The sequence below is a fragment of the Cnephaeus nilssonii genome (genome assembly GCF_951640355.1).
Source record: "Cnephaeus nilssonii genome assembly, chromosome: 2".
In the NCBI taxonomy this organism is placed as follows: domain Eukaryota; kingdom Metazoa; phylum Chordata; class Mammalia; order Chiroptera; family Vespertilionidae; genus Cnephaeus; species Cnephaeus nilssonii.
In genome coordinates, this window is record NC_137073.1 from 69687131 (window position 1) to 70263846 (window position 576716).

The window sequence follows — 576716 nt, forward strand, 5'->3', positions numbered from 1 at the left end:
CTTCAAACCTCAGAGGGAAGGTAGGGGAGGGTGGGGGTAAGGGGGAGAGATCAACCAAAGGACTTGTATGCATGCATATAAGCCTAACCAATGGACACAGACACCAGGGGGGTGAGGGCATGAGTGGTGGTGGGGGGGCAATAGGGGGATAAGGACACATAAGTAATACCTTAATCAATAAAGAAAAAAATTTTAAAGAGACAGTATGTAAGTTCAATATACAATATATAATATCCACCTGGGGACATTTGAAAAACACTAAGGCCAAAAGGTTATGGTTAAAAGTGCAACCAAGCCCTAGCTGGTTTGGCTCAGTGGATAGAGCATTGACCTGAGGACTAAAGGGTCCCAGGTTTGATTCTGGTCAAGAGCACATGCCCTGTTTGCAGGCTCTATCCCCAGTAGGGGGTGTGCAGGAGGCAGCTAATCAATGATTCTCTCTCATCATTGATGTTTCTATCTCTTATATATATATAAAAATATTTAAAAAAGAGTAAAAAGTGCAACCAAGACATAAGGAATTTTTAAACCTCCCCTCAACCTCAGTTAATTCTAATATGCAGCCAAGATTGGGAATCACTGATCTTAATAAATTTAGGAGGAAAAATTAAAGCGATTCAATTGATATAGAATTATATTGTTATTAATTGTTCACAATTAAACATACTCTTTAAAATAGTATAATTGGCTTAAATTTGATTGAACTTAGAATAGTCTTCAAACAAATATTTCATCCATTTGATGTACTATTTTCTTCTGGTTATAGTTTCCATTAGCAAATGTGTACCTAATAAGCTACTTATCTGCCTGCCTGCCCTATTATTGTCACTTCTGCAAAGATGACTAAACCATTCATACATATTCCTGATCAAACTCTTGCTCCTCTAAAGTACTAATATCCAAGGGCTATAACTATAAATGTGTAAAGTATTTTGGGGGGAAGAATCAAATTCCACATTAAAGTCAATGTCTTCTGAGTTTTCAGTTATATCTCAGAAATAAGAGAACTATTCTCACTGTGAGCTCTACATTACAAACATGGGGCCTTCAGAGAAAAAGCCAACATAATGCTGGTGAAATAGAAAAGTGGATTGTGGGTGCAGGAGACAGGGAAGAAGAGAGTTAGGAGAGGGAAGAGGGATAAGAGAGAAGAAAGAATCTACCTTTGTCCTGAGTAAGGATATATGGTTTGATGAGTATACACATTAAAATACGTAAATACATCTGCTTTCCAAAAGCATATTTATTTTATGGTACATACATACGGAAACATGCATTCCCTACTACTTATCACTAATTCACTCATCATATAAAAGACATTATCTGTTTTATGATCTGAAGACAGCATTTAATACAGTGGTTAAGAGCACAGAGACAGAGTGCTGGGGTTCAAATCCAGCTCTGCCACGTACTGTCTTTGGCAAAATCATATATTTCTTGACCTTGGTTTCCCCATATAACTGTAGAGATAGTGATATCTGATTAATGCCTGCCTCATTGGGTTATAAAATTTGAATGAATTAATATAGTATTTTGGTAATAGTTAACACAATATACCACACTGTACTAAATATTTTACATATATAATTTATTTAATTCACTTAACCCTGTAATATAGATATTATTATCTATATTTTTTAAATGAGGAAACAAAGGCCCAGAAAGTTTAAATGATTTCCTCAAGGCCACATAGCTTTTTGTAAGTAGCAAACTAAAGATACAAATCAAGAGATGGTTGAAGAAGTCACCATCTTAACCAGTGCACCACATTTAACCTCATAGGAAATGATGGAACAGCTCCTGGTACAGAGTAAACACTCTGTAAGTATTAGTTCTTTTTAAATTATAGTTTATACATAGATTCACAGGTCAAATAGACAAAGAAGCCTCAGGTTCCTCATCTAAAAACAGGGATCAGAGTACAACATTATACCTTTTTTTCTCATAATTAAATGGGATTATTTGAAGTTCATTATAACTCATCATTAAATACTACCTTGAAATATCATTATTGTTCATTTTGTTACTATGTATTTCTTTAATATATAATTAAAATTTTCATTTGCATATACTTTTGGTTATTAAGCTAAATTATAAGTTTACAAAAGCACAGACTACTAATATTAATTTAATAATTCTCCACTCTTACTTCAAAGGCTAGCATAGTGCTATGGATGTAGTTTAAAAATTAATAACATTTTCTTATTATATAGTAACACATATTTATATTAAAAATACTGGAAAACACAGGTAAAAACAAAAAGAAAATGAAAATCATTCATAATCCAAATACCAAGGGGAAAAATAAAGGTTGATTTTGTTTAATAGTATTGTATTTTCCATGAAGTATGTGAATAAGTCATAGTTTTTAATAAAAATTAGATCAAGAATATAGATTTTAACTAAATATTTGCTAAATTAATTATTTAATTAATCAACTCTAAAAAATGTAAAACGTATAAACTATCCTATATAATAAAGAGGTAATATGCAAATTAACCACCACTCCAACACACAAGATGGCTGCCCCCATGTGGTCAAAGATGGCCACCACAAGATGGCTGGCAGGGGAGGGCAGTTGTGGGCAATCAGGCCAGCTGGGGAGGGCAGTTGGGAGGGACCAGGCTTGCAGGGGAGGGCAGTTAGGGGCAATCAGGCCTGCAGGGGAGGGCAGTGTGGGGGACCAGGCCGGCAGGGGAGGGAAGTTAGGGGCAATTGGTCCGACAGGGGAGCAGTTAGGCATCGCTCAGGCTGGCAGGGGAGTGGTTAGGGGGTGAAGAGGCTGGTAGGCCGAAGTGGTTAGGGGCAATCAGGCAGGCAGGTAGGTGAGCGGTTGGGAGCCAGCAGTCCTGGATTGTGAGAGGGATGTCCCAGATTGGAGAGGGTGCAGGCTGGGCTGAGGGACACACACCCCCATGAATGAATTTTATGCACTGGGCCTCTAGTGTCATAATAAAAGTATAAATAATTTCCTAATTGGCTTATAGGTCTGGTGTAACAATTTGAGTCTGTGGCAACTCACCCTGATGCAAGTGAAAAACACAAACAATACAATTCAATAATAAATTAGCTAGAAATGTTCTTTACTGTCCTCCAGCTTCTTTAATTCTGAGGCTCCTGCAGGGGGCACAGAGGCCAACGGCCTGGCATTGGCAGAGGGAACAAGACCTGCCCCTTCATTTCTTAGCTTTAGGTGACACGAAGGAAAGACTAGCAGCTAAAGATATGGAGGCCTCCTGTCAGAGCACGTCTTTGCAAAAAAAAAAAAAAAAAAAAAAAAAAGGATAAAATTCTATTTTGTATCCCCTCCACTGGGAAGAAAAATTCTAAATTCCAAAGGGAAAGGCAAAAAGTTAACTAATTACCTAACTGGATTAAACAGAATAAATGTTAATCAGAAGGGTGTACTTATAATATAGCAGTTAGTTGACACCAAAAAGATACAGAAACCTGCTGATATATGACAAATTCATTGGGAACTTGCTCCATACTAAGGGGTCAGAGGTGGGAAGTTCAGCATTGGGGAATGGAGGATTGGTGGGAGAGCACTGCTCAGGATGAACTTTGGAAACTTAGATACACAACCAGTACAGCATAACGGTGTCTAGACACTGTGCCTAATACTAGAGAGTCCATGGAGGAAACCTATCTCTGTGGCAGTTGGGCTGCAGAAATGCCTCATCTTATTCGCTAAGCCTTGCTTCACAAGTTCATTGTGACATGTAATATAAATAAAGTCTTTCCAATATTGTTGGAAATAATGCAAGGATAAGTGAAACACTGAAAACATAATTAAAGTTTACTCCCATTTGAAATGTAAATATTAAGTGACTTTTCACATAGAGAAGGCTTTAAAAAATTAAATTTACAAACATACAGTATTGATCTGAGGCTATGAAAGTTATTTCCTTCTATGCAAATAATCAAAAATGCCAGCAAATAATGTGTATTGCCTTTATGCTCTCAACTATCTGTGAGCCATCAATATGCCTATTATATCCTGAAAGGCAATGTACTAACATGTTCATGGGGGTTATCCTTTTTCTTTCTATTTCTAAAGTTTCCACAGCAAAGATATATTATACAAAAATTACTTAACAATTTAATGTGCCACAATATTAATACACTAGAGGCCTGGTGCACGAGATTTGTGCATTGGTGGGGTCCCTCAGCCTGGCCTGCTCCCGGGGATCAGTCCTAAGCCAGCAGTCAGACATCCCTCTCACAGTCTGGGCTTTCACAGTCTGGGACCCCTCGCTCCTTACCACCTGCCTGCAGTGGTGAGCCCAGATTCTGACTGAGCGGTGGTCCCTCTGTGGGAGCGTACTGACCACTAGGGGGCAGCTCCTGCATTGAGCATCTGCCCCCTGGTGGTCAGTGTGCGTCATAGCGACTGGTCGTTCTGCCATTCATATTAGCCTTTTATTATGTAGGATTCTCATTGGAGGCTAAAAATTTCCCTCCAGAACAAAAAAAAAAAAAAAACTATTTCAGGTTTGATTCTATAAATTCCTCCCCACTGCATCATACTCTGTTCCAGTTCTGCCACTGTAAAGCCACCTTATAAACCCTTGGTAAGGACCTGAATCACTTCTAGTTTTTCTCAAGTAATGCCGTGGGCATTTTGGATAAAATGATTTTTTACTGTACTCGATTATCTCACCTTTCAAGCACTTAACATTCCTCACTCTTCTGGCCACTTGCTGCCAATGATTATTTCCTTCTAATTGTTGTAACCACTCAAAACACACTACACACGCTTCTAATAGAGACTTTAGTGAGAAATGCCTGAGTTTTGTATTATATGGTGGATGATCAGAGTCGAAGGGAAAGGAAAGAAACTGTAATACTCCCCAGTGGGGCTTTGTTACATCTTCTATAAGGTGGCCACAACCAAGCACCTGCCATAATGTCCCCCAGAGCGAGGTGGGAGTGCTCCTCCCTAAACCAGGCACCTGTCTGGGGCTCAGTCAAGGCTCACCTTCTTCAGAAATTTACCCAATGCTAATATCGTATCTGCTGCAGTCCCTTTGTGAGTGCCTGAGATTAGGAGAGAAACTCATCGCAAAACTTATCCCATCAGTTAAGATTATTTGTTGATTAAATGAATTAATAAGTATAAGTGCCTTGCACTAGTTACTGTCCAATAAATACCATATTCATCCTCAATCAGCATCATCATTTGTGATTTCCTTTGCAAGCACAATACCCTACCTAATAATAGACAAATATGCAAATTGACCGCACCTTCACTAAGCCCAAGCCACACCCACCAGCCAAGCAACGCCCACCAGCCAATCAGGGCGAGTATGCAAATTACCCCAACCAAGATGGCGGTTAATTTGCATATCAAGACAGCGTAGAAAGAAGCCAAGAGCTGCAGAAGGGAGCAAAGCTGCAGAGAAGCAAGCAAGCGGGGCGGAGGAGAAGGGAGGAGTGCAGGCAGGGCCGGGGGAGAAGGAAGGAGAGTAGGCGGGCTGGCGGAGAAGGGAGGAGCAGAGGCAGGGTCAGGGGAGAAGGAAGGAGATCGGGCGGGCTGGCGGAGAAGGGAGGAGAGCGGGCGGGGCTGGGGAGAAGGAAGGAGTGCAGGTGAGGCAGGGTAGAGTGCAGCAGGAAGCCCTATTGCAGGAAACTTCCTGCAACGGGAACGCTAGTATTAAATAATTTTATCCAAGGCCCGAGCCTGGAAGCTTATAATGATTATCCTTTAGTCTACTATATGCCATGCTCTGTACAGAGCAAGTTATTCCTCAATCTTATGATGATCAATATAAGGCAAAGAGTTCTTGCCCAGCAATCAAAGTTGTACCCATATTTCTAATAGACACAATGATTCTGTCCTTGGTCATGTTTTTTAAAAAATTACCAAAATTATTCACAAATAAATATTTTTATAAAACATTTATTGAGTTGTAAAATCAAACACAATGTAAAATGTGTCATACATGTTCCTTTGGAAATTTTCTACATGGGCTGAACAGTTAAAGTTTCTTAAAATATAAGACTGGTGATGTTTGAACTGGAGATATGTTTTCCTGGCTTAGCAAATCTTTATGTGGCAAGTGAAGCTTTTTTCCATTAATTGAAGATCCTCTTTCTAGGGTTCAAAATTAGAGTCAAAAGTCTCCAAATTGTACACATCCATGAAAGGTTTGCGATATCCTATCTAATAAACAGGGAATATGCTAATTGACAGTCATGCCCTCACAATGATGGCGGCACCCACAGCCAATAAGGAGGGAATATGCTAATTGACTGTCACACCTTCAAAGATGTCAGTGCCCTCAGCCACAAGATGGTGGCGCCCAGTCCCCTCAGCCCCGCCGGGGCGGCAGGTGCACGGCATGGCCTGCCCCCCCCCCAGGTGGGTCTGGCTGCTCCACGCACCTTCCTCCAGAGTCCCCCAGTCCCCTCAGCCCCCCCAGCTGCCCAGGACCAGCACGAGGCGCAGGAAAGCCTTGGATAGCAGCTGTCCAGCCACCCAGGGCCACCCGAGGCTCAGCTAACCAGACCGGCCTAGGCTTGCGCTGTCAGCAGTGACAGCAGCAGAGGTGTGATGGGGATATCGCCTTCCCCTGATCACCATGTCACTTCCCGCCCCTGAGGGCTCTTGGACTGTGAGAGGGGGCAGGCTGGGCTGAGGGACCCCCCTCCAGTGCAAGAATTTTCATGCACCAGGCCTCTAGTCTTTAAATAAATAATCCTGGGCCCTAGACAGTTTGGCTAAATGGATAGAGTGTTGGCCTGTGGAGTGAAGGGTCCCAAGTTTGATTCTGGTCGAGGGCTCATATCGTGGTTGCAGTGAGCCCTGTTCAGGGTGTGTACAGGAGGCAACCAATCTAGACTGCAGACCCTTGGTGGAGTGAGGTAAATGCAGTTTGGGTAGTTAATGGGGAAGCAAACCTTAGGGACGGGGTTCTTATTAACCATTTTCAAAAGATATAAAATTAGTGTTTGCCAGAAAAATTATTATAAACTGAAAGTCAGCTGTGTTATGACCTAAGACTTGGTCATCTGTGTTCTGATATGTGGCACCTCTGATATAGGACACTGAAAGTTTCTTGAGATCCAATACTGTCTGTTTACAGTTCTCCACTTCCTACATAGTCCTAGCAGCATGTACTCTCATAGGCTGCTCACTGTAGGTCTCAGTAAAGGTGCAGCTTGATTGAGGGGGGATAGTTGAAGGGGTGAGTCTGATGTGAAAAATGAAAATAATTCTAAGATAAAAGTGACGTTTATTACTTTTTTAGTCTGCAGACTTATCTATAAAACGCCTTGACTTTCCTTTATAGCAGTTTCCTTTATATAAGAACTCAACTACTGATAATGTGTTTCCCTGCCAACTGGCAAAGGAGAAAGGTCACTCAGAGCAGAAGACTTTTTGGGTTAATTTAAAACATACTTTACAGGTTTGGTATAATTTTAGGGAGAGTTTTTAATTCAATTACTAACAAGTGTTTGCATTCTTTTTAGTTCATGGAGCAAATGGTTCAAAATAGACCTATTCATTAGTCCTTGTTAAGTATCTGTGCATTGTCTGGGTTGCCACATTTTATGTCCCAATTTAAAAGTCATTCAAGTTCAAATTCTTTTTAGTTGCAATATGTTCAGGATCCCGGGGGAGTTTGTGAACCAGATGGCTGGCAAATATGCAGAGTTCCACCTAATCTAACATTTTATCTTAAAATAATTGCGTTTCTGCTCCTCGTGTAGCCTTTAATAAAAGGCAAACTATGTAATAGGAAAATGCTATTGATGCTGTTCAAGTTTTTTAGGTGATTTAATACAAGCAGTCTTGGTAAATATGAGAAGAAATTGGGTTATAAGATGAATTTCCTCATCCACTGGCGCTTCTCTGTTTGCTAAATAAATGAGTGGGAATGCATGTGACTTGTCCTAATGGAACTTGTGAAAGCCCACAAATTTTACTAGTAAAAGCAACCAACTTCCAGAGTTGACTGAAATGGCTCCTGGTTGACCTAGTCAGACAATGCTGTGTATTTCAGCAATTCTCAAAGTATTTTCTGCCATCTCACACACAACAAACATATGGAGGCTCATGATGCGGCACGATAGTATTTTAAAGTATCAGTTTGCATCTTTCCTCCCAAGTACTAAATGTGTTCAGTTACACCCTGAGGGTTTCCTCCCTCCAAGTGCTCCTGTTGGACACAAGTCACCAATGCAGAGCCTAAGAAAGAAATCTAAGATACTCAGCTCTTCAACAACACTGGCCTACCTGGAAACTGAGTCAGATGCATGCATTGCAGAGAAGGGTTACTGCTTCCCAGTAGGTTAGAGGGAGACAATGGGGGATTGTCATGTGGACAGAAGAGCAAATGAAGAGAACCAGGAAGTCTCTACACGTTGTCCCTGTTGACACAAAGGAGTTGGGTGGGCTTGAGTCAGTGCAGAACTGATGCCCTGTGAGGCCACCACGCCTCAGCTTTTTCTGCCTTACAGCTACAGAAGGTAAGGGGTGCTGCATATGCTTCCAGGGACACTTCCTGATAGCCAGGAGCTCTCCCCACTCTCTATGAGCAGGAACAGGGTCCTCGCTGCCAGTCACAGCACAGGCTCCAGCTCCAATATCCCACTTTAGAGTTGGCTTCTGTGAATCATCCTGGCAGCGACTGTCTTAGATCTCCTCTTGCTGACAGATCTACTCTGAGATGTAGACTGGATGAAGGAAGTTTTAGTGCGCTCAGAAATAACACTTGTAAGGGAGCAAGAGAAGTAGAATTGAGCAGAGGGAGAAGCTGAATGGCAAAGCTATTGCAACAGAGGCATCAGGCATGCAGAACTAGGATGTGCTGGGGTTCTTGTCCCAGCCTTACAAAGGGTTCAGCAATCTGGAGAAAGGGGCTGATGCATAGATTCAAGAAGGAGCCCAAAGATGAAAGATAATTTTGAAAGGCATTGGGGGTCAGAGGTGCTTCAGCTAAAGGAACTGAAGACTAACCCTTGTCTAAGGACTCCGTGCTATTAATTAACACAATTTGTCCTAAGGCAAGGTGGAGATAATACACTTCAAAGGGTAGGGTACAGAAGCATTGTCAGTTTGAGGAATAGCCTATAGCTGTTCAGGTGTTTGGCCAACAGGAGGCAATAATATGCCCTGAGCTGTCTGGCAGCAGACAATCCTATTCAGGTTTGGGGAAAGTGCCATTTAGCCGTTCCAACAGGTAATTAAATTTGACTCAACCCTTGTTGAGCTTCCCAAGCTTCACCAATGTTTTGGTGAAACTCTTGCAATTATGACATGCTGGAATTAGTTCCTGGCAAGGATGGATATTTAAGATTATCCTGACTTAAGGGAAGAGGCAGGGTCTTTGTGTCCCTGAACTGACCAGTCCTTGGATGTGGGCTGCTCCAAGAAGTCCCTTCAGCAGAGATCAACTTTTACTGAGGGACTCAGATGTGAGTTTTCAGCAGCCAACATGCCGGGCAGCTGGGAGAATAAGTATCTCCTAAAATAGGGTTCTTTTCTCCCTGACCTTTAGTATTGATTCCCATGCTTATTCCTTGGTATTTTATTAAATAAGTTATCAAAGTCTTGCAAATCTTTTTTGTCAGCTCTTTCCACTCCAGTCACACTTTGTACTTGTCCCCCTGCATCATGCTGGGAGCTAACTGTCATTCTAGGTTGAGAAATGAGATAGAAAGGGCAGATTCTGAGGAGAGTCACCTTTGCAGCACAACTATCTCAAGTGAGGTTGCTTCAGGTTTCCAGGCAAGGCAGGACCAGCTTCATCTACAAAAAAGGAAGCCCTGTGGGGACTGGGACACTGCGCATCATCCAAACTGTTACAAAGTCTCCCTTTCCAAATCCTCATGCCTCCCTCCCTCCCAACCACAGAATAGATCCCGTGAAGCTATACATTCAACTCATCTCATCATCAGCAACTCCGAGGTCTTGTTTTAGCCATGACAGCCCTGTGGTATAAAAGTTAAAAGTTATTTGTAGATAATCCTGACCATGCCTTGAGCCAAAAATTTAAAAATTCTACTTCATAAATGTTTTTCGCTGCAGCCCTGCAGAGCACGCAGAAGCAGCCAGCCGGTGTCAACATTCCTGCTGGGAGGAACGCTGGACCAATGCTGCATTAACATCCAAGTAGCATGTCCGCACCATCACCGTTCACCGGAATACAATGTCCAAAAGGCAATGTTCCTAACTTCCACAGAGCTTAGTTCATCCACCTTACAGGTCAAATGGCTGGTTTCTAAGATTCTGATGTACATTAGCATGGCAATAAAACACTAAGCTCTGACAGCTTTTTTACGCATTCTGGTCAAACAAAAATCTACAAATAGCTTCATAGAACAATTAATTACCTTAAAGATATAATTATTTTAAGTAAACCATTTTCCTATAAGCACATATATGCATTTTTTTAAAGTATTGAGAGCAGGGAAACTTCCAGCCATTTCAAGGTAAATTCTATACTTTAAGTATTGGCAATAACCTCATGATATAGAGGACTGGTGCTGAGCAGAATGCTGGAGAAATGGGATTAAGATGAACAGGCAGTCAGAGATACAAAACAAAAATGTTCAAGTAACTCAAGATTAGTCTAAGAAAGAAGAGATAATTAAAGAAAAAAAACTGATGTACCAAGATATAGTGATTTCATTGCATTTAAAAACAGGACTATTTGGATAATTTTTATTTATTAGATTCCCACCATCTTTATAAGAAAAGGGTTTAGGCATTGAATGCTACACAGCAACTGCGTAACTGGTCCTTTAAAACTAGCACTGATAGCTACGTGGGGCCCCTCTGACACGCAGGGCAATGGCATTGCTGTCACTAAGTTTCGTTAGGAGAAGGTGGTACTGTTTTGGAGTATATAATATCCTATAATTTTATGTGACTAGGTTTTTCCACAATTTATAATAACTGTGTTTCAACATAAGTAGTCCCTAGATAAAATTAAGTTGGGATTTCATACTTAAACGAGAGAAAACATTGGAAAGAATTCCGTTGCTGACTGGCGAAGCTTCGGGACAAAGTGTTTTCAAGGGGCAATGTATATGCAGAGGATATTTTCCAAAATATTTTAGAAATCAAGGTTGAGTGCCAGCATCCAAAGTTAATGGTCTATGATGAGATGTTAGGTTGAACTAATAAACTGCTTTTGAAATAATGATCATAACTTGCTGTATAAAAAGTAAGGTAAAGATACTTTAAACCACCATGTAAAATTACTTTTTTGGGTAAATATTCCAGACAGGATTTCAAGTGGATAACTAAAAAATGAAAATAAAAAATAGAAAAGCACTATTATAAACCACTTCTAAATATTCTTTAATTCTTTAAAGGCCCCAGGCTTGTCTTCAATCTATACCTACAGGGGTTAAGAACAGATGTCAGACACACACTTTTATTCTTATATATGCATACGGCTCTGGTGGGCAGAGAAAGGGCTGTCTTGGAGTTGAACAAAGCCTTGGGGTCCCCAGCCGACTGCATTAACTGTCTTTGTGAGCAAGAAGGATATGTGTAGTGTGCCACATGAAGCTTAAAAGCGAACATTAGGAAAGCCTGTTCTTAAATATCTTTTGGCATCTGTAGTGTTCAGTCACGCCATGCCTCTGTCTTGGCTCTTTCCCCCAAATCCCTTTGTCTTCCTAGTGCACCACCACTTCACTATCTCTTTATTTTACTGCCCCAAGCTGTCCTATTTCACCACAATCTATTACACAAATGATTTCCCTAATAAGAACACTTTTCTTTTTAGCAGAAATTCCACTGCCAATGGTTACAATCATTTCTTCACTCCACTCCCCCAAACAAAAATCTACAGCCCACAGATAGATCTACCTAACTGAGGTTCAGATCTCTGGACATTGAAGATATTCCTGATCCTCAAGGAGATAGGCTCAGAGGAAGAGTCTGCTCAGGGCTGCTTCTGGCCTGACCTTGTGATCTATATTATCAGCTTCTCCTCTTCGGTGTCCCAAATGGGCCAGCACCGAATGTATCACATCTTTGGGTTGGGCATAATACCTTTCAGCCATTATTAGTGAAGCTTGGCTTTTTTTGGGAAAAGTCTATATTCAGTATTCTGGACCCCTGCAGGGCCAGACCCTGAGAGGTTCCCGGTCTGGTCTGCTAATTCCCACCTGCAAATGCTCCCTTTGGGAACGGCCAGGAGGACTCCTGCAGGGGGTTTCTCTCTGAGGCCCTGCTAGTCACAGCCCACAGACTGCTGCAGGCCCTGGTAAGAGGTGGGCAACTTACAGGCGACTGCTTCTTCAAAACCTCCTCTCCCTTCTAACACGCCCTGTGACTATAGCCTGTGAAACGTTACTGTGTGTCCTCCCACCTGCAAGACCCTGGGGATCCTTGACTTAAACATAAATAAATATCAGCAACACGCTCAAAGAAAACCATCGGGGGTAGCAATGGAAGAAACAAGGTCTGTGTCATCGAGAGAGATTGCTAGAAGATATTACCTGGTGGGGAAAAACAAAAACAAAACAAAGGAAACACCAGCCTATACATTTTATATTGTATCATGGAAAAGAGTTTAAATAAAAGCCATTTTCAGAGCAAAAATCTTCCCATAGTTACTCTTCCCACTAAATTTAATTCCAGTGTAGTTATCTAAGCACCTCCCTCAAAATATTTAAGTTCTGCAAACGAAAACAATGAATCAAACATGATGTTGTTAACAGTGATAACAGCCAAATTTACCTTCTTCACAAGCCAACTCTCAGATACTTACAACATTAACCTCAGGTTCTGATAGATATAGTAAATTAAAAGCCCATTTGGTAAGCAGCCCTAGGCAAAGGATACAAATGTCTGGGTTTTTCCTCAGAGAGACGCAACTTACAAACAACTTTACAATGTTTAGTCTTGCATTCTTTGATCTATAGGCTCTGCCATCAGTTATGTGTTTAGTGCCTATTTGCCAAGGCACGAAAGACATGCTCAGAGGAAAGTATCCAGGAACATACTATTTATTAAACTGCAAAGGAATTATGGGAGAGTCACCTTTTCAAAAATAGCCATTGTACATTTGACCTTTACCAGGGAACAAAAGGGTTTCATTTGGAACATAATTACATGACCTAAACCACGTGCACTCTGCGCAATGCCCTTCACATTTTATTCTTCATAATATAAGCTGAAAGCTCCCAGTTTAAATAAGCAAACTGAGAAGTGTGTCAGAGTCTACGTTTACTGATGCCTCTTTTAAAGTGCTCATAGGACTGAATTGGATATAGAGCGGTGTTGGCTTCTTTCCCCTCTGGCTGATTCAGGTCCTCTTTTATGTTTCCGGGAAGTGTCCCTCCATTTCCATCTCAGGCCTCAGCCTGCATTTCTAGGGCTCTGATGCCAGGCTCCTCCGTTCCCAATGGTCTCTAGCTGCTCATCCTCTGCCTCCCCACCTCTCACACCCTGGCAGCTCACAACTGAGCAGACTTCTCCCCAAAGGACATTTTCTCTAGGTAGACATCTACCTAAAGGCACACACACACACACACACACACACACACACACACACACAGGATTTGACCTGAAATCCCAAGTCACTTACCTGGGATCATTCACCTGACTCCAATGTCCCCTACCAGTAACAGGTCCACCACACCTACCCATTCACCTCAGGCCCCAATTACACCCAAACTAACATTTCAGTCAAGAATGCTCATTCCCACCTGTTCTTCCTACAGAAATTCCCCAAGGCCTTTTAAGATACACTTGAATATCACTTATTTTGCCATATCTGTCTTAACTCTCCTGGACAGATATAGAAACTCCTCATCCATCCTCCACATAATTCCCCATACACATGACTATACACTGCTGTGATTGTTGTTGTTCTGAGTGCTTTCTACAAACAGGTCTGCCTCCCTGTTATGTTATAAACTATAGGACAGCAGGGACCATGCCTAATTATCTTTTGTGTTTCCATGCATCCCATTTATTGGGAAACATAATTTTACTTGATGTCTATTATGTAGGCCCTAGCAGGGAGCTAATTCTCTGAAGTGATAATAAATAAGAAAAATATTTCTGCTTTGAGGCCCAAAGTGCCTGTATATATCTATTAGTATATAAAGAATATGCAAGTGCAATGAGAGAGGCAGGAGGAAAATAGAAAATAAATGGAATTAAGTGGTTGAATGAACCATTAAAGTCCCACACAAATTATGACTTATTTTGGAGGGGTCTTTGGAATTTTACTAATAGATATTATCCTTCTCTCAAGAAAAGGGAGAGGGAATGGGAAATACCTGTAATACTATCAACAATAAAAATATATTTTAAAAAATAAAAAGGGTCTGCTTGTACACATGAACATAATTGCACACACACACACACACACACACACACACACACTCATTCAAGATAGCTTTAAGGGGTCTTTTGCCCTTGAAATGCATCCCTGAATTCCAGTAGAGAGCTTTTGGGCTAGTATCCTCAGACCATAGATTAAGGACACTGAGCTTTTGAAAATGGTGTGAGAGGAGAAAACCCTGTAATCCAATAAAGACTACAGTTTTAGGGGAAGTGAAAGAAAACAATGGGAAAGACAGTGTCCCTTTAGACCACTCTGGCTCAAAGAGTTTTGCCCCAGCGTTTGTTTGACTTTTATTTTAAGCTGTATCTGGCTTATCATTACAACTAGCTGTTGAGGCAGCATGGTTTTTGTTGCAATTGTTGCTGTTTCTTTAGGAGACAAAAAGATGTGACTGATTAAAGGCCTCTATCCTTTCACCTCAGAAGGTAAAAGAGCTGAGATCTTTAGGAGCAGTTGTTCTTGGGGAAAATGTCTAATGTGTAGGGTAGGGAACGGGAAGAAAAGAAGGTAATGGCTTGGAGAGAAGAAAGATGAGAAGTTAAGCTTATTTTCACCATTTAATTCCAAACTTGGAGGAGCTTTGCAATCCTTAAAACTTGTCGTTAGAAGTAGGACTGAGTAGGAGCAAGCAAACATGATGAAATATGGAAGAAAAAAGGAAAAAAGAAAAACCAACAAACACAACAAATGAGATACAGAAAAATGTTAAAATTATATGAAAGGCTTAATAGAAGAAACCACTACTTAGAGGGGATACGACATGCTAGCAGTTAGAAATAAAAATATGCTGTGTCTCCAGACGACAGGAACCACTGCAAAGAGTAGAATGCTTTGATCGGAGTCACTGTAATTCAGCAAGCCCCAGGGTTTCTTTTTGGTCCCATATTGCCTGACAGGACACAAAATTTCTTCCTGGAGACTTCCAAAGATTCTGCTTGATTTTCACTACTTAACAACCTAAACAATAACAGGGCGTTATCGTTCATTTAGCACTCCCACTGTGCCAAACATTGATCCTTATACACGATATCCCTTAATCCCCACAACTACTCCATGAGGCAGGTGCTGGGGGGGAAATGGAGGATAAGCAAAGGTTAACTTTCTCAGAGTCCAACAGCTGATGAACGCAGAGGTGAAAGGATTTCTTCTCCCAGCACACATGGGCCTGGAATGCATTGCAGCCTGAACTAACTTGTTAGCTGGTTAAACTGAGACATGAAGTCTGGCGTGTAAAATGAATTTTCTAGCACTATGGCAGGCCAGACAATGAAAACAGTCCAGCAACCAAAAGACATTTCAAAGTAACGTAGATTCTTTATTTGAGTAATGCTTCTTAAGCTCCCATTTCCTCCCACACACCTCCTTACCATCCTGCAGCTGCTCTGGTCCTTCCTTCCACCAACTACCTGAAAAACCTCCTTTGTCAGTCCTTGCCATCCTCTCTCGGGCCTCTTTCCTTTTTCTTCTCTTGGCTAGACTTTTTATAATCCTCCTGATTTTGAATCAAGAAAGCCAACTACACAGAACCTCTGTGACAGTGGGATACGCATGCCACCCTGGATGGACCAGCACCTCCTGGCACCCGTCACAGCCTGGTAGGCTGCGCACCCAATGAAGCTCGGGCCCACTCTCCTTCCTGCCCCAGGTGACTTTGGGAAACCTCCAATCTACAGCACTGCCCAGCAGCTGTCATCGGACACTGGAAGAACTCTCCTGAAAAGAAAAAGCAGTCTGTCCGGCGTGGCTCAGTCGTTGAGCATCAACCTATGAACCAGGCAGGAGGTCACAGTTCCATTCCCAGTCAGAGCACATGCCCAGGTTGTGGGCTCAATCCCCAGTGTGGGGCCTGCAGGAGGCAGCTGACGAATGATTCTCTCTCACCACTGATGTTTCTATCTCTCTCTTCCTCTCCCATGCTCTCAGAAATAAATGCAAATATATTTTTAAAAAAGAAAAAGGAAAAAAAACACCTGCAGAGGGGCTGGGGGGCACACCACTGTTCAGCTGGCAGGGAGAATAAAGGGCCTAAGAGCTCCCTTATAGGAGTCGCTTTGGTTCTATGATATTTGTTGTTTGCTTCTACTGGCCTTAAATGTCATTGGAAGGCGGGAGAGCAGGAACTTCAGCACCATGTCAGTAGACTGTAAATCTACATACAAGATGGCAGAAGACATGTGTTTAAAAGAAATATTTGAGGCAATGTTTTCAAGAAGAAGGTCCTTATGTACTACAAAATTATTGCAAACTCAATCTGAATAACTGCACTTCCTCCAGGGCAAATTGCTCTCTCCTCTCCCCCACCCCCTGTCCCCTTGGTATCTACTGATTCACAAAAGGAAAGGAGAGATTGACTTTTTCTGAGGAAGCTACAGAAAGAAAAACAGGGCCAATGACATTTCAACTGAATTTTGATAAAAAACTAAGATTTTACTTGGTTATCTAGAATTAGAATATCATAAAATATTAACTCCCTACTGGATTTTTGAGCACATTGTTCTGTGTGGGATGCTACCATTCATTTACCTTTATAATCAGTACTAGAGGCCCAGTGCACACATTTGTGCATGAGTGGGGTCTGGCTGGCCCGCCCCAATGGGGGCTAATCAGGGCCAGGCTGGTAGGAGGGAGGGGATGCAGGAGGTTGGCCGGCCAGCCCCAACCCCGATCAGGCTGGTTGGCTGGCCACAGTCCAGTCATTCCAATTGTTCCAGCATTCTGGTTGCTGGCTTTTTATATATATAAACCAGAGGCCCAGTGCATGAATTCGTGCATGGTGGGGTCCAGCCAGCCTGCCAGGGGGTGGGGAGGACCTCAGGAAGGCTCCAGGGCATGTCTGGCCTGTCTCACTCAGTCCTGATAGGCCGGACCCCAGCAGCAGGCTAACCTACCAGTCGGAGCATCTGCCCCCGGTGGTCAGTGAACATCATAGGGAGCAGTTGAAAAGCCTTAGTACAGTGGTCAGCAAACTCATTAGTCAACAGAGCCAAATATCAACAGTACAACGATTGAAATTTCTTTTGAGAGCCGAAAACCGACTTCTACGCATGGGCCACAAAGTTTCAATTGCACTGTATGTGTGCACCCGCACATGGTATTTTGTGGAAGAGCCACACTCAAGGGGCCAAAGAGCCGCATGTGGCTCGAGAGCCGCAGTTTGCCGACCACTGCCTTAGTATATCATTAGCATATTACACTTTGATTGGTTGAATGGATGACCAGACACATAGCATATTAGGCTTTTATTATATAGGATTATCTCCAGCCATAATCAGCTAAGAGGTAGCACTGCTATTCTTCAATACAATAAGTCAATAATTTTGCTCTCTCTGCCTTCCCATTCTTAGGAATACCAGTTTTGCTCCAAGAGGGGAGGAGAACCCTGAATGTGACTCATGAGCTCATGTCTTTCCCTGTTGTCTTTCCATACAGACACAAGTTAGTTTCCCCAAGAAGGAGAATTAGCAGAAGGAGAAGTCGAGCTTTTTTTGCAGGCTTATTAAACAACTTTATTTGATCTTGTGGGGAGTTCTGGAGATAATGGCCTTTCCAAGTTGTCCCATATTGTGCTGAAATGACTGAGCCTTTATATACCAGTCAGTGAATGTGGGCCACCCCAGGAAGAATATGCACTTAAGTCAGGCAACAACACCTACAGCATAGGAACGCCTTCAAGAGAACAATATCTGTAGTCTAGCTTCTCACCACCCCTAGCAGGCCTTCCTTGCAGGGGCATCTGAGTGGTGTGTTTTCATGTCAATCACATATACCTCCTGGTCTTGTGGAGGCTGCACTGTTTTGGACACTTGTTGTATTTGGTACCCAAAGAATCCAAGCACCACCACTGTGACTGCCCATGCTAATAGAATGCCTTCAGAAGTTTGTAGGCTTGAAGAGTACTGCCTTCCACCCAGTTCTTTCCAAGCCTGTAGGCATCAAGTGGGTGATTATCATGAAGTACTGTTTATTCTGGAGTACATCTAGCTGTAGCTTGTACCAGTCCTTTTCCACCTTCTGCTGAAAAGAGTCAGTTCTCTTCATTTAACCATATTCTTGCTTTCTGCGGCATTTGTTCCCAGTAAGAGCAGCAAATTCTCTATTTGGAGGCTGTTGCTATATACACTCATATGGTCACATTTAGCTCCAGCATATTCATGCACCACTCTTTAATTCTCATGGACACTACTCAAACATCGGGTTGCAACAGATTGTGTACAGATGATTGGGTCAAATAGACTATGATAGGAAGGGAGAATCTTGTGTCCACTTGGCAGGTTTAGTTATTTTAGGCAGAGTTCACCTTTCTGCTTCTATTTCATTGGACTGTTTGTCAGTAGAATGTTGGACAGGTTAAATTCCACTGGGAACGCTATACAATATATGAGTATATTTTATAAGGCATTCCCAGAGACTCAAACTTAATATATATCAATAATGTGCTGGCAAAACTGGTACTTTAGGAAAATTGTTTCCCTAGGCAGACCTTTAATGCTATTCATTACCCAACTTCTAATCCCGTTTTTGTTTTTTTTGTTGTTGTTGTTTTTTATCTAGAGGGTGCTTTCCTCCACTTCCTTTGATGCCTTCTCCAATGGCAGGGGCTGGGAACTGGAGGTGAGGAGGATAATGATCTTTACTAGGAGGCATCTTGGGCTCTGAGTGTAGGCATTGAGGAATATCAAGCGCAGGGGTTTCCAGAATGAGGGATTTGAAAGGCCAGAAAATTTTGCCAAATTAGAACACAAAGATAAAACTGCCTTTTAATTTTGCCAATAAGAATATTAAAATAAAAACTTCTACCTACTATTGTTATTTCATAAAATACAGGACATTTTAATATCAACATAAAACAAGAACAATTTTTAAAGGCCCAGGCCCTCCTTAAGAGGGGTGGGGGGGGGGGTCCTCCAAACCCTGGCACATATTATCACTGTTACACACAGATTAGTGTGGAAACCACAAATCAAAATAATATAGATCATCTTCCCTTCCCAGGGGAGAAATGCCACAGATTTTACCTCAATAACATGAAATCATCCTCCCACCCCGCCTTATCCTGCATTGCCAGCATTATAGTGGAGGCTTCTTATGAATTCTATCTTGGAGAACTCATTTAAACAAGGGTGGAAAAGATGTGTAACTTTCCTGGGCCCTTGCTAAAAGGATGAACCACAGATATTACAAGCCTGCAATGGGGCAGTGATGCCGGAAACCGAACATTGTCACTAATAGAGAAATGTGAAAAGGGAATCCGGAAGGCTGGTCAACCTTAATCGCTCTGAATGGTCGGAGCTATTCACTCATTGTTTAGTTGAGACATTGATAGTTAAAGCAACTTTCACCTGTTAATCATATGTAAATTCTTGCTGATTGTCTATTATTGGAATTTCCTGCCTAAAGGATATGGGTGTATCTCAGAACCTCAATAAAAGGGATAGCAAAGGCCAGAGCAGTGGTAGTCCTTCCCCTAGAGGTGGACTCCCATCTGGCCCCCCATTTTCCCAAATTAACTCTTTTCCAGTCTCTTTTCATTTGTTTGCGGCCTTCTCCAGAAACTGGACTCTGAACAGGAATCCTGAACCACGCGGGATGTGATAAGAGATCCCACACAGTCACTCCAGCTAAAGAAGGATTAGAGGAACCTCAGTTTCTGTTCTGTTACCCTGGTAACTAGCTAGTTTATCAATATTAACCAGTTGCCTGGTGCACGAAATTTGTGCACAGAGGGGGATTCCCTCAGCCCAGTTTGTACCCTCTCCAATTGGGGACCCCTTGGGGGATGTCCGACTGCTGGTTTAGGGACCGGCAGTAATCTGGGACCGCTGGCTCCTAACTGCTCACCTGCCTGCCTGCCTGATCACCCTTAACTGACTCTGCCTGCCTGCCTGATTGCCCCTAACTGCCCTGCCCTGCCGGCCTAATCTTGTCCCCAACTGTTCTCCCATGCCAGCCTGATCTTGCCCCCAACTGTCTCTGCCTGCCTGATCACCCCTAACTGCCCTCCCCTGCAGGCCTGATCTCACCCCCAACTGCCCTGCTCTCCCCTGCAGGCCTGATATCACCCCCAACTTCCTTCCCCTGCTGGCCAATTTGGTTCTGATTGGTTGGTTTCTATGCCAGTCAGCATCAAAAGCTCTACCTCCTAGGCAGCCATTGGCTCCTCACAGTTGACCCAGATTTGGTTCTGATTGGTCGGTTTCCATGCCAGTCAGCATCTCTGGGCCTATCTCCAAGCCTGATCAGAAAGGCGGGGCTGATCAGCAGCCCCTGTGGAGGCCCTCAGAGAAACAGAGGCGCGGCTGCTATCGAAGCCCGGAGAGAAAAAGAGAGGCAATGGCTGATCAACAGCTGCCATGGAGGGTGTGGATCAGACCCTGCCTCTCAATTCGGGCCATTCTTCGGGCCTGATCTGCAGCCCCCTCGGCAGTCAGTGCTGGGTCACCACGGCAACCCAGCACTGACTGCAGGACTGACTTCTGGTGTTCAGTAAAGCCTTCAGTCGGGCGTTATGGACCCTGGGTTTTTATATATTAGGATGATAGGAAAGGGATCGGAGGCAGCTTCACTAGGAAGCTGAACTTTATACTCCCTAGGAACCACTGGTCCATTCTCTGCAAATCACTGTGGGAGGGGGCCCAACAAGGGGGACGATGGACACATGTAGTGAAATTGGGATGATGTAGGGAAGGTGTGTTCCTGTCAGTGTAACCTGGGGAAAATAATTGGCTAGAGGGGTGGAGCCAATGCAAGTGCACAAAATCTGAAGGATTCATTGCTTAAACTCCCAGTTAAAATTCCCAGACAAAGAGCTCTCCCTCTCTTGTTCTTCTTGCTTTGCTCCTGCTTCCTTGCACTGGTTTGCTCCATGAACACACTAGCCTGCCATGTAGCCCTAGTCCACATGAACTAAGCTAGGAACATGAACTAAGCTAGCCAGATGCTGGACTGTAGTGGATTTTGATATGGAGTAGAAACTCCGGGCAGTGGCTTTGATTCTAGCTCTGCTAAAGACAAAATGGGGATTTTTCCATGGAGGGACAGAGGGAGACAGTACCTTGGAAGAAGACTGCCTTAATGTTACATCACCAATAAATCTTTACACAGTACCTCACCCTCCTGTGAAGGCCTCAGGAGATTCTTGTCCCCGGGGCACCCCAAGAAGCCCACTTCCACCAGCAACAGGTAGGGATGCAGAGGACACCCCATGATAACAGTTCCACGTGTAAGGGGCTTGGAAGTCACCATGTTGTCCTAACGATAAGCGAAAAGCTAAACAGACTGAATAATCAACAACATATTTGGATCCATAAGAGAAAAGATATCACAGGACAAACTGCTGCTCCCAAGATTGGAGAAACAGACAGATGAATAAAAGGAGTCTTGGGAACCAGTGCGGAGTTAGGAACACCTGAACAGTAACTGACTATTGCTAGAGGCTCAGTATGAATAAGGCTGCGTTAAAATATCCAAGGAACTGAGTCAGGGAGCGGGGGTGGGGGAGCGCAATATTGTGATATTTATTTCCAGGAGTTTGACTCTCGCAGTAAATATCAAAGGAAACATCCCCCTTCCCAGAGGGGCAGGGGAAAGGCACCACTTTGAAATATGCCAGAGCACCTTGATCTTAACAAGGCCTGCCCTCAGGAGGATCTAGTTAATCAGAGGCTAATCTGCTGGGATTTTATCAGAGTATAACTGACCCTAGAAAGGGAAACACCAATTCCAGCCCACTCTCGCCATCCTGCCCCATCAAGAGGAGGAGAAAACACTGAAGTTCACAGTCGGGAGTCACAGACTCACTAAAAGACTAAGACCTAATCATAAAATGTTAAGAATACTTCCCCTCCCCCCACACCTCACTATCACATGATTAAAGCCTCTTTACAGCAGTCCCTTGGACCTGGCACAGCATGTCTGACTATTAATTAAAAATGACAAGGCATTCCAAAAGGCAAAACCACAATGTGAACAGACAGAGCAAGCATTAAAACTAGACATGGCAGGGATGTTGGAATTATCAGACTGGACATTTAAAACAGCTATGATTCATATGCTACAGACTCAGATAGATAACGTAGACGTCATGCAAGAACAGATGGGCAATGTAAGCAAACACACGGAAATCCAGAGAAAGAGCCGGATAGGAATGCCACAGATAAAAAGCACTGTAGCAGAAATGAAGAATGCCTTTCAGGGGCTTATTGGTAGACTGGACATGGCTGAGGGAAGAATCTTTGAGCTAGAGGACATACCCACTGAATCCTCAAAAACTGAAAAGCAAGGATAACAAAGACCCCCAAAAAAAGAAAGGAAGGAAAGAAGGAAGAGAGAAAGCAGAATATCCAAGGACAGTTGGACAACTGCAAAAGGTATAACATACACATAATGGGGATACCAGGAGAAGAAAGAACAATATATATTTGACTATAATAAAAAGATGAGGGATTGCTAAAAGTGAGGGAAGGGGAGGAGAGATGAATAGGCAGAGCACAGATGATTTTTAGGGCAGTGAGAATACTCTGTATAATTGGGTCTGTTCAGGCTGCTGTAACAAAATATTACAGACTGGGCAGCTTATAAACAACAAAAATTTCTCTCTGGAGGCTGGCAGTCTGAGATCAGGGTGCCAGAATGTACAAGAGCGAATCCTAAGGTAAACTATGGACTTTTTGGATGACAATGATGTGCCAGTGTAGATTCATCCTTTGGAAAAATATACCATCCTGGTGAGTGATGTTGAAAATGGGAGACACTATTTATGTGTTGGGGCAGATGGTAAATGGGAAACTACCTCCCTCTTAAGTTTGTTATAAACCTAAAACTGCTCTAAAAATATTAAGCCTTGCCCAGCCAGCGTGGCTCAGTGGTTGAGCATCAACCTATGAACCAGGAGGTCATGGTTCAATTCTGGGTCAGGGCACATGCTCAGGTTTCGGGCTCAATCCCCAGTAGGGGGCATGCAGGAGGCAGCTGATCAAGGATTCACTCTCATCATTGATGTTTCTATTTCTCTCTTCCTCTTCTACCTTCCTCTCTGAAATCAATTAAAATATATATAGAGATAGATAGATAGAGATAGAGATAGAGATAGAGATAGAGATAGAGATAGAGATAGAGATAGAGATAGAGATAGAGATAGATATATGATAAAAATATTAAGCCTATTAAAACAAAAGTGTGTTGTTTTTTAAAAGAAGGATTTAGAGTCCATCTTCATCTGTCTCTGCAAGAGAAACCACAGGGAACAGAGCAGAACACATCCCCATTTGTGACACCTAGTGGCTCTGCCTCTGAATGACAACCTCTTAGAGAAGGAAAATCTGCCCTGAAAACACACTACAGCTCTCCTAACTTCCAGAAGAGTTCAGCAGTGCTCCAGTTTAAGAACCAAGTCGATTAAAATATAACATGTTTGTCTGTTTGTAGAGAATTTATCTGGATTCAGCAAAACACAGAAGCCAACGTGCAGCAAAGTGTAAAATAATGACGATAGAGAACTACTGTACTGAAAACCTGCTTCTCATCCTCAAGGCTGTTCCTCAGCACGAGAAAGACAATTAAGGAGCCAGCCATCCTCCATTGCACCATCTTGCAGAGCGGTGGGAGGCCGCCTTCAGAATGAAGCTTCAGGCAAAATAGCTGGTGTCTTCATGGAGGCTGGTTCCTTGGGAAAGAACTGGGAAACGGAGTCGGTCTTAAATCCTTCTGCAACCATGTGGACTTGGCTAGTTGCTATCCTCTTTGTGCTTTGCTAAATGGAGAAACTACAACATTGCATATATTATCTCACTAAATTTAATCCTCATAACAACTCTAGAAGGTAGGTCTTTTCACTTCCTATTTTGGTCAGTGAGAGTGCAAAGGCTCAGGGAGGCTAAATAAAACTCGCCCTACTTAGAGCTAGGAGGTGGCATTGTTGGCACCTGATGCCTCGTCTCTTTGGCTTCAGGGGTACATTTTTCTCTTATCACATTTATCTAGATCGTAGTTCTAATAAACTAACTGATATTCTTTGTTTTGACTCCCTCCCCCAGTATATATTCTGGGTTCATTGCCTCAGGGGAGGGATGTGGCAAAACAGAAAGCTGAAAGAGCCAGAAAATAATTGGGATTTGTATCCCAAAAGTCTGAGTTGGGAAGTTAGAGGATCAGGGCACTGATAAAGACCAAAGGAAGAGTGCCAGGAACTGAGGTGGAGGGAAATGGGTCTAATGTTGTGTCGTGATTGCAGAGGTGGGATAAAGATGAAATAAGAGACGCAGGTCTTGAGAAAAGAGGCCCCAAAGCCCTCTTCCCTTGCAGAGCCATCACGACGATGATACGCTCAGTGTGGAAATGCCCAGAACACGTCACTAGGGGCACATGAGTGTAAGAGGCCTGTCTCAGACCCTCGTGCCCTGTGGAGGCTGGAAGCTGCTAGAGTCATCAGAGCTGCAGAAGCCTGGGCACAGAAACTGGGCTGGAGAGATGTGCTCACCTTGTAGCTGACACAGCCCTGGGGCGGGGGGAGGGAGGCTAAATTACCTGCGTTTGTCAGTCTTCACCCCCTTGAAGAACTGAAGCACAAAATAAATGTCATTTTCAATTACAGAACCATAAAATTATACTTAGCACAGCCTTGTATTCGTTTCCCAGGGATGCCACAACGAATAATCACAAAATGGGTGGCTTGAAACAACAGAAATTTATTCTCTCAGTTCCGGAGGCTAGAAGTACAAAACAAAGGCAGCAGCCAGGCTATGCTCCCTCCAAAAACCCGAGGAGAAACTCCTTCCTTGCCTCCTCCTAGTCTCTGGAGGTTGCCTGCATCCTTGGCCCCTGCCTCACTGCAGCCTCTGCCTCCCTCTGCCTCTGCATGGCCTCCTTCTCTCTGTGTGCCTTTGAGTCCTCTCTTCTTATAAGGACATTCATCCGTCACTGACTTCGGACCCACCCTAATCCGACAGGACCTCATCTTTACTTGGTTCCATAAGAAAAGATCTTATTTCCAAATAAATTCATATTCACTGTTACCAGGGATTAGGACTTGAACATATCTTTTCGAAGGGACGCAATGCAACCCGCTGCACACCTGAATCTGTGGTCTTGTGGGAGGCAGTTAGGCAGACATGAGCAGAGCAAGGACAATGGGCCAGGAACAGAGGGCACCAGGGAGGAAAACCCCGGTGCCCGGCAATAGGCAGAACTGGGAGAACACAGCCTCACCCCCAGGTTGACCTTTCCTCCCCTCGCATATCCCTGGCCATGTGGTTTAGACCCCTTGACCTGTCTGATCGCTGGTGTTCGCACACCCCCTGACCTTTCCTTCCCTGGCAAGTTGCTAGTTGTGTGGTAGACCCCCTTGGAGGAGGAAAAGGGGCCAAAGAGTGGCCTCATGAGATTCCCACTCTTGCCCTTTCAGGAAAACTCCCTTAAGCATTAACCCCTTAGCAATTATATCTACGCCTCCAGTTTGTTTCAGCTCCAGGCAGCAAAACCAGACAAGGGATGCCAGGTCGGCCTTAAGGCCCAGCTGCATTGACTAATGACCCCTTTCCCTGGTGCTGACCAATCAGTGGAGACCATGACCCTGAAAGGACACAACTGGAAAGCTGATGAGTACTCTATTGCAGCGGTCGCCAACCTTTCGGACCTCACAGACCACCAGTGGTCCGTGGACCGCTGCTCTATTGAGATCCTCCCCTAAAATCCCTTAGAAGGGATGGAGGACCCAGCATGGTGTTCTCTCTCTCTCTTCCCCTCCCCTCTCACTTCCCACCATCCCCTTTTCGGAAGGCTCTCTCTTTGGAGCAGGCCCAGCCTTTCCCCATCCCCTTTGCCCAGACACACTTTCCTTGCCTCTCCCTTTCTCCTAAGCTCCAAGGGCCCTTCTTTTGCCTCTGTCACTTGTTTCCTGAGCCTGTTTCTTCTATGGCTCACTTCTACCTCTGTGACTTTCCAAATAAACTTTCTCTTATAGTTTGAGTATTAGCTCTGAATTCTTTCCTAGCCAGAACTCAAGTACTGAGGTTGCTGGCCCGGGGTCTGGTCTGACTGCACCTGTCTAACACCTGGTGCCATTTGGCTGTCAACAGTCTGGGATGCATACCACCTACACACATGGGTTTGGTGTGGAAGAGGTGACATTTGCAGGGTTAAGAGCACTGGTATCAGGATGGCTGGTCCTGCTCAAATGCTAAGGTGATGTGGGTCCTTGAGCAAGGCAATTAGCCTCTCATGGTCTTGATTTCCTCATCTCCACAGGGGCTGGGATGTTGCCTATGATCCCTTCTAGCAATGATATTTAAGGATCCTACCAGCCCTGAGTGAAGGAGTAGATGACTCTGCCCCTCCCCCCTCCCCCCTGCCCCCCCCCCCCCCCTTAGTGTGGTTTAAGAGTTATCACAAGATTCTGTGATCTGAAAACACTATCCGGCCACCTAGTGCTGCTTCCTTCCCTCCTGGCCTGCTCTGCGCACCATTAGAATCACAAAGGTATTAAATGACACATAGACAAATACATTATCTCCTGAGGCCACTGCAAGGATAATCTGATTCTGAATTACAAGCAGTTATATTGACAAACAGGGTTCAGTTTTGAAATGCCAAAACTGCAGGTAGACCTGCTTTGGAGGAAGAGATGGGGTAGAGCTACATGGTTGCCAAGGGAAACTAAGACATGATTTAGAGGAGAACATGCTAAAGAGGCGACACAGGGCTTAGAGTCTGCATGATTTTCTTTGTTATAATTGCAAATGCATTCTAGAAAGAAAGCAATGACAGAGAGCCAAAAGCCAAGGAACAAAGGCTGGCCCAGGTTCCCGCTATTCATCTCCAGAGAGAGCTAGAGAGCTGCTGAAGTGACTGGACCCAGCCTGCACCAGGAGGCCACGGAGATGTCTCACTCTGATAAGGAGACAGTCTCAAGGACTCCCACTGCAGACGGGTTTCAGAGGCGGAGTTCTGGCTGAAATCTGGGCTGCTTTTCAATGTCTATCAGCTCCGTGAGTAAGAAAGCAGCAGCCACTGAGAATGAGGAGAGGAACTCGGGATCACAGAGCCTTGGTCAGAAGCTTTGTGCCTTGGAGACAGACAAGCAGCCCAGATGCCACACTCACTAACTCTGTGAGTTCAGACCAGTTATTATCTTTGCTAAGCCTCAGATAAAATGAAGATTATTACTTTACCATCTACCTAGAGGTGTAGTTGTGAGATTACATGAGATGGTGCAGGTCTAGTGTTCCACCGAGTGCTTGGCTCAAGAGAAGTATCTGTATGTGTTACCTATGTTACAGATGCAGAGCCAAAGCTGAGAGATATTAAATATTAAGTGGCACTAAAGCTACACAGGTAAACACCTCTGAGGCACGACTCCAAGGTTCCTCACTCCTCAGTTCTTTCACAAAACAATAGAGAAACTAAACAGAAATAAGCCAGGAATGCTGTATTTACAAACAGTTATCTTGTTTGCCCTGTGCCAGGCCCTATTCTAGGCACTTTATTAATACCAAGCCATTCAAGCAACCAAAGAAGCAGGCACTATTATCATCGTTTTATAAAAGAGGAAAATGAAGACAAAGCAGGTAAGTGACTTGCCCAGGGTCACTCGGGGTCAGCAGTACTATGCTGTGTCTAGGGGTTCTGAAGCAAGTTTACTCTGACATGTAAGAGTATCATTACTTAGACCATTTCTATATAGAAATTCATTAGCTAAAACAATGTTATTTTTAGTACATATTTTAATTCTCAAAATATACAATATGCAAAAATCTAAGACTTCCAGTTATCCATGACTAAGTAAAGAGCCTACAATTTCGGCCTATGTAGAGTAAATTGATAGTCTATACAGTTAGTAGCAGTTTCACAAATGGCAAATACAGTTCTATGAGATGATAACTATTTTCCGTAAGACAGCCTCACAAAATTTACTTAATAACCCACCTCAATAGCCTCCAAATTTCTATAGTTTCCTAAACATTACTTAAAATTAATCATAAATGTCCTAAGCATCTAAAATAAAGTATAGAGAAGATAAATTAACATTTATTTGATCTTTTCTGTGAATTTCTATTTCTACCCTATGCTGAGTTGAGATATGGTGACATTTCATGGTTCATAGCCCCTATACCCTCAAATACCCTGGGGCTCCAAAACTATGCATTTGGCCAGGGCAAAGCAAAGATCATCAGCCAGCAGAGAAATGTACGCTCATAAAGTTGAAAGTCTGAGCAAAAGATGAGCTGCTAAAGCCTGATGTTTTAAAATGAGGGGGAAGAATCAAGGTTATTCCCAAGTGCCCGGCAAGAGTTACAGGTGGGAGAGTGGGGGTAGAGAATGATGTCCTTTGCTGAAAAGGAGACCTTTAGAAAAGGGGGTAGGTCAGCACACAGCACAAAAGTAGTTCAGTTTCAGATGTACAAAATTTGAAAATCCTTCAGTCATCCAAGTGAAGATCACAAGTAAGTCATTAGATCTATGTCGGGAAGCTGAGAAGTGTGGCCTAGACTGGCAATACAAATATGAAAGTTTCCAGCTTATTGTGGCAACCATTAGTTTGAATGAGATCTCCTGTGTAGGGGTTGTTGAGTGAGGAGGGAAGAGCACCTAGATCTCCCATGAGAGGAGCTGAGGAACTCCAATATTAAAGTTTGGGTAAAGGAGAATTAAGTCAACAAAAATTACTGAGAAAAATCTTGATCACAGAGGTAGAAGGAATACCAAGAGCATAGGGTATGAAAGCCAAAGACAGAAAGTAGTCAACTGTGTCAAATGTGGCTAAGAGATAAAGTAGGATAAGGCTGAAAAGGATCCATGGAAGTACCACCATGGAAGTCCCTGGTGACCCTAGCAAAAGTGTTTTCAATGGAGTAGTAGGATGGAAATTATATTACAGTACTAGAGGCCCAGTGCACAAAATTTGTACACTGGAGCGTGGGGGGGGGTGGGGAGGGGTTTCCCTCAGCCTGGCTTGTGAGCTCTCACAGTCTGGGAGCCCTCGGGGGATGTCCAACTGCTGACTTAGGCCTGCTCACCGGCAGTCGGACATCCTTAGCACTGCTGCAGAGGTGGGAGAAACTCCCACCATTGCCGCTGCACTCGCAAGCCGTGAGCCCAGCTTCTGGACGAGCAGCGTTCCCTTGTGGGAGCGCACTGACCACCAGGAGGCAGCTCCTGCATCGAGCATCTGCCCCCTGGTGGTCAGTGCGTGTCATAACGACCAGTCGTTCTGCCGTTCAGTCAATTTGCATATTAGCCTTTTATTATATCGGAAGTTGAAGAGAAAAAGGAGACAGTTCTGGCTTGGCAGAGTATCATACTGGCTAATGCTATGACTGAAACTATTACAAAAACTAAATGTACATCTATAAAATATTATAAAATATGTCACACAAAAATATACAAAACCACCGCTTGACCCTAGAGAACCAACAACACAGATGCTGTAACCCCTGTGAGAAGAAATCACACACGTGCTCCACATTACCCACCCCTGGCTTTTTCTCTAAGGTAGGTTTCCATGTTCAAACACGGGGAAACAGAGCCAAAGTGGAGTGTGATTGATGCAAATTTTGAAGTGTGAGAGAAATTCAGGAAAGGAGCCCAGAAAGTGACGTACATATTCCCCACACGTTGTTGGACAATGCCTAAGCTGCACATGAGTCAGGTGAAACCCCACAAACCCAGATGAAAACAGCAGCTGGAAAGCTAAAAGCTGATCACAGATTTCAGCAGCATGCAGCCCTGAGACAGAGGTTAGAGTTTAATCCCTACCGAAGAGAAGGTGTGCTAGTAAACATCACAAAATTGTAGTCAAAATCTCAGATGGGCATGTCCTAGGAACAGAGGAAACCCGAAAGGAATAAGATCTGCACAAGAAGGTCAAATAAGGTAAAACAAATTAATAGTCTCTCCCTGACAAAGCCTAAATTCACACCTCAGCAGGATCTATCTGCCTGCCAAAATAAATAAATAAACAAAGAAGACTAGCTCTTTCTGAAAGAAATCAACAGAGCCTCTACAGTTGTTTTTTTTAAATCCACACTATCCAAACTTAGGAAGCATGCTAAGAATAGAATGCACTAGGCTTACTAAATGCACAGAATGCACTAGGCTTACTAAAAAACAAGAGTGGGGGGAAAAAAGATCCATGGGTGATTCAGATATTAGGGCAGGGGAAAGTTCGTTGAATAGTAGAAAATATGAAATAAGCAAGAATTGGAATCTATAAAAATCAAATGAACATTTTAGAAAGAAAAAAACACAAAATTTGAAATTAAGAAATCATTGGATGGGTTTTACAGCAAACTGAATACACTTATAAGACTGGATTGGTGAACTGGAGAACAGAAATAGGAAAAAAATAGGGGAAATAAAGTAGAAAGTAAGAGACATGTAAGGCACAGTCAAAAGATATAAATGGTATAATTGGAGTACCTGAAGGAGGGGATGGGGAAATGGGAGAGAAGCAATATTTGAAGAGATAATGATCTGTGCTACAACATTTTCTCCCTATTTCTGAAGTCATCATTGTATCCTGAAATGATGTTTTTTGCTCAAAGTCTGATATCTGGAAAACAGTTTCTTGTGTTTTTGAATACCTGCTGTCTTAGTCCGCTTGAGCTGCTATAACAAAATGCCATAGACTGGGTGGCTTGAAACACAGACATTTCTTTCTCGTAGTCTTGGTGGCTGGGAAGTCTAAGATCAGTTCCTACTGAGGATCCTTCTCCTGGCTTGCAGCTAGATGGCTGCCTTCTCCCTGTGTCCTCATATGGTGGAGAGAAAGAAAGCTCTGGTCTCTCTTCCTCTTCTTATAAGGACACTAATCCCATACAGAGTTTCACAATGATGACCTCGTTAAACCTTCCAGGTACCATCACTTTTGGAATTAAGACTTCAACATATGGGTTTTTTTGGAGGGGAGACACAAACATTCATTTCATAACACTTGCTATGTGCACTGGGAGAGCTGAGCTTAAGGTCAGGTCTGTCTGATGTCAGAGATTAATGATTGCTCTTTCTCCTGTGCTTTGATGCACCCTCCTCAAATACTTACGGTCCCAGCTCCCAAGCTAATATATTCTCTACGTTCTATCATAAGGGTAAGCAAACTACAGCCTGTCACAATTGGTCTTCCATGTCATAATTCCCCCTCCCTTTCCTACCCAATGAATAGCTAGGGTCTCCCAGAGATTTCTGGTGAATGAGATTTTCACAAGTCCAGTCTTCTAAGCAACTCATTAAACAAAATATTACAACAAAGCTTGTATTCCAAGTTAGCACCTAAAAGCTAGAGACTGATGTCAGGCCACTAGGAGTAGTGTGGAACAATAAGTTTAGATATTCTATTTATATCTAAATCTCAAGTTATTAAAAAAAATCACTAGTTGATATTCCCCGTTTGTATTAGAGCTGGTTGTTCAGTCAAAATTGTTTTTTTTCCCTTCCTTCTAGGGTATAATTAGGTTCTTTATGCCTTATTTCTATAAGTATAATAAAAATACATTAAGAGTATCTATACACAACTTCCTGGCTCCAGACCAGGTCTGAATGCAGAAATTGGCACCACAATCATAACAATTACCAACAGCAAAGCCTTTTTCAAAGTTTTTCTCCTCTATTTCCCTTTCATTACACAAAGGATTAAATAACAAAAAAAATTTTTTCTATGTTCTAATAAAAGCATCCATTTTTAGCCTTTTAACTGATGGAGAAAAATTGTTTTGTTCTAAGTGAAAATAGAAAGCATAGATGCTAGCAGATTAATTCATATCTAATTATCCACTTCTCAGTGTGTGGAAAAGCAATCCCAGGATATTTAAATTGAAATATTCTGCCTAGAAATCAATGTAATAGAAGCCTGATTTTCTATAGAAAATATTTCTTATTGTTTTGAATCATATTCCAAATTTCCAAGTGTAAATGTCCACATCTACTCAGTTTCAGTATTTAAATATAGTTCTGGCAGAACTGTAGGACTCTCACAACAAAAACTTATGTTGACTCTTAAAACAATTAAATTCTTGCTGATATTAACTCAGTGTGTTCCCTTTCCTAGCTTTCAGATTTGAAACAACTTACCTGGTTTAGTGAAAAATAAACAAGATTTGTTCAAAGCACCATGTAGGGTTCACTTACTTCTTGGACTTTGAGTCTCCCAGAAGTAATCTATTCTGAGACCTGTCCCAGTTTTTCAATCAATCAGATCAGAAATAACAGAGTTGAGAGCTAGGAAAAGAAAAAGGAAATTATAGACCCTTCAAATTTGTATTCACACAACTTCCAATGTTATGCACAGTGTGCCAGGATGGTGTCATGTTGATTTAGCTATTAAGGACCTGGCATAGGAATGGAGAAAGGACACAATAATTTGTATGAATTGCCTTTATGTGAGATACTCTTCTGTAAAAGTCCATACAACATACAAACAACCATTCTGGGTCAGAAAAATCATGGATGTGGAATTGTTTAGTTCCACCAAGATAGAAAAATGGAGATTTACTCTTTTGTTTTAAGCAATCACCCTTCCCAGAAAAAAAAACAACATAAAATATATAAAACTATAGATTTTAGATATTGAACAGCAGGCAGCACTAGACAGAAATCCCTGAAAGAGGAGAAACAAATGAAGCAAAAAGATGCCTTCCCATCTGTATAGCTGAAAAGTAGAAACAATTCACAAACTTCAATCATTCTTCTTTCATTTTTTAAAATGTGGAAAAGCGTCCACTTATTCAGCAAATATGTATTGATTCCTAGTATGTTACAGTTATAGGCACTCAGGGCTAGTAAGGGAGACAAGCAATAAACAATTAAACCATAAGATAATTAATATAATTTCAGCTGATAAAGACTGTAAAAGTAAAATATAAAGAAGGACAGAAGACAAAGTATGTGCCTGTTTTAATGTGATTATCATGAAAGTCATTTTTAGGAGGATGTTTGAGTGAGAGATCTGAAAATTGAGGTGTACAGATCTAGAAAAAGAACTTTTCCAATGCAGAAAACATTGCATATAAAGGCCATGACAGAAGAATAAGATCAAAGTAGAAAAGCATTGTTTGTTAGACAATGAGTCCAGAATGGCAGATAAGGGCTGGATCATGGAGGGCCTTGAGGGCTATGGGAAAAGCTTAGTATTTTATTTCAAGTGGATTTACTTTAAATATTGGAAAGTTTTGAGCAGGTGAATGACATGACTAAATTTTCATAACAAATAATTCACCTGAACTTCAGTGTGGAGAATGTATTGTATTGGGTTACAGATGAGTACATAAAGACTAAATGGAAGGCAGTTTTAGGAGCAGAGCAAGAAGTGATGGGGGACCAGAATGGCAGCTCTAGATGTGGTAAGAAGCAATTGATTTCAGGATACATGTTCATATTTATATTAAAACTAGAGGCCTGGTGCGTGAAATTCATGCATGCTGGGGTGGGGGGTTTCCCTCAGCCCAGCCTGCACCCTCTCCAATCTGGAACTCCTTGGGGGATGTCCGACTGTTGGTTTAGGCCCTGCGGGATCGGGCCTAAACTGGCAGTCGGTCACCCCCCTCACAATCTAGGACCGCTGGCTCCTAACCACTCAACTGCCTGCCTGCCTGATCGCCCCTAACCCCTATGCCTGCCAGCCTGATTGCCCCTAACTGTCTCTGCCTGCCTGCCTGATCGCCCCTAACTGCCTCTGCCTGCTGGCCTGATCACCCCTAACCTCCCTCCCCTGTCAGCCTGATCGCCCCTAACCACCCTCCCCTGCTGGCCTGACCATCCCTACCAGCTTGATCACCCCTAACTGCCTCTGCCTCGGTCCCCGCCACCATGGCTTTGTCTGGAAGGAGGACCAGACAACCGGAGATGTCTGGATGACCCGGTCTAATTAGCATATTACCCTTTTATTAGTATAGATAATTGCCAATACTGTGCTAAGTACATTCATGCAATGGCTTGTTTGATAACACAGCAACCATACAAGGTAGGCATTATAAGTAGTATGCCTATTTTACAGATGAGGAAACTAAAACACAGAATAGTTAAGTATTTAAATATTACAAACTATTAAGAGGTGAGACCTGGATTTGGCCTCATGAGTCTAGCTCTAGAGCTCTAAGCTCTTAACCATTATATCCTTGCTGTAGAACCCACAGGAATTGCCAATTTTTCACCTCAGTCACACTGGCTATCTTTTGGTTTATCCAACATGATGTGTAGCTTTTGTTGAAAACAAAATACTGGAGGTTAGGGTTTTCAAGCCCCTACAAGGATATTAATGGGCTAGAACTGAATTTTGTTGCCAATGCCCCAAGTTGCAAAACAGAAGCTGAGAAAGGTGTAAAAGCTGTTATTTTCATAGCAGTATGACATGCCTGTACTGGAAAAATGCACACTGCAGATCTCTGGAGTCTTTCCTGCAACTCACAGAGCTATGTTTACCAACAGCTATTACTTAGACCATGCTTTTAGAAATCTGCACATTTTTTCTGCTCTTGTACAAGAAGTATCATTATAAGGGATGCTACTACAGGATCCAAGGCATCAGATGAACAATTTAGAAGCAAAACCAGAAAGGAAATTATAGAGATAGAGATAGAGATAGATAATTTATATTATATCAGTGCATATTTATCATATAACCTATATTATTTATGTTACATATTCATTATATCTACTATAGGGTGTATTCATAAACTTTTGGTGATATGAATCCCATTGTTCTAATGATACTTTTTTCCCAGTAAAAAAAAACAAGTGATCAAATTTTATAAGATAACATTCCATTTGAAACTAAAATACATTTCATATTCTTTTAAAAGAGTCACCATTTCCATTGAGGTTTGTGTTTGCAATCTCAGAGTATTAATTCAGTAAAGAAAATTAAATATTAATACGAATGTGAGATAGATCATTTTCTTTCTTTCTTGGGTTTAGAGCTTTGTTCTGCTTTTCATGCTGAATACATGAGGTGAATGTAGATGAGCCAAAAAAAAAAAAAATTAGACATATTAGCATGTCACAATTAATACCAAATGACAAAAAATAATTTCTGCATGCCAACTTGAAATGAGATTTTTTTGGACCGATTTTAATTATCAGTAGTTTCAGTTTTATTATTAACTACCAACTGCTGGAGCTGACTACAATTGGCTTCATTTGCGTTTTAAATAATTAGTGTTTAATAATGTATTATGCATTACACAGATATTCATAGAGAACCCGAGTTTCAATTACCTGTCACTTCAAATTATAGGCTCCCAGTAATTAGCTTCTGCCACATAACCTATAATGGAACCAACCAAAGTTAATAGAAAGTGGGAATAAAACTATATAGCCAGTTAGGCATGAGTAGATTTCAAAATTAACCTATTCGTGTACCTTTTAATATATTTCTCTGCAGGAATTAAAGAGTTGTCTGGTTAACCTTTCTAAGTCTCCCTATTTTGTAATAAAAGAGATAATAAAGACAGTGTCTGTCGCATACAGATTATTCATTATCCATATAAAGGAGTCTTGTTCAGTTGTCAGGATTTCATCAGTGATCTGCTTTAAAACTCTTTTGAGTCATTTCTAAAAGCAGAGATAACTAGTACATAGTATTATATTTAGAATGAAACCTGACGTCCTCATCTGACCTATGAGGCACTGAGAGTGGGGAACGGGGAGTGGGGTAGAGGGGAGGGATGGAGGTGCCTAGCCTGAGAATGCTTTGTACGTTTGCCAGATGTGGCCAGGTTTGAGAGCCACCACCATACATGATCATGCCCAGAGCTGTAAAGCCTGCAAAGTTATTAGAATGCACATTCCGAGGCCCCACCCAAGACCTACCGAATCCGAAACTGGGAGCAGGGCACACTGTCTGTGTTAATTAGTAAGCACTCTGGCAGATTTGGATGCCCACTGCAGTGTGAGACACACCGCTCCAGGATCTTGCTATTCATAATGTGTTTTACCTGCAGCAACATCAGCATCGCCTGGGTGCTTGTCAGACACGCAGAACCTCAGACCCACCCCAGATCTCCTGAAGCCAAATCTGCAGTTTAACAAAATCCCCAGGGGATTGGCAGGTACATTGAAGTTTCGAAGCACTGCGCTAGGACAGTGGTTCTCAATCTTGGCTGCAAACTGGAAGTACTTGGAGGGGCTGCAAAAATGCAGATGCCTGGTGAGCTGAGCAGGCAGCTCCTGGTTCTCCCCACTTCAACACAGAGAGCCCCACTTTTATCCACTTTATGTACCTGTGTTTGAGATAAGCTTTCGCTGTAAGAAGGGCTCTACCACTACTAACCACATTTGGCTTCAGCTACTGCCCTTTTCACTGGAACCACCTCAGAGAAAATCACAAACGCTGAAATTCCTGAATTAGTCTGACTCTGGCCTCTTTAGAGCTCACAGCGTCCTTAGCTCCCAAGTAGCCTCTGCTTCTTTCCGGGTGTCTCGACATTCCCACTCCTGCTGCGATATGTTCCCTGCAGCCCTCAGCATGCCAGAGCCACTCTACTTGCCCTGCCTCTCCCCTTAACTACGGGTCTCATGCTGTCCCTTTGCCCTAAAACACAGCACTGCATCGCCTTGGTTTCGGAGTCTCTAATAAAAAGAGTCCCTTCAGCTTCTGCCTCAAGTGTCCTCTCACTTCCTCACCATAAAAACAAACCAGGAAAGCCATCCCTTAGTGTTAGCTAAACAAAAACCCATAGGAATGTGTTCATGAAACATGATTCCTGAGAATCCTTTCTTCATGCTGCATCAGACCTACCACAGCCTAAACACCACTTAGGTCCTGTTGGGAGCCAGCTGCATTATGTGAGCAAACTGAGTTTCACAGGGACCGAGTCTCAAGAAGCCCCTTCCAGTGATGGCGAACCTATGACACGCGTGTCAGCACTGACACGCGTAGCCATTTCTGATGACACGCGGCCGCTGAGGCGGCCGCATGCCGAGGATGAAACATTTGCGAAATAATGTTTTTTCCTCAAAGTGACACACTACCCGAGTTATGCTCAGTTTTTTGGCAAAGTTTGACACACCAAGCTCAAAAGGTTGCCCATCACTGCCTTAGACAGTAGATGGAGATGCTGGGGCCTGGTCCTACGAGTCCTGGTTCAGGCAGATCTGCTTTTCACTACATGCAATCTGCCCAGTTGCCTGTGATCTGGCATCACTCCCCGCCCCCACGCAGTGCACCCTCCGCCTGGAGCAGAGGTAGCCAGTTCCCCACTCCCAGGCAAGAAGCTGGAAGGCGGGAGAGCAGGAACTGCAGCACCATGTCAGTAGGCTGTAAATCTACATACCAGATGGCAGAAGACGTGCGTTTAAAAGAAATATTTGAGGCAATGTTTTCAAGATTTTTGTACCACAAAATCATTGCAAACTACTTGTTGCTTGAACACAAATCTTCCTTTCTACCCCAAACATTTATTTCCATTCCGAACTTACACGTTATTTCTTGTTTCCAACAAAGCTTGCTTTACTATGAAATGTCATTCATCCTGAGGCAAAAAAAAATGAATGTATAGTATTTTCAGGTGAAGGATATTCTCGACTCGTGTGTGGACAGCTGAAAACTTTTCATGTTTCAGGAGCAACAACTAAAAACCAGCAGAGTCTTGTCTCATTGTGGTAACAATGTAATAACGTCTTAAATGTATCCAATAAATTAAGTGGACTAGTTCCTGGACTATAGTTCCTGCTCAAAAACTATTTGTGGCCCTAACCGGTTTGGCTCAGGGGATAGAGCGTCGGCCTGCGGACTGAAAGGTCCCAGGTTCGATTCCGGTCAAGGGCATGTACCTGGGTTGCGGGCACATCCCCAGTGGGAGGTGTGCAGAAGGCAGCTGATCAATGAGTCTCTCTCATCGATGTTTCTAACTCTCTATCCCTCTCCCTTCCTCTCTGTGAAAAATCAATAAAATGTATTTTTAAAAAAAAACTATTTGTGGAGTGAATGAAAAAATGAGTTTAGCAATGAATGAAAAAATTAGTGCAAAAACGAGAAAGTTGGTGCTTTTACATTAGTTGCCTAACTCTAGATATCAAAGGTTGTGAAAACTTGGAGCACATTATTTCCATATTTGTTTCTGCTATACTTTCTTTAAAAGCAAAATGGTGGATATTTAATCTCTACATTTACTTCAAAAATTCACATATTCACACACTTGCATAAACATTCTCAGGACACACGATAAAAGCATACCAGTGACTGCTATGAACGCTGTAATGAGGGCTGTATTTGCTAAATTCACACAATAATTTCTTGATATCCGGGCCAAGTTCAATGGCTGCATGAAAATTTGCTACATATTTTCCAATTCTGTTCTGATGGAAAATATCTACTTTGCTTAAATAGGCGAGAGTGAAAGTAACAATATACTGACGTCCAGCATGAAATGACGCTGACATTCACTCTGACTCTGCAGGCTCAGGTAGACGTAAATTGCAATTGTATTTTTCTAAACATTCTCTTGTCTGATGTTCTAGAGATCCCAGTCATCAGTATAATTCTCATCTGCTAAGCCATTCAGCCACTGACTTAGGTGACAGACAACTGTGGATGGCATATTTCTGGAGCAGAGTGGTGAGACAGGGAAAAATGTCCCCTCTTTTTTTTGTCCTCTGCTTCTGATACTGCTGGTTAATAGACCTGCTCAATGAATATAACATAACAGGTACTTGATCACACCTGTGGCAAGGAGGTTAGTTTCAGTATGGTGTTATTAATCTCATCCCGCTGACCTCCATTTCAACAGGCTCTCTCTCTAGCTAAGGAGTACCAACCAAATATATTAACAAGTCCAAAGTCAGACTTGCTGGGTGTACATCCTAGTGTATGCACGAAGATTTCATTGTAATCTTGTGCATCTGTTTCTCCAGCAGTAAAAAGGAATGCCAATAAAATCAACGTGAATAGTAAGGCAGGTGATTGAGTCATTCAATGAGCAATTATTTATCAAGTGCCTGCTGCATGCCGGGCGCTATTGCAGGTGTTGGGAACATGGCGATAATAAAAATAGGGGAGTCCCTGTGCTCACACAGCTTACATTCTTGTGAAAAGAAACAGAGGGCAATCCACGTATGAGCTTGACTGGCACATGATAAACTGTGCCTTCTACACACATAGTTACTGAGCTCTCTGTGACCACGTGGGTTAAAAATAGTGATCTCAAGACGATATTCTCTTGAACATTTGCTTTCCTACTTGTGCTTTCTGTATTTTCCAACACAATTACAGTGAACAGGCATCACTTTGGTGAAATAGTAACAAAAACAACAAAAGAGCCATGACATAAACTAACCGATACCTAAATGTGTTTCCGTGGTGTCTAATGCACTTGTGATCCAGGTAATGATTCAATAGACATTACCTGCCCATGCTGTTTCAGCCTGGAAGCATATTTCCCAGCCTTAGCACAGTGGCCCATTCATTCTCAGTTATTTCTGCATCTCTCATTCTTTGGTCCAGTCTCTCTCCTGAACCTTCTCCTCTGTGGATGGACCTGACCATTATTGTTGTGTTTCCAAACCCTCATTTAATGAAAAACTATTCTATCTTTTCATCTCTATACAATCAGAAACTCTCAAGCAAACATTATTGCTAGTGAGCTTCACATATTTCTTGTTTATTCAGGTAAACTGTCTTCTCTTTTATAGCATGAATGCTTTGTAGTATTTCTGTTTCCCTAACTCTGTATACAAAAATGTTATAATTAATATTTTTCTTCTTTCCTCCTTTCATAATCAGAGCATCACCAAATCCCGATGCCTGCTTTTTAATGACATGCCTGGCTCTAAATAGATTAGCACAGCTTCTAAAATCCCAGAAAGTCTTCTTCCTTTCCTAAATCCTTTTCCAAAACCATGGTATTATTGTATTACTGTCATTCTTCTGGAATTACTTGGCTAATTTTCTTCCATTTATTTTGCTGGGTTACTTTTTTTTTTCTTGCTTATGATATTCATTTTTAAATTCCCAAAATACTATTTTTGCCATGCATATCCTTATACAAAATGAAAGTATCTGTTAATTTACTTCATATTTTAAGAAGAGACTCAAAATTAAAAGTCAAAAGTATTACCATATGTTAAGCATGGAAGATATTACTTACAACAAAGCCTATGTAAGACAGATATTCTCAAATTTAGTTTTAAGAAATTGCACTTCCCTTTAGGGCTGAAACAATATTCCCAAGACCACTTGTTACTTGACAAAAAATATATATGAAAATTTCTGCAGACTCCTTTCCCCAAACATTCCTGGCACATGGCCCTATCCCATAAATCTACCTTGAATGTCACTCTGTCCCCAGCCAGCCTTCAGGTACCAGGTATATGATCACGTCACACTATCTGTACTTGGCTTGCTAAGACTACTGCTGATCTCTCTACCTCTCCACCCCTCCCCAAGGAGGGCATGGCCCACCTCTTAATTCTGAAAAGCTCAGTTAAGTCTTAATAAATGACCCTGAAGACACGAGGAATCATAAAGCACAGCCAAGCAGCACTTAAAACTGTACACTTTCTTGGCCTCTGCCAGACTCTAGGCTCCTCCACAGATCTCTCCTAGAGGTTTCTCTCGATTTCCGCACATCTGCCATCATGTTGCTGAAGCCAGCTTCTCTCCTCAACAGAGGAAGGCCCTTCTGCCAATATTTTCCATTCCTTGGAATCAAGACCCCAGAAAAAATAAATAGAATATTTTTAAAGTAAAAGTTTACTCTAAAAATACAGCATTTTTAAGAGAATAACATCTACTTCGTAATGCAGAACAGCTTAGCTCCTTCTTTTTCAAATTCCTTCCAAACAAAGTAGGATCTTGATCTTAAACTTGTATAAGTTAAAGATTCCCTAGAACAGCTCCTCCATACACAAAGGGGGGAAATCTTCCCTGAAAGATAAAGGCACACCTCTATCTAGAGAAACGAAACAGGCTGGCTGCTTTCAAATATCAATCTCCCTTCCCTCACTTCCCACTTTCCCCACCTATAGCCATAAAGCTTCAAAACTAATGGGGTTCGGTCCCAGAGAAACGTGTTATGCACATGTATAACTTGACTCCAACTCTTTGCTCCTAATTATGAAACGGTATTGAAAACTGGACTTGACTGTGATCTCGAGCTGAGGAGTATCACATTTTATTTTGGAAATGTAAGCCAGAGAACACAGCCTCGGGACCAACCAGTCTGCAGTGTGGCTATGTTTATGCAAAGCTGAGGCTGCACTAATCACCTGTTTGGTGTTTAGTGGCTGTAAGGAAGGAGCTAAAGACATGACCTCATAAAACACACAATACGATGCTACGGAAGAAACCCAAGGGAACCAATGTGGAACTTCCAGCCTGTAATGTAGCTTGCCCTTCCTATGATTGGTATGAACTGAGTTGATCCCAAAATGTCCCTGTAAAAGGCTTCCATAAACACTTTGTCAATTTGGAATCCAGCAGGAAACAGGTGATGCAATCAAATTGGATAAATTGAAGAGAGTATAATAAAGGGACTGTTAACAAAGGTAGGCAGCTTGGGGAAATCACAATTTATAGTGCAGCACCCCTGGGCCAATAACAGTGGAGAGCTCTTACTACCCCAGATCTGAAGGGTCAAGGTGAGACAGCCGTGGTGGAACCAGGAGGCAGAGAGGTCTATGGGGAGATGGGGGCCTGCTTGGAACTAATGATGTTGCTGCAGGGATAGGAGCAGCACATGGCAATCCCACAGGATTGCGAGGGAGCCAAGGGGACACACGCCGCCATCACTCGTCTCTTCCTCTGATCTCCTGCCTTGCTTGCTCCCCGTGGCTGAACCCAATAGGAGCAATCTACACAGTCAGCCCACAGGCACAGGCAGGAGGAGAAGGGTGGAGAGAGTATCTGGAGAGGCAAATGTCCCACTCAATAGCATTGCTGGCCTTCCATTTCTGCCTTGTGTGAGGGGAGCCTGACATTTGATCAGAGACTGAACAGGAAGCCAAACTGATCTAATTCTGAGAGAAAAACTAAAACTTAAATTTAATGGCTGATTTATTTAAGATTATTGAATCAATTACTCCATTCTTCTTAAGTGCATAATGCCTAGAATAGGTGATCATCCCCTGCCCCCAAAGCATTGTGCTATGCATACAGAATTAAATTTTATTTTGTAAGCAATAGGTTCTCATAAATTCTGACCTGGAGAATGGCAGGCTCTTTTGCATATTAGTTCAAAAGGTTATATTTCTAGATGCACCTAGAAATATTAATACTATGTTAATAATATACCAGATATTAAAGAGAGTGGAATAGAGAGAAGATGATGGCTGTGAGAATCTTGGAAGTATAATTAATAGAATTTGGTGGTTGATTGAATATTGGCATTAAATTAGAAGTCCAGAATGACTTTTAGACTCCTAGATTTTTTTAAATGTGTAGATGGTTAGGAGAGGTTTAGATAATCATTCAATTTGGAACATACAGAGTTCAATGTACCTGTGAAATCCAACAACTGAATATATACCCATCGCACAAAAGAAAGAGATATGGAAGTTACCATAAGGTGGAAAGTGTTTAAGGCCATGGTTATGAAGGGATCAGGTAAAGATGGAGAGCAGAACAAAGAGATAGCCAATAATGAAGGCTTTAGCAACAACATTTTGAGACATCAGCTCTTTTCCTGTTTTAGTGCCATTGCTAATCTTTCCCATTAGACTGAAAGAGCCATTGAGGACAGGAACTTGGCCTATCTTGTTTATAACAGAATCCTCAATATCTAGCAGAGTGCCTGCCACATGATAAGTACTCAATATGTATTACTGAATGAACAGTGAGTTCCATCTGGCTAATGGGAGAGGGTGATTGGATTTAGGAACTGGCGTTATTTAGAGATCAATTCTCTCCCAAGGATTACCCCACCTACACCTCTCTCAGGGCTCCCCACTGAATCTGAAGTTCTTTTTCCTGGCTGACTGTTGCTGGGAATTTACAATATATCTTTTTTACTTCTATTTCTCAATTCTTAAATTTGTCTTGATTCTTGCATTTCAAACTTTGTTTCAGGTCTATCCAGTAAGAAACGAAGCATTTTAATCATGCTGTTGTATTTCCCTGTAGAAAAGCTTTTCTGACATGTAAAACCAGAGGCCCATTCTAAGTTTGGAAAGCAATCACCACCAACTGATAGGACACATGCTTATAAATACAGATGGATAAGGCACTAAAAATCTGAGCGTACTTTAAGGACTGTGTATCTTAAAGCAGTGGCCTCCAAACCAAGGGGTACATGGGCTCAAAGGGAAGCAATTTTTAATGGATGATAGTAGTATTCAAATCATTATGGTATTTAGATTCCACTGAGTGTATTTATAAGAGTGATATTACATGTTTATTTTAGAATGACAATATTTAAAATATGCCCCAAAATGACATCCTTTACAATTGTCTAACTTCATAATGAAAACATTTTTGGTTGACAACTTAAAAATAATGGAAATTTTATTTTAGAGCAAACACTTTAAAAAATCATTTAAGAATTACTGCCTTAAGGCAGCACTTTTAATCTTCAACAGGGAAGATTAGATGGAAGTCTGAGTTAAATTCCAGTTTAAAGCCATCATTTGCTTATTCTGTAAACACTTCAACAAAAACCATTTTTGTTCTTGTTTGGCATTTGCTCTCTCTTGTCCAGCTGGGATTCAAGCATACAGAAATGAGTAATAATGGGAAAAGATTATACCATCTTGAATGACTCATTCAAAGAACTTGATAAACTTTCAATTTAGGCTTGTTTTAGAAAAGACTTATTGGGTGAATTCTGGTTTGTTTAGCAAATGGCAATTGCAGCACAATAAAAAGAGGATGCACACATATCAGCACAAAAACATCACTGTGGGCCTTTTACTTCACTGCATTTTTAATATTAGGAAAGATAAAGAGAAACACATTAAAAGATGTTAAAGTTATCATTGAGTCTTTAGCTACGTGATAATATTTTCTTGCCTTCATCTAAGATACATTTTCTCCTGTGGATTCTTTTCTTGGCAGGTATTCATGCACAGGTGATGCCCAAAATCAACTCTGCAATTCTGTGCGACCTATTACATTGTTTTCTGTCCATAACTTTATTTTACATGTTTTATGACTTCTGGGCTTTTAGCTCAAGGCTAATCCAGTTCCTACTTCCTGCACAGTATTGAAAATTCAGTTAAGATTGACAAAGGTCCACTTGTTATCACATTAAAATGATGTGCCTTCCCTATACAATCTCTCTTACCTCTTTTCCATTTCAGTTGCCCTGAAAGGTCACCTCTTCTTAAATAGCCACCTATGTAGGGGCACATTCTCCCCCCCCCCCCCCTGCCCATAGGCAACCTTGCTTTTAGACATGAATAGAAAGCCACCTCTAGCTGACATTGAGTAGTGCAGGTCTCCTTAAACTTCTCACTCTGTCCAGTATTCTGGGTGATGGAACATCTCACAGTCTGTATTATGTGCACCTAGAGCAATAAATATTTGCTTGATGAAATTATTAACATGCAAATTCTTATATATTCTTTTGGGTAATTTCTGTTTCAAATTCTGTGTAAAAGATATGACAGATTGCACATGAAAAGGAAAAGCTCAGCAAGGAAAAGAATCTCTTATTTTCTGGATCTATTCCTGCCCCACTCTCCATATACCTTTGACGTTCCCAGAACGAACCCTTGATATAAGTTTCAACTCACCTTTGTCCTTTATATCTTCCGTACCACTGCGAAGCATATAATAGATTTGTTCTTCCAAGTTATCAATAAAGATATTGGATAGAATTTGGCTGTAAAATAAATCCCACAGGTTGAACCCAGTATAAAAATTTATGTAGGCAGAGACCGAACTCATTCCCTGCCAAGTCTCCAGGGCCTAGTACAGTACCTGACACATAGTAAATACATAATAAATGGTAAATGAATGAAAAATGAAGGAATGGATGGATAGGAACTTGACATCTTCTGATCATTATTTAGATATTATCTTCTAACCAGTCAAATTTACCTCGTAAATGTGTAATTGGGAACAGTATATTTCATATTTTTCTTGAGAATGTCATTCAGGCTCTAAAGATTACCTGCATCCACTTCAAAGTAATTATGTAACTTTGGAAAATGACTTGAGTTCTCTACACTTGATCCCTCACCAATCAGAGTAACGGCACCTCTCCCACAGGCTTATTGGGAGAACATGCACAAAAAACACTCAACCTGGTTCGTAGGAAGCATTTGATAAATCTAAGCTATCACTTCTCCTACTGCACATTTCTTTCATACTTGAAATTAATGCATGAGTGTGTAGATGTAAACATTATTGGAATCATGATGTCAGTGACATGTATAATCATCTCTCTGTTAGCCACAAAATCATTTCATGTGAGCAGCTTGTACTCGTGATGGAACCAGAATGTAAAAATGTTGGTGCACATCAGGGTTTAAAGTTGTAAATAAACAGACCAGTCACAGTATAGTAAAAGAAGGACTTTAGGTTTCTTTGGTGAAACAAAAGCAGGTATAAAAAGTTACAAAGTTTTTAGATTTTCATTCACAAAAAAACACACACAATCATTCACATTTTACACTATACATGGTATAATATAAATACAGGAAGTATTATGTGCATTGTAATAAAAGAGGGAAAAGTAAAACCTAATAGGTCCACACACTGTCGCTCTGTGCTCTGGAACACTCGGCGGTGGACTACAGTTAATGCAACAACCAGGGAACTTGCTCAAAGACACTGTGAATGATTGTAGCCACTGTGGTTCCTTCTCAGCCAAAGGAGGTTTCGTGAAAAGAATCAATGTTGGGGCTGTTCTTTTGCTATTTGCATTTCATAGGTTGTCTACTTTTCTCAAGATCATTCTAACTGAAATTAGGGAAAGACTCCTAAATGCCTTCTTTTCATTACAGATTTTTATTTAAGCATTAAATTAAGTGGATAATAGTTCAAAGTCATCTTAGGCAGCCAGTTTATTCAAATAAAGGGGAGAAAACGAGTGGGAAGTGATAGGAAGACATTTTAACACATACACCTAACTACTTCTATATATATATATGCTCCTTGCTTAGAATTGGCAAACACCATTTGTTGAAAGCTATACACTTTTCCACTCTTTTCATAATAAACACTTGATGCATTCTATCCATCACATTATTGAATCAGGGACAAAGTACCTAAGATTATATGGTTCCAAACTGTGTGAGAGAAGTACAAAGGCTAACACTGAAAAAATAACTAGCACACTATGTCAATTTTCAGGTTTGGGGGAAAATAACATCCAATAAATTAAATCAGTATGGCTTACTTCATTTATTTATGTATGCTTCACAGCTGCAGCATTCATACATGAACATTCAAAACTTTATAAAAGATTAAAATGGTTATATATACAAAATTTCTTTCTTTGAACGTGTGTTGTTTTAACAATTCCCCACCCTCCAGAGCCCTGGGTCTATATCCATTTGAAATGTGTTGATCTGGAACCTTGCAAGTTAGTGTTATGAAAGTCACTAAAAAGTAGACCTGGTTGAGTTAATAATTAGCACTTCGACCCCTAAAAATGCTCCTGGTCAGAGAAAAGTCCTCCATTCAGGCCTTTCTTGTAAGTGAAGGAAAAGGAATGCAGCAAAGAAGAGTTCCACATTGCGGTCCCTCATCCCATCAGGTCCCGTTAGCCAGGCTTCAGCAGCACGTGAAGCCAACTGCAGCTAAGGCTGAGATGGTGCAGTGTGGCCTACAAGACTTTGTGTTTGTTAGTTGTCCAGGAAAAGCCATCCTCAGTCTTGCTGACAGTCAAAGGGCATGTGAAACCATTTCCAGCCTAAACAAACTACCCAAAGCAGCCAAACCAATGATTAAAGACCTTGGAGGCTCCATAATCATCATTAAATATGCCAGAACTCAGTGTGACTTCTTATTTTATATACAGGATTAAAATCAACATTAAATCATCTTATTTACATTGCCATTGGTGCTGAAATGGAGCTTTTTAAATAGTACAGTAGGCTGGTATACATTATAAAACGGTCTGCACTGGAGGCAAACAGAAAACTGAAGACATCAGATAGGCTGTAAATGGTTTCTCTCTGCCCTTGTTCTCTTTCATATCATTTGCTTTCTTTTTGAATGCCAATGCTTTCATTGAAGATGTTTTGGGAGCGCAGCAACCCCAACTGACTGGACGGTGGTCCACAAATCCAGACCGCCGGATAATACTTCTCGAGGTGATAGGAAAGGCACAGGAAGTTAGGACTTTGGCTGAAATGATGAAAACACATGTTCGCCATTATAGGGATCAGCGCCTGGACTCCTGCCACCTCCGGCTCCAACGGTGATCATGTTTTGATGTATTTATTGAATTGTCCTTTGATGAGGAGGAATTTTTTAAGTATTTCTTAGAGTAAGTCCTTTGGTATGCAGATGCTACATGGAAGGAAAAGAAAGAAAGAAAGAAAACACAACAATATTACTTGCTCCATACCCTAAACTACCAGTACCGCAGCTGTAAAACGAAGGTGTCTAGTGGCTGTTATAGCACGGCTGTCCATTCCTTCTAAAGTACCACTTACGGTTCATGCAGGTAATTTTAGGCAGAGCCCATCTTCCATTCCCTAGGCAACGAATAGTTGGAAGGTGGCGTTGAATGAAACCATCTTTGCAGTGGTATCTAATCAGGGAGTTGATCTCATAACGAGGTTTCATCTTTCCAAAGGTCTTGGCATTTTCTACAACAGGGGGCTGGCCGCAAGCAACTAAAGAAAAGTAAATCAAGTTATTTCCAAAGAATCTAAATACTTCTATCAGTATGAGTCTCTTTTTATCTCTTTTGCTCCTTATAAAACCAATCTAGCACCATCATAAAAAAACAATCACTTAGAATTCACAAATGGAAAATATTCAAGGAAAAAAGTAAATATTGAGGCTCTGGGCCCCATTTGAATCCCAGATTATGTTATCTTGGATTGCATTTTATTAAAGAACCATACGGCTAAATGGTCACTTTTCTGGAAAAATTCCAAGTTAAAAAGTACCAGTTTCCATGTGGCCAGGTGGTATTGTCTTCATCACTATCCCAAAGTTTTTATTTACTCCCCATCTTCACTTGGAGCAATGATGAATTTGTGACAATGAACTATTACTGTCACTTCCCTGAAAATACTTAAACTCTAAAATAACATCATAGTTTCAAAATATGGGTAAAACATGGCCAAATATAGACTCTTAAGTATCAATAAAATATCTCTGGTTCTATTTACTCTTTTTTGACTTCTCTATGAGACAAAGGGAAAGTCAGGACTTAATATTCATGCTCGTTTTTGTAATTATCTTAAAATTTAAATTATTGAGAAGGGTAATGAAGATTAAATTTTGGAAAATTTATAATTTTTAATTTACAATAAAAATTCTAAATATCAACAAACTTAGCAATAGTAAATAATAAAAAAGAAACAAAAGTAAAAGAAACCTTACAATCTAGAAATTCAAGAAGCTGGGCAAATTGATTCAACTGAATTTGAACTTAAAGTTTTATTCAACATTGGTGTACTTGTTCTAAATGACATGCTTTAAAAATTAACATTTGTAATTAGCAAAAAAAGTTGTCTTTAATGAAACACAATCCAAGCATCTCTTTTCACTCACATAAGACTTGTCACTCAGATAGACATAACCTAAAAATAGATTATAAAAGCATACTATATATAACTAAGAAATTAGAAATATTTATACATGTATTTTATCTTCACAAATTCCTAAAGCAGAGATTTCTATAATAACATATTGTTTTCAATTAATAAACTACACGGTGTATGTGGTTCAGTGATAACTCAATCTGGATACCTGCACTTCTTTTGTTATACTATGAAAACCCTATACCAAGGTCCAGATACTATCAGATAGAATGAGACCAAACTGACATAGAAGGTTAAAAGTTATGAACTAGATAGTTCATTATACTTAATCGGTGCTATGTTGACAAATTAGAAGTTATCTTTATAATTATGGGGAAAGTAATGTAGAGATTTCTTCAAAAACTAGTTATATATGAATACTTATATGAAAGCTAAAATAGTTCAGTGAGTATGGTACTGGCAAGGACAGCAGATAGACCAGACAATAGTTCATTGTCACATATATGCATGATATTTGACAGAAGCAACATGGCAAAGCAGTAAAGAAAAGTAGCTTTTGCATTTGGACAATTGGGTATTTTTATGGAAAAAGTTTACTTGGTTCCTTACCTCGGAGAATACAAGGAAAATCAATTCTAGATGGCTTAAATATATAAATATAAAACACAAAACTATAAAAATTTAGAAAACAACATAGAATATATTTGTGACTTTAGGGTAGTAAAGATTTCTTGAGATGAAAAATGGTTTAAACCATAAAGGAAAATGTAATGAATTGAAGAATTCTGTTCATCAAAAAATGGCATAGGGTAAGAGTAAACACAAGCTACAAACTGGGAGAAGGTATTTTCAAAATATCTAATTGTAAAGGTATTCATAATCAGATTATAAAAATAACTCCTACAAATCAATTTATAAAAGAGAAGCAACCAATTTTTAAAAATAAGTAAAAGACATGAACAGATACTTTACAGAAGAAAATCCGTGAATGACCTATAAGTGTATGAAACAATATTAAGGAAAAGTATCCAAGAAAATGTAAATTAAATCACAAGAAATAACATTTTATACCCACCAGACTGGCAAAAATTTCAAAGTCCAAAAATACCAAATGTTGGCGAAGATGTGGAGTAACAGGACCTTCACACTTTGCTGATGGGAGTGCAAACTGGTACAACCACTTTGGAAAATAATTTGGCTGTTTTCTAGTAAATTTTATGGTACATATATCCTATGACTCAGCACTTCACTCCTGGAAAAATACCCTATGAAAACTCACAAATGTCTACCAGGAACAAGTTCAAAAATGTAGCAAAAAATACTTACTATAGCCCAAATGTCCACTGACAGGAGAAATGATAAATACAATGTTATATAGTCATACAATGAAATACCATACAGCAGCAAAAATGAAGAAATACAGCTACATGCATCAACATGGATAAATATCACAAACAATACTGAACCAAAAAAAAGCAAGGTGCAAAATACATACAGTATGATTTCCTTTATATAAATTTTAAAAATTTAGAAAACTAAATAATGTGTTGTTTACACATACAAACATATGTGGTAATGCCAAAAAGAAAAATAAGGAACTAAGTCATCATCGATGGTTGGAATTGGGAAGTAAACAGATGGGACTGGAAGATGCTACAGGATCTCCAGAGAACTGTGGATAGTATTGACTGAAGTGTTCTTTTATTTTATATATATATATTTTATTGATTTTTTACAGAGAGGAAGGAAGAGGGATAGAGAGTTAGAAACATCGATGAGAGAGACTCATTGATCAGCTGCCTTCTGCACACCTCCCACTGGGGATGTGCCCGCAACCAAGGTACATGCCCTTGACCGGAATCAAACCTGGGACCCTTGAGTCCTCAGGCCGATGCTCTATCCACTGAGCCAAACTGGCTAGGGCTGAAGTGTTCTTTTAAATATACATATGCCTTGTGCATATATTATAATCCTCCTTTACGGGTATTTAATTGAAACTAGAACTATTTTGGTCTGTATGTTTTAAGATGCCTAAATTATCTGAAAGGAGAAATGAGTATGTTTTTATAAAAGTCTATAGACATTTATAAAATTCACATAATTCCCCAGAGTAGTAATTAACAAAGAATTAAATCCACATAAATAAAAACCAGACAATAGGGAGATAAAATACAAAGATCATTTTGTTTTGTTTGTTTTCTCCTTTAATGAGATAGAGCCAACATTTGATGAATCTCTTTCCCCATTGGGAAATGTAAATGGTGATGCTGGTTTTGTGAATCCTTTTTAGTTTATAGGACAGTGGTTCTAACCTGGAGTCGTTTTCTTCCTCTCCCTCCACAGGGACGGTTGCAATTTCTGGAGGCATTTTTAGTTATCACAAAGCAGAGGAGAGGGGCATGCAGTGGAGAGAATGCTACTGACCTTCAGTGCGTAGAAGGCAGAGAAGATGCCCAACATTCTGCAATGCCCAGAACAGCCCCTCACAACTAAGAATTATTGGACCCAAAATGTCAATAGTGCTGGTGTTGGGAAACCTTGCTACAGGAAAAATTAACATAGCAAATATCAGAATGTTAGCATCATAAAATGAAAAGCAAGACTCCAAGGGCCATTTGGAGATCTGAGAATGCAAACATGACATTTGGATAAAGACAAACAGTTCATTAAAGACTTCTTACATTACAAGCAGGGAAAACAGACACTTGATTTGCTATTTTCACAAGTCTCATTGCAGACGTGCTGAGGTAATGCACAAAGTCAGGAAAGCGGCTCATGTAGAAAGGATATTCACAATAAATTCTACTTTAGATCAGAGAAGAGCAAAGTAATCACAAATAACAGTTGAGTTTTATCTGAGCTTTGTGTATCTTCATGTTCTCTTTGTTCTAATAGCATTTCTCATTTTTGAAGTTTTCTAAAATATTTACACAGGCTGAATTTGTAGTTTTATTTATTTTATATTTTAAAAAATCAAATGGATTTTATATTTTGCATTTGTAATTTGAACTCTTACTTGAGGTCTAGCTCTAGAGACTAAATATTCGTGCTTTAACACCATTGCAAACAGGTTAAAAATGTTTTGGAATTCCTATTTGTTTAAGGAAGAAGTCTATACAGAATGCCTTATAAATTCAAACATACTGGTCAGTGATAAACACAACATATTTTTTAAAAATCAGCATTCTTAACTTTATCTGTTTAATGTCAACTAAGCAATTCTCCTCATGATGGGACTTATATTACAACTGTTTTTACTTGATTGCATCTTGAGGACATTCAACTATTTCATGGTTTATAAGCATACAACAAGCTTCTAAGGAAATGGGTAAAAAACTCAAAGTCTACAGAGACCAGGCATTTAAAAACAGGGAGGACTGAGTAAGGACTGCCATGAACTGAAGACCACGGCCCCCACTGCTGAGAGCAGAGGTTTTCAGCTCCAATGCTTCAAACTATGGACAAATTCTAAAGGGCCAAATGGGTACCAGTTGTTCTTTTCCTTTAAGTAAAAAAAAAATCTATAATATTTTATGACATCTCCCAATTTTGAAATGTTGACAACCAATTTTTTAATGCTTTCTTCATCAAAATAAACAGGTCTTCAACCCCTGTGTTGGCTGATTTTTGTGTGTTTGTGTTTTTAAAGATAGTTGGAGGTAATTTTTCTGCATAAATACTACATTGTTATCTTCAGCACCTGAAATCTATGGTGTCAACATTACAGAAAACAAACTTTTCAATTGCATGGCAAGAATGAAATATTCCAGAGCAACAAGAGATGATGCACATGACTTATCCAGTTCGTATCTTAAAGAAGGAAGCTTAGTCTTCCTGAGTTTACCTGATAATGAAAATGTGGATTAAGTAGACATTATTAATGAGATAATGATTACCTGTTCCTTTCTTGCAAGTATAGGTGAGATGGTAATTGCAGGGAACATCATTCCATTCGCCGTTCTCATGCCAAATGATGACAACACAATCTTCGCCAGCAGAAAAGAAGCTGTCTGGCTGGTTGGGCCTCCAGTTCTCATATTGCTGCAAAAGTGGAGGGAGAAAATGACTACTTGATAGTAGTATATTACAAGCCTGACAGTGGCATTGACTCACAATCAAATTAGAATGGACTAAACAGTTTCAATTTAACCATCTAGCTAAAATGATTTTGGTGGTAAAGAAAAAGACTTTTATACCTGAATGGATAATATATGTATGTATCTCAATGTCTCTCTTCAACAATTATGCATTTTTCTTTTGGCAATGAGATATAGCTGAGGAATTTTATTCTACATTTCTAAATATATAATCAGTGCTCAATTTAATAATTTAATCATGTTATTGTTGTTAATTATAGCAGCATTAATGAAAGTGGAACAAATAAAAAGATCATAATCTCATCCCTCCGATCCATCATTTCCCTCTATCTTTATGTGCACATAGAATTTATATGATTGTGATTATAGTACAGTCAAATTTGTATTCTCTCTTTTCTATGTTACCACTATAAAGTACCTTTCTTTGTCTTTTTTAAAATGACTATTTTATCCAAATTCATTTATTTGGTTAAAAATTGAGACATTTGATGTATATATTTTATGTACTTACCTGCTATACCTGTACACATCATTTTATATTCAAACTTTCTGAGTTACTCTGTTTTAGATGTGACCTTATGTGCACCATACAGTTGAGTTTTGCTTTATGATCTAATCTGAAAGTTGTTTTTCTCTTAATAGGAAACATTTATCACATGTATACATGTTGACAAGATAAGCATTTAAAAATGTATCTTGCTATATGCCTGGCCGGAGTGGCTCAGTGGTTAAGCATCGACCTATGAACCAGGAGGTCTTAGTTCGATTGCCCGATCAGATTGTGGGCTCGATCTGATCCCCCGTGTGGGGTGTGCAGGAAGCAGCCAATCAATAATTTTCTCTCATCATTGATATTTCCATCTCTCTCTCCCTCTCCCTTCCTCTCTGAAATCAATACAAAAATATATTTTCAAAAAATAAATATATCTTGCTATAAATATATTTGGGGTTTTTTGTATAATGTATGTTCAGAAACTAATTGAAAAGAATGTTATTGATTTGATGTTTTTCTACTGGTACCTTTATATCTCTATCTTTAGATGGTATCTATCGATTCCCCATTCTGAGCAATGATATATAACTGGAAATATATTTTGCCTTGATCATCATAATAAATGCCATTTATTCAGCACCTGTGATGAATGAATCCCTCTTCTAGATACTTGTTATGCATTATCTCTTTCAAAGATCTAACAGGATTGGGAGTAATTTCAACCTTACAGATATTAAGCACCTAGGACTCTTTGGTATATGTTCAATTCTTTGTTACTTTAAAATACTGCCTCCATATCAACCAATAATTATATGAAAAACACAGCCCCTATCCCTATCCAAAAATAACAAGCATTGATGAGATGAAAATATTATTGGACTAAAAACAAGAGTTCACTTTGCTAGTCCTGAGTCTCCTAACTAGAATGTGGAATTGAACAATTTTGTTTGTTCAATGTCTTTCTCACTCAACTTAAGTATCACTTTCCCACTATGCTTTGCCTACTGTGGTTTAACACAAATCTAACGCTGACAAGACTGTCGGCAAACTTTCTTCCTGTGGTAGAAGTAGCTTTATGTAACAGTGGCTCACATGACTATCTTTTCTAGGACTATAGATCTGTTAGCCTTTCCTGGAATGAAATTTACATGAAATAAGTCTGTGATCTGAAACAATCAGTTAAGAGATATTATTTGAGAAAGTTAAAAGTCAGAGAAGAAAGAACTGTACCTAAGAATTAAGGCAATTGTTCTCAATTCAGAGCATGCAAAAAAAAAAAAATGGTGCTGCTATTACTCCCAGCAGCACCATGGCTATGTTTATGTGTTTTAAAAATGCATAAATGTACTAGAGAATACCTATACTTCCTATTTCTTCTCAGAAAAAAAGGTGTGGTTTTTAAAACTTTCAAATATGCTATAAAGCTAAATCTTTGATAAAAGAATTAGTAAGAAGACTAAACTTTGAAAACCTCAAGATTAAGAGATCTACTTTTCCTCCCATCTCTTTGCTTAGCTTTGCTTTAAAGTCCTCCTGAGTCATGCCAAAATTAAGATAGGAGACCAGAAATTTTGGCTTGATTGATTGATTTTTAAAAGAGTCTTTGAAAAGTGATAAAATAGCAAATAACCAAGGGAGGTTTAATATATTGTTTTGTTATTTTTCGGTTTTGCCAAAACACAGAATGAAGGTTGTTTTGATTTCTCTGGCGGAAACCAAAATCCAGAAATCAGATGGATTTATATCCAACTCTAGTAGACTTCATAAAACCCTGAGTTACTCTCCCAGATGCCCTGGGTAGGAAGCTCAGGCCAAATTCACCAGAGTACTCTGACTGGCAGGTCTCCCTTGCACCAGGAACAGACCTTTGCTCTGAACTGGGTTTCTAATGATTTACTGATTTTCCTTTTCTTGGCGGACTTCCCTTCCCTTATTATCTTTCACCCTCCACCCAACAACCCTTCTTCCCCCTACTCTCCTTTAATAAATAATAGACAAGGAGCAAAAAGAAGAGATACAAAAGTCATATTCAGTCTGTTGCTGATGTATAACTAATTTGTCTTTAAACAGATTAATTAAGGTAGGATAAAAATAATAAACAAAAAAGTCGAAATGTTTTAAAAATAACAGAAATCTATGTTTAATACCTTTTATGATCAAAGATTCCAGACCATCTTAAATATTGAATTTAGATTTTGGAGCTCAATACTTTCTAGCTTACTTTTAATGAGCCTCTTACAAGCAACTAGAGAATGTCCTCAGAGGTGGAAAATGTACAAAATCCCAATAGCATCTGTACAATGCTTCCCCTTCCTTTTCCCTACCTACGCACACTGCCCATCTCCCTTTCTTGCTTTACTTTTCTTCGTAACACTTATCGTCTAACATCCCACATGATTAACTCATTTATCTTATTTTTCTCACTAGTAGATTATAAGCTCATTGAGGACAGGAATTTAGGGTTCTTTTATTTAATACTATACTCTCGGTGCCAAGAACTATGCTGGACACATAATGGTGTTGTTTAATAAATAATCTGACACTTATAAATAATGAATCACAGAGTGTGTTGCATTCTCCCCTATCTACACCTACCCCGAATCGAAGGTGTTGCTTGCTGCTGACTAATAATGGGCGAGACAGGCAATCATAGATACAACTGGTGGAAGTAAATAACTTCTCTGGAAAACAGCTGGCAATCCACATGAGGGGCCTCAAAGAGTTCCTACCCTTGGACCCCATAATTCCTAAAATTCCATCCTAAAGTAATTTTAGCTGAACAACACTTTACCTAAAATACTATTTATACTACCAGTAAATGGGAAACAACCTGTAGAGTGAACACATATTCAATCAATTGGGGTATAGCCAGACAAATGGAATATTGTGTAACCATTAAATATCCTATCCTTGAAGAATATATAAAGGGAATGGATATACTAAAGTGTTAAGTTAAAATTCAAAAGCAAAACTCTAAAAACACACAATGATCCCAATTTTACACATACCCTCTGATGCAGCTGTGTGTGTGTGTGTGTGTGCATGTGTGTGTGTAAAAAGCCAAAAGGAAATGCCGTAAGATGTTATAAAGTTTATATCTGGGTGATCTGAGATCGAAATTATATTTTATTTTTTGTATCCTTACATACTTTCCAACGTCCCTAGAGTGAGCATGAATTATTTTTCTAATCATTAAAAATGAGCGTTGTAAAAGGATCTCTGCAGCTATCAGAAAGGACTGACAGGTTACTTAGCTAACCCTTTTTCAATCTAACCTCAACAAGCATCACTTCAAGTTACAGTCATTGGCTGCCCTGGGTTTTGCAGCTGACATTTCCTCCTGATCTGAACAACAACCATCTCATTTTCACACTGAAATGAGATTCAGATTCTCAGGGTGCACGCTGCCCAGACTCAGACCTCTGGTAAAAGATTTAATTGTTTTTGGTGGGAATTACATTTGGCTTGCAACAGTGATTTAAAACGTGTGTTCTGTGTTGTTGCTTGGCAGAGCTGTGGCTTAATGGTGCAGGACCAAATTTTAGGTCTGTGGTTTTTACAAGAATGTCTGATACCCACAAGCATGTCACACTATTACCTCATATCTGATAGCTCCATTGTGCGGATTTACTTTGGCTGGGATGCTTTGATTCTGCTCCATGTTATTGCCAAACGGAGTTAGCAAAGGAAACTCCAGTTTTCTGAACAACTTTCTTTGTTCCCTCATAAATGCTTTACAGCCTTATTTAACATCACTTGCAGGGAGAAAGAGCACAAAAAAAAAATAAATCTTTGACTTTAGGTTTAATAATGTGTGTGTGTGTGTATGTGAATGTGTGTGTGTGTGTGTGTGTGTGTGTGTGTGTGTGTGTGTGTGTGTTTTTTCACAACAGTTAAATGTGAGGGAGTGATCTCTCCTCAGGAAAGCAGTTCAGAGTTAGAAGAATGTAATAGAGCCTCTTTTACACACACAGGGCTTCATGCACAGAGAAATAAAGATCCTTGGAATGAGCAGAGAAAAATTCACCACTCCCATATGGATGTTTTCCGCCTTCACTTGGGATTATAAGCGTACATCCTGGGTGATTTAGCCTGGATCGACTCTCCTCTAGGGCTGGATGGGAAAACTAAGAATTATTCCAGAAAACTAGCATGATTTGGGGAGAATTCATTTTACCTTCATTGAAAAAAATAGATGCTGATCAGACTTTCCCCCTGTTTATCTGTGTCTCAGAGACTCATGTTCCCTACCCCGAACCCCGAACTCGTGCCATCTATCCCAGAGACCAGGATTAGATCAATACAACACCAGAAAGAGGACCCTAAATTACTTTCCATCGCCACTTTCTTCTGATGGTAGAGAAAACTATGGCATGAAACTCGAATAGTTGATTAGAGAAAAGCCAGGTAAGATGGAACATGTTCTACATTTTCTGTGACAAACTAGCATCTTATTAAGAGGCAATATGTGGTGATAAAGTTACTTTTCTTTAGAGTTCCAATTAAATGACTACCATTTTCTACCTCTAAAAAAAAAGTGGCAAAAGAGACAATCATTGCAAATTGTATTTAGTAACGTCTCAGTTATTGTTTTCTCTCCGCGCCCCTATCCCCATTGGATTCAAGTAAGTCAGCTGCCAAACACATAAAATGACTATATAAAAAACTAGCCAAAATCGAACATCTAAGTACAGTTTTCTCACATGAAAATTATCTCCATAAACCAGAAAACCCATTTTGAACCATTCCTAATACTGAGAAAAACAGAGTAGACTGAAGCTATTCATCAAAATCTATTAAATTTTATAAATGCTTAGGTTACTCCAAATAATCCATATTTTGTTGTAAAAAATGTAATTCCGTCTTCCATAAGAGGGAAGAGTTACTGTGCAGGTCTACGGGAGCGCACAGCACTTCCCTGCTGGCCACATTCTTCACTCTCAGAGAGTGGCTAGTTCCACGGATCTCACAGGGAATTTATTAATTTTTCTCAAGCAGAATAGCAAAATAGCTATTCTCTCCTTCCTAGCTCTTCACAAGTCTCCAACTTGATTCAATAAACATACTACAGGAAAAGTGTGTGTAGGGGTGGGGTCTCTGCTTTTGAAAGTTATGGGCAATCTACTAAAGTCAGACAGGTTTACATCCTTTCAAGGGGAATCTCAGATTATATCGTGTCTAGGAGTCCCAGCTGTGATGCAGAGATACCAGACATCTTTTATCTTTAAAAATACACATCCCAAGGCCATGATCAATGGCCCCAAACTCTCCACAGATAACTAGCATTAGGAGTATGAACATCACAAACTGATGATAAAATGTAATGTAACTAATTGACCTTTTCCTTATGCAGCAATAGACAACTGCCTTTTCATACAGTTAAGAAAGCATTATTTCAGAAACATTCAAGACTTAGAAATAAATCAGGAGTTTTTCTTTGCTTTGCTTTAAACAAACAAACAAACAAAAAGGAGTTTGCTTGGGTTCAGTTTTGAGCTCTGCTTTCAGTTAAAGGAAACACGACTGCCCAGCATCAGTCAGTTACTGCTGTGACAGTCACATCCCAGCTGCTCCTTTAGATGATACAGATATAAGCAAATTGATTTATGAGGAAATATGTAAACAGCTGGGTGGTGAAAATGAAAGGTTGGAGCAAGGAAGGTTCTTGAAGCATAGAATGGCTTATTCTTATCCATCCATGCAACATCCCAAAATAGTGCTCACTTTTCCACATAAAGATTTTTTTAAAAGTCTTTGCAAAGTATTATGCTAAGCGAAATAAGCCAGTCAGAGAAAGACAAGTAACACATGATCTCACTTATATGTGGAATCTAATGAACCAAGAAAAAACAAACAAACAAACAAACAAAAAACCTGATGGACAAAAAAGATCCAGAGATATTGAAGCATGCAACAGACAAATGTATTTCAGAGGACCGGGGTGTGGAAGTGGGAAAAGATTAACCAAAGAAATTATATGTATATATGCATAGCCTATGGACAGAGAATAGTGGGAGGAAGGCCTGGAGTTGAGACTGAGTTGGGTGAAGGGATCAATGAGGGTGTGGGGAGGGAGGGTGACATCTGTAATACTTTCAACAATAAAGATTAAAAAAATTTAAAGTCTTTGAAAAAGAATATCAATTCAAAAATCAAAACCATGAAGATACAAGGTCATGCTTCAACCTCTACCAGAGAAAGAATTCCCAGAACATTAAATAGTCTTATCTTTAAATTCCTTTTATCAGCATCTTAAAGCTAAGAAGTTTGCTATCCAAACTTAATAATTAGTCCTTCTTCATAATATTTGACCTATTTCGTCCTTTTCATTGCAATTTTTATCATTTCTTAACTTGATCAAATAACTATCCTATATAATAAAAGCCTAATACGCTATGTGTCCTGTTGACTGTTTGGCCGTTCAACCAATCAAAGCATAATATGCTAATAATATGCTAAAGGTCACTTAACCGCTCATTATGGCATGCACTGACCATCAGGGGGCAGACAGTCGACCTGTCAACCTGTTGCTATGACATGCACTGACCACCAGGAAGCAGATGCTCCGACTGGTAGGTTAGTTTGCTCCTGGGGTCTGGATGATCGGGACTGAGCGAGATGTGCTGGACATGCCCTGGAGCCCTCCTGCTGTCCCTCCCCAGCTGGCCAATCTCCCGCCTCCCTCCCTGGCCCCAATTGTACACAGGTGGGGTCCCTTAGCCTGGCCTGCACCCTCTTAGGGGATGTTGGAAAGCCAGTTTTGGCCTGTTCCCGCAGGCCAGGCCGAGGGACCCCACAGGTGGATGAATTTGTGCACTGGATCTCTAGCCTATATAATAAAAGCCTTAGCAACTGTTATGGTGGAATGACTGGTTGCTATGATGTGCACTGACCACCAGGGAGCAGATGCTCAATGCAGGAGCTGCCCCCTGGTGTCAGTGCACTCCCACAGGTTGAGTGCCGCTCAGCCAGAAGCTGGGCTCACGGCTGGTGAGCGCAGCTGCCATGGCGGGAGCCTCTCCCAACTCTTCTGCAGCAGGCACAGCGGGCCAGGATGAGTGCAAGCAGTGCCCAGACCCAATTCAGGCTCCTCCCTGGCCTCCTGCCACTTGGCACACTGCTACATCCCCCGAGGGGTCCTGGACTGTGAGAGGGTGCAGGCCAGGCTGAGGGATCACTCCCTCCCCGCCCCCCAGTGCATGAATTTTGTGCACCAGGCCTCTAGTAAGGAATAATAAGTGGGCACTAACTAGTTCTTCTAAAGAGACATTCTGTTAAGAATCTCTTGGTTTCTTTTCCTCTACTAAAAGGAAAAAAGAGTTTTCACAGATACTAGATAAAATTAAAGGTCATCTTTTTGTGTGTCATAAACTTAAGGTTTACCATTCTCTCTTGCTCTCTCTCTCACACACACACACACACACACCCTGTGTAGTAGATAAGTTCCCACCATAAATACAATAGAGAACATGCAAATGGTTAAATGGTGAGCATAGTAGACTGCAACAGAGCCCCTGAGATGGGAAAACTAAGCTGTGCATTAGACAGACTTGATAGCTAATCAAACAGTTCTTACACATTAACCAGCCATTGGGTTCCAGCCTGAGCAAAAGGTACCAATCATCTCATATTGTAGCTGTTCAGGGGCTCTAATATATAACTGAAACTGCAAGTCTTGAACCTGCAGCTGCCAAGGTCTACTCCATCTACCTATGTATCACCTACCTATCCTAAGCATATTTAGATATAGTTTTTCAGCTGAGATGGAGTTACCTTTTATTCTTTAATATTCTCTATAATTTATATAACCTTTTATGGACAATTAGAGACTATATTTTAGAACTATTATGAATATTGTCAAGCACATTTGAGCAATTAATCACACACATGCCACTGAAAACAACATTCTTGACATTTGCTCAGGGAAGCTATTCTATGACATAATATATTATTGTAATTTGGGGGAGAATTTACTAAAGCATCAAGTAAGAATTTGGGTGTGTTTTGTTTTGTTTTCATGAACTATCCAGTCACGATTTTCACCTACTCTGCCTCCCCACAAACACTACTAATTTAATTCATTGTAAAACATTTTCATAAGAAAACCAAAATAGTACTCTAGGTTCACATACCAAGGTAACTAGCCAAGGAAAACTTTCCACTGGTTTATTATTGTGTATAAAGTAAAGATACTGGAAAGACTAGTGCTAATATTTGCCTCAGTTGCTAGGATTTTACTAAGCACGTGACTCCCTGTGTTTGCTTCATGCTGCACTTGAAAAATCATCTTTTTTACTTTTAACTTTCAAGTGCACAATATCAAGCAATTTGTGCTAGAATTTTTAAACTCAAAGCTCTAAGAACTTAATCCACAAGAGACTATTATTCCTGTATAGATTTAGTTTTGGCGGTCTGGGAATGTGAAGTTTTGAAACGCAAAGTACAATATGGCCACTAGGTGGAGATAGCCATCCATCAATCTATTGTGCATTACCCACTCACTGTTAACAAAACAGAATTTAGAATACAGCCCCAGAAATCATGTTCATTTTCTCCATGGGGCAAAGAAAGATTAAAGGATCGTCTGCGATATGTCCTCTCAGTTTTGTGAGGGAAAGCCTGAAGGAAACACTTTGCTGGAAGAGGGGCCTCAGCCAGATCCTATTTGCCAACCTGATTGCATTCCATTCTGTTCCAGGCCATTGTAGCCAGAATCAGGATTTTCTATTTGACTAAAATATTCATCTACAACAGCTTATTTTTCTGCATTTGGCCTTTTTAAAGTATCCATGGTGTACATCAATGGTGAAATCGTATTAGAAGCAAAGCCAAATCTCTAGCATCCGCCTAAATAAGATCCTTAGAACAGGGCAGGCCATAAACGCCTCTGCACACCAATGAACGTCGGCAGTGCGATTCACATTTCGTTTGGCTTTAGGTACAGACTTATCTGGAGTAGCTGAAAAAACATGAACCCTGTACTGAAAGCTGGCTTCTCTTGTGTGCAAACTCCTATCACCTGTGCTCCCACCGCTACAAATGACATCCCAATGCAGTCCATGCCAGGAAGAAGCAGATAACCACCAAAGTATAAAAGCAAACTCCAAAGAAAAAATACTTTGCCAAGAGGCCAGCTTACTCGTTTGAAACGCACGCTGATAAGGACCCACCTCTTCCCTAAATAAGGAACTCAGAATGACCACGCTGGGTTCCCCCCAGCCTTTCAGAACACAGGTCAAACGTTTATCTGGAAGAAAGCTCGGGGGAGTACTTATTACAGAAATCAAAACATTTGGGAACTTTAAAATGCCCTTTCTCCCCCTCCTAGATGGCTGTGGGACACAATAGACGTTTGTTTGCCGTCTGTGGAGGGTACATTAAACTTTGTTTTATTTAACTTTGTTTGGGGCAAATGACCTCCCTGCAAGGTAGCGATAGACCCTCTACTGATCCTGGTAGTTGCTTAAGGTTACTCTGGTCTGGGTCCTTATTTATTTATGTTTTAAGGGAGGTTATGATTTTGCTGTTGTCTTTTAGTTGAACAACCGAAAGGAAAAGAGCAGCTTTGTTTCAAAGGAGAAAGACACATTTGTTTTGGTGTCACTGCCCTAGGTTGGCAGCCTAGAGACAGATCTTGCAAACATGAATATGCTGAAGGGAAGAAAAACGAACTTGGGGTCTCCTGATAGTTGTTAAAGTGGCAGTGTGCCCATTATTTTGCGAGCTGGCAAATCTCTGTGTGGGAGAGCCTATCTGCCAGCTCTTGAGTACAGACAGCACTCATCTTGTGTAATAGCGTGAGCTCACTGGCCTACAAAGGCAGTAATTATCAACAGCATTTTCCAAAGGATGTGAGTTCCTCCCACTGTGAGACCCCTCGGAGACAGGGCCCCAGGCAGAGCCCCTCCAAGCCACTTGCATTCATTCAATCCCCACCATTGAATGGGTGGGTGCCCGTGGCTCCTTTACCCCAGGCTTGTTTGCACAGGTCTTCGGTCAGGAAGTGCTAATGTGATCCAAATGCAACTGAAACTGCCAAAGCTCATTCAACGTTCTTCTTTTGCCTTTTGGATGGTGATTCGTTGCCTTAGCCTTATTAGCCATGAAATTTTGATGTCTGTATGTGACTTTAAAGTTTAAGGGAGCATGCTGGAAGAGCATCTCTGAGAAGGAACGACAATGCGTTGATCATTTACTTATAATCTTCTCAGTTAGGAAATGATGTTCCAGGGATGGGTAAATGTGGTTCTTCCAGTGTTTGCCCCGTCACTAGCGATCTGCACTCAAGGAAAGGCAAGGTGGAGATGAAGGTTTTGTGTTCCAGAACTATTCTATCGCGCCTCTTATTTCCCGTGTAGAATCAGAAGGACCAGTGCTTGGTTTCAAACCAAACTGAGCTGCAACACAATGAAAAATTGTCATTAAGAGCTCGGTGGTCTTCTGCAGAAAAGAGACGGAGAGTTCTACTAATGAGGAATGTGTTAAAGGCTGAGGAAACGGCATACGTTTTCCTTGGCTTTTAGGTTAATATAATGAAGCCTGTGAGGTTTGACATAATTAAATTAACGTCGATATGCAGAATGACTTGTTCACGGAGAAGTGGCATGTGGAGCTAAAACCCACACCACAGCTGACACACATCCATCTGCAAATACTTTCTAGAAAGTCTTCTCAGATTTTCAGGTGGCAGGAGAAAAACTTAAGTTTTGGGTTTGAGGGTTTTGTTTTGCATTATTGTTCTGCTAAAGCATGTGTAATCCTTTCAAACAAGCAGAAACCTACAAACAAACTTAGAAAACACCAGGAATTAGTTAATTCTCCTGATTCTCTTTTCAATGTCCAAGACATCTGGGAGAGGGAGGAGGCCAAAGCCTTTGTGTTTATAAAGGATAATGATGATCCATTCCTGTAAAAAAGAGCAATGGTTTATAGCCTGCAATTTGTTACTCCGTTTCTCTGCCCCTTTTAAGTGTCTCTTCCTGGGTTAAGGGCTATTTCTTTATTGTTTCTACCTTTTTCAAAGCTGGTTTTCCTCACAATACTTTGCTTGACAGACTGATGTGTTTATTTATGAAAGAAGAAAAGGCACTCGATTTAAAGTCAAACCCACAACCAATCTGGCTATTCTTACACATCAACTCCATCCAGTAGGGCGAGTAGGTGCCCCAAATCATAGGTGTGCCAGCTTGCCAATGTTGGACCATGCTTATTAAATGAAATAAAAATTCAGTTATGTTCTAGAAATATTTTAAAGTAGGAATTTTTTTTAAGTAGCAAAGGCTATCAATTAGCATTTTGTAATCTATATCCTAAGTATCAAGGGACAAGATGAGTTGGCTAGACATTGATGGATCTGTGAATTAGCAACTTGTTCAAGATTACTAATACAGGAGATTCAGACACATGCAGAGGAGAGGGGGTCTGCATGGGCAGGGAGAGTGAGGAGGAGGAAGAGAGGAGAGGGGGCCTGCATGGACAGGGAGAGTGAGGAGGAGGAAGTCGTGACTATTTCCTAGAAAGCCCTCAAGCCAGCAGCCTTGCAGAGGTCAGCTTAAGTGCAAACCAAGTGAGATGACTGAAGGGAAAATGTGCAAGAGATGCAGAAAGTGTCGAAGAATAAATTCAGGATTTGGTGGGTTTTTTTAACCAAACAAATCAAACGTTCCTAAAGCTCCTCAGCATTTTAAACAGGGAACTAACTGGGCTGTCAGTTCTATTCAATCCTGAACCTCTGGACAATGCTATTGAAGGTGACATTTTCCTTTCAAGTCGCTGTGTCTGATCCACTGAAGCATCGGGTCTCCCGTGGTGACGGGTTAGCTTTGAAGGTGCTGGGGAACTCAGTGAAGGGCTGAGAGGAAGGAATTGCCCTCCTGAATGCCTCATTCCTGGGGGTCAGAAGTAGCGGGGAGCAGGATGATAACAGCTTTAAATCTCTGCCGTCCATGGGTTGATTTTAAAGAGGTAAGTAGTGTGATTAGGGCACCCAACTGTTCCCAATATCTCCCTGATTGTGCTGTCCATGGACACACTGTAGTCTATAGTTCAAAGAAAGCTGTAAAGATGAATTTGCTAGAAAGTAAAAATGCTTCCATAGTGTTTCCTGACGTCTGTGCTTAAAAGGACAGTCACAGACAGTGGATGAATAAAGGAAGCTCTGTCCAACCTTAGGCAACAATTCATCCTCGGTCAAACCTGCAGAGGGGCAGCGGTGGAAATGTTTGCTTTCCAACTTTCCTTTCCAAAGCCTGTTGTAAATGTATTCTTGGGGCAACCATGGACACAACTGCTATCATTTCCAGTGGGAACACCTATTTCCTTTGCGTTAACAACTTTTGTAAGACACATTATGCTTGGCTATAACTTTCTGTTTGTGAGGAACATTGTTTTCTTGTTGCCCTATTTTGAAATCTTACCTATTATGTTTTAATGTTTTTCATATTGGAACAACTTTAAATAAAATAGTTAATTTAGATAAGCAAGAATTGCCACAAAGAGATTCAGCCAAAAGACTTAATTGGTCCTTTCAGGATTCAAAAGATAACAGTGAGTTGGTTGAACAATTTATGGATATTGATTACCATTCAAAAAACATTTATTAGGTCTCTATTTTTGTCAACAACTCTGCTAGGTGTTGAACCAATGGAGATGAAAGTTAATCTCTGCCTCAGAAAGCGCGGTGTCAGGAAATTTACACCACAGGGGTCTGTGGCAGGATGGGAAGAGGCACAAGGAACTGCAGGAACGCAAAAGATGAGCATTTAGTCACACCCAGCTTGGAAGGCTTCCTGGAAGAAGACCTTTAGCTAAGCAAGGTATTTAAATGCTTATTAAATAAAATTTAACAAGGGGCATGAACATTCTAAGCAATAGGGCAAGGGTGTGCAAAGACCTGCAGGGATGAGGAGTGCTGGCTTATTCTTTGAGATGGGTTTGCTTCGGAAGTGGCAGATGGAGTGCATGGACTTGGTATGCCATGCTAATCATTAGAACGTTTACAGAAGGCAATAGGAAGACTGAAGAATTTTAAGAAGGGAGTAACAAGAGTTTAGAGCAAGGAGAAAGGAAGGTCGCAGGCACTGCAAAAACAGATCTGGGGGGAAACACTTCAGACTAGTCATTCATTTAACAATTAGTTAAGGCTAGAACTTAAAAGTCAGATAATAGTATAGAAGCTAGATAAGAAATATTTGTTTAACTTTGCCAGCTTTAATGTGTATTTAACTTGGATGGTTTAATTAGTGTCTTTGAAGACATTACTTGGGTGACAAGTGAAGTAATTCATTATTGAGGTTATTTGTCAAGGTTTCCAACAAAGCACTTGGGGCATGTCACTGTTGGAGATCAATAGTCAAGTTAAAGAATAACTGGTAGCAGAAATAACTGCTGGTAGAAATAACTTAGTAGAAACCCCAGTGACAAAGTGAAAATGTAAATGTGTTAAGAGAAAATAACCTCAATAGAAATCACAAGGGGAAGCCTGTAACCAGTTTTATTCATGAGCATTCTTTTGTGAAATTTATTGGGAAAACACATCAAATAAATAATTTCTAAAAAGATGTTTAAAATATAAAAAAAGCAAGAGTTTTACATTTTGTTAATTATATCAACATCCTATTATAGAGGCAATAATGTGTAGTGAATTGACCAGGATCTGAAGAAGACAGGCAATTTAGGTAACTTAGACAAATAACATTGTTAAATCAGTCTGAGCATGTAAATTGAATTAGTCTAGCTGTAAAGCATGTTAAATATGATATAATTATGCTGCATGTTGATTGGAAGCAAAGTTTAATTATTTTAAGAGAAGAAAATTATTGAAATTGAGACCTAATATAAACTTGTTTTTACTGAATATTAGACTGAGTAACCAAAGATAATATACGGTAAATATCAAAGGTTCTTTTTGTTTTAATACTGCTCTACCTCCCAAGAAGGATAAGCAATAATAAATCTTTCAAACAAAAAATGGGGGAGGGGAGTGGGAGCAGTCACTCTAAAATATAAACAAAGTCTTTAAAATTACACACAGTCAAGTTAACACCATTTCCAAGGGTAAGCAGATACTGCTTTCTCCGATGAAGAGTTTACTATTAAGGGTATTTTCAAAAGCAAGACACTTGGAGTAAACAGCGAAACAAAGGAGAACTATTTTATTCAGAGGTCTGTGCACATATGGAACCTGTTAAGGGGATGGTGGCTGTAGAAAGAACTATAAACGAGGGTGAGAGACACCTAGCCTGTCTCAGAAAGGAAGGGATGGAGGCAAGAGTGGTTTCAAAAGCAGAAAGTGGGCCAGAGATCAGTCAGATGGGGTTGGGCAGATGGTCTTTTCTGTTCCAAAATGTTCAAAGTTAAGGGACACTCCTTACCACACTTTTATTTCATACAAAGAATGAATTAAGAGGAAACCGAGGGCCAGTCAGAGTTTTTTCTGGAGTTACTGTGTCATTTCTTTGATAAACTTTGCTTGTCTGTGTAATTCATTTCCTGCCTTCTTCAAACCAAGGCCCTCACTTGGTGTGCTCTCCATCACCCTTAGCTTTCAATTAAAAAATGTGAATTAATTAAGAGTAAGGTTCCTGTTTACAATGTACAGTTATCAATGGTAGGTTATCTTCCTCTGGAAATTCCCGGGAAAGATCAATATTTTTCAACAAAGTGCAATGATTGCTTATTTACCAAGTTTAGGACTGTCTGACTATGAAAATGATCATTTCACATTCCACTGAAAATTAATGGACACAGAAAAAAAAATGGTTAAGTTGGCTTGCTTTGGCTAAGTGGAATAATGGCATCTGATGAGCCAAGCGCACTGGACTGGCACCTGACAGGGAAGATAAATTCCCTAAGATATTTTACAGGTCTTACATGCCTGCCAGCTATGTCAATATTCAGTCTCATTAACCAAGCTCACAGAACTTCTAGGACCTTATCATGGACACCATGAGAAATAAAAATCAAGCAAGAGCAACATTTCTTTGAAGAACTGAACTGCTAATGGAGAGACCAGAATAAACACCGAGTTACATGCAAAAATGGTAAGAATGCAGACATACAAATCAATTCTATGTAACCGAGAGATTGCACATAGTCAGGGACTTGGCCCAATCAGGTGAGCATGTATGTTGCAAATGACAGGCTTTACATACACTTCACCCAGCCAGCTGCAGCTCTTCTAGGCTTAGGGCCAGCACATACAGGGAGACTATGTGGTCTGCTCTGCAGGGCACAAGGAAGTACCAACCTGAATGGCCACCTGCGTCCTTGGTATTCTGGCTTCTGTAATATAGTTGGGAGCTCACAGTTACCTGCACTTTTCACTGGGCTACTTATAAAGGAAAGTTTGTGAGAGGAAGACCCATTGGTGGGTATCCTATAAACCCAGTTTATCCCAAAGAAAGCAGTATGCATCCAACAAGAGAAAACACATTAAATGCCTATACTATATAATCTGCATTAAGAGAATTATGAAAAGTTTTAACTATTATAATACACAGAAAATGTCATCTTAATTTTTATATTCACTTATAAATGAATTAAAAAAAGTCTCTCTTCCATTAAAATTAACATATAAGGACTTATGTCATACCAACCGCTTATAATCTAATTGATCAAATTGGTCCCCTTAGGTACAACAAAAAGAAAACATACAGATGCAAAAACTGCAGATACACCACTGAGCAAGGACAATTAGAAGAAGACAAGACTAATTGACCCAAGAAGTGTGGTTCATATATCTTACTGGGAATACGTTTTATGAACAATCTACTTTCCCTATTATTTCTGAATCCTGCCAAAGAACTTACTTATGAACTTGAATGACAAACAGTGCTGATTAAACATAAGGAATCATAACAAACAGAGGGCAAGCTTTATTGCAGGATTGCTAAAGGTCTGTGGCTTTGGAGACAGGTCTGAGTTCAAATGCTGGTTTCACCACTTACTAGCAATGTGACTATGGGCAAATGTCTCAGCCTACTGACTTTCCCTGTCTTTACCTGTCAAACACCTAATGCTTCCCTTAGAGGTTATTGTGGGGCAAAAACAAATGCAAAGTGCTTAGTACAGAGATTGACACAGATGAATTAAGGAGTATATCCACAAGGGCACCAAGAAGCTTTCCTGAACAGAGTACAACTTCCAAAAACAGATTACTCTGGCATTTGTTCTAAGATGAACTTTACATTTTGCCAAGCTCTTTAGATATAGATGAATGGCAGGTAATGAATGAACTATAAGCAGCTGAGTGATTCACACCCAAGAAAGAGCTTAACAACTATTTTCAATTTTTCTTCTTATTTATCTAAATTAGAATTAAATTTACATTTACTGTCTAGCCCAGTGGGTCCCAACTTTGTCTGCACTTTAGAATCAGAGGTTCTGCTGTAATGACTTTGAGCTGAGGCCTAGGCACTGGTTGTTGAATTGCACTCTCCTGATGATTCTAACAGCCAGGGCCCAGAACCACTAGTATAGCCAACCACACTGGAACTATTTCTAAAAAGCAGCTTTGCCAGTCCTAACTTAAGAACCTTATTCCAGCCTACTCAAGACTGTGGCCAGTATAACCAAACCACTCCTTTCTTTATGACGTAGAGAAAGCTAAAAAGCATAGAATTAGTCAGCAGGGTTTGAATGGAAGGAAATTCATAAGATCATCATTCAAAAATCTTTTTTAAGATGAAAAAAATAGGGCATTTTGCTTGGATAAAAATGAGTCATGCCTTATAGCAGATTTCCAGTGCAATTACTTAATAGAGAAAGGTATCTTTTAAAGGCATTTTATTTTACAGTTATTCTTTCCCTTTTTATTTTGAAGCCATGCAAAGCCAACATAACTATCTGAAAGACAGACTTGAGGCAATTCTGATTATGTGGCTTCCCAGCTCAATGGAAAGGTGAGCCAGTCCTCGTATCAAGAGAGCCACAGTGACTGGAGGACTGGTGGTTGGATCGATTCTCATGGAACTCTACTCTAACGCCCGTCTATTTCACTGAGTGACCCTGAGCAAGTCACTGAACTGGCCTTCAGTTTAAGGTGCCCTCCACACAATGCAACCAGCACACAGTACCAGGTTCCTAGGAATCATTTTCATCAGCAGCTTACCAGTGTGCTGCCATCGGTCCAACGGAAGTCATGCTCAAACATCTTGTCATTGAGGCCTATCCACTGGTAGTCATGGCCCACACCTGAAAGATGGTAAATAACGTGGGTATTTTTATTACCTTCCCAATATATGGATGAAACATAAAAAAATATTTTCAGAATGAATCATGCATCCTCTTTTCTGGCTGGATTTTTGTTTAGTTATTCATAAAAAAATTTTCATATTCTATCTTTTGTCCTTCTGCCCAATGTGCTTTAAACTAAAAAGCTACAAACATTGTGAAACATTAAAATAACAGACATAGACATTATTTTTCAGGCAGTTTACAATTATTTGAATGGTTTTCTTCATCCTTACTCATAATAGAAACTTTTGATTTATTTTTTTTTATTAAGTTATGTCATTGGTGCCCAGTGGTTGAGCACTGGCCTATGAACCACAGTTCGATTCCTGGTCAGGGTGCATGTCTGGGTTTTGGGGTGGATCCCCATTAGGGGGTGTGCAGGAGGCAGACAATCGATGATGTTTCTCTCTCATCATTGATGTTTCTATCTTTCTATCCCTCTCCCTTCCTCTCTGAAATCAATATATATATATATATTTTTTTTTTAAAGTTACACCATTGGCAAAAATTCAGTGACCCAATAAAACATGACAGATCTTACCCAAGCTAGCCTCGCTTTGAAAGCCACATGTTTCTTCTCAAAGCAGTTTAGACAGTGAATATCTAGAACAGACAGTCCTGCAAAATTTCCTCAAAATTAATGGCTTTCACCATAAGATGAGTCACTGGCAAGCATACCATGCAAAAAAGTTAGGTGAACCTCTATCCAGATTGCAAATTAGCAATCATATTTCTAAAAGATAGGAGGCATCATGAGAACATATTTAACTAAGCATCAAATAATGTCTCATGAGCAAAAAAAAATCTACATATTTGTTACATGAAAGCTAGCTGCCCTCCTCTTTGCTATAGTTTAAAGAGTAAGTAAACAGCTTTGGTAGTAAGTTTCATTAGCATTGTCTCTGTCTATTCATGTTCTTAATATGAAGTCCACTTGCTATGGTCTAAAATAATAGAATCTTGGATGAGAACTAATTATGCACAGGGGATAAGAATAAGGTTCTACTAGCAATTCAGTTTGAATTACTGGGACGAAAATAACTGAAAGCAATTTTCTCTTTAACTTTAGACAACCTATGCATGTGTTTTAAATAGAGTCTATGAAGGTAACCATCAGAAGAATTAGATTGAACCATAGATGCAGCCATTTTTGTAAGTAAAAAACTGATCAAATAGCATGCTGTTTCACCTCTTATTGCAGGCCAACCAAGAAATGCCTTCCTATTCCCCCAAATGGGGGACTCATCCCAGATATATGATTTTAAGTAATTCATAGATGAAGGATTTAATAAGTGGAATCACAACTGAGAAAGCTACTTGGTCTTTTTAGTTAGATGGGAGAGAAAGCTAAGGAAGTGGTGAGAATGAATGAAGCTTCAGGAAACCAGTGTATATTTGGTACATACGATTCACAAACATTTGTTCTTCGTGAGACAGAATGCTGGTGAGATGGGCGCCCTGCAGACGGCATTCCCGTTCGGCTGCATCCCACGTGCGTCGATGGGCGAAGTACTTGTAACACTGCCCTTGGAATTTGTGCCAGCCGTAGTCACATGTCTCGGTGTCTGGGAAGAAATAAGGCAGAGGCTTCTTAAACACATCTACGTCATCTAAAATTGGCTACTGATCCAAGTGCTAACTGAAGACCCAAGGCAATATCAATGCAACATCCCTGCAGTAACGGATCCATAAAATCTGGCATGATGACAAAAACATTATGATAAAGAGAGGCCAAATGATTCCTGCCAAGTGGATGGCTGTACTGCAGGTCCTCGAATAAGATCTTGTTGTTCTGTTCAACTTCATTTTGTTATAACATAGATGGGATGCTGTAGGAACTTAACTGTTGTTTATAACAGTCAGCCTATGGTTAGACACAGGCCTGACACACTAACCTGAAATAAAGACATCATTTCACTTAAAGTCTTGGAACCTATGGAGGACGTTAAGTGAGAACTTACTGTGCATCTTTGGACTGAAAAGCCAGCATCTAACTGCAATGTCCTCTCTTAGAGCCAGCATTAGCAGGAGAGAAGTCTGGACGAGAGGCCAGCCAAACCTCTTAGGCTGCAGTGTCTACTAACTTACTGGTGAAGCAGTTGGGGCTAATTCCTTACCGATGCAACTTTTCTAAAGAGCTTCATTTAGTGATAAGAATTTGGCTAATAGGATTCTGGATGCTTGCATGAGGACTTCAAATGTCTGGAAGTAGGCGAAGTCCTTTCCCACTTCCCAGAGAGATAACTGATGCATCCAGATTTTAAGTTTATTAAGAATTATAAAACCTGAGTTATTTAACTTCATTCCCAGTATTCCACTAAGCTATATATATATATTTTTTTCCCTCTTTCACAACAAGCAGACTATAACCAGTATTCTGGTAGGATGAAAATATTTTTCCAATATATCTAAGTTATACACTGGCAGTGAGTGTCAGCTATTCTTTCTAGATTGCCAGTTTTGATGTGTTTTCATAGGAAAGCAGCCTTACTCATAGCACTGCATTTTCAGTGGTAATCTTCCCTCAGACTCACCCACTGGCAAATGAGGTTAAATTCTGTGTTTAATCATAATTAATTGAAATAAGTTTTTATTTCTACAAAGCAATTCTCACAAATATATTTAGTTACATGCAAAAACTAACAAAACTGTAAAGGTCGTAGCATTTTAAGCACCAAGAAACCTTTCTAGATTACCTAATGACCATCCATTCCTCCCCTCACTTTACTGATCTATGAAGAAAACAAAACCCTACTCCATGAAATAAATGCTTGTTTTATGCACCAGACTTGGTGGCCAAACTGAAAGTCAGATTGCCTCCCGGCTGTCACTCCATTTACTCCTCTTTCCACAATTGTGGGAAAGCCTGTGGCCTGAGAGATTAAATTTATTTTTCCCTGGCTTCAGTGACTTAGGCCATAATCATACGACAGATGCAACTGATCTCTGAGACCAGTCTTTAGTTCAGTTTAGTCTAACCGGCCTGTTGTTTAGTTACAGCCAGCTGACTAATTGATTTAAATCATGTGCACTGGAAGCTTTGCGTTTTATTAAAGTGCTGTATGGAGACCACCAAACCTCATGGGAAAGGACACAGGACACGGCTAGCTCACTTGGAATAAAAGTAGCACTCAGTACCCAAGAATGAAGCATATTTTGTTACTTGGATGCAGTAATTTTCTTTTTGGGGAATTCTCATGGAAGAACTCAGAGCTGAGCTATGAGAGGTGGGGAAGAAACCGATCTTCATATATGAGGGGGTTAGTTTACATGGGAGGAGAACTGGAAAAATTTTTAGAACATTCTTACTGCCAAAGTCAATAATGTGATATTATAATAGCATAGTTTATTTTTAAGACACACAGCTTAAAATTCTGGAGGATCCCTAATTTATTTATTTATTGTGAATAATTCATCACAAAAAAAATTCTTCTATATGCTCTTTCTTATCTTCTATTAACCCAAGTGATTTTCGTCTGGTTTTATCTTTTATCACTAAAATAGATTACCACTATATTTCCTTTAACCCCCAAAAAAACATACATGACCATACTCTTCTGAAAGCAGGTATCAGAAGCAGTCTGTTTGTTTATCCCATCTTACCTGAAAATAATGTAACACACATTTCATTTCTTAAAAGGCAACTCTTTTGGATGGTACAGTCTTAAAATTCATCTGACATGAAAATACTTCTTGTTTTAAAACTCCTATAATGCATAGGTTGCATTACAAAGTCCCAGATTTTTGTTGTGCCTGTGCATGTTGGGGTTGGGTTGGGGGAGGGTATGACAACTCCTGCTCATGGTTACAGAACATGAAACTATCATTCAAACAAAATCTCACACACAAAAAATTGATTCGCCTTATGATATGCAGGCAACGTTTTCAACAGCTCTGACATATAGCTATCAAGTCTTAGGAAGTCGTCAACACTTAGGCACTTCTCACTGGCAAGCTATGTCCCTGACTTGAGCGGGGGGCCACCTATGTGCACAGAACTGTCTCTCCACAGTCCTAAGACCCCCTTCCAGGTCTCAAATCTGTTATCCTTCCACCAAGTTGCAGCCCCGATTCCAGAGTTACTGGTATTTGGGATATTACTAATGAGAGAACAGAAAAAGGTCAGCTGAAGAAACAACAACACAGTCATCACTGAATTTGGACAGAAAACTGTTTAGACAACAATGCTGCTGTGAATGAAGAAAACATTTGCTCTTAGGCAACCTGAAAAGAGCAGAAAAACTCCTTCAGAGTCCTGCCAATAAATCACAGGAGCACAGCTGCATTTGGTAAACAGACCGGGATGAATGTTGCTCATGGTGTGGATGAAAGTTTAACTCACTGTAAGAAAGCAGAGAATGCACCTGAAAGTTAGATGGCACCGGAAGTGAGAGAAAACCCCAAACCTTTTCTTTCTGATATTCCTTTAAAGAGATGGAAAAGATAACTGGCCACAAAGTCCCTCTCAAGGATGTGTTACCACATCACGTACAGACAAATAAAATGCTTATCTGTGAGAGTTACTTTAGAAGGGTAAAGATATTGAGAAAAACCTAGGCTTTCAAAGGCAGCTTTAGGTTCATGTTCCCCACTCGCATTTATTAGCTGTGTGACCTTGAACACAAGACACACTTGTTTCTCTCTGAGCTTCAATTTCTAACCCATTTACTCATAGAAATACTGTGTCAACTAAATGAAATGATGTACCTGGAAGCATTTGATAAACTATAAAGTATCCCACAAGTAGTATATCTTTTTATTCTCTGACAAGAATTATGCTGAGTCGCCAAGATCAAGGCTGTGTTTGTGCTGTTCAGAGCTCTATCTCCAGTGCCCAGAACAGTGCCTTGAAAACAGTGGGTGCGCCATAAACACCCGTTGAACAAATAATTTTTTGAATTGCTCCTTGTATTTGGGATAAATGGAGCAAGAATCATGTAAACAAAATTTAATAACTCAAGTATATTACCCTTTGTTTTCTTTAACAAATAGCATTTTTCTCACTGTTTTCATCTAAGAAGGGAAACAGTGAGAAATTGCTTGGTCAATTGGCATATTTACCTTTTAAAATTCTAAAATAAATAGATTCCTCCTTTTCAAAGAAGAGAAAAGGAAAAAAAATCTAAAAATTCAGCCATCAGCTATCCCCTTCAATTGGCAGTTTAATACAGGCTCCTTTTAGTTTTGTTTTTTAATTGTGGCGATGTCTGGATTAACGCTGAAAAGTAAACTGTAGGGCTATACCAATGTATCTGAGTGTTTAATACATTTTCATTTTGTCTGGTGGAATGGAAGTTTGGCACTACGCACTTTTGTCAAAGCCAAATCACTGTATGGCTTTAAGTAGAGGAAACTGGCGTTCCAAAGCTTAGTGTGCTGAGCATGCGATCTGTTTCTGATGCATGGACTAAGAAATGTTACTATTAACCACCTAACATGTACTCTCAGGTGGGCCATAAAATGCAAATTACAGGGATCAGGAGACTTAAGCCATCATGAACATAGGCCTTTCTTTCATTCAGAAAAAGTAAATGCTTCTTCAGTAGGAAAATTCCCTGTTGAGCAGATTCACAATATCTTTTACGTAGCGTTTGCCAAGTCCAAGTCAGTGCGTTCTAACAACTATATAAACTCATTCTCCAGAGATGATTGACTATGAAAAATAAGTCCCTTGAGTCTCAAGTGCGTAGGGGGAGAAAATAAAGGCAACTAACATTGAATTCAATACTACTTGGAACAAACCATGAACATGGATTAAGGTCTATTCCTAATTTGTCCTTTGGAAGAATACATACAGCAATGTTCCTTTTGTTGGCTAGATGGTTTTAAATTTGCTCAGCGTGCCTGTCTGCAATTGCATCCTATCAGTAAAATATAAATAATCAAGTCAACACTATTGTTCAGGTGTTGTGAACTATGGACACGTAAGGAAAACTAATGTATTTAGGAAACCTGTGAATTTCCTCTGCAGGAAAGAATATGTAGTATGGCCAAATGACTAAAAATATCCAAGTCATTATGACAAAAGACTATCTAGAAGTAACATTAGAAGTGAAGTATCAATAAAGTTCATCCTACAAATGTTGCAATAGCTCTTACCTTGCTCACAAAGTGCACCAACATAGCTGGGAAGACAGAGGCACCGGAACGTATTAAAGCCATCAACACACGTGGCTCCATTGCGACAGGGGTTAGAGTGACATTCATCAAAATCTGAAATAAAATCATAAAAGGCCACAAAAGAACTTTCAAAAACTATCAAAGGATTCTAGCTACTGTGAGGTTGCTAGATAAAATACAAGATAGCCAGTTAAATTCGAATTTCAGATTTAAAAGAAAAAGTTTTTTAGTATAAGTATGCCCCATTTTATATTTAGGACATACTTGGATATTATTCTTTTTTTAATCTAAGATTAAAATTTAACTGACCTTCTTATATTTTTATTTGCTAAATATCTGGAAACTCTAAGAAAATTTCAACAATTTAGAGGAGGATCATTGTGTCCATTTCTTTTAGATGAGTCACATGAGCCCTAAAATGGATCAAGTTTTAATCTAGCCTACCCACTCCCAATCCTGGTTCATGCTCCTATTTCCTCACTCCTGAAATACTGAAAATACCTGGCAGGCCTCCCAAGCCCTGAGCCCTTCCCTATCCAATATATCCTTCACTCTGCGATGGTCGCCTTCTTTGGACACAGTCATAATTTTACTCCTTGGCTTTCAAACATCCCATAGATCCCAGCTGCCCAGGGCAGTTGTCTTCAGAGTATGGTCCCGGGACCAGCGACAGCAGCATCACCTGAGAATGGTAGAAATGCACACCCCCAGGCACACCCCAGATCTACTGAATCAGATACTGGGGTTGGGATAACAACCATCTGTATTTACCCGGCCCTCCAGGTGACTCTGATGCACACTAAAGTTTCAAAATCACTCAACTAGAGTATGAGGTACAACTGCTGAGCTATTATTTTAAGACAAGCACTCTTTCAATATGAATGTTGGAGATTTTATCCCAATATTCCTGTGAGCCTTCTTTACTCAATCATTAAGAGAAAAGCATCCTGGTACCTCTAAAAGAAGCACCTGACCGATATTATATTCCATCATTTCTTTCATCAGAGATAAGGTCTACAATTAGGCAAATTTAAAACGGAGTCTTGCCCTAGCTGGTTTGGCTCAAGGGATAGAGCATCGGCCTGGGGACTGAAGGGTCCCAGGTTCGATTCCGGTCAAGGGCACATGCCCGAGTTGCCAGCTCAGTCCCTGCAGGAGGCAGACAATCAATGATTCTTTTTCATCATTGATGTTTCTATCTCTCTCTCTCCCCCTTCCTCTCTGAAATCAATAATATATATATTTTTTAAAATGGAGTCTTATTTTTAAGAAAAGGAAATCTAAATAAGAATGAGAACAAAAGGAACTGATTCAGTAAGAATACAGTTATATTCTTTGGAACTAGAAAGAGAGGAGGGGGCCTGCAATCCATACCTCCTGGAGGTGAAGGCGGGTGAGGCTGGCCGCTGGGAACAGCCAGGGAAGGCTTTCTCCCCTTTCACAGCAGAGGAGCAAGTTATCTCAAAATGTTACAGCTAAACGCCCTCATTTTAGCTTTGGAAAAATTTGCTGTATTTAAATTGATTATTTATTGATATTCAGATTTGGGGGATAGACTTTTAAAAATTGTTAATATTTATGCCATTTTACATTTGTAGAAAGCCTATCTGTAAAATCCACAAAAAGACATAGCTGACCTGAGTAAGCTTCACTGAGTCTTGGGTATATTAACAAAATTCAGTCACCATCTGACCCCATTTCCCAGAATCTGCTTAAGTCTCTCTATGACTTTAACTTCATTGAATATATAATTCATCTACACATGGATTTCTCTGAAATCCTCTGATTGATTCAAGCAATATAAATACCCCCCAATATATCTTTTGTAAAAGCACTATACCCTTTCAGGCAAGGACATCTTACCAAGTTCACACTGGTCCCCAGTGAATCCCGGCACACAGGTACACACATAGGAAGTTTCAGTAGCATAGCAGGTGCCTCCATTGAGGCACGGGTTCGTTTTGCAACGATCAAGTCCTGTCGTGTTCAGGAAAATAAGAAAAGCAATTAGGCCCATCTCTAACTTTCAATGTATTTTAGCATAAAATGCCACTTATTGCTACCATTATATATAAGCTTTACTGTAGCAATTTATAGATACTACACACAAAAATTAATATTAACTTTACTCTCTGGAGTGTTTCTTGGCATAACTAATTATTACAAATTGGATCTATTCATTTCTAGGATTCAATCATCATTCTTTTTCAACAATATTTTTTGCACAGTATCTGGCAACTAATATATTCTACTGCAGATTTAGTTGGCATGATAATGGCATTTGATTTTAGTCAAAAATGATTACACGTATGTGCACAGTGAATGGAAATGTATTCTTTTACACGAGGTTAGTTCATGTGAAATGGCTGGATACACAGAACATGCATTCTTTTTAGCAGATTGGCTTGTTACCATCATTTGAATTATTATTGCCTTTTACCACTTAATGCTCAGAAACTGTTTTTCTTCGAAAGTGTGCACTGAAGTCTCTTCTGCTACATTAACATGCTTTTTCCAAAAACACGTTCCAAATGTACTCCTTTAGACTATACTTGAAGAAAAGCAACACATGGATTAAACTCTACTGTATAAAAACAAACCCAAACACAAAAACCTCACCTAACACGAAACCCCCAATTTTTATTAAAATTGTTCTCATTAAAACACAAATAAAATCAACACTCCTAGCCGATAAATATAAAGACCAGAGCCACAAATTTATGAGGAGAAACAGTTTAAAATATGTTTTTAAATGGCAAATGCGAATACTTTTATACTTTTTGAAGCACATATATTATTCTGTAACAATTCTTGGATAATTGTCTTTATATTAATAGCTTATATTTATTAGAGTTTGAGTATTCTTCTAGAGTTGCCTGTTTCAAAATGTTCAAGAATCCAAATAACGGTTTAAAGTTTTACAAAATAATTGTGATAAATAGGTTACATATGAGCTACATCTTATGTTCAAGAATCTTAAGACCCAAAACCCTGAAATAATTACACATGAAAAGAAGACCATCTACTTATGAAACATGAACTTAAGGAACATTAAGACAAAGAAGGTACTGCTAGTAGTAGAAGATAACTGAGTCTCTTTCATATAGGAAAGTCAAACAAACTTTCTGAGTGTTAAGTAAATTCTAGACTACTAGAAAGACTTGACAAATTCATATTTGCATGTGTGGGTTCAACATTAGGTTAATTCAGATGCTTATACTAACTTCAAAAACTACCCCAATTCTTCTAAGATTCTTTCTCATGTAGTCCTAAAAATATTTAAAAGCTCCCTAGCCATTTTAGCCTTCTGCCTTTCAAAGTACTCTGCACAGATGACGAGGCTACAGTCAACAGCACATCTACACACTGCCCTCAGTGCAAAATCAACATGACACTTAGGAGAAGGCGCTTGGTGAAACTGTGATGTGCCATGTAAATGTGATGCACTATTATCGTTCCCTCCACAGACACCAGATACCACGCTGAGAGTATGGGACAAGGGCTTGGCAAGAAAGTGGGTCTTTCTATAAACACAAAGTAGCTTAAATTAGGGAAAACAATTATGTTTATGATTTTTATTCTTCTGTACACAGTTCGAATTAACCTCTGAAAGTTAAATCTGCAACAGATAGACCAGGCAATGCAATATGAGCGTCCAGTTACTGAATTAACCTAATGTGACGATCTGTTTTGCAATGAAGACGCAACATCTAATTCTAGGTAAACATTGTGGACTGGATAACTGGTACACATCTCTTATTCACTTGTCAAACTTAATTCTCTCTCAACATTACCAATGACTCTTACATCATATTTTCACCAACCTGAAGTATATTGAAACTAAATTACAAAGGAATAAATGTTGGCCAGATTACTTGCTGATCATTTAACGATTAAATATAGAATGACAACAAAAATGCATCAGCCACCTTTGATCAATTTTATTCATAAAACAGTTCAAGTCATTTATAAAAAAGTGCATGTTATGACTATTTTACTCTATCTGAAGCACAACAAACTGAAGTGGCACAAAAGATAATATTGAAATGTTCAGAAGAAGAATTCTAAGTGTAGCCATGCTGTAAAGTATATTCATTAAAATAAAACTTATGCCGGAGCTCCAGTGGCGCAATCGGTTAGCGCGCGGTACTTATAAAATAAAACTTATTTTGAACCAACATAGCCCTTAAAGTACTGATATTTTTTTTTTCTTTTTGTAGGTAGTGGCTAGGTGGTAATGGTTACTTTTGGATTCCATTGAAAATGTTATTTAAATGATGTCCCAGAAAACACCATTGCAGCAGACTTCTCAACATTATTAGGCTAGAGTAAAATGAAAATAAGTTCTACAAAATGAATAGTCTAAGGTTTCTGGTTTACATATCATTAACTATCAATTATCCACTTTTGTGCTATAATAATAGGAAACCAGCTAAGAGCAGTGGAAAGACCGTGGACTTTGAGTGGGGCTGATCTCAGTTCAAATCCCACTTTTCCATAATGTGTGTGGCTGTGCAACCCTTGGCAAATTAAAGAACCTCTCTTAAAAATGGGGAGAGCTGTACATGCTGTATAGCCTTTTCATGAAGATTAAATTAGACAGTCTATATGACCTAGTATAAAATTCATGCTTTCTGTTCATTCATAAAAAAAAAACACAGAAATCGCCGAAACTGGTTTGGCTCAGTGGATTGAGCGTCGGCCTGCAGACTGAAAGGTCCCAGGTTCAATTCCGGTCAAGGGCATGTACCTTAGTTGCAGGCACATCCCCAGTAGGGGGTGTGCAAGAGGCAGCTGATCAATCTTTCTCTCTCATCGATGTTTCTAACTCTCTATCCCTCTCTCTTCCTCTCTGTAAAAAATCAATAAAATATATTTTAAAAAAAAACACAGAAATCCTTTCTTGACTGACGGAGCTCGAATAAACACTAAATGAATACCCACTGAGTTAGAAGCATTGTGTGGACTACCTGAGGCAAGAAAATTGAATAAAAGTATAAATAGATAACTGATATTGCACGAACTATGTGAAATGTTTATTAGAGCTATTTACTACTGTCAAATTTTAAAGGCCTGACAAATTTTGATATTATCATAATAGCACTTATCAGTAAGAGATTTTTAAGAATATATTTTGTTTCTGTGTTTAAAACTAAGATGTGTGACTATGGTACACATGACAAAACAATACCTGTGAGTAAAACGACAATGAATTTTTACACCACTAACGTGAAATTTTTCCATGGTGCAATTATACATTGTTTCTAAAACCCAGGAAAATAAAAGGAACATCTATAGAGCTCGAAAATGATCTATTCTTGCTTCCTTTGCCCCTCATTATGGACTCAATACTGTGTGCTGATCTACTGTTATGTGAACAATATGGAAATCTTCCCCTGATTTAACATCACAATAAAAATTATATAGATATACATATGTTAGGACCAAGGGACTGTTTCCACGTTTGGAAACAGATTTATCCATGCCGTGACCTTACCTGGTAAATAGACTGCTGTGCCTTCCACTGACTCTTCATTCATGTCAATCAGGAAGCCGGTTTCATTAGACGTTTCCAGAAGGTAAAGTGGTGGTGTTGGAAGCGAAATCTTTAACTCTGCCGTGCGCACTGTTGCCTGATCGTTGGAATCAAGAATTCCTGTTGACACTTGCTGTCCCCATGCTGCCACTGTGGAATCCTGCCCTCCGGTCAAAGCTGCCTGCGTTTCAGAGTTTATTTCCCGAGAAGGAACCGTGGGCTTCTCGGAAGTCTGTGGGCTGGGCGGAGGCACCACACCTGCCCCAGTCCCAGCGGCTGCAGAAGCGGAAGTAGGGTGTGGCCCCAGTGTAGCACCTTCTGACTTAATGTCACCTGCAGCCGTGACAATGGCTTCAGCCTCAGAGGTTCCCATACTAGGAAATACTTTGGTTGTTTCTCCTGAAAGTTGAACATTGGTTTTGTTTGGGGAATCTTGGAGAATCTCAGATCCTTCTTCAGCAATTAGTTCTGTGGGGAAAGCTTCCATTTGTTCTAAAAAGTTAGGTTTAGTTTCGTCTTCTGAAGATTCTGACTCTGTGTCAGGAGGTGAGAATGGAGGCCCAGTTATGTGAACGTACTCTTCACTTGATGGTTGGAAAGTCACCTCAATATTTGCCAACCTTCCTGGGGACGTTTGAGATGTGCCAGGATCTACACCAGGCAGAGCACTCGGCTGGGGGCTCTCTGTGTGTTCAGACGCTCCACTGCCTAAGGGCACAGTGAACGGAGATGATGTCTGAGGGGACAGCTTCACAAAGGCCAACACCGGTGATGTTGTATCCGTGTAATCTGGGGGATTCGATCCTTCCACCACATGAGGTGCTTCTGTTAAACTCTGAGCCGTGAGGTGGACAGTACCAATACTTACATGGGGTGTAGACTCCATTAGTGCCTCCCCAGCTCCTGAAGACAATTCTGGCTGAAAAGAAGGACCAACATATTTCTTCTCTTCATACTCTTCCTGTGTCCTTTCCAAGTGACCCAATGTTGATATGACTTCACTTTGGTCTGCAATAGCTTGACCATCAGACAAAGTGCTTGATTCAAAGATGTCTTCCAGGGCTTTAGCTTCAGTTTTTGGTTCTTCGATATTTGGGCCAACTGTGGCAGACTTACTAGGAATGGGCAGGGATGTTGCTGTGGGAAGGAAAATATCTAATTCTGTTTCTGTGCTTGGGATGGGGATCCCAGTTGTGAAGATAAAGCCCATGTGATTGAACTGGCTTCTGTCTTCAGAAGTCATGGATTCGTTATGTGCTGCCTGAGTGTAGCCAGCCAGAAGAGCGTCACCAGAACCTTCAAATGGTTCCACAGTTAAGGATAGGTTGGCAGCTGCCTCATGCTTCTCTTGAATTTGAGCGCTGTCTTCATTACTGACCTGTGGTCCTGACGGTGTCTCTGGGTCTATGTCCGTTTGCATTCCAAGGATGTCTTCATACATGGGTTTAGTGTGATCAATATCTATGATAGTATTTTTATCTGATGTGAGCTCAGGTAGAATTTCAAGTATGGTACTCTCTGTAATTGTCAATAACAAATCCTTGTCCTCTTTGTCCAGATCTATAATAATATTTTCAGTGGCTTTTTTTCTGTCAGGTTTTAAGGTGGAATCCTCAAATCCCCCCAAGTGGTGGGGGAAAGTATCTGCACCCTCAGTGGACCTCTTATATGACACTGTGTTGGACACTGTGATAGTTGGATCTGGGGAGCTTTCATTCTGCTCTAGATGAAGAGGTGGCACCATTGAGCCTGTTGGGAACCCGTCAACAGTAATGGTTTTAGCACTTGGATCCTCAGGATGTTTCTCCAGGGGCCTATTAGGAACAAATGTGGTGCTTCCTTTTCTGGTTGCCTGAGTAGTTCCAGAAGTGTGGACTAAATCAACTATATCCAGTTCCCCAGATCCTTCTCCAGAATATTCATGAAACAAGTCAGATGGTTTTGTTGTGGGTGTAACAGATCCTTTGGCCATTCCAATACCAGAAGTTCTAGCCAGAAAGTCAGTAGAAGAGGTTGCTGTTCCTCTAGTTTCTGCTACTGAAGAATTCTTGCTAGAGATTTGCTCAGTGGTAGGTTGTGGTTGACTACTCTGAATTTCTTCTTCCCAACTCTGAGTCTGATTTTGAGGCTGTTCAGTGTCTGTAGAGAAGGTGAGAGTTGCTAAAGATGGTCCTTCCGTTCTGGTGTCCCTTAAAATTTCTAGTAAAGTTGTGCTGGATGCTGTCTCACTATATTCAGAGATGTTGTCTGTTTTAGAAATGAGTGGTCCAACTTCATTTGCCACATTTTCCATTCCCTCATAGTCTTCAGTAGTATCACTTGAGATGCTAGTTTCTAAGCTGTCCACTTGAGAAGCCTTGGGATATAATGTGCTAATGATTTGTTCCATTTCAGTAAAATTCACTGACACTGTGGTAGGCAAAACTTCTTCTCCTGATCCCAGGCCAGAGAATAAACTGGTATCTGACTCTTTAATTATTGGCTTCATAGCTTTGGGGAAGGATTTTATATTTTCTTCCTCTTTGATTGATGAATCTGTAACTATACTTCCAGCTAGTATAGATTCAGTCACTGAGGTAGTAGCCAAGAAAAAATGGGATTTTTCAGTAACTTCAGGGAGAGTAGTGTAGGGTTCCAAACCCTTTGCTCCTGGATCTGGAATAGACATGTCAACTACAGAAATGCCTTCCTTTTCCATTTCCTCATCAGCATCATACGTTTTCTTGGCTGTTAGTATAGAGTAATCTGTGGTTTGAAATCCAGTTTCATAAAAAATTGTTTGTTCTGGTGCAACAGAGCTTTGGGGGGATTCAAAAGATTTTTGTTCTTGAATCTTTTCCTCTGATGTTGTTTTGATTTCAATTTCTTGTCCTACAGTATTAACTCCTTGCCTGGACCACAGTTTGGTTGGCTCTATCATCTGGGAAAAGTCCATTGAAACTGTGCCATCAACCTTCACATCCCCCTTTTCTGTTAGAGCTTCAGTACCTTCAGCTTCTGCTCTTGGTAAACTGGTGGCTCTCTTATCAGCTTCTTGAATAGTACCTTCTTCTCCCAATACTTGGTCAATAAATGGAGATTCTGTACCAAAAACATTTCCCACCGCACTGGGAAACACTTGGTCAGCAGAGCTGCTGACTGAGACCACTTGCTCACCTGAGCCCTCGCCTGAGGCTGTGAACTCTTCCCAAGGGAAGGCTGAAGTGCTGACAAAGGTGCCACCAGGTCCTTCTGAGTCAGCTGTGTGATTGATGTGGCCTGAAGTAGGGGTTAACGATGGTGAAATCTGGGTATCTGTAAATGCTGCATCCCCAGAGCCTTCCATCATTACTGTTTCTTCTTTTGTTACGATTTTAGAAACCGTCGAGTATTCTCTGAAGTCACCACTGAAGTCTTCCTCCAAAGGAAAATCCGTAGAGAAGCCCTTTATTTCTGTCCCATGATTTGATTCTACTGGAACCTCTGATGTAAGGCTTTCCTTGGATGTTTGGCTTATAACTTCAGTGACCTCTCTGTCCATTACATTACTCAAATCTAGTCCTGGTGGCTCAGAAGGGAATATAGTTTCCACACGGGGAGACACGGTACTAGCTATTTCCTTTTTAATTTGAATCTCAGGCTCTACTTTTAATGAAAATGAAGGAACAGTTGTGGTTGCTGGGTCAGTGGCAGCTTCTCTTGAGTCCTGCTCCATAGAGAGAGAGACGGGGCTACCTGGCACAGTGGCCTGCCCTTCCTGAACCCCAGGTTGACTGCTACTGCTGGTCTTGGTGGTCTGTGTCCCCAGATTGTCTAAAACATCTGTTTCCGGAAAGAAAGGATTAGAACTTGTCATTTCCCTTTCAGACTGTGTGAGTGTTGTTAAGGACATAACACTGTTCCTGGTAGCAGATGCCGAATCACTAGATGTAGCTTCATTTGCATTTTCTAATGCAGAGGATAAAACTAACTGGTCTGATCTCTGGGTGGGCATATGTAGCTGAACTGTAGAAGCTGTAGTTCCCTCCTCCTCACCTTTCCTTTGCGTTCCCTCAAGAGACGTACTAAAAACCCACTCAAACGTGTCTGTTTCCTCTACAAATTTTGTGGGACCTACTTCTGTAGAAGGTTGTTCAGAAACCAAGTAAACGGCAGTTGCAGGGACATCAAAAAGTTTGTCTGTGGTCATTGTTTTGCCAGTGTCTAAAGTAACCAGTGTACCGGTAGTATTTCTCTGTGATGAATGGGTTACCACGGTGAACATTTGATCTTTATCTTCTTCTTCCCCAGAGCCTTCTGGAATCAGAATTGAAGGATTCCCAGTGAGCTCTACAATTTGTCCAGGGGTTATTCCTACCCAGTTTTCCATAGTGGCCAATGGGTCAGCAGGCCTGGGGTTTCCTGTTAATGTGACTGATACTTCCTCCAACATATTTGCTGACACAGAACTTGGAACTGTACTTGGAATATAGGTGATAGAAGTACTTTTTTCTGCCTTTTCACCAAGTGTTACTTCCGTGGTCCTTGAAAAGATCGTTTCTGGGGATTCTTGGTAGATGTCAGCATCTCCTGAAGACTCTTCAGGAGAGAGGGGTACAGGTTCAGTATGTTCAAGCACCAGACTATCACGCTCAGGCTCAGGACCTTTATCCGAGACTGATTCTGATCCCTCTGTGGCTTGGCCCTTGTGTGATGGGACTGTGGGGAAAATATCAGGCTCACCACTTGAAAAATGTTCTGGTGTTTCAGGGTAAGTCTCAGACTTCCATGTCATTTCAAACGATTCTGTTGTTTCTTTAGATTCACTTGTTTGCACAGCAGTAGATGATTCCCTTTCAGACATGGGAAACTCAGGGGTGTCACTCTCACTGCTGTCTGAAAAATTCTGAGAAGGTGCAACACTTTCAAACTGGCCACGCCTAGCTTCTGCCGCCTCTGGGTCCTTGGGCACAGTGGTGACTAGGTGTTTCCCATTTATGTACTGCACTGATGGGGTGGTCGTGACATCAGTAGCATTTGCACATTCTTCGTCTTCCTCCTCGTCTTCCTCGCTGTGGTATATATCTATGTCAATTAACTCAGGTAAAATGGCAGCAATTAGATCGTGTTCTGAATCTGTTTCTTCACTACAAGGTTCATCTTCTTTAGATTCTGAATCTATTGGATGACCAATTACACTCAAATCACTCATTCGACCTGAAAAAAACAAAGAGTTTTCACAATACTTAAATAGAACAGTTGGCAGCGTATGACAGAAGAAACTGATAGCAAGGCTCACTCACACACAAGGGAGGATTCAAATCTTTTAACATTAAGTACAATCACCCTTCTACACATAATTGTCAGTCTTCAGATTCGCTGTTTTACATTAACAATGGGAAAAATAAATCCAACTTAAGATGATAGAAACAGGGTATGAAAACTCTTTAACACATTTAACAACGCAGCGTCGTAAAATGAGACAAGAAAGCACATATATACATTGTAATCGTGACATTGGAAATTCATCTTTGTGTGAACTGAAAAAAAAATGAAAAATTTCACCAAATCATACAGAAAAAGTAATTGATTATTGTCCTTCATGTAAAGGAATGCACAGACACCCTTACTCAATGAGGAAATGAAGGAGATTGCTTCTGGCTTCTTGTCATGATTTGTCCTAAAGAAGACCTTTTAGAAAATTAGAGGCGATGTTTCTTTCTAGCCCTTTCACAGTGCAGTGACCACCCCTCTCAAAGCAAGTGAAACTAGACTTAGCTGCCTAAGCTGCAGGCCACCTCCCAGACACAAGGGCAGGAAGCCTGGGATGGGGTGCCGTGTGCATGCACACAGATAGTTCCCGAAAGCACGAGAGAGGAAGAGTCCCTCCACACTTTTACACCTTTATCCTTCATGACATGACAGATAATGGGTCTATTATAGTTCTTTTTAAAACATTTCCTCCAAAAGAAGTTTAAGGGTCACATCTAAACATTTGAACTAGCATATTTTAATAATGTTGGAGAGTGGAAATTTTTGAGCATGCTTCCAGAGAGGCCGTGGACTATGCCCCAGATAGAGTTGTCAGTGCTGACACTAGGCCAGGCCTTGAGATACGGTCTCATGGCCCCTTCCCAGCACATAGGCCTTCTTTCATAGAACACTGTCAGCTTTCTGAAGAACAGGATGACCCTGTGAATAACATGGTCCTCAATGACATGATCCTGACGTTGCTTAGGAAAAACTGTTTTGTCTTGGGTTGCTTGCTCTGCAAAAACAGGATGTGGTTAATGGGTTTAAAAGTGGTCCTGCACAAAGGGTTGCTGCTGCTCTCTGGACTCCCTGCATGGAGAAAGGCAGAGCAGTCGCTGGTCTGCTGGCCGGCCAGCCTATTGGCCGGCTAATAAAGGCTCCCTAAATTTTAATTTGGCGTGGGCTCCAGTGGTCATTTACTTGCGTTTGCTCCACAACAAATAAAAGATGTCCTTAGAACATTTCCTATATCACAAATTGCCATAGGGTACAAACTACTCAGCCTGGTTGACTTTTTTGCCTCCAGAAATAGACCAGCAAAGGTCCTTGTCTGAGCACCAGGAAGGAGGAAATTCTGGGCCCTCACTCTCATTAGAGTGGAATTCAGTTGTCCTGGGAAAGGGCCCTGTCCCTACAGCTGCCCTACTCCTAGCATCACAGCCACTTGCAAAGGTGCCCATGGGTGCATTGACCCATGAAGAAGACAGAGTAAAGCAAGGAGTATTGCACAGTCTCACTTCCAACCCCCCAGGAATACTGTTGCAAAATTATTTTCAGCCTCGCCCTGATCCATGCCACAAATGCTCAGGCTGAACCTGAGAAGCTTACAGGGGAAAAAATTATGACGGAGCCACACCTGTCCCCATCGGTAAGGAGATCATTCCTGTTGTAAGACGCTGCTCCCTTCTACATATGAAAGATCAACATCTAGCATTTACTGACAGTCAGAAAAGAAAAGCCCAATCGAGAGGGAACCAATATTGCTTGTATTCTTTATACATCAACATAAACACAGACATATATGAACTATCAATAAAACTCTACAAAATTTCTTCTGTTTTTAACTATGGTTTGTTAAAAAAAAAAAAAGCACAAGACCTTTATGTAGCTAGAAGACCTCTATTATATTTACATTTATCCCTTTCACTCCAATAAAAACAAAAAAGAAAACTTCTCTGTATCCCATCTTCACTGCATGATCTCCATAAAATACTATTGTGTAGGTTTGGCTTACTCTTACCCCAATTACACATCCTTCCTCATTAACTGTCACATATTACAGTTCATTTCTTATATCTCAATCCCATTCCACACCATATATCCAGCCTTTCAACTATATAAATGAAGGCTTATGGATATTCAAATAAATGAAAAAATATTTCATCCACAGGAGAAGTGAAGTCAATGCATAATGCTAGTATATTATAAAAATATAAAAGGAATACAGATGATTTCTGCCATAGGTGTTGCAACTACTCTTCACTGCCAAACAAGAAAATGACTAAATGCCTTACCTTTTTCCAAAAAGCGTAATCAACTGAGTAAGATCATTCAATACTGTGTCACTAATGTTACAGTGATCTCATAGTGCCTCATATGTATATGTTTTAAAAGAGGACACAATAAAATTTTCAGGCAATAACTTGAAATCACTTTAAATGACTTGTAGTAAAGCCTACCTTTTCACTATGAAAAACGGAATGAGAGAGAAATAGGCACACGTGTGAGAGAGAATACATGTTAAATGCCTTTTGTAAGAATTAATCTCTTGAAATATTACATCAATAATTTTATCTAATCATCAAATTGAGTAGTCTCTCACTGCTAATACTATTTGAACATAGTTGAATTACACTATTTTGTACTTGATAGATTTAACTGGAGCCTCAAAAACATGCCTGTCTTCATATTTATACCTTCAACCCTGTCTTCATGTTTATACCTTTATTTAGGTATAAATAAAGCTAGAATTCGCATTAAGTATCACATCACAGGCACTAAATTCACACAGTAACTTTCATTTGAATACAGAAAGAATTTTAAATAAGAAACATGGATCTGTGTCAAGAATCCCCACCACATTCTGTACCTTTTTATCAATAAAGGAGATAAAACTAACCAGCCAAGCTACTCCAGCCAAGTGCAAGGATCAATAAAAAAATAACTGTTCAATATTGTTTATTTGTAAACTCTTGGGCCAGGAATAGGAAAACTTATTGTTATTATAGAATTTGTATGGGTTTCTAAATAAATTTCTTACATTTAAAAATAATATTTAAAAAAACAAAACATGTAAACATATACCATGAATGTCTTGGTGAATAATTATAGAGGAGGTTCTATCAACTATGATGTTGGCAGCTCTAAAAATAAGTAGAGTAGAGAAAAGCAGAGAGAAAATACTAAGGTTGCCAGTATGTCAAATGTCAACTTGTCAAAGAAACTGACACATTATGATGTTTGCTTAAATGTTTTACCAAAAAATGAATAACTTTAAAAAAAAGGTGTTTTTCTAGAAAAACTCTAATTGAAAATAAACAACTTATGTAATAATTTGATTGGCTATCAACTCTTATTAATTCAATTAAATAAAGACCCTGGCATTCACTTTACATTCTCTACTTTTAGCTCCAATGAACAAAGTATAACATTCCTTGAGTCCATTTTCCACTTGGATCATGAATCCTAACATATCTGATTATTCATAAAACTATAAAGATTTCCCCTAGCACGTTAAACCATCATATCAGAATATTTCACCAAAGACTCAATTGTTAGGTGCAGTATATTCCATTTCCTAATCTAAATAAACATCACAATATTTCAATCACAGTGATATAAACATTGCATATTCTTCATAAACACACTCAGCTTCATACTGGTTTTGCACACAATTTTAATTCACTACCAAAACCATGCATGCCACCCAACTGTATTCTCTCTTCAGGAGCCAATTGATTGCACAAAATTTACTGAGTACCTCTTATCTACCAGATGGTATAGCAGACACTTGCCTACCAACTTTATAGAGACCTAAGACTTCCAAGGTATCTTCCAACTCTCTCTCGCCCTCTGCTCTCTTGTGAACAAATGCTCTTGCCAATAGGTTAGAGAAAGGACCTTACTAAACTCTTTTCACCCTATTTTAAAAGGGGACGTTTGAGTATACATATTGCAAATGCTCCAAACATTACATTTAAATTGTAATTTCTTTTTCCATCTGCCTCCAAAGTATCAGATCTCACTTGCCTTTACAATAGTAGAAAACACTGAATCATTTAAGCTCTTTTATCTTATTCTTCTCACTCTACCACGAAGTTGGCAACGACTAAAGAATTATCAGCACATCATAATAGTGATTGAAGGGAAAAGATTTATTTTAAAAAGTGCTCATTTGATACGTTACAAAAAATGTTCCATTTAAAAATTCTTAAATAAAAGAGGTAAAATGAGAGCTGAAATTATTTTGTGTCCTTTTTCTTAAAGGAATATTCTCACAATTAAGCAACAAGTAAGTATTCATGGTTTAAGTACATTTTGTCAACTTCCAAATGGTTCCATTGGATTTCTTAATATCGGTTTGAGGGTGTGGGAACCGTTGATTGCCTAGGGCTTTGAAGTTAATTTTTTTCTGCCAACAGATTCTCTACAGGTCAATTTATATTTTATTATCTCAGTATAGCCAATTTGTTCTCATACTTTTAAATTTTTAAAATTATGAAATCTGTCTAGTGGAGACAGGTGAATTCTTTCTGCCACTGGTCTCCTGTCATTGCCGCCTTACGTCTATCCCCTACTCCTATTTACTCTCCTTTGTTTACTCAGCTGCTGAAATTACTTCTTTATCCCCCTGTCTTATCACTACACCTCCCACCCACCACACACATTATCCAAAAGCTGCAAGAGCTATAATTATTGCAAACTAGCAAAGTTTCTTTGTAGTGTGTGGCAGGAGGGGGGGAGGGAGGCTGTGATATTGTAAAAGCAGGTATATCATTGAAAATTGTGATCTGCTCTCCGTTATACTAACAGTGCACCCTAACAGAGTAATTAACGTTCCCACCTCTTGGGTGAACAAGTTCTTATAAAAGACTGCTGTATTTTAGAATTTTATTCTAAGAGTAATATAACTTTTATTTGGATTTCAAGAGTTAAACCACAGAACTCTACACAGTGTATGTATAATCGTTTCTATGTTTATATGAGTATATTTTAACAGCTTGACTTGAATATACTGGTACCACGGTTAATAGATTTTTTTAGTGCCCTTTCACACAAAGCTTTATTGCTAGCTGACCTCAAATTATTCAGCAAGTATTTTGAAGTACTTCATGGTAGAGTTTTGTAGACATAGCACAAGTCTCCCAGTCATTCTGTTAGCAGACACAAAACATAGTTGCTAAGATGCATAGGCAGCTGGCTAAAGTTCATGTTCTCTTCGGGGGATTTTGCAATTTAAGTTTAAGAGCTTTCAATTAAATGTAAGCATATAGCAATCTACTCAGCAGAAATATATTAGTATCACATTTCTTTATTAAAATTGATTTTATTTTAATGAGCAACAAAAAAGATTTTGTTTCCTTATTTTAAAAATACAACAGCCAGCCATACTGCAGTGTGTGAGGAATACTCATAGCATTTAAATAGAAAAAGCTTGAAGCTCTTTAATAAGTTTGGATACATACCTATGGATCCCAAAACCAGTCTGAAACAAATGCTTCTATTTCATTCATCTTTGAGATGTTCTTAATTAAAATAAAAACGAACTGGCTCCGTATGAAGCAAAGAAAACCACCTAATGTGAATTTCAACCAGATTATCTCAGACATCCTTTCCTCAACATTTTCAAAATTTGAGACACTAAAAATGGTGCCAACTCGGGATATAAAAAAATTTGACATTAGTAATCAAGATATTAAGTACCCTCACAAAATTTTATCAGATATTTTTGCATCTTTAATCACCATAATGATTGGAAATCATGTGGTACTATAGCAATACTCAATCTCCCTAGCAGTGAGAGAGACTGAACTAAAGGTTGGGAGATCAATAATGGATTATGTGACCCATCTCTCTCTATTACCTCTGCTAGCCGAGGTACGCTTGGTGTGCCACCTAAGCATGTTATCTTACACTGACAGCCCCCTTCTTGCTGAGTGAGCAGCTCAATATTTCTCAACTTATCAGGAATTACACCCAGAAAGGGTGAAATATAAGTATGAGCAATATAAGCATTTCTGATGACCTTACTCTTTCGAGGCAAACATATTATGGGGATGATAAATAGGAATCCTCTCTTTTCCCAACTTCAGATAATTCTCTAATAATGCTGTTCCCTCAAGCGGAAAGAATGTGTTTGGATTCAGCCATCTGGTCTAAGTGTGCTTAAGGAGATATCTCTGAGTGTGAGCTTGGGCTTATAGGAAAGGCCCAAGCCACTTCATAACTCCCAATTAAATAGTAAGGGCTTTGCTGGAGAGCATAATCAAGTAATTTTGGGAACTTCAAGCATTTCTGAACAACAGGATGAAGAGCTACATGAAAGGGAAGTGAGCCACATTATTTAGTTTTTAAATGTTTCCTTAAAAGCAGAACAAATAAAAAATAATCAACCAAGGGCAGTACTTTTCATATCTTTTTCACTTTCATTATCTAGCATTGTCAAAGCTGGTTACAGTTGATTAGATAGATAGATAGATAGATAGATAGATAGATAGATAATTACCAGATATCCTAACACCAGAAAAATGCTTTGGTCAGATTCATGGATTTATAATTTAAATAAAAACTTTGACTAATATAAAATAACTGCCTCTTATAAATAAATATGGGGGGGGCAAAGTAGGTTTATAGTTGTGAGTATAAAAAACACAGTTTATTATTGTATTATTACTTATTATATTTTCTATTGGAACAACTGTAAACCTACTTTTGTCCCATCATGTATACTAGTATATACTTCTTTTCTAAGCCTCCCAAATTATGGCTACTAAGTTAAACTTCACCAAACACCATTTTATTTTTTAATTATGCCACTTCTTTCTTCAAAAGTTAGTAGTAGTTTCTGGTCACCTACCATCTGACTTCTTCAAAATAGTGTTCAAACATCTCCATTAACTCCCCACATTTATCCTCTTCCTCCGTTCTCTGTTATTCTCTGCTTCTCTGCCCTGGAGCCCAGCAGCTCCACGCCCTTATCTCAACATCCTCGTTCCCGTCTCAGACTTCCACTCAAGAAGAGCCCCCTGTCCCCAACTTGGAATGCTTTCTAAATCCTCCTGTGAACGTCTCCCATGCATTTACTAGTATGAAAGATCCAGCTGAAGCCCTCCCTTCTCCAACATATCTTCTCTAAAACTCCTCAGCCCAAATTGGTGCTGTTTTTGATTTGTATGCCAAAGGACTCTGATATATTGTTTCTTATATATAAATCCCCTCATTGTCAATGGGGGAAAAAGGAGACATATGTAAAACTTTCAACAATAAAGAATTTTTTTAAAAAAATCCCCTAGTGTTTATATTTTTATCTCACCTCCCTTACTAACTTCTATATTCCATAATTAAAGTGAAAGGATCCTTTAAACATGTAATGCTCCTCAGACTCTGGCCACTTAGCCCCTCTTTGGGGAACTTTGTTGGAAGAATGTCTACACAGTTATTTATCATCAAGAATGAAAATTTTCATTCTACTTGTTTGATGCTCCCTTTAAAAGATTTACATTTTAGCCTGAAGAAATGGTTGTTCTTTGGCTGCAGTAACAGCCCCAATTCGAAACTATAACTAAAGAACCATACAGATAACTCATATACTAAAAACTCCGAGAGTTATAAAAATTCAGGTAATCTAAAGGTGCAGGCAGTCTCAATACTTTTTAATCATTCATTTTCTTTCCAAGTCCAGCATTCTATATAGGTTTATATCAGGGTGATAATCCCTGTTTTCCTCAAATTAAAATATATACTTGTATACTATATACATCAATATAGTCAAAAGAATCCTTACGCCAAAGCATACATAGTTCCTTTTAATTTCCATGTTGATAGAGAGAAGGTAACGTGGGTACAGCCAAGTGAGGTATGCAGTTCTGGGTAATTCGAGATATATTCTCCACCCTTCAATATTACTTTGACTCAATTACAGTTAATCCTGAAACTTTAAAAACATATGTCAATGATATATGAAATATGTTTCATATATTCCTCACTTACAGATGCCAAGATTCATTTAACATTTGTGACAAAAGCTACACTTCCCAAAATATGCTCAAAGACCACCATTTCGTTCAGACATAATTTTTTTCCTCCTTAAAATTGGTCAAGTACATTTTAAACTGGCAGAGTCATAAAGCAGCCCTCACCCCGGGAATTTTTGTATTTCAGCCATTGCCTGTAGGTAGAAAGCCTTCAGTTTATCAGTGGTTTTGAACCCTCACTGTGCATCAAAATCTCATGGGGCACATTAAGAAATACAGATATTAATTTTAAAATGAAGCAAAATTAAGAAAAATAACAATGCCTGAGCCCCACCACTAGAAATTCAGATTCAAGTTGTCTGATGGGAGGTCAGGTGGAGGGTATTTTTATTTGGAGGCTCCCTGGTGATCTTGAGAGACAGCCAGGGTTGAAAAGCAGTGTGGGTAATATTGATGCACTGGGTGATTCCCTGCATCCTGGTTGGTTAGATGCGGATGCCTGGCTGCCGCAGCTCTGGGACCTCCCAGGTAAACTGTGTGGTTGCCTAGTGAGGGGACAAATGTTCAGAGTTTCCTGGGAGACCACTTCTGAGACTGCCAGCTAAAGATGCTTTTTATATTACTTAGTTCATATTACCTCTATTTTTCCTTTTACTAAAGCAAGCAATTTTCCTTCATTACATACTCTTTTGCCTACTAATTATTTCAAGTTGCCTTCTCAACTAATCTATAGATTGTATTATTTTCTTTCCCCAGCCACACAGTAGCTTGATTGAATGACTATTTCAATAACCCTCTAAAATATTTCCTTGAGGGTGGGTATGAAGAGATAGGCAGAGAATGTTTTATCTTCAGGTAGTAAAATGACTCCCCTAAAGAGCAGAGTAAGGGTAAAATTGCAAAATACTGAAATATGGTAATTATACTATATTCCATTAAACTACACAGAATTATACATTAGTACACTTCCTTTTCCTGGTCTCAATTTAGAAAAATCAACTTTCAGAAACGTAGTATATGCATCATATGGTCAAAGCAACAACATTGTCCTGTGAGATACTGGGAATACTGTGGTACAAAGCCAGACAATGAGGACACTAGAAGCCAGTTGAGGTGGAGTATACCGATTATACGTGTGCACAAGCAAGTCTGGGTATAATACCATGACGCAATATGTCAAATGTTCATAGACATAGATGCTGAAACGTAATTAAACTTTCCCTCTCCCTCCAGTGATTCTTTCCAGTTTAAAATCTCATACTTTAAATTCTAGCAAGTATTTAGAAGGTTCTTCATAATTTATTTTCTTCTCAAGAATAAAATTACACTTTTGAAGAATAAATATAGTCTTCTTGTCAATAGCTAGATGTTTCCCTCCGAATTCATACTCAAAGGTCTAAACACTGGCAAATCTCTCTAAGGAACACCATTTTTAATGCAATAAAGTAGATTTCCAGTTGTCTACATGACGCCTTAGGATGAATGTTTTACATTTTTCTATCACTTCAATTATGTTGTAAAAAAAAATTTGAAGTACTTCAATATAAATGAAAAAATGTACAACAGTTTTCACCAAAACACATCGCCATCCTTATTGCCCCCAACTAGGGTCATTCTTATCATCATTCCACCCATAAAAGCACTGAATAACCAATTCTACTTTCTGTACTTGATAAACCAGTCTCATTGAGGTGTAAACTGACAAAAATAATCACTTTTTCAAAAACATAAAATTTCCAGCTTTACCTTATTAAAATGAAAACTCAGAGAGCATTTCTTTTATCCCTATTGCTCCTCTCACCATGCACGTCTGTCCCACCAACCCACCCCCCTCCAAAAAAGTGCTGAACACTGTCTGGGCCTGTGAATACATTTTTTATTCATTGCACAAATGAATGATCTAAGAGCTATTAAGAAAGAAGAATGTAATCCCTGTGTAGAGAACTAGAGGGTTTCCTTGACAACAACAAAAAGACAGCAGGGAATGCCCATGTGTTCTATGAATATGCAAGGAGAGGCTAGGCCCAGTACCTGCAAAAATTCATAAAGAATTCAGAAAAAGCTCTTTTTCTCTGTAAAAAAAAAATATGGAATTGGTAGTTATTAAAATCACAAGCCCATTTTTCACACATGAAAAAGCTAATGAATTGTATGTGTCGGTCCTATAGAATCAAAATGATATTAAAATACTATATTATAATAAGGGCTACAGCTGCTTCTGATCTGCACCCTCCTGGCATCACCCACACAGACACTGTCCATAGAGGATTAAAATGCTAACAAGCTCCTGCAGTCAAGCAGATACTGCCATATAATTACAGTTGGCTCCCCCAGGAATAAAGCATATTGGATTTTAACTCGCTTTGTACCTATTTAGTACAAGACAGTCTAAATTTTCCTATATTTAGAAGTTCAGCATAAAGTAATTCCTAAAGCTGAGAGGGGGCTAATTTGCGCTCCGTGGTTCTCTTGTGCCAGGCACGGTGCTTGCAGCAGCATTCTCAGGGGAGTCACCTCTGAACGATGTAAGCAATATGTAAGCATAATTTTCAACAGGGAAACCGAGCAAAGTAAGTTCTAATTTAGTGGCAAATTATCTTACTTAATATCTCATTGATTTTTAATATCATTACATTAATAATTGTATGTATTTTGATATTTATATCATTTGAGTTTAGTACTGACTTTACACTTGCCTTACACTCAGATTTAGAATAATATAAATGATAAAATGAGGGAGGGGAAAAAAAACAATCTGACGAGACAAATAACATCAAGCTGGCCTGATAAATAGTATGTAGTTTATATGAACTTGTTAAAAAAAAAACACAAAACACTAATAAGCCACCTATTTTAAGGCTATAACTGTGAGCATTTGCATAATAATGTTTGCATATTTCCAAGGTATTTTTGATTTAAAGATACCAGTATATCATTGTTTTAAAAAACATTCACAGTTCTGTTACACCAACTTGTGACATTTCAGATGATTTAGAAAAAAAAAAGCATTCTTTAAAAAATAAAATAAAAGCCCAGAATTGAAGGAACTCTTCCTACACCATTAAACCCTGTAAACTTCATACATGTTCACAAAGAAAACCTTTTAATAATTTTTCAAAATGCAGGTGTGCAAATTACTCCTGAAATAGACAGGAGTCATGTTTTCAGTATCCCCCAAACCACTGTTAAATACACCCCATAGCATTTTTCAGCTCATAAAACTTTTATGAGCTGAAAAGTTCCTTCAGATTTTTTAACTGCTAACTCTAGCTGCCCTCTGGCAACAGCACCCTAAGTTGCTATTAAGATCCATTTGAACAAATATAACATAAACATGTCCTGAGTAGCATGTTTTGTTTCATAGTAGTAAAAAAAATATAAAGATTTATAAGATTTGCTGAGTGCAGAAAAAAATTATGAATGTCTTGGTTGAGTGTAGCATGGGTGGTATTTTTGCTTACTTGGATATACAGTATACTTAGAGGTTGAGTCTATGTTTGTGAATAGATTTATACAAGTTCATACATATACCAAGGATTTTCCAGTCTGGAAAAATGTGCCTTGATACATAAAAAGGTTGCTTTTTTAGGCACATATGTATTTTTTCTTTGTTAATGTACACCTGCCTTAGAACTCATTAATTTAACATCTGCTTTAGGGCTTTCCCTTGCCAAAGTTCAAAATGCTTGAAAAATTAAGTTTCTCATAGGAAACAAATAAAAGTAAGCAGTTGTATCTGAGCTAACCTCATTGTCTTAATAAGGCAATAAATAATGCTCTTAGTCACAAAGAGAATGGCATATATAAACTATACAAAAATAATAAAGGGGGGGAGAGGAGAGAGAGGGGGAGAGAGAGAGAGAAGGAGGGATGAAACTAGGTAGATATAGGCTCACCCCACGCACCCACCCATCCGCGCTGACCCTGAAATCCTGTCCTGATTAAGATAACCAAGTAATCTCTTTCCCCAGAGTTTTCTGACCATTTGTTCTCAGTGCTGAACAAAAATTAATTTTAAGACAAATCTTGGTCCCATGCCTTAAAAGTGGAAGAAAGAAAAGGAACACCGAGTCATGTCTCCCGTACCCAGCTAAATTAAGTTCACTAGTCAAATATAAATATGCACCTTTGTATAAATGGCTGCTGGTGAGGTTACTAGACCCTCCATTTCGAGTAACTGTTTATAGACTTAGATTTTTTTTTTTCTGCAACTGCCAATTCTTCCAGGGAGATGGGGTTTCACTTTTCCATTTTTGTAATTTGATCACTCTAACTTTAACACAGTTTCCCATTTAGAAGACTTTTTTAAATGTAGAACATTCTTTACTGTTTTCTAGATTATTTGATTCAACTTAATATCTACACTAACCAAAAAGGAACATAAATTGGGAAAAACTGCTGTATAGTCAGTCATTCACTAAGTGTTGACAGTAGCTCCTTTTCATTTCTCTTCACTTCCTATTCATACCTTCTTTTCAGTTTTCCAAGCCTACTAACAGCAATCCTCATTCCCTCTACTTGGCAACTCATCTTCTCTCTCCAACTCCAGTTCCCAGAGGCAGGAAAGGAATGTAGGAAATAAGCTATGACCTCCAAGAAATAGCATTGTCAGTAGGAAAATAATGCTCCAATCCTGGCCTCTTTCAACTGTATTAGAAAGTGAAGATTAACTTCAATACTCTGGGAACGTATTCCCTTCTCTTCTATTTACTGTCCCGGCAAGGGCTTGCACACTGAGAAAATTCTGGACCGCAGAGCTGTGAAGACAGTAGAACTGTAAAATCTCCATCTACAGAGCTGAGGTGACAACAGAGTTACCTGTTTGTTCCCAAAAAGTGCCCTCCTGAGAACTCTAATGAAGATAGAATCACTCTTAAGAAAAATAACACCCTGAGGGAACTATCTCAACAGTAAGAGAACACACCACATTCTTCTAGTCTGACTTCCCAGAGCCATGTCAAGCAAAAACGAGTAGTTATTCATTTCATTCACATATTAACACTAGAATATAGCAACTTAACTAAAATCAAGGATCTTGACTCCTAACTTAGAAAGAGACAAACAAACTTGATCTATTGAACTGTGTAGTCTAAAATCAGCTTACCAAAATTAAATGATGGTGTGGTTTTTAGAAAGGAGCACCGTATGTTTGATAATGAAAATTGCAAGTATTAATCAATATTTTTTTAAAAAAAACAAAACAGCTTTTAAACATTTCCCCAGAGAAATAAATAAGCAAAATATAAGGCATTCCTACAGATGAAACAATTAAATCATAAAATAATAACATGATAACCTGGTTTTAGGAAACAGAGATAATGCTGCCATAGCCATCTTCTGAAATGATATTTGATACAATGAGTTATAGCAATTCCTAGAACTGAGCCAGATTGTATTTGTTCTAAATATTTAAAGCCTCATTAAAATACCCAAGGACAACAACTTGAAAACATTTGGAACTTGCATAAAATAACATTTAAGCAGCAGACTTTTACTCACCCCTCAAGTCATATAATAAAGAAAAACCATAGCAAACCTTTAGATGTCTTTTTGTCAGCCCTAGGAATGTGAAAAGGGTTTTTAGCTGTCCACAATGTAAGTACTGAAGGTTAATAGTTAAAGACCAATGGAATGTTAACACAGTCTAGTACTACATTGAGTAGTAATGCATGGAAAGACACTGAAATTAACACACTTTGTTCTGCATGTTCTGAAGTGATGTAACGGAATGGTTTGGTTATATTAGATGACAAAGCAGGGCTTCTTATAACCTTTAAAATAAAACTGTATCTAACATTCTTCCAAATTCTTTAACATATTCTTCCAATGCTTGTACAAATATGTGAAGCTAAAACACAGAACTTTTTCACACTCCAGTTATCTTCTAATGGCAGCATTTGGTATGTTGACTTTTTTTCCAAAAGAAATTTTCAAGATCAAATGCTGATTGCCTTGACTGGTATGTCTAAAAAGCAAAGACTTACCTGTCTTGTTTTCTCTGACCTCAATAATATAAATATTTATGTCAGGGTGGAATTTTGTCCCCGTCGGGGGTTCTGGAGTGGAAAGTGCCTGAGGACGGAAGGCCTCTTTGCCTTCCACAGTGGGTGGTCTTGTTGGCTGTGTGACAGGAGGAGGACTTGAAGTTGTGAAATACTCTCTATCGATATCGGTTTCCATTTCCTTATCCTCAAGGGTAGTGGGAGGAACACGTGATGTTGATTCTGCAATGATTACCATGTCACTGGTTGTCTCTTCACCGGGTTCTCTGTCGATGAGGGGAGGTTTCTCAGTGGGTGCTGAAGAGGGCTTGATTGCTGAAGTTGTGTGAAGTCTGTCTACTGAACTGAAGGCGGTAGTCATCTCACTTGGAACTGTGGCTTCAATTGTTGAAAATTCTGGGAGTTCTGTGGCTTTGGGCTTTTCGAATAATCCTGAACCTAACTCAATATAATCTAAGGATGTTTTCTCTCTTTCCTCAGTAGTGGCTTCTTCTATAAGCTGGGTAACACTGGTGCTTAAAGGCGATATAACTCCCCTTGGACTAGTACCTTCTGTTTCATATTTTTGTTCAGCCCCCGGACTTAAAAATACTGTTGGCCCCATGCTTGGTGTTAGCCTTACCACTTCATCTGTTTTTGCTTTGTGCTCAGTGTCAGCACCGGGTAGATAAGACAGAGTGTGCTCAACTTTTCCAATTGGAGTTGTTTCTAAAATTGGGACTCTCTCAGAACTCGTCACCCATCTGTCTTCAGAAACAGTATATGCTGACCCATCACTGTCGTGTTCATCCAAAGGTAGTGTTGCCTCCTTGGCTGTGCCAGCTGTAGAACCGAGGGCAGGAACTGGTTTTTCTGGAGTCTGATCTTTCCAAGGAAATTCTTCCTGAGTTGTTCTCAGTGCCATTTCTGTTGTTGTTCTTATAGTTTCAGGAGAAATTGTTGCTTCCAGGTGAGTCTGATCAATGGCATGGATGTCTTGAGAGGGTTCACCTAGAACTTCACCTTCTGATGGAACAGAAGGTACCAACACTCCCCATTCTGTCTTGGGAATTACAGAAAGAGGAACAGTATGGGAAGTGCTTACATAAGTAGACTCCTGGGTGCTACTATAATTAACGAATGTTGATCCTTCCATATCTGAAGTGGGTGCAAATTGAGGGACAGTAGATACAGGCTCAGAGACATCCATATCTTCTGCTGTATCCAAAGCACTTCCTTCTACAGTTGCATGAGCAGCTCGATCTTCCATGCTTGTGACAGGGGGAACTCTTTCTTCAGCTGTAGAATCCCTCAAAGTTGACTTTTCTGTAATGCCAGTTGATGTAGTTGGTTGAAATCTAATTGTGAATTTCCCGTGGTCTGTTGAGTCTTCTTCAGTAAACTTCTCTAATGGCATTTGAGTACTATCTGGGATAAGAGTAAACTCATCTCCTCCATCCTGAGTGAAACCTGGGATTTCTTCATCCTTTCCACTCACTCCTGTAGTGGTGAGTAAGGCCGGGGGCAATTTTGGAGAACGTGCATGTTCTGTGGACTCTGACGGCTCTGCGGTTATATTATCTTCATCCCATGACCATTTTGATACAGTGACTACCTCCACACTTGAAGTGCTGTGGGTTGAATGCACTGTTGTAATACCCTCATCATACTTTGGAGTGTCTTGATAGTCATCTGTTTCTAATCCAACTGGAGTTCTTGTAAAGTCTTCCTCCACATCTCTTGCCGCTGTTGGCACAACGCTTAGCTTTGCTGTTGTCAGTGCTGGTGAATCAAAGGATTTGGTCATTTCCACCAAAGACTCTGAGGAAGCTGTAGAGAACTTCATTCCAGAGAAGTCTTCTTCCTCCATTTTTCCTATAAATGGGTCGATGGTGACCTTTTCCTGTATTTCATCATTGGTATAAGTATCCGTTCTCAATGCTGGCATTAGTTGACTGGGGGTGGTGTCTTCTGAAGTCTTTGACACTGTAATGACTTCAGGTATTTGGCTGAAGACCAAGGTGCTCTGGTCAGATCTAACTGTAGATGATCTGTCTTCACCACCATCACCAGCTTCTCCCAAGGTGAGATAGCGGGTTGTGGTCACTAATTCAGAAGTAGTGCTTACTCTTTTCTTTTCAGTTTTGGATTCCAGGGTCATTGTTGTAGATACAAAAGGTGTTTCGGTTACAGAGAATTCTGTGGAAGGCATGTGCTTTGAGATTTCCATAGCAGTTACCAAGGGACCCACTTCTATTTGTTCAATCTGTGTAACTGATTCTTGTGTTGGCATGTATTCCATGACACCATTCCATGAATCAGTAGCATGACGGGAGGTGACGGTTGTACTTTGGGGCTCTGCTTCCTTAATTTCAGATATGGTATCCCCAGGAGGTGGGGGTGAATCAGTGGCTGATCTGTGTGTGACCACTGGAGACTGAGCTGTGGATTTCTGTTCAAAATTGGCTATGTTTCCCACAGCAGGGAACTCTGTTGTAACGACAGATAAGTCAGTGGTTAAAGGGGTGATTGGTGTAGTTCTGTCGGGTACCATTTGCAGTTCTTTGGATAAACTGTGAGATGCAGTTTCTGTAAGGATATTCAGATCGATGGTTGTAGTCTCTGATATATTCTGTTTGGCTAGAAAATAATTTCAAAGAGTTGATTAGACAAGGCACTAATAAAAAGTTGCACGTCCAGTGTTTGTTAAATGCTGCTGTGTATTTTGGGGTGACCCAAATGTGTTTTGTGGTGGAGGGGAATCTAAAAACTATACTTAAATTAACCCAAAAGGCAACTGAACATTTAATAGTCACCAATGGATCACTTGTTTTATAGTGTAAGGGTTTATCACTGCTTTTACCCAGAGGTATGAATGGTTCTTGGTTAAGGAAAATGAGTATTATCTACTTTTAAAATATGGAGATGTCCAAAAAAATACATGAATGCAGAGTTTGGAAATAGTAGATGGATGATTTATCAGAAACTACATCAGCAACTTGAAGCCTAGTAGGAGAACTTAATGTTATTCTTCTGGAAGCTTCTGTGCCCTGCCTCTAGGTTTCTCCCTCCTTCTCAGGCTGCCGTGACTCAGGGGAGAGGGAGTGCCTCAGATTGCAAAACAACCAAAAGCCACATCAAATGTCCCCAAGTTACACATAAACTATTACATTGTCCATAATGCGGAGGGGTTTCATAAAAACAGGATATTAAACTTTTTAAAACCACTCTTCACTTGATTCCAGGTGTTGGACATTTGTCTTCCTCCTCCTTTCAACTCTAGCGGAGCCTCGTTCTAATAAACAATAAAATGTTTTTGGCAGAGGTTACTTGGCATTTGTTGTATTTCTACATTTTGTTCTAATGTTCTACACAATGTGCTTGTAACTCTTAAAGGTCTTGGTTCCAGGGTTACTTTAGCATGAAACACAAATGTAGAACAGGAAGTAAAGTACCCACATGATATATTTTAGTTCTGTAATTACAAATCACTGGAAACAACTCTGAGCATCGAAAGAATAGGCTCAGGCAATAAAAAGTAACATGTCATCAGAAAACGCTACATTAGAAGGCATCCAGATTTACAGAGAATGGTTTGGCCTGCTTAAAGACATTTAAATTGTGTGTAACAGCGACAGTGTTGGAGACAAGATTCCTTCTCAACATAGAGGGAAAGCAGCTTAACACAGAAAGATTCTGAGTTGCCTTAGCAGGTATGGCTCAGTGGATAGGGTGTCGGCCTGCAGGTTCAATTCCGGTCAAGGTCACATGCCTGGGTTGTGGACTCTATCCCCATTAGGGGGCATGCAGGAGGCAGCCAATCAATGATGCTCTCTCATCATTGATATTTCTATCTCTCTCTTCCTCTCCCTTCTTCTCTGAAATTGATAAAATACATTTTTAAAAAAAAGAAAGATTAGATTCTGGGTTATTTGTGTGCTGCTTGTTTTTTCAAATTCAGACTTTCAAAAGTCAAAAATTAGTTGCCACTAGACTCAGAAGGAACTGTTCTGAGAAAACCTTAGTCATTGGTTTGCTATATCTTGTACAACTTAAAACTAGTTGTATGGGTAATGCCTGTTCCCCCTGATAAGAGTTGTAATATCTGTAGTATTTATAATATCTTGTGTCTTACTCTTAATCCCAAAACAGGAGTCCTTGGAAAATGAAATTGTATATCTTTGGGCTCCATCTAGTCTGTCAAAATGTAATGATATTAGATCAGTGAAACTGTTCTAATACTAGAATGGTAAATACATGTCATTATATATTTGTCCAAACTATAAAATGTACAGCACAGAAAGTGAACTTGGATGTAACCTATAGACTGTGAGTGATTATGATGTGACATGTGGGTCTGCAACTGTAACAAATGTAAGGGGAATGCTAATAACGGGGGAGGTGGTGCCTGTGGGGGCAGGGGGTATATGCTGTGAACCTAAAACTGCTCTAAAAATAAATTCTATTTTAAAAATTTAATGATAAAATGATGTCATTTTGTTGTAAATCAGACTTCAGCTATAATAGCCCAGATTAATCAACTTTATAATAAAAACTTGGTGACTATATTACAGTGCATTTAAACAATCTTTAAAGTCTGTCACTAGTTATCCTTCTATAGTAAAACAAAACTAACTTTAAAAACAGAATTGAACTCTTCAAAATATATGAAATATCCTTTTTCTCCTTTACTTATTTTTAAAGAAAAGCTCTTTCTACATTCATTTATTGGAAGAAGCTTTAATCTATTTTGATTGACATGAGTAACTTAAGGAGCCAAAGCGTAGTTGACTGTTTTTCTTTTGATTCAATTCTCTATAGCCCCTGAAATTCCATCACTGTTACCTCATTTAACTGCCAAATATAATTTTTGTCTTATAACCACATTCTTTGGGAAAATAGTAAAATGTACATTCAAAGAAAGTTACCATGGAAACATAATATAAACACTTACTACACTGCATATTAGAAAAAAATTAATCATATTATTAACAACAATAAAGGTAATTTAGCTTTTTCCCTCTGAGTATTTCATGGCTGATGAGATTAATTTAACAAGAGGCGATAACTGCATTAGGGCCAAACAGAGCCTGTGAATCAGGTCTCCTTAGGTTCCAGCCCAAGGTCTGTGCTAGCAACTTCCACAATGCTACGAAAACACTTTTTGCAGTGTTTGAAAATGAAGGACTCGTTTAAAAAACTAACTATGTCATTGTCACTTATTACGATATCATTTGGTGTTGGCTTCTTTTAGTCCCGGAACACAGTGAAGTGAGTCTGAGAGAATCCCCCCTACAAAGCCAGGATTTATGTGATTAAAAAAAAAAAAAGTTTTCAATAATTTTAGAGCCCTGTTAAAAGGTCTGCTCATAATTAACTTAATTAATTATACTACTTGGAATGGAAAACCTCAAACTTCCTTTTTGGGGTTGGGTAGATTTTTCATCAATGTAACAGCCGATTCCCATCATAACTCAGCATAGCTCCTCTTCTGGGCCATTTGCTTCAAACACTTGCCCCACCCCGAAAAAAATCTTTTTTAAAAAAAAACAAATATCTTTGAAGAGGGTCGTAAGTGTCACCGTATTGATGGTGATTATTATGAAGGTGAGAACACAACTCTAGGCTACTCTTTCAGTGTCGTTCCAGAAGCATTCGTATGGAGACGTTTACGGTTTGGAAAACTACCAGCGTCCCCTCAGCTTCATTGCCAGGGAGCCAACAGAAATCAGAATGCTTCTTTTCCCACAAACGCTCCCTTCCAACCGTGCAGCTGTCCACCACACAGACGTTTCACATCACTGTCCTAATGGCATTTTATGTTCTATGGACTCTCTTCTCCATGCTTCTGCTGGGAGACATCTGGCAGATATTTCTAATAAAATATAAGAACCCTATTACCAGTGTGATAGTCAATTTAACTCATACCCTTTAGCCTCCATTACAAGGAAAAGACTAACTTCAAATTAGTTCTTCTAGATTAAATGTTTTATACATAAATAACTGTAAACATTGGAATCACAAATAAAGTGGATTCTCGGTAAGCTGATTCTACGTAATAGTTGGGGGGAAAGTAAAGGTGGAAACAATGAGATTAAAATGCAAAACTTTTTTAAAAGCTTTATAAGTAAGTGAATGCTAACATATTCAAATTCAACAAACAGAAAACATTTAAAAAATATCAATAAGGGAAGAATACGTTTTGGTGCCTATACTCAGATTATGATCTAGGTCACACAAAAAATAAACTGACCAAAGGTTAGAAGGGCAGGCCAAATTCAAAAGTAAATAAATATGGCCCTGGCTGGAGTGTCGGCCAGTGGACCAAAGGGTTACAGGTTTGATACCTGGTCAAGAGCACATACCTGGGTTGCAGGCTCAATCCCAGGTCCCCAGTCCGTGCACATGTGGGAGGCGACCAATCTATGTCTCTCTCACATCGCTGTTTTTCTCTCTCTCTCCCACTCCTCCCTCCCCCTTCGTTCTCTCTAAAAAGGTCAATGAAAAAAATATCCTTGGGTGAGGATTTATAAAAATAAAAGTAAACAAATATGGAAGAAATAGCATATGAAGTGGTGGGTACTTATTTAGCCTTCTTTAGGCCACTATTTTAAGTTCCATACTTAATCAAACAGAGGGATATATATATATATAAAAAAAAAGGAGGGCTCAAAGCAAGATCAGATAGATGATTAAAGGCTCAGACATTGAAATTTCAAAACAAGGAAATTATTTCAGTTAAGGAAGACATTGAGGGACAACTGAACAACTGTTCAGTAAGAGAAACAGCTGTTATTTAGATTTTGGTCTCCAACTTAAAAAGGAAAAATGGGCTCCAATTCTAATCCAATGGATTTATATAATTAGAAAAACTATCTGGGTGACGGTAATAAGATATTATATTGGGTTTTCTAGGAAACATGTTCTACTACCTGTCTAGAGAGCATTAATAACATCAAATGAGAGATTATCATGAGTCTTGAATGCTTTTGATTCACTTAAGTTTGGGGATGTTTTGGGTGAGCTTTCAAAGCCCTGTATAACCGTCTAACTTTCACAGAACTCACTTAACTCTGAGGTCAGAGAAAAATCAAAAGTGCACAGTTTAGTTTAATTATTACAGGGGAAAACAAAGGAAAACTTTATTTTTCCAACATAAATTTACTTGTATTTAAAATTTATTTGACAAGAATAGATTCTAACTATATTTATCACCAGCCATTATTAATGTTCTATTCAATGATTTTTAAAGGAAAAGGAAATTATAGCAAAGTAAGATTGGGTACTGTTCATTCACCAGGAAATAGTTATAAAAACACTTCCTACATTTGGTAAAAGCAAACAAAAAAAAATATGGTGATATTTCTACATTCCTCTACTTTACCAACCAACTGTACATCTCTGAAATCACTTTTGGAACTGTCACTAGAGCCACAACGCCTACAAAATTTACCCTACAGAATTTAGTCACTACTCAATTATGTGGGAAAAGTGAATGACAGTCAAGTCATTTGAGAATATTTTTCAAATTAATGTGTGTGTGTGTGTGTGTGTGTGCGTGTGTGTGTACACATCTATATACAGGGTGGGTGAAAAGTAGGTTTACAGCTGTTCATATGGAAAATAATACAATAATTAATAAATAATAATACAAGAATAAACTTTAAGTGCTCACAACTGTAAAGCTACTTTTGCTATACCGTGCATATTAAAAGAATTTTTGAAAAATAAATTAGCTATTTGGGGAAGCTGTTGGCATTTCACGTGCTTTAAGAAAGGTTTTTATGTCATGACAACATTTCAAGCTTTTTATGCACTGAATAAATTTTGAATATGATAGGGTCTTAAAGGTAGGGAAGAAATAAAGAAGAATCTAGCCTTTAGCTTAGGTGGGACAAAACCCAAAATTTGAACCATTATATTTGCAAGTTATATATTTCCAAATTATATATATTCAATTGAATTAGAGAGAAAACAATAGACCTAAACCTTCCAATTTTTAAAAGATTTTCATGTAGAGTTTTAGTAGGTGGTGTTTCTATTTGAATCCAAGTAGCTTGTTGTTTCATACATTCGTGTGAATTCCTCATTTAAACAAATAATTTAAAACACATCAGGATGGATTCTTCATGGGTACAGACAGGCTTTGGTTTAAATTTTACCTTCTGGGCGAAAAAAAATGTTTAAAAGTTTTCTAGTGCCACAAGAAATATATATAATCAAGGAATATAGTGAAGTTGAAGAATTCTACTCTTTCCCTAATTTAACCTCTCTAACCCCTTCGTCCCAACACACACCAATCCAATTTTGTTCCTTAATCATATCAGTCACAATGTAAAACTGATCATTGAGCCTGAACTACTTGAAAATCACTGGTATGAGAATGTGACTTAAAAGAATGTTTATCTTTCTACATAGGTTTTGTCATCGTTCTTTGTTTTCCCAAAAATTAGCAAGAAAGACTTTTCTGTCATTGCAGGATTTAGAAACCAAAGCTAGTATTTTCAATGGCTTTTCATTGCCCATTTGTATTGTGCTAATAATACACAACATGTAGCTTTAACACTCAGAAAGTTGAGTTCTTGGGAGGAGATCCAAGCAGAGGCCTCATAGTGGGAGGCAACAATGTGTGAAATCACACCTTTCAATTGTACTAATATCTATTCTGCTGACTACTCAGATCCCAGCTATATCTTTTTGGTTGATGAAGAATGCCTGTGTATTTCACTTTAGAAACCAATTACATTAGCTATTTTCTACTCATTTCAGTTACATATTGCTATAACAAGATGTATTAGAAGCTTGGTAAAAACTTTTCACTATATTTCAATATAACATGGCTCTAACTTAAGCATAACTCAAGGTCACCCAAAATTTTGGGAGATCTTTGTTTAGCTGTCACAATATACCAGTAGACCTGACAGTAAATATTACCAGACTCTGGATTACTTCCTGGTTTAATTAAACATTCTACAAGTATGATATTATATCATGAAACTACTATTGATAAAATCATTTAAGGTCACTTGAAATTTTTAAATAAATATATCATGAATGTTGAAAACTGTTATTTAACACCAATTTATGTAGCAAACCTAATGAAGATAGCAAAAACCATATATTGTATGTCAATATGATTCTAGAGAATTATTATAAGACACATTTCCCTTACTTGAAACAAAATGGGATAAAAGAAGATTTTAATTTATAGCATGGTTCATTTTTAGATATTAATTGAATGCTATGATTATCTATGTCAGTTCCAAGTACTCACCTGCAATTACTGAAATTTCAGTTCTCCACCATTTCAAAGAAAGACATACCAAACAAAGACAAAATAAACAGACTCAAGGTCTCAACTCAGCCACAGTTGGCCTCAGCATTACAGCACCAACTATCTAATTGCATTTAAGGACTGAAATTAATACAAAATAATTACTCATATATATGTTCTGTGGTGCAATGGGGCACCATTGAGACCTTAACTTGACATTTCTTCATCCCCTTTAAAAAACCATTTGTCTAACTTCCCGCTGTTGTAACCCTATCACTGCTGTTCCATTTGCATGCTTTTGAAAGTTACTGTACTGTTTCCATTTCGTGCACACACTGCAAGATATGGGATCCATCCCAATCGCTAGGTGAACATCAATGCATGCCTTCGAAGTATGTTTTTAAAATCTGTAACTTTTAAAAAGGTATCAAACACTTACGTTTAAAGCAGTAGGCATCAAATCTGCTATCAGGGGAAGGGAAGCCTGTCTGGTTCTCAAAACGATACAGGGTTCTCACCCCAAGTAAACCACCTCCACACTGGGCCTTGGCCACAGTCACAGGGTGGCGAACGCTGGCATCCATCAGCCACCCGTAATCGCACTGGTCAAAGCCATTCCTCCAAGCCGCGTGGAGCTCCCCCACTGTCGCCAGCCGGGCATCCTGGTTTTCACACTCTTCCTCGGCCTCTTTATAGGAGAATTTATTGGGAGCAGTGATGTGGAACACATCACCTGAAATGAGAAGAGGAGAAAAAGCCCTAAGTTTTATTATTCATTCCTTTACAGTGTAGGGCAGTGGTCGGCAAACTCATTAGTCAACAGAGCCAAATATCAACAGTACAACGATTGAAATTTCTTTTGAGAGCCAAGTTTTTTAAACTTAAACTTCTTCTAACGCCACTTCTTCAAAATAGACTCACCCAGGCCGTGGTATTTTGTGGAAGAGCCACACTCAAGGGGCCAAAGAGCCGCATGTGGCTCGTGAGCCGTGGTTTGCCGACCACTGGTTTAAGGTGACGGCAGGAGGGGGAGGGGGAGGGAAGCATGTAATACTTTCTATGGCACGGTACCAGCTTCTGACACTTTAAAGCAGCAGACATAACGGTTACTTAATTTTGTTACTATTCACGCACGATAAGAAACAGCACATACCGGAACAGTTTCATATGTAAACTTCCGTATCCAATGACTGCTTCTATGGCCTATGGGCATGTAGAAGCAGTTATCTGATAACAATGTAATGATCATTAAGATGAACAAACCTTTCCAAGTGAACCTTTGGATTGTTGTCTAGGAAACGAGTTTCCTCTTTAAGGAAAGAGCCGGTGATGTACTTACTAACGCTGCACGCTGGGAGGGGAAAGCTGTATTGAACGGTCACTGAGGCTGTCTCACTTCGTTTATCCTAAAATCAAATAGTAACTCTCTGACCCACCTTCTCACGTACCACTACCATCCAAGTGGATTAACTCCCATCAAATCAAATAACAAAATAAGAAAACCTCCAGGGTGTGAAGTCAGGAAGGGACAGGAGCAGAGTGGAGTGCCCTTGCCTGCCCTCCTGTCCCAGGCTCAGGGCTGCTGGGATTGGCGTGCGGGTCATGGCCTGCACATGGTCAGGACCAAGAGTGCATGGGGGCCATCAGCTCCCACTCAGCCAGCCGAAGGCACCAAAGGCCGCCCAGGAGGAAGGGGGGCTCTGTCTGCCCAGAGGACTCCTCTCTCCAGTTCTCACAAAGACCCCACATGTTCCAGCTAGCAGGGGCTCTAACGAGGTTTGAGAGACTCTTATATTTGCTTATTGACTGGCAACGAAAGACTGAACATCTACTTTGCTCATCACCAGGCCCAATTAATGGGAAATATATTCATTATCCTTTAACGTGCGTTAATAAAATACTCTGGAAATGCCAGTTTGTTATACTGGAATTTTCCTTGGGTACACTAACAAAACAATTGGCTGAAATTAAGTCAATGCAAATTAAACGATGCTTTCCAGACTTGAACACAAGTGGCCTTTTAAAAGACAGAGGCAGAATTAGAGAATACCTAAGCAAATACAGCAGGCAGGAGGGACAACATAAAATGATATGGAGAAGGAGCTAAAATATTGATAGCCCATCATTGTCCCAGCTGTGGGTCCTGTTTCCATCTCACTGAGGCCGCGTGCTGAGTCCATGAGATATTACACAACTGGGACTTCAGAGCTCTCACAATTTGGATCTTCACCTGACAGAACTTAGATGTAACAAGCAGTTGTTTAAAATGAATAGAGCCGTCGCTCTCTCACTGACAGCTTTGTAAAACAAGAAAAATCAGTCATAGGAAAAATAGCCAAATCACACATATCAGCTTTTCTCACTATAAATCTAAAATTGCTACTGATGAAATTCGGTCAAATCCAAATAAGAGCTATTTGAAGAAGAGAAAGAAAAATGACTTTTAGCTGACTGAAAAAAGTAAGGTGGGAGGTGAATAGGTTTGTCCTTAATGATCTAGTCTAGCAAAAGATAGTCATCTCAAATCCAAAAATACACTAGCCCAGCCTGCTGTCTCAGTGTTTGAGCATCGACCTATGAACCAGAAGGTCACAGTTCAATTCCTGGTCAGGGCATATGCCAGGGTTGTAGGCTGGGGACGGGGGGGGGGGGGGGGGGGGGGAGAAAGGGGAGACGGGGGAGCATGCAGGAGGCAGCCAACCAATGATTCTCTCTCATCATTGATGTTTCTACCTCTCTCGCCCTCTCCCTTCCTCTCTGAAATCAATAAAAATATATTTTATCAATCAATAAATAAAAATACACTATAAGAATATAAGTTCCCCCTGCCTTCCTTCAATGTCACTCTCCCTAGTAGGTTTTAAAAGCATAAGGGTCACAATGCCAGTTACAGAGTATGCATTCCGTCACATTTGTTAAATAAGTGCCATTTCAAGTTCTTGTTAAGGAACAAGGTGCTCTTTTTCTCCCCTCCTTCCCAAGCAGCACATTAACTAACGCTAATCCTGCGGCAGGGCTGTGGGGAGCTGCTGTCTGGACAGGTGATTGATCTCACCTATGGGTTTGGCTCAAAGCTACAGGGGGGAAAAGGCAGACGAGAGGCTGGTCTGAGCTGCCCTGGGCAGCCTCCTTCACTCCGCGTTACACTTGCAGTAAGCCTGAAAGGAATGCAAGTGTGAAAGAGGGCAGCGTGCCAACCCGCTTCCCTCCGAGGTGGAACGCCTGGCTTTGTTATTACAGCTGGCGTATCATTTGTGTTGCCTTAGTTTCCTGCAGTGCGAGGTGCTTCTACTCTGAGGTAAAACTACTGTTCCTCTTAGGTAACAGGAATGATCAGCCAACCAGAGCAGGGCCACGAAATATAATTAATTGAGTAAAACTGCTTCTCCCAACAGCTATGTTAGTCGATCTGTTAGGGGAAATCAACTTCTCCAAATGCGGCCAGACCAAAGGGCTAATGAAGAAGAATGACGGCATGATCTCACGGGTAACTGGTTTCCCTGTCTCAAACAGCATCCATGTTTGGGGTATGAAAGGAAAGAAAGGTTTCAGAAGGTGATGGCAGGTTAAAAAGAGAATTCTCTTGTTATTATTAAATCATAAAAATCTACTTAATGAAACTATATAGAAACTCTTGTTAAATCTGACTTTATGTCAAAATAGTAATTATATAGTTCATTTTTGGGGGATACAATTTCCATCTACCTATGCAATACCCATAAAATAAAAATTTTATTTATTTGATTAAATTCTGTTATTCCCTAAGGCCACCTGTTTTTCTTTTTATTTATATGTAGGAATTTTTCAAACATAAAAAATGAAATTTTAAAAATATATATTGAAAGATACATCACCATTGGGTTTCATGTATCTCAGACAAAAAAAAGAGGAAGATTTAACTGACATTGAATTTACTTTAAGGTGAGAATTAATAAATGCCATAATTGTTGTTTTATTTCAAAATAATAAGAAAAAGAAATACTTCCTTTAACTCAACTCCAAAAACTAAATATCTAAGACTCCTAAATCATAATTGCTTAACATGAACATTACCTCGCCCACTGCAAAAAACCAATGATATAATGAGGCATCCACATTATAGAATTATCTTGCTATAACTTGATACTCCTATGATTAACACTGAATCTATATCCAAAGTCCAAACTATTAAGTCCAGGACATTTTGTACTTTTCTAAAATATGCCATACTCTCCTGGCATCAGTTTCATTGTAAAACCCAAACCATACACACACACACACACACACACACACGTAAAGCAATGGGTAATGCACAGATAGCAGTAACTGAACTAATTTATATTACTAAGAGTTCTGGATTTCTAAGGCATCTATAACTTTCTGTCAAGTTTTTTGTGTGTGTTTTTATTCATTAGATGCCTGGATTTAATTAGATAACCCTTTGACGTTGCATGATTTTTATCTAACATAATACAAATGTAGATGACCTACTGTTTAAATCAGAATTAATCTATTAAAAACTTGTTGCTGAAGATGTGGATTGGGAATATTGTTAACTTACAGTTTAAATTCTAAGAATATAACTTCCAAAAATGTCTTTCACAGAAAACTGGTGAGCTTTGACATGTGACTAGGTATTCCAAAGAGAAGAGTTCCATATACAATTGCATTTAAAAAAAACAAATACAAGTCATTTGACAGGTTTCATTTCTGCAAAACTTCTCAGAGCATTTACTGTTACAGTATTTATTGGGAGACCCATATCATTTGACCAGATAATTCTTCTTTTTTCACAGAATACTACTCAATAGTCCATGATCTGTCTCATGGAGTAGTTTAAAAACATTGCTCTAGAGACATATGTGTTTCCATGAAGAGGAACCTCAACTGATCCATAACTATAACTTAGTATTAAGTTTCTGGTTGCCTATTTGTCAACCTGCTCAAGATAGGAGCAGAGTAAGTGGATCAGGTAACCACACAGAATCAAAGCAGGAGCCAAAAGACTAAAGAGAGTACAAAGCAAAGGGCATGTTAAGTCCATTGCCTCCCAGGGTGGCTTCAAAGACTGCAAGTGAGCAAAGCAGGCGATGGGGGCGGGGCACTGGGGCAGACTGGTGATGAAGCCTCTAAGACAGTTTTAAAGCCAAACACAGAAGAAGCTCATTTCCTAAAAAAAAGATCTTTTTGCAAAAATTAAAACAAGATACAGCCAATAAAAGCATTAGACTTTCTCCTCTATAATAAACCATTGGCACATCTTTCCATACCAAATCCCACAGAAAAAATGAGGTTGTGGACTAATACTGACTGCTTTTATACAGTAAAAATATTAAGATTTTCAAAAATTTTATTGATCTACTTTCAGTGTTTAAGTTTATAGTCAGGAATTATATACAGCTCAAATTATATGTTTTAAACTACAGCACAGTGGAATGAAATTAGACAGATAATAAGTCTAGGTCTGTAACAATAAAGTAACTCCAGTCTTGGTCCAAAAATGAATGAGCACACGAGGATGCACCAAGAAATAAAAATCTAAGGTCCAGAGGCAAAGCCAATTCAGAAACGAATGAATAAGAGAAAGAGAAAGCAAACATCTGAGAAGCAAGCAAAGCAACTCACCACCTTTGCTTAGTTTCTCTCCAACATGACTTAATTGGCCATGTTGTGTAAGTTCCTACCCTGAGGGTATCTTAAAGGCACCTTTTTGCCTCTGATGTAGGCAATAAACGTTCCCTCTGAGTTTTTATCCCAGTACCACCTGCAGAGCGAGAAGGGAGGACTTTCTGTGAGAGAAAATCCTACTTTATTAGCACAGGACAAGGCTGTGTTCTGTGTCTACACCTGAATACTTGTAACTAAACAATTTCATGTTATTTTGGATTTACTAGATAATTGCCTTTCTGGAAGGCAAGCAACACTTTCATAAGTTGAACCCACCATTAAGTTCCAGAAGTGCCCTCGTCAAAGCAGCTACACCTACAGGACACTTTTATGAAATCTGTAACTAGAGTACAGATTTGGAACATGTCCCTAAATGTTATCTACCTATGAGACAATATTTCATTTTTCTCTGGATTCAGAGAGCAAATAAAATGTCAGAAAGGAAATACACAAAATATCTTTTATAAGTAAGAATTCATCCAGGTGTAAACATATGCATTCACATTAATATACATAAAATATAATGTAGAACAGAAGCTTTCACACACAGACTAATTTGCATATTTCATATAAAACATATATGCAGTATTGTTAACCCATACTTTTCCAAATTTTCCAATAAAATACTGTGACTATGAATTACTCCCATTATTTCAACTTCCCAGGGATATCCTGGAAGAAACTGGAAGACATTGCTGGTGAGACATTAATATCTGTTGACTCCCACAAACTCAGTTCATCTTAATCATAGGAATTAACATCATCAGAATTATTAAGAAAAAAAGACACACTTTAATTTGACAACTAACTGCTCTAAGACCCCCTCGAAATCTGACCACGCATATTCTTTTTCAACACTTCTGATTGCTAAATGAAAAGCTGTTTCCTGGCTAACTCAAAAATTACACATACTGAAAGGGCAAGCAGTGATAAAAAACAAATCAAAACATAAAAAATGACACACACTGTTCAAAAGTATGAGTTTATACCCAGGAGTAACGCAGAAAGATTAACAAGCCAGGCTATAGCAAAGGTGGGATAGGCTCTCTCTCCTGCTTACAATTCCTTGCGGTCACTAAGGTGCAAAGGGGAGTTGGCATCAGCAGATCACAGATAATACTCAGTTCTTTCCTAGACTGAAGCTGATAGGCCGCTTCCTATGGCAGACCAAGCTGAGACCTCCCCACGGCTTTCCAGCTGGATGTATTTGCTGGGTAGTGTGGTAAATGTTTATGCTTCTTCTGTTTATCTGGGCTCATAAGCCTTCTTGCCTGAACTATCTGGTCTGAAAATTAGTTCTTATAAACTAATCATGAGTCCCTTTGTCCATCTGAGAACAGAAATCCCTGATTTTTTTTCTCCAATATAAGGAAGTTCAAGGTTTGTACATTCCCTTGCTATTTGGATCAAAAGGGTATATAAGTAATAAATGTGTGCAAAAGTGCATATGGGGTGAGCTGCAAGTAGTCACATGTAATGAGCTTCTAAATGCCATGCAGTAAAACCACTTACAGTATATGGCAAGCACCATGGTGATAAAAACAATTCAACATAATTATTATTTGCTTTGAAGTTCTGGACTTTTAAGTTTTTTTCAAAGGAGGTTTCCTTTCCTTTTCTTCCTCTTTCTCTCTCTCTGTCTCGTTTTTGCCTAAGTCAACATACACAGATCAAAGCAATGAACGCTAATGCTCATTATCCTCTGGATCATGAAACCCATCCGCTGAACATGTTTGGTGAACACCTAACACACGCTATATAACCTTTCAAGGGCCAATATTTGTAGATGATTCAAAAGCATGTCAATCCCCCTCAGATTTGATCTTCTCACTTTCACAGAGAACACCAACCTTCTGTTCACAGTCACAAGAAAACCTCCAGGTTCCCTCCATTTCTAGTGTTGGGCTGGTGATGTTTCTGATTAGAGGGGCGTGAGGCTGGGCAGCCAGGCCAGCACCTTTCCAACTTCTCCTTTGCCTTAGGCTAACGTAAAAGCATAATGTGGCTTAAAGAGTAGACTTTGGGCTCTGAAATTTGTAACATCTAATTAATTATTGGAAAATTGTCATTAGTCAACCTTGATAGCCAGTTAACATTGTCTACATCAGATAGCATTCATGGGGGAAAGGGATTCATGTATTTGTCAATGTGCTACTACACAAGAGCTCATGTGTGTCCATTTGAAGGGCTGAAAGGCACAGGAAAGCCCCACTAAAATTTAAACATCCCTGTATTTGTGTGGTTTTCGGGATGTTATCTCATTCTTTCCCACTGACAGAGCAGTAAGATTGTAATTAAAGTGAGAAAGAAGTTCTAAAAAATGTCTGGGTGTCTGAGTCTTCAAAATATATAAGAGATTGAACGTGTTATTTGGTCTGACAGGCACAGTATGCCTGCAGGACAACACAGGAAGATCAGCCTAGTTTTTTGTTCGTGTGTGTGTGTGTGTGTGTGTGTGTGTGTGTGTGTGTGTGTTATGTGTTTTTTTAAAGTTTCACAGTTGAGAGGTAAATAGCCAGTGTATTTCCAAAGAAGCTCTTTGAATTCAGAACTCCAGGAGACCTTGACATCAAAACCTTAAAGCAAAAGACTGTCATATGCTTCAAGGAGTTTATGTCAAGCATTTATACTTTTTTAAATGTAACATTATAAAATGGGAAAAAAACTATTATAGAAAATTCTAAGGATTCCATTAAAGAACTATTAGAACTGATAAATTCAGCAAGGTTACAAGGTACCAGATACAATATCAATATATAAAAATCAATTGTATTCCTACACTTGCAACAAACAGAAAAAGAAATAAAGAAAAACTCATTTACATTTGCATCAAAAAGCTAAAATTTTTAGGACTAAATTCAATAAAAATACTGCAAAACTTACACTCTGAAAGCTAAAAACATCATTGAAATAAATTAAAGAAGATCTAATAAAAATAGAAAAACATCTCATGTTCATGAACCTAAAGAATTAATATTGGTGAGATGGCAATACATCTCAAATGGACCTAGAAATTCAATGCAATCCCTATTAGAATCGCAGCTGGCTTCTTTGTAGAAATTGACAAGCTGATCCTAAAATTATAATGGGAACTAAAGGGACCAGGAATAGCTAAGACAATTTTTAAAAGAACACAATTGGTGGTCTCACATTTTTCAATTTCAAAATGTACTATAAAGCAATAGTAATCAAGACAATGTGGTACTAACATAGAGATCAATGGAATGGAATGGAATGGAGCGTTCAGAAATAAAACCATATATCTATGATCAATTGATTTTCAAGGGGGTGGCCATTAAATGGGAAATAAATAATCTTTTCAACAGATGGTGCTGGGATAAGTGGACATATACACACAAAAGAATGAATTTGGACTCTTACCTCACACCATGTATAAAATTAACTCAAAATAGATTAAAATAAAAGTAAAACTTAAAAGTCATGAAACTTTAGAATAAAATACAGAAGTAAGTCTTCATGACTGGGGATTTGACAATGTTTTCTTAGATATGACACCAAAAGCACAAACAAAGAAACATTTTATAAACTGGATTTCATCCAAATTAGAATTTTTTGTGTTTCAAAGGGCCTATTGAGAAAGCAAAAATACAACTCACAGAATGGGAGAAAATATTTGTAAATAATATACAATATCTGAAAAGGCACTTGAATTTGTAGTATATAAAGAACTCTTAAAACTCAATAACAAAAGGGCAAATAACCCAAGTAAAAATGGGCAAACGTTCCAAAAAGACATTTCTCTGAGAAAATATATAAATAGCCAAAGAGCACATAAAAACTTGCTAATGAATCATTGGCAAACTGGGAAATACAAAAAGAAACCACAATCAGATATTATTGCATATATTATTGCATACCATTAGGATCTATGATTTAAAAAAAAGTCAGATAAAAACAAGTGTTGGCAAGAACGTGAAACAAGCAGGACCCCAAAATACTGCTGGTGAACAATTAAAGTGGTGTAGCCACATTGGACAACAGTCTAGCAGTTCCTCAAAAAGTTAAAAAGAGAGTTACATTTAACCCAGCAATTCCAATTATTGTAGTCAAATCAGTAAGGCAATCATTACTCAAAAAAGAATTCGCATAGTTCCATCTGATAAGTCAGAGGTTTGGGGGAGCGGTGGAGCACTCTGCATTTCTCTGGTTTGTAAGACTGCCTGTTGCTCTGCTGGGGAATCTTTGGTGGCCCTGAGAGTTTACTGCAGTGGAACAGAAAAAAGGGGCACATCCAATCACGTAACCTCTCTGGTGCCTCAGTTTCCTTATTTTCAAAAAGAAGGGGGTTTTTAAAGAATGCCTGACAGCCAAAACCGGTTTGGCTCAGTGGATAGAGCGTCGGTCTGCGGACTGAAAGGTCCCAGGTTCGATTCTGGCCAAGGGCCTGTACATTGGTTGCGGGCACATCCCCTGTAGGAGGTGTGCAGGAGGCAGCTGGTCGATGTTTCTCTCTCATCGATGTTTCTAGCTCTCTATCCCTCTCCCTTCCTCTCTGTAAAAAATCAATAAAATATATATTTTAAAAAAAAAAAAGAATGCCTGGCAAGCAGCTATATAAAATAAGTAGTTTCCTTCCTTACTCTACCTATGGCTACCTCACAGCCAATCTATTGAAGTAGCTGTACTGAATGGAGATGTCATTTACCAGAGGTGCTTTAGGGTGCCATGCCTGCTTGCCTTCATCAGTGGCTCTTTGCTAGACCAAACACTTAACAGAAACAATGCCCGGTTCAGTTTCAAAGCCTAACAAGTTATGTTAGTCTCCAAAGCCTATTTAAGAAGCATAGCCATAGCTGTGATCCATGATTCTGTGAGTTCTACAGAGAGTAGCTAAAAATTTTTCAGCATCTTCTAATACCAACCCCAATCAACGTGGAGAGGTTCTGTCATCCAGAATCAATATTTGAATCATCTGCTGACCCACAGTGTGCAGGAAGCTCTTCTAGCTAACTTAGGGCTCTTTAACTCAATAAGCCCAGTATTATTTATTCTTAAATAACTCCCAATCAGTGCAATATTCTGTAGATTGCATGCTACAAATTCTATTAAAATCAAAAGTCAATCTGAGAACCTACAGGCAGGAAATCACATAATTTCCAGACTTGATATCTAATTTTAGTCCAATTAAAGGTTCCAAAAAGGCCAGAACTGAGCCCTGCTCTGAGACCCATTCAACGACATTCAGGCCTTTACCTCAAGTTTTGCTTTTCACATCTACACGAGCTCATACAATAACAAAACAAAAAGGTTATATTTGATTCTAAGTCAGACACGTGGATGAGATGGAAGCATTAGACAAGTCATAGAGGAGACAGGGCTATCCGGGATTTTGACACGATGGAGAAGTAGAAAAATCAACCCGTAATTTGTGAATAGGTACAAAGGAACCAATCCCAGAGAGGACAGCGCAAGAAAGGGAAATTATTGTGAGAGGCTGGAAAGGAGGAAAGAGTATCTCTGGGAAGGAATTCTTTCTGAGACATCACAGAAAAGAGTGAGAGGAGATATTTAAAGAGAAAAATTAGTATCATGGTGATACAATAAAAGTGAAAAAATATCCTTAGTAAAGTTAGTGAACAAAGCTTGGCATTTTTTTGAGATATTAAAAAAATGGAAGGGTGGTGGAGGCATTCTCAAGAAAGACAGTTTGGGGAAATACCGCAATTACCACCAAGTATTTCTTGAGTAATTATTATGTATCTATTACTGGAATAGGTCCTTCATTGTGGTTGAAAGTTATAGAGGACATTTCTGGCCAGGAGTTTACAGAAGTTTTGCAGAAATAAAACTAGTAGGTAATCTTTTGTATCTGATGACTATGAAGCAATTAGGGGATAATTAAAGACCAAAAATATGTGGAACTCTGTCTAAGAAAAGTGGGAGTTCAGAGCCAGGAATTCTCCGTGTGAGCTGGGAGGGCCAAAGATGGGCTCTTGGAACCAGTGTTTACAGGCACAGGGACAAGCAGAATGTTGGGAAGCCCAAGGGCGTGTGTTCTCTGCGGACCAAAGCAGAGGTGCGGGAAGGAGCAAGCACAGAGTCTGTAAAGGATATTGTATTCATATGCATAACTCTGTTATAATCACCACCTTAGAGTAAGAACCAGATTCACTTTTCTCTTTTATAAAGAAATACATGTCAGGATGAATATGGTATTATAAAACAAGAAATAAGAAAAAAACCAGAAGGTTGACATCCTGTCAACTAAATATCTTCAATGATAAGTAACTACATTAAAACAAAATTAATTTTCTTTTTGAACTAGATTTCATTTTATACTTCACTGGATTTTTCATTAGACCATCTAGAATAATATAGCTTCTAATTTGAAATAATTGTGCCTTGTTCATAACTGTGTCCATGTTCCATGTCACACATTCTGAATACATCGATATCTCTCATCCTTACTGCCCTCACCACCTCTCTCACTCACACCTGGCTGTAAAAATACAATATAATATACGTGGGAATTATACTACCCATGAATATAGCAATTAATATATCTTAGGAAGAATTTTGGCTTACTTCAAATAATCTTTTATCAATGTGGCACTGAAATACCAGATATAATTTTATATTGTTAATTTTCCACAAGAATGTTTATCAGTTCACAATTTAGCCAGTGGTCTTTACTCCAGAGGGAAGACACAGACTTCAGGAAAGGAAGAAGAGAGGCCTTACAAGACTCATCTTGTGATCTTCTTCTTACACCATCAGTCACAAAAGTCACTCATTAACCTCCCCACCCCTTCCCTCCCCACCAGTCCAATTTCAAATTAAGAGAGAAAAGCCCAGTGACCCAAAATTTGCGAATTATTCCGAGGGACAGAGAACAAGGATGAAAACATTTCCAGCACCATGTCATTGTAAACATACTGAATATCTCCCAACTTTGTTGAGTTCCTTCTACAGAACAAATAAAAAGTTTGTCACTCTGCTGGTACAACCTTCAGTCAGTGCTTGAATTAGTAATTATACTGATTCTTTTATCTTTCTCTTCCACCTTTTGTGGGCTAAACCAAAAAGGTTCAAATTCTGTTGCCTTGCTATAAATACCCAAACTAAATGTATGCTATATTGCACATATAAATTTTCAGTCATCAACTATGTGCAACATCTGTCCCAAGAAACTGTATAAAATACAGTTGGGTTACAGTCAGGCATAGACTACTTTTACGAATAACAGTTGCCTTCGAAGTGCTGTTTATGGAGGTGGACAAGAACTCCTGTAGACTAGTAAATCCTTCTGTTTGCAGTGTATATGCACACTCTCAGAGCCACTCTTCCCACAGAGCCCAGTTCTCCTCACACACTAGTTGTAATATCTGAGCTGACAGTGGGGAAGCCAGCTCTCAGTGGGTCAGGGTGGCTAAGGATCCCCAGTGGTCCTGTCAAAAGTACTGCAAACAGTATATTTGTAGAGGGCATGGAATTCCTAGGACTCCTGGAGAAACAGAAAGTCCTCTGGTCACGAAAAAAATGTAAGGAGTCTGTAGCCTTAGAGAGTGGGGTTTCGGTTGTTCCATCAGGATAAGACTGAAGAACAGACACACAGAGGGGCCCTTAGGCGATCCATCCAGTAGCACTGTGAGTACATAAGCCTGTTTCTCCATCAAGAAGGCTGGCTTGTGATAATTTTTTTACATTTTTTTTTATTTATTTCAGAGAGGAAGGGAGAAAGAGAGAGAGATAGAAACATCAATGGGAGAGAATCATGAATTGGCTGCCTCCTGCACGCCCCCCGCTGGGGATTGAGCCTGCAACTTGGGCATGTACCCCAACCTGGAATGGAACTGTGACCTCCGGGTTCATAGGTCAAAGCTCAGTCACTGAGCCAGGTTAGCCAGGCTTGTGATGATTATTCACGTTTGGAGCAGGCCATGGATTTGTACCTGAAAGCCACCATTTCAATGATGTTTGGTAAAGCTGTTTTAGGTAATTAGAACTTACGTTTACTTTTTCAAAACTACCTTTGATTCAGTTCTAGTTTTACCAGCATTCCAGAAATTTTTATAATTATCACTCTGATAGATACTATTCTAAATTAAAACAACAGTGATTTAAAAATTCCACGTTACCGAATTTGGATACAAATTTCCATCTTACTGAAATAGCAATAGCCAAATTCATTTCCTAGAACTAGATTCTCCTACCAACTCCCTCCTATTAAATGAAACTTAAAGTAAAAGAAGAAAAAAAACTATGTTATGTCATAGTTTGGACTTTACATGTATTTTTTCCCCTTTGTTGCTATACAAAAAGGGAATTTTTAGTATCTGAAGTTCTGGTTTAGAAAATACATTTACCAGTCTAAAATGAGAGTTACAATGTTAAGATGCTAGGGAAACACACTTCAAAAGCCTTCTTGTAGGCAGCCCCTCTGATTCAAAATTAGTCAAGGCATCAGGAAAATATAAGCTGCTTCTTTTCTAGCTCTTAGTCTCTGAGTTTGTTTATTCAATTCATAAAATCATCCTATATAATAAATAGGTAATATGCAAATTAACCCTCACATCCTCACAAGATGGCTGCCTACGACCAGGCCGGCAGGGGGGTTAGTGAGAGACGACCAAACGACTGAACAGCAGGCTGCATGGGGCGAGCAGGCCGGCAGGGGGGTTAGTGAGGGATGACCAAATGACTGAATGGCAGGCTGCGTAGGGTGACCAGGCCAGCAGGGGGGCCGTGAGGGATGACCAGGCCAGCAGGGGGGGCAGTTGGGGGTGACCAGGCCAGCGGGGGCGGGGGGGGGGGCAGTTGAGGGCCACCAGGTCAGCAGATGGGGGCAGTTAGGGGTGACCAGGCAGGCAGGTGAGTGATTAGGAGCCAGCAGTCCAGGATTGTGAGAGGGGTCTCGGATTGAAGAGATTGCAGGCTGGGCTGAGGGGACTACCCCCACCCGTGCACGAATTTCTTGCACTGGGCCTCTAGTAGAATTATAATTTTGGAAGAGACTATGTCAATTGTCTAGTCCAATCTCCTAATTTTACAGATAAGAATAAAGAGATCATTCTTTTTATGTGTACCCAGCCAAAATTAAATGTATAACTCAACTCAATACTTCTATTTATATATTTGGGCTACTAAGATAGCTGTTGATATAAATGAAACTCCATTTCTAAAGTCACAGAAACTTGTATCCCATAAGTTTAATAATAAAACTTCATTGCATCCCTAGGTTATGTTGCCACTATTGAACTTACCCTTGTCTTTAGGGAGCTCTAACTCATGCTAAGTGAGATATGATGGTCTAAAATCAGTCAGACTCTAAGCATCTTTAAAGCAATGCTTATAACTTACCTATACATCCCTAACAACTAGTAGAGTACCTATCACAAAGTAGGTAGCTTTTTTAATATGTTGATTGGCCAAATGAATGAATGATTACTCTGAATATCTGTGTGGCAAAATAAACAGAAGTGTAACATGACCACCCTCCTGGGCTAGCTAAGGTTATTTAGTTGTGCTTTCAGGTGTTTATCAGCACTTGGGTTCACAATGGTTTGTCATCACAGGATTTTACCTGAAGTTCTCACAAAAATAGATACCACCCTTACAGCTTTCTATTCTTAATACTCCAAAAGTGTATTGGAAATAGTCCAATAGCAGCATGACTGAAAGAAAACCTGCTATTAACTAAAGACATTTCTAACCTGCATAAGCATTTACACACTCCTCCTTCTCTTTCCCCTTTAAGCTTATTTCACCACAGAATCATATGGTCATTTAAACTAAATGTTGCTGTTTGGAATTTAAACAAGCGTGAAGACTTATTTTATTCCAACATGCTCCCTGTCTTTCCTCAATTTTCTTAGTTCAAATGACACTAGAGAAATGTAAACATCTTACCATCCAGATGGTCCACGTAGCAATACACGTCATAAGTTTCATGAGGAGAACGGAATCCATAGGTCCTGACACCTTCCTTCCCCATCATATCTCCATAACAGCCTTCTCGAGGAGTCCGGATGGGATACCTGGAGAAAGAAAGTACTAATAATTAATACTTTATTCTCACTCCCAAATTGATGAATTAAAAACTGTGGCCCCCCAGACATCTTACCTAACAGTCTGATCAGACAGCCAGCCTGCATCACACTGCTCAAATCCATCTTCATAGGCAGCATTGAGCTGCTCTGGACTTGCTATGACCGCCCCAATATCCAAACAAGCCTGCTGTGCATTCTCAAAATTCAGAGTGTACCTGCTGGTTGCCGCCCTGTAGTGAAACACAACCCCTGCAAAGATAGCAGCAAACAATTACTAGCATGTTCAAATCTCCCACAACAATGAGCAAAGTTTCTCACTGGAGTAGTATATCAGATTAATTGCTAACATGGTAATAACATCAGGATAATTCTTTATTTTTACTTTACGTAGCATTATGCAAAATTGTGGTGATATTTGGAGCCCCAGAAATGCCATTCATCTAGGTGTCCCACTTTGCTCCATTAGAAAGTTTCCTAGCCACAAATTCTCTGTTCACTCATGAACAATCTAAGATTTAAGCCACTAAATCCCAACAGATGCAGAGTTGTCTTAATGCATGTAGTATTTAGGCTATCATGGGAACACTGGACAACTAAAGGGAGTAGGTATTGCAAGAGATACAAAGAACTAAGGGGGTCACAAGACCAGCTTCTACTTCATGACTTTTCCCAGGGCCAACTCAAAAAAACAAACAAAAAAAAACCACACACATGGAACATTCGATAACATCACTTCATAAACACCCTAGACATAAAACATGAGATATTTACTCCCATGACACTATGTATAAGTGAGAAGTCTTGTTTTAACTCCTAATTAGTTCCTTGATCATATACAAGTCTCTAATCATATACTGAGCCTCACTTTCCTCCCCTTAAAGCGTAATTAATATTGTTTATGTTATTTGACTGATATGACAGTCAACGTAGGTAAAGGATTTAAAAATGTTGGATAGGCTACTAAGTACTATTCAAATGTGTATCATGTCCCCTAACTGACAAGTATAATTTAGGGTCTCCCCTATTACAAAAAAAAAAAATGTAGGACTTTTATCCCAAAGAAGTCCTGAAATAAAGTTCTCCCAATTCCATGGGTAGGAGTCAGGAATCCTGGTACTTGCCTCAAATTCCATTTTGTTGTAGTTTAGGAGCTGCATAAACTAGTAGTTCTTGCTGAGGGAAGAGGGCTGAGGAAAGAACAGCAGGGGGTGGAGCTGTGGGTCCTCTCCTCCCACTTCAGCAAGAGCATCTCCATTTTTAAAAAATATGTTTTCATTGATTTTTAGAGAGGAATGGAGAGGGAGAGAGAGAGAGAAACATCAATGATGAGAGAGAATCATTGATCGGCTGCCTCCTGCATGCCCACACTGGGGGTCGAGCCCGCAACCTGATCATGTGCCCTGACCGGGAATCGAACTTGACCTCCTGATTCATAGGTCGATGCTTAACCACTGAGCCATGCTAGCCATGTGAGCATCTCCATTTTTAACTGGAGTAAATATGGTGATTTATTTCTATAAGTCTGCAAAGTGACTCAAGCTAATTTGCCTGAGAAGTCACTGGAAAATAGAAATTGGGGCAGCTGGGTCTCATGGATGAGATTTTATTGAGTCATCGCAGAATGACTTTGGTTTCTGAACTATCTTCCTCTCTCCTTTTATTCCTAGTAGTTTACTGGGGTTGACAAGAGTCTATCGTTCCCAGTCTGACTTCTATTTATAAGAACCTCCCATATGCCCATCCTTAGATTCCCTCTCTGAGGCATGTGCCAATAAAATAACTATGGGGCAACAGACTAGCCATGTCATAGATAAGCACATCTGATCAGGACCAACACAAAAAAGACCTGCATAGATGCACTGACATCTAACATTTGTTTTTTCATTTCTAATAGTGTAAAATAAAAAAAGTCATCAAATGCCTTTCAGAAAATTTGTACCTTTATAGAACTACTCTGAAATTGCCAACAAGTAAATATGGTGGTATTGGGTAAGTATGAGACATAGTTTATAATAATCCATAAGACTTAAGCAAGAATTTGAACAGTTTTAGATTAGTCTTATGTTGACTGAAGCTTCAAATAGTCTTCTTGCTAATTAAAAATCTTCCGTGTGCACTGACGATTGGCAATAAGGGGGCACAACGGGACTGCATGACCAAGGCAGGGAATATCAGCCGGTACAAGTATCTGAAATTGTTGGGATAATTTGAAGATCTCATGGGGCTAAGGAGATTAAGCAGAGGATGTTCATTGTTTCAGAAGGGCAAGGGGAAAATCCATTGCTAATTCTTTAAGATGAAAATCGTGTTGTTAAACTCCTTTGTGGATTTTCAATATATGTATATTTAATATGTTTATATTTATATATATTATTGTATAAATTTATATATAGCATGCATCTTACACTATTACCCATCTATCTAGAGAAACAGTAATAGAACAAAACAATTCTATGCTAACTAAAATAAATGATAAAAAGCTTAAAAGATGGAAGAGCCCATGGTATTTAGTCTATGCCAGGTTAACATAAAAATAGATTTATGGGAGAGAGCTATAGAATCTGATTGTAAAAGGATGTCCAGAAAATTAACTTGTTGAATCTGAAATATAAAGTATTTCCTTTTGGCTATACAAGAAAGAGTTTTAATAAAGCCCTTTGTATATATTTCTAAAAGGTAAATATAGGAAAATGGAGGGTTGGAAGAAAAATATGTTCCATCATGTCTGGGTATGAGAATTTTGCTTAGTAACTTGCCAAAATATTCTTCTTCTAAGAGCTATGGCATTATGAGTGTACCCAATTAAAACAATTTTTCTTTGCCTTGTCTCCTAACTTAAATTCAAATGACATATAAACCACTACTGAAAGAAGGCTAAAACCCAAATGTTTCACTGCAGGACTTAATGGATAACTAGTGTATTAACCTTAAAAAAATTCACTGAGTTCTTGTTTTGATCCAATTCAAATATTTATTGAGCCCTGGCTTTTTTAAGGCATTGTGATATGTACCATGGTACTTATTAAGTGCCTTCTATCTTCAATGTAAATTAAGATAGAATTTATATTTCTTACAAGTAAACTCAAAGATTTTAAATCATGTTAGGAGCGTGAGGAAAAAAGAAGGAAAGGGGGTTTTATCTTGCATAAACATGTATATGTGTATATGCATATGTGTATATGTATATGTGCATACACACACATGTAAAAATTAAAACAAAATAGATTAGCCTTTACAGTCTTAAAAAGCTATCATTGATAGGTCTCAAAAACAAAGTAATGATCCTGAACTATATACTATGTCTTCATATTCATTATTTCCAGAATACAATTAATCATTTTACATTATTTACAGACTACATAGAATCATTGCAGTTGCTGTGGAAAATGTCACCTTCCTGGCTCCCCTACCCCCAATAAATAACAGTTTATTTTTGGTGAAAGACATGGACTCTTGGGATGACTGATGGTTTTCCCACTTGTCCAAACCCCAAACAATAGTTACGTTTGAGTTACTGTTTCACAACACTTCTGAACCAGGTATCATGTTTTACTACCTTCTTATAGATTCCAAAAGCCTTACCGTCCACGGTCAATGACACCGCCTCCTGTGTGTCTTCAATCCCGTACATGACATCGCAGCGGTAGAGGCCCGCGTCACTGGCAAGCAGTTTGACCATGGTGAGGGAGGCATCACCCACGTCCTCGGGATGTGTAGGCACAGACACTCTCCCCTTGTAGCCCTGGCCAATCTTGATATTCCCATCTTGAGCCACAAGAACAGTAGTCTCCTTTAAATCCTTTCCACTCTTGTCCAATTCAATCTTAGACCATTTGATTCGGACTAATTCGCTGGTGTTATAACTGGGTGGTAAGGTAGGCATGGTTGAGAAATGACAAGGTAGGTTGACTTTTCCAGAGAGGGAGCCCTTCACAGGTGGGCTTTTTTCCACTTTGACTACAAGAAAGAGAAAATACCAAATTAACATTCCTAAAAAAGTGCAAACTGAGTCTATTTAATATGTGAGTGGATAAGAAACTCTTATCCATATCCTATATAATAAAAGCCTAATATGCTGTGTCCATTTGTCTGGTCATCCTCTCAACCAATCAAAGCGTAATATGCTAATGATATGCTAAGGCCGCTCAATCGCTCGTTATGTCATGCACTGACCACCAGGGGGCAGATGCTCTGACTGGTAGGTTAGCTTGCTGCTGGGGTCTGGATGATCAGAACTGAGCAAGATGGGCCGGATATGCCCTGGAGCCCTCCCGCAGTCCCACAGTCCCTCCCCAGCTGGCAAACCTCCAGCATCCCTCCCGGGCTCCAATGGGGTCCCTTGGCCTGGCCTGCACCCTCTTGCAATCCGGGACCCCTCGGGGGACGTCGGAGAGTCAGTTTTGGCCGATCCCGCAGGCATAAAAGGCTAATATGCAAATTTACTGAACGGTAGAACAACCAGTTGCAATGATGTGCACTGACCACCAGGGGGCAGACGCTCAATGCAAGAGCTGCCCCCTGGTGGTCAGTGTGCTCCCACAGGAGGAGCGCCACTCAGCCAGAAGCTCTGAGCCAAGCTCACAGCTGGCAAGCGCAGTGGCGGTGGCAGGAGCCTCTCCTGCCTCCGCAGTAGCGCTAAGGATGTCCAACTGCCAGCTTAGGCCCACTCTCCACAAGGACCGGGCCTAAGCCATCAGTCAGACATCTCCTGAGGGCTCCTGGACTGAGAGAGGGCGCAGGTTGGGCTGAGGGACCCCCCGAGTGCATGAATTTTGTGCACCAGGCCTCTAGGATGAAATAATGAGAATGATTTTCTACACAGAGAATAGTATATAATTTCAATAATGTTCATAACAAAGACAGGGATAAATAATGCTCATTTTATCCACCAAAAATATGACATTAATTTTAAATTATTTGCAATTCGGTGTTTAACATGAACAAATAAGTGATACTATAAGGCAATTATAGGAGAGCAAGCAATCAAGGCCAAAATAAGACTAGAATGAGCCATGCAGGTTTAAAGGGCTAAAACAATGTTAGAAAGAGCAGTTAAAAGGTAAATTTATGTCACAGGTCAGAAGATGAAAAATGTTTGTTAAGATAACTGCCACATTACCTTAAAGGAAATGAAAATAAAACTCAAAGAGGAAGTGAAAATTAAAAAAGTACTTCTGTAGACTGGAGCAGGGGGAAGTCTAACACTTGGAGAGACCCTTTTTGGTTCAGGGTTTGAACCAAAGGCTTTCATCATAATGACAAATCCAGCTGCAATCACTTTGCAGTGAAACATTACCTCTAGATTATATCCTGGGGGAAAGTTGGCAGCTGTTCACATAACCGTCCTAAAGTATTAATCAGCACAATGTCTTTCTGTTTAAGCCCTTAAACTTTTAATGAGAAAGAAGGCATTGGCTATAATTTAACACTATTACATGCAACAGAAATTTTCTTTCACTCCCTCCCCACCCAGCCCCATCTTCCAGTGTCTACTAATTGGCTAGACAATATTTTGGTAATAACAATAGAAATTATAATTAATATACAAGCAACTTACACTAAATGAAAATATGATGAACAACAGTAGCCTCTAGGTGGAGTGAAATAATGATTTTTAATTAAACAAATGATGTATATCTAGCAGTATGTTAATGGTCAAAGGTGTTGGTAACATACATGTGAATATGGACATGCATCAGAAATGATATAGCTGTCAGTATAGCCCTGTGGATTCAGTTGGGGATAAGTCATTTTGAAAATTGCAGAAAGATGTGGAGATATTATGATCTTTAAGAAAAAAATACTCCCTATTGCTAGAGATTGAAATTTAACTTCAGAAGGACTGGCCTATAAAATCCTTCATGTGATACAATTAAATATAAAATAACTAATACAGTTTTATATTTACTGTATTGATGATAGAAACTAGTAACCATTCCAAATTTATAATAATCATTGCTGTCATAAATTTCTTTATCACTTTATCAAATTATATTAAGCTTGTTCAAAACAGGATTTAAGGCACTCAAGATTAAATAAACATTAAATGAAGTGTACTATTAGCTGAACTAAGTTAATCATTAAAATGTTACAAACACTATTAATATTTTAGAATCTAATAGCAATGGAATAATTCTATTTTTATGGCCTCCTAGACTTACAAAATAAATTATCTTACTTAAAGCTCATCCTGAGTGAAAACGGTCCAAGCCTTCACTAAGGATGCTCCACTAAGAGGAAGTGACACTGGAGATCCCAGCTGGCTGGTGACACACCTGGGCCAGAACACAGGTCTCCTTATACCTAATCACAGAATCTTTCAGCTTTGGCATCTATTGGGTTCTTCCCCTCTCCCTGAATTAGTTTTGTTTCCTTTCCAGAGTCTGTACCTAGCCTATTTTTAATCCATCCTGTTTTTTAAATTGCTTTCAGAACTGAAAACTGTTAGCAATTCCATGATCTTTAAAATAAATGTATAAAGTCCACAGAAGATTCCCAGAGAGAAACTACTACCTGGTACATAGACCTCTAATTCAGAACCCATTAGGGAAATAATGACTACACAATTTTTTTTATTTTTTTTTTGCCAAGAATAGGGGTCCTGAGAAGGGAAGGGGTGAGAATTCTATGACCTAAGAATCTCCTAATTGACATTTATCATATGTTCTAGAAAATCTTATCTTCCTTCCCGAACAATTATTTATATGATTGACTTCACCAGAAATAAAGTATTGCTTTTTATAATGGAGAATAAACAACTTTATCATCAACCTCAATGATGGTATAAATTATAAGATTCTTTATCACCTCCTTAAAAATGATTCTAGGATAAATGACTTCCAGTTTCTTAATATTTATTACTAAATGATAGTTCTTTCCACAGTTTTAGATGTGTAGCGGCAGATATGAGATTCAGCCCAATCTACCCAATCAGGAGGTTTCAGAAACTTAGAGCATTTCTTAATAACTCTGCTGTAATGAAAAGACATATTGGAAGAAAATGATGTCAAAAGGCAAACTTCCCAAGGGCTATGTATTGTCCTGCATGTTTATAGGTACAAGAAAATGAAAAGCTTTGGTTAGATATAAATATATATTCCATATAGAATCCAGGATTAACAAAAAGCTGTGTGGTCACCTCTTTTGTGTATGAAATCTTGGGTCTTAATGTACTGGGTCACAATAACTAAGTTCACTAAATCTAAATATTTTAAGAAAGAAATTAAGTAGTTCAGAGGATAATGTTTATAGACTATTCCTGTTTAAAAAATAAAATTGCTACCTGCAAGAGCTAGTCTGAAATTCTGACAATCCAAGTAATAAAACTGAATGCTAAAAAAAACGTTCACTGTTCCCACCAGATGGTTAGTGATCTAAATGCATACAGTAAGAGAGAAATAAATAAATAATGAATAATCAATTACCTTTCATTCTCTTAGTAAATTTGCAGAAGAAGGCTGATGTGAATTCCATCTACATCATTTGATCAAACACACATATAAACACAGAGACCTTGGCCAAAAACATGTCAGATTGAGAGTATGGGAATTTATCTCTTTCTCAGGTGATAAACATTATTCTCTTGTTCATTTACTTACTCATGACTATGCATGACTCCATTTATTAATATTAGAAGAATATTCAAATAACTAGATCAGTGCTAGATAATCAATATAATGGGTATTGTTAAAGCAAAGAGCTCTTTGTATATTAAAATAAAGTCAATAACTAGTACGCACAATGTTCCTTAATGTTAGTTATTGACTTTTTGAAGGCCTAAGAATAAACAGAAAAAAACTCAAGATGTAAGTGCTTGTGTTGACTCACAACTAGGTACTGCTGTGTGCCTAAATATGAACTTGGTAAATCTGTTTTATGCAGATTTTATGTTTTCAACTTTTGCCTCTCATATAAAAAATTAAATTCTTGCCCTAGCCAGCTTGGCTCAGTGGACAGAGCGTCAGCCTGCGGACTGAAGGGTCGCAGGTTCGATTCCAGTCAAGGGCATATGCCTGGGTTGCAGGCTCAGTTACCAGTTGGGGGCGAGCAGGAGGCAGCCAATCAATTATTGTCTCTCATCATTGATGTTTCTATCTCTCACTTCCTCTCCCTTCCTCTCTGAAATCAATAAAAATATATATTTTTAAAAAAATAAATTCTTCTGAAATTAGCCTCAACTAATTGCATCTCTTAATTATGATAATAGATTTACAAAAAAAAAAAAAAACAACCAAAAAACTTATTTTTGGAGTAAAGTGTATAACACAGTGGTAGATATATATGAATGGATGGGGGTGGATGGGTGAATAAATAGGTGGATGGGTGGATGGAGTGATACTTAAACTTTGAATCTTGATAAGTTGAAGTAAAACTGTAGAGAACAAGAGAATGGACTATCAAACAGAAAAAAAATACATGTGAAAAAACATGTAATATGAAAGTCTGATGGAATTATAAATTAGTTCAGAGAGTCTGAAGTGTAGAATGAGTTGAGAAAAAAGTGGAAGTTGACTCTGGAGAGGTACACTAGACAGGAGTAGATCACTGAAGTTCAAGGCAGTATCATTCTTCATGGACCATAGTCCACAAATTTGGAATTATAAAACATTCATTTGGTGGATAAGTAATTTAAAGCTAAGAAAAACAGTGCATGTAAACTTATCCAGTTACAGAGGGAGGGAGGGAGGGGGGGGAGAGAGAGAGAGAGAGAGAGAGAAGAAAGTGAGGTAGGGCAAATACTTGGCTCTCAGTCTTCTCTTTATTTTCTTGGCCTTTCTCAAAATCTAGTCTCCTGAGAGTTTGATAGTCTTTCTTTTTTTCTTTTCTTTTCTTTTTTTAAGTAGGAAAGTCTTTGAGTAATATTGAAGAAGATGGAAAAGTTGTGCAATGACATATATAGTTGGCCCTCCGTAACTGTAGGTTCTGCATCCACAGACTCAACCAACTGAAAATTTTTTTAATCTTGTATTGTTGCTGATGTGTACTATGTGGTTAAATTTAGATGGTTGCCTCTGTACTGAACATGTACAGACTTTATTTCCTTGTCATTATTCCCTAAACCATACAGTATAACTATTTACATAGCATTAACATTATATTATATTAGGCATTGTAAATAATCTATACATGATTTAAAGTATATAGGAGGATGTATATAAGTTATATGCAAATACTATGCCATCCTATGTAATAAAAGGATAATATGCACATTGACCTTAGCAGAGTACCGACCAGAATGACCGGTCACTATGACGCACACTGACCACCAGGAGGCAGACGCTCAATGCAGGAACTGCCCCTGGTGATCAGTGCACTTCCACAGGGGGAGCGCTGCTCAGCCAGAAGCCGGCTCATAGCTGGCAAGCTAGAGGCAGTGGCAGGAGCCTCTCCCACCTCCCCAGCAGCACTAAGGATGTCCGACTAATGGCTTAGGCCCGCTAAGCCTTTAGTCGGACATCCCCCAAGGGCTCCTGGGCTGCCAGAGGGATGTCTGACTGCCAGCTTAGGCCCGATCCCCCTGGGGAGCAGGCCTAAGCTGGCAGTCAGACATGCCCCGAGGGGTCCCAGACTACAAGAGGGTGCAGGCTGGGCTGAAGGACCCCCCCTGAGTTCATGAATTTTCGTTCACTGTGCCTATAGTTACATATAAGGGAATTGAACATTCTCAGATTTTGGTATCTGTGGAGGGTCCTGGAACCAATCTCCTGTGGATACCAAAGGATGGCTGTAGGAGTCTTTTTGCACAGTCTGGAAGTCATCTGGGAAGTTACTGAAAGCCCACCTGTTTCTTTTGACATCTTGTTCATTGTTTTGTTTTGACTGATTGATTGATTGATTGATTGATTGAAAACCAGTTTTCAGCCTAATAATATTTGAACTAAACATTTTCAGCACTAAATAGATTTTAAAAATTCATCCTTTATTCTAATGATTCCATATTGCCATTTCATGCCCCAATACTCAAATTTTTATTTTGCTTAGCAATAAGGAAATTGTTACCAAACACTCACCTTTACGTAGCGCATGGGTTGCTATTAAGGTAGAGCACATCCATAAGATGCTCTTTATATTAATCAACATCTTGTCCTGAAAATGAAGACAAATACAAAGTAAATCAATAGCATTCAGGCTTATGGTGGGCCATAAATCACATGCTATTTGTACACTATAAGTAATAAGAATACAAGAAGCCACTCCCCTTGGATTGCAAAAACAGGAGAGAAAGTATAATAGGAGAAGCTGTCCCAACACTTTCATGATTAGTTTGACTCTCTCCCAATGCAGTAGTTACCAAACTAATCCCAGAACCCGATTTGGGGGACATCAGAATATGAATGTGTGGGACAACCTCAACTGGGTAGGCTGTAGGAAGAACAGTGAGGACCACAGCCTTCATTACTAGTGGCGAGGAGCTGGCACAAGAGAGAGGGTGGACCACAAAGTCTGTTTAGAAACAGGAAATCGGTCATAGATGGAGTGAGAGAAGATAGGGAAGCAATAGGGAGAGATGTTGAAAGAAGAGGGTTTGCATCAAATGTGAGGTGAGAAGAAGCCTGGTGGTTCATGCACATGATATCAAATCAGAATAAAGACTTCAGCAGGTTTTTTAAAGAATAGACTCAATTTAGTTTCTAGGAAGCTAAACAAACAAAATAAATGTATTATGAGGAACTGTTAATTACAAAGAGAGAGAGAGAGAGAGAGAGAGAGAGAGAGAGAGAGAGAGCAGTGCTTGCCAGGACTTTTAAAGCCATTCTAATAATTTTAAAGTGTGAGGGGTAAAGAATGAAAGAAAACACCCTGTTCTAAGTCAAGAAACCTACCCTTGCTTTGTCATTAATTTACTGTGTGACTTTGGGGAAGTCGTTTTAACAAACAGACTCAAATGGTCTCTTCCAGCTCAAATTTCTAAGAAGCTGTAATTATGAGGAGGGTAAGTACTAGTGTTGGTGACCATCTAGAAATCGAAGAGCCAATCTCTGAAGAATTTCGAAGATTATTTGATCTCCACAGTCATTCCATTCTCAGCCACATTTAGAACTATTCTATAGGAGGCCATGTCAGTCAGCTACAAGTAGCCATTCCCCTTTCTCCTTTCCAACAATGATCTGCTTTCATTCTAGTATCTACCCTCCTTGACACAGACATAAATTTTAGAGGACCCTGGGTCAAACCCCAGCCAAGGGGTGATCCTGACTGTCCTAAGGAAATCCAATTACTGACACCAGTGATCAGTTTTGAAATAAGTATAATACAATTTTGGCCAATGAGATGTGAGGAGATCTCTGCAGGGGTTCGAGCAGGTGCTCCTGGGAAAGGTATATTCATTTTAAGAGAACAAAAAGAAAAGATGGTTGCTTTTCTTCACTGCATGTTGTCATGATAGGATAATTCTTCTCAAGCTGTTGTAGCCATCTTTCACCCATGAGTGTGTCAGATAGCCTCAGGGCATGAAGCTCAGAAAGACTCAGGAGAAACAGAGCTTAAGCCTCGAGTGAGCCATTCCTTTGAACTTTCTTTTATCTGAGATAATTAATTCCTTTCTTATTTAAACCCAGTAGAACCAGGGAATTTTGTTACTTGTAACTGAAGGCATCCTACTGACACATATTTGAGTTGGTGTCCTAAATAATTTCCTAACACTTTCCTTACAAAATATCTAAAATCTGTATTATTTAGGAAACCTAGATTGAAAACAAGCAAATGCTATGAGAATCCAAGTCCAATTTGAGCTCAGTTTCAATCTCATAATTTATGCCAGCTATTTATTTTTCCTGGATGTTATTCTCCATTTGATTGATTTATTTTATATATCTTGAAATAAGTGTGAAAATAAAATTATAAGATTCCAGATATTTCCTAAAGAGCATTTTTTTAACCTAATACATTACATGTGTATTTTTCATCTATAGGCCATTTGACAACTCACAATGAACAGTTGATAATCTTAAAGTAACCTAGACAATTAAATTTACAATTTAGCATATAATTGCTGGGATGTGCTAATAAACAGTGTTTAACACTAACTGGGAAATTTAATTTATTTATTTCTGGAGTTACTATAAGATACCATAGCAAACAGAAAGTATACATTTATATCTCAATGTCATTACAATATTTCAGGTAAAAATAAAGATATCAATTTCACACACGCTATAGTTAAAAGTTTCCATAAAAATGCAATTTTAAATTATATCATAAAATGCTATCAAAGAAAATGCATTCTATGAATATTAACTGAATCCAAATAAAAAAAACTTTCTATAAATGTACTTATCTAACCTAATAATAGACAAACATGCAAATTGACCACACCTCCGCTACGCCCACAGCCAATCAGAGCGAACAAGATGGTGGTTAATTTGCATATGCGGGCGCTGAGCGGCCTGGGTCCCATAAACATCCTCCGGACCCAGGCTGCTCAGAGCCTGTAGGCCCGCGCTTAGGTCCTGAGTGGCAGGGGCCCAGAATGCCCCCTGGCCACTGGGAGCCTTGGCGGGGCGGGAATGTTTCCACCCCCAAACACTTGCAGAGGTCTGAGGTCTGGGAAACATCCTCCAGACCCAAGACACTCAGAGCCTGTAGGCCTGCGCTTAGGTCCTGAGCGACAGGGGCCCCAGAATGCCCCCTGGCCACTTGGAGCCTAAGGGTGCAGGCGCCAAGGGGCTGGGGATGGGGCGGGGCGGGGAGGAACATCCCGTGTCACCATAGTGCCCCCAGCCACTTGGGAATGCTCCAGCACCAAGAAGCAGTTTGGGTCCACGCCCCCAGCCTGGCGCACACAATGGGGGGCTGGCTGCTGGCCTCTGGGGTGTGTGGAGACCCCCGGCGGCCACCGCTGCATGCGGCCCAGGGGTCCCTGCATGCCCCCCAGCCTGGCGCCCATGATCAGGGCTCATATAGGAGGCAACCAATCAATATCCCTCTCACATTGATGTTTCTCTCTGTCTCTCCCTCTCTCTTCCACACTCTCTAAAAATCAATGGGAACATACCCTCAGGTGAGGATTAAAAAAAAAAATGCATATCCTATGAAAGACACATCTTGAAAATGCCTAAAGAAAGTTGTCATTTTTTCTTGGTGAAGGGACTGGAGTCCGTGTTGATGAAAACACCTTGGTGGCTGTGGTGACTGGCAGTGGCTGCAGCAGCGGGGTGATGGGGCTGGTGCCTTCCCCTGATCAGCCCGGTTGCCTCCCACAAAGGAGCGTGGGGAGTGGGCCCAAGCCATCAGTAGGACATCATCCCCTGAGGGCACCCAGTATGTGAGAGGGGGCAGGTTGGGCTGAGGGACCCCCCAACCCCAGTGCACGAATTTCGTGCACCGGGCCCCTAGTAAACAATAATATCCTATCATCCTTAAAGAAAAATTGTTCTTAGTTTTTTTTTCTATTTTCCCCCTCCTCTGGAAATGTTTATAAGCATATTATTAAAAATCTGGACTCCACAGTCAAGTAGCCCTGAATTCAAGTTGTGAATCCTCTACTTATACTCTGTAATTTTAGGTAAGTTACTAATTCTTTCATTTTCAACAGCTAATTAATTGTCAAAAGTGGTACTTAATTGCCCTAGCCGTTTGGTTCAGTGGATAGAGCGACGGAAGGGTCCCAGGTTCAATTCCCCTGAAGGGCACATGCGTGGGTTATGGGCTCAATACCAGTAGGGGGCCCACAGGAAGCAGCCAATCAATGATTCTCATCATTGATGTTGCTATCTCTCTCTGCCTGTCCCTTCCTCTCTGAAATAAATAAAAATACATTTTTTAAAAAGTAGTAATTATTAGAGTGATTGTAAGAATTGATAAAATAATGCATATGACATATAGCTCAGTGATACACGGTGTCCTCAGTATTCAATATTATTGAAATTACTCATTCAGTCTTTCTACAGGTGTTCTTTCCCTGGTTTCATATTACTAATAGTAATAAGAAAAGTATCTGAAGCTCTTAGATTTGATTATTATAACCTGGGTTACTACTATAGGAGATGTGTGCAATTCTATGCTTACAATAAATTGTCCTATGGGCTTTGAATCAGCACTTGTAGACATGTTTTATCTCCTCTGTAGACCTAGCTCTGGCAGGTAGAGCTAGTACCATATTCAACTTACCAATCCCCACAATATTTCCACAGTGCCAGGTTTAGAGTAGACCCCTCAAGGAGATTCACACACCAACCAAATGCATAACTAATGCTTCCATATTCTATTCAGAAACACACTTTTAAGTAGCAAACTGCCAACAATCCCTTATGAATATGGGCAAGTAGGCTAATTAATAGTTGAGTATGTACCATGACACAATAATATCTGATGTTTGTCAATATCTAGACTATTGGATCTCATAACAAACCCAGAGTAGAGATGTGATCCTGCCCCAGGAATGGATCTCCTGCATCCTAATCTACTCCAAGACAGATACTCAAAGTCTAACTCCATGTACCATACTTCATCTACACTAATAAAAGAGAAATATGAAAATTGACCGTACCTTCACGACGCCCACCAGCCAATCAGGAGTGGGTATGCAAATTAACCCAACAAAGATGGCTGGTTAATTTGCATACGCAGGCACTGAGCAGCGGGGGGGCGGGATGCTTGCATTGTCACCATGGTGGTGCCTACAGGGAATGGGCACGGTGACGATGCAGGCGTTCCGCAGCTCCCCAGCCTCTCTGGGCCTCTGGGCAGTGTGGGAAGGCGGAAAGGCGGCTCTGGGCCGGAGCTAAGGCAGAAAGGGAACTCCAGCCGGAGCAAAGGCAGTGCCAGCAGCCAGGGGAAGGAAGGCCCATTCTTACACGAATCTTCGTGCAACAGGCCTCTAGACCTTAATATAACAAGTATACTCACCACTTGCCTTAAATTGCCCTTAAGACAAGGATAAGGAATGAAACCAGTGCACTGAAAATATAAGGGAGAGATACATTGGTCACATTTTAACTACATTTGTAAAATTATGTTTAAATAAGTTGCCAACATTTAAAACTTTGAGTTTTCATACTAAGTCTCACATCTCTGACTTTTTTTTTGAAAATTCAGATCATCTTCCAGCTGTCCAGTCATTAGCTTTAAGCAATCAGCAGCCTCTCACCTTGGCTCTGTGTGCTCAAGGTTATCACTGACCCCATTTGGCTTCTCATCCATTTCTATTACATGCCTGTTCCCTGTAGGCACCCAAATTTACAACCCCGTGATCTAAAGGATCGTCATTATCTCTAGTAAATACCTCAGAGTGGTTTACTGAACTTAGTTGCCTCATACCATGGGCATTCATTCATTTCTCTAATTTTCTTAAGTCTATGTCCAAGAGCATGGTTATTAAGGCACACTATTTCCCTTCTGTGTTTGATCCTGCTAATTGAGAAACTTATAAAGCCTCTTTTTTTTTTTTTTTTTCAGCACCACTCAAACCCCCATTTCTATTTCTCTGCTCTTCCTGTCAGGCTTGTAAGCATAATCTATTAGTGATAACGAGTCTGTCTACATAGAAAGACCTGGGAGATAGGAGAACTAGTGCCTATATTTAGCATTCTACTCTAGTAAAGTCAATGAAAAGAGGAGAAAGTCTTTGAACAATCAAGACACAGCTGACTGTGGCTGTTTAATTGCCTGGGAGACACAAGAGACAAGGTCAACCAGACTCCTATCCCTGAGAAATGACTGCAGAGAGAAAAAAGGTCACTCCAGGAATGGGCTGCCTCAGAGAAAGAGAGAGCCAAAGTTCTAGCAAACAGACTTTTAATATTCTCCCTTGATCTTGGGGAAGCCCCACCAAGCAAAGGGTGACTTGAGGACACAGATAGTGGTTTTGTCTTCCAGTCTTTGAATTAGTTACCTCAGACAACCAACTGTCTAGGACACTTCAGCCACAAAGTGGGTGTAATGAGCATTGCCTATTACATTGATCCTGAGTGCTTTCTTGCAGGAGGAATTGTTGTAATACAGAGAGAAATCACTCATGGTCTAAACATGAACTCGCATGAATTTACTTCACTGGAATAATGTCGCCATGTGAATTTATCACTAACCTGTGACTGGATTCCTGAACCTGGACTTGGCTAAGCTTTTTCATGTCATTGCTTGCCCCTTAGTGCTGCTCTGTTCTCTGCCTGGAGAACTTTTTCATCCACTTGAGCATAGGAAATGGAATAGAAAGGATTACATAATCCTTAAGAATTATGCACTTTCTATTCCATTTCCTATGCTCAAGTTTCATCATTGCCTTTTATCAACATTTTAGGTTATGTATTTGGAAATTGCTTTTCTCTCCCCACCATAATATAAGCTCCAGGAGAGCAGTCTTTGGTGTTTGTTTACATACACTATTTGGCATATTAGTTTCTTTACTTAATATTCACTGTATCTTGGAGAATGCTCCAAGTCAGCAAATATAGTCTTTCTGTTATTTTTAGCTACATGGTGTTTCATTAGATAAATGTAGCATCTTTTGTTTCACCAATTCCATGATGATCCTTTAAGGTGTTTCCAACTTTTTGTTATTAGAAAAGGTACTGCAAAGGGCGTCCTTATCCATTTGTCTTGGGTGACATTTGTTCCAATATCTAAATGACAATATCTAGAAGAGGAATTGCTGGGTCAAAGGTTATATGCTTCTTTTTTCAAAATTTGATAGCTATTACCAAATTATTTTCTAAAAAGATGAACCTATTTACATTGCCACAGTACTAAATGAGATCCCATTGTCCCACAACCTGGTCAACACAAACTTCCAAAAACTTTTTATTTTTACTGCTCTGATTGATGAAAAATGGTGTAGCATGTCATTGTTGTTTTAATTGCTATTTCTTTAATTATGAATGAAGCTGAGCAACTTCTCATAATTAAAAAACATTTATGCATATTTCTATTTCTTCCAATTGCCCATACATATTTGCCTTTATGTTACAGATAGTTTCCAAATGTGCTATTTGTGTAAATAATTTGTTATTTAGTCAGACTTGTCAATTTTTTTTTTAGAATTGCTTCTGCTTAGAACAGGTTTATCTACTCCTAGCTTATTATTTTAAAAATCCCATGATTTCCTCTGGTTCTTTTCTTTAAAGGTAATTCCGCACGTTTCATATTTGATCCATCTTAACTTTATTTTATGATAAGAAATGAGGTAGAAATTGACTCGGACTTTGAGTGAACTGATCAATTGTCCCCAGACCATTTACTGAATAATCCTTTCCCACTTAATTTTCATGTCCATTTCAGTGTATTTCTGGACTCTGTCTTCTGTTCAATGAAACTTGACAGTTCTTAAAACAATATACCTCTATCTAACTCATTTTATATATTTAGTAGGAAATACACGATTTATGGAATACTGTCATTATTAAAGTTATAGAATCAGATCAATCTGAATCCCACATACATACTATAGTAACACCACTTATTTGTATAGTTTTCCATTTGCAAAAGCCTTTCCACAGGTATTTATCATTTTAATGTTTATAACTGTATATTCATTCAATTGATTCTGACACTAAAGGTCTAGAAATTGTGTCTTAAGCTGGTTTTCTGTCTACTGCTCATTCCACTACACCACAGGTAATATCAACTCAGTGATTTAATAATAAAAAGATTGTAACTTACATATTATATATGTATTTATCATAAGTGATGTAATCTCATTTTTATAGACATAAGGACCTCTTAAAATTCTTAGAAGAATCAGGTAAAATATATATATATTACCTTTTATAGATGATAGAGCTATAGAGCTGTCCAGAGGAATTTCAGGAAACATAACTGACAAACATATTAAACAAAGGTAATTTTCACTAACCACTGAAATATAACCACTTCCGACATATTCAGTGATAAGAACTTAACAAAGTAAATATATATATATATATATATATATATATATATATATATATATATATATCCTGGAGAACATATGCATATATATGTAATTTACCAAGTCAAGGCTACCAGAGGAAACTGGCAAAAATTCCCTCATTGAAGTGGAGCTCAGCCAAGTCATTAATCTCTACATCCCCTTGTTCTGATTCCAAACCAGAGAGTATGGGCCTTGTGTTTCTGGTAAAGTACAGACCTATGCCACAATCAGCATGTTTTCTTAGACCAGAGCTGGTAACCCCCAACAATGAGGGTTTGTGAGTCCAAACTGGTTTCTCTAGGTGGGTGGTGAAATAATAGCCTACTACAGTCATTCATTCTTTCCCTCAAATGAACCATGTGTCTTGAAAAGTCCTGCTCAGTCACAGGGTAAAAATCCCATTTTAAATACAGTGTCTAGGTATGTTTGCCCATGAAGAAGGTCAACAAACATGTTTAAACCCCACTAGGAAAGGAGAGCTTAGTTTTACAACTGTTGGGAGACAGCCTTGGTTGATCTTTGTGTTCTCAAAGGCTCTGATGCTCAATTAGTGACCAATCATTAACCATGAAGTACTTAAGCATAAAATGTGAGGAAAGAGAAAACAATGACTGTCTTTAATATCGATTATATTCAGCCTTAATTTAGCTCTTTGGGTCTTTTCCAAACAGAATTTACAAGGATGCAGATATAGTTATCTTAGGATATTAGAAGTATTCCCCTCCAGTTTGTAAGCATAAAGAAAAAGAAATCTATATCTGTAAATATCTGTAAATCTAGGAGGATTCTTTTCAAACTTCATTTTTTAAAAGCCAGAAATACAATGTAGAAATAGCTTTTTATTTCTTTTTAATCTACCAAGAAAAAAACAATAACTTTGAATTTTTACATAAATTCTTAAGGATTATCTTGACTCTCATCCCTCTTCCCACCACCCACAAAGAAGATTAAGGACTGTGGACTTCCTGCTGGAGGAAGTAATTGCTCAATCACTTTGGAATCCACTGGAACCCTGTGCAGCATTAATTAGTCAAGACAGGCATATGCAATTGTAAAATATTCCTTTCTTTACTTAAGAGCTCAGAACTAGAAGTCAGTCTCTGATGCCTTCTGCCTGATATGCTGACATTCCCAGTTACACATCGCCCAAACTGGGAACAGATCTTATCTCAGAAAACGAATTGTTGCTTCCCTGGGTGCCTTCCTATTTTTATATTAAACTCACAATATACTTTATATGAATATTTGCAGGATAGATTTGGCATCATTGCCAAGCAGTACTTAAAAATCTACGTCACGGCTTTTAGGAGTCAAAAAGAGAAAGAGGGTTAATTAGATGTCAGCATGTGAGACTGGAGAGACCATTAAAACCCTGCCAAGAAATAGGAGAGATTAAAATTCAGCTCTAAGTGGCAGTGTCTCATCTGCGCCACATCCCCTCAAGTCACTAGTTCAGTCATTTCATAAACATGCGCTCAGCTCCCTCTACGGACGGGGGGCCCACGCTAAGGCCCCTGATGCTCAGAGACCGCCCTTACACCCGCTCAGCCCCAAAGTATCTGCGTTCATGGACTTCTGGAACTTCTGTCAAAAATGGCAATTGCTTGTTATTCCAGACGAACGCTGCGTGACAGTCTGGACCGTGATTATCCTTGTAGCAACAACAAAAAGTGGTCTTTAAACCGACCCCAACGTACTTCATGCAGGAGAGTCTCATTTTTCTGCCAAATACAAAAGAGTCTGCTTGGAGGAGGTCTTTGCTGCTTCCCAGTCGCAGAGCAAAAACTCCTCCTACCGCTCCAAAGAACCAAGAAAAAAACACACACAAGCCAGCCTTTCAGTAAGAGTGTTCAGCGCCGTCTGGATGGGAGCCGGGTTGCCTACAGCAGAGCAGCCAGCTCTTCGGGCTGGGGGCGCAGACGCGGGGCTCCCACCACGTAGCCGGCCCCGCCCCCCGCGCTCCGCGAAGCCCCGCCCCATTGGCCTGGGGGCGGGGCCTTGGGAGGCGCCCCGCCGGCCTCCGGGCTGAACGCCGGGCTGGTTCGCAGAACCGCTGTCTCCGCGCCCGAGGAGTCACACGCGTCTCGGGCCGCGGCTGAAGCCCCAGCCCACGTGGCGGCGGAGAGTGAACTCCCGGCGGCGAAGAGTGCGGGTCGCGGTCCCGCCCCCGGCGTGGGCTGAGCCCGTCGGGGACCACCCCAAACCCTGACGCTCTAAGGGGCTAGTTCCTCCCCTACGCTTCCACCCTGCACGCGTTTCTTGTCGCTCGTGAGATTAAAAAAAAACACAAACTATTTTAACAAGAGACCTGAAATTCAGCCCAAAACTTAGAAGCCCTGCCCGTCCGCTCCCAGCTGTTGGCGTGCCTCTGCCCCATCTCCGGTCCTGCCTTCTTCCCTTCCCCTCCACTGTCCCCTTCCTTTCTCTTTTTCCCTCTGGCTCCCTCCTTCCAAACCTCCGCGTTCCGTGGAGGCCGTGAAGTGGAGGAGGTATAGACTTTGGATTAGAGACCCTTCTTTTGCAATGTCCTGGGGCAGGGCCCTAGCATTGGGTTCCGACGGTCATGGGACTTAGTAAAATTTCCGAAAGTAAGGCATTCTGTATTACCGTTCTCAAAGCGACGGCCAAAACTGAACATCAGCCCCCATCCCCCCGAACCCTGGATCCTGAGCTCAACTGCAGGCTCGCCCCGTAACCTCACTGACTCGGAAGAAGGCACTTGGGGGCTCGCAGAGTCAAGGTCTCCTTCAAACCCTTAGATTTATGTCGCAGATTCTGAAGTAGAAAACTAGCGACTGAAGGGGGAAGATAGGGTCCTCCATCCGCTCGTTTCACTGGGTAGGTGGGTTGGGTAGGAAGAAGAGAAACTCGCTTTTTCCCCCTCCACCTTGCTGGATTTCTCCATCAGGGGGCGCCCACACCCGCCACAACACTCCCCGTTCCTAGACGTCTGGGTTCGGCAAGTCCTTTGCACGCCGCTCCGGGCAGATCGCGAGGAGCGCGCCACCTCCCTCGCTCCCAGCTCCTCCCTTCGGGCCGGCCTCGGCGGACCCGAGAGGCAGGGGTTTCACACTAGCCATTCATTTGTCAGCCCTGGGGGAGGGGACGCAGGAGAGAGAGAGAGAGAGACCGAGCAGCAGGGGCTGGGAGAGGGGAAGAGAGGCAGAGAAGATGGAGACAGAGGGAGAGACAAAGATGAGACAAGGGACCCAGCTGCGAGACTGTCTTGCTGCCTGTGAGGGCGCGCCTGGCGGGACGGCTCCCAGGCTCCGCGTGCATTTCTCCGCCCTCCCGCAGCATCTGCCCGGGACCAGCCGGACGAGCTGCAGCGCAGCTGGATCCCGGAGCAAATAGTTTAGGCTACGACACTATTTTTCTCCCTCGTTCTCCTCTGCCTAACACGCTTGACCACTCCACGCCCAGTGACACAGAGAGCGAGCCGGGACAGCCCGGATGCCCCCTCGTCCGCAAGCACCGGGGCTGCCGCCCAGCAGCGCCCACGCCTCCGCAGGGCGGTGGGACGCTCAGCCGCGGGCGTCCCCGCGGGGCTCCCGGCGCTCGCTCTCCGCGGCCGCGGGACCCGCCAGTAAAGTTGCTCAACTAGGGCCGAGAGCTGGGAGGGGGTGGGGAGAGGGAAGGAAAAGGAGGGCTGCCGTCGCCCGGGCGAGAGGGCTGGTCCAGGAGGCTCCAGATTCGAGTCCCCGCGCCACCTTTGTCTGGAGCGCTCGGAGCGCAGGTTTGCTCGTGGAGGCGGGAGCGAGGGCCTCCGCTGCGCTCTCAGGGAGATAAAATTCTTGCACATCCCTGCTGGTTCAGGGCGAGCTTTTCCCGCCCAGGCGCCTCCCAGACCTCCGCGGTGCTCCAGCAACCCCACCCCCAGCCCCTGCCCCTTCCCGGCCGGTGGCTGCGCACAGCGCGCAGGACAAAAGAACCCAGAGGCGCCGGGGAGAGCCTTGACAGCCCCCACGTTACCAAGGAGACGCGGCCCCCGGGCCCTGGCCCTCCCGCGGCCGGACCTCCCCCAGGCTGCCTGCGGGCTGAGGGTGACCCGGTCCGCACAGGTCCCGGGCTGCTGGGGCGCGGGGTCCCCCTGTCAGGAGCTGCCGGGAGCAGCTTTCCAGGAACGCAGGGAATTGACCGCACACCAGGGGCCGGGAACCAGGTGGCCGGCACCAAAGCGGCTTCGGGGACTTGAATGTGGGCAAGTCTCGGAGTCCCCATTCAAACTTTTGCCTCAGCAGGTTAATTAAAAAAAAAAAGATCAAGATATACCAGGGTCCCCTCTGTCCTCTCCAGCTTAAGACCCAACGACTTTTCTCGGGGTTCCCCACAATTCTCTTCCCTCCCTTCCCCCAAATCCGTTAGCACTTCTTCCCCCACCCCACCTCGGGCCTCTTTTGTCTGCATCTTTCTCAGCACCCTGGTCCCTCTGCACTCCTCGCTGCAGGCGTCCTTCCGAAAGTTACCTGCATTTTTTAAAGTGCACGCATTTTCTTAACGTCGCCCCACATCTAGTTCTCTCTGCCTTCCTAAAAGCCTTCTACCAATTGCCATGTATTTGTTTTTTTCTACGCTTGCTTTTTTTCCATAAGTTTTTTTTTTTTTTTAAGGGGAACAAAAGAAACGTGATTACCTTGGAAGGCGGCTTAGTGCAGTTTGTGGGCAACAATTCACCGCAGAGCTGCGCGGATGGGCTCGGCGTGCCGGGGCGGGTCACATAGGAAGCGCGGTGGCCCGGGGCAGGGTGCGGACGGCGCGGGACGGTGCTGGAAGGAAGATGCGGGAGGTTGCGGGGTTGACCACAGGTCCCAGTCCCAGCGCCTGACGGCGGCACTTAAGGTTCGCGGCTGTTTCGCCCGCCCGCCCGGAGTTCTTCCCCAGAAAGGCTTGGGGCAGCTCGCCTGCAAGTTCAAATGCGGGTTGTGACACCCATCGTCATCCTATCACGGTACCGTCAGCACCGAGGAGGAGACTCGGCGAGGAGGAGGAGGGAGAGGAGGAGGGTTCATTCACAGGCTCCCGAAGCGCTCCGCTGCGCCAGCCACTCCTAACTGAGAGCCCAGGCGTGGAAAGCGGCGGAGGGGCGGAAAGGCAGCTCCCCGCGCTCGCGGCAGGGACCGCCTGCCTCCCTCCCCAGGCACTCCCACCTCTCGGCGTTTCTTCCCGACAAGTACCAATCGGCTAGGGGACAGCAGCGCTCCCCACTCAGCGACTCACTCAGTAACATCGCGCTGTGCGCCAGGAAGCCACTGCCCTCCCACCCCGTCCCCACCCCCCTTCCCCGCCCCCGTGCTGCCAGGTCTGGGCTAGGGGGGACGAGCCCCAGGCTCCGGGGGGGCAGGCCAGTACTAGACAATTGAGTGCCGTCAGCGCTTGGGAGCCCAGGAAACTCTGGGAAATCAGCAAAGAACTTGGCTGCAGCGGGTTTACGCGGCCCCAGAGCCTCCCTGTCCCACCTGAGGGGAGTGTCAGGCTCTCGGCTTCTGCCAGCCTGACGCACGGAAAGGAGATCCTTCGGAAACGTGGAGGGAAAACAGAAGAAGTGCCCGCTGCCTTCCGCGGGACCTGCCCAATGGGAGCCCCGCGGCATTGCGCAATCTACAAAGACCCTGGGTCGTCAGGGGCCGAACAGGACATTCTCGTGCGGGATTCAAACAGATCCTCTTCCTCTGACACAAACCTACCTTGAGTCTAGATTCTGCGTTCTTCCTTCTTCTCTCCCTCCCTCTTTCAAAGTATCCCTCAAGGTAGAGTATTGAATCATTTTTTCTGAGTGACAGGGACTCCTTGGATATAGCCTATCCATCACCTTCCTCGTGATCAGGAAGTGAAACCATAATCATTCATATTGATGTGATTTTTGCTTTCAGCCAGGCCCACCCAACTAGGTAAATAGCACCAACACAGGGAAGAGTGGTCTGCGTTGTGTTACAAAGGAGTTCCAACAGGATCCTGTAGAGCAGAGGGTCAACCAGTTGACACAGAGGATTCTGCCCCTGAGAAAAAGAAGAACTTTGTATTTTCCTTTTCTTTGAAGTCAAGCATGCCCCTATACAATGGGAACAAAATAAGTCCAAGGTGCACGTCAGTTTAACACTGAGATTACTGAAAGGATAGCAAACACTTCTTTCTGCACAAATAGGGAAGATCTTCATAATTCTCTCTGGTCTCTACTTAGAAATTTAGATCAAACACAGTACCTCACAACAGTGATGTTTAAAGGAGAATATCCTTTTTCACTCTCAATTCTTTGAGTAGGTTGGCTGAAGCTCATAGTTTAAAACTTGTAGTAACCTAGACACTGGTCCATGCACATTTATGATATTTCTTTTATGAGTTTCTTTTGCAAGTTGTATGAGTCCTGCATTACAGTTTTTAAGTAATAAATGGTAGGTTTCAATCTTCAAAATGGACATGTCTCATTTCTTTATCGGTGAATGACAGGACTATTAATTATAGGGTGTAGAAATCAATTTGTTTCCAGAATGATTTATTCTTATGGTTATTACACTACCATTCCTAACATTGAAATTCTATTTCATTAAATGTTTAGAATAACAGTCATACCACAGAATTGGACTTCAACCCTCACATTTAACGGATAAGCAAACCAAGGCCCAGAACGTGACTTTCCTCAAGTCACATGTTTAACAGCAGAGCGGGAACCAGAATGTAAATCCTGACTCCTTGCCCAGTGATCTTTTCAGTGCTCCCAATATCAATGTTATAATCAAGATGACTTCACTCAGAAAGGGAGAAAAATGAAATAAAAGGATGGTTATTGAAATTTATATTCCAGAATCAGTGTAGACCTTTCTCTGAAACACTTCAACGTATGCATCATTCTCATTCTTAAATTTTTGAGTAAACTTAGTTGAGTTCCAAAGAGTTACGTTTTTTGCCCAAGGCCACTTTCTAAGTGGTAGATCTGTCGACCCGAAAACCTCATTCTCTCCCTGCTCTCCCTTCATAATACAGTTAAGTAAAACATTTCTACAAAGGAGATCTACAGTAGAAACCAGCAACTAATAGCAGATTATATCCATTTTCAGGAAAATGTTAATATTTAACATTCATTATAAATAATGTCATCTGTACATGATGGAACATGATGAAAAATTATGGATCAGATACTCCTTACATCCTGAAATACTTTCCTTTATCTTGTCAAATGTGTTTCTATAGCCCTCCAACGTTTATGGTTCTCCATAATGTCCTTCCATAGACATTACAACTCTTGACCAAGTAGTTCTACAGGGCAAAGACATTTTCTCAGACTTAAATAGTCAGAACATGGATCTTGTTGAAAAGCTTTATGCTACCTGCCCTTGCTCTGACTTGTTACATTATTATTTAGGAAACCAGACACTTCTTCAGGCTGTTTTATAACTGCAATGGAATGACACCCCTGAATATCTTATTTCTTTCTCTAAGGCATATTTTCACCTCTAGCTACCTATAATAGTGAAAAAATAAAAAGGAAGGAATACTAGGTACATTCAGGATAGAAACTACAGCTGTATTATTTCTGTGTAACTGTCCTTGAGCTCTCTCTCTCTCTCTCTCTCTCTCTCTCTCTCTCTCTCTCTCTCTCTCTCTCCTTCCCTTCCTCCCTCCCTTCTTCCCATCTTCTCTTTTATCAACTAAAGAGAATAAGAGAAGAGTTATTTCTGATTGCCCCATGTCTGAAAAATCATCAGACATTTTTGAATGGGAAAGTATATTTTTTCAGTTTTTATAACCAAAACTGTGGTTGCCTACTACACCCAAGTCTGAATCAAACAGTAATTCAAATATCCTGTGCACCCCCTTTATATCCTGTCCTTGTACTGGGGACGTTCCCTACGTAAACTCCACAGTCTAGGTGTAGATAAAGCAAGATCTTCACTCCTGGTGCTGGTGGCGACAAGAAACCAGAAGCCAGAAAGTATGTGCCTTGCTTCCTTGCCTTGATCTTGTCTTCAGGAACTTGGCTGCGGTCAGTGGCAGCCAGCCAGGGACTTGAAGAAGAGAGGTGTAGCTGGCAGGTTTGTCTCCAGGGAATTTCATTATCTCCGTCTAAAGCTCCACCTGAGGGCCTCTGGGATCGCATGTCAGTCTTCTCCTTTTTTATTGATCAGGTGAAGTGTTCTGAGACATGGTATTATCTGTGGCTGCACTAGGCATGACAAGGTTTCAGTCTCATCCACATTCAGACAGCAGAGTTCACATTTCAAGTCCCTGATCTGGCTGGTCCTAGGTACAAGCAAATATCTTCTCTGGGTGGTGAAAGAACCTGACCGGTTAAAAATGCACCTTTAATGAACTCCAAAGACCCTAGAAAGAGGAAGCCAACCCTCTAAGATTGCTTCATTTAAAAAAAATTTTTTTTAATTTACATATTAGGGACAGATATTCTATCCAACATTTTAAATCCACTTTGGTTTTTGAGATAGTGCAGAAGTAATGTAAGGTTTTTGTTGTCTTCTTTAAAAATTAAAAGAAACCGTTCAAGAGGCAAAGTGTGGTGACAATCTCATTACACTCTAGCCTGAAGTATATAAATCACTTAGAGAAATTAAACACAGGCAAATATCCTTGAAAGCCACAAAAAAAATTGATTTCTTTCCCAGAAATCAGATACCAAGCCTTTGCTCCCCAACCCCCAAATCAAAATGTTACAGTAAAATGTTTCTTTCAATAAAAGAGTTTTCCCCCCCCTTCTCTGCTGTAAATGTCTTGTTCATGGTTGGGCAGATTTCTCCAGGACTTAACTGGAAGACCATCTACATCACGGCAGAACTATGCAAGCCAAAGCCAAGTTCCAACATGGAGTGATGGGAAAAAGGCTGGGCTGCTGAGAGGAGATGACTTCATTAGGGAGAAAGAGGCTCTCTGATTCTGTCCACAGGGCGGCCAAATGGCCCAGCACATCTGCACTCACCCCTGGGAGGCTGCCTGGAGCAGAGTATCAAAAATGCCATCATTTTTATAAAGAAAAAGATCAAGGCATAACTACAGCAGCCCCACTAAAGTGAATCAACCTTACTCCTCTTCTTAGTCACTTTCTCAAACTCTTTTTTCTCTCCTCCCCATCGCCTGAACAATATAGGTCATGTTTTATAAATCATTTGGCTGCTGAACCATGACAAAATGAAGAAGCTGTTTTCTGAACACAAGGAAGCGGCAGAGATCTTGGAATCTGTGTGACAGGGCAGAACAATGCAGAGACTTTCTTAAGAGGCAAAACTTTCGCAGTTGCTGTTTATTTTCAGTGAGGACCAGACTCCATTTATTTAATCAGAGGACAATGGGACCCAGAGACAAGAAGCTTAATGAAAGCACTGTGGATGCCGCAAGAAAGGGCCACGGTGGTATCATTAGTTTCTCTGGGGAGCAAAAGTGGAGGGCAAGACAGGCAGCAAGGAAGTTCTAAATAGTGAGAAGCATGTTTGGAGAGCTCTAACACAGGTATCCAAACAGGGCGTAGAACCAACAGGCAGGCGCTTCCTTTGATTTCATCAGTAAAAGGAATTGCAGGACTAGTTGAATGTTAGAGACTTTCTGCTCTTGCCACAACATATGAGTGATCACATTTTAACCCTATGACTCAAAAGGAGATCAAATATTTGTTATAACTCAAAGAAAAAGAGAAGAGAAGAATATAAGACTCAACAAATACCACAAACAGACTGCACTCAATTTTATTTATATTTTCTTTGTTCAATTCAATATTTATTGAGCACCTTCTACATGCCCTGTTTAGACCTTAGGCATTAAGGCACTATTCAATAGGTAAAATACTCCTGTCCTAAAGGAGTTTATAATCTCTATAGAAAAATTAACTTATTAGAGTAACCAAGGTTATGATTTATCTACATAGCAACTAATGAACTTAGAGGGAAAAAGGATTTTGTGTATGAGTCCATTGGCTGGTCTAGTCAACCATCTTTTACAAACATGCCACTGACTACAAATGGATTAGGGAGAATGGTCACTCAACAAATCTTTCTTTACTGGGAAATCTCTTTCACGTACATATCCTACCAACATTGAATCCCAAGCACTAATCGTGTTGTATATGATGAAATTGGGTTTCTTATTTTCCCCTAATAAAAATTTTTGCTTAGCCCTGACCGGTTTGGCTCAGTGGATAGAGCGTCGGTCTGAGGACTGAAAGGTCCCAGGTTCAATTCCGGTCAGGGGCATGTGCCTTGGTTGCGGGCACATCCCCAGTAGGAGGTGTGCAGGAGGCAGCTGATCGATGTTTCTCTCTCATCGATGTTTCTAACTCTCTATCCCTCTCCCTTTCTCTCTGTAAAATACACAATAAAATATATTTTAAAATTTTTTTTTGCTTAGATGACGTACTCAGGGTTCACCTTAAGTTTCCAGAAGTCTTCCAGAATTGATAAATCAAACCAAAGTTGAATGGTGGAAGGAGAGCATTAAATTTCATCCCAACAAGGAAAGGTCAGAGACACTGATCATTCCCAGGACACCAGGGTCTCTGTCTGCTGGGCACGAGGATCAGATGTGCCCATGAGGAAACAAGAGGAAAGAAGAACGTGCTGAAATTATTATTATTAGTCATCATAAAGCTGAAACAAATTGATTAAAATAGGATTGAATTTACTGACTCCTCTCAAAACTGCAGTTGTCGGTGTATAGTGGCCCTTCCTATGCCGTGTTTCTGTGACACCTTTGAGGCCTTTTTGTCTTTTTTTTCTCTTTAGTGGTAGCTGCCTCCTCCCTCCCCTATCTATCCCCCCCCCATTTTATTGAGATATAATTAACATATGACATTGTGTAAGTTTACAGTGTAAACGTGATAATTTAATACATGTATATATTGTGAAATGTTTACCACAATATAAGTTGTTTACGACATCCTTTGCCTCACACAATTACCTTTTTGTTGTTGTTTTGGTGAGAACATTAAAGTTCTACTCTCAGAGCTGCTTTCAAGTATATAATACGGTATTGTTAACCATAGTCACCATGCGGTACATTAGATCTCTGGAGCTCACTCATCTTATAACTGAAAGTTTGTACCCTTTGATCAACATCTCCCTATTTCCCCCACATCTTCAGTCCCTGACAATCACCATTCTACTCTGAACAGAATAAAAAGGCCATATATGACAAGCCCAGAGCTAAAAATCATACTGAATGGTGAAAGGTTGAAGGATTACCCACAAAGATCAGAAACAAGACAAAGGTGCCCACTCTTGATAATATTAGAAGTCCTGGCCAGAGCAATTAGGGAAGAAAAAGGAACTAAAAGACGTTCAAATCAGAAAGAAAGAAAAATTGTCTTTGTTTGCTGATGACATGATCTTATACAAAGAAAATCCTAAAGACCTCACAAAAAAATTGTTCGACCTGATAAATGCAGTACTGGTTCAGGCTACAAAATCAACATACAAAAATCATTTGCATTTCTATACAATAACAACTATCTAAAAAAGAACTAAAGAAGGCAATCCCATTTACAGTAGCAGTGAAACAATACAATACTTAGGAATAAATTTAACCAAGAAAGTGAAAGACCTATGCACTGAGAACTGATAGACACCATAGAAAGAAATTGAAGAAAATACAAGCGGGGCATCATCACGTATGCCATAATTCCCAATCTTGTAGTCACCACCAAGGCTGACTAGGATTGTGGGACTGGCTACAACAGGTTTCCTACCTTAGAGACAAGATGAGGTGGCAAATCCTAGCATATCAGGGAGGAGTGTGAACCTGTTCAGTGGCTCCTCCCCCCTTCCCAGGGCATCTTCCCAGCCCAGCACCCAGGACTGCCCCCTCAGCAGGATCCTCAGCCTGAATCTCAGTGCCTCTTCTCCCACACAGATCTGGTTTGGCTCCCTCACATACACCTCCACTCCTAGGAAGAACCAGCCAAATGAGGCTTGAAAACTCTTGTCCTGAGAATCATAAATGAACCTTACATTTATGGAAATTAAAGAACAAAAAGGCTGTAAATGTATCTAATGCAAAGTCATCTTACTTCAGACTTGTGGTCACTGGTGGAAGCTCCCGTGATGATACATGCGGTTCCTTAGCCCATGCCTGGTCCAGGCTAGGTGCTAAAGTATGTGTTGAACAGACATGGAATGCCTACATCTGTCAAGTGTTTTCTATGTCCTGAGAATATCGATAGAGAATAGAGGTAGAAATAGGAATAAAACATACTTTCTGCTTCAAAAAATGTGGCAAACTCAACTGCATTACCAAGGTCATGCGGATACCATAAAAGAGTGAAACAGGCAAAGAATTAACAATAGAGAATGGTGAGGAGTGTGGTAAGCAAGAGAGCCCACTGCTACTTAGTTCCAGCCACTGGTGAGGTGGGACTGTTGGTTCAGTGCTTACAACTCTTAAAACATTAAATAGGCCAAACAAACATGGTCTTGGGGCTGAATTCCACCGGAAGGATCCTAAGATTGTCCCCACACGTTTAAATGTTCAAAGGGAAGGCTGATGGCAAGCAAGCAAAAGTTTATCCCCTCTATCTACTCTTTCCTTTTCTTCTTCTTCTTTTATTTCCTATCAGTAAACACCCTTATGAATCCTCAAGAGGCCAATGTGTTCTCCCAGAGGCTTAGGAAGGGGAAGAAGCAATGACAGGAAGAGTTCAAGAAAGGAAGGGGACTGGTACATGAGAATTTCTGAAGAAACAAGGAAGACTGAGACCAAAATGTGGCAGACAGGCAAGAAGCCCCCTTCCCGCCCAGCTCCCTCCCTTGAGCCATCTGAGCTCACCACATGCCGCCAGCAGCCCTGACTCCACTGGAGCCCCCGTTACAGGGGCTAAGAAAGTCAACTTTCCCCTTGTGGTGGAGGGATCCACATCACCAGCATCCCAGTGGCAACAGTGGTGGCATTTGCCTAAGGGGTCTGGAACAACCACTCTGTCGACCCTGCACATCCTCCATCAGTAGGCTCCACAGAATTTGGTATCTTGAGACAATGCATTCTGAATCTAAAAGAACAATGTGAAACTGCCACATGAGGCTGTAAATAAGATAGAAAAGAATACCTATGGTGGCCAAGACTATTGCATTTTGGAGGGGAAAGAAGTGGGGAGCAGATTTCACAGTACTCACACCTGAGGAACAGCCAGGAACTTGATAATGATTAGGAATTATTTCCTAAAGGGACCCAAGTAAAATTTCAATAATCTGTGGTAGAAATTTTGATCATTGTCTTCCCCACCAACACTCAAAATGAAGAAAGGAAGACTCCCTGGCAAGTATCTAAAATTTGGAAAATCCACCAAACATTGGGATCAGATTTCACCTTCCACACCTCAACCCCAGCCATTTCTTTTACAGTTTCCTAAATCAGAATAAAAGTTTGTGGTGAGGGATGTTAATTCCAACTATAGGACACAAGGAACATTAAGGTTTGAAATTATCATATTAAAGGTCTACTCTCGGATTGCATAACTGTCTTTACATTTGGGTAGAATATTAGTATTTTCAAAGTTAATGTTTATGAAGTCACAAAATTAGTAATCCCTAGTTTACTTAATCCTTGAACTGTCCCTGTGTAGTCTATGTGGAAAATATTAATAGGCCCTCTGGCAGAGACTTCCAGTTGCTCCCTATGTTAAAAATATACCCAGGATTTGTTTTAATCAGGCTTGGTAAGACAGCAGACACGGAAATGATCATCATCTAGGGATTCACAGATCCCTAGAAATAGAAGCACAGCATGCCACGTAGGGCCATATGCAGAAGGGCCAGGGACAGTCAGGGGCCAGAAGAGGTATGAAAGCAGAGCCTGACCCAGAACCTTTATTGGGGTTTGGGGGTAACCCATACCATTGAGTTGCTGTGTACAATTATGCAAGCATCTTTCACATTTTACAGTGCACACAACCTCTGCCTTGTACAGCACAACCTCTGTACTGTACATGGCAGCCCTGAAAACAGTCCCATTTCCTAGATGCGGACAAGAACTCTCAAGGAGGTTTGGCCATACCTTTAGTATATCCTAGATCCAAAGCCCTATAAAGATTATAGAGTGGAAAACGGATAATTTGCCAGTTTCAGTATAATATGAAATACAGTAGCACATCAACCTTCTTAGGCAAAGGTAAAAATATGTTAAGTACTAGAATATTTACTTACTTAAAAGTAATAAATTTAAAGAAAAAGGGAATTGGCTACAAAGGAACAGGATATAGTAACTCCTTAAATCCAATAGCCAAGTGCCAGGCCCTGCACAGGGGCAGTTATGAAGCCTGTGTGTGGGTCTATCATTTGCATGCATTAAGATGGAAATTGAGCATCCATATTTCCCTTACATGTCCCAATGAAGTGATTGCACTTCCCAAGATCCCTTTGTACTCATAATTACTTGATTTGTGAATCAAATGTGTGGTTTGAGGATGGAAATAGGTATACAGTAACTCCATTTGGGAGGTCCAATTTTGACCTCAATGGCGAGACTTTTTTTATAAAAGAAAGATTAGATATAGGATTCACATTTAGTTTATTTAAAACATTTGGTATTTTAGAATTCATTTTATTTTAAGGGTCCAATTTGATTTTCTGCACTTAAAATTGCTGGGAGATGCAGTTGAGTGATAATTGAAATAATTAATTTTCAATAAGGAAACAAGTACAAAGTATCATTTTTATCAGTAGGATATCTCATATCAACTCTGCAGCCTTAATAAAAATAGTGTCAAAATTTTGTATTTAAGTAAACCATAACAACATTCTATTATTATCTGCTAGTTGTTCTAAAACACATGTGCATAATACTAACCACTGCAAAATTGAATTGTACCTCCACAGACCTAACAGGTTCTTTTTAAAAACGCCCTGGGATTCATAGTTTTAATTCACAACAGTTTTTCCCTTCCTTGAAAAGTCTTTTTTTTTTCCCCCCTTGTGCAAGTATGTTCCATAGGAAATGGAATAGTCTTAACAGCAAGTATTCTTTATTGATTCAGATGTTGTCCTACCCATAACTAGTGCTGTATTACCATAAACATAAACTGCTCTATCTACTATACCACAAGTTGTAATTAGTAGAGGGCTTTCAACTGCTCCCTTATTGCTTAAAAATTCGCTTTGCATTTGCAAGGCAGAGATGGCCTCCATCCCCCTCTGAGGGCTAGACGTGACTCCCCCTGTGGCCTGTGGGGAAGACTCCTGGGGGTGCTGGGCTCCCATGGTGGCTGGTGGCTACCATGGGGCAGTGCTGTGGCCATCTTGAAATAATGATTTGGGAACAATTTCAAGTTAAAATGCTGGGTAAAGTTACATTCAAAAAGTTCGCAGCCAGCAGTCGTTTTTAAATTGAATAGGACAACCACCATTAGATTTTTTTTAAAGGATGTTCTCATTTGACAAAGTAAATGCACAAGGCTGGCCATTGATTTCTAACTTCTAGTTTGGAGACAAATCTAATCATGAAATGATCTCTCTGTTATGGAGACCAAGACATTTTGCTTTCCAGGAAGCATTCATCCAAAAGATACAAAAGATGCTACAGCCTCAAAGGTGCTTGTTTTAAACTTCTCTTTCCTTCGCCAAATATGAAAACATATTGACAATATGAGAGCATAAACATAATGACAATAATAGAAATAATAGCCACCAACTGTTGACCAGGATATGATCGATTCCCACTGCTCCTTCCCTGTACACTGTACCGTATTAGTCTTGTACAGTCATCTATTGCCACGTGTTTTGGAAGAGGTGAGAGAAAGGGGCTGAGGCACAGAGAACAAGAGCCAGATTACAGCACGCAAGCTCAGATATGTCTTATGAGAGCATAACGGTGTGGATTTAGTGTGATGAATGTTTTTCTTCTTGTCAGACCTGAGATACCATCTGGTACAAAGCATAATGTACTCTAGGACAGCGATTTTCAACCTTTTTTCTTATGGCACACATAAACTGATTACTAAACTTCTGTGGCATACCAAAAATATATATATATATATTTTGTCGATCTGAAGAAAAGAATGGGTATCATTTTGATGCATTCACACCAGACAGCAATTGTGTTGGCTGTTGTCATTGCTTTATTTGGCAATCGAAGGGGAAAGAGGCCAGTATCTAAATAGTCAGATATTGAATGTTTAAAAAATTCTTGAGGCTGAGTATCAATCACCCTTCAAGGAAAAGGCTGCTTCTGAAATTTCCAAAGAACAGGTACACTGTAACTTCCCAGGGCGTTGTTGCTCTTTGGGGAAGGGGCCACTTTTCCCCCCTCTCTTTACTAAGCTGAAGCTGAACAGAACATGGACTGCCCAGCCTCCACTCTCTTAAAAACAAAATTAGGGGGTGGCGGCGGGGAGAGTGTGTGGCAAAACTACTTATCACACTTAAGTGGCCTCTGACTTAGTTAAGTGCTCTGCAAATCCTTACCATCCTGGACGTTCTGATAAACACTGTTCTGGGGACATTTTATTTTGATTTTGATAATTTGTCTTATACCTCATGCAGTTTTTTACTAATGAACACAGAAGAATCAATTGCTGTTTTGTTCCATTGCTTGTTCAATTAAAAGCTTCTTTTTACCTTCCTCTCCCCTCCCCCCCCCCCCCCAACCATGCTTCAAAGTAACACAACTCGATAGCATCAGCCTTGGGTTTGAGCCCTCACAGATAGAAATGTTCTTGAAATCGGCTCAGTAGGACTTTTTGTAATAACTTTGCCCATGTTCTCAGACTCCTATCAGTCCCAGAGGTAGTCAAAACAAACATGATCTGAAGCTTCAGAATCTTCAGGAAATTCTGGCCTTTAAGAAAAGGGAGAAAAAAAACTGTCTTTGGAGGTTTCTCCAAAGCCAATGCAATGTTTACAAATTGGGTCAATAATCTATAAAAATAAAACCAGGGATTATTTTAAAAGATAGCTAAGAAATCTCTGTTTATACAGTACTAAAAATTATAGAGAAAATTTTCCAACAAAAGTAAGACAGTGATTTCATTAGAATAGGACTCCTTATAGGAAAAATGAACATTAAAATGTTTGCATTTCAAATGTTCTTACATGAAGAGAAAGTGGGATTTAGAAAAGTAGTTTATTACATTTTCATGAAGTGTAAAGCTTATAAAGCATGTTTAATAAACATCAGTTCATTTGAGGTGGTCTTGTTGCCATGTAACACTTAGCTTACCAGGAAAAGTTTAGTCCAGACCCAAATTATTTTCATTTTACTGATACACCACTTAGAGATACCAGGCACTTAGCAACCCTAGGTCACACACACTGTGCCCTGACATGTATATCGCTGCTAACCTCCTCAAGTTCATCTATTTTTGTTACTTCTAGTCCACAAAGCACGATGGGGTTTATGTTTTGTTACTTCTGGAAATTACAATAGCCTAATGCACTCCTAATGAACACTTTTAATGTTCCAGAAATTTCCAAATCAATTATTTTTCTTATAATAAATTGACTTAGAAGTTAATTTCCCTGTGGCTTCTACCTTTGAAAACATCTGCTCTTTTATAGCATCCTGCTTGCCTTCATATAGGTTGTTTCATAACCTGTAGACTTCTTTCCCTGCTCCCACCTTTGGTTATCTGGGCGAAAAAAGTGACCCAAATTTCAAGACCTGGATTAAGCTTTGGTACTCCATGGAGTTTTTCTAAAGTGACCTCCCTGATGTACCCCAACCTCACCTCCTCTGCTGCCTCTCAAAAGAGGTAGCTACCGTAAATTACATGTACTTCCGTTATTACATTTATCCCAGCAATGCTACAGTTCATGGATTACATAATTGCATGAGACTTTAAAAGCAAGGACCATTACTTTGTTTGTTTGTTTGTTTGTTTGTTTGTTTGTTTGTTTCCCCTTACTTGTATCTCAAAATTTTGGAGCAGTGCTTGATACCTAAATATCCTAAAAAACTACTTGATGAAAAATAAAAACGAATGATGAGAAAGAACACACCTAGTTTCTATAGCAAAGATGTTTTTGTTTCCTTCTCAAAATGAAGTAAAATAATTAGTGCACATATTTCATCATTAAAAAATCATTCATGAGTATACTAAGCACAATAAGCCAGTCAGAGAAAGACAAGTATCACATGATCTCACTCATATGTGGAATCTAAAGAACAATATAAACTGATGAACAAAATAGATCCAGAGACACAGAAGCATGGGGCAGTCTGTGGAATCTCAGAGGGAAGGGGTGGTGAGTGGATAGGTGGGTGGGTGGGAAGAGATCAACCAAAGAACTTGTATGAATATATGCATAACCCTCAGGCACAGACAATAGCGTGGTGAAGGACTGGCGGGGGAGGGTGCAGATATGGACTAGAAGAGGTCAATGGGAGGGAAAAGGAGACTTCTGTAATATTTTCAACAATAAAGATTAAATAAAAAATTATCCATGGACATACAAAGGTTGAAATAGCAATAGACTGCCTAGGTTTGAAACATGGCTTCACCACTTTACTAGCTAAATAATCTGAAACAGTGATTTAATTCTACTCTCTTCCCCAAAAGAAGTCCTCAATCTACTGATGCGTAAACTAGGGAGATTATAACACTACTTACCTAAGGGGGACTCAGCCCAAGGCCTAGGCCCTAGCACATGGGAGCAGCTCTTGTAAATGACCAGGTATCAGGCTAGCAATCTATTTGCCTTTCAAAAAGCTGAGGGAAAATCCTCATTTTGTAGTGGTTTTCCCTCCTCCTCCTTCTTGTCCTGCTCTTCCTCCTCCTCTCCCTTCCTACTCCTCCTCATCCTACAGTTTTATTGAGATATGACTGACAAATATATTGATGGGTACAGAGTTGCAAGATGAAAAATATTCTTTCAATGGTTGCATAATGATATGAATGTACTTTATGTCACTGAACTGTATAGTTCAACATTATTAAAATGGTAAATTTTATGCTATTTTACCATAATTTTGTACATTTAAAAAATATTTTAAGTGACATACAATAAGCTTCACATATTAAACGTTTACAATATATTTTGACAATTTTTGGTGTATGTATACACCCATGACACCATTATATAGTAAAAACAATGAACATATTTATTATCTCCAAAATAGTCATTGTGTCACTGTGTAATCCTGCCCTTCCTCCATCCCCACCCCCAGTCAACCACTAATCTTTCTGTCGCTATAGATTAATGTATATTTTCTAGAATTTTACATAAATGGAGTCAATATGTACTTTATTTTGTCTGGCTCCTTTCTTGGAGATTTATCCACGCTGTTGTGAGTATCAACAGTTCATTCCTTTTTATTGCCGAGGCGTATTCCATGGTATGTATTATATCACAGTGTGTTTATCCACTCATCTCTTGATGGACATTTGGGTTGTTTCCAGAGTTTTAGCCATTACAAATAAAGATGCTATGAATAGTTGCATACAGATCTTTCTAAGGACATATGTTTTCATTCTCTTGGGTAAATAACTAGGAGTGGAATGGCTGGATCTGATGGTAGGTATATGTTTAACTTTTCTAAGAAACTGCTAAATTGTTTCCCAAAGTCACTGAGCGTTTTATATGACCACCGGCAGTGCCTGAGAGTGTCAGGTCCTCCGTGGCCTGGGCAGTTGGCCCCATGGCTTGGAAATGCTCTCAAGGCAGTGAACTGGACCCAGTGAACTGGACCCTTGTTTATTTCCTGTCCATCAGGTATCACTATTCTTTCCTGCCCAATGTCCAGTCACTTGAAAGCCACTGTGTCATATATTTTGTCCAGTTTTCCAGTGCTTCTGGAGGAGGAGAGATCTAGGCCCTTCTATCCCATCTTGGCCACAAGTGTGAAGTCTTGCAAGCCTTCATTCGTATGGTGTGAACAGTTCAATTGGCCAAGTAGGTCAAGAAAGTTGTGATCGTTAAGTGAAATTGCAGTCATATTTCATGCCTTCTAATAGTTCGGTTTCCAATGGACACCAAATGATTAGTCTACTATTTATATTGTGTTACATGTGGATGTTGGATCTCTATTACAAAGTACACTGAACATCAGAAGATGCAATATTGGTTTGGGGAGAAGAGAAGCAAGGGACATGCATCCCTTTTGCATGGCCAGTTTGCTGATTTCATACTACTTGCACATTAGCACCAGAGAAGACAGTGGAGTAGAGAGTTGCGTAGTGCTGCACCCAGTCAATTGAAAGAACTTAACAAATGAAGATGCTTGTTGATTCGGTCTGGGTAACTTAGAAACCCAATTACACCTAAGCTGAATTGCGAAAGCTACTTCTAAGGAATTTTCACTTTACACTACTTTGCCTCTGGTGAGGTTCATCAAGCAACTCTCTCATTAAATTGGATTTTTAGAGAACCTGCTTGCCTTAGGAACTCTGCTGGCTGATTAAGACATACCACCTTATGCTTTGCATCTTTTCTGGTGTCAACGGGGTGCTTCATTTGTTAAGAGAGTATTTCCTGGCTTTGTGCAAGCTTAATGCAGTCTTCCCACAACCCAAAAGGAAGGTCAGCCCCTGACACATTCTTATCTGGGCCACTGGTTATCAGTGCTTGGGAAGTCAGAAGGGATCTGAGTGTTCTAATTAGTGCACATTTTAAATACCCATTTCCTTTATGTTATCCACCACTACATCATTTCAAAAGCCAATTCAGAGGAAAAAAATTATTCTAGCCTGGGGGTGAAACAACTGATGTACACACATCTGAGGTGGTGGAGGAGGGAAGTGGAAGTGAATGGTTCCCAGAAGCTTGAGCAGTCTCTGGGGGAGCCTCGCCCAGGTGGGGAGTGTCCCAAGGCAAAGAGGAGGCCCCACTACAAGGTGCTCATTTACAGTAAATTCCTCCAATGCCGGTTCAGACGGGGATGAAACTGGGGAGGTGAAATACCCTCACTATGTACTAGACCCGAAGAGAAATGTGCCCACTTCTCAAGAGCTTTAAACATTAAAGTTTTTGATACCTACAGCCCTAAGTAAGGCAAAACAAAAATAATAGTGAAGAGTGAAAAAGGAGACAAACCTTAAGTTGTGTAGGCCAAAGACTTTAAAAACTATCAACTCAATGTTTTATAATTATTGGAAAATCAATATTTTAGTATTTTTCCACTTTTTATTGTGGTAAAATGCACATATCATAACATTTATCACTTTAAATATGATTCGGTGGTATTAAGTACATTCATATTATTGTGCAACCATCACCACCATCCATCTCTGGAACTCTTTTCATCTTGCAAAACTGAAATTCTTTAAGCATTAACCATAACTCCTCATTCCTCTGTCCTAGCCCCTGGCTGCCACCATTCTACCTTCTGTCCTTATGATTTTGAGTATTCTACACACCTCAGATAATTGAAGAGTCTAGCTTTATGCCAGTACCGTACTGTTTTGATTACTGTGGCTTTGTAGGTTTTTTTTTGTTTGTTTGTTTGCTTTTATTGATTTCAGAGAGGAAGGGAGAGGGAAAAGGAGCTAGAAATATCAATGATGAGAGAGAATCATTGATCGGATGCCTCCTGCACGCTCCACACTGGGGATCGAGCCTGCAACCTGGGCATGTGCCCTGACTGGGAATCGAACTGTGATCTTCTGGTTCATAGGTCGACGCTCAACCACTGAGCCATGCCAGCTGGGCTCTAGTAAGTTTTAAAATCAGAAATTATGAGTCTTCCAGCTTTGTTCTTCATTTTCAGAATTTTTTTTTTCTTGGCTATTTGGGATTCCTTGAGATTCCAACCAATTTTAGCATAGACTTCTCCATTTCTGTAAAAAATGTCATTGGAATTTTTATAGGGATTGCCTTAAATCTGTAGCTTGCTTTGGATAGAATCAACATCTTAATAATATTAAGTCTGATGGGGAACTCAAGAAATTAAACTTTTTTAGTTTTAGATATATAGCTACCAACAGGCTTGGTGATTAATGCATAAAGAAAGCTCTTGTTCCAGGGGCTGGAAGGCATGACTGGACCAGCCCAGACTTTAGCAGCCCGGGAAGCAATTGACTTTTGTGCCCCAGGAGGACTGCAGGTGACGAAGGTAGCTCCAGGGAGAGAACATCCACAGCGCGGGTGCAGATAAAGAATCACCAGTCAGCAGATGAAGGGATGCTAGAAACATCTACAGACTGCAGCTTTTATCTGATTAGCCTTCTCCCTGAGTTCCAAACCGGTTACCTACACTTTTCTTCTCCTTATGAAAAGGGTCGGCTTGAGATGAGATGTCAGATGTCCTTTTTAGGTTGCATAACCCTCCCTCTTCTCAGAGCGCAGGCCATCTGAATAAAGTGCCATAAAGATTCAATCCGTGCTCTGGCTGGTTTGGCTCAGTGGATAGAGCTTGAGCCTGTGGACTGAAGGGTCCCGGGTTTGATTCCAGTCAAGGGCACCTGCCTGGGTTGTGGGCTCCATCCTCAGTGGAGGGCATGCAGGAGACAGCTGATCAATGATTGTCTCTCATCATTGATGTTTTTATCTCTCTCTCCCTCTTCCTTCGTCTCTGAAATCAAATATATATATATAATAAAAAATGATTCAATCCTGTCTCTCCTTATTGGTTCTGGGAGTGACGGGCAGCAGGAACGCCGACTTTTCTGGTTTCATAAACACAAAATGTCTTCCCATTTATCTGCCTACTTTAATTTATTTTCAGTAATATCTTTGATTTTTCAATGTCCAAGTCCTTCACCTTCTCAGTTAAATTAATTCCTAAGTATTTTATTCTTTTTGGTGCTATTGTAAATCGAATTGTTTTCTTAAAATGTTTTCAGATTATTTTTTAGTAGTTTAAAAACCAATTTTAACACCAAATTAGAAATAACATGAATAGCTCTGGCCATGGAAATAACCTGAATATAAAATTAGAGTCAATTCACAGGTTGTGAATTGAAGCCAACTGAAAAAAACAAAAACAAAACCCTATTAGCTCCCTTAGGTATTCCAGGTTGAAATATACACGGTGATTAGTCTGTGCTAAATAACTCCTCACTCTTTCACTTCCCAGGGTTATAATGCTGGCTGGCTGGCTGGCTGGCAGGAGTGAAGATGGACCAAAAATATCTCTACATTCAGCAGATATAAGATGCCTCAAATTTTTTTTTCTTAAAACTGCTTTGTCAACTTGAAATCACTAAGTTAACCTAATCATTTCCCTTAAAGACTATAACTAGTGCAAGCAGATGTGGATTACCATTGGAGGGAGGTATGTATTGGATAACAATAAGAAAAGCATTCTTGTCTGGTCAGTGTACTCAATAGTTAGAGCATCAGCCCGGACACCAAAGGTTCGCAGATTTGATTCCCGATCAAGAGCACGTTACCTGGGTTTTGGTTTGTTCCCTGCCTTGGTCAGGGTGCATGTGGGAGGCAACCAATCAGTGTGTCTCTTTCACATAATCTCTCTCTCTCTCTCTCTCTCTCTCTCTCTCTCTCTCTCTCTCTCTCAGATTTAAATAAAAAAAGCATTATTTGGGGTGCATGGCCAGTACTGATGGTGTTTAACTCTTGACTCTCTGGATTGGAGGTGTGGGATCCCTGATTTATAGTTTCCCAATTTCCATGGTCAATTTCAAGTTACTAATGTAATGTCACTGAATGTGTACTTGGCAAGAGGCACACACAGTTGGCCCTGTGCTGGATGATACAAGCCAGGTCCGGTTCACCAAAGGGTACACCTAAACTACTGTTCCAATGTGAAACGGTTGTAAATTTCCTGTAAGAGATACAGCTTCCCCTCTGACATCCTCATCTAAAGATGCCTGCTCTCCTAATGCCCCCAAGTTTCCTTAATCCTGGCCTTGTTTCTTATGGGCCTCTTCTATTGCCAGGCTCTACATCGCAGATTTAAGCCCATACTTCCCAACTTTCTAATCTTTATATGCTATCCTCTTGAAAATGATCCTTTAAAAAACATTATAAATATGAAATTCTTGCTTCAATGCATATACTTCACAGGGAAACTAATATAATAATGAAAAAATATTACTAGTTATGCCACTCTTCTGAGATAACCACTGAAAAATTTTGATATGTAGCTTCCTAGGCATTTTTGTTTACATATTTTCCCATTAATGTGTATATACACATATTTTAATATTTTCATACACTTACAAATGCATAAAATAACAAAAATACTACACCACATGCAATGTTTTATGATCATTTTTTAGCTTCAAAAAATATCATTTCATAACTGAGGAACACAGAATTAAAAGGGGAGGTTATATGGTAGAAAGCAGAGAATCCAAATTTGTTTCTCAGAGAGCTAACTCCATTAACTATGTCTTACAAAAAGAATTCCCTGATTCTATAAACATTAAATACTAACCCTTCTTTGAAAATTCATAACATACTTTAGCATAGTAACTTTTCTAAGTATTCCTGTATGTTTTACTCAGTGTTTACTGAGTAAAATTATTAGAACACTGAACACTAATGCTATTAATATAACAATATAGCAATACTAAATAAAATAACTTATTTTTCATGAAATACCTATTTCACAGAACATTTTTTTTTAATTTAAGTTTCTGTCTGGGTGTACAATGACTTATTAATCTAGACCTCTACTACTGGTTATTTGGGTAGTTCCAACTGAGGTCTACTGGCACAAAGCTGGGGTGGCCATGTTGGAAGCAAGGTAGCAAAGGTGTGCACACTTCGCATTTCCCTCCAGAAGTTTACTCACCTAGTGCACTCTCTGAGCCCTCAGAAACAGTAGTTGGGATATTATTTTTAGTCTACACAATAGTGTTTATTCTCCTTCTAATGAGCATTCATTTGCTTACTAGTCTCCCACTCTATCTTCAGGCTCAGTAGGTGGGAGCTTTATTTGTTATTGTCCTTGTTTGGGTTTGGTCTGATTTGTTGGGCTTTTTAGATGTATTTGCCATAACATCATTACTATTAGCATTTGTTAAGTGGGGATTGTTACATTCTGGAAACATAAGTCATTGATATGAAGAAAGCTAAAGCAAAGAGCTTACAGCTATAGCAAAAAGCAGAGACAAAAAGTGACTGTATCCCTGCATTCTGCTTTCAAGCACAATAGCTTCTTAAAAGAATTTCTAGAGCATACTACTTATGCTTGAAAGTAGCTAAAATTACTGAAGAAACAGTAAAATATTAGAAAATAGTTTAGTAATCTAAGCTTAATTAATATGTTTGTTAATGCATGAAGATGAATGTATAAAAGCAGCTGAATATCACCTTAAATGTTATCATGCATAATTCATCTTCGGGAAATCTAGATGCCTTTTGGAAAGCTTTGAAAGTTATTTTTTGGAAAGCAATTTTTCTTAAGAATCTAGTTCAGGCTTCTTATGTTTTTACCTGTATTTTTTCTTTTTCCTGGGGGACTATTTTTCTTAAACCTATCTTACTTTTCTACTCTAAAAACATTTCATTTAATTGCTTCCTCATTTAATCCCTCAAAAATGAATAGATGCTTGGAATTTTTTTATTAAAAAGAGCCCATGTAGTTGAAATGAGTGAGACTAGATGAGTTCATGGATACCTTTAAATATCTTTGTAATCCGAAAATTGGCTACAATTATTATACTCAGTGTCTGACAAGTCAGGAAACATAAGGTAAATCTATGTTTAAAGAGTGTAAAGATTATGTTTCAATATAATATGCACAATAATACTTTTTCTTAAACCCCTGGACAACTTTTTAGATGCAGTATCTCTAAATTTAAACAATGGGTCCAATTAATCATCTGTAAAAGAACTCTTAATACACTATTTTCTCTATATTTCCTGACTCAAGGATATTAAAATACTTGAAAAGCCTTCAGTTAAACACACATGCATATTGTTTAACTAAAGGTTTTTCAGATCTTTTAATAACTTCTTTATGGAAAGTTCCCTGAGGTTATGGACATCGTATCCCTAGCACTTACCAAGGTACTTATCATGCATAGATGTCAATAAGTATCAGCTGGATGAATGAATAAATGAAGTTTGGGAACCAATTAAATCTGTTTGGTGCTCCACTTAGGACAGTGGTCGGCAAACCGCGACTCGGAAGCCACATGCAGCCCTTTGGCCCCTTGAGTGTTGTAACGCCACTTCTTCAAAATAGACTCGCTCAGGCCGAAAACCGACTTCTGCACATGGGCCACGAAGTTTCAATCGCACCGTACGTGCGCGCCCGCACGTGGTATTTTGTGGAAGAGCCACACTCAAGGGGCCAAAGAGCCGCATGTGGCTCACGAGCCGCGGTTTGCCGACCACTGACTTAGGACATAATCATAAACATTTAATTACAAATGAAACTTGTATTGACACCTGAAACAACCCAATAATATGAGTATCCTTTGCAGCCTTCAAAATCCAGTGTAAGCCTCACTCGCTCTATGACTCCTTCTCTTCCTATTCTAGTTGTCATCAATCTTCTCCTCTGAAATGTTATAGCACGTTTAGTCTCCACCACAAAATTTAGCGCTGAATTATATAGTGCCTTAAAGAATTCACTACACTATGTTTGATTTATGAGTATTTGACTTCTGGCTATGTACATATTTAGTGTTCTGTGAATCTTAACATGCATGCAGTGTGCAAATAAGCCTCTCAATTATTCTTGTTGTATGATTAATAACTGTACCCCTTTATATTGCTAAGGTTCATTTAAAACTATTATATCATTTGGTTGCACAGTGGGGTGGTGGATATTAGTGAAATTATCCCCATTTTATAGATGGAGGAACTAAGAACCAAATAAGTTAAGCAATGTCCCAATGATTAGATATTCATTAGATTATGGGCTAAAGCCCAGCATGCAAAGCCCATTTTCTTGCTTCCCAGTCTGTTTTCCGAATTGCTCAAGGTAAGCCTTCTTCTGACATTCAGAAGCCATCCAGTTCTCCAGCCTTTCTATCCCACACAACTTTTATCCCAGGCACTAATGTCTAGACAATTAGTGACTCATGAGGAAGAAGGGAGAGAGAGAAAGAAAGATGAAACAGAAAAGAAAATAGGAGAGAAGTAGAGAAAGGAAAAGAGGCTGAGACGTAGAGACCCAGACTGGAGGCTTGGAGGCCTGGAGGCCTATCTGGCCAGCAGATGTGTTTTGTTTGGCCATCACAGAGCATTTTTATTTTTTTTTGGTAAAAAGTAAATTCACTGCCAACTTTTAAAATGGCAAGTGTTCTCATCTATATTTCTGGCTTCTCTTGAAAATATGAAACGAAGGGCAAATTAGCCTCAAATTTCTGCATGGTGACAATTGGCTCCAGCTGAGTAATGGCGGCTCCCTGAAGGTAGAATGTGTGCCCTCTAGGGTACTTCAGTCCCAACCTTCTCTCATTTAATTCCAGGTAGCTGCACTCTTCCAGCCCTTCCGGGATTTGTGGCTGTTTCTTCAGCATGAAGAAATAAGATCAGCCTTATTTTATAGCGATCCCTGCCCTTCTGTAGCTATCTTTAGCTTTAATGGATTTATTTCAATATGCACATCTTATTGGAGGGCTGCCTGAAGCCAAACTCCTTTTTAGCTGAATAAATTCTTTCATTGAAAAAAAAAATTTTATTGAGTTCCTACTATGTACCTGCTATTGTTTAGGAATCAATCTCATTACTTCAAAGTTATAGCTTAGATTTTCCCTAAAATGAAAATTGATTACAGATAATATCCAGTAAAGAGTCAGTCTTATGACTAAGATACAAACACTTTTAATAATACACAATTTGGGATCAAATTTAGAAAATGATTTAGTTATCAAATCTAAGCATAGCTTTAGGGATTCCAAATGATGAAGTAACACAATAGTAGATCAAAATGCTCAAAAGGGTTGATTTGACTATTTTAAAGATTTCTGATATATTCTCAACTCTGTTAAGACACAAAAAAATAATACAATTCTTTAATTAGGTTTGCCTTAAGAAGCCAGAAAAACTTTGGTTTGAAGGTAAACAGATGAGCCAAAGCTTATTACCTAATTCCTTTATGTGGTACCCAGAACTTTAAATGAAGAACAAGGTGAGAGCAAAGCAGATACACATAGGTAAGTATCCCTAAATCACATCATTATCAGACATCTCATTACAGATGCCATCACACTCTTTTTAAAAACTATTGAATTATCATTAATCCAATGTGGCTATGCCTTTAATTTCTACATTAAGGATACTTGTCATAGGATTTAAGGTCTACCAGGATAATCTCATTTTAAGATCCCTAAATTAATTACCTATGCAAAGATCCTTTTTTCCCAAATAGGATCACATTCATAGGTTCTGTAAGATGTGGACATATTTTTCTTTGGGGAGGGTCCACCAGTAGAGAGACTATGCCATGCTTTACTGTTTGAGCTCTTGATACACCTGGTAGAAATGTTTATACCATACAGATGTACTATTTACACTTAATTCAATGTACTGTAGTACTCACGATTAATTCTATAAAGGGTTTAACATCAAATTCTTGCCTTAATTCTGCCATTATTTCTATGAAAAATTTAAGTGTGGTTTATTACATGCTTGCTTATCTGTTTTCCATGAATATTTAAATATTAGTTTTGCCATTTAAATAATATTATAAGCTCTGAAAAATCCAAGAACTGTGACTTATATTTACTTATGTTTTCTACTCAATACTTAAAATAGCCTAATACATTTAGAAAGATATTTATTGTGTGCTTATTGATTAGTACATTCATTTTTAAATTAGTCTTCATCCATGGTCTCTGAAGAGATTTTGTTAAGATTATGAATGTATTATAGGAGCAAGAGCAGCTTTTGTACTACAATACAGTTTCCTTCGGGGACAGAGGGTGGAAGGCTAGCTCTTGTTGTATGTTATTAATTATTTCCCCCAACCAAGTCCTTGGCTGATGGAATTTACCTACATATCTGCTTCTAGAAAATATAGGTAAGAAGAGTAAGCCTGTGGTCTGTACAAGAACAGAGGTACTAGAACATGGCTTAGGAATCTTGACAGAATCCTTTGAGTGATTTAGTTAGGAGTGAGGCTCTACAGAATTGCCTCTGGGAAATGTCTATGGAACTCATGGAGATCATATTAACACCTTAGTTAGAACTGTGTTGAAAGATTTTCTTGGAAAGAAGAAAGAAAAGAAGGAAAGAAGGAAGGAAGGAAGGAAGGAAGGAAGGAAGGAAGGAAGGAAGGAAGGAAGGAAGGAAGGAAAGAAGGGAGGAGGGAGGGAGAAAAGAGGGGAGGAAAGAAGGAAGGAAGATAAGGAAGTAGAAAGGAAGACAAGGAGATAGAAAGGAGGGAGGGAGAGAGAGATCTTTAGTTTGAATATATATTAGAATCAATAGAAGAGTTATTTCCAAAATTTTTTGAGACATACTAAGAGATGTCAGAGAAAGAGAAATTAAACAAAGTCTTTAGAAAAGTAAAGAACTCTTGCACTGAATTGGTAGTTGCAGAAATAGAATTGTCATGAGCTTGCTGCAGGCACTTAGTAGCAGAGGAAAAGTAATGAAAAGAGGAAAATATGTTTGTGGAGCAGACTGGAGAAGTAAAGCTCAGAGCTGCTCAACATGAATATCTGGTCAATCTGAGGCTGCTGGAAGGAGTCATGAATGTTTCAGCTGCTCAAATAATAAGGTACCTTCGAGGCACCTAAAGCTGGGCTGAAGTTTGTAGCAATCTTCTTGATCTCATCAATTAACTAAGACCACTTTCTCTTAGGCTCCTTTAAGCCTCCATCAACAGAACTCGTGGATTTTCTCTCTTTTTTTTTTTCTTTTCCATTTTTTTGGTGAAGAAAGAAAAACTAGTTTAATCATATCCTTCCATTCATTTTAAGTAGAGGTCAGTTAGATTCCCTTAAGTTCAGTGAAAACATCCAGGCAAAGATTCCACTTCACACTGAAATACCTCTATTAATCCAAAGCCCTATATTAGCCTCTCAATGGTTTTCCTTTAAACAAGGAAAATTGTAAAACTTTGAGCATGTGGTGAGGAACTGGATGAAAGGTTGGTTTCTATGGACAGTTCTACTTAGGAGACGTGTGAACTCTACTATCCCTTTTCTGTCTGTCTAGCCAAGGCGTCTCTGAATACTCAAGGATTGTTTTCAAACCAAATTGATAAGAGACTAAAGAGACCCAGTCTGAGTCTTCTGGACCTTATCTTCTTTTCTTAAAATGCCCGCCACCCTGTGAATGTGAAAAAGAAATAGGTAAACATTAAATCAAACATGGTCAAAAAGACATTTCCTCTTCCCACAATGAATAGCTCTGAGATTTTCTGGAAAGCAAAAGCAATGACAAGGTTGAGATGTACGTCTAGTGGAGAAAGGAGAAACTCTGGGTAGGATCCATCAGCCACAGAGAACAAAGCTCCCTCTTGTTCTGGTGGGGAAGGCACTGCCCAGGAACGTGTCCACTAGGTGGCGATTCATCTCCTACATTAGTCCCATCGTTGGAGAATCTATCTGCTAAGCATCATGACGGGCGTAAGAAAGATAAATATTGATCGTTTGCTTTTAAAATCACTTTTCTCTGAAAAACCACAGTTGTGAATAGAGGTGAGAACAATCCAGATCACTGTTCTAGGGTGAAAATTGATTACTATCATTTCAGAAGATTTCATAATCAAGGTTCTGGGTATTAAGCAGAGTTGAGCCTGAAAGTAATGTTAGCTATGATTCCAGTGATCATCCTTGTTTAGCGGATTACATACATAGAACCAAAGATATCAAATCAGTTGTCTCAGATTATACTATTAGACAGTGAGAGGACCAGAATTAGATTCCATGTCACTTGAGTGATCCTGATCTAAGTGAAAAGCTTTCATCGATAAAGGTGCTTATATGCAGGTTAAGTCCTAGACACAAAGCTGGATGCTGAAGATGCAGAAACAGCATGTCTTAAATCAGCCCTTATGGTGTAGTTGGAGAGACAAATAATCTAACAGGCCACAGCAATACAGAGAATGCATTAAATAGTGACCAGCCACATCTGCCCAGTGCTTAGGGCAGCATATGTCATGTGACATAGCCCGGGCAGGCTCTAAGAGAAGTGAGGTGAAGTTAAGTGTCTGGGAGAGGAGGCGAGTTCAGAAGCTGACCAGGGACTCAAACAAAGGCAAAGGCCAGGTTTAGGAGCCAGGGTTTTGATTACATTAGAACACACAGCGCCAGAGGTAACAGTGAAGCTGTGCCGTACCAGGCTAGCCCCAGCACCCACTTGGAGTCATTTTGCGGCACACAGAGAAAACCTGGGCACGCGGGCAGGGACCAGGAGTTCCACAGGAGTCAATCACAAGGGAAGCCAGAGGACCAGACAAGGCAATGAACAGAAAACCTTGACAGGGGAGCTGAGCGGCCCTTGATCAGGTAACTGAGTAAGGACACAAGAAGCTGGGGTGCGCCGAAACCGGTTTGGCTCAGTGGATAGAGCGTTGGCCTGCGGACTGAGGGGTCCCAGGTTCGATTCCGGTCAGGGGCATGTGCCTTGGTTGCGGGCGCATCCCCAGTGGGGGGTGTGCAGGAGGCAGCTGATCGATGTTTCTCTCTCATCGATGTTTCTAACTCTCTATCTCTCTCCCTTCCTCTCTGTAAAAAATCAATAAAATATATTTAAAAAAAAAAAAAAAGAAGCTGGGGTGCAAGCCCATTGTGCCCTAGTCAGGAAGCATCTAATGTGCTTTCTGCTGGAACAAGAAATCCTTGAAAGATCTGAGCAACCTGGAAGCTGCTGGCAAGCCCATGCAAGTAGAGCTCAATTCATTCGTTCTTTCTTTTTGTTTTTCTTGATCAAGGTATGTCGAGATTGAGTTTGCTCACCTGACAATTGCATCTAGCTATGGTGTTATCTTTATCAAAAGTTGAACAAATTCAGGTTGCAAAATTTCAAAAATCCATGCTCATCTGAAAACACATTGAAGAAGATTTGGTGAAAGGGAGGGCGAGAAGAGGCATTGCAGTAGGTACGTGGCGCTGGTGAGAAGAAGTTGTCTTGGGAGCCGTTTGTGAAGAATCTCTAGCTGTGTGTGACCTCCGCGTGTGTGCTGCCAGGAATAGTTTTTCATTGAGAGGAAGCACTGGGGCCTGGGAAAGGGGGAAGCAAACACACAAAGTACATGGCCTGCGAGGAAGACAAGTTCTTCCTTTATTCTGGAAAGTGAATGCTATTATTAATCCACTCCTACACAGATTTTGCCTCCAGACCTTACACTATTTGCCTTTTTATTCTGACAGGAAATGGGCTTTTCGGAGCACAGAGAAAGCCCCTATGTGGGCCTCCGATCCTTATGGTGTAATATCGCTGTGACGCAAGGCAGCCACTAGGGCAAAGCTGAGTTTTCTGTCGGATGCTGACTGTATGCATTATCTCTAACTCCTGTCTTGAAATGTTTCATTCAAACCAAATATAAATCTTGGCTTATTGTTGGTTTAAAGTTATCAAAATTGTTCAAATGAGCCTAGAATATGCCACTTATCTGGGACATAAATTTCTGAAGATAGGATTTACAATGTTTTTGTCCTAAAACCATTATGGGATTGTTTTAATAAACAGTTCAATATGCCATGGACCTTGGGGAGGGCTTGTGGGTTGCCGGCATTGTTCTATTTCTTGGCCTATGTGATGGTTCCGTGGTATTTCGCTCTGTAATCATTTACGTTATGTTTTATACTTTTCTTCATGTCTATGTTTTTGAATTTGTGAGGCCCTTCAAGAAACACAGTGAAATGCTAGCAAACTCAATACAGTATTCCCCCTTATCTATGGCTTCGCTTTCTGCAGTCTGAAAATATTAAATGGAAAATTTCAGAAATAAACAATTCATACGTTTTAAGTTGCGTGCTGATCTGAGCAGCATGATGAAATCTAGTGCTGTCCTGCTTTGTCCCACCCAGGATGTGAATCATCCCTTTGTCTCCATGCTGTATATGCTACCTTCCCGTTCGTTACTTAGTAGCCATCTCGGTTATCTGGTCAGGAGAGAGAGAGAAGAGAGAGAGAGAGAGAGAGAGAGAGAGAGAGAGAGAGAGAGAGAGAGAGACTGTAACAGTATATTGTTATAATTGTTCTATTAGTAGTTATTTTTGTTAATCTCTGTGCCTAATTTATAAATTAAACTTTATCATAGGTATGTATGTATGTATGTATGTATGTATGTAAAGGAAAAACATAGTACATACAGGGTTTGTTACTTTTGTGGTTTCAGGCATCCACTGGGGGTCTTGGCATGTATCCCCTCGCAGAGAAGGGGAGACTAGTATATCGGTGTTCCATGAGATCCACTGACAATGAAAAACTGGTTTCCAGCTCTGTGATAATAATTTATTTTATAGTGCATTCTTCCACTGTCTTTTTAGTGACTTGAAAACACTTGACAAATATCTTTTTGCTTTCACTCCTGATACCTCCAGGTGAGGGGGTGTTGGCCCAGTTAACCACATGGAAGAACTTAAGAAAATGAGAATTCTGAAAGCAATTGTTTCATGTGTAAACTCTATCTTTGGGACTCTCACGTCTTGGTTTTGGGCTTTCTCTCTGAGGAGGAATGTGTACTTGGCATAGTGCTGTATGCCATTCATTCACCTCAGAAAAGTTACCTGACCTCCAAAAACATTTGTCCTTCTGTTAACCTACTCCAGGTGTGTTAGTGACAGAACATGAGACTCAGGGGCTCCAGATTCATGTTCACTACAACAGACCTGTGTTTTTAATCCTTTCCTGAATGTTCTGCTAGTTTAAACTAGTCTTCTGTCAGCCTTTGTTAGACAGTGCCTATATATTTCCTCCATATAACACTAGAAACAGTTCATGTGAGTCTAGCACTGCCAAGTTTAGATACAATCAAAATTTGTGGTTTCTGTTTCAAACTGATCCTGAACCTTCAGTGTTTGGGCATGTTTCATCTTGGCAAAGATTTGCTTCTTGTTTCTAAGAAGGAACTATTATTAGGCTCAAAGACTTCTTGCCCATCTAATAATTCTTAGAAAGGAAATTATCATTTTGTGAATGAATTTAGCAGGATCAACATTTATGATAACAAAATAAAGTCTGAAAGGATCAAATAAAAAAAAAAAAACAGCCCTAACCAGTTTGGCTCAGTGGATAGAGTCTCGGCCTGCGGACTGAAAGGTCCCAGGTTCGATTCCAGTCAAGGGCATGTACCTTGGTTGTGAGCACATCCCCAGTAGTGGGTGTGCAGGAGGCAGCTGATCAATGTTTCTCTCTCATTGATGTTTCTAACTCTCTATCCCTCTCCCTTCCTCTCTGTAAAAAATCAATAAAATATATTTTTTTAAAAACACACAAAGAAGATGTACTTGATAAACATCATTTATATTTAACAGAAGTCTAAAACATTCAACATAGCTTATAATTTATGTATTTAAAATACCAAAGAGAAAAATCGAGTCCTTGAAACTGACTTCTAAAGTGTCTTATTGTCATGAAACTCAATGAAATAACTTTTATTTAGTTCATTAAAAATGAAAGCTCAGGCTGGAAATCAAAATCTCCTTTGCCAACAATAAATAACTACATGAAACCTTTGCCACTAATTCATTTAGCTTATTTTCATAATAAGTTAGTGCCTTTTGTCTTCTGGTACCAAAATACTTTATTGAAAAGACTGGTGCAAATGCAGGAAGAAAGGAGAGGTGCACGTTTTGGTAAAGCTGATAGAAGTCGTGAAGGTGACACAAATGTAAATGTCTGCATTATGCACCAAGGGAAGTTGTCCCCAGAGGCCGTGGGGAAGCCAGCCTGGAGCTTCACTCCCATTGTCACTGTCTCCCAGGAAGTGCTTGTCCAAGATATGAACTGTGATGGTGGATGTCAGAACCCCTCTCTGGCACACATTTACCAGTGTTTACATGATCACCCATTTTTAAAATGGATTTGCCTGCTTATCTAGATAATAAGTCTCAAGGAAGTCAAACAAATAGAAGTCATTTTTGTCTGTAGCTAGTTTTTCACTTCTAGCAATAAGAGATCAACGTGTCATCTAGGCGCTATGCACACTGCATTGTGATCAGCCCGCTTTCCTGTCATTGGGGTTGGCCTTGTTGATATCCTGAGGCAAATTTGTCCACCGTTTGGGTTCTGCAGTCCTGGTGCTCTTTCAGGGCACCTGCAAGTAGGATGTGGTCATCATGTCAGGTAGCTAAGAAGAGGTGGCTGCTGCATGGTGTTGCAGTGATGGGACCCTTGGGCAGGTCGAGTCTAGAATGTGGTGGTAAGGTGGAGGCATAGCTCTGAGCCGTTGATCAGGACCAAGCTCTAAGTTCCAGCCAAGCATGGCTGAAAGAGGAAACTCCAGTCATTCTCTGCACCTAGCAGCTGCCCACTCACTAAAATTTTCACATGTAGTTTTAATTGAGAAGAGGATGATAGACTTCTGCTTCTGGCCATGATGGAGTAGCAAAGACCAGATACATCCTTTCATCTTAAACAACTAGAAAACATGACAAAATAAAGGAAACAATAATTTTATAACATTGGACAGCAGGAATTACAGGGCCATTATCCCAAAGAAGGGCCACAAAGAGGATAGCCTATTGCCTGGAGGCAGTTCACAGGCCATAGCACAGAGCAATGTGCAATGTACAAAGCACATCTGTTTCACTGAGTTGAGGAGATAGAGACCAGCGTTTAGGAAAGCCAAGGAAGCTAGAATTCATGGGACAGAGTGTCAGAGGAAAAATATGTAGAGAGGAAGAGAAAGGGAAAGGGAGAGGGAGAGGAAGAGAGAGAACAAGAACACACTTCAGATATCTAAGTCTCAAGGGGTCCCCTTGAGTCTTGGGCTGAGTACTGCTCCCCACAGCCATAAAAGGAAAATAATCAGAACCAGGGAAGGAACCAGCATGCTAAACAATTGCCAGAGCTCTCACAAGGCTGGGGATATTTCTTGTTTTAACCAGTTAGAGTAGAAAGTGCCTTTCTACTCTAACTGGTTAAAGTACAGTGCCTTGGGTAGAGTCCTCTGAAGGGTATTGCCTTAGTCATGGGGCTAAATTTGCTCTAGACTAAAGGTTGTTCTACACCCGCCCTACAAAACCTTAAGAGAAAAGGTTTTGTTAACTAAGTGAGTGAAGAGGTTTGGTTCAGAGAGACTGAACAAAAACTTGATTAAAAGCAAATTAAGAAGGGCTCAGCCCATTTCTAGTATCTTACCTGAATGCCAGAAAAATATTCTTCAAAGAAAAACAATAAAACCTAGTAAACAATAATGTGAAACTCATACCATCTATTATCTAGTAAAAATTTTCTAATCATAAAAAGAAGCAATAACTATGATCAACAACTATGAGAATTAATTATGGAAACAAACACATGTAACAGAGATGATGAAATTATCCCTTATACAAGGATATTAGAACAGCCATTATCAATATGCTCCCAAATTCAACAAGGTGGAGGAAACATGGACACGAGGATGAGAGAAAAGAAAGATATAAAAATTACCCATATAGCATTCCTAGAGCTGAAAACTAAAGTATCTGAAATAATAAATAGCATGGATGGGATTAATAGCTGATTAGATGCTGCACAAGAAAATAACAGCAAACTTGAAGTGATAGCCATTGAAACTGTCCTAAATAAATGAGAGAGAGAGAGAGAGAGAGAGAGAGAGAGAGAGAGAAATAAAGAGAAAGAGAGAGAGAGAGAAGAAAACTAAAACTAATAATCAGAATCTCTCTAAGCTGTGGGATAATATCGACAGGTCTGACACATACTGTATAGAATTATAGTCTCAGAAGAAGGGGAGAAAAGGGAACAGAAAAGTATTTTATTTTAAGAAACAAAGGTAACATTAAAGTCTTTTCAGACAAATAAATAATTTATTATCAGAAAAACTAAAGGGAGTTCTTCAGACAGAAGGAAAATTTGGATCTGTAGAAAGGAATGCAGACTGTCAGAAACAGTGGATATACGACACATTTTTTCTCATTTTTAATATGTTCAAAGATAAATATTTAAAGTGAAAATAATAGCTAAGTGCTATGCTAGGTGTTATTTGTGCTAAGATAGAAAAATGAGCAAAATTAAATCCAGTCCTTGCCCTTGTGGTGCTTACACTCATCTGGGAGGATAGAACTTGCTTCATTAATCACAATAAGTGATGTGAAGTAAGAGGAGGAGAAAAGTGCTCTTCTTATAAAGGATCTACACTAATAAAAGAGAAAGATGCAAATTTACCATCACTTCGTGACACCCACCAGCCAATCAGGAGTGAGTATGCAAATTAACCCACCAAAGAAGGTGGGTTAATTTGCATACGCAGGCGCCGAGTGGCCAGTCCTCAGGAGCCAGGCCGCTCTGAGTCTGTAGGCCTGTGCGTAGGCCCGGAGCAGCCGGGGTCCTGGAACGACCCCTGGACACTCCGGGCCTATGTGTGCAGGTGCTGAGTGGCCAGGGGCAGGGCGGGAACGTCCCCCACAGTGAGCAAGCAGACAGCAGGGCCCTGCTTGCCCCTGGCCATGGCAGCAAGGGGCACGCAGTCCCCCACAGTGAGCAAGCTGACAGCAGGGCCCTGCTTGCCCCTGGCTGTGGCAGCGAGGGGCAAGCAGTCCCCCTCAGGGCCCCCACAGAGAGCAGACAGCAGGACCTGCTTGCCCTGGCCCCGGCGGCAAAGGGCAAGCAGGCCCCCACGGAGAACAGACACCAAGGCCTACTGTGGTGTCAAGCAGGCAGGTCCACAGAGAGCAGAGAACCACAGGGAGCAGGCCTAAGCCATCAGTAGGACATCCCCTGAGGGCTCCCAGATTGGTGAGGGTGCAGGTCGGACTGAGGGACCCACCCCCCCGTGCACGAATTTCATGCACCAGGCCCCTAGTGTGTTCTATAAAAGAATAGAACACAAGAACCTGACCTAGACTGAGATAGTCAGAAAAGGTTCCCTGAATCTGAAATCTAAAGGATGAATGGGGTTAACTAAGTGAGTGAAGAGGTTTGGTTCAGACAAACTGAACAGCTTATACAAAGGCCATGTGTCCAGTGTTTTTTTAGGGTCTTAAGACTAGTGCAGCTGAGAGGAAGAACTCAAGGGAGCTGATGGCATGCAGAGGTCTGGCCATCCAGAGATTTAAATGATTTAAAGTGCTCTCGTCTTCATCCTAAGAGCAACAGGAAGCAATAAGCGGGGGTTTGGGGAATGAACTTTGTGGGAAGGCAGGTGGAGAGTGGCTTAAACAGAATAGAATTTTGAAAATGTCACTCTATTTTCAATATGGGGAGAGTTGGAAGGGACCGGAGATGCAGAGTGATTGGCCAGTAGATTTTGCCAAATAGACTTGGTGGGAGGAAAAGTCTCTGTACCAAAATGTTGTCAGCTAGAATGAGAGAAATAAACTATCGTTTGAGATATTTCAGAGGTAAAACTGACAGGACTTGATAAATTTGATTTGGGGGAGGTAAGGAAGAAGGAAACATCAAGGATCAATTTCAGAATTTGTCTTGCATAACTGACTGGATGATGATGCCCGATGAAGTGATAAACACTACATAAGGATGAGTTCTTAGCAGAAGATCATGAATTTAATCTTGGATAACTTAAGTACCAGTGCCTTTGCAAAATCTAATTGGAGGTGTCAAATAAGCAATTGTATTTGTGAGTCTGGAGCTTAGAGAGAGTGTATAGTAAAATAGCTATCTAAAGTATACAGATAAAAACGGTTGGGGCCGGGGGAGTACAGAGTAAAAAGAGAGAGAGAAACACAATTATGGCCATGCTTAAAGAGTCTTCAAGTACAGGTGTCTCCTTCCTCATATCCAGCATCCAAATTCCTTACATATATAGGCATTCAGGAAATATTTTCCAACATAAGGAATATATGAATGAATAGTGTATAATTGGTGGATTCTTAGAACTATTTGTTTGTTAATCTAATTTTTTGAACTTGGTCCTCAGCCAGTTGCCATTTCCATTTCCTGAGCTTCTAGGATCCTATCCTATCTAATAAAAGAGTAATATGCAAATTAACCATCACTCCGTTGCACCCACCAGCTACGCCCACCAGCCAATCAGGAGTGAGTATGCAAATTAACCCAACCAAGATGGCTGCAGCCACGGAGAGAGCAGGAGGGAGGCTTGGGTTTCCCCGGCGATGGAGGAAGCCAAGCTTTCCACCTGCCCTGGCCAGCCCAGGGCTCCACTCCAGGCTACAAAGTTTCAATTATAGAAGATAAATAAATCCCAACAAAAATGGCGGCAGCCATGGAGCTGGAGAGAGCAGGAGGCTAGTGTTGCCCCCGGCGATGGAGGAAGCCAAGCTTCTGCAGCCCTGGCCTGCCTTGGCCTCCGCTTAAGGCTAGAAAGTTTCAATTATAGAAGATAAATAAATCCCAACAGAAATGGCTGCCACCACGGGGCGAGCAGAAGGCTTGGCTTCGCTCCAGACTAGAAAGTTTCAATTGTAGAAGATAAACAAATCCCAGATACCAGGGCCTCCGCTTGGGTTGCCGGAGGGCGTGGCCAGCCTGAAAACCACCACAGGCCCCTCACCCAGGCTGCTCCACTCCCCAAGGGAACCCCAACCTTGATCTGGGACATCCTTCAGGGCAAACCAGCTGGTCCCCACCCATGCACCAGGCCTCTATCCTATCTAATAAAAGAGTAATATACAGATTGATCATCATTCCAACACACAAGATGGCTGCCCCCATGTGGTCAAAGATCCTGCCCCCATGTGGACACAAGATGGCCACCACAAGATGGCCAGCAGGGGAGGGCAGTTAGGAGAGACCAGGCCTGCAAGGGAGGGCAGTTGTGGGTGATCAGGCCAGCGAGGGAGGGTAGTTGGGAGGGACCAGGCCTGCAAGGGAGGGCAGTTGGGGGCAATCAAGCCTGCAGGGGAGGGCAGTTAGGGGTGACCAGGCCGGCAGAGGAGGGAAGTTGGGGGTGACCGGGCCTGCAGGGAAGGGCAGTTAGGGGGGACCCAGGCCTGCAGGGGAGAGCAGTTGGGGGGGAACCAGGCTTGCAGGGGAGGGCAGTTAGGGTTGACCAGGCCTGTAGGGAAGGGCAGTTAGGGGTGACCAGGACTGCAGGGGAGGGCAGTTAGGGGCAAACAGGCTGGCAGGGGAGCAGTTAGACATCAATCAGGCTGTCAGGGGAGTGGTTAAGGGGTGATCAGGCTGGCAGGCAGAAGCGGTTAGGGGCAATCAGGAAGGCAGGCAGGCGAGCAGTTGGGAGCCAGCAGTCCTGAATTGTGAGAGGGATGTCCGACTGCCTGTTTAGGCCCGATCCTGGTAGGATCGGGCCTAAACAGGCAGTCGGACATCCCTCGAGGGGTCCCAGATTGGAGAGGGTGCAGGCTAGGCTGAGGGACATCCCCCCAACCCCCGTGCACAAATTTCATGCACCAGGCCTCTAGTAGAATTATAAATGGGGAGAGTGTGTACTTGCCTGTTGCTATTCCTCTCATTGCCTCCTGCTTCGCCCATAATGACAAAGCCATTGACTTTCATGCCCACAGTCTCTCCATAGACACACCCATAAGATAGAGAAATTCAATATAGTTCAAAACCAGGAGAAAGTGCATTATCCTCAAAATAACTGCTTTGTGTTTTTTCCATTAAACCACTCTAGTTGCCATTCTTCAAAATCCTGGAGAGCTGCATAATAATTTTTTGTTAAAAATAGCCAGTTTGTTGATACCTAATAAGGGCTATTGTTTCCTACTGGTACTGGGACCATTTTGATCAATCTTAGTGTTCCCATCAGTCCTGAACAGTGTCTTATACATGGTAGAATCTTGTTTATAAACACACACACACACACACACACACACACACACACACACAAATATATTTACTGTCCATGTAACACATTTCACAATAAGGACAATAATTGATCTAATTGGTTTCCTGTCTGTAAAATAGAAGGCAATTGGGGTTGATTAATAGAAGCCCCCACTATGCTTTATTTAATTTTTCTACAGAAAAGGGGTCTGTATCTCCCACTGAACCAACAATTTCTGCTTCATTAAATTCTCTTCTCGTCTTTGCACTTCAGGTACTTCGATTACATAGCAGCTCTATTTTGAATGGCTCATTCAAGCATGTCAAGATGCCACTGGGTATCTGGAGAAGCAATAGAATTAAAAGCACCCTTTACATCTGGAAGGCACTACCTCTCATGTCTTACAATACTCAAATGAACCCTGTGGTTCATAAATATTCATAAGTCTGAAAACAATATCTTAGACAAATGAACAAACATCACAGAATTCCTTGATGGAAGGCTCAACCAGTACTTTGAAATTAGAAATTATTTCTACAGAAGTGAAATATTTGCCTCATCTGGCACATATGATGTGGCTTAGAGATGTGTATTTTTAATTTAAGTATGCATAGAATATTAACCCTTCAGTGATTAAATGTGACTCACAAATATATAAAGCTTGCAATATGTAAAGCTTGAAAACTTTTTATTTTCTGAAATTGAATGAGACACTATATTTAAATATTTTCTTTGAAATAAGTTAAATGTCACTCCATATATGGGGTATGCTTTCATATTCATATATTGACTTGAATTTACACAAATAAGGAAGTTTTAAATATGTGGGGATAAGATTTTATCTAAGTTCCTTTGCCATTATCATAACTTCTCAGAGAATCAGGCAGCCTATGTGAAAAAGGTGAGAATCTTAAACTTGATTGTCTTTGAGGATAATTAAATACTAAAAGTACTACTGGTTATTTTTCTATTAAGTAGTTACAATATTTTTAAGTTGTTTATATCCATGAGCCAACAAAATCATATAAAATGATTCTTCCATCTCTTATGATTTCAGTAGACATAATCTTTACCCAAAATGTAGCTTTCATGACTGGACGTTCATACTCCTTAAAAAAGGAAGTCCCCATTTTCTCTGGGATTTCTTCCTCACTTGCATGCTGTCTGACAAAACACCTTCTCAATTTGTTCTCTAACTTGTCTCACCCGGGTACCTTGGAAATTGAGCTGGTAGTTATGGCGCTCTCTTTGCATTTATATTTTCTCTTTCAAGATGAAAATTAGGGGCCTTTTAAAGCATTTTAATCACATTTCTCGGTGGTACTGGTTAATTCCAGAAGAAATTCAATGGAAATATAAAGACGTTTTGAGAGAAAATGGAAAAACCCAAAAGAAGATTGAGATGGATATCAGCGATGCTCAAGAATCCAGCCTTGACTGATGGATTTAATTATTCAAAGGCAACCTTACAATTTCACTATCTTTCCTCTATGGCTGGGCAAATATTTTTAAGGAAGAGTGTCTCTTTACTAGTAGTTCATTTACTATCTTGCATGCACAAAAGGCCTTTGAACTACTGGCATTTGTTTCACGTGGTGTCTCCTTTCTTTCACAGGAGCTGCTGTTCCCCACTTCCTGCCCCTACAATACTCTCCTTAAACAAACATCCTTTTTTGTTGTTGTTGTTTAAAGCAAAGAAAATCTCCGCTCTCCATTTTTGTTTGACTTCCCACACATCACTGTTAAACTTTCCCCAAACACAGGCTAAAAACAGGCTTGGGCTTTCCACTGATGGCTTTTCCACAAGATCTCTTCTCTTTAAATATTGTGATTTACTCTTCTGAAAAGAAACTGTCCCTTTTGTGTTTTTCCCCTTACCAGGAATTGGTTGAGTCTGAACCTTAGCATTTTGGCAGTAACAGTCTCCAGTGACAAAGTATACACAGAGGGAAATGGCCAAGCGTACACAATTAGTGTGTCCCTCATTTGGCATCTCCTAAGTAAATAGAAAGGGTCAAAGATGGACAGAGAGGAAGAGCAAACCCACCAAGCATCTCTGAGTAAAGGAAGGAAGCATGCATGCAGAGGAAGAAAATGGCCCCTCCCATTCTTTATGATCCACAGAGTCCTTGCTTTGCCAAGGAGCCAAGAAGGGGTGGGCAGTGTGCTCTCAGGTGTGGAATTATTTCAGGTTACAGTTCAGCTTGAGTCTGCAGGCATGTAGTAAGGACACTGAAAATTCACATTGCCTCTGGAAAAGCAAGAAGCTTATTCTTTTTTTTTTTTTTTTACAGAGAGGAAGAGAGAGAGATAGAGAGTTAAAAACATCGATGAGAATCATCGATCAGCTGCCTCCTGCACACCCCCTACTAGGGATGTGCCCGCAACCAAGGTACATGCCCTTGACCGGAATCGAACCTGGGACCCTTGAGTCCGCAGGCCGACGCTCTATCCACTGAGCCAAACCGGTTTCTGCAAGAAGCTTATTCTTAACTGTGAGGGGGGACAGTTGAGGGAGGATAGACTTTATCACACAGAGCAACTATTTCCAACATGAGCTCATATAAGAATCTACCTAGCAGGATTTCAAAATTATATAAGGCTTTTACTTAGAAAAAAAGTTTAATGTAAGGAAGAAGTACATGGTTGAGCGAGTATCCAGAAACTAACAGTTTATAAGAGCCTTACACTTTGTTTTTTTTTTTTTGTTTTGTTTTTTTTTTTGTTTTTTTTTTTAAATTTCTTTATTGATTAAGGTGTCACATATTTGTCCTCATCCCCCCATTCCCATCCCACACCCCTCCCCTTGGATGCCCCAACCCTCTGTTGAACTTAAGCATTGGTTAGGCTCATATGCATGCACACAAGACCTTTGGTTGATCTCTCCCCCCTCCCCCCACCCTCCCCTATCCTCCCTCTGAGGCCCGATAGTCCGATCGATGCCTCCTTGTTTCTGGTTCTGTTCTTGTTCATCAGTCTATGTTGTTCATCATTTCCCCTAGATGAGCGAAATCATGTGTCACTATAGATATACTTATAAGAATTGAATGTGCGACGAGCAATAATAGTTATGCTGACAGGCAAATGAATCAGTCTGTAGTGAGTTTCTTTCTGGACCAACAGTTCTTTTGAGACCCAATATCAATGTCCACCGGTTCCCTATGAGTACATGTCGGCACTGACCCCTCAGCTCTGGATGGTGGACAAATGGTGGTAATGCAGGTCCGACTCCCTCTGGTTTGGTCTCGGCTAGACCCAGGGGCACTGCTTCACCCGGATCCAGGGGCCCACGGCCTCGCCCGGACCCGGGGCCAGGCTCACCCGGCTCCAGGGGCCCGCGGCCTCGCCCGGACCCGGGGCCCAGGGCTCACCCGGCTCCAGGGGCCCGCGGCCTCGCCCGGACCCGGGGCCCAGGGCTCACCCGGCTCCAGGGGCCCGCGGCCTCGCCCGGACCCGGGGCCCAGGGCTCACCCGGCTCCAGGGGCCTGCGGCCTCGCCCGGACCCGGGGCCCAGGGCTCACCCGGCTCCAGGGGCCCGCGGCCTCGCCCGGACCCGGGGCCCAGGGCTCACCCGGCTCCAGGGGCCCGCGGCCTCGCCCCGACCCGGGGCCCAGGGCTCACCCGGAAGAGCCTTACACTTTGGATCTATCACCATCAACCCCTCCTGTCTTTTTAAGTTTCCTTAGAATTAACTGTAGGTTTCCTTGTCATGCTAAAGTGTGTCCATAGATAGATGGTAGGTAGATAGATCTGTATTATATGTTGATATATATGGAATTCAATATAGGATAGGAATTCTCTCTCTCGCTCTCTCTCTCTCTCTCTCTCTCTCTCTCAATATACAGTATATGATCTCAATATATTCTCTTTCTTTTCATGTAGATAATATATATATATATATATATATATATATATATATATATATATATTGAGAGAGGAAGTTAATAAAGTTTCACAGGATAAGGATTCTAATTTATTTATTCTTAAACTCCCTTTCTATACACATATGTGTGTAAGAAAGTATGGTGCACCCTATATTACTGCTATTTTGTTCACAAAATATTTTATTTCCTTCTTCCACATACAAGGTAGGAGAGCCTTTTCCTGCCTCTTTGAAGTGAGATGAGGCCATTGACCTGCCTGGCCAGTGAAATGTGAGCAGAAGTGGGGTGCTCCACACCCAGGTAGAGATCTTGAGAGCCACTGTTTATCTCATCACATTACCTCTCTGTTGCTGTGGCGACCATGAAAGTACATAGTGACAGGAAGTCTCTGGCAGTCTGGGCCCTGAGTGGCCTGGATAAGCAGAGACTCCTGACAGCTGCTTGGGCTTGAAGTACACCGTGGCTGGGTAGGATCACCGAGACATGAGCTTTGTTACCACAGCATAACCTAGTCCAGGGATTATTATAATTCTTTTTAAGTCCAGATGGTAAATTTCTCTGTTCTTTTATTTTTTAACAAAACTTTAAAACAAATTTCTTAGCTTCCAGACTGTACAAAAACAAATGCAGACCAGATTTAGCCCGTGGGCCTCAGTTTTCCATTGCCCGGACCTAGCCTATGCTGTGCATTAAAGTTATCTTCTCTCTGCATCACTTTCTTTAACTATGAAATAGAATCCAACTGCCCTGACTATTCTACCAGAGTTTCCCAGACAGGAAAAAGAAGAAATGGAGATAAAATTATTTAGAAAAAATTTTGTTATATGCTATGCAACTTAAATTATTTCAACTTAAGTAATGGTTCAAAGTAATACTTCCAAACAATAATTGTTAAAATGTTTTCTCCCATCATACTCTCTTTTCATATAGATAACCTATTTCAAATGAAGCTCTTCCCTGTCACACCCAACATTTCCCAAGGGGTACTTTCTAGAGTATTGCTTCTCTAAGATGCCCCCACACACACACACACACACATACACGCTCACACAATTACACATCTTGTATCCGTGGAATACTTTTTAACAATACTTATCAATGTCCAGTGGAATTTCTATCCATCCAACACACTCTGGGCAGCCTTGTATTGCCTCTTACTTGGTACTGTGGTCTTTGAAGTCGTCATTGCTAGCTTAACTGATCAGAGTCTAAACTTCCCTTCCTTCCCTAAGTTCTGCATTTGCCCAACCCTATGATCCAGCTCTAGTATTATGGCATCTGTGGACAATTTGCATGGCATGGTTGGGCTTGAACACCAGTTACTGGCGATGGTAAAAATTAATTTCTTGCCAAGGTCTGAAAATGCAACAAATGCCAGTTATCTTAGTTTTAAAAGAAAAAAACTCAGAAGAACTCATTGGATGGCAGAGGAAAGATTTTTGGTTATTTGAGTTTTTAACCTTTCTAGACTAATTATTTTATAAGATCAAAAGAATTTGCTGTAGCACTCTCTGAGAACTTCAGACTTTTAGAAGCAACAGATAGAGCTCTATAGAGACCTTGTCATGTGTGATTGAGAATATGGTACATGCATTAGATTACTTCACTCTCATGCATGCTAATCATCTTTATTTGCTATGTTATCCAAACCTAATTCAGTATGTAAGAATGTTTCCCATTTAGAACTACATTAGAATGCTTTAAGTTAGCAAACCCAAGAAGGGGGACTTATCTATAATAATAAAAGTGTAATATTCAAATTGACCGGCCAAACAGCAGAACAACCGTCTGGATGACCACACTATGACACCCACTGGTGCCAGGCCAGCCAAGGCAGGTGTGATGTGATTGGTCGGGGCCCCAGCCATCACCCCATGATCGCCCAGCAAAAGGAGGCTCAGGCCACTGACCTGCAGGCTGTGACGGGTGGGGCGATCCATTGCGGGGCTCCTGGACTGTGAGAGGGCACAGGCCGGGCTGAGGGGCCCCCCTCCCCCCCCACGAGTGCATGAATTTCGTGCACTGCGCCTCTAGTGAGACAATAAAAAAAATTGAATATAAATTAAATATGCTTTAGATATGCAGTGTATCTCTATATATTTATATTATTATATTATAAATGTTTCCATACATATCTACACATACTTTTATGATGTGACTGGAAAAAACTTAAGAAGTATATTAGTTGGGCCAGAATAGGTATTTCTACTTCAAACTACATAGAATTATAGAATATGATATAAAATATGATGATTTTGGTGATGTTCCATAAGATACAAAAGGAAGAAACAAGTGATAGAGTATTATGTTTAAGGTGGTAAATAATATCTATCCCTTGAATGAAAATGCCTCCAACTGAAATGATGTGGAGTTCTTCATGCATCTCCATCCCTTTTGCCTTGAATCACCCAAATCAAAGTGCCAGGGTAACAGCACTGGAAATGGATCCAAAGACCTCAGCTCAAGTAAGAATTTTCTAGCAAGTAGCAGTGTGACATGAGATAAGTTACTTAACCACACTGAACTTTTACTTACTCACCTAGAAAGTGTGGATAATGATATCCCTCTCCTTGAACTTGTTGAGAAGGTACTTACAGATCATCTATATGAAAGCTCCTACATTGTGGATGACATGTGTTATATTATGTGCTTAATAAATGTGGCTATGAATCTGGGCCAGTTAGTGTGTCTGAACCAAATTGTCAGTGATTCAAAATGCACATATCTTAATTACCCCTTTAAAACCAGGACTATAGGGCAGGTTCTGAGGGGGTGAAAATGTGTTTCCTAGCTGTGTTTGGGCTGCAAATTAACCAAAAGCCAGACTCAAACTAGCTGAAACTATGATAAAATGGAGTTTTCAGGGCTGGCTGCTTCAGCAACTCGAGAATGTCATGAAATACCCAGGTCCTTCCCCTTTCTCCTCTGCTGTCCACGGTGTTAACTTCATCCAGCGGGAGTGGAGGTAGCACCTTTCGACCATGGGATGCCTCCACTGAGTCTTATTGGGCCAGTTTAAGTCACGCATTCCTGAGCGAATGACAGCCGCGGGGATGTTGTGTTTGGATGGGGTAAGCACTGATTCCTCAAACAATTCTGGCAAGGAAGATGGGATTGTGGTCTTAGCTTAGTCATGTCAGTATCTATCCCTGGAATTAGGGTCACCTCCTAAATCACATGGTGGATGTTTTTTCAGGGTCACCCATACTAGCTCCATAACCAGCTTTTTCTAGAAGGCACATACAAATTGTTTTAACTAGTCTCCTAGAAGTCACCACTTCACCTTCAAAAGACACTCAATTTTGAGTCAGGAATTTAAAATGTGATTCTAAAAATTATTTCCTCTTACTACTAGTCATGCAGTTGGCCCAGACCATGCAATCAGGAAAGAAATTCAGCTTAGTTTGAAAGAAACCAAGTTATAGGAAAGAAGGAATTTTTTTTTCCTGTTTAGGGATTATAGTATATTCCAGTACTGTATTTCAAGACAGGGTCTACATCACCAACTGATGTACCATAAGTTTGATGTTGATAAATAGAAAAAGCTTTGGCCATGTAACAATTTTATCTGATGGTATTTTAGGGTAGAAACCTGATGTTTGAGTCTTGGTTCTTCCACTTCCTACCTTTGTTTGCAACTTTCATCTTAACTACTTCACTGCTCTGCAGCTCACTTTCGTGCAATGTGAAATGAAGGGAAAAATAGCACCTACCTCGTGGGATTGACATGAGAATTAAATGATTTAATATGTGTAAAAGTTTTAGTACATGACAGGCATGTGAAAATAAAATAGAAGTATTTGCTGTTATTATCATGTTACTGTAACTAATTTTTTCTTCTATTCCAAAGCAGTGAGCTGTTTACTGAGGATGTTTCAGGGTAGACAAGAAAAATAGATGTGGAGATATCAATGTCTTTTCAAGATTGTTATTAAGAATTTGCTTTTAACCAAAGTATACAACATTTAGATAACTGATAAGATTTGTGGAAAACACAAACCTGGAGAGACATATTTAATGCAAAATGATGGAAGCTCAAGACTTCATTTTTGTGTGTACCCCGAGGCTGTAAAACTCCTCAGGACGTGCTCCTGTAACGCCCAAAGTGTAAGAAAGAATCCAGTGTGTTTTAAATAGCAATTGGGTGTAATTTTAATTGTCAGTTGTTCATAAATTTAACTTAACTTTGAAAAATAAAATAATTATCTGGAATCTCTTCTTCAACCTATGATAGAATAACTGTCCTCAGATGATTGCTATTTTGGGAATCATCCAATAGTTTTGTAAGTGGTTTATGTTGTTCACCAATACTATGAATCCAAATGTTATTTTAAAAGTTGTTAAAATAGGGGGAATGGTAAGATATGTACACATATAATACCTCAATAAAAAATAAATAAATAAATAAATAAATAAATAAATAAATAAATGGGAAAAAAGTTGTTAAAATAGTACTTAATCCAATTAAAGATCTAATAATACAGTAACTAGGACATAAACATAGGCTCCTTGGTATAGTTTGCTTAGAAGGCTGAGCAAATGAGGCCAAAGTTACAGATTCTATTTAAGTATGACACGGTCTAGTTTGAAAGCTCTGTTCTATAACCAGTGAACTTCCAGGCACCCTCTCCACACCCCCCCCCCACCCCCCCACCCCGGGAATGTGGGCTTTTGAGGACATGGGAGAGACTAAGCGAGGGTGCAGAGGATACAGCCTGCTTCTGTACAACTGTCAGTAATCCAGAGCTCGGCCTTACAGATGGGGGTCAGTGGCATTATGAGTAATAATAATCATGACAATTGCAGTTTATTGAGTAGTTATATGGTTATTTATATGGTTATATTTTACTAACCATATTTAATTTTCTTTAATCTTTACAACAGCACAATGAAGAAGGTATTACTAGCCTCTTTCCAAAGACGAAGAACAGGAACCTTGGAGAGTTAAAGAAGCTTGCTCACAATCACAGAGCTAATCACGGGCAGTGCCCTAGCTCTGCACGTAAGAAATGCTCTTCTTTGAGGAAGATTGCTGAGGATGTGCCTGCAGGCCTGATTGGATCCTGAGCTTACTCAAGCGTTTATGTTGCTGGCCAGTATTTTTTGAGCTACACTCTATAGCTGCATCAAAAGCCAGACAGCTGCATCAAAAGCCAAGCGGGGGGAGGGGGAAAAAGGTAAAATAAAAATCTCCTGACTTTTTTTTCTTGGAAGAGGGCTGGCTAACAATGGAGATTGTGATAAAAATAATAGGTATTATTGAGTACCTACCATGGGGCAAGCATATTTAATCCTCTCAGCAACCTCAAGTATGAGGTGGATATAGTTTCCTCTCATTCTACAGATGAAGTAAGTGAGGATAAAAAGGCTAAATATTTTCCTTTAAGATCACACAAATGCCAAAAGGAAAAGTTAGGACTTATGTAACCTCCACATAAGGTGAAAGCCCGTACTCTTACTGAGATATTATATTGGCAAAAACAGCCAAGCAATGTTTACATAATGTGGAGGATTTGTGATTAAAATTGCACCCAACTCCCTATTACTCCATCTAAATTTATGTACCACGATTTAATAAGAATGACTTAATGGTTTCATGGCATAATACAGGGTGGGGATAAAGTGGGTTTACAGTTGTTCATATGGAAAATAACACAATAATTAATAAATAATAGTAAAAGAATAAATGGTTTTGCCTACTCACAACTCTAAACTTCCTTTCACCCACCCTGTACATTATGCCTATAATGAAAGCCTCTTGCAAAAACAATTATTTCCTTGGAGACAAAAATGAGGGGAATGAGACATACAAGTTCCTCACACATTTTGAAGGGGATGCAGATTCTCATCTCACTAGTGAAAAGTCATAACTGTGTTGATACTTCCCCAAAGTAGCTATGATCTGTATAAAATGCTTACACTCATTTAAGGCATGTGTGCATTCTGCCATAAAACAAAATGGAGAACAATTCAAATTAAATTTCATCATTTGTTCAAATCCATGTCTCTTTGGTCACACCTTCTTAATGAACAGTAGCAGACAAGCACACAGCTAATAAGTTATTTTAATAGGGTGATGTAACGGCGTGTGAACTGTTACCTCCTGGGAGAGTGAGTGACAGATCCCAGTTCTCGTTCCTGTGCAGATTAGTCTCCGAGAATTCATTAGTGCCCAGGGTGGCAGCTCTGAGTGCCCTTAATTTGGAAAAAGAGACAGGAGGCCTATGTGCCCAACAAACTCTAAAAACAGATCTGAAACTGAAGGCTTTTAGAGCAAAGGACTCTCCTGAGAAGATGGCAATTCTTCCCCTAGTTTTCCAGGCGGTCGGTGACAGCTCTCTTCCTCTAGTCTACGTCGGAACACACACTAGAAACTACAGAGGGTCCCGGGCTGCCCCTCACCTGTGTGGAGGCAGGTTCAATGCAGACTGTTTCACAGGTACCGTACATCCACATGACTCATCTCCATCGTAAATGACCTTTTCATTTTACAGAATGACAGGGAGCAGAAGTAGAGAGAAAAATGCAACCTGTCAATTATACTGATATTTCATTTTTAGGTAATGGCTTTAACCCTTTCTACCAAACCGCCAAGCAAGCTTGATTTTGATTGATTAAAAAATCTTGTATGTGCTCTTTCTGCAACATGCTGGTAAAGATATTTCATTGAACTAGATTCATAACAAACACGATGTTCTGACTTCTGCGCAATTTAAGGTGCCAATACAGCACTCATTAAAAGGCTTTTAGCCCTGGCTGGTTTGACTTAGTGGATAGAGAGGTTCGATTCCAGTAAATGGCATGTACCTCGGTTGCAGGCTCAATCCCCAGCCCTGGTCAGGGCACGTGTGGGAGGCAACTGATAGACGTATCTCTCTCACATCGGTGTTTGTTTCTCTCTGTCTCTTCCCTTCCCTTACACTCTCTCTAAAAATCAATGGAAAAATATCCTCAGGTAAGGACTAACAAAATAAAAAAAAAAATGCTTTCAAACTTTTGTGACTGTAACCTTCATAAAAAATCTGTTTACACACAACCAATACCCATATCTGTGTAGGTGTTTATATAGGTGAAATTAATATTTCAGTAATTGTGATGCACTCTTATCTGTAGTGGACAAATTTTAATCTCTTCATTTAGTGTATACTATTCTACTGTGGTCTATTTTTTTAATATGGGTTTTTTAAAATGTTGATTCTATTTTAAAATTTGATTTTACCATTTACTAATGAATTAAGATTTACAGTTTGAAAAACTGTATGAAAGAACCATATATCAAGATAAAGACCTTTTCATGTTAATTTTTATAAGAATAATATTTAACTATTAAATTCTTATTATAGCCCTAGTGCTGTGCCATTGCTTCACAACATTTCTAATTTAATTTACTCCCACAACAAGGATGAAAGTAGATATCATTCTACTTCTCAGATAAAGAAAATCAAACTCAGAGAGATAAAGAAAGTTGTCCTAATGCACAGAGCTAATAAGTAGCAGAACGACAATACTGGCACATAGTAGGCATACAATAAGCATTGATTGAATGCATGAATGAATGAATGCATGAATGAATTATGGTTGAGAAAGAGGGCACAAGCCTGCTGTCTTTTGACTATTGTATGTATTGACAATCAATCCTCATTGCATTTCTTTCTGAACCACAGTCTATGTTTTTCAACTATCTCAAAACAACAACAACAAAAACCAGTTTTTGTCTGAAAATGCAAAAAATTCTTTTTTGATTGCAAGGAGGGCAGAATAATAATAATAGTGGCTAATATTTATTAATTACTTAATATGTGCCAAGCATTATTCTAAGTGTGTTTACATGTATCAAAATAATAGTAGCCACACCATAAGGTTTTTATGAGAATTAAGTTCAGTTAATTCTTTTGTCAACCTTATAGGGTAGGTACTATATATATCTCTGTTTTATAGTGGAGAAGAACTGAGGCACAGAAATGTTAAGTGACTTGTCCAAGGACACACAGCTAATAAAACCCAAGAAGTCCGTCTTAGAGACTAAGGTGTAGCTTGATCTTTACTCCCACTGTAATCACTGGAGCTCAGCTAAATTCTTATTTTATCACTAAACCAAGGTTGATTGCTTCCAAAATAAACACAATAAGAAATGCTAAATCCTTTGGTGGAGTGAGCCATCCATATAAGCCATTTACTTCTCCTAACATACACCTGGTTTCTTAGCTCAAGTGCATTTTTCTGAGAGTTTAGATATATCCTATATCACTTAACATAAATATTGAAGATTATAATTTCAGGATATCCCATATTTTCATGTCACAGTATTTTATAAGGTTAGTAATAAAACATACCTTTTTCAGAAGTTAGTCATGATTTTATCTACACTAATAAAAGAGAAAGATGCAAATTGACTGTACCTTTGTGACACCCACCAGCCAATCAGGAGTGAGTATGCAAATTAGCCCAACAAAGATGGCGGTTTAATTTGCATACACAGGCACCAAGCGGCCGGGGGGCGGGACAGGATGCCCCAGCAGCTCCGGGCATCTGGGCAGCATGGGAAGGCAGAAAGGCGGCTCTGGGCCAGAGTGAATGCAGAAAGGGGGTTCCGGGCTGGAGCAAAGGCAGCCAGGGGAAGGAAGGCCCATTCTTGGACGAATCTTCATGCATCGGGCCTCTAGTTTGTAATAAAATCAAACTGAAAAATATGTGTAAATTTAATAGCAGAACACTCTTCTAAAACAATGTTGAGAGATTAAAGAAATACATTCTCAAGTATAACCATGAAAAGCTGTGGTGGGACATTTCATTGACAGAGTTTAAGGGATTAACAACAGAGCTTAAAGGCCAGGAGCCAGCTTCACAGCTGATCCCCTGAGGAAGCAAGAGAACATTAACAAAGAGGGTTGTCCAGAATATAGGTGTGCATTGCAGAGTCCTACAAGCTAATTTGTAATAAGACTTTCCTCCTCTGGTTCTCAGATTATCTCCCACATTAGTTAATGCCTATAAGCCCTGCCACATACAGTGGATGAAATTGGTTAGGATTTTTGTTGCAGAGGAGGCCAATGCCCTTAGATGCACATGACTTTCCTCCTCTACCTGGGACCAACACTAAACACATTTCCTAGCCTCTTGACATTCTGACCAATGAAACGTGGGTAGAAGCAATGTAACTGCTCTCCAAGAACCTCTTTTGGGATCCTCTATTCTCTCTCTTTTTGTCATTCTGCTGGATAACACCAGACAATCTTGTGTTGAAGAAGGAAGCAAATTAGGTTCTCAAACTGTTACTAGTATAGGCAGTTAGACAGACACGAGCAGACCAAGGATGATTGATGGGCCAGGTCCAGAAGGTCACCAGCTCTGGGTGCCTAGCAAGGGACAAAACTGGGAAAATAAGAAGCTCACCCCAGAGTATCCTTTCCTCCCCTAGCATATTGTTTGTTCCCGTGGTTTAGATCCTGGACATTTTCCTCCCTAAAGATAACATCTAAGCCTCAGTTTTATTTCAGTGCCAGGCCCAGAAAGTCAGTAAAACCAGATAAGTGATGCTGTGGCTGCCTTAGGACCAGCTGCAGTGCCTAATGACCCCCTGCCCTGGCCCAACCCATCAGTGGAGGCCAGGACCCTGAAATAGCACACCTGGAAAATTGATTGATATTCTATTGAGACCCTCCCCTAAGCTTCCCACCTGCGAGAGAGAGATAAATACCCTCAACACAAAGGACCCAGTTCTCACTCTCCCTCAGGGGAGCAGGCCCCTGCCATTCCTTTTCCAGTCTCCTTCCCTCACAGGCATGTATTCCCTAAACTCAGAGGGGCCCCACTGCAACCAGGGGAGCAGTGGGCAGTGGCAGCTCTTCCCAGGCTAACCCCCTGACCCTGTCCCCAAGGCCCCCTTTTTCCGATCTCCCAGTGAGGCAGAGCAGCCAGCCTAGGCTCTTCTGTAGCTTCTATGCCCTTCATTGTTTCACTGTCCTAAGTATACTTTTGCTGCGGCCAATAAATTCTTACTTACTTTGCTGCACTTTGTCCTCATTATTACTATATTCAAAGCCATAGTTTCTCATGAGAGATAGCCTAACCACTACTTTCTATAGGGCTATTTTGCTGATTATATAAGAGAATGCATGTGAAGTACTTAGCATAATGCCTGACTCATAAAAACCGGTCAGTAGATATTCCTTTCTTTTATGTGTCTATAAGATTATTTGTCTTTTGTGTGTGTGATATCACTTCTAGTATCCAAATCTCCAAATGAGTTAATATACTAATATTTCATTCATTCATTCATTCATTCATTCACTCATTCATTTAACAATATTTATTGATCACCTACTGCATACCAGGCACTGTTCTGGGTGTTGTGGATATAAGGACTCATAGAAAAATGATTCCTATACAGACATCAAAGTTCTGTCAATATGAGAATATTTTAATGTATTTTAACTTAAAATATTATTAGTTAAAATAATATCCTTTAAGCAGAATTTAGGACATTTAATTACAGCTCTAAAGAATTTGGGTGTTATTTTAAACTGATTTTGATACTATTTCTAAAAATGAAAAATGACACCACTGTTTATGGGTCAGTGGCTAGTGGGAATTCTTTTTACAGCTGCCTGGTGTCATTTATCTTGATCAGACACTAAATAAGCCATTTTTTTGTAATTTACAAGATCGTGTCTTTTTTACCCTGGCATTCAGATCACCAAAGAATACAGCTTAACCTTTATTCTCATCTATCCATGTAGAAAAATAATATGTAACAGGGTATCTAAATCCTACATTTCCATTCACCTGCTTTTAAAATGTCAGTTGCACAAAAATATCAACTGATAACACTGCAAAAAGAAGAAACTTAAATGCATATTTCACTAGAGATATACAAACATTTTTGAAAATTCAATCATTTAGTATCAAATCAAATATACCTTTATTTTTAGTATATTTCTAACCCTTCTATGGATCTATGCATTATTATCTCATGTGTATGTGTATAAGTACACACACATACATATAGATATGTATACACACACATATGCACACATATACATATACACATATACATCCTTTTTTAACAACACCAGCAGTAGTATTTAGTGGACAAGTAGCAATGTTCTTATTGTTATTTAAGCCTACGTATATGATTTGGAAAAGTTAGTAAGGGATCAAAGTCTGCCCAGAATAATATCATAACAAGGTAATATGGAATCTGATTATGTGAAAAGCTGGATATTTGCACAAAGAGGTCAGAAACCAGCTGGCTACATATAAACTAAGGAAAAACCAACAAACGCCCTAAGACAGTTCTTATTCTTCATCTGCTATGGGCTTGCAAGCTTAGCACAATTTTGAAAGACTCAGATATAGAGAATGTTTCCTAAGTCAGCACAAATCCACTCAAAACATTATCCTGAAGGCAAAGAAAATGTATTTATTTTCCCTTTGCATGGTATTATTTAAAAATTATAATGTTGTTTTGAAAACACTGTAGCGACATTTTTACTTCTGTGATTTAGGGAAAACATCCTCTTAGATTCAATAAAACAACCTGAGGCTATTTAATATGTGTTTCATATTTATTCTACAGATCTGAATTTCTGTTCAGATTGGATTTGGGATGGAAATTCAATTGATTTGTCTGGACTATTGCCAATATTGGAAGAAGCACTTGTCTTAAAAATTAGCTCTGTAATTGTTTGCCTCCCTCTCTCTCTCTCTCCCCCCTCCCTCTCTCCTTTCCTTCCTACTTCTTTCCTCCTTTCTTAGTATTTCCCTCCTTTCTTTCCTACTGTTCTCTCATTTGCTTTTTATCTCTCCAACCTTCTCCTTACTTTTTCATGACTCTAAAATATTAACAACTAACATAATAAAGGATTATGTAAGTATATTAAAACTTGGATCACTTAGAGTGAAAAAAAAACTATTACTGAATTACTGAAATTATTTTATCTTTAGCAACTATATTCCTTATCTTCATAAGATTGAAGGTATATTCTAAACTGAATAATGGATTACAGAGGGAAAAAGAGAAACTAGAAATGTTATATTTTACGGTTATTCCTTAAAAATAGAGAAGACCTCCAAGTGAGAAAAAAATGATGACAAACCACAACTGTACATTGAGGCCCAGTAAGATGCAATGGACTACAATCCCAATGCTATCACTAGAGGGAAGTAAGTTAAATTGAATTATTTGATGGAAGTATAACTAACTGTTGTATTCATTCTATGATACCTTGTTGATTTTTATGTTTGTTTGTTTTTAAAAAATAACTCCTGATTGCCAGGTTTACTAAAATATCATTGAATTTTTGTGAGGTTAAAAAATCATTCAATGTTGATGTATGGAGCCATTCGTATTAGGATGGTTAAACACCACAAAAGAAGTCTCATACAAGTATAACTCGTGGACTTGCTGATCACGATGTACATTAGCTAAGTGATGGACTTTTAATATCTGGTAAAAAAACAAAAAAGGCTTTCCCACAGAGAGATTTTGACATTTACAGTAAAACTCCTTTTTCTGAACATTTGGTTTTAATCATCTTGAAGATCTAGTTTAACTCTTTCTTGCACTTTTATAAACACTTCATCTGGCCAGTCTTTTAAAATAAAATAAAAAAAGAAGTGGCTAAGGATCCACTTTCAGCATAATATATGTGGCAATAGACCACAGCATCAAGTGCCAAGAAGGGCAAACACAAATAGTCATAAAACAACTGTGAGGCACTGACCCACTTGTTTGTTACTGTCTGTGACTCAGGGTACCCAGGCAAGGTCAAGATAAAAGAGTTAAAACAAAGCTAAAATATCAACATACTCTTGGGTCAGGCAATCTGTCCAAAGCAATTAATCCCCACCCCAAGCCTCCTCTCCTTCTCTCATTTTCCCCAATGTCTACCTCTGCTTCGAGGTTCCTTGAAGCTAAAAAAATTTATGAAACAAAATGTATTCTCTCATGATAACTAGTGTTTCTACTTCATGTGCAAAAGGGCTGCCTAGCATTTGCTTCTTCTTCCTAAGACTAGATCGAAAATGCAAAATACCCGAAGGTCCAGGCACTACACACAATCTCCTAGGGCTGTGAAGTCCTGAAGTTCTCAGCAGAATGTAATTGCTCCTTTGCAAACCTGGGTTTGCAATGTAGGAATCATTCATTCCTAGTAAGCCCCAAAGGAAGTTTTGTTTTATATTTTTCAAAGTGGGAACAGCTTTGTTCTTTTTTTTTTTTAATAATTATAGCAATATTTTGTTCTTATTCTACATACCAGAGAACCTAGAAAGGTAAGAAGAGGTCTCAGTTGCAGCTTTGCTAGCTGGTACAACCATTTGGTTGCATACTATCCTATGACTTTGAATAGGCATTCAAATATATAATCTTTTTTTTGTGTGTGTGTGGTATAAAGGACATAAAATGTGCCCACTTAGCCATTGTAAGCACACAGTTCAGCAGTGTTAAGTTTATTCACGTTGCTCTGAAACAAATCTCCAGGACCTTTCATCTTGTAGAACTGAAATGCTACACCCACGAAGCAGCAGCTCTCCCGCCAGCCCTGGTAACTACCATTCTACTCTCTAGTTCTGGGACTTTGACGATTTTAAATACCTTATATAGGTGGAGTCATATAGCATGTGAAGGGATGTCCTTTATAAGGCTGAATGATATTCAATTGTATGTGTGTATCACATTACGTTGATCCACTCATCCATCAGTTGGGTGTGCTCGGCGCTTGGCTGTCATGCATAGTTCTGTGCAGACATGAGTGCTGTTTCACTCAACGGGCGTTTATATTGCTTACAGTTCTTAACTTTATGGACGACATTATAATGAACTTCCATGAACATAAATATTGGAACATGGTTGATGAATTATTTTCTTAGGAAAGTTCCTAGAAGTAAAATTACTGAGTCAAAGAGTGTATCATGAAAAACAAACCTATAATTCAAAGTAATACACATGGAGAAGATCAAACATGACAAGATTTCTTATGATGGGAGCCAGTCTTCTTCTCATGCTTCCCCATCCTCAGCTCATTGCCCAGATAGGTCCAGAAGCAAATTTTCGAAATTCTTTCTGTTTTCCTTCTCTTGCTTTCCTACCACAGTTATTCAGAACACCAGTTCTTAACCATGACTACACATTCGAACTATGTCAGAAGCTGTTAAAAAATATAGATTTTTGCTCAGCTGGAGTGGTTGAGCATCAGCCTATGAACCAGGAGGTCACAGTTTGATTCCCGGGCAGGGTACATGCCTGGGTTGTGGGCTCAATCCCCGGTGGGGGGGCATGCAGGGGGCAACAGATCAATGATTCTCTCTCTATCATCATTGATGTTTTTATCTCTCTCTCCCTCCCTCTCCCTTCCACTCTGAAATCAATAAAAACATATTTTAAAAAATACATAGATATATTTTTTTACTCCATCCCAAACCATTTAAAGGGCTTTGTCCCTTTTTACATAACTAGAGGCCCCTCGACTGCTCCATGAAGCTTGCTGCCGCCCCACGAAGCTCGCCGCTGGACTGGATGTCTGTGAAACTCCCCCCACCCCACCACTGCTCCGTGAGGCTACCCCAACCCCGCGACTGCTTCATGAAACTCACTGCCACCTGGGAGACTGCTCTGCTAAGCTCATAGCACCCGGTGAATCAGCCCGCCACCACCACTCAACAGTCCCCAGTCCCACCCTGCCGCCAGGCACCCCCCCCCCCCCCCATGGTGAGTGGTCAGGGGCTGGGGGAGAGGGGGGACCGAGAGGTACTCCATGCACTTCATGGTGACCGGTCACCCATTCGGTCATGACACCACCTAGCTCTTTATATATATATTAGGATAGTTTTAAAGCTCCCCAGGTTTTTAATAATGCATAGTCAAATTTGAGAGTCACTTTTTAAAAAGAGCGCTACTCAAACGTTAACATGCATATGGGACCCTGGTGGATCTTGTGGAAATGCCTCTTCCATCCCGGGAGGTCTGCGGTGGGGCTGAGAGGCGGCTCCTCTCCCAGGTGATGTCAACACTCCCGGTTCGCAGACCACACTTTCCAGATAACAAGTACACTTCTACCCACCTCTTCAACTGCAGTAGACAATATCCAGGGCCCCCTGAGGCAGAAAGAAGGAATTCGCTCATTTTCATACTCCCTCCTACCTTCTCTTCCCAGTGTTTGTCATGTTATTGTTTGTAGTTTTGCCTTTTGGTTATTTGGTAACTTTAGAGAATTAAAAGGAACTTTAGCTAGCTAAATTCCTGTTTCTTTCTCACATTTTGGCAGTATTTTTTTATACGTGACCACCCCTTTAAAAATGAAGTTAGTACTCTATTTTTTTTTCCCATCTTTCCTCTCAGGAAATTTTTGTTCCCTCTTTTGTTAGCTTTGCTTTGACATGTAAATAATCCAAGTAGTTAATGTTTCTGTTCTCTCCTGCAACCAGAGATAAATCTACCATGTTATGTCCTTAGGTTGTCTCTTAAACGAGAAAACCAACAAATTGATTTGCCAGTGTTATGCTTTAACGCAAAAACAAATATACACCATGCCTTCTCCATGGGCCCTCATAAGGGAGTCTGGGTCACCCAAGCAATACTGTTCCTGGCATGAAGGCCCATGGATTCCTTAAAACCATAAGCATTTCATTTGCTTCCTATTTTGATCAAGATTTTCTAGTACAGTACCTCTCTCCCCTGGAAGTTGGTTACTTGTCCTTTAGTTTTTCTTCACGCTAAACCGCAGTAGCTATTTCTAAAGCCTTATCCCCTGGGGCGTACGGTCCCATTCCCCTCAGAACTGGCTGTTTCCTAGGCCTGCTGCCCCTGGGACATCCGGGTCCTCCTCTGCGGCCTGGGATCCCCATCTCAGCTTCCGCCTCCCAGGCTCCTATCTTTTCTGCTGAAGCACACTCAGGTTGCGCGACAGATGACACGAAGGTGACACAAGCACTTAGTGCTTGTAACTTGGAACTTATATTTTTAGAGAATTCCAGGTAAAAGATAATTTTACTTCAGAACTTCAAAAATATCGGTGTGAGTCTCCTTTGTGACTTGTGACTTTTTTCTTCTTAGCTTTTAGACTCCTTGTGATGATATTGTTCTGAAGTTTCACCAAAATGGGGCCAGGTGGGGGTCTTTCCCATTCCTTGGGTTGGCTACACATGTCAAACGGAAGATTCTTGTCCTCCTCCGGTGCTAGTGAATGTCTTTTCACTATTTGCTAGAATAATCCCAACTCCTCAGTGTAGGCCCTCTCAGTTTCTTCCATTTTCCATCATTTGCTCTTTGTTTAACATTTTGGAAGATTTCTTTGATTTAATTTTTCTAGTTTGTCCACTAACTTCCTTATTTTTACAATTACATTTTACATCTCTAAGACCTTTCTCTTTCTGTTGTTCTACTTCTTTATTTGTAGATATATATCTCTTTGAATCTTTCTGTGAATATTTATAAGCATGTATTTTTAAAAGTTCTTTTTTGTTCCCTAAAATCATTTCAGTCTCCTCCAAAGATATTTTTCTGGGTTTTTTGTTTGTTTGTTTGTTTGTTTGTTTGTTTTTTAGACTTTGGTATTTCTCTTTTTACATTGCTAGTCCTCTGGGCATTCTAATGTTGTCTCTCCTTTGTTAAGGAGGCCTGGAGAGACAGAGTAGATGGCTCTGCTTTGGGGTAAATAACAGTTTTCCTAGTGGCTCACTCCCCTTCTGGAATTTCTTCCTGGGACAGGCTAAGCAGTGTTGACTGGTAAACTCTGATTAAGGATCCATGGAGGGGGAGCCGGCTGTCGGGATGAGTGCCTGCAAAATGCTTCCTTCCGAGGCACCGACATATTTAGAAATGTTATCTTTTCCCAGTTTGTTCCATTTCTTTAGAGAGGAGTCATCCTATGTTTTGCCTGGAGGTAACATTCCAGCTGCCCACTCACTGTGTATAGGGCGCTGACTGGAAGAAATCTGAACATATTCAGACCTTTAAGTAATCGCCCTGATTTTAGCTCCATCTTTCACTCTCCCCTCTGCTGTGTCTACTGACTCTGTACCTGAGGCATCTCTGGGAGTCCCGGGGCTGATTCGATTTCTTTCTCCGCAGACCTGTCAGTCTGTCCTAGGCTGACGATGATTCCTCTCCCTTTTCTTCTAAAGGCTCCTGTCCACTTTCTGTATTCCAGAAATGTATTCAATATCTCACCCTTTGGTGACACACACACATCCCCATTCACTGTTGCCTGCTGTGCCAGGCAGGGGCCTCTTGGCGACTGGCCATTACTCACCCTTCCCTATTCTGCTGTCGCTCAGAGGGAAGGGACCCCTGAGAAGGACACGTCTGTGCTAAGTGGCTCCCATCTAGGTCCAGCTGGTGGAAGCACTGGTGGATGTTGGAGAGAGGATTGAGGGAGAAGGCAGGGTGTGTCCCCCTTCTCTTTCTGCCTTGGGCAGCATCTCTAGAAGTGGCTGCATTTCTCCACCTTAGGAAGCACCTCCTGACCCCAAACAACCCCTTTGGCTGTGGTCCCAGCTCCTGTCATATGGTCTTGGCTCCTGGCTTCAGGCAAGAATACCTTCTTTGGTCCCTCCAGCCTTAGTGGTTGTAGTAGCCCTGAGGTTGCTGATGTATCTGGCTTTTTAGGTGTTCCCACATCTTCAAAAATAGCTCCCCAGCCCTGGCCAGCTCAGTTGGTTAGTGCATCATCCTGATATGCCAAGGTTGCTGGTTTGATTCCCCCTCAGGGCACATACAATGAATGCATAAATAAGAGGAACAACAAATCGATGTTTCTCTCTCTCTCTCAAATCAATTTTTTTAAAAAAAATTCTAAAATAGTTCCCTATATTGAGTTCTTTCCACTTGAACTATTTCACTCCATTTTCCTGGCTGAACTCTTAGAGATACAGACATGGGGGTGGGAGGTATCCTATTCTATATTCTATACTTTTAATTCAATGAGGTCTTGGAAGAAATAGAAAGCCAATGTATGTATTTGTATTCAGTCTGCCAACTTGAGTTAGAAAAATCTATGCATTTTGAGATTTTTGACTCATATCGCCCATTGGCCACTGGAATCGAACTGCATTTCCACTGACAGTGTTATGGTGTCCATATCCTGACACCCTCAAAACACAGGGGATTGATTCTTCTTTTTAATCATTGCATCCAATCTTTGTACTAGAATCCAGTGAAACTTCAAATTTTCTTGGCTTAGGAGACCTCATATTTGTGTTGTGCTAACAGCTAAAAATGATCTATGAGGAGACAGAGACAATAGTCCTGGCCTAACATTTGATTCAAGATGGCTGGCCAAGTCACCAAGGAGCCCAGGATCCCAATAGCATGAGAACGATACACAAAGCCACTCTTCAGTGTCTGCTCCTGATATCCAAAGGAAGGAATTATGCTGGCTCTCTAGAAAAGTAAAATGCTCCAAAATAAATAAAAATCATTTCTGAGATCCAAATTGTTAAAGCATGACTCAGAGAACAGAGAGTGTCTCAAACAAAGACTGAGTCAAAATCAACTCCTAATGTCCTGCTTCATAGATTAGAAATTCATTGTAAAAAGTTGCCACCTGGGATCCCTGGGATCCCTGAGATCTCACATAGATTACCAGCTGGGGGACTAAACACCAAACAAGAGTATTGAAAATAAGGAACCTCCCATTTCACCTTATGGCGCACTTCATAATGGCAGCCCTCACTGAAATTGTGTGGAAACATCAGTCTGGAGTCTTGATTAGCCACATCTGGCCATGACTCAGTGGGTTTTATGATGGCTTTGCTTGACATTTATTTTCCCTGCTACAATGCTCTCAAAATTCATCACCTTATCAACTGCACCTACCCACCAGAGACCCTCCTCTGCACCTTCCATGTGCTTCCTACCTGCACAGAGAGGGCATTGAGATATTCGTTTTCATCACCTGTGCTCTAAAGCACATAATTTACACTCTTTGGCCTCAGTTTTCTTATCTTTCAAATGAGGCAACTGATCCTGAAACTTCCACCCAGTGCTGAGCAGGAAATATGATGGCTGAGAAGTAGGTGCCTCAGGGAAGCCAGGTAGCTAGGGCCTTATATTCACAGAGGGCGTCGAACTCGGCCCTTTGATCTCGCCTTCCAAAAAGGTTATTTTCATTTAGTTTTATGCTTAAAGCATGATTTAAGTTTTTTAACGTGTTACAATTTTTTGCTAACCTGTTCTAGCATGTCTTCTTTTTTTGATATTCCAAGAGAAAAAAATGGAAGCGTCTCAGATTTCTCTTGACTTCTAAGAGGTCTGGGCCGGGCTCTGTTATTCAGTGAGTCTGCTCACATCTCTCACTCTCCCTATGGTCTATGAACAGGTTTTTGTGGGATGGAGAAGAGATGTAGTTTTATGAAATGACGAATTGGTGTTCTGACTAAACCCAAATGTTTTGGTGACTGCTGGGGTGGAACCCAATAATTCTGCCAAGTTAGGATTAGTGCCAGTGCTACTTCCCTTTGTGGAGATCCAGCCCCAAATCACAGTTAAAGAGAAATAAAGGAAATCCATGGTGCAAGTGGACTTCAGTTATAATAATCACCAGAAATTGTTTTCAAAGCTTCAGAGAAAGAAAAATGAAAAACCACATCAAACACATTAAGACACCATTTGTAATTTGCCTAATGTACCAGGTATATCTTTGTTGAAAATGATTTCTATTGACATGGATAAAGAGCCAAAGTAGTCCACAGATTGGGCCAAATCAGGCAAAACAAAAATGTCCCCAGGACTTCTTTTATTTCACTTGACCACAATCTACCACACGCATGGTTTCTTATCAGTCTTGCTTGGTTTCTTATCAGTCTTGTCAGTCACAGCCCAATCTTTTGGACCCTTAGAATCAAGGTAAGATTCACAAATTATTTTTTAAAATAACCATTTATCACTTTATATAGTCAAAAAGTTGTAAAACTGCACTAAATCTATGTTTTTATATCTGAGGGATTTAATTGTAATTCGGTTAGTTCCTAGTTATAGAGGAGACATGTAAGCATTTAGTGTGATTAAATTATTTTGTGTGCTTTTATTTAAACATAGGTTAACTTTTGGAAGTCAATTTGCTTTTCAGTCTGCGTGGGAGTCAACAATGTATGGTGTAGGGTTCTGTGCTATTTGGCTCAAGCACACACATTTGTCCATACAAGATACCACTTCTATCTTGCCAATTATAAATGGAATCTGTTCTTCTCTCTGCCTTCCTCACTGCTCAGCAAATACCTATTCCAACTCATCCAAAAGTTAGCAGCACCATTTTTATATATTTCCAAGATAAAATTTTGCTCTGTTCTCAGCCCAAGTAGCTATATGAGTATGTCTTCTCTATATTCCAGGTGATGCCGAAAGGCAACATATGTTGGTAGATAACAGGTGGCATTTCCGTTTTATAAAAACTATTTCTCTGGGAAGTTGGTGGCATTTTTTAAAATGTTTGTGGTATCTGAGAATCCAGTCTCAAAGCAAAAATACGAGCAAAACCCCAAAATGCAAAAAGAAAAAGTTGAAAATGTTCTATTTAGATAATATCTACCAACAGAGAGATATAAAGAAAAGCAAGTCCAGTCTTCCAACAAGTATATCAAGGTCCATGACTAAGGAGCCCTCAACCACCAAAGGGCCGGGCTTCAGGACAAGGAAGGGCTTCTGTCTGGCTGAAGCCGTCAACATGGGTGGGGATTATGTGAAGTTGTGTCATTTAAGAAATCCTGGGGCCCCAGGGGCTTCGGGGAAGCACTTTTACACTGTGGATTAGGCTGTGGCACTGCCTCTGGGCAGTATCTGCCTTATCTGGTGCTTAGATAAGAAGTACCTGTGAGCAGGGCTCCTGGGGAGGAAGCTGACTTCCCAAAAGAGGTTAAGTGGCTGGCTGGAGAGAAGAGACCTGGGCTTGGGAGATCCCCTTTATCCTGGTGTGACGTTATCTCCACTCGGCCGGAAAAAAGTGTTGCTGGAATTACCCATCAATGGGCAGACATTTGTGCTATTTACAGTCATCTGGGGGAATGTGTCAGGGTAGCAGTGAGAAACATCCACTTCTGTTTCAGAGTTCATCGTGAATGAGGCAGGTATGGGACTAATTCTTTTTGGCAGCCATATCCTGGAGGCAAAGGGCGAGCCAGAATGATCTCATAGACAAATAGAAAGGAACAGCCAGTTTTACACCCAAAGACAAGCCAGTCCCCCTTGTGACGTCTGACTTGAGCTAAGTAACCAGCTTGAGAACTGTCTTGCCAGCCACTCAGAATACAATATTTAACCCCTTATGTTAATAGATCCTGTGAGCACCATGGCATGGGAAAAAATGGTACACTACCAGGTTTAAAACATAACAACATTTAGACTGCTTTTACTCTGCTTCTCATTTAAGATGCTGGGGCAATGCTATTGGCAACTTCACATGCTACGTGGTGGGAAGGGTCAAGTCAGAACTCTGACTCACACATGCCTGCTCATCTCCTTCTGGCCATCAAATTAACCTCTTCTGGGCCCTCCTATTCAGGATTCTGGGTGATAAACAGTTCCATGCTCACAGGCTTATATTCAGTCTCCCAGTAATCTATTTGTCTCAAGATAGGGCAGCACCTCACAAACTTCATTCTTAAATATAGCACATGAGTTTTGTTATACTATGAAACCATCAATCTCTGTATAATATTTTCCTTTAAACTGACTCACTTTTTTTTATTATTTTAAAAGATCATATCACTATTGTCAATGGATGAAGGGTATATTATTTACCTTATATACATGGTAGCTATAAAATATATGTACCATGAATACAAAAAATATGCTTTAAAGTTTAGGTAAATATTATTACCTTATTTTAAAGACTCTGAATGTGAGGACTAGACACTGTTAAAAAAATAATGGAAGAAGGTCAAGGGACACTGTTGGAGTGTTAAAAATATGCCAACACTAAATTAAGATTTTTCTCCTTTGTGTGATCAGAAAGACTGAAAGAATATTGACAAAGAAATCAATTTTTTATTAGGGGACTCAAAGTAATGATGCTGGGTTAATGTGCCATCTCAGTGCTGTCTCACTTTGGGATATATTTCGGTGAAGAATTTTTGGGAAACATGCTGAAATTCAAATCAGCATTCCTATTGCTCAGTTAGACTATGATAAAGAGAACTTGAGATAAGGGTAGATGTTGCTTTTTCTCCACAGTCAATTCCGTTCAACACTTAATATGAACTATGGGTGCAGATATTTCAAGTAGCTTACTCTCTTATTGGCGAGAAAAGAGAAATACATTTGAAGCAAATAACCACAAAAGCAAATCAACTCTCAATTAAGGGAGCATACTAAGTACCTAGGTTTGGGCTCCTTTGCAGGAATAAAGCACAAAAGGTTGCCCCCTAGAGGCAGGCAAGTTAGAAACAGGAGCCACATCTGAATGGAAGCAGCTCACCCCTCCTGCCTTGTTGGGCTCAGGGCATGGCAAGCAGAAAGCAAGCAGAAGGAAGGCTGGATTTCTACCCTGACTTTGCCACCCCATGAAGTCTATCAATGTTCAAAGGAGGGAGAGAAACCCTACTCAGACTCCTAGAGAACTGGCCCCATTTTCCAAGATCTGACAGTGGGTGTCATGCTGATTATTTTTAGTGCCAAAGAGTAAATTAAACACATTTTTTGTTGTTGTTGAAACATTGTGAATGTTTAAAAAAAAAACAGATATTTTTAATGCACATAATTATTAAAATGTTAAGGGAAATGTTTTGCCTTCTGTTTAAATCATCATCCAATGGCTTTATACATGTTTTCTAGCAAATAACAAGAGCAATAGCCCAACTTTTTTTGAGTAAGAGGACTCTGTCATGCAATACATTATACTTTCGAGGTCAACAGATTGAGAAAATACATTACGATCAAAGGCTGCTATTAATTCAGTGAAGCAAGTGAATTTGTATTTTATTCATCACCTCATCTATAGACATTTCAAAAAAGAGTACTGTGTGTGCATTTGACATATTATTTATTTAGTCTATTCATACTGAATGTGCATATGGATTTACAGACCCTTCCAATAAATTCTGCTGCCCCGGGGGGTCCAAGACCTACTGGTTGGGAACCAAGGAACAGGACAGGCTTATGATTGATGACAATGAGTTGGGCCTGGGGCACATCTGCTGGTCTTCCATTGCTTTTATCATCCCGACCCTCAGCACTTTCTTTCTGAAACTCTGCACTCTGCTTTGTTTACTGAAAATGTTTTCTGTATAAACTTCAACAAGTTGGTTATGACTTCCCACAGTGGAAACATTTTTCAGGCTAAAAAGTGAACAGCACTTTGAATGGAAACTTGCACAAGTGGGAGAAAAGTCATTTTCAACTCAAGATGCACCACCAGCTCTTCTATTGCCTCCAACAATTATTTATTCCTTAAGCATTTGCTGCATGACTCTTTCTACCTTTGTGACATATGTATTTAATTTTTAAAAAATGAAAGCAAAAGGATTTCTTGCATCCCAGTCTAGCTGTTTCCCTTTAGGTTGTTAGCCAACTAGCCAACAAAATCCACCAATAAAGTTACTTGCTGTACAAAGCATAGCTAAGTTACATTGTAAACTTACTTTCTGAGTGCTTTTTGGAATTTTAATTCGTTTGTCTTAGCAAATTTTATGAGTTTGTGATTCAAAATGTGGACTTTGCCCAGTTGTACTGTCCTTTTGGGGGGGCGGGGTTTGCCTTTGTGTGATCTTAAGGACAGTTCTGACTTTCTTACAAACAGTTCTTTCAATATTTCATGTATATATGTTCCTGTTGTCATCTCCTTTCCCTCCTGCATCTATCATGACTTCCTTTTATCAGGGAACAACTTTCCAATAATCTTGTCTACATTTGCTGCCCACACATACTCATGTCCTAGCCAGTTTCAACCAACTCCACTCTGGCTTCTGTCCCCTAACTCAGCTGAAAGCCTGCTCTTGTCAGTCACAAACCACTTTCATATGGACCCAATGGTCACTTCTTTGTTCTCAGCTAACGTGCTCTCTCAGATGCATCTGACATGTTGACGCTCCCTCTCTTTAAATAGTTTCTTAAGTCTATTTTCTTATAATCTTTTATGTATTCATTAAGGAAGACTGGTTCTGGGTATAAAGAATGGAACAGTGAAACAGGGAGGCTGTGTTCTTGTCTCTGAATAACAGTCTGGGAGAGACAGAGAAGAAATATGCAATGACAATAGAGTGCGTTGAATGTTACGATGGAGAAAATACAGTGTTAAGAAAGGACCTATAAGAAAAGACTAATCAGGATGTAGAAGGTCAGGGGAAAATTGCTGAGAAAGTGACATTTAATCCAAACTAGAAAGGTGAATAGGAGTTAGCCAGAGAATGGAGGAAGTGAGAAAGAGTACCTAAGAAAAGGGAAGAGTAGCTGCAAGGGCTTGGAAGTAGAGCCGGAGCATGGAGAGCTGGAGTAGTTTAGTGGGTTTCAGGGGAGAAAAGAGTAAAAATGGTCAGTGGAGTGATGAGGCATCATATCATGACAGGCCTTGTAAGACATTTAAGAAAATTGAACTTTTACTGAAGGCAGTGAGGAGCCAATGATGAACATGGAACCTTAAAATGACTGAAGTGGGAGACAGGATTGGGATGGGGCAAGGTTAGAAGAAGAAAGATTTGTTGGGAGTCTGTGATATTGATTTAGACAGCAATGGTGGTAGTGTTAGTGAGGATAGAGAGAACTGGCCATTACAGAGAAAGAAACAGCAAAATTTAGTGATTGGTTGAGAGCCAGGAGGGGGGACAATCCTGCTGAGGGAGATGGAAGAGTCAATTACAATATCCATGATGAAGTATACGGTGCTGCCTCTCACCAATGTGAACAGTGCCCGAGAGAAAACAACATATAGCTAAAGGTGGAGGGAGACTATAAATTCAGTGGGAGTTTGCTGAGGCTCTTAAAAGCAGAGAAATGTGTGGACAGGCAGTGGGCCTCTGAAAGGTACTGGCTCTCCTTTTCTCTCTCAGAGATAAGTAAAGGAATGAAGAAATACTGACAATTTCTCCGTTCCCAGGAGCCTTCTCAGGGAGCATGTGTGAGTGACCCACAATACAAGATGTACAGAGTGGGAGTGACAGGCTTCTAGAGGGGGAATCTGCCTTTCTTCTAAGCAGGAAGACACTTCTCACGTCAGACAGAAGACACAGCTCAAGATCCATGGCTCTGAGAATTGGGCTGCCAGGGCATCTGCATCAAGAATTAGACACTTAGTGTGAAAGATCACATGACTTCATCACCAACTTCTCAGCAATATGCTTAAAGGGGACTCCGTGGTCACAGGGTTTAGGAGTTTAGGGGAGGTAGGGGTAGCCTGAAATAGATAAAACCGGGGCACTTGTACTTTCTCAGGATCCTGGCAACATATTGGCAATATACTCAGGTTTGGGGTCAGCAAATCAGACCAAATTGAAATGAGCATAAACAGATGAAATATAAGGAAGAAAATAGTAGTTCTTTTCCTCTTAGCTTTGTCAGCTTGTACATTTTCTTTTGTTTTTTAGTGGTGCATACCATTTGCAGTGGAGGCCTCATTTCTTGCAAAATCATTGCTTTTGCAATTCAACCTGGAGTAATATATAAAAAAGATCCTAACAAATGAGGAACTATTCTTCTGTCATTTCTAAAAAGACATTCACATGACTAGATATTTGCTTAATGCCAATATAGTTTTTTATTTTTTAAAATTGATTTTAGAGAGAGAATTGGAGGGAGGGAGGGAGAGAGAAAGAGAGATCGATCGGTTGCTTCTCACACATACCCTGACCAGGGATCGAACCCAAAACCTAGCATGTGCCCTGAATGGGAATCAAACCTGTGACCTTTCAGTTTTTGGGACGACACTCCAAGCAACTGAGCCACACTGGCCAGGGCAATGCCTGTATATTTCTAACAACGCCAGTAGAAATATTTTTACTTCTCTGTGCTGTTCGCTGGACAAAAATGAAAGAATTCAAATATTGTAGTCTAAGGGGGCCATTTTTTATTTGTTTTCAACATGAGTTTTTCAGTTTATTTTCCCATTATCATCAAGTCCTATGTCTCTCTCCATACTATTTCTTTATATAATAATACAACCTGCCTCATCAAAGGCTAATACACTATTAATGAAGTATATTTCACTGCGGGCAGTCTGTTAGAGAGTTCCTAGAAAACTACATTGAGTATATCTTTAGAGGTGAATTTTTTTCTGTAAATGAGTAAATTTATTCTATGAACTATGGCAGGAGCTACAGGATTGGAGCTCATCAGTGACCTGAATTTCTGTAAGTGGACACGGTCAACTTCTCAACAAACCCTTCACAAGGGTGGCCAACTCCCTTCTGCTCTATTAGTCATTGTTAGCCACACCAGGGAGTGATTTAACTCAGTTTACAAAAAATGCAATTGTAGTACTACCCTCATGGGAGTGTTTAGTTAGTCACCATGCCTTCTTCATCATACTGCACCCATCCTTTCCTGTGTAACAGCTTTGGCTAAACTGGCATTGTCAGTATATTAACACTAATAATCCCACACCCATAATGCAGCTCTTCTTGCGCACCAGGCACCGTGTTAAACCTTGTTTTACATGATCTCATTTAATCCTCAGAACCACCTGTGATGTGGGATTATTGGCTGCATTTTAGAAATTACAAAACTCAAGTTCAGGGAGAGGAAGAATTTCCCAAAGGTCACCCAGAACTGGGGTTTGAACTCAACGCTTTGACTCTTCAATCTGTTTCTTAATCACTAGACCGATGGCTTGCAAATTTTGTTCCCCAAGGATGAGGAGGCAGAACTCCAGGATCCTACCCCAACCATAGCAACTCTTCTCGTGTTGTTTTATATAAGAGAGTTTTGGTGTAGAGCTCAGGGAAATAAGGGTTCACAGCCACGTTTTAAAAGCAGTGAAGCTCCTGCATTGGCTGTGTTGTCTCTGTGCAGCCTGTGAGCTGGCCCGAGATCTATCCATGGAACCCAGAACTGCTGCACTGCGCACTCTGGGGCCACAGACAACTGTCTAAAAGAACAACTCCTGCCCTAGCTGGTTTTGCCCAGTGGGTAGAGCATCAGCCTGCGGACCGAATGGTCCCAGGTTCAATTCCAGTCAAGGGCACATGCCCTTGTTGTGGGCTCGATCCCCAGTGGGGGGTGTGCAGGAGGCAGCCAATCAATGGTTCTCTCTCATCATTGATGTTTCTATCTCTCTCTCCCTCTTCCTTCCTCTCTGAAATCAATAAAAATATATTAAAAAAAAAAAAAAAGAACAACTCCACTGGTTGGCTATGAAGTGTATAATCTTATGTCAGTAACTCTGGGGCTAGATCAATGAAGGCCTGTTAAACTGATCACATGACAAGACAAAGGGTAACACAGAACAAGTTAACTTGCATGTGTCTTTGGTCTCAATTATTAGCTACCTTGTTATTAAAAAACTAGTGGCCCGGTGCACGAAATTTGTGCACATTAAAAGGGGATTAATTAGAAGAAATATTTTAATATTGCTATTTGCCCTTTCTCTATAATAGAAGTGTCAGAGATGAAAGAAAATTAGTAAAATGTATATGAAAATCTTCTTCCTGTCAGAGTCTGGGGTGCACCACGGGACCCAGAATCAAGTCCCTGCCCACCCACGTGCACCTCAAAATCGCACGAGACCCAGACCCGGCCGCCCTCCCCCCATTGGGCTAGATCCAGACCTGGCCAGTCCCACCCTTGTCAAGCCCCGCCAGGGTAGAGGGTGTAGCCTGAGGTCCCCCGTCAAGCCCTGCCAGGTGGGGTGTATGGCCTGAGGTCCCCTGACAAGCCCCATGGGGGCGGGGAGGACACAGACTCAGGTCCCTGCTGATTGCTCATTAAAGCTCATTACAGGAACTCAGCTTCAGCTGTGGGCGCCGCCATCTTTGTGGCAGAGTGATGGTCAATTTGCATATCCCCTCTTTAATATATAGGATTTCCCAAAACAAGAACCATGAACAGGTATATTTTGCTAGTAGTAAGGCTAGAAACAATTACAATAGTAGAGCCCCACTGAAGAGATAAAGTGGGACAGATGAAGAAAAATAACTTTTCCCCCATAATGGACTAGTCCCATATAGCAGACTTTTTTTTTTTTTTTTTTTTTTAAATGAGAAGGTTCTGACTCATTGCAGAGTGTATTTGAAGGGCAGCTAATCAGATTTAATTTCTTATAGGTCACTCTGGGAAACTCATAGTGAGTCTCTTTATGTTGTTTCCTAAAGACAGTTCTACAGTTAGAAATATATTAGTCTACATCCTAGAGACAGCTACCATTTCACAATTCATAAACAATATTTGAGAGTTTATTTTATTAATATGGTATAAAACCTTTTGGATTTGAAGCATTACTATTATCTAATAGATAAAGGAAACCCAGATTATAGAGAAGTAATGTGCATAAACCACACTCAGCAAATCAGATGCAATACGGTTTCCTGCATGAGACTGTACTGCAAACTTTTGGACTAAAGGCAGCAGCTGAGAAATCTTCCATTTTGAGGCTGCAAGTAATTTTTTGTATTCCAAGAAGCCAGACCTAGAGCAGACAGCTTTTTTTATCCTGGGAAAACCAACCCAATATGCCTTTCAGTTCTGAAAAATAAAGTGCATATTCTCTATTTGGAGGGCAGAAATAATAACCTTGATTCAGACACTGCAAATCCAGTGTATGGGTCTTCCATTTTGACACATACATTGGATATGATATAGCAGAGTTCTCTTTCTCTGTAGACGCACAGTCCAAGGCAGGAAACATTCCTTTTTCTTTATACGTATTTATGCTGCCTTACATGAGCATATTATTGTTTATTGTAAGGGAGACCCTCTCAGAGCATATAAGCCTGTGGCGTGTGTGTGTGTGTGTGTGTGTGTGTGTGTGTACATAAGCATTCGTGTTTGTTTATGTGTTCTTTTCTCATATGCCAAGATCTTAGCATCAGAGAATCCGAAAACTGCAGGAAAGTTGGGTATGTCTGAACCTGATAATTTCTAAAAGGTCTTCACTGGGCTTAGAACAGCTTACACTGAACAGCAGATGCCCCATACTTGGTGTAATAAGTAATTTAATAGCCTCAGCTTGATACATGATATTGAACCATTTGCCTGCTGAAGTCTAGTTAATGCTCACACTGAGGCAGGGTGTGGGACTTCCCTTGGAGGATGAGCACAATTGACCTGGGAAGAGGCAGATCCTGGGATATTAACCATGGCCCAGGAAGCTGGCTTTTAGATGAGAAGATAATTTTCTTTTTCTCTTGGAGCCTCATGATGCTTGGGCATTGAGGGCTATGCTTACGTGTGTGCTGGGAGGTATGTGTTGATAAGCTGGTTCTGACAACATGGCCACATGACACTGTTGACTCCTTGTAGGTCTACCTGCTGTCAATGAAATTAGTCAGTGTGGCACATTTCCCTCTCATTACTCCTAATCTTTCGGGTTTTTATGCAATCAGGGTTGCAGTGTGAATAAGAAGACTGAATTTAGCAAGATGGAGGTCAATGGAGAGCTTGATGAAACTTATTTAAAGTAACAGTCTGGTCTCTGCTGTGCTATGGGAAGTCAAAGAAGGCTTGATGCCCCCTTTGGGATGAAGCAGCATAATGGGGCAGCAGAAGCTTAAGGAAACCCCTTCTAGAGAGATAAAGAAGTGCACAGTAACCCACAGAAGGAGCAGAGACCTAAGGTCTGAGCCAGATGATGGGCTGAAATTACAAACAATGACTAGGATGGACATGGAGGGAGAAGAACCCAATAGTCACAGAGGGTGAAGGCTTAGGTCTTTACTTCAGATATTTTAAGTTAATCTGAACATGGGGATACAAATATCTTTTCAAGATAGTGATTTCTTTTCCTTTGGATATATACTCAGAAGCAGGATTGCTGGATCACATGGTAGATTTATTTGTAATGTTTTGAAGAACCTCCACCATTTTACATGATGTCTGAAGAAATTTACATTCCAACCAACAGTGCACAAGGGTTTGCTTTTCTCCACATCCTCATAACCCTTTATTTGACTGGGAATCCCATTGCCTTTTGAGCAGGTTGGTCACAGGAAGCACATTTATAAACAACTAGAGGCCCAGTGCACGAAATTCATGCATGGGGGTGGGGGGTCCCCTCAGCCCAGCCTGCACCCTCTCCAATCTGGAACATCCCTCTCACAATCCTGGACCACTGGCTCCTAATCGCTCATCTGCCTGCCTGCCTGCCTGGTCACCCCTAACTGCCCCTGCTGGCCTGATTGCCCCTCACTGCCTCTCTGTGCTGGCCTGATCGCCCCTAACTGCTCCCTCCTTACCAGCCTGGTTGCTCCTAACTGCTCCCCGCTGCTGGCCAGGTTGCCCCTAACTGCCCCCCTATGCCAGCCTGGTTGCCCCTAACTGCTGGCCTAGTCACCCCTCACTGCCCCCCCTGCTGGCCTAATCGCCACCAACTGCCCCCCCTGCCGGCCTAGTTGCCCCCAACTGCACCCCCCCACCAACCTGGTCACTCCTAACTGCCCCCCCCCCCCCCCGTCAGCCTGGTTGCCTCTTACTGCCCCTCCTGCCAGCCTGGTTGCCCCCAAATGCCGCCCCCCCTGCTGGCCTGGTTGCCCCCGACTGCCCCCCTTGCTGGCCTGGTTGCCCCTCACTAACCCCCCTGCCGGCCTGGTCGTAGGCAGCCATCTTGTGAGGGCGTGATGGGCAATTTGCATATTACTTCATTATATAGGATAAGTGGTATTTCCTGAGGTGATGGATCTCCCATCTAATGGCCGCTGAGCGCAAGTCTCATGAACCATAATGCTTCTTGCACACAAATTTGTAAATATCCAGTGCAGATTTTACCAAATAAGGCTCTTTCTGCATAAAGGGTTCTAAAGGACTGTGGCCAGCAATTTGAAAAACACTGTGTTAGCCTCTCTTCACCTTTTCCTAAGCTTTCACCTCTGGGTTTTTGTTAACATTTAAAAAAGATATTTAAAACTGCACTTCAGCCACCTTGTAAAATGAAAGAGTACATTGTACAGCCACCAAAGGTACACGTCAGTGCTTTTTATCAAGTTTGGGGTCCTGTTCTGCTGCACTAATTGGAACCATGTGTTGAAAATGCAAGACAGGATTTTCAGCTGTTCTTTAATTAAATGGAATAAAATATAAAGCTTACATTTCTTTATAGCGAGAGGCTGCTGTGCTACTCCATTAGCAGGGCTGGTGGGTGATCCTGAGGAGGAATCCTGGATCTCCCGTCAGGGCCCCAGGGACACTGGTAGTTGGCTTTACTAGTAATATTTGAGACATTGTCAGTGACTCTATGTTATGATTTAGCCAGGTCCACAGAAGGCCTGGTGGCACATGCCTCTCTCATAAGGAGATGAAAGAAGTGATAGAGAAACCAATTATTATCTAGTGTACTGGAATTGACTCATGAAGATTTTTAAATATTCTTATAAAGTTCAGTTACTGCAAAGATCATCAGTGAAGTGGGAAAAATGCCTCCTTGTGCACTTGCCCACTGAAATCTGTGCAGAAATTGTGGCAAATATGTGTCTACTACAAAGACTGTAAGAAATATTGTCTCAAGTTTTCTGTTGAAATATGAAAAAAATATAATTTGATTTTTAAAAAAGTGTTATTTCTGCCACTTTATATGGGGGGGGGAGGGGCAATAATCTATCACTCTTACTGTCCTACGATCAAAATCCCAAGGAATAAAGGTTAGTCCACAAATGTATCCGTCCAGGGTACTTAAGCTCCTCTTTCACAATGCTTTACATTATTAACATCTATTGAATGGCACCAGTGTAGTGACCTGCACTCCCTCCCTGTCTTCCCAAGGTTGGGAACCAGAGCTGGTACCTCTGCACCAAGTGCTGAAGCTTTAGGGAAGAAATGTACATTCTGCTTCCAACACAACAGTTGGACCTACAGCCTCCAGAAAGAGGGACAAGGACAGTGCAAATGAGGACAGCGACAGTAATTCCTCCAAAGGTGCCTATGAGCAGCATTCTGCAGGAAATGGGTGCCCAGGTGCCCACTCAGAATCACCCATCAGTCCTGCTAATAGAATGGATAAATGTTCCTCTTTTTCACTTAGGGGTGTATGGTTCAAGATAACTTTCAGAAGATCCTGGTGGGGTGGAGCATGCACCATCCATAGGGCTGGCTGCCTTGATAAGGTCTCCCTACACTGGCTTTTCCTTTCCTTTTATGGTTTCTGTCCAGCACTCCCACTGCCTGTGTCACACTCCCAAATAAATTGACTGTATGCAAACCCTTGGCTCAGGCTCGGCTGCTGGAGAAATGCAGAGCAAGACCAATTCCTAGGAGTGTCTTGTATGAGCAAGTTCCATAAATATTGTCTAATCTACCTATAATTTATTTGACTGGCTGTGTTGTTTTCCAGATAGTAATTAAGTTGGAGACTGTCTCTAAATCAAAAGTAGGTGGTTCAGGACCAGTCTATATTCTGTTTACTGAAACAGTGGCCACCAAAATTGCTCCTGCACTTAATAGGAATAGCTACTATCAAGATGGGCACAGAGCTCTGATCTCTCCTTTCCTAGAGAACCAAGAGCCTTTGGGACAGAGACCCTCACTCAGAAAGTATGGTTCTCTGTGGCACTATGAGATCAAAGTTTAGGATGAGGGAAGAAAAATCAACGTAAACAATGAATTTCATGTTGAACATTATTCAAATAGAGGGGAGAAAAATCGGAAAATGAGGACAAAGGTTGGTAAAAGGGAGGACATGTGGGTATTTGAAAGGGAAAAATGAGTAGAATGTAGGCTGGAGAGTGTTTTAATTTGAGTTGGTCAGAGTTGGGAGTCAGAATAGGAGATGGTGGGTGGTCAGTTATGAAGCAACCACAAAATGCTTGTTGTCATGTAAATTTCAAGGTATCCTTTTCCAGTTATTAAAATGCAGAGAAAATCATTCAGGTTTCCACTAAACTACTTGGAAATATTAGAAGCTGTCAGATCAGCAGTGAAAATTTTAAATTCAGACTGTAGCTACAAATGGATGCATGTAGTTCTTTTGTGGTTCTATCACTCTTACAAAAAGTAACTATTTTTTTTATTTCCTGATTTATAGGTAAATTCATGAGGCCTTACATGAGCTTAGATGTTAGCTTCATTTTATTAAAAATGAATTCTGCAAATAGTGCTGAGTGAAAGAATGAGACACAAAAGGACGAGGGTGAACTGGCTCTTCTGGGCAGTATCTACCCAGGGGCCCTTGACTGGGCTTACTGTCCATCCCCAGCTGTCCAGGACGGGCCTATGACCTGAAGTTTTCTGGGAGTCCATAACTTCCCGAGGAAGTGCCAGTCAGAACGGTGGAGCTCAATTATTGTCATGTCCTTATTACATAAATTAATATCACACTCCTAAACACCCCTGGCCAACACACTCTCTTCAACCTACTCCAAGTTCTCTTAGCCTTTTAATTAGATCTTTTATCTTCTGTAGGGTCCTCACCCATAACTTTCCACTTATTATTCCCTTTATGCACTTATCTTACCACTTCTTGATATTACAGTTCATTACACAGTGATTTTGGGCCTAAGCCCACTCCCAATACTCCACTCTTTGAGAGCAAATTTCATTTACTAGAACATAAGCTCCATGGCAACAGAATGCTCATATTATTCACTGCCACATCTAGTGCCCAGAACAGGGGCTGCCACAAATGCTTAACAAATATTTAGTGAATGGATGGATTCATCCTTCAATTCTTTGCATGGCCCAGTTCTGTTTTGTGCCTACCTGATCCTTTATAAACATTTGTTGAATCAAACTGAATCAACAAAGAGCTGCTCAGCTCCAAAACAGGGTCAAATATTTTACTTTATTTTAAAATATGTTTTTTATTGAGTTCAGAGAGAGGGAGAGGGAAAGATGGATAGAAACTCAATGATGAGAGAGAATCATTGAATGGCTGCCTCCCGCACGCCCCCAATTGGGGATTAAGCCCACAACCTGGGCAAAGGCCCTGATCGGGAACTGAACAATGACCTCCTAGTCCATAGGTTGACGCTCAATCACTGAGCAACACTGGCCAGATAGGATGGAGTGTTTTATAAGTTTGACTGATAGACCATTAAAAAAAGAAAAACTTTTCTAAAGTAGTTTCTTGACCTTTTAATATTACATAATATATCTCTTCTGGAGATGTGACTTTTCTTTCATGAATTTCCCTAATGAAGCCTGAGCCATACTATCGGATGCCAGGGCCAAGAATTATAAATTTTAAGCTGAAAAAAACCTTCAGAAACGCAATCCCATTATTGTATTATTTTCCACACAAACAACCTTAAACCTACTTTTGCCTCACCCTGTATAAATATATGTGACTATAGTTTAATACTCTAATTTTGGAAATATCAGCATATAAATGATATTTAAAACCACAGATAACCTAGGGAGATAATGTAAGTAATAAAACAAGAAGGCTAAAGATTTTTAGGCAAAAAAAAACACAAAAAAACCTCAGCCAAGAAGCCTAAAAAAAAAAATGAGTGGCCAGGAAGAAGAAGGAACACAAATAGCATATATTATTGCAAAAGTCAAATGAAGAGAATGTTTACTGAGGAGAAGTGTTTGACTATCAAATGTTGCTGAAAGGATTAGTAATATGAGAATGGCCCAATTTTTAGATTTATCAACATGGGGGTCACTCTTAACTTTAAGTAGCATGGAGGAAATGGAAATCCAACTGGAGAGAAGGAAGATGAAATGAGAGATTAGGAAGTAGAAACTGAATTTTTTTAAAAGTTGTTACAGATGTCATTGAGGTGAATATGAAATGTGAATATAAGATCCTTGTCACCAAAGAAGGTTCCATACATGTAAAACTAATGTTTTATCAATAATTTCCATGCTTTTTAAAAAAATAAAAAGAGGGGTACATTTGTATCAGTAACCACTTTATGAAGGCCTGTTAGTATAGTAAAGGAAAAAGTTAAGCTAAATAACGTATTTTATTAAGAATATGAAATATTCAATGCATCAGAAATTGTATCATCAGATTTTAAGGTAGTTTGTGTACAAACTAAAAATAGGTTTTATACATCATTCCACAAATTAAAACGTTCAAACATAATTGTTCTGAATACAGTAGTTAAAAAAACACACAAACCTGTAGACATTTTATTTGTCGTATTTCCAAAATCTTCCTAGACAGGATATTAGACAGCTCCCACATGTAATACGTGTGAACTGAATAAGATAAATGTGTCCTTTGCAACAAAAAGTGAGATTTTATATAATTATAGGCATGCTGAATGAATAGTTTAGAATAATGTACCACTGTCATCAAATCATATCTTCATATACACACGTAATCCATTTTGCACAATGGTTTCAGCTCAGTGTGTATGTAATTAAATCGTAAGATGAAGTAATAGCTGCTGCTGAGTTGAAATTTCACTTTTTTCGGTTTAAAGAAATGAATAGAAAACATAGTCTAGTGAACATCAAAGCACTTTTCTGGGACAGTTAAATCTCATCAAAGAGGTCTCCGGAACTACTGTTTTTCAGAGTCTCTAACGACATGTTGTCAGTTGAGCTGAGCTCCTTTTTCAAAGTCTCTGGTAGTGGAGGATCAAGCCTAGAGAAAAAGAAAATCATGATAATTTTATTTTTAAAATTTCCACATAGAGTAAAATAAAATTAAGAGATACATAAGTAAAATAAAAGTTAATTCCTCTTTCAGAATTGGTTTTAGAACATAAGGAAAGATGAAGGGAATTTAATTACTTTAACTGTTTTAGAATTAATCTGTTGCTATTCTGGGTCACAAAAATTCAAGGTCCTACAACAACAATACTCATGATTAAGGTAAAAACACACAATAAGCTCTGTTCTCTCAGTATGTTTATGCCAAGATCAGGATGGTTTCTCAAGCAATTTCTTTAATTATTCTATCCCAATTTTCATTTCCCTTTGCCTCCCTTAAATTCTACCTATTAACATGTGTTTTAATCTCAATAGTAGAAAGTTCCAATCCCAGGAATTCCCTTTAGTGGTCATTTGATTATAAGTGTGTGTATATAACTAACAATGATTTCACATTTTAGCAGTTGTTGATCCACATATCTTCATATCTACACTTATAATCTACATATCTTCATTTAGTAACTAAATTTTATTCAGTTTCAGTACTGCAGTTACTACCTCAATCAACTGACCTCTCTATTTATGTAAATATTCTTTTTGAGTCCTAGGATGAAAGGCATAGTCACCGACTGTTAACTGGTCTTAAAAACCAGTTTAAAAAAAACTTAACAAGCTGCAGGGTAAACAGCTCAATCAGAAGGGCAGTTTAGGAACAGCTTATACACTTGTATAAACCTTGTCAGTGGTCCTCCATAGAACCTAAATAAAATATGTTAATATTCACAATTAATGTGCCTTTGGGGGCAATTAAGACTAGGTCAAGTCAACCCAGCAATACTGAGTAATATTTCTAACTTCAAAGGCAAAGGAGCCACCCCAGCTTGGTGTGGCTGAAAGAGAAGGGCTTGAAGTCAGGACACATAGATTTGAACCCCGGTCTATTTCTTAATAGCTATGTGACCTTAGGCAAGTCATTTAACCTAACTGGATTTATGTTCTCTCTCCTGGAAAACTGATATAATAATATCTGCCTCAGAGGTAGTCTAAAGCTTAAACGAAGTGTTGAACATGAAAATGCTTATAACTTCTCACAAAACATTTGGAAACTATTAATATTAGCTGCTAATATTATGTAAACTACAAAAGAGCTCCTGCTAATAGCTTCTTTAATTTAAAAGAATAACCACTTTAAAATCCCCAAACATTGATGATGCTTTTGAGATTATGAGTATTTCAAAAAGCCTGCACCCATACTTAGCTGCACAGGTTAATAAAAATAAATCATGACTGCATACAATTAATTAACCATGGTTGGCTGCCACTAGACCTGGGGCGTGTTCTGTCTTATCTTGAGCAAGCCAAGTTCAGACAACATCACCTTCACTGGAATTCTAAGGTGTATGACAACTACTACCCTCTGGGAGTGCCAATGTTAAAATAACCATAGAGGGACACAATTATTGTGACATGCAATTGAATATTTAAAAATATAGTCCACAGGAGAATAAAATGATACAATACAGAATAAAAGTATAATTAATACATGCATAAGTTTTTAATGTCAACTCAAAACACATTAAACATTTTTCTCTGGCCATAAATGTCTCGAGTTGATTTCTCTCCTTAGTAAAACAGAGAATTGAAGTATTTCAATTAAAAAGTCAGACCTGGAAAAACCCTGTATAATTTTGTTTGCAGTCTGTAGACACTGCACAACCAGAACACAGAGATCCTTTTAATTTAAAAAATTAGCCTAAGACAAAAGGACCCCTCTGAAGTGACAAGTCTGAAGGAAATAGATTCCTGGTGCTCCATTTATGATTCCCATCTTCTTCTGAAGTCAAGAGGAGCTTAAATAGATTTAGACCCTTTTGTTCTTAGTACCTAGTACATAACAGGTGTTCAATAAACTGCATTCAATAAATAGAGATAATTTTTCTACAGTTTTTATATCCCTGGTAAGTCAACAGAGTAAATTTAGAGTTCTTCCCACAACCAAAATAGAAGCTTAATCATTTTTATAAATAATAAATATTTATTTTCAGACTTTTTATAAATTCTGAAAAGTCCATCATCCTGCCCGGCCAGCATGTTTTCCCATGAATATAATATTTACTAGCCTGGAAAAAAAAAGCCACACGCTTAGAAGGGCCTTATCCCTGGTTTAATGTTCTGCTATCCCTATTTTGAAAGGCTTAAGGATTTTGAACAAAAATGTTATGAGTTTTCATTTTGCACAGGACCTGTAGATTATTGTAGTCTGTCCTGACCTGTATGTCCTGGTCACTTTGAGTGACTTTGGTACACCAGACACAAACTGAACCTAACCAAGTGCTCAGACTTATTTTGAACCAATAAATGTAACTTAAAAACAACAACACACCGATTGTATGTATGGGTGTATGGACTCATTCTGTCCTATTCAGAATCTAGTTTTGATCCTTAATTAGCATAACCACAAGTTAACTTTTCTAGCACTTAAAAAACACCTACTTTTTTCTCTTCAGGGAAATATTTGGTGAATTTTTTCCACTGGTAATTTTTGTTTTTTTTTGCCTGAAAATAAATAAATAATAATGTATTTTCCTAACAAATGAATACTCTGCTTTATTAGGCTTCTTCTCCCTCCCCTCCTCTTTTTTCTTTTTAAAGTTTTACTGTCTTTTGCTTTATAGTAAGAGAACCGTTTCTACTTCAATTTACAGGTTTTTCCAATAATTTAGTCCTTGCTAGTGGACTTTATTCTTAGTGTTCACCTCTGCTCACAAAGCAGCAAACTTGTCATCAGTATCATCTGTGTTGTAGACTTCCTATCACCTCCCCTTTTGATTTGCTGAATATCAGTCTACCCAAAATCCTACTTGATGTTTTCAGGGTAAGTTCCCATAACTCTTGAAGAGACACTTAGCTATTAACAATTAAAAAGTGACTGATGAATCTCAGAGGAAAGATTGAGAGGGGGTGGGATGGGGGTGGGAAGTGATTAACCAACCGATTTATACGCATATATGCATAACCCAAGGACACAAGACAGTGGTGTGGTGAAGGGAGGGGAGCAGGTCTGGGTTGGAGGGGGTCAATCTGTAATACTTTAGACAATAAAAGATAAATTAAAAAAATAAATGAAAAGGACTTATAAAAAAAGAAATTCTTAAAAGTAAATAAATAAAAGTAATTCTTACCCTTAATAATAATTGTTTTTGTTCCTTAAGCAACTTTTTTCATAAAGAAAATGAAATTTATTGCTGTATCAGAAGATAATATTAAGGGAATATTTATTTATATTCATGGGAATTTTATTAAAATAATGATAGACCCTATTAGATACCCAGATAAATCCAATCCAAAAATACTGCATCTAACATTTAGGTGGGGTGTGGTTAAAAGGCTATTTCCACATTGGAATGGCCCTTCTAGGTCCAAAATTCTAGTGTTTTCAGAATAGAAGAGAACAGTTAAACTTTTAGGTTTCATCCAAAGTTATGAAACTACATGTTCTGTTATTATCTTCTCTTCTTAACTTACTTTGGGTGTTGAAATGTTCCTTAGGATGAAATAGTTACTACTTAAGATAAACATTTGGTTAAAAGAAATAATGAATTTCCATACTTGCTTCTTAAGAAGAAGACTAGGTTTCAAATACAGAAATTCTAAATCCTATATAAATCCTAGTGAATGCAAGGAATAACAAAATCATTTGTTTTTTGGTATATGAAGTAGTATATGCATATTACAAAAAATTCAAAAACTTTATAATAACAGAAAAAGTAAAATAAAAATTATCCTGTCCATTCACCTGTTGATATTTTAGTATATGGTTTTTTTTTAATTCAATCAAAATTCTGTTGAAAGTCTATTCAAAGTTGCTAATCTATCACTCAGAGTAATAGAAACATTATTGAATGTTCTCCTTACTCCAGGTACTGTGTTAAGCTCCTTATTCATGTAATTGTCACAATAACCCTATGTCCTGTTACGGTCTCTATTTTCCAGATGAGAAACCAAAACCTTAGATATTTGAATGACTCACTCACTTAAGGTCTCACAATTTATAAATGGCCAAGGCATGGCTACTTTCCCATTTCTCCTTTGCCTCAAATGTCTTTCCCTTCATTATTACCTGCCCCAAACCTACCTACATTTGAAGGCTCAGCTAAAATGCTACATCCCTCATGAAATTTGCCTTGAATTCTGCCTCTTTATTTAAAACTTGATTTGGGGGCGGGCGGGGGGGAGAGAGAGAGAGAGAGAGAGAGAGAGAGAGAGAGAGAGAGAGATTTGTTGTTTCATTTAATTATGCATTCATTGATTAATTCTTGTATGTGCCCTGACAGGGGATCAAATCCACAACTGTGGTGTATGGGAAGACACTCTAACAAATGGAGATACCTGGCCAGGGCCTGAACTCTGCCTCTTGGAGATCTCACACCACACATCATTAGAGAATTATTCTAACATAAAGTAAACTAATTCTGTTCAAAACAACACAGCTTGATGTGTTCCCTGGGTAATTATAACGTGTGAAATTGAAAGCAGGGCCATTTACAGCAAATGTTTCTTAAAGTGAAAAATGTGCTTAAAGTTAGATTATAAGCTCTATTTTTCCTTGAAGTCATTAACATCACCACCTTGACTGACAATACTTAGCAAGCATTTGAAAGTGAATTATGCTCCACTGGACACTGTCTGCATAATATTAAATTGACATGGTCACTGCCCTCTTTGAGCTTACAATCTAAAACAGATGTCATGGTATAAACAAACATAAAAAGAGATAAAGACGCCGACATACATCTGTTCAACAATTGAAATACACTGCATGAAATGCTTATATTATAGTGAAAGTGTTGTGTGTGTGCGCATGTGTAGGAAATTGAGATGTTCATATATGGGATCGAGGTAAGGATTTTTCAAATGCAGATTTTGTCTGTATAAGAAGGCAAGAGCTCACATCTGTGCAATTGGGACTTTATTAGAGGAATACAGTTGTCAATCACCACAGAATAACCACTGTACACATGTGAACCAGATGCTTCCATGTAAAATAACCCAGGGTGTTTCACAGATGAATCACTGAAAACGTAATTACACATCAGTCCTCGTTTATTAGTAACAGGTCCACTTATGTGGAAGCCATATGGTACTGTCCATCCTGAAGTAGTGGAAAATACAAAAATGGGTACTCTGAGATGTTCAAATATAAACTCTGCTGCTGCTGCTGCTGCTGCTGCTTTGCTGTATTATCCTTGTGGTGGGATAAGTGATAATTATACATGTTCAGTCAAATGTCTTTCAGAGAGATGTCTATGGCTGCCTTTTATTAGTAACAATTGTGCCAATAAAGTTTAGTTTTATTCTCTCCTTTTAGGATTTTATTTCAACAGAGAAGAAAATGTTTAGTGGCCACACAACTCCTATATACCTATATAATGACTGTTAGGATAAATATTCATTTACAATACCTTAGAATGTGAGCTCACTCCTAAATTGTTATGAATGTTATCTCTGCATATAGTTTAAATGTTGAGTCAATATATACGGATTTCCTGCGGAACAACAGAGCCCATGTGCAAGCTGTCAGGAAGTATCCATGTTTTACAACACTGATCCTCTGAGCTCCAAGGGTCATTGGTCTGTGTTTCATAAGCTGTCTACCTATTTACATAATCGATTTGCTTGTTTTTTTCATGTGTCAGAGCATTGTCTGACAAATAGAAATGGAACTCTTTAGTTAACAGCAAAACCTTTTAAGAAGAGTTTAATTTTCTGCTTCAAAGAGACTCTTTAAAACAAAGAAAACCAGCTTGCCCAAGTCTACTTCTATGGAATACTTTGGTTAGAAAACTACAGCAAGACAGCACACATCTTCAAAGTCATCTAGAGTATTGTACCCAAATGTCCATGCTGTACTGTGAGGCTGAGGTAGAGACAGTTCATTTTCAAATAACCTAGGTCCTTGGGACATCATACTGAACTGTATTTGAATGCTTTTTCATCATATATATATATATATATATATATATATATATATATATATATATGCTTAAAAAATACATTGCTAGATATAGTTTTCTAATACTGTCCAGGATTTTTGTACCTATGCTCAGGAATAAAATTGGTCTGTATTTTTTTTTTTTTTTTGTCAAACTCTTGCTTTTTTTGGTTCTGGAATCAAACTTAACCTTAGCCTTAAAGAATTAGTTGGGAATATTTTCTTATTTACTTTGCCAGAAAAGTTCAATAATATTAAAATAACGTGTTCTTGAAAAACCTGAGGCCTTTCTTCTGAAAAGGATTTGCGTGCTTTTCCCCACTGAGTCAGGGGCGCTACTCAGGGTCCTCGAGGCCTAAGGCAGTCAGTCTTCCAATGGCTGTGCTGGAGCAGCATTTCTCTCTCAGGGCGGCCCTACCCTTCAGGTCATCTACTCTCATAGCAAGGTGCCTGCTTTGGCTTCAGCTTGTTGCTTGGCCTGAAAGAATTCCAGTAACTTCAAATTCAGGTTTGTGTGCACTAGAAAAAAAAAATTTGTAATTTGTGCAGGACTTAGTTGTATTTCAGTGAAAGGATACCTCGGATTATCTAGTTTGCCACATTGTCAGAGAGAGATTCAGTGGTTTTAATTTAATAATAAGTAGTCTTTTTCATGCAGTGTGTACCAAGTTTGAAGACAAATAAGACTGGGTTAAAATTATGGATCTGTCACTTTGGTGATCACGTGAGTTTGAGGAAGTCCGAACTTTTCTGAGCCCATTTCCTCTTTAAATTGGGGATACTAACTCCTACTTTATTTGGCTGTTTAAAAGTATGCATCAAAATATAACTGACATTTACTAGACACTAACAGCCAGACACTGTTAAAAGTGCTTATAGATATAAACCCATTTAATCTTCACAACAGCCCTATGAGGTATTATCATTATCATCTCCTTTGCATAGTTGTGTAAACCTAGAGGTGGTCAAGCCTATAAAACTAATAAGAGGAGGAGAAAGGATTTTAATCTAGTCTGGATCTATTGTTTAAAAAATACTATGTTATTATTTGCAGCATTAAATCATTTAAGTTATGTTAAAAGTCTACCATAGTACCTGACACATAGTAAGTACTTTAAAATAGCTAAATTTTTATAATAATAATTATTAATAGTGAAAGAATTTATAAGGTGAATGGATAAACAAACATGATACATCCACACACATAGTACTACTCATTAGAAGCAATGAAATGCTGACACATGTCTACATGGAAGAATCTCAAGAGCATGCTGCTACATGAAAGAAGTGACTCAGAATGGCTACATATTGTATGATTTTATGTGACATTCTGGGGAAAAAAACAAAACTATTGAAACAGATCAGTGGTTGCTAGAGCTGAGTGTGGAAGAATGGACTGACTAAAAACAGGCGTGAAAAATCTTTTTGAGATGGTGAAAATATTTCCTTGCTTGATTGTAATGTTTGCCAAAATTCATCAAACTATACACCTAAGAATCATGAATTTTACTTTATATTATTTATATATCTATAAGCAAGACAAATAAAAAAGGTATAACTTTTCCTCTGAATAGCATTTTTAAGCTATATTTTGTTTTTTTATTGTTATGTCATTAAGTATTTTTAAAAACTACTAATTTAAAAATATACAGTGTATTCTTAATTGTGAAATAAATATCCATGGAACAGGAATAAGAGTTCTTTACCAATCACCTAAGAATGAAGGAAAGCAATTAAGAAAGGGGCTTGCTAGTTTCAAACTTTCATGGGATGCTTAATATGCTTCTCTAGATTTTCTATTTCTTTCTACATTCTTTAAGAAATAGGTCACAGCCGAAACCAGTTTGGCTCAGTGGATAGAGCGTCGGCCTGCGGACTGAGGGGTCCCGGGTTCGATTCCGGTCAAGGGCATGTACCTTGGTTGCGGGCACATCCCCAGTGGGGAGTGTGCAGGAGGCAGCTGAATCAGTGTTTCTCTCTCATCAATGTTTCTAACTATCCCTCTTCCTCTCCCTTCCTCTCTGTAAAAAATCAATAAAATATATTTTTAAAAAAAAGAAGTGGGTTCGCTTTCTCTACCCTCAAAAAAAATAAAAAATAAAAAAATAGAAATAGGTCATAGCCCTAGCCAGTTTGACTCAGTGGATAGCATCGGACTGTGGACTAAAGGGTCCTGGGTTTGATTCCAGTCAAGGGCTCATGCCCAGGTTGCAGGCTCGATCCCCAGTGGGGGCCGTGCAGGAGGCAGCGGATCAATGATTCTCTCTCATCATTGTTGTTTTATCTCTCTCTCCCTCTTCCTTCCTCTCTGAAATCAATGAAAATATATTTTAAAATATATCCTATCTAATAATAGAGTAACATGTAAATTACCATCACTCCGCTACGCCCACGATTGGGCAGCGGGAGGCTGGGGGGCGGGACTCGGGGTGGCCTATCCAGCCATTGAGAGGCACAGATCCGCTGCCACTGAGGGGGGTTACCCTGCTGTTGAGAGGCGCAGGGGGCGGGAGTCCCGCCCCCTGTGCCTCTCAACGGCCAGATCCGCGGCCGCTGAGGGGGCCTGCTGCGGACACCCAGCTGCGCCTCTCAACGGCAGGGTAGCCAGGTGTCCGCGGCAGCCCCCCTCAGCGGCCGTTGAGAGGCCGCCCCCTGCGCCTCTCAACAGCAGGGTAGCCCCCCTCAGCGGCCGCGGACCATCAAAAGTGGGGGAGCTGGGTGCCTGTCTGCTCCGGCACCAGCGGACAGGCACCCAGCTCCACCGCAAAAAGCGAAAGCGTGTAGGGGACCCTACACGTGCATGATTCAATCATGCACTGGGCCTCTAGTATAAAAATAAAAGTTAACAAAAAAAAGAAATAGATCACAAGCTGCTTTCTGGATAGAAGTACTTGCTGAAAGACCAAAAGAAATGTAACTGTACAGTACTAAAAACTCATGTTATGCAATGACAAAATTACACTTGTTGAAGCAAAACTTCAAGAAATAAACCATATTGTAGTTCCAAATGGAAGAGTGGAAAATGTGATGTCAGTAGAACATGTAGATCCAAAATGGATTTCCCTTACAGAATATTAAACATGAAATGGCTTGAGCTTGGTTAGGTTTACTTACTTTCTTTCAATTATGCTTTAAAAATTAGAGACAGTTCTATTATGAAGAGTAACTAAGTAAAATGAAATCTGGAGGAAAATGGACTATTAATATTAAGAGGATCTGACTGAAAGCAGGTAAAGTTACAGTTTCTAAAAGTACAGTAAACGCAACTATGTGATAGCTTTTATTATGAGGCAGAAGGGGAATGTTGACTTTGGAATTAGGTTGTAATAGGGAGTAGAATAGGAAATGTCTACCATGTCAAAAAAGACTGATCTGTTCCACACTGTGACAGGAGGCAACTTCTTCTACAAAAAATAAAATAAAATAAAAATCATGTGAGTGTTCATCTGATCTGTGAAAGTAGCAAAAAAAGTGTGTGTGTGTGTGTGTGTGTGTGTGTGTGTGTGTGTGGAGGGGAGATCCTATTCTACAGATTACCAAAGGCTCAGATCAACCTCTGAATTCCCTAGTCTATTTTCAAATGGTTTTTAGCCTGCCTTTACAGAGTGGGCTTCTTTTTGAATTTCAGATGGTTGCAGTAGGTATATTATCTTGAGTCAATCAAAATCTTTACTCTCCTAAGGTGACTACCTGATTACCTAGTGTCAAATAGTCACAATCTTAGCAAAGTCTTATAGCTAATTACCACAGCATATTGTTTTCTTCCTAGAATAATAAAAACTGTATTTTCCTTCTTCCAACGGCACAAAAAAAGCTACAGGAATAGCAAAAGACAATCTTACTGCTTATACTTAAAAAAAGAAAAAAGCATTGATGCAGATATTCTACTGTTTCTTTTACATCTGTTAGGTTGGGGCAAGGATAAGATCTGTTGTAAATCTATATACTAGTAAATTAGCATAGTATCCCAAAACTGTGATTTTTGTAAAATTCACATTGGTATACTGGCTGATTAAATGGTAGTTACTTTTCAGCCTAGTTTCCCTATTATTGTCAAATGGAGACAAACAGAAGTAATTTCTTGTCTAGAGACTAGCAGACCAAATAATTTGGGAATGACTGAAATGTCCAGGATTAGGCTGGCATGGATAGAAGCCAGAGATATAAAGATGGAATAAGACAATATTTTTGTTAACAGGGTAGCCAATGAATACAACATATGAAAAATCCTTGAAAATTAATGGAAAGGTATATTTCTATATAAATGAATGGTATTACTAATGAACACAAAATTCTTGCATATTTGATTATAAAACTGAGCAAGAAATATATTTTTAGAATAGTCGCAGAAATATTTTGTTTTGCAGTAAAATGAAAAGTAGAAATTGTAAAATATTTAAAATGAATCTTTCTATAACTAAATATTAACATGTGTATTGTTCCTAGAGGTTATTATCCAAATGATATATAGGGGGGCGGGGGGAAGAGAAAGAAACTATGCTCATAGGAATAATGAGATGATTTCCTAAACTATGTGCCATCCATTATTTAAGCATTATTTGGTGGATATGAATAAAATATTTTAGAGTTTTATCAACAGAATTGATGAAAAACAAAGAAACAAACAGAATATTGCCATCTGTGTAAATGACTTCTAACACCTCTTTCAGTTCCATGCTATTTGCATATAGAGCAATGATTTCTAGACTGGTTTTGGAGGCAATTATCTCATAAAATCCTCTGCCAAAATAATACACGAGGTGAGACCTCCCTGACTGGCTGAGTTTACAAACCTATTTTTAACTGGAAGTATAGGCATGGCTCCATTTACCAAGTGTTTGGCCAGAAGCAGGAGAGACTCGGGGAGGGCTTGAGAGCTACATGGCTCTCAGGTGAGCCGGAGATGCTGAGGAGGGGAGTAAATGTTGGGCTTCCACAGGAAACCAAGTGAATATGGCTAAAACATCATTTACAAATTTTATCCCTTAGTGCTTTGTGAAATGCCATTATTTGGCTTTTTTACCTATAAAATTGAAATGTTTGATAATGCTGTGAAGGGTATGGGAATAAAATTCTCAGTATCTAGTAATTAGCTAATCCAATTTCTTGGCTATGGAAAATGAAACAAAATCAACAGCTGCCTTTTACTTTTACTTTTCTTGTAGGTCCTGGATAAACCAACTGTCCTTTATGATTTATTTGTTTCCTCCTCTTTGTTCTCACAGCCAAATCACTGATACCTGATTCACATCATAGTAAATCTCCATCTCATTTATAACATCTTTTCTTTACTATTCTCTCTTTCAGGTACTTAAATCAACTTTGAAAATAGATTTTAAAACTCATTCAAATTCTGTCCAGTCTACAAAATTTCTAGGGATTACCCAACACAGTATCATATGCTTTGTCCAGTCATCCTCAATACTTCTAGTGTTTAATTTTGACAAAAGAACACAGAGAAATTACCTCTTTCTATTTTTTCTTGGCCAAAAATTTCTAGGCAAAATTCTTATAATCCAAATAAAATGGAAAAGAAAAATATTTTTATTGAAAGTGTTGTCTATTTCTACTACAATCTAAGAGGCTGATAATTATTTGTATAAATAGAATAAATAATCTATCCCTAGCTCATTAAGCTAGGGTACTGTTGAGATGCTTTAATCAAAATTTCCTTATAATAACTTCTCCAAAATCCTCAGCTTCTGGCAATGACAAGAGATAATAATTATTCTTTATACTTTTGTTACAATGGGATATTCCTTTATCTATTCATAGTGTGTATATCACTCTTTCCAAGAATGCTTCATAGCCCTGCACTCCTTTTTAAAAAAATTTATACTCATTTTTGATAAATAGGACTAATCAAATTTTTAAAAATCTAACAAAATTGTTTTAGGGGTTACTATTTCCTAAAATAAAATATACATTTCAAAATACAGCTTTGTATTATAAAACTCACCACCCTTTTTTTATTTTTGCAGTTTTGCATTATCTTCCTTGCTTGGAAAACTGTTATTTTTTAAAAAATATATATTTTCATTGATTTCAGAAAGGAAGGGAGTGGGAGAGAGAGATAGAAACATCAATGATGTAGCAACTGACTGGATGCTTCCTGCATGCCCCCATCTGGGGATCGAGCCCACAACCCCAGAATCGAACCGTGATCTCCTGGTTCATAGGTCAACACTCAACCACTGAGCCATGCCGCCCAGGCTGAAAAACTGTTATTTTTACTTTAAGCCTAAATTCAGATCCTCTAAGTAGCATTATAAATATGATCTGCCAGAATTAATGCTCCACCCCTGTACCCTCACTTCCTTTCCCACACCCTTTCGATAGGGCTTTCACTGAACCATAATTACTTGCTTTGTGTTTGTTTCTTTCACTAAATGTCTAGTACCTCAGAGTATTCAGTGCCTATGACTGCCGTAACAGATTACTACAAACGTGGTGACTGGAAACAACACACATTTACTGTCTCACAGATCTGGTCCAGAAGACCAAATCAGTATCACTGGGCCAAAATCAAGGGGTTGGAAGGGCTGGGCTCCGTCCATATTGGCAGGGGGTGAATTTTTCCCTTGCTTCCCCCACCTTCTGAAGATTGCAGTATGCTCTGGCTTGGAGCCACACCATTCTAATCTGCCTCTGTTGCCCCACTGCTTTCTCTCCTGTCTCTGTCAAATCTCCCTGTACCTTCATTTATAAGGATACATGTAATTGCATTTGGGTCCATCTCAATACTCCAGTATAATCCTAAAATAATCTCAAGAACCTTAACCTGATCAAATCTACAAAGTTTTTGCCACATATGGCAATATTCACATGAACATCCTAGGGGACAATTATTCAGCCTATCATACTCAGTGAGGGGGAGGTATCTTATTCATGTTGTCCTCTCAGTCCTTAGCATGTTACCTGGTACAGAGTAGATGCTATATAATTGTGGGGCAAACAAATACATACATAATTTCACTGAGATTTTAACTGCATAAAAGTCATGCAAAATTATGAGTTTACACTGTTCAGTAGAATTCAGTATTGAGAAAAACTGACGAGGGGCTTTAACAGAATAATAGTAGGGTTGTTTAGTGGCCATATATAGTAAATAACTGAATTTGTTTTATAATTAAGTTCCCATTCAACAACTAACAGTACTAAAGAATTATGCATACATCAAATATGGAAAAAATTCTCAAGCCAGCACAAATTACAAACAATTAAGCAACTTTTAAGTGTGAAAATGTAGAGCATAGAGTAAAATGAAAAATAGCTAACCAGTACAAGTTCATTATTTTTTCAACTACTATAAAAATATAAATCACATGTTTGTGGTTATTTGTAAGAGGATTGTTTAATTTAAACTTCATAGATACTAGATAATGAAATATTCACTAACTCATAAAAATCAATTGGCTCTCTTAGATACTGATTGTGAATGCCTCTAGTGCATGTCTAACTGATTTCCTGGATTTTGTGCCCTTTTGGTGTGATGGGTAATGAGGGACAGTACCACAACACATTATAACTTCTTTGCACCCTGATATTGAATGATAAATTTCCTGATAAATTTTGTCTTCAGAAAATGCTACACCTCTGCAATTATGTTACATTCCTATCTGTATCCCATAATTCTAGTTAAAGCTATGAAATAAGCCTTCCATACCTGTGCTTCTAAAGTGGACATATCTAATTCACTTGCATACTTTATAAGATATCAAGCTGTTTGTATGTTTGGTCTCCTAATTATTTTTCAAATTGCTTGAAATTATCAGCAATTTGAAAAATAAAAAGTTATTTTTATGTTGTGGCTTCACAAACTATATGAGACAACAAAAAATTCAATCTAAGTTTTTCTGTATTAATAACATTAAATGTTTCCATGAAGGAGGGGAATCTAAAAGCACTGATAACACTTATTATCAAAAGAGTTAGAGGTTTTCTTGATGTATTCTGCTATGTCATTCCACAGTAGCTGATGAAATTTGTGGCAAATTTTGTAACTCTAAAAAAATGAAGTGAAACAAATGTTTATTGCAGTCATATTGCTTATGTTCAGTAAAATTATTATTTACTGAATACTGAAACAACACTATCTACTGAAAGTTGTTATCACCTATACCATTTAAATTACTATTTCCATTTTGGGTGCAGAAAATGCAGACTATTTTACACATAACAATTTCACTAACAATTAGAACTTCTTTTCAAATTATTTTCTTTCACTAGGCCCACATTTTACCTAAAAATGCAGTTAAAAGATAATTATCAATGTGTAGGGTTATATTACTTTTATCCTTTTATTGGAGCAAGATATATATATATATATATATATATATATATATATATATATATATATATATGTGATTTATTTGTTTGACTAATACAGATTTTTAAAAAACTGGTGTTTACCAGGTATTATGATTATGCTTTTATTTATTTATTTTTAATTTTATTTTTTTTAATTTAAATTCTTTTTTTAAAAAATATATTTTATTGATTTTTTACAGAGAGGAAGGGAGAGGGATAGAGAGTCAGAAACATCGATGAGAGAGAAACATCGACCAGCTGCCTCCTGCACATCCCCCACTGGGGACGTGCCCGCAACCAATGTACATGCCCTTCAGTCCGGAATCGAACCTGGGACCCTTCAGTCCGCAGACCGACGCTCTATCCACTGAGCCAAACCGGTTTCGGCTAAAATTTACATTCTTTATTGTTTAAAGTATTACATATGCCTCCTTTCCCCTCCCCCCTAATTGACGTCTATGATTATGCTTTTAAAAGAAATGTACAGGGTGGGGGAAAAGTAGGTTTGCAGTTGGGAGTATACAACATACAGAGTTTATTCTTGTTTTATTATTTACTAGTAGCCCGTTTGCACGAAGATTCGTGCAATAGACCTTTATTTACCTGGCTGCCTGCACCAGTTTTCTGCTGGCACCGGGGACCCAGGCCTTGGCTGTGGCCACCGCCTTCTGCCTTCTTTCAGGGTCAGGGCTTGGCCCCGGGCTGAGGCCTTGGCTTTGCTGCACCCCAGCCTCCCTGCTATGGATCGTAGGAGCCGACCCCCGCTGGTGCCCAAGGCCGGGAAAGCCTCCGCCCGAGGCTTTCCCGGCCTTGGGCTCTGCCACACCCCAACGTCCCTGCAACGGTTTGTTGGTGGGCGTGGCTTGTGGCTTGGTTGGTGGGCATGGCTTGGGCATAGCGAAGGTGCGGTCAATTTGCATATTTGTCTATTATAAGGTAGGATTAATTATTGTATTATTTTCCATATGAGCAACTGAAAACTTACATTTGCTCCACTCTGTATAATAAAGTGACATTTACTAAGGAAAAAGTTTAGGGGATATTTGAGTATAAAAAGGAGATATCTGAAGTGAGGATGTGATTAAATAATTAAATAATATTGATGAAGAATAAGATTTTATTTAACCTTATATTCTTGTCTGTACATGAGATATCTAGTAATTCTTTCCTCATAAAGGTATTAGTAACAAAAATATACTATCCTTATGAAACTGATGTGTTAGTGAAAAAAAGAGACAAATAAATTATATATAATATTTTAGAGAATGTAATGCTCAATAGAGAAAGATTCAAAAAAGAACTAGATTGGGAGTGGGATGGGATTACAATATTAAATAGTATGATCAAAGATGGTTTTACCGAGAAGATGAAATGTGAGATAAGATGTGAAGGAGGAGCAAGTCAATATCTAAAGGAAGAACATTGTAGGCAGAGGAATGATTGTGCAAAAGCAGGACTACAACTGATGTGTTGAAAGAATATGTAGAAAGCTAGTGTGGCTGGAGCAGAATGAGCAAGTGGGAGAAGAATAAAGCTCAGAGAGGTAAACGGGCGCAGATAGCAACCAACATAAAATCCTGCAGCAGTAGATTGATTCAGATATCATGGGAAATCTGTACGATGAGATATACTTTGGGGCTATTACCAAGGATAGGTTAGATCTAAATGTGCTGGTATGAAAAGATCTAAATGGGCAGGTCAGGTACTGGGCATACACTATGATCCCATTTGTGTACATTAATATATGTCTTTATGTCAGAAAAAAATGCTTTCCAAAAGGATATATGAGCAAGTTAATAGAGCCCTTCTGAAATGGTCCAGAGGTGGAGTATGAGGCTTTTACTCTTAATTTTAAACATCTATACTACCTTTTAACCACCTCTATATATGATTTTTACTTTTAAAAAACAAGAAAAAGAGCTATTTATATATCTGCAGCATGGTCTCTTTCCAGTCAAACCTCATTAGCAGTTGATGTCAGAGTTTTGCCTTTTGCCCTTTGGATGGCACTTCAGCATCCTGAAATGAATTTTGCAAGTATTGTTTCCTAACTTCCTTTCTCAGAGCTTATTCCAATGACTTTACTAAGTCATAATAATTTCACTACGAAAACCCAGTTCCTCATAAATCTTGGCTACTTAGCAACTTCATAAATCTTAGCAGTTTCATTCCCATAACTTCTGTACCATCCACCTAGAATCACTCAGATTCCCTCCTCCATCCAGCAGATAAGCTATGTTCTCCACCATCCTGAAATGCATTTTCTACTCTCCTCAAAAAACAGACTCAAAACTCTCCTTCTATATGAAGAATTCACTTCCAACTTATTTTTATCACTCAGAACTTCCAAACATAATTTATCCAGTATTAACCACATGCCGGTACCAGTTTTGCTTTGCATTAAGCATGTGCTCTCTGTAAGAACGGAGGCCAAGTCTTTTCTTTATTTAGTATCTCTCCACCATGATTACATATGATGTTCGTCATAAAATTGGTATTCTATCCATGTTGCTACATTAACTGACTTACTTTTCTTAATTCATATTTCTTAGAAAGGTCTATAAAAACAGAAAATGATGAAACCTAGAATGGTCATATAAATAACCTCAAACTTTCAGTGTTGAATTCTGTGGATTTTTCTGCTCATCTTCTATTCCACTCTAATTATAGAACTAGAGGCCTGGTGCACAAAATTCATGCAAGGGGTGTGTGTCCCTCAGCCCAGCCTGCACCCTCTCCAATCTGGGACCCCTCGAGGGATGTCCGACTGCCCGTTTAGGCCCGATCCTACCAGGATCGGGCCTAAACGGGCAGTCGGACATCCCTCTCACAATCCAGGACTGCTGGCTCCCAACTGCTCACCTGCCTGCCTTCCTGATTGCCCCTAACTGCTTCTGCCTGCCAGCCTGATCACCCCCTAACCACTCCCCTGCCAGCCTGTTTGCCCCTAACTGCCCTCCCCTGCAGACCTGATCACCCCTAACTGCCTTCCCCTGCAGGCCAGGTCACCCCTAACTGCCCTCCCCTGCAGGCTTGATCGCCCCCAACTTGCCCTCCCTTGCAGGCCTGGTCCCTTCCAACTGCCCTCCCCTGCTGGCCATCTTGTGGCAGCCATCTTGTGTCCACATGGAGGCAGCCATCTTTGACCACATGGGGGCAGCCATCTTGTGTGTTGGAGTGACAGTCAATTTGCATATTACTCTTTTATTAGATAGGAGGATTAGATAGGATAGAGGCCTGGTGCACGGGTGGGGGCTGGCTGGTTTGCCCTGAAGGGTGTCCCGGATCAGAGTGGGGGTTCCCTTGGGGCGTGGGGCGGCCTGGGTGAGGGGCCTGTGGTGGTTTGCAGGCCGGCCACGCCCCCCGGCGACCCAAGCGGAGGCCCTTGTATCTGGGATTTATTTATCTTCTATAATTGAAACTTTGTAGCCTTGAGCAGAGCCAAGCCTCCTGCTTGCTCTGTGGCTGCAGCCATTTTTGTTAGGATTTATTTATCTTCTATAATTGAAACTTTGTAGCCTTAAGCAGAGGCCAAGGCAGGCCAGGGCAGGTAGAAAGCTTGGCTTCCTCCATTGCCGGGGAAACCCAAGCCTCCTACTCTCTCTGTGTCTGCAGCCATCTCGGTTGGATTAATTTGCATACTTGCTCCTGATTGGCTGGTGGGCATGGCTTGTGGGTGTAGTGGAGGTATGGTCAATTTGGCTATTACTCTTTTATTAGATAGGATAACTTTTTACCACTGCAGGACTTGGAAAGCTAAAAACCACTTTCCGTTCTCTTCTGTAAAACTACCAAGATATCTGGAAGGTGAAAATGAAGCCAAGAACACCTTCTTGATTCATATTAGTTTCTCTCCTCCCACCAGCAAGCAGTCTTGATGCAGAGGAAGAGGCTTTTCTGTAGCAGATTCCTGTGTCCACTTTTCAGCTTTCTACGTGTCAGGCAGTTGTGGCAGAGGTGATGGCCGGAATACAAAGTCCCATGACCATTTACCAAATTTGAGGCTGTCATGCACAGGAGTTTCCTGGCAACTGGATTAGTTATGGTAGTGGCCTCGTGTTCTGATAGCATGGCCTCTTGTGTTCTGATAGCAGTGTGAGGCTGATGATTCTAGAGGCCCCTGGAGCTCAGTCCCAGGCTTTCCAACAACTTCATCAGCACCTAATGCCTGCGTAGATTGATTTTCTGTGGCTGAATTATGACAAAAGTGATGGCCTACACGCACACAAAATGTATTCTCTTACAGTTCTTGAGGCTACAATGTGAAATGCATCTTATGGGGCTAAAGCAACGTGTTGGCAGGGCTATGCTCCCCCCCTCCCTGTCCCACCACCGAAGGCTCTAAAGTAAATTCATCTCCTTGCCTTTTATAGTGTCTAGAGCTGCATTTCTTGCATTTCCTGGCTTATGTCTCCTTCCTGTGCATGCAAAATCAGTAGTTTAGTATCTTCTCTCTGTGACTCTGCTTCTATCACATAGCCTCTTTCTCTTCTGCCTGAAATCTCCCTCTCCCTCCTTCTAATAAGGACCCTTGTAATTGCATTTAGGGTTCATCTGGACAACCTGGAATAATTTCTGCTTCTCAATATCCTTAATTTTCAGCTGAAAAATCCATTTGCCACATAAGGTAAATTCATAGGTTCCAGTAATGAGAACATGGATATCTTTGAGGACTATTATTTAGCCTACCATCTATACCTTCCTCTTTCACATGTCACTATATGGAGGAAGATATTCTCAGATTCCAGACATTAGAAAGTTGATATCTTTAGGGATGTGAAAGGAGGCATTATTCTGCTTGTCAGAGAAGGGTACAGAGAATAAATGTGAAAACATGATACTGAAATCTTCAAACTTTTCGTTCTACCAGGAGGATTTTTTCTTTATTACATTCCCCACTTCTGGCCCATCTTCCTCCTTAGCTATGACTCCTGCTACTCCCTTAGATTAATCTCCACCAGGGCTCATCAAGCCTCAACCAGTGACTGTACTGCCTCCCTGCATAGAATGCCTCCTCCCTCTTGCCACGCAGCTTCAATCCTCCCTCATTACTGCAGTGAACCACAGAAAGCCTCCACTTCCTAACATCTTCCCCCAGCACTTCAGCTTACAGTGAGTTTGGGGATCCTATAGTGTTGCCTTTACCATCATAAGATATATGAGTATATGTCACTAGAGGCCCGGTGCACGAAATTCATGCACGGGGGGGGGGGGCGTGGAAGGAGAGTGTTCTTCAGCCCAGCCTGCACCCTCTCCAATCTGGGACCCCTCGAGGGATGTCCGACTGCCTATTTAGGCCCAATCCCACCTAAATGGGCAGTCGGACATCCCTCTCACAATCCAGGACTGCTGGCTCCCAACTGCTCGCCTGCCTGATTGCCCCTAACCACTTCTGCCTGCCAGCCTAATCACCCCCTAGCCACTCCCCCTGCCAGCCTGATCGACACCTAACTGCTCCCCTGCCGGCCCGATTGCCCCCAACTGCCCTCCCCTGCCCACCTGGTCACCCCTAACTGCCCTCCCCTGCAGACCTGGTCACCCCCAACTGCCCTCTCCTGCAGGCCTGGTCCCCCCCCCCAACTGCCCTCCCCTGCAGGCCTGGGTCCCCCCCAACTGAATTCCCCTGCAGGCCTGGTCCCCCCATCTGTCCTCCCCTGCAGGCATGGTTGCCCCCAACTGCCCTCCCCTGCTGGCCATCTTGTGGTGGCCATGTTGTGTCCACAAGGGGGAGCCCATCTTGTGTGTTGGAGTGATGGTCAATTTTCATATTACCTCTTTATTATATAGGATTATCTTCCCATATGACCACATCTTTATCCCCAGCAGATACGTAATCTCCCAGAGGTCAGATACTATATTTTGCATTCATAGGTAGTTAATTATTTGTCATTCCTAACTATGTCAAAAGAAAATTCATACTACTAAGCTTTAAAAATATCTGCTTTTTTTAAACAATGATTTTTTAAATTGAGATATAATTGACATGTAATATTGTGTAAGTTTGATGTGTACATGTTACTTAGATACATCTATATGTTAGAATATATTTGTTTTTATTTATATAGAATATGTGTATTTTTCTCTAAATTTTCTATAACATATAAATTAGTTTTGAAATTCTTAACTTCCTGTGCTTTTACTTTGCAGAGACATGACAGTGGATGGTATGTAAAAAAGATTGCTGTTTTCTTAAATCCTTAAACCATTTGTGAGAAGGCCCCAGAATAATTCTTTGTGTTCAAAAAGCATATGAAAATCACATAAATATTATATTTATTATAATATTATTCCTATAAATATTAATAGAAGTAGCCTAACAGAGTCCAGTAAAAATTTCAGTTTTGATATTTCAATGTTTGTTAACTTAATGTGAATCCCATGGATAGCCTTCTCAAATGGCAAATTGCATTTTCTATGTGTAAAATTCCCTAAGGAATTGATTCTTATTGTGCAATAAATGAAAAGAATGGTTCTCATATTATGAATTCTCACACATGGAACTATAAAAAACTCAAATCAAATCTGCATTGGGATACAAAATTAGATAATGTAAATAATTATGAATCAAGTCTAAATTGCAGAAAAATGTAATGATTATGCAATCTAAAATTTAATGAATACTTATGAATTATACAAAGAGTTTAAATGTTAGTTTGAAAATTTTCCTTTAAAAACATAATTAGGATTATATTTACTGTTATTTTAAGTTTAGGAGATATATATTTAATAGGTAAATTTTTATTAGGTAAAAAATATGCCAAATATTACAGGTACTTACATTTTTTTAGAATATAAAATGTAAATATTTTCAAAGAGAGCTTTTGAATTAAGGACAAAAAAATGTACAAAAGTGTGGAGGACTTTGGCATTGACCTTTCTAAGGAGACCAGAAAACTATTTTTTAAATGCTTGTGTGTGTAATATGCTGTTGAGTCAGCTCCAACTTTTGGTGACCTTATAAATGAGTGATGTCTACAATATCCTGCCCTCAACAGTACTTCTCAGCTTCTGTAGACTCAGGCCTGTGGTTTCTTATATATGGAGTCAATCCATGTCATGTTTAATCTTTGTCTTTTTCTGCTGCCTTCTATCTTCTCTAGCATTAATGTCTTTTCCAAATGCCTGTATCCATGTATTAAGTAAGATTTGTATTTTCTCAAAAATATAAGTGGTTAAAAGTGGCCTATTTCTATAATGATATTAACTTATTGCCACACATATTTTTTTCAAATATCCCACACCATGTACTTCCATGCATGTGCCTAAGCCTCTATCCATTCACCTATCCATGGTATTTATGTCTATTAGATTAAAAATGAACTGCTCCCATGCATCAATGCTTCCTTGGTAATATGACTGCACAAGAATTTCTCAAAGGACTTAAACTTCACTTTATTGTTGAACTCTTTCTTCATATGAAATCTTGCAGAAATCATCTAAGAAACAAATAGTAAAAAGTTGAACTGCGTTGGGAATGAGAAAGAAGAGGTGGGAGGAATTTCCTTTGATTTAACCCCGAGCTCCCTTGACCCTCCAAAACATGACAAACTTTTAGGGCTTTATGAAACATATTCAGAAAAGGGGAAATATACAGGGTGAGGCAAAATTAGGTTTACAGTTGTGAATACATGAAACACAGAATTTACTCTTGTACTAGAGGCCTGATGCACGAAGATTCGTGCAAGAATGGGCCTTCCTTCCCCTGGCTGCCAGCACTGCCTTCGCTCTGGCCTGGAGCCGCCTTTCTGCCTTTGCTCAGGCTTGGAGCCACCTTTCCGTCTTCCCATGCTGCCCAGAGGCCTGGAGCGGGGCGGCAACTGCATATGCAAATTAACCTGCCATCTTTGTTGGGTTAATTTGCATACACACTCCTGATTGGCTGGTGTGTAGCAGAGTGATGGTTAATTTGCATATTACTCTTTTATTAGATAGGATTATTATTTATTAACTAGAGGCCCAGTGTACAGATTCGTGCACCAGTGGGGTCCCTCAGCCTGGCCTGCCACCGCAACACGGCCTTACCCGTCAGCTCATCAGGCTCCAGCCCGCTGTCCGTGTGGATCTTGCACAGCACGAAGTCGTGCGGAAAGCGGCAGGAGGCCGGGGAGGTGCCTGAGACCAGGTTGAGTGCCCAGGCTAGGCGCTGCACCGCTCCCGCTCATCCTGGCCCTGCTGTGCCTGCCACTGCTGCCACTCAGGTGCGCAGGGGGAGTGTCCGTGGGAGAGGCTCGCACAGCCACAGCTGCGCTTGCCAGCCATTAGCCTGGCACCTGGTGCCTATCTGTCAGCTGAAGGGCGCTCCTGCTATGGGAGCACACTGACCACCAGGAGGCAGCTCTTGCGTTGAGTGTCTCCCCTCTAGTGGTCAGTGCACATCATAGCTACTGGTTGGTCATCCAGTTGTCCAGTTGCTTAAGCTTTTATATATATATAGATTACTGTATTACTTTTTATATTAACAATTGTAAACCTACTTTTGCCCCACCCTGTAGAGTGTGCTTAAAGAAGATACAGAGTATATACTACATGATTCATAAAGACTTTCTTCACAAAAGTTGAAATACAAGGTTCAAACATTTAGTGTTAAGTTATTTGATCTGGAATTCCATATTGTTCTAGACAGCTAATCTTTTACAGTGCCTATATTTAGTAAAGAGTTGTATACATAATCACAAAATATCCTCCTGGCTTTTACCTTACTCTTTTTAAACATTTTTTTTTATTATTGATTTGAGAGACAGAGAGAGAGAGAGAGGTGAGAACCATCAATCAGCTGCCTCCACATGCGCCCTGAGCAGGGATTGAATCCATAACCTGGGTGTGAACCCTGACTGGGAATCAAACCTACCACCTTTTGGTGTACAGCAAGCATGTCAAATTTGCGGCCTGAGGGCAGCATGCAGCCCACAATGAATATTTTTGTGGCCCAGCCAATATAACGGTAAGAAACGTTTTAATAAAAATTTCATAACTTAATTTTTACAATATCCTGTTACACATAATTATTAATAACTACAACGTTTACTAATGACTGATTACTATGTTAGTGTTGCATTCATTTTCCTTACGCGCCTTTCTCTCCACTAATACTAGCAGCGAATATTTTAGCAGCCGATTGCCACATCATTAGTCTTGTACTGACTTGTTCGGTGTGTGCAACAGGAAATATTTCACTTTCGGAGAACAAGAAAAATAGGTTTATTTGCGTTATGCTTATTAATTGGTGCAGTTATTTAGTGTATGGTAAGTTAATGTTCAAGAAAAAATACTAATTTTTATTAAACTGTTCTATTATTTTATGTTAGTGATCACTCATTTATTTCAGCCCTTTGTATTCAGCATGTCTCTATCAAAATAAACCTACTTTTCTATGAAAATTGAAGCTTTTGTTTTTTTGCAGCCCACAAACTTAAACCTTGTTTATTTGGCCTGTGTCAGCCTTTGAATTTGCCATGCTCGGTGTACAGAATGATGCTCCAACAAATTGAGCCACACCAGGCAGAGCTCACCTTACTTTTGCAGTTTGCTCTCTCAACTTTCCCACTATGCCCTACATTTCAATTAAAAAAGAATTGCTAAGAGCAGCAAGTTTTATTAATTAGAATAATACTTGTTATGAAAGTGACTGATGCTAAATAATTCTGATTGTCTTTATTGGATAATTTCTTACCTATAGATTTAAACTATCAGCCTGCCTAGTGTTTATTAAACTTTGTCAAATATATATTCTTGTTTTTCCATTGTATGTAAATTGAAAAAAATATGTATCATTTCTTTGTTGTATGCTGGATTATGTAGCAAATATCTGGGAACAATTCAAAGGAAGACACAAAAAGTTCCTATGGATGTTTTGTATAGTATTTTGGCATTTGTGTTGACAAAAGTTCACTTCCAGATAATTAAAACTCACATAATGCCTGATTTGGTGTGTGCCCAATTTTAACTTTGGTATATAGTTTCCTGATAGTCACAACTAAGTCAGTCCTCCACCCTGGTCCATGACACTCTGCTTATGATGCTCTTAAAACATTTTTTTAAACTCTTAAGTTAATATGTATCTTGCTTTGCCTTAAAAGTAAATATTTTGTGCATTTGTTCCTCCCTTAGCTAAATTATAAGTATATTCAGGGAACTACAATAGAGAAAGCTGGTAGCCCCTCAGTGTTGAAAACAGTGTGAAATCTTTCAGAATTGCTTATGGAAGGCCCATAAATAAAAATATGTATTAGCTGTTCTCTACAACTCTTATTATTTCTCCAACCCCCAAACAGCCATCAGAAATAATGCGTAATTACTTTTTAAATGAGAAAGTATTACCAGATTGAATGAATTAAATTAAAAATGCCATCAGAATTCCTTAAACACTTTAGAAATTCTTCTACTAGTGTGCTAGACGGAAATATTTTGGGGAATAGTCCTGTGCCTCTTTGTAATATCTGGCCATAGAACTGTAAGTGTAAAGCCCAGAGGATAGAAAAGGTAACTGGGGAGAGGGAGTGAAAGTAAGTGTGCTTCCCTCTGGCAGAGTAAAAGCCTTGACTTCCAAATACAAGCAATTCTGACTACTTACTCCCACATCAATAAAGCCTGACAAAAGAATTGAATATTGAAATATTTTAGAGAGTTACAAAATGCCCCTTCCTCCTTTCCCTCTCATTTTGGTGTGCTCTGTTCTTTGTTCTGTATTTGGGTGCCACGTGAGGGAAGAAATGAAGCCACAAAGATGAGTCAGGGTTTCCAGCCTCTCTCCTAGGGACACTGGCTCAGCTGTGATGCAGATTCCTGTTGCCTAATCTGTGCTTTCGCCAGAGTTGGGGAGGGAGATTGATGCTGTGGCTTTGCTGCCATCATCCACAATCCATCAATGCCATGTGCTGCTTACCCTAAACTACGCAAAATATCACACAACAATGGCTGGGAACCATGTCATTCCATTTCTATGATGGTGACACTCTCTGTTGATTATAAAATTATTCTTGTTAACATAAAATCTTAATCATTTGGCACTTAAAAATCAATCTTAAGAAAAGAGTCTATAATCTAAAGAGATTTACTTGATTACTTGAATGTTTTATGTTTGACCCTACTTTAAAATGTGACTTATAAAGTCTAACATGGAAATTCAATAATAATCTGTGATTTCCTTTCAATGAAATGCTTCCTTTCCATATTTAAAATGAGATGAATATAGAAATTACTATATTAATATATATGTGTGTGTGTGTGTGTGTGTGTGTGTATATACATAATACATATACATATATACATATGAAAGGAATACCCATATACATATACATATATACATATGAAAGGATTATATATATATAATATATATATTTTAATCCTCGCCTGAGGAATGAGGATATTTTTTCCATTGATTTCTAGAGAACGTAGGAAGGGGGAAGATGAGAGAGGGAGGGAGAGATGAAGGTGAGAAGGAAACATCAATTGGTTGCCTCCTTGGTCAACACATTATGGTTTTCTTGGTTGCAAGAAGATGACTAAGGTTTGATTCTTTCTTTTTGTTCCAATCACTATAAAATGATCCCTAATATGAATGAGTTATAATTAGCTTATATGTTTATTTGGTTTTAATTCAGAAATTGAACTTCTGTTCAATAATTCAATATAACAAATATTTTTAGTTATAACATACCAACCAATTTCAGTGCCTTTTAAAAATTTTTTTATTGATTGGTGTTAGAGAGAGAGAAGAAGGAAAATAGAGGTAAATACCAATTTGTTTTCTACTTATGCATCCATTAGGTTGCTTCTTGTATGTGCCTTGACCAGGGATAGAACCTGCGACCTTGGCGTATCAGGACGATGCTCTAACCAACTGAGCTACCTTGCTTGGGTCAATTTCAATGTCTTTAAAAGAAAGTTAGTTTTATTTTATGAAGCAAATAAAACATTATTCTTAGAGCCTTATGTAAATATTAATTTATGTAAAACTTGATGATTTATGTAAAAATTTTATAGAAGCAAAGCAAAGGTAAATTTCCTCCAGATGATTATATATTTGGAAGGGAACTCAACTCTTGACTATCTGGTAGAAGATAAATAAAGTAATAATTACAGAGAGTGTGTTTGTGAAGAAATTAAAATTACTGTAAATCTATATAACATCTACAGACCAAAATATATTTGTAATAACAAACAGATAGTAGAGAGCAGTCTACAATCAGCTGACTGCTAAGGTCCTGTCCCTCAGCTCATACAGCAGTGTTCATGGTATATTCTAACAGTGTACAGCATGGACTTTGGTTGAACTTAGATAAAGTTAGCAAAGAAAGAGAAACATGGTTTTTTTGCCTAATTTAGGTCTCAAGAATACAAGCAATGTTTACTAAGAAGTTGTTTAACAGCTTAGTATTTTTTTATATATAATTTATGTGGTCTTAAATAAGGAATGTATTTGTATTATTTTTACACTTTTGGAAAATATCTGTGAACTGTGGTCTGAAATACCAGATAATTAATAAATTAATTTTGTGCCATATTATTATTAGTTTTGCTCTAACCACAATTCTGGGTAATTTGTGGTTTCCTTTTTATCTACTCAATGCTCCAATTATGACAGTTAATCAGGGTTCACTATAGTTGACTTCAAAGTAATTAGTTTTACTATATTCTCAAATTGTTTCCTAATTGGCCATGCGTCATCTGCAAATATTATCAAAGTTTTCCTTAATTATATTTATAACCATTTTTGAAATTGAAATTGCTCTCATTTGAATCATTACCTCAAATCCTTCATCCTTAACACGGTTTACTCCATATAATATTAACAAATATAAATAGGCTATGTGGTGTTCTTTGTCTCTCTAATTAAATTTCCTATTGTGTTATTTGTGTCTTTTTTTTTTTTAAGCTAGATTATCCTTGATTTTTCTCAAGTTATCCTATATAATAAAGAACTAATATGCTAATTAGACCGGACGGCAGAACAACCTTCCGGAACAACCAGTGGACAGGGGATGGGGCCACGAGGCAGCTGGGGCTGTAAGGGCCAAGGCAGCCAGAGCTGTGAGGGCCTACTCTTTCATGAATTTCGTGCACTGGCCTCTAGTTGTACTATAAAATTAAGGCTATTTTAGTTTTTCAAAGATTTGCCATGAAGGTAATCTCTCCTTTTCAACTTGGAAGTATTGTAAATTATTGCTGTTACTTAACTTCTATATACTTTATTATTGTACTAGAGGCCCGGTGCACGAAATTCGTGCACGGAGGGGGGTTGTCCCTCAGCCCAGCCTGTACCCTCTCCAATCTGGGACCCCTCGAGGGATGTCCGACTGCCCGTTTAGGCCCGATCCCACACAGGGATCGGGCCTAAACGGGCAGTCGGACATCCCTCTCACAATCCAGGACTGCTGGCTCCCAACTGCTCACCTGCCTGCCTTCCTGATTGCCCCTAACTGCTTGTGCCTGCCAGCCTGATCACCCCCTAACCACTCCACTGCCAGCCTGTTTGCCCCCAACTTCCCTCCTCTGCCAGCCTGGTCACTCCTAACTGCCCTCTCCTGCAGGGTTGATCACCTCCAACTGCCCTCCCTTGCAGGCCTGGTCCCTCTCAACTGCCCTCCCTTGCAGGCCTGGTCCTTCTCAACTGCCCTCCCTTGCAGGCCGGGTGCCTCCCAACTGTCCTCTCCTGCTGGCCATCTTGTGTCCACATGGTGGCAGGATCTTTGACCACATGGGGGCAGCTATATTGTGTGTTGCAGTGATGATCAATCTGAATATTACTCTTTTATTAGATAGGATAGAGGCCTGGTACAGGGGTGGGGGCCAGCTGGTTTGCCCTGAAGGGTGTCCCTGATCAGGGTGGGGTTCCCTTGGGGCGTCGGGCGGCCTGAGTGAGGGGCCTGTGGTGGTTTGCAGGCCGGCCACGCCCCCTGGCAACCCAAGCGGAGGCCGTGGTATCTGGAATTTATGTTCCTTCTACAATTGAAACTTTGTAGCCTGGAGCGGAGCCAAGCCTGGGGCTCCCTCCCAGGCCGGCAGCCATTTGTGTTGGGGTTATAATTGAAACTTTGTTGCCTTAAGCGGGTGGGCCCGGCCAGGGTGTGCAGAAAGCTTTGCTTCCCCTGTTGCCGGGAGCAACCCTGGCCTGCTCTCTCAAGCTCCATTCTGCCGCCATTTCTGTTTGAATTTGTTTACCTTCTATAATTGAAACTTTGTAGCTTCAGTGGAGGCTTAGGTTTGGCAAGGGCAGGCGGAAAGCTTGGCTTCCTCTGTTACCTAGGAAACCTTGCTCTCTCTGGCTGTAGCCATCTTGGTTGGGTTAATTTGCATACTCGCTCTGATTGGATGGTGGGCATGGCTTGTGGTATGTTGGAGGTATGGTCAATTTGCATATTTGTCTATTATTAGGTAGGATTGCCACAATTATAATTAAAACTTCTCATAATAAAAATATTGTCACCAACATTTATGTGATGTCTCCTATACTATATAATAACTGTTCTTATCAATGCATGTTTTGCCTTAAAATTATCCACAAAGAGATATATTTGAAACCTTTCTATATACATAAGTAAAAATATCCTTCAGTTTCCTTTATTGCTAGGGCAACAATATAGTATAGAGCATGGATTATAGATTGTTATTACCCCAGCTTGATTCCCTCTTATTATTTATTTTTTAAATTTTTATTTATTGATTTTAGAGAGAGAGGAAGGGGGAGAAAGAGAGAGAGAGATTGATTGATTGATTTGTTATTCCCCTTATCTATGCATTCATTGATAGTTTCTTGTATGTGCACTGACCAAGGTTCAAACCCACAACCTTGGATATCAGGACAATATTCTAACTACTAGCTATCCAATCAGGGCTTGACTTCCTTTCATACCACTCATTATCTGTGACTCTCTGTGTCTCAGTCTTCTCATGAATAAAATGGGAATAAAGTTACTACCTAATAGAATTAGTGTAAAGATTAACTGAGGTAAAGCATTTTGAAAAATTGTTATTAGAATCTTTTGAGCTATTTCTCCTTGAATCTGGTCTTTCATAATTTATTTTCAATTAAATAAATGTATGTGTCACAATAAGTTATCTTTCATACATCTGATTAAATTTATCCATAAATTTATTCCACTTATATCTTTAATACAATTCTTGCTATATTTTCTCTTATCAATATGAATGCTTGTTTGCAATATTTAAAACACTAGGAGTCTACACAATATCTCTTGCTTAAAATAACTAAAAATGCTCATGTGAATGTGTGTGCGTGTACATACATACATACTTTCCCCCTTTTAATAGCACTGGAAAGCTGATAAAGTACTAAGGAAATATTAGATGAAAATTTAAAGAAAGGCAGGTCCTTCGAGAGGTAAGGAGCACTGAAGTCTTCCCGCCCCACCCCCGCAAGGACCTTTACTGGAACCTAGTGAACTAATGCTGCAGTTCTCAGAGTTGTAGAGCAGAGACAAAGCCCAGGGTTTGCCCAAAGTGCAGATCCTCTCCCGTGAAGGTGGGGCACCACAGATTTGCTTAGTATAGGTTTCAGGGGTACAATTCTATAAAACATCATCTGCATATCTTACTGTGTTCACCACACAAACTCAAGTCTACTTCCCAGTGGAAAGCATCAACCTCTACATTGAATCTGACAACACATCATCCCTTTCATCTCTCTAAATTACTAGTACAATAATCTCCTCACTGGGCTTCCAAAGTTCCACTCTTGCCCACACTCAAGAGCAGAAAAGTGATCTCACAAGTAAATCAAATAACAAAACTCACTGTTTAAAACCCCGCAAAAGCTTCCCAAAATACATAGAATAAAAACCAACTCCCTTACTTTGGACTCCAGACTCTGCATGATCTGGCTTCTGTCTACCTTTCCAAGTTATAATCACCTCTCCTCCTCACCCCATCACCTCTACACACACACATACAAGTATCTTGCTAAATGCCATGGGACACAGAAGATGCAGGTGTCCTATCTCAGTGTGCAAGCAGCTGAAAAACTGAGAATGGAGGCAAGGCTTGTAGATAAATACCAGGAAAAATGTATAAAACATTAGATGATGTGCTAAATAGCCTATGAACTCAAAGAGGAAAGAGGGATTGCTCTTGTGATTTCCAGGAAGCCTGGCAGAAGAGGTCACTTTTGAGGAAAAGGACTGTAAAAAAAATGGAAAACAAGAATTTTCAAGCAGCTAGAACAGTTTAGGGGAAAAAGAAAATGAATGGATGAGATGTATTTGAGGAAATAAGTCAGACTTGAGAAAAGTGCTGGTAGGTAAAGCAAAGGTTAGTATTAAGAGATAAGGTTGTAGCCCTAGCCCGTTTGGCTCAGTGGATAGAGCATTAGCCTGCAGATTGAAGGGTTCCGGGTTCAATTTCAGTCAAGGGCACATGCCCAGGTTGCTGGTTTGATCCTCAGTTGGGGGTGTGCAGGAGGCAGCCGATCAATGATTCTCTTTCATCATTGTTGTTTTTATCTCTCTCCCCCTCTCCCTTCTTCTCTGAAATCAATAAAAATATATATATATATTTTTAAAAAGAATGTAGTTTTTTAAAAAAGAGATAAGGTTGTAGATGTTGGTTCATAGAAAAGGACATCATTTTCTCTGGGAAGGGAAGGAAGAAATATATGGAGATATATAAAAGGAATATGATTAGTGACAAATAACCTGTCATTAAATGTACAACAAAATAAAGACTCAAATTTCTCTTTTCTTGTGAACTAAGAAAAATCTAAAATTTATTTTTGTAACCTAGTATAGATAATAAATAAAAAGAAACACATTTGATGAAATTGTGAATTTATGAAAAAGTAATTTAGTTAATATGCTACTAAAGTTACAATCACCAAACGAAAAAAAGAAAAAAGAAAAGAAAGGGTTGCCTGGAATATTAGTTAGTCTATAAGAGTGAGACCAAAGTACTGCTGTATTTAACTTGTAGAATTAAATTTACTTACAAAAAAGAAATTAAATAATCTCATTAATTTTGGAAATATGGTACTATCCAAAATGATTTTAAATAATACCATTTCATTACCATAAAACAAACAGTGGGAAACTAAAATGTATATTTAAAGATTTGCTTCAAATTAGATTTTGTAGCTTAAGTTTTTGGGTAACGAATGCCATAAAACACTGAATTCTTCAGCAAAAAATCATTTAGTCAATTCCAATTATTCTAGAGGATATTTACTAGTAGTAGTATTAATTGTAATCGTAAACTGCTCTGGACAGTGCTTTCCAAAATCCCATGAGACACTCCAGTAAAAAGTCTTCTATTTTCAAATACATTTGGGAAATGTTCAATAAATTTAACATGCAAATGTGCACTGTGAATCTAGGAAAGGGTTATAGCCTTCAAAGTTTTCCAAAAACAATCAGGGAACCTGTTATTGGCTTTTTACCATTTCAAGGAAGTAACTCTGAGATGCTACTCTATGAGAAATTATGGAATTAATTTTTCACTACAAACTTTGCTAGTTTTGCTTCACCTTTCTTTATACTGTATATCTTATTCATAGGATGTCCTCAAGTCCCAAACCATGCCCTACATAACACACACACACACACACACACACACACACACACACACACACACACACAGAGAGAGCATATAAATGTATATATGTAAATATCCTACCTATCTATGTTTCTATCTACCCACCCACCCACTCTTCATGGGCAATTGTGGGAAGCCGCCCATTGTCTTCACTAGCAGAGAGGTGTGGACAAGGAAGCCAGAAGGCTGGTGACCCTTGAGCTCTGGCAAAGGTCAGGGCTGTACACCCACTGTTTAGTCCAGACTATGGTAGCTGAAGCAACTTCCCTACCAGACAGTCATGTAAAACCTTACTGATAAGATAGTCTGCCTGTTACTGGAAATTGCCTGCCTAAGGGCTATAGGTGTATCCCAAATTGAATAAAAGGATGACAAGGCCGGAGCCCAAAGGAGTCCTTCCTCTTGAGCTGGGCTCCCACCTGGTCCCCCAATATTTCCAAATTATTGTTTCTTATCTCATCTCTTTCATTTGTGTGCAGCCCTTCTTCCAGAGCCTGAACCCTAAACCACGTGGGACGTGGGATATTCACATCTGGTGCCCGAACAGGGACCTCTGGAGGAGAAGACTTCACCTATTGTGAAAAAACGAAGTTTCACTGGCAAGGTGGGGAAAAAGATTTCACCGGATAGGTGGGGACACCGTATAGGTGGGGAATTTCACCGCATGCAAAGCCCACAGTCAGCTGCAGAAATAGCGATCTGTAAGTAGGGTGAGAATGTATCTTTTCTTTAACCAGGCTAATGGGGCAGAATTTGGTTAAAAAGTAAGAAATTTTATTATAGACTTTTGGTTTGCATGTTTAAAGAATTAAAGTTTCAGAAGGTATTCTCTTACAGTTTTTGCTTGATGTTATAGAACATAACCATTGGTTTCCTGAAGAAGGTACATTAGATCTTGAATGTTTGGGAAAATGTTGGTCAAAATTTGAAAAAAGCTCAGCAGCAGGGAAAAAACTTGCCTCCAAACTGTTTCTCCTTGTGGAACATGGTATTTCATTTGCTAGAAACTTTTAGAGAGGCTAAGGAGGATAATTCTCCTCCCCTTGCACCCTCTTCCAGAGCCCGAACCCTGAACCATGCGGGACATGGGACATTCACAGGCAATGTTCCAGGATCCAGTTGTTTTCTCTTTCCATCTCTCCCAAATCAAAGTATTAACACATGGCGTGCCTCCAAATCAGCAGTCACAGAACAGCAGCTAATAAATAAGATGATTTGGCAGATAAAGTTGGTAACTAATCTGGTGTACAGAAATGTTAAAAGTATAGATCTGGCTGTCTTAACCTAAAAAAATAAACCGCAAACATTCCTGCGTGGTTATCCTATATAATAAAAGGCTAATATGCAAATAGACTGAACAGCGGAACAACCGAACAACCGGTCGCTATGATGTGCGCTGACCACCAGGGGGCGTGTGCAGAACATGGCGGGCGTTGGCTGCGGCGGGATGGTGGAGCAGATGAGCAGGGGTGCAAGACCAACGCGGGGAGCCAGTCAATGTCATTGGGGCGAGCCTCTGGTGGTTACTGAAAATTCTCTGCTCCTAAGCACCATGGTCTGCATCTGTTGCTGGCGCCAGCCCTGCTCGCACCTGATGCCAGTGCCAGAGCCACCACTTGCACCCACTGCCAGGGTCAGCCCCACTTGTACCCGCTGCTGGTGCCTGGCGCTGGTCCCGATCACTTGGCGCCATCAGTGGGTGCTAGCGGCGGCTGCCAGCCCTGATTGCCCCTGCGGGCTTCTCCACCTCCCCCTGCTCCTGAAGGGCGATTGGGGCAGCAGCTGCTGCTTTCACCAGCTGCTGGCGCTGGCCCCAATCGCTCCGCGCTGTCAGCAGGTGTAAGCGGGGCCGGCGCCGTCCGCGTATGGGAGCCGCGGCAGTGGGAGTGGGGCTGCCGCAGACAGGGGACTGTGGGGGCTGTGGTGGGAGGGGCCGGGCGGGGTTGTGGAGGATGGGCCGAGACCCACCCCTGTGCCTACTGTGGCCCACAGTTCCTTTCAAGGTGCATGAATTCATGCACTGATCCCCTAGTATATTATAAAAAGATGTTCTATTCTGCTGACCCAACAACTGTTCTACATAGGGTTTACATGTAAACTCAGTAATATATTTTTATCCAAGGAAAGCATTGCTTTCATACTTAGGAAAAATAATTTAATTTTTTCAATCTCTTCTTCTACCCTTCCCAACACACATTTTAAAATATATATATAGAAAGTTTCAGCAAATTTTATAGAAAAATAACAAACCTTTTCAAAAACATATTTTATAAATTTCACAATTGCATAATCTTAGTGTAATCTATGACATAAAATTATATAACTTATGAGCTGAAACTACTCTTACGAATCACCTAATATAATATACTCATTTGTGGATGAAATTTTAAGTCACACAAATTTATGGCAAAGCCAGAGCTTACAATCCAGGTCTTTAGGCTATTTGTCCTTTAAGTTTTCCATTTCACCAGCATACCCCCTGCCCCCATCTTTTTGTTTTGTTTTTGAAAATCTTCACATATTTCAAAAACTATATATACAAATATATTTTGTTTTATATACTTAAATGTCTAGAGACTAAAAGCTATGAGCAATGTTTATTTTATTTTCTATCTGAATTTATTCATATCAATCTGCTGATTTTGAAGTCTTGAAAACACATGTATAATCTAGCTAAACTGACTAAACATACCCCCCCCCAAAAAAAATAATTTTGTGAGTGTACTACAGTTCCCCTTCAAAAATGACATTATTATCATGTTTAAAGAAGAGTACATCTTTACTTGCCAATATTCCTGAGGGGTAGTAATTTTGTAGCATTCTACAAATCTCTGAATAGTGAATAGTGACAAAAGCACAAAAGTTCAATTTATTTAGAGTAGAGAAAAGAAATTGTGAAGAACTTAGACTTCTTGTACTAATTTAGAAAATCCCTGAGCTCTCTAAAGTACTACATGAGCTCTTAAATGAGAAGTCACAAATAATGAAAAATTTCACTTTACGCATGTAATAAAATGAGACAGGTTCTTTCCAATTATTTTTCAGTCAAGAAACTGCTAGCTTCAGTCACAACAATGTGCTGTATAAAGTGTCTGAATAGTGAAGATTGATACTTAGCAGAGAATCCTTGTAAATCACATGGTAAAGAATAGAATCAGAGTACCTAAAATGTAGTAATCATGCAATAAATATTTACAAAACAAATGAAATACAGGTGGATATTTTTTAAAATAATTATTAAAATTGCACACTTTATAATTCTACATAATGTATATAGCATTCAATTTTTATAATATTCTAATTGTATAAATAAAATTTAGTCAAGATAAGAATATTTCAGTTCTCCATTTGTTTATAGATTAGGTAAATTCAGTATTTTACCATAAGGGAAATGTCTAGTTTCACTTTTGAAATGTAAATGACTTGGAAGTCATCCCTCCTATTCCTATAAGAAAAAGCTGAATAAAACTGAAAACCAATAACTTTTCTTGGACAAATCAGACACTAGAGATTGCTGGGCAACCCCCTCCTCCCCCAACCTAGAAAGATAGGTTAATCCAGAGAGTCACAATTGAGATATGCTCACCTGGAGTTGCGGCCCCTGTAGTCATAAATTGGTAGAAACTCTTAAATGGAAATTTTAATGAACTGTTGAAGAATGAATGTAGACTAGCTTGAGAGTGAGAAACTCCTGGGGAGCATAGTCTTAGGAAATCCCCACCTTTTCCTGGATTTTACCTCCAGGAAACCCAGCAGTTTCTCATGGTGAAGATCCAAAAAAGGACCCCTCCTGATTCTGGCAGGGGAAGGGAAAGAGTCATTGTGAAATATATCCAGACCCTCCATAAAAAAGGCCTTCTCTCCAGGGTAAAAGCTTTTCCCCACCTGGGATAGGGATAGTTCTCATGCTGTATCTTTCTCATCTTCCTAATATGGAAGAAGGAAAACCTATAACACCAAAGAAATACTTGTGAAGGTCATACCTCTAAGACACAGGCCCACCAATAGACTGAGATTTAACCATAAAAATATAGAATGTTTTCTTCTATACCATACCATCACACAAACAAGGTGTCAGTAAAACAACAGTGGATTACAGTTGAAAGCTGGAAGATGCAGACTCTCTCTGAGAAGAAGTACTCAGGGAAGCCCAAAGTTAAGGGAGACAAAAACAAGGACACTGAGGAATTTAATGCTTCTGACACCTACAGCTACAATAAACATTAAATAGAATACAATGTCTAGTCACAGTAACATAAATCCTCACATACATGGCCTCTTTATTTCAGCCCCTATTACTTGGTATACTAGTATGTTCAGCTTTTAATAAAAAATTATAAGGAATTCTAGAAAACAAGAAAAAAAGTCTTAAGAGTAAAAAGCAAGCATCAGACTTAGATGCTTGCTTTGGAGGTATTGGAAACATCACACAGGGAATTTAAAATAATTATGATCAATATGTTAAGGGTGCTAACAGAAAAACTAGATATTTTGAAGGAATAGATGGGTAATGTAAGCAGAGAGGTACAAACACCAGGAAAGAATCAAAATTAAGTGCTAGAAATCAAAAGCACTATAACAGAAATAAAGAATACATTTGGTTCATCAAAAGACTGGACAGAGTAAAGGAAAAAAAATCAGTGAGTTTGAATATAGGTCAAAAGAAACTACTTAAATTGAAATGCAAAGCATTCAAAGAATGGAAAAGAACAGAATGTCCAAAAATTGTGGAACAATTTTAAAAGGTATAGCCTATACATAATTGGAATACCAGAAGGAGATGGGAGAGAAAATAGAGTAGAAGGAATATTTGAAGTAATAATGTCTGAGAATTATCTAAAATTAATGATAGACACCAAACCATATATCTAAGAAGGTCAGAGAATACAAAGCCAGATAAACATCACAAACAAACAAACATATATCTAGGCATGCATGTTAAAATATCAGAAAACTAAAGACAAAGAGAAAATGTTGGAAGCAACAAGAGGCGGTAAAATATCTTACCTATAGAGGAACAGTAAGACAAAGAATAAAGAAAACTTTCTATTTTCTTTAGTTGAGTTCAAATTAATTAATTTTACCATATTCTTGATGAACAAGGTAAAAATTATAGTGGATTTCTCACCAGAAACCATGCAACTAAGAAGAAAGGGATGTGAAATATTTAAAGTGTTGAAAGAAAAAACAACAACCTACCAACCTAAAATTCTATATCCAGTAAAAAATATCCTTCAAAATTGAAGAAATAATGACTTTCTCAAACATAAAAAGATATAATAGACAAGACAAAACAATTGTGAGCATATATGTAAATAATAATGTCAAAATACATGAAGCACAGCTAATAGAATTGAAAAATGAAATAGAAAAATCCACTATTAGATTTGGAGATTTTAAAACCCTCCTTTGAGTAACTGATAGATCAAGCAAGGATATAGTGGGCCTAAATAACATTATCAATCTCCTTGCTTTAACGGACATTTATAAAATCCTTCATCCAATAGGAGAATACACATTTTTTTTCAAGCTCACATAAAAACATTCACTAACATAGACCACATACTGGGCTATAAAACACAACACATTTAAAAAAACAGAAACCATATATGTTCTTAAATCACAATGAAAGTAAATTAGAAATCAATAACAGAAATTTTATAACTGGAAAATTCTAAAATATTTGGAGACTAAACCACAACTTTTAAATACATAGGTCAAAGAAGAAATCTCAGGAGTAATTTAAAAGTATTTTGAAGTAAATATTAAAATACAACTCATCAAAATTTGAGGAAAACAGCAAAAGCAGTGTTCAGAAGAAAATTTATAGCTTTGGATGCATATATTTGAAAAGAGAAAGATCTAAAGTCAATAACTTAATCTTTAATCTGAGAAAATTAGAGAAAGAAGAGAAATTTAAGCCTAAGAAATAATAAGAAAAGAAATAATAAATATTAGACCAGAAATCATTGAAATTAAAAACAAGATAACAATAAAGAAAATCAATATAAGCAAAAACTGTTTTCTGAAAAGATGAATAAAATTTATTACAGCAGACAATGGATGTGAAAGTACCTTGTAAAGTGCAAACACAATATAAAACTGCATTTTTCATTCATTTAAAATGTATTCAAATAAGAAAATTAAACATCTTAAAGAGAGACTTAACATAATACAGATGGTCAAAACATTGATAGCAATCCAATCTTTTGAATATTATATGGATGAGAATACATCATGAGGATTTTATTATTATATTTCTGGGTATCTGTCTGCACTTCTGTTCTGCATCATTTATAATTGGAGCAAAGAAAATTGCATTATAAAATTGTATGGTAAATAGTCATGCTGAAATAATCAAATGTCAATATTAATAAAATTTAACTCAGCTTTATTTTTCAACCCTTAGGATGAACACTTGTGGAATAAAGTATAAAGAGCTGTGCTATTCTCCCCTTGTTGCTCTAGAACATTGGGTTATAGATTGTTTGAAAATAGAGATTTCCTTGTTAGATAGAAAAGCTTTAGCCCATAATTTTGCACTGAAGTTTTTTCTCTTGTTTTCTCATATTGTTCCTGAAACCTTATAAACAGACAGAATAGTAAGTCTACTACAGATCTTTTCAATATATATGTCCTTCTTTTCCAATCTCCTAAAAATATGTTGACTGCAACTGTGAAAAGAAGGCAGAAAAATGGAGGTGAAGAGTCATCAAAAATCTATATTATTGCTTCCTGGAAATATGCCTAAAAATCCTAGATATGTAATACACACCATAAATGAAATTGTAATCCTTATGGGCCAGCCTAGAACACTGATGGTCAATGAATTTATTATTGGTGGCAGCCTTTTACTGATGATTATATCATTTGTCCAACTGGTGACCAAGTACTGTCAACTCTATCTCTTTCATATTGTATTTGTCCCATAATTTTCATCTAGTCTTCAACTATTTTAGGTGCCTCTCTGTAGCTATCTGCATTATTAATCACCCTTTATTGTACATCTCTCTCAAAATTTCTCAATCTTCTTACATACTTACAGTTTCTAGCTTGTAACTGTTAGTTTTACATGTCAAGTGGCTAGGCTAGAGTACCTACCCAGTTATTTAATAAAACACTAATCTAGGTGTTGCTGTGATGTGGTTAACATCAGTTAGTTGATTTTCTGTAAAGGACATTACCTTCAATAATATGTCTGTTTAATTTATAGAAAACATCAAAATTAACAAGAAATTGATGCTTGGCAGATAGTAATATATGTTCATTGGAACCTCATTGTTTCCACTGTAGAGTGAAACTTGCTATCATGCAGGCTTTTTGGGAGGATACTATCTGGACACGGGTCTAAATCCTTACTTTGCCATGTATCCTTGGGGAAACTAGCTTGGGAAAGCTCCCTATATCTTAGTTTCTTTTTGTGTCAAAGGAGGATAATAAGATCTTCCTTGCAAGATTGTTGTAAAATGTAGAGAATCTATGTAGTGCAATGGGGGAAATATCTATATATATAAAAGCCTAATATGCAGAGTGTCCCCTTGGGAGTTTGACCGATCGGGAGTTCGATTGCTCGCTATGATGTGTGCTCACTACCAGGGGGCGGCGTGGAAAGAAGGAAGGCCCCGGCCGGCAGCTGGCAGCCGCTAGGGACCCTACCTGTGCACAAATTTTGTGCACTGGGCCTCTAGCAGTAGGTATAATGGTGGCTGCTGGTATTATTGCTATCATTTTATTGTTATTACAAACTTAGGTGGTTTCCTGTATTATAAAGAGTACATCTTGGATGGTTTCCTGTATTATAAAGAGTACATCACTTCAGAGAGCCACTAAGCGAAGGTGAGGACCACTGTTGGTTGCTTTGGGCATAGAAAAATGACAAGCTGTGCCAAAACCGGTTTGGCTCAGTGGATAGAGCGTTGGCCTGCAGACTCAAGGGTCCCAGGTTCGATTCCGGTCAAGAGCATGTACCTTGGTTGTGGGCACATCCCCAGTAGGGGGTGTGCAAGAGGCAGCTGATCGATGTTTCTCTCTCATCGATGTTTCTAACTCTCTATCCTTCTCTCTTCCTCTCTGTAAAATTCAATAAAATATATTAAAAAAAAGAAAAAGAAAAATGACAAGCTGTCATACAGAAAAGCAAATATGTGAGTCAGAAAGGTCAGAGAAGAACTATAACAGGGAGCTTATTTATATTTCAGACAAGAAGTTGATCAGTTAAAAAAGGAAACTGAAATTCACACAGACAGACAAATTCAAAGTCCATTGGTCCCAAGAATCAGATTTATATTTCAGTCAGAGATGTGTTGTGCCAAATTATCCCATCTCTAGAACCTCGCCCAACTACGGATATTATCTTACTAACCAGGAATTAAGGGCTGAATTGTCTGGCTTTTCTAAAGAAACACATGTAATGGGCAGGGAATATCGTAGACTAATTCCATTTCAGATTCAAACAAATTTTAAAAAAAGAAATAACAAGGTCCTATGAAAAGTCATGTTTTTAGTTTTTGCAAGTCAGATGCCACATTACAGGAGGGTGGAGTGAAGGCAGAGGCAACACAGGCCATGTCTCCACCCTTGTGAACAATACCCATAGGAATTACAAACAGGACCAAAAAATATTACAATGTAGAATTATAAGAACATATTGGTGGTTTTCAACTGAATTTATTACTTTTAATTTATCAAAGCTATTGTGATGAAATAAACAGTTCACCCCTTGATATTAATTTGCTGGGCAATATAGCCTCTCACAATTTCTCCTTGATTGCCATTTATATCCCAAAACTTTGAAGAAATTAGAATGAGTGAAAAGAGGCTTAGTTTCAATTCCTTGGTATCTGTCAATCAGTGGGTCAAAACAAGCATTAAAAAATAATTACATGGTGATTCCAAAGTCATGGAATTACCTGTTTTTGTTCACAAAATAGCATTCACTCTACCATTTACCTCTCTATTCACCCCTTCTCCTTCCTAGTATAGTCCAATAACTCCCAGAATCCACCCATACACTCTTTATAGTTTAAAAAAAATAAAATACCTAGAAATAAATTTAACAAGGATATAAAAAACCTGTACTCAGAAAATTATAAGACACTGAATAAATAAATTTAAGAAGATACATATATCATGTTCATGAATAAGGAAGAATTAACATCATTAAAATGTCCATACTACCCAAAGCAATCTATAGATCCAATGCAATTCCTATCAAAACACCAATGGTGTATTACACAGAACTAGAATAAATGTTCAAAAAGACTCCGAAGAGCAACAGCAATCTTGAGAAAGAAGAGCAAAGTTGGAGAAACACACTACCTGATATCAAACTATATTACAAGCTAATAGTAATAAAAACAGTCTGGTACTGGCATAAAAACAAACATATAGATCAATGGAACAGAAAGAGAGCCCAGAAATAAACCCACACCTTTATGGTCAATTAGTATTTGACAAAGGAGGCCAAAACATATAGTGGAATAAAGATAGTCTACTCAATAAAGGATATTGGGAAAATTGGACAGATATATGAAAAGAAAGATAACGAAAGGAAGGAAGGAAGGAAGGAAGGGAAGGGAAGGGAAGGGAAGGGAAGGGAAGGGAAGGGAAGGGAAGGAAGACCATACACCATACATAAGAATAAACTCAAAATGGATAAGACTTAAATATAAGTCGCAAAACTATAAAAATCTTAGAAGAAACCATAGACAGTAAAATATAGGACATTTCTTATAGCAATATTTTTTTCTGATATATCTCCTTGGGCAAGGGAAACAAAAGAAAAAATAAACAAATGGGACTAAATCAAACTAAAAAAAATTTGCACAGTCAAGGGAACCATCAACAAAATGAAAACATAACCCACTGAATGAAAAAACATATTCATCAATGATACATTTGATAAGGGCTTAATATCCAAAATTTATAAAGAACTTATAAAACTTAAAACAAACAAACAACAACAACAACAACAAATGACCCAACTTAAAAAATGGGCAAAGGACCTGAATAGATACTTCTCCAAAGAGGACATACAGATGGCCAATAAACATATGAAAAGATGCTCAATGTCACTAATTATCAGATAAATGCACATTAAAACCACAATGAGATATCACCTCACACCTGTCAGAATGGCTATCATCAATATATCAACAAACAACAAGTGTTGACAAGGATGTGGAGAAAAGGAAACCCTAGTGCACTGTTGGTGGGACTACAGATTGGTATAGCCACTGTGGAAAGCAGTATAGAATTACCTCAAAAAATTAAAAATGAAATTGCCTATGTCCCAGCAATTCCACTTCTGGGAATATATCTGAAGAAACCCAAACACTAATTCTAAAGAATGTATGTATCCCTATGTTCATTGCAGTGTTATTCACAATAGTCAAAATCTGGAAGCAGCCCAAGTGTTCATCAGTAGATGAGTGGCTAAAAAAAGCTGTGGTACATTTACACAATCGAATACTACTTGGCATTAAGAAGAAGGAAATCTTACCCTTTGCAACAACGTGGATGGACCTGGAGAGCATTATGCTAAGTGAAATAAGCCAGTCAGAGAAAGACAAGTACCATATGATTTCACTCATATGTGGAATCTAAAGAACAAAATAAACTAACAAACAAATTAGAGAACAGACTGACATTTGTCATAAGGAAGGGGTTTGCAGAACTAGATGAAAAAGATAAAGTGATTAAGCAAAAAAACAAACAGAAAACAACTCATAGACAAAGAGAACAATATGGTGATTACAAAAGAGAAAGGTAGTGGGGCGACGTAGATTAGGGTAAAGACAGGATATATGGTGATAGAATATACAATATACAGATGATGATGTATTATAGAATTGTATACCTGAAACCTATATAATTTTGTCAATGTCATCCAATAAATTCAATGAAAAAGTAAAAAAAGAAAAATATTTTATTTTTAATTCTATAAGTCATACATGACTGTACTTCAGATCAGGCTAAAATATCCTTTGAGATACTAACCAACCACCCCTCAATTTCAAGTCCCCACCTGCATCAGAGGTAGCCAGAATTAACAGTTTACTTGTAACACTTCAGAATGTTTATGTACCAATAGAAAATATTTACTACTTTCTATTTTGTTTTTTACTAATTGTCATTATAATATATGTCCAATTTTGCAACTTGCTTTTATTAATCTACTAGAGGCCCGGTGCACGAAATTTGTGCATGGGTACAGTCCCTAGGCCTGGCTGGTAATTGAAGTGTGAGTGTCTGGCATGGAAAGGCAGGACCCAGCTGACCTCTGGGCCCTGAGCAGCACCTGGGCCCCCAGGCCCCCACTTGTCCCCCTCTGCCTGAGTCACGGTGCCCGAGTCCCCACGCGGACATGTGATAAGCATGGCTAGACACCATGGGCCGGGGTGCAGCATGGGCCTCTGGCACCGCACGGAAGTTGGCGGGCAGCGCGCTCTCTCCCAGCTGGCTTCGGCAGACCGACTCCTGCGCGAACCCATGGTGAGTCCGACCGGCCCTGTGGTCTTGGAAGCCCTTTGGGGCTGACAGCACCTCCACTGCCATCCTCTGCCAGTGCCTCGTCGCCGACGCCCACCATGTTTTGTGCCACCCCCTGGTGGTCAGCGCATGTCATAGCGAGGTCGAACTCCCAGTTGAACTCCTGGTCGAAGGGACAATATGCATATTAGGCTTTTATTATATAGAATATCTTCCATTGATTTCAGAGAGGAAGAAAGAGGGAGAGAGAGAGAGAGAGAGAGAGAAACATCAATGATGAGAGAGAATCATGGATGGGCTGCCTCCTGCACGTCCCACACTGGGGATCAAGACCACAACCTGGGCATGTGCCCTGACAGGGAGTCAAATTTTGACCTCCTGAGTCACAGGTCTACTTTCAACCACTTAGCCCTGCCCGCCAGTCTCTTGTTCTTATTTTAAAGAAGAGAGAATTAACACTCCAGAGGTCGACTTGCCCAAAACAGCCAAGTTTTGCAGTGACAGAGTCGGAGGGCGGAAGGGGGACTGGTTCTAAACATGCACTCATGAAACATCTGGTTCTTCAAGCGGCACTTCCTCGAGGCCCTCAGATTCCCCGCATGACCCCCCACCCTCCCTACCTGCCATCAGAGCTGAGGAGAGTAGAGGATGGGAAGGGCCATCTGTGGTTCACCTGGGAGGGATGTGGGAGGGAGAGGGAGTAGCAGAGATGGGAGCACCACAGACCCCAGGTGGGAGTTAGAGGCAGTGATCTGGATGCTGATCGCCCTGTCCCAGCAACTCTGGAGCGTTTCTCTGAAGCACTGCAAGCATTGCCTTAGGCCCGTGGTCGGCAAACTGCGGCTCGCGAGCCACATGAAGCTCTTTGGCCCCTTGAGTGTGGCTCTTCCACAAAATACCACGGCCTGGGTGAGTCTATTTTGAAGAAGTGGCGTTAGAAGAAGTTTAAGTTTGAAAATTCTGGCTCTCAAAAGAAATTTCAATCATTGTACTGTTGATATTTGGCTCTATTGACTAATGAGTTTGCCGACCACTGCCTCAGGCCATGGGACTTGGGACTGCTCTTCGCTGTTCTGTTCTGTGGTACAGGATCCTCTCTCTCCTGGAAACTGGAGTCAGGGATTGGAGTCGGACCACCTGGGCAAGCCCTTTGCATTGGACCCTGAGCCCTTTTGTGTCACGCGTGACCTGGTTCTGGGCACAGCTGATCTGTGTGTCCAAAAGGGGGCTTCAATTTCTTAGTTTTCAACGTTTGCTTTCCATAATACTGTACATTCTGTTTTGTTGTTTTTTGTACCACAAATAAAACCATTTGCTTGTTTCCATAAGTACTTGTCATCATTGAAGAGAGCTTGGGCAGTGGGGGGCCGTGGAGGGATTAGAGCAGCCAGCCGGGAATGACCTACCTCCTGGACCTCAGGGTGGGATGCTGGTTATGAACATTCCATATCCCTCATTTGGAGCTCAAACTAAGGTCTGGGTTTTACAGTCAGACCCTCAAAACAGACGGCCCCCTGCCAGCAGCTGCTGGAGACCCTGCCTTCCCAGGGGCCTAGCCGAGCATGGGTCCTCCTCACCCCTCTTCCCACATTGTTCCTCATGCTCTGGCTTCCCTCCAGCACACCCCAAAGCCGCCACCTTGGCTGCCAGTTTCCATGTCTACGCATTGCCCTCGGGGAGGGTGCTGTTGCCTCCTTCTGTCTCCCTGCTTCCTCTTCCCACTCAGTCTGCTCCTGACACAGAAGCCAGCGGGTCCTCACCTACAGCCCCAGTGCCTCCGCCTGCACTCAGGGGATGGCAGGTTCTCACGGACCCTCGATCCCTGCAGGATGTGCCCCCTGACCCAGCCTTGACCCCCTTCCATTCAGCCTCTTGCTCATTCTGCTGCCCCTCCATAGGCTGTGTCCTCTGCCCGATGCCCTTCTCAAGGCGTCTGCCTGGCTCTCCTCCATCCATCCACTTTCTCTCAGTGAGCCTCCCTTTGCCCCTCCCCTCACGGAGCCCCTATGTGGCTTCATTCCCATGTTTTCATGGTGCCCGTGCCCACTAACAGCTGCACCTCACGTCTATCTGAGGCTGTTTCCTCCCCGCAGTCCCGTCCTCTCCTGGCAGAACGCACACTCTGTAGGACAGGGTGGCTGGCTCTCTGCTGCTCTGCGAGCACCCAGGCATCACCTAGGACATGGTGGGTGCTCAGTCAGTGATATGGGTTGAGTAAGATGCATAGGAAGTGGTTTTAGATGGTGTTAGATGTAAAGGCCATTGGAAGGCAGACTCACTTGGAGCTGAGGGCTGGTGAGCTCTCTGCACAGCACTCAGGGCAGGGCCTCGGGAGCCAGTTGGTCTTTTCTTGTAAGAAGGTGGGAGGAAGAGAATGAAAAAGGAGCAGTGTATGTTTTCCCTCAACTACTTAAACGCTGAAAATCTCATTCCATTCTGAAAGCTATGAATAGAAACCCTTAGATCAAACCTGTGAGGTGGGTTCTGGGAGTAGCGATTCTGTGGAGAGTACACAGCCTTCGCCCACCACAAGGACAGTGCTTAGTAACCGCCAGCTTTCAGTGCTGTGATTCGTGCACTGGTGGGGGGTGGCCTGTGGAGGTCAGCCCAGCAGCTGTGGACCCGCCCTCTGAGCGGCTGGTACTGCTGTGGAAGGGCCACGCACTGACCACCAGGGGGCAGCTCCTGCGTTGAGCGTCAGGTAGGTCCACCGGTCGTTTCAGTCATCACGGTCACTGACTTTTTATATATATAGATAAGATATTCTACGGCACACAATCGTTTATAGAGGCTACAAGATTAGCGGAAATAATGCTGGAAACAGCAGAACTAGGCCAGTGCATAGCCAGGAACTTTGTGCATGTAACTAACCTCTCTATCCTCATTTGTAAATAACCTTCTATCTCCCTCACAGGTTTGGTGTAAAAACTAAATGCAGTGTGTGTGTGTGCTTTAAAAACTATACAGCTTTATATATAAATATCATTTCTCAAACTTCTGAAAAATGAAATCAGGTAGTATAATTATTCTAAAAGTATCCTATATAATAAAAGGCTAATATGCAAATCGACCTAACGGTGGAATGACCAGTCACTATGACGTGCACTGACCACCAGGGGGCAGACAATCAACACAGAAGCTGCTCCCTGGTGGTCAGTGTGCTACCACAGGGGGAGAACCGCTCAGCCAGAAGCTGGGCTCACAACCGGCGAGCGCAGCAGCGGTGGCGGGAGTCTCTCCCGCCTCCGCGGCAGCACTTAGGATGTCAGACTGCTGGCTTAGGCCTGCTCCCCAGGGGAGCCATCAGTCGGACATCCCCCAAGGGCTCCTGGACTGCGAGAGGGCACAGGCTGGGCTGAGGGACCCTCCCCGAGTGCACAAATTTCATGCACCGGGCCTCTAGTATATTACAATATACTATAGGTATTTAACTTAACATTTTAACCACGAAGTATCATAAGAATATTTCAATATTAAAATTTTTAGCTAGTGTACAGTCATTCCTAGCTTTAAATGCTTCATTGGAAACACTGATATAGTATATCAAAAGTTTAATCATGAGAAAATATATAAGCATAAATTGATTGTTTATAAATCTGATTCCATTTTTATATCAATGAGGTTCTGTACTTGATTCCCAGATTAAATGAACAGCAACTCTGATGTATTAAAACAACTAGAATTACTAAACCAGAAAAGAGGTTGCAAAACTACACTTAAAAATATTTTAAAATTTACCTTAAATCTAATACATGTGGTATTCAAAGGAATTATTTTAGTTAAAACAACCTAATAAATGATTTCAGTTAAAGTCACAATTCTTTTAAAACAAAATGTTCTTATAAGATACAAGCCTGAAAGGTTTGCATTTTAAGTAAATTAAGACATTAAGATTCTTAGGGAAAATGGTTAGAAAAGAAGCTCTATAAAGCCCTTCATCTAGTTTATTTCATGAATAGAATCATCAATAAAAAATGATACCACCTTCACCTTAAAAATAAAGGTGAAAGGTTTTCATTATTGGTTATTCACTTTTTGGGGAGCCTGGGGGTTGATAGTAGATTTGGAGGGAGTAAGTGATGTTTCTGAAACTTCCTTTATTTGAAATACATTACCTTTAATTTTAAAATGCATTACCTTTATGTAAAATGCATTACCTTTACTTGAAATACATTACCTTCCACTATTTCTTCAATCTCTAAGCTCAACTGGCCTACCCAATTTTCATTTCTCAACATGAAACCCAAAAAGGGCCATGGGAAAGTGCTGACATATATACACATATGTAAAAAACTATTACACAAAGCCATTACATTTTGGGGCGGGTGTCAATGTGATCATAGCAAGATAATTCAGAGATGAGCAAAGATCCTGAATGACACCTATTACAGAGTGCTTCCCAAGTACATTCATGTCTGAGAAGGAAGGTGGGGTAGATGGAACATGTATCTAATGTCTACCTTTTAGATGCCAAAAGTGAAGGCAAACTGTAACAATCATTTGAGCTCAATTTAATTGAACTCCAAATTAAAAAATGTGAGTGAACCTACAGATTTAATGAATTAGTGGAATAAAGTAGATTATAAAAGTTGAATTTTATAAATCAAAATGAGTCATGACAGTTTTAGGATCTGTTTTAATGTCCTAGTTTGTGCCAATTTTTCTAAATAAAGAAATTTTAACCACTGGCATTTCAAAAAAATTAGTTTTCACTCATAGAAAAAAGTAAAAAATACACAAAGATACATGCTCCAACTAGGATTTCCTGTGCTTTTCCCACTAACCCCGTGGTCGGCAAACTGCGGCTCGCGAGCCACATGCGACTCTTTGGCCCCTTGAGTGTGGCTCTTCCACAAAATACCACGGTCTGGGCGAGTCTATTTTGAAGAAGTGGCATTAGAAGAAGTTTAAGTTTAAAAAATTTGGCTCTCAAAAGAAATTTCAATCGTTGTCCTGTTGATATTTGGCTCTGTTGACTAATGAGTTTGCCGACCAACTAATGAGTTTGCCCTAACCCATTTTACAGGTTGGGTTAGCGGGAAAAGCACAGGAAATCAAAAGGCCACCAGCTCCCAGCTCTCACTTCAATATACTGAAATATTTTGGTCATAGTTTCTTCAAATATACAATGGGGGAGTTGGATTGTATCTTCAATATTCTCTACAACCTATAATATTTCATGGGAGGAAAATTCATAACAATAGCAGACTTAGAAAATCTATGATTTGCATGCCTAAAATGGTAAGCTAGGAAATTTACAGTGGCCTGTAGACTACTTACTGCTGTCAACAATTTTTAAAAAATATATATATATTTTATTGATTTTTTACAGAGAGGAAGGGAGAGGGATAGACAGAAACATCGATGAGAGAGAAACATCGATCAGCTGCCTCCTGCACACCCCCTACCGGGGATGTGCCCGCAACCAAGGTACATGCCTTTGACCGGAATCGAACCTGGGACCCTTCAGTCCGCAGGCCGATGCTCCATCCACTGAGCCAAACCGATTAGGGCAACAATTTTTTTCAAAAATCATTTTTTTGGTCTGGTACAGAAATAATTACATGTTATCTATAAACAATGTAGAAAATATAGATAAATACAAGTAAGAAAAGAATGACCTATAGTCACTACCCCAAAAAACATCTGAGCTGTTAACATAATACATGTTTCTGTATCATATAAATTACTATGATTTATTGAATCTACTAGTTTTCAAATTTTTATATTTATAAGCAAAAACATTTTTTTTCTCACATGTAACCTTAATATGTACAAGAAATAAAAGTGAAACACTACTCTGGCTGAAGTGGTGATGGAGTTCAAGGTTTTCTGAGATGGTTATCAACACACTCTATGGAATCATATACTCTAAGAAGTACCGTTTTAAAACCATTCATTGACAAACAATTTTCTAATATTGGACATTTAAATTGCTTCCATTTCTTTTGTGTACACTCATGGTTACTTCCTTAAGATAAATTCCTGGAGGCAGGATTTCTGTGCCATATGCTTTTAAGGCATTCACTGTCATGCCAATTGAGTGTGATGATCACCTCCTCACAAATGGGGCAATACCCATTTTCTATTCTGCTTGTTAAATAGTAACAAACCTCATTTGTAGCATTTGAATCAGATTCTATTTCTTTCTGACATATTTACTCATCTTTCTTATGATGATAAACAGGTTGCTATTAAATGCCCTCTCTGAAGCACCAATAATTCCTTCCTAATGGATTAGCCATTTGCTGTCTTTGGACAATGATCTCTTCAAGCAGTCAGCACTTTAGGACACCACATGTTTTAGTTTCTTTAAGTCTTGCATTGTATGCATATAAGCTTTTGTTAATTTCTGTTCAAAGTATCCTCTGACCCTGGATTCCCAAAAATGAACAATATAGAGCAGATTTTCAAATAAGAAGAGACCCTGGAGATCATCTAATCTATGTTCATCATTTTATAGATGATGATACTGAGGTCCAAACTGTGACACAAAGACAAATTATACATTGCCCCTGTCCCCAAGAAGTTTACAGTCTTGTGGAGGATACCAATAAATAAATCAACAAATACTATACAGTGTGATAGACACTATGAGAGAATAGGTGGTGCACATACATCAGAAAGGTCAGTTGGGTAAGTTTCCTGAAGAAGGCAAAACTGTACTGTACTTTTAAGGAAGAGGATGGGTCAGTGAGATAAGAAAATGGAAAGGCTGGAGGACATCCAGGAAAGGGTAAGCATAAAACTTTGGAAGAACTTGATAAAATTCAGTGCTATAAAGAATGAACATTAAAAAGTGGCTGAGGAGGTCAAAGGGGGATGAAAATTCAATGCCCATAAGTTACAGAAATGGGTGGAACTTCATGGATAAAAACTGTGGTATATTAAAAAGTAAATGTCCTTTCTAAAGAAATATATTGACTGTTCAGTCAGTATAGCAAATTGTTACCATATCAGGGGATAATCTTATAATTTTAGGAGAAGCCAGAAATCTCTCAATTTTTAAATTAATGTTGGTACCAAATTTTTAAGAAAACATGGACAAACCACCACAGACATTTATGTGAGCTGAATTTTGCTTGCAGACTTACAGTTAATAGCCTCGGGGCTAGAGAGTCAGGCAAAGATCAGTTCAGGAAGGCTCTGTCTACTAACCTAAAGAGTTTGCACGTGATCCTGAAAGCTGTAAGGACTCATTAAATGACAGAAAGTGGTTGACATCTTAGAAGGATCACTCTGGAAGTTGTGTGAAGTCTAGAAGGAAGCTATGGAACAAGGGCTTAAACCAAAGCAGTGACAGGGACCTGGAAAGAGGGAGACTGATTTGAAAGAGTCAAACAAGGAATGGAGTTTAGTAAATTATACAGTTGACACTTGAAAACAGGTTTTCAACATCCTTGCTCAATATTCTTGTAACTATACCATTATCGTAGGATGTCTTTTTGAACGGAAGGTTCTTTAGTTTACAATTAAATTCCAGGGGAGATTCTTTGCAAGCATTAGGTTGGAACAGCAGATTTCTTTTTTTTTCCTATAGATACTATCAGTATAGTGTAAACAAATACTACACTAAAACAAACTCCAGGAAAGAGGATAAAGAAACGAAGAAGAGATAGACAATGAGCATAGACTTTGACCACAAATAAAGCCCCTGCTACCATGCTTTATTTGGCTAACATTCTATGCCAGTTTAAAGTAAACAGTGTATAAAGAAATCATCAAGTATTTAGTAAAAGAATAGGAATATCTTACTCTATTTCCATCTCAAAAGTTCTATGACTAAAAATGACTCAATTTATTAGTTTCTGGATCATCTACATTGTGGTTAATCTCTGCATACCTAGTGGAGTTAAGAATATGGCTTTAATTTGGTTAGTACTTTTTTTGGTTCAAGGAATAACTGAGACAGACAACAAATAAGCAAGTCAAATGGAAAGTGAAGTCATTTGGTGGAGAGAAGTGATGTCAAATCTGAGTGTTTTCTCTCTTTACCTTCTGGATAGGAGCTGGACTCCCTTTGACGACCAAGAGGAGCTTATAAAAGGGCACTTGTTAAACATCTCTGTGAATAAGAAAATCTACTCCCACTAGTTGCTTGAGGAAAAGATGAAAATGCTAGATTTTTTTTATTAAACAAAATATTAATTTGTCTGCAAAATTATTAAATAACTGCTGTCCTAACATTTCTGTATTACATAAAATTACAATGGTAAGGGGAGAACATAACATTTCCAAATTGTTACAGTTGGAAATATGTATATATTTGTAAGTTTGTAATAATACAAATATAGCTAAACAATGACTTATTCTGATCCTCTACTCTGCTTACAGTAAAGGTGTCAATATTTATTTCATGGTAGTGGTACTGAATTTCTAATCAATGTTGTCTTGTGGTTATTTTTTAAACAGCAGTTTTATGGTACTAAGAATATGCTATAGTTGGACAAGTCTCTGTATTCTATTGGTTGGAATAGGTTAGGTTATCCCACAGTAGCAAACGCCCCAATATCTCAGTGACTTGAAATAACAAGGCTTTAATTTCTCATTAGTGCCATATGCCCATCAGGGGTGGCTCCACTCTGTGCTGTCCTCATTCCAGGACTTAGGATGACAGGGCAACTACAACATTGCCAGTGACTATAGCAGAAGGAAAGAGAGTTCTCTGGCTTGGAAATTAACCATGACACTTTTAATCAAAACTTGCTGGTAAGAACTAGTCTCATAGCCTCACTCAACTGTATCTGTGAAGTTCAATTTTACCGTGTGCCCAGAAGGCAGAGAGCTGGAAATATTTAGTGAGCAGAACTTTTGACTATCACAGTCACCCAAATAATTGCTCGATTAGGGTTTCATGTATTTTTGTTTTCTCTGCATAGCTGGGCAGTGGAGTCAGAAACTATGCCTTAAAAGACTCCCCCAAAATTGTTCTGATTCAGTAATTTAAACAGAGAACAACCCAATTTAAAGTGTGATTAAAATAAAGTAATTATGTTCTATTGGAACTTTCCCCCAATACTCTATATATTTTAAAATCCAGTTCTGATATAAAGTTAAAATCTCCAGGAACAGATAATTAAATTGTTCAGTTGTACTGCGAGCCCAGAAAGCAACCACCTGGCTATTACACTCAGGTATAATCCATAAAATCCATCATCAAAAATGGACTGCATTCATTTTTCCACAGATGTTATAATCTATTAAAGGACAAAGCCTGGAACGCTGACACTGCAATAATCTCTCTCTTTACCTTTGACCTATCTGCTGTTTAAGGCTACACATTAGAAGCCACTCAAGCACTGTGGCAGAGAAACACCCACCCATGCTGACTGTTTCACGTGAAGATCATAACCATAAAGCCCAAGTGTTTAGGACTCTCAAATCTTTGTCTCCAGACCTCTCTTCTTCCAGAAACTCCAGACTCATATATCTTGATATCTCTGCTTTGATGTTTGCTAAGTATTTCAAACTTAACCTAGCCCAAACAGAACTTTTTCATTTTCCTGCACTGCAAACCTGCTTCTTTCTCCGTGCTTGCCATGTCTGAAAACTGCAACACTCACCTAGATTCTCAAGGCCAAAACAGAAATCCTGCTGGTTCCACCCTTCCCCTTACTGTCCTGAGTAAAACCCAACAGCAAGTCCTGGCAACCTGACTGCTAAAATATCCCAGGATCTAGGATATTCTCACTATTTCCCCACACTGCCTAAGCCACTATGGACTCTCACTGGGACTACTGTAAAACCCCTCACCTGATGTCTCTGTTTTCATTAATCCCACCGCCATCCCATTTCCATAGTGAGAATAGCAATCATTTAAAACAAACATCAGACCATGGCATTTCCCTCCTTAAAATCCACCATTACACTTTGAATGAAATTTAAAGAACATTGGCAGCAAAAGCCCTGCATGACCTGGCCCTTCTTTTTCACTGACCACAAATTTACAGCATTTATTTCTCTCTTTCCCACTATAGGAGCCACCTTTCTATTCCTCCAACGTGCCAGGTTTGGCTCACCGGAGCACCTTTGCATTGCTTGTTTTCTCCTGGGCTTTGGAGAGAGGTCTGCTTGTTATGTGGGTTCCCTTTAAATATCAATTCCTTACAGAGATCTTCCATGACCACTCCATATAAAGGGGAATCACCACATCACTCTCTTATAGGTCACCCTCTTTTAATTATCTGCGTATTTCTTGATTATCTGATATGTGCTTGTTTCACACAACTAGAATGTAATGTCAACTGTTACGCTCACTGTCATACCCTCTGTGCCCAGATCTGTGCCTGGCTCACACTAGGTACTCAGCAAATATGTGTTGAAAATTACTTATGATTTGAGTATGCACAAGCTACATATTATCAGCAAGCAAGTACCAATGTTACATAACTCTTATAAATTCATCTTTGGCCAGTTTCTAAATATTCTGGAATTTTCTATGATAAAAATTATTAGATTACAAATTATTGAACAGAATAAAACATAACTTACATACTTCCATAGTATAACTTTACCAAGACTAATTAGCTTGACTTGGAAGACAATCTGCATTCAAAACTAGACAGTTGGGACAGTGGAAGGGGAAAATAAAATGAATAAGAACAAGAGCAGCAGTACTAACCGATACTGAACATTTACCATGTGCCTGGCATATTATCTTTGTCACCTCATTAATTTTAATGAGGTAGGTATTACTATTCCCATTTTAGAAATTAGAATATTGAGCCTCCATGATTTAAATTTGCTGATTTGCTGTCATTATTTTAGAAGTCATCCTCTTCCTATAATCTTAATGTTATCTAGTCAGTGATGTTTGATAATATATCATTTATAACTGTTATGTTTAAATTATCTGTATGGTAATTTAAACCATCCTTGGTTAAGGAAAACAAAGGTAATAATTTTTATTTTGTGTTATTTGTGCATACCTCTAATACTCATTTTAGTTAGGCATTCCAAATACACCTGGAACTACTGTATCACATGGCCTCATTATTACACTGTTCAGAACAGATGAAATCTATTTAACAGTTTATATGTTTTATATGGTACCATCTATTGCTTAACCAAAACAAAAAACAAAACAAACCTCTCAATAAATAGAAAATATTATTCTCCTGGTTTCCTTGAAATAGGGATATATAGGTTTGTTTGGTTTTATACCATTATCTCATAACTTCATTAGTTTGCCAAATGCATTTGTGAATACAATTCCCATTTTATTCTCTATAGTCTGGAAATTTTATAGCCATATATTTTTACCATAAGCAGAACACTTTGTAAAATCAGCACTATATCCATAACAAATTTTGACAGTGAAAAAGTTGATTTTCTCTGTAGCCCATAAATAGAATATCATATATCTGCAAGCAAGAGAAACCCCATAACTTCAGATTGAAATAAAAATACATGTTCAAAGGGAATATTTCTTGTGGCCGGAGCTAACGAGAACCCTTACTTGGAGGAAGGTTTTCAGAGGTTATAGTACCCCTTTCAGATTGACGACCTTTCTTAAAGTATGATTTGAAGAGAGCTTACTGATTCAATTAAGTTCAAGAAATTTAAATAAATGAAAAGAAGTAAAATAATATAAAATTAATATTGTATATATCCATATACTTGAGCATATAAATATGCCAGCCTGGAAAAGAAAACTTTTCCACTCTTTTGTGAAATCAAAGCTCATGACCACCAAGATTTATTTATCCAGCTTTTGTGGTAGGCTGATTTCAAAAGACAGATCACTTACTTTAATAAGGATCACGTTTACCAAGTACCTTTCAATAACTGATGAGGCTTCCCAGGTCTATGGTAGTAAGAGGAGAGCAGCATTAAGTGTTTCTCAATCCATCCCTTCCTTCCCTTTCCAATCACATACACTTATTTATAATCACTATCCTTCTTCCGAGAACCCTTCCTGGAGTCCTCTAGTATCCTATCTTCCCTGACAGTCTGCAAACATTCCCTCCATCAAACACTAGTATATGGTTTCCAGGGAAATTTCCCTAAAGCACTGTTCATCATGCCATTGTTTGGCTCAAAACCTTGAACAGTTCCTTGTTGAATTCCTGAAAGAAGTCCAAATAAATCAGCTTTGGCATTTAAGTCCTTTACGATCTGATCCCATCCACCTTGCCAGCTGTATTCACATCTCTGTGCATCTCATGACATGGTCACTGGTCCCCTATCTTCTTTCATGCATTTATTTATGCACTCTGGTACTCTGAAAGGAAAGGCCTTTTTTTTTTTTTTTTTTAAAGCTAGGGGATACATCAAGTTCTGAAACGAAGAGACCCAAAAATCACCATGGTTCAAGTAAGCTAGACATAGTCTAGAGGTAGCAGGGTGTCTATGGTGGATATGCTGCCCTGTCTCATGAGATTGCCCAGGGACTGTGACTCTTCCTCTCTTGTTGCTCTGCCATCTCCTAGGATGTTTGCCTTAAATGCTAGATAGATGACAGCCTGAGAAAGGAGAGAGACAGGGGAATGTATGCCCAATCATTGTGTGGACAAGACCCCAAAATTGTACATATCATTTCCATTCATACCCCTTGGCAAGGACTTTGTCACATGGCCAAATCTTCCTTCCTGTGTGTGTGGGAAAGGTAGCCTCTAGGTTGGCAGCCACTTGCCCTATTAAAACTTGGGGATGCAGGAGGTGGTAGGAAGGGGGTTCTATTATTAAAAAGAAGAGAAGTCAGGAGACTGGGTTAAATGATTAGTCTCTGCATTATCTTTCTTTAATTTATGTATCTAGAAACCTCAATTTTTCTACAAAGACAAACCCAATGCCTCGGTCTAGCCAGTTTTCTCTTACTACATGTCTGTATTCCACAGTCCTCCAAATGGGAATACTGATTCTCACTCCTCTAAAATTTCATAGTTCTTATACCTATTATAGAATTTCAGCTTATATATAGTAAATATAGTTAGTAAGAAAATATAATGTTGTCAAAAAGAAAAAGATAAATGTGTGCTATTGATTAATCTTCCTTCATTGTTTTATTTCATATACAAAGTTGTAGAAGACAGCTGTGACAACTTCTTTATTCTGTTTTTTTCTAGAAGTGGCATATGTGGGACAAAGCACTCAATAATGCTGGTATAACATTGCTTCATTCAATACACTAATAATTTATCTTCATTTACTACAAAAATATCATTTTAAAAAGTAATGCTCATAAATTTGATCTACAAAAATTATAGTTTTAGGAATTGTTTAGAAATAAAATTATTGTAAAAGATTTTAAATTAAATAATGTATGTGTCCTAAAAATTTACTGAAAATACTTTTGAATAATGATGTTCAAACAAAACATGTCTGTGTTTTTTATCCTTTATTAATGATTTATCAAAATAAAAAAATTCTTGAATAAAACTTACAAATAATTATCTATTTTTAATTTCTTTATTTAAATTTTTTGTTCATTTTTGTTTTTTATTCTCATATTTGATTTCTTTACTCCATTTGCCAACATCTCAGTTACTTGTGAGGTTTATATATCTTCTTATTTTGACATAACTAGTTTATACCTTATCACAAGCTTACTTTCATACAAGCTTAGAACATGAAACAGCCGTCACTTCTATTGTGATAAAATATTTTATTTCATTTCATGATATTTTAATACAAACTAAATAACTATTTAACATTTAGTTGTATATCATAGTAGATGAATGAAGTTCTACAATTTCATTGTTAAAATGTAAATTTTGAATATAGCATACCAAATAATAAAAAATAAATATACCTCTTTTTCTTTTGATATGGCACTATAAATTATAAGCAGGGAGTTATTTCCTTTGATTAATAACCCCTCTGACCAGGTATAATGAATATTTACACATTATTCTACATTGGTAAAGTACTTAAAATATCTGAAACAATAACTATTATCAAACCAAATTTGTAGAAATTTTTATGTCAGGAAGTCTTTTAAATGATGGGGGCATAATATATATGAAATATATGACAAATTCCCTTTATCTAAAATGCAGAAAAATTATAACAGATTTCCATCAAAATTTTATCAAAAAGAAGTTCAAGTCTGTCAGTAATTTGAAATCGAAATGCATGAATAGCCTGAGGAAATTATAAGGGGTGTTCCCAGGATGAGTAATCATGGAAATACTTTATTTAAACATGTATGTATATTCATTTATAACATAGTATTCTAAAATTATGTTAAAATAGAACTTAAAATATGCGTACTTATAAGACCAAGCCTCTGATACATTTGATAATCATGTGTAAAAAAGCCAAAGTTAATATTGAATATACTTTTAAAAAATATTAACATTTGTCCTTTCTGTATAGTTAAAAATATCCACTCAGGCAAACTTTATCTGAAAGTGTAATACTGATTTTATTGGCAAAAATATAGTAATGTATATGGTCAATCTTTACTTAATTATTTGAGTCACAAACACAATTAATAAATCATCTTTGAAGTGCACTGACCATAATCAGTATATTCTGGAACAAGTCCAAGGGGCCATTAATCAAACATGCAGAAAGGAAAGTGAGAGCCACAGCCTGAACAGTTAGGTAAACACAGAGTGAAGCTAATAAAAACCCAGCTCGTTTTAAAACCACTATGGTGTTTACTTTTGCAACTAAGATAAACATTATGATAAAATTAAAGTTGTGTAAAAAATTAGGTTTGCTCATGATGACCAAAGTAAACATATAGCAATTGCACATACATTTTATGTTCCTAATTTGACACTAAAGAAGTTTAAAGTTCAGTTACCAAAAATCTTCAAGAATTAGATATTTGAATGGGATAAATTATATTCTCCGTGTAGATTAAGCACACACACATTTCAAATATATTGAGGTTTAAACTAGGAAAAAAAGCAATAAATTGTTAGAAATTTTTAAGAATCAGGGGTAAGTATGAAAAGAGTTCTTTTTGAAAGAATAGAATGGCCAACCACCATATTCTAAATTGGCAGATGCAAATGATTAAATTGTAAAAAATAAATAAATACTTGAGTGAGATGGAAATAAAATTTTCAATGATTAATAATATAAAATATGATAAACTACAAACACATACATATCAAATTAATCAATTGCTTTTAAAACCTGGTTTTCCAATTGTGTTATTTTCCCCCAAACTTATCTTATTGATTACTAAATAGAAGGAAAGAAGATTTGCTGATCTAGCACATAAAATGGTAAGGGCTATCCTCATTTCCATAAGAATTATGAGGAAAGAAAACACTCCAGGGTTAAAAATTCCATATACACAATTTCCTTCCCAGGAATAGGTTTCCAAGATTTAGCCGAAACCCCAGGGAAAACAGTGCTTTAAAAATAACAGTACATCATATTCCTAGAGTGTCCTACTGCGCTAGTGCTCTCATTCACATGATCTCATCTAACCCTCAGATTCATGTTGAAAGGTAGGCAGGAGGTATTATTAACCCAATCCCTGCACTAACAGAGCTGTACAGTTCTATCTCTACTCCAGACTAATGCTTTTCCTAGTTAAGGATCATTTAAGGAGGAATGTCTGCAATAAGAACTTTATAGTGCAGTTCTGTTAACTAATCCTATATGTTACATCCCTGTTTGACTCCCTGTCTTAGTTTACAATATAATGCTTATTTGGTTGCGACTGGGGTTTGGCTGTATTTTCGGCCACCCCTCCTGGGGGCTGAAGCCCTGATTCTGAGACAAAGTTTTCATTTATAGACCCTTGTTCAGATGCTAATTTCAATATCTCTTAAAACTAGTTTCCTTCCAAGAAGAGAACCTATAGAACTGAGAAACAAAACAGCTAGAAGGTAAAGCAGAATTTCCAAGCAGGTTGAAAAGAGCTAAACAGTTGAAGATGTAACAAGCAATAAAGTATTAATTAAATCATTTTATCTGAGCATTTTGTCAGGTGGTCAATTTTATTAACTGGTTGCTAATTTCAATGAGACTGGGACATTGACTTAATTTAACCAAATAAGTAAATAATGAATGGATTAATTAATCAATTTTAAAGTGATCCAACTAGTCTAACAGGCTACAACTGACCTTATGTCCTATCAACAGAATGCTATTAATAGGCTTTTAACGTGTTCACTCTTTTTAGGTTGTTGGAAGAATTAAGAGCTCTTAAATTTGAAAAATATTTAAATGTAAAATTCTTCCTTGATTATTATGTTGTATGATAAAGCATTACTTCATTAAAAATTTAAGCTGGTGCCTAATAGAGCCGGAATGTTGTGCTATTTCATTTAGACACATATTGCACCCTTGTCTATTAATAGAGAGTAATTTTACAATGTTCTTGCTTATACTTAGGATTTTACTATGTAAATATGAAAGTAATTTCACTATTTCTGTAGTATTTGTCAGCTGGTTCATTTTGTTTAACAAATGGAATTAAAAAGTCATACCAAACAATTCTACAAATCACAATTTCAAGTGATGCAAAATAGAAAATAGCAAGGAATGTACAGCATATGGTTATGTTGGATAATAACTCTTAGTGTTGATGCTAGCTGACAGAACAGGATGACTATTGTTCAAGCATAATCATATTGTGTGAATTAGTCACACTAAATTTTTTAATGAGTATTTATCAATGTATGCCAGATTTAAGGATTTCAGAGTCTTACTAGAAGTAAGAAATCATCAAAGATCTAAAAATATTCCTGAAAAATACACTTACATTTACCAGTAAAAAGGTAAAATGGAAGTACAATTCTGCACCTCAGTACTGCTAACACATGCCAATTTAAGCTATTATCCCTGTGAGCACTCAACATAAGTTTCAGTATGTTTTCAATTTTCTAGTTTCCTGTGTTTCAAAAGGATGAAAGTTTTTATTATTGGGAATCCAAAACTGTACAACATTAACCAGTTTGAAAGCAGAGTAAAAAAGAGAAAAAGAAATGAAAGTACAATAGCCTCAGATAATTTTAATTATAATATCAAAGAAGATGACCAAAGTATTAGAGTTTTCTAGTCAATCTGATATTTTTAAAACTTTTAAGAAGATTTAAATAACTACATCAAAAGGTAGGAAAAACAGGAGAAAAGTCCTTTGTGATGTGAAAAACGGAAATGCTATCATGTTGTGGACGAAAAGGGGCCACATGCTAACAAGCCTAGCTCAGGGAAGGCCTGCATGTCGGCCTTGCAAACTCAGAGACCTAAAGTAACCACAAACAATGGTCTGAAATTAAAACTAAACTAAAAGCAGTTTATGGTGGATAGTCATGTCCTAGGCCAGTATCTTCCCTGACAAAGGTCAATCTTTATCTGTCTATTGTCTTTTGTATCTAGAGGATAACATTCCTTTGGAATGTCAGGGTAATTCCCCCTTTTCCAGACCCCACCAGTGCACCAGCGCTGAAACCCTAAATCCTCTCATTGTTTTATCATGTTAATTTTTGGCTGTTAACTATCCTGTACCCACCTATGTAAAAGATGTATGTATCTATCATTTTACTTTTCATCCAATCCCAGAGGTTTCCCCACTTTGCTTTCTCCCACCTCCCTAATTTATCACCAGTGAATCTAATGTAACCCACTTGCGTCCTCTCTTTTGATTGTAATGTATAAAACAAGGTGCAAAACTGCCCTTCTCTGGAGCATTATCTGAATCCATTGAGATTTTGCTTCCCTGCAATTGTTAACAGTTTGGCTCAAATAAACTCACAAAAATTCTTCACAGGTTTGTTTCTTACATTAACACTACATACAAACAAAGGCTGATTTTTTAACCAAGGCCACACTACCACCTTGTTCTGGCCTCTGAGAGTCCCTCATCCTCATTTCACTTCCTTCCTTCCTGCTCCCTTCACTCCCATCACTCACAAATTTCACCTGGGGGCACACTCACAGGCCTTTCCTCTCGGCTTTCTAAGCTGGACTAAACTCCTCTTTATCCTTCAGATTAGTGATCAAATGAGGATTCCTCAAGCCATATCCCCTCCCCTATGTTTCCTCTAAATTCAAAAAATCCTTCAAAAGGTTTCAATATATCTTTGTAATGATATAATTAACGCTTGCCTTCACTCAGACGGACTAAGCTTTATTAGAGCTGGGACTGTGCTAGTTTGCTCATCAATGTTCCCCAAGTGCTCAGCATGCAAGCATTATGTAATGAACGATAAATGAATGAATGAATAAAGGAATGAGGGAAAGCCATAGTCAGATTTTTTTTTGTTTTTGTTCTCAACCAACAGCAATATCTACTGTGCATATCCTTAGTCACTGTAAAATCATGTGGGGAGTCTTAGAATGCATGCACACCCTACTGAGGGGAAGAGGATACAAAGGAAATAACATTGTGAGAGTCTGACAAAAATGTTTCACACCCAGTATATGCCTACAATTAAAAACAAGTAATGAAGTCTGGCTTTCCAGGTAAATTAAATGGGATATAATGGTGAATAAGCCATGGTAATATGAGCTATAAACACAAAACTTTCTGTGCAATCTTCATGAATTTCGATTGCTAATAACTAACAAACATGTGATTTTTTTGCTAAATTGTGTTTAAGTTTTGAAAGTGGTAAATTGATCAAAGTATAATAGAGTTAGGTGCCAAATGGGAGGCTACAGCTAAAGCACATTAACCTAACTGATAGACATATTGTTGATGAGAATTTATCAGAGTGAAAAGGTGTTTAGGAAGGTAGAAATAGGTAGTATTTAAATTTAACAACATAAGATAAAGGTTCATCATCAATGCTTGAGCCTGAAGGTACACAATGATATAACTAGCAGGCAATTAAAAAAGCTAATACGGTTTATATTAACTTTGTAAGTGAAGTATACAAAATAAGTATCGACATGATCATCTAAACCTGGAAAAGAAACACATTGCCTTTAGCAAAAAGCCTAAATAAAACATTTAGTCTTTCATCCACATCTAAACTTCTTCCATCATTGTACCATGGATATAAAAAACCTGTTTAAGCAATACATGTATTCAGAAAATGTTAGTAACCTCAAACCTTATATTTTGTTCACACATCGAACAGAAAGACTTAAGATGCAGCTCTCCAACATAAAACCAATATACTTCATTCTTTCTCAAGATCCTGAAATCTTTATCAGTCAAAACAATTAGACTAAAAGTTCCATGAGGACAGGATTATGTCTATTTCCTACTCTCCTGAACCATCAGCATCCAATATTATACCTGGCACATAACTGATATTCATTACTTATTTGCTTACTACTTGACTGAATGAAGTACATTCTGAATATTTCAAAGTACAATTTTATTTTTTCCATATTAACTTACAGGACTAGTTTGCTTACTCTAATGTTTTCAAATTGGAAATACTTTTGATTCATTACTTAAGAGATAATACCATCCTATGAACTCTATGGAGCTAATTAATAAATTTACATAATAAACAACCAGTAAGAGTAGTGCACACTGGGTTTTTACATATATTGTCTGAAGACGTAAGGGACCCACCATAGTATACAAATGGCATTTTCAAGTATTAGTAAATCAGGCCAATTGTAGAGAGAATAAAACCCCAATGATAAACAGACAAACAAAATAATTCCACTATTAACGGTAAAATTCTTATTTTTATGCAAGAAACTAAAAAACTCCTTTTGGTCAGGCTGTTAGTCTCCTGAAGGCATGGACTTCTTGTGCTTATTTGGCACCCTCATGGCCTATACAGAATTCTAAAACTTCTTACTCTCAGGACTTCTTTACACTTTTAAAAGTTTTTGAGGACTCCAAGAATTTTTGTTTATATGCAAAATTAACACTGAGAAAAATTTGAGATCTTTATTAATTCATTTAAAAAAATCCAGAATATGGTAACACAATATATTCTTTATTAAAAAATCATTGTATTTCCCAAAGAAAAAAAAATCCTGTGTGTTTAATGTCTTAACACTTTACAAATCTGTTCGATGGGTGGCTGATTAAAAACTATGGAATTCTCATTGGCTTCTGCATTCAATCACAGGGACATGTTATTTCAACTGAAATACATGAAGAAAATCTGGCCTCACACAGGTATAGAACTAAAGAGGAGACACCATGTGGATCACCACAAATGCCTTGGAAATGCCCCCAGGTCCTCATCATCCACACTTTGAAAACCACTGGTGTGTAATATCATGTCATATAACTATTGTTCAATAACTATTTGCCAAATTAATGAAAAGTTTAAAGGAAAAGAAATAAATTTTTAGGCATACATAAGTCTTGCACCTTTGTTTTTTTGTTTGTTTTTAAAGTATATTTTCATTTATTTTAGAGAGGAAGGGAGAGGGGAGAGAAAGAGAGAAACTTCAATGATGAGAGACAATGATCAGCTGCCACCTGCATGCCCCACACTGGGGACCAAGCCCGCCACCCAGGCCAGTGCCCTGACCAGGAATCAAACTGCGACCTCCTAGAGGCTGCACCTTTGTTTTTCATTCAACTGATAAAATTCCTTATAAATGCTGACTATTTTGCTGCCATGAAATGTTTATTAATTCAACTTCTTAATTCATTACAACTAAATTAGAATGCAGATTAAAGGGAGGGTAGTCAAAACTAAAGAGTGAACTATAAAAATAAAAGAAGTGTCTAAATGTAAAAGAAATAAATAGGTGACTAGAAAGACATTTCCCATAAAAAAAATTGTAAGCATAACCAAATCAAGTGGTTACTTTGAATGCTGTGTGGGTCTCTTTAAAGCAGTAAATTAGGTTGAAATACTTTATTAAATGCAAACTGGATTCTAATATTTTTAGTATCTTATATGCCATTTCTAATTACTCTATAAAAACCACAAGAAAAACTTTTTGCTAATATTTTTGACACTTCTGTCTTAAATATTAATATGAATTAACTGAATACCAGGGAAAATATATGGATTTAAACATTTTACAATTTCCAAAAACCATAATTTTTGTTCGTTAAAAATAGCCTTAAATTCAGAAATTAAAATATAATTTTAGATTAGATATTAGATTTTTCAATGTCATATCACTATTTTGCAAAGAATAAGATGACTTACTTTTCCTTTTCTTCGGGCTGATGTTCCTGAGAAGCCATTTTAGGTTCTGTCCCGAGATTTTTTCCCATCCGCTGCCTCCTCTTTCTACTTGGTGCAATATCAGTGACATCAGGACTTGAAAGAATGGAATCATCTTTTCTTAAGGTAGCTAAAATAAAATGACATAAAAAATGTGATCCAACAAAATTCTGCATATAATCTGTAAGTAAAGTATCAACTTGCTGCTTTAGCACTGATAAAGTGACACAAAGTGTAGCAAAACTATTTTTAACAAACCATACAGATTTGAGGTGAACCAGTTACACGGTGTGTTATACTTTAATACCAATGTAAAACATAAAGTATATTGTATACATGGAATAATTTGGGCAAAATGGTCTTTGCCTATCTTGGGCAACAATCTTTCCAAATACATTATAGGTAGTTTGGTCCCTCAGTGCTGGGACTAGATAGAAGCACCTCAGAGGCATCTCTAAAAGGTATTTGGATGGAAAAATAATGCCACAGGAATAATATAAATCAAATTGATACTAAACAGCACTTATTGGCAGGAATTGGAATTTCTAATAGTGATCCAGAGATAGTTACACAGACTTTTCCACTGTGAGCAGTTGAGCACAAGAGAAATGTAAAAAAAAAAAAAAAAAAAAAATACGAATAGATGTCTCTAATGTAGCCAAACCACTAAATTGCCTCTAAAAGCGTTTGATACACATGAAACAGAAGCAACAATAGAAACATGCTGGATTCATATTCTTTTATTCTCTTATAAACAACTTAGTTACAAAGAACCTTAGGGGAGTTTAGAATTCTTTCATTTAATACACAGCATATTCTGTTATAATACACTAGAGGCCAGGTGCACGAAATTCGTGTACAGAGGGAGGGTGTCCCTCAGCCCAGCCTGCACCCTCTCCAATCTGGGACCCCTAGAGGGATGTCCGACGGGCAGTTGGACATCCCTCTCACAATCCAGGACTACTGGCTCCCAACTGCTCGCCTGCCTGCCTTCCTGATTGCCCCTAACCACTTCTGCCTGCCAGCCTGATCATCCCCTAACCACTCCAATGCCAGCCTGATTGATGCCTAACTGCTCCCCTGCCAGCCTGTTTGCCCCCAACTTTTCTCCTCTGCCGGCCTGGTCACCCCTAACTGCCCTCCCCTGCAGGGTTGATCGCCTCCAACTGCTCTCCCTTGCAGGCCTGGTCCCTCCAAACTGCCCTCCCCTGTTGGCCATCTTGTGGTGGCCATCTTGTGTCCACATGGGGGCAGGATCTTTGACATATTGTGTGTTGGAGTGATGGTCAATCTGCATATTACTCTTGTATTAGATAGGATAGAGGCCTGGTGCACGCACGGGTGGGGGCCAGCTGGTTTGCCCTGAAAGTTGTCCCGGATCAGGGTGAGGGTTCCCTTGGGGTGTGGGGTGGCCTGGGTGAAGGGCCTGTGGTGGTTTGCAGGCCAGCCACGCCCCCTGGTGACCCAAACAAAGGCCCTGGTATCTGGGATTTATGTATCTTCTACAATTGAAACTTTGTAGCCTGGAGCGGAGCTAAGCCTCCTGCTCCCTCCATGGCCGGCAGCCATTTCTCTTGGGATTGATGTATCTTCTATAATTGAAACTTTGTAGCCTGCAGTGGAGGCCTAGGCCAGCCAGGGCTGCAGAAGCTTTGCTTCCTCCATTGCCGGGGACAACCCTTGCTTCCTGCTCTTTCCAGCTCCGTAGCTGCCACCATTTCTGTTTGGATTTGCTTACCTTCTATAATTGAAACTTTGTAGCCTTGAATGGAGGCTTAGGCCAGTAAGGGCAGGCGGAAAGCTTAGCTTCCTCTGTTGCCGGGGAAACCCAAGCTTCCCTCCTGCTCTCTGTGGCTGTAGTCATCTTGGTTGGGTTTATTTGCATATTTGCTCCTGATTGGCTGTTGGGCGTCGCTTGTGGGTGTAGTGGAGTTAGGGTCAATTTGCATATTACTCTTTTATCAGGTAGGATATTTCTATAAAAAAGAGCTCCTTGCTATTGGTAAATAATAAATAATATCAATATAATTTGGACTGTGGATGTTCTGCCAGTTCATATACTTTTTTTCTAGCATGTTAATGGTTTATAGTGACCAGGAGCAAGCTTTCATCACAATTAGAGAAAGACTTAGCAATGTATAAAGGTTTAAGAAACTGAAGACAAGTGGCTAAAAATCTTGTGCAAGTCCATTGCTTTAGCACAAATAGGGGCAGGCCTAGTGGAGCTAAGAATCCTACACTTTTCATAAGTTTAGCTCTATACTAAAGCTGCAATTACAACTCAACAACCTGTGGAGACTTTTCTCCCTGTATCTTGAGTCAGATACTTAATTTTGATGAAACTACTGGAATCAAATGCATCAATAACTCTCATCTCCATTTAAGAGAAAGTGTGATGGAAGGGGTTAGCTGACCGTGATGCTGGTTGCAAATGTTGCTAAATAATTAATTGAGTTAATATTTTTATTAGGATTGTAACTAGAGAACTAACAACAATCTAAAACAATAGATTTTGTGTGGTTTTATTATTTATAGTATATAGTTCTGCAGAAGGAGTGGATTTTAAGGCACAAGTTTATCACATTCAAGAAGAAAATACTGTATTCTGAGTTCTCACTGTGCAGTCAGGCTTCTCTGAGTGACCTGAGATAACTTGGACACAGTTGACCAATCTCTTGAAACTCTTCTTTTGAATTTTTTTTTTCTTAAAATAGATACCATTTTTGAAAACACAATGCTGGATACTTTGTTGTAGGTTTTATATCTGTTATCTTATTAATATTTAACTTTGTGAAGTACTTACTACCTTTACTTATTAGGAAACCAAGTTAGTTAAGTAACTTGCCCAAATCATACAGCCTTTGTTTTTATAATTTATCACATGACAAGTTAAAAATTTTTCTCCCTAGTGGGTAAATTAGTCTTTGATCAAATATTAATGGAGTGCCCATCAAAGCATATTTTACTTTCCAAAGCTGTTTAAGTTATCAGGACACATAAGTTCCACTATATTTCTTGCGCATTATTCTTATTAACCCTGAAAAATATTTTTGGAGTAAAGAAGGATAAACTTAAAAAGGTTATTCCTCTGAACACATTAAAACTGAATGATTTCCCTACTTTTATTAAGCTAGGAGGTGACTAAGGAAGAAAACGGCAGTTTACTGATTTCTTACCCAGTCTGCTCTCACCTAGGATTGTTTACTCAGTCACATACTAGTAAGCAATCAACAGAGTACAGGCTTGTCTATGAACAAAACCAGCAAAACTGTCTGCGTTAGAGGAAGTTTCAACTATAAATAGACTTGAAAAGTGGAGAAAGACTGCATTTGATGGCATGTTGGACATCAAGGAGGAAAGAATATTAAGTTTAAATTAAAATGTATGGTAAATTAAAAAAAAATAAAGTCACAAAAAACTTCTGCCACTCATTTCAAAAACTCTAAACAATGGCTTACACATTGGCATCCAAAAGGATGTGTTATACATGATATGGTTATATTATTTGTTGTAACATTTACAATTTACTTTAAAATACAATATTTAAATGTGTATGGTGTGGCTAGCATCTACTCAAAAATACACAGACCAGAAACAGTTGTTGGGGTTTGGATAACAATTCCCATACTCTTAAAGAGGCTATAAGAGGCTCTCTGTGCTCTGTATCTCAATCAACACTTGATTTACTAATCTGTATACTGAATGACAGAAATGTGTGTACCGCCGGGTGAACACAGGGCAGGAAAACAAGCATGATGAATATTGCTTATGAGTGAAATTAAAGACATTCTAGATATACAGATTGGCTAAAATATTTCAGAGATCATCTCCACCATTTCATGAACAGGGTATAAACACCCTGTGAGGTCTGTTTACTCTTAGTGATGATGCCCTGTGCTAAATCTTAAAGTGGTTGTGTGTCCAGTTATGAACTCTGGACAATTGTAGTTTCCTGAAGCCAGGGAAAACTGCCTGATAATTCATTATCCTGCCTTGAGAATAAACATTTTATAGGAGGGAGTGACTGGGACACCTAAGATTTCTTTAAATTTTAGGGCAGGTTGGTGAATTATTTTGCGCTTACTTGCTAGTAAGTATTTAGATGGAGATTGTCTGTATGGTGGGAGAACAACCTGATAATGCATTGTCCCACCCTTCACATTTCTTGGTGTCCACCATTATTTGCCACAAACGATCACAAGTTGTGTGTAACGAAGTGTTTAAAGTCAGTTCACTAGCACCATTTTCCCCGCATTCTCCTGACAAGGGTTCCCTTTCGAGTCTTGTAGCCACTGTCATGAGCGAAAGGGGCAAGCACACAAGCCAATTACTGCTGAAACTGAAAATGTCCTTTTTGGTTTGTGTTTGCACCATGGGAAACAGTTTTCCCTTCAGTTTATTATATACATGTAGAGCAAGCTGTAAGATATTATCTTAACTTACATATCAATTTAGAATAAAGATTTCATAACATTTATATCGTCTTTCATAAAAGGGAAAATGTTCCATCCTATATTTTCCTCTCCACCCCCTGCAATGCCAGAAACCAGGAAAAAGAGGCACCATTCCAATACCTGGTACCTAAGTATTAAACTGCTCATTCAAACAGTCTTCAAATTTGAACCCATCCTACCTCTATCCTCCACCTGTGCTAATGTTTAGTCCTCTCTTTATGTTTGGTCTCAGTGCTGATGCTTTATGTCTATTCTGACATTGGATCCTTTCAACAATGATTCTGAGTTTCCAAACAAGCAAAGCTGTTTTATATACAACAGAAGGGATCTGATCCACATCTATAAGAGGTCAAAATGTCTATTATTATTTCACAACCTTACGTAAACTGGAAGTTTTCAAATCCCGGCAGAAGTATATACATTTGCTATTGACGGGGAAACTTTTTCTGAGATTCCACCTCCAGAATTTTCAGTCTTTAGTATTCATCAGTCTCTGTCATGACAATGTGTCTTGCACCATTTCCAGGAATTTTTGAAAAAAAGAAAAAAACCATTGCCAATTAACTTACTACAGCAGAAACACTCATTGGCGGAGCCATGGGATGGATTTCAAGTTCTCATTAGGTTCACTGAACCTAGAAAATGGGGCTCTTTACAGAAGCCTTGCTATTGTGAGAGGTGGCTCCACAGAAAGCCACCCTTCTTCCCAGCTGACAGAGAACTGCAGGAGCTTGGCAGCCGGAGTTCAGGCAGATAGACCGAGGGTTGCCCCCCCCCCCCCCCCCCCCGGTACTCTGTGTTCAAAGGAAACAGCTGTCGGCTAAACTGCTGGCGACCTGCATAACTGCCATGAGTTAAACTACCTGGTAAACTTAAGTCTCTGACCATTAAACCCTTAAATCTCAGTATTTTTTAAGACATTTTTCAGGTTTATAATTTGTTTTATCAGAGTCTCCTTATTATCTCCTGTCTATGGATTTTTCCCTTCTTCATATGATATATAGCCTGACACACCGATTCTATAAAACTCTAAGAGAGATTGCCACACTTCATTCCACCTCCCCACCCCAAACATACACACCTCTCTCCAGCCGCTGAACAAAACAAAAAGTTAACGTCCTGAGGCATGTTATTCATGGCAATGACTACTTAGCTCTTTGGTTAAATTATTGAATAAAAGAGGCTCTGATCTTTAGGTCCCTTGTCCATGAAAAAATAAATGTATGCTGTTTGCAATAGGCCATATGCAAACAAAAAACTTTCAGTGCTTCCCATGGTCTATAAAATAAAGTCCTAAGATTCTAGTCCTGCATTCAGATCCCTCTACAATGTGACATCACCTACCTCTCTAGCCATACTTCCCACAAATCTTCTACCATAGTATGTAAATTCTTTCAAGGGCTCCAAGGTTCCACATCTTTTTTGTTCTTTACTTTCTCTGTCTTGAATGTCCTCTACTCCTCTATAGGCTCAACTGTGTGTTCCCTTCCAGCACTGCCCAGTTCAGTCATTTCAGTCATCTTGAGTAGTTCTAACCCACAGCATTCTCTCCTTTCTCTGTGTGGCTTATAGTTGAACTACCCATTTTATAAGTACTATCTCGTATAGTTATTCTTTGTATGTATACCTCCTGTTTCTCCAATTAGATTACAAACACCCTACAGCTAGAGGGCATGCTTTATACTTTGATATATTCCTAGCATTACCCAATGGTGTTATACATGAAAATATGGAGACTTGAACTCTTATTTTCAAATGTATGTCATATTTTTAAATCAAAACTTAATTCCTATGGACCTCCAGATGAAGTGCATAAAAAAAAAAATCAGGACTGGGTCTGGGTCTCTTAATTCTGCCACTTACCTTTGGCTTATTACAGAATTTCTTTAAGTTCCTCACTGAAAAATATATGATTTCACTTATACGTGGACTCTAATGAACTGAATGAATTAACAAACAAAATAGAGATAGAGTCACAGTCCGAGAGCAGGCTGACAGTTGAGGGGAGGTCTGGGTGGTGGAGGAATTGAGCAAAGGAGAAAAAACACTTAGATGTGTGGACAACAGTGTGGTGATTATGGGAAGAGGGTAAAGGGGGGGTAAATTGTGATAGAAAGAGACTTGACTTGGGGTGTTGAACACACAATACAGTAAAGAGATGATGTGTTGTGGAATTGTGCACCTGAAACCTGTATAATTTTGTTGCCCAGCGTCACCCCAATAAATTCAAAAAAAAAAAGGAAAGAAAATACCAAAAAAATTATATGTTAACCATGATTTCTGACATGATTAAATGAGATAAACTGTTTTATAAATCATAATATCAAAAATATTTGACATCAGCATTAAAGTATTATTAACAATATATGTATGTCCTTACAAAAAATTAAATTGAAATTCACTTAGATGCATTTGATAATCTTTTAGGTTATCTTCTATAGCTCCTTAGAGCTATAGAAGTAAAATAATAATAAAAAAGTAAGATAAATGCATGGCTTTAGAAATTAAAAATAAACCAATTTTCATAGATCTTTCATCTGTTATAAATATAGAGTAGCCAATCTGCTATGACTGTTTTTGCTATTTTATTCATTTATTCACTTCACAAAGACTTAAGTCATTTTGTTTTATTTAAAAAGATATAAAATAATGAGGGAAAAACAAAAATCCAAACCTTAAAATACTACTCAGAGTATGCAACTTCATAAAGCATATTCTTTCTTACACCAGGGAAAACAGCCAACCAAAGCCTTGGGCTATCCTGTGTCTCTGCAGTCTGTCTTACTGACAGGCATGAAGATAAACCAAAAAAGAAGCTGAGATAAGGTTGGTAACACCATACTTCAATGAGCAGTATCTTAAAGTGACCTATCTTATGGTAGTAAATTTCTAATCTTACCAAACAAGCAAACTTTGTTTTGCCTCACCATTCATCAAATAGCTCTTTTTCAAATCTGTAATCAGTTGCTACCCAGTTTCACAATCTAATCTGAATAACTGATGACCATCTTACACAAAAGGTCAATAGTCTAACCTACTAATCAGCAATCACCAAAATAAACCAATAATTAACATCACAGTGAACACTGTGTGTGTGTGTGTGTGTGTGTGTGTGTGTGTGTGTGTGTCCATGTACGTACACTTTTCCAAAAGTCAGGCTCCTCTTTTAGCCAGCACAGCGGGAAGTCAGACTTAATGACAACATGACACTGGGGTAACCTAAGAGGTCATCTGTGGAAATCCAATGCTCTCAATGTCAGACGCAAGGTGGGCCACTAAAGATAAAGTATAGACTCCAGAGATACAGCATGAAAAAATAATAAGTTGAATATATTAAGTATTATTCTATACTTGCAAAATAATCTGATTTTATAATTAAAAAAGTATAATACCAAATTAACTGTTAACTTAAGGATTCTATCATTCCTTCACTTATTCAACAAATATTTATTGAGCATATTATATGTCAAGCACTATCCTGCAGATACCAGCACTATGTATTCCAGAAGTTTGTAACTGGATAGGGCAGAGGGACACACTGTTTGCAAGAAAGCCATAGTTACACAAGCAGTTATAAAGGAATTAATTTGGAATTTCTAAGGTACACAAAGCTTTCTAATCTCTCAGTATTTCTTCCAAATTAATCTGTGAAGCTTCAGTTTTTCTTTTCCATTATCAAACACTAACTATAACTTGATTTCTTACAACATCCTTAGTAGACTTACCACACTTGTAATAATATTTGTAATATTTATAAGCTCTGTGATGGCAGGAACTGACTGTGCTCTATACACTGTTAGTACAAAACAGACTAGCACAATCTCTGGCACACACTATTTCTGTAATAAATGTTAGTTGATTGACTGATATAAATTCTTAAAAACTAATAGAGTTAATAATAAGTAGCTTCTTAAAATACTACACTATTGGTTAGATATGCTTGCTGCTGCCAGTCTAGTTAACATTAAAAAAAAATATATTAGTAGGGAAAAGCAGTTTATGAAAGAGAAAAATTAGCCTCCAATTTATATAATTTTGTAGTTAAAAATAAAAAACCTTAAAAAGAAGTTTTAATGGTTAATACATTTTCAGAAAACAAAGCTACAATTTCCAGCTTTCACCAGCTTTATAAAAGGGCCACTGCCTCTGACCTACGTCATAAATGTTTGGAGCCAACATAAAGCTTTTATTGTTGTACCTGAATCACAGGTATGGTCTTCTGTCAACTTAAGACTTTTTTTTTTCTTCATAGAAATTTAAAGGTTTCTGAAACTTTCATTCTTTTTTATTTGGGTAGACTTTTAATAAAACCTAAGCCTTTTACAGAGCTTAGGATTTCATTGAACTAGTATAAATTTAAACACTGGACAAAAATAAATAAAATATAAAACCTTTTTTAAATAAATGATATAAGGATTTATTTATTTATTTATTTATTTATTTATTTATTTATTTATTTAAATCCTCACCTGAGGATATGTTTCTTATTGATTTTTAGAGAGAGAGAGAAAGATGAAGGGAGAGAAAAAAACCCATCAATGTAAGAGAGAAACATTGACTGGTTGCCTCCTGTATGCTCCCCAACCAGGGATCCATCCACAACCTGGGTACGTGCCCTGACCAGAAACTGAACCCGCAACCTTTTTGGTGTAGAGGGCAACACTACAACTAATTGAGCCACCCCACCAGAGCTCAGTTTATTTTTTAAAATATGTACTATAAGCATTTTATCTGCAGTGACTCTAGGTTAACTGGTTACAACTAGGACAAGGTCACTAGTTTAGCAAGTCAAATCAGAAAAGAATGGAAGTGGCAAAAGTGAAGTGGTGTGTAATTATATGATGAATTGGATAGATAAGAATCATTATTCTTGGGCACAAATCCTCTCTTTGAAAAATAATAATAGAAAGAGGCTTTGACAGTTTATTCGACATGCCAGACTTTCGACTTTATTTTTCCATCATTTGCTTAATCTTTTTAGAAAAGTTTGGACTATTTTTTTATTGGACTTATTGGGGTGACATTGGTTCATAAAATTATGCAGGTTTCAGGTATATGATTCTATAATACATCATCTGTATATTATATTGTGTGTTTACCACCCCAAGTCAAGTCTCCTTCCATCACCATTTATTCCCCCTTTTCCTTCTACCTCTTCCACCCCCCTCCTTCTTTCTGGCAATTACTGTTCTCTGTGTCCATGAGTCTTTCCTTTACTTTCTTTGCTTAATCCCTTCACCTTTCATACCCAGTCCCCAACCCCCTCCCCTCTGACAGCCATCAGTCTGTTCTCTGTATCCATGAGTCTGTCTAACTTTGTTAAGTTTATTTAATTCCACATATAAATGAAATTATATGGTACCTGTTTTCCTCTGATTAGTTTATTTCACTTAGAATATAACTTGGATACATTAAGAAAAAGTCCTCTATTTGACTTCTTTATACTTCTTTACAATAAGGTTAATGCCTTTATGATATAATTAAGCCAGTTTGTAGTGGTTCTATGAAGAGCTAAATATGAGGCTAAATTTCAGAGGCTTTCCTTGAAAAGTGTGGAATGATTTTCTGAAAGGAGATTTCCTGGTCTGCAGTGCTAGACACATTGTCCCAAGTAGCTCTCAAACCAAATGTCATGAAGGCAATGCTTTCACTAAGGACTAAGAAAAATTCCTTGCCAAATGGTAAAAAAACTAAGAGAATGTTTAAGTGAACTAATCTATATATATAAAAGCCCAGCAATCGAATGACGGAATGACCAGAACAATTGGTTGACCAGTCGCTATGATGCACACTGATCACCAGGGGGCAGACACTCAACACAGGAGCTGCCCCCTGGTGGTCAGTGCGCTCCCACAGTGGGAGTGCTGCTCGCTGACCAGGATGAGTGGCACTCCCACATCGGGCCAATCCTGCAGGCCATGCCCCCCACCAGTGCACAAATCTGTGCACCAGGCCTCTAGTATTACAGAAATATCCTACATCTGACTCTGTTATCACTGTCTGATGACTGTGAGTAAATCATGTAATACTTATGTGAAAGTTTTTTTTATTTTAGTTTATAAAATTAGGTATAGAAAAGTTAGGCCAAATAGTTACACCTGTTACAAAAATGCCTAATGCTATAATTTAACCCTACCAGACCGCTATACCGATTTTTCGGTTATTTCCGAATCCGCCGCTATACCGCTGTACCTAATTTTCGGTACTTTGCCTAGTATGTGAAAAAAATGTGTCACAAACTAAAAATAACCAACCAATCGTGGTCAAACCTCATGGTTAGCCATTGCAAATGTCTGCCCCCATGTGTCTGAATTGACTTTGTGTGGTTTGACATGAAAAAATTCTGAAAATTCACAATGAAACGAGCGGCTGATGAACCAAGCACTTCAACAGGAAAGTGAAGTAGGTCTAGGCTGATCACAGTCCAACAGGTGATCGATACTTTGGTTGATTCAGACTCTGAGGTGGAATATTGGTGCTAGATGAAAGGTAGACCTATTTTCTACAATGTCTCCAAGTTCCATTTTATTCTAACCACTTGTTTGCATGTAACTAACATTTTTCTATATCATGTTGATTTTTTTCTCTTTAATGCTCAGGAGCCTAGGTATAGGGGACAGTTAGGTTCAGGGCCTCAGGTCTGGTAGGGTTAAGTTATTATGCTTTGCAAAAAGGATTATATTATTCAAATTGGTAAGAAAAACGAAATGCACTTTCAGACCAGTTTGAAGCACTTTTAAGTGACTACTGTGTTAAATGTCTTGCCCAAATGAGAAAGTTTTTCTTTGGAAATTTCATTTCCAAACATCTGTAGGCTTTTATTTATATTACACTGTTTCAAATTTTGTTTGATTTTTTATCTATATCATAAAAGGCGTGTGGTCGTGAAACCGTTATGGCGTCACGACCAAACAACCGGTCACCAGGAGGTGCATAGAGCACCTCTTTGGGCTGGGACTCGTGGCTTGCACAGCCAGGTGGGGCTCGCGTCAGGCAGGCAGGGGGGCTGTGCGGCAAAGAGGGTGCAGCAAGGCGGGCAGAAAAAATTATTCCTTTTAAATACGGACATCAAATGAACACTTTAAGATTGAAAATTAAATAAATTGGTACATTTTACACCCATGAAACATGTTATAAAATTATTCAAGTCCAACCGGCCTGGCTCAATGGTTGAGCATGGACTTATGAGCCAGGAGGTCACGGTTCGATTCCTGGTCAGGGCATATGCCAGGGTTGCAGGCTCAATCCCCAGTGGCGGGCATGTGGAGGCAGCCAGTAGATGATTCTCTCTCATCATTGATATTTCTCTCTCTCTCTCCATCTCCCTTCCTCTCTGAAATCAATGAAAAATATATTTAAAAAATTATTCAAAAATTTAACTTCTCATTTATTTTCTATTTACTAATGTGTTATTTCTATGATGACAATAAAGATTATATTCCTAGGTTTCTAGTAGCTAAACATTTCTGTTTTTGTTTATATTTAAACAATTATTTTAAAATCTACTAACTCTAAGTTGTTACACTACACATGACAAATCCAAAAATCAATAAGGATACTTCCTAGACTTCCTTCTTCAAGTCTATACAGAAACAGATTAATTTCAAAAGCTCTTGTTTCAGTAATTATAATAAAGAAAACAAGGTGCCCTAATGATTTAAGCCATGACACCTGTTGCTATTTCCAAACCTATTTTCATTAACTATAGAAGAATGTTGACTTTGTTACCCGAGGACATCAAAAGCTAAGAAAGAAAGAAAAAAAAGCTAAGAAAACAAACTTCTGTTAACAGAACCAATCTCAGAACACTTTTCTCAACTCATGTGATTTTAACATGCTGTTCCTTCTCAGGATGGGGTTTTTATTAAGTGGTTTACATTAATGTTTCAAGCTGGTGTGATTTATCTTTACTATGTTGCTAATATATAGCCATGTTTGATTTCTTCAAAACAGCAGTAGTATTAATAAGGATATATAAAACTGGCCTCAGCAAAAAACAACCTATATAAAGCTGAATTTAATTTTATCAAACCTCATGTTTAAGATGTTTTCAATTTCTCAAGAAGAAATGATTGGTTTCAAACATTGAACAACAGTTGGTGCAGGACTATGCTTCCTGAAATAAGGATGATACAAGAGATGAGCCCAGGATCACTCTGGCTTTCTGACTGGTGGCACTTCCTGGACCTCAGCACAAGGAGGTAGATGGAGCCCAAGCAGAGCACAATGACTGCACTCCATTGAAGGGGCAGAAATCAGAGTTTGGTGCTATTGAAATAGTTGGAATTTGCAGGGTGGAATACCGAAAACAGTACACAAAATTGAGCCCCCCAAAGGAGTCACTTTGAGTTATTGGATGAATAATAAACTGTACATGCACAGAGCAGGACATAAGGCCCAGCACAAAACAGCTACTAATGAGCCGAATAGAAAGTCCCGATGTAACATACACATGGAGATGCAGAACTTCTGACTGGTGGAGTAAAATGCCACCAGTCCGAAGTTGAAAATGCTGAGTATTCGGTGACACTCCTAAAATGTCTCGACCCACCATAATTAAGCATGAAAAACAAGAAAAAGGACTGAGCTTATCTGCCAGTAAATTAACTGTTTAACTGTTAAACTCAACAGTCTTCAAAGGAAGATAACAGACTCTTGACAATATAGAACTCTTAATGCCCAGTGTACAGTATAACAAAAATTACTAAACATGAAAGATAGGAAATTGTGATCTATAATAAGGAAGAAACCACTAATACTTCAAATACATGATGTGAAGAGTTATATTCATTTTCCTACTACATTCACCATTGTAAAATTGTGGAATTATGAAAAATAATATCTTGGCCCTGGGCAGGTAGCTTAGTTGGTTAGAGTGTTGTCTCCATACACCAAGGTTGTGGGTTTGATCCCTGGTCAGGGAACATACAAGAAGCAACCAATGAATGAATAAATAAGTGGAACTACAAATCAATGCTTCTCTCTCTCTCTCTCTCTCTCTCTATCTCTCTATCTCTATCTCTATCTCTCCTTCCCTCCCTCTCTCCTCTCTTTCTAAAACCAATCAATAAATAAAATTAAAAAAATAATGTATTTAAATTAGTTAAATACCTTCAAATCCAAAAACATTTTAACTTTACACATTATCTCAAAAAGATATGCTCTAAGAGTTTGCCCTCATCTGCCACATCCCACTATTGTTTGTTCCTCTCTCCATTTAGACTTTGTCAGTGATAGGCACATAGCAAGGATATAAACTTTGCAAATCCCTGAACAGCAATTTTCTGCTTGAATCTAGAAAGGCTGGTTAGATCAACATATCTGTCTTGACCTTCCTTTCTCTACATCATTAAAATGTGCTTCCAATTTCTTAATCTATTGCCTCCTTTATCCTGCTGACAACAGTATTCAGGATCAATACTCTATCTGTTGATATCTCTTTGCTCAATCTCATTTTCATTAAATGAATCTGCAATCCTTTTCAAGGTATCTATGTGCAATAGATTGCCTTTTTTCATCTACGAAACACCTTGTTATGGATTGAACTGTGTCCCCCTAAAATTCACATGTTAAAGTCCTAACATCCAGTATTCCTCAGAATGTGACTGGGTTTAGATATAGGATCTTTAAATAGGGAGTTAAGATTAAATGAGGCTATATGAGTGGGCCCTAATCTAATGAGTGTCATCCTTATAAACAGAGAGACACCAGGATGGGCACACACAGAGAAAAGGCCATGTGAGGACACAGCAAGAAGGCAGACAACAGCAAGTCAAGAGAAAGACCTCAGGAAAACTAAATCTGCCAACACCTTGATTTTAGAATTCCAGCCTCCAGAAATGTGAAAAAATAAATTTCTGTTAAGTCACCCAGCTGTGGCATGTTGCTATAGTGGCCTTAGGAAACCAATACATTCCTATAGTTTCCTTTTTGCTGGAGCACTCACTCAATCTCCTTACATTTGTGAAACTATTTTAATAATACCACATCCATCAAAACATCATTCTCTTCCCTTGAAGTAAGACAAGCATGTAGTCAGAACACATACCAACCATTGCTACTTTTAGACTACTACTACATTATTATAGCTCAGTCTTTAAAAATGATGTTTGATTTTAAATGGAAACAATATATCAGTAGAGATATAGAAGTAGGTGTGTGTGTCTTGGTTAAAAATACAAATAGCAATCTGTTGTTACAGAAATCAGTTTAAGAGGGAGCCATATATGATACCTAGGTTTCAATATCAGTTTCCCTGCTGTGTATCCTTGGGCAAGCTATATATCTCACTGTGGACAGTAACAGTGCCTATTTTGCTGTGAGTTAAATATGTTAATATTTATAAAGCACTTAGTCTGGCACATTAACTGTTATATAAGTGCTTGCTATTATCAAGGAAACTGATTTTGGATGGATTGCTAAGGGAGTAAGTGCAGCAAAAAGGACCAGTGTAATGGGAAGATTGAGGTAGCAAGTGTTGATTACATACATATTAGAAATTTGGAGGAAAATTAAGGTTAGATTCAATAATAATTTTAAAAATGAGTAGAACAAGCAAGATAGAGGGTTTTTTTATTTTTTAAGATAAATGAGAATCAAAAAAAAAAAAAAGATAAATGAGAATCAGACCTGTTTACAATCTCATAGAAGAGAGTTAGTGAAGGTAAGAAAATAAGCATCAATAAGGCAAAACACTGAAACATTAGGGATATCAAATAATGTCTGGGGCCAGAGTTCTTCAAACTGCAGGCAGTGACCCATTACTGAGTTATAAAATAAATTAAGTAGATGGTAACCAGATTTAAAAAATAAAAATCTTAGATAATATTCATAAGCTATAAACAAGGGTAAGTAGTATTTCATAAAATGTATGCCAGTTTTACACACACATGCAAATGTGTATGCTCGTTGAAATGTGAAATATATTACTGTGAGGCTCAGTAAAAATGTGAAAACTTTACTGTAGAATAATAAAGCATTTTTGAAAAAGAAAGCTTTCTTTTGAGATGAAAAAAAAATAAAGATCCATGAACTGGGACTGGGTATTATTCTATTTAACAGAATTAATTCAGTACTCTATATTCATTACAAAAGAAACAGTTTCATGTAAACTTATGTTGTACTTCTTGGATTTTAAAATAAATAATATGAGCGCAATTATTTAACAAATGCATTAATTTAAAAATGTAACAACTCAAAATTTTATTTTCTTTATTTACTTTGTATTGTTGAATTTTTAACATAAATCACTCTTTGCAAGTCCTATGGGATAGTCACTAGATACCAATTAAATATACATACTGGTTTTCACACACCTGTATTACTTATTTTGAGTTACCTTAGAAACCCCTCAAAAATAATCTTTGTTTTTTCTGACAGGGCCCTTAGGGTCATGTGTAAGGACTCAGTATCTCACAGTACTGGCTCTCCTTTTTATCTGAGGTCCCCAAAGCACAAATTCATATGTGAAAATTTTTTAAATCATTAGTTTGATTACTAGTCTTACCATCTATCTACTAGTTTAAGATGGAACCAAAAAGTCAGAATGCTCCCATTCATGCGGAATAAATCATCAAGTTCTGTTAACTCTAGATCTAAATAGCTCTCAGTCTCCTCCCCTCTCCATCTCAGAGGACACTATTTTCTCTTGTTTTAATTCAATATTCTTTTAATTCATTGCTCCCTTCTGGGTTCTTCTTTCTGGTCCATCCTCCACACTCTAATGACCTTTATCTTCCTAAAAGATTAGTGCAATTGTATCACTCTCTATCCAGCTCATTTCTCACCATGCTGCCTCCCTTCCTATTCTTTTACACGTTTTTAAAAAAACACCTTAATGCCTTTGCACATGTTATTCTCTCTACCTGGAATGCTCTGTGCTTCCTTCTCGGCCTGCTCACTCTGTATGTAGCTCTTCTACTTACTCTTTAATGTACAGTTCAAACATCACCAATTCTGTGTATAAATCTCAGATGGATTCAGTCATTCCTTCAGTTTTTACCTTCATCTCACTTCTTACATAGCATTTTAAATTTCATTCATTAATTGTTCATTCACTGAACATATATTGAGTAACTTCCACTTTATACACTTGCTACTTTGCTCTGAAATTAAATGTTTAGATATTTCTTTCCTCAAATACAGGCTGAATTCCTAAAAGAAAAGACATTTAACGTGAGATCCCTGGAACCAGATATTAGGCCCAACACCTAACAGGAATTTAACAAATATTGGAGTAAATAAATTAATTTGATGCTTTTTAACACACGATTCTCTTTCACAGTCCAATCATTTGTATTCTTCCCAACCAAATTTAAAATTCGTGCAAAAAGGATCATTAGGCATTTAATCAGTAATGGCATAGTCTAGTGTGAGCAGGAATTAAACATCTTTTCTAAAGAGATACCAGTCTACTTATGAGCTTTGACATCTACATCTATTTGTTGTCTCCTAGCAACTAAACATTTCTTAAAGAAAAAGTTAACCCTATTTTGCCTAGCTCCTTACACTTTAAAAAGTCTGTATCTTGAAAACTTGTACAATCCTGATAAAATAGTTTAATTTTTTTATTACTTATGAACCTGAGAACCATATAGCTAAAAGGTATGACCTAAGCTTGCTATGTTGATGAAACTAAATTGATTCATAGAAGAAATAAGATTTCAACTTCATCAAAATCACTTTGCAAATATAATTCTCTCTTATTCATCATATATACACATAGATGAACACTCTGTGTCTAATAGTATTTATTATTACACTTTTCTACCTCATTCTTTAATGTTTATTTTTGTTATTTAAAACAAGGCTGAAAATTAGAGAATTTACTAAAGAAAGAGCTTTGTGAGATTTGGTAACATCTATTGACACAAATAAGCATGAAAAGAATTACTAGAGCACAGCAGCTTGGTCCAAATTTTGAAAGTGGCTGGGGGTACGAAGGCTCATTGTTTAGCCTACCAACTCACATTTCTCTGAAGCCTGGTAAATCCCACCCCAAAATCAAAAGCCCTTGTTCATGAGGCAAGATCTTATTTACTGAAAGCCACCATTATATTTCTTCATAAGTCTCTTATCAAATTTTACTAAGATTAAATTCCAGGAATATTTTTAAAATATGTGAATTACTAGAATGAATATTAGCTTATTTAAAAATATTTCTGAAAATTTAATTAAAAAAGTAATATTTATTTGCATTTAACAGTAATACTCTTACCATCACCACCACCACCACTAATCTACACTAATAAAAGAGAAATATGCAAATTGACCACACCTCCATGATACCCACCAGCCAATCAGGAGCAAGTATGCAAATTAACCCAACAAAGATGGTGGGCCAATTGCATATGCAGGTGTGGAGCAGCCAGGTGTGGCTGGACGCCTGCTATGAGGGGAAGGGCAGGGGGCGGAGGGAGCTACAGGAGCAGTGCTTCCGCCGGAGTGAAAACTGAAGGCTCCAGCCGGAGCGAAGGTGGAAGGAGGCAGCCAGAGTGAAGGCCTGGGTCCCAGGTGCCTTAGGAAAACTGGTGACAGCAGCCAGGGGAAGGAAGGCCTATTCTTGCATGAATCTTCGTGCAACGGGCCTCTAGGAGTAATAATAAAAATGCTATATTCAGCTAATTTTATTGAGTATGACAGGTATTATATTACACTAGAGGCCTGGTGCACAAAATTCGTGCACGGGGCGGGGGGTGTCCCTCAGCCCAGCCTGCACACTCTCCAATCTGGGACCCCTCGAGGGATATCTGACTGCCTGTTTAGGCCCAGTGGGATTGGGCCTAAACAGGCAGTCGGACATCTCTCTCACAATCCAGGACTGCTGGCTCCCAACTGCTCCCCTGCCTGCCTTCCAGATTGCCCCTAACTGCTTCTGCCTGCCAGCCTGATAACCCCCTAACCACTCCCCTGCCAGCCTGATTGATGCCTAACTGCCCCCCTGCCGGCCTGTTTGCCCCTAACTGCCCTCCCCTGCAGGCCTGGTCACCCCTAACTGCCTTCCCCTGCAGGCCTGGTCACCCCTAACTGCCCTCCACTGCACGCCTGGTCCCCCCCAACTGCTCTCCCCTGCAGGCCTGGGTCCCCCCCCCAACTGCCCTTCCCTGCAGGCACGGTCACCCCCAACTTCCCTCCTCTGCCAGCCTGGTCACCCCTAACTGCCCTCCCCTGCAGGCTTGATTGCCCCCAACTGCCCTCCCTTGCAGGCCTGGTCCTTCCCAACTGCCCTCCCTTGCTGGCCATCTTGTGGTGGCCATCTTGGGTCCACATGGGGGCAGGATCTTTGACCACATGGGGGCACCCATCTTGTGTGTTGGAGTGATGGTCAATCTGCATATTACTCTTTTATTAGATAGGATAGAGGCCTGGTGCATGGGTGGGGGCCAGCTGGTTTGCCCTGAAGGGTGTCCTGGATCAGGGTGGGGGTTCCCTTGGAGCATGCGGCGGCCTGGGTGAGGGGCGGTTTGCAGGCTGGACATGCCCCCCGGCGGCCCAAGCGGAGGCCCTGGGATTTATCTGGGATTTATTTATCTTCTACAATTGAAACTTTGTAGCCTGGAGTGGAGCCAAGCCTTCTGCTCACTCCTTGGCAGCAGCCATTTCTGTTGGGATTTATTTATCTTCTATAATTGAAACTTTGTAGCCTGTAGTGGAGGCCTGGGCGGGCCAAGGCTGCAGAAGCTTGGCTTCCTCCATCGCTGGGGGCAACCCTAGCCTCCTGCTCTCTCCAGCTCCATGGCTGCTGCCATTTCTGTTGGAATTTATTTATCTTCTATCATTGAAACTCTGTAGCATTGAGTGGAGGCCTAGGCCGGCAAGGGCAGGTGGAAAGCTTGGCTTCCTCCATTGCCGGGGAAACCCAAACCTCCCTCCTGCTCTCCATGGCCACAGCCATCTTGGTTGGGTTTATTTGCATATTTGCTCCTGATTGGCTTGTGGGCGTGATTTGTGGGTGTAGCAGAGGTTCGGTCAATTTGTATATTACTCTTTTATTAGATAGGATATAATCCTATCTAATAAAGAGCTAATATGCTAATTAGTCCGGACAGCGGAACGACCAGTGGGCGGGGCCACAGGGCCACGAGGCAGCTAGGCTGCGAGGGCTGAGGCAGTAGGGGTTGTGAGGGCTGAGCCCCTTGCATGAATTTCATGCATTGGGCCTCTAGAATAATAATAATATCAAGTGATAATTAACATATAATATAAAAGTTATATTTAAAGGGGCTTAAATTTAAATATCTTTAAAACTATATAATTTCCATTAATATAGCACCCCCTTAGCAATATAAATAAGGTGAACCAAACATTTTCCTGGAGACAGGAGAAATGTTATTGCCCAGGATGATCAATTTTATAACCATTGTAAGTTTCTTCTTGACTGCATTTCTAGTTACACTTTCGATAGGCAGAATTATCAAATACCATAGGGCTTCCCAAAAATCAGATGGAGGAAAATAAAGCTATGATTTTAATCAGTGAACCGCTTACTGTATATAATTCCTTTCAGAATTATTCTGATGGCAATAGGTAAACGAAAACTTAGAAACACCCTTCTACCAAATAGCATTAGAGTTACCTCCTGGCACACTTTACCTGACCTCATTAAAGAATAAACAATAGACTTTAAATGCATTAGAAAACTGATTGAATTTGTGGTTCTTTAATTTTCTCCTTAAATTTTACAGATGAGAAAAATTAGATGCAGAGAAGTTAGCAAAAAATGCCTTGATCAGAGAACTAATATATTGGTAACTACAGGTGAAAACAGGTTTCCATAGTGCTGTAAACAATTGTGGCATATATCACAATTTAACAGAAGTTCTAAGTAAACATTTCTGGATAATACACAAATGCAAGAGACCATTGTCCTTTCCTGGGAAAGGATGAGTTCTCCCTAAAGAGTCAGTCAATAAGCAAAAGATCTATTACATTATACCAAATTGATGCTTCAAAAGGGATGTAAATTATTAACTACTAGAGGCCCAGTGAACAAAATTCATGCACTGTTAAGGTCCCCAGCAGCTGCCAGCTGCTGGCCAGGGCCTCCCTCCCTTCCCCCAGCTGGCCCTGATCCCCGGTCAAACTCCCAGACAAACTCCTGGTCCAGGGGACAATTTGCATACTACGCTTTTATTATATAGGATAGTAATCTTAGAATCTCAGGATGAGGAAGAGTAGAGGAGGCTCTTCTCTCTCTGGATTCTCTTCCAGAGAAAATCAGAAGCACCTGGGTACTTCCATTTGCCTACTGCACAGACAGACATAAGAACACGTGGTTATCCAAGTCAAAGTTTAAGAACTAAGTAGAATTTATATTGACATCAGACTTATTAAACTATGAAGGCTCTTTACAGATTGGCCTTTTCTGTACAACTAATTGAGTTTTAAATGATGTCTCAGTAACTTTTTTCCCCAGATACTAAATGACAATATCGTCGTTGTTTTTAGTTCTTTTTTAAAAAAATATATATTATTGATTTCAGAGAGGAAGGGAGAGGGATAGAGAAACATCAATGATGAGAGAGAATCATTGATCGGCTGCCTCCTGCATGCCCCTACTGGGGATCGAGTCTGCAACCTGGGCACTTGCCCTCGACTGGAATAAAATCTGAGACCCTTCAGTCCGCAGGCCGATGCTCTATCCACTGAGCCAAACCAGGTAGGGTGACAATATCATTTTTTTTTACTTCAATATTCTTTACATTAAATCTTGTCAGTTCACCCACATAAAAGAGTTAAGATTTGATTGTTTAACAATCAAATCCAGTTATTATTTGATAGTAAAAGAGCCTAAATAACAGTGCATAATTACGTAGGACAGGCTTTATCAGCCACAAATGAGTTATTAATTTGGCCAATCAAATATGAGTTCAGTATGAGTTCAAATGTTGGCTATTTCACTTACTCATTGCATAACCTTGGACAAATTACTTAACCTCTCTGAAATTGAGAGCTATAAGGCCTGACATTGATCATGGTCAAGATTAAATAAATTATGTAAAGCACCTAGCCCAGCATCCCATACAGAGCAGCACAAAATTAATGTTAGTTTACTTTCCCACTACTCTTTTAGGCCAGAAACTTAGCAGACAGACTCAACCACCTTGTTCTTGAACAAGACTTCATTAAAATAATTCTAGGCATCCTATTGTTTTGAAAGGGGGATAAGAGGTTATCTAGATGGATTTGGACAAAACTCCACAAATGCAGTTCTTAACCCCAAACTGAACAAGTCATTTCAGATGAAAGTCCTAATGCTCTAATGCCTGGTCTTTCACCCAGCCACCTGAGAATTACCTGACAGCTCAGCTTCTGCTCCTGGTTTTTAACTTTAGGCCACAGTTCTACTAAAGACCTCTGTGGAACGCCCTAGTAAGATTTTTCGTAGATCTTTTACGGAAGTATTAGGACAGTTCAATCTGACCAAAAAATGTTGGTTACCCATTAAGTAAAGCACTGTGCTGATTCTGGGATGCAAGAGTATAAACTGTGGTTTTATCCCTTTTCTAAAGGAGTTCACAATCAGGCAAATACACAACTAACTACATCAGTGGCATTTGTTGTGAATTTTTTAATTTATAAGAACTGTACTAAATGTAAAAGGTGATTTTGGTGAATTGGTTGATGTAGAATATTGTAACTGTTTATGTTTGTGAATATATTTTATGGCGGCATCATTAGTTTGCACTCTGGCTTTTAAAACACTTTAGGATATGGTTTCATGGAACAAAAAGAATAATGAAGAAGAAAAGTTTTCTTTGGGGTAGTGTCCAACAAAACAGAGTTAAACTGGGCTGACCTGCAGATGAAAGGAGTATATTTTGCAGAGAAAGTCATTAAAAACACCTTATTGCACGTTGTGAAGTCCAATAGCAGAGGGAATTGTGACTCATTGAAACTCTAACAAATGAGGAATCCGTATAAGTGGGTCTCACAGGCAGTTTATAATCAATCATAGTCAATGAATCTGTAAGTAAGTGGCACGCCAGCCAAAGAACAGAGAATGAATGGAGTCTTTTAGGCTAATTTGGATATAACACAAAGTTTAAATAAGTGTTATGAAGCTTAGAGAAAAACAACTAGTATAAACCATAATTTATCCTTCTGAAATAGGTAGGAAATTGCGCCAAATAAAAGTCATAACTGCAGAGCTTTGTTTAGCAATATTATGATGCTAAAATAAACTCTGAGTCAGTCCTGATTTTATGCCAGATAATAACAATGAAAGTCCAAATTTGTCCACATTTTACTAATGGTATTTAAACAACATGGCAGGAAAATGAATTTAAAAATAATCCAATTAAACTGCATTTATTGTGTTCATCTCAAATATATTTAGTTATACTGTGAAGAATTCATTCACCACTTAATGAACAAGTGTTAAAAATCCTACCGTGTACTGTGTGCAAGGCACTGTGCTGGGTGATGCCAAAATAACACGAAATCAACTCAACTACATTTTACAATAGAGAACAGAGAGTATGGATAACAAAGAAAATGGTATCTAAAAATTTCTTTGGAATCTATAAATTCCTTCTTAAAAGAATAACATTGATTAGAAAGATACTAATCCATGTGTTCTACAGAGTGCAAATACTTTCATATATATTGTTACTATACAGCTTCAGAATCCCTGCCTGTTGTAGAGGTTCAGGAAGGGTATCCTGATCCACAATAATTAAAGGAAGATCAGACATGAGCTCTCAGCTCACAACATAAATCTTCTCCATTAAAATAGGCTATGCCTCTCACAAACACTATTTTATTTTTATGATGCCGATCTTCAAATAAGGAAGTAGCATTAGAATGTGGGAGTATCTAAAACATGTGGGTTGTTACAATTTAATGTGATATTTAAACAAGCACATATAATACAAAAGCAATTCTAAGCAAAAAGGAATTCTTTTAAGAAGGTAAATTTTCCTCTTCAGAATTACATGAGATGGTGATTCAAGCGATGTCAATTATCCTTTTATGTGAAAACATAGATTAGTTCTTAAAAGTTTTACCTTTTTTAAAAAAAAATTTTTTTGTTCCTAACTAAGCATGAAGTCAAGAAATAGAAAGATGCTAATAAAATGATGGCATCTTTGTTTTATGTTTCTAAAGCAACACACTTCTGCTTTTGAGTTACAATGAGAATGCCAATGGTATTCTGACCTGCCAATCACATTCTCTGTAACATGAGCTGTAAGCACTTGGCTTTGAAAACAGACTTTCCAACTGACAGCATGTCTATGAGAGGTTCTCCATATAACTATCAGATGCTATTTTTTGTTTGTTTTTGTTTAGCTTTGAGTTTAAAATACAGTATTTAAAAAAAGGTTGTCATTTATAAAGCAATTAATTTTTTAAAAGAAATGATTCATTGTTTCTGTCCTCCTTTGTAATGGAAATTACATCAAGTTATAATATCTAGTATTTTACTTTGGAAGCTGTTCCAGAATACAGCAGAGAAAGAGCTCCTCTGCAGGCTTGATTTGCAGTTGAAAAATCATGAAAAGAATCTTTAGAATTTTTAAAGAGAAAATCACATTAAATAGCCTTTGAAATTTGTGTCGTTTACTAAAAAAAGTGGCCTGGCCCATCTGATGTGGCTCAGTGGTTGAGCACCAACCCAGGAACCAAGAGGTCACTGGTTGATTCTCCATCAGGGCATATGCCTGGGTTGCAGGCTCTATCCCCAGAAGGGGGCATGCAGGAGGCAGGTGATCAATGTTTCTCTCATTGATATTTCTCTTTATCCCTCTCCCTTTCTCTCTAAAATTTAATAAAAATATTTTTTAAAAAGAAATTAGTCTGAGTTTTGTCAAGTAAACTAAATCTATTTATTATTTTTTTAAATCTCTAAAAATTATTAATTTTTTTTTAAATGCAATCTTTCTTACCGAACTTCATTATTTTATACTTCCAAATCAAGTATGCTACAAATATCTCTATGAAACATAATAACCATTAAAAGTGAATAAAGAAAAGATAAATGCACAGAGAAATGTAAGGAAGTTCTATTTCAGTAAACATTGTTTATTAAAGACTGAATTTTATATTAACAAAATTAATTTGAGTATAGAATGGCAAATTAAAAAGTATATCAAATATTGTTATGCACTTTATTTAATTTTCAATAATCTCACATTCTGTTGGAAATAAATTAACTTTCTAATAATGCAAATGTTGAACTGTGGAAAATGGTGCATGCTGTATTCATTATTTAATAAGATAAAAAATGCATACTAATTGCCATAGTAAAGATTGAACAATTTAGAAGTAAAGAAAATGTTTAATTTTTATTCACAGTGTTTTGCAAACTTATTTGTTAATAAAACTCAAGAATATTTTAACATTTGTCCTCTGGAATACAGTTTTAATGGAGTAAACATAATTTCTTAGAAGATACTTGTCTAGCCCAATTTATCTTCCTGTTGGTATTCAATTTTAACCATAATTTTTCCAAATAAAAACTACTGGAAATGCATTGAAAGCATCTTCTTCCGAACCCATCACTGGTCTTTTGAGTTACCAATAGATCATTCCTGATTCGCCATCAACACTGTCACCTCTACTGGTCCCAGCAGTTTTAAAAATATTGTCGTTACCAAAGTGATATAATGAAGAAAGAGTTCAGACTGGATGTGTATAATCTTAGTTAATGCATTTTATAGTCAGCACAGTGTTTGCCATCATAATGACTAAGAGTAGCAAGGTATATATCAAAGGCTCATATCTCAAGTCCAGCTCACAGAATAAGTTCTTAAAAAGTTCCCATTCATACTGTTACACTATTCTCAATTCCCTCATAAGGCCATAACACCCACCTCAATGATGAACAATGATGTACCATATCAAAATACGTGGAAAGAATAAACTATATTATTTAAATTCTGGAGTTGTTTCTGTTGATTATAATCACCCATTGGAGGCATTCAGTTACTACATCTGCTTAATGCTAGTTTGGGCACTTTTATATTTGAAATGTGTCGTGAATGGGGTAAAAACACTTTCAAAATACCATACACACATCTACCATCAGTAAATCAATATGAAGCATACACATAAGTCAAATTTACTAATTATTTTAATTATCACATTCCTTTGATTTGCAAGACACTGAATAAACCAGGTGCTATAAGAGACCACCACCTTCAAGCAGCCAACAACCAAGGGATACATACCCTCAAAGTAGATTAATATACATGCCTAATTGACTCATCATATACAAGGAAAATGAATAAGGACCAAACCAACAGATTGGTAATTTCAATAAACAAAGTAGATCAGTTGAAAAAAATATCAGCCGGAGCACACAAAACTAAAAAAATTGAAATTATGGAAAAGACCATAAGGAATGTATGGAACATAGTGGAAAACTCTAACATATGGAAAAGTCTAATATTAGTGTAATTGAATTCCCAGAAAGGGAGAAGAGAAAGAACAGGATAGAATCAATATTTGAAAAACTACTAGCCAATAATTTTCTAAAACTGACTAAAGATTTCAAGCCACCAATTCAGAAAGCTCTATAAATCTCAAGCAGGAAACACACACACACACACACACACACACACACACACACACACACACATTATGATACATCAGACAAAAGCTATTAAACACCAAAGTGATAGTATAAAATTAGCAAGAATAAAAAGACATTAATTTCATAGGAGCATCAATATGACTAAGAGACAATTCCTTAATAGGAACAAAAAAGCCAGAAGACAATGGAGTAACAGCTTCAAAGTGCTGAAAGAACAACTGTTAACTTAGAAAATTCCTTTCAAAACTGCAGGCTTTCACAAAACTAAAACCAAGAGAATTTACTGAAAGCTAACTGTGCACCAAGAGGAATGTTAAAGAAAGTTCTATAGGATAAAAGAAAATAACCCCCAATGACAACACAAAATGCAAAAGGGAATAAAGAACAAGGTAAAGGTAAAGCTGTGAATAAACATAAATACTGACTTTTCAAAACTACAATAATAATGCTTTATGAGGTCTATAATATATGGAAGATTTAAATACATGCTACAACAATGCAAACAGGTGATGGTTAAGTGGCATTAAAGTGTCCTAAAGTCCTAACATTATCTAGTAAGTATGAAAGCTACATTTACATTAGACTATAGCAGGTCACATATTAATGTTGCCATCTCTAGGGTAGCCATTAAAACAAAAATATAAGAATAAATAATTAACAAGTTAACGGTGGAAAGTTGGAATAATAAAATAAAAAACAAATAGTATCTCGTAGAGCTAAATCTAAATATATAAGTAATTACAAGAACTACAAATTATTTTAATCCTCACTCCAGTTAAAAGACAAAGATTATCAGACATTATAAAGAATAACTATAAGTTGCTAACAAAGGGACAGTGTTGAAAACTACAGAAAACTAGGGAACCTATGCCCTGTTTAAATGCATTCAAATTTATTATCTGAAGCATGATATCACCAAAGGAAAAACAAAGTATGCGAACTGGATCATACCAAGGATTAACAGTTTACAACCTCTGATTTAGTCCAAGTTATTCATTTAGATTAATACATAATATGGTTGTTAATATGGCTAGCCATTGTGCTTAAAAAACAATATGCCCAGCAATACCCTAAATTCTTTTCTGTTCTGTAATCCCCCAAACTATAACTCTTCCCCTTTCCCCACAAAATCCTGAGTGTATATGTTTGAAGCTTCTATTTCCCAGCTTTCCAGATGTTTTACAAGGCTTGAATTTGACACTTAGGGTCTTTCTTTTGCCCACCCTACTTGTCTGTTCTCTTCCATTGCATCATTCATAATCTGCTTAGCAAGACGGCTGATATGTATCCTTCACACATCCCTAGACCCTCAGAGTTTCAGCAAGTATCATGTCAATGTTGGTGGGCTGGCACATTCTACAACCTCATCACTGGTAACCTTCTCTATCCCTTTGATCTTAACTACTGCTTATAGGTGATGCTGACGAAATGCCTCAAGGAACCAGATGTGCTATATGTGGTATAGATCCCTATCACAATTACAGAGAGATGAGAATCCTACATGTTACCTTACAGACATTCAGCTGATTTAGAGATTGCTGCTGAATTTCTCCATCTCTTGTTTCAACTAGGTCACGGTTTGCAGTTTTACAGGGCCAGTAAAAATGTTTAGTTTCATTTTCTGAGGACAAATTGTTAAATGATGCAGGCTTCCTTAAGTCTGCTTTACTACAATTAATAAAAAACAACAACAGTGCAACATCTTTTGTATTGCTGAGGTATAAAATACTCATATCCACTTATAGATCTCATGAACTTACATTAAAAGTTTCATAGACACTTGGTAGTACAATTTGATTTCTTTTCCACAATCATGTGTGTCTAATAGAGACATAATGTGAGTCACATATAGATTTTTAAATTTCCTATTAGTTATATTTCAAAAGTAAAAAATACACACAAATGAAGTTAACACTAGTAATATATTTAATTTTACTAAATATATCCAAAATATTTCAATGTATAATTAATATAGAAATGTATTAGATATATAACATTCTTTTTACACTAAATTTTTGAAATCCAATGTGTTGTTTATAATTACAGAACATTTCAATTTAGACTAGCCACATTTCCACTGTTCAATAGCCTCATATAGCTAGTGGCTACCTTACTGAACAATGCAGCTCTAGACAAACCTCCAGTCCAATGTACTGACAAGAGTTGACTCAGCTTCAGTTTGAACACTCTTTTTTCTTCTCATCTTGTCATTTATTATAAGTTTCCATTTTCTGTTAACAAGTGTTATTCTATCTTTTTGGGTTCAACACTATTCTCCAAGATTAATGGTTTTGAATATTTTTTGGAACAGTCTCTTTTGAAAACGTACATTTCCATTGTTATGGGATGAATTGTATTCCCCCCAAAATATATTTTGGAGTCCAAATCACCAGTACATCAGAATGTGACTTTTTTACAGAGGTAATCAAGTAACGAGGTCATTTGTATGGGCCCTAATCCTTATAAAAAGAGGAAATGTGGATACCAATAAGATGTCCAGTGATAAGCCTAGGAGAGAGGCCTGGAATAGATCCTTCCCTCATGGCCCTCAAAAGGAATCAATCTTGATGACACCCTGACTTCAGACTTCTAGCTCATGAGACAATATACTTCTGTTGTTTAAGCCACCAAGTTTGTGGTACTTTGTTATAGAAGTCTTAGCAAACTAATACAAGCATACATAATTCGAAGGGCTCAATGATGCCCTCATTAAACATTCTTCATGAACCAGAGGTTAAGAACTCACTTTGAGATAGACCAAATTAAGCAGCATTTATGTAGTGTTTCTTTCAACTATAAATATTAATTATATCAACAAACATTTGTCCTAAGTCCATTCTCAGACCAGTACTCTGACCATAACAATGGTAAAATATCATTTTAAACTATTCCCAGAATTCCTGCAAGTCACTCTATGCTTTGAAATTTAACATTATTCTCGTGGGTTCATACTATTCTTTGAGAATATATCCTTGATTATATCCTTTGCCTATTTAGTGCATCTTCTCTTAAAACAAGGACATATAGAGACTGTACTGGGAAAGTATTTGCTTTTTTAAACACTTCCCCCTTTCTCACCTCATTTATATACAAGTTGAAATAATCTAAAAGAAGATTTCTCACATGGGTTGCATGAAATAATAACATCCATTGGAAAAGTCCCTAAGGTCATATAATTTTGAGAAATGTTTTACAGTACATTGCACCCTTCATCACTGTGCACAATAGCATATTAAAGACTCTGACAAGTTATGCACAAAAGAAAAAAATTGTTTAAGTTAAATATGTGACAACATAATTTTTCTTATATATGTATTACCCAGTGCAATACCATATAGATGACTATTTATGTCAAGTCACCATATCTGTAAAATCCTAGTCATTGATCCTTGAAGCAAGATGGTACAAATGTAGCCACATAGCAGGCTAACCTCAGGTTAGAACATCCATTGGTCCAACCCACTTACCAACTGTAGCCAAGATCATTACTTCCACCAATAACACTGCTGGATGTGGATATCACTTCCACTGATAATTGAGTGAGCTCTCTTTGGTCTAGGCATAACAGTTGCCAGTCTTAATGGTCTCCCATGTCTTGACAAAACTTCCATACTGACCAAGCTGAGGGAATGAGGGACTGGGGGATAACAATGGGGTAGCCCTAGGCAAGTACTACACAGACCCATTTTTTTAAACCTGAATTTCAGCAATTTTTCAAGCATAAACACTTCATATTGCTGTTTGCCTTTTGCCAATTTCCAGAACACTAAATGTTTGTTTCTCTTTTTTATCTAGTTACTTTTTAAATGAAAGGATTTGCCAACCTCCTCATTCATCCATAGATAGAGACAAATATTATTAATAGAATTATTTTTGTCTGTCTAATTATAAATAAAAATGCAGAAATAATGGGTTAGGAGGTTCTATCAGTTATATTTTATCAATGGGGTTATAAAGAAATTCACAGATTTGCTAACAACCATTGGTACATTTGAGAGTTCTCAGGTAAATAACACTAAGTCAAAATCTGAAGAAATTAATATACAAAGTCAGACAAAGAAAGACAAATACTATATGCTATCATTGATATGTGGAATTTTAAAAAGCCAAATTTGTAAAAACAGAGAGTAGAATGTTGACTAACCGAGGCTGGGGAGGTGGGAAATTGGGGAAATGTTTAACCATACAAACTTGCAACTAGTAGATAAATAAATCCTGGAAATTAATGCACAGTATAGTGATTATAGTCAACAATACTGTATTATAAACTTCAAAGTTGCTAAGGAATTATATTGTCATTATTCTCAACACATTTGTACACCTTAAACTTACACAATGTTACATGTCATTTATATCTCAATTTGAAAAAATATAGAAGGAAGACCTCAATAGAAATACATACATTCTGGAATTTTCTCCCCAAGCTATGTATTTGTTTAATCTGATGATGCTGAATATCTTTCTGGAGACTTTATGTACAAATAAGACCTCTCTTCTCTTTGGGAGAAAAAATGTTCTCATTATTTGGTTGCATTCATGGTAATTTACTCAGTGTTATGAAATCTCTAAGGGTTTTTACAGTATCTCAAAAGAGATGTGAAATGTGGTTAATTTATTGTTACAGAAGGTAAATACTTCCTTTTTTTTCTCTTGAGTGACCAACAGTAACCCACTTAACATTTCTGGCCGCCTCTGTTCCTTCATCTGAAAAATAATGAACTTGAACTACATAGAAGATCTAGAACTATAGGAGATCTAGATTTCTCAAGTTTAAAATGTCATTCCTCAGCAATACTACTACTAATGTGTAAAAGCCCACAATTGCTAGGAAATACATTCAAATTGCTTTTTTAGTTTTGTGGTAGGTTTTATTAAATCAAGCTTTTTATTCAGAATTTATAAATGAAAGTGCCTATGATACAAGCTGGATAAGATCAAGGGCAGAATCTGTGACTGTAAAGCTGAACTTCTGAGTAATCTCTTTGGCAGTACATGTTGTTATCCCCTCTGTGAGCAGACATTCACTGTTCGAAGCAACAAGCTCTTTGATACTTAGAAATTTTGGATTCTGCTCTATTTTTAAAAGCTACTATATCAGCATTCATCAACTGTGTGACATAGCCATTCATTTATTTTCAAAAAGGCTATTCTATAATCACACTTCCTTTCAGGAAGCCCACCAACTAAGCAGAAGCCTAAATTACTAATAACAGTTATACAGAGGCCTTCCTGTTGGTTAAGTAGCAGGACTAATTAAACTAATGTGCTAAATCTCAAACTAATAATTATGCAGAAAAGTGGTAAGAAAGCTTATTTTATTTGTTCTTAGTGGTTGTGCACCTTTCATATGAAGCTAAGAAGGGTAAAAAATTCTAGAATAAATATTTTTCTTACTTGTATTTTTAGGAAGGCTGATTTCATTGGTCTCTACTTATAAGAAATATTGCCAATGTCTACTAATAGAAATAATTACAATTCAAAAAATATTATTTAAAAAATTAAAAATAATAAAATAATAACTCTTATGATGGCTAATTAGGAGTCAAGTAAATTTTCAAAATGCTTCATAAGAAAGATTCAATTTCTATGAAATAAACCCAATTTTTCCACTAAATATTCACATGCATTTTGAATTACATTACACCTAAAATGTTTTCTAAAAATGGCTAAAATTCTTAGAATATCCATATGCATTGAAAAGCTGTATTTACATACAATTCTACTATTATTAGAATACAAATTATGATGAAAAATATTTAAAAATGCATAACAATAAATTATTTTTTGATTATATCAGATATTGTTGGGGCAAATGACAAGCAACTTAAATGTAATACTGGTAGTCTGGCACTTAGCTGCTATATTAATTGTGTTTATATCTCTATATATTTTGGTGAGGTTTATTACTCAGGGGACCTAATTCAACTTGTAGCTTCTCCACAACCGTGGACATCAGGTGTTACCTTGATTTTATCCAAAGAAACAGAAGGTTTCTTGCAGTGAAGGTTGTTTCATAATATCTATAACTAGAGGCCCGGTACATGAAATTCATACACAGTGGTGGGGGGTATCCCTCAGCCCAGACTGCACCCTCTCCAATCTGGGACATCCCTCTCACAATCCAGGACTGGTGGCTCCCAATTGCTTGCCTGCTTGCCTTCCTGATTGCCCCTAACTGCTTCTTCCTGCCAGCCTGATAACCCCCTAACCACTCCCCTGCCAGCCTGATTGATGCCTAACTGCTCCCCTGCCATCCTGTTTGCCCCTAACTGCCCTCCCCTCCAGGCCTGGTCACCCTAACTGCCCTTCCCTGCAGGCCTTGTCGCCCCCAACTTCCCTCCTCTGCCGGCTTGGTCACCCCTAACTGCCCTCCCCTGCAGGCTTGATCACCCCCACCTGCCCTCCCTTGCAGGCCTGGTCCCTCCCAACTGCCCTCCCCTGCTGGCCATCTTGTGGTGGCCATCTTGTATCCACATGGGGGCAGGATCTTTGACCACATGGGAGCAGCCATCTTGTGTGTTGGAGTGATTGTCAATCTGCATATTACTCTTTTATTAGATAGGATAACCTAACAGGTTTCCATTAAATAAACACACACACATGTACACACACAAAAACAACAACCCATAAAAAATACTTTGGATGCAGGAGGAACCCAGATTAACTAGGAAATCTTTAAAGCAATAGGTGTTAATACCAACTAGATGGGGAGTACAAGTGACCCATCTTCCTTTGTAATGGAGGGGTTGAACTATAAATAGAAATCCCAGTAACTACCTTCTCTGTCACAATCTTAACCGGGGAAAAATGTAAAATATCTATGATCCCTAGAGCCTTAGCATGAGATCACAGCTAAAGAAATAAAGTTTGTAATACCATTGCTACCTATCTAAAAATTCCAGAAGTTCAGACAGAGAAAGTAAACCTTGCTACAGAAAAATGTAAAATGTCGTTGTGGGGTGGTGCAGACTGTGATATTTAGATTTCAGAATATTTTAGAGATCTTTTAGTTAATAAACTGTTAACGAATAAAGGTTTTTTCATACCGTATGTTGTGGTTCATATGAACATGATGTAGATTACTAGACTGGACTGCATATCATTAGTTATTTTCTCAATAATCCTAATGATAGGAAAAAAAATTGAACTTTAGAGATAAAGTAATAAAAAAGATTGCCTATTCATAAAAATTAAAGTATCGCTACCCTAATTCTGGATACAGGCATAAAATTAATAGACTATTTTCTTGAATGAATACTGTGGAATCACTGAATGATCTCGGTCTCATTGAAAACCTCTCTTTGTCATGCAGTAATAAGTTAATAATGTGAACAACTAATGAAAAAGTTGGTGATTTTAATAATTAATGATGAAAATGCATATAAAAATTACTACCCAGTTACACATTTAACAATGTAAAGAAATGGCTTTCTGAAAGATAGAGTAAATGTGTTGTATTAAATCCCATCAAGTTTCTTTCCTCTTGTTTTTATTGTAGGAAAAGCACACATGTACCTGCAATCTATATATTTAAAACCCTAATACGCAAGTAGACCAAACGGTGGAACAACCGAATAACCGAACAACCAAACAACCGGTCAGTTTGATGTGTGCTGACCACCAGGGGGTGCGCGTGGAACATGGCGGGCATCAGCAGCAGGTGGCAGAGCACAGAACATGGCGGGTGTCAGCTGTGGCAGGATGGTGGAGCATGTGAGTGGGGGTGCCAGACCAAGGCAGGGTGCTAGTTGCTGTCATCAGGGCGAGCCTCTGGTGGCTACTGAATATTCTTTGCTCCCGTGCCGTGGTCCTGCCTGGCGTTCGCACCTGCTGCCTGCACTGGCCCTGATCACTCAACACCATCAACAGCTGCTGGCCCTGATTATCCCTGAGGGCTTCTCCACCTCCCCCTGCTCCTGAGGGGCGATTGGGGTAGCAGCCGCCACTCCCATGCACTGAAGGCGCCGCCTGCTTGCCCCCACTGCTGGTGCAGTCCCCAATTGCTCCGTGTCCTCAGCGGGTGCAAGCGGGGCTGGCGCCGTCAGCGCGTGGGAGCTGTGGTGGCAGGAGCGGGGCTGCCGGCAGATAGAGGACCGGGGGACCGCAGTGGGAGAGGCCAGGCTGAGGCACAGAGGATGGGCTGAGACCCGCCCCTGTGCCCACCACAGCCTCGCAGTCCACAGTTCCTTTCTAGGTGCACAAATTTGTATATTGGGCGCCTAGTATCTAAAATAAATTTGCATATTTACTGGTATTCTAAGAATAAGTATTATATAGTAAAGATGGAGAAAGGAATTGCTATAGCTCTCCCCAAAGCACAATATAATAATATGTAAAATACCAAAAGATAAAGCTGTCATTAAAAAAAATCATGTGGCCTAAGAATGTACGTTGTCTCTGTACAAAGTAAATCATGGAATATGGTAAATTATGAGGAGGCTCACTTTGCTCATACAATGTTTTCCCTCAGATCTATGGAATCTAGTTCTTAATTCAGTATCAAGTATTTTAGAACTGAGGTTCAATTTTTTTTTAGCAAAATTTAATTTCCTGAACATTTCTTACTGAAGCAGAAGGAAAAGAATAAAGTTCTATTAAAATGCTCTTAGTTCTTGACATAAAAAACTTATCAAAAGCAATTAAATAAAAAAAATTAGAATGAGAGACCTATACATCAAATATATAGTGAACTCGATGTGAGTTAAAGAAAATATGCCATGTAAAATAAAAAATAAGCAATGAACATTTTTGAAGAGAAGAGAAATTTTGCCAAATTTAAAAGAGTACAATTGTAACTTAAAAAGATTTGCTTAAAAGAGACTGAACATATAAAGAACCCATTCTCATATACCCAATTTTAACCATATATTTTCTCTTCAACAATAATTTTCATTTACTTCAAAGGTTGGTGAGATTCTCTGAATAAGGAACAAAATCAAAAGCCATTCTATTTCTTAAAAACTGTGAATGTTTAAATTGGAAAGAGTACAGCTTTTCTCTGTGAGCTTTTGATTACATTTTATTACTAAAGAATGATTTCATTTTAAATTGGTCACTAATGTAAAACAAGCATAGCCTCCAAATGAAAAGAAATTTAACTCTGATGTACAAAAGCAAGATTGTGTGATACAATTCAAATCTAATTAGAATCAGATTAATCAATCAACTAATTTAATCAACAACAGTAAGTTTCCATGACTGCAATTAGATATGTTCCTGTGTCTTTGTCCATTTAGTCTACCTTCTTTCCTGTCATTATGCCCACGTTCCTAGCTAAATGAATCCTGCACTTGTCCATTTGATCCCATCTTCTCTTATCTACTTTGAGACGTATTCCAGCAATCCTTACCTCTGTATATTACCTGGATATTCCCTCCACCTTTCCTTATTTACTCCCATCAGTATGCAAACATGATATTATTTCTCTCATCTAAGAAAAAAAAAATCAACTCTCTTGATTCGACCCGCCCCCCTTTAGCTACTGCCCTGGATATCATGACCAAGGCCTTTTCTGTGCCCTGGCCAAAATCACAATCCTCATCCTGATTTAATTTTCTCTTTAGCACTTAACATATTTTATATTAAATGCATCCATTTTGTTATTGTCTGAGTAGAATTTAAACTCCACAAATGCAGAAATTTTTGTATTTTCTTCTCTACCGCATAGCAAAATTTCTAGTACATAACAGACAATCAAAAATATATTTGCTAAATAAATGAATCCAACATTAATTGTGAGAATATTGGCTTATGCCACCATAATCATGTAAATATTAAATGAGTTCAGGGGCTTCTGCTTCTAGAAAAATCCATAAAACTCTAGTAAAATAATCCATGGATTAAAAAACCTGCTTGCTGGGTGCTTGATTTGAGGGACTGAGAAAGGCTTAGGTATGTGTATGGTTGCCAGAGGGAGGGGAGGGGGGGAGAAAGAGGTCCTAATATGAGGTGACAGGAGAAGATTTGACTTTGGGTGGTGGGCACATGGTCCTATATACAGATTTTGTAAATTAGTAATCCACACATGAAACCTATATGTTCATGTTGTCTAATGTCACCCCAATAAAATTTAATTTAAAAATAAAAAATTTAAAAAATGTACTTATAATAAGACTTTTTTTTTTAAAAAGTGCCATTTCTCCTTCTCTTCTCACTGACCCCATGTCACCCCATTACAATTCCTTTTCTGAATAGTGAGAGAAGGTCTCAACCTCAGGGTAATCTAAAGCATTCTAGATTTATACCACTGCTGCCTTATCCCACCCTAGCTAGATTTTATCTCAAATGTTAAAGGCAGCCATCTTTGAGCTGGAGATATTTAGCATGAAGTTATATCTTGCTTATTGCTTATGCATCATTGTTTAACAAGAATAGTATATCTTGGTTTGTATGTATGTGTTCATGCTTGCTTGTTTTGTTGTTGCTAATGAATTGCTGCATTTTACAATAAATATTCATGGTTAACATTAGTATTTAAGGTTTTAGACTAAAAAGTCTAAAGAATTTTTTGTAGAGAATTTTTTGCATAGCATTTATCATTATGGATTATTACCATTAGAGTGATAAGCCCAGGTGAAATATTCAAAAGAGGAAATAAGTGTACTTATTTTACCTGGAGTTAATGCTGAGGGATCAGGCAGGTTTTTATCTTCCTCATCAGTACTTTCATCATAGTTTGTATCTCTTTTAGCAGATATTTCAGAACCTGTTGTAGTTTCCCTAGAGAAAAAGTTAGAATTACATATTATTGGCTCACCTCTGACTAGATATCAAATTCACTAATAAGTAATTATAGAAAATATACCTGGAAAAACATTATAATTAAACAAACATATATTGAAACATATGTAATTAAGATGAAATCACTTATGTTAACTATATCTATTTATATAAAAGGCTAAGTGACCGACCGACGGTCTGTCCAACCGACTGACCGGCTGGTACATATGACGCACACTGGCAATTTAAAAATCAATGCTGACTCGTGCATGTGCAATACATACAGAGCTCTCGCTGGTGCCAATCACATGCGTGTGTTTCGATCTGTCATTGTCGATTATGAATTTGGTTGTTTTTGTTGACATCAAAGTTAAAGTTGTAAATACTTCATCACAAGGGAAATTAGTCAAGTACTGTGAAAGTGTTTTTACTCATAATGTAGTATACAGGGAGATGTTAGAATAAGTTTAATAAATTAATCAGTCACTGTTTTTATCAATGTTGTTTTTATATCATGTCTTTGTTGTTGTTCTATCATGTTGTTATTGTTTATTAATCAATTTATATATTATTTTCATATACATTTTACTAATTTTCTTTAATCTCTGACACTTCTATTATAGAGAAAGGGAGAATAGCAATATTAAAATATTTCTTCTAATTAATTTCCTTTCAATGTGCATGAATCCATGCACCAGGCCACTAGGGTTAATATAAATCACTGTATGTTAACTATCTTTTAGTTAACCTACATATAGTTGAGTGCTCACTATACTTAATTCTTGAATCAGTTTCTTATCACTTATTATTCATTTATCAAAATACTATTCTTCTGGGGTCACAGAGTTCAGTATTTTAATCTCAAAACAGTTCTTCCTTTCATTTGATCTCCTGAAAATTCTGAGTCAGATGCTTTTATTCATATTATGGAGATACTCAAGCAAGGCAGAGAGAGTTTAAAGGACTTGCCCAAGGTCATGTAGTGATAGATGTCAATGTCAGACTAGCACTTGAACTAGGACCATCTGACATCAAACGTTATATCTTTATACTAAAGGCCCGGTGCACGAATTCGTGCACCAGTGGGGTCCCTCAGCCTGGCCTGCAGGATAGGGCTCTCCAACATCCCCTGAGGGGTCCCAGATTGCGAGAGGATGCAGGCCAGGCTGAGAGACCCCACCGGTACACGATTGGGACCGGGAAGGAATGCAGGCCAGCCGGGGAGGGACTGTGGGAGGGCTCCAGGGCATGCCCGGCCCATCTCGCTCAGTGCCGATAGGCCAGACCCCAGCAGCAAGCTAACCTACCAGTCAGAGCATCTGCCCCCTGGTAGTCAGTGCACGTCATAGCGACTTGTCGACTGTTCAACTGTCTGCCCCCTGGTGTATCATTAGCATATTACGCTTTGATTAAAGAGATGACCAGACACTTAGCATATTAGGTTTTTATTATATAGGATTATGCCACTAGTAAACTTATGTTTTCTCTCAGATGCAAGGCAATAGACCTAAACCTATATCTGCAAATGCCTAAAATAATTATAAATATCCAAACCATACCAGCCATCAGTCACCTATGATTTTTTCCTTAAAAATCCAGTACATACCCTTTCAGAACCACTTGATTCTAAAATTAGCTATTACTTAGTCATCAAGATTACAAATGTGTTACCACTCTGTAGTTGTTCAAAACATTAAATTTTTAAATTATTTCTTAGTGATGTCTAAGAATTAAACCAATAATATTTAGATAAACTTCATGCCAGTTTCATGATTTAAGTGTGTGACTGTTGGGCAGACATAGAGAGATCATGTTGAGATCTCCACCCCATTGTATCTAACAGCGAGAGCATCCAATCCCACCCACACTACCAAATAATCTCATATTATTAAAAAGAAGGCACCTAACTTTCACTGAATTTGGGAAGAAATTCCACTCAAATTTATACATCTGCCATCTCAAACCAGAATGGTCAAATTACCTTTCATGCTCGATGTTCTTTTCTAGTTCTTGAACATCACTTAATAATTTATGTAAGCTTCTGATCTTTGCTTTCTTCTCATTCAGCACCAGAATAAATCGTTTATAAAGATCAGTCTCCAAATTTTCCTTAGCATTCACACATTTTTCAAACCTAAAATGTAAACAAATAAATAAATAAACCATGTTGCTTTTCTTAACATCTACACTAATAAGAGAAAGATGCAAATTGACCACACCTTTGCGATGCCCACCAGCCAATCGGGAGGGAGTATGCAAATTAACCCAACAAAGATGGCAGATTAATTTGCATACACAGGCACCGAGTGGCCGGGGCAGGACGTTTGTGTCGTCGCCATGGCGACAATGCAGGCATTCCATACTGCTCCAGCCACTCCGCACCACCCCAGTCGCACCAGGCCTCTGGGCAGCATGGGAAGGCAGAAAGGTGGCTCTGGGCCGGAGCAAAGGCGGAAAGGCGGCTCCGGCTGGAGAGAAGGCAGCCGGCAGCCAGGGGAAGGAAGGCCCATTCTTGCACGAATCTTTGTGCATCGGGCCTCTAGTTAATATTATAAAATTTAATAGTGAAGATTATTTCAAGAAAACTTTTCAAGGAAAATGCAATTAAAAATGAATTTTAGCCCTAACTGGTTTGGCTCAGTGGATAGAGCGTCGGCCTGTGGACTCAAGGGTCCCAGGTTCGATTCTGGTCAAGGGCATGTACCTTGGTTGCGGGCACATCCCCAAGTGGGGGGTGTGCAGGAGGCAGCTGATGGATGTTTCTCTCTCATCGATGTTTCTAACTCTCTATCCCTCTCCCTTCCTCTCTGTAAAAAAATCAATAAAATATATTTAAAATAAATAAAATATATATACATTTAAAAAAAATGAATTTTACATGCTTCCATTGATTTAAAGTTTTATAGAAATAGCTAAATAAATCAGAACTTATGGTTTATTATTGTTAATAATTTATGTACTAAGATAAGAATCAAAACTAGAAACTGATACCAAAAACTTTTAAAACATCTAAATGCCTAAATGCAATAAGTCAGTCACATCTCCAGTTTATTTCCAAATGAATATTTTTATGGGAGAAAATCAAACAAGAGTAACTAAAGCCTATGTTTCCTATACTTTGTTAATATTACTCTAATAGCAATAGTGATCTTGTTTTGTGATTAAGTGATTTACCTAATCTGTTTTCCCTAAATAGATTATGAGCTGTTCTAGGCCAGTTGTAGCTTATAACCCAGCAACACACACACTCGCACACACGCATGCACGCACGCACGCACATGCACACAAAATGAATGAAAGTATACAACTTGAAAATTCCAAGCAGTGATTAATGAAACAGCAAATGTGAAACACTATATAACTTCAATTTTAGATATGTAAGACAAAACATAAAATTCTCTATTATTTCTAATTATTTCTACAATATTCAAATGAACTAATAATAGAGTGTACTAATTTTGATCTCTCAGATACACTACATAATATAAAGAAAGCAAACTAGCAGAGTTTGCATGTACTTGATATGTGCATATACACACACCATGAATAAACATCTATGTAAAGACTCAAATATAAATTATTTCATATAAAATATGCTTTTAAATTTAGTCTAGTTCTGCCTTAGTTTTCTCTTTACCATATTGTTTATTTGTGCTTCTGTTGTTCCATGCAAGTATCCTAGTATTTTCACTATTTGTATTTTTACATTTCTATACTATTTTTTATATATTGATAATATACAAAATATTTTTCAGTGAAATGATTAGAAACAAAACTATCAAAAAAATTGATACCTTTGATATATATGCCCTTATGCTTTCAACAACATATCCATCTAGAGCTACAAAGAATTAGGACCTCTCATGTTATGAACAGAAACATATGGCAATATATTTTCTGGGAACAATTACAGCACTCTTATAGCATAGTCATAAAGGCAAAGTGCCTGTGTGTTTTATTGGCTGCTTTATCCTTAGTACCTAGCACAGTTCTGCATTCAACAGATACTGAGTAGTTATTTATGAGATAAATGAATAGTCAGTGCAATACATGGACACCTTACAAGGAAATGGAGAACCAGTGATTCTGAATTTTATATTTTTCACTCCTTTATCAGCTATTCATCAATGTAGCAGTATTACTTTTCATTTTCTTCAGCTTCTAAAAAATTGTGTTAAATATTACTATCACAGTACTCCTTTCCTCAAGCAAAGCTCTATGAGAAACAAGCAAAAAGCGTGTATGGCGGGGAGAGGGGGGTAAAGTTGAAGAGCTGCCAATATTGATGGCCTATTTTAAGCATTTGTATTTCAGATGTAAAGTGTTAGGTAAACATTATTTCTCATTTTCTTGTACTATTTTATAATGTAACACAATAACAAAAATTTTAAAAAGATAAATAGAACATACATACCATTAAAATATCTGAGTATATAATAATGAAATACTTTAAATCTACACAAAATAAAAACTAATTATAAAAATATTGTATAATTTATTACATAAAATTTTAGGAATGGTAACCAATTAGTAATTTATCTGATTTAAATACATATTTAATTTCCATATAAAACACTTCAATAATCCCTGATTGATAGAGTATGTGCACTTATCAACATGAATTAAAAGTGAAAAAAATATATAAAAATGAAATATATAATTTGACTAAAATATTGTTACTCTAAATAATTAGTATCATGGCCACATTGTCAAAGGCAAAAATATTGCAGTAATAGGAGAGCAAACTCAATAGAATGAGTGGTATCCTGTGAGTTAAACTTGCTTGGTTTTAGCTCAAGCTCAGTTGGTTGGAGCTTGTCCCATGCACCAAAAGGTTGCGGTATGGATTCAGGTCAGTGCATTTTCACAGGTTGCGGGTTCCATCTCAGTTGGGGTGCATACTAGAAGCAGTGATTAATGTTTCTCTCTTATCTCTCTCTCTCTCTCTCTCTCTCTTCCTCTCCCTCATCCTTCCCTTCCTCCCTCCCTTCTTCTCTCAAGTAAGGATAAAAAATAAATAAACTTGCTTAGTTTTAGCAAAACTTAGGATTTTGTTGCAACCAAATTTCTGACCATCAAACTGGATAACACTTCCTAAATAAAGCTGGGAAGTGGGGCTTAGCAGGAACAGAGTATTACTGTGAAAAATTTCAGGAAATATATTTACTCTTAATTTATCAACTAATTCAGAGAATGCTATCCTTTTATTCACTATTCAGTACTAAAAGGTAATAACCATCCCCCATTCCCCATATTTCATGCCAATCCTCTCTTAGGGCATTAAGTTACCATGCCTTCCATTATACTTGTCTCATGCCAACCCTCCAGCTCAAGAATTAAACAGGTATTATTAGTAAGTGGTACCATTCAGTAGAAGAGAGACATGGTTTTCACTGCTAAGTAGAGATACTAAAGGAGAACTCATGTACAACTAGATTAGACCACAATTAATCCAAGGCAAAGCTCAAACCTGATGAACCATAAATAACTTCAAACAAGAAAGGACTAAATGATGTTTCACCTTTTCAAGGGTGACTAGGACAACAAAACAATTATTAAGTTTAATTAGTAACTTAGGACTGAGGCATATAAAAAATGAAAAGAATAAAAACTAAATATGAAAAATACTGGATATCCAAAATAAAATATTTCTGATGAGAAAACAAAGAATCTAAGAATAAGAATTTTGAAAACAACAAAAATAAGAACAGACATAAGGCAATTTCATATAGTAATAACATCCAAAATAAAACAACAGGTTGAATAATAAACCCAAATAAAACAAAATACATAAATGTCAACATGTCGTACTTAGAAACAGTACAGTAATCCTTATATTTATAATCAGCTCTGGCAAAATTTATATCCAGGTCAGGGTTGTATAGCATAGGAAAATATAAATAGAGTTCAGAGGACAAAGGATGCTGGAAAAGAAAGCAGTGGTAAAAAGATTTAATAAGCCTTAAGAACAGAAGAAGATGGTAAACATCTGTTCCTCATCCTTTCTGAGGACAGAACAAGAGGAAATGGCCTTCAACTACACCAGGCAGGACTTAGATTAGCAATAGATGGAAAGGGGAAATTTCTGACTGTGACTGTTCTTCAACATTGTAATGGGCTACCAAAGGGAGTTGAAGCTATCTCCTGAGGTCTTTAAAAATCAGATTGAATTCATCTCCATATAATGTGATTCTAGCTTGAAGGCAGATTGATAGAATAGAAGAGCTTTCAAGGTCTCTTTTATTCTAATGATTCAATATGTGTCAACTGATTTCGATCTGCTGAAAATTACCTCAAATTATACGTTTAATAACTAAAATCAGAATAAAGCTAGAGAGTTTCTACCTTGATATAGGAATGCAAACAAGGGACCTACTCAGTAACATGGAACATGAGTTATTTAAAATAAATAGAAAAAAAGTAAAATAAATATTGCCAATAAGCTAAGGGTTTACATACAATATTTCTAATGTTTTCTCTATCTAAACTATACAAAATTAAATTAAACCAGTAACATCACTTGTTCAAAATGGAACTAACACAAAAATTATTAAAAAGTAAATAAAAACAACAGCAGCAAATAAAGTCTATACATTAAAACTCATTCTTTTTAATTGTACTGTAACCCTTCATTCTTTACTCAAAGTTCCTTTACTCTCCACTGTCATCCCAAATGGAAATAGCTTTCGAGTTGGCACTGATTATTATAATACTAGAGGCCCGGTGCACAAAATTCGTGCACGGGGGTGTGTGACCCTCAGCCCAGCCTGCACCCTCTCCAATCTGGGACCCCTTGAGGGATGTCCCACTGCCCGTTTAGGCCCGATCCCTAAACGGGCAGTCAGACATCCCTCTAACAATCCAGGACTGCTGGCTCCCAACTGCTCGCCTGCCTGCATTCCTGATTGCCCCTAACCGCTTCTGCCTGCCAGCCTGATCACTCCCTAACCACTCCCCTGCCAGCCTGACTGATGCCTACCTGGTCCCCTGCCAGCCTGTTTGCCCCTAACTGCCCTCCCCTGCAGGCCTTATCACCCCTAACTGCCCTCCCCTGCAGGCCAGGTCACTCCTAACTGCCCTCCCCTGCAGGGCTGGTCCCACCTAACTGCCCTCCCCTGCAGGCCTGGTCCCCCCAACTGCTCTCCCCTGCAGGCCTGGGTCCCCCCCAACTGCCCTTCCCTGCAGGCCTGGTCGCCCTCAACTTCCCTCCTCTGCCGGCCTGGTCACCCCTATCTGCCCTCCCCTGCAGGCTTGATTGCCCCCAACTGCCCTCCCTTGCTGACCATCTTGTGGCGGCCATCTTGTGTCCACATGGGGGCAGCCATCTTGTGTGTTCGAGTGACGGTCAATTTGCACATTACTCTTTTATTAGATAGGATAGAGGCCTGGTGCACGGGTGGGGGCCGGCTGGTTTGCCCTGAAGGGTGTCGCGGATCAGGGTGGGGGTTCCCTTCAAGGGGCGGCCTGGCGAGGGGTCTGTGGTGCCACGCTCCCCGGTGACCCAAGCAGAGGCTCTCCTATCTGGGATTTATTTATCTTCTATAATTGAAACTTTGTAGCCTTGTGCAGAGCCAAGCCTCCTGCTTGCTCCGTGGCCACAGCCATTTTTGTTGAAATTTATTTATCTTCTATAATTGAAACTTTGTAGCCTTGAGTGGAGGCCAAGGCAGGCAAGGGCTGCGGGAGCTTGGCCTCCTCCATCGCCAGCGGCAACTCAAGCCTCCTGCTCTCTCCAGCTCCGTGGCTGTCGACATTTTTGTTGGGATTTATTTATCTTCTATAATTGAAACTTTGTAGCCTTGAGTGGAGGCCTGGGCCTACCAGGGTGTGCAGAAAGCTTGGCTTCCTCCATTGCTGGGGAAACCCAAGACTCCTGCTCACTCCGTGGCTACAGCCATCTTAGTTGGGTTAATTTGCATACTTGTTCCTGATTGGCTGGTGGGCATGGCTTGTGGATGTAGCAGAGTGATGGTTAACTTGCATATTACTCTTTTATTAGATAGGATGCTTATTTCAATATCAAAATATATGCAAAAAGATCACCAAAATGTAAAGTAAAATTTAATTCACAATTCCAGACATAGACTATTAAAGATTCATTTTTTTCTTCTAGATAGTCTCTATCTAAAAATATATTTTGTGAAAAAAATGGGATATTATTCATATTTTAGGAATTCATATTTCTCCTCTTAACATATCATAAACATTTTTCATGAAATAAGCACATGTGTACATGATTGCTTTTTGCTTCTATAATATCCTATTGTATATTAAACATATTTGAAACCTATCTACCATATCTTATAAAGGAGTTCTCTGCATCTATTTTATGCCTCTCCTCCTTTCACTCCCCTAGACATACAGTCTGGAACAGTGATGGGGAAGAAATGATTGGATCATGGATAGACACTGATATAAGAGAAATCAGAGGCTACTAAGAAAACTGAACTGTGGCCAGACCTAAATGATGCCCCAACTAATGATTCTCTACTTTCCATGTCCTCAGTGACCTACCTCAATATGTTCATGTCCTATTTCTAATCTCTCTAAAGACTCTTGATCAGTATTGTTACAGGCAGTTAGACAGACATAAACAGAGCAAGGATAATGGGCCAGGTATAGAAACTCACCAGGGAAGAAAGCCCCAGATGCCCAACAAGGGGCAAAACTGGGAAAACAAAAACCTCACCTCAGAGTAACCTATCCTCCCCTAGCACATCACTAGTCATGCAGTTTAGACCCCCGGACCTTGTCCTCCCTAAAGATAGCATCGAAACCTCAGTTGTATTTCAGCCCCAGGCCCAGAAAAGCAACAAATCCAGACAAGGGACTTCATGGCTGTCTCAAGACCAGCTACACTGATTAATGAACCCCTGCCCTGACACTGACCAATTAGAGGATACCACAACCCTGAAAGAGCATACCTGGAAAACTGATGAATATTCTATTGAGACCCTCCCCTGTAACCTCTCCTAAGATTTCCACCTACAAGAGAAAGATAAATAAGCTCGGGATGAAGGACCCAGTGCACGCTCTCCCCCAAGGGAAGACACCCGTGCCATTCCCTTTCCCCTTCTTCCCTCTAAGGGACCATGAGACTTGTAACCAGGGGAGCAATGAGCAGCAGCAGCTCATCCAGAGCTAACCCCTTGAACTGTCTCCAAGGCCCCCTTTTCTCTGACTTCTCAGTGAGCCAAAACAGCCCAGCCTAGGCTCTCCTGATGCCCTTCCTTGTTTCACTGTTCTCAGTTATTTTTGATATAGCCAATAAATTCTTACTTACTTTGCCACACTTTGTATCTTGATTAAAAACTTTCCTTCCAGGAAACAAAAACCAAGGTCTTGTCATATCCCTAGTAACAGTACTACTTACCTCATGGAAGCTGGAACTGCAACTCTGTGGCTCATTTTCTAGTATTCTAAGACTGTTGAGAGGGAACACTAAGAAAGTACTGGTTGGCCATGGCCAAGATACAGTTATAGCTCCTAAAAAGAGCCCCTTTCTCCGTTGAAATAGAAAATTTGGGGAACAGTAGATAAGCTACTAATCTAACACCTGGTATATAATGAACCTAGAATTCTCTGGAGTGGTCTCTCTTTCCTTTCAGTTTGAAGGGTCACCCCAAAAGCACACATCTCCAGCCTCTGAAGATGTCTGTCCCAATATTTACAAAGACATAATAGCTGGCATATAATAAGGCAGGTGATTAGATACATGGCTATGCTTTGATCAAATAGAAAACCTTTTGTCACAATACCACAAAGTCACTTTCTGCATAGCTCAGATATAGTGAATCAAGATTCTGTGGGCCACATATTATATGTACAGCACAGGGGACATTTTCTCATCTTTGTTCCTTGCTGCTTTCCATTCTATGGCAGTGGTGTTGAATACTGATGAGATAATACCTCTTTCAACCTCTGGCAGACATTTTAAAGCAATTTATTCAAGTACCAAAGACCCAGTCTGCATTTTTGTGGGCAATTTGTGGATCAAATTTTCTATCAACTTGAGGGTATTTTGAGTTTTAAATATAATGGCTTACCACGAACACAGTACATATCCTTTAATTTGATTTATTTCATATATAAATAGGCCCCAAAACATGCATTCTAAAAGAGATATTTGATATCAATTCAAACATGAATAAAATAGAAGTTAAAGAGAAAAATTAACTTATTTTTCTGTATGTTTTCCTAGTATTTATACATATTTTATTTGGTTTTATTATTTTTATATGATTGGAGATAAAAATTAATTTAGAACTAACCAAACTACTTTCTTAATAACTGAGAGCCAAATATAATCTAGGTATTAGAAACTTAATTTGTATGTCTTGCATTAATTAATAAAAATGATAATAAGGACACATTTGTAACACTTTAATCAATAAAGAAATTTAAAAAAATAAAAATAAAGTGTAAAGAAGAAAAATAAATAAATACAAATAATTTTTTTTAGTCAACCTCGTTTTTACATACATCCTATCTAATAAAGAGGGAATATGCTAATTGACCCTCACACCATCGCAAAGATGGCGGCACCACAGCCAATGAGGGAATATGCTAATTGCTGCCCCGCCCTCAAAGATGGCAGTGCCCACAGCCAATAAGGAGGGAATATGCTAATTAACTGCCATGCCCCCAAAGATGGCAGCACCCACAGCCACAAGATGACAGTGCCCAGTCCCCTCAGCCCCACTGGGGTGGCAGCCATGCAGCAAGGCCGGGCCCGCTCCCAGGTGGGCCCAGTCACTCCGCGCGCCTGCCTCCGGAGTCCCCCAGTCCCCTCAGCCCCCCAGCTGCCGGGGCCAGCCTGAGACATAGGCAAGCCTCGGATGGCGGCTGCCCAGCCGCCCAGGGCCGCCCAAGGCTTAAATAATCAGGGCCGCCCAAGGCTTAGGTAACCAAGGCTTGCACTGCCAGCAGTGGCAGCAGCAGAGGTCTGATGGGGCGTCGCCTTCCCCTGATCACCGGGTCACCTCCGGCCCCTGAGGGCTCCCAGACTGTGAGCTGGGGCAGGCCGGGCTGAGGGAAACCCCCCCCCCCACCTCCAGTGCATGAATTTTCATGCACCGGGCCTCTAGTATATTGGTAATATCCTTAATTTATTCTTCATGTATTCCCCCATACATATATGCTTACTAAAGTCCATAAAACCAATGTCAATGATTCCCCTAAAAAGAATATGATCCTAAATAGAATGTGTTCTTATGTTTTAGAGCTATTACTGGTTTGAATAAAATTTTTTTAAAATCTATTGTACACACTGGAGGTAATAATAATTATCATTATTATGTACATTTCACATAATTAAGATGTTGCAAGATATATATGCACAAACATATGCATATTATACTATATATGTCTTTATAGAACTAGAGTGTTCACAACATACATTTTATTTTCTTCAAACATCTTTTACACAATAGAGTAACACAGGTTAAATCCTAGGCCAGCCTAGATTATGCCATAGTTGAGAAAATTCATAATGAAGAAAAAAAGTGACTTTCCTCTTCATCTTTTAAAAAATCAGAGGTAAAATCTGGAAAATAAAAGGCTTTCAAATGTCTTTTCCAGTAGTCACAATTACCTGGTCTTTTAAAAATGCTGGTGGTATGAATTTTCAATCAATCAGGAAAAATAAGTTTCTATCAGGAGCCAAGACACACATCATTTGAAATAGTTGCCATTCATATAAAGATTCCAAATAAGGAATAAATCATTCCTTATTTATGTTTCATGTCTCTTTTTATTCACTATTAATCCAGTAATTTGAGCTAAAGTAATCCTTATAAATATCACCTTCCTAAATTTTGATTAATATTAATTGACTCTGATTCTCATTGTCCAATTATTCCTTATCATTTATAAGTTTGCTGGTGCAACCAAATACTAATGACCTAAAAGTGTTCATTTATTACTATAATGTACAATAGTGACCAATAATTTGGTTTAATTATAATAAGTAAAGGTATAATTAATGACATTTTAAGTATATGTTAGTCTATGTTACACATTAAATCTTTAACACTAAATCATCTAAAGAGAGCTTAGTGTTTTTATAATACATTATGCACACACCTTCCTTGAACATCATTCCAATCTCTCAGAAGCCTTTCATTTTCTTTCTGCAGGTGCTCATTTTTGGCTTGGTTTTCTGCAATGGTGTCCAGGCAGTCACAAATAAGTTTTCTAATGACCTCAGCTGGGCTTGTGACTTTCTCTAAGTTGAAGGAACCAAGTCTGAACTAGGATGAAAGGAAAATATGAATAGCTTTAGAAGAATATAAAAATTGAGCAGCCCAGTTTTAAATACACAAAGTTTTTTCTAAAGGGAAAAAGTGTGATTCAAATACAGCACATTTACCAGATAAATAATGAACAAAAACCTAGGCAACTTCCTTCTTCCTTATTAAACTTTATCACATAAAGCAACATATAACCTAAGAATAATTTTTGTAAGTTGTAATTCACTCTCCCACCTCCTAGCAGAAAACAACTTAAATGCCATATGAGGATATTATCATGTTTGCTATAACCTTATTTAAATCATTCTGCTGAGATTAAGATAAGAAATTACACGTGAGGATTCTTAATGCTAATTTCTGTTAATATTGAAGGTAAAATTGAATAATTGACATAAGCTATTTCTGAAGAAAGAAAAATTTTGGTAATAGCTAAAAGAAGTGTAGGGTTTTAGGAAACTGATAAACCTGGGGACACCACACAGTATCAAAAGCAATGATTTATTACTATCCTATATAATAAAAGGCTAATATGCAAATAGACTGAACTGCAGAACAACTGAACAACCGGTCGCTATGATGTGTGCTGACCACCAGGGGGCGTGCACCAAACATGGCGGTGTCGGCCACGGTGGGATAGTGGAGCAGGTAAGTGGGGGCGCCAGACCAATGTGGGGAACCGGTCGCTGTCATCAGGGCAAGCCTCTGGTGGTTACTGAAAATTCTTTGCTCCTGTGTGCCATGGTCCCGCCTGGTGCTTGCACCTGCTGCCAGCGCCAGCCCTGCTTACACCCACTGCTGGCACTGGAGCCACCGTTCACACCCACTGCTGGTGCCCGGCGCCAACCCCCATTGCTCAGCACCATCAGTGAGTGCGAGTGGCAGCTTCCGGCCCCAATTGCCCTCAGAGTTTATCCACCTACCCCTGCTCCGGAGGGGCAATCAGGGCAGCAGCTGCCACTCATACCTGCTGACTGTGTTGGCCCTGCTGGCACCCACTGCTGGCACCAGCCCCAATTGCTCCACGCCTTCAGTGGGTGTGAGTGGGGCTGGCACCGTCAGCGCATGGGAGCGGCAGTGGTGGAAGCAGGGCTGCCAGCAGACAGGGGACCAGGGGCCATGGCGAGAGGGGCTGGGCAGGGATGTGGAGGATGGGCCGAGACCCCCCCCCCCCGTGCCTACCGCAGCTTTGAAGCCTACAGTTCCTTTCAAGGTGCACAAATTTGTGCACTGGGCCCCTATTCTACAATAATAAAAGCATAATATGCTAATTAAATGGGAGGACCTCCCGGATGAAGCCGGGGCTGGGAGGGAAGCCCGGGTCCCAGATGCCTGCTGATGGCTGGAGGGAAGCCCGGGTCCCAGGTGTCAGAGGGAAGCCCAGGTCTCAGGTTCTGGAGGGAAGCTGGTGCCGGCAGCCAGGGATAGGAAGTCCTACTCTTGCACGAATTTCATGCATCGGGCTTCTAGTAAATTATAAACAATAAAGAACTTAATTCTTCTTCTAGTGGGCATTTTAAAATAAGACAGTATGATATAGTTTTAGTTACAGTTATGGAATTCTGAAGGATACACAGATTCTCATTTGGTAGATAAAAATACTGAAAAGCAATTAATAGTTACAATTATCGTCACTACTAAAATTATAATTATTGCAAGAACCAGTAAGATTTTAAAAATAAACACTATTATATAGCTGCCATGTCTTGCAGTGGATCACTCAAGCGCACCACAAATATAAATTCATCTAATCATCACCAAAATGGAACTAATATACATTTTATAGATATAAACTGGGGTTCAGAGTAGTTATCTAACAGAGTGAAGGAATCAAGTCAAGATCCTATTCTGCTAAGCTGTTCGGCTGTTTCCTGACATAAGAAGATATCCTAACTAAACAACTAGGAAGAGGAAACATGAGGTTCAGAACATCCACAGAGAGATTCTGATGACATTGAGTGGCACAATAGAGAGAAAAAGTGAGCATTTGTTTGTTTTAGCCTTCAAGATTAGTAATTTCTACTATGGCATTTATCTAATAAGAACATTTCCCAATGTCTTGCTTTAAAAAGAATCCTATATAATAAAGAGGTAATATGCAAATTGACCCTCACAAGATGGCTGCTTACGACCAGGCCAGCAGGGGAGGGCAGTTAGGGGTGACTGGGCCAGCAGGGGAGGGCAGTTGGGGGTGACCAGGCCTGCAGGGGAGGACAGTTAGGGGCAACCAGGCTGGCAGGGGAGGACAGTTAGGGGCAACCAGGCTGGCAGGGGAGCAGTTAGGCGTCAATCAGGCTGCCAGGGGAGTGGTTAGGGGGTGATCAGGCTGGCAGGCAGAAGCGATTAGGGGCAATCAGGCAGGCAGACAGGCAGCCAAGCAGTTGGGAGCCAGCATTCCTTGATTGTGAGAGGGATGTCCGACTGCCTGTTTAGGCCTAATCCCACAAGGATCGGGCCTAAACGGGCAGTCGGAAATCCCTTGAGGGGTCCCGGATTGGAGAGGGTGCAGGCTGGGCTGAGGGACAACTCCCCCCCCGCCCCCCGTGCATGAATTTCGTACATCGGGCCTCTACCTCTAGTATTTTTATAAGTATGTTATATACAGATTGAGAAATATGAAATAGTGGTTGATAATTCTGTGGCAAAACCCTATTAGCTAATTTACAAATAAAAGTAAAAGTCACTAAAGTAAAAATCCAATGTTTATAATCTGAAAAACATTTCAGTTTATTTCTTTAATTTAGAATTATTTGAATGTTTAACTACACAGAATAACTTTTCTGGATAAATTGTGTTTATTAATTTAAATTTTCAAAAAGAAAATGTCTTAATATTAAAGAAACCCTGCCAAAGGCTAAATACTGATTATTCCTACATGTTGAGAAACATTTATTCATACTAGCTTTAAATCTAAAAAGGAAAAAAGGATATTTATATTCTTCAGTATTATTATAGACACACTTTAGAGGATTGAATAGCCAAAAGAAAAATTGTGTGTGTGTGCAAATGTATGCTTAATCTTTTCATTTGTTTTATCTTACCTCTTCCTGTTTTTTAATACAAGAAGGGGAGTCAGCCAAAACCGGTTTGGCTCAGTGGATAGAGCATCGGCCTGCGGACTGAAAGGTCCCAGGTTCGATTCGGGTCAAGGGCATGTACCTTGGTTGTGGGCACATCCCCAATAGGGGGTGTGCAGGAGGCAGCTGATCGATGTTTCTAACTCTCTATCCCTCTCTCTTCCTCTCTGTAAAAAATCAATAAAATATATTAAAAAAAAAAAGAAAAAGAAAAAAAAGAAGGGGAGTCAGATTAGAAAAAAACAACACATATTTTAATTCAATGAATACATCCAGGTGTATCAGGCTTATACATGTAACTAAATTAAACAATTTGGACAATATTTACCACACAAAAAGACTTGGAAATACTAAGAATTATCATTTATTCTATTAAAATTATTTCAGGCAATTTGTCACATCTGATTTATATATCTTAAATTTAGAATTAAATGATGAAAAGCACTTGCATTTTCTCATATAATGAAACAAGAGTCCATTTAATAAGCTTATAAGTTTAAATCAGAAAATTATATCTATGTAAGGAATATATAAGTTGAAAGTTAATCTGAGCATTTACCTTTAGAAGCTTCTCTTAGTGTAAACATATATGCACACAAAATAAAGATCTTCTGTAGAGTATTACTTTTCAAGTCAATACAAAGTAGAAGAAAAATTAAGCTTATTTTATTTTTATACAACATATTACATTATCAGTAAAATGTATACCCAAAAAAGTGATTTTTTTAATTCATCACAATTGTCAGGCAGCTTTTACTAAGATGGACATTTTTAGTTTTTATCACTTGAACGTTTCAACAATGACAAATGAATAATTTGTGCCACACTTTAATCCTGAATAGAGTAATTGGTAAAATACAAATACACAGATAAACACAAGTCCAGACCCCATCCTTCTATTTTAGATGGCAGAGGAAGAAGGAATCAATTCTAAATCAATCATTACAATCAAGTTCTTTTAAAACATTATTCAAATGTATATATTCAAAATTCCAAAAGAGATTCTTACATCATTTCTTGGCTATTCGGTATAGAATAAACTTAAAATGTCACTGCTTCTTAACAGTAGGCAACTATTGTTTGGTTTCCATTTTAAAATTATATTCCCTAGATTTTTCCTTTAACAAGTGTGAACATCTGTTATTACAAACAATAAAAATGAGCAAAATGTATATAGAAACTCAATATAAGAAAGGATTTTACTTAAATACTACAGGCCCGGTACGTGAAATTCGTGCATGGGAGGGTTCCCCCAGCCCAGACTGCACCCTCTCCAATCGGGGACCCCTAGAGGGATGTCCGACTGCCAGTTTAGGACCTATCCCTGTGGGCCCACAATGGCCTGCCCCTGCAGGCCTGATCTGGCTCCCAACTGCCCTCCCCCGCAGGCCTGATCTCGTCCCCAACTGACCTCCCCTGCAGGACTGATCTCGCCCCCAAGAGCCCTCCCCTGCTGGCCAGTTCACCCCCAACTGCCCTCCCCTGCCAGCCTAATCTTGCCCTCAACTGCCCTCCTCTGCCAGCCTGATCTTGCCCCCAACTGCCCTCCCCTGCCAGCCTGATTGCCCCTAACCCCCTTCCAGCCTGATCTCACCCCCAAGTTCCCTCCCCTGCCAGCTTGATCGCCCCTAACTGCCTCTGCCTTGGCTCCCACCAACATGGCTTTGTCTGGAAGTTGGGCATCCAGAAGATGGCCGGTTGAACAGATCTAATTAGCATATTACCCTTTTATTAGTATAGACTAGAGGCCCGGTGCACAAAATTCGTGCATAGGGGGTGTGTCCCTCAGCCCAACCTGTACCCTCTCCAATCTGGGACCCCTCAAGGGATGTTCGACTAACCGTTTACAGGGATCGGGCCATGGGGGTGTGGCCAGCCTGGGTGAGGGGCTGAGTGCTCTTTGCAGGCTGGCCACAACCCGTTCAGGGTGAGGGGTCCTGCTGTGGTGCCTGGCCAGCCTGGGTGAGGGGCTGAGGGCTGTTTTCAGGCAGGCCACACCCCCTTCAGAGTAGGGATCCCCACTGGGGTGCCTGGCCAGCCTGGGTGAGGGGCTGATGGCTGTTTGCAGGCTGGACACACACCCCGGCGACCCAAGCTCCCAGCCCCTCCTTTTTTTCTTTATTCTTTCTGCAGCGCCTCCTTGAGTGGAGGCCAGGGCCGGTTGAAAGCAGGTATCTGGGATTTATTTATCTTCTATAATTGAAACTTTGTAGCCTTGAATGGAGGACAGGGCCGGCCAGGGCGAGTGGGAAGCTTGGCTTCCTCCATCACCGGGGGCAACCCAAACCTCCTGCTTGCTCCAGCTCCGTGGCTACCGCCATCTTTGTTGGGTTAATTTGCATACTCGCTCCTGATTGGCTGGTGGCTGTAGTAGAGTGATGGTCAATTTGCATGTTTCTCTTTTATTAGTGTAGATTATATAGGATAGGATTGCTTAAATGAGGGGGGGGGGAGCCTTTTTCAGCTGGAGGAGATGCTCTTGACAGACAAAAATACATAATCCCTATATCTGGACTGATAGCCAGCCATATGCACTATACTGCCAAACTGGTCATTAAAAAATTGAACCACTTTCTTACACCTTACACCAAACAGCTGTTGCCCTTAAAACCCCTCCTCAGCCCTCACCTTAGGTTCTGCCTTCGCAGTTCACCCAGATTAGGTTCTGATTGGCCAGTTCCTATGCCAGTCAGCATCAAAAGCTACGCCTCCTAGGCAGCCATTGGCTCCTCGCACTTCACCCAGATTTGGTTCTGACTGGTGGGTTTCTATGCCAATCAGTGTCTCTGGGCCTATCTCTGGGCCTGATCTGTAGTCTCTGTGGCAGCTGCTGATCAGGCCTTGCCTCTCTCACTCTAGGCCTTACCAGCAGCCACGGCAGCTGTGGATCAGGCCCCGCCTCTCTCTCCGGGCCTTGCCAGCAGCCACAGTGGCTGCAGATCAGGCCCTGACTCTCTCTCCAGGCCTCTCTCTCCAGGCCTGATATGCAGCCCCTGGCAGCAGCGAAGTCCTTAGGCCTCTACCAGGCCCCGGGCTCGAGGCTAACGACCTTGCTACGCCCGCCTCGCCCTGTCCACACCCCGCCGCTCCACCCACTCACCGGCCACCAGCGTTGCTGTGATAGGAGCCTGTGGACTGCACGGGAGGGACCGAGAGGTGCTCCATGCACTTCCTGGTGACCATTTGTCCATCTGGTCGTTTAGGTTGTGATAGGCCCTGGTCTTTTATAATGTAGATTAAGATTATTTTTTTGAAAAATTCTGTTCAGTGTGAGGGAGTGACTCCACTAGACCATTTTGCTTATATACTCATGGGTCAGAACCGAGAAGGAAGCACCCTTCCACTTTCACGGCTGCTGTTCCAGCCTGCCCACAACATTACAGATGCAAGACTCCACTTGCCCTTATACATTGAATTTTGATGAGGACTTCATATCCGCCTGAATAAATTCAGAGGCAAAAAGTATTTCTGTGCTCTGATCTATATTCAGCCCATCCTTATCCTGCCACTCAAATGAAAAGTGGCAACGAAGGAAAGCATTGTTTTTAAAACTAGCAAATTTGCACAAAAGCTATATTGTACGGTTCGGTCAATTTTAAATTCTTTAGCTTTTTGTTTGACAAGTAAGGCTATTAGCATGACTGTTCTTTATTTATTAGTTCTGTCATTTCAAAATAATCTACAATATAAAATCTGGGCTTCAAATGGTACACAAGAATCAGAAACCACAAATTAAAGACATTTTGAAAGCATATTTCTTCCTTAGAAGCATGGGCAAAAATATGTTTCCTTTTGTAGTCAGTTCCAAAGATCTTTTGAAGAATTCAATGTACATAGATTTATACTGAGCACCTCAGTCTATAATCTAAGATTTAAACTGTCTTTATTTTTCTATGTTAAAAAGTTGAGAACAATTAACTTTTTAAATGTTGTTAATCATGGTAAGTTACACTAGACCAGTGGTCGGCAAACTCATTAGTCAACAGAGCCAAATATCAACAGTACAACGATTAAAATTTCTTTTGAGAGCCAAATTTTTTAAACTTAAACTTCTTCTAAGGCCACTTCTTCAAAATAGTCTCACCAAGGCCGTGGTATTTTGTGAAGAGCCACACTCAAGGGGCCAAAGAGCCACATGTGGCTCGCGAGCCGCAGTTTGCCGACCACTGCACTAGACAAATACATAATTGCATATGCATAGTTGTAAAATTCTAGTAATATAGGAAATCAGTCATGTTAAGTAATAAATAGGAGAGTATATAGTATTACTTTGGCCTAGTTATATTAATCATCAACTGTTAAGTATTTCCAATCAACTGTATCTTCACTAAGACCTTTTTATCATGAACTCTGGTTCAGTGACACGCTCAAATGTTTATTTTAGATTTAAACAACAAAAAAAACACATTACAAATGAAACTTCTAAAGCAGTAACATATCTAAATTGATAACTGGTCACATTTATCTTCCAAGGTAGCTAGAACTGAGAAAAGAATACTGATAAGAACTAAAGAGGCAAGAGATCTATATTGTGAGACTACTAATCTTACTTTTCCAACCATTTTCCTGTCCAACTTTCTTACAGCTCAAAAAAATGCTTAAACATCTCAGATTGCATGATCAAGAAGGCTTTGCAGCCTTAGCTGGTTTGGCTCAGTGGATAGAGCTTCAGCCTGTGAACTGAAGAGTCCTGGGTCAATTCCAGTCAAGGGCACATGCTCAATTTGTGGGCTTAATCCCCAGTAGGGGGGCATGCAGCAGGCAGCTGATCAATAATCCTGTCTCGTCATTAATGTTTCTATCTCCCTCTCCCTTCCTCTCTGAAGTCAATCAAAATATATATATATATATTTTTAAAAAGGAGGCTCTGCATATTTTAGATCCTGTAGGTTCTTAAAATCAAAATGCAATAATCTAAAGGTAAAAAATGTGCTGAGCTCTAATTATAGTGCTTCAAATTATTAGCATTTCAAGACCATGCTATGTGCTTTAATATATTAAGTATCATCTAAGAATTTCAGTCTTCATAATTGTGAAAAATCATTGGTGGGAGTCAGAGAATTCTTGAGAACAAAAATCCAAGTCTATGTGGTTAGGGAATAATAGAAGTTACTTTTACTTAGAATGACTATAAATGTTCACTCCATTAGTATGTTAAAATACAGGTAATAAGTCATTTGGCTCACAGGAAATACAGTGAAATCTATATTTATCTTAGTCTAATTGGGAGTTTTAATTAACAATGAGAAATTATACTATATATAAATTCAGAATCAACTAGAAGGCTTTCTTATAGTAACTGGTCAAATTAAAAGATATTATGTTGATATTAGAAACATTTTGAACAAAATGTTTTATAAAAACTTGCACTAACTATAACTCTATTGTCCTTAAAATCAGTTATCATAAACTAATAAACTCAACACTAGTGATCCTTTAAAAGTCATAGAAATACAAAGTATCTTTAAATCCTCAATTTAAGTAAAATGAGAAAATATGAAATCAAGACAAAAATGCTCATTTATTATATAGTTTATGAATTTATTTTTAAAGTTTTTTAAAGCTTAATAACTATCTTTTCAAACTACAGATTAAAAATTATTCTGCCATATATTGTCATTCAAAAGCATTTAATAAGAATCCAAAATTCCTTACTTATAATTTTATAATTTAATGGCAGATCTCTAGGAAACAAATTTCTATCCAAAATATTTACACACAAAAACTGATAATATTTACTTTGATTCATTTCCTTAGTTACTCAGAGACAAGATAAAAACAAATTATTGTTCTAAAAACATTTAAAAAATTTAAGGTGGTTTTAGGTGAATAATTACATAGAAAAACTGTTTATAAGCTATAAAATTTAGCAGCTAATTTTGATGAGATTAAGGAGAACTGGAAAATACAATGAATGCTAACTATGCATTTAATTGAATTTTCTTGCAAAGAAAAAAGTAATTAAATGTTAACAATAAGGTAGTTTCAGTTCAGGTACTAATAGCAAAGTAAGCTGCACTAGACTAACCCTGCTGGAGATAATAATTACAAACAATGAACCAGAAAGAAAAACCCAAAAAACACAAAAATCTGAAAACAAAAATCTATTCAAGGAACTGGAAAATGAGAGAAGGCAGCAATTGGAGAGTCCTCAAAAGAGGTTGAGATCCATATTGACATGATTGTTTCTCACAGGTCACTCCCCACTCCTAGAGCTCATGTACAACAAGTAGAAACCACACTTGCTGACATGAGAGGTATGCAAGGATTGAATTCTGGGCTATATACACACACTAAATAGTTTGAAAATAGGAGGAAAAAATCAGAGGATCAGTACAGTGTAGGATCAGTTATAATCCCCAGAATAGAATTAGACAAAAAAAGAAAACAAAATGAAGAATGAATTTTAAAAGTATAGAAGAAACGCATGAATTAAAAGACTTAAATTAACAAATAGAAAGGGTCTACTATAAGGTTCCAGTACACTGGATTAAAAGAGGACTCAGATCAAGACATACTATCATTAAATTTTAGAATATTTCAGACAACAAGAGAATCCTAAAAGATTCCAGAGCAATAAAATAGGTTACATATGAATGATCAGGAACCAGAATGGCACTGGATTTCTATAGCTATTCTACTAGTAGATATTAGAAGTCAGTTAATTAACATCTTCAAAATAATGAAGACATATTTAGAGAATATGTTCCACCAATGTGATGAAATAAACCAAATCTACACTAATAAAAGAGAAACATGCAAATTAACCACCACTCCACTACACCCACAAGCCACGCCCACCAGCCAATCAGGAGTAAGTATGCAAATTAACCCAACCAAGATGGCAGCCAGCCATGGAGCTGGAGCAAGCAGGAGGCTTGGGTTGCCCCGGCAATGGAGGAAGCCAAGCTTCCCACCCACCGTGGCCGGCCCTGGCCTCCGCTCAAGGCTACAAAGTTTCAATTATAGAAGATAAATAAATCCTAGATACTTGCTTCCAGCCGGCCCTGGCCTCCGCTCAAGGAGGTGCTGAAAAAAAAAAGAAAAGAAAAAAAGGAGGGGCTGAAAGCTTGGGTCGCTGGGGGGTGATCAGGCCAGGATGGGACGGCAGGGGCCATTGGGGGTAAGCAGACCAGCAGGGGGTCCATTTGGGGGTGAGCAGGCCATCAGAGGGGGTCAGTTGGAGGTGATCAGGCCAGTGGGGGGGGGGGCAGTTTGGAGTGAGCAGGTCAGTGGGGAGGTAAGGTGGGGCAAGCAGGCCAGCAGGGGGGGGGCAGTTGGGGGTGATCAGGCTGATGGGGGGCATTTGGGGGCGAGCAGGCTGGCAGGCAGAGTGGTTAGGGGCAACCAGGAAGGCAGGCAGGCAGGTGAGCGGCTGGAGCCAGCAGTCCCGGATTGTGAGAGGGATGTCTGACTGCCGGTTTAGGCCCAATCCCTGTAAACCGGCAGTAGGACATCCTTCGAGGGGTCCCAGATTGGAGAGGGTGGAGGCCGGGCTGAGGAACACGCCCCCCCCACCCCCGTGCACGAATTTTGTGCACCGGGCCACTAGTTATAACATAACACTCTTCTAATAATAAGTAATATTTAATGAATACTTACTATGTTTTAGGTATTGTCAGTTAATACAGAAGTCTCTGTGGGACTAATAGAAATAAATTCAGATTTTGAGCTCTGTATCTAAGACTAAAATAGTATAAGGAGCCCTGGTCAGTGTGGCTCAGTTGCTTGGACATCTTCCCATGCACTGAGAGGTCAATGGTCACATGCCAGCTTGCAGGACCAATCCTAAGTGGGGAGAATGCAGGAAGCAGTCAATCAATGTTTCTCTCTCTCTCTAAAAATACATAAAAATTTTTTAATTGTATAAGAAACATGTGAAATGTAGTAAAAAAATTTCTGTAGAATCCTACATGAAAACTTCAAATTCAATTAAATATCCTTTCTTTAGTTTTGTATGTTGAAACTTCTACGTTATAGAAAGATGAATCAGAATATATGCTTTATATAAATGCAAGAGTAATAGTATTTTATAAGACCTACAATGTTAATAGATTAATTTCAGAAAAATCAATGCAAGCTATAATACCACAACCATAATTTTTAACATTTAAAAGCTCAAAGTGTAAATGTAGCCAGAAAAAAAGAGTAAAATAGTTGGGGACTAAAATTACTGTTTTTAATGAAATAATGTCATCTATATATATAAAAGCCTAAGTGACTGTTACGACCAGCCAACCGAACGACTGGCAGATGCTCAACACAGGAGCTGCCCTCTGGTGGTCAGTGCGCTCCCACAGCCAACTTCCTGCAGCCGGCCAACCTCCCTCAGCCCTTCCCCCCAGTCTGCCGGCCCCTATCGGGACTGGGCGAGATGGCTCCGATCGGCCCTGATTGCCAGCCAGGACGAGGGACCCCACCTGTGCATGAATTCGTGCACCGGGCCTCTAGTTAATACATGAAATACCAAGTGTTTTGTGGTAACTATGTAAATAAGTCCTGTTACATAGACTAGCACCTTGCTGTTAGCAAATATTAAAACCAGAAGCTCAGTTTCAGTGTAGTCCAAAAAAAAAAAAAATCAACTGTTTTGGCATATTATAGCTTCACTTCTGCAAACTTTCTTATTGAGGCAATCAAATGAGAACTCTTACCCATTGCCAAAAAAATGTCCAAACGGTATAGCAGTTATTGTATTTTGACAATGTAGCAATCCCAGTTCATTTGAAGGGGTACTAAGGGATGAATCCCTAAAACTAAAGTGAAGGAATAGTGGTAGCATTTTGAAAATACAGAATACTAGTACACTGAGATACACAGTTATATAAAAAGTTGTATTCACAGAGAAACAATGTAAGATGCAAAATGAATATTTAATAATATTTTTAAAGGATAATTTTTCTTTATATGACTCAAAAGGTCAGAGCAAAGATGCATGTTCAACTGCCGGAAATGCTTTGGCACTTACTGTCATTGTTACAATATATTAAGAGAGATTCACATCCTCTGGTGTACATGCCTATATAATCCTCTCCTTTTATGTGTGCGTAAAAACTTGAGGATTTAATGAGATACTCATGTGATTAGGTAAGGTTACATAGCACATCAGACTTTAAAAAGAAAAGATTATTTTGGCTGGGTCTGATCATATCAAGTGAGCATTAAAAAATGGACCTTCGTGAAGAATAGAAATTCAACTTGAAGGAAATTCTCTGCTGCTGGATTTGAAAATGGAGGATGCCAGGAAATGTCCACTAGGAGCAGAGGACCACTCGTGGCTAACAGCCAGGGGGAAATGAATGCTGCCAACAAACACGTGAGCTGGGAAGAAGAATCTGAGCCCCAGATAAGAATGCAGTCCTGCTGACACTTTGATTTGAGCCTCATAAGATCCTGAACAGAGAACTCAGTTATGACATGACTAGACTTCTGACCTATAGAGACTGTGAAATAATGGTTGGTGCTTTAAGCTGCTAAGTTTGTAACAATTTGTTGTGCAATGACAGAAAACTAAACAGTTGGTAATTAGGAAGTAAAGTTTTTTTGAATTAAACAATGGGGACTGCTTCAAGAGAAGATTGGTGGAACTGCCACATGAGAGCCAAGCTGAATTTACTTTCTAGCAACTTTGGTTTCATCAAGTTTACCCAAATGTCCTATCAGGCACAAAGTGGTACACTAGAAAGAAAAATAACTTCCTGTGTTATACAGAACTAGAGGCCCAATGCACGAAGTTCGTGCACAGGAGGGGGGGGGGGTCCCCTCAGCCCAGCCTGCAACCTCTCCAATCTGGGAACTCTCGAGGGATGTCCGACTGCCAGATCGGGCCTAAACTGGCAGTCGGACATCCTTCTCACAATCCGGGACTGCTGACTCCTAACTGCTCACCTGCCTGCCGGCCTGGGTGCCCTCAACTGGCCTGGTCGCCCCGCTGGCCTGGTCGCCCCTCACTGCCCCCACTGCCGGCCTGGTCGCCCCACACAGCCTGCTGTTCAGTCGTTTGGTCGCCCCTCACTAGCTACCCTGCCAGCCTGGTCGTCCCACGCAGCCTGCTGTTCAGTCGTTTGGTTGTCCCTCACTAACCCCACTGCAGGCCTTGTTGCCCCATGCAGCCTGCTATTCAGTCATCTGTCTGGTTGTTTTGGTTGTGATGGCCCCTGGCTTTTTATATGTTAGGATTTTAAGTTATATACCAAGGAGTTGGACAGGTCTTCAGAATGCACTTCCATGAAGTCTACAGAAGAAAGCAGATGGATACAGCAAACTCACAAGATACAAGGTCACTATTTCATTGGCAGTTAACAAACATGAAAAATGCTATCAGGTAATTCCTAAGAATTTAACACCTTCAGAAGGTTCTAGCAATCATAATTGTTGTACAAAATTATAACTTCAAGTTTCTCCACTGAATAGACTAAATGACTTTCTATTAAACTCTAAAAAAAAAAAGTTTGCATGGCAAAAAATTAACATATATATATATATATATATATATGTGTGTGTGTATGTGTATATATATATATATATATATATATATATATATATATTTGCTTCAAAAAGCATTTCAATAATTATGGCAGAAATAAAACTTATGAAAGAATAAGAGTATTAATAGAGTCCTATTGGCATTTAATGACTTAGTCTTTTGAAATCCTTCTGTTTACTGTCTGGTTTCCACAGTAATAAACACAGCCTGTTTATTTTAAATATTCCATTCTAAAATGAGAAGAATTTTTTTTTCTCAAATTCAAACTACACACTAACCAACATCCCAAGCCAAAAGAACACAGGAGACCAAATGTGTAAAAGACAAGTAAATCCAATACGAACATGATCTAGTCTTTTTAGATTTAGAGAAGAAAAATGTCAAACTCCAGCTGTTCTAACTTAATAAAAGGAGAGCCCAGATTGGCCTAGTCCTTTTCTCTTGAAGGAGACAAGCAGCCCATGCCCTAATGTGTCTCTTTTGTTGATTTTTGTCAGTAAGCACAGCACTTGCTTTGTGTTTCATCTTTCTCTTGTCAATTTGCAACTCTCCCTAACGAGTGCAACAAAGGTCTCTTTAGGTAAAAAGTAAAAGTCTATTCTCAATCAAGGAATATTAAAAAAATCAATCTCTGAAAAAATAGAACTTAAAATTTAGAATTGTCCTCAGATGAATAGTTTTAAGAAGGTATTTTTTGTTGTCCAATCAGCATATATTCTAAATAGAACAAAAGTGCTTCCCTTTAAATAAATTATATACATATATATACACACACATATTATATGTATGTATATATATGTACACATATATATGCATATGTATGTATATGTATAAAACAATCTATAATTTTAAAAAGAAAATTAACTATGAAAAATTGACTATTTTCCAAAAGATTATAAAATCTGAAATATATTCATTTAAAAATTGAAGCATAAAATAGGAGGAAAATGAGAATGGGAAAAACATTAAAAACAATTTATGCAAATTTCAACTCTAACTCAAGACAACCAGACACATCAAATAATCAGAGTCCATCACCAGCCCCCTTCGATTCACCCCTCTTGGCATTCTCACCAACCCCTGCTCCAAAATGGCCTGGTGCTCTCTAAGTCCACTGTATTACAGTCATCCTGGATCTCCCTTCAGCATCATCCCAAGGATTCTCTTCACAGATCACATGGTGTGAGCTGAAAGCTTGGTTCATCAGTCTTTAACATTGCTAAATACACTTAAAAATACAACAATTCTTTCACTTCAAGTTCTGATATATACAGTGTTTTGGCTGCTGTTCAACTTTAAATGTTTCATAATCTTTAAATTTCTTCTTTGGCCCATGAATTTTCTTATGTGTGTGTTTTATATCTGTGGGAGAGACACTCTTTGTATAATTAAGTTATTACAGAAAACGAACTAATGTTAATTCTCTGGTTGAGGAACTTTGTGGCCTAGTGTCTAGGTTTCTGAGAAAGGTGTTTTAAAAACTTTCAATTGAATTTCAACTTCTAATTGAGTCAATTGTTGCTTTCTGCATTTTGAGGTATGTCGTCAGGTGAATACAAGTTCTCAGAATTATTATATCTTCCTAGTCATTTGGTCTTCCCTATTACAAGCAACACTCATTGCCTTAAAGTGTATTTTTGGTATGTTAATAAAAGTCTCTCAGAAGTTATATTTTAATTCATATTTGTCTGGTGTATTTTTTTGTTTCCAAACTTTATGATAATTATGTTTTAGATGTGTTTCTTATAAATAACATAAAGTTTGACTTTGGATTTTATAGAATCTAGAACCTGTCTTTTAATAGGAGCATTTAAGTTCACATGATTAATTTACTGATTTATTTTTATCATCTTATTTTGTTTTCCGATTTTCTATGTATTTATTGTTTGCTCCATTTTACTGTTTAATATTCCTTTAAAATCTGCTTAATCACTCAAAATATTTATTTTATATTAATTTGTATTTTTATTTCATGTTTTGTGATAATAATCCTTTTTTGTGGCTGCTAACTATATCACATTAGGTAATTATTGTGGCTGGAATTCTTATTTTGAACTTATCTTCAAAGGGGGTATTCTTCCCATAAGATTCCCATCTATCTGCATGAAGCCTTGCATTATCTTCTGAATAGCTTAGAATTTGCTTTTGCAAGAGTCCGGAAATTATGATGATCATTTGCCTTGAAATTCCTGTGCTTTGGGGACAGGAAAGTTCTGACTCAATTCAAAAAATGTGCATAGGAGGCTCCACATAGGCAGTAAGGTAAACCCATAGAACTTGTACACAAGAAAAATGACCTCCATGGCCAATAAAACCCTGGCCTCAGTTATCTTTTCCTTTCTATACCTGGAGGTGCTGTGACCCCTAACTCCCTTACTTGTCTCAGCATTTCTATGTAACTGGAATGGGAGAGAGGATCATATGTCAGTCCAGAAATCCATACAACACTTTTCTAATCACTCATATTACTTTCATGAATATCATTTGGTATTTACTGAGTAATCAGCTCAGCACAAATGTGAATGACAGGATAGTCATGTCATCCACCCACTTTGAGTTTATAAAAGGCCTGTGGAGTATTCATCAACATCCTCAGCAATTTCAACATGAAATATTACCACTATTCCAATTTTCTATTAGGACATAAAATCCTCTGATTCCATAGTATCTTTTTCATAATAATTTTGAATTAAATAAAATATAATCAATTATATCCAGTGATTACCCAAATCACACACATGTTTATCACCTCAAGAAATGAGATTTTCAGAAACAATATCTCCTTAGAGAAACTAATTTTACTCTAAGAGGTTATGTTCATTTAGATAGAAAGATTATTTCCCTACGTTCAAGATCAGGCAAATTTCACATTTGTTTTCATCTTGAATTGAAAAATGATAACTAATTCTGCATGTTTGTTCAAAGTTGTAAAAATCTGGGATGCTATTATGTAATAGGATTATCTTAAAGCCTTACCTAATAAGATAATGGTTTCTTTAACAGTTCATATTATTTGGAATCTTTGGAGTAAAAAAACCCCAACATTTTAATTATTTATAATTAAATAAAATAAACATAAATGAAACACAATAACTTACATGTTATCCATAAAGTAATTTTATATTCCAAAAAGTTTCATATTGCCAGCTATATATATGAGAGTTTGCTCTTAATCATTTCTTATATTTAACAAAATGAAATCAATATAATAGATGCATTTTTTTAATATGAAAGAAAATATGAAAGAAAGATTTTTTAACAGAAGATACTTTAATACGTTACATGCTCAAAATATGTCCTAAGCTTGTAAAATGTTTAACATTTCCTATTATTAATCTTAGTAATGTCTAAAGAGTAATGATTTTTTGACTTTTGAAAAGAATAATTCATTGGAAACATTATACTGTAAAACTTGTGTAACAAAAATATATTTGAAGAACAACTTAAATATGTTAAATTCAAGTTAAATATGTGCTAATACAATAAATTAATTATTATAGATTCTATTTCAAATTTCATGGTAATTTAATACAAAGTTGAAGTTTTTTTCTATTTAGTAAATTCTTATGCACTTCTCAAAGGTCCTTATGGTGAATAAAACTTCTTAATAGAATAAATTTCTTTCTAAGAATCAGGGAATTTACAAAATTATCCTTTCAATTAACAACCAATAGTTTGGTTGTATGTTTTTTTGTCATTGTTTTGGTTTGTTTAAGAAACTTAATGCCCTCTATAATAGAATTTCTTTAAGGATTCCATACTAAAGACCTTTGACATGCTGGCTAGATTTTCTAAGACCTTAATAATTCTGCACATTTACAAAAACATAAACCTACTAGCTACCACCATTTTCAAAGCCACATTGCTCTCAGGAGACATTTCTCATGTCATAGACCATTAGGAGTTGCTCACGTTTTGGACATTAAAGTTATAAATATCAGAAGTCTACTGATATAATCCATGATTTATATTTTTATATTTGGTCTTTTCCCTGAATTAATCTATGCTTTATTTTGTTTTGTAGTGCTTTGTTAACAGGTATACAAATATAGAAATGTGTCCATTTAGATAGTTTCATTAATAAAGTTTGATTACTGCCCTAGCTGGTTTGGCTCAGTGGATAGAGCTTCAGCCTGCAGACCTAAGGGTCCCAGGTTCAATTCTAGTCAAGGGCGTGCAGGAGGCAGCCTATCAATGAATCTCTCTCATCATTGATATTTCTATCTCTCCCTCTCCCTTCCTCTCTGAAGTCAATAAAAATATATTTAAAAAAATAAAGTTTGATTACCAAATTTGGCAATGCTGATGAGTAAAAAGTTAACAATCAACATTAACGAATCAGTTTGTACAACTCTGGGTCAATCTAAAGAGCACCCTCATTTGGGACTTCCTACCCTATTTATTCAGAATTATATTTATTTTTTCAGACTAATAAACAACTGAGAAACACAAATGCTTGGATATAAACGACTGGAAAGAGGACTGACACTAGAACTGAGGGACTCCAAAACAGCAGCGGAGACTACTGCAAACAGCCACAGATGTCCACCACCTGACAGTCAACATGCTGACTGACCATGGGGGAAGTGATGATAGTTCTCTGACCCCACTATACTTGTCATAATGTATAAGTAACCATCTGTTCTTTGTTTCTAGAAACTCAATAATTTTCAAGATGTATTCACATGTTAAAAACATGTATTAAAAACAAAACAGTATTTGACATTACTATCATCTTTGCATGAAATAACTGTTATGTATTTCTTATATGTTAGGTGAATTTTATTGATTTATTTTTAAAAATATATTCACGATATTCTCTTTCATAGGTTGACAATGATTTTACATTAATCATCAATATAAAAGCCTTTTACAATGGTACTGGAATATAGACAATGATTCTTTCACAATCTGATCCCTGTTGTAAAATGTCATATGTGGAGTGACTCAAAAAGAAAACAAGAAGTCTTTTTAAATGGAAAAAATAGCTATTAGATCATCGAATCCATCTGCTGTCATGTACTTCCACCTAGCTCAGAAGCATAACAGAACACTACTAAAGATGGTGCCCTAGTCCTTGATTTGGGAGAAATCTCTGTTTCAAAATTTAAAGTTATTGAATGTAGTCAACATTTCTCAAATTGTTTTTAAGAGAAAAATGAAACACTTAAGCATTTATCCTTAGGTATGCTTCCTCTTACAATGAGATTATTATAGAGCCACCATATCTTATTTACAAAAACTTCCAAATTGCAATTGAGTAAACAAACTATTTGCCATATAATGTACTATCCACCTAAATGCAGATTCTTAAAAAACAGTCAGTTGGATGGACAACAAATTTCAAAATAAGTATAGGCATTTTCAATAACAGAATATCCAAAGTTTGAGGGTATTTTTAAATAACTCTTCATTCATATACTAGTGGCCACTACCTTAACTTTCTCTTTATCAAAAATTATTTATGTTCTTAAATGCTCATAGCACTGTTTTATGTAATAAAAACATATTTAAATCCATACTTCTCCAAGGAGGTTTTATATCCCTTGACCAGAACTGAACCCAGGACCCTTCAGTCCACAGGCCAATGCTCTATCCACTGAGCCAAACCGGCTAGGGCTTTAATTCCATTTTCCATCAAAATAATGCATGTCCATAGTTTAAAAAATCAAATAATTCTACAAGATTTATAATGAACAAGTCCCATCACACTCCCACTACCCAGACTCTAGCTCTACAGAAGCAGCCCCTTTCAAAGCTTTTAGCTACTTTACATGATTTTCAGTTTTACCCATTTACTACTGATTTCCTATAGTCTTTTCTTCAATCTATTCTCTATACAAGATGTGGATTTAACTCTTCCACAACTCCTCATTCCCAATTCATTTTTTCTGTTTCCATTCATCCATTTTTTCAGTTTAGTTTTTAAATAATTATGAATGTGTAATTACATAGTACATGGCTGAACTATGTAATACATCATGGCATTCATATGCAAAAAAAAAAAAAAAGAATCTAGACACAAACCTTATACCCTTCACAAAAACTAACTCAAAATGGATTACAGACCTAAATGTAAAGTATAAAACTAAAAACTCTTAGACGATAACATAGGAAATGGGTATGGCAGTGAGCTTTTAGATATAATACCAAATTCACCAAAGAAATAACTGATAAGCTAAACTTCATTAAAATTAAAAACTTCTGCCCTGAAAAGGACAATGTCAAGAGAATGAGAAAATAAGTCACAGATTGGGAAAAAATATTTACAAAAGACAAATATGATAAAGGACTGTTATAAAAATATACAAAGATCTTTTAAAACTCAACAATAAGAAAACAACCTGACTGAAAAAAAGAAGCAAAGACTTTAACAGACCACTTTCCCAAAGAAGAAATACTGATGGCACATAAGCATATGAAAAGATGATACCCATCATATGTCATCAAGGAAATGCAAAATAAAATAATGAGATACCACAACACATCTATCAAAATGACTCAAATCTAAAACATGGACAACAACAAATGCTGCCATGGTTATAGGACAGCGAGGACTCTCTTTCATTGCTGGTGGGATTACAAAATAGTATTGCCACTTTGGAAGACAGTTTGGGAGTTTCTTACAGAAGTAAATATACCCTTACTCTAAGATGCAGCAATCACACACTTTGGTATTTATTCAAGAGTTGAAAACTTAAAAACCTGTATATGGATAGCTTTATTCATAACTGCCTAAAACTGAAGCAACCAAAATATCATTCAGTAGGTTAACAGATAAACTGTGGAATATCCAGACAATGAAATATAATTCAACACTAAAATAAAAAGAGCTATCATGCCATGCACAATATGAAAGAACCTTCAATGCGTATTACTAAATGAAAAAAAAAAAGAAGCCAATCTTAAAAGGCTATATGCTATATGAATTTCTATATGACATCCCGGAAAAGATAAAACTATAAAGACAGTAAAAAAGATCAGTGGTTGCCAGGAGCTGGGGACAGGAAAGGTGTAAGTAGAAAGAGCACGGGATTTTTAGAGCAGGGAAAATCCTCTATATGAAACCATAATTGTTGGATATATGACAGTATACATTTGTCCAAAACCACAGAATGTACAACACCGAGACTGAATCCTAACATAATGATAGACTTTAGGTAATAATGATGTGTCAATGTAGGTTCATCAATTGTAACCAATATACCACTCTGGTTGGAGATATTAATACTAGGGGAGGCCAAACTAGTTTATCATGAGAGAAACCAGAAGAGTGGTTACCTACAGGGGATGAAGATGAACTGGATGGGGGCACATGTTAAGATTCTGTATCTTCATTGAGGTGGTGGTGTATACATTTTTAAAACTCACCAAATTATACATCTAAGATCTCTACATTTCAGAATATAAATTTTATAAGAAAAAAATTTCTGTGGTCCTGCTTGGGTAGCTCAGTTGGTTATAGTGTCGTCCCCATACACCAAGGTTGTGGGTTCGATCCCCAGTCAGGGCACATATAAGAATCAACCAACCCTATCTAACAAAAGAGTAATATGCAAATTGACCATCACTCCAAATTGACCATCACTCCAACACACAAGATGGCTGCCCCCATGTGGACACAAGATGGCCACCTCAAGGTGGCCAGCAAGGGAGGGCAGTTGGAAGGGACCAGGCCTGCAAGGGAGGGCAGTTGGGAGGGACCAGGCCTGCAAGGGAGGGCAGTTGTGGGTGATCAGGCCAGCAGGAAAGGGCAGTTATGGGTGACCAGGCCAGCAGGAAAGAGAAGTTGGGGGCGACCAGGCCTGCAGGGGAGGGCAGTTAGGGGGGACCAGGCCTGCAGGGGAGAGCAGTTGGGGCAATCAGGCTGGCAGGGGAGCAGTTAGGCATCAATCAGGCTGGCAGGGGAGTGGTTAGGGGGTGATCAGGCTGGCAGGCAGAAGCGGTTAGGGGCAATAAGGAAGGCAGGCGAGCAGGTGGGAGCCAGCATTCCTGGATTGTTAGAGGGATCCCAGATTAGAGAGGGTGCAGGCTGGGCTGAGGGACAACCCCCCCCCCCCCACCCCGTGCACGAATTTCGTGCACTGGGCCTCTAGTGAATGAATAAATAAGTGGAACAATAAATCCATATTATTCTCTCATTCTCTCCCTCTCTCTGCATATATCTAAAAATATATTATTTTGCAATAATTAACACTTTGCCAAATAAATACTGAGGATTTCAGTTTGGGATATGTTTAAGTCATAAATATGAGATACTTCCTGATTTCAACATTTCCTTCTTTGACTAATAAAAATTATTTTTTTAGTAAGATTCATTGATTTCTTAGAACTTTTCACACCCTAAAATTATTATCACACTAAGATACTTAATTAGATTATGTTTGTTAGTATTTCTCAGGAATGACTTTTGGTTCTTTTTAAATTATATCATTTAGAATATTTTGATATTTTAATGCTGAAGAAAAACTATCACCTTTTAAAGAATAACTACATCTTAGTTAATAAATGTCATTCACAGGGTAGTGCTCCATTTGCTTAATTTTTAAAGTTTTTATATTTCATATGTTGTTTCTTAATGCTAGCTCATCCCTGACATATTTTTGTTTTCTTGTAGATAACTATTTTCACAAAGAAATAGTTTTATTACTTCATAATAGTATTTGCATATAACACAATAGATGGCAAAAAATAGTTGTTTTGAGATATCAATTTATCAGTTTTTCTCTCTCTGTTAAGTGTCTTAACTCCCACAGAAGATCCTTTGTGATATCCAGGACTTAAATTTGTGCATAGCAAAAAAATTATGTCACAAATTTGGGCAGCACAATAATGTAAAATTCTTGTATACCAAGGATATACTGAGAGTCCTGGGCTTTCAGTGTTCGTCTTCACAGAAAATTTTTATTTTATCATTTAGTTTTATTGTTTTTCCAATTACACTAAAGCCTATTAATAATACTAACATACTGGACTAATACAGCTAGTGTTTTTAAAAATTCTTATATCCATGTTATAAAAACACACACACAATGTTTAGAAAAATGAAGCAAAAGGAAACAAAAATAAGAGCATAAAACTCAGCCAGAAATGAGCTATTACACAAAACACATAAAGTGAAGACATATGTAGTAACTAGGACTGAAGTGTCTATTATATAACTATTATTTACTCAACTATATGACATGTAATTTGTTACAAGCAAAAATACAATTGTAATCATATTTGTTAATTTGTTTCAGATGACAGTGACACAAACTCATAATTACATAATTGCATACTACAGTAATGATATAATTTCATAATATATACTCAAAATTAAATAGCATTATGTATGCCTGATAAACCTTTCATAATCCTGCTGTAATCCCCTTCTCTTCTATGTTTGTGTTCTGTGCATCAAAATAAAAAAGTATGAGTATTCCTAAGTATAAGTTGTTAAAATTATTTTTTAAAAACCCTCTTACTTTATTAAATAGCTAAAAAAGACCTATGAAAACACTGTAAGTGTAATTTAAGAGCAATACTAGAAGAGCCTGTTCAGGTCCTCTGCCCATTTTTTTTTTTTTTAGATTATATTTTTGTTGCTGAGTGTGTGAGTACTTCATTTATTTTGTTGGGAATGTAAACTGCTACAGCCACTATGGAGGTTTATCAAAAAATTAAGAGGAGAGTTACCATATGACCCGGCTCCTGGATATCTACCTGAAAAATTTGAAAACCTATATTCATAAAGATATCTGTGTCTCTATGTTCATTTCAGCATTATTCATGGTGGCCAACACATACAAAGAACTAAAGTATCCTTCAATAGAAGATTAGATAAAGAAGATGTGTTACATATATACAATGGAATACTACTCAGCCATAAAAAATATGAAGTACTGCCATTTGTGACAATATGGATGGATCTTGAGAACATCTAATATGCTAAGCAAAATAAGTGAGATGGAAAAAGTGAAGAACCATATGTGGTATGTAACACTGAAAATGAACAAACAAGACAGATAAAAACTCATATACACAGACAACATATGGTGCTTATCAGAGGGAGGGGGGAGAGGAAGGTAGTAAAAGATAAAGGGGATCAAATATATAGTGACAGAAAGAGATTTGATTTTGGGTGGTAAACACACGATGCAATATACGAATGATGTATTACTGAATGGTACACTTAAAACCTAGATAATTTTATTAAACAATGTCATCCCAATAAATAAATAAATAAATAAATAAATAAATAAATAAATAAATAAATGTAATGCGCTATAGAAATTACTATTACTATCATTTAGGTCTTCTGGAGACCCGAAATCTATCTCTAAGACTCACATATACTATGTGGATCATTACATGAAAGGCTTTTTGCTTTCTATACAAAGAATAAATCACCTTAAAATAAGAATAAATGTAGCAGTGGAGACAAAGAAAAATATGAGTAAAGGGAAAAAATAAGCGTGGTGTAGAGGTTATGACCATAAGAACTACATAAATCATAACATACCAAACATTTCCTTAAAATGAAGTCTATTAAATGATGAATCTTCCCAGGAATGCAATGAAAGCCCCATCACTTAAATTGAGAACTAGCCCAGACAAAGCACTTGAGAAAATCTCATAGGGACCAGTCTAGTATTCACAGGAGAATTGCTTGATGAATTTCTTAAATTTTCAACTATGTTTGTCATTCAAAACACAAAAAACATAGGTTACATTCCCTGAAGAATATATATGTAAATAAATAATGAATGAAGACCTCATTTCCAAATGAAATGTTATGTTCTTCACAATTGGCCCTTCTAACCATTTCAAAATTAAATAATTAACAGTTCTTTTGCATTGAACATATTTCATTCACAACTGACTTGTCAGTTATACTATCTAGTTTTATTTACTCTTCTATCTTTAAGCTTCCAATTTCCAGGACGTATTTAACTAATGAGTAAAATTAATATGTAAAAAGACATGAACGTTACAGTTCATATTGCCTATGTAAAGCCAGAGAAAAAAGAGCTAAAATAGCAAAATGCTTAAGCAAAATATCCTAGAAATACATGTTTTTAAAATAATTTTGAAATATTTCATTCTTTTTTTTCCAAAAAAATTTTTAATATACTTTTTATTGATTTCAGAGAGAAAGGGAGAGGAAGAGATAGAAACATCAATGATGAGAGAATCATTGACTGGCTGCCTCCTGCACGCCCCCTACTGGGAATCAAGCCCACAACCCCAGGAATGTGCCCTTGACCAGAATCAAACCCAAGACCCTTTAGTCCGAAGGCCGATGCTTTATCCACAGCTAAACCGGCTAGGGCAAATATATCATTCTTTTAAAAAAAGGTTTTTCTTAAGTTTTATCTTAGTACCAAGATAAATTTGACATTGAAATTATGTATATGTTTTTAAAGTATTCCATATGCTAAATTACAATTAATCATATTCTAATGTCTATTCTTACAGTTATAAGAGTGTTGTACATTTTTCATGTATTGGAAAAATGATTATGATTCACCCAAGAACTACTTCCTCACTTAAACTTTATGCCACTCTTGTTAGATTAGTCTAAACTGAATCTTCACATGTGGGAATTAAATCCATTGAGGACAGAATTAAAAATTCAATGAACATTTTGTACTTTACATTTAACTAATTAGTTTCCAATTTCACATCATGCAAGACCACATAAAATCAATGCTTACAAACCCCTTTTAAGGTAAACAGTCAAGTGACATGTATGGAGCAATTATTTTTGTACGCCTGTGTCCCGGCCCGACAGCCACCATCTTTGTTATGTCAATTTGCATATTACTTACTCGAATACAGGGACTGAGGGACAGCTTCCTAAGGGTAATAAAAGTAACATTTTGTTATACTATTGTAATCCTCTTCTTCTTAGAAATACATTAAAGTTATCTTCAGAGAGTCTGATGAGGACTTCCCTAATAGATGCATACTTTGAATATATGGAAATTTATACTTCTCGGATACATTGAGAATCATACCTTAAGTGTATTTCTACCAGGCAAGAATATGAAAATCCTTATTTTTAGTAATTTAACACTTTATTTTTAGAGCAGTCTTAGGTTCACAGCAAAGTTATGAAAAATTTCGCATATACCCCCATACATGTATAGCCTCCCCCATTATCAACATATTCCATTGTCTGATGTGTCACAGCTTATTTATCCATTCACTGGTTGAAGGACATCTGATTGTTTCCCACTTTGGACAATTATGAATAAAGCTACTATAAACATCATGCATGGTTTTGGTATGGACATAAGTTAATAGCAGCTTTATTTGTAACTAGAGGCCCGATGCACGAAGATTGGTGCAAGAATAGGCCTTCCTTCCCCTGGCTGCTGGCACCTGGGACCTGGGCCTTCACTCTGGTCGCTGCCTTCTGCCTTTGCGCGCTACCCAGAGGCCCAGAGCAGCTGGGGCGGGGCAGAACGCCTGTGTCCCGGCCCGACAGCCACCATCTTTGTTATGTCAATTTGCATATTCCCTCTTTATTGGCCGTGGGCACTGTCATCTTTGTTGTGAAGTGACCGTCAATTTGCATATTCTATGTTTATTAGATAGGATTGCCAAATTTTGGAAGCAACCAATACAGGTGTTGGCAAAAGTATGTTAACAGTTGTGAGTATGCAAAATAGTTTACTCTTTATTTATTTATTTATTTATTTATTTATTATTGTATTACTAGAGGCCAGTGCACAAAATTCGTGCATGGGGGGGCGGGGGGGAATGGGGGAGGGAGGTCCCCTCAGCCCAGCCTGCACCCTCTCCAATCTGGGACCCCTTGTGGGATGTCCGACTGCCAGTTTAGGCCCAATCCCGGGGATCAGGCCTAAACCGGCAGTTGGACAACCCTCTCACAATCTTGGACCGCTGGTTCCTAATCGCTCACCTGACCTGCCTGCCTGGTCACCCCTAATTGCCTCCCCTGCTGGCTTGGTCGCCCACAACTACCCCCATGCCAGCCTGATTGCCCCCAACTGCCCCCCCCCACCCGCCACCGGTCTACTTGTCCCCAACTGCCCCCACCGGCCCGATCACCCCCAACTGCCCTCCCCTCCTGACCTGATCACCCCTAACTGCCTCTGCCTCGGCCCTGCCACCATGGCTTTGTCCAGAAGGACGTCCAGAAGGTCTCCCAGAAGGTCTCCAGGTCTAATTAGCATATTACCCTTTTATTAGATTAGATTTATTATTATTATTAATCTACTTTTTGCCCACGCTTGTATGTCCTTCAGTAGGTGAATGAGTAAACTGTGGTAATTTAAATTTAAAATAAAGAAATGAATTATTAATTTTCAAATATATGATTGTTTAAATTATATCCATCCTCTTACTCCTTTCTCAACCCCAAAGCTGAGAATTATTTCTTTTTAAAAAATGAGTGGAGGGGTAAAGGAGAGAATTTTGGACAAGGTGAGAACATCAGCAAGAGTACAGAATAGAAAAATAGTGTGTTTTTAGGGAGAAACTAGATTAATAGCCATAAGATTGGGAATGGTAAGAAATGAAGGGGGGATGAAGGCATAGGACAGGTAATGGGTGCCTTAAAGCTGTGTTAAGAAGTTTGAGCCATATCCTGTATGGAACTAAGCTTATAGACATTTGTTACAGCACCTCACAGGAAACAAATACCTGGTTTTTATACTAGATAGATGGAAACATATTATGAAAAAAATACCAAATGTCTTCATAAAATTAAAAAGGTTCATTAATGTATATTTTATTTTTTAAAAATAAGTGTACTATTTCAAAATTAGATTTTGAACTCTACAGAAAACATACATCATAAACATGACAGTATTTTCTCCACAGGATAGCATTTTATGAAAACAGTATATACTAGTCACTGTCACAAATGAAAGAAATAAGATGAGAGACCAGAATATTATTTATAATGCAGGTGGCTTTCCTTCTAGTATTCCAGGCTTACACAATGTCAAATTATGATATATCAAGAACAAGAATTGTCACTGAACTGAATCCAAAAGAAATTATCTTTTCCTTTGCAATCAAGTTTACAATAGATCCTATCAATGAAAAGTTTTTACATGTACATTTTTTACCAGACTCTAAAGCTGATGAATTGAAATTATACCCATGAAAGCTATAAAATCTTTAGTTAATATAAACACAAAGGAAGCTATTTTATTTACTTGTGCCTGTATTAAAAATAATTAAAAAATTCTTTATCCAAAACCAGTTTTCCATTTTGATTGTCAATGTTCTGTGTCCACTATTATTTTCAATAAACACATTTCGGCTAAATTTTCCACTAGGGAGGGTTCTAAAACTGAATGGAAGATCAGGTGTCAATACATAATGTTACCTCAGCATGCAGTTTGACTTGGAATGAAAAAAGTTAAGTTTTATAGTACAGATTCAATTCAGCAGAGATTATTCAAAACCTGACATAATTAAAATATTTTCTCTATGCATCGCTTTCCTAAAGCACTTTGTCACTACAGATCTACGCCTGACCCCAAGAAGTACTCTAAAGTGGAGCTGTGGTCAGCCAGTGTTGGTAGAACTACTTATAATTCCATAAGAATGGCCTACATTTATTATTTTCTAAACCTATATACCCCAAAGCATTCTAATTCACAACTAACATTTTTAGAAATTTTTAAAAAATGAAACAATAGTCGTATATTGAAATAGCTGTTACCAAACTATAAAATATTGAAAATGTTAATTCCAATGCTATTAATGATAGTCCAATATTGACTTCTGATTATTCAAATTAAAAAAAGGTATATCCACACTTGTTTTATATCAGGAATTTTTTTAATTTTTAAGGGACTAAGAGATTTCCCCCTTCCTAATTTAAACTTAAGGCCTAAGAATATTTAACTGCATATGTAGGTACAATTGTCACAGGACTATAAATATATTTATTTTACATACTGTTTAAGTAAGTAAATGAAAATTAAATATAAAAGAATGTTCTGGAAAGATCCATGCTCTTTTTTTATTAAATTTTTAATGTTGAGACAATTGTGGATTTGCATGCAATTGCAGAAATAGTACCAAGAAAGAGATCCTGGGTACACTTTACCCAGTTTCCCATATAGTGACATCTTGCAAAACTACAGTGCAACCTCAAAACCCAGAAATCAACACTGATACAATCTATCCATCTTAACCAGATTCCCCCCGTTTTTCCTATATTCCTTTTTGAGTGTATTAAGGTCTACTGTAATTGTAGTTCATATATATTGTATCCATCTCCAGACGAAGAACACATTCCATTACCATAGTTCTATTACCACAAGAATCCCTCGTGATTCTTTATCCCTAACCCCTGGCAACCACGAATCTGTTCTCCATCTCCATAATTTTGTCATTTCAAGAATTTTGTGATATAAATGGAATCAATTTGGGATTGGCTTTTTTCACTCCACATAGTTCCCTTGAGATTCATCCAAGCTGTATGTATAAATAGTTCATTTGCTTTTATTGGTTAGTATTCAATTTAAATGCACCACAGTTTGCTCAACCATTCACAGGTTAAAGGACATAAGGGTTGTTTCCAGTTTGGGGATACTAAAAATAAAGCTGCTATAAACATTATTAAACAGTTTTTGTGTGAACATAAGTTTTCATCTCTCTGATTGCTACTTTGTTAAGTGTATGTTTAGTCTCATAAGAACCAGCCAAATTGTTTTCAAGAGTGAGTGTGACTATTTACATTCCCACCAGCAATGCATGTGTGATATTGTTTATCCACATCCACACCAGCATTTGTCACTGTTACTATTTTTTGTCATTTTGATAGATGTATGGTGATATGTCATTGTGTTTTAACTTGCACTTCTTTAATAGCTGAATATTGTTTCATGTGCTTATTTGCCACGTATATATTTTCTTCAGTAAAAGGCCTGTTCACATCTTTTGCCCATTTTTCTAATCAAATTATTTGGTATTTTTACTATTACATCTTGAGAGTATTTTATATACTTTGGACACTAATCCTTTGTTGGATATATGGTTTGCAAATATTTTCTCCAATGTATAGCTTGTCCTTTCATCCTCTTCACAGGGTCTTTTGCAAAACAAAAGTTTTTAATTTTTTGAAATCCATTTTATCAATTTTTTGCTTTATAAATCATGCTTTTGGTGCCAAATCTAAGAACTTTTTACCTATACCTAGACCCCAAAAATATCCCAAAGGTGTTTCCTTATGTTTTCCTTTCTAAAATTTAGACACTTTTTTATATTTAAACCTGTAATCCACTTTTAATTTCTGTAAAGGGGATGAGGTTTAGATCAACCTTCATTTTATTGCCTATGGATACTCCAGCACCATTTGTTGAAAGACTTATCTTTCCTCGATTGAATTTTTTTTTTTCACTTTTGTCAAAATCAGTTGGGGAAAAATAATAAGGTTGGGGAGAATTTGTAGGTGGCTGTAGTGGTTTCCAAGTTCAATTCTCTTCATCATCTTCCCCAAGGAGAATCACAAGCAACTAAAAAATCTGTCACATAATTTTAGATTGGCAAAAATTGTAAACAAATTGGAGCAGAACCATATTGTTAGGCTTGTCATTGAGACATTCCCTGGTTCCTTCACACACAGTTGACCATTCCCTGGCAAATACTGCCTCAGGACTTTTATCTACTTTGACTATAATACTCAATTAATTAAAATAAAATAATTTCTTGAAAACATAAATTGAATATATTCAAGTGGGTCTATTTCAGTGGTTCTCAATTATGTTCTATTGATCTGTGTCTATGTCTCTGCCAATACCATACTGTCTTGATTAGTGTAAATAGCAAGCTTTCATATCAAGTGAAGTGATTCCTCTCATTTTACTCTCCTTTGTCAAGATTGTTTTGGGTATTCCAGAGTCTGTGCCTTTTCTTTTAAATAAAATTTAGAATTTGACTCTGTCTACAGAAAATTTTTCTGTGATTTCATAGAAATTGCTTTGAATCTATGGGTTAATTGGGGAGAAATATAATCCTTATTACATAAGTATTCCAATCCATGAACACAATAAATCTCCCTACATGAGTACTTCATTTTCTCTGGAGCAACAGTCAATAACATTTTTAAATTTTAGCTCCTAAATGTTTGTTGTTTCAAAGTACTTTTTAACTGGCTTACCTTTGTTAGGGAAAATGGGTAAAGACTTTGAAACAGGCAAAAGATATTTGTCAATGTCTTTTCAATGGAATGCTGGATGTTCTCTAGAGAACATCCCAGGCTATCTGATTCTATGGAGGTGTACAAATAATGACTGTCTTCTATAACTCTGTAAGTTTTTAAAAAACTGAAAGTATAATGGTTTTGTCCATAGAAATGCATTTTGTCTGACATAAATATACCAATTTCCACCCATAGAAAAGATGATCACAAACATTATATTGCTGTATAGAATATTACCCAGTTTTACACTGATTAAAATTTACTTCAGCATTACCTATTACATAAGTATACACTATTTTCCTTTGAAACAGTTTTAATATCTTACAGGTTCCCATGTTAATTAATGAGTTAAATATAACCTTATATGGGTTCATTTTATAATTATAATGTTATGATTTTATCTTTTTTGAAATTATACTTTAATTGATTTAATAAAAACCAAAGTTAGTTTTATTTACTAAACTGCCTCTACAGGAGTTTACTTTCCTTGTTAGGCTATGCAGATATGAATTTCTTGTTGTACAATTGCCAAATGGTAAAATTGGCAAAGTACCTAATGCAAGGGTCTGCAAACTTTTTCTGTTAAGGGTCAAACTGTAAATATTTTAGGCTTTGAGGACCTTATAGTTGTCTGTCACAACGATTCATTTCTGCCCATGTAGCATAAAAGCAGCCAAAGACAATATGCAAACCAATGAGTGTGGCTATGTTCCAATAAAACTTTATTTACAAAAACGAGGCAGGTAGAATTTGGTCCACAAACATAGTTTGCCAACCCCTGGCCTAATGTGCTACTGTATTAGAAAAACAAATCTCCAAAAAATATGTTTTTCCCAAAACAACTCCCAAATCTATAAGCAAACCATTCCCATGGATCTATCAAGGATAAAATGGTTGTCTCCTGTTTACAGCACTGCCAGATGCTCCCATGCAAGGCCTGGTGAGTTCATTACAGCTCCACCCATTTCTTACAACATGTCTAGATGCTCTGACAAAGATCCATTGATGATTATTTTTCCTCCTGACACTGAAAGAATTAGAAGAGTGATTAATCTTCTGAGTAAAGCGTTTACGATATTTTCGAGCCTACTGTTTTGTACATGAGAAACTACTACTTGTCAAAAAGCAAATACTTTGTTTATAACATCAAAACATGATGCTATTAGAAACTTGACTGCCCATGAAAGTATTCAAAGTTTAGTGTGCAAATGAAAACTGGGAGTCTCAAAAACTATCCCAGAGAACATGGCAACGCTCACATAAACATTTCTCAATTTTTTCAAAAACACCACATTTTAATTGAGCCAAACATTGATCAATGATCTCATGCATTTATGCTAAGTATTATGTATACATGGCCCATGACCTCAAATAAAGTAAAGCATAGCATTTAAGAGAGGTGGGTTAAATGACGGCAATACCTATGTCAACAAAGAGGGTGCTGAGGAAATGTATGGCTTGAGAAACCAAGAGCCATGTGTTGATAACTGAACTAAGTCTCAAAGTACTAGGAGTTAGTCAGGATAGTGAGAGAACTAGTAGCACAAGCAAAAGTAATTTCTTGGTGGAAGTAGACAAGGATAGGAGAAAAACAGATCATAAAGGGCCTCATATGTCATGCTAAAAAGTTTAATTTTTATCAGAAAGCTTCTGAAAATTATTAAAATATAATTTTACTAAGTCTTTATAAATTACATGCATTTTAAATAAGCAATGTAATTCTAATTACTTTCAAAATTGTAGTTACACTCATGGTGAGATAGAAAAGGAAAACAGAAATATAGCTGATGGCAACTTTTGCTAGGACAATTTACACACTATCAGAAAAATATTACTGTTCCCATGACAAGTAGGCTGAGGCAGAGAAGTTTAATAAAATGCCCTATGCCACACATGGAGTGAAAGTGCTGGATTTGAATCAGGAGTCATCTATCACCAATGCCCATGCTCTTCTCATTACATATTGGCAACATTTTATAAAACCTTGCCTTAGGCCATTGGTCTGCAAACAGCGGCTCACGAGCCACATGCGGCTCTTTGGCCCCTTGAGTGTTCTAACGCCACTTCTTCAAAATAGACTCGCCCAGGCTGAAAACCGACTTCTGCACATGGGCCGTGAAGTTTCAATCACACAGTACATGCGCCCCCGCACGTGGTATTTTGTGGAAGATCCACACTCAAGGGGCCAAAGAGCCACATGTAGTTCACGAGCCGCGGTTTGCCGACCACTGCCTTAGGCCATCACCACAAGCAGTAAGGGACGTTACATCATATACATACTTAGTATAAGCAATGTAAATTCTATAGGCTTACAAAAAGTGTACAAACAAATATTTTTGGTACAACATAGCACCTAAATTAAGGGTGACTGTTTTTTTTAACCCGGTGGTCAGTGAAAAGAACAGCAATGTCTTTTATCACTACAGGAAAAACTGCTTGTTCTGAACTTATTGGTAAATAGTGCCATGCATATTATACTTATTGGCAATTTAACCTTTTGCACTCGGATGTCGAGTGTGACTCGACACGGTTAGCATCGGTAGCAGCTCGAGAAAAAAGCAAGTGAGTGCAAAGGGTTAAAGGACTTTCAAGGATAATTTTGACTACTTTCAACCTTTACCTTAGGCAATGACTCTAACATTTAGCCCTCCACTACAATCCTATCTAATAAAAGAGTAATATGCAAATTAACCATCACTCCGCTACACCCACAAGCCACGCCCACCGGTCACACCCACCGGTCACGCCCACCGGCCAATCAGGAGCAAGTGTGCAAATTAACCCAAGATGGCTGCAGCCACCACAGAGAGAGCAGGAGGGAGACTTGGGTTTCCCCGGCGATGGAGGAAGCCAAGCTTTCCAAATACCCTGGCCTGCCTAGGCCTCCGCTTAAGGCTACAAAGTTTCAATTATAGAAGGTAAATCAATCTCAACAGAAATGGCTGCCTCCACGGAGTAAGCAGAAGGCTTGGCTCCACTCCAGGCTACAAAGTTTCAATTGTATAAGATAAATAAATCCCAGATACCAGGGCCTCCGCTTGGGTCACCAGGGGGCATGGCCGGGCTCCAAACCACCACAGGCCCCTCGCCCAGGCTGCCCCATGCCCCAAGGGAACTCCCACCCTGATCCGGGACACCCTTCAGGGCAAACCAGCCAGCCCCCACCCGTGCACCAGGACTCTATCCTATCTAATAAAAGAGTAATATGCAGATTGACCATCACTCCAACATACAAGATGGGTGCCCTCATGTGGTCAAAGATCCTGCCCCCATGTGGACACAAGATGGCCACCACAAGATGGCCAGCAGGGGAGGGCAGTTGGGAGGGACCAGGCCTGCAAGGGAGGGCAGTTGTGGGCAATCAGGCCAGCAGGGGAGGGCAGTTAGGGGTGACCAGGCTGGTAGAGGAGGGAAGTTGGGGGTGACCGGGCCTGCAGGGAAGGGCAGTTGGGGGGGACCCAGGCCTGCAGGGGAGAGCAGTTGGGGGGGACCAGGCCTACAGGGGAGGGCAGTTAGGGGTGACCAGGCCTGCAGGGGAGGGCAGTTAGGGGCAAACATGCTGGCAGGGGAGCAGTTAGGCATCAATCAGGCTGGCAGGGGAGTGGTTAGGGGGTAACCAGGCTGGCAAGCAGAAGCGGTTAGGGGTAATCAGGAAGGCAGGAAGGCGAGCAGTTGGGAGCCAGCAGTCCTGGATTGTGAGAGGGTCCCAGATTGGCACCTTCAAGGGTCCCAGATTGGAGAGGGTGCAGGCTGGGCTGAGGGACACCCCCCCGCCCCGTGTACGAATTTTGTGCACCAGGCCTCTAGTTGTAAAATAATCCACCACGATTTACACTAACTCATTTTCACTTAATCTACCACTCTCTTTGTTGAGGGCCATAGGCAAATAAAACCCTTAAACAGTGCTATATACTTATGTTTATATAAGAATGGTTATGTAGGAATTTTGCTCTTATTTTAAATAAATCTTTTTTTTAAAACTTGCTATATTGAAAAACACACAAGCTCAATTTATAATAAGACACTTACTTCAATATAAAAAAAAACCTCTTTACCAGCAGACTATGAATTATACAAATACAGAATTCCTGAATAATTATGTTTATCTTTATCATGGAGGAAAAATTCTAGCCACAATAAATCCTAGAAATATTCTGCACTAATTTACAGCTGCGTGACAGGCCAAAGAATAAATTTGCAAAAAGTTAGGATATATTTTTGGATTAAATTTCATAGCACACAAGCCCAACAATCTTTCTTATTGTTCATATACCATCAATGCAAGGACGTGTATGTGTATGTGTGTGTGTGTGTGTGTGTGTGTGTGTGTGTGTGTGTATTTATGTTGAACCCTCACGTAAGTCTTCAATGCACCCATGTTTTCTGAAACAGTATAACTTCATCTTTGAACAGGCTTTTTCACCCTTAATTGAATAGTCAGTTAAAGTACCTGGGAAACACTATGAACTCCAAGTGACCTCTGCTATCCAAACATTATATATTAGACCACACAGTAATATTATCATTCAAACCTTGATCTACCAAATTCTGCTTAGGAAGCTTTTAACACCAAGAGGCTTCCTTTGCAAAGTAAAACACTTAACTCCATACGATAGACTGCTATGAACATGTATTATTCAAGTATACTCAATAAAATTGATATCAGAGTGAGAGATGTTTTTTTAATATTCTCAGAAATTTCACTGTAGTGGCAAAACATGGAGACAGATAATACAAATATTTTATTTAAAAAATAATAGCTTTACACAGAAAGTTATTTAGATAGTATTTAAAATAAGATGTTTGTCATACTAAAATTAAAGAAAATATTATAATTTGATTACCATTTAAGATTCAATTTAATTATCAGATTTTAAATTTATATCAAAGATGATTCTTCCTGATTTTATTATTTTTACTTTTTAATATGAAATCTTAGCAGCTCATATACTTGGAAAGATTAGTTTCTTTCTAACTTATGTAACTTAGATCAAGCACTAAGTCACAAAATCAGCAATGCTGTTTGCTTAGGTGGCAGCAGCTTAGGTAGCCAAGCCTCAGTAAGTACTCACTGGACTCTCCGTGGGTGGCGCATTTTAGCCTTGCAGCTGGGTTAGCACAATATACCAAACAAGCTGTTATTTTAATGGAAATAAACAACACCTTCTGTGCTCATTACTCAAACCCTAAAAAAGTGATCCCTTATTGAACACTCACAACCAGCCAGATAGCAGCTTAGTGAGTTAGCATATCAGTGCATTTATAAATCAGTTCTTACAACATCATCTCTTTTGATGAAATATTACCTTGGTTGGGAGTGAATATTTCAAAATACCAAGTCACCCAGAAATGCAGCTTCTTTGATCACTGCTTCAAAAGACTAAATGGAGAGCAATAATTATAATTAAGAATGTTAGAAATATTTGGAGTTTGTTGTTTTGAATGAATTATTCATTTTGCTTTAAGGATGCCTTTAATCATTATGCTACTATTAAATTATAAAATGTAACAAAGTCTAATATGTAATGACATATCCATTACATATACTTCCTATATCTCAAAAATAAAAATACTGTGGACTAGTAGTAAGTTAATGCAACATACTTCAACATAGTTCAGTCATTTAAAGAACGCAAGCTATATGTGACTAACTAAAAAGAACAAGAGCCCAATGTAAACTCCATGAACAGCAGAACACAATGTAAAACATTTATATTGTTGGTCTTCTTCCAAAATTCCTGGTTCACAGCTTCCCAAACCATTGGGATTTATAAGTGTTGAGAGTGATAAAGATGTCATTTGTTATGTTAATTTAGGTGACTTTCAGACCTGATGGAAGAGTTGAGACATATTGCCAGACCCAACCACATGATTAGAGGTTTCTGAACTTTCACCCCAGATCTCCAAGGAGGACAAAAGGACATAAAGTTGAATTTAACTGCCAATGGCCATGACTGAGTCCAGTGATTTTCAACCTTTCCATATCATGGCACACATAAAGTAATTACTAAAATTCTACAGCACACCAAAGAATATATATTTTTTGCCAATGTGACCAAAAAAAAGGTAAAATTTTGATTCATTCACACGGGACAGCTATTGTTGTGTTGGCTGTTGTCATTTTTTTATATGACAATCTATGAAAAAATAGGTCAGTGCCCCTGACTAAATAGTCAGGTATTGCATGTTTTAAAAGTTCTTGCAGCACACCAGTGTACTGTGGCCCACCGGTTGAAAATCACTGACTTAGTCAATCATGACTATGTAACCAAGCCTCCATATAAAACCCAGGAGGACCGCTCATTGGTCCTTTTTCCAGAAAGCTTCTACATTCAGGAACCAGAACACTCCCATGGGACACCTTTCTGGGCCCCAGGCTCCACAGAGGACAAAAGTTCCTTTGTTCAAGACCTCCTCCTATGTATCTCTTCATCTAGCTGTTGATTTGAATCCCTTAATAATTAACCTGTAAGTAACGTTTCTCAGAGTTCTGTAAGCCATTCTAGCAAATTAATCAAACCCAGGGAGTGGGTTGTAGAAACCTCTGATTTATAGCCAGTTGGTCACAAGTGCAGGTAACAGCCTGAACTTTCCATTTGCATTATGAGTTGGAGTGATGGTTGGCACCTCCAATCTATAGCCAGTTGGTTAGAAGAGCAGGGAAGAGCTGGGACTCATGGCTGGTGCCTAAAGTGTGTGTGTGTGTGTGTGTGTGTGTTGGGGGAGTCTTATAGTACTGAATGCTTAACCTATGGAATCTGATGCTATCTCTGGGTAGAAAGTGTCAGAATAGAGTTGAATTCTTAGACACTTTGCTGGGGTTAGAGAATTGTCTGTTTGTGTGTGGGCAATCCCCACCCCCAAGCCTCATGTTGGAATTCAGTCCAGGAACTTCATTTAATCAGTGGGATTAGCCAGAACAAACCTGGCTCACAGAAACGTGTGGTTTGGGAAGAAAAATAATGAAACGTCAAGGGATGAGGAATCTTTGATTCCTGGGTGGCCACATGGTCACTCATGGTATGGAGTAGTCGCTATGCTACAATAACTACTAAAGGTACAAGTTACCAATAGAATTTCGAGAGGATGCAACTCCTGGGGAGTTGGTTCATTTGATACATAAGAAAATGAAAACTAATAAGAAAAATGTTAAATATATAATTCCCTGGTTATTATTATCTGTAATAGCCAAAATGAAAGTAAAAGAAAGTACTGGGTCTTAATGTTAGACCAAGCTTAGATTTGGGAGAGGGAAATCCATTCACCATGTAGAAAGAAGACTCTCACATTTCAAGATGCATAAAAAGAACCATTAGTGAACTGATGGAAATCTCTACTGGATACATAAAGCAATAGGAAATGAAAATATAAATATACTAGAGGCCCGGTGCACAAAATTCATGCACTCGGGGGGGGGGGGAGGGCCCCTGAGCACGACCTGTGCCCTCGCAGTCCAGGAGCCCTTGGGGGGATGTCCAACTGATGGCTTAAGCCCCCTCCCCACGGGGAGCAGGTCTAAGCTGTCAGTCAGACATCCTTAGCACTGCCACAGAGGCGGGAGAGGCTCCTGCCACAGCCACTGTGCTAACCAGCCATGAACCTGGCTTCTGGCTGAGCGACACTCCCCCTGTGGGAGCGCACTGACTACCAGGGGGCAGCTCCTGCATTGACCATCTGCCCCCAGATGGTCAGTGCGTGTCATAGCAACCGGTTGTTTCACCATTCAGTTGATTTACATATTAGCCTTTTATTATATACTAGAGGCCCAGTACACAAAATTCGTGCACTTGGTGGGGTCCCTCAGCCTGCCCTGTGCCCTCTCACAGTCTGGGCACCCCCAGGATATGTCCGACTGATGGCTTAGGTCCCCTCCCCATGGGGAGTGGGTCTAAGCTGTCAGTCAGACATCCTTAGCACTGTCACAAAGGCAGAAGAGGCTCCCACCACCACCACTGTGCTTGCCAGCCGTGAGCTCGGCTTCGGGCTGAGCGGCACTGACCACCAGGGGCCAGCTCCTGCGTTGAGCAGGATCGGGCCGAAACCAGCTCTCCGACATCACCTGAGGGGTCCTGGATTATGAGAGAGCGCAGGCCAGGTTGAGGGACCCCACTGGTGCACAATTGAGGCCGGGGAGGGACAGAGAGGTTGGCCAGCCGGGGAGGGACCACAGAAGGGCTCCAGGGTGTGTCCAGAACTTATTGGCCGGACCCCAGCAGCAAGCTAACCTACCGGTCGGAGCATCTACCCCCTTGTGGTCAGTGCATGTCATAGCGACTGGTCGACCAATTGACTGTCTACCCCTGGTGGTCAGTGCACGTCATAGCGAGCAGTTGAGCAGCCTTAGCATATCATTAGCATATTATGCTTTGATTGGTTGAACGAACAACCAGATACTTAGCATATTAGGCTTTTATTATATAGTTTGATATGGTAATATAAACATATAAGTGTTGTGATCTGATAATTGAATACAAAATACACTGTATATTGTGTTTCAATATTCTGACTTAATGAAGTTCTTGTTTTGGATAGGACTATTAACTTTATAATGTTGCAAAAATAAAATATAAACCTTTTTTTTTGCTGGTTGGAACTGAAATTTTTGCAGCTTAGGTACTCTGTTAAAAAGCATATCTCTTCATTTGGAGTATATTTGATACAATTTATTATTATTAATAATTATTATTATCATTATTGTTATTATACTGAATGTCCTAATTAAGCTATCTCTTCCAGGAAAAGCCATTCACTCACTGATACCTTCACTCTTCACAGACCTAAAGGAAATACTTCACACAATACATTATATAAAGTGGGCACTCAATGAGTATTTTTAAAATGTGAAGTTACATAAACATATCTCTAAGGACTTATTTTACATTCTCATTTACTGAAAGTTGAAGATTGAGGCTATGAACAGGTAAGCAATGTTAAATCTGGCTCACAAACTCATACTATTACTGGAGGTCTTCCAGTGAACCATGCAAGCAGCCCCAGAGTACACTGAAGAAGAATGCTCTAAGAAGTTCCCACCAATCAGAGATTTTACAAGGGAGAAATTCTGAGTTAATTCAATTACTCAAGTCATAAACAATTTAACTAAGGATCAAAATTTAAGCCAAAAAGGCTCCAGGTCACAGAGCAATTAGTTAGTCCCATATTAAAATATAAATCATCTAAAAAGCAAGAAAGAAGAAAGTACAAAGATTAAAATAATTAGAATAGCCATCCTATATAATAAGACACTAATAGGCAAATTGACTGAAAGGCAGAATGACCGGTCGCTATGACACACACTGACCACCAGGGGGCAGACACTCAATGCAGGAGCTGCCCTCTGGTGGTTAGTGTGTACTCCTACAGGGGGAGCGCCGCTCAGCCAGAAGCCAGGCTCACAGCTGGTGAGCGCAGCCCGGCTGAGGGACCCCCACCCCCTCCAGTGCACAAATGTCGTGCACCAGGCCTCTAGTCATAAAATCATAGCTATCATTTATTGAGTGTCTACTGTGTATCTGGGATGAAGCTAATCAATTTTATATATTAATCTCATTTTAAATTCACATTTACTATTTGAAATAGATATTAATTATCCACACTTTTTAAAAGTGATAAATCAGAGAAGTTAGGAAAGTTTTCAAAAGTTACAAATGAATATAATATGTAGCCAGAATTCAAAGTCAGAACTATTAGACTTCAAATCTGGTACCATTAACCAATCTGAGTAATATTCTTTGTTCCAGCAAATAATTTTGATATTCTATTCTCCTGCAGTATATTTCACAGTTAAAAATATACATATATATTCCTTTTTGTTTGTTTGTTTTTTTCCAAATAACCCAAATGACAAAGTACACCTAAACCCAGGATTCTGGACTTAGGAGAAAAGGGAAACAGAAAAAAATAAGATAAATAATGGAAAACATCAACCTTATTTATCATTTTCAATAACTGACACCCATTTGATAGTGTACTATTATTTAGAAAAGTGTAATAAAAGTACAAGGAATACTAATACTTATTAAATGTCTTTTATGTGCCAGGCAGTATCCTGGATATTGGGAATGCAGTGATAAACAAGACAATTCAAGGCCTATCATGGAATTTTATGACGAACCATATAAAAATAAATACACTATTTCTTTTCCTTTCCAGGAGAATTTTCATGATCAATTATAAGCTTTTTAAAGAAGTCCATTTTGCCAATCCAATTCAGAAACTCATATTAATAATGTACAACCTGAAGGGCTTTCCTGCTAATGACCACACTGAGAAAGATAACCATGAGATCATGCAAACTGCCATCTGCCAACACATGACCTGGACTTATTACCTGTTTTTCCTCTGACTTTTCCAATTCAGTTTGACATAGCTCAGTGAAAGTCCCCTTGCCAGACTGTTTAGTCTCACAAATCTCACCATTAGATACTTTTTCCTGAGGTTCAGCCTAACTGGCCCTTTGCTTAGTTTCATTTCATAAAACTCTTTTGAATGTCAATACCTCAATACTGCTATTCACTTTCCCTGGAAATTTTCTACTATTCAAATATAGGCACGAGTTTAATTAGACAAGGCACAAACTAGGACATCAGAAAGACTGATTCTAAGGAATTAGGCCAGGGCACAATTTACAAACAAACAAAAAGATCAGAAATATAAACATACTTTTGTTGAAATAAGAAAAGCCATGAGATCATAAGGGATTGAAGAGCTTAAAAGCTAAGTACAGATCTCTGCTTCTAGTCTTGGTCAGACAGCTCTCTTAGGATATGATCACATAGATGACAATTACAAACTCTAAACAAATTATTTTTAAAAATACCTGAAAACACAAAAAAGTTAAAGTAGGATGAATCTAAAAACAAGGGAATCACACTGAATAAGATTTCCATTTTTTATGGCTTTTAACCTGGAAAGGAGAGATCCAGAGAAGGGAAACTCTAATATGGATAAACTATTCAAATCTCTTGTTAATTTCCAAACCAAGAATGTGAGAGTCAGATTCCAAGCAGCCTTCTTCAGGTTAAAAGAACTGACCTGATATTTCCCACCACCTGAGAAACAGAATTTGAAGTTGGGGGATAGCCAAGTTAACTGACTTAAAAAACAAACACATCAAAAAATTCAATATTCTTCAAATGTGTCTAAGAGAATCCACTTTCTATAATATATCATTCACAATGTCCAGGACAAAATCTGAAATTTCTCAAGAAATGAAAAAACAAAAACATATCAAAGCTATATCCCATATATCATTTGGAAAGGGGCATATTTTATCCAGATGTTGAAATGAGCAAAGATTTTAAATCAGCTAATATAACTATAATCAAGGATTTAAAGTAAAATATGATCATAATAAATTAAAAGATAGAACAGCTCATTGGAAAAATAAAAGTTATAAAGAACCAAATAGAAATATTAGAAATTAAAAATTAGTAAGTTTTTCAAAATAGCTGGATTGAGATGAAAAAAGAAACAATAAACTTGAATATCAATATAAATAATCTAATCTGAACAACAGAGAAAAGGGATTTTTAAAATGAAGAGAGCCACAGGAACCTTGAAGTGGAATCTCAGAAGGAAGAAAAAGAATAAGAATATATATTCCTATATTTGAGAAATAATGAACAAGAACTTCCCAATTTTAGTGAAAGGCATAAATTTACAAATTCAAGAAACTCAGGAACTCTTACAAAAAAGGTATTTTTAAATTAAACTCATAGGCATATCATGGCCAAATTTTTGAAAAACAAAGATAAAGACAAAATATTAAAAGCAGACAGGAGAAAATATTACATACAAGAGAATTATAAACTATAAGAACACTAATTTCTCATCAGAAATAACAAAGACTTAAAAAAAGAACTTAACATATTGAAATTCCTAAAATAACAAAAAATGTCAATCCAGATTCCTTTGTCCCCCTCCCCCTGAAAACAAATAAATAGATTCTTCAAGATTGAAGGCAAAATAAAGGAAATTTCAGAAAAAATAAAACTAAGAGAATTCATTGCAAAAAAAAAAAGCCCTACACTATAAGGAATATTAGAGAAGCTTCTTTAGGCTGAAGGGAAATGATACCAAGTGAACATATGGATCAAAAGAAGGAATAAGAAGAAGAAAAAAAAAAAGTAAAATATCAACCCCACAATATAATATTAAAAGTTTTATTTTCAGCACTTTTTGTTGTTGTTAATCCTCAACCCAGGATATTTTTTCCATTGATTTTTTTTTTTTTTTTTTTTTTTTTTTTTAGAGAGAATGGAGGGAAGGAGAGAGAGGAGGAGGCAGGGACATCGATGAGACACATCAATGTGTTGCCTCCATCATGCACCCCAACGCCTGACAGGGGTGGGGATCAAGCCTGCAACCCAGGTACTTGCCCTTGATAGGGAATCCAACCAGCAACCCTTAGGTCTGCAGGCAGATGCTCTGACTACTAAGCCAAACCATCCAGGGTTAGCAGTCTTTATTTTAACTAAGAGGATAATTTAATCAAGTTGGATGAACTTGTGATATAAAGTAGTGAATACCTTTAAAATTAAGTAACTTAGTGGTTTTATATTATATTTCTTTATTTTCATTTCATTTATAAGTACAACAGACTTTACTTTTCTTAAGTATTTTTAGTATAATGATTGTTTAAAAAATAACACTAATAAAACTGATTCTCCTAATATAAAAACAGCGTAAGGCATAAATTTACAAATCCTCCTGGAAGAGGATTTTAACAAATCATTTAATCTTTGAATCACCCTAACAAATAATTATACCTTTCCATAGGGTTATAAAGAGCCCATATAGTAATATGCAAAAAAAAGTTTATCACTTTTCATCACAAAGTATTCTGTTACTGATAACTATTCAAACCTCTATATTTAAGTGCCATCAAGTAGGAAAGATCAGCTGATATAATAGAAACTATAATTACCATTGAATACCAATTTGACAAACCCATTGAAAAACATTTATGCTACTCAAGGATTTCTGAAAACTATTTAAACAAGTAATTTATCTGAAAGAAATTGTAATAATGTCTAATATTTACCACTTAGAAATAAAAATGAGATCAAAGATGGATCTCTGAATAATAATTGTGAAACAACGTGCAAAGGAAATGGGTGTCTCTGAGATGTCATTTAACCAGGAGCCATGTACAGAATGGGTTCCTTTTGCCAATGTAATCAGAATTAAGGATTGTTTCTTGAAATACAAGGAGGCTTACCCTGACAAACCTTCAAAGAGCCTTACAAACTTGGCCAATACAGCTCAGTGTACCTGACTGCATGTAGACGTGCAATTTGTCTTCCAAGGACTCTTTCCTTTTACTGCTGCTCCCTTAGCCAAGACCCTCCCAACCTTACGAATGGCATATTGTAATGCCACAGAACTTTAGTAAATCAATTCAATATAAATTTGAGCACATTAACTACATACAAAATTAAGAGACGTTATATATAGCTCAGCAGTTAGCCCATATGCTTTGAAGTCACATCACTTGTGTTCAACCCCAGCCCTGCCACTCACTAGCTGTTTGGATTTGGATAAGTTATATACTACTGAGTGTTAGTTTCCTCTATAATAGCTAATTTTCATCCATAATACTGAGATGATAACAGGATCTAGTTCAGAAAATCATCAGGGTTGTATGTAGCATAACAAATGCCACATAGTGGTCATTTCCAATGTTAAGCACAGTAAAAGAGTGAAATATGACAATTACAAGTTCCCAAGTATTAGATTTAAATGGAATTGGAAAATACAGAAAACCTATAAGAATACTAAGAAAGACAAGAACAGTTTTGAAAAAAAGGAGAAGGTAAGTGAAAACTTCTTGAAGGATAAGGCATTTCCACACATCAACAAAAATAAGCACTCTCCATAGAACAGTATCTATCTGTCCTATCTAATAAGAGTAATATGCAAATTGACCATACCTCTGCTATGCCCCAGCAACGCCCACCAGCCAATCAGGAGCTAATATGCAAATAAACCAAACCAAGATGGCTGTAGCCACAGAGAGCAGGAGGTAGGCTTGGGTTTGCCCGGCAACAGAGGAAGCCAAGCTTTCCGCCTGCCCTTGCTGGCCTTGGCTGGGAGTCTGTCCATCGGAGCCAGCTGGGGGTCGCTGCCCAGGGCCCGAGCCTTGGCCAGAGGCTTGCGGCCTTGGCCGGGAGCAGAGCCGGGTGATCTCAGCCAGCTGGGGGTCCCATGCGGGTGATCGGAGCGAGCTGGGGGACCCTGCCCAGGGCCCGAGCCTTGGCCAGAGGCTTGTGGCCTTGGCCGGGGGCGGAGCTGGGTGATTGAGCCAGCTGAGGGTCCCCTGCCAAGGGCTGGAGGCTTTAGGCCTTGGCAGGGGTGGAGCCAGAGATAGGTGTGAACTACAGAGGAAACACCTTTTCTGACCGCTCATTGGCTAAGCTCCCTGTATGCCACTGGTAATAATCTTAGTAACTTGGGTATAAGAATCCAAAAAGGTAATCTAGGGCTATTCCACCACACTCCTGGAGAAAAAAATCGAAGGTCTGCTGCTGGAGGTCTAAGAAATGTCATAACCTGCCCTAGGCTGTTTGGCTCAGTGGATAATGCCTAGGTTTGCCAACTGCAGGGTCTGGGTTAGATTCTGATCAAGGGCATGTACCTAAGTTGCAGGCTCCTCCCTGGCTGGGGCCCAGGTCAGGTCTCATGTAGGAGGCAACCAATCAAAGTGTTCCTCTCACTTAGATATTTCTATCTTCCCTTTTCTCTTCCACATTCTCTAAAAATCAATGGAAACATATCCTCAGGTGAGGATAAAAAAAGAAGGAAAGAAATGTCATAGCCTATGAAAGACACATCTTGAAAATGTCTAAAGAAAGTTGTCATTTTTTCATGTTGAAGGGACCGGAGTCCGTGTTGATGAAAACACGTTGGTGGCTGCAGTGACTGGCAGTGGCTGCAGCAGCGGGGGTGATGGGGCTGGTGCCTTTCCCTGATCAGCCCGGTCGTCTCCCACAAAGGGGGGCCAGACTGCGGTAGGACATCCCGAGGGCTCCCAGTATGTGAGAGGGGGCAGGCTGGGCTCATGGGACCCCCCAGCCAGTGCACAAATTTTGTGCACCAGGCCCCTAGTCTATATATATATATATATATATAAAGCCAGCGACTGGAACACCGTAACGACGAGAACGACTGGTTGCTATGATGCCCACTGTGTTGAGCGAACAGGCCAGCCGGCCAACCTCCCACAGTCCTTCCCCCTGGGCGCCCCCCACCCAATTGGCCTGCCCCATCCCAATCGGCCCGCAGTCCATCCCCCTGCCTGGTCCTGCCCCTGATTGCCCCCCCAAAACAATAGGGGGCAGGGCTGGCAGGCCAACCTCCTGCAACCCCTCCCCCCTGCCGGCCCCACCCCTGAAGGGCCCCCACCAACCCTGATTAGCCTGCAGCCCCTCCCCCAGGCCACTCCCACCCCTGATTGCCTCCACTACCCGAATAGGGGGTGGGGATGGTCAATCTCTTAAAGCGCCTCCCCCTACCCAGCCCCACCACAAATCGGCCCCCACCCCAATCAGGGGCAGGGCTGGCTGGCCAACCACCTGCGGCACCTCCCCCTAGCCGGCCCCACCCCCAATGGCCCCCCACCACTCCAATCAGCCTACAGACCCTCCCCCAGCCAGCTCCGCCCCCAATCAGCACCCCCACTCTGATCAGGGGCTGGGCCAACTGGCCAACCACCCATGGCCCTGCCCCCAGGCTGCTGGCCCCCGATCGGCACCCCAGACCCCATTCAGGAATGGGGCTGGCCAGTCCACTACCGACAGCCCCTCCCCACGGCTGGCCCCACTTCCAATTAGCCCCCACCACCCATATCGGCCTTCGGCCCCTCCCTGCAGCTGGCCTGTCCCTGATTGGGCCCCGATCGGGGCAGGCCAGCCGGCCAACCTCCCACCATCTCCTCCTCCCGATAGGCCTGGCCCCAATCCGCCCCAATTGGGGCCGGGCTGGCCAGACCCCACCCATGCACAAATTCATGCACTGGGCCTCTAGTCTATACTAATGAAAGGGTAATATGCAAATTGGTCATGGCACCCTCACAATATCAACTGACCAACAAGCTGTGTGGGGCGACCAGGCTGGCAGGGGGGTTAGCGAGGGACGACCAAATGAATGACCAGCAGGTTGCGTGGGGCAACCAGGCCGGCAGGGGTTTAGCAAGGGACGACCAAACGACTGACCAGCAGGCTGCGAGGGGCAACCAGGCCGGCAGGGAGGTTAGCAAGGGATGACCAAATGACTGACCAGCAGGCCGTGTGGGGCGACCAGGCCGGCGGGGGGGTTAGTGAGGGACGACCAAATGACTGACCAGGAGGCTGCGTGGGGCAACCAGGTCAGCAGGGGTGGCAGTGAGTGGTGACCAGGCTGGCAGAGGGGGGCAGTGAGGGACAACCAGGCCAGCGGGGGGGAGAGGGCGGTTGGGGGCGACCAGGCTGACAGGGGGGGCAGTGAGGGGCAACCAGGCCAGCAGAGAGGTGCAGTGAGGGAAAACCAGGCCAGCAGGGGGTGCACTTGGGGGCGACCAGGCCGGTGGGGGGGGGGCAGTTAGGGGCAATCAGGCTAGCAGGCAGAGGCAGTTAGGGGTGATCAGGCTGGCAGGGGGGACAGTTAGGGGCGATCAGGCAGGCAGGCAGGTGAACAGTTTGGAGCCAGCTGTCCCAGATTGTGAGAGGGATGTCTGACTGCAGTTTCAGCCCAATAAGGGGTCCCAGATTGGAGAGGGTGCAGGCTGGGCTGAGGGGACACCCACCCCATGCACAAATTTCATGCACTGGGCTTCTAGTCCTATATTAAAAAAACCTAATATGCTAAGTGTCTGGTTGTCTGGTCAGCCATTCACCAATCAAAGCATAATATGCTAATGATATGCTAAGGCCACTAAACTGCTTGCTATGACATGCACTGACCACCAGGGGGCAGATGCTCCAACTGGTAGGTTAGCTTGCTGCTGGGGTCTGGCCGATCGGGACTGAGTGAGACAGGCCAGACACGCCCTGGAGTGCTCCCACGGTCCACCCCAGCTGGCCAATCTCCCGCATCCCTCCCCGGCCCCAATCATGCACCAATGGGGTCTCTCGGCCTGGCCTGAGCTCTCTCACAATCTGGGACCCCTCCGGGGATGTCGGAGAGCCAGTTTTGGCCTAACAGCAGAACGACTGGTAACTATGACATGCAGTGACCACAAGGGGGCAGATGCTCAACGCAGGAGCTGCCCCCTGGTGGTCAGTGCGCTCCCACAGGGGGAGCACTGTTCAGCCAGAAGCTCGGCTCACAGCTGGCAAGTGCAGCGGCAATAGTGGGAGCCTCTCCTGCCACCGAGGTAATGTTAAGGATGTCTGACTGACTGATGGGGGAGCGGGCCTAAGCTGTCAGTCAGACATCCCCTGATGGCTCCCGGACTCCAAGAGGGTGCAGGCCGGGCTGAGGGACCCCCCCCCCCCAGTGCATGAATTTCGTGCACCGGGCCTCGAGTATATACACACTGAGTGGCCAAATTATTATGATCTCTGAACGCATAATAATCTGGCCACTCAGTGTATATCCTATCTAATAAAAGAGTAATGTGCAAATTGACCGTACCTCCGCTACACCCACAAGCCATGCCCACCAGCCAATCAGGAGCGAGTATGCAAATTAACCCAACCAAGATGTCTGCGGCCACGGAGGCTTGGGTTTCCCTGGCAATGGAGGAAGCCAAGCTTCCCTGCCACCCTGGCCGGCTCAGGCCTATACTCAAGGCTACAAACTTTCAATTATAGAAGATAAATAAATCCCAACAAAAATGGGGGCAGCCACAGAGCTGGAGAGAGCAGGAGGCTTGAGCTGTCCCCAGAGATGGAGGAAGCCAAACTCCCGCAGTCCTGGCCTGCCTTGGCTTCCGCTACAAAGTTTCAATTATAGAAGATAAATAAATCCCAACAAAAATGGCTGCCGCCACGGAGTGAGCAGGAGGCTTGGCTCCGCTCAAGGCTACAAAGTTTCAATTATAGAAGATAAATAAACCCCAGATACCAGGGCCTCCGCTTGGGTCGCCAGGGGGCATGGCCGGCCTGCAAACCACCACAGACCCTTCGCCCAGGCCACCCCATGCCCCAAGGGAACTCCCACCCTGATCCGGAACACCCTTCAGGGCAAACCAGCTGGCCCCCACCCGTGCACCAGGCCTCTATTCTATCTAATAAAAGAGTAATATGCAAATTGACCATCACTCCAACACACAAGATGGCTGCCCCCATGTGGACACGACAAGATGGCCAGCAGGGGAAGGCAGTTGGGAGGGACCAGTCCTGCAAGGGAGGGCAGTTGTGGGCGATCAGGCCAGCAGGGGAGGGCAGCTGGGAGGGACCAGGCCTGCAAGGGAGGGCAGTTGGGAGCGATCAAGCCTGCAGGGGGGGGCAGTTAGGGGTGACCAGGCCAGCAGAGGAGGGAAGTTGAGGGCGACCCGGCCTGCAGGGAAGGGCAGTTGGGGGAGACGCAGGCCTGCAGGGGAGAGCAGTTGGGGGGGACTAGGCCTGCAGGGCAGGGCAGTTAGGGGTGACCAGGCCTGCAGGGGAGGGCAGTTAGGGGCAATCAGGCTGGCAGGGGAGCAGTTAGGTAACAATCAGGCTGTCAGGGGAGTGCTTAGGGGGTGATCAGGCTGGCAGGCAGAAGCAGTTAGGGGCAATCAGGAAGGCAAGCAGGTGAGCAGCTGGGAGCCAGCAGTCCTGGATTGTGAGAGGGATGTCCGACTGCCCGTTTAGGCCCGATCCTGGTGGGATCGGGCCTAAACGGGCAGTTGGACATCCCTCTCACAATCCTAAACAGGCAGTCAAACATTCCTTGAGAGGTCCCAGATTGGAGAGGGTGCAGGCTGGGCTAAGGGACACACACCCCCGTGCACGAATTTTGTGCACCGGGCCTCTAGTATATAAATAAAAGCCCAGTGACCATTATGGCAGAACAATCAGAATGACCAGAACAACCGGTGGCTGACACACTGTGGCAGCCAACAAGCCTGATCCGGCCCCATCAGTTCCCCCAACCTGCTGCAACCCTCCCCCTTGCTATCCCCGCCCCCAATCACCCCCCACACCTGCTGATCGCAGATACAGAGAGCACGCGACTGAGGTGTCGGCACCCTTCTGAGAGGAGATGCCGCCAGGTATACAGAAAGTATACATAAGGCGCTTAACGAGGAGTCCACACGGGTTGTGTTCGCACCGTCATGCTGTACCCCCCCCCACCACAATGCCGAAGGAAGCTGATTCAGGAACCCCATGCTGACCACCCACACAGAGAAACAGTGTGTAATAAACATCATGTCTTGCAGACACCTGAATCCGCCTCAAGAGGAAGATGCAGGAAGATCGGGACTGAGACAGAAGGTCTGAAGGTCTGGGAAAAGCAGGGCCGTGATGGCCATGTTCTGCATTTGCTGCCCGACCCTGCTCCCCGGCCCCCTCTGTGTGCGAAGCGCCTGCATCGCCGCCCTTGCACGGAGGCCTGTGAGTGAGTGAAGTACTGTGGCTGTGCCTGTGGCTGCACTCGGCCTCCTGCCCTCGTGGATAAGCAGGAAACATATTCACGTGCCAGACTCTAAAACCCTCTTTATCGGTAATAGCGCAAATAATGCAAGACCTACACGGTTTCTAAACAGGACTCTGTCCGGCTGCATGTGAACCCAGATCGAAGGCGTGCTCTCTGCCAAGGAGGCTGCAAGGGCTGCTCCTCTCTCGAATGCACACAACCTGGAGAGGTTTAAAGGGAAAAGGAGATAAAAATAAAACAAAATAGCAACAAGCTCTGAAGCCGCTGCCGATGCTGTCAAATCCTCAGCGCAGCGGTGATGTCAGAGCCCGTCTCCCTGCGCCCAGGGCTCAGTCAGCTGAGCTGCTGACACCTGCCAGGTCGCCTGGCACCGGCCTCATCTACGCAGCCTCTTTCAACCTCCCGCCAGCTCCTGGAGGTGGGTGGGCTTGTAGATGGAGGCTTCAGTGTTAAAGCAGCCCTGTTGGTGTAGCACAGAAACACGTGGGCTTTTTGGTGAGAGAGAACCCATAGCATCCTTTGACGAATGTGTTTTTAACTGTTCTGAGATCACGCTCCCAGCCTTGGAGACTCTCAAATAGGCCTCAGCGATTCCACTCGCCCAATGCAAAGACTGACCGGGGTTTCACAGAGACCGAACCCTCGGTCCCCAGAGCAGCAGTGTCCTTTCAAAAGGAAGGTCACCCTGGCTGCAGGTCCTTGCTCTTCATCACTTTGAATATCTCTTGCCACACCCTTCTCTACCCAGCAAAGCTCATTTAGAACTGAAGGCCAGATAAAGAGCTTCACAGACAAGAAAAAGCTAAAGGAGTTCATCACCCGGATCAGGGGTGGGGCCGGCTGGCCAACCTCCCTTGTCTCCTTCCCCTGGCAGGCCCAGCCCAATCAGCCCGATCTGGAGGCCGTCAGGACCCCATCCAATGCACGAATTCATGCACCAGGCCTCTAGTATAAAATATACTTAAAGAATTACAAGGCCCATACAGAAGTAAACAAAATGTCCAATTCATTTTTTATCACAAAGAGATTAAAACAGCATTATTTTTTCAGTACAAGACTACCCAGAATATTTGAGATATGTTCTCAAAGCCAAATAGTATAACTAAAAAATAATTTTAAAGCAATAATTCGAGTACTTTCTATGGCTTAACTAGAAAATACATACTTAGAGCAGGATTTCTGCATCACTTACACTACTAATTTACTTCCCACATTCAAAAAAGGTCAGGAAATTATAAAGTGTTTCATACAAACATGGCAGGTGTATACAAATACTTTTACCATAGAAATAAAGAATACTAAAACTTCTTTTTCAGGCATTCAAACAACACATTTGCAACCCATACTCCCACAAACCTGAAAGTCATTATTATTTTTGACAAAGTATTTGGCAGAGAACCATAATAAATGCTCCAATTCTGATATTTCATCTGGAAATCGCCATTTGAATTTAAAGTCCCCTAAACCACAGGGACACATGGCAATAATATAGGATTTTGGACTGCTGTTTTTAAAAATAACTTTAGCTGCTTTTGGCTAATTTATTTTACCTCATTTATATATATGAGAAATGTAAGTTAAATAAATGTAGGGAGGATGTTTGAACTTAGAATGCATTTTCCACTTTTAAAATAAGTTACAATATATAGTGATTACAGTTAGCCTATATGTTGAATATTTTTTAAAATTAAGATATAACTGAAACATAGATTTGTAATAAAAAATACTAGGGAAATATCCTTGTAATAACTAAAGTAAACCTTTCTGAATGTTTCAATCTTCCCTAATGTTAACATGCAAAAACTGCTAGTTGTCCCTCAAAATCTACCTTCCACTCTATATACAATAATGGAGATTTCTGGGCATAGATCATAGTTGAAATCACATTTCACAGATTTCCCTGTAGCTAGGTGAAGCCATGTGATTTAGTTCTGGACAATATGATGTGAGCAAAAGTAATGCATGCAATTTTTAGGGGGAAAGCCTAAAAGAAAAGGGACATGGCTCTTTATTTTCTCTTTCACTTGGTCCTGTTGCCTGAAAGGTGAACATAACAGTGAAGCCTAGAGCAGCCATCTGGACCATGAGATAAAAACTACCTGCTAAAAATGGCAAAGCAACATTATTAAAGAAGCCTAGGCCTCCAACATCATAAAGCCATCATATTAATCCAGGACTGCCAATTTGGACTTTTACATCAGAGAACAACAAACCTCCATGAAATTCACATTATAAAATTTTCAGCCTAAACCGCCAACATTTGATGGTGGGGGTAGGGGAGACGAAAGGAAAGGACATACAAAAAGACTTTACCAGAATTCTAATAGAGACCTGTAGTCAGTTCTCGTGTATGTGTTTATGCAGTATATGTGTGTGCACGAGCGCGTGTGGATTTATTTGTCATAGTTAATTTTCCTTCGAATCTCCTGGTTTTCCTTCATTAGGGTAATTTTTAGAAATAAAAACTACAGTATTTTCAATGACCTAAACTAAATCTAAGAAATCACTTTGAAATTTTATAGATGAGAAAACAGAGGTGTAAGCAAGCTAAATGATGAGCCCAAGGCTATTCTTATAAAAAATAATTAGGTCTTTTTTTCTTTGTTGCTCATGAATGAAATTTTTTTTCTGAAGAAACAAGCAAGCTATGAAAGCAAAAAAAGGAAGAGGAAGACATTAAGATGTACTATTTGCATGACAAAGCATATACTACTGTAAAATCAGTAAGAATTGTGAAAGGCAGAAGGAAAACAATGACACAAAGACCATGAATAGTCTCCAGAGTGTGTGAGAGCACTTATACAGAAGAGATAATGAGCTCCCAATGAGGGCACTAGAGTATGCTTTCATCTAGCACAATCTACTGCCAACTGAAGAGCACTGGTGATGGTCCCAAAGGTTTGTACTGTACAGGGAAAAATAGTTAAGTGTCTAGCAGGTCATTCAACATTTATCCAAATGGGAATTAAGCTAAAATAAAAGCATCTATATCAGGCGTCCTCAAACTAGGGCCCGTGGGCCACATGCGGGTGTTTTTGCCGTTTTGTTTTTTTACTTCAAAATAAGATATGTGCAGTGTGCATAGGAATTTGTTCATAGTTTTTTTTAAACTATAGTCCGGCCCTCCAACGGTCTGAGGGACAGTGAACTGGCCCCCTGTTTAAAAAGTTTGAGGACCCCTGCCAGGGCCGGTTTGGCTCAGTGGATAGAGCATCGGCCTGTGGACTCAAGGGTCCCAGGTTCGATTCCGGTCAAGGGCATGTGCCTTGGTTGTGGGCACGTCCCCAGTGGGGGGTGTGCAAGAGGCAGCTGATGGATGTTTCTCTCTCATCGATGTTTCTGACTCTCTATCCCTCTCTCTTCCTCTCTGTAAAAAATCAATAAAATATATTTAAAAAAAAAAAGTTTGAGGACCCCTGATCTATATTATCTATAAAGAAAAGCCAAATAGAGCATAAATGAAATATTGGGTGTGTTGAATTCAAAAGCAATCTCATGAAAACTATGCACCTACTCCCCACTTCCCAAAATGTATATAAACATCGACATATAAATTAAACATTTAAAACATTTAATTGCTGTCCTGGCTGGTATGGTTCAGTTGGTTGAACATCCTCCCACGCACCAGAAGGTCACAGGTACAATTCTCAGGCAGGACACATACCTGGATTGCAGGTTTGGCCCCTGGTCAGGACACATACAGGAGGCAACCAATGGATGTCTCTCTCACATAGATGTTACTCTCTTCTCTGTCCTCTCTCTTTTCTACTTTCATCAATAAAAATTAATATTTTGCTGCTTTGTAAATTGACAATTCTTTCACTCTGATAAAACACAGATAATATTTTTTAAATCAGTTTTTAATATAAAAATCAGCAGCTATTTTATTTTTTAAGATTAAAAAAAGAAAATTTGATACGAATATAAATTTCAAATGTCTTGTATGACTTTGTATATTCAAAATGCTTATATTGTGTTGTGATTACCAACACAGAATTAGACGCATAAATCTTCTTGAATTATGGCAACAAATGCTTAAAAATCTGGACTCCTAGAATTATCACTCTGGTAGCAAATATACTTGGAACTCATGGAATATATTTAGCCATGAAAGAGTAAATTTATGTCAACAAACACCAGAATTCACTGCAACCTTTTGAGTGGAATCTACATTCATTCTTCTCTTTTCTTCTAAGTGTAGGAGGTCATATTTGGCAATAATCAGATGTCTGTGTCACCAAGGAAAGGATTACAAACTCCATTTAAACTTTTAGATCACCAAAGTATAATTAACCGTAAAAAGTATTCTGCTATGTTTCCAATTGTCTGCAAATTTTTGCCAGCAGATGAATTTATGAGATACTGTAACTCTGAAATTCAATTGGCAGAAACACATCCTGAAGCACTGGAAGATTCCCAAGGCAGTTTGTCCAAATGGACTTGAGATTTTCATCTGTATCCATTAGGTTGACTTCAGAACTGTGAACTGAAAGTTTTACCTCATTCAAATATCCAAAAATATCTCTCAAGTAAGCCAAGCCATGAATAAACTCCTCCTTGTCTCTGAGAATAGCCTTTCTCTTTCCCATAAGCAAGTTAATAAATGAATAAATAAGGAGGCTGCTATCTAAACTAAATTGTAATAATTTAAGACATATCCTTTAGGAAACCATACACTTCTCAATTACTGGGAATCTCTTATTCTGTTTCCATTTCTTAACAAACCTGTTGAAAAGGTAGGGGTTAAAAGGCTTTGGCTCTGAAAGAGTTGGTTAGTTTCAGGGTGGTATCTTTCTGGATTACTCTCACCATTTCTGATGCCGATACATGCCAAGCCAATTGAAAAAGACATGAGTCATGAGGACTTGAAGTTCTTTCTTCACAGAAGCAACAAAACCAGATGTACAGCCAAGCATGGCAAGTTCTCCATCCATGCCCAGTGTACCAAACCCCACTTTTCACCATGTCAAAGATACCAAAAGCCTTTCAGCTTTCAAAGGTACCTCACAAATATGGGATTTGTTTCACTTTAGTATATACAAAACACATGAAATCTAGAAATGGGCTGCATAAAATAATGTTATTTACTTCCTACAAACTGAATGGGAATGTTGAATGAGAAATGGCATTACCCCCAATTTGACAATGATTTACTTCAAAATATTAGAAGATACCATCAACAGTACTATAGTGTATGTGTGTGTGTGTGTGTGTGTGTGTGTGTGTGCATCCTAATATATAAAAACCCTGGGTCCATCACATCCACAACAACCGGAGGCTCGACCAACCAGAAGTCAGTCCTGCAGTCAGCGCTGGGTTGCTGTGGCTAGGAGGCGGAGCTTTTGATGATGACTGGCATAGAAACTGACCAATCAAAACCAAATCTGGGTCAACTGTGAGGAGCCAATTGCTGCCTAGGAGGCGAAGCTTTTGATGCTGACTGGCATAGAAAGTGACCAATCAGAACCAAATCTCGGTGAACTGTGAGGAGCCAATGGCTACATAGGAGGTGGAGATTTTCATGCTGACTGGCAAGGAAACCGGCCAATCAGAACCAAATCTGGGTGAACTGTGAGGAGCCAATGGCTGCCTAGGAGGCAGAGCTTTTGACACTGACTGGCATAGAAACTGACCAATCAGAACCAAATTGGCCAGCAGAGGAGGGCAGTTGGGGGCGAGATTAGGCCTGCAGGGGAGGGCAGTTGGGGGCGAGATCAGGCTGGCAGGGGAGGGCAGTTGGGGGCGAGATCAGGCCGGCAGGGGAGGGCAGTTAGGGGTGATCAGGCAGGCAGAGGCAGTTAGGGGCGATCAGGCCAGCAGGGAAGGGCAGATGGGGGCAAGATCAGGCCGGCAGAGGAGGGCAGTTGGGGGCAATCAGGCCAGTAGAGGAAGGCAGTTGGGGGGACCAGGCCTGCAGGAGAGGGCATCTGGGGGCAAGATCAGACCGGCATGGGAGGGCAGTTGGGGGCAAACAGGCCCACAGGGGAGGGCAGTTTGGGGGGGACCAGGCCTGCAGGGGAGAGAAGTTGGGGGCCATAAGGTCGGCAGAAGAGGGCATTGAGGGGGGGCCAGGCTTGCAGGGGAGGGCAGTTGGGGGTGATCAGGCCGGCAGGGGAGGGCAGTTGGGGGCCATCAGGCCAGCAGAGGAGGGCAATTGGGGGTGAGATCAGGCTGGCAGACAGCAGTTGAGGGCAATCGGGCCAGCAGGGGAGCAGTTAGGTGTTAATCAGGCTGGTAGGGGAGCAGTTAGGGGGTAATCAGGCTGGCAGGCAGAAGCGGTTAGGGGTGATCAGGCAGGGAGGCGAGCAGTTGGGAGCCAGCAGTCCTGGAATGTGAGATGGAAGTCCGACTGCCGGTTTAGGCCCGATTCCACAGCAATCAGGACTAAACCGGCAGTCGGACATCCCCCAAGGGGTCCCGGATTGGAGAGGGTGCAGACTGGACTGAGGGAAACCCCCCTGGTGCACAATATTTGTGCACCAGGTCTCTAGTATATATATATACATACATATATATATAATTGTACAGTATAGACAGTCATTGAATTGTACAGGAAGAACACTGTATAGGCAATTTAAACCTTCTTATTTAACCTATTTTAAATTACCATTTTAAGTACTTAATTTATTGGAACTTACATACATTGGCAGCTAATTTTAAAAGTATATATCTTCTAAATAGAAGCAATTACTGATGCCAGTCTCTCTGTATTATTTTCTATATGATAATATACATTTGGAAAAAAGTGATTCAATTTTTTGCTTCAAATGTTTCTCTAATTGATGAAATTCCTATCTGAGTTAAAGAATTTTTAAAATAATTTTTAAACCAATTTAGTTCTAGCACAAATTGTCAGTAACTGTCTTTAAACTTAATGTAATAAAGATGGCCCTCCTTTTCTTCTATTACAGAGCTCATTTCTGATTGATAAGCCACTGGCCAAATGCAGACAATTTAATCTCCAATTATCCCTTAAACTTGGGTAAAATATACAAACAGTAAGCATAACACTTTTGATCAATAAATCACCGGTCTTGATCTGAGGTATAGGAACTGAGCAGGACAAGCAGTAGATATCCTTGTCTGTAAAGCATGTAAGCATTGGAAAGCTGGGGTTGAATTATTTCTTTCTATTTTAATATTTCTAAGTTTGATAATATAAATAAAACATCTTAATTCCTAATTATAAATTCTACTACACTTAATTATATCATTTTATAATTCCAAATACATTCTGATAATAGAAAAGTCATAATTATTAAATATTCCAAGATAAATATATTATTTTCTTTCTTAAAATCAGTATTTCCCCAAATGTATTTCAATAGACCTTGTCTCAATTGTCTAAACCTTCTGACCTCACTTTTCAGAACTGCTCCTTCATGTAATTATCTCTAAAATATTTACTTAAAGCTTTAAAAACTAAACACATTTTCCAGTAATTATTTTTCATAATTCATTAAGATAAAGCATTGACTGTAACTTCGAAGCATTCTTCCAACTTGGAAACCACATACTTTTCAAATTTTTATTTCTAAGGTATTCTGAAAATAATACGCTAATTACTTCAATAATTCCTCAGATGTGCTCTGACATTTTACCACATTTTGGAAAGTATTACTTACAGAAACGTCTTTCAGGTTTTTCTCAAAGGAAAAATGACAAGACTCTTTAGAAAAATTAAACTTGTATGCATCTGCTGGTCCTGCTCCTGACACCAATGCTTTTTTCAGTTCATCAACATATTTCTCTTTTTCCATTGCCATGTCATCAGCTTCTTGGGAAATCGCTGATTCAGAAACTATGGAAACATTAATAAAAAGTTTTGAAATAAATTTCTAAACATATGAACATATTCCTTTACTTGTTGCTACTAACTTATCACTTATGTAGCAGAAATTTAAACAAAAAGTAAAATAAAACCCCACACCATATATTTTTAAGTCAAATTATACCTTTTAACTAAACTCACAATTTTTGAGAAATGCATTTAGTTTCAAATCTTATCTGAAAGTATTAGATTCCTTGCCTTCTTTCTCTTCTCAGATGAAATGCATGCCTTGTAAAATACCACAGAAACGACTATCTTATGTACCTGCTCCAAGGTCATAGCCAGAGAAATAATTTCCTATAATCTTTATAAGCTCAGTATTTTACTACATCTTTTGATTATTAAGGAGATTAAATAGTCAGCAGTCTATTTATTTCTCACTCACATAGGCAGAGTCAAATTAAAGTAAAAGTGGAGTTCATTCCTCTTATCTCAGTACTAGAGGCCTGATGCACGAAATTCGTGCAAGGGCGTTGGCTCTGGCCCCCGCCTGCTGCTGCGACCAGGGCTTCTGCCACCTCTGCCTGGGCCCCTGCCCACTGCAGCTTTGTCTGGATGGAAGGACATCTGGAAGGACGTCTGGTCTAATTAGCATATTATACTTTTATTATTATAGATGTGCCAACAACAGAAAAGGTGAGGTAATGAGGAAGGAAAAGGAAGGGAACTAATAATTATAGAGTGTCTCCTCTAAGGCAGACACTATATTATAGACCTGGCTTCCAGTTTTCTCACCTAGGTATTTTTAAATCTCAGGTTTTATTCATTCATAGGGATATTTACTTCAATAAATATATTTTCAATTTTAGATACTCTGTTTCTTTGTCATAATCTGGTTTTATCACACCCTCCTTTTAAATATTTGAAGGCTTTAAAAATACTTAAATCTCTTTCATATCAGTCTTTATGCATATTTCCTGGGTATAAATTCCATTTCTTCTATCTGCTTACACATTCTCATTATGCTTTTCTACTTCCCTGCATGGCCATGTTTCAGCATGGCTCTCCTATAGCCAGAGCATCCAGAGCTCTGGGCAGTACAGGTGGTATTAAATAAAACTGCTGGTTTGCCTGCCTTGGAGTCAGTCCCTATAGATGTCACTTTTCTGGAACAATTTTGAAAATTAATTTCTTAACTTGGTTTCTACATGTGAGACAAAGAATTCAAATTTAAACCCTCCTACCCAAACATAACACAGGCTTCAGGTTCTTATTTTTGTTGGGTTATTCATTTACATCTCTTGACTGATTCTGTGCTGCATCCCCAACTAGAGTGTAGTTTGAGTGGGTTTTTTGTTGTTTTTTCAAGATGATTTCATTAACATGATAACATTTCCAGATTTCTTTCTTTATATACAGAGCTCAGCTCCAATTCCTTAAGAGGCCTGCAGTCTTAACATCATATCACACTCAAATATTACAATCACAGACATCTAGACAAATATGTACCTAGTTCAGATATTCAATGAACCTATATAGTCAAGCTTTTGTTGCCATTAACCACTCTGGTTTTCAGCTATCTCCTCATACATGGCACCTGGGGATTTCTCTTTCTTCATTCAAATGCTGTGATGTATCTTGTATCTGTTTGCTTTTCAAATTACAAGGTTTAATCTACATTTGTTTGGAATGAGTGTGCAATTGGGTAGTTTTCTGTGTCTAATTAAGCTACCACAAAGATGCAAGACCATCAGTTCTATATTTTTATATTTAAAGGTTACATTTATTTATCCCATTCCTCATAACACTGAAAGATAGACATTATTTTCATTTTACAAAGGAGAAAATCAAGGCTTAGTGAGATCAAATAATAGTCTAGGGTCATGGAGTCAGTAAGCGATGAACCTACGATTCATATTTATGTCTCTCTGGTTGTTCTGTTTGGACATAAGGCAGAGATATGAGATATGGGATAAACTATTTTCTTCCATGATACTGAGAAACATTAATATGAAGTATTACAGAAAACAATGAACTCTTGATTAAAGAATCCCTGAAAATACAAGAGCTTTTCATAATGTTCGTCTGTGTGCTAACAAGTATCTGGAAGCCCCATGACAGGCAATAAGGAAGAGATCCATATATATTTCATGAGCAATTTTTTATAGTAAGTCTAATATTGAAATGAGTCTCAACGCAGCCTTTGAAGACAGGTAAGAGTAAAAATATCTTATATTCTTTTGTGATTTTTAGTTTCTAAAATATTTTCACATATTTTTTTCTCTCTGAAGCAGATGCATATTTAAGATGATCATCACTATCAAATCTATTCACCTTTTAAATACACTATTAGCCCTTCAGAAACAATCTACAAATAAGAAGACAAATGCTTTCTAATTGAAGAATCCTATATAATAAAAGCCTAATATGCAAGTCAACTGAACAGCAGAACAACTGGTAGAACGACCGGTCACTATGATGCTCACTGACGACCAGGGGGCAGGCGCTCAACACAGGATCTGCCCCCAGCCTGCAAACCCCAGGCCAGCCAAGGCAGGTGCCAGAAGGGACCCCACCCGCCCACCAATCTCCCCGCCAGTCGCCCCACAGATCGGCCCTGATTGCTGGCCAGGCCTAGGGACCTTCCTATGCATCAATTTCGTGCACTGGGCTCCTAGTAATTTCACATTTTGTGATTGGATAATTTTAAAGAGTTGCAATTAATTCACAGAGAAATGAAAATCTGTAGAAGCCATCTTTAATGCAGCTATTGACAAACTTATAAAACACAAAAGAAAATAAAAATAGATTCTCATTGATAAAACATAGTTAAAAGTATTCTAAATTTCATTAAAATGAAAACTATCTGAAAATATTTAATAGAATTTATTGATTCATTTATTTAAAAACACTTCATGAACTTCTAGTATGTTCCAGTCACTATTCTAGGCACCAGGGATACAACAGTTAAAGAGAGACAAAAATGCCAATCTATAGAGCGTAGATTCAGATAATAACATCTTAGATATCCTCTTATGTTACCCCATCTATGAATGCTGCATTGATTATTATGGAATATTTCATTTTAAAGAAGAAAAAACATATGAAAGAAAATTATCTTTCTTTTTAACTGAACTTATTGGAATAACAATGGTTCACAAAACCATACAAAACTCCATATATTTCAAGTATACAACTCAACAAAATATCATCTGCACACTACAGTGTATACCCATCACCCAAAGCAAAGTCTCTTTTGTTCCCTATTTATTTTTCCTATTAATCCTCACCTGAGGATATTTTTTCCCCATTGATTTTTAGAGAGAGTAGGAGGGAAGAAGGGAGAGGGAAGAGGAGAAAAAGGAGGAGGAGGAGGAGGAGGAGGAGGAGGAGGAGGAGGAGGAGGAGGAGAGAGAGAGAGAGAGAGAGAGAGAGAGAAACATGACATGAGAGACACATGGATTGATTGCCTTCCGCATAGAATCAAACCCGCAACCCTTCATTGCTTGGGCAGATGCTTTAACCACTGAGCAACACCAGACAGAGCTTGGTCCCCATTTATCCCTGCTTTGTCCACCTCTACCTATCCTCACCTCCCCTTTCTTTCTGGCTATCACTATACACTATTGCCTGTGTCTATGTGTTATACATATACAAATACATATATGCTTTCATGCTTAATCCTTTCACCATCTTTCATCCAGCCTCCCAACAAACCCCTTGCCTCTGACAGCTGTCAGTCTGTTCTGTGTAACCATACCTGTTTCTATTTTGTTCGTCAGTTTTATCTTTCTAGTTACTAGTACACTCATCCTTTCAAAAACTGTTTAATAAAAAGGGACAGCTTTTTAAAAATTTTACTTGAACATGTCCTGTAACAACAAATGTGAAATTTTGACTGCCTATTTAGAACTTCAATCTTAAAAAAACAACAGCTTAGCTACCAGTTTCAAATGTTGTGCTAAGACCATCTGGAAGAAGCACAGCTGTAAGCATTCAATACTCGAAAAGCTTCAGTGACCAGGATTAAAAGCCCATGGAAATAATAAAATTCAGCAAGGATATGGAAATTTTTTTCAGACAGGTAGGAGCCAAGAAGGTATCACTTTCTCACTGTGTATGGGTAGGTGAAAATGTAAGTAAGGAAAGAAAATTCTTTCCTTTGGATTCTTATGTATAACGAACTAAAACGGCCCCACTTTACTACTTCATTCATTAAAAATTCTTTTCCACTGAGCCCTGCCACATAATCTCCATATAGGTCACCAAATATTAATGTTTAGGACAAGTATAAGTGGATATAATTATGATAATAAAAGAATTACTACAATTTAATTTACTCTTCAATGAAATTTAAACTACTCCAGAGATGGGTGATATAAGTTTTTTACTGCTGACTGTAACTCTGATAAAAGTCACATAACAGCCATCGATCATTAGCCCACTTTGTGACTTAACCCTGTGATATTACCCCCCCTGATGGTGAAGTGATGATAGACCACAAGATAATTAGACCCCAAAAACATTCATTAGATAAAACATTGCTAATGAAAAAGAAATCAGTGAGTTTAGTGTGTGGGAGATTAAAAAGAACCCCACATCCTTTTAATTTCACTCAAATGAAAAGAGAAAAAAATTATTCAAATTGAAGGTTGCAGCAATCAAAAAGTTGTACAAAAAGCAGGATGAGGTATAGGAAGGAAATCCATTTTCATGTTTCAATTATTTAATTGTTTCAATGCTCTTAATCATATTATTGTCTATCTGTAAACCAAATTATATTTATGTAATAAGCCTTATATAAACATGGATACAATGTTATATTATTTGGTTTTCATATTTTGTCCCTAAAATTTAAACAAGAAAATAGAAATGAATAATGAAAGTATAAAACATATGTGAGATTTAAAACTTTATCAGATATCTTTGAATAGAAAGTGACCAATGCACTGGAAAATTCTCTGTTTGAAAGTTTGTTTAGTACAGGAAGCCAACCCACCAAGTAATCCAGAAGTTTGATATCTAACTTTTGTGACATTTAATTCCTTTAGCTGGAAAATACATGGTAGAAATGCACTTCATTTAATATCAATGACAACAAGAAATATGAAACTGGATTTTTCAAAATCTGCTAACTCTAAAATGAATGGTTCACTTTTGTTTTTTTCCTAACCAGTTTTATATATTCCAGGCATCCTTTCATTCTTTCTTTCAAAAAATATTCATGAAGTATGTCCTAAGTACTAGTCAAGATACTCATCTAAAATGGTTGACAAATCAGATGTATTCCTTGCTCCTGATGGACCTTGTCTAGTGAAGTAACATTCTTAGTAATAGTATTAAGAACAACTGCCAACACATTTTGTATAGCATAAACAAGATGTTTCATAAATGTAAAATTAACTTAAATTTCTGGTTAAATTAAGATTTAAGTGTTAATGAAATTACTCTTTTTCTTTCCCAATGCTTAATAATAAAACAAATAAAATTTAAATTATTATTGTTCTTTGCCTTGGTGAATGAGGGTTACTGACCAGATTAGAATGTAATCTTTTCCTTTAATAATTAAGGCTCTTAAAGTACCTCAAGGTCCTCTGACCATAATTGTTCGCTATAAAAACTAGAGGCCAGGTGCACGACATTCAGGCACTGGGGGGGCGGGGGTAGATATCCCTCAGCCCGGCCTGCACCCTCTTGCAGTCTGGGACTCCTCGGGGGATGTCTGCCACGGAGGTGGGAGAGGTTCCCGCCACTGCCACTGCACTCACCAGCCATGATCCCGGCTTCTGACTGAGCGGCCCTCCCCTGTGGGAGCGCACTGACCACCAGGGGACAGCTCCTGAGTTAAGCGTCTGACCCCTGGTGGTCAGTGTGTGTCATAGCGACCGGTCGTTCCACCGTTTGGTCTATTTGCATATTAGGGTTTTATCATATAGGACTAGAGGCCCAGCGCACAAAATTCTTCAACGGGTATGGTCCCTAGGCCTAGCCTGTGATCAGGGCCATCTTCCCTGGCCCTGCCCCCTGCCACCACCCACACAGCTTCCCAGTTTGCCATCGGGCGATCAGAGCCTGACGGCCAGGGAAAGAGACAGAGCGGTCAGCCGTTGTCGCCCACTTGCAGGCCCCTCCCCCACCAGGGGTCACCCTCTGTGTGTGGGGGAACTGGGGGGCGGGGGCCTTGCCCTGGCACTGCCCGCATCCCCAGCCACCCACCCCCAGGTCCCCATTTGTCATCAGGCAATCGGAGCCTGCTGGCCAGGGTGAGGGACCGAGAGGTCAGCCTTTCCGCCTGCTCGCCGGCCCCACTGCCCGCCGCCACCCACCCCGGTTCCCTGTTCGCCATCGGGCGATCAGAGCCAGACGGCCGGGAGAGAGACCGAGAGGTCGGCCGTTCCCGCCCGCTCATCAGCACCACCCCCACTGTGGGTCACCCTCTGTGTGTGGGGCAACCCAACTAGTGGGGCAGAGGCCTTGGCCTGGCACCGCCCACATCCCCCGCCATCCACCCCTGGGTCCCCGTTAGCCATCGGGCGATCGGAGCCTGCTGGCCAGGGAAAGGGACCGAGAGGTGGTCAGTGCACCTCATAATGAATGACTGGTCGAGTGGTCATTTTGCCATTATTGGGCTTTTATTATATAGGACTAGGGGCCCAGTGCACAAATTTGTGCACCTTGAAAGAAGCTGTGGGCCGCAAGGCCCTGGTGGCACAAAGGTGGGTCTCGGCCCATCCTCCGCACTCAGCCCCTCCTGCCACGGCCCCCCCGTCCCCTGTCTGCTCTGCTCCTTCCACCACCATCCCCACGTGCTGATGGCTCCAGCCCTGCTTGCATCCGCTGCCAGTGCGTAGTGATTGGGGCCGGCACCGTCAGCAGGTGCGAGTGGCGGCTGCTGCCCCGATCGCCCCTCAGGAGCAGGGGGAAGTGGAGAAGCCCTAAGGGGCGATCGGGGCCGGCGCCGGGCACAGGCAGCAGGTGCGAGCGGTGGCTCTGGTGCCGGCTGTGGATGCGAGCAGGGCGGCGTTGGCAGCAGGTGCAAGTGCCGGGTGGGACCGCAGCGCACAGGAGCAAAGAATTTTCAGTAACCAACAGAGGCTTGCCCTGATAACAGCGACTGGTCCTGCCTTGGTCTGGCACCCCCACTCACCTGCTCCACCATCCCGCTGCAGCCAACGTCCACCATGTTCCGTGCACACCCCCTGGTGGTCAGCACACGTCATAGCGACTGGTTGTTCAGTTGTTCGGTTGTTCGACCGTTCCGTCTATTTGCATATTAGGGTTTTATATATATAGATAAGCCATTTGCCAATTAGAAATATTTAAGTTATAAACACAGTATTCCTCACATACAAGCAATCACTTCACCGAGGACCTGCCTCCTAGGCTCTGCTGTTGGAATTGACCTACTGCCAAGGTCTTCAGCCGTATGCAATCACTTTACCCTAAAACAGAGCAATTGTCACCTGGGTCCTCCTTTGACAGCACACACAGAACTAACCTGACAAATTTTCCTCCACTCCTGCACTACAACAACCAACCAACAACTGATTTCTCTTACATAAAAATTTACAGCCTAAATAGAAACTGTAAAAGGTACTGCAAACATCACTCTAAAAACTTCTTTATTTTGCAATAATCCTTATATCAATATTCCTTGCAATCAATCTCTCATAAAAAAACAAAAACAAAAAACCCTCACAAGTATAAATTCAGTTTGACTGAGTTATGTAACAGAATATTTTTAAATTTATTGAATTTACTGGGGTGACATTGGTTACTAAAAGTATACAGGTTTCACATGTACAATTCAAAAATACATCATCTGTATATTGTATTGTGTGTTCACCACCCTAAGTCAAGACTTCTTACATCACCATTTATCCCCCCTTTACCATCTTTTACCTCCTCCCAATGCCCCCTTTCCTTCTGGTAATCACCATACTGTTGTCTGTGTCTATGAGTCTTTTGTTTGGGTTTTTTGTGGGTTTTTTTGCTTAATCCTTTCACCCAGCCACCATTCCCTCCCCCCTCTGACAACTATCAGTCTGTTCTTGGTATCTATCTGGATCTATAAGTCTGTTTCTATTTTGCTTGTTAGTTTAGTATTTTGTTCATTAGATTCCACATATCAGTGAAGTCATATACTTGTCTTTTTCTGTTTTATTTCTCTCACCAAAATACTCTCCAGGTCCATTTACGCAGTTGTAAAGGGTAAGATTTTATTCTTTTACTAGAGGCCCAGTGCATGATTAAATCATGCATGTGTAGGGTCCCCTACACGCTTTCGCTTTCGCTTTTGATCACGGGGGAGCTGGGTGCCTGTCCGCTGGTGCACCAGGCCTTTCAGAAGCCTCCGGCGCGGGGGAGGCTTCTGAAAGGCCTGGTGCCAGAACAGACAGGCACCCAGCTCCCCCGCTTTTGATGGTCCCCGGCGGGACGTGAGCTCGCTGCCCCAGAGGCCCCTTCTGTGCCGCAGCACAGCCATGGCGCAGACGCTGAGCTCGAGCCGCCGCTGGCAATGCAAGCTCAGCGTCCCGCCGGCCCAATCGGCCACCCCGGCCACCCCGAGTCCGCCCCCCTGCGCCTCCTGGCCAATCATGGGCATAGCGAAGGTATGGTCAATTTGCATATTTGTCTATTATTATTCTTTTATATGACTGAGTAGGATTCCATTTTGTAAATCAGGGGTGGAGAACCGTTTTTCTGCCAAGGGCTATTTTGATATTTATAATATAATTCAAGGACCATACAAAATTATCAACTTAAAAAGGAGCCCACTATATTTGGTCAAACATTTAATTAACTCACACCCTAATGCCTTTGCAGGGCCAGACTAAATAACTTTGCAGGCCTTTATATGGCCCACAGGGTGGACGTTCCCCATCCCTGGTGTAAATGTACCACAGTTTTTTTTATCCACTCATCTCCTATAAATCAACAAACAACAAGTGTTGGCCAGGATGTGGACAAAAGGGAACCCTTGTGCACTGTTGGTGGGAATGCAGATTGGTACAACCACTGTACAAAGCAGTATAGAATTATTGAAAATTTTAAAAATGGAACTGCCTTATAACCCAGCAATTCCACTTCTGAGAATATATCTGAAGAAACCAGAAAAACTAATTCAAAAAAAAAAATATATGCACCCCTATGTTCACTGCAGCAATATTTATAATAGCCAAAATTTGGAAGCAGCCCAAGTGTCTATTAGTAGGTGAACAGATAAAAAATCTGTGGGGTAACAGAATTTTTAACATTCGAGAAAGCAACAAAATTTCAGAACATATATAATTTTAAAAGATGACATAGTATGTTAGAGAAGTATTTCAAAAGTTGATAGAAGATAGTAATAGTATGTAAATTAACATGACAAAATTATTTTACCTAAAACATCATTCACAACTATAGAAATGACTGTTGCATAGCTATCAAAATAGTTTTTAAAATCTTTTGATTAATACTTTAGAGGAATATTAAAACTTTGTTATATAAACATAATTCTAGATTTCTGATATTATATGTGCCATGTTCCATAAATTATTTCAGGGCCATTATCCTTTTTAAAAAGATTATCACCAAAGATAAAAATAATCAAGAGTCCCTGGCTCGTGTGCTCAGTGGTTAGAGCTTGGGCGTAAGCACCGAAGGATTTTGGGTTCAATTCTGGTCAAGGGCATGAATGTACCTTGGTTGCACATTTGATCCATGGCCCCAGTCAGGGAGTATGTGAGAGGCAACCAATCGATGAGGATTAACAAAAAATAAGTAAATAAATAAATAATTCAAGAGTCTATTTCATACACTAATTGCCCAAATCCAATATATAAGTTTAAACCTTGCATTACAAACCTTTAGGCTATAAGTTCTGTTTTGTTTTGTTACAAAGGTGATATATGTTCATAAGAAAATAATTTAACATAAGTATGTGTGTATGTACAGTATATACACACACACACACACACAAAAGGGTAATATGCTAAGTGTCCGTCCGGGTAATGACGTCACATAGCAACTCCTGGCTTCCTCTCCCTAGTGACTAGCCTCCTTGGAGTTTCTTCAGCCAAGAACACAACTTGTTTCACAGCCAGGTGGGAACATTTTACACTGTAACCAAATGTCTGTGAAGCATTTTCCTGTGCCTCAACTCATTTGATCCTCACAGAAACAGAAGTCCTGGAGTAGATAGATAGGAGACTCGGTGGAATCCTATTTTCTTTTCATTAGCCAGAAAACAGAGATTTAGAAAGCTTACAAACTTGACCCGACTGAAAAGAAGAAATGGTGGACCTTGAAAATGACTTCAGTTTTCTCACTACGCAGAATATAGACAAACACTGCTGCAGTTAAATATTTTACCCTTTGTTCTCCCTGCATGATCTACAATAATAATCTGCTTCATGTTGATATTTACTGCTGTGTTGCTGACAATTACCTGAAAGAGAAGTTGGGTGCTTCACTGGTCTGGAAAAAGTTTAGCTAAATCAGAAAGCAGATCTAATTATGCAAGTTTATTCTATATATATAAAAAGCTAAGTTGACTCACGCATGTGCGATACATATAAAGCTCTCGCTGGCGCCAAGTGCATGCATGTTTCGATCTGTCACGGTTGATCATGAATTTGGTTAACACTTCTATTATAGAGAAAGGGCGAATAGCGATATTAAAATATTTCTTCTAATTACTTTCCTTTCAATGTGCACGAATTCATGCACCGGGCTACTAGTATAACATAAAAAGAAAAGCACCACTACTCTACTCCACCAAACCAACACAAACTTTTGAACCAGCCAACCCCTCTCCCCTGCCTGCAGCATTTCCCTGGTGTCCTCAGAAAAGATACAAGTAAAAGGTACTATTTTCGTTTGGTATAAAGATGTCATTTAAAAGTCCAACCAAATTCAAATACTAAGGCTCAAATGGTAACCAGAATTTGCAGACTCTTATTTCTCTATCCTTCTATTAATATTAATTATACAAAATGGCATTAAATACAATACAAGTCTGTATACAACTTAGATATCAATAACAAGTAAAAGCAACAATATTAATTTTATACAACATCTGTTTTAAAAAAAACACTTTAATTTGAAGTATCACTGACAACTGAAAAATAGATGGTTACTGAAATTTTACTTTTTATATTACCTGTCCCAGTCCATGCTGACTGGCCATCAGTAAGTGTAACAACAAAGCCAGATCCAAGTGTTTTTTCCCAAGTGACTTGTAGAAAATGAATTCTATCAGGTTCAGAAGCAAGGCAGATTCTGATGACTTTTTTCTCCATTTCTGGTCACCTATCATATAAGAATAAAATTAATATTTTAGCAAGAAATTATGACTATCAAACAGCAATGTTTTCTGTATTGGTTTCTCAGCTATAGCAACAAGAAAATAAGTTAAAAAAAAGAAACTGTAATAGTTAGCCAACCACTAAACTCATAGCCAGCAGTCAAACTCCCAGTCGAACAACCGCCCAAGGGGACAATTTGCATATTAGGCTTTTATTATATAGGATGTACTGTGAATATCTTCAACTCTGTAAGTTACCTTTTCATTTCCATAATGGTATCTTTGGATGAAATGTTCTTAATTTTAATGAAGTTACAATTTACCAAAATATTTATGGTAATACTTTTTGTGTTCTGCTTAAGAACTCTTTGGGCACTAAGATGTTCTCCTATGGCTATCTCAAAGCTTTATAATTTTCTCTCTCACATTTAGATCTGCAATTGATTTCTGTGCATTGTGTCCAGGAGGGGTCAAAATATATTTTTCCACATGGATATCAAATTGATCCAGTACTATTTATTAAAGACTATACTTCCCTGACTGCACTGCTGAATCTCCTTTGTCTTCAGTCATGTGACTGAATATGTGTATAAGGTTCAATATTGTTTCTTTGTTTCTGCAGGGGTGCAATTTTATGTTTTACTAGAGGCCCAGTGCACAAATTTTGTGCACAGGTAGGGTCCCAAGGCCTGGCCGGCAATCAGGGTCAATCAGGACCTTCCAGCTGCCAACCAGGGCCTTCCTTCCCCGGCTACCAGCCGGGGCCTTCCTTCATTCTGCGCCGCCTCTTGGTGGTCAGCGTACATCATAGCAAGCGATTGAACTCCCGGTCAAACTCCCGAGGGGACACTTTGCATATTAGCCTTCTTATATATATAGAAGATATTTGGCTTATCAAGTTTACATTGAATAATGATTCTGTTACTGTGATCCAACATATTATAATATCTTCCTGATCTTGCCATTTAGAAATTTGATAAACCTCCCTCCTAAGTATTAAAATCACTTATGTAAAATTTTATCAAGAGAAGGTTGAGCATAGACATCTGTGGCTTACAATTAGAAACAAGCCTCTCATAGACATCCATCACTACTCAGTAGGTATACTGCTGTTATCTCCATTTAAGTCACAAGGATTCAGGAGAGTCCTTTGTAAAACCTACCTACTCCACAAATCTAGCAATACTGTTTTTAAAAAGAGAATAAATTAAGACTTGAGACTTTTTTTAGTGATTCACTCTCATTTTGGTGTTTTTTTGTATGAAAAAAAACATTCTTCTGGTAATTCACTCTAGAACCTTGCCCAGCTGATCTCAAACTTACCAGACTACAGTATGACACATACTATTTAGTTCAAAGGAAATAATCACATTTTTCTAATACTAGAATATCCTTTGACCATGTCACTTCAATGGATGTATAAGCTGTAGAAGCGAAAAAGCAAAACTAAAGAAATGCCCTAAAAATTACAAATATGCAAAGAATAAACATGATTAAAAAGTCAAATCCAGGAACAAAGCACAAACTTCAAAGATAGAAAACTAAAGAGAATTATCCGTTAATTACATAGCATGAATCTCTTACTAAATGATCCTAAAAAAGATAAAAGGATATTCTGTAACCTTTTATTTGGGGGGGAGAATGCAAATTTGCTTCAAATTTTTATGACCAATAAATATAACATGCTACAAAAATCCAAAAATAAATTATTGTCATTTCATTGACAACTGACTACATTTTAATAAGAGCAAATTTTTATATCAGAACTTCTACTTTCCTTTTTCAATTTAAAACTATTATGTTCTTATAAATGAAGCATCATATTTTTCTAATTAACAATGAATATAAAAATAAAAACAACTCACTTTGTCAACTCTTCACAAAACAACGCTAGCTTACTACAGATCTCTGTCTTTTGGAAGTGGAAAAGATGCTTAATTGTAGAATGTTAAAGCTATACAAGGAAGTCAAGAAAGTTGCATAATAAAGAGAAAGATATCTAAAATTAAGAGTCCATAATACCTCCAAATTGATGAATAATATATAATTCTAATTTCTATCTAAAGTTTATTCAGAAAAATATTTATTATTCTTCCCAGTAAAAAACAAAGTTATAAAATATCCATACTTCAGTCACCTCAATTAAGCATGTTGACATTTCAAACATATGTAAATTTGTAGGACTAACATCAGAATCACTAAAAATATATATAATAATTTTTAAATATTTCATTTAGTCCAAATTTTTTCCTACATTGAGGCCATTGTTGCCTATATGTGCTTAACTCTGAAGTGCTTTACCCATTTGGGAATAATGCTTTTAGATCAATTAGTTAATACACTTAACATGCAGTGAATTACTCACATGCTCCATAATCCTTAAATTTGAAAAGTACTGGAAAATGTGTGTTACTGTTTTTTTTAAGACACTCATTGAAAAAGACACATAGGAGCTTACACAATTCTAATGGGGGAAAGGAGGGTAATATTAACTACTTATGAAGGCCACATTTTGCCTCTACAAAATTTATATACAAATACACACACACTTACACAAATTATTTATTATTAAATGTGCCTCATGAACCACGGCTATTGCGAGCAATGAATGTAACTTTGGGAAAGGAAAACACAGTACTTAGAATTACTACACTAAAACAGCAGTTGGTTTCACTGCTATTTTTTACCATATTTAAAACAAGTCACAATTTTTAAATTATAGAGATAAATTAACTTAAAATTCAATATTCCAAATGCCCATCAGTAACTCATCCTACTCACAATTACACAAAGGGCTTTAATTCCAATAATCTTAAAAAGATATTTAAGAATTAAATTAGTTTTAGCAACAGTTTTGAATTATTAATGTTTCAAATATTTTCCAATTTTCTGATTAACTCTAGGTACTCATCACAAAAACAAATTAATATCATTTCAAAGATTCTATTATTTTAGTAAACTCAGATTTGAAACCATGGATGCTACATGTTTAAGCACTTAACATATTGATAGCCATATGTGATAGCTCAGTTTTCTATAAGTATTTTGTGCAAGTTGCCTCAGAAATGTTTTCTTTATTAACTGAATCCTAATTTCCTAATAAAACTCTATTTCCTAATAAATAAAGTACTTCATTATTTTACTTACTGAGGACATCCTCTCATTAAGTATCAAATACAAAATATCTAAGAACAAAAGAAAGAAAAAAGAAAAAGATTGACTTGGATTATCTTTTAAGATTCAGTATGAACAAATCAACCACCTCTTTGCTTTCACCAGGCATGTAAATAAAAATAGTCAACCATAGGGGTTTTTATTTTTTTGCCTGAAGACTACTTGAAGAAAAGCAGTGAGATCCTTTTCAAAGGGACTGATTGATTAGGGCCATAAGAAAGCCCAGATTCTGTTTTCTAGGGGTACTAAAGGTCAGACTAGTATCAGTACCTCTCCCAGCCAGAGCCAAGGAGCTAACACAAGCCTGCAGGTGGAAACAGTTAGGTCCCACCCCAATTTGTACATCAGTAGCTTTATTGAGGCTCAGAACAGTTGAGAATTGAGAGGCTTATCTTTAGTACTTTGTGTCTTTGATACTTGGCTTCTCTCTTAGAAGAGAAATAAGTTGTTGGCTGGTATGCAATTGATGTGATCTACACTCTGAACAAATACCATTCACAGTTGCCTCTGAATAAACAAGACACTTTTTAAATTAGTTTACAAAGAATTTTGTATGCCCTTTTGGATGCTGATAAGGAGCAGTGCAGAAGCCAACTCTCTTAGGTCAGCTCAAGTTAGTGACAACACTGTATCATTGATAACACCATTTGGAACTTGAGCCTCTTTCAGTTTCCTGTATAGTAAGTTATGGTTTCTTTTCAAGCTGCTTGGGCTGCAGGTGTTCAAACTTCTGCAGCTATGCCAAGGAGTTGTACTTACAGATCAGAAAGGGCTAAATGCATGTTTCTAATGAAGCAATTAAACATAAGTGCCCCCTTGTTGAGAAAAGTAGGCTGATACCTAAAGTGAGTTCGGAATAAAGATTAGCACAGAGCACATGCTGTTAGTAGTCTGTAATTAGATTACTGATCACATTATTTTGTTCGACCTTATGTTTTTTTTCAAGGAGAAAAAGAGCCCCAGCCAGTTTGGCTCAGTGGATAGAGCATAGGCCCCCAGACTGAAGGGTCTGATTCCAGTCCAGGGTAGGAACCTCAGTTGCAGGCTCTAGCCCAGGTCCTGTTGGGACTTGCGGGAGGCAAGCAATGGATGTGTCTCTCTCACAGCGATGTTTCTATCTGTCTCCTCCCTTCCATTCTCTCTCTAAAAATCAATGGAAAAATATCCTTGGTTGAGGATTAACAACAACAAAAAAGAAAGAAAAAAGGTCAATTGTAAATCAAAAGTGTGCTGATAAATTTTTTAAACTCCATCACATTTTAAAAATTCAAGGGTAGGACCATATATAATCCTCTCTAATAAAAGAGTAATATGCAAATTAACCATCACTCCACTACATAAGCCACGCCCACCGGCCAATCAGGGCAAGTATGCAATTAACCCCAACCAAGATGGCTACCAGAAGGGAGGCTTGGGTTTCCCCGGCAACAGAGGAAGCTAAGCTATCCACACACTTTGGCGGGCCCAGGCCTCCACTCAAGGATACAAAGTTTCAATTATAGAAGGCCTCCACTCAAGGATAAAGTTTCAATTATAGAAGCTAAACAAATCCACACAGAAATGGCAGTAGCCACGGATCGAGCAGGAGGCTTGGCTCCACTCCAGGCTACAAAGTTTCAATTGTAGAAGGTAAATAAATTCCAGATACTAGGGCCTCTGCTTGGGTCGCCAGGGGCGTGGCTGGCCTGCAAACCACCACAGGCCCCTCGCTCAGGCCGCCCCACACCCCAAGGGAACTCCACCCTGATCCAGGACACCCTTCAGGGCAAACCAGCTGGTCCCCACCCATGCACCAGGCCTCTATCCTATCTAATAAAAGAGTAATATGCAGATTGACCATCACTCCAAGACACAAGATCAAGATAGCTGCCCCTATGTGGTCAAAGATTCTGCCCCCATGTGGACACAAGATGGCCACCACAAGATGGCCAGCAGGGGAGGGCAGTTGGGAGGGACCAGGCCTGCAAGGGAAGGCAGTTGAGAGGGACCAGGCCTACAAGGGAGGGCAGTGGGAGGCGATCAACCCTGCAGAGGAGGGCAGTTAGGGGTGACCAGGCTGGCAGAGGAGGGAAGTTGGGGGCAAACAGGCTGGCAGGGGAGCAGTTAGACATCAATCAGGCTGGCATGGGAATGGTTAGGGGGTGATCAGGCTGGCAGGCAGAAGCGGTTAGGGGCAATCAGGAAGGCAGGCAGGCGAGCAGTTGGGAGCCAGCAGTCCTGGATTGTCAGAGGGATGTCCAGTGGGATCGGGTCTAAACGGGCAGTTGGACATCCCTCAAGGGGGTCCCAGATTGGAGAGGGTGCAAGCTGGGCTGAGGGACATCCCCCCGTACCCGTGCATGAATTTCGTGCACCGGGCCTCTAGTCCTATATAATAAAAAGCTAATATGCAAATTGACCAAATGGCAGAACAACTGGCCGCTATGATGTGCAATGACCACCAGGGGGCAGACGCTCAACACAGGAGCTGCCCCCTGGTGGTCAGTGCACTCCCACACGGGGAGCACTGCTCAGCCAGAAGCCCTGAGCTGGGCTTATGGCTGGCGAGTGCAGCAGGTGGCGGGAGCCTCTCCCACCTCTGTGGTAGTGCTAAGGATGTCCAACTGACATCCTTGGGAAGCCGGCCTAAGCCGTCAGTCTGATATCCCCCGAGGGCTCCCAGACTGCAAGAGGGTGCAGGCCGGGCTGAGGGACCACCCGAGTTCACGAATTTCGTGCACTGGGCCTCTAGTTGCTAGATTTAAAAAAAAAGAAAGGTTTAGGCAACAAATATTGAGCTATTTACTTGTGATAAGGCAAACATCATACAATAATTCAGGAAAACTAAGTGTAAAGGACTATTTCCCTATTTATTATTTTTTAAAGCATTGACTATTTGTATATATCTTGTCAGAATTCTCATATTGCAATATTTTAATTAATTATTCCTAGCATTTTCATTATTAATAGCATGTCAACTTGATGGTTGATGTTATCTAATGTTAAAGTTTTGTTTTGAAAAATGACCATAAAACCAATTTACCTTTACATTTCCAAAGCAATTAAAACAAAAATATCAAACTAACCTTATTTAAAAGCAATGCTTTCCTGAAGTAATCTTTTCAAGTTAGAATTTTCTAAATTTTAAGGGTAAAGTATTTATAGGACTTTAGTCACTTTCTAATCATGGTAGGATTATCTCCATTCTATTAAGTTTGAAAATGAAAACAAAGTGACCATCTGCCCAGGTTCAGCTGAGATTTTATTGATTTTAATATTGAAAGTCCTATGTTCCTATGGGGTTAGGAAACTTCCTAACCCCAAGAAAATTAGAATGGTTGGTTTACCTTAAGTAACAGTAAAATATAGTTAAGACTGTGGGCATAATCTTATTCAAAAACTCATACTATATAGCTGATGTTCAAAGAAGACATTATGTTAACAATATGATGCTTCATAAATAAAATATTAGAAATATAAAGTAAGTCTAAAAAATTAGGTCATATCCATTCTCAATTACCTCTCATGGCTGTGGAATGCCAGCTGCTGCCATTTCAAATATCATATTTACTGTTCATTTCCTCTGCTAAATCTTTTACAAATACCATTAATAAGCATTAGTTTCAGTGAGTCATTTAAATTTAACTTCCTCTTCTTTCTTTTCTCTTACTTATGGTAGTATTTAAAAACAATAAAATAGCCTGAATAAATTTCCCACATTAAATCTAACGTATAGGTTTCCAAATGCCCTTAAAATTGGAACAAAAGTTCCAAGACTATGACTTGTTTATATTCATCAAAAGGACACTCTTGATTACAAATAACGAGGGCAGATGAATGAGTATACTTATCATTTTAGAAACTTTCACAAGAACACTTCAGTTCTAATTGCAGTTTCATGTGAGAATGACACTTAACAGAACTAGAGATACCATAGTACCTGAAATATAGCATTATTAAGCAACAGTCTTTTCTCATTAAGAATTCAGTAATTATGATTTCTTAAGACTCAAAATCTTGACACCTCTCTCAGATTTTACTTTCAGAAAAGTTAGGATATTCTTATGAAACACCATCAGTTATGCTTATATATAGTCTTTTCTACATGAAAAAATATGCTGCTCAGAACTGAAATTTAACTAAAGGCAATTGTGTGGAAAAGGAACAAGACTTGCACTGTACTTTTTTTCATTCACAAACCCACCATTTACTTAAAACTGCATCCATTTATCTCCCTATTTTCTAATGGCAAACAAGGAAATGAATGATAATACTGGGGTACAAATGAAAGTTAATCCTACCTAATTCATCCATACAAAAATATTTAAGAACCATATGAAATTGTCAGTATTTAACAATTTTTAAACCACAAAGAATGGCAATTTTACATGGTTGAAATAATAGTAAGTAATAAACAGTGCATGCAGATTACATTCCTAATTGGATGAATAATTACATACTTCCTATGCTGCAATTTCAACCACATCTCTGAATATATTTTGGACAATTCTATTGGGAGGAGGTTCCAAGATAGAAGCAAAGATTTAATTCTAAGTTTGCTTGGATGATACATTCCCAAACTGAACTGAAACTTTGAACTTCCTAAAATTTAAACCAAGCCTTGTACATTTAAAGCGAGGGTAAAAATCCTAATGCCTCCAGGAGCTATGTGGGTCAGGTTTAAACCCCCCTTATCCATGGGGAACCCCTCCCCTTGGATGCCTGAAACCATGAATAGTATCAAACCATATTCTAAATAATAAAAGGGTAATATGCACATTGACCCAAACAGCGGAACAACTGGGAACGACCGGTCGCTATGACACGCACTGACCACCAGGGGGCAGATGGTCAACGCAGGAGCTGCCCTCTGGTGGTCAGTGTGCTCCTAAAGGGGGATCTCCGCTCAGCCACAAGCTGGGCTGACAGCTGCAAGCACAGCAGCGGTGGTGGGAGCCTCTCCCACCTCCTCCACAGTGCTAAGAATATCCGACTGCGCCTAGGAAGCGGGCCTAAGCTGTCAGTCAGACATCCCCCAAGGGCTTCCAGGATGCCAGAGGGATGTCTGACTGCTGGCTTAGGCCTGCTCTGGGCAGGTGGATATCCCCCGAGGGGTTCCGGACTGCAAGAGAGTGCAGGCTGGGCTGAGGCCTCCACCCCCCACCCAGTGCACGAATTTTTGCACGCCGGGCCTCTAGTATATACTATATGAGAATCTTAAAAGCAGCAAGAGAAAAACAACTTGTTGCATACAAAGGAAACTCCATAAGGCTATCAGCAGATTTTTCGGCTGAAACTCCACAGGCCAGAATTGAGTGGCATAACATATTCAAGTGCTGAAAGAAAAAAATCTTCCAACAAAGAATTAATTCTCTAGCTGCAAGTTTATCATTAAGAGTTGAAGAGATTAAGAGTGCTTCAAATAAGCAAAAGCTAAAAGAGTACATCACCACTAAACCAGCCTTACAAGAAAGAAATGACACAAATTAAGACAAGCATACAAAAGTAAAACTCACTATAAAAAGGTAAATATATAGTAAAGATAGTAGATCACTCACTTATGAAGCAAATATAAAGGTTAAAGGACAAAAGCAGTAAAATTAACTAAATGACAATAATTAGTTCAGGGATGCATAAAATAAGATGATGCAAATGTTGTGTGGACTTCAGCAAATCATTTAATTTTCTTAACCTAAATTATCTCATGCTACCTGCAAAACAGCTGTAAGTAAGCGACTGTGCATATTCCATCAGTGGTATGTATGCACCATACACTTTGGGAAACACTGTATTCAACAACAAACAGGAAATTTTACATTTTAAACTTACTATGCTTACACTCTCATCAAATCTAAAACACATGACATTTTCAAAACACTGGACAACTTTCTCATCCTATATAATAAAAGGGTAATATGCAAATAGACCGAACAGCAGAACAACCAACCAACCAACCAAAGCGTAATATGCTAATGATATGCTAAGACTGCTCAACTGCTCGCTATGACGTGCACCGACCACCAGGGGGCAGTGCTCTGACCAGTAGGTTAGCTTGCTGCGGGGGTCCGGCCGATTGGGACTGAGCGTGATGGGCCAGACATGTCCTGGTGCCCTCCAGCAGTCCCTCCCTGGCTCCATTGTGCACCCATGGGGTCCCTCAGCCTGGCCTGTGCCCTCTCACAATCTGGGACCCCTCGGGGGATGTCAGAGAGCCGGTTTCAGCCCGATCCTGCAGGTCACTCCCTTGGGAGGGCACCAGACGCAGGGCTCATGTCTGGCGAGTGCTGCTATGGCAGTGCGAGCCTCTCCCGATCGGTACTCATTGGGCACAAGCCCGCGGGAGGCACAGTGGGGCCGGGATGAGTGGGAGCGGCAGGCAGGAGCTGCAGATGGTGTTGGACTGCGGGTTTCAGCCCGATCCCTGCAGACCACCCATAGGGACCCCACTCGTGCACGAATTCGTGCACCGGGCCTCTAGTTGCTACATAGTAAACACTTGAATATTTTGCACAAGGCCCTAATAATTCTAGAAGAATATCGTATCTCTATTTAAATCACAGGTTCAAGACTTGGTTACATGCCAAAAAATAAAAGAAGTTTTCTAGGTTTTAAAAGTCACTAATTATTAAGTCTAATGTTTTCTCCTTAAAACTTAACATCTTAAATCAAAATGTTGGCAAATTCTCTCTAAAACAGTGATTCAACCAATTTAAATTTTAAAACTGTCTTCTCTTCCATCTTTAATATAATGAAAACAGGTTAAAAACTTTAATGAAATTCTAAGCAAATTTGTCTTTTCATGTTTATCAAGGTATTTATAGAAACAAATAGTGTATAGCTTCTAACAGAATATCTGACCTCAAATGAACTTTGCATCCATTCTTCACAATATAAACATAACATTATGTGCTTAAATGATTAAATTGCTAAATAAAATCTATCAATTTTTGCTATCAGAAAAGAGAAACAATGACAGGTGCAGTTGCAATACCCCTAATTTATGACCTTCTGGGATTGTTTTTAGGACTATCACTCAAAAAAACATGAAGTTTAACCTTCTTCTAAAGTTTGCATAACAGATGTAAGATTGTGTGGTTCCAATGACTCATTATAGAAGCTTCAAACATCCTTCTACTTTACATCAAATACAGTGATAGTCTTATGGGATTTAACAGTGTTGATGTGTGATATTGAACCATACATATCAACTTTACTCACTCTTTTCTCCAGACTTTCTTCTTAGACATAGTTGTTAGATGATAACCAGAACAAATTTCCTTATCACATTTAAACTTCACAAACTTTTCTTTTTTTTTTAATCTTTACCTGAGGATATTTTTCCATTGATTTTTAGAGAGAGTAGGAGAGGGAAAGACAGAAACATCTATGTGAGAGAAGCACATCGATTGGTTGCCTCCTGCATGCACCTGACCAGGGTCCAGGCTTGGGAGGAGCCTGCAACCTAAGTACATGCCCTTGACCATAATCAAACCCAGGACCCTTCACTTCAGTCCGCAGGCCAACGCTCTTATCCACTGAGCCAAACCAGCTAGGGCCAGAAACTTCATATGTTTTCTACATTGCTAAATTCTCAGAGCACAAACTTTTAGTTCCCAAAGGTAATATCTAAGTCATGACTTGGGCCAATTTTTATAAGAATAATGCTTAAAATGAAGAGGTTGGTTCCTAAACATAATATTAAGGGAAGATTTTTAAAAATCAATTTACACATGAGTATCATAGCACAACTAATTTACAGAGTTATAAATTGTAACATGCTGTCATTTTTTAAAAAGAAAAAAGTGAAGCCCACAATATGGAACTATATCAATATACTCTATTGTATAAGCACCTACCTACAAATTAGCAAAGAAGCATCAATAATTTTTTAAACGTTAACTTTTTAACTGCCCCACATTTAACAGATGCTATATATTTTTTCTGAGCAACTGTTCATTTGGACATGTTCCTTATTTATTCATATACTGTATTCAATGCTAGTGTCCTATTTCTTAAACAGAAACTTGGAAACTTCCAAATTCTATGGTAAATACTGACATATCATGTCAATATTTGTACTGTAAGGACTTCGAGTCTCTTCAACAATGGCTGCATCTTATTTCTTAGCAGCCACTTGTTTCTGTTCCAACTGAGCAAGTTCTTTCTTTACCCAATAAAATTCTCATTAACTGTTCAGATAAAATTATAAAGCTAAAAGCATCCTCTCAAGCAAAAATCAGATTAAGCTCTGTGCTTATTTCAACAGTTTGGACACTTCTGCATGGTGAGTAAAGCTCAAAGAAACCAGTCACAAATTCAGGAGTGTCCTCCAAGTAGTATTTGGCTTTGATTACTTAATCTCAAGCCTAATCATTTTCAGCTCCACAAATGACAGGGAACAAATTGCCCATCCTTCTATTATTTTAAAGATGGTCACCTTTCCTCCAGGAAACAGACTATAGCAAATGCAGCATTGATTTTATACTCAAGAGACCAAGTTTGAAATCAAAACTCTACTGCTACGAAGCTGAGTGACTTGGGTCATGCCAGTACATTGAAACGTTCATTGACTTCCTCTGTACCCAGGCTTGGATATCCCAAAGATGAGAGTGTGATATCCCACATTCAGCTCTCCAGTGACACAGAAACACACAAAGGTAAGTATTACAAGCCTCAAGAGTGCAGAGGCAGGGTGGGAGCTCCCTGGAAAGCCGCGCATAAGCCAGCCTGACACTGCAGGAAAGGCTTCCTTGAGTTACATCTTTTAAGATATGAATCTTAAAGGGTAAAAAAATGATTTAGGGGTGGAAGGAAAAAGATAAGGAAAGGCATTCCAGGAAGAAGAATCCGCAGGAGCAAAGGCTTGAAGGCAAGAAATAGCATGATATATGGAAACGATAAATAATTCAATGTTTCAGACGGATTGTAAATCAAGGTTTACAAATTCAAATACCCAGTCAAGTTCCATTATTTAACCAAAACATATTGTGTACTCCTATGTGTCGAACAGTATTTTAGAAAACGGCATAATGGAATGAGATAAAAATTCTTGCCTTTCTGAAGTTCACATTTTAATAGGAGCAGACGAACAATTAAAATTATACCTAATAAGTATTAGAATATGGTGATAAGTACTATAGTTGAAGGCGAAGATAAAACAGGGTAGAGGAAACTGGGAGCACAGAAGCCAGCTGGAAGAAGAGGGGAATCAGTTGCAAAGCTACAATTTTAATTAGGAAATTAAGGCAGGCTTTATTGAAAAGGTGACGTCTGAACACATACATAAAGGAGGTGAAGGAATTAGTTGTGTGGATGTCTGGGAAGAAGCAGTCCAAGTAGATGAAGCAGCCAGTACAAAGGCTCTAAAGTGGAAATGGGCCTAGCGTATTTACGAAACAAGGCAGCCAGTATGGCTGGAACAGAGTGAGGGGGCAGAGAATATGAAGGAATAAAGTAAGAGAGGTAATGGGGAATCAGATCATGCAGAGTCTTGTCAAATGAGAAGACATGAAATGTTTTTAAGCAAAAAAGCAATGTGACATTTCCTTTTAATAAACTTTTTATTTGAGAATAATTCTGAATTTACTGAAAAGTTGCAAATACAGAATTCCCATATACCCTTCATACAGTTTCCTCTAAAATTAACACCTTATATTACCATGGTGCAAATATCAAAACAAAGAAACCAACATTGGTGCATTACTCTTAGGTGGACTCCAAACTACTCAGATTTTACCAGTTTTTTTCACTAATATTTTTTTGTCTACTCTAGGGCCCAATCTAGGATAACACATTGCATTTAGAATCTTGTATTTTAATACAATTTTTTTACTTACATTTAAAAGTATCACTCTGGCTACTGTATGAGAATAGACTGTAGAGAGGCAAGGATTAAAGAATGCAGGGAGACCAGATAGAACATTATTACTGCAACCCAAACAAGAAATGATAGTGGCTAATAACAGACATCCAAGCAAGAGATGATCAGAATACTAACAGTAGAAATAGTAGGAAGCAGTCAAATTCTAGATATATTTTATAGAAAGAATCAATAGGATTTGCTGATGGACTGGATGGAATATAAGAGAGAGTGGAGAATGACTCCAAATATTTAACTTTTAGCAACTGGCTGTACAGAGTTGCCATCAGCTGAAATGAGAAAGAATGGGGCAGGGTTAGGGGTAAAAGAGTTCAGTTTCTGACATTTAAGTTTGAATATCTTGAAGTAAACAAGTGGAGATATAGAGGTAGAAAGCTGGATATGTGAGTCTGGAGTTCAGAAAGAGAGGGGACAAGGAATATGAATTTGGTAGTCTTCAGTATACAGATGGTATTTAAAGTCATTAAGAATTGATATTATCAAGAGGGAGTGTAGACAGAGGAAAAGAGAACCAAAGACTGCACCCTGGAGCACTTGAATAATAAGAGATCAGGACTAACTGAAGGAAGACTGAGAAGGAACAACCAGTAAGTAGAAGAAAAACCAAGAGTGTGGAGTCCAGGAAATCAAGTGAAGAAAATATATCATAAAAAAAAATAATGATCAATTGTGTCAAAAGTTGCTTACAGTTCAAATGATAACGAATGAAAATGATCACACCTAGAGATCACTGGTAACACTAACAAAAGCCTTTTGCACGTGGGAGCAATTGCCATTTTGAAATAATCCCAAAATATGCTTACTGGGATAGTGATTATTTAAAGCTGGTTAAATAATCAGGAAAAATCTTTAACCTCCCCCCAAAAGCTTACAGGAATTTAAACAAAGGTCCTGCTTCAGGAAGAGAGCTATTATCATAGACTAGAAGCCCGGTGCACGAAATTCGTGCACGGCGGGGGGTTGTCCCTCAGCCCAGCCTGTACCCTCTCCAATCTGGGACTCCTGGAGGGATGTCCGACGGCCCATTTAGGCCCGATCCCGGTGGGCTGCTGGCTCCTAACTGCTTGCCTGCCTGCCTTCCTGATTGCCCCTAACCGCTTCTGCCTGCCAGCCTGATCACCCCCTAACCACTCCGCTGCCAGCCTGGTTGATGCTTAACTGCTCCCCTGCCAGCCTGTTTGCCCCCAACTTCCCTCCTCTGCCGGCCTGGTCACCCCTAACTGCCCTTTCCTGCAGGGTTGATCACCTCCAACTGCCCTCCCTTGCAAGCCTGGTCCCTCTCAACTGCCCTCCCTTGCAGGCCTGGTCCCTCACAACTGCCCTCCCTTGCAGGCCGGGTGCCTCCCAACTGCCCTCTCCTGCTGGCCATCTTGTGGTGGCCAACTTGTGTCCACATGGAGGCAGGATCTTTGACCACATGGGGGCAGCTATATTGTGTGTTGCAGTGATGATCAATCTGTATATTACTCTTTTATTAGATAGGATAGAGGCCTGGTGCACGGGTGGGGGCCAGCTGGTTTGCCCTGAAGGGTGTCCCGGATCAGGGTGGGGTTCCCTTGGGGCATGGAGCGGCCTGAGCGAGGGGCCTGTGGTGGTTTGCAGGCCGGCCACGCCCCCTGGCAACCCAAGAGGAGGCCCTGGTATCTGGAATGTATTTTCCTTCTACAATTGAAACTTTGTAGCCTGGAGTGGAGCCAAGCCTGCTGCTCCCTCCGGGGCGGCAGCCATCTCTGTGGCAGTTAATTCACCTTCTACAATTGAAACTTTGTAGCCTTAAGCGGGTGAGCCCAGCCAGGGTGTGCGGAAAGCTTTGCTTCCCCTGTTGCCACCGGCAACCCTGGCCTGCTCTCTCAAGCTCCATTCTGCCGCCATTTGTTTGAATTTGTTTACCTTCTATAATTGAAACTTTGTAGCTTGAGTGGAGGCTTAGGCCTGCAACGGCTATGGAAAGCTTGGCTTCCTCTGTTACCTGGGAAACCTTGTTCACTGTGGCTGTAGCCATCTTGGATTGGGGTTAATTTGCATACTCGCCCTGATTGGCTGATGGGCGTGGCTTGGCTGGTGGGCGTGGTTTATGTAGCGGAGTGATGGTTAATTTACATATTACCATTTTATTAGAGAGGACAATTACCGTTTAATAAGAACTAGTATATAATAAGGAGGAACCTACCAAGGCTCATTTAACCAAAGTCCTCTCTGCACTGTTAAAGATGGCCCAGGAAACATTTATTTACAAAACATTTGCTTTTTGATTTCTAAGTTTGCTTCCCTCCCGTATATAGTCCCAAACCATCTATCCCTTACCCTTCTCTTGGGCTCAAAATGGCATATGAGTCTTAACTACCCAATTTGTCCTCTTGTCACATTTTCTTATGACACTCCCATAAGTAATATGTAATAAACCTGGTTATTTTCTCCTATTAATGTGTCTAATATTTACTTATTAGTCCAGCCAGAACTTTGTAAGTATAGGAGGGAACATTATTTTTTCTTCCCCCATACAAGAAAGAATAGAAAAAAAATTGGGATTTAGAGTATAGAGAACTAAGGATTTTTCAGAAGAGCAAATCAATAGGGTTGGAAGTGGAGAAAGGTTAAGAGAAGCATTTCTTAAGGTAACAAAAAATAACATGCAGGTCAAACAAAACTTTTATGGGTCTTAATCTACGAGCCATGGGAAAAGAGAATAAAAAAAGAGGAGGGAAAGGACAAAGACAAATACTAGAACATGAAGAACCACAACCTCAAACTATGGCGGCTACTTGAGGATCGGAGAAAACAAACAGTTAAATAAAACCAGTTAATATATGTGAATATCAGTGAATGAAAGAAAATGGGAAGTCATATCAAAGGAAAGCTTCAATACTCAATACTAGATACAAAGTAAAAAGAGAAAAAGGGGAGAAAGTGGTCTGGTGTTATAAAAGCAATACCAATTTATTTCAAAAACCTTTTGAGTGCCTAACATGCAAGTCAATCAACTCTACATCATTATCCCTCTCTTTAAGGAATTTTTAATTTAGTGAAAGAGAAAGCCAGGCACACAATAGGCAATGCTTACTGTGTGCTTATTAATGCCAAATTCTTGACGAGATGATTTACTTTATGAACTCATTTAAGTGTCATAACACTGGAGAAGACTCTGAACTCTCCCCACAGAAAAATATAAATATGCACTATTTTTACATAAAATTCTAGGAAACCCATGAAACCAAAATTGAAAATACTCTTCTAGATGCAGGAGTGACAACAGTTTTTGAATAAAGGAATGACGCAGTCAGATTTTATTTTTAGTAAGTAAAGGATCTAAGATGATTTAGTAAGAAATGAGAATCCATAGCAGAGCTGCCAGAAAAGAGACTTTTGAAATAGTTAGCAATGTAAGATAGTACTTGAAATAGTTCATTGGCAGTAAAAACCAAAAGTAGGGGATTTATGTGCTTAACGACCATGTAGCTCAACTACTAACTTCCCACCTCTCACCACAGGTCAGATTTTGTTTGCTGTGTTACACTTAAAAAAACATTATACACATATGTTTAGCTTCATCTATTACCATTTGTGTTCCTCAATGAAAAACTTGAACTGGCAAATATTGTTCTTTATTCTTTGGAAGCTGAAGTACGTAAGTGCCCATGGTCTAAAATTAATTGTAATTCACAAATACAGTGTGATCTTGAACAACTTCAGCTTCCTAGTGCTCTTCACAGGTAGCTTGAAGCACAGCTTCACACAGAAGTATTTCCCTTAAATGTTCACATAGATCAAGACGATCTTCACATGAAAGCAAAAACAGTTATGAAATCTCAATACATTTACTACCTTAGAAGCCAAGCTTGAGGAGTTGCACTACCTAACTTCTGTAACTAAGCCAAGTTTGTTTAACTTGAATGGCAAGACTTGTAAGGTATAAATGGCTTGGTTTCTTATAGAAGAGGTTACTGTACACTTTTTACACATTTCTTACTCCCCTCTTTCCCATGATCATTAAATATCTCCAAGAAACAGGCCATCTTTATTCCTCTGCTGCACTCTCATTTTCCCATTAATAAAGCTCAGTAAAAACTTGATAAAATTGTATATTTGACCAACTCTTGACAATTAAGTAGATTGGAAAGTTAATTACGTATATATTTTTTAAACTGAATGTTGTAGCAAACAATATAATCACATAACAGAAATCTAATGTTTTAATCACCATGCTGCCCTAAATATAGAAGGATCTCATAGTGTGGCCAAAAACTAATAAATCAACTCCTTATTAGTTTCTTTCCCATTTTTCCTCTATCCACTTTCTGAGTTAATAAAGAATGTAAAAAATAACATTCTGAAAAGAACTCTGCAGTCTGAGAAAAATAAATAAGCTATACATCTGGAGCCAACGAGTTGTCATAATTTTCTGATTCATTTAATGGGGTAGAGGAATAAACTCAAATAATTCCAAAAACTATGCAAACTGACTACGTCAACGCGCCAGTTTAGGGTACGCGAATAAAAAAAAATGGGGAAAAATATAGCCTCAGCTACTGGGATTATTAAATTTAGAGGAAGCTAAATAATACTAATTAAAAGGGAAAGTTGGCATATGATTTGTCTTGCCCTTGGATCACTTCTCTAGAGGACATAATGGGCTACTGAACTCAGGAAAGGGCAGTCGCTCTCCAGTCCTTACCACGGAAAGTTGCCCCAGATCCCAAAGGGCCAAACCTTTCAGCCCCAGATGCAACCTACTGACAGTTGACAAAAAGCTGGGGGTTGGGAGAGAGAAGAGGCCAGGGTTAAGAGACAGGATCAAACAGCCTACTCAACACAACCCTCCAGGTTCAAGGGTCCTCCTCACCCAAAACCATTACAGCGCATTTCAAAGACGCTTTGCAATCCCAAGAACCCCCAGGTGCAAAGGGAGCAACGGATGAGGGGGCCCAGCAGGGGCACGCCTCGCCGATCCGGCCAGCGAACCCGGGCGTCCCGGAGTCAACAAACGGATGGCCCAGTAGCTTACACATTCAAGGGGATCCTAGTCGGGAAATACCCACGCACTGCGGAGTTCTAGACGGGGAAAAAAAAGAGGGAACTAAACACCATTAACATTTAAAAAATTTAAAAGGGGCGGGGGGAGACAAGCAAGAAACAGGGCAAGACTACAATTCCTGTTACTTAAAGAGGCAAGCCCTGGCTTCCGAAACCTACCTCTCAGTGACTCGACTTCCGGTCTCCTCCAAAAGGCCCGCTCCCCCAGGCTGACGTCCCGCAGCCAATGAGAGTGTCATCTACTTCCGCAGGGGGGCGTGGCGTCGTTAACTCCCGCCTTCTTCCGGTGGAGAGAAGCCTATCCTGCCGTCTGCGTCGCGCGGCTCAGGAGGCGGGACCCTGAGAGGCCCAACCGGAACGCCGGAAGGAGCGAGACCGGCAGGCAGCGAGCACGCCTTTTCCGCCCTGGGCCCGGAAGGGTGATGTGGCTGGGGCTCCGCCGGCCTCACTATGGTAAGGACGGGGGCTGTGGGGTCGCGGTTGAGCTTTCTGGAGGGGCTGTTGCCCCGAACCAGGGCTCGAGGGTTGGGAGGCGGCCCGGGGCGCGCGGGCCGGGGATCCTCGTCACCCACCTAGTTCTCCCGGGGTTCGGAGGATGCACGGGCCCGGGAGCCATGTGGCTCCTGCACGCCCAACCCGGGAGCACAGGGGCTGACCACCCGAGTATGACCCCGGGGTCGGGAGCCCCTCCCTTTCTCAGAGGCCGCTTTCTTGATCTCTTTCGAAGAAATGTGCTGGCTTGGTTCTTGGAGGTCTTTGACCCTTGGAGACATTAGTTTGCTCTCCTTTCCCTGTGCTCCTGATCCAGATTTTTTATTTTTTAATTGTTGTCCAACTTCACAACCCTAATTTTTATCTGTTGAATTAGTGACCTTCAGGTCCCTCCTACTTGAATCTCTAAACCTTAAGGATGCTACTTTACACACTATAGGTTTTAATGATTGGAGGTTTCTGCAAAGATGGGTTTTCTTCCGGTAGCTTAATGTACTTGGAGTTGGTGTCTGGCCTCAGGCCTTCCTCTCCTTCCATCACGTTGTTAAGGTTGTATGTTATTTTGTGTTACTGCAGATTCGCCTGATAGTTTGGGCCTCTTAGAAAAGTTTGAAATAAGTCACAAAATTTGCAAAAGAAATGCTTACATTTACAGCCTGAAAAAAGGAAGTAAAGCCAGCATGGACAGAGGACAGATTCAGTATCATTAGTAATAGGACGAGCACCCAAGCTCTGTCTGAGTGAGGCATTTTACCTGTTATGATGAAATGCCCAAAACCTCTACTTCATGCCCTCATGGTGAATTTATGAAGTCCATGTGCCAACTGTTGCAGTTATGAGCATATTTTTGGGGAAAGGATGCCTGCCTTTTATTATAGAGTCAAAAGCAACCACAATGCCCAATGCTTTTCCACAATAGTTGCTAAGCTTGTATTCCCAGAAGTTCCCAAGCAGAAAACCTTTAGACATTTAATGGAAAACGTATTACTTGTTACAGCTTTATGCTAGCTACTTTAATTATAGCTAGGACATAAGTCATAGTCTTTTCCCTGAAGAAGTTCACCACTCACTTATAGAGGAGATGGCAGTTTGTCCCAACTTACTCCTTCCTTGGACAAGGATACTGTCCAGCTTCTTTCTCCACCTACCAAATGATAAGGTGGATGGATACACTTGTTCTGAAAGTGTCATTACTGAGCTGTCATTTAACTTAGATTTGGTTCCTTCAATTTAAAAAGAGTAGAGAGACTGTTACTCTTAATTCTTGTATATCTTCCAAGAAGTTTATAAGCATTGTCTTATTTCAAGCTTAAAATCATTGTCATATTTCAAGCCCACAACAAATTCTGAGTAGATGAAGGAAGTCAGGGACAGGGAGACTGATGTGCTTGGGGTTGCACAACCTAGTAGAACTTAAATTTATTTTAATGTCTAGATGCCAGAAATCTTCATTTGTTGTTAATAGAAACAACCTAATAGAGGATGAAATGTCTCAGTTATTTGTCACTAATATGTAATATTCCAATCAGACATGGGTGGATAATAGAAACAACTGCCAGGTGATTAATTTTTCATTTCTGCTCTGTTCCTATGAGCTTTGGGTGTCAGCATTGAGTTTGCACCTAAACTTGGCATATTTATGAAGTTACCCAGTGATAATGACTTAAATCTGAGTTACCATTTTTTAATGAATTCTTTTTTAAATGCTTTTCAAGGCCATAAAATGTTTAACAACAGTAATAATTTACAACTATCAGAGCATTAAACAGTGATAAGTAGACCACTTAAGAATTAATATTTTTTAGAACTTTAGAATACTTTGTTCTCCCTAAATTTTTATATCTTTCAAGATTCACTTCAAGTTTCATCTGTTCCTAAAAAGCCTTCCCTATCCTTCTATTTTTGTCTGCTTTAGGTATCCATTTGGGCATCCAGAGTCCTCGTATATATCTCCAGTATCCCACTAGCATAACACTTATCGCACGAAAAGCAGCAAAAAAGGTGTTGCCTATATTTCTCCCCTCTTTTGGCAGAGTTCTTGAAGTAGAAACTAGACCTTTCAATCTTGACATCACAGTGTCAATTAAAGTTAGTACACCAAATGAATGAGGGTTTGGAATACAGTGACATGTGAGACATGCTCAGTGTATTCAAGGACTTCACAATCCAATGGAAAAGTCTATTGAATAAGTAAATTCCATGTGGTATCTGCTAATATTTAGAAAGACAGTCTTGTAGTGGAAAGACTGAGCCAGATGGTCAAAATCATTACCAATTCCCATTCTTTTCTTGGTTAACCTAAGGAAGCTTATCTTCATTTCATTTATTTGTTGATGTATTAGGTGACTTACAGATATTCTCATTTAATGCTCACAAACTCTACAGAGTGGGAGCTTTTGCCCACATTTTATATTTAAACTGAGTATAAGAGAAAGGGTGTGAAATGTTCTCCCTCATCTTATAGCAGAGAGAATGTTAGCACAAAAGTTCTGATGAAACACAAAAAGGAGTAATTCTGGCTGGAACTGCTGCAGAGAGGTAATGCTCTGACCTATATGTTCAAGAGTGATTAGGGATTACCTAAGGAATCATTAGCTGGAGCTGGACAGTGTTCTCTATCCTTTAGATAACAGATAAAGGAAGTGGCAGTTATGGAGCCAAAGGGCATCAGTTGGATAGTTGCTTGGAAACTGGCAGCAATAGAAGTTAAGTACTGAAATGATGAAAAATGAGACTAGAAAGATTGGGGCCAGATCTTGAAGAGGTTTTTGCCATACTAAGGACTTTATATTTTGATGATGTTTCATTGTTTATCTGGTAAAGACTTTGAGCAGGGAAAAAAATGGTGTGCATTTTAGAAAACCAACTGGTAATAATACAGAGGGTATATTTAAATAAAGGAAGATTAAAATTTGGGAGACCAGTTTAGAAACAAAAGCAGTGATCCAGGTAGTACATGATTGAATGCCTCAACTCTTGATAATAGTAGTTAGGTTAAAGGAAAGGGTAAATAAGAAACTAATTTTGAAGGTGTTGCCAGTGGCGAACAGAGTTGGGGTGCTTCTAATCTGGACTGTAGCTTTATGCGTAGCAATGAAAGTTATTAGTTTTAAGTGGAAAGTGTAAGTGGAGAAAGTCTCTCTATACTTTTGAAACAGATTCAGTGAGATCAAATGGCTATTTAGTCCAGCTTCCTCACTTTACAAAGGGAATTAAACTGATGTTTAGAGATGATGATTTACCCAAGGACAAATTTATACACTTGGATTATTTCATTAAATAATCCAAATGTTTACTAGCCACAGGTACTCGGAGAAGCTAATGTGTCCTTAGCATTGAAGCATGAAGCAATCCTGGGTTTCTGGGTTTCAAATTAAACTAAGATAGCTTGTATATTTGGTATGATATCAGTGCTACCTTACAGTAAGCAACAAAGCTTGACCTTAATGTTCTAACAATGCTAAAAGAAAATGTTAAATATTTCTATGTATTAGTGAAAATCTTTTCAGTCACCTGTAGTCAGTTATTTGAGGTATATGGAGTATTTGTGTATGTGTTTGCACATTCACATACAGGCTTACATTTATCCCTGTATTTCCATGCTTTCCATTTTCAGAGATAATAGTGGTACATATGAATTTACAAGTACAAACTAGTTGAAAAATGCTGACCTGACCTAGATTTGTAAATGATAAAGTGCTGACCCACTTTTCCAGTGCTGTATAATTTTGTAACACAATTAGGTCAGGAATGTCATCTGTGGGTTTCTTTCGACCCCCAGAGAGGGATAAATGACTTTAGTTTTGTGTAAAAGCAGTAGTTATTAAAGTAAGTAAAATTGCTACTATTTGGAGTTTTTTTAATTTAAATCTTTGGTGTTCAGTTCTTGATTAAAGTGAATTTTAGTTAAACTGGCAGAATTAAATAGATTAATAAAAATGTGTTTTCCACATAGGAAACAGTTAACATTTAAAGCTTCTAGACAGTGTTAAGCATAAAGAAGGCCCTTAATTAATAAAATGATTAAACAATTTATTTTAATAATCTTAAAAATAAAGAAATAAGCTACTTGTAGCCTAAGTGATCCAGGACTAATGAAAATACTATAGGCTTAGTTAAAGTCTTATGGTTAGCAACCAGTCATTGAGCACTGTCTGAGAAATCACTGTTTAGCATATTAATATGCATATTTCTGCTGCTTTTCTCATTGTTTCTTTATTTGAACCTTTAAACTGCTGGATCTTTTCCTCTGTTCCTAATGTTTTGAATGATTTCTTTTACTTAGAAGTATTTTTATTTATACATCTAAAAACAAAACTTTATATTGAATTCTTGTCCTTATATTCAAACTCAGTGACTAGTTTTAACACCTTGCTGATCTTTCAGTAGACGACTTGTGTGTAAGTGCAGACACGCGTTGTCTCATGACCAGTCAGCATTAACATTCAAGAATGATTCCAAAAATAAGAAATTATATCCGCATAGATAAAATGACCAAAACAGAATCTGAAATAGGTATTGCTGACTTCAGTATAGCGAATTTTAGAAAGATGTATCAACATTGCAAATAATTTCGTGTTTGGACATTAAGCTTTGCATTGACCAATCTCTGTCTGTTCATTGATAAATGATTTCATGCACTGTAGTGGTGGCCAAATGAAAATCTATATTATTTTCATTATTTCAAATGGACTGAAAAGTCATGATTTACTTTAAAGAGATTATACAAAGTAACTGTCTCATCAAGTTGATTTCCTTCTGGTTTAGATAAGTTAATTTAGTACAATAACACTTATTATTTGAAGTATTTTAGAAGCTCTGATTAGTTATGCATAGTGTGATAGGTCTGGAGTATGGAGGGATAATAAAAGGGACCTTTGGAGAAAAATAGTTGGAGATCTCCCATTATGATTTTTTTAGAAGCACAACTATGAGAGTAATGGTCAAAAGTCAAGGGTTACCATTTTGACTGTATTTGAGGTTTTTTTGTGATCCAGGTACCCAAGCAGCCCTGAGTCTAGGAAATGTTATTGGATCCCTCATAAAAAGGAAGCATTTGTAGGTGTGGTCAACAGAATGCCCCCACACACAAACAAAAGAAAACCTTGCAAATATGTTATCTTATTTGGCAAAAGGAACTTTGCATATTTGATTAAGAATTTTGGAATGGGATGAGTATCTTGAATTATGGGGCGAGGGAAGGGATGATTTAATCACAAGGATACTTGTAAGAAGGAGGCAGGAGGGACATGAGTCACACAAAAAGTGACTAGAAGTCGGGGTCACTAGCCAAGGAATACGTGCAGCCTCTAGAAGCTAGAAAAGGCAAGAAAATAGATTCTTCCCTAGAGCCTCCAGAAGGAACAAGTTTATATAACTCCTTAGTTCCAATGTGCATTATTTAGTGTTTAATTCATGTAGCTATTATTTATTAAGCTGGATAGCATGCCATTGTATAACCCCCTGCCATTGTCACAGGGTGTCCTCATGGAAGGCTAGGTAAACCTGAGATTGGAGAATTCTTTGAGGTTCTAGAATTTTCTGCCAGCCAGCTTGCCCACTTAATCATCCAGACCTCTTAGGTGAATCAGAAGAAGACACGTTGTCCCATATGCAAGCACCTTAAGACTGGCTGCCTGCTAGAACTTTCTCTGAATTCCAGTTTGTGATATAAAAAGATTTAAATATTGAAAGGAAATTACCTCAGGCCTTTATTTTTTACCCTACAGCCTATGCCCTTAACATAAACATAAGGATATTTGCTTCTTCCTTCTGGATTTTCCAAGTATCAGTGACAAGTAAATATAAATGCAAAGGAATATGTGGAGGTTTCTCTTAAGTAAACAATATTCAGCAGTCTGATCTACACTTTTTTGTAATAATGTGCATTGTTAATTTGGAATCTTAAGTATGCTCTTGCATTTGTTAAAATGATATTATTTGTGATTGTTTACAAGTTCCTGTTCATTCAGCATTTTTCAGTGACTACTGTGCACTATTTTTTTAAATAGTCACCGGGGTTGATAAAAATCCCAATAAAATAAAGGATACAATTGCAGTACAGTTTGATGGGCACTGTCATAGGCATCTATGTGTGTAACACGTCAAAGATCCTGACTGCTTGGTGTGGAGAGGGGACAGGAAAGATTTCACAGAGGAGATACCTCTTGAGTTGAGACCAGTTTCAGTCAGTTCATCAGGCAGGCAAAACTAGATGGAAATGTGCGAAAATGCAGAATACCTTGAAAAAGATGTCATGATTTAAAAGATCTGAAAAAAATTAAACACAGTAAATGAATTTTACTTCCTTTACCACCTTATCATCTTTCCCTCTATTTTGTGATCAGATATGCTTTATTTTTTCTTAGCTTCTTCCCTTTTCTTTACTAACACTTCCCTTTTTAAAATCCCAATTAATTTTCTACAGAACAGGAACATCTGTTTCCTTTAACCCTGAGACTAAAATTTTATATCAGTGGCCAACAGATGCTAAGCATTAAGAGGACTGCTTAGGTAGGCTAAGCAATGGTACATTGATGTCTAGAAGTTGAAACACTCTTTAAACCAATCTGAGTACATCTCAAAGACTTTACCACCTAAGATTATTTGTTTAAATTTGAGGTTTTATAAACCCCAGGAACAAAGTTGTATGTATTATATATTGCGTACTTGTAAATGATTTTCATTTGTAAATGGTTTAACATACAAATGTATGACACACCCCACTTCTTTAATAATAGTCATGTTTCTAAGTGCCTCAAAATCTTTTATTATGAAAAATTCAAACATACAAAGGTAGAAAGAAGAGCCCAATGAAACCTCATGTACTCAGCATTTCATCAACCCTACACCTTCCACCACACACACTGGATTTACTTAGAAACCAATCCCAGACAGCATATCATTTAAGCATGTTTCTTTAACAAGACATTCAGGGAAGGAAAAAATATACATTGCAAAATCATGAATTTAGGTACTCCATTAAGGAAGATGATAAAGCTCCTTTGCAAATTTATTTTCCAGCCACTTTACTACATAAATCCTTTGCTTAATACAATAAATCTGCACATTATTCCCTGAACATGCAAATTTCTGATTCTGTGGAATGCTTTACATAGTTTGGTCTCTTCTGGAGCCTGCTCTCTGTTCTTTGCCCATCTGATTATGCTCTTTCAAGGCTTGATTCAGTTCCTGCTTTCTCCTTGAGGCTTTTCCTGACTTTCCTTTATGAAAACAGCACTTTTTTTGTCAGCGTGGCTCAGTAGTCACATATGCTACAGCGAATTGCTATTTAGTTTTGAAAACATATGTCCTAACTATTATAACTGCTGTATACCTCAGTTAAAATGTATAAAATAAGGGTATTAATAACATATATATGAGGATAAATAAGATAATCTAAAATAAGCACTCAGTGAAGATCAATTGTTGTAAAGTCCTGGAGGAAAAGAATCATGCTATGTACTTTTTAATCCCATATCTAGCCTTATATCCCAGAGTAGATACTAAATATATGTTTAGTTATGTTGGCTGGAAGGAAATATATTTCATGAAGTTATTATCAAATAGTATATTTATCAAAATACTGATATATATGTTCAATATACATGTTCAAAATATGACCTTTGGAAGGTAAGCATTGTGAGATACTTATTGTTTTCTATTTAAAATTGATCCTGAGTTCATCCATTAACTCTGTTTAAGTTATAAAATGTATATCACTTGTCTTCACCGATGCAAAATTAAAATCCAATTGAATTAAAACCAAGGCATATTTAAATTTACTCTTGCTTTATCTATGAAAAAATTATTTCCATATAAAAATAACTGTTAAAATAATACAAAAGATTTTTATCTTTTTCAGACCGTAACACTTAGAAAATTTGAGAAATCCAAAAAAGTTGAGAAGTAGGTTAAAAACCTTGCAGAGATAATCACTGCATTATACTTTAGAATAAAGCTTTCCATAGCTAAAGATATGATTGTGAAATCGTGCATGCTGCTTTTCCTACCACTTAGCATTGTATGGAAGCATTTTTTGCCCTTAAGGATATTGGTAAATAACATGTATCGTTTTTTTAAAATGTTTTGAATAGTTTATAAATATTCTAAAAATGAATAAAAAGTTAAAAGTATATGACAATTTTTGACAGGGCTAGTTCCTTTTTTTAGAATTCTGGCCTTTTTATCCCCATGTGAACTTCAAAGTCAATTATCTCTATTTCAAAAATAACTTGTTAATATTAAGTTCACTTTAAATTTACAGATTAATTTTACGATGTTGCCTTCTAGTATAAGAACCAGGTATAGCACTTCATTCTACTTCTGTGTTCTTCGTTATGTTTTATGGTTTTGTCAATTTTGTTCTTTGATGCCAATCTTGCACATTTCATATTAAGCTTATTCCTAGATATTTTGCTATTGTACATGAAATCTTTTTTTTTCTTTTATATCTTTTAACTGGTTGATGATATAATCATGAAGCCTATTGATTTAAATATTTTAATTATGTACCCAGCCACCTTATATGTAATTCCTTTATGGTCTGTAATTGTTTTTCACTAGATTCTTTTGGGCTTATTATATATACAGTAGCATTTGTGCACTTTTTATTTATTCAGCCATCCCTTATTTGGTTCCTAATGTGTGTTAGGTGCTAGAGATTGAGTCTGATAAGACAATGTCTACTCTTCAGGGTCCGTCCAGTATTATAATGAATGTATGTCAGTTTGCTATGGGAACAGAAAGGAGAATTCTATATGAAATAGGAGAGGGGAAGCAGATGAGTTCAAGATTTCCTGGAAAAGATAATGCTTGAGCTTAATTTTGAATAGAGCGAGTCTACCTTTCTTTTACTATGACTGGAAACTTAAGATTTCCTGTGTTATTTTTATTGGATAACTTTTAAACATTCAGCAGTGAATGATCAAGTGCTTTTCTTTCACCAAAAGCAAATAACATAGTATGAATCGGTGCGTAATTGCTTAAATTTAAATTATCCTTATCCTAAAAGAATTTCAGAATTGAAAGAAACTTTAGCCAACATTTAGTCTATCTCCCCACTCTCTACTCAGTTTTACAAATGTGAAACAGAGACTTAGAGTCTAGCGATTCAGTTGAGGTCATGTAGCCAGCTACTTACTGGTAGAGCTTGGAGACTCTTTGTCCTACATGTAGTCTGGGCCTCCAGAACATCTGTATTAATTACATATTGATTCAGCTTTGATGAGCTATTTTGGATTTGTGACCTTTTTTTTTGTAGTGTTTTTAAAGTTGTTGAATTTAGAATTTTTGTTACATATTCTCCATTCCTTAGCCCAAAGACTAAAGAAGAAAGTACACTCTCGGAATACCTTATTATTTTGGTTTTAATGTTCTCATATGTTTTTCTGTTTGGCTTTTTTAAGAAAAAATATGATTCTTTATATGGACTTGTCAGGCATATTTTGCCTATGCAGTTTTTCTTTTAATATTAATTTTTCTTTTTCTCTTTTTAGTCTGCCATTTTCAATTTTCAGAGTCTGTTGACTGTAATCTTGCTGCTTATATGTACCTGTGCTTATATCCGATCCTTGGCACCCAGCCTCCTGGACAGAAATAAAACTGGGTATGTTACTAATGATGTCTAATCACCCAAATTAATTCTTATAGATATTGAATGTAAATTACTCTAAACGTCATTAAACAATTTAATTTCTATATGTAGCTTAGTTTTGTAATAACTTTTTACCTTATTTTCTTCCTCTGTTTTAAAAATCAAACTATATTCACAGAATCTTATTAAATAAAAAGATAAATATCAGAAGTGACCTGAAATTTATTAGAATGAAAAATATGTATATTTAAAAAGATGCAACAGATTTTTTTCTGGGATTAAGTATATAGAATAATTAGTAAAATTGGTTATCACATTTTGAAAGTATTAAAGTTTGTAAGCATACTTTCTATAAAAATAATAATATAGACATTCTCCAGTCTAAGACTGCTCTAATCACATGTACTCCCTGTCTATATCATAAAATAAACATCTTTGAAGAAATTTATTTACTTAAACATTCTTGGACATGTCACATTCCTGTTAATTATTAGATTCATTATCACATAGGAATAATTATCTCCAGCACCTTTTTTTGTTTTTTAACAGGAAGATAAGACAAAGGCCAAATTAGGATCCTGCAAGGTCAAATACTTCTCTTCCACTAATAAAAACTTCTACAAAAGGCTAGGTGGTAGATATTCAACCATGAGAGTAATAATTTCTGCTCTCTTTCCTTCAATCTATTCTATCTTTGGAGTCATAACTAACAATCCAAACATCCCATTCTCTAAATTATTTGTGTTTTTTTTTAACCCTTCCTTTTTATTTACTAGGGTTGTTTGAACATTTGTAAAGAAAAAAAATAGAGCTCTAACCAGTTTGAATATTGAAAATCATTAGTCCTGTTCTAATAAATTGATAATCTGTCTTTGTTGGCCTGAGGGATTTTATTTAATTTACTGAAGTTGAAAACAGATGCTATTTGTCCATCAGTTTTTATGACCATGCCCCACTTCCTTTGTAGACATTGTCTTTTTGTTATTCCTTTTTTTCTAAACTATTGCACTTCGTCTTCAGCACTCAATTTAATACTTTGTCCATTTGTTGAAATTGCTTAATTGTATTTGTTTCTTTCTTGCTTGTGAAGTCTTTTTACCCAACCAGTTTTATTTCCTCCTTCCCTTCCTCTGTTATCCCAACTATTAACTTATAGTTAAAGCATATAGTACAAACCAGTAAACATTCTCATTGATCCATTGTTTGGATTTCTAATATAATGCTAACTTCTATCTAATAAGATACTTTTAAGTGTTCGTTTCATTTAAGAATAATCACATAGTAGTAGAATAGAATATGTTGATGCTATTATGAAGAAAGTAGATTGCATGTGGAAATATGTCTGCTCCTCATTCCTTTGGGAGCAGGAATACCTCCATAACATGCTACATGAAAGGAGTTCTCAGGGCTGCCAACCTTACAGGAGAGGTTGAGCAGTAGTATATTTCTCCTACATAAAAGACCTAAGAAAAAACATACCTATTTTTACATTTTAAAGTTTATGTTGATAGTCAACTCTTTGAAAGCTTTTTTAAAAAAAAAATTGTTTCTATATAAATATTAAGTCCCATTTTATTTTGATTTGTTTATAAGAAATATTTTCTGCAGAAAAAAATTATACACCATTGTCTTTTTTAGTTGCAATACATATCTTTACAGTGAGTATTCCATGCTTAAGTTGAGGGTCTAGGTCGATTGCATATAGCTAGTTCTTGATGACTTCATTGCTGGAAATAACAATAACAGAAATAAAAAACAGCAGAAAAAGCTTGCTATTTTGTCTTGTTTCCTATTTTCATAGACCTGATAGCTTTATCAGAAGGTATACTTATGGGCTCATAGCCATAGAAACTAAGCAGCATAATTGTATGGGTTTTTACCATCTATTAAATTCCTGTGTTTTAATGAATAGCATTTGGAATAATACAGAAATATGTCTAAGAAGGAAATATGTCTAATAAAGGCCAAAGTGGCAGTGGTACATCTCTCAGTGGCCAAGTTGGGAATTTTTATTTTATTTGAATAGCTTTAATATGTCAACTGTGCTGTACAAATTTCTGATGATACTTAATAGAATATTATATCTGATCATATGGTTTCAGACTATGTTCTGTGAGACTTTAAGCTTCCCATGGAGGAGCTCCAGGTATGCTGCCTGAGTCCCACAAGCAGAGTAGCTTTAAATCAATAGTGTATATTATAATCAATAGGTTTTTAGAATCAGGGAACCATGGCATTACAGATCACTAACCAATTGTCTTCCATTTTTTATGAAATACAACCTGATTTTAAGTGATACCTGGAGTTATTGTCACATGTGCCTTTAGCAGCCTCTGTATTATTGAACACAGCACATGGTCACTGTTCTAAAGACTTGCTATGTAAAAACTTAATCCTTTTAACAACCCTATTGAGTGCTGAATGCTATTAAAGAGATAAATGGCTCAACTTAATCACAGTTAAGCAACCAGTTAAGTAGGATTAAATGTAGGCACAATCTGGCCCTTTTATTATCCGTCATTACTTTCATTCAAGAGTATATATAGTTTTTGTCCTTTTATTGTTATAGTAAAATTGTTTCACCTGTCAGAATGTCCATCCTTCAAAATAACTTTTATTTTTACCCATTCCATTTAATCTGAAGTAAGAGACTTTGCTTTGAGGTCAGGAAGCTATTATACTTCAGAGGAGGAAGAACCTATTTAGAACTTAATTGAACCAGTATTTTCTTTCAGTCTTAATCATTCTAATATAATGAATGATTCATTAGCCAGACATCTCTTTGGGCAAAAAGAGTGTAATATAAATTTCCCTGGAATTTAAGTATCATGAAGTGCCCGGCTAGCTCAGTCGGTAGAGCATGAGACTCTTAAGTATCATGATTTTGTTACACTGATCCTAACTTACTATAATAAGTAATTTTAATTTATCTTAACTTGTAACCATGCACAGCACCATTAATTATTCTGTCAGACCAACAAAATAGTTATCTACAGTGTTTTTATTTTTTCTGATATCTCTATTCATTGAATGTCTTTGATTGTTGTTTTTTTTTGCATTGGTACTTTTTATATGTCAAATAAGTAATATATACATACATATAATATGTATTTAATCATAATATATTCATTTGTAGAATTGAAATGGACATCTTCATTTTCATTCTCTTTATTTCCAGAAAGTGTTTTAAATGCCATATTTAATTAACTCATATACTGTGTCCCTAAAGTGGGATTTTCTACTCACATTGAAAAAATAGGCACATATTTTTGTATTCTTCTTTGTTGAATGTTATAGTTTTATAGATGCTATCTCTGGAGCTCATGGTTGTAAATTATTTAATTATAGAGCTGCATTTTAAAAGACAAAATAGTAAGCCCTTGTGCAAATTTTTGCCACTTTTGCATTAATGTACCATAGGTTTAATCTAGGACACCACATGCATTCCAGTTAGTAAGTTTATATACATTAATAGTGGTTAAGTTATTGTATTCTACTTCCCTACATAAGTGACTTAATATCAACAAATTTCAGTTTGGAATCAAAGCATCAGAAGTTAAAATACTAGTATAATGAATTCTCTCTGTAATACTGAGAAAATGATTTATCTTTCCCAGTAATCAGTAGCTACTTTTTTCTTTTTTCTTCAATGCAGACTGTTGGGTATATTTTGGAAGTGTGCCAGAATTGGTAAGTGTCTCCATATAATCTTCCTTTCTTCAGCAGTAAATTGTTGGCCAGTTTACTTATATACTATTCACACAAATCAAATGTCAGTTTTTAAAGTGCAGGGTTCCTAATTTTCTGCAATTTTGTAAAAGTTTGTGGAGTTATCTGAATTCTTTTCCTTATGTTTTTTTCTCCCCTCATGAATATGAGAAAAGTCTCTCTTAAAATTCAGGTATAAATACTGTGCATTCCTGGTTTTGAGAAGATTTTAGACAAATATGTATAGTTTTATGCACATATGCCTATAGTAGAAAGCATGTTGTTCTGTATAATGTGTACCATTTTGATAACTGAGGATGACTTTCCCATCAATAAAAGGCTTGCTGAGCAACTACCTAAACATAATCATTTTATTGCCCTATGCTAAGTCATAGAATATTATTTGTTGCTTTTAGAAAACATTAACTTTTTTCTGTTAAACCCACATGGGCATAGCTGAGCTTTATTATGATTGACTAAATTTAACATAAATGTAGTTATCTTTTAACTTTTCATAAGATTAGTAGCATCTTAAGTGTATTTATATTTAGATGATAATATACTCTTGTATTATTCAGCTATCTGTGTAACATTTAGCACATTGTCCAGCATCACATAGTAGACTCTCAAATGATTGGTAATGAATGAATTAAAATGTATTGTATTGCTGTAATTCACCAGTAATTTTGCATAATAGATTATACCCGTTTTAACATGGCTTGTTCCAAAAACAACTACTTCGGGGCATTGGTACTTATACCACCTCGACTGAAAAAATGACTATTTCTTGTCCTCTTTAAAATTATATGATTCCCTCAACAAAATGATTTTTATACTCTCTTCTAACATTGAATTTATACAATACTACTTTTTTCATAAGGCCGTCAGGCTTTCGTAATGAAGAAAATAGCCAATCTGACAACTGCCTGAATTCCCTAAACCAGTGGTCGGCAAACCACGGCTCGCGAGCCACATGCGGTTCTTTGGCCCCTTGAGTGTGCCTCTTCCACAAAATACCACGTGCGGGCGCGCACGTACAGTGCGATTGAAACTTCGTGGCCCATGTGCAGAAGTCGGTTTTCGGCCTGGGTGAGTCTATTTTGAAAAGTGGCGTTAGAACACTCAAGGGGCCAAAGAGCCACATGTGGCTCGCGAGCCGCGGTTTGCCGACCACTGCCCTAAACTAATTCCTTTAAATAATATGGAAAATGTAAGAATCATCTCCTTTATATAAGCTGTGCTCCCTTTAAAGTACTATGTTTTATTTTGATTGTCACTTTTCAGAGATGTGAAAGTTTTAGAAGATGGTCCATAATTGGAAACAAAATTAAACACTGAAAAACATAAACTGAATTCTTAAAATATTTACAATTTTTTTAAAGAAGACCTGAAAATTGATGTAATGTATCTAAAGATAATTATAGATATAACCTATTCTCAGTAAGGGCTAAAAATTAATTGTAGGAGTTTCAAAAATTTTTAAAGCATCTTCCAAGATCCATATGATGTTAACATTGAAATAATTTTGAAAGAGCAACTTTCCTCCCTTGAACTTTTAATGATAGGCAAAACCTATTCACAGTGGAAGTTATAAGTATAATACTAAATTATCTAGAGTCCTTTAAAAAAAAAAATCTGTTATAACGAGATTATACATTTCCTTGGCCTTTTAGGTTTCTTCCTGTAGAAAATGTTAGTAAAAGCACAAAGAGCTTCACAGAGAAGTACCTCTTTCAAAGCCCGCATTCTAATATGTTGACTATTGAAACAGACATTTTAAATTTTAAGTTCTCTGAATTTAAAATTCAGAGAATTCGTTGTGCTTTTAACATTTTACACTGTTCGTCAGTGTTCTTTGTTGGGCTTTATTCTCTCTTAAACAGTGATAGACATGAGAATCTGTTTTTGGTAAGAAATATTGACCTCAGATTGATAAAGCACAGACATAGCCTAGATAAGTGGTTGTCAATCAGGGAACATTTGACAATGTCTGGAGATGTTTCAGATTGTCACAACTAGAGTGGGGTTACATATACTGGGTATAGGTCAGGAATTTGCTAACCATCGTATGATGCATAGGACAGCCCCTGTCAACAGAACTAGCCCAAAATGTCAATAGTGCTGAAGTCGAGAATACCCAACCTAGATTTACAGAGCTTTGTAGTACAGACTTATCTGGCATTCAGTCGTGCTCAACAGCTGCAAGCCCTGAAATAGTAGAAGAAATATTAAGCACTTCAAAAATAACCAAAAGAGAGAGATAAAGAGAGACAATAGCACCATCAATGGCTAATGCTGATAGCTAATGGTAAATGTAAATATATATAAACCAAACTGTTTGCTTCAGAGCCAAATCACCCAGAAGAAGAAATAATATTGTCAAGGAACAGAGTGGTAAGAGTATTTCAAGTAAACTTCAAAGAGAGAACATAATGGAGGAGCAAGACAGTTTGAGAAAATAGAGAGAATGTCACTGTATTAAAGTAATTCTGAATATTCATTGGTAAAAATAAATAAAGTATGGAGTTAGGAGGCTGAGCTTTCATCTCAGTATTATCATTAAGTTTCTAGTTTAGAAATAAAATATTAAGGTATTTTAAATTCATTTTATGTAATAAAGTATAGAAGTACAGCTTCATTCATTAGTCAACCCAGGTAACTCCTTTGCTCACAATTATTACTTGAAAATATAGCTAAAAATTTAGGACATTCAGTTTGTAGCTTAATGCTTTCCTGTAGTCTCATCTATTTTTATATCTATAAACTGCCTTTTCTTTTTTGATTGCTCATTTATTTTTATTTTCCTCTCAATTACATGGCTCTCATAGGTTAAAGAGTTCAGTTAAAGTATTACTTCTTGCCAATTCTATAAATGCATTAGCTTTTCATTTTGGCAAAGAAACTTAAAAAATGTTGATGCTGATATGCTGCTTTCTCAAACACATGCTCCTCTTATCTTGACACAGAATATATCCACAAGGAAAGGATGCAATTTTAATGGGAAAAGACCCAGCCAAATGATCTTATGTTACACATCACATTACAGCAACTGTTTCACATTCACGTATACAGAACCAAGACCAGACAAGAAGTAACATTCTTACCCAAGTTCAACCAAAGATATTTAACTCTACCACATGGCAATCTCTTTTAAGAAAATTAAAAACAGGAAAATGAAACCCATATGTAAATTATAGCATTCTAAGTTGGAGAATGAGGAAGAGAACTTCCTCAAAAATTAATTTCCAGCAGATGGAAAATTTAGGACAATATTAATTTCTCTTTTGGGTGTTTAATAAGACTATTGGACAATGAGAGTTTCTAGCCCCAAGAAGGGTAACAGGCTTACTTAAGGAATCTACCTGAAATTTATGTTGGAATGAGTTTGTGTGGTTTTTAATTTTGTTTAATAACAAGGTGTTTGGTTTTTTTACCACCAAAGAAATCAGCATTGCTTAAAAATGATAACCCAAGGAGATTTTTAGTTTTAAAATATTTTTTTTTTTCTAGTTGAGGTAGTGGTATTGTGAAAACACTGTTCTCTCACTTTCTAGATTTTCCTTTAGCTGGAAGCAGTCCATTAAATGTCTATGGATAGAAAAACACTTTCAGAAAAACACCAAATGTTTATTTTATTTGTTTGATGTGTGTAATATCTTTTATGAATATTGGCATTGAGCAGACACAAAGATGTACACTCACTAACAATAAGACTATGTGAGCTCAATTGAGGATTTAAGTTAGATAAGTGTGGTCAAATTTGATGTTTTTCTGAGGTTGTTAACTGACCTTGCTAAATGAAATAAGGATCCTAGTTACTAGAAAAGTGCTGGTTTTAAACATCATAGAAAAACACAAGTGAGCGATGTATAAATCATACCTACTAGAGGGTCCCGGTACAAACCCAGGATCATTTCGAGAAGTAGCACATCACTCTTTCTTATGTGTCCTCAAGGCAGCACATAAATTCCTGGTGCTTTGTGAAATTGTACAGCCTTGCAATTGCTAAAGAAACAGGAAAGAATAAGATGAATTTAAGTTAACTCACGATCACAAATCTCTGTTCGCAACACCATTTCACAAGCCAACTCCAGGTCTATTTCATGCAAAGGAAAGTCACCCTAGTATAAACAGTCCTTAAACACATGTAAAAATCAACTCATACTGAAGTGGTTGTTTTAAGTTCTAAAGTTCTGACCCGGAGTAATCATAACTATAAAAAAAATATAAAAAGTTGGATGTGAAAATCATCTCAGAAATTGTTATTTCGAATAGGTTTTTTTTATTAAGCATCTTATTTTATGCCCATTCTTAAAATTATTTTTATTGATCACCCTCTGTTCATTTTCCTCCACAAATGCTTCTTTTTCCTTTTAAAAGTGTCACTAATTGCTACCAGTGAGGAAGAAATATAGCTGAAATTAGTATGTTGAATTTTTTTTTTTATGGAAGTTTCCCTTTCTGCAGAAAAAATTAAGCAATATTTATTTGGCCTTAATTGAGAAGAAATCATTTCTCTTGGATCTCTATCCTATATTCTGTGTTGTATTTTTTTAATATCTGGGTTTACTCAGTGGCACAGGAATGGTGCATTGAGGATTTTCTAAACAAGTGAAAAGGAGGTGCTCTTAGAAATAAATTGATATAGTTTAGTGCATTCTGTATTGTACTTTTTTCTAATGTTTTTATTGATTTTAAAGAGGTGGGGGGAGAGAGAGTGAGATAGAGAAACATCAATTGGCTGCTTCCTGCATGGCCCCCACCAGGGATCGAGCTGCAACCTCAGGCATGTTCCCTGACTGGGAATTGAACTGGTGACCTCCTGGTTCATGGGTTGATGCTCAACCACTGAGTCATACCGGCTGGACTATACTTGCTTTAATATTACATCTAGTTCTTGTTTTCCCCACCCCACCCTCAAAATATATGGACTTCATAACAACTTTATCTTGATTCTTATCTACTCTTCTCCAATAGTAAGTAATAACCGAATCATATCTGTTAGCTACTCAATCAACGTGAATATCTCCCTTGTTTCCAACAGGTGAACGGAAGAGTCCTTATGTTGCTGTATGCTGTATAGTGATGGCCTTCAGCATCCTATTCATGCAGTAGCTTGGAAAAATACCTGAATTTAATTGCCATCAGATTTCAATATAAAAATGGGACTGACCTGCAGAAAATAATGCAAAGAATGTATAAGTTTGTTTCAACATTGAATGAGATAAATTCCCAGCTGCTGTTCTCTATTTTGTATTGGACCAATGTTCTATATAATTAAGTTGTAATCATTTAATACTCAAAGAGTTTGTAGCAATCAATCTCAGTACTGTCACTACAATATTACATTCTGCAATTGTCATTTCGTTGTGTCCAATACCAGTTTTTAGTGAGGTATCTCTAAGGCACATAGTAGAAAAATTTGGTAAATTATTCAAGTTCCTTTCACTGTGACTTGGAAGTGACATATCTTTATAGAATGAGACCGTATATTGAACTAGCTTTTTTATTGGGGGAAAAAAGGGTTCAATTTGTGTTGCTAAGGGTTGCATTCATACTTAATAATACTTGCTTTACCTCTGGCCACACCATTTTGAGCATTAACCAGAGTACCTCTACTCTTAACGAACTCCGTAGTTTATAGCAGGTTTTAAAACTATTTAAAATAAGCCTATGCAGTTCTAAGGAGAAAGATAAATGAGATGTGACTTGAGTAGTATTGAGAAAGTGTTCATATTTAACATATTTGGATTTAGAATAGCTGATTGGTGTAGTCGCTTCTGCAGCCTCTCTGGTTAAGTATGGATAAATGTCTTAAGTATAAATTTGACCAGCTGTCATTCTCTAAGTAAAACTACATTTTTAGAATAAAAATAATAAAATAGAACAATTACAAAATGATAATCCTGTATTGTGTAGAGTCAGGTCTCCACTTACTTTAATTACCCTAAAATGCAAACTGTATTTTTGTTGTTTTTTAATACAGCACTTTGAATCAGATTTATGTTTGTCTGTCAACTTGAACTGGAATCTCTTATGTAACTTAATAGGTGATGATTAATAGTTTTCAAATCTACTGATCCGTGGACCATCTTAGCTAGAAATTGCCCATTATATATAGTATTAATTAGTTATTGTTCTCAGCTAATCCCTATAAAGGTGTAAAAAGGAAAAAAAAATTTAAAGAAAAGAATTATTTTAAAATGAGTCTGCTAGTAGCTCTTTATACAGAAAGAAGATATAGATCTGAAAGCCACCTCTTCTTAAAAATTAAACTACTTGGAAAGAATTCTAGGAAACATCTAAGAAAAGCTGGGTATATGTTGCCAGCTTTTTCTTTTTCTTCTTTTTTCAAAAGATAAAAGCTGCTTGTAAGCTGACAATATATTTATTTTATATTTTTGGCCTATCTAAAGCTGGTTTAAAGTGTTATATTTTGCTTTAGATAGAGAATCAGGCTATGATAATTGTTCCTGCTCTGAACTTTCTGTTGGGCTTTGCATTAGGTCAAGGATTTTCAGGGTATCCTCAGAATAGTACTCTCTTGTCAGCATATACATGCAGAGTAAGGCACCTTTCTGGGTCTGGTTTCTTAGTAGCCATCTGTTGTCCAATTCTGCTGCCAATTAGACTTTCCAGAAGCTATGTCAACTAACTTTTCATATGTTACATGAATATAATACAAAAAAAAAGGACGAATATTCTAGATAATCAATTCTAAGACATTTCTTTAATTTGGCATTTTGGAGGATGTAGGTGGAAGATAGAGGAAGCAATTTTCTTTGGAAAATTTGTGGTAATATATAAAAATTTGAACTCTGTATAGATTCTGAACAGAGTGGGAGGCAGCTTATTTCTGATCCCAGCCATTCTGACCTTTTGAGACAAAAGCTCTTTGGGAGGTGGGGGAAAGACACAGGATTCTATGAATAAAGGCAATTAGCATTTTCTTTATTGTTTTCGAAGATTTACCACTGAATCCTGTTCTATAACCCAAAGGGCAGTGTAGGTAGTTTTAAGCCTAGGGAATAGTCAGATACTTCCTTTGTGGCCTTGGTGGGATGGTAGGATGCAGAAGAGGAATAAGGATCAGGTTCCACATCAGATGGACTGCTGCTGTCACACAGTCTTACTGAGGGGCTGCATGGCATAATGGGCACTGCAGTTCACAGATTACTAGGTTCAGATACTCTCCCTAACCTTCCTGGCTCCAGAATCTTTTGATTCCATCTCTCCTAGAATTTGTTTTGTACTGATAATTAATTCCTGGTTGGCTTCAGCTCTGCCAATGGTAGGGGCATGTCTTCTTTCTAAGCAGTCTTAAAAGATAGTCAATCAAAAGGCCACATAGTGTGTTGGATTCCCTCTGTGGCTTAAAGTTTAGAATCAAGTCCAGTGTCTCCTCAGTGCCTGCGCTGCTAGTCCAGGCACTATCCTGAGTGCTCTTACATACTCAAATTCAAAATAGCCCTTTTGTGGTAGGGGTAATAGTAATATGTAATGAGTAGTAGGCTCTTTCATCTTAGTGATATGCAGACCAGTCTAGTTTTATCTTAGGGCAAAATAGAAGTTTGAATGAACTAACTTCTCCAAGTTTACAAAATCACAAATGAACAGATCTCTGCTTAGTTTTGTGAAAAGAACTAGGACTTGTAAATAGAATATTTATATTTCAGTATTCTCTCAAGAAGCATATAGTATATTATCACTGAAGATAGACAATTACACAATTTCTTCCCTCCAGTAGTCATAAAGTAGTAGTGGATGAAAGAGCATTTATTATTGAGATAATGCCAGGTTTCTAGAAGAAAGTAAGGGTGACAACACAGTCAGGGATATGAACTTCCAAAGAAGCAATGCCTAAGCTGAATTTAAGAGCAGTATGCAATGGCACCAGTGATATATTGACCATAAGTACCTAGCTTATGCTACCTGTGGATTAGTTAGACAAGCCTAGAAGGGTGAGCAGAGGTTAGATCCTAGAGGGTCTATATTTTTCTCATTTTCTATTACCTACCTCAAAATTGAAGCTCAATATGTGTTCCCTCCTGCCTAGCCAAAAAACACCCAACAACAACAAAAAATAAAACCCTTCCTTGGTGAATGTATAAACAAGGTTGAACATACCTATTGGCCCAGGAATACAATAGCATACTATCCAGAGACTCACCTGCTAAGTATATAAAGCAAAGGTAACCAGGTCAAGTATTTTTAAGAACCCTTAGTCACCCATACTCCATCAATGCCAAAGCAGCCATGATTGTTAGAGCACACATCAGCACAAGAGCAGACATTTCTTGGGTGTACAAAACAATATTTACAGTAAGCAAGGACTTATGCTCTTTTCAAAGCCTGTGAGAAGTTACTGGATCATGGGAGGCTAAAAACAAGAATGGGACGACTGCTTTTTACTTCCTTGGTATTCAGTAACAATAGATGTTCAGAAGATAAGTAGCTGAGCACGGCAAAGACATGACTAATGTCATTTTGTTACAATATTGATGAGATGCCTTAGGAACTTAACTCTTGTTTATATCCATTAACCTATGGTGAAATTGCTTTCGCTATACATCTTTTTATTGAAAGTCACAGAACCTATTGATGTTAAGTGAGAACTTTTAATAGCGTTGTAGATACTGTCCTGCCTGTTCTCAATAACAATTATCAAGTTACACTAGCTTCCAGAAATAGCTTCACAATTATGTCATGTATATACTGCCCTCCATGGTGTCTTTTACTTTGCCCTAAATTAATCCCAAATTATCTGAAATGCCACTCCAATGTCAGAAAAAAGGGGGAGAGTTGGAAATATATTTCCTGTGATTTTAAGAGTACAGTTAATCATCTTACTCTGGTCCTCATGCCTATGGTGTATAATAAAAATCAAAATGAACTCTCAAGAGCCTCCTAATTTTTATTGTCAGATGAGTGAAAGTTTCTTTAAAGGTTAAAAAAATTGAAATTGACATCTTTTGAGTAAGATGATAATAGAGAAATGTTTCTATTTTTTTTATTTTCATATTTTAATTGTCAAGATCAGTTTGGGGGAGTTTATGTTTTTGGTTGTTGTTTTGCAACTTAGGACTGTTCAGTCTATTACTGTTTCCTTAAGTGAGCCTTCAATAGTCTAAATTACTTTAGGTAGGAAGTCATTAATTCCCCTAGGGATGGTTGAAATCTGATTCTGAATGAAAGTGACAGTTATTAATTACAATTATTTTTAACCTCCTCAACTGAAAGCCTTCAGATGCCCAAACATTCTGGCAAGTGGCTATCTTTTTCTGTCCAAAATGTCTAAACAGTGTCCCATCATAATATTCAGCAAATTTATACCATTGGAAAATACGAAAAGACTTGTGTTTTCATATTGCTTTCTTTTGGGTAGCATGGTCTTTCTACTGTTGTCTTCCCAGCACGGATTTAACAGGCATACCTTTGTTAGACCTGTTACTAAAAAGAATTCATGTAACCAGATGAATTGCAACAACTATGCAGAGGTGGGCAAAAGTAGGTTTATAGTTGTTTGTACGGGAAATACAATAATTAATAATACAATAACTAATAATACAAGAATAAACTGTTTCCCCATTCAAATACAAACCTACTTTTGCACACCCCTGTATTTATAGCTGAATTTTGAACTCAAAAAGTATTTCAGATGTGAATGGAAAAACTGTCTTAGTTTCCTTTGATGTGTATTGTAAATCCCTCACTGCTCCATTTTTATTACCAGTTGATGTGAGACTAGAGAAAGTCACTGAGTTTCTGATTTCTAACTGCTCAAAAGAATTCAAAATGGTTGCTTAAGACCATTGAATTTAACATAGTAGAAAAGCAAAATCTGCAAGTCTGCTTTAAATTCAGAAGATTCGCATTAATATCCTTAACCATACAGATTTGTCTGGAGTGGGAGTGGGGGATCATAAGTATTGGAAATAAGGGTAGTCACCAAGCACACTTTGTAGAGTATGAGAACTACAAAATACCCAGATACTAATAGTGTTTGAGCTTGCTTTGGCAAGGGAAGTGGCCTAGGAGCAAATGTGTAGTGATGAGGATTTTTACTCAAATGCCAAAATGTGTAATTTGTGAGCCACTTTAATATTTTTGATCAAGTACTATGTCTAGGCTAAATGCTGGAAAAATAATACGCAAAGATACTAAACTGTTTAAAAAGAACCGTTTAAGGCATGAAGGATTTCAAGAAGGCTGCCATCAAAAAAGGAATATTTGCAGTATTGAAGTTTTAAAGAAAAGTGATCTGTGGGCTTCGAGTAGGACCAAAATATTTCACCTTGGAAATTAAAAATTATAAAATTAAAATAATCACATTATTATTTAACTAGGGCTCCTGGAAAACAAGATAATTTTTTCCTTTCGATTTCATTTCATAAAAATATTGTTTATTCTTTGCTTGTTTTTCACTTAATGTTATGAATTCACAAATGGAACCTTTGTTAAATCTTGGAAAATAATGAGTGTACTGTGACTTGTGTGTTTAAGAAGATTACAATCCTTCCTATATAATAAAGAGCTAATATGCTAATTAGACCAAACAACAGAACAACCGCCAGGACATCCTTTTGGATGAAGCTGGGGCTGCGAGGGCCAGCCGAGGCAGCCGGGGCTTCAAGGGCCGAGCCCCTTGCACAAATTTCATGCATCGGGTCTCTAGTATGAAAATAAGAGTCCTGGATGGGTGGCTCAGTTGGTTAGAGCATCATCCCATACACCAAAAGGTTGTGGGTTTGATATCAGGTTGGGTGCATACAAGAGGCAACCAATCGATGTTTCTCTCACATCAATGTCTTTTTCCCTTTCTCTAAAAAGCAGTAAACATATATATGACAATATTCAGGTAATAGATTAGGTTTCTGAAAATTCAGTCTTATGAATAATCTAAACCTCATTCAGAGATTTCTGTTAATGTGCCACTGTTCTCTAATTCAAAGACAAAATAACTGATCTAATTATAAACCCATCATGTAAAACAGCATTTATACTCTGGCAACTCCAAAACTCACTGAGTTTTTATTAAGTATTATCACAAGCACCTTTTCAAAGAAGTGTAATTTAACCTGTTAACACTTAGAAATTGGACATAGAAAACTATTAAGATATTTCTTGAATCCTTAGGCAATGATTTTGACCTTCCATGAAGAATAGAAATAGTAGCAGAACTCAGGATAATTTTTGTGCTCCCAAGAAATGTGAAATTAATCCCTTGGCATTTCTGCCTCACAAGGTAGAGTCCATAACTCCCTTCCTACTCCTAGAAAAATGTGAGACCTGATTGCGTGTCAATTGTAGCGTCAGGGTATACAAGATAGAGCAAGACCAATACAGCTCCTGCTGTCATGGAACCTGTATTCCCGTGAAGACCAACTAACCAAAAAGTTAATTAGGTAAGCATACCCAACCTCTAGTAAGGACCCTGAAGAAAACAGGATTATTTAAATGGAGTGGTCAGAGAAGGCCAGTCTGAAGCATGAGCTTAGAGGCAGAAGGAACCGCATATTCAAAGACCCAGAGACAGGAAAAGAGCTTGGGACTTGAAGTGGTCAATAAGTTTATATGACACTAGCATAAAGAATATTCTAAGTGAGACAAAGAATGGTGTAAGTTGGATAGAAAAACAAACCAAATCATGCAGTGCTTTGAACCAAAGAAAAGACCAGCAGACTCATGCAAAAGATCACTACACAACTGGAGCAGGTTTAATAGTTTCTCTAAAGCTGCTGTGTTGAATACTGGACCTGAACTCCACAGGGAAGGGAAGGCTAGAAGCTTCAGGGTGGATTAAAACCCCATATCAGTTCTTACTCCTCTGATCTTGGTGCTGTGGATGTTCTGAAGAAAGACCAGGCCTCTTCATCTTGGGTGGTAAACACATACCTCTGACTCAGAAATCAAAAGCTGAAGGAGAAGGTAGAGTATTTGTGGGCCCAGCTGTTGCCTCAGGCTAACAAAGCAACACATCTGTGACCAACAGATCTAAGCCAGTGGTCGGCAAACTCATTAGTCAACAGAGCCAAATAACAACAGTACAAAGATTGAAATTTCTTTTGAGAGCCAAATTTTTTAAACTTAAACTTCTTCTAGCCGAAACCGGTTTGGCTCAGTGGATAGAGCGTCGGCCTGCGGACTCAAGGGTCCCAGGTTCGATTCTGGTCAAGGGAATGTACCTTGGTTGCGGGCACATCCCCAGTAGGGGGTGTGCAAGAGGCAGCTGATCGATGTTTCTCTCTCATCGATGTTTCTAACTCTCTATCCCTCTCTCTTCCTCTCTGTAAAAAATCAATAAAATGTATTTTTTTAAAAAAACCTTCTTCTAATGCCACTTCTTCAAAATAGACTCACCCAGGCCGTGGTATTTTGTGGAAAAGCCACACTCAAGGGGCCAAAGAGCCACATGTGGCTCGCGAGCCGCAGTTTGCCGACCACGGATCTAAGCGAACAATATGGCTGTTGCCTCGCCTCTGCCCTCCACATTTCACACAAGATTCTCCTGTAGCCCCTCTACCCAGAACCTTAGGGAAAGATTCTAGGAAATGTAGGTTGGCCTAACCAGTTGACACATTACTAGGTCACTGTGACCTCTAGGACCCTTCCACCTGGATCTGCTCCCAGCAACTCGAATTTAATGTTTCCCAAACTAAGCTCTTTATCTTCACTTCTAAACATGCTTCTCCTATGTTTCCCTATTTTTGTAAGTGATACAACTTTCTTTCTATGATCAAAATTTCTAATTCACTAAGCTCCTCTTTCCTCATTTCCCTCTGTTGCTCCCACCAATCTGTAACTTAGTCATCATTTTTATTTCTGCAGTGCCCATCCCTGTTGTATGATTTCAAACTCACCAGGTGATTACACAATCCCACATATTGATTTCATATTAGCTTGATATAAGCCCCATTCTGGAACCCCAGAAGTACAACAGGGCATTCTCCCTACAAAGACACAGGGAGTGAGTTATGGTGCAGGAGCCAGCATGCTGATACCATTATTTAAAACCAAGAAAAACACTGTAGACAAGATGAAAGATCTAATAAAAAGGTGTTCTTATTCCTGATCCTAAAACTTTAACAGCTGGGCTTTCCCATGTGGAATAATGTTACATAAATAACTCAGCCAGGAAACAGAGAGGCTGTGAAGAAGTCCAACAAAATGATAGATGATCTTGGATACTCTGAATATCACACCCAATGGAGTTAACAAAAAATTTTAAAAAGTGGTCCTTGGAAGGTACTGGTGAGCTGGTGCTGATATGACCAGCAGACTTTACAGTACCTGAGTTATGTATTACTAACTCTACAGAAGTATTCTTTCTATTTAAGCATATTAACACTGATCTACTGCACAGGGACTTTTTCTGCAGCATCCAAATTTGTCATATTTTAATTAGTTGTGGAAATCTAGAGAAATTGGCTCTCAAAAAATAAAGTTGTTGAAATTTTAAACTAAAATAACTCCATTCTTATATTTAATTTTGTCTTAAAGAGGACAGATATCACTGAATACATCCTATTTAGTATTTTGTCCACATAATCTAGGTGTAGCTCATGTTACATTTTCTATTCCCACTTCTTCCTTCCACTGAAGTATACATAGTCTGCAGTTACAGCACAAATGCCAGAGCTATGAGAAAATAGAGGAGTGAGGAACAGAACTGCAGTCTAAGAACGCGAACTCAGCTCTCCTTATAGAATAGGAAAGTGGTGGGAGGGAGCCGTATCTGTGTAATAGATACAAAACTTTGGGGCAAGTCTCATCTCCCTCAGCTTTGGGTTGGCCCCCACTTATATTTCTCAGCAGTTGCTTAAACGGACAAAACGCTCTTAGAGAATGAAGATTCATTTGTTTTTTTCCAGGCATTTCCTTGGCCATCCCAGTGTGGTTGGAATTTCTTCTTTGTGAAATGTACTCAGGAATCCACCTTGCCAGGAGTTATGTGAGGGCTCCTTTCAGTCTTCCCAAGAGTTACAGGAGACATTCTGTGATTACAACAGTGGTTCCTTCAGCAGGAAGCATTCAGGGAGCACGTGGTTGCTACTTAACCTAATCCTGAAATTACCCTTATTTATGAACATCAGCAAGAATCAACTCACCATTGGCTAATACCAAGCAAAGGCAAATATCCACATCAACTTGAGAGTAGAGAAGGATAAATAAAACACACTTCGAGGTGTTTTAATTGCTTATCACTTCCCCCAATTCTCAGCCCTCCTTCTGTTTTTACTCACTATGATGCAAGGTAACACGCTATTGTAACTGCATTTATCCCTGATCACCCCAGCACAGTATGTTGCTAAGCAAGAGATGCCTCTATTTTTCGTTATTTATTCTTTGTTTTAAGAAACTATTGACCTCTGAGTAATAAGCCTGTGCTTGAGGGATGGTGATAAAGCTCCTTCAGTGTCATATGGGAGACGTATTTTCATGGCACCTTTTGTTTCATACTTAAAATGACTTAAAATTTTTCTCATTACAAAATTTAAATCTATGAATTACAGAAAATTTAGAAAACGCAAATACACAACAAGAAAAAAATAAATGTTTCCAGTAATCCTACCAGTCCAAAATAACCATCATTAACTATTCATGTATAGATAACCATATAAAGATAAAACATATGTAATTTATTTTTATAAAATAGTGCATGCTATTTTATGGCCTCCCCCCTTAATAATATATCATGAATGTCTTTACATAAATTATAAATTTTTGCTAATATAGCCTTTTAATATAATTGGAGAGTATTTCACTATAGAATACAACATAATATATTGAATCTATAGCCTGCCATTGGAAATTATATTTTTCCACTTCAGAAATTATACATTTAAAAAAACAGCATGGCACAAATCACATCAGTGTCCACTAGGATTAATTTGTATCACACACGTGCTTAAGTTAAATGCATATCTAAGTTTGCACTTAGGCCTGCATGAGCAGGGTTTTGTGTTGTGTTGTTTTTTTTGTTTGTTTGGGGCAAAAGAGTTGACTGTTTACTTCTATTTATTTCAAGCACAGTTAAAAATAGCTCCCACTCCACCTTTACCCTTAAAAAGTTTAACATTCATATCTTGTCAACCTTTAATAGAGTAAGGCACAATTCATTTTAAAACATTCCCTCCTCCACTACCATGAGTCTTCATTGAAGTACCTGCCTGCTTAAGGCGGGGGAATCCAATTCTATTAAACATTGCAGTACACAGAGCAAAACAGAATTGTTCCCCAGGTTAGACAAAATAAGTTGGACATTGAGACATGAGAGAGGCAGAATAGTAGCAGACAGAGAAACTTGAAAAGTAAGCCCAGTATGTGGGCATGTCATACGACTGAGCAAAACACCGCTGGATTATGCAACAGCCTGAATGTCCTACAGTGATCTGTCTACTAACATCTTTGCTGCCACAGTTTTTAGTCATTCCGGGTGTAGTGGAGCTGTAGCTCCATTTTAATAATGGAAGTTGTGGGGGATCAATTTATAGAAAATTTTGATAGAATGCATTTATTTGTTTATTCTACAAAATGGGATATTTATGCAACTATTAAATGTATATAGGAGTATTGACATGGAAGGATGCACACAATATATTAAGTGATGAAATCATATTATGAAATATGCACTGTGATCTCTTAATTTAAAAAATCCTGTATATTGCCCTGGCCGGTTTTGCTCAGTGGATAGAGCGTTGGCCTGCGGATTGAAGGGTCCTGGGTTCAATTCCAGTCAAGGGCACATGCCCGAGTTGCAGGTTCAATCCCCAGTAGGGAACGTGCAGGAGGCAGCTGATCAATGACTCTCTCTCAACTTTGATGTTTCTGTTTCTCTCTCCCTCTCCCTTCCTCTCTGAAATCAATAAAAAATATTTTTAAAAAATCCTGTATATGCACACACATGTGCACACACACATTTATATAAAAATAAAAATACATGCCAACATGCCAATAATGGCTTTCTCTATGAGGTATGAATAACTGGTTTTTATTTCCTATTATTTTTTAAGTCTGTGTTTTTGTGGTAAACATATGTGATAAAATAAATGACAAGTAAATGCATTTGAACTTTACACTCTACTTTTTTTTCATGCTTGATGTTTTCAGATCATCGGACTCCTGTTGCAACTTGCTTTATTGACTTTTTCCCTCTTTGTTTTATTCCCATGAGAATATAAAATGTCTGTCATTTTTGTCTCCAAATCTGTTGCTCTATCTTTCCTTTTCCCTACTGTCTCCCATACCCAATTTCTCAAGCTAGATGTTTCCTATGAACTTAACGTATTTAAGGGTGGCCACTCCTTATTTGCCTTTGGAAATCCAGAATGTGAACAGTATTTAGTAAACTTTCATCCATCATGTAAATTCTTAATTCTTTGAAGAGGCACAAATGGACTGAACTTACCCCCTAATGCCCTGACTTTAAGCACTTTCAACCATCAAGAAAAGTAAATCATTTAAGTTTAGCACTGACAAGAAACAGACTCAGTTATCTCCAACGTATATGCTAAAGAATGGCCTGCCAAGGGTTTTGGGTAAAGGCAAAAGATAATAAACCTAAAATGTATATGCTAGTCAATGAACGTTTCAAATATACAACAGAGTGAGTGGTCCAATTCCAGAAATAAATGCCTTGCATGGAATATAAAATTAGTGCCAACTCAATGAGTTTATTTTCTGAGTGAAGAAACTCAATTCTCTATCTTAAATGAAATGAAATGTATCTATCTGATATTAGAGGACACAAAGATACCAACTAAATAAATGTTCCTGATTACCTGGTTTATGACAATAATGACAAATGTATCTCCATCCATTTTACATGCCTTTAAAATACTGGAGAATTTGATATTTATTGCATCATTCAGTTATGTATACTTTGAGGCTTTTGAAAAAAATAAATCATTTGACAACTCTTAGTAAGAAAATCTCTACATGAATGATACTGTAGTAGTTATGTATGGCTTTGGACATTTAAAATGTTGTCCTATAATCCTGTTAATTACTGAACCAGGTTAATATATGGCCTATGGAAGAGGGGTATTATATATGAGTTGTGGCTAATGATTGAAGTCTTCTTTCTTACCTAATGATTTATTCTATCTTACTAAGAGTGCTTAGCATATCAAAGGGATGTCTGTATATTAACAATTAGATAAGGAATAGGTGTGCCAATGAGGCATAATTTATTAGTTTTAGGATTGTTAATAAGCATAATTTATTGACTGAAAAACTTCAGGATTTAATTCCACTTTCCAAGTATGCCACTTCTTTACTACCTACCAGAACTCTATGGAAGAGACTGGGAAAGCATAATGATTGATCACTTTTGATGGATATCTGGTGTGACCTGGCCATCAAAATATAAATGTATGCTCACTCAATACTGACTTTTTCCTCAGCAAAAAATAAAAAATAAAAAAACCACCCATGCCAGTCTCATTGATTTCAAGAAGAAATAGACTTCTGCCTTCTGTGGAAGTTAGAGCCTTGACCTCAACTCTGGCACTTTTATGGAGATCATGTATGTTTGAGTGATGTGTAGTTGGCAAGTTTTCTGGATTGGATGGACCCTTTTGGAGTGCCAGCCCAGCTTATGTTTCCTGCTTCTCAGGGAAGAGCCCCACATGGGGCAGATTTTTCCAGGTGTGGGTGACACCTGGCCAATGTAGATAATCCGATTCTTTCCTCCAGGTACTGGAGCAATGTGAAGCTTGGAGTAAGTGGAGTGAAGATGCATTAATGGTAGCATTCTGATGCACATTCATGAGAACCCTCAAAAAAAAAAAAACACGTGCCTACTTTTTTTTCTTTTAAATTTTTTTCCTGCTTAAATTAGCTGAATTTTGTCTCTGTTGTTTGAAACTAAAATACGATATCTAGCGCACTCGTTTTGGGAAACCAACTTGGGTTCAAATACATGCAGATTATTCAGAGACTCTCATAATTACATAGTATTAGTTTATATCCATGAGCTCATTGTCAAGTGCCCCTCTGAATAACATCATCCAGGACAGGTGACTGGCTGGATGTTTCCCATCTTCTAACTAGGACCAAGACAACTTGATGAAGTCAAGCAACAGCTAAGTGATGCTTTTAAACGCTGGAAAACTCCACAAGACATGACTCAAGTGGCATCTACTCTACTTATGACTAGTCATGATTATACATCTTATTTCTCAAGCACTTTGCATACATTCAAGTCCTTGAGTAAAGAGAGAGTTTTTGTAAGATCGCTCAAAGTATCCAGATGTTTGTAGGTAAGTCATAGGTCATCTTCCTATAATGAGAAACAACATGTGAAAGGGAATCAAAGGATGCTTATAATTCCTGCCAGCTTGCCTTGACAGTCCATCCACTCCTCCAGACAGCCTTTTGATCTAAGAGACTGGCAGAAACCATTTTATTCTGCTACGCCAAGCGTTCATTAAATTTGTGGTAATTAAGATCATAGCAATGGCTTAATTACTTGTGCTTTTATCCCATACTCCTGGGTGTTATGCCTAATTGAACTACATCTCATAAGAAAAAAAAGGAGGGGAGGAAAAAGTATGAAGTTTTTTGAAGGCTGCTTAAATTAAAGAGTATTATAAAGAACCTAAATCGCAGTTAACATTTGAGCATTCACAGTGCGGGGCACTTCCAATGCACTATTTCCTCATCCTAGAAACCACCCAATGAGATAGGTGCTATTATTTTTTAATTTACAGATGAGCAATAAAGCTTAGAGAGATTTGGTAACTCATCCATGGTCACATAGAGTGAATGTGGCAGGGTCTGGATTGGAACTCATTCAGTAGACCACCAAACCTGTCTTCTTGAGTCTGAGTCCAGACTGCAGATCATTACTTCCAGTTATTTTCACATTGTGATCCTGATCCTTAAGGTTTCTCAAACAGGAGGCAGAAAATGGTCAGCACTTTAGGCTCCCATTTGAGTAGCAATGCTTTGGATTCTTCCTGAGACTTCATTTGAATAAAGGGCTTCACTCTTAGAAAACGTTTGAAAACCACTAATCTAATCCACTCCTCTCATTTGACCTGAGGGCCCAAAGTATTTCCAAGATGTAGTGAATAATTGGTCAATCTGAAACAAGAATATAAATTTCCTAATCCTTCTCTATTTTTCTTTTCCATTGAGTTTATTCCAGATTACACTAACTCCATTTGCTAGGATGATTTCAGATTTGAGCAAGAGAAAGACAAATACCATATTATCGCACTTATATGTGGAATCTAAAGAACAAAATAAACAAAATAAAAACAGATTCATAGATACAGAGAACAGATTGACAGTTGACAGACGGAAGCGGTGTTGGGGGTTGGGTGAAAGAGGTGAAGGGATTAAGAAGTGAAACTTGGTAATTATAGAATAGTCAGAGATGTAAATTACAGCAAAGGAAATACAGTCAATATACAATATTATAATAACTATGTATGGTGCCAGGTGAAATATGGGGGGACCACTCTGTAAAGTGCATGATTTTCTAACCATTATGCTATACATCTGAAACTAATACAGACTAATATTGAATATGAACTGTAATTGAAAAAAAAAAAGAAACATTACTTTCAATCTTTTTATCATTAAAGAGGGACTATATTGACTAAAATATAGTAACCCAATAAATTCTGGCGTGGCCTGGTCCAGAACTGTGAATAGGACTTCCAAAGTTTTCTCAGCTCTGTCGTCCATATTTTTGTTTTTGCTTCCCCCTTACTTCTTTCATCATAGCATTAATGGCTATAGCGATTTCAGAATTTCCCCCTTCACCATGCAATCCACAGCAAAAAAAAAAAAAAAAAAAAAAAGGGTCTCTCCCTTAACTTCTGATAAGAATAGGAAAATTCTTTCCCCATAATTCTCTAGCAAAAATCCCTTCACGTTGACCTAAGTGAGATCTTGTTCTTATTCCTAAACCAATGACTATGACGAGGGGAAATCAGATGCTCTGATTGGCCCAAACTACCCAAATTACAGGGCCACTGATAATACAGGAAATTAAGGCTCCCAAAGGAAGCACCTGCTTGGCATATGCTGGGGTTGTGGGCTAGATCCCCAGTAGGAACTGTGGAGGAAGCAGCCAGCGATGTGTCTCATCTATGTTTCTATCTCTCTCTCTCCCCCTTCCTCTCTCTCTAAAATCAATAAAAATATATATTTAAAAATATAAATAAATGAGTGTGCCTATTTTGGTCAAAGTTTTTTTATGAACCCTGATATTTGAATTTCATAGAACTTCCATGTCATAAAATATTTTATACATACATATATATAATTTAAAGATATAAAAAGTAATTCTTAGTTTGTGGGTCATATAGAAATATAGGCTCTGGGTCATTTTGGTCTGTGGGTCATACTTTGTCAATCCTTGTCCTGTGGAGACCCAAGTGGTCTGCACCTGCCCTATCTGAGTCATAGTCATCTGCCTTCCTCCCTGACTATGCCTGAGCCTAGTAGTCTACTCACTACCAACTGGAGTCTCAGTAGCAAATTGGCTGAATGACTGGTGAGCCAGTCTGCTCACTATTGTCATTCTTAAAATGTGCTGGTTCTGCTATTCTAGCAACAGCTTTAGCCTCTCTTAGAGAAAATACTTTGTAAATGTAGAGAAATCAGTTGTATCTCTAGCATTGATGTCCTCCTTCTTCTGGCAAGTGTACAATTCTGAAGTAGTGTGTTTTTATTTTGTTGTTGTCCACTCTTCATTTTCTGCATGAGGAGTTTTCCTTCACAAATATTCTGAAGGAAATTAAAAAAAAAATGGAAGAAAAGTGTAGAGCCTATTGGGGAATTAAATGGTATAATTATGTATGACACCAAAATAAATGAAGGCATTCCTTCTTCCAGTCCTGCTTCCTACTAATGACTCTAATAACTGAAGTGTTGGGTTTTATTAAATAGAGCAGAAGTGAACTCTCTGGAGATGAAAGCAGCTATTGAGATTCATACCTGCTGAAATAGAAGGCGTCTCCTCCCTTTTATGGCTGACAGATAGACCCATAATGAGCACATTTTGTAGCTGGAGAGCAAGAAAAAGAAGATGAAAGGAAAATCTTTTGAAGGCTAGAAAAAAAAGGGAAAATCCCACTAATGCAGTGAAGCCCCTTAAATTGTTTTCCAAGAGATAGAAAAAAAAGAATACTATTTAAAGGTCACATTGGCTGTTTAAGTTAGTTTGGCTTTGAGAAGATAAATATTGTGCATGGGAATATAAGAATGTCTGCTAGAAACCACTTTCACACAGCGAACAAAGGAGTCATCCTAATCTGAGATTAACCGATGTTCCCTGTTCACCACAAATGCTGGCTTTCCAATACTTCAAGTGAGGGGCTCTTTATGTATTGGTTGAAGCATCCCTTAGGAGGTCTAAAAGATTAAGACTAAGTGCTGCCTTAAGGTTCTTTCATTCTTGAAAAAAAAAATATGCATATAGAATTTTAAAACATGGTGACTGCAATAGCATCATTTATTTTAAATTAATTAACCTATCAATAGTTTTCAAACACTTTTCTGCAACACGCCTCATTATCTCAATGTCTATTCAATAACAATTTTATTTTTTATTACGTCCTCAAAAAAAAAATCTAATTGTAATAAAATTCCCTCCAAAACCCCAATAGATTCTGTGACTTTAAATGTGCTCTAAAGCCCAAATAGGTTCTGTGACTTTAAATGCAAATTAAAAAACTGTTCCTGAGGCTAGTGAGAAGGATGGCTCCCATCATGCTGTTATTTAAAATGAATTTTAACCCCTTAGGCTGACAACAAACACAAACCCAGATTGCCACACAGAGAAGCCAAGGGGCCATTTGGAATAAGATCTGCTGTTTCCAGTAGAAAACGGAGTGATGCCGCAATGCCACAGAGAGCAAGAGTGGAATGCTGAAATCACAGATATGATCGAGATGAGATTGAGGAAGAACAACAAAGGAAGATATGAATGAAATTTTACCTCGGGTAGAGGTGACGGGGGAGCCTTTCACACACTGCTGAGGTAGCCAGTGTTTCATGTAGCCTGCCTCCCACACACACTTCATCCATTGATTATTTCGTGTGTCCAATGATTGATGCTGCTGCTTTGGCTCCAGGGACTCACCCTGGGATCTGACAGGAAATAGTAGATTGCTTATTTATTTTTAAATTAGCAAACCAGTTGAGCCCTAGAATCCTTGAATTTAAAATTGGGTCTCATCTTAGAAGCCACCCTGCACGGGAGGACGCTAAATCACTGTTCTGCTTATTATACTATGTTTATTTAGGACTTGCCACGTTATCACTGGCTCTACAATGCCTTAAATGAATCATTCCCTGTATCCTCTTCTTCCCAAATGCTCAATTCTTCAACACTGTTCATGGTGCAGGCTAGTTCATAGTCGTGGCTTGTTCAAGAGGCTGTGTGTCTCTGCTGTCCCAGCCATCGCCAGTCCTGCTCCTTCTGAAATGTGGCCGGGTGCCCAGGGAATGAACTATCTACTGCCTGGTAGAGAGGGGAATCAAAGACTGGCACTTGGCAGGAGCCCCCGCTCCTGCAGCTGCTGAGTGCTAAATTATGACTGATGTGCTTCTCCAGCCGTGCACAGCAGGGCTGGCCGAACGCAGCTCCGAGCCTCTCCGCTGGCCCTTAACACAGGGCCTGGGTCTCAGAGCTGGAATAAAGGGGGCAAACTGGGCTGGCCTCTGCCCAGGGCAGAGCGGCGAGCATGTCGTCCAGCACAGATGCTGAAACGCTGTGGACATGTCTTCTGCTCTTCACGTGCGTGCGAACAGGTGTAGTCTCCCACCGAGAGGCTAATGTGATTGCTGGAGAAGCTTGGTGGGTTTTGCATGGGTCTACTGGTATACATTGATCCACTTGAACTTCTGAGGCAAAGGCACACCACTTAGAGCTCTCATAAAGCAGAGGACGGCCAGTCTCAGTGCAAGAATACAGTGAGAGGGTGAGCCAGCTTTCCTTCTTTCTGCTTAAAGATCTGTGCCTCCACACAGGCTACTTTAAACCTGGCATTAGGTGCTCTGTAGTACACTAGCTCGGTGTGTCTGCTGGTTTGGTATTCATTTGTAAAAGAGGCAGGGAGGGTTCCTAGAAAGAACCCAGTGTCCAGGACCCCCTGCTTGACTGTATGACTGCAAAGAAGTGGGCTTTCTGTGCCTTCGTTTTCTCATCTGCCTCCTGCATGTATAGTATAGGTACCTAGATTGCTAGTCCTGCTCATTGCCTACAATTTTAGGATGAATCTCCTGCAATGTCAATGTAAACACTATTGCATGAATAGTCAAATTTTAAATTCTACCCATCAGAGTGGGGTAAACTCCACTCTGAAGTCTTTTCTTTTCCCCAAAGCTCTTACATGAAAAAAATTGGGTTTTATCTTTTCTTTTTTTTTTTTTTTTCTTTTTGGGTAATTTCCTTTTAACAGCCACTTAGAGCACTAGGTGACAATAATTACTGTCAATTGATTTATCTTTCCCATTGTGACAAACTTTAGTAAAATTTAGAAATTTTAAGATCAGATCTACCTGTGTTGGTATGTAACACTAAAACATTCTGTGTGGCTTTTATTTCTCTTTCTTCTCAAGATAATGAACTCAAGGAAGTATAATTTAAAAACCAAAATTCCATTCAAGATAAAAACGCACACGTTTTCCCCCATATCCAGCTGAAACCTGTTTTCCACTCATCTTTCCAGAGGAAATTTACATTGAGCAAACTAAGAAGTCTCCTGTTAATCGTTCATGTTGGTTTCTGATTGACTCTGCATTCTAAACAACTGACTCATTAGCATTTCATTTGGTAACTGGTTGCTTTGCTGTAATATGGATACTGCCTTTGAGTATGTCCACGCTTTAGAAATGTTCCAAAAAGAATTGGAAAGAAGCTACATCTCTACCTCAAAGGTAAACCCATAAAAAAAAAACACACATAAAAAAGCTGGTATTAGAAGTGCTCTTCATATGTTTCATTATACATTTCAATGTTCTCCCTGACAAATCCTTCAAGACGTGACTCTCCAGCATTCCTTTTTACATGTAATCTTCAAGACAATAAGGGAGAAAAATCAAGGTAGCTTCTTGTCTCTGTAGATGGTTTTTCATGGTGACAAAGTCATCTCAGAGAAGTTGCCTTAATGTAACACAATCCCAGCTACTTGTGGTGGCAGCTTAAACCCCACTAGGGAGTCTGGAACTTTCTGGGACGATCCATTCTCTCTTCCAGGTTGCTGGGGTTTATTTAATCCAATACTGTTCAATAAGAATGTGATGTGAGCCACATACAAACTCAAAATTTTCTTTTGATTATGCTAGGATAAGTAAAAAAAAAAAAAAAAAAGGAGTGAAGTATATTTTAATAATATATTTAACTTAACCCACTATATCCAAAACATTATTTCAACCTGAAAGCAGTATAACAAATTACTAATGAACTATTTTACGTTATTTTTGTTGACACCAAGTCTTCAAAATGGAGTGTGTATTTTGCACATGCTCAGTAGTCATGTGTGGACAGTAACTTGGGTATTGACAAGGCAGGGTTCATCCATTACTTTTTACCAGGAACATGTAGTGGTGCCTGAGGGAACAAAGGTAATGATGTGCCTCCAAACAATGAGCAGCTCTTGTTTTCACCAAATAGAATCTAAACTAAAACAGGAAGAAAACCAGGACCCAGGGATCTGAACTCATCAAGGGCCAGAAGAAGCAGAAGGAGGTTGATGTGGCTGAATCATCCTCTGCTGCTTAGGACACTTCTGTCTTTGGGATGAGTGGAGACAGTGGTGTCCTTTCCTGCTTCTCTCCTCATGGTCAAAGACAGCCTCAGGATACTTGAGAAACTGTTCTAATTCTGAGCCCAACGAATTAAAAAAAAACACAGCACGAGTATGGAAAAGAGTCCCAGATGAAGACTTGAGAAGGTTCCCAAACTTACCCTCAAAACATCATTTTGGGAGCAGTGCTTAAGGCTTGGTTCGGTGTGCTCAGTTCCAAGCTGTGATATGGATGAACTTCCCTGCCAGCAGTCATGCATTTAGGGCTCAAATGAATGCAAGAACAAAGCAGTACTAGACCCCATGTCCACCGGAGTTCACTAGACATATTTGACAAGGACTCCCATATCCAAACTTCCACCCATGGTCAGAAATTACCAGAAGCTTTATGGAATTTCAAGGACTGTAAAGAGAGCACCTTTATCCAAGTAACAGAACACTTGGATACACTTGAGATAGCCATTGGGGAATTCCAAGCTCATAAAAATTATGAGGCAGTTCTCACAGAGGGTGTGAAATTGATTCAATATATAAAATAAATTACTAAATATGAATAACTTCTTGATTCTTTGGGACTGAAATTAATACTACATATTACTTGGAACATAAATTAAAAGTTCATGGTAAGGTCTAGGATATGACCTATGACTTTATACCATGATAATTAGACTATTATACCTAGTGAATTACCTTATTTGCTTTTACAAAACCTCACAGACAAAAGTATATTGATTACCAGAGGGAAAGGGGGTAGGGGGCGGTGGAAGAGGATAAAGGGAAGATAAATGGTGCTAAACCTGTTCAAGATGTTGCCAGTAATACAAATGGAGAGGCTGGGAATAGTACCACCACTGCTACTGCACTGGCACACTATTGCCAAGGAAGACTGAGAAGATTAGTGAAGGTGCTAATCCAGTGGAAATCAGCAGAGGTGGTACGTTAGCTGTTGATGCTGTAATTGCTGAACTTAAAAAGCAATCTCAACTTGTGAGGACCCCTGAAGAAATAGCTCAGGTCACTATGATTTCTGCAAAAGGAGAGAAAGAAATTGGCAACATCATTTCTGATGCAATGAAAAAGGTTGGAAGAAAGGGCGTCATCACTTAAAGGACATTTGTACATTCCTGATAACTAAGTGCAAGAGACATCAACTAATGTACTGCTTTCAACTTACTAGGTGTACCGGTTAATAATGCAGATTTTCTAATCAAAGAAAACACAATAATTTCAAGAGAAACATCAAAAGTGCTTTATTCAAAGTAATGTTCATCGCTAGCTACACATTTCCCCCATCTTTAGGTAATTTGTGGATACCATCCCAATAGAACTTTTCTTGTTTTGAGGCAAACCATTCAGAGACCCAATTTTGAGCAGCACTTCTTCATACGTTTTGAAGTGCTGCTCAGAAAGTGCGTGTGCCATTGATCGGAACAAGTGGTAATGTGAAGGAGCAAGGTTTGGTGAATACAGCGGGTGGGTTAATACTTCCCAGGCAAGATCTTTTAACGTGTCTTTAACTGGTTTTGAAGTGTGTGATGGTGTGTTATCATGAAGCAAAATTACTTTGCCATGTCTTCTGGCCCATTCTGGTCATTTCACCATCAAAGCTTGGTTCAAATTGATTATTTGTTGTAGGTAGCGATCAGTATTAACGGTTTCACCTGGTTTTAGAAGCTCCTAATGCACCACACCTTCCTGATCCCACCAAACGCAGAGCATTGTCTTCTTTCTGAAGCTATTTGGCCTTGCAGTCGATGTTGATCAACCCATGATTTTGTGCATTTGGGATTCTCAAAATAAATTCTCTTTTCATCGCCAGTCACAATTCCATGCAAAAAAGACTTTCTTCCATGTCATTGAAGCAACATTTTACTGATGACTTTTCGGTTTTCCATTTGTCTTTCGTTCAGTTGATGTGGCACCCATTTTCCTTCCTTTAAAATCTTTCCCATTGCTTGTAAATGATCGGATATTGTTTGCTGAGCAATGTTTAATCTTTCTGCAAGTTGTTTTGAGTTTGACACGCATCTTCATCCAATGATGCTTGTAATTGTTGGTCTTCAAACTTTTTCGGTTGACCTGGACATTCTTTGTCTTTCGCATCGAAATCATCACTTTTAAAGTGTTTAAACCAGTGTTCACAAGTATCTTGAGATGGCACATGTTCACCATAAGCTTCCCGCAGTATACAATAACTTTTTCTTCAAAATAAAGTAATGAATTAAAACTTCCCGCAAATGCTCTTTTTTTTGGCAAGAAATTTGACATTTTTAAGCGTAAAAATATCTATGATGTTAACACATTCAGCAAATTTGACATATGAAGTTTTAAAGCTTGTTGTCAATACAACAAAATAGCATACATATCGGATTGCATATATATCAACATATGTGTAACTCCATCTATGGAAAAAAATCCGCATTATTAACTGGTACACCTAGTAAATCACTGAGGCATTTTTACTTCTATTCTGTTAAAATCAGGGTCTGAGTTCTTCCCATTTCCATGAGAAGAAGCAGCCTTTCCCTGGAGAGTAGCCACTTCCCACCCCCTCATAACCAGCATGCCAATTTCTGCTTCTAAGAGTTTGACTTTTAAATTCCACATATAAGTGAGATCATGAGTATTTGTCTTTCAGTGTCTGGTTTATTTCACCTAGCATAATGTCTTCCATGTTGTTGCAAATGACAGGATTTCTTTCTATTTTAAGGATGAATAATATTCATATATTTACCTTTTCATATACCTGTTGGCCATTTGTATATCTACTTTTGAGAAATGTCTATTCAGGTCCTTTGTCCATTTTTTAATAGGGTTATTTGTTTTCTTGATCTTAAGGTTTGAGTCCCTTTTATATTTTGAACATTAACCTCTTATCAAATAGATGGTTTAAAAATATTTCCTCGAATTTCACAGGCTGCCTCTTCACCCCATTGATTGTTTCCTTCGTTGGGCAGAAGCTTTTTAGTTTGAAGCAATCCTATTTGTCCATATTTCCCTTTGCTGCCCGTGCTTTCATACACATTTAGTGCACAGAAAAACTGTCTCAGTGTACAATTTAAGGATTACAATTTTAGAATAAAATTAAGATCCACTCTTGGTGCAAAAATTTGACCACAATACTGAAGGGACAGTTTATATGTGAGGTTCCAAGTCCCATTAAGTATTTCTACTAAAAAAACAAAACAAAACACAGCATGTAGGAAGTGCTTAATGATCTTTTTCTTAGCTGAATTAAAACAAAGCCCTGGAATCAACTTGATCTCTGCCTGTTACTGCTGTTCAAGCACCCTCCAAGAATGGATTTGGTTCAAGTTGAACTTCCTCTTTTTCTTATAACACAGGTAGAGCAGACATCCACAATTTAATTAGCCACTTTTTATGGAAATTGATGTAAAGAAAACCATTCATCATAGCCACCTACTTGCAGCCTAACTTTTCTTTCCCTTTCATAGAAACCTCCCAAGAACCTTTTCCCCAGTGCCTAACACTCCTGAAGTACATTCATTGACAACCAGAAACAGAATTGGAGGGCAGACCTTAAAGGTCACATAGCTCAGCCACCCCCACTAACACTCTCACTTCCAAGCTTCTTCTGTGCTATGTCACCTCTCTTAGCTCCCAATGGAATGAGACATTTAAATTACAACAGCCCATTCAGAAACACATAGCAGCTGCCCATTTTGAGTTGGCTTCAGTATTTGTGTTTGAGAGAGGGTCCTGGCTGTCTGATTCACTCCAGGAAATTATTATAGATGATGCAGTTGGGTCATGTGACACAGTTAAAAAAATAAACAACCCTCTTGTTGACACATGACCTACAGCTAAGACAGAGGCTTTATAGTTCATGTGATGAAATATTTGGCTCTGAAGAAATGTCACTAGCTTTGTTTTTCTTAGCATGGAAAGCCAATCACATTTTCATATGAGGCTGAATCTCAACTGTGTCAACCTTGTGGTATCTCATAGACTGGACCCCTCAAAAGTTGTTTTCTGCTCAGCAAGAATAAGCTACAAAAGCTTTTTGAAATGAGAGACTTTAGGAGCCATTCTCTATCTATCCTCTCGGTTCTCTCCCCGGTTGCTGGCTTGCTGACCTGGGGCTCTTTACCTGGTGGTCTGATGAGTCATGGCTTGGAGGGGGTGGGGAGTGGAGCGGGGGAGGAGAGAAAACAGCAAGGATATTTGGGTGGTTAGATATAGAGACAATTAGAAGAAAAAAAAAGATATAGAGGCAATTAAAACCCTGCTGGGTGGGCTCTTTTCCTGTAAGGCCTGGATGCTGATTTGGAAGATGATAGTGGGTTCTCTTTGTGATGCCTACAAATATTCTAGGAAATAGAGGAGAAAGGGAAAGTGAAGACAGACTCATCAGGACAGTTCATAGATTCTTTTTTTTTTTTAAACAAAATTAATTGTTTATTTTTGGTAATACTTTTCACCTCTTTTGAATTCAACTCTTTTTTTTTTCTTTATTGATTAAGGTATTACATATGTGTCCTTATCCCCGTTTCATGCCCTCACCCCCCTAGTGCCTGTGTCCATTGGTTAGACATATGCATGCATACCAGTCCTTTGGTTGATCTCTCCCCCTTCCCCTCACCCTCCCCTGCCTTCTTTCTGAGGTTTGAAGATCTGATCGATGCTTCTCTGTCTCTGGATCTGTTTTTGTTCATCAGTTTATGTTGTTCATTATATTCCACAAATGAGTGAGATCCTGTGATATTTATCTTTCTCTGACTGACTTATTTCGCTTAGCATAATGCTCTCCAGGTCCATCCATGCTGTTGCAAATGGTAGGAGTTCCTTTTTACAGCAGCTCTTAAAGTCTTTGACAGATTTCCAAGAAGGTTACTTTAAAAAAATTTCAATTATGAAATTAAGTTTGAGGAACAATCTGGACACAAGCAAGCTTGATTCTAGTGAAAAGTGTGTCTGGTGGTGGGCACTAATACAACTCAGTCTCTTGTTTCTTAAGCCAGTTGCACCTGTGACCTCATTCTTTGCTGATAACTGTTAGCAGTCATCAACCATTAGCCAGGCCAAAGACTTCGCAGTCCTCTCCGACTCACCTTCCTCATCTACATATGGTGAGTTACTTCTCAAATACTTTTTGTCTCCTCCTTTTGCTACCATCAACACACAAGCTGAGAGCTTCATCTTCTCTCAATGGAGTCATGAAAACTCTCTACATTGCTGCCATTTTATCCCGTTCTCCCACAATGATCTTTCAAAATTCAAGTCTAAACACATATCTGCTTAAAAGCCTTCAATGGCTCGCTTCATCAGGATTAAGTTCAGATGTTTTACAAGCCAATAACCTATATTTGGAAGGCACATAAGCTTAAGAGTGTGGGTTCTGGAGTGGGAGTGGGAGTCTGGGTGGTTCTTTTACCAGTTGTATGATTTTAGGGAATCACTTAAGCTCTCTGAACTTTAGTCACTCCATTTGCAAAATAGCGATCACAACAGTATCTACTTCATGGAATTGTGTGTGAGGACTAAACTAGATAATAAAAAAAATACTTGACATGGTGCCTGATAGCTACTGCTCAATGCTGGAAAGTTTTATCATTGTTGTTGTTCTTGTTTTTACTTTTATACCTCTAGCATTTGCCGTTTTCTCCCAAACCTCCATATTTTTGGCCATATGCACCTGTTTTCTGTCCCTGGACAATAGCTTGTGATTTTTCAGGCCCTGTTCAGGAGGATGAGGCAGAGTTGATAGAGAAATGCTTAAAGGAGTTATGGATCATTGGAAGGTGCTAGACTTTGAGTTGAACTAGGACAGTGATGGGCAACCTTTTGAGCTTGGTGTGTCAAACTTCGCCAAAAAACTGAGCATAACTCAGGTAGTGTGTCACTTTGAGGAAAACACTAACTCCAAGACTCTAGTCGCAAATGTTTCATCCTCAGGAGCAACAAATGTTTCATCCTCAGCATGCGGCCGCGTGTCATCAGAAATAGCTACACGTGTCAGTGCTGACACGCATGTCATAGGTTCGCCATCACTGAACTAGGATGATGTAATCTAGGAATCCTGCACAAATATGCTGGAGTAAAATCATTGCTAGGGTCAAAGTGTAAGATGGATAGGCTCCTTTATTAAGAACTGGAAGGAGGCCAAGTTATAATAGAAGACAGGTCATACAAAACTGGTGAAAACTGGACTTTCAGGAAGAAAAGGTTAACAAAACTGAGCATGCAATAGAAAATTCTGCTCTTAGAACACATCTCGTTCTGCCAGAAGGGAACAGATACTTAAAAGTGCTATACCAGGTTGGGCAAATCTCTTCTTTGCCTAGATTGCCCTTCTTTGTTGATTCCTTTCCATCTTTCAATAGCTACTTCAATTGTCCCCTTCTCTATTGGCATTTCCCGTGTTACCTAACTCCTCCTGGGAGCTCTCTAACTGTTGCTTCTTTTAGAGCACATACCACGGTACACTGTAATCATCTGTTGGATTGGGTAGGGACTTCCTCGGTCATTGTTAGATACATGGTAGGAGTCAAGTGGATATCTGTTCAATGACAGTGTGTGGAGCAAATATTTTCCTAAAATATGTTTTTGAGCTGGCTGAATTTTAATTTCTGCTCTTTGGCTTTCTCTTAGGTACAAGGTACTTCAAAAGGAAGGAAAACATATAGGACCTTTGCTTGACAATCTAAACAAACAAACAAACAAACAAACAAACAAACAGAAAGCATGTAAGGATACTAACACTTGAATCCAAGTATGGTGGAAAATAGAAATCTGGCTAGAATAAATTGATCACATATAGGTGACATGCTACAAATAGGGAAGAAACGTATTAGGATGCCCCATATGAAGCAAATCGGGTTCTTGGAAAAAATATAGGAAATGGAAAGCTAGTGATCCTGCTGTTCTGAATGCAAAATACTTCATTAATTTTGCTGGCAAATCCTTCCCACCTCCCCGCCTCCAATCTGGCTCTCTGGGTCTTCTGCTTGTCAATTGGGTGAACTTGAGGCATTTAGACTCTGAGTCTCAAATTTCTCATAAGTAAAGCAGAGTGGGGAAGGGGTGGGAATGCCACCTGTTCTGCCCACTTTATAGGTTTGTTTTGATTTTCAAAAAAGAGAGAGTATGTGATATCCTAGTTTTGGCATTTTCATGAGTAATTGAAGTTAGAGAAGAAATGCTGATATTACGGTTGTTTGTCATGTATTAACTAATGTTAACACGTTGATTAAACTCGAACTCATCATCATTGTGGTAGTCACTTTGTGTTTTCAAATTAAAAGTTACCTAAAATATTGAGTGAATGCTTATCAGAATTCTGCAGCTATTTTACTGCAGTAGTTCAACTCAGAAATGCAATTAATTGCACAGGGCTTTGTGGTTTGTGAGAATTTATACCACACACCAAGTATCAGAATTACAGAACATTTTAAAGTAAAATAAGTGGCTGAATTAAATGCATTTGTTTATGCTCTCACCTTTTGGTGCTTGATATTGTAAAACTGTAGTTTAATTAAGAACATGATATTAATATACTTTAAGTGACTTCATAGGAATTTTACTGCTATTATTACTATAACTGTAAATAGTAACAAACTAGGTTACAGAGCAATCCTTTAGGGCTAGCTTTCTTTACAACAGGTAGAGAAGAATAACTGGTAATTCAATGGACATAATTTGAAAATAATGTAATAATGGTAATTATTGCATATAACTGGATTTAAACAACTTTTGGCTGTGTTTGCTTAATTTAATATTAGTGATTGAGAAATATTTCCTGGTTATATAATCAATATACAAATAACACTTATTAAGTTATTAAAGGTACTTGAGGTATTGAAATATCTTAAACTATTTTCTTATATTTTACTTATACTTTCATTAACCTGGTAGATAAAGTTTGTAAAATAAAGGTAAATTTTCCCTTTTAATAAATCATATTAATGAGGACTCCAATTAAAGTCATTTGTGGGGAAAGGTGTAACTAGCTGTTCTATAAATAAATAAATATCTTGCATATTTTGAAATAGGATATGATGCCATGAAAAATCACAAGAACTGTCTGGAAATGTGAGGAATTTTAAACAAGCAATTACTTGTTTTACAAAGTTCACTCAGATGTGCATCAACCTTTCTTCATCCCTTTATGAATAACCACAGGCCACTATGCAATTTTCTGTGTATCTTTTCTAGCTAATATTAAATTGTAAATGCAGAAGGAAATAAAATTATGTTGTCAGCTTTAGGTACTTAATATTATAAACCTGGAGTTCTAATTGGAAATAGGGTATTAATATGCTCCTTAGAAATTGATCATATTCTTATTTTACAAAACAAGAAATAATAATAAAATTGCTAGCTATTTTAATCAGGAACCATTTGAATACTCATAAAATAAAGATTTTTAGATGTCAAAGCAATGAAGCCATATGAAATGAAATGGACCAGCTGACTATTTAAAGGAGTTTCCATGTTTCAAGTTCATAAATAACAAAGCATAGAAGCGAGGATTAATTTTCTCTCAGATAGCATGTTATCTTGTTTTAATGTGATTAACTGTCTCCCCCCCCCCCCCCCGCCCCCTTCCCACACACACACCCTCTGCCCTGGGTCTGATGTTAATCTCCGCTCCAATGACTTGGATCTTATCAAGCTTGAGAGCTACTTTGGAAATGAGAGTGCTCTCCAGAAGAACCCGCAAGGCCAGTATTCGTTTTTATAAGCTGCTCTGGGCTAATAAGAGAGCAGCTGAGTTTACACAGATTATCACTTGTGACTGTCTCATCAACTTGACATTGTACAGGAAGAGAACGCAAAGATCCAGGAGGCTCAGACAAGGTCAGACAGGTAGAAACTGGGAGACCATTTCAGTGATTTGCCTTGAGATGCTTTAGGGTTTGTTTTATCTTCTGATGTCTCTAAGATTTCCCCTTTTTAGCCAAAAGGTTTACATTGTATAAAGAGTTCTTGTTTTAAAAAATTCAATACATTATTCATTCAAAACACATTTATTGAGTGTCTGTTATAGGCCAATTATTGTGCTGAGGGGCTGGGGCTGGGGCTGGGGATGTAGTGGTGGATGAGGACAATGAAGTACTTATCCGTCCAAGACCCACAGTGGAGGCAAGGTTGGCATTAGCTAGATAGTACAGAAGAGTAGTAATGGCCCTAAAAGTGTCTTACTTTTTAAAATATGCTCACTCACTGCAGCCTTCTGTTATGGTACTTAGAGGCTATGTTCATGTCCTCCTGTCACTTTATGTTTGAATACAATTAATATACACCCATTCCTTCATTTGTTATTCTTTCAACAAGTATCATTTGAATGACTTTATCGTCTCTCTAACAACTGAGTGATAGAAAGATGAATTAGTCCTACTGTCAAGTGTCTTATGATCTGGTGTGGGGAAAATATATGTATATACATCATGATGATGACGCCACTTCATAAGAGTTATGAAAGTTCAGATAAAGGATAGAACATTTCCCTTTGACAGGGTCAGGAAAGGCTCCATGGGTAAAGAGGCTGTAAACAGGGCCGTATAATTAGAGAGGTTGTTAACATATGGCAAAAGGAAGAAGATGTCCCAGGTAAAGGACAGAAGAACAAAGGCATAAAATTGGGAACTCAGAGAGAGTCAATGAAGCAAGAGTAAGCATTTGGTTTGGCTGACTTCTCATTTCAGTTTTGTTGAGTGGGTTGGGGGTGTGGGGTGAAGAGGTATAAAGAGAAAAATAGAAGTTGTTGCCAAGGACCACCACAGAATACTCAACTATTTGGAAGCTTCTTTATGAGACACACTTTGAAATTTAGGGTGTTCTACAACCACCCACCCATGGTGCTGGTCCTCTCAGTTTTTATTCTCTTATAGTATCTAGTTATTCAGGAATGCACAACATTAAACATAATAGATGCCGAGGCCCAATAATCAACAAGAGTTGGAAACACGTAACTTGAAAAGACATGTCCTCATTTTGAAATTGAATCCCAGACACAACCTCTGGAATTTCAGATTTGATTACGAACATTGAACCTGCATGAAGTTCACCCAAGTTCACTTCTAGGGAGCCTGAAGGGAGTTAGGTGTAAATCAGAACCCGCCGAGGGGGCAGCCTGCATACATACATTCATAGGTATGGAAAGACGTGCCCCAGTTCTCTGTAGCTTCAGATGGAAACCATATGAAATGCCGGAAACCTGGCCAGTTTAGTGCCTTGCACCAGGTCTCTCTCAGTGGTTTTATTTCCATTTGATCCTGGGCTTACAGCTGGGTGCCTATCTTGCCCACAGAAAATAAGAAACTTGAAGAAATAAGTGGGCCCAAATGATTGGACTGTCCTCACTGCCCAAACCTATGTTCTGTAAAATTTATGACAGACGTGATTACCTCACATTTCCATTGAATTAGAGCATGAATGTGCAAGCTTGACTCACGGGGGCTTCCATTATTGGATTTTTTCAGTTGGCATCAAGTTCTGTTTCTAGAATTACGTAAAAAAAAGAATGAGGCAGAGAAAATATTGCTTTATCTTACTTCAACAGCATCATTGCAGGTTATCAATGTTAGCATTTTTTTTTCCAATTTTTTTATTAAGGTATTATATGTGTACATATCTTACCATTGCCCTCCCCACACCCCACTCCCATATATGCCCCCACCCCCCAGAGTTTTGCATCCATTGGTTATGCTTATATGCATGCATTCAAGTCCTTTGATTGATCTCTTATCTCCCCCACCTCTCCCTAACCTTCCCCTTGTAATTTGACAGTCTGTTTGATGCTTTACTGTCTCTGTATCTATCTTTTTGTTCAAGTTTATAATGTTCTTTATTATCCATAAATGAGTGAGTCAATGTTAGCATTTTGATTCACTGTCAAAGTGCATACATTTAATCACAACTTAGAAATGTTTTGCAAGTGCTATTTAACTTACAAAAGAACAAATGCCATGATTCCTTAAGCTTTTAGGGCACTTTCCTGATTAAACAATCTTAAAATAAAAGTCAGCATGTCCTCTAGTGGGCCTTTTCTCCTTATAAAAGCCAAAGTTGAGAACTTTAGAGATAAAGAAATGCTAAAGAGTTTTCTGTTCTCATGTGCTTGAATAACTGTGCGATGTTTTGGTGCTTTGTTTAGGAACATTAGACAGAAAATCATGTGTAGTGTGACTTAGTGTGTATCTATTACATCAATTGAAAACATATCTGAGCTTCATGTCTTCACTTCCCTTCATAGAACCATAAAAAGTTACTTAGGTCCTAAAATGGTGCTAAAAATAATTTTTAAAAACACTTCCTATGTCACATGAATAAAATGTCCAAACGAGAGCAATATGTTTCAATGTAGTAAAATAAGTTTGAAAGGCAGGCATCTAAACGAATCTATTTTTAAAGGTCTGCATCTCGTACTGAGTGCTAATGTGCATTTTATTGCTCATTTGCAAGGCCCAGTACAAAGAAGTACAACATCCCCCGCCTACCTGGCTGCAACAATCCAGTTCATTTCAGACATTTTGGCTCCAACAGGAAAGAGGAGAAAGTTTCCTCGCATGTGTTCTAATATACACTATTTTAATATCTAAGATGTCTCTCACCATAAAAAACAAGTTGATGTTCTGTTGTGTGTGTGTGTGTGTGTGTGTGTGTGTGTGTAGGGGGGTGGGGGGGCGGTGGTTCCCAAGTGACTTGCCTTCTTAGTTTAAACTATTAGGTTAAAAAGAAAAGAAAAAAAGAAAAAGAAGTGAGAAAAAAGCCGACCTTTCCTTGAAAGAAAGGTGAAATCATTGATTTTTTCCTGCAATGTTCCACAGGAAAGCGCACCACGGAGTGATAGATATATGCACCCCGGGGCTAGCAGCTGGAGGGCAAAAAGCACTTTTTACCCGTGATTGACAAATAATACATAATGAGAAGAGAGGGGCAATTCAAGTTTTAAATTTCACTCTCATTGGCTTTTCAGGGCAGCTGGGCACTGCTGTTCTCACTTGGTAACTTTTGAGGCGCTGCCAGGAAAGGGGACCTGAGTGACAATTTTTCCATTCCTCCTACCAACCCCCCAAGCTTTAGTAAATCTGTGTGGCCTGCTCTTTCAAAGAGGATCCAGCTGCTAACAATTCTACCATTTTTCCTTAGAATGGAAATCCTGGGGGTCTGGAAATGTATTGCATGGTTATAATGACCACAGTAGAGTAAGGCTGAGATTTCAAATTCCTAAAAGTGGCATCTGTAGGTGGCATTTGATGCTAGCTGATGAGTAAGCATTGGAGAGAGGGGAATAGAAAAAGAGCAAGAAGAGAGGTCAAATCAGAACTGTCATAAGTGAGATTTATGAAGTAGAGTTGTAGATAGTCCAGATTTTTACATTTTTACAAAATTAAGACATGTTTGTTGTAAATAGTTTAGGAAATATGAGAGAAAAATCACCAGTGAAGTGAAAAACTAAAGATAACTGATGTTAACAGTTTTGGTCTCTTTTAGATTTCTCTCTTCATTTCTGTACGGTAGTTCCCCCCTCACTCCTCCTCTACAGTTTTTGCTTTCTGCAGTTTCAATTATCACAGTCAACCGAGACCGGGAAAGATTAAATGGAAAATTCCAGAAACTAAACAATTCATAAGTTTTAAATCGCACGCCATTCTGTGTAGGGTGATGAAATCTCAAGCCTTCCTGCTCTGCCTCGTCCAGGCCTAGGACGGAACCATCTCTTTGTCCAGTGTCCACACTGTGTGCACATTCCCCGCCTTTAGTCACTGAATAACCATCTCGATTGTTAGATCAGCTATCATGGTGTTTGTGACAGCCTCTTAACTGGCCTCAGCTTCTGCCTTGGTCTCCTTCACCTCCAAAATAATGGCTGGGCTGAGCCTTAATAAATATAAGTGAGCCCATTCACTCTTCTGCACTGAGGTCTCTAATGACTTCCATCTAAATTTAGAGTAAAATCCAGAGTTTAGTTACCCGGGGTCTCTAAATGGGAATGCTGTTTGCATTTTGGGCAAAGCCTTTTTTCATTGCACAAAATGCCCTGCAGGCTGCATGATTTTTGACATCTCTGCTCCCTCTAAGTGACAGCAGAGTTCCAGAGTCACAACCAAAAAACACCTCTTTCCCAGATTTCCATATGCACTCTGAGGGATACCTCCCTGCTCTCCACATCCAAGAACCATTTTGTCTTTGCTGTCAACATTCCTAACTCATTTCTACCTATTTCCCCTCGGCTTATTCTGTCACAGCCTTGCTGCTCACTGGGGAGACTAAGAGTTTGCATTTGCTGTTATCTCTACCTGGGACCTTCTTCCCCCAAGTCACCTTAGTTCTTGTAGGTCTTTATACAAATGTCATCTTCTCAGTGAGCCAGACACTTCATATCCCTTCGCTCTGCTTTAGCATTTATCACCATTAAACATACTATCGCTTTCGTGTTAATCTTGGTCATTGTGGTCTACGGTTTTACCAGAATGTAAACTACCTGAGGGCAGAGGCTTGGTGTATTTTGTTCATATCAATGCTCAATATCTAGAGCATTTCTAGCATGTAGTAGGCATGTTATAAGTAAGGATCATGAGAGATTTTAAAAATAGAATTATTTTTATATATTGTAGCTCAAGAGAATTTACTAAGTTAATGGTTCTTAATCTTTTTTATGTCAGAAAACTTTCTGAAAATCCAATGGAAACTGAATTCTCTCCCAAGGAAAGTGCGTATCTGTGACTACAAAGCGTATAAGGATATGTATTGTATGTAGATATAGGTACAAAGAGATAAAAATATGGATGTAAGTATTTAAATAGAGAAAATATAGATATTGAGATACAGTAGGCCCCCTTGTCTACAGGGTATACGTGAAACTGTGGATAGCATGGAACTCAATATATGCTATGTGTTTTTTTTTCCTGATACATACATACATTCAGACTTTTCCACTCAAAAGAAGCACTTTTATGGCTTCTCTTTGGCACGGCTTTTCTCCTGTGCATGTGAGGAATCCATCAAGTTTTTCACAGTATTCTTGAAAACAAGGTGAGAAAACTAACAGTAGAGTTGGGTGGATCAGTGACAGATAAATGACCCTCTCAAAAAATATTGAGGGACCAGCTTTAATCTGAAAACCAGGAGGGAGGATATGAAGCAAGATCCTTTCTTATTCTGTTTGTTTTCTAGTCCCCTGGAGGAAAGATTAACTACATACACATCAAATTTACATGGACAAAAATCAAGAAGGGAGAGTTCTAGAATAAAATCCCAAAATACCTTGGCAGGTTGAAATAATGAGCCAATATAAACACTGAGATTTAACAGGGATAAATATGAAGCCCACTGTGGAAGCTCACGCTGGTGAAGATGAGCTGTAGCAGAACTTGGGGGTTCCAGTTGACTGCAATCACAATGTGAGTCAACAGAGATTTGTAGCTGCCAAAACAACTAATTAAAGTTACAGTAATGAAGTGAGTCAGTATAGCTCTGTTATACCTGTTGGACCAAACAATACCTGTAATGCTATGTTTAGTTTGGGGTGCCAAGAATTTTGATGGGATATAATGTACCAGGCAATGACTTACCTAGGGGATGAGGATTCTACTAACCAGAAATCATAGGTATTTCAACTGAAGAAAATGGAAGACTTTGAGGTAACATGATCATAGTCTTTAAATATTAAAAAGGCTGTGACATGTGAGTTTTGTTACTGCAGAGGGAAAATGAAGGACCAATGCAGTAAAGTTACAGTAAATCATCTTTTCCCTACACACAAGAAAGAATACTTCTTTGCAATTCAAATTGTGCAAGTTGAAATGGACTTGCCCTCATAGGAGAGCTGGAGATTTTAGAAATCAACTTGATAGGGATATCACAGAAATAAAGCAAGTGTTGGATTGTCCTTCTTTAGCTCCCTTGTAGCTATGGAATTCTGTCACCTGCATTGTATTCTGCTCCCCCACCCCTACCCCGTGCTTGTGAGGTACGAGGACACTAGTGGATAACTTCACTGGCAATGTCTCAAGGTTTAAATGACAGCTTTCTCTCTGTGTAGAGAATTTCCCAGTATTTTCATTAAAATGCCTGAATGTGACACCGACTTAAATTCTGCTTGAGGTTTTCCTACATATTTCCCAGTATTTTCATTAAAATGCCTGAATGTGACACCGACTTAAATTCTGCTTGAGGTTTTCCTACATTGAAGAGGGTGGGTATTTTTTCAAAAATGATTGAGCGAATTGCTTTCATCAGGCCATTGAAATAGGTGTGAAGTGCTGGTAAGAGGTCACAAGTCTTAGGGACTTTTTGATGAAGAAACAAGGATCTACATTTCTAGTAGGAATTATAAATGTAGACATTCAGCACACACAGGTATCATATAATCAGCCTGGTGTAAGGCAGCTGTGAATGGTGGGCTATAGCACACCAGACAAGCTGTACCTTACTGAAAACAGGCCGGTATTACCAACTCTAGTTCATTTCCCCATTTTCAAGAAAGGCTAGAAATTCAAATTTTTTACATGAGATCTTCTGATTTTAAATGCTGGCCAAAAAAAAAAAAATCAAATTAAAAAACAAAATCCCCAAATAAACAAACCCTGTGTTGTCTAACAAAATGCAACTGTCTTTCAGAGAGTGTTATAATGATGGTTTGTGATATCTGTTGTAAAATGAGTTTCTGGATTCTCTCCAAACTTCACTTCATCTTACAAAGCATCTCTGGTGTCCCAGAAAATCAATTCTTAAACTAAATTCAACAAATATTTTTGAGCCTCTAATAAGCGAAAAGTAGTTTGCTAGGTATTTGAAAAATATGAACATGAAAAACAATGATCTTTGTTGTCAAAGTTTGCAGTTTTATAGTCAAGTTAATACAAACACCAATACAACTATAATTAAAACTAACATGGAGTTTTATGAGTGGTACAAATAAAGTACTGGGAAGGGAAATATTAAAACACTGGGGGAGTCAGGGCAAGGTGCATTTGTGGAAGATTTTTATAAGTGATAGGTGAAGTTTGGAGACTTTCTATGGGGGGGAGAAAGAACCTGAGAAAAGGTACAGTGAGAGTAAAGTGAGAGGTATTTGAGGAACCAGTGTTTAAATAATTTACCTGAAACAGAAGAGAGGTGTTGGGGATTTACATGAGAAAACTTCCATGGAAGGTTAGAAATCAATGGTAGGCCAAAGGGTTTTGACTTAACTCAATAAGCTGCTTGAGAGAGGCAGCTGTGTAACCCTGAGCAAATCTTTAAAATTCATTACATGCCATTTCCATTACTTGTCATATGAGGCATAACCTACTTGGAAATGTGGTGTGAAACATAAATTATATCAGTAAATCAATTCTTGTGAACCTTGTAAGTTAGTTATTGTTAGTGATGGGCAAGCACGGAAGGCTTTGGACCGGGGGAAGGATGTCATGGGAACTATGCTTTTGGGGAAATAATCTGGCACTTGTGCTTTGAATGCATGCATGGTAAAAAGACAAGCAAAAAAGACCACTAGAAAGTTAATTCACCTGCAATATACATATTTTTGAATGTGCAATAATACATGTATATTCTTCTAAATTGAAAAAGTAGAAGAGGTTTCGTAAGAAGTCCCCTCTCTTTGAATGTCCCCCAACCAGCCAGCTGTCTGTCCCTGACACAATCACAATAACCAGTTTTTATGTTTTCTCCCAGATATTATCTGCATATTTGTAAACACACATGTATGCACTATTTCAGTTTTGGAGCTACTTCTATGTCAGTTAGGAGGAGAGCTTCGGCTCAGACCCCATGTGAGCCTGAATTCCATTTCGAACTGACAAGGGCAAGGCGATGCCAGACTGCAGAACCTGTGGAATGCGGAGGAGCAGCCTGGGAGGTCACCTGGGGCCTGTGGGATTTCCAGGTCAGCAGAACCCGTCTTGCTTTCTCCCTGGGGCAGTCTGACCCAGGATTTGAAAAGTATTAACCTTTTAGCTATTAAGAACACTTCCAAGCTTTTGAGTTTAATCTAAATGTCTGAAAGTTGTTGGGTGGTCCTGGTGATTCATTTCAAGTCCCTTGGCGTTTGAAGATGCGGCTGAGGATGAGAAAGAGGAGATGAAAGAGTTTGAAGAGTTATTTTATACTGAGAAATTCTTTTGTAAAACTCTTCCATGCCTTTATTAATCGCGATAACTCAACTCCACTGGATTTACCCAAACGTTTTTTCCTCTTCCACCTTGTCCAAACTTTAGATCAGTGTGGGCAGTTTCTTTCAAGGGCCCTAAAGTACCATGGATACTCCACTGCCTGTGCCTTCACTCCTGTTGGCCCTCTTTTGTAATATACCCTTGTTTGTCCAACTTATTAAGAAAGACTGCGAAATCTGCAAAATGCTCACCGAGTCCATCTTATTTTAGGAAGGCAGAAAATCTTCATAGCTAAGCAACCACATGGTATGATTTGATGATATGGGTTCAATTCCTAATCCTGCCTTTTTTGTTGTTGTTACTCCTCACCCGAGGATATTTTTCCATTGATTTTGAGGGAGAGTGGAAGAGAGAAGGAAAAACAGAGAGAAACATCGATGTGAGAAAAACACATTGATTGGTTTCCTTCTGCACGAGCCCTGACCAGGGCCTGGGTTGGGGAGGAGCCTGCAACCAAGGTACGTGCCCTTGACCAGAATGGAACCTGGGACCCTTTGGTCTGCAGGCTCTATCTACTGAGCCAAACTGGCTAGGGCACCTAATCCTGCTTTTTATTAACTTTTCAACTTTGGCAGGTTAATCTCTTAGCTTCAATTTCTCTGTAAAATATTGATGGTAATAATGAAATTTGTAGAGTTGATGCTAGACTAAATTACATATTATTAAACATATTTGGTACAAGATGTGTATTCAATAGATGATAGTATGATGGTAAGGCTTTTGTAATTCCTCTAACGAATACGACTTTCCTTATTGGTCCTTTTTACATCAATATACCCTGATTCACAATTTAGTGGTTAAAATGCTATCTTTTATTATTTCTTATTTTTTTGGATTGAGGCCCTGAAATAGATTGTAAATTCTTTGAAAGCATAAACTATGGATTAGATTTCTTTCTGGACATATAGAACCTGTTCTATAAATACTTAGGTAATCAATCAACATAAATAATTACTCATTTTTCAAACTTAAATTAGTTATAGAGAAAAGCCCATTGCTTCCTTAGGATAGAGATTTGAAATTCTTTAAGAATAATTATAAGGCAGTGAATAAAAAGAAATTCTAAAATATAAAAAAAGATTTCCTATTTTGATGCAGTCATCAATGTCCAAAACACCATTTCCAGAAAGTCTGTATTTTCCTCTTGGCTTTGTTAGAGCTCTGAAAATCCTCAGCTTTACATTTTAAAAAGTTGTGTTAAATATTATCAGTCCCATATAAATCTTCTTGTGCATAAAGTATCATTCCCAAGGAAGTTATTTATTGGCAGGTTACTGGCTAAAAGTAACCTGTGGATCATGGGATCTAGCATTATCAGAATCTCAATACCACACCACTTCTGCGTGCCATTCTCAAAGCTGAATGTTTTTCATGAGAAACCTCCTTTTTCCTCCTTAATGTTAGTGTGCATGAAATTTTCTGGTTTACATTTTTAAGAGGGGATATGCACTATTATATGTGCATGAAATATAGTTGCAGAAGCTTATTTCTCTATACTTGGACTTATCCCAGCCATTAAACTGAAAGTTTAATCTTGTCCACGCCTTGTGACATGGTTGCTTGCCAGCAATATAAAAATGTCATAGCTCAAGCCAATTTATTTAATACTTAAAACATTTGTACTTTTTTCCAAGGGCATATCAGAAGGAATATTTGTGTTTCGGGATCATAATGAATCAGTTAATACCTCTTAGAAAAATGAATGGGTAGATATGGGAAGAGGTAGAGGATACTGATGGTTGCCCACACAGAAGCATCCATTCTTCACATTTCCCTTCTCTAAAGAATCCCAATTTTTGTTCAACATCACCTTTGTATTATGTAGCTAAGTAAACTAACCTTGGGTGGGTCATTATTCCACTACTCTACAGCCTCAAATACTGGTACACAAGAGGGCATCCAATCCAATTTCGACCAAAGGCATCTGAGGGGGAGTTTGCTGGGAAATTCAACAAGTTTCCTGTCTTCTAAGAGTGAGTTCTGAAAGCTCCATTTTTCCTTTTCTTGGCTGTAGTCATTCGTTGTTGCAGGGTTTGTATCTTCTGAAGCCATCCTGCTCCATCCTGTAGGTCACATTATACAGGGAGTAGGACAGAGCTGAGAGAGCCATAAAGGAACCTGACCAGAATGATTGGATAATGCCTTCTCTGGAGTTCACCTTACCTCTGCATTTCCAGCCAGGCAAGCCAAAAAATTTCCCAATGTTTAATCCATTTTGAGTTTCCTATTACTGTGAGTGAGAGCATGTTAAATGATACAAAAATATTCTGAATTTATACATGCAAGTATGTTAATGAAGTTATCACTACTTAATTTTTGTATAAAGATTTTGGGGGTATGTTTGAATAAATAGATTGGAGTTATAATTGAATTTCTCACCTTAATATTTATTACTCCTGTATTTCAATCCTACATTTTTTTTGGGGGGGGGGGGTCAAAAGAAAATTAAAGGAAGATGAGGGGAAAACAGGGCATTCATTGTTAACTATGATCAATTATTGGGATACATTTGAAGAAATGGATTCATCCCATAAATGAAAATAAATCCTCTTGCATCCAGGAATCAATATCAAATTGGGCCATCTGATTTTAGAAATACCTATAAACTTACGTTGATTAAGGTTTGAAAGCTGACATTAATTCCCATCCCTTTTGAATAATGACAAATATTTTCACAAAGCAATGCTTTCCTAGCCCATTAATAATTACAGTGATGCTCTAACCATTAGCTAGCCAAGAAAATTCATAATGGAATTCAGCAAAGCTTTTCAATAAATTTTCAATTTATTTATTATGAGATTAAAAACCTAAAGTTAAAAAATGGAGTCACTGCAGTTCAAAGAAAGGCTTCATGTACATCTGGATTCAAGGATTTTACATCTTCATTTTACAGATGAGAAAGCTGAGCCTTAGAGAAACTAACTTGTGAAGCTCATTGAGCTAGTAAATGGAGGAATGGGGGACATAAAGCCTCTGGAACCCATGTCCTTCACTGATGCCATGTTGCCCAAGAGTAGTAAATCAGGCCAAATGGGGTGGAGACAGGAATTCAGAGCTCCTGAACTTCAGACTGCTCCATACTTGTCTCATTGGGTTTTGTAAAGTGAATGTGGCTTCAGAATTAGGGAACTTTTTCTTCTTTTTTTTTTAATATACATTTTTATTTATTTCAGAGAGGAAGGGAGAGGGAGAGAGAGATAGAAAAATCAATGATGAGAGAGAATCATTGATAGCTTACTTCCTGGATGCCTCATACTGAGGATTGAGCCTGCAACCTGGACACATGCCCTGACTGGTAATCATCAAACCATGACCTCCTGGTTCATAGGACAATACTCAACCACTGAGCCATGCTGACCAGGCTAGAATTAGGGAACTTCTTCGAGTGAATCCCCTGAAAATGAGCAGCAGAGCAGAGATGCCTGGATTCTTAATCTAACTCTGCCATTTACTGACCTTGTATACCTTATTTATACCTTCTCTCTATATATATCTTTAACACAGAAAGAATACAAGTTTCCCTGTCTATCTCATAGGTTTTGATGAGTAAGCCAAATTGTTTATACAAAAGAAAGTATGCATTATCATGATTGTGTGATTTTCTTATTCTTTCTCTGGCTTTTCCACAACTGAAAATACTGTACTAAATTATAATATTGAGAGATATCTACTATTATAGTTGTTGTTAATCCTATATTAAGAGACAGGATTGACCATCACTAATTGTGGAGGGATTAAGAAAATGGAAAAATGTTCCAGCACTCAAGCTAATTTGGGGAAACTTGATAATAGGACTTTGGAACTGACCTTAACAGAATAGCCAAAGGGCAGTGCCACCATGAAAAACCCTATTTAAAAAAGGGAGACATTCCATTCCAATTTTCTCATTGGTAAGATGAAGAGCAGATTTTAAAAGATGCCTTCTCATTCCCCTTGAATAAAAGGAAAATAAATCTTTTTTTTAAAATATATTTTTATTGATTTTTTACAGAGAGGAAGAGAGAGGGATAGAGAGTTAGAAACATCGATGATAGAGAAACATTGATCAGCTGCCTCTTGCACAACCCCTACTGGGGACGTGCCTGCAACCAAGGTACATGCCCTTGACAGGAATCGAACCTGGGACCTTTCAGTCCGCAGGCTGATGCTCTATCCACTAAGCCAAACCGGTTTCAGCAGGAAAATAAATCTTATTTATGTAGCATATACATTAGATAATTATATTTTCTTTCTACACTTGAATGAACAAACACCATATTTTCATGACTGTAGAATTTCTTGAAATGGAAAGATTATGGAGAAACTTACATGTAAAACAACTAAAGAAATAGAAAATATAACCATATTTATATAGTTAATTAGAAACATCTATACTAATAATAGACAAATATGTAAATTGACTATACCTCTGCAACACCCACAGCCAATCAGGAGTGAGTATGCAAATTAACCTGACAAAGATGGCAGGCCTGTGGGGAGCATGCACAGCATGCTGGTGCCAAGCAGCTGAGGTCCTGGGTATGCCACTGGATTGTCCAGTCCTGTCAGCCCAGCCTGGGGGTGGCTGGAGTTCGCAGTCCTTTTGGCTTGTGCAGTCCCTGGACCAGAAGCAGAAACCAAGAGCATGGGGAGCACCAGGAATTCTGGGAATTGTAGTTCTGGTGGCAGCCCCTGGACCAGAAGCAGAAGCCCAGAACACGGGGAGCACCAGGAATGCTGGGAATCTTGTTCTGGTGGCAGACGTGTTGCGGGATCTCCTAGACCCGTGGTTGGCAAAATGCGGCTCATGAGCCACATGCGGCTCTTTGGCCCCTTGAGTGTGGCTCTTCCACAAAATACCATGGCCTGGGCGAGTCTATTTTGAAGAAGTGGTGTTAGAAGAAGTTTAAGTTTAAAAAATTTGGCTCTCAAAAGAAATTTCAATTGTTGTACTGTTGATATTTGGCTCTGTTGACTAATGAGTTTGCCAACCACTGTCCTAGGCGCTAGAGCAAAGTGAGCCTGGAGCAAGTTACTGTTGCGGGTGGGGGATGGAGGGAAAGCAAAGGTGAGACAGAAGTAAAGTCAGTGTCAAGGAAAAATTGAAGGGAAGATATCCTGCAACTTCTAGGAAATCTCCACCAATGGAGCAAAGAAAAAAAAAAGACCTCTATTATTCTGTGAGCACCAAACCAAACTGGGTTGGGGTGTCAGACAATTCGTCATATGATTGCAAAGACAGACAGAAACTCTCGGATTGGAGAGGGGCTCTTCTGAGGGCTCCCAGATTGGAGAGGGTGCAGATTGGGCTGAGGGACCCCCCCTGCCCCTCCCCGTACACGAATCTTCCTGCACCAGGCCCCTAGTCAATTAATAAAGATATTCTGTCAAAATAATAAGTCTCAGCCCAGCTAGCGTGGCTCAGTGGTTGAGTGTCGACCTATGAACAAGGAGGTCATGGTTCAATTCCCAGTCAGGGCACATGCCTACGTTGCAGGCTTGATCCTCAGTTGGGAGTTGCAGGAGGCAGCCAATCAATAATTCTCTCTCATCATTGATGTTTCTATCTCTCTCTCCCTCTCCCTTCCTCTCTGAAATCAATAAAAATATTTTAAAAAAAGTTTCAGATCTAATGGTTTTCTTAACACATAGATATTCTAAGTACAATGCTAATATGTTTGTTTTTTCATGCTATTTTTTTCCCTTAGGCAGATTTTTCTAGGATTGAGTGCAATTAAACTCTAGGTACCAAATATCAGTCAATTAGGGATATAGTTTGTTGGATTTTCATCATGTAAAAACATAGTATTAAATAATGGAAAACACTCTGATCTAAGATACAGAAGTTCTAGGTTCTAGTACTTATTGGTTGTATGAAAGTAACGATGTCACATACTCTGCTTGCAGATTTCAATATTATCATTTGTTAAATGGAAATAATATGTACTTGGTTTATTTTAAACTTTTTATAAATGTAAAATAAAATGGGCTTTATAGTACTTGGTAAACTTATAATTCTATTAATCACATTCCAAGAGTTTCTGTGTATATCTTTATTCTGTTCATAATGCAAATTACATGTTGAAGTTTTTAAAATAACAAAATTTCTACCTCATCTTTTATGATGGGATATGTACTAATGATATCTGAATGGGATGTGTACTAATGCCCGTCACATGGCTTGAATCAAATGGTTATTTGCTCTTAATTTTTTCTCAGGAACCCATGTACCATAAATTATTTGGAAAACCAGTTTTAAAAGCAACCTATGAGCCTTTTATACTGTTTGCCTGTTGTTACTTATAGGAAACCCTTAGTGAATCCTTTGAATGTGAAATACAATAATGCTAACTATATATACAATTTATATTCTGATAGTTATGTATATTCAGGGATGGTCTGTGCACTTAAAAAAGATGCATAGCTACTTTAAGTGTTAAAATATTTCTATTATGTCTTTAAAAACACAACAGAAATTAAATTAGTAGACTTTCCCTTTTACCATTCTGGCTGGCTAATCATGTGAACTGAAATATGGATAAGGAAGCATATCTGGTTCTAATTTCCGAAGGCAACACCAGATGTTGTTTTCAAGGTTTGCCCTTTTTAAAATTTTAACTTTCATGAAGCCATCTCAGCCCAAGGGGGAAAATGACTACAGACTAAAATTTTGTATTTTATATTTTTACTTATAAAATAGACTTATGGGAACATAAGTGAATGATCCTTAATGACCAGATACCCTTTCGATATAAATATATTATATATGATGCTAATATATTGTCAAGCCCTTTTAACCTAGAATATGAAATGAGAAGTTTGCCCCAAGTAGAAATACCATATTCCTTATGAAGCCCCTCACCCACCGCTGGATAGAGAGAGGACCTTGGGAAGCATTCGTATTCCAGGAACCTTATGAGACCTTCAGTTTGGCAGCCCCTATTAGCTCTAAAAGCTTGCTCTAGGGACAAAAGTGAGTCATATGTCGCCACTGAGTATGGGGAAACTCCAGCCATTCATAAAATTAAAAAATATTTACCTTTAAGCAATCATTTCTAAATTGTTGCCCAAAGGTCTTTTTCAGGCTCTCTGTAGTTATAATTACTGACAATGCAGATAGGCTATTAGTCAAACAGAATTACCAAATGTTGAAACACCCATGGTTATATTTCCAAAGTGATGGGACAAACCCATGATTTAGTACTGTCACTCTTTCTTTAAAATAAGTTTTATGGGTATGGATATTTATTTATTTATGTTGATAAGATATTTAGTAAGTTCTATCTTATTTGAATGTAAAAAAGAGGTGGGAATTGTGAATAAGGTAGTGTATAAACTAAAAAAGCACCTATTCATCTATTAATTCACCAAACATGTATTGAGGGCTTGAGGTATACCAGGCACTCAGAAATGGAAGATATATATATATATATATATATATATATATATATATATATATAATCAGAATCTATAAATAAAGAGAAGCAAGCATAAAACAATTACAATAGACTCTATCATAAGAACTCACAGTATTGAACTGACTTACATTTATTCTTTCTTCATTCAGCAGTGTTTATTGATCACCTATTACGTGCTGGGGTTCAGAGATAAACCATGGTGAAAAGTCAGCAAGACATACACAGGCCTTTCCTCTTGGAGCTTATATTTCCAGTTGTCCATTGGGCATCCTCGCCCAGATGTTCCACCCGTACTTAAAAACCTCATGTAAAATTAAGGTAATTATTCCTACCCTGAAGTATGTTCCACCCATACATAAAAAACGCATGTAAAATTAAGGTAATTATTCCTACCCTGAAGTATTTCTATACTGCTGTTAAAGGACTTCCATTCCTTCATTTCCTGAGACCTCAAACATCAAATCATCAACACTTTTCCTTTGCCTTCCACAATGATTACATTCATTTTGCTTTACAATACATTGCCATTTTCTCTTTTCTATCCTCACACTTCCCTTTTAGTACACCTTCTCATTACCTTTCATTTGGCATATTGCAAAGTCTCCTATCAGATTTCACTTGTCTTCTATTTCCCCCCCCCTCATTTATATGGATAAGACTGTTAGATGATTCTTCCTAAAGAATACTAACCACAACACCACCTTGTTCAGGAGTCCTCAATGTCTCCCTAGTCCTTGTCTAGTGAAGAAAAATCTCTCCAGCATGTCATTTATGCCTACCACAATAGCCCTGACCCCACTAAGCAATGGGTATAAATTATATTTATGCCCCAATTACAGTGGTGCTATGCTACCCCCTGCAGAGAATATTTCTTAAACTTCTGGTTCTGATATTCTAATTTTGTTTTGGGCTTTTAAAATAAATAAGTGAGAGAGGGAGAGAGGGAGAGAGAGAGAGAGGAAGGAAGGAAGGAAGGAAGGAAGGAAGGAAGGAAGGAAGGAAGGAAGGAAGGAAGGGGAAAGTTTTTAGCTTGTGTATTGGGGTTTTTTGAAGATTGTTGCATTCCATTACATTCCAATAACAATGGCACAGGCTTTCTTCTGCATCTCTGATTATGTAGTTTATTGGGGGTCTATGTTCCATCCTTGATTGTGAGAACCAAGATAATGGAACTGACGAGGGCCTCCTTAGGCAGTTGGAGAAAGGGAAGAAATGGTATAGAAAAATAAGACTTTTCCTGAGTCTGTTAAGTGGATGGTAAGACTGGCAACAAACATACGTTAATAATTTTGTTCTCAATCACACTCATTTGCCAGCTGTAGTCAACACTTGGCATCCTCCAACTTCTCCCTTTCTGGTTTCCACTTGTCAACACCTGCTGCATAAAAAGCTCATTGCAGGATCCTGACCACTGTTCCATCATGAGAACATCAACACGTGTGCCAAGAGCTGGCTCCTCAGGCTGATGCCTGTACCTCACCCTCCAGACGAATGGGACCATAAGCTCTTCCTCAAACATACTCTGATTTCTTGTCTCCATGTCTTACCTCTTTCTGAAATGATATCTTCTGATTTCTCCCTGTTTCAGTTCTGTCATCCAAGTTCCACATCTTATGGCAGCTGTTCTCTGATGCTTTCCCCAATTTAATAGTAGGATGATCATTGTCTATGCCAAAAAAAGGGATTCTGATTACATTGAATAATACCTATGCATAATTCAAGACCAACTTACCCATATGAATGAAAAATGGTGACAAGTACTTCTATTTGTCAGCCAAAATGGGACTGCCATGTGGCAACAGCATAAAGAGAATTAATAATTTACTTCATCTTCATAATTTGAAAATACACAATTCTTAGCAAATTTTAAGCATTTTGAGAGATATACATTATTTTGAAACTTGGAAAAGCATAACCAACTCAGCTTTGATCAAACTGAAGAAAATTCAGAATTATGGGTATAAGAGGTAAACCTATATGATACAATAATATTGAACAAAAGAGGTTAATTTAATAATTTTCATCTAGGGCAAACAGCAATGAGTATTGTGCTTCAGGAGACAATTTTCTATAGGAGACTATTGTGCTTGAGAAATTTGCTGCACTGTGTTCAGAAAGGTTTGGAAAAACCTTATACAACCCATACTCCAATTGGGGTCTTTTTCCCCTCCTTGAAGTATGAGTAGAACTTGACTCAAAACTCCTATAATTTAAAGTTTACTTCCTCTTCCTTTTGTCCACTTCACCTCTCCATTAAAGCTATCCTGGCTGCTCTCCTTGTCACCTTTTTAAATGATTGAATAGACCAGTGAGTACATTTATTAATTAGTTTACAGAAACTGAAGTAGGCTTGGGTTCTGTAACTTTATTGAACATACTAGGAAAATGAGGTCTCATGTACGGTACTAGCTTTTTTAAAAATTTTCTTTATTGATTAAGGTATCACATATTTGTCCTCATCCCCCCATTCCCATCCCACACCCCTTTCTACGCATGCCCCCACCCCCCTGTTGTCCTTAACCACTGGTTAGGCTCATATGCATTCACACAAGTCCTTTGGTTGATCTCTCCCCTATATCCCCACCCTCCCCTACCCTCCCTCTGAGGCCCGACAGTCTGATCCATTCCTCCTTGTTTCTGGGTCTGTTCTTGTTCATCAGTCTATGTTGTTCATCATTTCCCCTAGATGAGTGAGATCATGTGCTACTAGAAAGACACTTATAAGAACCAAAAATGAGACAAGCAATAATGGTTATGCTGAAAGGCAAATGAATCAGTCTGTAATGAGTTTCTTTCTGGGCCAACAGTTCTTTTGCGACCCAATTTCAATGTCAAACAGTTCCTTATGTACACATGTCAGCAATGATATTTCAGTTCTGGATGGTGGACAAATGGTGGTAATGCAGGTCCAACCCTCTCTGGTTTGGTCCTGGGCAACCTGCAGTGACGCACAGCTGCTGACTGCTAGTATGGCAAGGCGACGTCAGCGTCTTCCATCTCTGGACTGCTTCTTTTCTGTCTTCATGGCTGGAGTAGTCCTGTCGATTCCTCTCTGTTGCCAGAATCCACATGGTCTCGGAGTTGTTTTCTGAAAATATACAAACATATTCTCGACCAAAAGTTAATAAAGGAATATTTCCTATAAATTTGACTTAAGATCCTTTTTCATTTTTTGCCCAAATGATTTTCCTCTGGCTTGTTTTGACACCATGTGTGTTTTTCATGGGTGTCTTGCTTTTAGCATTACAATTATTTTTCTAAAGTACAAATTTTCTAGATGTAATTACAGGATATTTTTCCTTACATGATATTCTTCTACTATCCCCCCTTTTTTTGATTTAAATATTAGGAGGCTTTTGAAAAAATTTTAATGTAGTCTTGATAGCTTTTAAATTTTATTTTTTGCACTATAATATGACTGCTTTAGGTTCATTACCTGTTATGCAATTTTATCATGAGATGAATTACCAATAAAAATTTTAGTTAATACTTAGGAACTGTTTTTTGTCCAGTACTATTAATTTTTCTAGAATATTTGCTTGCTTCAATTAGCCAATTTAAATTAGCCTGAAAACTTGACTACTATTTCACTGTCAAATTTATTACTCTAACAACAATCTTATTTTACCCTGTAACTATTAGTGGAAAGGATTATTTGTCTTCTTGAGTAGGCCCTGAGCATTCCAGGTGGTAGGCTGGATTTAGATATCAAAAACCCACTTCCCCTCACCATGGGTTCAAGACAACTCAAACAATTCTTGTTGCAGTGAGAGGGCAGCTGCCGTCGGCCAAGTCTCTGTCTGTTACCCGGGTCCCGATTTGAGCTGGGCATGGGACGTTAAGCAGCCATTGGGGCAAGAGACTTCCTTCAGAAGGGGTGAGGATTCAGGCCCCTGCTACGTTAGGGGGGAGAGGGTCTGTGCCCCACCTCTGTTGACCCCCAAGTTCTCTCCTGATGGCCCTTCTGCGACTGTGCCTGTCTTAAGTTGTTCCTTCCTTGAGGAATCTTACCCGTCTCTGGCTAACCAGCCATCCTCCGGGGCCAAGCAGGGTGATGTGAGGTTCAGTTCTGTCTCCTTTACCCTATGTCCCCGTGGCCTCCATGCCCAGCACCTGCCTTGGGATCCCCTCACCTGCTGGCGGGGCCCCAGCACTGATCACATATCTTGGGGAACCCGGGTTTCTTCTCCAGGGAGGGCCCAGCTTGCCTCACTGGGCGAGAGGCAGATCTATGGTACCAGTCATCACGAGGCTTCAACCTCAACATGAACAGAAAACTCAGGCAACAGCTGTGTGCAATTGGATTGTGAGAAGAGGGTCCCTCTTGGCCAAAATGGCAAGAGGGACCAATATAGAATGCTCAGGTGCCTTCCCAGGAGGCCCTCTACACAATGGAAGGGATTAAATCCTTACATGTACTTTTTAAATTGCTGCCAGACATTCAAAGAATTAGTTTGTAAGTTTGCTTGGGATAATTATGTATTATGCTGTTGTAATTCTAAAATATCAAGAGATGTGATACCTTTGTCTCCAAGCACCATAAAGATGATTTTTTTTTTTATTGATCCCCAAGGGTGTGAGGTACTATTATAGGTAATGGGGGTAATACAAATCTGGGAAGAATTTTAATGACATTGTAGAATAATATCATGTAAGGATATTCTTTGCTCTAGGCCATGGCAATTCCCTTTCAAACTGGCTGTCAATTTCTTTTTGTATTGACAAGGTCTTAGTTACATTTTCTGCACCTCTCCAGGGGGCAAGTAGTGATAGTAGTGACACCCTTTCTTTGGTGTCCACACAAGCCAGAAACCTCTCTTTAATTTTACACACAAAGGGGCAGTGTTTTGATTTTGTGTCATACAAAAGGGAAGCTGGCTGGAGACCCCTGTGTAATTATACTTTCTTGCCCCACCCATGATCCTCCTGGATATTATTGGTGACTACATTAGTCAGGGGATCAGCCCACGTAAGGGGTCTTACCCATGAAGGGTCAGGAGCATAAGTCCAAAATACTTCCCCATTTTCCCCAGGTAATCTTACCGTACATCTGATGATTGCTAACATGGCTAGAAAGGTGTTCTCAGGCATTCTTGGGTTTCTGGTTACCTCACAATTTCTTCCCTGAGGTTTGACGTTCTGATTGATGTTTCTCTGTCTCTGGAGAAACATCAGTTTTTTTTTTTCTATCATTTTGGTACTAGCTTTTGTTATTTCTTTTTTCCCTCTTCTCCCATCTTCCTTTACTTTTCACTCCTTTCTATACCTATCTCAGATAACCAGGACATTCTTCCACTTTGTCTTGCAGAAGGGTTGTAAGACAATCTTACTTGTACCTTTAACTCCAAGTATGTATGATTTAAAAAAAAAAGAATTTTCACATCTTCCCTGATGGGAATTTTGGTCAACACACTTTTGTTGTGGTGCCTTTTGCTACTAAAGGCATTTAGAAATCAAGACTTACATTGGTGGGATTAACATACATTATATGTATTGATAAGAAGATATCATCATTTTTATTTTTAAAGCTTAGAGGAGGAGCAGATCATGTCTATTAGGCTTGATTATGTAGTACCTAATCCAGTACCATAAAATGAAGGTCTGGTTTTTTTTTGCAATGAAGGAAAATGCTACTGATGGAGATTAGCGATAATTCAGATGTCAGACATTTATGACAGTAACTTCTGTGAATGTGGTCTATATTCCAGAGATTGTCCATTGTAATGACTATGCAAGACTGTTAAGATACAGTTTAAAATATGAGGGCAATACACAGGGGTGGGCAAAAGTAGGTTTAGAGTTGTTCATATAGAAAATAAGATAATTAATTAATAAATAGTAATACAAGAGTAAAATCTCTGTTTCATGTACTCACAAGTATAAACCTACTTTTGCCCACCCCTATATGTTAACAGTTTTTACCTTCTTGGGTTGTTATTAAAATAATATTTACCACTAGTTTCCTTAATAAAACCATAGTGAAACATTTCTTTTTTTCCCACATTTTTAAGCACTTCTTTAATGAGCACATTAATAAGCATGGATAGTAATCTGCTTAGGTTTATTTATTTATTATCTAAAGTTTTACATATATCTCCTTTTTCCCTGCTTGGACCTCCCCAGCCATTCCCACCCAAAGCAAGCCCCCACCGCCCCAGTATCTGTGTCCATTGGTTATGCTAATATGCATGCATACAAATCCTTTGGTTGCTCTCTTATCACCCCCTCCCCTGCCATTTGTCTCTGGATCTATTCTTGTTCATCAAATTATGTTGATCATTATGTCCCACATATGAGTGAGATCATGTGATATTTATCTTTCTCCGACTGGCTTATTTCACTTAGCATAATGCTCTCCAGTTCCATCCATGCTGCTGCACATAGTGAAACATTTCAATGGGCATGTTCTTGCTCTGAAAGGAAGGACAAAAGGTGTTAGGTATTTGATGTGCCAGAAAATTCCAAAGTTCCACCTGTACAGCCAACCCAGAAAATGGCTCTAAAATTGCATCCAATTACCGTATATAATGGGTAAAATTTTCTAACTAAATTTTGGAATTTGAAAAAAAAAAAGTCCTCTTAAATCTTAATTTTGTGTCTAAAAAGGAGAAATTACATAGAAAAGAACTGAAAAAGAATGCATGTGCATCTCAAGAAATATAAACTCTTCTTCATTCAATAATTTATTTTTAAAAAAAAGAACATACAAGGTTTATTAGAGGTACCAGAGAAAAAGGACATTTTAATCAGGATGACATAAAATAACCAAAAACAATGGCTGTTTTCTACTTTGAACAAAATACTTACTATTTCAATGGCTGTAGTAAATGCATGAATACAAAATAATGGTGTAAACAATAACAAACCTTTTGATTGCTTTTGGAGTGATTATTTTTGTAGAGGTTATTGATCCAAATGCTAGCTGCTGACTGATGTCTCCACACACCCTCATTCCCATGCCAGTTTTGTAGCTGAGGCTTTCCGAGTGCCTGTGGGCATAGTCAGGTTGGTGGCATTTACCAAGAAATATTTCTTAGTTTACACATTTGTTTTGACTTGAAAAACTTTCAGCTTGGGACTCAGCCCTGAGCTCATGGGCCGACCACATCTGTTTACCCAGGTCTCATTCCTAGTGTTTGTACCTAACTTCTACATTAGGAGCAGGAAACAACGTTCACAGACACTCACAGATTCAGAGTGTGAAGACACATAATGAATTGTAATGAAATCAAAGTCAGGAGATCAAAAAAGGTTGTTTTCCATGTTCTCGTAGTTTCCTCCCGGGGTGCAGCTCACTTTCTGTTTTTTCAGCTTTGGTTGCTGCTTATCTTCCCCAAGGCATCTATAATTTCCCTTCAATAAAGTGAAATGACCACATTATTGTGATTTCTGAGACCTCTTGTCCTTCATGTAAGATGAGTTAACAGACAGAGGCACCTCATACATTTCTCATTATTTGTATTGTGTGGATCCCTTGAGAACAGGAAACTAGTATTCACACCTACTTAACCTAGATAACCTAGAAGATTATCAACCACTGGGTTTTTCCTTAGAAAGTAAAATTGTGAGTGAATTTTATTAATTAAGAAATTGTCAAATAAAGCAGTTAAGTATACTACAGGCGCCCATCTATGTGCACATAGGCATGTATGTTTAAATGCAGATGGATCTGATTTTTGTAGTGCCCTGTGTCATTATTTACCTTTGGGAGAAATGGAATTCACAAAGAGTTCCATTTACAAAGGAAGTTTACCTTTCTGGTAAACATTCCTTCACACTTATCTCCCTTCTTTCTAGTTTCACCCATTAACTTCAAAATTGAACATTTCTTTTCAGGCCAAGGTAAAGAAAATATTTAGGAGTGGCTGTGCTTTATGGCACATTTCAAGTGACTCTGTAAAGGACATGATAAAGATATTTGAAATGATGATCAAAGGTCATATTGGGGACTTTTGTTAGAGCACAGCCAGGCACCTGCTGGCTCATACAGGACGTTGTAAGGTGCACCGTGGAAGGAGCCAGGGGTGGAGGTCCAACAGACCAGTGTTGCAACCTGGCTTTGCCACCTTGGGCATGTCACTCCATCCTGAAATCTCCTCTATCTTAAAGAGTTGCTTTAAAGTTTAAAGATAATATACCTTAAGTGCACAGCACAAGGTGACTGGCACAGAGTAGATATGATTGTTTTTATAGGTTCAAAGACTGTATCTCCCAAGCCACTCTTAAGAGCTGATGATTAATACCCTGTTAGAGGAAAAGAACAGGAACTCCCCAAACAGAGTTGGGCTATAGCTCCCCGCCTGCATTTATTTATATTATTGTGTAGCTAGTGATCCTGTGGATATTAGAATTCTTTTCTTCATAGCATTCCTGTTTGTCAGGGGAAATAATAGTATTTACAGCTACTGCCCTTTCCCCCCTGGGATATTAGAAAAGTTACAATTGTCAACATTTGCTAGCATTTTGAAGTTTCTGAAAAGAAAGATGCTAAACATTAATTATACATAGTTACTAAATAAGCTCCTTGATGGAAAAGTTTAAAAAAAATGAATTAGAAGGGGGAGGAAATTAACAGCAGAAAGGAAACTTTATATTTTGGCAAGCTCTGAAACATGGAAACATTATTCTTTCATGGTTTTCCATGAATTTGAATCTCCTGACAGTTTCTCAATTATAGCTTGTAACTGCGGGCTTCAAAGCAATTCTGCAGTTCACTTCACCTCAGCCAGTCAGTCAATAATGTTTATTGAATTCCCATGGAGTGAAGGGCCCATTTTCATTTTCCTCAGCACGGGTGCCTTGATCCAGAGAGTCTGTCATGCAGCCAGCCAGACCTGCTAATGGTCTCTCACTTTGAATCCGCCCCAACAGTGTTTTCCCAGAGACCCTCTGAAGCTGGCGCTGACCTCCTCCCATCTGCACACACTACATCGTGTCTCTTCCTGCCTGGACCAGATGAAAACCCTTTAGGCCGGAAACTTTCCCAGATTAATAACAGACCCTTAATCTCGTCCCACCTCCTACCCAATGCCATTCAACTTCATTTTATAAATATGTGTATTGTTTGGGCTGAACTGAACCAAACTATAGTCTCTACAAGTTTAAGGCTTAGGCTCAATTATAGGATCACAGGGTATCCAAGTTCAAAGGGGTTTTTCAAGGTTTAGCCTAATTATCTCATTTTTTCAGATGAAAATAAATCGAAACTAAGATCCAGTAAAAGAAAATTACTTATCGCAGGATAGTGAAATGGCAGTCGGCTTTGGAGTCCGAAAAATAAAACCCAAGGATGTTTCCTGGCTCCACAAATCGTTTGCTGTTAGTAGCTGAGCAGGTCATTGAACCCTCTGTGTCTTATTTTACTTTAATCTCTAAATGGGGGGTTAATAATTATCGTAGCATCGTTGGCATTTCAGAAATGAATGTCAAATGCCTGGCAAATTTGAGATGTTCAATGAATGATAACTATTCTTCTCCAAGGTCACAGCTGATAAATGGCAGACGGAAACTTGAACCCAGAACTTCTGAGCCCAAGTTCAGTGCTTACTCTTCCCTGACCTAATGCTTATTTCCAAAGGAGTACCACTGCCTGGATGAGGGCATTCAATAAACATCTCTCAGGGATGCTAATTTCCCAGACATATTAGAATCCTTTTGAGACAGGCAGGTAGGAGGGATTTTGTTATTTTTTTCTTGCCTTGGGGAAAGATTTCATCAGTAAAGTAGCAATAAAAACGTTCCCTCTATTAGTGGAAATGATTAACACTCCTTTAGTTAGGCAATATTTTCCCACCCGGCCTCACACAAACCAAGCCACACAGATGGGGCGATCAGAAACCCTAAGAAAACAGCAACAAATTGGCTTGGTGAGTGGATGTGGTTGGAAATCTTTCATCTGGTTTGTCTCAACAGGTTGTGGAAGTTATATGGGTTTTGAATGAAGTTGAAAATCCAAGCAAAATGTATGAATATCAAGCCACAGGTATCAAAGTTCGGAGAATCTGATGAAAAACGAACCAATGTAAACCCAAACCTGAGGACATTCCACACCTCCTCTCCTGAGAGCCAATTTGGGGCAGGAAGAAGCCCTTCACTTGCTGCAGGAGAGGAACATGCAGCCTTGCTAATTAGTTATCACCTCGCTGTTTATTTTTCATGGAATCCCTGGGCTGGAGTGATTAACATACCCGTGGCTCAGAAATTCAGGCCGGAAGGCGTGAACCTGGACCGAAAGCCGATGCTGAATGTGTCCGCACTGGCTGTCCCTCCAGAAGACAGCTCTGCCATGCACAAAAGAGTTTTCTGCAGCCTAAGTGCTTCCACAGCCCGCCAGCTTGCCCTGCCAAATGTGCCCTTCCTTCCTGGACTGCTTGGCAATGGCAGTTCCAGATGGAAAGCTGAGGGAGGGTGGGCGAATCGGTCCAGAAGCGATGCACATTGTCCACGGCCTTGGTCTTAGTCAAAAGACCTTGCCCCGCCACCACGTCCTGCTTTAGCTTGTTGCAGAAATAAGACTTTTCCCATCCACGCGCACATCTGAGACACAGTGTTGAGTTATCTTGTTTCGGTCAGGCCAGTGGGCGAAGCTGCTGGTGGGTGAGGTTGTGCAGAATAAAGAAGCATCTCTTGTAAATTCCAGAATGGCATATCAAAACTTTTCTTCTTACCTTGCGGCATTTCTTCAGCCATCTTCAAAGGGTCTAACCCCTATGGAATCTCTTAGACTGAGTAAACAGACACGTGTTTTTTTGATTTGGTGATTTGGCAAAGCAGCCACGGGCCTCTTAAAAATTTTGGGAACTGTGTTTGGAAGCTGCTTTGTCAGGCTCTTTTTCTAAAGCTTCTATGTGGCTATTAAACTTCAGCCTCCCACAGCCCTTAAACAGATCTAAAGTTGCTTTCCAAATTTAGAGAAGGAAGATCCAAACTGAAAATTTTACTTGTCACATTTAATTGTAATTAATGTTTATTTTTTCATAGTAGCATATGTGATCACTTCAATTACAAATACTTGTGAACAGGCCATCCCATGGATGACTTACAGCTCAGTGTTTAGTTCAGAAGTGCAAATATTCTGAGAAGGAAAAAAAGTAGTTAGGCCATTTATTAGTCTCTAAAAAAAACATCATGCTGAATGAGTTAATGGGTATCTTGAATCATTTTATAAAAAGGAATGGATAATAGCAGGTTTAAACTTATAATGTTAATTGAGAGCACAGAGTGGGGGGAGGCGCTACTGGTGATTCTTGGGAGGCAGGGTCGTGGGTAAATACTCCCCGCAGCACAGGGACTCCTAACTCTTCCTCACCAGCCATAAGAGAGGGCGAATACAGGAAGGAATTCTCTTTAGACAACGAAAATACAAGGACTTCTATTTCTAGAGTTAAACAGGCAACAAGTAAGGTAAAGTGCTTGCCAACGCAATGAAAACATGCAGATAATTAAAGGCTCTTGGTAACAGAGCAGTGTCTTTCATGCTGAGCGTGGTAGCACCGAGTGACTCACCAAACTGCAAACTCTGGCTGGAGTTGACATCAGAATCCTTTTGAACATAAAAGCAGGTGCAACACAAGTTGAAAACAGTTTTTATGTAGACAAATACAAAAACTGAAATGAACAGAGTTAGATAAATAACAATCACCGAGGCACTGCGGTGGTACGCTGGTAAACCGAGGACTGTGGGAGGACCAGAATGGTCCCAACTGCCCCGTTACATTACTTAGCTACGGAGTTCTGGACTCCAAACAGAGGATATGTTCATGGTTTCCTAGGTGATTTTAAATAGCACTTACACTGTGTTTTTAACTTACATTAATGTTACTATGTGTTCATTTTTAGATAGTAGATGGAGAACATGCTTTAGGTTTTCACTCTGTATTATTCAGGGACTATAAAAAACAAGCCCAAGCCATTCTAGGTATTTCAATGAAAGGAATTTAATACAGGAGATTGGTTTCCACGTGATGGAAATGTGGAAAAGGGAAACAGGAAGCAGTGAGAGAAAGAAAAGATATACAAAAACAGGAAGCTACTATCTCTAAGCGTTCGTAACAAGCTCAGAAGGTAGGGCCACTCAGCTGTGGGTCGAGCCTTGGCCTGGGATTCTAAAAGAGCCATTGCCAGAGATGCCAAGAAAAACAGAGAGAAGGGGGAGACACACCATGGCTTGCCCCTCCTCCAATTTTCCAATCTTTTGCCGGTGTCTCTCATTAGCGAACAGACCCAGAAGACACAGGGGCCTAGACACTGGAGGTCCCTGCAATAGGAAGCCGAGAGGTAAAAAAAGAGCAACTGACGCTCCACCCACCTTCACTGGTCCTCCAAAGCTACACATACAGCATGCATAAATATATAACTGCTCTTGAAAATAAGACATAGAACTCACAAGACCAGAATCTCTGATGAATCCATGAATATTGGAAAATAGATGCAATCCAATTGAACAGAGAACTTGTGGGTCAGGATGCGTGCAGGGGAGAACTAATGGTGAGCTGCAGACACAGTGGAGAAAGTGCTTGGGGCCTGGGCATGGGTTCGGGTCATTATTTGAAGTTCAGCAGTAAGGAGTAAACATGCATGTTGCATTCCGTCCTTACCTTGGATCACAAAACCTAAGCAGCAAGTCTGCGTCCAATTGCAAACAATGAAAGTGGGCACCCTAATTAAAAGGGATCACCCCAAATCATGAAAACAGCCACTTCCCGGTGGCATCTCTTGCCAGGCACCCTTTTTTTTGCTAAAAACAGTGTGATGTGCAAGCTGCCGCAGCAATTCCCACTCTCTTCCAAAGTAACTATACAAATAGAGGCCCCATGACAATCTAATAAGGACTTTCAGTAATAAAGATGAATGCACAATCTAAAAGATCATACACTTAAGGAAAGCCAACATCATAAAGGGAAGCAGTGTACTCAATACCAAACGAAGCCGAGTTAGCAGAGAAACCAGGAAAGAATTCTAAAATATGTAAAATTAATATTATGAATCAGGAAGGCTATTATGTCCACAAAATTAGTATAGGTAGTTTTGAAACAACCAGAGAGATAAATCCAATGTATCATTACTTATACTGAATATTAAGGAGGGAGAATGGAAAAGAGGTTCACTTTGGCTAGAATGTAAATTTAGTTCACAATTTTCAGTAACTACTCTTTTACTAAAACCAAAAAAGTTAAGTTTAAATCTTGGCCTTTCTTTCATGAGACAAACTAAAAGCATTTCTATAGTTAGCTATAGGGACCAGGTTGAGTAGCCCAACAGGAAATATAACTCCCACAATTTTGGTCCAAGCAATCTATACTAATAAAAGGGTAATATGCTAATTAGAACGGGTCAACTAGACATCTTCTGGACGTCCAACTTCCTTACGGACAAAGCCACAGTGGCAGGGGGCTGAGGCAGAGGCGGTTAGGGGTAATCAGGCCAGCAGGGAAGCAGTTAGGGGGCGGCCAGGCCGGCAGGGAGGCAGTTAGGGGGTGATCAGGCTGGCAAGCAGAGGTAGTTAGGGGTGATGAGGCAGGCAGGCAGGCAAGCCGTTAGGAACCAGCAGTCCCGGATTGCAAGAGGGATGTCCAACTGCTGGTTTAGGCACCATCCCTGCTAAACTGGCAGTCAGACATCCCCTGAGGGGTCCCGGATTGGAGAGGGTGCAGGCCGGATTGAGGGACACCCCTCCCACCCGTGTACACAAATTTCATGCACCAGGCCTCTAGTCTATATATATAAAAGCCTTAGCGACCATTAGGAACGGATGACCAGATGACCGGCTGGTAGCTATGACGTACACTGATGCAGGACCTTCCCCCTGGTGGTCAGTGCACTCCCACAGCCAACCTCCCATGGCCCCTCCCCTCTGCCAGCCCTGATCATCCTTGATCAGGACTAGGCGAGACAGCCCCCATCGGCCCCAATCGCCAGCCAGACTGAGGGACCCCACCCATGCACCAGGCCTCTAGTGATAATATGAAAACTTTGAAATTAGATTCTCCTACCTCAATACACAGTAACAATTGAATGTCATCCTTGTGAAGAGTCTTTTTTTTTTTCTTTAGCATGTTTTGCTTTCAATGCTTTGCTTCTTGTTGACTTTTCCAAGAAATGTATGTGTGTGTGTGTGTGTGTGTGTGTGTGTGTGTGTGTGTGTGTGTGTATGCTGTATCAGAGTTAGACATATGGATGAAGGAAAGGCCCCATTCTGGAATCAATTTTATACAAAGCTCCCCAAGGTAGTATGGGAGCTCAGAGCTCTCAGCAGGATGAATTTCTAGTTATCAGAAAAGGCTTAGAAGTAGTATATAAGAGCCACAGAGATGTCTTAGTGGCATTGCTAGGATCATTAATATGAGTTTCAACTTCTCTGTAGCCTACAGGTTATTCTCTGTCTTTTAATCACTCTCAACATGGCAGGCACCATTGTAACTCTAATTACAAGAGTAGAACTTATTGTACTTTATCAATTTAAAAATGCATGTTTTTATCATCACTGAAATCACAATGCCTCTTACAATTGATGGCTTTTCAGCTTAATTAGTAACCATTTTAAGGGTACATAATGGTGTATCTTAGAGTAAGACTTAGAGCATCTTAGACAATAAAATTTGGCTTTTTTTATATGCTTATTTTCATTAGTATAGGAAATGTGACTTATCTTGGTAACTAATCCAGCCTTCATCCATTGTTCAGGGAATGAATGTATTTGTTCGTCTGATGGAATATTTTTTATTATAATAAAACATTGCTAAATACATACTTTATAGAATACTATAGAGTTGTGCTTCCTAACTAAACTTGACCAACTAGCAGAATCTATACAGACATTTGAGCCCTCCTGTTCGGGTCTGGCTCTGGATATAGCTGAGAATCTGTAATTTTACAGAGACTCAGGCTGATTCTGATGATCAGAGAGGCTTGAAGAGCCATGTTACAGAGAACAAAAAAGAAATGTCTATCTGCTTTATAGGAAGCACCTAACAGTATAAAAAAAATACTTAAATATTACTATCTTAAAGTAGGGAAAGAAAAGCCTACCAAAATTCCTATTCTTTCATGTTTAAAATTTCTGTTGTTTTATAAAAACAATGTACATGTTATTTTAATAACTTAAGAAATCAATGACCTGAAATGTATTAAAAATTAATTTTCAGTGACTTTTAAAGTTCAAATAGAATTTTAACCACAAAATTATATTAATTTCCATTGAGACTTGAAAATCAATACAGTGCAAGTCAGTGCTTTTTTATGTTACTTGGTTTATGGCACACTGATTACACCAGACATTGTGGAATTATATTGGTCCTCTGAAATGCTGGTTTTATTTATTTAATTTTGATAGGCTTCAGTGCACGTGAGAAGGCATGATTTAATGGAAAAAGCCAGGAATCACAGGAAACCTGCCTCTGGCTTTGAGATATTAAGCAGGTCACTTAATTTCTTTTTACTCTAATTTTCCATCTCTAAAATAATTATGATTAGAGATGATTCCTAAGGCTCCTTCCACCACTAACATTATATGGTTTTTTAGGATCTAAATGGAGGCAAAGCCATATTATATTTACAATTTATTTGCAGGAACATTTATATTATATTTTCAGCTTATTGGTAGTAACTAATTAATTTACAATGTGAAATTAAAAGGTGACTTTGCTACTGATGACCTTGAATTATGATAATTCAGTACACTAATAAATGGGTCTCAGGAAAGAATTTTAAGTGAAACTCTGAGAAAGAAAAGATTAGGATATTAGAGAAAATGAGAAATGAATTTAAATGAGCTTTTTAAAACGGATGGTATTCAAAAGACAAAATTAAATGTGGAAGGTATCCTTAAAAGAAGATATTTGGGAGAAACTTCTTGGTCAAGTAAAGTAAACCAAAAATAAAATTTAGAAATAGAAGTGAGAATGGTTCTATCAGTTTAAGCAATACTGGTTCTAAGTAACAAAACAAAACAAAAAAAAACCTACTCAAACAATAAAAGACATTTATTAGCATATGTAACTATAAGTTCTGTAGTACCGAGTGGGCTTCATTCATGGTTTGACCAAAACCTGGCTGAATTTTTAGGCAGTTCACTTAGATTGGCTTCCAATGACAGCAAAATAGCTATAGCAATTCCAGGCTTCATTTACACACATCACACTAGCTGGAGCCAGAGAGAGGCCTTCTTTTTGTCTATCATGACATAAACACCTGAATTTCACTCAGGACCAACCTGAACCAATCACGCAAGTCAAATGAATGGCATGTCCTGATTGACTTTAAGGTAAATGACTGTTCCTTCCTCAACCATCAGGATGAGATTAATGGATGGATTGACACCAGTCAGAGTCCACACCTAGAACAGGAAGTGGGATCCACTCCATTCCAACCACATGCTTGCTGCACAGTGGGAGAAGACATTCCCAGAGGAAGTCCTAGTTGCTCTAAGGAAGGGAACAGACAGGATACTTTGTAGGCCACCAACAAATATCTATTTCCACTTGAACATGTATTTCTGCCCCAACCATGGAGAAAAATAAGAACCTTTCTATGAAGTTAAAAGTATTAGCCAAAGTAGTAAAGGAAAAAATATTAATAAACTTGATCTCACATGTAACAATAGCAAAAATAAAACAGAATTTGAGTTACAACAAACAGGTTCAAATCTCAGTTCATGATAGCTATATGAACGTGTCCTTCATTTATATTATGCCCACAATAATAATGTTTATGTCACAGAGATTTTATTTTGTGAGAATCACATGAGATAATGTATGTAAAATGTTTCTCAGAGTTAGCTGTAGATGTTTCTTAGATGTTAGCTGTAGCAATGTACTGATGAAACTGATGAAAACAAAAGTCATTATTAAAAATAATAAAATGAAAAATTTAAAAAGTCATTCTAAAAAAGCTCCAAATGAGGGTAAAAAAGACAAGTGATTCTCAGTGGTAGTTAGGTCAGTGAAAAATAGAAAAACTTAATGACACAAAAAACTACCCTTAAACAATTACTGTGTTTAATTCCAGAGAACTGAGTTCCTTTCAAAATGACTTGGCATTTCACAGCTGGAGCATGCTGCTTTGTTTGGCATGTTGGACAGTTCAGAAAAGATATAGGTTAAGTGCACACAGGTCAGTAAAGAACAACTTAGAAGGAACTTCTAAGTATTGAGTATCAACTTTGAAGTATTGAGTGGTGAGGAAGGATAAAAATAAAAACAAAACATTTAATTGTCAGGGAAAGCTTCCTAACTGTAATGGGCCTTCCCAAAGTTTATAGTCATTATTAATTTTCTAAGTAAACAGTTTTGTAATTTCAGAGTTTTCTTCTTTTGGCAACACAGATTATTTGAGAAAATCGGAATTTTCTATAGGCCAGAAAATCAAGTTATTTGTTTTAGTGGCAATCTCCAGAGTTTAATGAAATAAATATAAATTATATGAAATATCAGTATTGAAAATAGAGATATAAGTAAATGTCTATCAATTGTCAACTCTTAATTATTCACCATAATTTGAAGTGTTTAAAGACAATATTTCACTTTAAAATCCCTACAGATTCACCCTACCCGGTTTGGCTCAGTGGATAGAGCACCAGCCTGCAGACTGAAGGGTCCCTGGTTCGATTCCGGTCAAGGACACATGCCTGGGTTGCAGGCTCAATCCCCAGTGGAGGGCGTGCAGGAGGCAGCCAATCAATGATTCTCTCTCATCATTAATATTCCTATCTCTCTCTTCCTCTCTGAAATCAATAAAAAATATATTTTAAAAATTCTTACAGATTCATTATATGCTTGGCTTTCATTATTGGTACATTGAGATATGTGTTATTTCATGTGTGGTAGATTGGATAGTGGCATCTTTTCTTAAGATCTCACCCCTGTACAGAACCTTCTACCAAGGAAGTGCAGGGCCTATATTTCCTGAATGGGAATATATGGTGAAATCTAATGGAATGTCATGGGGTTAAAAAATAGTATTCGTCTAACATCTGTAACAGAATTCCTCAGTAAGAAAACTGTATTTGTTTGGAAAATATATCTTGATAATTTTACTTGGAAGTAAAACAGTCATTCCAAGGGCTATGAGGAAGAATTACTCCAGAGAGGTCAGGCAAAGGAAGAGAGAGACTGAGTGAGGTAGGTCTAACACAATGGCAGAGTGGGGAGTGACCTCTTCCCATGACCTTGTGAAACTTAAGGAATGTTCTAGAATGCATGAAATTGTTGGTTCAAATCGATCTTTTGTGGAAATCAGCTAAGAAGCTGAATTTTGGATCTAGGTCAGCAGGGGCTAAAACCAGGCATCATTTACAGATTCAGGGAAAATATCGGAGTACAAGTTATTAGGAATCAGTTGAAAGCATGGGGAGGGCTCTGGACCCTCCTGAGTCGTGAATATGTGGAGTTTATGCCAAGTATGCCTACATCTTGTGATGGGAGCATCTAGGTGAGAGCAGGGAGACGTTTTAATTGGTTGGTGGATGTAAGTAGAGGTAGAAAGACATTCATTCGGCTGACAAGTGGGTTACAATAAATACAACCAAATTAGTATTATTCCTCATTTCTACTTGTTGGCAAATCTATCCTTCAGTGTTCAGCTTAGATCTTTTAAGCTAAGCATTTTTCATTTATGGTTTGAAAAATGGTGATGCATATGCCCTGACCCTTTCATGCTTTCTTGGGGATTATTAACAGTAGCTAACATTTATGAGCAGTTACTATATGTCAAGTGTGTTAACACTTTATAAGGAGTAGCTTTTTAAATCAACCTGTGAGGTAGGTACTGCTTTTATTGTCATTTTACAGATGAAGAATTGAGACTTATAAAGCTTAATTAGAATAACCAGACAGAAGATCAATAAGGAAACAGATGAGTTGAACAACAGTGTAGGCCAATTAAACCTAACAAACATGTACAGAACACTCCATCCAACAACAGAATACACATTCTTCCCAAGTACACATGGAAAACTATCCAGGATAGACCACAGGCTAGGCCACAAAACAAGTCTCAAAAAATCAAGAAGATTGAAATCACACTAAGTATCTTTTCCGATCACAATGGAAAGAAACTAGAAAGCAGAATGGTGGTTTCCAGAGGCAAGGAGGAGAAAAAGAGGAATTGCTGTTTAGTGGGTAGAGAGTTTCAGATTTGCAAGATAAAAAACTTCCGGAGATCTGTTTCACCACAATGTGTATATACTTCACACTTGAACTGGATCTGGAATGTGACTTCCAACCCAGAGCTCACAGGCTCCTAGAATGTCTTCTTTTTTCTAAGATGGCATGAATCCACATGTAATTTGGACATTAAATAAATCTAAATAATTTCTGATGCCTGAATAAATAATGTGAGTGGTCACATAAATCTTAGTCATCAAATACCAAGCAGTCAACATACTAGGATGACAGGAAATTCCATTGTAGTCATCACTGCCCTGCCAGAATGTGGTCTTCAAGCAACTTCTCCTTTAATTGCTGTGAGAATTCCTGAGACAGAGTGATTTGAATATTTTTGCCTCTGTCTTCCCAGTAACTATTCCTTATTTTGGTAATAGCACCTTGGTTTCCATGGGAGATATACCTCTTCCCCATTATAGTTTGTTTGGTTTATATGAAAGAAAACTTTGCTAGCAAGGACACATGACCCAATCCTGATCAATAAGAGCATTTCATCCCTTTGATCACAGTGATTGGCTAAGAGATGGGTGGAGGACCCAAACCAGGCCAGTAAGACCCAATCCAGGAACAATGAAGCTATGGGATAGTTGATGGATGCGGAGTGTTGGGAGCTGCGCAGAGGTCCTGCAGGAGAATGGAACCAGCCCAAAGAAAAGCAGAACAGAGATGAACAGAGACAGATAACAGGCTTCACAGCCAAGCTGTCTCTTGTAAATTAAAGCATTTTACTAAAGAATTTCCCTTCTTATACTAAATTCTCTCTATATACTTCAGTCCCTCAAAAGAGAGGTCAGGTTCCTATCAGAAAATCAACCAACTTCTACTGAACCCATTCAATGTTCAGCATTTCAAATGAGAGCATAAAAGTCGACACATTAACTAGTCTGGACAGTTGAAATAAATAAATAATAATAAAAAAAAATCCAACCATCACCTTCTGAGGAGGATACATATGATTCAGAATGAGATAATTTTAGGATTAAGTTTGTCCATTTCCCTTCACACCTCTCCGAAAAGGAGAAAAATAATCCACAACTGATGTCCCACATACTTACAATAGGGACAAATCCACAGACAATAAAAACTACCTTAGTGCGCAGTTTTTCTGTCTTGATCTGTTTGCACTAAGCCTGCGGGGAAACATTTCTCTACCATTTTTACCTCCACCTGCATGTAACTACTTTGGAAGAAAAACTCATTTATCTGGGCCAGAAGGAAAATGTTGGCAAAATTGCAACAACATATTGAAAATAAGATCTTTTAAGCAGCAAACAACTTATAGAAGAAACATTTTTACATAATTTAGTTTTGTTTTTTTTCTTTAAAAGTTTTCTATAGTTTTTGCATTAATTATGAGAAAAACACAATGGCATTTTTAAAAACTAAAAATTTCCAGTTCTCCCAATACCCAATGACAGCCAATGTTATGTTGCCATATGTCTTTCCAAACGTTTTGAATGCACACACACACACATACACACAAATGTAAGGTTGCAGCAATTACTTTCAAGAAAACTAACAATATAAAAAAATCATTTTGCTATGATATTCTATATCATTTCACCCTTATCCAGAGAGGGTGGTAAACTCCCTGAACAATTGACATTTTAATTTGTAACCATGCTCAGGAAGATACATAGTAAAATCCACTGTGAATTGTGTTTCTCGGCTTTAGGCTATAGGTCCTATAGTATAGGAGGTAACAACTAGAAACTCATACATACCACATCTACCATTGGCTGGGACAAAGCACCAGAATTGCCCATGTGTCTATGTGCTATACTCCATAGCAGAACAACATCAACAAAATGTGTCCAGCATAGCACACTGTTTTATTTTTCCTATTTGTCTTCGGTCTTTCTTATTGGGCATCTTGGAACACAGCACTAACACAGGTATAAAATGGTTCCTTGTAGAAACTCAACTCTTGGCCTCCACGACTACCTTGTTTTGGTTTTCTTCTCTGACTGTTCTCTTGTCTCTTATGCTGGGTTTTCTTCCGCTATGCCTTTTGTTAATGGCATTCTTTCCTACCTAGCTTTCTGTCTGTAGCTCTTCTCTCTTCTTAGGTTTCTTCCTCTTCTGTATTTTTACAATCATCTATTCCTAAGGCTTTACATACTACGTTAAAACAATTATTTCTAGCTATGTATCTCAAATGTCTATCCCTCTCTTGAGCTTCAAAACTGTACTTCCAATAGCCTACTGGGGATTTTTATTTATTGTCCACTCTAACTTGAATTCTTCTTGGAAGGTAGAGTATGAGACAAAGTGTTTTATTTTGGGATGTAGTCCAGGGAACAGGAGTTGGAGACCAGGGAGAGTGAAAAATAGAAGGAGGAAATGATATTTTAAGAGTATGTTATTGCATTGTTCTTCTCAGGAGTCTTCAACCAAGGTAAAAGGCTCCTTCTAGAGTGCTTTTCAGAATTGTCTACACAGGGCACAAAAAGAAGAAGTTTTATCTGCTGTCTGCCTTCCCCATTTCTTGCAGATTGCCCTACTTGGTGTTTATTTCCTCATGCTTCTGATGGCTCATACTTGCATGCTGATTGGGCCCCATGCACAGCATCCCACACCTGTGTCATTGTAGCCCCTCTGGAAGGAGACTAGTCTCAGCAGCTTTTGCCTGAAGATGGGCCTGTCAGTAGGAAGTTGGTCAAAATCTATTCTGAACTGTTCACCATGACTTGACTGGAATGAGAGTCATAGCTGGGAAGCTCAAAGGTGGCATTGAAGATGAGTTCAGTACTGGTTCCCACAGACACCTCTATCCCAATGTCCTAAATAGAAGCCAGTATCTTCACTCCAAAACAAGTTCCTTCTATGTTTTCTATCTTAGATGAATGGCAATGTCACCCAAGCAGTCTTCCATGCTAGAAAACTAAGAGCCATCTTTTTCTATTTTATTTTTTAAAGTCTTACAAATAGTAGTACATATGTCTCCTTTTTTCCCCCATTGACCTCCACCCAGCTTCCCCTACCCCACCCCCCGCACATTTCCTCCCCCTCGCACATGCTCCCCCCCGCGACCAGTGTCTTAAGTCCATTGGTTATGTTTACTTGTATGCATGCATACAAGTCATGCATACAAGTCCTTCGGTTGATCTCTTACCTCCCCTGCCCCAACTCTCCCCAGCTTTCCCGCTGTAGTTTGACAGTCTATTCGATGCTTTTTTGCCTCTGTATCTATTTTGTTCATCAGTTTATAATGTTCTTTATATTCCACAAATGAGTGAGATCATGTGATATTTATCTTTCTCTGACTGGCTTATTTCACTTAGCATAATGCTCTCCACTTCCATCTATGCTGTTGCAAATGGTAGGAGTTCCTTCCTTTTTATAGCAGCATAATATTCCATTGTGTAGATGTACCACAGTTTTCTAATCCACTCATCTGCTAATGGGCACTTAGGCTGTTTCCAAATCTTAGCTATTGTAAATTGTGCTGCTATGAACGTAGGAGTACACATATCCTTTCTGATTGGTGTTTCTGTTTTCTTGGGATATATTCCTAGAAGTGGTATTACTGGGTGAAATGGGAGTTCCATTTTTAGTTTTTTGAGGAAATGCCATACCGTTTTCCACAGTGGCTGCACCAGTCTGCATTCCCACCAGCAGTGCACGAGGGTTCCTTTTTCTCTGCAACCTCTCTAGCACTTGTTGTTTATTGATTTGTTGATGATAGCCATTCTGACAGGTGTGAGATGGTACCTCATTGTTGTTTTGATTTGCATCTCTCAGATGATTAGTGACTTTGAGCATGTTTTCATATGTCTCTGGGCCTTCTGTCCGCTTTCGAAAAGTGTCTATTTAGGTCCTTTGCCCAGTTTTTGATTGGATTGTTTATCTTCCTTTTGTTAAGTTGTAAATTTTGGAGATTAAACCCTTATCAGAGATAACATTGGCAAATATGTTCTCCCATGCAGTGGGCTTTCTTGTTGTTTTGTTGATGGTTTCTTTTGCTGTGCAGAAGCTTTTTATTTTGATGTAGTCCCATTTGTTTATTTTCTCCTTAGTTTCCATTGCCCTAGGAGCTGTATCGGTAAAGATATTGCTATGACAAATGTCTACTATTTTGGTGCCTATGGCTTCTTCTAAGATTTTTATGGCTTCCCATCTTACGTTTAAGTCCCTTATCCATTTTGAGTTTATTTTTGTGTATGGTGTAAGTTGGTGGTCTAGTTTCTTTTTTTTTTTTTGCAAGTATCTGTCCCATTTCCCCAACACCATTTATTGAAGAGACTGTCTTGACTCCATTGTATGGTCTTGCCTCCTTTGTCAAATATTAATTGAGCATAATGGCTTGTGTCGATTTCTGGGTTCTCTTTTCTGTTCCACTGGTCTACATGTCTGGTCTTGTGCCAGTACCAGACAGATTTGAGAACAGTGGCTTTGTAGTATAGCTTGATATCTGGTATCGTGATCCCTCCAACATTGTTCTTCTTTCTCAAGATTGCTGCAGCTATTCGGGGTCTTTTTTTATTCCAGATGAATATTTTATATGAATATAATTCATCTAAGAGCCATCTTTATCTTTTCCATCCTCCTCATCTTCCACCTCTAAATGATCACAAAATTCTGGTAATTTACCTTATGAAAACTTTCAAATCTGACTCTACTGTTTATCCTCAATGCAATTGCTTAGTTCAGTTTTTAGTTTTTAATTGGTAACTGTACATACTCCAGCAAGGATAAAGTGGTGGTAGTGAAAGAGATCTTTGGATGTATTTAATTTATATTTGCAGTTAGGAGGCCAGGGAATTGCAGAACCAGGGCTTAAACTGGTCTTATGACTAGAATTATGCTTTTCTTATTACACTGTTTTGCCTGTCATTCATTATGTGCACATTAAGTATTGAACTAAGGAAAAAAAAACTGGTACAAAACAATTAGTGTTGAAAATGGTACGTTTATAGGGCCTTATTTATTGATTTATTTGTCTCTCTACTGCACTAAACTATGAGCTTCTTTTCTACATTTTAAAAGTTAATACCTAACAAAGTGTCTATACTCAAGAAATACTAGGTTAATTTAATTAAAAAATTTTGTATTACCCCCCTAGAGACATTAGTCTTTGCTTATCTTTTAACTATTAACTATTAATGACAACTATTAAGTAAAAACATTAAATAATATGCTTCCCTCGTGTGTTCAGTACTTGACTCCATATACCTATAATAAAATATCACTTGTTTCACTTGTTTCTTGTTAATGACTGCATCTATATCTATATCTACATCTATATTTATATCTATATCTAAAACTATATCTATCATCTATATCTCTTTATTTTTAAACTTTACCCTAAGGCAATTTATGCCACAGAAAACACAAGAAATCAGTCTTTTTTGAAGCACTATATAATAAGAAAATTAAACAATTTGGGAACAGTTTTTATATCTCCTATGCTAGCTGGTTTAGACTCATGTGCATTTTGAGGTAGACTCATGAGACCAAGGGTGGTATCCAAAATGTTTAAATGACCAGTTTGCCATGGCCACTGACCATTCAATAGAGATTCCAATTAGAGGGCTGGAGGAGGTTCTCAAGGTCTCCTGCTTACCAGGCCTTAACCCTTCATTTGCTGTATCTTGGGATGGTCCCTTAGGGACCCAAAGGAGGGATAGTGGCAGTGGGGGATGGGAGGGTGTTTCGAGGGAGGGCTCTGGTAGGCATTCTTTGCTAAATGTACGGGGATTGTGGGAAATGTATTTCGAAATTTGAGGATAAATTCCCTTTGGGAATATTTCATGACTTAGGAGTCTACATGGGAATAACATTGTACTAAAACTTGGGGAATACAGATGCCAGGCTTAGATTTATCATTTTTTGTTGCATAAACCTGGTTAAGTAACTTAACTACTTTGAGCATCAGTCTCCCAGTTTTTAAAATGAAGACTTGCCCTCTTTGCCTTATGACACTATTGTGAAGACACAAAAGATAATATATTTGAAAGTGTTTTGAAAGTTCAAAAAACACTATAAAAATATACCTATTAATTATTACTCATAGAATTAATTACATATTATTATGACATCTAGTTTCTCAAATATAACTTTATTTTTAAACTTAGGAACCTAAAACATATTTTAGATTAAGCTCCCAAGATAATGATTACTTCTTTTCTACCTATTATGGCTGGAAATACTTTTGAGACAGCTCATTAAAAATAGTCTATATTTTTATAATGAATTTCTTTCAGCAGAATAATTTCTCTCTTAAAATTTTGTCTTATAGTCTTTGGTTGCATTTAGAATAACTCAGCAAATTAAAAACAAAACTCTCAGATTTGTAATATATACATCTACACTAAGTCACCATTAGATGATGAGACATTTCAGCAATAGCAATGGCACACGTTTACACTAACTTTGAACAGCATGGCAGAAAGGACAGGCAGATGATTGGATAGAACTGCACATGGTATTAGTTGAAAACATAAGAGTATATAGGATTTCCTAAGTTCTAATGTAAAAGATCTGGGCTTGCATATGTGAATGTATCCTTTTATAGCCTATAATTATTGAGTTCCTGGGAATGTTGACCACGAGAGTTTTTACTTATTTTTCTTCATAGCAAGTAGTATGATTTCTTACTAAGGTCTTTATTATTTTTTTTAATCCTTACATTGCCCTAGCTGGTTTGGCTCAGTGGATAGAGCATCGGACTGCAGACAAAGAGTCCCATGTTCAAGTCTGGTCAAGGATTCTGGTCAAGGGCATGTACCTTGGTTTGTAGGCTCCTCCCTGGCCTGGCCTGGGCCCTGGTTGGGGCACATGTAGGAGGCAACTAATCAGTGTGTTTCTCTCACATTGATATTTCTCTCTGTCTTTCCTTCTCTCTTCTATTCTCTCTAAAATTCAATGGAAAAAATATCCTCACAAGAGGATTAAAAAAATAAAATAAAATCCTTACATTATTGAAGATCTTTCTTCTTCCCTAACAAAATAGCACTAAACAAAATATTTTAAACAAGGAAACTACAGTTACTTTGTAATGTTGAAAATAATTACCTACCTTTGCAAAAGAAAGTATATTTTCAAATGTCTTTGTGGGCTAATTTTATGTTATACATGTCAACAGAAAGAAAGCAAGTTGTGGGTTCCTTCCATTTCTTTAAAGACCCACAGTTTGTCACTCTTTTTTTGACATGTAGTCATTATGTTTTTTATGAGTCAACTGTAGCTCCATAGGAGGTGTCTAAGAAGATTTCATAGGAAGGTATAAAAGCTTCTTCTATAGAAAATTACCTCAAATGCTTGCAAATTGCTAACCCCTAGAGACATTTTATTCTGTAAATAGCTTCAAGAGTGCTCTTCTTATGTTAATTACAACTGAAACTGGACTAACGCATATCTGGAAAACAGTATAAAATTACTCTAAAATTTTCCTTCTTACACGGGTCTATATATTTGATCAATTTACAACACTTACAATATATAGGCTAATAAGATTACCTTCCAACTCCCAGTCAAGCCCAGTGAATCGGCATGATGTTACAGACATTGTGCCAGCTGAGAATTTAGGCAGATAACTATCAGAGAAACATTTAATATCTTTTCTCTGATTTGTGCATGACTTTGCAAGACCCATTTATTAGGTTTATGTATAGCTTTATTATTCTGGAACAAAGGAAAAGTCTAAAGCTAAAATATTTTTTACTTCCAAAGTTTGTCAATAGAGTCTTTGACCTATTGTCAATTTAATGAAACTGATACCTTTTCCAACCACTTACTCTAGGAAATGATTACAAACACCATTGATCACACCGGAAAGAAACTGATCACAAAAGTGTTTACAAAGGAGATGTCTACCCAAATTGACAGACAGCTCGGTCTTCATCTTAGAACCAGTGTGTGTGGATTCACTGCAGTTAAAAATACATAAAATACATTCTTTTGCTCTCTCTTGCCCTTACTTTAGCCTACAAGAAGAAAACTATATAACCCTAATGACAGAGCTTTCTGTTCTAGGTGACAGCTGACGAGTTGGGGTGACAGGCTCTCCCACCCGAATTAAGCGTTTTGCTGTGTTATTAATCTTTGGTTCCAAGACAACTTGACTTAGGCGGGGTTTTATTTTGTCCTTGCAGATGTTGAAAGTGCTTTCGTGAAGGTCAGCTGCAAATACAGATGTGTTACTGCTTGACAGGCCTGTCAATCTTTTCCTATTTAAAGTGCTTTTTGGCACTTAGGGTTTTGAGACTCAAGAAATCATGCCTTTTCACCTTAAATCATAAAACCCTCTCACAGCTGTTACTGGCCTTTCAGGGGAGGCCTAATATCACGACGCCTGAATTCCCTGCCTACTGCTTGGAGCATCGAGTGTCTCTAACAAAAATTACTAAAATCTATGGCACCACAGAGTATTTCCATTCAGGAAGTAGCCTCAGAAAGAACGAATACCCACAGAGAACACTGAAGTAAACTTAGCATTTCTCAAGTGAGGCTGTGCTTATCTCTTCCCCAAACAGCTTCGGTGGCTCTCAAGCAGTTGTCTAGCACAATAAATCTCTGCAGGCTGCGCTGTGGGAGGACTGTCACGGTGGAAGTAAATGAGCATGGCTTACATTTGTGATTCAGACCGTGTTTTTTAAACGGAAGGAAAGCTGGGATGATTTCTACTGTGCATAAGAACTGCAGTAATGTTACAGGTAGCGACAAGGCAATTATTTACATATGTCTTTCCTCTTTATTTCCTTTTTTCTTATCTTGCTGATATTTATTTTGACTACTCTGAAAAGTGCTTGACTTCATTCGGGATGAGAAAAAGGCTGAGTGAGCAGTGCCACCCAAGTAGTTTCTAATAACAAAACTGTTGAGTGTTTCTTCTTTCTTTGAGAATTTCCCATTTGCACGTTATGAATACTATGCAGCATTTTCATAATTTGAGCTATGCACGGCTAGCTTCCAAGGATACTTGTTAGGCATTCACAAGATCAATTGCATTTATAAATGTTTTATTGTATTTTCCGAATAGCCTAGTGTTGGGAATTAGATTTGACAACCTGGCTGGGAGTTAACGTCAGGCTCACCTGGATCAAGAGATTTTGTCAAGAGAGGCAAAGTGAAATCGCCCACAATGATTTTCTCCAGACCTTTATAAACTCCAAATCTAATTCTTATCAAATGGGCTGTGTCTAAGGTTGCTTTTGTGCTAAGGTGTCTATTTACACCAACAGAAAGAAAGAATTTAGAATTTTTTGTTGTTGTTTGTTTAAATCAGTGGTTTTCAGAAAAGGGGTCACAGAACCAACCTTAACTGGGAAATTGTTACAAATGAAGATGATCAGACCCCATGCAGTCCCCCTGAATCAGGAACTCTGGGGCAGGGGCCCAGCAATCTGTGGTTGATAAGCCCTCTCGCTGATGTTCACCACATTTGAGAACCACTGGTCTAAATAAATTTTAAAAGTCCATTACACTTGTTTTAAATTTATGAGTAATTTTAAGCTATAATATTATTAAGTCTGAGTAAAATCTATGTAATTAGAGTTTTCAATAGTTATCATAGAGACATAAAGTCAAATTTAGAAAGTAAAATTTAAAAGTTTGATGCTGATTTAAACAGAAAACTTTATTAACAGTGTTATACCATGAAATATTTTTATTTCCTTTTTTTTCCCAATTATTCAAGGGAAAAAATTCACTCTAAAAGGCTGAAAATAAGGTAAGTCATGTATATACTAAATATTCAGATTCCTGTTTTACTTTCTATACAACTTCCTAGTCTCTGTGCTTGTCATTGTCAACACCCTGCCAAGTTATGCAATTTACAGGTGAAAGGAAAATTCACTTACACAGAGAGACATGTGCTAGAAATCAATATTTCTATAAAAGTCACTCACTTTCTAGAAAATTCCTAGAATCTTCTCTGTGAATCTGCAAAGACAGGCACTATGCTTGAACTAATACTCACAAGTGGCAAGAGGCAGATTGGTGTTTTATCCATAAAAGACAACCTTGGGATTATTGTTCACAGAGAATAGTTTGGTTTAGGAGTCTGAGAGGAAGAAAGGGGGAACCACTCAGACAAAGAAAGAAAAAATAATAAATGTATGTGTCATACGCTTTAGGAAAAAGTAGAGGATTTCTATGGGATCAAGAAAAAGTCCTTATGAATTGACCATTTTCTGAGGGAGACAATGCACTCCACTCCCCCAGTTAGGAGGTGGCCAGGAAATCATTTCTCTCAGGCCCTGGGCCACCGTATACACTCTTGCTAGTTTGGCAGAAAGAACCACAAACCAGGAGTCAGAAACATCAGTCTATTCTCTGCTCTCTACCACTAGCTTAGAAACATTGGGAAAATAATCCAATAACCCGCCTCTGCTCCTATTCTTGACTTTCAATTTGTTCTCTTTTCTGTCAAGTGAAGGATTGTACCAGAGAGACCTGTTGGTAGCATGCAGTGCAACCATTCTCTGATTTTTCCATTGCCTGGATGTTAGAGTGAAAACTATAAATTACTTTCCAGCTTAAATATAACTTTTTGTTGTTTGGGGGAAAAGATGATGGTTATTTTGGCTATTTATCAGAAAACATGTTTTCTGAGTTCTGCTTCCAGCATCAATGATGGATTTATATTGAGCCACCCACTCTTCACTCTACCCTCCTTGTAAGCAACAGCCCGTATTGACTTTCTGGGGTTAAATGTTGAACTTTCAGTTATGAATCAGAGGAAAGCTCTCACTCAAACTTCACATTTATGACTTTGACCTCATTAGCACTAAACTTTAACCTCTAGCCAGCTGAGCTAACCAGCCACAAATACTTTACCAGGCTAGGATAAAAGACAGTTCCTTGCTTATTCAGTCCAGTTGCATTTATCTAATGCATGAATTTGGATGTCACTTAAACTCTGTTTCCTCGAGTGAAAAATGGCCATCACAATCTTACCTCACAGGATACCTGTGAGTTGCTATATTTAAATCATGTAGATTAGATGTCAGTTCTTAGCAAATGCTCAGTAATAGTTGAAATGGGGATAGAGATTGAATTGAACAAATAGAGATTGTTATTAAGTATAGGAAACTTCAAACAATAGCACAGATCATATCTATATATATATAAAAGGCTAATATGCAAAGTATCCCCACGGGAGTTTGACCTGGAGAATGTGAGTTCGATCTCTCGCTATGACGAGCACTGACCACCAGGGGGCGGCACGGAACATGGCGGGTGACCAGCAGTGGTGGTGGGGTGCTGAGGGAGCAAGAGAAGGAGGAGGTGGGGAGGCAGGGAGGTGGGAAACCTGATCGGCCCTAATCGCTGGCCAGGCATAGGGACCTGACCTGTGCATGAATTTCATGCACCAGGCCTCTAGTTAAAATATAAATGTAATAAAGGTATTTCTCATGTTTGCAAATGAAAGAAATGAACCTAAAGGCAAATTAATGTTGTCACTTACTCTCTTTGACCCATTAGTAAGCAAATGCAAACCAGTCAGAATGCAAATACTATAATATGAGAGTAATGTGGCCAGGATTCCCCAAATCATTATTTCTATCCCCCTATGGGATATCCCAAGTATTAAAAAATCTCAATCTGTGAATGTAGATATTAGCTTCTGAGAAGTGATCTATATAACATAAAATAAAAATAAAGAATTTTAAAAACATATTTTAATTTTAGGGAGGGCTTCTTAGCTATCTCAGTTTCTCCACGTCCTTCTTCAGAATATCCACCATAACAGTGATCTATAAAGAGAAAATGAATTCAAGAGTGTGCTTTGTCTACACATAGAAGGAAAATCTGGATAGAACGTTCTCCAGGGATATTTGAAGTCTACATTTGCAGAATAACTCCTTTGAGTCCATGTTATTTGTTAATCTATACTAATAAAAGGGTAATATGCTAATTAGACTGGATGTCTTCTGGACCCGTCCTTCCTGACAAAGCCCGGGGTGTGGCCAGCCTGCAAACCGCCCAGGCCCCTCGCCCAGGCCCCTTGCCCAGGCCGGCACTGGTCCCCAGGGGAAACCGCAACCCCGATGGGGGTGTGGCTGGCCTGAAAACCCCATGTGGCCCCTCGTCCAGGCTGATCCCGTCCCCCAGTGGGGACCACTACCCCAACTAGGGGCGTGGCTAGACTGCAAACTGCTCACACCCCTTACCCAGGCCCCTCACCCAGGCCGGCTCCAACCCCAGTGGGGACCCCCCACCCCGATTGGGGGCGTGGCCAGCCTGCAAACCCCGCGGCCCCTGCCCCAGTGACTCAGACACTCAGTGGGTTCCCCCACCCTGATCCGGGACCCCCTTCAGGGCAGGCCAACTGGCCCCCACCTGTACACCCAGCCTCTATCTTACCTAATAATAGAGAAACATGTAAATTGACCGTATCTCCACTATGCCCACAGCCAATCAGAGTGAGTATGCAAATTAACTCAACAAAGATGGCGGTTAATTTGCATACATACCTGGGTCCCGGGAACCTTCTCAGCACCCAGGTCACTCCCAGCTGGCCATCAGAGGGGTGGAGGGAGGGTTCCCCTTTCCCAAGCCTAAAGCCTGGGGCAGAGGCTTTAGGCTTGGGCAGGGGCTGAGCCTGGGATTGGAGGGAAGGGGAAAAAAATCAATGGAAACATATCCTCAGGTGAGGATAAAAAGAAAAATAAAGAAAGAAATGTCATGTCCTATGAAAGACACATCTTGAAAGTGCCTAAAGAAAATTGTCATTTTTTTCATGGTGAAGGGACTGGAGTCCATGTTGATGAAAATACCTTGGTGGCTGCAGCAGCGGGGTGATGGGGCTGGCACCTTCCCCTGATCAGCCCAGTTGCCTCCCGCAAAGGGAGGCCAGATTGCAGCTTAGGTCTGCTCCCAATGGGGAGCGGGCCTAAGCCATCAGTTGGACATCCCCTGAGGGCTCCCAGTATGTGAGAGGGGGCAGGCTGGACTGAGGGACCCCTCCCCAGTGCACGAATTTCGTGCACAGGGCCCCTAGTCCTATATAATAAAAGGGTAATATCCAAATTTACCCTAATGGTAGAACAACCAGAACGACTGCTGGAGCAGTCACTATGAGGAGCACTGACCACCTCTTGGTCCCTTTCCCCAGCCAGCAGGCTCCAGTCACCTGATGGCCACCCACTGCGGGGCTGGGGCCAGCGAGCAGGTGGGAACAGCTGACCTCTTGGTCCCTTCCCCCGGCCGTCAGGCACTGATCACTTGATGGCAAACGGGGAAATGGGGGTGGGTGGCGGTGGGGAGTAGGGCCAGCTGCAGGCAGCTGGGGAAGATGGCCCTGATTGCAGGCCAGGCCTAGGGACCGTACCCGAGCACGAATTTCATGCAGCAGGCCTCTAGTGTATAATAAGCATCATCTCTCCACCTTTGCACAAAACAATGGAAACTTCTGCTGATAGGATCTATGGCTATAAGTTATCTTCATTCTTCCATTTTCTTACTGGGCATCAACTACCATCAAACAGCTCTACTTTACCAACTACAGTTGATGCTTTCTTTTAAAAACCTACTAGAGGCCCAGTGCACAAAATTTGTGCATGGGGGAGGGTCCCCTCAGCCCAGCCTGCACTCTTTCTCATCTGGGACCCCTCAGGGGATGTCTGACTGCCGGTTTAGCAGGGATGGGGCTAAACTGGCAGTCAGACATCCCTCTCACAATCTGGGACCACTGGCTCCTAACTGCTCACTTGCCTCCCTGCCTGATCGCCCCTAACTGCCCCCCCTGCTGGCCTGGTCTCCCCCAACTTCCCCCCCCCCCCCCCCCCGCTGGCTTGGTTGCCCCATGCAGCCTGCTGTTCAGTTGTTTGGTCATCTCTCACTAACCTCCCTGCCAGCCTTGTCGCCCCATGCAGCCTGTGTTCAGTCGTCCGTCCGGTTGTTTCGTTGTGACAGCCCCTGGCTTTTTATATATTAGGATAGGTCCTAGGAAGCAAACATGTGTGAAGTTTCTGGGTTCCTCAGCTAGGTACAGGACTTTCAGAATCTAAGACAGTGCATGATTTCACACCACAACTTCTGGTAATAATAACACATGAAGGTGACAGGGCAAGAAATTTTAGCCTCAACACACTAGAGCATCAACATTTTTTTTTTTTTTTTTTTTTTTTTTAGTACTCTGTCTTGTTTGGAAATAATTACTCATCAGGCTCAGCATGCTAGCTTACTGTAAAATCACCTACATTGGTTAAAGAAAAACTGAATGTTGTAATTAATGATAGCATTGTTGAATTGTATATTATGAGATATTTTTGGCTGCTTAAGGCCTTGGGATTTAGAAGCTGCTAGTTGGAGGACTTATGGCTTCTCCTTCTCTTCTTACAATATAACCACTTGCATTTGGATTCCAGACACTGCTGTAGAAGCCTGTTGGATGAAAAAAAGAAAGGAAATTTACTCTTTCTCCTACTTTGAGGGCCAACGATGTAAACCATGTCTAATAGCCAGGCCCTTCTGCTTAGGGTCTGCTTTGCTGGAATGAGCAAGAGGTCTATGATGTTAAGTTTATTCAAAGAATAAGAGGGTCTGGTCTGGTGCTAAGATGGAGGTGAAGGGTAGTAAAAGAACTTAGCTGGCAGAGCGGGAGTGCAAGCCTACTACTGATGCTGGAACCTATTCTGATCATGTCACACTTTGATGTTGTGAGCATACCTTGGGAAAATATTGCATGAATGTGTTTTAAAAGAGCTACATTCTTAAAGAGCCATAACATTTGGGATCCAGGTGCTTTTGGTCGTGGGTGGGAACTGTTTAAGGCAAAGAAAGATGGAAAGGACATTACAAAACCTGCAACCAGGTGACTTGGAGGAGGAACCAAGATGGCGGCATAGTTAAACAACTAATCTGCTGCCTCACACAACAATTTCAAAAATACAACTAAAAGACAAAACTTCTACCACCCAGAACCACGGGAAAGCTGGCTGAGTGGTAGATTTACAACTAAGGAGAGAAAGGAGCACAAACACTGAAAAGCTGAGGTACGGAGGCGCGCGAATCGGGCTGGCGGCGGGCGACTGGGTGCGCGGCTTTTCTTCAACCCAAAGGGAGACAAGCTCCCGATCACTCTGAAATCCAGTTTCTGGGGACACGCGGGGGACCCAGACTCCTACGGGGAGAAGCTGGACTCTCGGCCATTGGGTCGGAAAGTGAGAGTGACTTTTTTGCAGAGGTGCGCCCAGCAATCATTGTTTTACAGCGCTGGAGCGCGGGGCGCAGGGACTTGGAAACGTGGAAAGGCAGAGACAGCTGACGCCAGCCATCGCCGTTGGCCATGCCCTAGCCTAGTGACGCCCTGAGACCCCGCCCTGCATATTCTACAAACCCGCCCAGGCTCCACACAGCGGCTTTTGCATATAAATGGCCTGTTCTGTGGCAGCTCAACCAAATTAACTGCAGCTCCAGTCAGACTGCTCCAAAACCGCCCAAGCAAAGGAGGAGAAAACTAGTTCTTGCTGTAGCTCCTGCTGGGGGACACACAGTTCACAAGGGTACACCAAGAGTGTCCACCTCAAGTAACTGGGAGGCTGACCCATTGAACCAATAGGACATCTAGTACACAAAACTACCCTACCAATTCAGGGAAGCAGAGAAAATGAGAAGGCAAGGAAACAGATCACAAACCAAAGAAATGGAGGAAAACAAGCGACTGGACATAGAGTTCAAAACCACGGTTATAAGGTTTTTCAAGAATTTCATGGAAAAGGCCGATAAATTCAATGAGACCCTCGAGGATATGAAAAAGGACCAACTAGAAATTAAACATACACTGACTGAGATAAAAAATATTATACAGAGACCCAACAGCAGACTAGAGGATCGCAAGAATCAACTCAAAGATTTGGAATACAAAGAGGCCAAGGACACTCCTCCAGAGAAGCATGAAGAGAAAAGAATTCAGAAAGTTGAAGATAGTGTAAGAAGCCTCTGGGGCAACTTCAAGCGAACCAACATCAGAATTATGGGGGTACCAGAAGAAGAGAGAGAGCAAGATGCTGAAAACCTATTTGAAGAAATAATGAACGAAAACTTCCCCCACCTGATGAAAGAAATAGACTTACAAGTCCAGGAAGCGCACAGAACCCCAAACAAAAGGAATCCAAAGAGGACCACACCAAGACACATCATAATTAAAATGCCAAGGGCAAAAGACAAAGAGAGAATCTTACAAGCAGCAAGAGAAAAACAGTTTGTTACCTACAAGGGAGCTCCCATACGATTATCAGCTAATTTCTCAACAGAAACCATGCAGGCCAGACGGGAGTGGCAAGAAATATTCAAAGTGATGAATAGCAACAACCTACAACCAAGACTACTCTACCCAGCAAAGCTATCATTCAGAATTGAAGGTCAGATAAAGAGCTTCACAGATAAGAAAAAGCTAAAGGAGTTCATCACCACCAAACCAGTATTATATGAAATGCTGAAAAGTATTCTTTAAAAAGAGGAAAAAGAAGAAGAAAGATAAAAATTATGAACAACAAATACATATCTATCAACAAGTGAATCTAAAAGTCAAGTGAATTAAAAATCTGAGGAACAGAATAAACTGGTGAACTTAATAGAATCAGAGGCATAGAATGGGAGTGGATTGATAATTCTAAGGGGGAAAGGGGTGTCTGTGTGGGGAGTATGGGAAGAGACTGGACAAAAATCATATACCTATGGATAAGGACAGCGGGGGGGGGGGGAGGTAAGGGCAGAGGGGGGGTGGGAACTGGGTGGTGGGGAGATATGGGGGGGAAAAGGAGAAACAATTGTAATCTGAACAATAAAGATTCATTAAAAAAAAAAAAACCTGCAACCTATAAAAAAAAAAAAAAAAAAAAAAAAGAAAGGACATTACAGTCCAAGAGAAGAGCATTTGTAAATGTAATTTGAGACCATGACTGAAAATTGCACGTTATGGCAGAAGTGTGGCCATTACGATGTGAGTGTGTAGGGCAGGAAGGGAGTGTAGACTGGGAATCGGGCCAGAGAGATAAACAGCAGCCATACTATGAAATGCCTCGTAAGACAAGCTAAGAAGTTTTTATGCCATTGCAATGGCAATGAGGTACCATTTAAATATCTTAAGCATGCAACTGCTATAATCCAATTAGTGTTTTCAAAAGATCTCTCTGGCCGAAGTGCAGAGAGGCCAAAACTGGAGATGAGGAGACTAGGTAGGGTCTATTTCAGTGATCCAGGTGAGGACTGGCAACTGAAAGAATAAACACCTCTTTAATAAATAGAATCTAAGTCTTGGCTGATGGTGGAGGTGGCTGGGGCAGAGTGAGTGATGGAGAGGATGAAGGGACTTAAGGAAGTAAGCAGGAGCGAGAACATGGAGAACTTCTAAAGCTCAAAAAAGGGGTTTGGGTTTTGTTCTGAGTGTGATGTAGAGGGTATGGAGCTGAAGAAAGACACAAGTTGTTTACATTTTGAAAAGATCATTCTGACTGCTTTTGTTTGGAAAATAGATTGTAAAGGAACAATGGTGGAAGCTAAGAGATGAAGGAGGAGCTGTAGTTCAAGTGTCAGTGGTCTATAGAGTTGCTGCTCAGTAAATTCATCATGATTTGACAGGTCTATAAAACTGATAACAGAATGCCTTCCTTGTAGCAGAATCATAGAGTAACACAAAGAATGTTCCATCATGATATGAACAAAAATGGTAGAAAATATATAATTCACGGGAAATTTATGGTAGAATGAAGTCTTTGACATTTCATCAGGCATTTGTATCTCTTATAATCTTTTATTTAACAGACAACTATAAAGCCATTAAATTCTCCTTTAGGACAAACCCTCAAAGAACAATTCATCCTATAAATTCTGGCATTCTCCATTTTCCATACATGAGGTTGCAGAAAACATCTCATTCTTTTGAATTGTGACAAATGCACAGTGGAATGAAAAGTACATCAGATTTTATAATAAATTGATATTACAAACATCCGGAATCCTCTGAGATGTTCTGATTTCTCAGACAAACCTGCCTGCACTAGGGTCCTATTAGGTGGATTGACACAATGTGACAGGGTAAGTAAATCCTCTTCTTTCAAGTTTCAACTACTGAAGGGATTGAGTCATTTGGTTTTGAAAGGAAATTTATCGTCCTGAGCTTCTTATACCATGAAAGACATAGGCCTTCCATGGAAGCCAAGGTTTTCAAGTCTACAGCATCTGGAACTCATTCCCGAACAACTGCCCAGCTTCCCTGTGTAAACATTGCCTTTCTTCCCTTCATCTTTCTTTCTGATGTTAAATGCAAAATGTTGGTGAGAAAACTAATGTTGATAATCAAGAAATATTTACTTGAGAAATTTACATCACAGGCTTCTCCCATCCTCATAAAGCCTACAAGATGAAAATAAGCTCTAAACAAAATGCCTGTTTTTTTACTAATCTTAGAGGATTTTCTTTCCTTTTTTTCAAAGCAGGCAAATATAGATAAAGATGTTTAGAGCACAGTTAGATGTACAGGTTCGTCTTTAAAGTCAGAGGAAAGTACAGACATGTTTTTATACTTGAGGTCTGAGCACTAAGAAACTTTATTCAATTCGCAGTAAAATGTCATAGATTTTTGAGGCAAAGCACATGTACAAAGAAAAATAAGGTTTTCAACTGCTCACTTGACAAAGAGCAATTATTTTTTGAAATTATGGTTGTCATAAGCAGTTTCATTTCAGACATAATCTCCTGGTAAGACAATCTGTTATACATTTTAAACTGTTTTCATGCACACAAACCTGAAGGCATTCCTATTTTCAATAAGTAGGAAAATACATGTGTCCAAAGATCATTTAGCACATAACATCAACTGAAAAGCAATGGTTTTACTGAAAAAATGAGTAAGTCTTGTCAGGATAGTGATGTCTGTATTGAAAATATCTATATTCTCTTTCTTTTCTCTCTAATCAGTCTGAATAGAGGTTTATCATTTTCTTGACCTCTAAAAAACACCTAGATTTTGTTTTTATTAATTTCTACCCTGATATTTATTATTTTCTTTTTTTCTGCTTAATTTTAGTTTTATTTGCTTTTCTTTTTCCAAGGTGGACCTTTCTTCTTCTCTAATATAAGCATATATTTCCTCTAGCAGCATCTGACATGTTTTTATATATTGTCTTCATTTTAATTACTTCAAAATTCTTTTTATTTTAAACCTCCATTTTTTATTTCTTCTTTGACCTATAGATCTTTTAGAAGTGCATTGTTTAGTTCCCAAAAAGATGGGGATGTTACATATAGTATGTCTTTGTTATTAATTTCTAGGTTAACTCCATTTTGGTTAAAGAACATACCTTATATAACTGGAAATTTTTTATTAACCCTCACCTGAGGGTATTTTTTCATGGATTCTTAGAGAGAGTGGAAGGGAGAGGGAGAGACGGAGAGAAACATCAGTGTGAGAGAGACACACAGATTGGTTGCCTCCCACATGTGTGCAGACAAATTCATTTGAAGCAAATAAATATGTATTTTTCTTGCATTTTTCTTCAATCACTTTGTATGATGGTAATGTACTGAGATAATAAGTAATTTGAAGTAGATGTCAAACATTATTTTTATTGAAATGGAAAATTATTTGAAGGCAGAAATCAAACCTTATTTTTTTCTTCTTTTACTGATTGTGAAAGAGAAGGTAATTTAACTTATTCCTCCCCACCTTCCCCACCAGCCAATAAGCATTGGTTGAATAAGTGTTATGTGCCAGAGAATTTTTCTATGCATAGGGTAGAACTATGAATAAATATTCTTTTATTGCTTTCAAGGAACTTGTACTTGTAATGAGAGAATAAAGACATAAAATAGATACTGTATGCTTTTTTTAAAATGTTGTAATAGAGATGTATATGTTACTGTGAGAGCAAAAAAAGGGGAAGAATCTATGATGCATGAAAGGCTCCACAAAGGAGATGACCAAGCTGAATCTTCAAGAAGAACTATAACTTTATGAAAGGAGTATTCTAGGCAGAAGAAATAATCAAAATCACGTGAAAGCTGAGATGCATAATACTTCTTGGCACTCTATGAGAATTGCCAGCAATTTGATATGGTTAAAGCTTGGGGCAGAGAAAAAAAGGAGTCTAAGGGGGCAGAGAGGAGAGTAAAATAGGGAGGGAAAACTGATAGAAATGAGATTAGAAAAACAGGCAGGGGGAGGGAATGAAGGCCTTGTACCATTTTGTTCAAAGAGGTTTAGCTTAGCAGGGTTTCTCAGTGGAGGGTACTTTGACGTTTTGGGCAGGACAAGTCTTTCTTGTTCTGGACGTTCCAAGCATTGCAGGATAGTTAGCTTCTCTGCCCTCCACTCATGTCAGTAGTGCTGACTAGTCACTGGGACAACCAAAAAGGTCATCTACCCGATATTTCCAAACAGTCCCTAAGAGTGGTACCATCTCTGCTTGAGAAGCACTGAAGGATGAAAAGCTGATAAATGGGGTTAAGCAGAGCAATTTTATAATTGGATCTCAGTACACTTTTTCTTTATTCCTGTTCTTCTTTTATTTTTGAATACTGACTGTGAAGTTAATAGTCTATGTAAATATGGGAGTTTTCATTCTGTTTTTTAAAGAAGAATGTAAAAACATTTACTGTATTTCCAATGCTGGGGTAACATTTATGTATAGAAAGAATATGTATCACTAGAGTGACAGTTCAAAAGCTTTAAAAATATATTATACATCTGACACATGCTAATTGAGGACAAATTAGAAAACAAGCCAATCTGGAGAAAATAGAAATCAACCACATTTGCTCAATTAGGAATGACCAGTTAACATTGTGCTGTATGTCCTTTCTGTTTAAAACCAATTGTTACATGTAACCACTTTTCCAGGATAATAAGCACTCACACCATGTTTATGTGAATATTATATTTCTGGTTATAATTTATAATTTGTTCTATATTTTATTCAACCATTATAACACTTGAACATTATCTGATTTTCTACTTTAAACAATTTTATGTGAAATCTCGATATACATCTGTCTGGTTGCTTTCTTAAATTCCCAGAAATAAGTTGAAAGGTCTCTGCATTTTAAGGATTTTAAATATGTATTTCCAAGTTTTCTTCTGGAAAAAATTTTCTTATCAGCAATATCAAAAGGTGTCAGTTTGTTCACAGTTTGTTTAGCAAATGTTGCTTTCATTTAAAAAATATCTTAAAACTGCTTAGCAATTGGATTAGAAAAACACTAACCAGACACTGAAATGCTATTATTATGTACACTTATTTGACTATTTGTAGAGTTGGATATTTTTCCTATTTAATATTTATTAATCACTTGTTTCTGTTCCTATGAATTGTTTGTTTATATCTTTTAAGAATTTTTCATCTTTTTATTTAGTCTTTTCTATATATAAACATTGTCATTTGTCTTTCAATATTGTTTATGGTGCTTGTTTAGTAATTCTAAAGATTTTGATAAATGATGAACACAAACTATCACTCTTCTTTTTCCTTGTTTTCCTTTAGAAAAGACTTTTCTACTCCAAGGTTTTCTAAATATTTATTATATTCTAATAATTTTATGATTTCATATTTTACATTTAAACTTTAATCCCTATGCAATTTATTTTGCTGTAAGTTATGAAGTAGGTATCTAACTTTGTAGTTTCCTAAATGGTTGGCCATTTTTATCAATTACTGAATATTTTTTCTTACTAATTTCAAATACCTTAGTCACATATTAAGTTATTATATAAATACTTAAATCTGTTTGGGGATATTTTAATTTGATAAGTTTTTTTAGTTTAAATTTTAAGCTCACAAATTTGGTGTGTAGAAAAGTTAGAGTTGCATATACTTATTTTATAGCTGGCCACCTTATTAAGCTCTTTTATTACATTTTAAGTTTTAAAATTGAGTCCTTTGTAATTATTAGGTAAAAATTACATTATCTGGAATTTTGTTACCTTCTTTCTATTGTTGATAACTATTTTTTAACCTAGTGATATGGCTACAACATCTAAAGCAATATTAAATAATAGCAGTTATTATCCTAACCTTATCACATACTTTAATGGCAAATCTCTGGTATTTTTCAAGTAATGGTGACTATTTGTTTGAGACTCTATTATTATGTTAAGAAAATATATTTGTCTACTTGTTTTAACAAAAATTTTGCTTTAATCAGCAATATTCATCAAATATATTTTCAGTTTCTATCAAGGTAAGATCTCATGTGGTCTATTAATCAATTTGAAAATAAGGAACCACCTTTATATTTATAGACACTTTCTTAGACCAATTCCTATTATAGACATAGTGCATACATTGGGCCTTCTTCTTCTTCTTTTTTAAAAAAAATATATTTTATTGATTTTTTACAGAGAGGAAGGGAGAGGGATAGAGTTAGAAACATCAATCAGCTGCCTCCTGCACACCCCCTACTGTGGATGTGCCAGCAACCAAGGTACCTGCCCTTGACCGGAATCAAACCTGGGACCTTTCAGTCCGCAGGCCGACGTTCTATCCACTGAGCCAAACTGGTCTTCTGATTTACTAATATTTATTTAAGATTTTTGCACCTATAAGTAACTAAGCTAAAAGTCTAGTGTTCTTTCTGTGTTTTGTCAGTTTTGATATTAGGCACTGCTAGTTAAGAGTTACGGAACAGCTCTTGGGTTACTCTAAGTTATAGGTAGCTTTTCAATTGCTTAGCCCTCTTGCATATTTTCATTAATTTAAGCATATTTACTATCAGACCCTCAAAAAAAGAAAAGAAGCCAATTTATTTGTTTGTTTTAGACTAAAAGAAAAAATGAGGAAGTGGAACCAAATAACTCATCCCCCATGCTCTCACTTGTGCTCTGGAGAGAGTAGAATCACAATTTTCTCCAGAATGGGTGTGTCTTGTGACAGGGGTGATATTAAGGACCTCTTTTGGACCCTGGCTTGAAATGTAGCTTTGATTACAATATGTTAAGCAAAAAAATACACTCACAGTCTGATAATTAGACATGCAATATAACTTTAGCTGCTTGTTTTCAAAGGATAAAAATAAGAGCATATGATTAAAAATGTTAATGGCACGTTTATGCTTAAATTACTTTAAAATATCTAAGCTCTAAGTTTAGATAATTACAAGAATTTTAACTATCACAATTCTAGACTCTTGATATAATGGATTGAAACAGTTTAAGTGTCACTGGAATTTTCCATTGCAGGAAGAATTGAATAAAATTTACTTCTAAAGCTATCTGGGCCACAAAGACTTTTCTTTGGTATTGTTGAATTGCAGGCACTGGACTACATCTTGCAGTGGGATACCATGTGTGCTTATCTTTCATAGAAATTCCTCAAAGTGTTTGGCTTATTGATAGTTCCTTTTCCTCTTTTCTATCGTTAAGGCATATGTGGTTTTCGTCCTCTCAATTTTTATTTTAAAAATATTTTAACAGGACTTTGAGGGAAAGTAAACTCAAATCAACATGTAGAACCAGATGTTTCTGTGAGTTGGTCAGAGGAATAGGAAAGCATCCAGGGTGGTACTGCTCACTGTCTAACACAGGAGAAGCTGTCAGCAGTGAGAGAGAAAAAGAATGCAGCAAAAACAGAGAGGAAAGAAAGTCAGGGAATTTCCTGATGACACTTGAATTTCTGGTCCCAGTCTTTTCTGAGGCAAGGATGCATCCCTGCCAATAGGTTCTACAGATCATCTCTTAATCCTTATAATACATTTGTTGTTGTTTTTACTTAAGTCAACACAGTCGATTTCTTCTACTTAAAATCAATGAATGCAAACATATGTGCCACACCCAGAGGGAGATGCGGAAATGTTTGGAGCAAAGGGTCTTCTCTGTAGGGGGTTGAGGCCCTTCAGCCAATGGTACTTGGGAGTTAATATTAATATGACTCACCTGTGCTCCTAGGCTGGAGGGGTCTAGGGCCATCTAGGTTACACGTTTCAAATAATATAAAAACCAGAAACAGCTCCTATTGCAAAATCCACATTGTCCATAATGTAAAAACAAAAAAAAATTGCCCAGTTGCTTTCAACTGTTCTTGAGACCAAAAATAAATTTTCCCCTGGAGTCCTCATGGAGGAGACTGTGCAGTGCACTGGAAAGAAATACAGTGCCAAGCAATCATAGTTTTTAGTATATTTGTCCTCACATGCAAGTCCCGAGCTGGGACCTTAGCTTTCAATGAGCTCTTAGCAAGATCAAAGTAAATAAACAAAGATTTCCCTCCACTGGGTCCAGGCATTACCTCAGAATAAAAAAATACCCCCCCCCCAAATAATAAAAAAATAAAAACTGTAGAAATCAAACTTCTCAGGGAATTTACAGGGTTTTCTGTTTATTAGAATTCATTTGTCAAGTTGGCCACCAAAACAACAACAACAAAAAACCCCTCCGGATTAGAATCATCCCTCCCAGTAATATGTGCATAGAGATGGAATGATGGATCAGGATGCTCAGGATAAAAACTCATTCGAGGACTAGAGGGGGGTAAATTTACTTTGTACATTTGCCATCACTGTTTATTCTGCAGGTCTCAGCATGATTCTTTCCTTAGTACTCTGAATTAGCATAGACTGTGAGTGCAAATAAAATCATATAGACCAATGGGCTAAATGTTGATGTGTGTAATTACCCAGCTCTGAGAGCTCTCAGTAGAAACTGATTTGATTTTTGACTTTTAAAAAGTTGTTCTACCAGAGGATTATTATGGTCATTGAAATTAGAAATGGAATTATGGTTGAACCCTAAATAACACGATGTGAACGCTAACACTGCTATTTAGCTGTTATGCTGAACAATTAAGAACAGTGGAAGGGACAGGGTGTCCTTGTGAGAGCCCTAAATTTAATACTGGGAATGTCAATTTGTTAACCTCTCAGTCCTTTTTTAAGGGAAGTGCAGGGTCTTAAAGAACTTACCCAAGGCCTATACTCAAGTAGAAAATTATGAGCTTCACTTTCTAAGGAAGATATGTGTCATCTCCTCCTTTGAGGGTGGTGCAGTCTTCACATTCATGGGTCTCAAAATCTTGCTATAAAATGAGAGATTCTCTGCGATGGATCAGTTGTAAGAGCTGCTTACTTTGGGAACAATCTCTCCCTTTACAAGTATTTGCATAGCTCACTATTTTTTTGAAAAAAAAGAAAAAAAAAGAAAAAGGAGATATGTAAGGGTGCTGCTATGAAGATGTGATATATGTGATAGAAAATCAGGGCTGAAGTTCAATGTCATACAGCATGATCTGACAGTTAATTTGCTCTTATCTTCTAAGACACAAGTAGACATTTGAATAATGGATATCAATAGTGAAGAGTTATATTTTCATTAGATAATGAATAGTATTATTGTGGTAATTAAAATCAGGAGCCACAAACAATCAAATCAGAACTTTGAGGGTCACAAAAAGTAAAGCAGCCTTTGAGGCCCTGCTATCCCAGGTGTGACCGGCCAGAGAGGGACCACAGGAGGTTGGCTCCAGGGAGTGTCCAGCCCATCTCACCCAGTCCAGCCTTGCGGCCACCTTCTTATTGATTTCCTTTCAATGTGCACGAATCCATGCACCTGGGCACTAGTATATGTAATAAAAGTAAAAGACTGTGAACAGAGAGTAAAGGAAGGGTCTTAAGAAGTCTTCCCTATTTGTGAATTGCATTTAAAACATATCTTTGTAAATTAATTAAAGTGTATTTCAGGCCCATTATTCACTTTGCCATGTGTGTCAATCAAGTCTCTGGCACTTAGTAAGAAATTACTAAAAATATTTTTTAATGAAGTTAACATACATATTTGCTAGAACCTTAGTCACTGAGGAGGTTTAGAATTTTTGGTTGTTTTTTTGTGGTAGGCAGAATGATATCCTGAGTCCCCCTTCCCAACCAAATACCTGAAATCTGTGAATATATTATCTTACATGGTAACAACAAACAAACAATTTTGCACTTGGGATTAAATTAAGGATCTGAGTTTGAGTTGAGGAGATGAGGCTGGTTTATCGAGGTGGGCCAAATGTAATCATAAGGGCCCTTGTAAGGGGGAGGCAGAAGGGCCAGACTCAGAGAGGAGATGTGACAACAGATGCAGAGGTCAGAGTGGAAAGATACGTGATAATGCTATGCTGCTGCCTTCGAAGATGGTCAATGAGGTCCTGAGCCAAGGAAAGCCAGTAGCCTCTAGAAGCTAGAAACAGCAAGGAGATGAGTCCTCTCTGTAAGCCTCCGGGAGGTATGCCAGCTTATTTTAGACTTCAGACTTCAGAATTCTAAGGTCATAAATGTGTTTTTTTTAAAGCTTGTAGCAATTTCTTACCTTAGTAATAGGAAACTAATGCATCATTCTACTACTGACCTGCATTAAACACTTCATTAAATTCTTCATTTTTATAGGGAAGAAAGTCGATGCTATCCCACTAGTCCTTAGATTCCTTTCAGATAAAGCCCTCTGGGATTGTACGTTTTGTGTAATGAAGCAGAGCTCATATTTGTCACTCTCCTGGCTCTACCCCTCAGGAGGAAGGGACAGCATGTTCACGTTGATACCCTCAGGGACTTTTTACCACATGTTAGTTGGGCTCTAACGTATATTGCTATCTCTGCTCCGCTCAGTAAATAAAAGTGGTGCAGCATCATGACCACAGGGAACGAGAAACTCTGCCATCCCCCATAAGTCCAAAAGAGGGTGCCCAGTCCTGGCCAAGGCAGCGAGGATGGCTCTTGGTGGGAACTCTGGATGTTCACTGATTTCCTGGTGCTCCAAAAGCTTTTGTTGTGCATTCACTGGCCTTGTGAAATGGGCTATTGTTTCAGAGGCTGCACACCAGAATAGATGGTTGCAGATGGAGACAGTAAGAATACAGAGCCCGCATTTGGTAGATCCCAAGAGCTCGTTTTTCATTGGCAGGTATTACTAGGTCTGGAATGAACCGTCCACAGGTGCCCAATCCCCTTTATTATTTTGGTCTTTTTCTTTTGTGCTTCTAACTTTCTTATATTTTTTTGTTACCCAACCACTTTTAAAAGGGGGCCAAGCAGCCGTTTGTCACTGTATAAAATGCTTAACTCTTAGAATGAGTAAACATGCTCTCTGGCCTTATTTGCACCATGACCTAAGATGAAGAAATGATATGCTGTGTAGACAAGTTGTAACTACTGAGGAATTGAGCAAATAAGGCTGAATAGTCTTCAGTTATGTATAAGATGGGGAATATAAATCTATAAACTGCCATAAACACCGTTATCCCATGATTGAATTTTTAAGACTATTATCAGGATCCCATAAAAAATTTTATAGAATGAGAAATAACATTAAGAGAACTTACCTTCCTAGGCTCAAGAGTAACTTTATGGTTAAATTGACAGACCTAAGAAGTCAAATAAAAAATGCATTTTCTGGTCCTGGCCAGGTGGCTCAGTTGGTTGAAGCATTGTCCTGTACACCAAAGGGTTGGGGGTTTGATCCACGGGTGGTGTGTATGAAAGGCAATTGAGCGATGTTTCTGTCTCACATGGATTTTTTTTCTCTCTCCCCTTCCTCTTTCTCTAAAATCAATATTTTTTTTTTTTAAAAAAATGTCCCTCAGTTGAGGATTAAAAACAAAAATATACAATTTATGTACTTTTCCATGAAAGCCTCTGGGGATTATTCCATTGTTTGTAGTAATACATCCATGGTTGGATTCAACGTCTAAGGGTTGTTCTATCTGATTGGTCAGGAGATTTGACTCTAGATACCTGTATGACTGCCCCGTAGAGCAGGGACCAGATGTATCTATCTGGCTCTTTGCTGGCATTTTCATGTGGTCTAACTTTACAAGCTGAATGTTTCCATGTTTTTATTAGAGTATTGAATGAATTAACCTCGTCCTCTGTGATCATGATTTCAAATTAATATTGGGGTGGTAAAAATAAAAAAATATATTGTGCAATGTAACTTGATAGCAGCTGATACATGAGAAATTTCACATTATAATCGGGATAGATGAATTTACTAACTTACTAGGTTTGAGACAACCATGGTTTTCTATTTCTTCTCATCTGTTGGACAAACTACTTATTTCTAAGGAACAGTATTAGTTGCTTTGGTGCCTGGGCTCAGAGGCCTCATTTGTGGCTAGTTAACATTTTGCCAAAAGCTTTGTTAAAGAAAATAGACCATTCTCTAATCTGTGTGGAAACTGTGGGGGTGGGAAGAAGGATCCCTTTCTTACTGGGGGAAAAAACACACCCTAATTTTGCTTTGGTTTCAATACGGTATTCATTTCTTATTTGACTCATGAACAATTCAATGTGCGCAGCTTACTCAGTTTGGCATAATGTTTGGTTTTAGGGTATTGTGAATAAGAAATAACTAACAATTATCAGAATATATTTTTTAATTATTAAATAACACATATTTAAAGAAAATATCTTCTTTGTGTTCAGTTTCTATTTACTAAGGAGAATAACAATGGTTAAAGGGACCCTCATTCAGTCCTAAACGAGAGTCAACAATGTTTTCTGAGGGTAATCAATCATGTGGAGACTCAACTTGGGGAGTCGAGGAGCTACCATTCAATGTGTCGAAAGAAATAACTTCTTCCTCACCATTTTATCATCTCGACTACCACCTCCTTTTAGGGTTTACAGAGCATGCTCTGTGTATAACTTGAGTTCAGGTAATGGAAGACTTTCACTAATTAACAAGCACTGTTCCTTACAGAAAAATCTCAGCAAAGTGCTCACTAAGCCCTGCCCTTGCAAAGCTTGCAGGGAAGGCAGAGCTGTCTGGCACAAAGAGCATCAAAGTAAGAATCAAAGGGGCAAGGTGCCCAGCCAGCATGGCTCAGAGGTTGAGCGTCAACCTATGAACCAGGAGGTCACGGTTTGATTCCCAGTCAGGGCATAAACCTTGGTTGCGGGCTCGATCCCCAACCAAGTAGGGGGCGTGCAGGAGGTAGCCGATCAATGATTCTCTCTCATGATTCTCTCTCATGTTTCTATCTTTCTCTCCCTCTTCCTTTCTCTCTGAAATCAATATATATACTTCAAAAAAGGGCAAGATGCTCATCCTAGTTCTTTTCTTGGTCCTGTGATCTGACGTGCATCTTTTCCAGTAGAATAGTGGTAACACATGTGGTCTGCTAACAGGGTGGTGTGTGACACAAATTAAACCAAGAATGTGGAAGTGCTCTGTAGGCCACAATGTACTGGCAAAGGGAAGGTGTTCTGGTATTTGATCTCACAGAGGCCCTGCCCTGACTGATCCTACTCTCTACACTGTCTGCATCGGCACCTGGTATCTCAGCCCATCCGCGTAGCAGAGACCCCTCCATGACAGGCGGAAGACAGAGCCATCCTCAGAACTGGTGTTTTCCATTCAGACGGTTCATCCGTCCCACCTCCTCCAGCTCCCATCTGCTGTGTGCAGACGCCACCACCCTTGGGACGTGACCCAGTTGCCTCCCCACACACAGAGCGTTCCTCCCAGAGCGCACACACACCCAGGACACAGGAGTGTAGCATCCCCCCTCCCTCTTTCAGGAGAACAGTCCAACAGGCCTCATTGTCCTTAGGCTACACCCACGCTTTGCTCTTTCCTGCTGCCCCCTTGTCCCTGTTGCCTCTCAATGTTCCCATGTCCTGGAGGCGGGAGTGTAATTTCCCTTTCATTATCCGTGTTCTCAGGATGTAATTTACTCACTGTGACTCATTATGGATTCAAGTACTTCTAACAACTTGTTTACCAATTAGGAACTGGTGTTGATAATGGTGAAAAAGGACAGAGCCAAATTTTTCACACTGCTCAGTCCCCAGACAGGTCCTACTGGTGAAAAGGAATTGCAGAGAAAGGGCAGGAGGACTCAGAGAGATGAAAGAAAATGGAATCAAGGGAAAGAAAGCACAACCTTTCAGGAAGGGTTGAAACAACTGGAATTATTTTGGCCTAAAGGCGAAGTTTGCTTGCCAGCTGTTCCCCGTCTTCACAAAAGAAGGAAACAGAGACATGTTTTAAAATGTAGCAAGAGGGATTAAGGTTAGATATAAAGAAGAATTTCTTAATAATGTGGTTAAACATTGCAAGGGTTTACAAAGGAAATCTGTCATTCCTTCTTATAGCAGTCTCTCCATATTAGGATGGATTCCACTTGGGTAGGATTGTGTAAGTAAAATATTTCACAATTTTTTCTCAAACGTTGATACATTCATTTTGGCAAGTAGGCCAATAAATTGAAGCTGCCGTGAATGTTTCTCACTCACGACCACCTCTATCTCTTTAAGCAACTTTTGGGTTTTCAATTGTGGTAAAATACACATAACATAAAATTAAACATTTTAGCCATTTTGAAGTGTGCGGTTCAGTGGTATTAAGTACACATTCACATTGTTGTGCAACCATCACCACTATCTATCTCCAAAACATTTTCAATCATCCCCAACTGAAACTATGTACACATTAAACAATAATTCCCCATTACTCTCTCTCTCCAGCTCCTGGTAACTGTCATTTTACTTTCTGTTTCTATGAATTTGAGTTTTTTTCTACATTGATGGTTACCCTACAGAGTGAATTTCACTTCCCCAACATGAAATCTTGTAGTATATGTCCCAGCCCCTTTTGCCAGTAAGCTGGAGAAGACACAGGACCTCTGTTCCGTCCATCAGGCATGGCCACATGAGTCCTGGATCCACAAATATGTAATGTGAGAAGCAGGTCGGCTAGTGCATCCATGAGGATGAGACAGGATGGAAAGGGTTGGTGATGGCACCAGTAGCTTTCCAATTGGGTTGGGGTGGCATGGTCGGTGAGGTGGAGGCAGCTTTCAATGTAGCAGGGGAAGCTTGTTTATGGCATTAGGGGGAAGTGTCTTTTTCCAGGATAGTCATTTGCTATGACCAGGAGCTGGGATTAATTCCTAAAAGCTTAACTCAGACTCTGTGTCTTCCAGTCTTCCTGTGATTCTAGAATCCACTCAATATGCTCTAATGTACCCCTTCCCTCTTACACCAGCTACAAAGGATTCTGTTGTCTACTTTTAAGAACTTTGACCGACACAAGGGCAATTATCTTCCTATATTGAGTCCTTCCGGAGGTGATATTTTTCCTTCCCATAGATGAAGAAGGAAGTCAGTTGGACCCAGAAGGGCCAGACAGCTGATAAAACCAGGATGTTTTTCCCGCAGCCTCTCTGTGATGCTTTGATATGTGTGTGTGTGTCTCTGTGTGTGTGTGTGTGTGTGTGTGTGTGTGTGTGTGTGTTAGACAGTTGGGTTGAGGAGACACAGAATTTTGAAATGGGCACAACAGAGTTGGATGAGGGAAACTCCAGCTTCCTCACAGGGACTCTGAGTTGCTCTGCCTCACAGACACTTTCCTGTGGGCATCTATGTGCACAAAGCAAGTCTTCCCTCATCTGAGAAGCATTTCCCCCTCCACTGAGCCTAACGGGTGAGCTCGTGTTGTGTGGGAAGGAGTGTGCTTTGCAGGAGTGAGGAGGAGGGTTCTCTGCTCAGTGCTGCTGAGGGACCATTGTTAACTTTAGGGAAGGGGAGCCAGTGCTCACCTATCCCCTCTGCCTCCTTCATAGCAGGCTGCCAGGCCGCTGTGGGCTCGCAGAACTGTTTGCTTGTTTCCTCCCCTTGCACAGATCCATGAATGGCTGCGGCTCCTCAAGGGCCAGGTCCTGCACCTAACGGCAGTCCTCTCTGGCCCAACCTGGGAAGGCGCATAATAAATGTTCACTTCCTAGCTAACCTATGTAAACACGAGCTGCTGTGTGTATCTGGTTACAATCTCTTATAAATTTCAGTTTGTCTTTCATAGTTATGCTATGTGTTTATTCTATTTTAGCTGTTATGTTTTTAAAACCTAAAATCTCTTCCTTGCAGCTGCATTTCCCCCCATTGCATTCTCTTCTTACTATGAATGCAATGGTCAGGGTGTCAATTAGAATTGGCAGATTGATTAAGAGAGCAAACTCTGGGGCCAGGCCGTCCTGGGAGAATCACTTAACAGCCTTATGTCCTTGGTTAACTCACTGCACCTCTCTGTGCCTCAGTTTCCTTACCTGCAAAATGAAGATGGTGATGATAGATACTGGGTAAGGTGGTTGTGAGAAACATACATATATTTCCCCTTAGAACAATGCCTGTCACCAAGTAAGTGCTATATAAATGCTATTCTTAAGTTCTCTTCTGTTTTTTTGTTTGTTTGTTTGTTTCTTCCAGAATTGGTTTTTGTGTTTTATTATTTTGGTCTTTTTCTTTTGTGCTTCTAACTTTCTTATATTTTTTTTGTTACCCAACCATTTTTAAAAATAAAGAATGAGGCTCTTTATTCTAGCTGGTTGGGGTAAGATTCCTCTGCTGTGGCGGGAACAGGTCTTTTCCCTCCTTGGCACTGAAACGCGGCTGGCAGTGTTATGTATGTGTCCTAGGACATGGCCGCTAGCCTGATTCATTTCAGGCTCAGTGACAGACAGCAGCCGACAGGTTGCAGTTTCCCTAAACGCTAGAACATAGAGGTTTTAGACTTCTAATCCCCCTTAGAAGCCTTAGCAGTTCAACCAATTATCAATCAAAATGACCTCAGGCTGCTTGGCTCTGTGCTTTCTGGTGTGAGGAAGGAGGGTTGAGAGGTGCCTGGGGGAGCTATTTGGTTCAAGTGCCTCCAGATAATCTTCTGGTTTGCTGTATTTCTCATTTCCACACTCCGCCTTATTTGCCAGCTTTCACCTGGTGCCTCCAATGGGAAGACTAACTCCACCTCCATTTCCACCACTGTCTGCAGTTGGTGGATTTGGACCTGCATTTTCTCTGTTGTATTTCACATGTCAGTAGCCTTTATCCCCTTTTTGCCTTTCAAAATTTGTTGGAAACTCTTCTGATGTTGCCACCTCCATCCCCCATTGTATTCTTTGATAACAAATTAATATTTTGCTATATGATATCCTAAAATCACAGGGATTTCCATGGTGTCCTGAGATCAATAGGGGTTTGTAGCTCATTCGGCCCTCTTGATCTGGAACTAACACCACAAGTATTGTTGGGATCACTGGAGATTATCAGTTAATTATTCATCCCCTCTTCTTTCAAAACAAATGAAAACATAGATAATAGTCTTCTACCTAAAAAAGAAGGCCATACATATTAGAGGGTATTAATGCTTTGTCTTTTCCAAAAAAAGAAGCCAAGATTAAGAGTTGTTAGACTCTTCCTAATTTCGTCAGTCAATTAAGTTGCTCCTTTGTGGGGGGAAAGAGAAGTGAAATGCAGAAAAAAATAGTTTTGCTTGGCCCCAAACCATCACCTGTGAGGTGAGAAATATTGGTAGTTCCCATTTTATGAGCTGAAGTGGGAACATAGGGAAGTGGACAGTAGGGATGTCCTTTTCTAATTATTGCATAGATGAAGTACCTGAAATTTGGGGTGGCTAACATGTTATAAAATATATAAATGATAAAGCTTGATTCTAGTATTGCAAACTCCAGCCCTTTGATCCTTATTCTGTGCTACATTCCTTCTCTATAATGTTACTATGACCTCAAACATCAAAACACTAAATCTTCAAAGATTATTCAGCAAACTTAAAAATATTTAGAGTTATACTCTCACATAGTTACCATATTGTAATTTCTCACATAAAAAACGGGAACTGGTGCAATTTAGAAATTTCAAAAATATACTGGAAACAAGGACTGTCAAGTTCTCATTGATCGACGACATTTTATTAATCAGAATTATTTATTTATTTTACTTCTCAAACTTCTTGATACATTTTTTTTCTACCATAGAAGATATTTTTATTTTCTGAATTTCTCATTGCAGTCTTTGGGTTTGTTAGGAAATAGCTGACTCCATTCCTATAAGCGCCCAGCACTAAATCTCAAGTGTCTGTATTTCTTAGCCTCACAGAAAGCACAAAACTGAAAGGGCTCCCTCAGGAGGCATAGTGCTGTGTCGTCCTGACCCTGCAGACGCTGGGATTTGGCTAAAGTCCACTCTGTGTGTGGATGGCTCCGATACCGCTCCTCTCACGAAATAGCCGGTGATGACATTTAGCCATTTTCGTTAAGCATCTGATTTTTCCTTCTGCTCAGCTTGAGATCGGTTTCTGAGTTACAATCCCTGGCAGGACAGCTGAAACAGGAAAATATTAACGGGCTGGCACACAGAAAACCCTTTCCTTCACCCTGAGATTCCATTAACGTATCTCTGGCCCTTTACTGGCAGTTTTTATAATAGGAATTGCCGTGTTATTTGGGGGGAAAGGACGACTAACTGAAACAAAGCTTTCTGTTGTCTTCTCCCTTGTAGCATAAAAATGATAGTCAAAGAGAAGGTATTATTTCATTCAGCCAAACAACACCACATGTGACCTGATCAACTGATAGTTTAGAAACAGTATTTCTCCAACAGGATATACTTCATCCCAGTATTCCTGGGGCACCCACGATGCGTTATTCGGTGTGCTCAGAAGTGGCATATAAAGATGACCAGAGCGAGGGACCTGCTTTAGAGAAGCTCAGGGGAGTGGGACAGAAGAATGAACTGTTACAATGTATGTGCCCCTCAGTATGATAGGATGTGCCTCAGGTGAGCATATGAATACAGCGTCCTGGAGAATAGCAGCTTACCTACCTGGCGAAAGAGGAGGGGAGACACAGGGGAGAATCTTTGAGCTGAACCCTAAAGAGCAAAGACACACTTTCCCAAAAGACAAATAAGAAAGTGCGCTGTATGCAGAGGAACTAGGATATTTGGATAGGGAGGAATGAAAGAGGACTGTGCTCAGAACAGGAAGCTACTGCGGCTGGAGCAGTTGCGCAGTGAAGGGAGATCAGGGTGGCAGTAGATCGGACCAGGGGATAGACAATGGCTTTGTTGATGTGAGAAGGACTTCATACTTCTTCCTCTAGATTTGTCTTTTCTAACGTATGTGAGTTTCTTGTGTACTTCTGCATACGGGGATTGCTGGGGGTAGAGGAGGTTGCTAAAGGAGAGAGTAAGGAAAATAAAACCATTTATGGTTAAGACAATTACTTAAAATATTCACATGCTGTCCTTTTTAAAATTAATATTGTTTTATTTTTTCTGATAATACAAGTAATAAATAGGCACTTTCTGCATAAAATTTTTGAGCATGTTCTTAATGTTCCTTTTCAAAAAAATTTTTATGGGATTTTTTTTTTTTTTTTTTTTTTTTAGCAGCCTTTGCTCTGAGAAGAAAATGTTCTTGAGTCATCCCACGTTGGGGCTTCGAGTACAAGACAAATGTAAAATACTTCCTGCTCTGTTGTCTTCAGTGAAGGCCAGGCAAAAGTCATCAGCTTGCGTCCACACCCCTGTCAGATGAAAGCCCAGCTGTGTTCCCGTCCAGACTGGGAGCAGGGAGCTGGCGGCAGGAGGATGCGCCGTCCTCTGTGATGGAGGAGGAACACCGGGGCCTGTTGTGCAGCTGACACTTCGGCAGGGAGGCCGGTATTGGGGGATGAAGCCTATGGCTACTTCGAGCACCGGCATTTCCCCTTCAGGGGTGTTGCTGTGCCGCCCGGAAGTTGAACAGGGCTCTACTGTTACCCACCCACCTGGGAACAGTGGCCCCTGGCGAGGAAGCGGGCTGCTCCAGGTCCTCTTCACTGCCCAGGAGTGGGGACATCGGTGGCAGGTGGGCCCTTCAGAGGGAAGGCGATCCTGCTGGGTTTTGCACAGCAATCCCGTGCACGTTCTGTACCTGCGCCCCGTCCCTCTCGCTCTGCCTCCCCCAGACCCTGTTTGGATCTGGAAGGAGTCCGGTGGTGGGTAGACCAACAGGCATACTCATTCTGGGGACAAGGCACCAGCACACTGGAGCCACCAGCTCCTCAACCCAATAAGAGAAATCAAACTCAGCCAGAATTCCACAGTCAACGTCGAGAGAGAAGCTATTTTAATTTCAGAGTTCCTGAAAGTTTCGTTTCACTCTTCAGGTATTATTCTCAATCACCAGTGGAAGGTCCTCGTAATATTTTCAAAGCAAAGAGCCTCTAAGGGTACTAATCTGACCCTGAGCAAATCATCTGGGTGATACGTGGTGAGCTGGGAATATCTATTCCTCACTTGTTTCTAAGACTATGTCCATTTCCCTTGCATGTGGGGAGAAGAAAAGGGCCCCATATTCTACTCCCAGATCCTTAGTTGGCTGTTTTTATACAACAGCTGAGACAGGAATAGAGCGATATGACATTTTATCTTTTGCTGCCTGCCTTACACCCAGCTGTAGGTTTAGCCATTTATCTTCAGTAAATATACTTTTCTGAAACTCTGCCCTGCCAGTGGTCATAGGCCTAACATTTCTTGTACTTTTATGTTGATGACTCCTTAGTACGAAAGAAATTGTCCTGGCCCTGGCCATTGTGGCTCAGTTGTTGAGCATTGTCCCATGCACCAAGAGGTCATGGGTTCAATTTCTGGTCAAGGTACATACCTGGGTTTCAGGCTTGATCCCCAGTAGGGGGCACGCAGGAGGTAGCCCATCAATGTTTCTCACATCCATCTCTCTCTCTGTCTCTCTCATCATCATCAATAAAAACATATTTTTTTAAAAAAATTATTCTGTATTCTCATGAGTGTTTTTCCCATTGTCATGAAACACGGCAGAGGGTTACAATTTATCAGAAGTGATAGCAGGCAGAGCCAACACATTGTGAACTCTCTTCTTAGACTTCCAGAAAATCTGGGTGAGTATGTAAAGTTAAAACAAAGCAACAAATAAGAAACATGGCCAGTCTGAAAATGGCTGCAAAACCTTGAAAGATTCTGGCTCTTAGCCAGAATTTACTGCATGGGAAACCTCAACTAGCCCGGTTTTCCTTGCAGTTACTTGGGTTTCAGATTGCAGGACCATTATAATGTCACCACACAGCGCTCCTGGCAGGTTAGTTGGAGGAAGCTGCTTAAACCTTGACAATGTCACTCTACATTTACCATCCTCAATCTTGTACCGGGAAGCCCCTCTTCCCACATTTCCCCTTCTCCTTCCTATTTTTTCTATACTATCCCCCAACACAGTCCCCTTAAGGAGACCAAGAAGGGAAAAAACCCAAACACTGATCTCTAAAAAAGGTCTTCGAGTTTTCTTACTTGTTGATATTGAAGGGAAAAATAATCAATAGGACACCTCCTCCATCCTTTTAAATCCTCCCCTATTACTGAGATTTTACTGATTGCCAACTCTGAAAAGCCTTCAGCGAATACTCAAAAACTCTGTGAACATGAGTAGGAGAATTTTGATAGATTAAGAACAAATGTTCAGAGTCAAGCCATTCCAAGAATGTTCTGCTTTCTTTCTCTAGGAATATTTCAGCCGAGTTGCCTTAAAAGACACAATTAGGCTGTGTAACACTTCTGACCCTTGACCTTTAGGATGTGGGATGTTTTTTGGTGTCACTTTCCAGAATGAGCCTCTTCTTTAACCAGAAAGGGATGCCTCCCACAGCTAACATGGAAAAACTAATCTTTGGATAGCAAAACTAATCATTGGGAAGAAAAGCTCTAATACCTGTAGTTAATTTATGTTGTTTATTGTAATCTAAGAGGGACCTGACTAAATGATTGTGTGTGTGTGTGTGTGTGTGTGTGTGTGTATGTATTTAAGAGGAGTGGATAGAATGTACCCTCCTCCTTTTTTAAAGGAGGAGTTAAAATAAATTATAGGAAGATTTGTTTCTCACCCAGAAAAGATTAATTTGGGAGACATTTCTTTTGATGCATTGCTCATAATTAAAGTAATTCTTCATTTTATGTTTTCTTTAAGTAAAAACTTGTGGCTTTACTTAACCTTCCATCAATTAACTCCCTCAAAGCAAAATAACCTTGAACTCCATAAACACACACACTTAATTCTCGGCTGACAGAGAAGGAAGCAATGGCTGCCCCTCCTCTGTAGGGGCTCCCGCATTATTGCAGCTCCAAAGCCAGGTGCCCTGTGTGCATCAGTCTCCAGTTTCCTACTTTTATTGACAGGGTTTTGACTTTGAAATCCTGTGTTCCACATTTCACCAATGCACAAAGCCATATAATTCTATAAAAATTATGCTGGTAGAGCCCAGCCGGCGTGGCTCAGTGGTTAAATGTCGTCCTATGAACCAGGAGGTCACAGTTCGATTCCTGGTCAGGGCGCATGCCCAGTTTGCAGGCTCAATCCCCAATGTGAGGCATCTGATCAATGATTCTCTTTCATCATTGATGTTTATATCTCTCTCCCACTTTCTCTTCCTCTCATAAATCAATAAAATATATTTAAAAAAATATGCTGGTAGAAATGTTTGCACAGGAACATTCTTCATTCAACAACTATGTTTTAATCTTTCTTATGCTAGGCACTGAGGACATGATAGTGAGCAAAATAAGCTTGGTGGCTTCTTTCATGGGGCTCATAATATGGTGGGGAAGAGAAAATTAACCAAATATTTAAAATCATTACAAATAGTAAAAAAGCTAATTTACCAAGAAAATACTGAATGCTATGAGAGTGCCTCATTAGAAAACTTGATTCTTTCTTTCTTTCTTTCTTTCTTTCTTTCTTTCTTTCTTTCTTTCTTTCTTTCTTTCTTTCTTCCTTCCTTCCTTCCTTCCTTCCTTCCTTCCTTTTTTTCTATCTATCACTTAATTATTTATCTGCAGGACAAGGAAGTATTTAGGGAAGTTTGTCAAATCAGAAAAGTCCTTCCTGAAGAAATGTCTGAACTAATTTCAAAAGGATGACTGGTATGTTCATACAATGGAATTCAAGATAGCAATTAAAAATGAATGAGCAAAAACAGCATGTATCAAATGCAGAGATCAAGGATTCCAGCCTCTGGATTTCAGGTTGGGTGGGTGCTAACAGGAAGAGCAGAGCTTTTGTGAGTATCTGGCCATTCTACAAGGGCTGCCCCTGCCTTCAAAACGGATTCTGATGTGAGAGATTCATGGGTACATTTTGGCCACAAGAAAGACAGGGGAGAGGAGAGACATTCTAATCCCCGAGCTACTTTTTAAGTTTAGACATACAACAGAAGTTTTGAATGCTACATATGTAATTTATGGGCACTAAAAGGAGACAACCAAAATTTCCCCATTCTCTAGCTTTCTTTTACGGACTTGAATGCAAAAGGCTGGAAATGGCACAGCTCATAGGGTGATTATCTCATCGATTCCTCCCCTCCTCAGCTTTGCTTGCTGTGGTGCTTTCATCGCCTGGGTCCAGAGAACTCAACCATAGGGCTCAGGAGAATCACCTGTTTTCATTCATTTGATGTATTATAATTTAAAGTATTATAAAAAGAAAACTAAACTCATGTTCTATGTTAATGAACATAGAACATGATTGAAACCAAATGTAAATATTTTATTAGTATTTTGTCTTACTGTACTAATAATTGCATGTTCCTAATGTTAGCCATTAGTACACCCCCAAAATTAGGTAATCATTGTTGTTACTACTTATTAGGTAAAAAACTCAACTTGAGATCATAAACATGATTATAATGTTAGGTCATCATATTTTGATTAATCTGTGTCCCCAACTAGATACTAAACCCTTAGATGGCAGTTCCAGCCCAGCATGTACCAACCACAGTTGACATAATGAGCCAACATAGATGATTTTGAAAACATAGAAAATATTTTTTGTGATAGTAAAGGGCAAGAAATAAAAAGCTGTTTTATAAAATAAAATAAACACAGTGGCAGGTAAAAATTAAGACTACATTTTTTTCTAAGTTTGGGAGATATGACTGTAATAACAATAAGATATTTATTTCTTTTTTAAAATATAGAATGCTTAAAAATTTGTATAACATCCTTGCACAGGGACAATGCTAATCTTTCTTGTATCATTTGAATTTTAGTCTACGTGCTGCCAAATGAGTACAGTAGGGCCTTCAGTTCAACTCAGTGCCAGCCATAGAATGGGCCATCAGTAAATGCATTTTTAAAGGCTAAAAATGATTGGTATACTGATACCCACTTGGCTTAAGGCTTAGTACGTTCTCATCACCCTATTTAGTTTTATTTTGGGTCACAATAAGTTATAGATACACTGATGTTGTTTTTTTTAAAATTTAATTATAACATAACATAAATAATGGAAACAGAAGACCTGAGCACTTTTCCAAGCTCTGAGTGAAGGAGCTTAGTGGTTAGAGGATGGTGAAGGGCTCAAAGGCAGAACTGGTGCTAGCTCACAGCAGACATCTTCCATCTCTTTCCCTTTCCCTCTTCTCTTGCTGTCTCTCCTGAGTGACAGGTCCAAAAATCGAGGAAATTTCCATGTATAAAAAAGAAACTAATCCTGTTTGGATCCAAATATCGTTAAAACTTCAAACTGAGCAGATCTAAGCTTTGCTAAATCAGTCTACATGTCAGCCATTAAATATTGGCCATAAACTTATAGCCAGGTAAGAAATGTAGACTAGAAGGGACAATTTAAGGAAAGGTTGGTCAATGGCTTTTGCTCTAATAGTTGAGGACAAAGTGGGTGGTGAATAGATTTGAAGCAACCCTTATCCGGGATTGTGAAAATGGGCAAGCCATTCATGTTTTGGGGAAAATGTCACTTGGCATCTAGCCATTGTAATTTTTGGCTCAATCATGCTAGACTTCAATCAGAGTGAGTAACTTCCCTGTAGAATTTAATGTCTGTAAAGCAATCAGAGCTACTTGTCTGATGGACACACGCTAGAGGAAGATGGGCCAATCTACTTCAAGTATCTCACAAAGACTCTGTCACCTTTACTTCCCTCGCAGTTTGAGTTTGCAGGTTTCTACCCGTCTACATTCATAATAACACAGTGAAAAAATAGCTCAAGTTCTTAAAAAAGGAATAAAATCGCTTGAATGTAATCTTGACTCTATGTGAATATTTCTTTTCAACCAAATAGCTTCCTTTGGTGATCTGTCCTCCAACTGACATAGTTGACAGCAAAGAAAGTCTTCCAGTTTCAACACGTTAGCCTGTTCACTTCTGCCTTTGAGCCTGCGGTTTGTCTTGACACAATGAACAAACACCAAGCAGTTCAGAAAATAAGAGATATGTTTGGGAGAGACAAGTATGAAAACTGCTATTTATTTTAAAATGGCAGGTTGAGAGTTTGCATCTTTTGTGTTAGACCCATCAATCCAGGGTGCAGAAGAAACATTGTTCGGTAGAATTACTATCCTTATTTCACAGAGCCAATAAAAATATCCTCATTTCAAAATTTAGTATTTTGCTAATTAAAAGTTCTTTACCTATGCAAATGAACTTGTCTTAAAAAGGAAAAGAAATTAACCTGGTAATGACATCCATATCTTTTCGGTTCATTTACATGTGTAATGTGAAGAATTACCATCTCTTTAACTCTAGTGGGGCTCAGGTACTTTAGAGATCTTTACATACTGATATTCTCTGCTCTATTTCCTCTTAAAGTATTTATCAGAAGACATTGGCTTGTTAATTAAGCTCCTCTTTTTCCTCTATGCCCTAGAGTGGGATTCTCAAAGGGAGTCCAAGTACTCTCTGCATTTGAATAAACTGCAAAATTTATTACAATGCAATAATTTATTACAAATGCAGATTCCTGGATTAATTGAAGATATGTTAGAGTGCAATAAGACAGTAAACAAAGGAGGAAAATGTAAAATCTAGCAAACAGATGATCCAGTCCAGGAGAAGAGTGAGCTCTAATTCATTCTTAGAGCAGGATAATGTAAGGCTTGGGAAAGGCATCAGAGGAAAAACAGAGATTTAATACTGCTCTTGAGATAGTAAAATAATTTAGGATACAGAAAGGGCAGGCCATGTAAGAAAAAAAGAAAAGCAATTAGGAATTCTAAGACAACAAAAACCAGATAAGAAACTAAGTATAATAATCATAGTATACTACTTGGCATTGCAATGGATACTATTTACATGTCACTAGAATGCAAATAGTGGTTAATGACTTTCAGCTTTAATAGACAACCTATCCAGAGAGTGTTATACAATTGTTAGGAACACAGGCCCTAAAATTCTTACTGGCTTTATGAATCCAGAAATTTACTTAATTTCTATGTTACTTAATTTTCTTTCTGTAAGATAGAAATAATAATCGTAACTTATTTTATAGTCTAATTGTGGAGTTTAAATAAGTTACTTTACACAAAGCACTTGTAACAGCACTGCACATAAAAAGTTCCCATATAAAATACAGAAGTATTTATTGATACAGAACAAAAATGAAATGTTATTAAATTTGACAATATAAATGTATAAGTCCAGATGGCTGAAAGTGGGAAAGAATAGTGAAATGTAGTCAAAAGATACTGTTTATAGTTGATAAAAACAGAAATAAATAAAGAAAAAGGCAACTAAAAGAAAAACAAAATTTAGCAATGTAATTGTGCAAATGGGTTAAATCATAATTCATCATAGCAGGAAGCTAGTAATGGATTATGGCTGCAATTTATAAATCAAAAGCTAGCATGCAAGCTTATAATATAGAGATATAGGAGGGGAAAACAGAACAGCCAAAAGAAAAAAAAAAAGTGGTTCTCTTGAAGGATCAAGAAAGATAAATACATTTACCTATAAATATCTTACAATTTTGTCAATTATACCTCAACAAAGCTGAACAAAATGAAGGTAAAGGGGTTCACAGTGGATGGTGGTAGCAAAGTCAGGAGACTTTGAGAGCTTGGGCAATATGAAAATCATAGAGAAAGAATGCCAATTTCTGGAAAAAATTAGGTCATTCAGAATTATCTAGTAATGATCATAAGAGACAAAAATAGTGTTACTTTTATTGATGAAGTCAAGCAAAAATCACAGTACATACGAAAAACAAGTGAGGCTTAATGCCAATCACTCTTTTATTTCCCACACTCCTTGCAATCATCAAGAATGGTTTGGAGAAGTGTTGGACTATTGATTTCAAGCTCTTTGGGAGTAGCTTTTGCTGTCTAGTCTGCTCTTCTCCTTCCAGTCTATTTCCTGGCTGCTCCTGAAGATTTTTGCATTATTAGATTTCCATTCCCATGTTCCCAAAAGATGAGCAATTTACAGTCAGTCCTGGAAACCTGATCTTCATTCTGAATCTCTGCCCAAAAGCCACAACAGATGGGTGATGTGGACACTCTTCTTTTATTAAGAAAACTAGAGGCCTGGTGTACAAATTCATGCACGGGTGGTGTCTGGCCAGCCCAGCCCAGCCCAGCCCTGATCGGCCCCAATCAGGACTGGGCTGGCCGGAGGGGATGGGCCGTGGGAGGTTGGCCGGCCTGCCCTGATCAGGCTGGTTGGCCGGCCGCAGTGCAGGTCATAGGAACCAGTCGTTCCGGTTGTTCTAGTCGTTCAGGTTGGTCTGGTCACTTGGCTTTTACATATTAGTATATAGATGTGTAATGCATTCTTGGCTTTTACATATTAGTATATAGATGTGTAATGCATGCTTGGCTTTTACATATTAGTATATAGATGTGTAATGCATACTTAAAATAGCAATGCTTGCTTTGGTGAATTTCATCAATGCTTCTTAATCTAGACCTCACAGAACATTCATGTTTCAGCTGTTTTATCAAAGTAATAGATTCTGGATCTATTTCAAAGATAGAAGCAATAGGATACCTTGATCATTTGAATATTGGGATATATGAGAAAGAGAGGAGTCAAGGGTGACTCCAAGATCATGGCCTGATTAACTGGAAGGAGGGAATTGCCATTTACTGATGGACATGTATATCTTCATGTAGAGGAGGTTGGTTTAGGGAGAATAGAAGCTCAGTGTAGGAAATATCACATTTGAGGAATCTGTTGCAAATATAAACATAACATTGATATGAGTAACTGTGAAGTAAATGTCTAACTTTTTAATATTTATCACAAAAAGGGAGTTCACACAGACTAAATAGCACCAGATAAATTTATAGCCTGATGATAATCTTGGATCTTTCATGTTAAAAATGCTATGGCAGATCTGTTTTTTGTTGTTTTTGTTGAATAACAGTTATGAACATTCTAAAAAGTTTCTCAAAATAAAGCATAACACTGAAGCTTGAAGATAAAATCTTTTACCCTTGCTCCCAAAATTGACACCAATGAGCCCCAAAAGCCCGAGGGTCCTTGCTATCAGATCATCCATTGTTATAATAAAGCATGTCATGTCAAAATTCATCAGGCATTTTCACAAAGCATATTTTACACTTGACTTGCCCCTAAGCATTAAGATATTTTTTCCCCCGAAGCCAGCTGTAAAGTTAGATTAGATAATTCTTAAGAGTTTAATTTTATTCAGGTGTGCTGACAAGTACAAACAATAAATCCTTGGGAAATTTCAGGATTTCATTTGTTTTTTGTCTATGCAAGTGGAATGAACAACAAAAAAAAAAGAGGCAGAATTTAATTTACTCATTTTTCTCTTTTCTGAAAAATCTGCAGCCAGTATCTGTGATTTGGAAGAGCCCCACTCTCTGCTTTAGGGCAAATGCACAGTGGAGAGATGAGTCTACTAGAAGAGAATGTGAGGGGCTTGAGAATTTTCACCACAGAACTTACATGTCCTCAGTCCCTACAGCTGTTCCCCATCCCCTCTCGCATTGACTTTATCTCCTAACTCATCCTCCCCTTCACTCTTGATAAACTCCAAGCTGTCCAAATACCCGACTGCAAGAACAGCCACTTTATTCCCATTTCTGAACCTAGCAAATGCCCACTGGCTTCCTACTGCTGAAGTCCCATAAAACCTTTTGCCCTCTCTATCCAAATTAGAACACTCATTTGTGGACTTCTCATGCCTGACATTTTCAAACAAAGGTTTATGCTAACTGGCCCATGAAGCCCTCTGTCCTATAGAATTTCATTAACCCCATGATAGAGCCTCTCCTCCTCACAGAGTTCAATTGTTGGTGGCAAGAGGAGAGACAGGAAGGAAGTTGGAAGATGTGCATTCCAGGACAAAGGAGAAGCATAACTTAAGTGAAGAGACTCTTTGATGTGGCTATGAATAACTCCGGTTGTCCAGTGCACAGAACATTTGAAGGCAAATAAATGGGAAAACAGACAAGGAGCAGATCCTATAGGGCCTCAAATGTCTAGTCCAAGAGTTTAGGATGTGTTTGAGAAGTATTGGTAGTCAGCTGGGTGATGACATAATAACTAACATGAAAAGAATTAACATGGGACACTCTTTTATTACTAAGTTCTTTCCTATGTATGATTTCATTTAACTATTGATTTTTTTTCTTGAATTTTCTTCTGGCACCAATGTTTAATCTCAATCACAGAGAGGAAATGCAGGAAGAAAAAGGGAAGCTAGAGTATATTATGAACTTTATGAGAATTGGTCCTTGTTCTGATTGTGTAATGCTATAACCCAGCACCTAGCACTGTAGCTGGCTCCTGGTGGGTTTTCAATAAGTGTATGTAGACCACACAGGTGAAGTATTACCAAATTGCCCTCCAGTAGGCAATGTTCCTTTGTCTATCAAGACAGACTCTCTTTGTAAGTATGCATTGAAAGATGAATGCTGGGGAAAGGAAAACAAGAAAATGTGCAGAGAGAACTGGCTTGTTTAATTTCCAATAGTGCATTTTGCTTTGGAGCAATCTAAAAAAGGGTAAAAGGAAAGAAAAAAAATCCTATTAGTGAGGTTCATTCTCATAGCCTGGTGGCTTTGGCTTCTTTTTATGTTTTTAATGAGTATCATTTGTTAAATTTATCCATTGGCTGTCAAAAATTCCACCCTTTTATTAATTTATAACCAGAGGAAATTCCTGGGAGATTTTTGAAGTTTTCCGTTATCCAATATTGGGATGAGCCATGGGCTGCACAATGCTTACATAACCTTTAGAGTGAAGTCAAGAAAAATAAAAAGCAACTTAAATGTCAGTTTTATGAGAGTTTTGCAGGGTGGGTTTCAAGATGATGCTTTGATTCTGCTATTGAAATCATAGTTTATTTTCAGCACTGGCTACGTGGAAGAATTGTTTTACTTTCGGCCTATCACACAAACATAATGGACGGAGTCTGAGAATGTTTCCTTTAAACCACTGCAAAATTCTTTGTGGATCCAGGATCAACCAATCACAAACAAATATATGAAAGAAAAAGTTGAATTTTATGCAATAATTTAGCGCACAATACAAAAAAATATCTTAATTATTATTAAGTACATACAAATGGGCCTATTTTCCCTAAATGCTTAAAAGGGGGGAAATTCAGTCTTGGGGGTGGATGTGGATCAGTGACAATATGTCAGTTCACTACCTCAAATACAGATAAGGAATATTCTTGTATCCATACAGCTATACAATAGTCTCCCTGTATCCACAGGGGATATGTTCCAAGACCCTCAGTGCATGCCTAAAATTGAGGATAGTACCAAACTTGTATATATTATGTTTTTCCTATACATACATACATACCTATGGTAAAGTTTAATTTGTAAATTAGGCACAGTAAGAGACTAATAAAAATAACTAATAATAAAATAGAACAATTATAACAAAATACTGTAATAAAATCATGTGAATGCATCTCTCTCAAAATATCTTATTGTAATGTACTCACCTTTTTACTTAAAGGAATCACTTTATGGCTTCTCTTCAGCATTTCTGAATTGCTAGCATTATTACTCCTGTGCTTTGGGGCCATTATTAAGTCAAATGCGGGTTACTTGAACACAAGCACTGTGATATATGACAGTCAATCTGATAGTTGAGAAGGCTACTAAGTGACTAGAGGTTGGGCAGTATATACAGCCTGGAGAGCTAATATTTCCACAACAACTTTGAGCCAATCAGACTTCCTAGGTTGCTTCCTAAATTAAAATGAGAACAGGATTTCTTCTGGGAGACCTGAGGGGCAAGCAGTTGAACAACTCTGATATGGAAAAGTTATAGATGTTGCAAGCCTGACCCAAGCTATGCTCTTTTTATATAACTTGACTTGAAAATTATGTAGCTCCAAAATGGAGAGGAATTCTCCCCAATTATCAATCTGTGGATTTTACATACCCTTTATCTGCTTTATAGAGGCAAACAAAAACATACCAAAAAAATCAAGTAAAAGCAAGGATGGAAGTGGGATAGCAAATTCTGGCTACAAACCACCAAACCCATAATTTTACACTCTACAAGCATCTAAATAAACAAAATCACGCAATATAAACACTGCTGATAAGGACTACCACAGTGTTTAGTAGCCCTAGGGGAAATAAAAAGACAACATAAATACCTTTTGTCACAAAAGAAACATTCTCTACAGTTTTAGAAAAATTATTACTTTTAAAGAAACTAAGTGATGTCTCTCTAATTTCCCATTTAAAGTAAATACCATAAACAAGGACTCAAATTCAGGAAGATAAAGATGTTTACGAATCAAGAGTATCTGTAATTCCCAGTAAAGAGTTCAATTTGAGTAACTTTCTAAAACTTGAAAGTAGAAAATAATCAGTAAATACAGTGTGCCCTTACTCAATGTTACACAGAAAGCTAACTCTGGGTCCAACACTGAACATGAGGGTGGATTTCTTGATATAGATCTCTTTTCATATATCCAGAGCCATAAACATGTTTTCATTGTCAGACAATATAGTGATGATTCTTGGTTCAGAAAAGATGGTCAATCAAAAGTGATTTAAGATCTTTTCCTGTTAAGCACTAATACACTGTGGCACATCTAACACCAGTGCTTGCAATAGCATCTCTGGGGACTCAGACAAGGGAAATTCTGGTAGGGTCCCCCTCAGAAGCTCATGCCTCTTGGTGACTATTACTCTCCCCAGCAACTTCACCATACTTGTAATGCATTTTATTTCTTTCTTTGCCACTATGGTCTCTACCACTATTTCCCCCACCCCTCAAATTCTTCTTTCTACCTGTAGATTTACACTTCCTTATGGTCGCTTCTTTTCTCCTTTCTTTGTATCTTTCAACTTCTTCTCCCATTTCCAATTACTCATTCCCTCTATATATCCCATTCTCAAGTTTTCCAAGAGGGATTTTTTTGGTCCTGGTAGTTGGTGTTAACCTTGATGGGGGCGGGGAGGGTGCAGTGTGGGGACAGGGGGGAACTCATAGGCCAGGCTACCTCATTAGTTATTGGCCAATCTATATATGGTCTCTTCCTGAGTCTGAAACTCACTCTGGGTCTAATGAGCTGTGCCTAGGATGGCAGGTTCATGTTGTCATTTTTCTTAACAGAATGTGTGGCATGAGGGCCACTTGAAGCAATCTAATCTCATGCTGTGTAGTCAATTCCTCCATGACAGCTGCTATGGGAATTGTGTAGAAAACACAAAACTTTTCAGAGCATCTGAAGACTCAGAAATGAAATACAAGAAGAAATTGTGTACAGGCAAGACTTACATCTCTAGACATTGCAATTAAAAAAGAAAAAAATCCTTGCTCTTTCATGCCTTCCCGCTATTGCCCCTTTTCCTCTCAGCTTTGCAAGAATCACCTGCACTCCAGTGTCTATTATCCAGCCTTCCATTTATTCTTCAACTTATCCAGCTTGCCTTCCACTCCCACACCCAGTCCACTACAGCTATTCTTGCTAAGGTCACCAGTAACCTCCATATAGCTCCATGCAATGGACACTTTGAGTTCTCCTCTTATATGATCACTGTTAAGAAAAATTATCCCCAAATCAGAAATAGACAGAAGAGATTACTGGTTGTCCTTTTAGCAGAGTGGTAAGCATGGTCTAGCTCAACTGAGTATTATATATTCTATAGTGGTATACACCTTTGATTAAGTTTTTATTGAGTAGGCTATTTTGCAACTCAGAGGGGTAGAGATTAACTTGTAGAAAGAAATATGATATCAAAGCAAGTGATTCTTGACTGAGAGAAATGCAAATGATCCCTGCTAATGCACTGAATTAATTTGGTTTAGAATAGATGCAAATCATTTCCATCAGGTAGAAAAGATGACCCCAAACATTATAAATTATTGTCCTGTAGGATAATAAAGTTTTTATTTGTTTATTTAGTACATTAACTTTAGCATGCCCTTGAAAATTTAAATCTCTGGTCTTCATAGACAATTACTCTGAAGCTGCAGGATGGCTGAGGCTTATCTTATTCAATACACATTGAGGGTCCAAGAAGTTTGTGGGAAAGAACCCATCCCAAAGAAATGAAGAGAAGCAGAGAAGTCAATGGGCTGATATGGGAAGGGTGAGGTGGTTCTGAACGCAATGTCTCACCTAGATTATGCCCTGGCCCAGCTCTTAGGAACTCATGACTGAGTCTATAAAGGGTAAAATTTTAATAAGAGAAAAGTAAACGTGAAAACTCTGTTTTCCCTTAGATGTCCCTAGGGGTCCAGGCATCAGGCCCACAGGCACCAGGAGTGGCACTTGGGATAGTGACAGCAGTACTGGCAATGCAAGCTGCAATCCTAGGGGAAGCCGAGCTCCCTGCAGCTGTGGCTGGATGTCAGTGCCCTTGACATTGGGTATCATTACACTTGGGAGATCTAGTGACATCTTTTCCTGCAGGCAGGAGCCATCTCAGTCTGGAAGACAGTGGCAGCAGCAGAAGCAGCTGCTGCGATGTTTTTGGCGGGAGGCACAGCTGCTATTCTTGGCATCAGCTGCAGCCAGAGTGTTCATCACAGGGATTCAAGACAAAAGAGGGATAGAATTCAGATATGTCATGGCAGTCAAGAGGCTTAGTGCTCAGCACACATGGGGGAAACCCTCTGAGAATTCCAAACTCTATTGGTGAAAAAGCTGAGGGAGAAAGCAGTGTCTTCTGAGCACCAAAGGGTGGACTTTGACAAATTCTATCTGACTGCTGATATTCATGTCCTATCCCCAGGCTGGTACCACGTAGGAAACACAGGTCACATATGCTCCACACTCACCAGCAGCTCCCTCTTCCTGGCTGAAGTCCCTCAATGATGCTCTTAGAGAGGTAAAGGCCAAGACATCTCTGCTGCCAACATGCTACTTTGAGCCACACTCTGTGGTGCTCTGTCATTTCAATGAGCGATGTCAAGACCAGTGTTGGTAGCAGTGCAAGGGTTGACCTCTTAGTGAGCATGAATAATAATCTAAAACTTTCCCATGCTGAACAGGCCATTCCACTCTGCAGGCCGGCCCTATGCATGGTGTCTTTCTGAGAAAAGCAGCTGCAGGGGGATCCCCTGGGCACAGAGACTCATGCTTTCTGCCAGGTGACCCTGTGCTGGTCACAATGAGCTGGGCCAGACACTGATGCCTGATGTGAAGGCAGCCCATTTAGAGGCTACTACAAAAGCTCTTCAGTAAGGATGGTGACAGGCTGAACTAATCAGATTCTCTCTCTCGTTGAGTTTGAATGCCAGATATACAGAGCGATTTGGCCAAATAAAGTGGCCCAGGATGAAGGAATGGGGAGTAAGGAGGCAATAGGGAGACGCCATGTGCCAAGAGCAAGAAGATACCCAGAAGCAAGATAATAAGCATAGAGAGAACTAGTCAGAGTGGTTAAGTAGTCTCAGAAGGGAAAGCAGAGAAAATTTGAGTCACTAGTAGGAGGATGTAGGAGAGGAGGAATGTCATTTTATCAATCCTGTTCTAGTTCTTTGAGGCCTGAACAAGCAGCTGCTGTTAGCAAACAGTCAAACACCTTATTAGTTAAATATCCTATATAATAAAGAGGTAGTATGCAAATTGACCCTCATGCCCTCGCACAAGATGGCCACCCCCATGAGGTCAAAGATAGCCGCCACAAGATGGCCCTCAGGGGAGGGTAGTTGTGGGTGATCAGGCCAGTAGGGGAGGGCAGTTAGGGGTGACCAGGCCAGCAGGGGAGGGCAGTTGGGGGCGACCAGGCTGGCAGGGGAGGGCAGTTGGGGGCAATCGGGCCAGCAGGGGAGCAGTTAGGCGTCGATCAGGCTGGCAGGGGAGTGGTTAGGGGGTGATCAGGCTGGCAGGCAGGCAAGCAGTTGGGAGCCAGCAGTCCTGGATTGTGAGAGGGATGTCCGACTGCTGGTTTAGGCCCGATCCTGTAGGCCCTGTAGGATCGGGCCTAAACCGGCAGTCGGACATCCCCCGAGGGGTCCAAGATTGGAGAGGGTGCAGGCTGGGCTGAGGGACACGCCCCCCCAGTGCACAAATTTTGTGCACTGGGTCTCTAGTAAATAAATAAAACCATGGTAAAGTCAAGAGAGGAATCAAAGTATTTGAGAGGCAGATCACTTTAATATACAAATGAATGATCAGAAAATGCACACTTTTCTTTGATCACATATGCAGCAAAGTATTTATATGTAGGACAGATACCTCACACTTCAAAATATGTCATATATATATAAATAAAACTCTTTTGTTACCTTCTATTATTTTTGTTATAGTAGGTGTCCTTGTGTTTAAAACCCCACCTCAAGTTTCTCTGTTCCTTGTAACCTGAAAGAGCTTAGTTTCCTCATTTTGCCATGCATCTTTAAAAATAAAATCCTGTAACCTGAGTAACTTGAGTGAGTATCCATTCATAGCAGCCTAAAACAATATAAGGAAAAAGAGAAGAGGGAGGGGAATGAGTGGTGAGTTTGTGTTGTCAGCTAGAAATTATGTAGATACATTTGAATACATTTTCTGAAATAACCAACAGGAAAAACAAAATTAGTCTTTAATGGCCCACCTTCCATTTTGTAATTTAAAGTTTCTCCCTCTTTCCCACATCTACTTGACTCACTTCCCTAACAACAGCTTATACCATACGATTCCCATTAAGTTAGCAGCAGTCAACTTATGATCCAATAACACTTCACCTTCATGAGGTGCTGATGGATCAGGACAACATGCTCACACCTTTCAGACATTCCCCTGGGAAACACAGAGTGTAAAAATAGAATGAACCACCAACTGTGTTCACCAATTCTAATTTACAATGAGGATAAATGTTAGGCATTAAAGGTCAGCATCTTTTCTGGGACACTCACTGAAGCAAAATGCCTATAGCATTTAAAGGAGTTGCATTTAAAAATCATGCCTTTAGATTTGGTCATTTCTCTGAGTTGCCAAAAATATTGTTCCCATAAAGTCAAAGTTTAATTCAGTTCTTGACTGAATGATTCTAAAGTGTATCTGGAAGAACAGATAAGTAAGACAGCAATAAAATACTGGTGGTGGGGGGGGGGGTTGTTTAAAAAAAAAAAAGAGTATTTGTGACCTTTCACCTGATAGATATTAAATTGTATTATAAAGCCATAGCAATTAAAACTGTGTGGTTTTGGTGTAGACTTTTGATCTGAGATATTTTTGTATACTCACACCAAAATGATCCTGCAAAAGTGTAAAATACACTTTTTTATTACCAAGTAATGTGTACCAAAGACATCCTTGATCATTATTCTATCTCTAATCCTTACATCAATGGTGGGGAACTCTTACTTTATTCAATACAATACTGTTGAGATTTTAAAAAATGAAATATGTATTAATTTTACAATCATATCACTTTAATAAAATATTACAAAAGCCTGTTATGTTAGCCTCCAAGAATATATGTATCCTATCTTTCCTAATCATGATTATAAATTTAATGCAGTTCACATGTCATTGAAATATTGAATAAATGTTAATGATTTGTTTAAGGTCTAAATATCCACCCTCCCCACATCTCTACCATCTCGTATTTACTTTACATTCATTTAAATACATTTAGGATAATGAGGGAGTATACAAAAGCAGAGATGTATCTCTTTTAGATCTTCAAATAAGTGTCATTATTAAACATTCAAATAATTTATTAATTAAATTTAGATGAATAAGGCCCTAGTAAAGTCAAGAGAGAAATCAGAATTGAGAAGCATACCATTCAATACACAAATAAGTTCTCAGAAAAAGCACAGACTTTTTTGCTTACTTTGCTTATGTGATGAAGTATTCATGGGTGGAACAGCTAATCCATCTTTCAAAATATATATTATGTACCAATGCAAAAACACTTTTGTTATTTTCTTTCCTTGGGTTATGAGGCAAAGCTATACAGCCTGGTTGATAAGAGTGGGATTTTCCCTACCCAGAAAAAATATAGTTCTACTCTAAGTTGTCCTGGGAAGTGGTTACTTTTAGAGCAGAAATGAGTCATGGAGAGACCTAAAGGGTTTCATTACTGAGTGTAGAAAAGTGAGGGAGGTGGGATTGGCAACAGGGTGGATATCTGGCCCTGACCTATAAAGACAGATGAGCAACTGGGACCCTGGTTTCATGTTTTGCATGGTGGCAGTTGTTATAACAAGACAAATAGTGCATTAGGTGGGGAGTCAGTCTCTGGGTAGTAAATCAGGTTCAACTGTTGTGGGAACCTCCAGTCTTCGGGGGTATGTCTGAATTTTACACCACTAGTGAACGGTACAATCACTCGGCAATGGAGCCCTATTTTCTCCCCAGGATGGAGTGGAGCATCAGCAGGGGACATCAGAAAAGGACAACTGTGCCCAAGGACGGCTCAGGAATGAAGAGAGAGCTTCCATTTCATACTATACTCACATGAGTTACGCACGTAGTGATTGCTCTTTAGGCCATTTAGAAGCATCCTCCCTTTAAAGCAGTGACATTAAGGGAGTCCCATCGAAATGACAGCCACAGGTGCATAGTACCACAATCTCACATCTTGAGAGGAAAAAACAAAACAGAATACGATGTGAGGTTTTAATTTAATTTAATTTTTCCCCTCACAACTCTTTATTCAAATAAAGTCTGACACAGGGGCCCAACTGTCTGTACAAAGATAAAGCTGGTTTAGAAAAAGGAGGCCTGGGAGACATGGAACCTCCACAGTCTTCTTCCTCTCCACCACTCTCACCTTCACTCACACGTCAAAGGATTTGAAGAGCCCTCAGAACTCTGAGAGTCGATGTGGAAAAAAAAGTCACTGGAACTGAGTCTAGAAATCAACCAGAGAATATTTGGAAATTTGCTATATAATGGAAGTGGCATTTCAAATAAGTAGGGGAAGAAAATAGAGATTAAAGAAATGAGGAGGAGGAGGCAGGGAAATATCTGGCAGATGTTACATCGAAATGTTACTTGTGGTTATTTTTTGCTGATGAAATTATAAGTAATTATTTTTAAAGATTTTATTAATTGACTAGAGGCCCGGTGCATGAAATTCGTGTGTCCCTCAGCCCAGCCTGTACCCTCTCCAATATGGGACCCCGAGAGGGATATCCGACTGCCCATCGATTGGGCCTAAACGGGCAGTCGGACATCCCTCTCACAATCCAGGACTGCTGGCTCCCAACTGTTCGCCTGCCTGCCTCCCTGATTGCCCCTAACTGCTTCTGCCTGCCAGCCTGATCACCCCCTAACCACTCCCCTGCCAGTCTGATTGATGCCTAACTGCTCCCCTACAGGCCTGGTCCCCCTCAACTGTTCTCCCCTGCAGGCCTGGGTCCCCCCCAACTGCCCTTCCCTATAGGCCCAGTTGCCCCCAACTTCCCTCCTCTGCCGGCCTGGTCACCCCTAACTGCCCTACCCTGCAGGCTTGATCAGACCCAACTGCCCTCCCTTGCAGGCCTGGTCCCTTCCAACTGCCCTCCCCTGATGGCCATCTTGTGTCCACATGGGGGCAGCCATTTTTGACCACATGGGGGCAGCCATCTTGTGTGTTGGAGTGATGGTCAATTTGTATATTACTCTTTTATTAGATAGGATTTTTAGAGAGAGAGGAAAGGAGAAGGGGAGAGAGAGAAACATCGATGTGAGACAGAAACATCATCAAACCAGCAACCTCTCCGTGCATGGGATGATGCCCAACCAACTGAGCCACCCCAGCCAGGGCTATCAGTGATTTTAAACTTTTGCTTTCCATCTTTCTATATTGTTGGAACAACTATAGGACATATATTGCTTTTGTAATGTGAATTAAAATATAAACAAGCCAATGGGAAACTTAGAAGTATCTTGCAGTGCTTTTTATTTTTATTACACACAGAGGGAAAAGTGGATAGAAGAAAAGCCAGAGTGTAAAATAAGGCAGATTGTGGCATGTCTGAGGGCTCCATCGTGTCACAGCAGTGAGAGAGACGTCTCTAAGTGCGAATGGAATCAGCAGCTAACGTTTATTCCGCATTTGCTCATTCTCTGCTCACAGAGCCTTCGGCAACCAGGGCAGACAAAGGGCGATAAGTACTGGTGATGGGCTGTGTGTCAGCTGTGGCCTCTGTGAAAACCAGGTGAAATGGGCAAGAGCATATATTAGTATTTAGGTTGCAAATTAATCAGAAGTGAGAAGCCTGGTGCTGTGTCTAGATGTTAACTTTTTGTCAAGTCTTTTATAAGCACTTTCTCTTTTGATGGCTAATTTTTCCCCAATATTTAACAGGTTCATTTTTTTGTGGGTGTTTTTTTTACACTCTGTGAACAACCAAGGGAATGAAAAGCTAACACAGCACCTATTTATTCGCCTTCCTATTGTGAAATTAGCATGGAATTGTTCTGCTAGACAGCATGCTGCAGAATAAAAGAAGGTAGTCAGCAACAGTCATGTGCTCCTTTTTCAGTGTTTGCTGAATGTAACTGTACCTGGTACACTGGTGCTCTCGCTGTGCTCATCATCCAATGACCCCGGGGTATCGCTCTCAGAGGCGGTGGCAGGTGCTGTTTCACGGTGGCTTATGTTCTGTGGCTCTCACAGTACTGCACGTGTGTGGCAGTTCCACAGGTAAACTGTTGAGTTGCCACTACTGCTGAAGGAAGTGTCTCAGGTACCCCTAAAGCGCTGCTGATGGGGAACACTTTTGGTCAGACGCATAGTAGGCAGCTCTTCTTCCTGCCAAAGGAGGGTTTAAAATGCCCAGGTCTGTCCCCTTGAGACTCAGTGCTGGGCCTGAGAGAAGAGTTAAGTAGCTGGAGAGACAGAATGCCTGTAGCACAATTAGTCAAGCAGGCCATCAGCATTTTGCTAAACATAAAGGTGGCAATCAGAGCTTCCTATGGAAGTCTACAGATAAAGTCAGCACTTACAGACTATTTTTGGTGCAAAGATTAACGGCTACCTCGGTGTAATCATGAGGGTTTAAAGTGACAGGTGGGCATGCAGATTGGCTTGGGACACACAAGATGGTCCCCAGAACTCAGAAGAGAAATCCCAGCTGGGCCAGCACCCTTCCCTGGCACATGCTGGTTAAGGATCATCAGCAGAGTCTAGGTAGAGGCTGACTGCTGAATCCACTGCCCATCCTTTCGAGTGTGTTTGCTAAACTGCATGTTGTTCTCACTCATGCTGTTGCTTCAGGGGTTCCCAGCAAGCATGCTCTGTAATACCTATGGAATCTCTTCAGGTATTATATATAAAATCATATACCAACAGTTACTACTTTTAAGTAACAATTTTGTAAATGTCTATAATAATAAAAGCATAATATGCTAATTAGACCAGACATCCAATTCTTATTCCTAATTATAATGGTCCTTCAAAGTATATATTTGCAGGACCAGAATCAGGGTGAGGCAAGTGATGCATTCGCCACAGGTGCAAAATGTAAGTGGGCATCAATAAAGCCTCGGGACTCAACAAAAATAATATTTTAATATAATATTTTAAAAAATCAAAAGTAATGCAAAAACCCCGTGAACAATAAAACATCGCTATAAAGAAAACAGACTGCCCTAACTGGTTTGGCTCAGTGGATAGAGCGTCAGCCTGCGGACTGAAGGGTCCCAGGTTCGATTCCGGTCAAGGGCATGTACCTTGGTTGCGGGTACATCCCCAGTAGGAGGTGTGCAAGAGGCAGCTGATAGATATTTCTCTCTCATCGATGTTTCTAACTCTCTATCCCTCTCCCTTCCTCTCTGTAAAAAAATCAATAAAATATATTTTTTTTTAAAAAGAAAAAGAAAACAGACTATGTGTTGTACAACCGTGTGTCACTCTGCAACAGGAAGTCATTCCCAATCAGTACGTCCCCACCAGCTGGTTTATTACGGATGATGATGGTGTGCAATGCAAAGCTTTATACTAGTATACAGGCATGTTCCTTCACTGGAGAACTTCTATTAACTTTTTCTCACTTGATTCAAAATATGGGAGGATATTTTGATAATGCACATAGGAATGTCTCAGGTTCCAACATGTCTCTGCAGGGTACTACATATTAGTGACATTTTCCTAAATTTAGAGAAATGAGCTAACTTGCCCAAGGTCATATAAACTAGGGAGTGTTCAGGCTGGAGTTCCATCCCAGCTCCTCCATTGCCTGGCTTGCATTCCACATCACACATACTGCACTGAACTGCGTGGAGCAACATTCCTTCGTATTACGTTGAAGACTCTGGCTCCCTAGAGGGCAAAACCATGTAACAGTGTGTCTCAAATGTACCGAGATTCACAGTGGGTATGTCGGGCTACAGATGTGCCTTGGATGCAGCTGGGCAAAGCCTGGCTCACTGGAGCCTTATTTTCCTCCAACACAAGTCCTTTTGCCTCGATGAACTGTAAAAATGAGTTTAAGGTTCTCTTTAAATGAATATATCATGGTGTGAAAAAGGCTGGGAAGTACAGCATGCTGTCAGACCCACAGTCATTTCCATTTGGGAGTCAAATTCTCAGACACTCCCTCAGGACTGTTCTCCTGTCCCACCCTAGCAACGCTGAGGATAGTGGTATCCTAACTTGGCAATTGGAAGCTAGTGAATTCCGTAATTATTACATGATTAAGAGCTTCCTCATTCCTCTTTCCATCATCCCTTATATTATCAATGTGTAAGTCTATCTCTTCCACTAAAACTATACTTCTTTGAGTGGTTGGACCTTGGTGTATCTTCTTCCTTCTCCCCACCTCAACTGTTGTATCAACCGCAGTTCTCTGCCCAAATCGATGCTCCATAAATGCTCATCAAAGTAAGAATTAAAACAAGAAAATGAGTCATTGTGTCCTTCCAAGGGGATATGTAGGGAACATGCAAGCATGTACAGATCTAGTTGGAATTCTTAACCTTTTGCACTCGGATGTCGAGTGTGACTCGACACGGTTAGCATTAGAATAAAGGAATCGAGAAAAAAGCAAGCGAGTGCAAAGGGTTAAAATAAGCTCCGAAGATCCAGTCAACTGTTCTTTGTTATATCACCTTTGCATTAACTACTTCAAAAATAATAATTTTTGCCATAAGCATGTATGACTTAATGAATGAAAAACAATAAGTAATTTTAAGTAGAAAACTAAAAATTAGCTAAATTAGTTGCTAAAGCTATTATCCCAATGACAACCAGCTTCCTTCCATTCAGGTACCCAATTGAGAGATGAACACCATCCGATTCACTCTACAGGGTTCTACTTTAGAATAAAATCGATCAGCAGTCATTTAAAAGTATTGCTTGAAGCGACTTTATAAAAATTGCAGCATGCTTTCCAACTTGATTTCCATGAGGTTGTGCTATCAGGTAAAGGGAACTAGCTTGAGGGTTAAATTACTGAAAGGAGAAGAGCGGGCTGTGTTAATAGGCCTGCTTAGCAGAGCTGTTTGGTTTTTAGAATCCAGACTTTCTCTCCTTGCATACCTCCGTGGGAGATGTGTTGCTTGGTAACTCGGTACTGACTGGAGGCTGTTGCTCTCAGAACTATACCCAGGAGGAGCCTGTCTTGAATGAGAGGGCTGTCAGCAGCACCATACAGAGCTCCAAGCGGACAAACCAGAACTCCAGACCCCTGGTACTCTGGCTCACTTGAATTTGTCCCCCAGCCTATTACATTTTTTTCCCACACATATAATCATTTGTTTGCAGTCTGGAAATGTAAAACCACTCAAGATATGGAGGCCAAACTATTGGTAAGAAACTTCTAATCCACATTCAATATCTCACAATGTGTGTGGTAAGCAACTGGGTGATTTATCTTGTTCTATGTCTGTTTGCTTCTCGAGTTATGTGAAGTTCCCTTTGGATGGAATTCATCTGTTGTTCTGCTCACAGTGTGTTCTGAGCATTAGACATTCAATGGGAATAGAGTGGAAACACTCTTTAAATTTTCATTGTTTATTTTTTCCTCGTATTTTTCTGCTAAATTTTGTCCAGATATCAGTCTTAAAATATCAAACATTAATAACCCAGAAGGGGGAAATAAGTTGAAAACAATGAAGGTAAATATTATTGTGGGTTTATTGTAATGAGACAAAATATATTACATATATTGTCTCATCTGGTGGTTTCAAAAATCCAGTGTGTGTGTGTGTGTGTGTGTGTGTGTGTGTGTGTGTGTGTGTGTGTGTGTTTCTGTGTTGGCAGCAAGTCCTATTATTATTTCAGTTTTACAGGTTAGTACTTGCATCTTAGAGATGTCATGTAAGCTTCCATGTCACAGAGCTAGTGACTTGTAGGACTGGGACTGAAGTCAGTCAGTCTTAATCACTATGCTACCACCATATCGCTGAAATGACTTTAAGTTACTTAGTTCAGTGAACAGTAAGTTGCCTACCTTGTTCAAGCATGTCATATAATGCTCAGATAATAAAATCAAAATAATTCAATTGATCTCTTGGAAAGATGCTCAGGAGGAAAGAGCCTCTGCCTAGTGTTCATCTCCAAGAGAAAGTGATTCAGCAAGAAGGTTGAAAAAATCACCACTTTGCACTAGCACAACATTATTTAATGGCAGAAATCTGGGCTATTGGAATTTTCCCTGGATAATTATAAAGCTTTACTTGTCCAGACAACCTATGTTTATTGGTCCCTGTGGGGGAGAAGAGGAGAAGGAGGGGAAAGGTCGTAGAGATGGTGTGAAAGAGGACCTTAGGGAAAGGAACCAATCAGGGCTTCTTTCCAAGCTGGTGGAAATGAGCCAGCTCCTTTAGTTCCTGTGCCCAAGTTATTTGGGCGTCCTTTTCTCTTCTCCCCTTGTTTCCATTAAACTCCCTTGGGGCAGAATGATAGTCACAACAGCCAATTAGAGAGACACTCAAAGAAGAAGGGGCTCCCGTGACAGCTTTCTCACCGTTCACAGAGAAATAATCACCCCCGGGGAAGTGGTGGTAATTGCCCTACCCCTTTCTTTTCCTCTATCCCTGCCTCTCCATCAAACTCCTTGGCCTAAAGCTAGTGAGTTTGGGGGACCAGATCAGCATGAATAAACTCCCACCCAAGTGGCTGGAATGAATGTGCAGGCAAACCCAAGTCTTCCTCTGGGATTAGCTAGCTCTCCTCCCCAAGTCCCGTCTGTATGGTTCTCAAGGTGTAGGCTTGGACCACCTGCATCAGGCCCACCTGGGAGCTTGTTAAGAAGGCGGATTCCTGAGAACCTCCCAGACTTGCTTAATCGGAAGCTCTGAGGGTGAAGCGGGGAAATGAGCATTTATAACTCCCCTGGTAATTCTTGACAACATTATAGTTTGAAGGCCACTGACCCTGCAACTGTAAAGTGCTCTTACATAGATAACAGGCTCAACTCCCAAATTCTTCAGAGGTTTATTTTCTTATGCCCTTTTCTGCACTTTGCCCTTCCTTTTCCAGGTGGTCTAACACTCAAACTTAGTAGGCACTCTGTAAAGACCTGATAAACCAGATTTAGGTTCTCTGCTAAAGGTGACAATGGAAGGAAACGGAAACAAGATTTAAAACCATGTAAGACAGGAATATCGCCACCCACATCTGCATGGCTGGACAATATGGGGGCAGGCAGCTATGGTCCGTGTAGGTAATAAAATAAGAGGGAAATATTCACAATACAGTGTAGAATGGAAAGAGCTTGATTGGCTTTTAACCAATATTTGTTTATTTTTTGTTATATTTATTATACCGATGCATAGCAAAACGTTTGTAAGGAAACACACCAAAGTGTTAATGGTAGTAGCTTGAAAGGGGGGAAGGGAGGATGGCGGGGGGGGGGGGGGCGGGTGGTGGTGCTGGTTTCGTCTTTTTTACACACCCTAAAGCAGTGATGGTGAACCTATGATACGCGTGTCAGCACTGACACGCGTAGCCATTTCTGATGACACGCGGCCGCTGAGGCGGCCGCATGCCGAAGATGAAACATTTGCTGCTCCTGAGGATGAAACATTTGCGAAATAATGTTTTTTCCTCAAAGTGACACACTACCTGAGTTATGCTCAGTTTTTTGGTGAAGTTTGACACACCAAGCTCAGAAGGTTGCCCATCACTGCCCTAAAGAATCTGTATAATTACAATCTTGGGCAAGATAAATAAGACCAGTAAAGCATGCAGATGTAAAATAGCTCCAAGTTAGGGAAAATGCAAAAGTCTGGACTTGATGGGATATTCTATGTGAGAAGAGAAGTGGTAGGATACAAAGCTAGATAGATGAGGAGGGATCAGATCATAAGAATCTGAGGGGGTGCTGGATTTTAATCTGTGGGTGATGGGGAGCCCCTGGAAGGAGAGAGACCAGATCAAATTGTGTTTTAACACAGCCTGGCCTAGACCAAAAAGAAAAAAAAAATGCCAGAGAAAAGGGACACTCTGATATTATATAAAATTAAAACCTCCAATATACTGTCTTTTGTTGTTGTTGTTGCCCTAAAGATATTAAGAACAAACCTTAAATAGCAGAAAAGATACAGCTGCTCTGGCCTAAATGCAAAATCCTTTAATATTATCTTCTGGATGATATACATATGTGTTTACTCAAGTCTCGGATTTAATTGGATTTAAACAGGAATCTGAGCACAATCATGCAGAAGGCCTGACATAAATAGGAGAGTAGCAGGAGGTCAGAGAAGACGCAGCCTGTCTGTTCCTATTGAAAGCAGATTCAAGCCTTCCCCACCTGCATCTTCTTCCCCCTCTAGTAAAAAGCTGCTTTTTTATTGCTAAGCAACATATATGCATTTGGAGCATCTACATTCAGCAACCCCCACCCGCAGCCCCTCAAAACGCCCACCAAATGCTGTAGTTTGGGTTTATTTCTTTTGTTATCTACATCAAGCCTGATAAGAATGCTTTGTTCTACTCTTGGCTCTCACACAGAGCTGCTTCATTCTAATATAACTGTAAGGCTGAAATATGGTTGGGACACTTGCCATCATTTTGCAGGTTTAGGTTGACATGCAAACATGTAGAGCTTGATTCTTTGCCTTTTAATTAAGTTGCCTGCCATCTCTTCGAAGAAGCTCTTAGCTGAAGAATGACCCGGACATTATGGCCTCATGATCTGAGTATATAGGCTTCGTATCCTCATGGTTAACTGGGTCTCTTTTAATCCTGAAAGTAAATTATGTTTTCTCAAAAAACAAAAACAAAAATAGAATTATTAATTAAAAGATTAGCCTCGCCCTAGCCGGTTTGGCTCAGTGGATAAGTGTTGGCCTGGGGACTGAAGGATCCCAGGTTTGATTCCGGCCAAGGGCACATGCCCGGGTTGTGGGCTCGATCCCAGTAGAAGGCAGGAGGCAGCCAATCAATGATTCTCTCTCATTATTGATGTTTCTCTCTCTCTCTTCCTCTCCCTTCCTCTCTGAAATCAATAAAGACATATATTAAAAATAAAATATTAGCCTCTAGTTCTTGAAAAATAAAGAGCCCAACAATTATAAAAATAAAATGAAATTTTCAAAAGAATGAAAATGAACTGTCGATGGCAACAGGGAATTTGAGGGACCAATCCTGTAGAAAAAGAATCCTCTGAGGACTTAACTATTAAATACACTAGAGGCCCAATGCCCGAAATTCGTGCATGGGTAGGGTCCCTAGGCCTGGCCGGTGATCAGGGCCGATCTGTGGGGCAACTGATGGGCAATTGGGGGCGCCCAGCTGGCACCTGCCTTGGCTGTCCTGGGGGCAGCTCCTGCATTGAGTGTCAGCCCCTTGGTGGTCGTTCCACTGTTGGGTCGATTTGCGTATTAGGCTTTTATTATATAGGACTGTTGCTCAGACAAGAGATACCCAAAATCACCTTCCTTAAGAAACACAATGTTCCAATGGGTGAGCAAGATGAGACTCTTATCTGGTTGAGGCTACTCACATAAGTAAAGAAATAATAACTTAATTACTTTGATAGTAGAACATAAGCATGGCAGTCACTGGAACAAATATTGGCTCTGCCCATTAGTCAGTGTCTACCAGAAAGAATATCTTTTCAGTCTCATCCAATATGCATTGCAATGTAGGGGGAGATGCGCCCAGTTGCCACAACCGGCTGCCTCTAGACATTTGAATTATACAATTAACTCCTTTGTTCTGAATCCATGCAACGTCCTGAATATGACTTGGCTTTCTGTGTAATTTGCCCGAGGGGGAGATTTAAGTGGTTGGCTGCCCTGGTCATTACTCCTTCTCATTGGAAATTATCAATTGCTATGCAAGGGCTCAACCCACATAAATTAGCCCCCTCCTCTGATTGTCAGGCCTGACAAAATGGAGCTTCTGGATGCAACAGGCTGATGGCAAGAAGGGAATTCACCCAAGGGGTGGTGTTTTGTGCCACCAACAATCTCTCATGGTAACACCTTAACTGCCATGCATGGCTTTCTTGTAACATTTTAGTAGCTATCTACCCTCTATACTTCAATCCCTTGCCTCTGATCTGCCTGTCTAGCAGATCCTAGGCACTTTGCTGTTGCCATGCTTCCTACTTCATTCCCAGGATTTGTGTCTTTACTTCTCTTTCCAGACTAGCAGCTCCCAAAGCCAGTATGGAAACTGGCTGCAGCAGAGTGACCAGTCTGTGAAGAGCAAACTCATGACTACCAGGGCCCCATTCCAGATTTTCTTAACAGAGTGTGCTGGGCTGCTGCCCAGGATCTGCTTCATAAACTCCCTGGGCAATTCTGATAAGCAGCCACATTTCAGAATCACTACCTAGATAAGCGATTCTCAAACTTGGTTACAAAATAGAATTCCTCTTAGAATATAGCACTGCCTAGGTTTTTCCTTAGACTGTTGGAGGTGGAGTGTGAACATAGTGTTTAAAAAACTCTCTCCAGGGAAGTCTACTGTATTGTGAAGGCTGAGAACCATTGGCTCAGACCTGTGATTCTCAAAGTGTGGTGCCAAGGCCAGTATCAACAGCAGCACCCTGGGAACTTAGAAATCTAGATCCTCAGATCCTGGACCCCCTAAAGCAGAAACCCTGGGATGGGCCAGCAATTTGTGATTTAACAAGCCCTTGGGGTGATTTTGGTGAGCCATTTAGACTGTTTCTCAAAGCCTCCTAATTGATTTCCTGTGACAAATATCTCTGCTCCTCAACCCACCCTTCATAAGAATATTCCCATCATGCCATCCTTTGCTGCACACTGCCCACCAATACTCACAGCTTGGCATTCATGGCCTTCTCCAGTCCACCCAGCCAGTCCAGGCTTATGTTTTCCCAGCAGACTAAACTAGACTCCTCTTTGAATCCCAAACAGTGGAATTTTCCCATTTTGTTAATGCTACTCCTTTTGGAAAAATCCTCGAGGACAGGGACCATGTTCTCAAATGCCATAAGCCCTATCACATTGCTGTTCAGCTATTCTGTCTCCAAGTTCAGTGGTCTTCTCACTGCCCCGCTGTGATGCTTCAAGAGAGGCTTTTCACTGCCACATTTTAATTATTAGTCATTGAGTTGCCTTCATAATTTTCATACTAAACATTCTATTTTTCTCTGTCTCTAGGAGGAAAACTGATCAATAGTGTAAGGCAGGTTCAAAACATTGCACAACGGATGGGTTGTCTGAGAGTGTTCTTTGAAAGTGGAGGCCCCGTTAGTGCCAGGAGTTTCTGCATCGCTGCAGGGTTGCGGGGGAGGGGGGGGGGCGGGCAGGGCAGGGCACGCTTGCTGACGGCTGCAGAAGTTCAGTATCAGAACCTCCGGCTATAGTCAGCGCTGCCGTGCACCGGCAGAACATCAGCTCCTGGTGTAGTGGACCCAAAAATAACATGCAGTCTACCCTTAAACAAACAGAGAGGGGAAACTTTTCTCAGAGGAAAAGTCTTCAATTTATGAGGGCATCTTAGCCATAATTGCAATGTGCTGAGAAGTCACACTGATTTTTCTTCACTAATTTCTACAGGCCTCCTGATTACTCCAAAGATTCTTTTGAATTGTTGTTCTTAGAACAATGGCACAATTTGCTGTCAAACAGAGAGACAGGTATGACCTCATAACAAGATAAGTGTGCAAAAAAGCCCTTCTCCCTATAAGTGTTAGATAGGAAACAAAAGGGGGGCGGGGAAGAGAAGTGATACAGAGGAGAAAGGCAGTAGGGAACATCCATTCCATGGAAGAGTCTCCTGTTTCTTGTGGCATGTTAACCAATTTTATACATGTGCTGTTACAGATAGCTTTAATAACAGAATAAATACTGAATATGAAATAAAATAAAATTGCTGAGAGCCACGTAGTGGAAGAGAATTCAGCCTGTGAGGCCAGTCCCACTTTGTTCCCAGTTGTAAGTGGGTTTGCAGGGAAATCAGGAACAGTGTTTAAAATCTCTGCAATCTCACAACTCCCAGACAGGATGGTGGCTGCAGGTTTGGAAGCTCAGAAAAAAAAAAAAGCCCTGTCCCAGATGAAACACACCTGTATCTACTGATTTTTCTATATTCTCCAGCTACCAATTAGAAATTAGAATAAAACCAGCAATAGAATAATTAAAGAAATCATTTTCCAGATATAGTAGACTATGTGGGTTGTTTACCAACACCAATTCTCCCTCTTTCTAAGAAAACCATGAATTTTGTTTGTGTCCCTAACCCCCACTCTAGAGGGCATCCTGAGTAGCTAGCCCCATCCAATAGAAATACAGAGAGCCATATATGTAATTTTACATTTTCTAGAAGTCACATTTTTTAAAAAGTAAAAGAAGGTAAAATTAATCTTAATATATTTTCTTTAATTCAACATATCTACAATATTGTGTTGTCATTATATAATCAATATAGAAATTATTAATGAGATGCATATTTTTCATATTAAGTCTTTAAAATCCAGTGTATCTTTTTCACATATCATCTTGGACTAGCCACCTTTCCAGTGTTCGGTAGTCATATATGGCTTGTGGCCACCATATTGGTCATTGAGGCTCTAAGCTAACTGCAATCCTCTGGCAACTGTAATTGGCCTGGCACCTGAGATGGCCCCGCCAGGCTGACAGCAAAGAGCCTGCCTGTGGGTAAGGTTTCTCCCTTTCTCTCTCCTGCCAGACAGAATAAGAAAGAATAAAGGCCTGATTGACACTGTCAGCATTCTTGGTACCACAAGGGGAACTAGCCTTTGGGAGATGCTGACATTGAATTTAGCAGAGAGGAGAGAAAGAATGAACTGTTTTCTGATGACATTATTGGAATGTTGATCAAACTTGGATTTGTCCTGACTCTGGACTTTCCATTTAATGAAATAATATTTGTCCTAATTGTTTAAGCTGGCTTGTGTTACTTGCACTCAGAAGAGTCCTAACTCTGTACAACTGGAACCTATACCTCCCCTAAGGTTATGGAATGGTAGGTTAAGACCTAACCCACATGGACTTGGAGAAAAAAACACCCACATGGCAAGCACTTGAATTTACTGCATTAAATATAATGTTTAAAATGTACAACATAATAGCCATATGTATAAGTAAGAATCATCTGCAAAGCGTGCATGTTCACTTTCTGTTCCAGAGTCAGGCGTCTGAATTCTGAGAGTGAACAAAGCCTATGGGGGGAAAAACATCCTTACATCAGATTTACAAGAATAGTTATCTTTATAAAATCTGTATGAACTACAAAGTTACGAGGATGAAGGGAAAGCTGTTCAATAAAACGAGAGCCAGCAGTTCTCAAGGAGATACCTTCAGAAGTGTTCTATTTTGTTTCCCACACAGTGCTAATTAGAACATACATTCAATTAGAATAAGATTGCACTTCAGGAAGTAAATTATTAAATGACCTAGCACATTTTGATGTTTTTAACGGCCCTAACTCCTAGCTTTGCAGGACAAGGAGCCTTTAATGATAATTTATTCCCCTGTTGTCCCCATTATTGCTAGATAGCTGGGGGCCCTCAACACTTGCTGGGCTCAGGGGACCCAGTGCTGGCGTTTCCAGAGAAGGATACCAATTAGCCAGTTTGGTTTCACAAAGAAGCAAAGACTGCCCCGAGGTGGAAAACTGCCTCAGAGGGAACACCTTTGAACTTTAACTGTCTTTATTGCTAATCATTAGAAGTCAGCGAGGATTTTGACCTCTCCCTCACCATTTCATTATCTCCACTTTTCAGTCTAAAACTACATACTTTCTCTTATTAAGAAAGCAACAATAAAGACAGCAAATTTGCCATATACATAGCAGCGTGTGTCCACTTTTCACTAGTTTTAATAGCGTCTCTACTGCTTCCAAAAATTGCCCTAGGTCACCTAACATTGGAAGATTTTTGTAGAAGGTCCTTAATGGGTGTTTTCAGGACAGCGTAATTGCCTGGGGCTTGATAAAAATGAAAAGCGGCAGCCTCAAGGTTACTGAATAATGCATGGTTGCATACTTGACATATATATACAAAAAGCCAAGCACCAGCTAAATCACAATGTTATTATTTTTTTCATTACTTCATTAACAATTTTTTGAGAATCTATATGTGCGAGGCTCTGTGTGCGTCACCTAGATCTTATGATGAGTAAGACAGCAGAATTCTCCTCACTCAGATGCTCACAGTCTGGAGGGGCTGGGTAGATGGGGCCGGTGGGGAGGGGTGAGGAGAATGGCAATCAGCAGATCCTTAATTCCCATGGGTTTGCTATTATCTGAAAAAGAGTTTCTTTTTTCTCAACATCAAGGGTCTGCACATTCTGTTTCCTTTGAATCTCACAATACTTAATTACCTTTCTGGCTACACGGTGAATTCAGTGACTTCATATTGCCAGGTTCAGGTCTACTCTAAGGAGCCATGGTTTCAATGGCGATCTAATTTTCAGAGCCTTTGCAGTGTTCTTTTGGTCTGCTTAGTTTATCTTGTGCCACTGGGCCTCCTACTAGTGGCTGCAAATGCTGCCTGCGGGACAGGTGGTGCTTACCCAGCGATCCTGCCTGGTGCCTCTAGGCAGGTAGGGACAAAGTGCTTGTGTGGGGGAATCTCCAGTGTTGGTGTCTGTGGCTTGGGGAGGAGATTCTCAAGCCCTGCAGGGAAGGACAGTGCTCCCTGGGCTGGAGCCACTTTTTGTGTCATGATCCCTCTTAATAAACCCCCAGTCATGTGGTTTCTCTGGGTGGGTGAAGGGAGCCTCAGAGGCAAAAAAAAAAAAAAAAAAAAAAAAAAAAAAAAAAAAAAAAGCTTCCTAAACTGAGACTGCTTGTGACGTGCAGTGGTGTCCCCAGCAATATGGTATCTGAGGATGGGGGAGGGGAGTCTCAGGTCTGGTAGGGAAGGAGAACTCCTCCCCACTCATTACTCTCAGCCAGACTTATCCGTTCCCCTTGCGAGCTATGCCAGGCTTACCTGCTGCTGTTGGTGAGACTCCTGTTTCACTCCCAGGAAAGGGGTGAGGGGCGGATGGGTAAGCCTACCTGGACGCTTTCTGTTGCTAGGATGGGGGTTGGAAAATGCTGGGCCTTGGCCACTTTCTTCTTCTGGGTGGAGGGTTGTAAGATTCCCTGCTGCTGTGTTCCTTCAGGCCAGAGATCCCAAACCAGTTTGCCGTCTGTCCTCTTCCCTTCTTGGACTTCTTTGATTTCTGTTTGCATTATCTCTCAAGTTTAAAGTTATACCTAGTGGGGCAGAGCAGGGAAAGTCCGGTCTGTGGCATCTTGTCCATACTGGAAAGCCAGTCTTTTTAATGGGCTACAGGCCCGGAGTGATGTGTCTCCCACAATTCCTCTGCTCTGATCTCCTACTAATCTGCCGTGTACTCACTCTTGGCCAGCCCCACTGTCTTCTTTTCTGTGTCTAAGCATGTTAGACATGCTCCCACGTTAAGGTCTTCATACTGTTCATTCTTAGAACTTTGTCTCTGCAGATATTTGCTTGGCCAGCTCCCTAGCTTCCTTCATTTCTTTGCTCAGACGTCACATTCTCAACGGCATTTTCTCTACCCGATTGTGTGTCCCTCAATACTGTCCACCACTCAATTCCTTAGCATCTCACAGGCAAAAAGACAAAGCATGATTGTTTTGCTTGCTATGATAAGAGAGAACTATGAGCTCGCACAATCAGTCTCTCCAGGCAGAGCAGAGAGCAGACTGTTAGGTTAATCTTATAGAGTTTTGGGGAGCATGAAGTTCAGGGATTGGCAGAATTTCAGAGGCATAGATTTCATCAGTAGAACCAAGGTTATTACACGAGACTGCTATTTTTTGGGGGGAATGAGTTCCTTCCTGATTGGCTGATTTTTAGAAATAAGGGACTGACGCTGATTGGTTGGTTTGTAAAAGCATGTTTACTGAGGTGAGTTGTCCTGATTCATTGAAAGTTGTATTGTTACTAGAGCTACAGAAGAGCCAGCCTTTTCCTAGAACTGTGGAACTTTTTCTCATCCCACACGCTCAGTCTCCTTTATCCTACAAGATCCTTTCCCCCGT

The 576716-nt window shown here is 39.1% G+C and overlaps 3 protein-coding genes across 5 annotated transcripts; 1 reads left to right on the forward strand and 2 right to left on the reverse strand.

Moving 5' to 3' along the window:
* Positions 1-45751: 45751 nt before the first annotated feature.
* On the reverse strand, positions 45752-149452 carry VCAN (versican). Of its 3 annotated transcripts, XM_079800233.1 has the most exons (15): positions 148963-149452; positions 136495-136570; positions 130067-130441; positions 126559-126733; positions 126345-126472; positions 111268-111561; positions 101558-104194; positions 82351-87564; positions 78717-78830; positions 76833-76946; positions 72140-72298; positions 70609-70691; positions 52805-52949; positions 47847-48029; positions 45752-47700 (listed from the first exon to the last, which is right to left on the reverse strand). In XM_079800233.1, the coding sequence occupies exons 2-15, from the start codon at positions 136562-136564 to the stop codon at positions 47573-47575; spliced, it is 9819 nt and encodes a 3272-aa protein (XP_079656359.1). In that variant the 5' UTR covers positions 136565-136570; positions 148963-149452; the 3' UTR covers positions 45752-47572. The 3 variants fall into 3 exon arrangements, with proteins under 3 accessions (XP_079656359.1, XP_079656360.1, XP_079656361.1); XM_079800234.1 differs by lacking the exon at positions 101558-104194 and having other exon boundaries at positions 45755-47700; positions 148963-149426; XM_079800235.1 differs by lacking the exons at positions 82351-87564; positions 101558-104194 and having other exon boundaries at positions 45758-47700; positions 148963-149404.
* A 74391-nt stretch (positions 149453-223843) lies between these two features.
* Positions 223844-425397, reverse strand: XRCC4 (X-ray repair cross complementing 4). Its single transcript, XM_079795368.1, has 8 exons — positions 425319-425397; positions 406952-407100; positions 395660-395835; positions 337572-337738; positions 327469-327621; positions 325381-325487; positions 288762-288909; positions 223844-224421 (listed from the first exon to the last, which is right to left on the reverse strand). The coding sequence occupies exons 2-8, from the start codon at positions 407088-407090 to the stop codon at positions 224310-224312; spliced, it is 1002 nt and encodes a 333-aa protein (XP_079651494.1). The 5' UTR covers positions 407091-407100; positions 425319-425397; the 3' UTR covers positions 223844-224309.
* Positions 425398-425531: 134 nt separating this feature from the next.
* On the forward strand, positions 425532-444954 carry TMEM167A (transmembrane protein 167A). Its single transcript, XM_079795395.1, has 4 exons — positions 425532-425612; positions 435149-435258; positions 438902-438936; positions 443999-444954. Exons 1-4 carry the CDS (start codon positions 425610-425612, stop codon positions 444067-444069), a joined length of 219 nt encoding a protein of 72 aa, XP_079651521.1. The 5' UTR covers positions 425532-425609; the 3' UTR covers positions 444070-444954.
* The last annotated feature ends 131762 nt before the right edge of the window (positions 444955-576716 follow it).

Excerpts from the sequence above, each read along its gene's own strand:
- VCAN (XM_079800233.1), bottom strand. The coding sequence starts at position 136,564 with ATGTTGATTAATATAAAGAGCATCTTATGGATGTGCTCTACCTTAATA. Across the intron at positions 126,734-130,066 it reads GGTGTCATTGACCGTGGACG|GGGTTGTGTTTCACTACAGG; the intron begins GTAAGGCTTTTG and ends CTATCTTTGCAG. Across the intron at positions 70,692-72,139 it reads AGAACAAATGTTTGTGAATC|GTGTGGGCCATGACTACCAG; the intron begins GTATGTACCAAA and ends ACCATCTTTCAG.
- TMEM167A (XM_079795395.1), top strand. Across the intron at positions 435,259-438,901 it reads CTGGACAGAAATAAAACTGG|ACTGTTGGGTATATTTTGGA; the intron begins GTATGTTACTAA and ends TCTTCAATGCAG. Across the intron at positions 438,937-443,998 it reads TTGGAAGTGTGCCAGAATTG|GTGAACGGAAGAGTCCTTAT; the intron begins GTAAGTGTCTCC and ends TGTTTCCAACAG.
- XRCC4 (XM_079795368.1), bottom strand. The coding sequence starts at position 407,090 with ATGGAGAAAAAAGTCATCAGAATCTGCCTTGCTTCTGAACCTGATAGA. Across the intron at positions 337,739-395,659 it reads AAAACCTGAAAGACGTTTCT|TTCAGACTTGGTTCCTTCAA; the intron begins GTAAGTAATACT and ends CTTTCATCCTAG. Across the intron at positions 325,488-327,468 it reads AAGAACATCGAGCATGAAAG|GGAAACTACAACAGGTTCTG; the intron begins GTAATTTGACCA and ends CTTTTTCTCTAG.